The 437,085-nt window shown below is 41.1% G+C and overlaps 2 protein-coding genes and 3 long non-coding RNA genes across 46 annotated transcripts; 2 read left to right on the top strand and 3 right to left on the bottom strand.

Annotated features, from left to right (window-relative positions):
- The first annotated feature begins 377 nt into the window (after nt 1–377).
- ANK2 (ankyrin 2) lies at nt 378–265,454 on the top strand. Of its 11 annotated transcripts, XM_088164287.1 has the most exons (51): nt 103,134–103,409; nt 135,718–135,819; nt 142,702–142,800; nt 143,285–143,383; nt 156,162–156,260; nt 159,257–159,442; nt 159,892–159,915; nt 161,745–161,843; nt 162,998–163,096; nt 170,953–171,051; nt 171,682–171,879; nt 174,661–174,759; nt 174,932–175,030; nt 177,419–177,517; nt 177,733–177,930; nt 179,723–179,821; nt 180,363–180,461; nt 181,835–182,032; nt 183,024–183,122; nt 183,230–183,328; nt 185,904–186,002; nt 188,090–188,188; nt 193,094–193,166; nt 200,026–200,170; nt 201,830–201,841; nt 204,514–204,601; nt 205,202–205,305; nt 208,385–208,426; nt 215,238–215,462; nt 216,822–216,920; nt 218,126–218,280; nt 219,047–219,258; nt 220,094–220,298; nt 220,981–221,077; nt 223,290–223,518; nt 224,814–224,939; nt 225,708–225,830; nt 226,614–226,643; nt 228,602–228,623; nt 231,145–236,895; nt 238,291–238,365; nt 238,755–238,886; nt 239,263–239,409; nt 240,583–240,862; nt 242,555–242,801; nt 244,265–244,357; nt 244,768–244,851; nt 245,786–245,950; nt 246,872–247,054; nt 247,711–247,802; nt 263,231–265,454. In XM_088164287.1, the coding sequence occupies exons 1-51, from the start codon at nt 103,287–103,289 to the stop codon at nt 263,412–263,414; spliced, it is 11,934 nt and encodes a 3,977-aa protein (XP_088020413.1). In that variant the 5' UTR covers nt 103,134–103,286; the 3' UTR covers nt 263,415–265,454. The 11 variants fall into 11 exon arrangements, with proteins under 11 accessions (XP_088020410.1, XP_088020406.1, XP_088020412.1 ...); XM_088164284.1 differs by lacking the exons at nt 103,134–103,409; nt 201,830–201,841; nt 247,711–247,802 and adding exons at nt 378–464; nt 19,591–19,649 and having other exon boundaries at nt 204,499–204,601; XM_088164276.1 differs by lacking the exon at nt 247,711–247,802 and having other exon boundaries at nt 103,138–103,409.
- Nucleotides 265,455–285,797: 20,343 nt separating this feature from the next.
- Nucleotides 285,798–403,480, bottom strand: CAMK2D (calcium/calmodulin dependent protein kinase II delta). Of its 32 annotated transcripts, none has more exons than XM_088164246.1 (23): nt 403,316–403,420; nt 402,783–403,041; nt 402,027–402,121; nt 356,982–357,041; nt 336,939–336,993; nt 330,626–330,691; nt 328,062–328,134; nt 322,471–322,573; nt 318,731–318,814; nt 317,634–317,728; nt 317,206–317,328; nt 316,464–316,547; nt 315,717–315,759; nt 311,902–311,939; nt 310,339–310,371; nt 306,454–306,513; nt 304,873–304,914; nt 302,335–302,383; nt 291,668–291,743; nt 291,039–291,133; nt 290,218–290,446; nt 286,681–286,729; nt 285,798–286,178 (listed from the first exon to the last, which is right to left on the bottom strand). In XM_088164246.1, the coding sequence occupies exons 2-22, from the start codon at nt 402,845–402,847 to the stop codon at nt 286,723–286,725; spliced, it is 1,575 nt and encodes a 524-aa protein (XP_088020372.1). In that variant the 5' UTR covers nt 402,848–403,041; nt 403,316–403,420; the 3' UTR covers nt 285,798–286,178; nt 286,681–286,722. The 32 variants fall into 32 exon arrangements, with proteins under 32 accessions (XP_088020372.1, XP_088020377.1, XP_088020374.1 ...); XM_088164251.1 differs by having other exon boundaries at nt 311,902–311,936; XM_088164248.1 differs by lacking the exon at nt 328,062–328,134 and adding an exon at nt 327,112–327,184.
- A 522-nt stretch (nt 403,481–404,002) lies between these two features.
- LOC148224100 (uncharacterized) lies at nt 404,003–407,303 on the top strand. Its single transcript, XR_015803472.1, has 3 exons — nt 404,003–404,850; nt 405,173–405,255; nt 405,944–407,303. It is a non-coding gene; the product is annotated as an uncharacterized LOC148224100 (long non-coding RNA).
- LOC148224099 (uncharacterized) lies at nt 407,300–409,950 on the bottom strand. Its single transcript, XR_015803473.1, has 3 exons — nt 409,595–409,950; nt 409,297–409,413; nt 407,300–408,062 (listed from the first exon to the last, which is right to left on the bottom strand). It is a non-coding gene; the product is annotated as an uncharacterized LOC148224099 (long non-coding RNA).
- A 13,015-nt stretch (nt 409,951–422,965) lies between these two features.
- On the bottom strand, nt 422,966–429,565 carry LOC148224098 (uncharacterized). The gene is made up of 3 exons (XR_015803586.1): nt 428,758–429,565; nt 428,130–428,298; nt 422,966–423,062 (listed from the first exon to the last, which is right to left on the bottom strand). It is a non-coding gene; the product is annotated as an uncharacterized LOC148224098 (long non-coding RNA).
- Between the last annotated feature and the right edge of the window lie 7,520 nt (nt 429,566–437,085).

The raw sequence follows: 437,085 nt of genomic DNA, 5'->3' as shown, positions 1-437,085 counted from the left end.
GGAGCACAGCGGTGTGTGTGCGTAGTCTGCCAGAGGCTGTGGCTCCGCTATCCGCCCCTCTGAGAGCCGAGCCTGGAGGGTGCCCACGCAGCTTTCTCCCCAGCCGCGGGTGCAGCGGGAAGCCGGCGGAGGGGCGGTGCGGGGCTGCGGCCGCCCCCACGGGTGTCACGGCGGGCCGGGAGCCTCCGCCCCGCCGCCGTCCGCGAGTGGGCGGGTGTCCCGCCTGTCGCCACCGCCCGGCGGGGGCAGCAGCGGGCTCCGTGCCGTCCTGCGTGCTCGTGTTCCAGATCGGGCGTGAGCGAGCTTTGGACATACCGGGAGAGGAGGGAGGGGACGGGGAGGGCTCCCTGCTCGGCGCTGTCACAGGCGGGGGGCGGCTGGCAGCGCCCGCGGCTTGCGGCAGCACCGGCGCTCTGACGGGCGGCTTGCAGGAACGCGGCGCTGAGGAACGAATACACCCGCCAGTAAGTTACCCGGGGTCCCTGTCCATCCAAGAGCCCGTGCAAGGCTGTCGTGTTTCGTGCCTGTGGCTTGGGTGGTGGGGTTTTGTGGTTTTTCTTTTTCCCATCGGTATTTGCCAATGACAGCTGCAAAGCTTGTCCTGTGTATGGAACTATTAAAATGTAAATATTAGGCAGGGAAAATCGAAATTTATTTTTTTTCCAGCAGAAGCAGGAAGTCTGCCTTCTGCCGAAGTAACATGTCAGGCAGATGAGGGGATCGGGTAGGAAGCCCCCGTTCGTATTGCTGGGTGCAGAGAGAATTCTCTGTGCCATCCCACAGCCGTGTAACGCTGGTAGGCACAGGTGTTCTTGCTGCATCTGTGGAAGAGCTGCATGGAAGGGGGCTTGCCTCAGCTTTGCAAACTCTGCCTTTCTGCAGTCCTCGGGTGAGAAAGATCATCATGCCAAGTGAGAAGATTCAGAGGGAGATTGATCAATTTTTTTCTGTATCCTCTGTAAAGAGCTGTCCAGAAAAATTTTCTCTTGGATGTGATGGGAGGAGGTGGCTAGATGAGATTGTCAGGGTTTCTGATTGTTCCTTTGAATGAATGAGGGCTCAGGGGAAGCAAAATGTCCTCAATTCCTGAGGTTTTCTCCCTTCCCTTTCTTTCTGCTTGAGAAGCCTGACTATCAGACGTGCATGTTAAATCCTTGTTTCCTATTTAATTTTCACTCATGATATAATCAAGCACCACTAGTTAGCATTTCTGATACTAAACAGCTGAATGTAGAGACTGTTCATGTCTGCTGCTCCACCAAACGATTTCCAGGCTCCATTGGCAGCAGTGCACAGATTGTGACTGTGCAGGAGCCAAGGATGGAGTCTTGACTAAGGCCCTTGGGTGTGTCACCTCTTCAAAAGACAGATTGATTTAACCTCTGCTTTTGCTCCCAGCTTCCTGTCTTTTCATACAGGTGAGGAAAAAAGGAGATACCAGAGATGCTAATTCATTTTTCCCATTTCAGTCAGTTATTTTAGTCTATTTTTGTTTTTGTTAGGGTGTTGAGGAGGGAAAATCCATTCTAAGACCATGCTTAAGCAGTCATGAGTCATTATGCATGGATGGGGTCATGTCTGTGAAATTCTCCTGTTGCTGTTTGCTTTTCTCATTTTTCTGCAAAATGGGCTTGACTTTGTGGAGGTGTTACTGGCGAGTAGGATGTTGTAGCTGCTGGAAAATGTGTGAATCTGTTGCACTTTTCACTCAGAAACCTTTACCTTTTTTTGGTAGCACAAGATGGAAGAGTGGGCTGGTATGGAAGAGCAAGGAAACACTTTTAATAAGTTCTTTTGCCATTCTGTTTGATTTTGGTGCATTGCATATCAATGTTATTTCCAGCGTCTGTGCTTACAAAAGGGCAGAGCCGCACAGATGTTGGCACTCGATGGTTATTGCTTGAGTTAAGGCTCAGCCAGTACTGGTCAGGTTAGCACTGGTGCTCCAGGGCTTCATCTGGTGGCCACTGTGATGGATAAAAAGTGCTCTGCCGACCTGGTTAGATTTTTGGATTGGCTCCCTGGCTGCCCATCTGGATAATTAGGGACTCTGGATTTCAGCAGGCTGTCTAGGTACCCATTCCCAAACTTGTTTCTAAATGTTTAAAAATAAAATTCAAGTCTTATCTTTTTCTTACTTTGCTAAAACCCAGTAAAAAGCCAAGTATGGTTTTATTATAAATCTGGTTTAGTCTTTTGCCAGATTACTTTGTTAGCTTGCATCAGTCTGCCTACCCTGGCAAATTATGGGCATTTCAGTGGTCCAGATACAATCCTTGACTTGTCTTTTCATTCTGTGCACTAAGCTACACTGATGTGGTCAATAAATTATCACTTCCAATGCTGCTTGGGTGTTCTGAGAGTAATTAGACCCCTCCTTGTCCTGCTACATTTGTACCTCTGAAAAAATAAGAAAAGCCTCTTGTTACTGGGTGATGTCCTCTCCCACTGAGTGATTTACTCTGGTACCTATGTGGCCCTGTGGACTCAGTAATGAATGGGTTTAAAGAATTGAAAGAGAGTTTTGGGTGATTTTCCTGTTGTGCTCTCCAACAGCTTAAATCAAGGGTGGCTTCACTGTAATTTGTAGTCTTGTGGATCCAAGGCTGGAGTCATGCTAATCCATTTCAGAAGCAGCGGGAGGGGAGCCAGTTTCCAACGTTTTCTGAATCGCTTCTGGGGAAGGTTCTCAATGTAAATCATGACGAGTCCATGCCTGGAAAATAAAAATGTGGCTCTCAGACCATAATGCTTTGGAGGAATAAATACCATTTTAAGTTTAGTAAATTTTGTGTTCATGAGTACCTTTAGTCTTGTACTGCTCTATGAGTTCTGTATTTGGGTATCTTTAATTGGTATCGCTTGGGCGTAGAGCACAAGCAGATATCTCGTATAGTAAACAAAGCAGCAGATTTAAGTTAATGCTAATGTGTTTTCAGGCTGAGCCAAAAGCTTTTCAGGGTTATTATAACGTGCTGGGCATACAGCCCATCGATCTAAGTGTCTGGAGGAGACAAAAGTTATGGATTGACTCATTGTACAAATCAGCTCATCTGAAAGTCAGATTCTGCTATTTGTTGCCATCAGTAATTTAGTCGTATTAAGTACGGCTGAGGACGGGTGGCAATGTGGCCAGAATATTGAGATGGGATTTCAGAGATCCCAGGAGAACCATTCCCTGCTTTACCCCAACAGATTTCCTGTGTAACCTGGGGCAAGTCATTAAATGTTTCAGTAAAGTAGGATTAGTGGTACCTCCTTGTTTTTCATGGGGTGTGTGACGATTATTGGGGTAGATCCATTTGGAGGGGATCATATAAATCTAAATACAATATCAAACAGCACATCTGAACAGTGTGTGCCTCGTACATAACGAGACAATACCTGGATTTGTAAGCCTGTCTATGTATGTACTTCATATTATAATGTGCTTACATGCCTATGTTTTAATTTTGGCAATAAATCCTGACCTTTGATGTGGGGCAACTATGAGAAAAGTCTTTGTTCATTGTCAATTCTGACGTAGTATTCTGAGACTGTTCAAGTTGTTAAACACAACATTGAAGTTGGTTGTGTATTAGCAATGACAAGATAATGCAGACTCTGATTAGGACTTTAATATGTAATTCCCGTGTGCTGGGAATAATGTCATGGAAACGTCTCCTCCGGCAACTGCTGCTGTTGTAATCCAAAATTATTTGCATATTTAACTTTGGAAGATTTAACTTCTGCTTCAGTCCCATTCATTGGGCGTGCTCAGCCGAGTCTGGGTATCTTGAATTATAGAAACTCTGACACTTTAACACGTTCCACCTCCAGGTGCATCCTTTTGCCTTCCCTCTCCCCAGCGTCTCTTCTGCGTCCTGTCTTCAACCTTTGCAGTGAAACTGGATGTTGGAACTTGTCACCTGACCACCTTCCTGTGCTGTTTCACTGGCTTTCATCTCGGCCCCCGGCTTACATCCCAAAGACGTTCATATCATTTTCTTCAATTTAGGCTGAGGAAGTATTTTCTTATTAAACAATTGGTCTGAAAATATTTTCCAAGTTGCTTCTAAAACTTAATTTCAACTTATTTTAGAATGTCTTCATCTTCCCCCCACTCTGTTGTTTTTTGCTGACAGAGGCTTTAATTTTGCATTTCCCCCCAGCTTTGTAACAAGGTTTGGAAAGAAGAAGCAACTAAGTTTTAAAAATATCTATTTACATTTAAGAAATCTATGCATACACGTGTACATACGTCAGTAAAATAAAAAATTTGACTCAACACCTCTTAGCTCACTCTAAAAATTCCTTTTGGAGAGTAAGAGAGGGAGAACTTTTTAAAACAAGCAACGTGTATAATTATTTTAAAAAAGGAAGTTAATTTTAAATGTTTTCTACAATATTCCAGAATCTTGAAAACTGTTTATCAAGATGACGACTTTGAATATAAAGCCATTTTTTCATGTGCTAATCAAAAGATAATGATCCTTGGGTTTATTTTGATCTACAGTGCACTGATTCACCACTCACTGTTAACAATAGTTGAAGTCTATTGGGATTTTTATTTTGTGGCTCAGCACAGGTTTGAGGTTGTAACAGTCCTATAGTTGTGCTCCAGCTCCTGAGCTCATTGATGGCAGCATATGTTTTTTATTTGCATTAAAAAACTAGGTATTTTCCCATCTGCTATTGGAAGCTGTGGAGAGAAAACCTAATGCTGTTTGTTTCTGCGAAAAGATGTAAATCTGTGGTGAGATTTTAACATATACAGATGATTTAAAATAAATCAGTTGTGGCTTTACAGTTATAATTCACCTCAAGGGAAACTACAAAATTAGCTGCAAAGGAATTTTACATATTGTACCTTGTACAGAAACTGCAGTTGTTAACATGGTTTTGATGTTAAACAGGAAGAACCTATTTATAAGAGCCTCAATTTCTATTTTTCTTGAACAGAAATTTGATGACTGCTGCAAATGAGGATTTATCAATTTTTAAGAAGATGAATTGATGCAGGAGTTTGTTTGTAAGCAGAGAAATCAATGTTATGCTTTGAGCTGAAGCAAACACTTCATTATGGGCTCTTTTTAGTTCTCATTTTAAATCGTGATGGTGATTTAAAATCTTAATTGGGTGCTGTTAGAGACAGCCCTGACCAGGAGAGCAGCTGGGCTCTTTTCATACCATGCCTTACTTCATGGATCCGATGTCCAGAAGGACAAAACTATACAGCCAGTTCCCCGTGTGGAGCTCGGCACTCCGCAGGCAGCTGCTGCCTCTTGCCTGCCTCTGAGGAATTCTCCATCTGGATGCTCCACGTGCTTCCTCACTGTCACCTGTGGGAGTGAAGTGTGCGGGGTGAAACTGCCGATTCCTCGCTGCAGGGGTAGGATGCATACCTGGAAAGGAAGGTGGCGCTTAGGATGCATTCCAGGGTGCTCCTCGCATTTCATCAACCTGCTGCTTTTATTCAGAGTGACAGCAGAAATCTTTATAAATGCAATTAAAGCCATTAATTAATCCAAGTACTTCTCATTGAGACTTATTTTAGTGAGGCTCCTTCACTGGCCCCCTCCTTGCCTCTTCTCTTGCCGTGGGTGCTCACCTCTCCCAGGTGTCACACTCATTGGCTTCCTACGGTTGGCACATCGGGTTCTTGACTATATATTGTTCAGGAAGATAAAGAATTTCAGCTCTGTCTTTTCCTCCATTAAATAGGTTTTGAACGATTGATTGAAAGGCAATAGGCGGAGTGCACACACGAATGAAACAAAATTATTATGTACTTTAGAAGAAATTATTGGTTTAATTTTGAAAGAAGAGGGTTTTTTTTCTGTGAGATGAGCAGTGTTCAGCTGTCAGTATTTCGTAATAATATTGGGTGATTGTGTACAAGCATGTAAAAGGTTTCTATTTCTAATCTTTGAAATGACTCACTAATAATATAAAGGTGCAGGTACTGGAATTCCTATGACACAGTGTATGCCACTGCAGGAGATGGCTTTGTTTGTCCCAAGGGATATGAAAACGTCCAGTCTTTTCTGCTGTGAGTTCTATACAGCGCTGTAACTCTGAGGGAGAGTATCATGAGTGATCCCCTCTGAAATTTCCTGCAAGCCTTGTGCTGCCAGCCCAGCACAAAGCACGTTGAATATGGGGGGCTGAGGAGTGTCCAGAAGAGACGTGTGTGCAAGCCAGGAATGGCTTTCGGGACCTTCCTGCTGTTCCTTGCCTCTTTTTGTTATCCCAAGAGAATGGTCATTGAGTAGCAAATAAAAATATTTTTGAACACATGGAATTTCACAGACCTTATCTATTGTTTGTGGGGAGTTTTTTCACTGCCTATTAACACAAGCAATTATATTGGCTGTGACAGTGTTATTGGGGAATAAAACAGTGAAGAGGTCGTGTGCACTTGTGGCCCTTCTGATGGAAGAGGAAGATGTGCAAAAAAGGGTGGTGAATCCTGTGTCAGATTAGTGACTGCACCAACCATTTGCTCTACTGGTGGTCACAGCATTTTCCACTAAAAGCAATTGCTTGGAAATTGACTATTTTCAATAGCTGTCTGGATTTAAAAGGAAGTTTTTGAAGTCCAGGATGAAAGGCGAGGAAAAATGTCTTTGCCATGATTCTCTTGACCTCCATCAATTTTATGGAAACAAAACTTGATTAAGTCTGTGCACAGTTGCTGTCTGAAGGGTTTTAGTATCTGGCCAGTCCCCTGTTTGTTGTCCTGTACCTTGAGCCTTAGTTGCTGCAGTGTCATAAGAAGGAAGGATGGCTGTGAGTATTTACAGACTGCATGATACGTGTCCATCCAATTGGGTTGGTTTTTTGTAATCGTATGGTTAGGTAGTTTGAGTGGTTGTCTAAAGCCAGAGTTTAATTTTGCCTTTTTTTTATTTAAAAGCAAAAATACATTTGGACAACTTGATTATAAAATCCTGTGGAAAAAAAGATGGTGTGCAAACATCTTAAAACTGACTTCAAAAATTACTTACTTGTAAAGCAGCTCAATCATAGGTGACATGAGTTCTTTGACTACTTGTAGGATGGTCAGCAGAGAGAGGGAAGGGATGGCAAACCTGTTCAGTGAGAATTTTCAAGGTTTCAAAATTTGGGTTTATCTTGTTTTAACTTCTTGCTGCTAACTCAGCACTAAGGTGTGTGCATGGGAGTGTATTTGCTCTTACCCCTTAAGGAGTTTAAATACAGTGTCTCTACTTATTTCTCAAGATGGAGAGATAGACTTAGATATATTTCTGTGTATATGAATACAAAAGATAAATATCAATGTAAAAAATTATATAGGAAAACAAACCTTATCAAATGATTCAGGAATCACCACTCTTACTCAAACAGAACTGTTCATGCCCACTACTCTCACATGACCTACTTTTTGAAAATCACAGCCTCATTCTATGTACAGTGTGCAGCCTGTGAGATGTAGCCAAACATTAGTTTGTGTTGTGTATACTGTGAATATTTATATAAAAATCACTTGTATTAAAAAATGTAATGGTGTTGTGGTGACCTTCCATTTTGAGGAAATGAAGGAGAGAAAAGCTGAATATAATAGGGAATGATAGAGTGGTATCAGTCCATCTTCCGAGATGCTCCCTGGGCTGAGTGACAGGCAGTAATTGATGTGCTCTCATTCTTTGTCACCTCAGCTTATCTTCATTCTAATTATTGCCACCTGCCTGCTCTGACTGAGCATTTGGTGTGGGTGTTGGGATGGCTCCTGAATGCTGTGCAGGCTTCATCTCATGAAATACCCTGTCATGGATGAGAAAGATATGCAGAATTTTAAGTTACTATGAAATATCTGACCTCTGCAGTGTAAGTCAATATATGGATGTGCTGCAAACTATTTAGGGCGTAATTATTGAAAATGTGTTTTTGATCATAGTATTGTGGTCACTTTGGCAAAGAATGCTAAAATGAAACCTTAAAGAACCTGGCAAATATTACAATTCAGGTCTTCAGGGAAAAGAGCAAAGATCTAATTGAAAGTAATTTAAAATTGTTTCTGCTAAAAATTAGAATTACTTACGTAAAACTGAGCCTAGTATTTTGATTGAATTGCTGCCTGGATTTGATCATTGATGTAATTGGTGTCCAACACAAGCAGTACCAAATAGAAGGTGAGTGTGAAATTGTAACATTTTGTTTGTTTTTGTTAGTTGACTTTAGTTAAAAACCAAAACACTGTAAAACAGTATTGGAGTTTACATGTGATAAACAGAATTTGCTTTTGTTAGTTGAATTACTGGCAAATAACAGTAATTTCTTACATTTTCACAGCATCATCTGCTGTTAATTTACATCCTGATATTTCATGTCCAAGTTAATTTAATGCTAATGAGCATGTTGGTAATGATGGCTGTGGCACAGCATATTCAAGTGCTTTATTTTAACCACAGTGTTCATTTTCTGAAAAGAATCTTAGTTTTCTGAGCTTACTTCCACCCCTCTATTTGGGTGCTTGTCATTTGCCTTTCTACCCATTTTATGACTACGAAATATAAGAATATCCTTAAATAGAGGAAAATTTTAACCTTTCCTGAGAACAAAGAAAAGCAAGCTATCAGTGTGTTCTGCATTAGCTAAAAGATTTTAGCTCCTGTTTTCGTATTTCTTCAGGCAGAATTAATGTAGGAACCATTGAAGTCTGGAATCCCTACCACCTGATGCAAAGCTTTTGTTACCGACTAAGATTTTTGAAGGAGCAATATATTTGCATGGCATTTTGCACATTAATACCTTGGTTTCTATATGTGCTAAGCTGCTGTTACAGCTTGAACTGTTCTGGGTTTTGTTCTGGGTTTTTTTGGTCAGGCTGGTTTTTTTAATGTAACTTTTGTTTTAAAGTGCCTGATCTCTGGCTCTCTGTACACCTGGCTACTAAAATGATAAATATTTACAACCTTCTGTGGCAGTAGGAGAAGTTGTTTTAAATTAAATATTACAACAGGTGGATTTTTTCAATACACAGGGCTGTTTGTGTGTAAACAACCAGTACTGGCTGCAGGGTTTGTTTCAACACCAGGGAAAGCACTTGCACCTGCCTTGCCTTTACAGTCTCAGCTGTTTGTGGCCCCAGCTCCCTAAAGTCAGTCTGACCCACCACAGTGCTCTTACTCTGTTGCATCTCCAGCAGCTTTAAAAGGCCTCTTAAAAAGGCAGAAAAATGCTGAGTTGAAGGGAAGACAGGTATTATGCAGAAATGAGGCAGTTCGTTTTAAATAGGTTGGCGGTCCTGTGTTTGTAGAGCTTTTGTGGTCAATTTTATCATCTTAAAATCCTCACTTGTGCAATGAGAATTGTCTCCGTTGTACATCACATCACAGGTAATATGTTTTCAATTAATTACTCCCAAACTACTATTCTTAACTGAGAGAATCTTTGATAGGCCAATGAAATACTCAGAATTGCTCAAAAGATTCTGACATGCAGTTACTGCTTATGTAGATGGGAGCTGTGTGGGCTCCCTGATCACTTAAGTAGCTTTGAAAAAACTTGTCCATGATGTTTTTATTTCTCTGCAGTAGACAGTGTTTGTAGTCTGCTTTGAACAAGATAAAAAATTCCTTGTTATTGTACTAAGCATATCTGAGAGTGTAGAATTGCAATTTGGTATTAACAAACGTTATGAAAAATTCTCTGTTCTTTAAAATCAGCATGAAATATTCATCTAAACTGTCAATAAATATTTAAAGGTGATGTGAAATCTTCATACATTTTAAAGAGTAAAATTAATTAAAACATTGTAAGGACTAAAACATTGTAGTGAATGGAAGAGTTGTATTAAAATCTGTTAAATACAGATCAGATACTTGGTTGAATTTAGTGAAAAACAGCAGGAAAACAGGGGACTTCTTATTAACCCCTTGATTTCTGTAATCTGAGTTTGGGGCATTGGTTTAAGATGTGGAAGACCCCGAGTTGCTGATCTCCTGGGATAGAAAGGAAACTTTTTGGTCATTCTGCCAGGATTCTCTTCTTGAACTAAGGCATGCTATTTTGGTACCTTGTGTCCTTAGAAGGAGACACAAATACTTGAGATCTTTACCCAAGTTGGATAAGGTTGTTCTGTATGCTGTGTGCTTTTATTGCTTACTGCAATCAATCAGGCTTTGGGCATCAGAATGAGGGTGATGCTGAGGACTTTGGAATGAAACTCCCGTAAGATTTCTGACTAAAAGGAATTATTAAACAAAGAGAAATAGTTCATTTAAAATTAATATTAATATTGTGTTTAAGAAAACAAGGAATTTAAAGAAAGAGATGTCTGATGAGGCAGACATACTGGCATTCTTGGGTTTTTTAGGTTGGAGAAAGATGAGATTTGATTATTTGGGTGGGCTTTTCTCCCAGTACAGATCAGAAATTAAATTTTTGAAACACTGTGGAAAGCAGCTGTACTTCAACGTCCTAGTTTTTTCCACAGTGCTGAAAATATATATAAAAACAAGTGAAGACTAAGTATTGAGAAAACGGATAATGTGTTGTAGAGGAATATCCTCCATTCTAATTTTTTTAAAGCTACTCTGAAATTATGTCTTCTCAGTTATATTTTTGTCTGCAGTGTTAATGTTAGTTTAAGAGGAGATCCTTTTAGATTTATTCTGTATGGGTACAATATTATTGTTGTTGCAAGGGTAAAAATAAATGGTAAGTTTGGCTGGTTTTCAGTCTGAAAGCATTGAAATAAATCAGTATATTATTTACCATACTTTGGTGAGTATCCTAAATGAATGTCATGGCATTTCTGCTATCTCTTAAAATTCAGTATCTCCAGTTTGAAATCAAGAATAACATGCAAGAGTTGCTGAGCCTGTTGCATTATAAATGTGAACACTGTTTTGGTGGGCCTGGGTTCAGAAGCAGGACAGTCTGCAGGAGCAGTAGGATTGCAGACACCTAAATTCTGTATCAAGGCTTTATAATGGATTTTTAGATACATGTTTTCTGCAAGTCACTTTTGAGGAGTTGCTTCAGGTATTGTGTTCTGCCTTGAAGATGTGTCCATAAAAAATATGTGCTAGGCAAGGCAGATATCTACTGAAATGAGTTAAGTCTTTAAAAATCTGTACATGCCCAGCTCCTGTTGCTGCCTCATCTCCTGGTTGAAGGACTAAAAACATCTAGATGAATATTGGTGCCTGTAGGTTGTAAATCTTAGCTAGCATTTATAGCTACTGTCCTGCTTGCAGCCTCTTTTGGGAAGTTGAGGGTTGTCTTCTAAGTGGATCAAAATATCCCACCCCTCTCCTGACTCAGCAGAACTTGAGGGCCTGCCACACGTCTCAAAAGGCCCTGTTGTGTCCCAGTGGCTCTCTAATTAGCGGAAAAAACCAAATGGGAAATTCCTTTAGCACAGTTGGAGCGAATGTTAAAACACTTCATGCAAGGCTGAACTCCAATTCATTAATGTACTGCAGGCAGCTTTCAGTATAGGAATGCCAAAACCCAGGCTGTGCCATGCCAGAGAACTGGCTATACCAGCACACTCTGCACAAAATGCAGGCGCCTCTTCCTCTGACCTTTGGCAGCTGATTAATCAGACTTGGGGCAGATTAAAACTGTCCCTTTAAAATAATGCAAGGCAACGTTATCAGTGTTCACTCTCTTGGTAAGTAAGGGTATTTTGTTTCCTGCTCTCTCTCTGGTGCAAATGGAAAGCACCAGCATCCTCTTTGCAAAGCATGACTTCATGATGAGACTCTACTAGGGTGATGTAAGTCAGCAAAGCTCCTAAGGTGGAGCTGCTGTTTTTTCACTCACTGTTATGGGCTGGAAATACTGCAAGCCTCTGATTTGACTTTTGCATATATGGCTTCATTCTTCTTCTTCTGAGCTTAAGTTACCTGTGTAAACCTTCTGGAAAGGCTTGATCATCCAAACCGATACAAAGAATATAAAATATTCTCTCGGTGACTATGTAAAATGATGAAGACTTTCTTTTAATGGCTTGTTGTTTGTAGGGGTTTCTTTTAGTGTGGTCTCTGACATGAGTTAGGAGAGGTATGTGCTTTGTTATGGCTTGCAAGTAATTTGAAATCCTAAGACTCTTGGAGGATTGTCACTACAGTTTGGGAACAGTCATCCATTGTAAACAATTTTTTGCAGGTTGATGGCTGAATGTCAACAGATATTAGGTGATGCTTATTATTCTGGAAATGGAATTATGTAGGGATAGAGCACAGAAGGTGCCATCCTCTGTATTAGTGGCATTTGAAAGAGGGACGTGGAGATTCACTTTATGTTGTCAAAATTCTCACAGCAGTGCTCTTGGCTGGCAGGAGCATCCTGCTGGTCACTTAAGAACAGTTATTTTTTGGCTTAACTGCACTGAAAATATTCTCTTGGGTTTGTTTTCTACTCCTCTTGAGATTCCCCCTTGTGCATTCACAAAGATGCACTGCTGCTCCCTGCACAGACTCCCAGAGAGATAAATCCAGCTTTTGTCCTGTGGAATTCTTTCAGCCTGGCGCTCACAACGCTAGTGGCCTCATCTGATTAAATCTACTTCACTGCCATGCAACATGACAAATGCTTTTGGTTCAAGTTGAACGGTAAAGCTTTTGCAAACAGGAAAAACAGTTGTCAGCTGTCACTGTTGTGGGACCAAACACTTTGTGCTACAACAAGCAGACAAAAAAGCCTCTGAGCCGCACAGCAGATCAAATGGGAAACCCACTCAGGGTACATCCAGTTCTGTTAAGACACGAGTGTGTTTTTATCAAGCCTTGTTTAACAACACAGGGGAGAACATCTGTTAGTAATTGGTAATATGGCAAAATACTCTCTTTTGCTCTCAAGAAAGCCTAGACATTGCAAAATTACAGGATCCTCTATCATTTGCAAGATGGGATATTTTGAAATTTTAGTATGTTTTGCTTAGAAATGCAGCTTTTGACTTCATTTGTTGCAAAAAAAGTTAAGTATCTTTAGAAGAAAAGCTGTGTTGAGGAGCTTTGGAGAAAGCTGTTTGGCTGCAGGGTTGTGGCTTTGCTTCAGAAATTAAGATATGAGTGCGAGCTGAGGTTGAAAATGACACCTGGGTGTTTGGCATGGTCCTGGCTATTGAGTTTCTTGTGCTCTGGGTTTTTATTCTACCACTCCCTCAGCCCCACTGAAGAAAGTAGTGCAGAAAGTTTGGGAGAATTTGGGATATTTCCGACTGTACGTTTTTAAAATTTTATCTCTTGTTTTGTTTGATTAGATGAAAAGAGGAGTATAATATACTGGCTCTTTGTTTTTCTTAAATGACTGTGTAGGAAAACGTGGCTTTTGAATTGGAGCTTGTTTTGGACTCTTTAATCTGGACTATTATAGATCAGCCTCAAAACTATGCCAAATTTATGCTTAATCCCAAACCTGATGGGCATTTTATCTTTCATGCAGAAAGTACCATGCCTAGTGCAGTGCATGCTGGCATCTCCTTTTGGGGCTGTTCTTCTCTTAGTCACTGAATCAGTTTTTAATTAATACAAGTGAAGTCCAGCTGCTAATATAAGCCTCTGTTTTAAAATCAAGTCGAGCAGAAAATACTTTCTCTGTGTGTTTTCCATTGCATTCCCGATTCAGACATTTCATGTCTGGAAGGTGAAGGGGGAGCAGCTCTGTCTTGGAATTGTGGCCGTCAGTCTCAAGTTTGCTTCCAAGTCCAGGCCTGGGATGGCAGTGCAGAGCACTGTGGCCATGTCTGCCTTGCCATTTCCAGGCAGCCCTGGCCGCTGCCTTGCTTGTGCAGGCTGGCTGTGAGCCAGTGCTGACCCACGGGCATAATGTGCAAGCTAATGCAGTAAGTGCTGCTGAAAGCATGGGGGATCCTAATGACGCCAGTGGGGCTTGCGGGGCGCGGAGCTCGCTCCTGGTGCACGTGCCTCAGCCTGGGAGGGAGGCAGAGCGCTCACCTTGGAATAGGACAGCCTGCCTGATGGGGAGTGGTCACTGCTTCTTCTGCAAGCCAAAGCAGTAATAATTGTCATCTATGGCACTCGCCCTTTACACCTCCCCAGACTGTTAGGGAACTCTCCTTCATCAGGCTTTTCATACTGAACAAGGAAACCTTCCTCTAAAGGCTGTAAGTGGCTTAATCCTCAAATTGTTGTGTGGAGCCACCCTCAGGGATATATTTTTATAATGTGCTAGCGGCTCAGTAACTGGCGAGAGGAATGAAATGCTTAGGCCTGTCAGCTAAAGGGCACTACAAGTCCTCTTTGGTCCTTAATATAGTAAGGACATCTTAACGGCTGGCATCCCTTCTCAGCTTTGTGACTTTCCATTCGGTTTATTTTGTGTTACAGCTGGTCAGGAATTGCTAGAATTGCCAGTTTTGGGGGAATCATGTATCTGCAATAAAAGTAGTTTCTGCTATCACCCCTTTTGCTTTGTGAGGTTCCATCCCTCCCTGTTCCCCAAAACCTCTCGTCACAGGGCAGGCAGGAACTTGCAAGCCTAGCAAGACTCAGTAATGAAGACAGATTTTTTTTTTTTTTTTCCCTAAGCCACATTTGCAATCTGATTTCCTTTATAAAAATGAGATCAGCATCTTAATTTTAATTAAGTAAAAGACTGTTAGCTAAAGCCTCTTGAACACATAGCATGAAAAATAGGAAGGATGCCATGGAATTGTGACTTCTGAGATAATTTCATCTTGCAAGTTGGGGCTCCAGCCATTCGTCTTTCAGCTTAGTTTCCAAACCATCTATTGATGTCTGAAGCAGCTTGGCACCCGGTGAATGTCATGGTGAGCTGTGCTGTCACTCTGGGGCTCGGAGTCCCTTGTGATACTGGGAGCACGGTCAGCAGAGGGCACCTGTCCTGAGAGAGACTGTAACATGTTCTTGGATCATGGAGCAAGGAAGCTCTGAGCTATCTCAGAAAACGTGTCAAAATTCCTAAGTGCTATAAACTATTTTATCAATTACTGGGAGTTGAATTAGCTGTCATTCCTGTTAGGAGTTGTTTCAAATGCTCTCAGTGGAGGCAGCAGTGTATATTTATGGAGGACAATTATCTAATTACTGGCCATTAATGAGCGTCTGTAGTCTCTAAACCTACTCAGGGAAGTGAGGAATGTCAGATCCATTGATTGTTCCCCCAGTTCTTTGTCTCTTCTTTCTTTCGTGTTCAATATCACAGGCCAAATTCTGCGTTCTGTGTTATAGGGAAAAAAAAAAGCTGTGTCGCACTACCTGTTGTTAAATCCTCTCTCTCTGGGATTTGTGTTCTGACCTGACAGCTCGGGTGCTGCAGCTGCTGCTTCCCCCTCAGCCTGGAAGCAGGCACGTGGGATCAGGACTTGAGCAGGGTAGGAAGGCAGATGCAGTTTTTCAGTACTACAAATTTTCACTGCCCCATCTTCTGTGAGTGGGTAGCTTTGTGGAGATCTTCCTTTGGCTGAATTTCCATTACTTATTAGCTATCTCCCTTTCCCGAAAGGATTAAATATATTACTTTGCTGCTAAGGCCTCGATTGACTTCAGAGGTAGCTTGGATCCAGATATTAGTCTTGCACTTTAGTGCTTTTAAGAAGATTGCTGTAATGACAATAAGTGAAGCCAAATACAAAACACTGCATTATAGCTTTATGTAGGTAGTGTGTGTATGTATAAAAAGGAATATTGTGTTGCCACCCCACCCTCAAGATTTAACTGGAATTTGCAAATAAACCATGAATTTGCTGTTAACAGAGAACAGCTGCAAAGAGCACAGTGGATTTAAACTGTTCAAAACCTATTAAAATCTCTTTAGTGGTCCTTAGGCTTAGAAGGAAAAGAGAATAATTTACTGTTTTGACAGAGCTGCTAGTCTTACAAATAGCACTGATGGCTTCAGAGAGTTTGCAGAAGTGGACTCAGAAATGTTAAAGCTCCAGTTAGACATGAGCAATTTTTGGGAGGATTTTTTTCAACTGATAATCTTGAGATGGATTTTGGACTTGGAAAGCTGAAGTGAAGGAGTGGGTGCTGTCAGTGCTTTAATGGTTGGGCACACTGCGATTGGCCCTGTCCCTGCTGGTATTGCATCTGTGACCAAGCTCGAACTGCTGTCCAAGGAATGTGCACAAAGGCAGCTTTGTTCCCTTCTCCTTGACCCCAGGGAATCAGTGCACGGCCGGCGTGCCCAGACCATTTGCTGCAGAAGATCAGAAGCTCACTGTGGAGCTCTTGAAAGGAGGATGCAAGGACAGTTGGTTTGAAAGTGCTCGAGCAGAAAAATACATTACACTCTATAATGGTCTCAGGATGCAAATTGAGATTTATATTCAATGTTTGCTGCTCTGTAGGGTTTAATATTTTACTTTTTATGTTAGAAGTGGTAAGCAGGTGTGAATTTGGATCACTACAAATGCACTAAAAACTGAGCTGCACTCAGTTAAATCTCTCTGGCTACGGCTTTGTTTGGAAATACGAAGCGAAGGTTCTGTCAGCTAATGCACCCCTACTCTTATGCATCTGTTGCCTGTAAGAAAAGTCACCCATACAATTCCACCAAGTCTCTAAATAAAATTGCAATGTCTTCTTGTAGGCTGTTGTTTTGGCTTCCAGCTTGCTCTGTGCTAATGGCTTTTTGAAGTGACTTTTAAAAGCAAACCACAGTGTTGGCTTCTTGCATGAGGCGCTCTAAGCAGATGCAAGAACCTGGCATGGAATTCAAAGAACACAGTTATTTGGTGGATGTAGGATGAGCCAAAGCATTTATCAGGCATCAGTGTAAGACAGTAGAACTTTACCAGCCTCTGATGACTCTTGGAATGAACATTGTGAAAGTAAGGCAACTTCATCTAATTTGGGGGACACAGATCCTGAAGGAAGGAGATTTGTCAGCGTTTTGCAGAGCAGATGGCTGTATATTGATTTGGATGGAACTATTTTAAAGTCCTCTGCAGCAGCAGGAAAAATATGATTTCAGTCTCATAGCTATATTTATGTCTGTAATTGGTAGTTAATACAATTCTGGTCAGAGTTTGCAGGATCATTTCTTTTGTTAGGCAGACAGGAGACAGCTTCATCCATTAGTGCTAATCCTATTTCACGGGAAGCTCGATATTTAAATGTTGGACAGATTTGCTCCTTGATTGACAGTAGCTCTTGCATCTTTGTCCCCCTCTAAAACTGGAGGAAGGTGTGGCTTAGGGTCACATGGATAAAGACGGTAGCATGGCACCTGATACTGGGTATCTCTGGAAGGATTTGTTTGGGATGCCAGATGTAGTCTGAACAGCTTTTACTTCATGGTTCCTGACATTGCAGCCTGAGATGCCTTGGGTTGCAGTGGTACAAAATGAAGGCTGTTATGTGGAAGAAATGGAATGGGATGCATTATCTGCCAATGAGTCACCTCATTTCAAGTCTGTCTGGCTATTGTTTTCACTGAAAAAAGAGAAATGTCCACGTCAGTTGAGTGGAAGGTCATCCCATCTAAACTGGCAAAGGACAGCACAAGGATGTGCGTTCCCGCTGGTTGATGTTAAGGAACACCAAGGGGCGCTTGTCTTCATTTTGGCTTTTCTGGTATAAGCCCGGGGCAAATGGATCAGTGTAACACTTGCCAAGTGGCAAAGCACAAAGGTGTTTTTCCTCAGAAATAAGCTTTAACTTTAGTACTTGGAAGTTAAAATGTACTTGTTGTGGGGGACACTCTCAACTTTTAAAATTCTTAAGCAGGCACTGGAAAAGTCAAGTTTTGATTATAACTCAGAATTCCCTGTGGAATGGGTAATTATTACAAACTACTGTAGGAAAACTAGCCATGAGAGTGCCTGTGATCAACAGAATCAATTGGTTTTCTCTTTAACCTTGAAAATTATGCTTTCCCTTGAAAGGGAAGAAAATGAACCAAACCTGACAACTAGCATGATTCATCAGATAATTCTAGTCAGATGGCAATTATACCTTGAGTTGTCATTTTAAGGACAAAAATCTATAGTAGCACACGTTAAAGCACAATAGTTTAGGTATTCTGAAATGGGTACATATCCTGGAGAGGTCTGAACTGTAGCTGGAACTCACACTGCCCTTGAAAAAGGCTAAACGTGCATGCATGGGGACTAGAGGACCAAAATGTGCTGCTTTGAAAGAGGAGGATAATAAGAAATCTGCTAGGTTTAAAAAAAAAGAGGTTCACTCAGAGGCATCACAGAGTAGGCTGACAGAAGGTGTAAGCAGCAGAACTTGTGCAGGAGATGGCTGAATTTGGCAGGGATTTAAAATTCACTCTAAAATAAAGTTAGCTGAATGCAGGCAGAGTGAATGTTGAGCCTGTACACTCTGTTCAGTGTGAGCACATTATGGGAATAAGTGATATTTCCATCTGAAATTTGTCAGAAAGCTTGGGCAAGCTTAATGCTGGAAAATAAGGGGTTTAAAGAAATTCAGATGAGTTCTTTACTGAATATGAAAGGTATTTAGTTGTCAAGAGTTTCACTGGTGTTTTTTATCATTTTCAACTTGTGTTGGTTAAGAAAATATCTAAAAAACTGGCACATGGCAAAGTGGTGGTGTGGATGAAATGTGAAATAGTTTTCTTCTCTTTTAGGATATAGTTTTAGTAGTTCAGGACCACGTAAGTCTGTCATACCATTTGTAGGATGTATTGTAAACTTTAAAATTATCTGGGGTACAGAAAGGCAAAAATGATAAATACAATTCAGTCACAGAAGTGTGTTGGATGATGTGTGGGTGGGAGAAACAGGAGCTGAGATTCACTTGAGACTGGCAGATGCTGCCACGTGTGGCTGTAGCCCAGCCTCCTGTGTGGGTTATGGGGAAAGGGGCAGTGCCATAACCTGGATTTAGGTGTGCATGCTCGAGCCTGCATGGCCCTACTGGGCACCTGCCAGGCTGAACCAGAGCTTTTCCCATCTGGCTGCTCAGCTCCTAGGCAAGAGCTTGGGGGTGAAAAGGAAGGGACAGAAGGTCTAGCAAGTTCTGAACTCACACCTGCCTTTTTTTCAGGTTTGGAAAGATTTTACAAAAAACAGATGCAGTGTATAATGATGTAAACCCCATGTTTCTGTGGAAGAGAATGGTGAGCCTGTTGTGCACATGCTGCCCTTGCTGTTCCTAACTGGAAGATGCAGTTCTGTTATGATTTTGGGTATAGCACTGTTGAGGGTGTGCTGTCCTGTGCTCTATCTGCCCAAAATATATTTTGCCAGCAGCTGTTAGGAAGTTGCACAAATGTCTGTACTGATGACTGCATTGGGGTTCTTTTGCTGAATGTTTTAGATGTCTATTACTGTGACGGCAATTATTACTTTTTCCAGAGTAAAAACACAGAATATTAAAATCAAGTTATTGAGGGCATCAAGTAGCTTTTCTTTAGAAATCATGTACTATGGAGGAAAAAAGTAATATTAAGAAAAAAAATCTTAAATTCAATTACTGAATGCTTAGCTGAGGCAAAGTGGGAACATGTCATCTAAACTAATAAAACAACCAAAACCCATTATCCCAATTGTTTTACCTAAGTTATAACCACTGAAAACTTACTGGGGATCAGTGCTGACCAAGGTATGTATCCATGATACATCTGAGAATATGGAAAATTAATGTATTTTTCCTGTTTTTTGTTTTTTTTTAGGTAAGTAACCGGAGTGGACATGAAGAATTGACATTTAAATGGCCAGCATGTTGCAAAAGGTATTTCAATTTAGATTCAATAAGAAATGTGCAAATAATTAATTTGAGTATATATTTAACACGTATTTTCCTCCTTTTTGTTTTTTCCTTTTGCTTTATTGACACTGTCTTGGCAGAGAAATTAAAGAACCTGAGTCTAGCTAGTTGTCTAAAATTATTTTACTTGCTATAAAAGTAGTAATAATATCATGGTGATGTTGAATGAAATATTTGTGTCATTCTTGGAATATCTTTTTGCACTGGTGATCACTGGAAAGTCTGTTTTACATGCTGATTATAAAGTAATAGATGCATGGCATCTGATTTCTAAGACATGATACCACCAAGTGACTCTGAGCAAGCTAAACCTGGATTTGATCCCTAAGCAGCTCCTTCCTTGGCAGCCAGATGGATATGGAGGTATGTGAGGCCTTATCTTGCATTGAGAAATAATGTCTGTAAATATGCTGTGAACAAAATGCTGGAGTTTCTTCTGGTGACACCCACACAGAAGCATCAAAGAGAACCCAGCTATATTTCATTGGCAATGGCTCTCCTACTGATTATTTTTTCGCATCACTGATAATCGATTATAATTTTGTAGAATGTTGGTTGTCATGTTGCTGTCTGTGAAATCCCTCAGGAGAGTGTAGGTTGATGGGAGAGCCATGGTTACAGAAAGCAATTCCTGTTAATACCAATTAGGGATGGTAACACAAAGCTGTTTGGAAGAATCCTCGTGAAAGCTGGTTAAAAGAAGAAGATTCTGACTTATAAAAATGTCAGTGTTTCCTAATTATTTCCGTTAGGAGGGTGCAAGTTATACTTATTAATCTTTCTGACAATAGGGTGCAAGGAGGAAGATAGACCTATTGATTAGGAAATGTCTGGGGATAAGTGCAAGTTCTGATTTCAGTGAGGCAAAACTGAGATTTATCCCTGAATTTCCTGCTTCGGAAAAGATTATGGAGTCTGATGGATTGTTATCTGTTCTCCTTCCATCAGTTTTGAGTTCAAAACCCCAGACTATATTGGACACAAAAATTAAGCATTCTCTGAAAAGATTTTTGGCTGAAAAATTCTGATTTTGCCTTTTACAGGCTTTCCACTATTGGCTGCATCTAATTACTTTATCTTTCTTTGCTGATTTTCCTTTGTCTGCATTGAGGTTTTGCTGACAAAGAATTGTCATGGAGAAACAAAGGCTCACCTGAAGGTGATTGAGTGAACTGAATTTGGGAATATTTAAGTTTAAGAAAAAATCTGTCCAACTGAAATTTTGGTTGCACTTAATTATTCTGATTTGCTTTTTAAATAAGAAGCATTTTGAAAGATGGGGTACAATCATAGTTTCTCGCTGCTAAGCAAGAAAACAAATCAATTTTTTTCTTTCCTGAAGCTTGCTGCAGTTTTACCGTCTCACAGGTCTTTGTGAACAGGAGCACAAACATATCAATGTGTACAAGTTCTGCTTTTTATCAGTGAATAAGTGCCTTTGTGGGAACTGAAAGGTCTTTTCTGTTCCCCAGAGAATTCCACAGCATCGTTTTAGCTTTTGAAAAGAGAAAGTTCTTGGCTAACATTAAAACAAAATGCTGCCGCTTGTGGCCACTCTAGATTTTTTTTTTTTTTTTTTTTTTTTAGTTTGAGGAGCCAGACATTTAAAAAAACGTTCAGTTATGAAGGGGTGGCAAAACCTGCAGAAATTTAAGATGGAAGGAGAAACCCTCAGTGCAGTACAGTCATTGCTTTCTGCACATGGAGTTCTGAGCACCAATAACCCTTGGTTACTTGGAACTGATAAAAATTTATATAAAATCAGCATTAACTACTTGTGCACTAGTTTTACATAGCAGACAATAATATTAGATCTGGTGCACTGCTTACTGAATGCCTCACATATTTGCTAAGTGTAAAATGAATTCAAATTGATCCTGGATACATTTATGTCTCATGGGCTACACTAGGATACATTGTGGGGAAACAGATATAATGGTATCAAAAGATGAAATTAGAGTGATTTGTTTCAGGCAATTTAGTTTATTACATTTGACATCTTATCAGGTCTCTGCAACACAACTAGAGGCTTTCTCTTAGAAACATGTCGTGTCCTGTCTGTCTTAATGACCATCAGTAGTGGGTTGTTATTCCTTTGTTGTAATTATGTACCTTCTATCAGAAGCCAGCAGAGATTCTACTGCTGAGGAATACAAAATTTTTTTTTTTTTTAATGGGAATAATAATATTATGCCTCGGTAAGTTTTCAGAGGTCATCTCAGTAAAGCAGGCATTGCTCTGTGAGGTACATCATCATCATTTCGAAAAATAATGTTTCTTAAAGTATAGATTCACTTTTTTATTTCTCTATTTTTAGTTAGTACATTACATTTTTGTCTGTTGAGCCATATGTGTGAGTCTGAGCTGTCAATAAAGGACTTTACCATCTCGGTGTCATGTTGTCAGTTAATTCAGTTAAATGCCAAACAACGTGCCAAGGTGAGGGATTCACAAAGGTAGGTCAAAATCCTCTAAGCTTTAAGGTTCTCTGGGAATTTTGCTTTGCCTTTTAACATCACCAGTTTCTAGGCTGCATGATCACAGAAGTACCAGTGGACATGGACTGCGTTCACACGGATTTCTCCAGAGGTAGGTGCCCTTTTTTTTTTTCCAATGTACTAAGGACTTGGTAATCAAATCTCTGGGTGTGTATCTGTTTTTCTGTCTCAGATGAAAATGTGTTTATTTGCCTTTGGTGGGTAACAAGGTGGCCAGTGTTGTGCTATGCAGCAGGGAAAGGCTGCTGTGTCTTGTATTCTTAAAGTTTTTGATAAATGAATAATTTTTGGCACCTGGTTTCTCCAGCTTTCTTTGGAGCTGGGCAGCAGGACAGGCGTCATCCATTCTTTCCTTTTTTGTCTCTGGCTTGGCTGTAAACAGCCACATTTTTTTACTGGTGATCCTGAACTGGGGCAACTGCACAGCCCCTGATAAAATGCTTAAAGAAGCAGTAATTTTTCCTTGGAAAATTGAGGTGACTGGGGTGGGGGTCAACATCACAAGAGAACTTGCCAGGAGTCTCTTAATATCATTCCTGTGTCTTTTTAATACTGGAGAACCAAAAAACTGTGAATTATAACTGACTGGCAGGATCTGATAGCTTTGCTAACTGGGAGAAATTAATTGTGTCTTATGATTTAGATTGTGTGTTTGTTATGCTTTTTGGTTTTTGAAACATCTGACAAATTCTGTAACTTGCCAATGTACTGCTCATATTGATGCCAGTAAGCATTTAAATAAGTGATTTTATTCTTGTAAGGACTGGTGTTGATCATCATCAGGTAGTGGTGACATGTAGGTAAAGAAGTTGTCCAAAGAAAGGAAACTTTTTTCAGGCCTCGAACAGTTGATCTGCTTACCAAATATTCTTGAGCCCGAGTTGTTTTTTAACCCAAGCTGATTCTGAGTTTTTGGTTGTTTGGCTGTGTCCCACACTCTGACAGTGGCATTTTCCTTTAGATAACTTGATTGTCATAGTAATGAAAAAGGATGGAAGGGCAGGACGTGTGTGCTTGTAATTCAGATTTCCTTCCAGTGGGCAACAGAAGTTTTAGAACTGTGTCAAGATTCTTATGTCTGCACCTTTATAAGTTTCCTGCTTAAAAAAATGGATGCAGCACTTCAGGATTCTTTTCTTTGTGTACACTGAAGGTGAAACTGCATCTTTTGAGATCAGTGTCAGAAATACTTGTATGTGCAAACATATCTTTAAATTATATATCTCTAGACATATCATAATTTTAAGTTGTGGGTCTTGCCTGCCTGTTTGGATTTTCTAAGGAAGAGCTATCTACATCTGGAAAAAAAAAACAGGATTACATTTCACATTAACTGGTGTTTTTGTTGGCAGGCTAAGGGAACATGAAAATTTAAATGGGCATAATGAATAAATTACCCTTTGACTTTAGACTGTTCCTTCAAAACAAGAGTGGAATGGTGTGTGGAACGTTTGCTCTGCTTTTTGCCTCTGCATATTTCTTTGTAAAGAAATATTTTCTTATTTTCTTATTTTCTACATGGTGAATTTAATCCATCGTGTTCTCCCCTGTACTACAAAAAGCAAGGAAAGCTTAATTTTTATGGTATCCAAAATGAGCACAGAGAAGTCACTGAGGTTGTTTTCTTTTTGTCTTCTTGAGGTCTGTGAGTACAAAATGGGAGAAATTCCAGAGTCTCTATGAAGACTTAAAAGTATTTCAGGTTTGCTATTGATTTTCACGTGGAATGCATTCATATGCTGGGACAATTAGCAGCTGAGCTAAATCCAACTGAGGACAGGCTCTGCTCCCCCAGAAATTGAAGCTAATGGGCCGTGAAGGCAGGGAGGATAATTGCAGTGTCCAGCACTAGTCTGTAGCTAGACTGCCCCCAGAAGGAGTGGGGAGGCAGGATGTGCTGGCCGAGGGCTGAATGCCACACGGTGGCTCACAACTCGCTGCTCTAAGAGATTGTGTAGCCATGCTTGAAAACTGCTTCCACTTTAGTGGCTGGGAAGGAAATGAGTGTAGAAAGCAGCTCTTGCTTGAAGCAGTTACGGTTTAAGAAGCAGATTGTATGTGGCCCTTTGGTGGCTTGTTCTCTTCTGATTTGGATTTTTTGCTTTTCGTTTTCCCTGGGCATAAAAATAGAAGGAAGAAGCCAGTTCAAATAGGCTAAAATCTCCCAAGGTGACTTTGCTTTGTTTAAAAAAAAGCCCAAAGTCTAATTCCGAGGAAGTGTCTCACATGGTCCTGAGCTTTTCCACAGCTTATTTTCCAGACAAAAAGTAAAACTTAACATGTGAAGTATTGACTGTGAAGAGCAACAGGTTGACTGCCAAATTTTTTTTGTCTATCTTAGCTTTTCTGCCAAAATCTTATTTGTTTTCTTTTACTACAAGCATGGCAGACAAAAGGACATTGTTTTTCCACTGAAAGAATGGGTAGTTTATGTCAGCCAGACAAATTTCTTACATTATGTTTATAAACATTTGTTCAGAAAACACTTCATTCTAATGCAGCTTTTGCAGTTTCTTTCTTGTGCCAGAAGAGATGAAAACATAGGCCTGGCCACTTTGCAGAGCTGCTTTTAAAGATCTTCTCCTGGTTTTCATGTTTCAGACAATCTCAGATAAGATGTAAATGCAGAATATTGTTGCTTTTGCTTTTCTCTATCCGTGTTCCAGTGCTATTTCTGGCACAGGTAGAGGTTGAAGGCGGGCCAAGGTACACATCCTTGCCAGGGTTTCAAATACTGAAGATTTGGGAGTGTTGAATGTCATCCTCTTGAGCTTGTGCCTACTTCTGAGTGTGTTTGTGTATGGCAGAATTTTCACTCATAAGTCTTTAAGTGCCTCTTAAAAATGTGCATCTAATCTTCTGTCAGTCTGAGTGTTTCATGCATGCTCTGCTCTCTCTGAAGATTAGTTTAATTGGCTCTATTTCAAGAGTCAATGGGAAATCTATTGGAAGTGAGATTTGTGTTGAATACAAGTGTTGATGGTAGAAAGTTTTCCACAGACACCATTGAGGGCAAATTAGGTCAATCTCATCACTCTTTTGGCTGTAATGGATAGGTCTGGGTTTTTTCCTTCCTAAAGTATCAGTGGCATGTAGTTAATACATCTGTTCTCAGAAATCATTTTCTTCCCATGACTATTCAAGAATTACATGAATTAATAATTAAAAAACGATAATACCTCTGTTTTTTTCATCTATTAAAACTGAACAAGCCAAGGTAGCAAAATCTTTGCCCCACATATACCTGAGGTTGGGAATGCAAAGCTTTTAATGAACTGTCTGGGTGAGCCATCTGTGTACTCCCCCATAGAATCTGTTGTCCAGATTTCTCTGGGAAGGAGGAAAAGGGCTGGTGTGTATTGTTTATCTTTAAAAAACACGGTAAACCTGCTCTGTAGTATTTTTGACAGTCACCCATGTCTGTAACATCTCTGGTGCAAAGGCTGTATGGCTCCAGAGGTGGGAACTCAAAGGCACAGGAAGTGATTTTTATTTCCTTTCTGTACTCAAGCCTTTCAGCTGAAGAAACTGGTGAAAGTTGGGCTGCCTGCTCTTGTTTTCATCAGACCGTAGCATCACAGTAGTTTGTCTCGTGAATTTGTAGCCATGAGAACAAATTATGATCTGCTGTAATTGTGATTATATTAACTAAAATGGTCAAAAAATTCTAGGGAGGAAGCTGCATGTATCAAAGCTGTGCAATCAGTATTCTCCCCAAACATTTCTAATGAAAAGCAAGTATCAGTGTGTGCGTGTGTGTATAAGTATATATGCATGTGAGTGGGTGTAGAGTGTGTAAGTGTATGTTAAACAAAACAAAGTCCATATTAATGATTTGAGATTAGCAAATGTTAATGAATTTTAAAATTCTCTGAGGGGAGTCAGCAGATGTAGCCGAGTTAAAAAGTCAAGGCCCTTGGATAAAGCCCTGCCAGGGTAGGTAATAGACACTTTGTGCTACATTTAGCTCTTTTCCTTAGACATAAACAGCCATTTTTTCAATGGGAATTTGGTACAGACTCTTTGGAGTCTGTCTGCAGTTTGTTGTAAAGAAATTTTTAAGCAAATGAAATAGTGGATTGAAATCAAAACTGCCAAGTAGGGCCTTTGGAATGCTGTAAAGCTCAGGTTGGTGGTTATAGAGTTGCAGAGAGCCTTCAGCTGCACCTTCTGACTGGAGGAATTGCTTGGAGGTGAACGTGAGGCAGCGTGTAGTGGAAGGAGCTGCTGGGATCCACATTTAGTAACTGTTCAGTGAAAGCAGTTCATGGTTTCTGGACTGATCCACTAGTCTTTCAAATTTTAAAATGGAGTACCAGCTGGAAAACCTGAATTTTGCTTAAGAATTGGGAAGATGCTGAAGCAAAGGACTGATATAGAATCCTCTATAAATAATGTTTATGGTTGGACACGTGTTATAAAATGTATCGGAAGCAGAACAACAGAGACTTCCCAAGGAAGGCCTGTGCTGTCCAGCAGAACACAGAGGGTGTGTGCAGAGGAGGGGGAAGAAGAAAGGATCCTCTTGTTAGGAGGAAGGTTAAGGTTTGGTTATATCCCCCTGTTAGCAAGGTTAACTGGGAGCTGCCACTCACTCTATATCTTCTCGTAACTCTACACCAGTTTGTCTGGCTGAAGACTGAGCTCTGTGGTGGCCAAAAAATTAGGAAACACTTCCTTCTCAATCCTCTTTGTATTTTGTTAAATGGTGTTTTAAAAATTACTTTGGAGATAGTCTTGAAATCATTCATTAAGGAACTGTTGCCTGCCTTGTTCCTCAGACTGACAACCTGCAATGAAATAAACTTTGTCTGGACATTGAGATCCAAACCACATTTGTCAACCATAAAACCTGCATTTCAAGAACAGACCTGAGGGTCTGTTTATCAGTGCTTTCTCCTCAACAATGTCCACAGCCTGGTTCTTGAAGAAGAATAGGAACAGGGCAAGCATATCTGATGCTTCCCCTAAATAATCTCCTGGCCTGCAGCTGTTCCTGAGCTGGATATTGTCTCTGTGATTTAATAACCCTCAGTGTTTTTTTCTTTCACGAACTTGTCCCTCCTTGAGCTGAGGTAACTCCTTCCCCCAGGGAAATTCCTGCCACCACCTCTATTCTGCAACTGGACTAGGACACACAAAATGTGTTCTCCTAGTACATAGGATGTGTTCTTAAGTTCAGGGAGAGGAAATACAAAGTTTAAAAAGGAATCATATTACAGACTATTAATAGTTATTGCTGCAGTTGAAATATTATTTGGAATACAGGCATATGGTCAAGAACAAACCCAAAAGGGTTTGAAAAGAGAATACCATGTACCACAGACAGGAATCTGCATCCAAATGACGAGGCGTTTGTGTCTTGGCAGTGCTTGACTGTTTGTCTTGTCAGTTCTCTTGCTCTCCTAAGTATGGCTTTATTTATAAAATATTAGCTTTCCAAAGGAAGCCATCAGGAAATGAATAACTGTAGTCACAGCTGGGTTTAAAAAGGGAAGATAAAATAGGAAGCTCCATCCATTTTGTGTGCTGAGTGGTGCAGGAGTTTGGTGAAAAGACTGCTATTGATTTCATAACACAAGAAATTAATGTACTTGATTTTCTTACTTTTGGCATTATGTGTTGTTCCTGTCTTTCATTTCAAACATTTATAATGAATTTAATTTTTTCCCCTATTTTTTGGTACCTTCCTGATTTAAAGTAATTTTGTTAAAGTATAGAAATTCATCAAAAATGGGGGAATTGAGCCTCGTTCAATGGAGTCAATTCCCTTTGGGTAGGTCCCTGGTGAGGTAGGGCTTCTGAGCACTATATCCCACCTTATTTCCCTCTTCACAGTACACCTGGGAGCACTAGGACACGTTTGGGCCTTAGGATGCTGTAACACTCAATGTAAGCTGTGGTTGTAGAGGCTTGTGACTTGTTCAGTTTTGGATTAATTCTCTTGACGATAGCAGAAAGCCTATTTATTCCTGATATGGCAGCCAGATTTTTAAGGCTGTGCTCGAAAGTATGAATATTCTACAGGTTTTCAGTGAAAGGGTGATGAGAAGTTTCTTAAAATAAGCTGTTCTGCACACACAGTTTTTTTATAGGCCTAGAGTGTCAGCCTGAGATAGATGCCAAGCACTGAGAGGGTTTTAAATTTGGTATAATAAGAAGCAACATACCTGATACTGTAAATCACTGGACAGTCTGCAGGTGTTGCTCTTTGCACCACAGCAGTACCAGCTGTTGGTATAATAATTTACTCTGGTTTGTCTAGCCCTTAGTCAGGGACTTGTAAGAAAATCTTTTGCTGCTCTTCAAATAAGTCCTACTTTAATTGCAAGTGGGTGGAATTATGAAAATGCAGAGAGCTGAATTGATGTTTAAATACTTTGGTACATCATAGTATTACATTGCTATTAAAATAAATACTGCAAACAGGCATCTGTATAATAACAGGAATAGGATTTGAGTCATTAGTGGCAGTACCTTTTCATAACACACAAGTCCAGGTATTTAAGTACCACAGTGATTCTTCAGTCACTTACTATTCCTTTAAAACTCATGCTATCAGTCTTGGGGATATTTTCTCTAAGCTGAGCTGCTCTCTCTAAACATAACCTGTCAGTCACTTATAACTTACTAAGAGGTATGGACACAAAGAATTAAGAAAAACAATGTTTAGATGTTATTAATTTTTATTTTTTTTTAATGACGTGTCCTTTGTACCTTTCTTTAAACAAAATGAAAACACTTAATTAGTTTGTGCTGTTCAATGTACTTTATACTTGCCAACCACCAAAGAACAAACTGTATCTTTCTCATCATTTCCCTCAACTGAAGTCCCATATTAATGTAGTTAGAGCATGCAAGAAGCAGTTAAAGTCCAGTGCGTGCCCAAATCCCAGTTTCCAAGGGAAGCAAAGTTATTTATATGGGACTGAAGGGCAGCATTTCTCTAACAAAGGCCAGTGTTCTGGAATGAAGGTTAAATGGCAATGATGGTCCCCTGCCAGCCTGCTGGAGAGTGGGGACCATGTAATGTTGTCACTAAGCCAGGTGACAAGCCAGGGCAAGAAAGAGCATTGAAATAATTTTCTTTATCTGTGAACCAGCCAGGAAGCTGTAGCTGGGACAGCAATGAAGTGAAGTTATTTAAAAGCACTGATAATTAAGACGTTTCAAGTGTTGGTTGCTCTGTTATGTAGCTTACCCTTTAACATGGCTTTAAAAGAATATCCAAAATGTAGTTAAGAGTTTGTTTCCTGTGTTACACTTGAGTTGCTTCTTTTTGCTCAGTAATAAAAAGAATTTAAGAATGCAGACTCTTTCATTCAGAAAGTGTCTACTAATAATTTTATTAATTGCTACTGAGGGGACTATTGTGCCGCTATTTATTTTTTTAATTCCTTAATCTCAGTGGAGGAAGGATGTTTATCAGTCAATTTCTATACTAAGAACCTTAAAACCAAAATTACTATTTTGGCAAAATATGTACCTTACTATGGCTTGTCTGTAGATTCATTTTCTCTCTGCTGCCTGTTCTGTGTGTCCTGTCATGGCATTTAAATGGTCAGTTGATAAAAATCTTCCTTTAAAGATTGCTCTCAGGTACATGAGGCAGCTGCACATGATGCACTGGAATGTTAAATCATTTGAAATCCCAATTTTGTTCTCTTTGCCACCTCGATAACTTTTGATGGTGTATTTAAGTCTGGAAGGCTGTTTAGGATGTCAGATATCTTGACTATTTCCATTTGCTTCATTTTGTTGGTGTTTTAAAGTCTGATCTTTTGCAGTGATCGAGAAAATGATGTGTTTAGCAAAGGGTTTGGTCCCAGGTTCCTTTTAGTGGTGGGTGAGCAGCAACCAAATCTGTGGCTGTATTTATATCTTGGCATTCACCCAGCTCCCTAGGCAGCAGTACTGGGTGAGATACAGTCCCAGCCCATGGGAGCTGTGGCCAGGAATGGTTCTTAGCACGTTATAATCACTGTACAGACACAGAGCAAGAGTCATGTGTGCCTGCTGCCTGTCGGCTTCCAGCTCAGGTGATTGATGAGGCACCTGCCAGTCCTGGCCATGGGCTCTGCTCATTGAGCCAGGGACATTTGCCCTCATGTTTTGCTTCTCAGTTCTCCTCTGTTCGTTGTTGAGGTGGAAAGTTCAACCACTGCCCCTTTTTCATCAGGCTGCTTTCACGTACCCCAGTCTTGAGTGATGTGGGGCACCCGAGGTGTATGTGTGAGGGGACATACTTAAATGTGTCACTTAGATGCACACTTCTTGGGTTTCTGCTCTAGGTACCTGTGACATTAGCTCTTAAACCCAAATAATTGCTAATCAGCATGGCTTTGTGGGTTTTAATTTTGTGTGGTTTATTGGGGCAGGTGGGGGCCGTTTCAAATCCTTGAAGGCCTGGGGCTGGTGTCCAGCTGTGGGCAGCATTTTGGGCAGGTACTGCTGCCTCCTGGGCTCCAGCAGGGGAAGGCAGGGCACGGCAGGAAAATATCTGTTATACTGCCATGTTCATGTTAAGAAACATCTTTATTTCTAGAGATTTGAAACCAGAAAATCCATGCAGAGCTTCAAAATAATAATGCCACATCAAACTTGAGAAAAACTGCTTTCTGTGGTGCATGAAGATCAGTCTTTGCTTGTCATGTTGAATGTGGGCAACTTAGGAATATTGCACGTGAGACACCAGTGAAATTTTTTCTTTCTTCATTGTATTATCCTATTTTATTTGTCTCCATCAGAAATGTGGGGGAGTAAGTCCAATCCTATTTGCCATAAAATCTCTTGTAGACAGTGTGTACCTGCTTCGCCTCCCTTTGGCCGAAAGAGGGAGGTCTCTGCCTTCGTCAATCCCTCATACATGCTTATAATGAAAAAGAGCATTTCAGATAATCCTTATGGATTTGGAAAATCTCTACAAACCTGTATGAAATGGCACTTTCTGACTGAAACTTAAAGGTTTAATGACAAACTTCAGATGAGTCAGATTTCTCTGTGGTTACCTGGTTAACAGTGAAGTCTTACACTGAAGTATTGTTAATCTTGGAAAGAGTAAAACGAAGTTTTCCATACACTTTCCACCAGTGCTAAAGAGATGATTTTTTAGAAATGAAGGAGAATATTATTGTGTAAAATGTAATGATGCCTTTCCACTCTAGCTTTAAAATAAGTGCTTATAATTTATCTTTTCAGCTGCAGGAGGTACATAGGTTTATAATAACTTTTTTTGTTGACAATCTCCCTGTTTTCTGTACTTTTCCAATAGTTGCAGGGAGCCATGAGGGCAGCACACTGAAATGCTTATGGAAGTCTTGTAATTATGTCACCTGCCTGAGGAGAAAATTAGACTTCTTACATTTGCTTTTACCCAGGGGTGATGCAGTGGTAAAAAATCACACCATTATCGTGTTGGGTTTTCAGTGGAAGTACACAGCTCATACACATGGTGTGTGCTGTGGTGAGAGAGAGCATCTAATTGGGAATCAAGTGTCTATGGATTTAGAGCTGGTGCTCTATTGCCACCTTCTGCTCATCCATCTTCCCACCATGCTCACAATGCACTTACGTGTTGCACCTGGGAACTTGCATTAGGGATGATGTGACTTGACAGAATTTTAGGGAAGCTGTGCCAAAAGGAAATGTCAGTTCCTCTTCTGGATTCCTGAATGCAAAGCCCTTTTAGATGAGGCAATGAAAATCCTTTCCGTAGCAAAATGAGTGATAGTTTTCATCATTTTGAAAACTAAGTCGTAAGCCTTTTCTCTGGCACAGGGCAACTCACTCTGATTTCCATTACCTTAAAAGCTCACAAATCACGAACTAAAGCATCAATATTTATTTATTGCTTTGTGAATTGCAGAATCTGTGAGTAATTTTAGCCTTTGGACATTTTAAATAGGGGATAGAAGCAATTGTACAAGTAGAATTGATTACTTAAAGTGCATTGATTTGTTCTGAAGATTTCTACTTGGTGGTCTCTGGGAAGTGTTCCCCTGAATGTTTACCCTTTTGGCATTTATGACTTATTCTATGGCCTAAACACTGACTTTATCTCCTGCTGTTCCATTAGGAACTCAGGAAGAGAGAAACAAAAAATAGCATCTTCCTAGTGATGCCACTCTGTCGTTTTTAAAATGCTGGAAACCATGTGCTGTTCAAATATAGCTGAAAGGCACATTCATTCTCTAGTAAAATTCACAATAGAGCAGGAACAGAGGAAATTTGGTGATGCTCCTAACAGGTAATTTTAGCCAGGAGAATTGGATAGGAAGAGAATCAGCCTTGAAACTTGACAGATTGAGATCCACAGGAGGGAGCAGGTGTATCATTATACACTTGTTTCTTCTTCCCCTCTCACTTAGAAGCTACAAATAGCAGGTTCCTTTTGTCTGCTCAATACCTGCAGTTTGTCAGGATAAAGAATTCGAAGTCAGAGTTGTGGGAGAAATAAGTCCAACCAGCTATCAGGAACTATGTGATGTAGGGGAGAAAGGCAGGTCCCCAAATGCATCGTATTTTACCTGTGTTTGTGATAGGGCAAAATGTTTGTTTTGCACAAATTATGTGAATACACATCCAGTTGTTGGGGTTATTCTATTAGCTTGAGGGTAGTATTTTTTTTAGGAGTTCCTATTTTAGTTTTCATTGCTTTCCTGCTTGGGAAATTTGTTTAGCATTTCTTGGATGTCAACTGCTATTGCTTTATTTTAATTTATAGTTCGTTAGATAACAACCTCATCAGCATCTGGTCTCTAATTTGAAATGGTCTTCTTAAGGCTTAAGAATTGCAAATTAGATTCAGGCAAATGTAAAATAACTGGGGGACCACAAAATGTCATTTCAATTTTTGTCAAAATCTGTATCTTAGTACCATTTTTGGAAAAAATATTTGTTGGTTTTCAGTCTAGTATCAGTAAATGTATTTAAAAATTTGATCTGGCTTGCAACTGTTTTTCAGTGAGGGATTGTTTCAGAGTGTAATGATATCCTGACATTTAGTCAAGCTTTGACATTTTCTGTTAGACTGTATTAAACCTTCCTTCGTGAAGGTGCATTTCAATAGACCAGAGCATGACAGTCAGAGGGTCACCTTTGCTTCTGATGTAACGTCTGACTTTTGGCAAGAAAATATCAGGATCGAACTTGTCTCTGTCTGGAGCTCTACAGGATGTGTCAAATGCTTCCATGGAGTGAAACTCCAAAATGCCCTGTTACTTCTTAGTTTTAGTGTGACACTAAGTTCTAACGGAGCCAATGCAATTCAACTGCTCAGAAGAGATTGTTCATCATTGTCTGCAACGTTTCATGTGTTGTGGTGATTTCTGTGGGCACATTCATGTCAAATTGTTTCATCCAAGTTGTCAGAAAACTGGACTGGGGCCTCCTGTCTTTGATTGTCTTCTTGGGCACTTCCACAGGGCATTTCTGAGTGATTCTGGAGAACTTCCTTATTATTATCTAGGCAGAACAAATGCGGATTTCAAGTTACAGAATCTTTTTGCATCATATGAAAGCTGCCAAACCTATATCAAATGAAATTCTAGAAACTATTTTGGGAAGAAGATTTGTCTAGGAAGTAGAGGAGGTAGGAGAAGTATTGATGAGCTTTTGATACTGTGTTTCTGGGAACCTGAATGCCAGCTGATATATAGAAAAATTGCATATAACTTGTCTGCCTCAATGCGTGAGACATTCTTTTGTATTGAATTTGCTGTACAGATGCACAGAACTGGATTCTGCGGCCTTCATCCTGTAAGGAGCTGCTGGGGATGGTTTTTTCCCTCTTTATCTCACAGAGGCTGGATCCCAGCTGCATTTTTGTGCAGAGAAAATCAAAGGTCAGACAAGGGCATGGTCTGTTTTTGCCAAAGAAGTGTCTGTGATCTGCAGAACGAGATGGTTGCTTATAGTGGGAACTGGAGTGAAGAGCTGGCTGCTTAGTGTCCTGGTATTTAACCCTGAGGAGTCAGGATCTAAAAGAAACACGTATGTGGTTGTGTGGCAGCTTCTGAGCCTCTTCAGGAAGGCAGTGAAGGAAAAGGCAGACAAGTAGAGGATTTAGCAAGTTCAGGGGCTGAACTTCCCTGGAACTTTAGAGTGTCTTAATCCAGTTTTTTCTCAAATTCCAAGGGTTAAAACTGAAGAAGGATGTTCAAACTGCCTGCTAAGATTTAACTAATCACTGTTGGTGTTCAAATAGATTTAAACTGCATGGAAAGTTGGCCTGGAGCTCTGGGTATAGCTCTGCCTTCCCTCTGGTTTCCTTCAGGGCACTTTCTACCTGGAGCGCTGTGGGAGCAGCAGTCCCATGTGTTACTTCCTGTGCTGGTTTACATTGGATGATGCTCTTGCACTGTGGCTTGAAAAAGATGGTATTTTCTTGGTTTGGCTAATAATGTTAACCTGTAGTCTGTCCAACAGAATAGAAATGTCCTCAGGATACTGGTCAGGGATAGCATCCTGCTAGGTTGAATTGAGGTCCCCATGAAGCGAGGGACAGAGCTCTTGTGTATCAGCTGCAGAATGAAACATCTGCTTGGAGTTGTTGGATAAGCCAGCGCTAAAATGGAGCAAATTTTCACCATTTGTCCAGGTTTTATTTCAGTGAGCATTGGGGTAATGTTTCCCTTCAGTGACAATGGTGGAATTTCTCTTGCTGCCAATAAGAAGTACTGCCAGAAATCTTTAAAGGACTAAGAGTGTCTGATGTAGGAAGTTCTGGCAGTGAATGGGTTTGAAGTTTGAAGTGCAGCTCGTGTCGTCTCAAATGTGCTCTGGGTTCCTCAGCAAGTCATGGCTGTATCAGGAGGTAATGGCCATTACTGCTGAAGCTGCATCCTTGAATCTCCTCCTGTGCTTAGCTCTTCTGGAGCTATTTACAAGTGCAGGAAGGAACAGGTTCCCTTCCCTTTACTCATCTTTTGGCAAAACAAGCTGTGACAAGTGGATACCTGTATTAGAGCTGTGTTGACTTAGGAGCATGGAACTGGGACAGTAACACCAGAAATGGAGGAGGGAAAAGGTATAGGAATGGGATGAGGAAGAGTGAGGCAAGACAGGAGAAAATAAAGAAAGGAAAAACAAGTAGGGAAAGGTTGGCCGAGGTTTGTCCTGGCTTGCCAGTGCATTATGGTGGGAGTTGAAGGTCCTTGGGATAATTATGGTAGCATGTCATTAAATAAAAGGCCAAGGGTGTAATTTATACTTTAGAATCATTTAAGATTTGCTGCGGTGTCTAGGTATTGGAATATTTTCCCAAGCTTTATAATGTTTCCTCGAGTGAGAGTCAGTGCATCCTGGTTAAGCACTTGTCTTTGTTGCAGTGATAAACAGTAAACTTCCAGCTCAATCTGTATCTTTGGGAAATGTTCACTATGGATAAAGAATGAAAGAAGGTCAGCAGGAGAGTGACCACAGCAACTCAGCTGCCATCAGCTGTTAGAGCACAAACCTATTCCCTAATGTTTTAGTACAAGCACTCTTTTCGTTCTGTGTGAGGGAAGGTCAAGGAAATGGCTCCCGAGTTTCACAGATGTGACTCTTGGGTTGATTGGCAGGGTGGAAAATCATGTTGCATGCTCTTCTGGGCAGGTGGAGAAATCCATTTGGAGACCCTGTACATAATGGGGCTGTGTACAAATGCTCATCTTTTTGTGGTGTCCCAGTGGTCATCCCATGTATACAGCTGTGAATTTGCCATACTTTCCAGAGGTTCAGATAGCACAGCTAATGGGCTGTATTAGTCTCTGTTTGAAATCAGTCAGTGTTTGCTATTGTATAGATCCATTGTCTCTTCAGCCACAGGGGTGGGATGTTCTAGCTCAGCATTGCAAGCCCTAGATGGATTCCCAGCTGTCAAAAGTGCTGATAGTGAGTCTGCAGGATCTGCTGAGGGCAGGGGAAGAAAGGAGCTGCATAATTTCCATTTTTACTCAGAGAGAGAACATGCTTTATAACCTCCTCTCCTCATTAATACTAATGCCTGTGAAGTCCCTTTGCTGCATTAAACCCCAGCCAGTTGAGGAATGCCCCTTAGAGGCTGCAGTAGCTCAATGCAGAGCCTGGCATTAAGATTGACATAATTTCAGGGGTCATAATCCCAACATATCTCTGCTTTTCAATTTCTGTTCAGTTTTAGCCTTTAATTGAAAAGGAAACATTTTATCCTTAATTGTACTATTGCTCTTTCTGTCCTATCCAAACCCACTGCTGTTCTTTCTTAGCAGTCTCAACTTTTGGAATTGAAAAATGCTGAACTCTTTATTCCAGTAACTGAATTTTAATTGTTCTTTGCATGCTAACTTCAGTTGTGTGAGCCAGGATCATTGTTGTCTGGGAAGTTATTGGCCTCCCATTCCTTGCTCTCTTCACTATCACTCAAACAATCGGAAGGAATTTGGTGAGGCAAGGAATCTGCCTTTCCTTGTCCTGTGGAGCCTTTTCCACAAAAAAATATGGGGTCTGGTTCCACTTGGTTTAAATTGATAGGAAATCTGTGATATCCCAAGAGCCAGTGAAGTTCCCTGCATTTATGTGACCAGTGACACTGTGTTAAACAACTTTCTGGTATGAAGTGATGCCATCCAAGAACAGCATCTTTCCCTTGCTTTTTCAATTATGAAGAGGCAGTACTGCTGGATTTGAATGGAAATCTCCGTGAATTTATTTAATTGAAGATACTAGAGGCTTACAGAAGTGCAGAATATTTTATGTATGTTAATTTGTAATTAATTCATTATTAATGAAATACTTATATTAACAAACAGCATATTTTTAATTTTTTTTACTAGGGATTATGTTATTGGAGGCTTATGAATTTCTGGGTAAATCTTGTGATCAGGAGCTTGCTTGCTTGCTTATCTTTATTATAAAGTAATTTTCCTCTAATAGAGATTTTTCTTCTCCCCCTCTCAAGTCTCAAGTCCTTCAAGATAAACAAAGATCTGTTTATTTGGGTTATTTGAGGGCACTGTAGACCTCATTTTTCTTGGTTTCTGGTTTGAGGCAGGGGTGGCTGAGTCATTTTTCAAGAGGAGTCCTTTTGTATGCATAAGCTCTGACCCTCTATGTTGCTGTCAGTCATTTGATAGAAGGATTAATTTACTCATAATATTTTACACTATTAAGGCTCCTGACACATTTTAGGAGCACTATCTTGGTGTTGTTGAGAGCTGCCTGCCAGCCAGTCCAGTTAGCAGGTCTGTGTAAAATTAGCATATTGGGTAATAATACAAGAACTTGAATATGTTAAAATTGGTTTCACCACAGCAGTAATGAGTCTTTTTCTCTCTATACACACATAAATCTAAAATTTGAGTATGTGTATTTTTTCCATCTTCACAATAACATATGGCCTGACATGACTGCAAATTATGGATCAGTACATAGTTTTGTTTGCATTCAGAATTGTTTCACTGGTCATGTTTTACATGGGTAAGATTTGCACACAGCAAAGAGCAATGTCCTAACTCAGATATTATTTGCTCTCTGGATGCACAGAGGGGACCCTCTGAGGAGAAATATTTTCCAAGGTGCTGGAATTTATTGGTCGTTTTCACTGTTTTGTCAGGCTAGACATAGATCTCTGAAAATTCTTTGAACATGTGGCCCTAGGAATGATTTGTTTTGCCTTAATTATATTTTTGAAAGGTGTTAAGTGTATCTCAAATATATGAGAACATTTCAGTGGTGATCAATATTTGCCAAGAAGAAAAACAGATGCTCTTTTTTCTGTGGCAGCTGAGCTGAAGTCAGTGCTGATGTTCTTGTTTACAGCATGTCATCCTAGAAACAGACTATTCAGAAGATTGCTTGTTTTCTTTCAAGTCATTTGAAGTATTAATTGTCGTATACTCCTGATTTTCTTGTTTTGAGATAATGGAATCGAATCCTGACATGAGGCAATGGCAAGTACAGCCCTAAGATGCTAATGAAGCCACACACTGTCATTAGTGGTTGGAAAATTATCTGCTGAGTTGTTGCTGACCACAAAAGTCTGATGTGTCTGTTGTTTTGAAGAGGGACTATTTTAGTTATGTTCTTCTTGCAGCCCCTCTCGCTTTGGATGTGAGACGTGTGCTGTGGGAGGAGGTAATGAGAGGAGACAATGGCATCTGCGTTCCTTGCTAATTTTAACCTCCAGCTATCTTTCCTCTCAGGATGCTCCTGCACACAGAAGAGCTTGTGGGCGAATAGGGAGCAAATGATTTTCCCCAAGTAAACTAATTACGTGCCAGACAGAAGTGATTGTGCCAAAATGACTGATCTCCCTCCAAAATCATTCCAGAAGCTTTTTTTTCCAGCTTCCAAGGGGGAGTAGGAGTCTCATAGGTGGTAGCTGTGTTAGTGGAAGCTGTGGCAGAATCCAAATAATTATGACAGGCCTGAGCCTTTAGTGGGTGTGTGCTGTGTTAGCACTGAAGTTCATTACTTGAGATTGCATGTTTTGTGGTACTCATTTAACATACAAAGTTCCTAAATTAAATGTACGTTTTGGGACAGGCAGATAAAAGCAGGGATCAGTGCTAGGACTCTCATACCTCTGTTTGCAAGTGCCCTGGGTATATGAGTGATTATAGCTGAGGAAGACAATTTCCAGTAACAATTTGCTTGATGAATGAGCCTCCTTTCTTGATTGCAGATTGTCTGCAAACAGATTGCAATTTTAAGAAACTTGTTTGTTATTTATCATAATTTTATCCCCCCTCCTCCCATGAAAATTGCTGTTGATAGTGAGGTTTACTTTGTGGTCCTGAGGGGATTCTGAAAGCAAACTCCTCCCTTAAAATGTCAAGAATCCATGATAATCAAACAGCAAATGTGGGAATGAAGTTGCAGCAGAATCATACAGAAGTCATGGGGATGTTTACGTATAATTTTTCTCACTATTTGTTCAGCTGTAACAGTGAGGGAAAATCGACACTGTCTAATAGCTGTTCTAATAGGCTGTGTAAAATGAGCCTGACAGGCTCTGGGGAGCTCCTGCAGCCCAGTCCCCATCTCTGGGATCACCTCCACAGTTCACGTTAATTGACAAGCCCTGCTCGCTGCAGAGACTGAGCAGCCTGCAGCTCTGGACTCTGGGCAGTGTTTTCATGCAGGCTTTGGTTCTTGTCAGAGCTCACTGGGGAAATGCTGCTCAAGCAGCACATGAAGCCTTATGATATCACTTCTACTGTGCCTGCTGTTATGTTCCTAAAAATATTCTGTGCTTCCTGGATATTTGTATGGTATCCTTCCTTCTTAGCCATTTCTCTACAGGCACTGTGATTCTATTTCATTACTTAGCTACTTTACAGCCAGAATGGAACCAGTGTCTTTTCTATTCAGTTTGTTTGGTGGGGCTGGGAGAAAATGCGTGTGATTAGGGTAAACTGAAGGAAAGCTTCTGTTTACTGGGACAGCAGATAGCTCTGGTAGAAGCTTCCAGACTGGCTTTGGCTTGGTAAAGCTGTTACAGAAGTGAACAGGCCCTTCAGTTCTTGTCTGATCTTCCTGCTAGGGCTGCTGACAAAGGCTGTGTTTGTACACGTATTTCTTATGACAGTTCCTTGTCTTGGAGGAATTAGACAGAGATCACCTGCTTGTCATGGAATAACGACCCTGTCCCTGCAGTGCTGAATGAGCTCTGATCCTGCTATCCTTGTTTGGGTAATCCTATAGCCAGCTAGCAATTTACTGAGCCTTTGTACCTCTTACTTAAAATGGATTAAAAAATCATGTTGACGTATGAGAGTTGGTTCTGTCCAAAGACCAGGAAATGCTTTATTTTTAGTTCTTTCCTTCACAGTTTGGTTTGCCACAATAGACAACATGAAGTGTAGACTGGAAAGAGGCCAGGAGACCCATCTGCTCAAAAAGAGGGATCTTCCTAATTACAATCCAGTCGGCAGAGCCTGGAGATAATGACATATACCTTTCCTCCTATGAATAGTTTCATGAACTTTGCCCATCTGGAGAGATTCCCTCAGTGCCCTGCTAAACTGGGTCGCTTGTGTGGACACAAAGGAAAACAACAGAAGATGAGTGTGTGTTCCATTAGTACTGTAAACTCTGTATCTTCCCACCAATTAAGTAGTAAAAGGATTCTGTCCCAGTTTATGAACAAAACATGGAAATATTGCTGAAGGTCAAGGCATTTTTGTGTTCTGTGCAAGTATATTTTTTAATGCTCTGCAAATTTGGTCTGAGAGGAAATTTCTTGCTTTGGTTGCTTTTTAAAAGTTTTTGGTAACGGTATATAGAATAAAAAAGAGCATTAAAATATTCCTCCTGTAGTGACTGCTGTTTTGTCCATCCACCTTTTATACATTTCCAATGTGCCCGGCTCAGTATGATCCCTTTGTTATTCTTTAGTTTTGATTTTTAGCTTCCAGCAGTTTTGTGGTTAAAACCAAGATGCATTGGAGCAGTGGGGTCTTCATGTGTATGTTGGGAAACTGGTGCAAATGGAGATAGTTATTAAAAATAAATAAAAATGGCTATTGCAGTCCATATATCCAGGTCACATCCAGACAAATACACAACAATGTCTTTTTTTTTTTTTTGTTCAGGACAATAAAAATATCTGCAAAGAACCATGTTGCACAAATTCAGTAAAAAAAAAACAAAGAAAAACCCAACTGATGTAACCTAGCAATCCTACCCTCTGTGACCTCTCTTCATCGTAATTCTGACTGCCCTGATTCCCAGTGCTCATAAATATTCCATTACATCAGCAGCACAAAAGAAATTCTCTTGCAGCATTTCACAGAGAGACCAAGTTTCTTATTAATTTTGCATTAATAATATTTCTCCTGATGCTGCAACCTAAATGCAATAACTCCTGAGCATTTGAATCATTGTTTGGATTGGCTTTGTTGGTTCCTTAATTTGTAAGTGGACAAAGGGGTCTGTTAACACCAGTGGTTCCTCCATGTATTCCTGTGTTATTAGAGCAATTCTCTTTTTATTGCTTTGCCTTTTCACTTGCAGCTGATGACTCAGGGATCAGCTAGAACTTAACCTGAAGTTTAAAAATAATAATTTAAAAAAACAATGGAGGGAGTATAGAACCACAGCTGTAGCAGAGTGATTTCTCATCTCCTCATGCTTATGGATCGGATCCTCTCAATATGGAATTAAAATAGCTAATCAGCCCCACAGCTTGTCCTCCTGACACTTGCTGTGTTCCAGGGCTCTTTTATGTTCAGATCTGGTCCTGCAAGATTGCTTATGAACAGGGCTCTGACAGATCTCTGCTTTTTCATTCATCATGTGGAGAATAATTATATCATTAGAGGAGGAATAAAATAAGCAAGCGATTAAAAATCCATATCAGAGATCTACCCTGAACTTTTTATCACTCGAATGTTTGATGGAAAAATTGAAAGAGTTTCTGTTTCAGTTTGGTCTGATTCTGTTTTCATCTTTGTTCAGATAATGCTGTTGCTTTATGACCTTTTAACTAACATTTACTTTGGTATTTTATGATATGGGTTTCCCCTTATGTTTTTGTCTCATTTCATCATCATGCTGCAAATTACTGTGGAAAAGAAGCTACTCAGTAGGAGAGGTTCTAAACTACTTTTAGCTCTTTCGTATTTTGAGGGAGTAGCATTTATTTCCAACTTTTAAGATGAATTAAAAAACTGTATTATATCCAGTAGCATGCTTCCACCCAAAGAAATTATTTAAAAATGTTCTTTAAGCTACATGTAAGTGATGCATGTTGGCAAGGTGTGTAAGTCAAGTAACTGCCTGGGGTAATATAATGAGCAGAAGGGTTCACCAATGTGAAGCCACTGACCTGAGAGGCTTAGGTGGTTTTAGGCAATCATATTCAACAGCTTTTACTCAAGTGAGTAATTATATTGAAACTTTTTTTTATAAATAGTATTCTGTGTTAGTAAGATGTGCTACATCAGACACCCATGTTACAGAAACTGCAACTGTTTATAGACTGTAAAGGAACTTAAGGAAATTAATTATTATGACATGGTTCCTTTGATGTCCTTTCTGCAAAAATTTTTTCTAGACCCCTTCCATTCTCCAAACAGCCTTTGGATTATGAAGCAGGTCTTTCTTTTAATCCTATAGCAGCAGCCTGCTATCAGGGCTGCTGTAAGGGTGTGGAAGAGCTTTCTAGGTGTTGTTTGTGTAGAAAACAAAGGAGTAGAAATAACTTTGAGTGACTAATTCATTGTGCATCCCCATTTTCCAACAGTTTGGTGAGCGGACTTGAAGCATGTGATGTAGATTTGTCCTCAGTTACCAGGAAGTGGCCTAAAACACAAGTTGATTGAAGATGGCACTGTACTGTATTCTATGTTATCACTTAAGGAGAGTTGTGGTGTTTTTTTAAAAAAACTGGTGTATCCAGTAAGTAAGTGTATGTATTGAAATGGAAATATAGACCAAACAATTGTGTATTTGAGAGAGTCTACTTGTTACATTATGATTTAACTCTTCCTGCCCACCTTGTGAGCTTTTCAGATGCCTGAAGAACAAAACAATATGATACTTTTATATGTCAGTAGAAAAGAATCTGATACGTTAAACAGTCTGTCCACCCTGGGAAAAATTCATTTAGCATAGAGCACTTAGCTTTGCTCAGTTGCACTGCATTTTAATGACATGCTTTCCCCACTCTACACTGAGCTGTGCCATGAGCTGGCTGGAGAAAAGCAAATACGAGGTCAGGGAGCTCCTAATTTGTTTTAATTTGGAACAGTAGCACAGGCCAATATGTGAAAATTGAGCCCAAATTTGACAGCTGAGAGAAACAGATGTGTTAAAAGCAACATGGAATAACTAGATTAAAGAATATCAACTCTGACTACACCACAACTTGCTCTGCTGAACATTATTTGTATTCATGATGACGTTATGTTTTAGTATGTGCACCAATACGAGCGTATAAAGCAGATATAAAATTGCTTTTTGGTGTTTTGGTCTTTACACTTCTGTTAGACAAATGAAGAATTTGAGAAGACAATTTAACTGATTTGCCTTTCTATTAGAGCTCCCAATCTTAGTGCATGATAAAACATATCACTATGATGCTTGAGTCAGGTTTTTGAAGTTATTTAAGCTCCTGACTGCCATTCATTTCACCTGTCAATACAGTGTGTGCTGGCACATAGCCAGTAAGTAGAGAGACAAGGCATTGAATTACAGCCCAGCAGTTTGTAACGATTTTGGAGCTGAGAGCACCTACCCTGAGGGATTTATAACAGTGCACCCCCTAAAGATTAGGTCTGAAAGGCAGAGTAGACCCAGTATTAAGTCTGCCTGTGAGTAACACAGGTATCCTTGAATTCCCATTGCTGCATATTTTTTGATTCACATGATTCAGTATTATTAGTATTAATTAAAAATTAAAGAAAAAGCATATTCTGAGGACAGATAGCTGTGTATTAACTCTGCAAGGCTGTATGTACTGGCTGTCTCAACCCACAAATGTAAAACACTTCTAAAAACAAGTGGGAGGAAAAGTAATACAGCCCTAGTTCAGCACAAGATCATTTCAGTGCGGCTTGAGAAAACTTAACCTGCCAAGTTTTTTTTGTCATAGATGTGGGAGAATTGAGTCCAGGCTTCTAGCCTTAACCTAGTCGAATAACCATCCTCTTACACATAGTGCATCTTGTTTCTGCGTGCAAGAGCAATGCTTTGTAGCTTTTGTTCCTCAGACTTGAGCAGAGCTGCAGTGGAGGGGATTGAGTTCATTTCTTTGGCTCTCTCTAAGACATTGGCTCACTCCAACACCCCTGTGGAGAGCACAGGACTACAGCTATCAGGAGGAGTTCAATGATTTATCCACTACCCACTCTAGCCTTTTCTCTGCCCTGAATCCTTTTCTGTGCTTTGTTGATGCTCCCAGTCAGAAGCATTAGATACTATGTAGTGGCATTGTATAAAACCTCGTTATTTTTTGCAATTTGAAATATTGCTCATCTACTTACATTTTCGTATGCTGTATCTTTTTATTTTGTGTGTTGCTATTTTATGGGCTTATTGTCACTACAAACAAGCCTGCTGATGTTCTCTTTTTGTTATCTTTGCAAAATTAACATGGGCTTGCCTGGCTTCTGACAAGCCTTTGAATTTTGGTATTAGCTGTGCATTATTAATATCTCCTAGGCTTTTGTTGTTAAGGACTTCTTTTACGTGACCTTACAGATTTTATAGTGATGTGCATAATTTCAATTTTTTTTCCATGTGAGACTTCTTTGGGTTGTGAACTTCTTGAAGTAGGGATAGCAGAACAGAAGAGAGGTATCTCTTCATGCTTGCAGAATAATTACACTATTAATTTCATATAGGTATACTTTGTATATAAATCTGAAATTAATACTCATAAATTCATTAACTTCCAATGATGTAATCACTGTAAAAATTGTAAAGATGTGGTTTGTTAATATAATTATTTAATTCATAATTAATGAATTAATTACAAATTAATATAGAAAATGTTCTGTATCTCTCACTTTCATGTCAGTGGCCAAAGAAACAGCAGAATGAGATTTGCTGAATTTGAGGAATAAGTGTTTGGAATTTATGTGTATTTACGCCATATCTTAGTGCTGGTTTTAGCCTGAATAAAAATCAGCTTGCACACAGCTCTCCCCTTAGGGAGGAAAGAGCCATGGCAAAGGTTGGAGCACTCTGCAGTGTAGCCACTTTGGACAACACTAATATTCAGAGGTTGAATTCATTTTAGCTGGTTCCTCATTTTGGCAGAATGTTTAAAAGGCTTGTGGATGGTGGCAGTTGGGAACATGATTTAGCAGTGGCCTCGGCAATGCTCAGTGAAAGTTTGGTATTAAAGATCTTATCCATCTTAAATGATTCTAGGATTCTACAGTCAGAAAGGAAATGAATAGCTGTTGATTATGGCATGTACCATTGGTGGGTAACAAACCCAAGAATTAGAGGTGCTCTCTGTTTATGGGAGGGAGCATTCTGGCAGTGCTTGTTTTCAGGATCTCAGCTCCTGTTTCTGTTTTGTGAGCGTCTTGGTTTAGAACTTGGACAGAAATTCCGAATTTCAGTTAACTTGAGCTCCCACCAGATTACAATGGCTAAAATAATGTTGCCTCATAGATGTATTCCAAGTAAAAAGTTTTACACAAATATTGTTTATCAATTTAATAGGCTAATTAGAAGCAAGTAAATTAGATCCTTGGCCTATTTCTGTGGAGCAATGCAAATTTAAATTACACATCGCAGAATATGCTGGCAAACTTTGCTGTTCAAGTTTTAGCTAGAAATTGTTCCCAGATCAGCTTTCAGGTTGTTTATGCGAAACTGAAGGAGCCATCCTCTGACAACTGACATAGCTCACGATCAATTGAGTCTGCAGTGAGGGGAGTACTGGAGAATTCCTGCTTTTTTTCTCAGGAGTTGCTCTGTGTTTCTGTGATAGCAAAATTTTAACCGGTTTTTAAACAGCATTTCTTCCCTGGGCTCCCTGCAGCAACTCAGTGGAAAGAATGCATCAAAAATAAAGGGAATAACATTAATATGAATCTGTCTCATCTTAAAAACTCCAGGAGTTCCTCATTACTATGTACATCCGACTCCAAGGGAAATGAAAATTTACTGAAGAAATCTTTTGACCCAGTCAAATCTCATGTGAACCAAACCTGAATATACTATATCACCCACTCAGCTGTGTTTTCAACGAGCCTTTTCAATATCTTGAGAGAAATTAGAGTGGGAAGAGGAAGCTAGGGGAAAGGAGAACAGGGCCCAACACACTCAATTAATTTCTTCTTTTTTTTTTCTGCACAGTTCCTTAGAATAGCTCCATCTTAGGGCAGTGTGAGAAGGGAGTTCTGCTCTGTGTCAGAGATGTCATCCTGTTAATTCATACCCACAAATAAAATATTTTCACCTTTATTGACTTATTGCATTGAGTTGTTAGAGTAAGTCAATTAAGAGCTGGCGATTTGGTGAGACTCTGGCCTGCCTGTTTAGTAGGGGTCCAGGAGGGAAAGAGGTTGGATGTGCTGAGACAGGAGGTCCCAGATCCTCCCTCCTTCCTCACTGTCCCGGGGGTGCAGCAGTGGGGTCTTTGCTGACATGGATTGCTGAGCTGGCTCTGCTGTCTCTGTTTCTGAACTAACCCTGCCACGAACTGGCGTCTCAGCAGGTTGTGCCTGCGGGGCATCAAGCTAAACGAGGCGTCAATGGTAAAATAACACCAACATTCACTGGCCTGATGACAGATTTTATTCATTTTCTACTTAAGTTCCAAGCAGAGCAGCAGGCAGTTTCCTAGACACAGTAATATGATGTTGATATGATTCTTGTGACCACATGATTAGCTACATAATTTATTGCCTAATTTTCCTAAATACAGTATTGCCAGTAGTAACCAATTAAAATAATCAGAAACAGTGGCCTGGTATGAGGAAACAACAAATTCATCATGAGGATTGAGTTGCTGTTACATTTTTAGGCCATCTGAGTTATAGCTTATTGATGTTAGTAATAGAACTAGTGAGTATTCTCATTACGAAGTATTTTATGGAATAGTAGTTATGTGGCTTTTGCTCGCCTGGTGGGATTTTCTATATAAAGAAAACTAAAGACAATCCGCTTTTGTTCCCTTTAATGTATTTTCTTAACAGTTGGAAGATTGTAAAAGATTGCAGAAGTGCTGAGTTGTCGTTTGAATGTTTATACACGGTTTAATAAGTGCATAGCCAGTGTCCTGAGAATTAATTTCATAGCTTCTCTCTTCAGGGTTAGTCTTTCAACTTGTTCTTTTGCTCTGTAGAGATCTAATTGTTCCACACAATTATTGTTATTGTCTCATTTTCTTTGTCCTTCTAACAAGTGTTCCCGTTTCTTACCTCTTTGCTTCCTCCCTCCTCCTGTCGTGGCCTCGATGCTTTGGTTACTCCTTGGAAGCAGTCTGCTGCCTTCTGACTCCTGTGCCATGGCCATGAGCCTCCTCAGTGCCCAGGCCAACATTGCATCTCTGTTGTCAAGGAGATTTTAGAGTAACTCAGCTAAATATGTATAAAATCTTGACCCCTCTCAGCTATGTAGGGCTTATCCCAAAGGGATTTTCATAAAAATCTTCCTGTATTTGTATATTTATTTATATACTTTGGATTAGAGCTCAAGGCTTAACAGCTTCTGAAATACTGACATCTTGAAAATTGAAATACATAGAAAAAACCCATGTAAAAGTCTGGGGATAACCCTATCTTCTCCCTTTAGTTCTCTGAGTAGTATAGTCGTAAAAAAAGTGTTAATCAGATGCTACAGGACAGGACTTTAATTTGGTTCCCTTTTTTCAAACTCAAGCACTCTAGACTAGCATCACCATCCCTAGCTGCCTCCAAAAAATCCAGTAAGTAGGTCATTTGCTGTCTTTTTTGCAAACATGGAATGTCCAGGGAATAAATCTCAGGCTTCTGTCCAGTTTAAAATATTTATTCCAAGTTATAAGTCCATGGAGAAATTCTTACGGCCTCTAGACCTCCTGTTTTATTTTACAGCTTAAGGTTTGTGATGGTAGGGAAAATACTTAACAACCTAAGTCTGTTTTTTGCTAACTAACAGATGGAGCTGCATTTGTAAGTGTGTGTGTCCTCCAGGGCAAAAATGTGAAGCTGTAGAGGTTTGCAGCATCACACTGAACATGGTCCTAGAATTAGGCACTGATTTTCACGTGACGTGCAGGAGGATGGGCCCAGATGATCCTGAAGGTCCCTTCCAACCCCAAACATTCTGGGATTCTATGACATTATGTAGGTGCTCCACTGTGGAGCTGGGAGAGGGACCATGGCCTGGGCATTCTGAGCCAGCTGGGGGTCAGGATGGAGCAGGCACACATGGCTGAGTGAGGAGCAATAACAGCTCTGCCACTGGATAAAGGCCCTTTGTTAGGAAAAAACTGACAAAAACCCAACAGATAAAAAGGAAGAACAGGGCCAAAAATAGAGTGTAGGAATGGCAATTGGAAGAGGCATCCCCTAATTATTGTTGGATCTCTCTTCTATAGCATTGTGATAAACAACATTGATATATACAAAGGGACAGATTTCAACTGTGTAATTCTGGCTTTCCTACTGCATGAGTTTATGCAATTGCAGTCATGGTGTTCTTTTAGCACCGTTTCTTTCAGTGTGACATGAGCAAATTTGTTTAATGCACCATATGCTACTGATGGAGAGCTCCTAACATTTCCTCACCTTGAAAAACAGACCTTTATAGGGAGATTATTGAAAGTTAAGAGGATAAATTGTATTGGTAGATTGTGGTATCGTCAATCTTCTTTTTATTTATTAAAAGTGCTTAAAAAAGGGAAATTTGCTGTCTTCAAGGTGGAATCTTTAAAGTATTTCTTTTCACCCATTCAAAATTAAGATGACCAGAATAAATTATGCAAGGGTTCCTCACATGGGGGTTCTGGCTCAACACCATCAAAGTGACATAACTGTGAAAGGCTGTCAATTGGCATTTCTTTGGTCTTAAGGGAAAAAAAAAGGAAGAAAGAGCTTGTGTATATAAATTGGATACTGCAATACATGCTGCCTTAGCTTTGATTCCAGAATACATTAAACCCAATGGCTAATATGATATGCTCTATGGAATCTGTTTGATGGCTGGATTAAATTGCAAATACAATTAGTATGTAACTGACCTGAAGCATTGATATTTCTAACATTTCCCTTTTTTATCTGTGCCTAATTCTGAGGCAGAAAACAACACAAGTAGGTGTCCAGTGTACACTCAGAGCACCTGGAACTACAGGACTCTGCTGCTTGTTCTGTGCTGTGGGTGGAGATCTGCAGCCAGGGCTTGCAGGCAACTGCTGAGAAGAAATCTGTGTCAGCTGTGATTTTCCTTTTCTAGACTAGAAAGCAAAATAATCAGCTATATATAGCACACTTGAAAGAGACCACAAAATCTGTCCAAGTAAATACAACATTGTTGGGAGCTGTGCAATGCTATGGCTTGCATCTTCCCAGCATCGGTCTGAAGAGAAATACAGAAGCATTAACTGATATTTATCAAATTCTGTGTGTTAGCTAAGCATCTGACAGAATTCTGCTTATCTTGCACATGATAAGAAGTACCAAAACTGAAATGTCCAGGCTGATTTCCATTTTATTTGGGTATATTGAGGGCAAGACAGTGTGGTTCTGGAAAATTGTCCTTGGTACATGTTGGTATGGGGTCAAGATCAGGATGTTTGCCAAGCAGCTGTTGTCCTCTTCAATATTTCTCCCAAATTGTAGATTTCACGTGTCAAACCAGGGGTGCTTCATTATTACAGCAGGGAACACTCAGAGGATTCTGTTCAGGAAGGGAGCCAAAAATTTATCAGGAGCTTTCTAGTATAGGAATGCTGAATAACCTCATTTAGTGCCAGTCTTTTGTTCCACACTTGTGGTGTGAATATGTTTGAGTCCTTAATCTTAGTTGAAGCTTGTAATTTACCATAAGAATAGAAAAAATGTAATCTGACACTTAGAACATATCTGAAAATTTCCATTCTTTGGCTTTTGGAAATACAATTGAAAAAGACCTTCTAAATGATCTTTCTTTGTAGTTTGGTGTTCTTACTTCAGAATGTGCCATTACATAGTATGTTCTCTGCTTGGCTGCTGCTTTTACACCTTCCCTTTGGAGAGACCACCCATGAGGTCCACTTCCATAGAATCACTTAGATTGGAAAAGATCTTGAAGATCAGAGCCCAAACTTGAACACACGGATTAAAACTTGGAAAATATTTTCTCTTATTTCTCAAGCGAGTGGTCAATGTTTCGTAATGGATTATTTGTTTTGAGCAGAATTTTTATTTTTTGTTACCAATCTTACAAGTTATATGTTTAGTGAGTAGCAATCCAGAACAGAGCAGTTGGGTCGTCAGGCTTTGTGGTGCAGCTGTCAGTCACGTTAAATTCATTGCTCTTGGCACTATTGAGTGCTTCTAGTGGTAACACATCTGGGCTTGGTACTGGCTAGCAGGCCCAAACCTGTGTTTAATTAGCAGCTGCTCTATCCATTCCACTTTCCCCTCCACCTCCACTAGAGTAATAGTTTCTACTATTCCTTCTTGCATTCCTAGATGAAGTCCATAAATCTTTACCTGCATGAGGAGCTCTAAGTCCCTCGGTCCTACATGGAATCACTGTGAGAACTCAGGCTCTATTTTGGGTCTAGTAGAGGGAAGCCCAGCCGTAGGCAGCAGTGGCAGCACACAGCCCCTGACAGGAAGTGAGGGTGGTTGCCAAACACAGTGTGTGCAGTTGGAGTAACACAGGTGTTGTGGTTTCCTGATTTATCTTCAGCTGGCTCAGAAGCCTGTTGGAGTATAGTGTGCATAGTTTTGTGCAAGAGAGGCAGTTGTTAATAGTGTAATAATTAACTGCTCCCTTGCTGTGTGATGTAAAACCTCAGGTCATATATGAATCTTCTTGTGGTTTCAATGACACGACTTCAGACTGACTTTATCAAATAATATTTTAGCCCAGAGGAATGATGGTGAACTCTGTATGTGTGTGAAATAATAAGGTGGATTTTTGTGCTCTTGGAACATCACAGACCCTCACTACTTTCTTGCTTGTGTCCCCAGGATCTGCAAGTGGTAGCAGAATAGGTCCTGCATGTCTCTCTCCCCTGCTCAGTGTCCCAAGGCCAAGTGTGCTTTGCACATCCTCTCATTTGCAGAGGATGTTGTACTGACATATCAGGTACACATCAGGTGTACCTGTGGAAAAGGCACTCCACTTTGTGAGCTCCTCCTGCTCTAGTGGGTCTGCTGGTGGTCAGTGGGGTTTTGGAAATGAGGTTGCACAGCTCAGCCTTGGAGGAAAGCAGGGAGTGCTGGGGATGGAGAATTAGGAGCGGTTGCTAAGAATATCGGATCAGCCTGGATCACTATGGCAACAGTGTTGCCAGGATAAAAAACTTCCCCTGCAATCAATCTGAATTCATAAGTACCAGTGTCTACCTGTGACGCATTGGGAAGTCAACCTCAATTTTCTGATCCAAAGGGTATCTTTATTAAATCCTTAAGGATTCATATTCTCTGTGTGCTAAGTAGTCTGAGACATGGGGGAAAGAAAGCATCTGTGTGAATTCAGGGAGCGCTTGAGGGGCTAGGTCAGAGACACGCTTGCAGAGACAAGCATGTGAATAATCAGGTTGCTTTTGTGTTACTCCTTGGCTGGATGTTTAAGTATTTCATTCCAGGTGATATGATGAAGTAATTCCCTCTTGGTTTTGGGCTGAGGCTTGTTTCTAGCTGCAGTTTCCTTTGGGTCTGTTTTATGTTCGATCTCCTTTATTAGTTTAGCTTTGAGAGATTTGGATTGTGAGCACTGGTGGGGTGTGACAATGAGTACACAAACTGTAAAGCCTGTTGCTTTACTGTTCACCTCAGGTAACTATTCTTTCTGCAATTTAATTTCACAGACAAAATACGTCAAGAATGTCCAAATCTGTGTCTGTGAAAGTTGACTTGGTTTATTTTTTTGAGTATTATCTGTTTCTGTAGGCTAAAGTTAATCATAGCTAATATGTATTAGTGAGCATCCTGTAGATTAAACAATTACCTAACTGGTAAAGTATTTCACATCTTCTGATCGATGCACTCTGCTATATTATACCACTGACCTTCTCTCATTGTTTGCTGGTACATACTCTCAAAACAAGGGATGTGGATGCATCTCTGACTTAGCCGTTTTTAGACACAGTTTTTCTTTCTGTGGCTCTTTTTGCCTGTTGGGAGTGGCCACCTTTTGAAGACATATCTGTCTGATCTGTCAAGACCTGATCGGTCAAGTCTGTGTGGAGCTGGAGTTCTGAGCTGAGCAGCAGAGACTTGTGAACAGCCCAGTGCTTTGTGGTGCTGTCCCTGTGGTGGGCCCTTTCTGTGCCAGCTCTCTGGCTTTGCTCTGAGCCAGGCTGTTGTGTCACCCAAAAGAAATGACATTTGTTTAGTCTAAAGAAGTGGCCCAGGTTTTATGCTGGGTGCTATTGAAAGCTCTGTAGCAAATTACAGTTGAGTGCATTGCAGCCTCTGGTCAGGAATGGCTTGCAGGCAGTTTTGATGAATGCACAGGTCAAGACAAAGACTGCGTGTAGGCGAACAGCTCATGGAAGCAAAGCCTTTCATGAAGTCAGTTTATTTACAGGAGACAGATGGAAACTGCTGCCCAGGCTTGGGGAGAGATTGGTGTCATTCCCTCTCGGCTTTCAGGATAACCATAGCTAAAAGCATGGCATCTAGCCTGAAATTTAAAAGTATTGCTATTAGTTCTCTAAAGGTCCTATGTTGTTTGAGGTATAAAAAATAGCTTTTAGCCCAAGTGGATTTTCTTTGCTTGGTGACAGGGAAAGTAGATGAAGTAATGACTTTGCCTTGACTTGGTGCTGTTGGGTACACTTAGCTCTTTCAAGCAGCCTGTGCTGTAGAAATAGTAAATAGAGGTGGAAGGGCTCGTGGGAGGAATCACATTTAGAGCCTTCTGTTGAAAATCACTAGCACAACTTATTTGTTCCTAATAAAATACAAATTTTCCTTAATTTGGAGCTTCCCTCAGTCTCCAGTATGGGATTTCCCTGCTGAAGGTTAAATGTGTGCTCACATTCTTGAAGCTGTATTACTTTGGTTTACATGGGTTTCTCAAAAAAGAATGAATCACAGGCCCATGAATGGAAACATCTTCGGAGGGGAAAAAAGTGTTGTTGGTTTTTTGTTGTTGCTTTTAATTAAAATGAGCAGGGAAAAAAACATAGAAGGCTGGTACAACTGCCTTTTCCCTTATTAATTTTATTCCTATTCACAAATAATTTCTGTCATCACATTCAAGGTAGCTGTTGGACACAACCTTGATGATGAAATTTTCTTTTGGTGCGTGTGATGAAAGGCCAGTTTTAAAAAATTTTCTTTGGAATATGTCAAGCTGGTGGTGTTTTTCCCTTGGAAGCCTTGGGGCTAATTGGGGAGTGGAAAAGAAAAAAAGGTCAGGTGACTGCTTTGGTGGAGAGATGCCCAGGTTCATTGTAACTAGTACTGTAGGAGCAGGGAGGGTTTCTGCTGTGGCTTTATTTCTTCATTAGATGAGTCATTATTAGAAGGTACCCTAATGATAAATTAATAGAGAGTGTAGATTAAACACTCCCAGGAATTCTTAGTTAACAGTCATTTGATCAGGCCTGCAGAAAGCTTGTTTTCACTAAAATCCTGAAATTGAAGAAGCGATGATGTAAGCCCTTCAAAGGCTAGAGAATAAAAGGGATTTTTTCCACCCTTTAATGAAAAGAAGCTTTTGTTGGGGAAGGCAGAGCTCAGTGTACTGCGGTGTCCGGGAGCGGGAGCACGCCATTCCTTCCTCTTACCCCTGCCCCTCCGCCAGGCCTGCATTTCAGTAGGTCACGCTCGTGTGCAAAGGGCTCGATTTTCCTCACAAAGTGCGTGTGAAATTGGTGTGGATGGTAACAGGAATTGTGTATTTCCTCTGGGAAAAGAGGGTTCATCAAGGGCTCTGCTGGGAGCTGTGGATAATGCTCTGTGCAGGGAGAGTGGGCAGGACCTGTGTTGGCCACTGCTGTGCTCCTCTCAGAGTTTCCACGTCAAACACAAAGCTTTGCTGTGTCACACATGCTGTAGTTTGTGCTGTAGTTTTTCTCTTAAGGGCTTGTTAGAGAAATGAAGGCACACAAAGCAAGCATCTAGCATTCTAGAAGTGAGGAAACCAAAAGCACTGGTGCAGTTATTATAATAATTAAGAATGGGACTGTATGTACTAGGCACTGTATGGATTTAGAACAACAAGCCGTCCTTTTCCTGAAGAACTTGCTGCCTAAATGGATGATTCATACACGGGGCAACAGAAGGCCTAGAACAAATAAATTGCAGGAGGGTTGGTAAACACTCACAGTGTGTTATTATTAATAAACATACGCACACATATATATATATACCCACACAAATATTTACATAGATATTTTTGGGTGCAGTTTAGCTAAAAGGGGAATTGTGAACAGAAAACACAAGAGAATGGAATGAGGGTAAGAAGGGAAAAACTTGTAGGGGAAAAAATAGGACAGAAAAAAATATATGTAGGATAGGAGGAGCTAGATAAAAAGTCTAAACACTTGAAATTACACACTAAGGGAGGAATTGCAGCAGACAACTCTACAGCTGTATACAAACAGGATGCTATATGGTGGGAAGGAAATATCAAGGTAGTTTTCCATCTTCTTGAAAGAATTAAACTTTGTCCTGTGTCCCTGCAGAAGCCCCTAGACCTGCTGCTATGGCCCTTTCTCTGAAAGAATTTGTTTGGGTTGAGCTTCCCATACTTTTCTAGAGTTTTCAAAATGTCTGGTGCTCATGGAAGTGTGCTGGAGAACAGCACCAGTTCTAGACTGACCCCTCTTAATCTCTGCATGTCAGTGTGAACCATGGCTGTCCTTGTCTCAGCTCACCTCGGGCTTTCCTCTGCCTTCAGTGGAGCGAAGCTAGCTGCAAGTGGATTTTCTTTCAGGAGTTCCTCCTTTTCCCAAAGGTCAAAATCCCTGGATCCATTTTTCCTTAAAACACTAATCTTAGCATCAGATTGACCTTTGCAGCTGTGGGCAGGCAGACAGATCTGGTTTATGTTCTGAAACACTATTGATTGGAGAGAGCAACAACAGAAAACAGCTCTGGAGGGAAGAGATCCTGTTAGAATATAGAGCTGGATATGGGAGAACTGACCTGTCAGTGTTTTCTGTGTAAATTCATCCCAGGCCTCTAATAATAGCAGTTATATCTCGGTCTTTGATGTGGTTAAACTCTGCATATTAAAACGAGATAAAAATATATAATGATGATACTTTTATCTGTATTTAGGATCCTTCTCCTTAATGAAGGGACTTAAGTTTGCTTTTCCTCTTGTGTTGAACGCCGGTCCATGACTTTACTTTAAATAAGTCATATAACTTATGAAATCATAGATAATGGTATAAAAATGCAGAGTTGGCCTTCATCTATGATTGATTAAACGGACTACACTAAGCTGTAGGGATTGCTGAACGAGAGGAAATAAAAACCTTCACCAAGGCATTGTTTACTTTTGTTGAACTTGATATAAACTTTGTAAAGTGAGCATTTTTACTTCTGTATTAGAAGCCCTATGTGAGATTATTGGGTTTTGCTTGTTAATGGTAATGTGCAGCTGGAGTAATGCAGCTGTATGTGTTAAAACCCAAGCTGGTTTTATGTTTAAAAGTAAGCCCAATTCTATACTGAGAAATGGTGTTTACCAGTTGCTTTTCACCATTTTTCACCCTAGCCTTTATTCCATTCAGAAATGTTACCTAGGTTTCATGCCAATGTCAGCAGTGCAAATATTTCCATTAAAACTGAAAACTAGAAAGAGTTACAAAATTAACTTTTTGCGTTTCTCAAATGTTATCAAAACGCAGAGTGTTTTTCTAACATTACAAATACTGCAGGGAAGGAACAAAAACTCATTATCAAGTGAGAAATGAATGAAAGCTTTTCTGCTGGAACGAAGTCTGCATATTTGACATTAGCCTTTTTAGTTTCTTCATATTTCAGAGAGAATTCTCTACCTCTGTACTTAGGATCTGAAAACAGTTGTGGGCATAGACATCTGAATAATGTTTGTCTTCTCTGGTAGGAAGCAAATCTGTCTTTTGACAGCCGATGAGGTTTATTTGCTGTGTCCTTGTTTTTGTGGAATTGAAGGTCCTTTCCTTGTACCAGATTCTCATCCCGTGCAGTAAAAATCAAGATTGTGTTTGTGGAAACAAAGAGTGAAAAAGGCGTGTGAGACAAGATGTACATCTGCGGCAGGAAGAAATCCATCCGGCAGATGAATAAACGGGTTCTGGCTCTGTGCTAGAATCAAGGAAGCAGCCAGATGGATGCCTGGAGTGAGCATTGGGACTGGGGGCCAAGCCTGGTGCTCCCTGGTGGTTTTTATGCTCCCACCTGACTGGGGATCCTTTTCATCCCTTGCAGCATAGTTTCCAGGTTGTTTTGACTATTGTGCTTTCAAGTCTGCTTTAGACCCTTCAAATATGAACTTATGAAATTCATAGTAGGTTTCAAAGTACGGCAGGGGAAAATACTGCTGACTTTTCTCTCTGTGAAAGGCTTATCACAAAGGAAATGAAAACCTATGGTTGCCACTCTGTGTGTTGATTTCCGAAATGACTGCAAACCAGACTGGTTCTCCTGTAGTTAACTGTTCCCAGCTGTTGTTTCACATTCCAAATTTTATGAGTATTTTTCCTGGCAACAGGAAATATTTTCAAGTCTTTGCAGGATAAGGCATCCATTTATTTTACATAAAATGTTTTGTTGATCTTTTCTGATTATTCTGCATGTGGAAATCTTGCCTGTGTTTCCAGAATGAAAAATCCCAATTGCAGTTACAGAGAGTTAAAAATAACCAGTTTCCTAAGTGTTCTATTAGCTCTGATGTTTTAAATCAGATTGGGTTTCAAAGTTGTCTGTGCTATTGTAGCTGGTTTTCCGGGAGAGAAATGCTAAAGCCACTCTATATTCTGTCTGTGCTTATTAAGAATCCTGACTTTAGTGCAGAAGGGAAAGAAGCCATTATTAATATATCTCTGTTATAAAAATGTAGCAAAGCATATACTAAATGTATACTGCCTATTTCAGTGCGAGTTACTCTGTAATATTATAATCCAAATTTATTTGCTGCTTGTGTCCTTCTTTTGTTGGACTAAATAATTTTAGACTGTTTCCCAGATAGTTACATATGTTAATCGCTGATCTGGAAAAAGTGTGTTTATAACACACAGTTTATAGATAAAAGATCTTTCTTCAGAGCTTTCTGGATTCACTCTGAAGTTGGGTTCAGTTAATTTGTTTCACAGACTTCATGGTGACTTATCAATTATGGATGAGGGTAGAAATGTCCTTGGGTTTATTTGATTTTCTCTCTATTTTATTTATTTTTTGCACCGGTAGAAAAATTCCTGTTGTGCTTGGACTGACCCCAGAATCTTCAACTCTTTGTCTCAAGGTTAAGTGTAGCAGAGATTCTTGTGGCTGCAGCAGAACTCTCCCTGTGCCATGAGACTCTTCAGGTGGAGTTGTTCCTTCTCAGATTTTATTTCTAGTGACTTTCCAAGTTGGACTTTTCACTCCACTCTAATACCACCCGAAATGCAGAAGAGAGTTACTATCCCAAAGTCGTGTTTAAAGAAAAGTTGACAATACTTCACGAGATAGAGATGTTTTAGAGTTTTTTTTTTTTTAATTGACAAAGACATGGACCATTTACCAAAATATTTTTGGTGATAAATAGTATATGTTACCCAAAAATGTGGGTTTTTTTCTTTATTTGGAAGTTATTTATAGTGTAATAAGTTTAGCAAATGGTTTGGAAGGAAAGAAAAAATTTGGAATATGATCAACAAAACTAAGAGAGGAGAGGTTAGCTTTTCTGCTCTTGAACTCTTGTAGATGTAAGCAGAAAAATACTTTTGTGAGAGGGTGGGCTCAGCAAACCCAAGGTGTGTTTGGAAGAATTCTTGATAGCATTTTTTTCCCCCAAATCCCCATGTTTTGGGGAAAGTGCTGCTGTGGAGTGAAAGGGTTTTCCTCACACAACCAATAACTTTTGGAAAGCTTTTCAATCCTACTATCTGAGAACCGACTCAGATTTGTGCTCTGTTGTGCTCGTCCATTTCCTAGAGCAGGTGTCTCAAACCAGGCAATTGTTTACTTTTTCTTTATGGGCAAATTAATCCTACATCATGTACACATAGATGACCTTCATCTTCCAGACCTTTGTAGATGAACATTTCTGCAGCGCTCTATTTGTATTATTTTTTAAATTGTTATTTTCTAAACTGAAGTGAGCTCCTGGCGTGCAGCAGAGGTGTCTCTTTTCCCTCTGATCCTCCTTCCTGTTTTACACAAGATTTCTCCCAGTAGCAGGAATGATCAGACAGAGTAAGTTAGGCCATCTCAAGCACCTGCATGGGCAGCAATGACACCAAGACAGCTTTTGGAGAGAGCATTTATTGAGGAAAATTATGTGACAATCATCTCTGGTCGCTGTGAGCGGTGGCTCCAGATGCCGCAGTCTCCCAAAGCCAGGGGTTCCACACTGCCCAGGCTTGGCTCTGGAGTAAGCAGTGGTGCAGAGACTGTCCTTGCTCTTCACTGTCAGAGTTTGCTATTGAGACAGGGAGTTAAAACTACATTGATTGCTTTAGATGCTTTGGCTTAGGGTACTATAAAGAGCAAAGTGATTGTAAGATCCAGTGTGCCAGGGCTGTTTGCAGTACGGTGTGTGAAGGAGCAACGTGTTTGAAAGGAGAAGAATAGATGGCATAGCCATTTCCCTTGACAAATTTGGGGGGTTTTGCTTTTGTTAGAATGATTCATCCTGTTAATCACCATGGGAGTGTTAACTGCCACATGGTAAGAACAGTGTCACCTTCTTAAGGTCAATCTGACAGAGTCAGGCTGATACATGCAGTAATTTTTACTGGACCAAGTGTCAGCCATAAAAGATGGTGTCTTCCAGGATGTTTCCAAAATGGAGCTCACTATTGAGCAGCATGTTCTGATGTTAAGCTCATGGTTTTATTTAGGACTCCTCATTGGTTTGATTATTAAATATGTTTTACCTGTAAATTGTTAAATATCTTGAGTAAGTTCTGCCTGTCCAGTGCAACTTGGAAAGTGGGAACAGTATTTATTTCATGCTGTTTAAGAATTCTGACCTAAAAACATGTATGTTTTAAACATTAGTCAATCAAGGTAAAAAACTACAGAGAAATGATGTGCCATTGCTTTACACTGTAATTTGCAGGACAGATAAACTTACAGGCTGCTGTGGGAGGTTATTTTATAATTATCTCCTCCGGCATGCATTTTAAGATTATCATGATACGGAAAAGCATTTAAATGTGATTAAATGCTTCACTGAATTAGAAGATCACTAAAAGTGGTACTTGGCTGAGGACAGAGCAAAAGGGTCATCTGAAACTCAATTTCTCCTGTGTCATTTGCCAGAGTAGCTCAGAGCAGCCTCAGGACTGGGAGGGATCTCTTGTTGACCTTGGATGACCAAGGCACATCCGCAGAAAATCCCAGCACAGCCTGGGCCTGAGCTTGTCTTCAGTCCAGCACTGAGGACCTAAACAGCTCTGTGCACCGAGTGTCTTATCTGAACACAAAGAGAACATGTTGTAACTCCTGTTTTTTTTTCTAATAGTGTGAAAGTGGTTATTTTCACAATATTTTTACACACTAAAATAGCTTTGGGTGCAAATAAAAAGGAAGTGCTTCCTATTTTTTAAATGTGTATTTCATTAAGTACGCATTGGTACAGTTCCAAAGAGAATATTTTCTAACAAGATGGGTTTTCAGTAGAAGAATGTCAGCTTGATGAGCTGAAGTGTTCCTTTACAGTAAGGGAAGAACAAATTCTTTGTTAAATGTTACTCCAGTTTTTGTTACTAAATATATAGACATGCAGTTTTTCTCTGGAAGTTAGAGGAAGTGTTTTTTCACTCAAGGCAAGAAACTGTCCCAGATATTTGACTATGACACTTGAAAATGGAACATTGTTGTAGGAAAAAATGGGGTGCAGGGAGATGCCAGAATAGTGAGGCATAGGATTTGTGGCTTTTTAGGGTGCAGGTATCATTCAAGGCCGCAGTACTTTGTGATTCCTTCTTGGGCCTGAAGAAACAGGGCTGTGCAACAGCTTGAAAGAATCTGTCATGTAACAGTAATAACAATAATAATTGAAAATAAAACCTTGTGAAGAGCAGTTAGATCCTCTAAGAGATGGTGACTTAGCAGAAGGTCCACACCACAGCGCGGAGTTCTGTGCTTTAAACGGCCACTGCACGAATCATTTCCTTGGCTTGTGGGTGGACTCAAACTGCTCTTGTGTCCTGTGCTCATCCTCCTCTCTGGCCTCCACAAAATCAGTTTGTAGTGAGATGCATTTGGCTATGTCCCCGATAATGGGGTTGTTGTGTGGAGCAGCTGGACACAACAGTTTCAAAGCCACTCCTGGGGTGTCAGGGTTTGGCTCTGGTGATGCTTGGTAACAGCCAAAGGAGCTGCTGTCAATGGTGGATGAAGTCAGAGGAGCTTGTGATTGGTCTTGCCTGTGGAATATTTATTTTCAGTTAATTAACCTTTTCTTTTGCTTCTGTAATAATTCTTGCAAGCCCTTTCCTGTTTTGAACAACTTTCTAATGATGGATTTGACATTTAATACCTAAGAGATGAGATCACTGAAATGGCAGGGGCTGTCAAATTAGGAAATGCCACTCTCTGATACTATCTCTTATTTGAGTTTTTACTCATTGTATGTGTATGTATGTATACACACACACTTCAAAACTACACTGGAAGGAGCTAATGGAGAGTGCAGAGTTAGGAGAGGCTTTTGCAACCTCTGTTTGACCCAGTCAGGTCCCAACATCACCATACAGGCTTCAGTTACACATGCCCCTAATACTTTTTCCACCAGCTCCTGCTGCATTCAATGAACAAACTAATGATACACTTTTAATGAACAACTATTCCACAGCTTGTTTCCCACTCGTTGCTCGATTTGTTTGCCCTAGGCCTTATTTAGAACATGTTGTTTAAACATCCCTTTGAAGATAGAATTATTAATCCCTTGGGGCTCATCTATTGTACTCATCAAAGTCCTATCCAGTGTGTGGAAAATAATTAATTCATTTTCATTATGTTTCTGTTAAATCAAGAGGCAGTTATTCCTGTTGAGTGGATGGAATGGGGAAAGGGAGATAAATTGTACTGAAGAGTTTTGAATGTTTGGACCCTTAGTTGAAGAAAACAGATATTTTTTTTTTAAGTTAGTGTATTTCATCTCATTGATCTCAGGTCGAAATTATCCTTTTGAATGTGATTATGCCTGAGGCTTTTTAACCCTTGGAGGAAAAAGATCACAAGGTGGACGAGGAGCATCCACAAAATGAGAAACTTTCTGTAAACAGCTTGTTTTTAAGTACCTGTCTTGTATGAAGCATGACGAGGGGACAGATGGAGCAGCATGGATGCTGTTGTCTGCTGTGCTGGTGGTTGCTCTTGCTGTGAAGACAATGTCCCATTCCTTGTCCTACACTAGGAATTCCAGTTTCTCTAAATCTATCTGCAAATCAGGCACCAGATGCCCTTGCTCTGAATCTCCTGTGGATCCCTTGGTGTGGCTGTCTCACCCCTGAGAGCCAGGTGAAGTTGCATCTGGTGAAGGAACAGATACAAAATTATAGGATTAGAGTATATAAAGCATCAATAGAGGTAGAACTAAAGTTACATGGGTGCCTTTGCTAGTTAGTTTTCCATACTTCTGAAACAGTGGACAGTCATCTGATCCTCTTAACCTTTTCCTCCCCAGTTTTGAAGAATATTAGCTCTGGGAAGCACCGACTCTTCTATCTATCTCCCCTTTTTCAACCTCCAGGGTCATTTCCCTACCCCTTCTATGCCGCCAGTACCATGCTGAGATTCAGTCCTGGTTCTTCCTCTTGCCAACAGCAATCCTCTTGGTGATTTTTGATCCAAAATATGTAGATATAAAAGTTTAATAGCTAAACTCTTTCAGATGAGCATTTCAAATTCATCTTGAGACAGTATCAAAAACCTTAAATTCAAGAGATGGAAATTTGATTAGAATATTTTACAGGAAAAGGAAAACGGTACCTAGCAAGAGATGGTTCTGTATAGCAATCCTAACTAACAGCCACACCTATAGTAATGGCAACCTTAGAGGCTCATTTGAGTACTTGACAAAAAAAAAGTTATTCTTAATTTTGTTACGTTCTGCTGAAAATGTGACGCATTTCTCTTGTAGTTTGTGTATGCTAAATAATATAAATACTGTATTTTATCAATTCATGACACAAAGCTCTATTCTAATTTTCTTTTCTATTATAACTGATTTCAGATTTCTTTTCCGGTAGTCTTTTCTTTGCCAGATGAATACAAGAAAAAATGTCAATTCCTCTACTCCAAAATAAAACATAAATTAACAGTTATCAGAAGAAAAATAATTGAAGGCATAAGAGAAGAATGCTTTGAGCTAGAAAGTCTCCATGGCAAGTGTCTGGTTACTATAGCAATCGCCATGGAGCATGTGACCAGCATGATAATTGCAGGCGACTTAAGAGCCTTTTCTCTTGCCGAAGTTTGATGTCTTCTCAACAGAGGTGTTACGTGAGGTCACATCCCCACAGTCCTGACTCCCAGATGGATGGATAATGCAAACGATCAATTTGCAGCTCCCACTGGGCAGGAAATGGTGCCTTCAGTTCATGGATTTTAATTTGTTTGATCTACTGCACGCCACAACTGAGGGCAGGAATTTCTTCTCCCTGGTCCAGCATGTTTTAAATCTACGTTTTGACTATTGGTTTGTGTAGCACTGATTGCTGTGTATGTGTTTTGTGGAGCACTTTGAGCTAGGCAGGCAACCCTGTCTCTGCAGAACTTGGCTGAAAATTTTAATGCAGAAGTATGATAGAATCCCAGCAACTCAGAGGTGTTAATATTGATGGACAAAGTAATTTGTGTTTCATCAAAATAACCCGTTGTTTTAAAGTTAATTTTTTTTCTTTTCACATTTACTCCCTGTGTCTAGTGAGTGTAGTGCCTTGGCTTCAATAATGAGAAAAAAATAGTGGGCACTCTTTATAGAAAAAAAATGTCAAATTTGCATTCTGCATTACTTAATTTTTTAATTGGATATTTGGATAGGTAACCTTTGATTCCTTCCAGCATATGGCACTGCATTTCATCGGTGTTTAAAGTCTGTTGAGAATCCCACTAAAACATGTTAAATATTGATAGCACCTTGCCACTTTAATGGAATGATGCTTTTCTAGAGGACAGAAGCAACAAGGAATAGAGCCAAGTGATTAAATATATATATTTTAAACACATCTACAAGTTGTTAACAGTATCAAATTCAGATGTTAATTTTTCATTATTTGGAAGTATTTACCTTTGAAAGAAGAACCTTTTCTGTTATCCACACTTTCAGTATGACTGTACATTGTCAACAGTGTAATACGTGACTGATGATGACACGGTACTACTACCTATTGTTCTTTACACAAGGATGCAGAGACATCCTCTTTGTTTTGAGGTTGCTACCAGCAACAGATGCTCCTCCGAGGAAATGAGTCACCCAAGTGTATTTGCCACAGAAATATTTGCTCTCTTTGTGCTTTGTGGAAACCCGTGATGTGAGGTGTTTGTGCTGTGCAGGAGTTGGGGATCCATCCCTAGAGACCCTCTCCAGCCTGGCACAGGAAGAGAGGCTCAGCTCCTCCTGCTGTCCAAGGCACAGGTGCTGAACTGAAGCGTTCTTTGGAAATCTTTTCCTCAGAAATAAGGAGTAAAATGGGATTCCTCATTTATTGTATCTTGACTGGTTTTCCTTTTCAAACGTGATTTCTTAAAACAATGGAAGGACAAATCAGATGTATTTCCTGGAGGATGGCTCCCTATTTTTTGGCTATCCTGCTGTCCTGAGATGATTAAATAACAAGTCAATCATGGCTGTGTAACAGAATTCCAGACTAAACACTTTGCAGACTCTGTTTTGTGTTTTAGATTCAAACTCGCTAGCATTCCAGGAGTTCTTAAACACTTTTTCTACAAGGACAAGGATAAGGGGGAATGGCTACAAGCTGACAGAGTGCAGAGTTAGATTGAAGAAATTGTTCCCTCTGAGGGGGTGAGGCTCTGGCTCAGGAGGTTGCCCAGGGAAGCTGCGATTGCCTCATCTCTGGAAATGTTCAAGGCTAGGTTGGATGAGGCCTGGAGCAACCTGATCTAGTGGAAGGTGTCTCTGCCTAAGACAGGGAGTTTGAAACAAGATGGTCTGTAAGAATTCTGTGTTTTTTAATGGAAAGCTATGATGTGATTGGAGGAATTTACTTAGTAATTTGTGTTTGTCCTTTATATATTGAGGAGGAAATAAATAGGGAAAAAATAGGGAGCACTTACATAACAGGGTTTAAGAATGCTTATTTGGATGACAAGTTTTAGTTGACTTCATTATCAGAAAAATAATTGTTCTGATTTTTAAATTTTATAAATAGATGCGTAGTTTATCTCTTAACTATCACAGCTCAGTTAATGACTCAGTGGTAAACCATAGGCAGCTTTTTCACCCTCCTATGCTTTGCTCTGTTGTTGCTCTCTTATCAGGGTGAGCCAGATGGAAGCTGAGGTTCAGCTCAAGGTAACCAGCAGAAACTCCTGTAGTGGTGGGTCGATAAAATCCCACATGATTATCTGTGGTGCACTGCTGAGCAGACACAGAGCACTTAGCACACGTGGTATTTAGAGGGGGCTTTATTATAAGCATTGAAACAACTGAGAGAATATAGGTGTCAGTGTTTTAACAATGAGAGTAGTTGAAATGAATCAGCTGGAACAGCTGAGTATTTTAATGCTTTTAACAACTACTGTTATGTGATAAATGCAGAGGGTTTGCTTTTAGGACAGGCCAAGTGGAGATGAGTCTCTGGAGATCATAGTCCAATCCTTGTCTTGGATTTGCACTCAAGAGTGCAAAGTATTGACTATCTCTAAGGATTGAGAATTCATAGTCTAGCTAGATAATATGTTTCTTTGCTTTGAAAGTGTTTCTTAACTTGTTTTTCAATTTGTGCCTGTTGCTGGGTACCACTGAGAAGTGTCTGTCTTGGTCTTTCTCTCATTTGTATTTGATGCACTGATAAGATACCCCTGGTCTTCAGTTTCCTAAATGTGAGTGTGGGAGTGCTCTGACTTGCTGACAACATGGTTTCAATTTTTTTTATATATAGATAGTACAGGTGCAGAATATGAAGTAAGGTCAGGATGTAGAAAGAAGAATATAGAGTTCAATTAGAATATAAAGTTCTAATTTTCATTATGTCAATTGTGACCATTACAACAAACATCTTAATGGATCTGCTGCTGTTAAATTCAGTGGGAATGGAGCTGGTCTTCTAGGATTAAATTTTTAATTGCAGAAGCCATCTAGAATGCTGATATAAGGCATGACTCTGGGAAATCCTGTGTCAGACTGACAATGTAGACATGGCTGAGGTAGTGATAAGCTGGCTATCTTGCACAGCAGCAGTGACCCAGCTGCACCATCACACTGCTTGGTGCAGGCTGGAGCCATCTGCCAGCAGCTGTAACAAGGACACGCTCCTTTGCCTTGGGTTTACATGACAATAGGAATGAATTTGGGAGCGAGGGTCTTGGGTCTGGGAAACACCCAAGCAAAACTCGGCAAGGAAGCCCCTCTGACTGACCGCACTAGCAAGGTAAAGGGATTCCTGTAGTACTGCTGCCCTGAATGCTGATGTACTGCACTCTGGCAGTGCTTCAGAGAGAATGACCAGCACACTGCTGAAGGACTTCCAGGGAGCTGCTTCACACTTTTGCATCATTTCTTTTCAGCTTCGTAAAGTAAATTAAAAAAAAAAATTAAAAATGAGTTTTTCACAGGAGTGAAATCCCCTGGATCGAAGCTGTCTGAAGGGAGGTAATTGTGTGTTGTTAACCTGACAGATTGTTACATGAGGCTAGGGTTCAGATGTGGGGTGGATTAAGGCAAGCTAAGCAGCTGGACTTAGGTGTAATGAATACAAGCCTGGAAACAACATAACTAATGGGATATATCCGTGGGAAGTCTCCACACACTAATCCACCTGCTCACCTAAGCCCTCATTCATGGCAACTTGAGTCATTGCTCCTGGTTCTGTGGGTTCATAAATACGCTTTGGAGATCTGATATCCCCTTTATAAACTGCAGAGGGCTGACCAGGTATGTGACTGCAGCCCGGTTTCAAGCAAATGAAAAATTACTTTCTGTGTGTTGGAAGTTTGTCTACGTATATTTTTTTAGCTCATAAATTTTGTGAAGGAAATGCAATACACATGCTATAATATTTTTTCCTCACTGCTTTAAATGAGTATGAATGCTTTCAGCATTTCTGAATATTTAGGACTTCCTTGGCTGTTTGGGCGTTTCTGAGGTAGCTTCTTAGGGCTGATTTTGTGCTGTTATTAGACCTGTTGTCAGCTGTGATTCCCTGGCTGGTTAGTTTGGGTTGGTTTGGTTTCATGCTGGATTTCTGGGATCATGGGAAATGAAGACTATCGACGTGCTGTTACAGAGCCAAGAGCATTTGTTTTCTTTGACTACACCTAAAGCTGTACTGCCTAAGGTGAATGCCCAGGATTTGGGGAGAGGAGCTAAGAGCAGTTCAGGTTAATGAGGTTGTCATCCTTCAGCAAACTTGTACCTGTGCATTTGGGGTGGTTTGGTAGCTGGAATACTTGTCACAACCAGCTTTTCCAGGTTTTTGTTTGTGGGCACTGTCACACTGTACCCTTGATTCGCCAGGGAGTTGTGTGGCAATGCAACTCCCATGCACTGATAGCAAAAAAGGAAAGGTCAGGTGAGAAATGTGGATGGAAACTGGAAATCCTCAAACCGTGTCTTTGTCTTGCTCCTCCTTTACACCTTCTTGCCTGCACTTAGCAGTGGCTGTCTCCCCGGAGTGCTGCCCTTTTGCTACTCTCAGTGACTCCCAGAGAATTCTTCTTTTCACCAGGCATTAAGCCTTCCATCGTTTAAGTCTCTCAGGAAAATCTGCTCATTTCCTGGCTATCACAGAAGTCTCTTGTTTTTTTCAGCTTGAAGACTAAAAGTAAATATATAATGAAAAATATTATTAAAAGGCCCATCTCTAGGGACAGAGGGACAAGTGATGAATTTGGCAGAGTGAGATAGTTTATTTTTTATCCCCTTTACATCACTGCAATATCTCGCAACCTCTGGGGTTTCAGAACCATCATGCATGATTGTTAGTTACCGGAACCATCATGTGTGATTGAAGTTGACTTCACATTTACACTCAGAAATATCAGTGACTGAATTATTTTAATAGTGCAAGAAACATTGTATGAGGAAAACACACCATATATAATCACCACATAGCTCAACAATGTACTTAACCCAGCAATCACTTATTGGGAATAAGCAAATGTCAGACCAAGATTGTAAATGGCTTAGTTTGCTATGAGAAAGGGCTGGGCAGGGGGATAAGTTTGTAAAATTTGACTAAAATGAGAGATGGGAAATGACCTCGCTCTTTAAAACCAGTATCTGTGTCTGTAAATTAAAAGAATAGCTGCATCTCCACAGGTTCCCCAAATGAATTCTGTGAATGTCTGACGCTGATAACAAATGACTGTTGTATGTCTTTCCCGAAATCCTTGCTGTGACTGTGATTGCAGCTCTAATTATGGCATAACAGATGCAGTGTTGTATGGCACCCGCCTTCTTCAAGATCTGTAGCTCCCCTTACTTCTACATGAGTTTTCTCATTTTAGTCTAGAATTTACTACTGCTCACAGTAACAAAGAAGTCGCTCTTAAAGTAAGGGAAAGAAAAAAGATTTTGAGATTGTTACACAGCTCACATTGTTGTTGTGCTGCAGATGTTCGTTGTGTTCGCAGACAGCGCGATTGTGGGAGAGTGAATTCATGCCTCACTGGGTCCTTTCCACTTTCTCCAGCCTCTCCTCTGCTGACTAAGCAGTTAAAGAGAGTTTTTTCTTTTGTTCCTCAGCCTTCACTGCTGTTTGAGAAGGAGGGCAAGTTACTTGGCTGTTTTTATCAGTTGGAAGTGGAACAGTGTAATTTTTTTTTCTTTTTAAAGTGTTAATCAGGAGAAATAGAAGAAGACATTTACATGTGAATGTTGTTGTGTTGTTCTTCCAACCTAAGGAGGAGGTGATTTATTTTAATAGTACAAACTAAGCCTTGTGCTGTGCCAATCATGCTGCCATGGTCTGCTTTGATAGTGACAGTGAATCATCTCTTGGATGTTACAGTTGTGGCCAAATGCCTCGTTCATGTGAATGGGTTTGGGGATAAGGAAGGTGTGTGAGCAGCATCTCGTGCCGCAGGGCTGCCCCATCCCTGGAAGTGTCCAAGGCCAGGCCGGACGGGACAAGTTACTTGGAGCAACCTAGCGGAGGGTGTCCCTGCCTGTGGCAGGGGGCTGGAACTAGGAGATGAGTTTAAGACTTTTCCAGCCCCAACCGCTCTGTGATTCCAACAGCATTTTTTCCCCCGGAGCATCACCCCCTGCCCGGGCGCGCCGTCCCCGCCCCGCCGCCGCCGCCACGGCAACGCCGCCGCTGTCGCTGTGCCCGCCCCCGGCCCTGCCCCGGCGGTGCCACCCTCGGCTGGGGCTGGGCGCGGAGCCTGCATGGCACGGAGCGGTGCCGACAGTGCCGCTCGCTAGGATGAACGAGGAGGCTGCCCAGAAGAGCGACGGCGGCGAGAAGTGCAACGGCGGCAGCCAGCGGAGAAAGAGACCCAAGAAGGTGGGACCGGGACCGGGACCGGCAGCGGAGCCGGGCGGGGAGCGGTGCTTGGGGTCGCGGAGCCCGGGGGGATACTCATGTCCTGCCTCCGTCAGCAAGGGGTCTCTCCCCATCTGTTTCTGTGTGGAAATCGATAGCGCTGCGAAAACCGAGCTGGATGGCTGAGCCGAGGCGGTTTTCTGTGTTTTTTGTTCAGTTGAATTTGGTGTCATTTGACAGTGGATGCTGCTCAGCGCAGGTTTCCCTCGGCTGTCCTTAAGAGAGCGGGTGGTTTGTTTTGACAGGAGATCGTATTGGCTCATGTGTTGCCACACATCCCTTTTCTTTCAAGCTAGGGAGATGGAGATTTATAAACCTTTGGTTTATTTTTTCCAGAGATGTTTCTTAAGGTCATATTGTAAACAGTCATAGAGAGATCCATTGCTGGCTATTGAACCGTCCGCAGCAATTCGGTGATGCTAATGACAAATAACTGGGTAAAAATGTGAATTTGTCTAGCCACACCCAGTTCCTAGGGCACTTTCTCTGCGTGTCCAGTCTCTCTGTCACAAATGGTTGGTTTTCAAGGTATAGCCTGCCGTGCCCGCTGCTTCAACCCCCTTGCTTGAGGTAATCTGTTTTTAATGGCTTTATGGCTTTAATTGCAAGCAGATATTTATTTCTGTTTGGTCTTTCTTTCCCCTCTAGTAGGAGTGATGCCTGTGGTGCTGCATAATTATGACATAAACGGGTTTACACTTATTCTCCCCTCCCCTTTTTTTATGTCAATTGCTATAACCTGCGTTACCCCACTGAAATGTGGGGGGCCTGCTTACATGATGGAGGATTATTTAATCCATACACAGCATACACTGATGAATTGTTCAGTCCCTCATTTTGCATAGAATTTGCATTTTAACCGATGCTGTACATGAGCAAGACAAATTGTTATAGATGGTAATAATACGCATACACGTGTTCAGGGACTTTTGCGTGGGCTTGGACCTGGTGAGGAAAAGCTCTTTTGCAATAGGTGACTCTGTTGGGCCCCTTTTTATCACAGAGGAAAGATGCTGTACCTATAACCACGAGGGAATGAGAGAATCCAGTCTAAACGAGAATTTGAAGAAAAAACCCTCACCCCACCCCATTGTGCTTGGAATATTGCCTGAATCTCCACACAGTGGGGGATTTTATATAGCATCTTAACCTGATATTTAAGCAGATCTAGTAGGAAAGAGGATATCTGCTTTGTCTCACCTCTGAATTTGAAAGGTTTATTTGTGGGGGAATGGAAATCCATATAAGGAAGCAAAAATCTAAAGATGAAGTGTCTAGCCAATTGGACTGTTAGGTTATCTGGAAACAATGTCATGCTAGCAGAGAGGTTTTGAAGGAGTCAAATGGGTGTTTAGATTGCTTCTTTTTAAAATATCTGTATTTATGCTTTCTTTTTTCTCCATTGTTTTCTAAGTAAAGTAGCCCACAGCCTTTCAAGGTTGCAACAACTGCCAAATGAATGCTTGGAAAGCATCTCTTATATTGAGTTTCCATATTCAGAGTCTTCCAACAGCTGATTCATCTTCATTTTTCAAAAGCATAATAAATGCTTGGGTATCTTCTTTTACAACTGTCAGTCTTTTACAACTAAAAAATATTAATGAGGTGTTTTCAGTTGAAAATAAGCAAAAATATTGTTAATCCCTGAGTTTGGATGAACTAAATGTTGGTGGCTCAGGTCTGGTTTTAGATAAGCTTTCACCACTCTTCACCTGTAGTGACTTCATGAGGAAATACAGCTTCTGCCTTTGCTATTTCTTTTAAAATTCTACAAATGATTTTATAAAAACCTCAAAATTGGTAACTTTCTTGGTGAGTGAGATAGACCCTGGAATAGCCAAGAGTACAAAAATTCCAGGTTCAATTCCTCTGTGTCTTGACTAGGTAGGCACAATTTATTTTGAGAAAAGAGACAAAAGTGCCATGTGCAAGAGCTCCAAAATCCCAAGTAATGTAGCCTGTTTTCAGGTCCTGAACTACTTTTGCTGAACAAAGCTGCATTGCACCAGCCAATATGCCCTCTATCTGTTCTGCGGAAGTTGATCCCTTTTGTGTGGATAATTAAATATTAATTGAGCTAGATGAGTTTGATCTATGTATTGGGAGAGACAGAGAGTGACTCTTCTCGGATACAGCGTTCAGCTGGGTCTTCTGTATTCCAGGAGGGTGTCCTAGCCAGGAAGCCAAGCAGAACCCTTTTTTTTGTTTTGTTTTGTTAAAATATGTGCACACTTGGAAATAAGAAGGCTTCAGTTTTGTCCTAATATAGGATGAGGAAAATCGGAAGTTTCATAGAATGGGGAAAATTACTACGTACACAAAGCCAAATTTAATCCTTGTGGTGATGGTTGTAGCTTTGTGTGTTCTTGTGAATCAGTAGGCTGCCTTATTAATTTGTTAATCCAATGGTAGGGTTGTGTCCAGTGTTCCTGTGGTATTTTGCCCCTGTGATAACTGGGATGTGATCAGATTTGTGTTTTTTGGGAAGAAGGGCCATGTTCACTCAGTTCTAGTATTAGAGAGCACAGGTTGCAGTTGTGGACAGAACTTGTTCTGTTATTGGTGGAACTTCATGGAGATTGATGCAGTGAGTGATCTGGAATTCGTAATATATTGGTGTTTTCTTCTGTCTTTTGCCAAGTCTGTTGCAAAGGACTCAAGTACTAAATTCCTAGAATTCCTTTCAAGGATGTTTTTTTCATTCTAGAATGTTTCAGATGAAAAACAACTACTGTTGGTCATCAAGGGGAATATCTAGTACTGAAAGCACTGATGGCAAAGGGGCTTCTAGGAACCACAAGTTCTTCCTAAACTTACAGGTTCTTCTCACCCACACTGTTGATGGATCAATGCAGTAATAATCCATTTTGGCTTATTGCAGAATTCCAGTCTTGTTACTTGTATTGCTCATTCTTTAAGAAAATTTAAAATCCTGAAGTCAGACCCATAGTGGAATAGACTTGGAGGAAGTTGTAATATTGATTTAAAGGAACAGAAATGAGACTTCCTTTTCTAACCTAAGCATAATCTCCTATATTAAATAAAATTGGCTGCATTATATGAAGTACTTCCAGTGGAAGCTGTATGCTTGCTAATGGAATCATTACAGTGTACAAGCTAATCCTTTTAATTAATTTTAATTACTTAAGACTTTTTATTCCATGCATAAAGTAATTGAGATCCATTTTCGAATACAAGTGTCATGTTGGTCACTTAGGTTCACGACCAAGAATCCCAATGTACACAAAACATGCAGAGAGGGATTGCCAGAAGAGTGAGCCTGTCCTACACAGAATCGAGAGGAGCTTGGCTTTAGGGTGCTCAAGCAAAGGCAACCTGAGGGGAGAAGGAAATGAGGCTTCTCTGCAGCCTTCTAATAGGTTTAATCAGATAAAAAGCCAAGAGCAACTTAATTATGTATGAGATATGATTTTCTAACATATCACTGGACTGGATTCAACTCCTTCGAGGAGGTTCCTCTTGCTCCCATGTTTCTGTGCTTTCCTATTCGTCATTTGCAGTGTCATAATAATATTACACAGCACTTTAATTGGTGGTAAATGTGGCTATTTCCGTGTTTTAAAATACTTGTTTACCTGGTTATTTCGTTCTTACAACTAGCAAATATAGTGGAAAATTGAATGCCATCAGAAGAGGGGTTTGAACCAGTGACCATCTCTCCTGAGATTGGTGTGGGGTCTGGTAGGATGGCAGTTCCAGTCCTCTGGGTGGTGTTCTCCTGAATTGCCCTCATTCCAGCTTGCAAATTCCCACCATTCCTTTGCTAGTTGCTGCTCTTTGCCCCACTGTGCTGTTATTACTGCTAACAGACAAATAGCTGTGGCCACACTGCTCTTGGCTGTGCTGTTTGGTGATCCAGCCAGAATGCAGCCAGAGTGTGCCACCTGAGAGAGATCACGTCCTCTGGCTTTAGAAGAAAGGAGGTTTTCCTTCAGTCAATAAGCAGTAAATTGAACAAGCAGAAAAGAGCTAATGAGAAAAACCACAGGCTTTTCTTCTTTCAGCAGTAGATATCGAAAAGCCTTCATCACAAAGGAAAAGTGGTAGTTTCCAGTTAACCCAACTCACTGGTGTTCAGTATTGCCAGTTTTACTGGTAACACAGCTGCTGTCAGGCTGGAAGGTCTTATTCTTCTTTCAGCTGAATCAGTGGGAGAGAACTGGAACTGCTTTGCTTTCAGAATAGCTATAATCCAATTTACATGAAAGTAAACAGGCAGATATATGGTTCTGGAATTTGCTCTTAAAAGAAGAGAATACATAGAGAAAAAAAAATAAACTTGTTTTTAAGTCGTGGACAGTTTAAGATTGTTAAGGGTCAAACCAGTTGTATTCCTAAATGTCTGCCCTGTGATTTAATGTGGTGTGCACTATTGTTAATCTGATGCAACTGCACTGCTATTCTTGCGTTATTGAAATCAGGATTTGCTTGTTCCCTTTGCCTTTTATTCCTATCACGAGTCTTCCAGCACATTTTGTGCCAGGTGTAAAACTAACATTGTAGCTGGGAACCCTTTGCTGTATTTAGCTTGAGTTGCTATGTGTGATGGTAACAACTCAAAAATGATGTGTTTTTCTCCCACTACGGGATAGAACGTCCCACCTCTGTGTCCCTGGTTGCATCAGCAAACAGTCTGTGCTTCCATAATGACAGTTCCATGGTGAGTGACACTCTGGAGAAATAATTTCCATTTACTTAGAGCAACAAGACATGGAAAATAATGCTGTGTGCTAGAGCTGAACGTCTGAACTAGAGCATTTTGTGCTTCTGTGATTGTTTTTTTAGAATCATAGAGTGTGTAAGACAGAGAGTGCACATGGCCTGGGCCCCATGGCTGAGCTGGGCTTTTCTGGGTCTCTGTGTTCCAGTGTAACAGGGTTACTTCAGCCGTTACTGTGCTCTATTGTATTGGTGCAATGAACACGTCTTAGGTTTAACACAACTACTTGGAAGATTTAATTTGTTAATTGTGGCCTTTAAAGGTAATATATGTATATTGTTTTTAAAATGTTATTATAACAGAGCAATAGGAATCTGCAAAGGGTGGGAGTTGTTTTAGTGTATTAGCAGATTTGTGCCAGTGCTGCATTTCACAGATTAAATACTGTGAAGATAACAAGGAGGAAATGATCTGGATCAGTGGTGGCTGCTACAGGGGATGGTGTGGCTGGGTGAGCCTGCATCCGCCGGCCACGCGTTCCGGGCTCCTGATTTATCATTCACAGCTCTTGCTCATTTTCTCCAATGTTTGGCAAACATTGGCTGAGTCAGAGAAGCCAAGTCCCTTCTTCCCTTTTTCCCTGCAGGGTGCCTGGGGCCGTCAAGTATCGCACATATTGTATTGCACTGGCACATCTCAGCCTTGGCACGTGTTGCTGCGGTGACAGAGGCTGAGGTGGGCTTAAAGCCGCCTGTCCTGCCTCTCTGGGGACATTGGGGCCACGCCGGAGGCAGCCACACGTTCTCTCTGCCCTCATGGCATCCACCTCTCTAACGTGCCTGTCACTGTCAGAGCGGCCATGGTTTTGTGGTGTTGTGTCCCTGTCTGCACTGGGCATGCTGTTTTGATGCTTTTGATGACATCTCTGGCTAGGGACGTTTCTTCACTCTACAAATTGAGACTGGCATATGCAGCACGTTGATATTTAGGTTAGACACTGGGAGCCCTGAAGCTCTGAAATGCAAGGAACAGGAACAGAGGGAGGCCAAAAAAATACTAAGATGGCCGGAGGCTTTTCCATTCTCATTTATTTTCAGGAATTAATTATTTCAAAATCTTTCCTAGCTGATTAACTAGGCTTCTTTTGTTTTGGTGACAGAAATTGCTGAGCTGAAAGTTTGAACTTGTCATTATTTCTCCACTATGTAGGAATAATTAAGTATTTTTGTTTTCAGTGGGATCCTAGTAGCTTTTCATTTTTTCATTTATTTCCACTTAATTTCATTATTCTCTAGCATCAAATATAGGAGGGGAAAATATTTTAAAAGTAGATGGAGATGGGCCAGTGTTTAAGGTTCTCTCAGAGCAGTTTCTAAAATGGTGTGAGAGAGACAGTGAATTAGGTCAGGTCAATTTTGATTAAAAAAAATCATATTTGAAAGGACATATAATCGATTGTCAAATTTGTCTTTAGTTCAAATATTAATTTGGAGGCTGGAAAATGTAGTATTACATCTTTACCTTTTACACAAAAAGGCATTGTATCCTTTTGGGCATTCCAAGTCAGTTTAGGAATGGATTTGTCTTCTCCAAACCTTCTTGAAATAAAAATATTCCTTGAGCACGCAGGAATTTAGGGAGAGCCAAGGTAGACACCATCCCACATGTTACCTCTTTTGTGGCTCCTTCCAGCTGGCTGCACTTGGGTTACAAGCAGGTACACAATTTGTAACCTACTTCTGTTTTCTCTGGGTTTAGCTCACACGCACACACACCCCAATTTAGCCCATGAATGAAGTGCTCTCAGGGGAATAGGATCGGCTCTGAAGGAAAGGATAGAGTAAATGGCAGTAATTGCAGTTGGAAGTGATTTTCTAGGTTAAACAGTGTATAGGTTTCTGCCACAAGCTGAGTGGTTCCGAAGGGATTGGTTGTTTTTGTTTGTTTCATTCAGGCTTGGCTGCTGTGCGTTTATATTGCACTGTAGTACTAGATCTTAGCAAGCAGAACGTATGGATTTCAATTGGCACCAGGAATGCACAGATTCCTGCAATAGTACAGCTTCATCATCAATTACATCTGCTAATTGCTTCACTCCTCGGGTTCCTTTATAAGGCAGGGTTTGAAGTGTGTGTCAGAGTAGTGGAGGCAGCAAAGAACATTGGTGATAGTTTTGAAGTATGCAAATGGAAGTGGGAGATGGTGTTTATAAACAATTTACACCCTTCTATGGGATAACAATTCTAAACCTTGTTTGTCTCCTTCTGTATTAAAAATCGTGCTGCTTTCCTGTGATCAAAAGACTCTGCTAGTCCTCCTTTTTAAAATATTTTAAATGTCTAATATATCTGGCAGTTTTCAGTATCGGAGAGCAGATGTCAATGTATAAATGTCAAGAAACAGTGGCAGTTATTCATGCCGTGAGCCATTAGGAACCTCGTCTGGCTGTGCTGGTGGGGACATGGGTATGATCTAATCAGAAAGCGAATGAATGGGCATAAACACCAGGAGAAGGAGGCCCTGGTATGTGTGTGTGCACACTTGGGTGTGTGGTGTGGTGCTGTGTCCTGGCCTGTTTGTGTTTTTCCGGAGCATGGCAACGGAGCACAGTGGGCTCCAGTCTGTGCTGGATGTCAGCGTGGGTTTGGTACAGCCCGCGGGGCCCTGCCAGCTTCCATCAGCCGAGGAGCTGGGCTCCTGTTGCTGTGCACCTCTGACAGAGCAGAGCGGGGTGAATATCAGAAACAGAAGCTCTGGAATGGGCACAGATTTTCCAATCAATCTGTGATTCATGCTCATTAGCTTTGAAGCATTGAAGAAAGGCGCTTTATGAGCTGGCATTTCCATTTGTGCTTTAACTGCTTTACCCAGGCTGAAGACAGAATGATGACTGCCGCACTCGTGAAAGGAAGGGGAAGACAAAGATGGGAACGTATTCTGTGCCTTGTCTGAAGGTCACTGCCCTGGTTAGAGATCACAGCCTCCCACTCAGCCCTTGGATCTGCTGTTAGCCTCTTATTTGGTGTGAAATACAAGTTAAATAGGTCAAGTGTAGAGAAGAGTTATTTTGTTTGGTAACAGTTGCCTTCAGAGTTGGGGAGGAGAGGTGTGAATATTCCTTCCCTACCTTGTGTGTTCCCCGCCTGAAAGACAAGCCAGGCTTTTGTTGTTGCATTCATTTTTAATTAGTCTCTCGTAACAGTGCAGGAGGTGTTTCTCAAGGAAACCACAGCCCTTGCAGAGCTTGCAGTCACTGCACTCATGTTTGGAGGTGTGTGTGAGGGCTTGTGGTTAATGATATCTGATGCTGTGTATTTGTACACGCCTCTCTCCCCCCTGCTCGTCAGCAGAACTGCTTTTTTCACAGTCACATCCCCAACAGAAGCAGCAGGTGATGGCTTTCAGTTGGAAAACAGCTGCCAGGAACTCATTATGCACTAATGTACAGTTTAAGATTCAAGATTGCTCCTTTATAGAAGGAACTTACGAGTGTGGCCCTTTCGAAATGTGGCTGACAGCAATTAGGATAGTGATGTACAGCGTGCCTTTCCTGGAAATCATTGTAAAGACCAGGCATTACCTCTGAACAGAAATAGTACAGTCTGGATTGTACTTAGACAGCACTTCTGTATATGATATCCAAATTTCTTTCAGTGATTGAGGAAAAAAGTCCATCTGGAAATCTCTTCTGCATATTGTAGTTTCATCTAAACAGAAACCAGATGCATTTAAAAAAACCTAAACTAAACAATTACTGAATGTAAGCGGTAAATACAGTAAAAGAAATTAATCTATTTTATATAATCAAAGTGATAAAGATACTGTTATAAACTGGTTAATATGAGTTGGAGTAAGGGAAGCTTCATGTGTTGGATGTTGGTGCTACAGCCTGTAGTTAAGGGATGATTCACGTGGGAAGGCACATTTGAAATGAGGCTTTTGTTTCTTTAATCCCACCCCTTGTCTTGGGAGGATTCGTGTTATGGTCAATTTTATTTTATTTTTCACAAAGTAGGGAACAAACAGTTAAGCTTTAACTGAAACTTTCTGAGAAAATGGATGTAGTTGATCTCCCCAAAAGAGAAGCCTAGTTAATACAGAAGGAAATCCAGTACCTCAGATTCCAGTCTGAAAAGCCTCCAAAGTCTTTCAGTCTCCAAAGGCCATAATGCAGCTGTGGCATTTGTATTTGTGTTTAGAAATAAGTTCTGAAAAGTGATCGGGTTATTGGTTTCAGTCTCTGGGTTCCAAACATGAGGCCACAGTTAGACAAATGGTGTGAGGTGACACTGCCACCAGTTGAATGTTCTTCCTAGGAAGCAGAGTTAGGAATTCATCTGGGTTTGAGCTCCCCTCTTCCGCCCTGTACAGGACCCAGGGTGGGAAGGATGGAAATGAGCAGCTGGGAGCATAGAGAAGGTGAGGCTGAATTTTTGTGAGGGTTTAGATGTTTGACTAGATCATCAGGGAGATGTTTTTCACTATTATGTACTTATAAAACCCCTTTATTAGTACAGCTTGAAAAGCAGGTAATTATTTAGTGCTTTTTCCTGTCTAAAATGTGATTTGCAGGAACATGAAACAAGAGTGTGATTTACGTTGCTGTAATGCTTGGTTCGACCAGCTGAGATTGGGCTGCCATTCTGCTGGTGGTGAAATTAATACGAACTCATTTTCTCAAGCAGCATTTTCCATTATTGCAGCTAATGTGTTTCACGAGAGAAAATTGCTATCACTGCAGGCACTGGTTTTCCTGGGGCAGCCTCAGGTGCCAAAACAAAGCTGAGGATCCAGTGATCCTCAGCTCTTACACATCCCTCCCACTGCTGGGGACCTTCTCCAGAGGCCTTTATTCCTCATGCCCCTTCTTTTTAAAACCTGCTTCTTCTCTGTGCTCTCCCTGCCCTTACTTTTCACCCAAAGAACTTCTGAGCCCAAAGTCTTTTCTCAGAGGTTACTCAAAGTGTTCAGGAACTCATTCAGGTTGGATGTGCTATGGAAAGTGGACCCTTACCTTAGCTGTGTTCAAATAAAGCCCACAGCTCATTTTTACAGCCTGAGTCAAAGCTTGCTGAACTTTATGGAAGGATTCTATTAACTTCAGTGATTTTGACTGCTTTTTAATGGCTTTGAAATTCATGCCATCAGGAACAAGTTGAATATTTTCTTGTTTACCTATGATGTTTATGGCTATATGAATAGTTGAATTAGGACTGGTTTTCAATATACTTAGAGCTTAGATTGATAAATTCTCAGGCCAGGTGTTTAATCCTTCTCTGGAAAATTTTTCCTTGTTACCTAATAAAATTACTGGCTGGTTTTATTGCAGTAGTAATGACAGCCATTAGTCTATATTGGTGTTTGTGGAAAACATGTAATGCTATCGTTTCGAGTCCTAGTGCATGCCATAAAATCCAGCAGATACCTGTGGAAAGGTGCAGTTACTTCTCTTCCTGAAGCATTTCACTTCCCCTTTAAATTTGAAAGGCAGTTCTCAGCTCTGACCTACTGTATCTTAGCAGTAAGGATTGGGTAAGTCTGTGACATACTGCCTTGAGGTGGTGAAAGGTATAGGTGGATTTTTCCAGGTGGCATTACAGCAGTTTCTTCTGGAGAGAGTTATTTTCTTTTTTTTTTATTATTATTTTTTCTAACCTTCAGAGTGCTGTTTCTCTGATTTCCTACAAGCCTTCCAGTACTGTTGGAAATCAGGCTGAGGTGTTGGCAAATCAATTTGCATCATTGTTTCCAAAATATGAAGTTCCTCTTTACTGTGCTTGAATCTGAGCACTATGACACTGCCCTATTAGGTCAGACAGAGCCCCCAGACTGTGGCAGGTTTGGTGTGGCTGCTTGGAGGGGCTCCTTTCACTTGGTTGGAAGGTGACTTCACCCAGGCTGTTGCACTGTTCTGCATTTCTGGAAGCCTGCCAGGGTTTTGGTATACAGGCAGTACAGCCTTGAGGATGATCTCAGATGTGGCACATCCATGTAGTGCTCCAAGGACAGCAGGGACAGTACATTAATTGTGAGAGTGATGGGAATAGTGGCACAGATTTCTGTCAGTGCAGGATTAATGTCAAGGGGTGAGGATGATGTCACTGGATGTGTGTGCTAACAGAATATAGTTACGTTTCACTTAATGTGACATGGTTTTGGTGCCCAGAATTTCAGTGTCTTGTTGGCTGAGGTTGGGGCAGCTATTAGCAGGAAATGAGTGTGGAGAGGATGAGCTCCAGAGCTGCACATGCACAGTGAGCTGCTGATACAGGAGAACTACAGACAAAATTCCAGGTGTGGAAAACCCTTACAAATAACAGCAGGGATTATTAGGGTGTACTTTTTGTCTTAGAAAGTATTTCAGGAGAGAGGTGAAAGAAACATACTTTCTCTACGTTGATCTCATTCAACCTCTGTTAAAGTTGATCTGAATGTTTAGGTTTGGCCTTAAAGGTTCAAATGGTTGCTGAAGCCCTTTGTCCACTCCAGCCACTGTCACTTCATGCAGTGCTCAGTGGGTTTTTTTTTTTCTTAGGTCATTAAATGCCTTCCATGTATCTGTCTGCTCAAATAAAGAACTGTTTCTTGAACTGCTCTAAAGCAAGAAATGTTTCTGTAGCCTCTGGGAACTTATTAACTGCAGGGGTTTCACAACTGGATTGCTGGCACATAATATAGTTGCAGTGAAATAAAATGGAGACTCACAGAAAATTATGGAACCGTCTTAGGGAAAGTAATTGGAAAGCCAAAAAGGAATAACTTTTGAAAAAAGCATTGTGTTTTGATTCTAGGAAATACAGGTGTTTTATCAGCATCTCTATTCTATAAACGTAACTTTGAAAATACTATTTATCACCCCTTTCCTTCATTTCTTTTGATATTTTTACAGAATATGCCTAAGCCCTCTGTCTCACTGGCCTCGGCTGCCAGCCAAGCATTTTGTTCAGAGTTTATTCAAGCTCTTGTCCTTATGCCGCTGGCATTGTCACCCCTGTGCAGGTCTGGGCTCCCTGAGAGGGGGTGTCACAGCAGGCAGTGGCAGGCTGGGCATGGCCAAGATTAATGAGAGCAGCTTCCCCACCACCTTCCCAGTCATTAGCAGAAGAGGTGCATTCCCACATCTTGTCTTCTTGAAAAAAGATCTCATTTTGGTTTAGAATATAAAGAAATGAACTCTCAATAATTCATGTAGTACATTTTCAGAAAACTTTTGACCTGGGAGCTCCAGACTCTTGTTTCCTCCTGGCAATGGTGACAGGAGTTTCATCTCCTCCACAATGAGCGATATATTTTCAATCATGCTTAATTAAGCCAGGTGGTGTTTTACTTCAGGATATGCCAAAGAGAGAAAATAGCATTGGAATTAATTTAGATTGCTGCTTTTAAAGAGTGGAAGGCTACAAAGCAGCGTGGTATTTTAGTTCTTTTGGTATTTAATGAGTAGATAGTTTGAAATGTATCTAATTCTCTCTCAGGTTCACTAGTTTTTTGTATTTCTGTATTGCAGCTCTCAAGGTGTTATTGTTCAGAGTAACTTGGGCATGACACTTCAGCTTCATGTCATCTACTCTGTATTTGCATTTGTGTATTAATTTGAAACCCTATACATATTTATTTCTTGTAGTTTACATTTTAAGAAAGTAATTAATATTTAGAAGTCTGAAAGAGTGTTTTCAGAAGGGTTTAAGTCAGTTTGGTTGCATTTATTTAAACCCGGCTAGATCAGTATGAGTTTGTGTGTATGTCACCTCAGAAATGTGTAGTTGAAGGTGCTGAGAATGTTCAGGGTAACCTGCTAATCACAGCCAGTTTTAAAGGATATTATGTCACTGAGACTTTCTTAAATCCCAGGCTGCAATCTTATACTTCCCTTTGGTAAAAGACAATTCCGTGCATTTTAGCATGAGTAGTGCTGCTTTTAAAGTGAATCTTGGAGAAAAACTCTGTTCTTTGTTAATGACTTTCAGAGTGAAGGATGAAGTGCCATTTTAGTGGTTATTTGCAAGAAGTGGAGGAGTTGACTTTAGATAGCTGCAATGGAAGTTATAAATGAGGGAGGCTGAGAAATGTTGAGACATAATCAACAGCTCTTCTAAAAACGGTGTTTATAGTGGGGATGGGGATGTGTGTGCTTTTTTCCTGTATGTGCACATGCGCATCTCACACTGGGGCATTTCAGCTTTAACCAAGCATTTCTCTCTGTGCAGTTCTTTAATGAACATTAAGACTATCAGCCCTATGGTTTACTGAGGTAAATTTTAGTAATTTGAATAACATGCACAGAATTAGTGGGAAATAACTTTTTATATAATTTGACCCAAGCATTATTTTACCCTCGTCTTTCAGACTAGGAAGACCTACTTTCTCACTAGGCTTTTGAATGCAGAACTGGTTGCAAATTAATGAACCTCTGCTGCTGACTTTGATCCTTAAGGTCCCTTCCAATCCAAACCATTCTATGATTCTGTGACTTTTTTAAACCTTCTGTGTCAATTAAGGAGTGGGAGTACATTAACAAAGGGGTGGTCGATTTTTATGCTGGATGACAAAGACCACTTCAGATGTACCAAAATTCACCTGACAAATTCATAGTTGGTACATGGCACCAGTCCCCATTTTTACTGAAATAAAGTAGAAAAAAATAAGATAGAAATGTTAAAATTAATTTCATCCTTTGTCTTATCTATGATAATTTCTGGTTTGTATGTTAATTTTATTGGAACAAGTGTACAAATCAAAGGCAAATCTTCATAACTTAGATGTACGTTGGAATTACCATTATCTGCAGCAGGCTTGGAATTTTTTTCCTCTGATTATTTTCCTCTGAAGGCTTTTTTTTGCACAACTAGGCAATGCTTTTGAAGAGACAAATGGAGTAAGGAGATATCTCTGTTCTGTATTTGTGTTGGAAATAACAAGTAATGCAATTAGTAGATGACTGCGTGAACACTAGCAATTAGAGCTGAAGAACGTATGAAATGTGTGAGTGTAGAGCTGTATTTCTGTATCATCTGTACTGGCAGAAAACCAGAAAAACTTTGCTCAGATGGGTAGAATTGTTGACTGATGTATTTTTAACTTGTTTGTCTAATTTTGCCCAGTTCTTATTTTTGAAATTTAAATCAGGTTTTGGGCAGTGTGATGAGTAGGGAAAATCTGAGTCCATCCTCTTCTCATTGAGAGTGCTCTCCACCCTTGTTTTACTTTCCAAGCTGCTGAAATTTCTATAAATCCAGTTTCTCATCTCCAGCATTCACTATTCAGAGATGCATAGCAAAGTATACAAAATAGCCTTATTTTCGTCATTTTATCTCCATCTATTCCATACCATTTTGCTTATGTAGGTCCGTTTGAAAGACCTTATTAAAATAAAGCCATCCCAGAAATTGTAATTTATTTGACATGATTAGGTTCTTAACAAATGGACTTTGTCTGCTCCTTCTGATCATTATTCCCTTTATGTCAGGGCTGCTTCATTGTTATGGAAGTCCTCTGTGTAGTTTTGTGAAGGTTATCCAATTTTCCCTGCGATCCAGTCAGCAGGGAGCCATTTGCAGTCCCCGTTGTGCTGAGGCACGCAGGTGTCACCGGGGCAGCTTTGCAGCTGCCTGGGGGGCCCAGTGCAGCCAGAGCAGGGCCTGCAGGAGTGTGACAGCCACCGTGTGCTCGGGACCTCAAAGGGCAGAAATATTCCTAGGCAGGCCAGCAGGGCCTTGCTCAAAATCCTTACCATTTGACTGTTTCAATAGATTTTTCTTTTTTTAAAATTATGTTTCTGGGTATCAAAATTTTGGTGCATCAGCCAGGAACTCTTCTTTCTCTTCTGTCTTCTGTACAGAATCATGGAATCATTTAGGGTTGAAAAAACCCTCTAATGTCATTGAGTCCAACTGTTCCCCCGGCACTGTCAAGCCCTCCACTAAACTATGTTCCCAAGTGCCACATCTGTACATCTTTTCAATTTCTCCAAGAATGGTGGCTCCACCACTGCTCTGGGCAGCCTGTTTCAGAGATTGACTTTTCCTTCTTTTCCCTCTCTCATTTTCTTTTGTTCCAGAACGTTGGTAGAAATCAAAAAATGTAACCTTTGCTGTATTTTGTTACTTTTGAATTGTAACTGTTTTCCACAGCTTCGTTAGCAACCCTTTTGAATGCTTCTGTTACTTATACTTTCTGAAGATAAGAAAAAGAAAGGAAAACAAAGGAAATCAATATTAGTTACAGCTGCTGGTACTGAGTACAGCCAGTTTTTCAATATAGAAACTTTATCCCTAAGTCTATTGTCACTCCATCATCACCAGTTCCAGTCTCTTGAGATTTTGCCACCTCAGTAACACTGTAGGGGATTATAGTAATTAGCCCAGTCTTTCAGAGAAAGCTATTGAGCCTCCTGCAACATCTTTTGGATCAGGGATGTTACCACCCTGGGGTGGAAGAAAATTGCTAAGGTCCTGTATTGTAAGTGATCTAATGGGTCTGATAGAGTATTGAAATTATATGGAAAGGAACTGTCCTAATTACCACACTCCTTCTACTGTAGGACCATTTTCAAGGACAGGTCCTCAGCAAGCTCTAATCAGCATGATTCCTTTGGCTTATCCATCAGATACAAATCAGGTGATAACAGAGGGCTGACCTTTGGTGCAGTGTGATTTTAAAATAAAGCAAAAATACGTCACACTAGTGATGGCTACTCAGGCTGTAAAGTTTACAGATGAGCTTCTGCTCTGTAGCTGCCTAAAAATGTATCTTCACCTTGGAATTTAATTTGGAATGTTATGTATATGTACGTAAATCTTATATATATATTTGTAAATTGGTTGTATGATAAATAGAAAAAATAGCTGTATTTTGCACCTTACCTGTCATGATGTCTCATCATGTTTACTGGAGCCTGAGGCATCCTTGTCCATAATGTGAGTTTCTGGCATGGTAGTTCAGTGAAGAAGCGTGGGAACAGTTTCTTGGCTTATTTATAGAGATATCCTAAGGCAAATCAAGGTAAAACATCAAAAGCAGTAATCTAGAGCAGGTTAATCAGCCTGCAGGTAAACTGACTCCCAGGTTGTGTGGCTGTTTACACTCGAGTGCAGTCTGCTCTCCTGAGTGCTGCATGGTGCTTAGCATCCAAAAATGCTTGGGCATTTTTTTCCCCCATCCCTAGGTTCCTCATTAGTTTTGAGTCCTGAGTGACAGTGTTGTTGTTTAAAATGAGTTTCCTCTGCAGAAATGTTTCAGCAGGGTGGAAGTTATCTCTTCTGCTTCTCTCTCTCTTTTTTCTTTTCTCCTCATGTATAATAAGCAAAGGCAACTTTTGCAGTGGAAACCAGATATTTTTATGATCTGCTAAGATACCTCATTAAGAGTGTTGTACTGACAAGCCATTATGCACCTGATAAAGTTTCACTTGGAAAGTTTTTTAACCACTGACAGATGTTTTCAGTGTGAGTTATCGAAAACACTCCTGAGTTTCTTTGGGAAGTTATTTGATCTAATTCCACACAGGGTGCAAATCCCCATCCTAAGCTTCTCCTTAGGCACCAAAAGCCTCACACTCAGATTGGCTTAGCTGGAAGTATCATACAGGAGGTAGGGGTAGGAAATCAATTACTTTGGGTTCTGTTCTACAAAGTGCTGGTTTCTGTCTGTGTTTGGAAGAGTTGTCAGTTTGTTGTGCTGCTGGAGCCTTGGACGGGCAGCAGGAGGTTGTTTACTGTAATGAATTACTCGCTGTTTTTATAAATATTTACCCTTGATATTGGGGAATCAGTATATTTAATTTTTGCTAGATGGAATAAATTATTTCAGCACAATTCAGACTAAAAACAGTCATGGTCTTAAGGCATCTGACTTTCCATTGAGTTATGTTCGTTGCAGGGGAATTGGACCAGGTGACCTCTAAAATCCCTTCCAACCCAAACTGTTCCATGATTCTGTGATTTTTGTAGGAGTTTCTAGAGCTGATGACTCCCGAGGGAAGAACCCGGGACCCAGCAGTGAGCTGTGTCCCTAGATAGGGACAGGCATTTTGAACGTCACATGGTCTCTTCTCCACCTCCATGGGATTGATGCTGGCTGCTACAAAACATTCCTGTAAATGACAGGGTTTTATTTGTTAACCAGAGAGATTAACCAAAGTGATACCATACCTTTGCTAGTGATATGATACAAAATCAATGTGGAATATTATTATTTAAAGAGAGTAAGACAGATGTTCGTGTTTCGAAAGTAGCTCTGGGTGGTTCCTCCAAAAAGCTTAAGAAGAGCCATAAGATGCATGCATTTAGTTTTTAATTTTACTTTTCAATATTATATGTGTCTTTCTGAGAATTAAAAAAAAAAAAAAAATTGGTTTAAAACTAAAACTAAACGGACTTGTGTCCAGTCACAACACAGAAACCCTGCAGAGACTGAGCACTGACACTGTTGGTAGAGCCTGGTCAGCTGTCCCACTGCTGGGCCATGCAGTCTGTCTCAGTTAGAAAAAATTGTTTTCGTGGTAAAAATGATTAATTTAATTTCATTTGAAAAATGTAAGCCTTGCTCTTTCTGCCCTGAAGAACTAAGCCATAATACACTAATGCTGAGGTCACTGAAGTGTGTGTAGGTGTCCTGCCATTACTGGTTAAGGTAAATAGGCTTAGGTCATGTGTGTTAGGAAACATTTATCATAAGCCAACTATTCTGGGCAGATTGTTTATTGCAGGTGAGTGATATGGCTGTGCACAGCCAGTGCTTGACCTGGCTGCTTTGGGATTAGCTTTAATTGAGCTCTCTGAGCTCCCATGTCACTAATTACTGTGAAATAAGAGTTTTCTCCTCACTTTTTGCTGCGAGACAAAACTGTCTTTCTTCCACATGCTCCCCGGTTTACCAAATGATGCTCACCAAGAATTCCCCACACTTTGTAGTTTTCACTTGGCAAAATATTAGCTTCCTATTTTTTCCTTCGCAAACACAATTCCTGCTACTATCAGTGAAAATTACAGGGAGATTGTCCAAAGCCTTCTAGGTCAATGGAAGCCTTTCTTTGACTTATTTGGATTTTAATTTGTAAGCATGTAAAAGAGATAAGAAATCCCTAATTATAATTTACTAATGCGTTTTAAGACCCTTGTTGCTGGAGGCTTCAATAGAAACAGTTTAAAGCTGGTAAGGCTGCAAGAACTCATTTTCTTCTGCACGGAGCCCTGGGTCAATTAGAAATAAGCCTACTTATCTATTGTACTTTACGACAGCCCTGTACCCCAACTGTTTTTAGAGTTCTTTAGACTCTTTCCAAATGCCACTCTTTGATGGATCTTCATCCATCCCAGCATTTGCAGAATTGGGTATTTCAGTCTTGAGGTGGGCCCATGACAGGACAAGCAGGCTCCCTATTAAGAACAGGGAAGGCAACGTCCTTCAGAAATTTCTGCATCTCTACACTGCTTTTTTTACTCTGATCAGTGATTAATTTAGCAGAAGCTTTAAGTCAATATGAATACAGGTGTCTGTCAATGTGTGTATAGACAGAGAGAAAGTTGCTTCTATGAGTGAAGAAGCAAAACAATTTACCCAATATTTAAGACAAGAGAACCCATACAACAACAAGAGTCTAAATCAGTATATATTATCCAGGAGAGTTCCCAGGAATTGCATGCCTTTAATTAGGGAAAAAAAAAACAAAACAAAGCCTCACCGCAACTAAAAAAACCCCTTTGTGTTCTTATCAGTATCAATGTAGCGATTTGTTTTCTGGTGTTTCAATAGTGCAGTTACATGGTAGCTGAGGCTACTGGTGAAAAAGTGGGCAGAGCAAAGGGAGAGAAGGAATGTAGCCAGTTTATTATACTGTGTAGATGTTACAGTATGCACTGTAATGCTTGGGAATGTGTGCATGGAGGGGAAACCCAATTTCTTCCTGCATTTTGGAGGGTGGGGGGGAAAGAAGGGTGGTGGAAAGTGGAGGTTTCTGTTAAAAAAAAATCTGCGTGTTGGTAGGTGTGTGGAACTTTGGTTTTCTATTTTTATCTGTGTGCATTAATACAGTAACGTATCTGCTGTCAGAGGCTTCTTACTTTTGTAGGCATATTTATCTGCTAAAGTTATCAGAGTGCTTGGCAAAACCACAGAGAATGTAACACTACACATTTTAGCAGAATTTCAATATGTTTTGCCTGAAGAAAAATAGAAAATCAGCAGATGAGCCAGAAATTCCCCGCAAGTGTCTGCTCCCTCTCCAGCTTCTGGACTACAGTCCCTCCCTGCGGTGTTTATTCCTTAGACTACACCAGTGTCTGCTGCGAGAGGCAGATTTGCAAAATTTCTAGGAGTGTGGCACACTGACGTGAGAAAGCGTTTGTGGTGCAGGTCCTTGGAGTCTGGGAATCTTGCGAACCTCAGTGGCTCATGCCGTGTCAATCCCGCGGTCTGTGCGGGGCTGCTTTCTGCGCGGCTCCTGCACGATCGCAGCCTCTGTTGCTATGGGGACCGGGGCTCTCCGCAGTAGCGATCCGCCCTAACGATGTCGTGTGATCGCGGGCAGGGAATGCGCACGGAATGAGCCCCGCCACTGATCCCTGCTGGCCTGGCCGTGCCCTCTGTCACAGGCTCCTGCCTTTTGTCGGGGCCGTTGCTTTGTGGCGGCTGCGCTGCGGGTCCCCAGGTGCCTTTACCGGGATCCGCCTTTGTTGTGCTGCTGCCGGGAAAAGAGGGAAGGTGTTAGAATTCAGCAAGGATGAGCTTAAGCAGGCTTGCAGCCGAGCTTTCTGATCGTCTGCAAAACACCAAGGGCTGCCTGGAGACATCTGTCAAAAACCCAGTGGGGAGGGTGGAACAGCGCTGGAGAGAAGGGCTGTGGGGAAATACTGCTGTGTGGCAAGGGTAAAGCATTGAGGAACAGGGATGATGAGACTGCTGCCAAAAGGCGTAAGGAGATGTCAAGAGGTGACCCTTGAGTCCAGGAGCTGATTTGAAAGGCAGGTGCCAAGCTGGCATTACATACAGTTCTTGCTGATGGGAGGTTATTCCCTTTCTGTATCTTTTTGAACTGTCTTATTGGAGGCACGTTCTGTATTTCACCAGTTCCTGGGTGCAGCCTGGTGCAGGTACAAATGGTGACACTGCTGATGCTGGCTGGTGACACGGTAGCCTGACACTTGGTGTGTCAGTACAGCAGCATTTCCGAGCATCCAGATATTCCCAGGAGTAAGTCTGAGGACAGTTATGCATAAAGATGAAGAAGTGCCAGAAATAAGGGGTGTGTTCTCCGATGCAGACCTCTGGTGGTGATGCTGTGCTCTATTTTTCTGTGATAAATATGACTTTTACGGGGCATAGCTGGGCCTGAGTTACACGTGAGTTTAATAATCAGGCAAGGGTGGCATTCTTGTTGGCCTGTTTTGGAAATGGGATGTCTAAGACCGGGGGTCATGAGGAACAGAGCAGAACTGGACATTTAGGCAACTGACCACTGCTTTAGAGTTGTGGACTCTGAGTTTTTTCTCCTCAGAGGTCCCGTGTGATGCTGTTCACATGGGAAAAGTTGGTTTCTTAAGGACAGCCAGCAGTTGTGTGTTCCCTCCATTCACAGCTTGGCTTGTGATTCATGGTCTACCTGTACAAATTCTGAGCATCTGTTATGGCAAATGAAGCCCATGGAAATGCCACTTTTGCAGTACAAATGCTGCATGTAATTAATAGATCCTGAAAAATAAAGTTCAAGTGTTTCTAGTTGGTGCAGACAAAATTAGAGAGTACATTTGGCCTTATAAGTTGAGGATTAAATGCCTTTCATGTCCCAAAGCTGTCCTTGAAAACAAATGTGTTAGTACTTATTACAGATATATATATAACAAGGAGACTACAGAAAGACTTATAAGGGAATTAATAATTTAGTCTTCAGAAATCAGGTTTATCATGCAGAATGAAAGCCGTTCTGCCACCCATCAAGCATCAAGGAGAAAATAAGAGCTCAAATCTGGTTTCTGAGTGTGTGCTGCCTGGGCCTGCTCACTGAAGGGGGCAGAGGTCTCATGAATATACAGTGAGTGATCTTTAATTACAGGCTATCTCACAGGACATGTTTTTAATGGGACTGAATAAAGATTATGGTCTTAATTCGGATTTTTTTAGGTTATAAGTGCTTGTCTTTGCAACCTAAATGTTCTTACACTGTGTGCTGCTTCATGCACATTGCATGATGTGATGCTAGAAGTGTGAGTTTTCTCTTAGTGCCTGTATTAGTCTGTAAGAAATTGTTATTAATAACAAGCAGTTCTAGCCATGCGCTTTACACTGAAGAGGTGCATGTGGACTTTGGATCTGATATTCACCAGAATTTTTTGTGGTGGTCTTGCTGAAAGGCTCCCAAGAAAGAGCAGCAAAGAGCATTTTGAGGGGCCTCACCATGGAGCCTCGTGGCTCATCGTGGCATCATTTTGCGCAGTGGGCGCTCAGTGTTCAGCTCCCAGTTCACAGGGGTTCATTTCCTATTTGAGCCTGTACTGATGAGGACATCAGAGAAGAGAAATGGCTGTAGGCGTGCCTCTTTGTGCTCCTTGAAAGGACACGGATTTCATGTTGTTTCCCATCTGATACCATTTTCTTGTGCAGCCCCCTCACTCTTCTCCTAGGCTACCAGCTGCATCTTCCTCCACACGTCTCACCTTGAGTGCATTTCTGTAGGTGCAAGGTTAAGTACGTATCTCACAGTTTAAGATGTTGGAGGAGGTGAGACCGCATGTAGAATCCTGCCAACTGTATTTTTGTTGCAGAGATTCCTTTTCCCGGCATAGGAACAGGTTAAAACAGCAACAGTAAATGAATCTGGGAGAAGAAATGAAACGACAAAGTAGCAATTATCAGGTTTCTTGTACCCTCCTGTACAAACCAGCAGCTCAAGTGACTGTTCCTGCACACACATGCAGTTTGATGCATGATTAATTCAGAAATAGTCCCCTTACACATGACTGCACAGCAGCAGCTAATTTGAGATCATACTGATCCAAACGCAGCAGGAGACTTTGCAAAGGTTACTTCTCTCTCCTCGCTGGGTACAGTTTTCTCTCTGCCTCTAGGGGATGACTAGGTTGTGGAAAGCACTGTTCTCCAAGGCACCTGTGTTTATGGCAAAAAAGAACTTGTTTTGCATTTGAAAGTGGAAGATTTGTCCTTCCTGTGTGTTGAAAGGAATCACTAAATCCCAAAGGCATTTCTGCTGGTGGTTGATGAGAAATCCTCTGTTCTCTCCCGTGGGGAAACTCTCTGAGTTCTGTGTGCAGTTACACCATGGATTGTATGATGTAACCTCCTTGATGTGTTAACCATGACAGAGCAGCAAATTTGGAGAAGTGAGAAAGGTATCATGGTGCAAAAAGCAGGAGGCACCGTGCTCTGTCCTGAGTAGTGCAGAGAGTAGTGGAAGCAGAGTGGTTCATCTTAAATGCGATGTAAACTCATGTATGTCAGGGTCATATAATCTGTTAATGCCTGTGAGCACCTGTTACACTACAATTAACACTTAAGGGTCAGTGTGAGGGATAGCTGTGCCCAGCAGCACTGCTGAATTGTGCCGCTGTTTCTGGTCGGTGCAGTTTGAAGTGTTCAGAAAGGAAAAGCACCTGGGGAGCCCTGGGTGGCCGCTGCCAGGCAGAAGGAGCTCCAGGCAGGAAGAACAGCAGTACCCCAATGCCAGGGGGGTCAGGACATTGCCTGCAGATTTTCCTTAAAATTAGTGTATCAAAATACCCTGAGTGTCATAGTAGAATCACAGAGTAGTTTTGGTTTGGAAGGGACTTTTAAAGGCGTTTTAGTTCAAACCCCCTGACACAAGCAGGGACATTGTCAACTACATCAGGTTCATCATCAAGTTTTCTCCTTAAGTTTTACAGCAGGCTTTTTGTATGGAGGAACTCAGGATGGTTTGCTGTTTCCTTTTCCTCTCCCTGCTTGCTCCAAAGTGGGAGAACATGAACTGGCAGCACCTGTCTGCCAGGGTTATGGTACGAAGAGAGTAGAATCAATGGTTGTAGCAGTGTTTCAGGACTTGGCCATTTCACTACTCTGCAACAGACAATGTGGGCGGGGACTTTCCCAAGAGAAGTTTTTGTTTCAAGCAGTAAAAACTAGTTTCCCAGTGAACAACTTTTTATTCTTCTCAACTGCATTAAAGTATTAAATAGTATTAACTGTGTCAAAGCCTGAGAACACAGTTCAAGGCAGAGTGAAATGTCGGCACTCAGAGATCAGGTGCCTGCCTGCTTTTCCTTAGACCAGGCAGAGCCGAGGTGGCTGGAGACAGGCAGGGCTGGAGTGCCACCGTGTGGTGCTCAGCACCAGCGTTGCTAATACACTCGGGGAAAACATTATCTATTAATGGGAAAAAAACCCCAAATATTAAGCAATTCTTTCTTCTCCCTAGGCTCCACTTTGCTCCTTTATTCCTGACTCCTTTGCACTCCTGCAGCAGTGCAGTATGTGGTGGTTCCTCTCTGCCACGCTTTCCCTCTCTTCAGATCTTGAATTAGAGACTGATTCTTATTCAGAATGCTCTTTGCTGTGTATCCTTGTGTCCTCAAGGAAGAGAGAGGATGCCTAAAGGAGGGGGAGGGACTTGTAAATCCTGTCTGCTGGCTGATTGCAGTTACAGACAGGTGAATCCTAGGGATTATGTTGTACTGTTTAGGATTTTGAAAAGTTTGCACGTTTCCCTTTAGTATGGAAAATATGATGTCTCAGGATATCTTTGCATTGTGGAATGGTGGACAATGCAATGACCTTCAAGCCAGCAGCAACAAACACTAGATAAGCATGAAAGCACAAGGCTACAAGTGGACCCAGCTGAAAGATGGAGCACAAAGAGCTGAGGTGCCTTTCCTCCTTTTACACCTGACCAGCGTGCTGTGCCATGTGGATGTTTTGGCTGAGTCAGTACTCTTGACAACCTGCTCCATTGCCCGGTGTCAAATCTCTGTCAAAAGACTGGTGGTTGGGGCTTTACTTGGAGATTTTGGATTCAGAGAGGTTTTTGAAGTCCCCAATGAATATATTAGTGCCTGACTAGTGTGTTCCTTCTTTTCTGGGAGCTGTTCTACTTTACATAAATAAGTATTTTAATTGGGTCATTAATTCATTGAGGTGATGGGAGACCTGGGACTTTAAATCTAGGTTTCTTACATCCCTGGTGATGTGTTAAATGTTAGCTAGTGTTTGTTATATGTCACTGAAAAGTCTAGCTTCTGGCTTTTCTATACAGGCCAGTTAACTGCTACAGTGAAACTCATTGTGTGTGATTGTGCCATTGGCTTGTCTTGAAAGGAGTTCTCAGTCTGGCAGCTCTGTGAGCCAGGAGGGAGAATTACCTCTGTTACACACTCTGCTCACAGGTGTTCCAGAACCATGAAGAGGGCAGAGTGGAATTAAAATGCTGCTTTAATCCAGTGCTGCCTGTTGTGCAGATAGAAGCTTGTTTTGCTATTTGCAAGAGCTTGAGGATGATAAACTGAGGGAAAGCCTGGGATGAAGTAGATCTTTGGTCTAGGCTGACACATTTAAGTTCTTTTTGTTTATTTTTGTAGCATTAGGTCTCTACTTGCTGCCTTTATCCCTTTCCAATGCAGCGCTCAGCCTTAACCCATATGAATGAATCATCTGCCCTTTTGCCACTTATGTACAAATGATATGTTCAGCTCAGATTTGAGCCTCTCGCCCTCTGGCAGCAAAGCCAGCTTTGCTTAGGTTTCTGGTAGAAATACTTCTAGTCCATGCCCACCTCAGTTCACAATCAATTTAACCCTGGTCAGCCAGATGTCTGATTGCCAAGTGAGAGTATCCATCCCTTTTGTGACTTTCAGAGTAAGGACAAGGAAATGGGTAAATTTCCATAGTCTTTATACATAATTTCTAATTCTGTTGACTTGGTGAAATGTTGAATCACAAAGTGTTGTAGGGACAGTGAAGTGATGAACACAGCTGAGTTTCCAGCAAGGCTCCCAGTTACATCAGGCTGTCAGATTACAGCATGCTCTTGCAAGGAGGTGGTTTTGGTAATGTTCTCTGCAGTGCATTTTCACGTCTCCATAATAGTAAGAGGTTGTTCAGGAAAGCGGTTCCACTTTCCCAAAAAGACGGCTCCCTTTTTGTAAGGTCTTTATTCCCAAGGCTCCTAAGAAGTCGTAAAGTGTTTTTCAGAAATTATTCTTGTTAGAAAGATTCTACTTTTCAAAGTGAAGGTGATTAATCTAGACAGCACTTCTTCTGTTCAGTGAATTGGGAGCCATTCCTGTTAGTTGTTTGAAAAGACATATTCTTCGTCTTCCACAGGAATTAATGGAAATTGAAGGCACTTTGGGAACAGATTCATGATAATATGTGTTTTGTGCTAGGTGTGTATCTCCTGATTCTAGGGTATGCTTTGTTTCACATAACTGAAGGTGTACTGGTATGGACAAGTTCTTTTACGTGATGAGTTCACAATGAAAGAAAATGCTGTGTATCAAATGTATATTTTTGTGTGTGTGTCTTTGAGGAGTTTTTCAGTATACGGTCCCCATAAACACAGGCCTGGAAGCCAAAACATAAAAATTCTACTACAGTATTAGCTTTAGGAAGGACAAGGAACAAGCTGGTATTTGAAAGTGAGATTTGTGTTACGTTTTTAAGTCACAGAAGGACAACGAGCTACATCCTCTGTGATTTCTGAGGAATCTGTGTATATAGCTGACTCAAAAATGACTTTTAAAATTGATACTACTTGGAAAAGTTATTTGTAATAGGTTATGAAATGCTCTTAAAAGGTCACCTGGCAGGTGGTTACTGAAGAGTGCAGATGACTGATCCAAGACCAACAGAAGCAGGAGGGAGGCTGGGCCTTCCAGAAGTGCCCTGTACCCTGGTCAGAGGCCCGTGGCCTCTTGCTGGGTTTGGTGCTGAGACCTGGCTTTCTGGCCTTTGTCTGTCATGTAGGGAAAAACATGCCTTCATTTCTGCTGCCTTGGCTGTTTGGATCTTCGCAGGTGCTTCCTCTAGAAATTGCCCTGTAGTCTGTATCTTTGGAATTCACAAAGATACCAAGAGTTTCACAGTATTTGTGCTACAGGAGTATCTTGTTCTGTCTTACCCTAAACCATGGTTGTGTTTCAGCCATCCCAAAACTTTGTAGTTGGGCTGTTTTGATACTGAAATAGCTGTCACTGGCCATGTCAGAAGCGTGCCCAGCACGTCAAAGCAGGTGGTTCTTCCCCTCTGCTCTCTTCTTGTGACACCCCAGCTGGGGCCTCCAGCCCTGAGGGGCTGGGCACAGGAGAGACATGGACCTGTTGGAGCGGACACAGAGGAGCCCATGAAGGTGCTCAGTGATGGAGCAGTGCTGCTCTGGAGCCAGGCTGGCAGAGTTGGGGTGTTCAGCCCAAAGGGGCTACAGGAGAGCTGGAGAGGGGCATGTAGGGCTAGAATAACTGAGAAAGGGGTAGTTTTGGACTAGATAGCTGGGAGAAATTCTTCCCTGTGAAGGTGGTGAGGCCCTGGCACAGGTGGCCCAGAGAAGCTGTGGCTGCCCCATCCCTGGAAGTGGCCAAGACCGGGTTGGACAGGGCTAGTGGAAGGCATTGGGGCAGTGGAAGGTGTCTCTGCCCATGGTAGGGGGTGAGACTGAATGAGCTTTAAGGTGCCTCCAACGCAAATGGTTCTGTGACTGTATGAAATGTGAATCCAAGGCTGCTTTAGCATTGCTTCACCAGGAGAGGGGGATCGTTTGCCATCCCTTCCCCCGGCACTCCTGGTGGGAAGCTGGACATTCTGTGCTTCACTTGCCTTCGTGTTTCCAGAAACAAGCCTGTGCCACAGGAAGCACATCTGCCTTTCTTAGATTGTGAAACCTGACTTTTCAGTGGCTGCAGAGGGGGACCAGGACGTGTCCCTAGCGGCTCCCAACTCCTGGACTTTGCGTTCCGGGTGTTTCCCTCCGCGCCTCGGTGCATCCCCGCCCCAGGCGCTCTCCAGGGTGCTGGGCTCTCTCCAGGGTGCTGCGCCAAGGGCACCGCGACTCCTCTGCCGTGAGTGCCCGAGGGGAGCACAAAGTGCACGGCCGTGGGTTTCACTCTGCTGGAAATTCTGTACGTTCTTTTCCTGTCCTTTCCAAAGAAATGTCTGCCAAAGGCACCGTTTGGCTACGTATATGGAATTCGGTATTCCATAAGCCATAATGATGTGTCTGTATTTGTTTGGTCACACATTGGGACCACTGAAGTCATTTGGTGGGGAAAGAGACTCCGTGAGTAAAGGAATCGCACCCTCTTTCCTTGGTGAGGCTAAGGTGAAGAGCATTTAGCTTAGAAAAAATGTTTTCTATATTACTGTGTTTACTGTGGTTGTTAATTTGGGGTGTGTTTTAAATTGTGTCTGAGAGCTTTTGAGAATTCTTAGTGCAAAACGTTATCCTCTGGTTTTATAAACAAGTAGCAGACAGGTGTTCTATTGTTAGAAACAGTGGGAAAGTCCATATGTGTACATATGAAATAATAGTTGTATAAGTAATGATCAGTCAAGCCTTTGATTTGGTCACTATGGTCAGGTAGCCTCTGAATTTGAAATAGATAAAGCCTGTTTAAACATGAACCCATGTCACCTGGTCCAACACTGAAGTGCAGGCACACTTCTAGACATAACAGCAAGGTTGCTTAAGCAGAGCTGATTATGTGCAGCAGCAAGGTTGCAACTGAAAGGATTTAAAGTGGATGAGATGTGGGTCACAGTAGCTTAAGGCTTCCAGTGGTAAACAAGTCGGTTTTCCTGTAATAAGCTCTTGCTGCTCTGGCGTAATTATTTTTCATATTGTTATAGTTGGTAAAATTAATTTATATCACCTTAGCTTTGAGAGAACAGAATTCTGTTTCCAGATCAACAGATGTTTCTGTTAACCTGTTTGTGCTACATAGAACACTGCAGTTCAGCCACATTATTGTAACAGGCTTTCTGAATGAACTGAACTACTACATCAGATAGGTCAGTGGGGTTAGAATGGAGAGCCCTCCTTTTCACTCCTCAGGCTGGTCATTGGCAGTATTCCCCTTGTTTTTTGGGAAAACAAGTAACAGAACCTTTATATTACAAGTGGTGTGATTGATCAGTCAGGGACACAAGTGAAATATACGCAGGTATCTCTCAGCGTGTAATTTGCTTTTTGTGACTTTCTCCCAGATAATTACCCTTAAGCTTGAAATATGTGCTGTATCAGGATGCAGGATTAGAGAAGGAGCATTCCCTCAGGCTGTTGGAGCACTTGTCTGTGGCACCAGGTGGTAGTGGGGGAGCAGCAGGATGGAAGCAGACCCCAGCAAGCTCCCCTGCCCTTGGCTGCAGGTGACCTTCCTTGTGTTGGGAGTGGAGCAGGCACCAGGCTGGGAAGCTGCACCTGCAGAAGGTGGGGCCCTGGCCCTTTGCAGCAGGTCCAGCATTGTAACTGCAGGATGAGGGAATGTGAGAAGTGAGCCTGGGGAACGCAGTGGGCACTTTTCAGACCTGACAGGTCTGAAGCACCTTCACAATGGTCCCTTGGATCCTTCTTTATTGTTTTTGTTAAAAGCTGCTTCTGCCCTCACAAGACCAGAACCAAACAGAGTAACCAAAGGTGAAAGCAGGTAGGGCAGGAAGGAAGACGAGAAGGCACATTGCAATGTTGATTTAAATGATCAAAGTCCTGTTCCCAAACCCATTGGAATCAATAAAATGTCTGCTGTTGCCCTTAGTGAGCTATTGCAAGAGGTCCTGTTTGACTTAGTTAAAATAGAATGTGACATCAATGTTTTCAATCAATATGAAAACAAATACAACTGGAGCAATATTTGGAGTTAATGCAACTTAGCAATCATTGGAAAACCACAGGATGGGTGTGTTTGCTAGAAATACCTATCTGTAGTTTATTTAGGATGCTGATGAAACAAATATGCTTCTTGAATTACCAACTTGGATGCAGCTGGGCTATCTCTATCTTATATCTGAGATATTTCTTTAAACCAGAAGCATCAGTCTCTGAAGGGCCTATCTACATCCTTTTCTTGGTGTTTGGGAAGCTGTGGGTGTGTGCAAAGCCCTTCTGTGCCATGGCACAATTTGGACAGCAAGAAAGGCTGACTGCAAGGATTTTCGTGATTCTATAATGGCAATTATCTTATCTTGACTCCTTGCTGGTCTGTAAGTGCTCACCTCTCTCAATGGTACTTGGGGGATGTAGTTGAGATGCAGAACTTGGCCTTCATATGTTGTGGATGCTAAAAATTCAGAAAGGTTCAGAGAAGAGCTGCACAAGGTTGTGGAAAACAGCTGGTGAGGAGGGCTGCATAACTGGAAATGCTTTGTACAGATGTCCAGCAGTCTGAAACAACCAGAAGCTGCTGGAGTACTTGACATTATCATCCATGTTTGTCCTTTTCTACCCTTTGTTAGTTACCCAATTTTTGACTATTGTTAGAGCCAGAAGAAAGACTTTGGTCTCATCCCACAGTGACTGCTTTCATTTTACTAGGAACATATTATTTCATTTTCTTTGTCCACAATATAGGCAAAGTAATTTTTATAAGAGCAGATTACTATTTCCAGTAGCTCTTCCAAGATGAAGGTAGCTAAGCAGTATGTCTTTTTTCCCCTTGGGTTAATTATTAATTTCAGTTCAACACTGACAAATATTAAATGCACACCTCCAAGACAGAAACCTTCTGGGGGGGGGGGGGGGGCGGGTGGTGGGGTGGTTTTTGAAATATTACTGTGTCATCTGTGATATGTTCTTGGTGATGACCACTAAAGGTGGCAGTGCTGTGATTTATACTCTGGTAGTCTAACACAGGAGAAGGGAAAGATACTAAAACTGGTGTGATTTAGGTACATTCCTTCCTCAACTTGCCTCCTAATTTCTTTGGTATTGCTTGCTTTTCAATTAATAAAATAGATATACTCAAGGTACAGAAAAAGGCAGGACATAGTTTTATATATCATCTTCTCAGTTCCAGTTCAGTGACACTAATTTCCAGCACAGAACTTAGAGGAACACATTGTCTTTGCATGTTCAGTAAAATAAGAATGAGAAAATTGAGAGCTTTTTTTTAACCTTAATATATTTTCTCTCAGGAAATAGAAAATGAAACCCATATGGCATAGATACCTGATTGCTAACTTACTTCCAGAGATATTGTACCTTTAGAATTACATACCTATAGAATAATTAGTATGTGATTAGTAACTAAGGATGTGGGTTAAACAATGGCTGATACAGGAGGCAATTTATAACTGTAGCCTGTGCTTCCATGGTTGGCTTTGTGCTTTTACTTTCTGCAAGGATTACTTTGCTGCTTTTCTAGGAATTTTCTACGTAGTCCTGTAGGTACTGAACTGGCTAGATATGCTAATACACACAATCCCTCTGAATAATCTTAAATAGTTGAATTAAGTACATTGTTACTCTGCCCTGGCATTTCCAAGTATTTTTTGTGCCTATTAACCGATTGCATCACCTCCATCCACATCCCTCAAGGGGAGGTGTTGAGAGAAGAGCTTTCAGAGCAGAGGCCGAGGGCTGCCCACCTCTGCCATTTAGCCTGACTGCAATAGCAGCAGAGGGGAGGTCTTTATCCGTGCCTGTGGATGGAGGCAAGCTAATTCAGTGAGCCAGGGCTCTCTGGTTTCCAGGCCACTCATGGCTGTGTGCACACCTCCAAGCCTGGCCTAACATGTCCTGCCTCTCAGCAAGGAGCAGAAGTTTAAATCAGCACAAAATTCGTAGGGACAGGGATGATGGTTGTTGCCGATTTTACAAAATAGTTCGTGCATGCACCTGTGCATTATCGTGTGCAAATTAGGCAGGGCATCACTTTGGAGGGAGCCTAATTCCCCTTTGGAGTTGTAATCTGCATTGTCCAGAAGGGCTTTCCATGGTAGTATACAAAATACTGAGTGGCCTTGGACACACCTTTGCCATTTTTAGCTGTTTGAAAACGGTTTTGATTTCCAGGCAGTTTGCTGAATGTGCTAGAGCTCAGAACTGGAAACAACTGTTTCTGTTGTTTCTCTATTCTGGTTATGAAGCATGAAAGGCTTTTCCCACTCCATCAATGCCATCAATGCCTCCCTTTTTTTTTTTTTTTTTTTTTTTTGGTACCTTTGGGAACAAATTTGAGTCACGCTTCCTCAGCATGGTTTCTCGGCTTGATTTTAACTTGGTTTTTGCACTGCCCACATGATTTATATAGAGAGAAGCTAATTTTTGTGAGCTGGACCCTGATAGTGGATATGCTTCAGGGAAGATAATCACTTGTTTACATCCTCTCTTTTTGCACTCAATTACTGTTGGGCTTCACCCACTAGGTTTTTATAGACTGCAGTGGTTTGGTGGTTTGCTCAGCAAATCAAGTCTGTCTGCCTGAAAGCTGGCAGGTAAAGGCTGGTGCTGGTTCATAGCTGTGGCCATTGCAGCACTGCAGTGCTGACACTGAGTGTCTCAGCTGGTGGGGCAGGTCAGAAAGCATAACCTGGAGACTGTGAAATCAGCAGATCAGGTCAGGAAGCTGATGCTTAATGGCAGTTTGTGAACAGGCAGACAGGAGCTGGAACTCCAGTTAAGCACCCCCATCTTGGTATCTCATGATGAGGTTCCTCACTTGGAGTCTGTTCACAGATCACACAGGGCTCTGTACAGGTTGGAGCCTTATAAGCTTTATTATCCCAAATGGGAGTTTGTTGCATCTCATGAGTTCTGTTTTTTTCATTCTAAGCTGAGGATGACACATGCATTTCAGAGAAAACCCACCCTTTTTCTGGAACTGTGTTCTTCTGTTATTGTACATCTGCCCACTCTCCCACTCCCCTCCCACACACCGTTTGTGACAGCATCACTGTATATTCTGCTTTTCTGATGTAGCACCTCCACAATACATTTTGTGTGTTTAGGGGAAAATTGCTCAGTCTCCATTTTTACTTGAAAATGTAATCTTCAGACTGATGTCTGTGGAAGGATTTTTTTTTGTTAGGATCTGTATACGCAGTGCAATGACAAGCCTGTTTCTCCTCTTTCTTTTTTTTTTTTTTTTTTTTTAAACCTAGATAAAAAAAGGACACGTCTTTCCTGGAGGAACATAAGCTGTGTCTAATATTGATACGTACTTTATGTTCTTCTCCCTAGACGTGATATGTTTTTTCCAAAATAATCTATTGAAAGTAACTTTTTTTTTTTTTTTGCCATAAAACAATGCAATATTTTTATGTCTCTGTGAGGTTAGGGGAGAAAATGTTTGTGGAACATAGGCCTGAAGTTCTTCTTTACAAGTAATCCTATAAGGAATATTTCCTATTTCATCAGTTGTTCAGTTCCAGTGTCTGATGTTTTTCTCTTGTGTAGCCTGGGTTAGAAAGTACATCAAATCCTTGGTTAACTTGAAGTGAGTTTTCTTAAAGAGTAATTATTTGATGCTGAGGTGATGAGCCTACATGTATCACATCATCAACATATGACAAACTGTTTAATAATAATGACTACCATTAACCGTGTATGCCATAAACTGTGTATACTCCTGTGTATCAAACCCTGCTGTGTGCACTGTGTCACAGGATTTAAGCATTTAGTGGCTTAGACACCTTGAATCATGATCAAGGGAAATCCTTAGACTGGGGTTTTTAGATGTGGTGGCTTGTGATTTGGTCCTTTTTTCAAACTTCTTGTTTAAGATCCCATTAGAAGGTTGGAAAGGTATTAGGAAAGTTCAGTTCTAGACTACCAGGTATTAATTTCTGGTTTATGTGTGATGGCACCTGTGAGGTCGATACAATGTGAAGAAGACAAGGCATGCTGGAGGGATCAGGGGTTCCAATTTCCCCCTTTATTTTATTCCCATGGCTGCCTCCACCTGTCTCACTGTTCTGGTGGCTGTTGCTGCAGCCATTTGTGTTTTAGCCATTACCTTTGTGTAGCCTAGTTTTCCACAAATGGGAACAACTGGGAGAAAGTCAGCCTGTATGAAAAGAGGAGCCAGAAAAAGCTTGGCTGGCACTCCCTGCCCTGCTCCTTCCTATGCCTCCTTCCACTAGGCAAATGTGTTTTTGATTGAATGCACAGATCACTGGCTCAAATACAAAAGATGCTTTTGTAGTTTTCATATATAATCCATTGTAAAAATTTGGTCCATTATATTCTCAAAGTGAAACCTTATAGTAACAGCAGAAGTCATCAATGAGGATTAGTTCCGTGGTGAACAATAAATGGTCCTGCTTCACGTGAACTGGAGACCACCAAGTTCTGTGGGTACCACGGCAGCGTGCAGGGGGAATTCAGGCTGGTCTATGAGCTGCTGTCACATGAAGAGCTCTCAGGACATCTGTCACTCATGTGGTGGGGCCGCATTACACAGAAATTCCTGGTGCTTGGCTCTAGGGACAGTTCAGTGCAATTCCCTGAAGTCAGGGAATTTATTGCAGGGGGAAACTTGGCTCGGGGAATTGTTTCTTTGATTTGGTGAGGTTTGGTGCTGGTGTCGGTGAGGGGCCACATCTCTGTGGAGTGGTGACTAAGCCAGGGATGCAGACGGCCCTGCTGCACTGGGGAGTCACACCCTGCATCTCTCTCAGCACCTGCCTGAAGAGGCTGGAGCAGTGGTGTGGGAAGGAGCTGAAATGAGATCAGTTGTCTGCTAGCAACTAATCCAAAGTCTCTTTTGATCTACCCGTGTCCTGTTTTGGGGAATAAAGGCTTGATGCTAATAGTGATAAGAGTTATCCAGGGAGGCAGGAGTAGAACTTTGATTTGCTGGTTTAGCAGGGGGATAAGCAATGAGGAAATGACAGACCCATCTGTCTTGGATATTAACGCCAGTAATTACTGTTCCAAACCCAAATGATATTTAGGGAGTGGGGGCGACTAAGTAGCAACATATTGTCACTGTCTCTTTTAGTCGCCGTTGGTCCGCATGTACAAGCACTGTCCATCTTCAAGGCAGGCCTTCAGAAGTTGTTTTAGGAAGCTCCAGAGTGCAGCTTTTGGGGTTGAAAAATAACGAGCGGCACCCCTGGTGGTATTATTTTTGCTTTGGGGTTGAGCTGAGCCGGGCAGGCTGAGCCCAGATTACGCTGCGTGCTCTGCGCTGTCCCTCCTCGCTGCGTTCAGTTCGCTGCTGAATGCAGCTCTCCTGATGCAGCCTCACGTGGCTGCAGAGAGGCACAATGAGGACTTGAGCATTGCCAGCCCTTTCCAGGCGTCTCTCCTGCTGCCTGCAGGTGAGCACGCTGAGCCTGGGCTCTCCCAGCCCCGCACATTTTCCTCCCGGCTTCCTATGGAGCACCTCGGCAGTGAGGGAAGATCGTGAGGAGGAGAGAGGAGCAGGAAGGCGTGTGCCGGGCTCCGGCACAGCCGGTCGCAGCAGCAGCAAGTCAGTAAGTCAGACTGCACCATTTTCTTCTCACCCTGTGTAAAGGCGATGTGAGAAGCTGACGGGAGCTGCCCCCTCCCCCTCCGGCTGGGGATGCTGAAGTGGAGCCCTCCTCACAGCTAGAAGACGCAGCCTCTCTGGAGGAATCCCAAAAGACCTTCCCAATTTGGTGATGTGTGTTTAAAGGCCGATTTTTCTTTTCCTTTTTTTTTTTTTTCTCCTCCCTGGGATTTTTTTTCTCCTTCCCAGCTGAGTCTGAAGCCCGCCTTCTCTTGCAGCCACAGCCAAGCTGAAGGGCTCCCAGCCTGCTAGGAGGTATTTTCTGGCTGCTCCCTGCTCGCGTGTGTGTGGCTGCGGGCACTTTGGCACACTGCGTGTGTGGACGCGGCTCTCCTGCTCCCGAGCAATGGGTGCTGCAGGGGCTGGGGCAGAGCCGTGACCTTTCCTGGGGTGCTGGAGGAGGAAGAGTGGATTACGCCTTGAACTTCTGGCTGGCAGCCAGTGCCCTTGCGGAAAAAATAAATCACCTGGATATCCGCGTGTGGTGGGAACAGCTTCCTTGGAGCTGGTGTTTTCCTCGCCAAAATGGCTCACGCAGCCGCTTCCATCAAAAAAGTTCGAGAGTCTGAAATCGAAGAGAGGGAGAGAAACCTTGAGAAGGAAAGGAAAAGACAGCGGAAAATCTCTAGGGCCGATCGGAAACGCAAGGTACGAGGGGGAAACCGGCCCCCTTCTCCCTTTCCTCCCACCCTTCCTCTGTCTGTGCAGCACTTCACAGGTGTTCGCTGCCATGTGCAATGCTCTCCCCTTCATTTTCCAAACTTTTCCCATCACATTTCCCTTTTGCATCCTTTCCATCTCATCTGAGCCCTGCTGTGGACTTCGCCCATCTGCAGTGAGATTAAAGAGCTGCCAGCCATGGCAGCCCACAGCCACACAAGGATCATGCTCATAAAGATGGCATGCTGCTATCGCCACTTTCCCTTCATCCCAAAAGGCCTCGAGCTCCCTGCCATCATTCCCAGCCAGGTGTTCCAAGCCTGTGGCTGATCTGGAGAAGCTGTCAAGGGAGGGAGGTGGCTGTGCTTGTGCTTTGCAGCGTGAAGGTGCATTTCTCTACTTCTCAACAGCATTTCTCCCTCATTTCCCATTTTTAGTTCCACTTCCCACCTCCTCAGCAGTGCTCAGTGCTGTGTGTAGGACCCGCCTTGGGGTGCTGGGAGCATCAGCTGAGCTGTGTTGCAGTTTTTGGGTGTCATAAAAAGGGATTCTGGGCTTGCCGCTGTGATTCAGTGTGTTTACACTGCACACTGCAGGTGTATTTGTCTAGGTAGGGCCTGGCACACAAGTCTGCAATCTGTCGGTTTTGCTTCTGTTACTGATGGCAATTTCTGGTTCTCTTAAGGCATATCTCTTCAGATGGTTCTGATTTTGGGGAGGTTTCTCATAATTTAAAATTAACTGCTGTTTTCCCTCTATGTTAGAGGGAATGAAAACTCTCATTGTTTTGGGATGAAAAAATAGAGAAGAATGAAAAATCCATCGAGGTGATTTGTTTGTTAGATCACTCTACAGTTTCCAAGGACATAAAAAATAAAATAGTGGAGAAAATACTAAAATGAAGGTTCTGGTAATCTTAGCTTTAGGATTGTGATACATTGTGAGTGCCTGTGTAAATGCCTTCTCATTGCTGTTTCTTTTCTCCCATGTCTGGAGTCTCTAGCTTGTGATCTGCATTAACTCATTCCATGACACTGTGTTTTTATCCATTCTTTATAAATTTCTCTGGGAGGGAAAATATCAAGAGGCAATCCCCACCCCATACCTCCCCTTCCTCCCGCTTGCTGCTACATTGCATGTAAACACAGATCTCTGTAAAAAGAAAAGCCTAGAATTCAGTCATGTAATGTTTGAATTTACAGATCCTTTTGGCAGATCTCTAAAATTCAGAAGCCATCTGCTCCCTTGGCATACCTGGGCAGTTTTGAATTTGTTTTGCATTCAGTCTTAGGACTTTTTATATTCTGAACTGTATAGCTTAAATAAAATGACAGAGGCTGTTTGATACCTTTGGGACCTTTGGGTGTGATCTCCATGACTTTTCAAATGTTCACTTTGCAGAGTTCATTAAGTCACATCCAAATTGTGTTTACCAAAACCAGGAATGTCATTTCTAATGTATGCAGTGCCTGGATACTGGGCAGGGCTGCTTGGGGCAGATTGTGATTACTCTCCTAATCCCTTAAATGGGACACTGCAGCATAAGGTAGTTTTTGTGATTACACTTTTGATTGTGGAATCCTCTCCAAAACAGCCTTTTTAGAAAATGTACTTAATGTGTGAATGTCCTTGCTGGAAAGGCTTTTTTTTTTTTTCTATCTGCCCAGCACCCATCTCAGTTACTTCGTTACAGTGTATGTTGTTTTTCCAGATTTTCACAAATCCTATTTCCTCAACATGTTTGATTCAAATGCTGTTGGACTACTTTAATTAAAGCTGGATAGAATTAATACTGCCCCTTCTGCTGTCTCTTTTCCCAGAGTGCTGCATATCCCTGACTGCAAGCAGGCAGGCTCAGGCCGCATTTCTGCTAGTAATCATGTGTGGTGATGCAGGCCCCTAATCAGATTTTTGGATCCAGGGATCACCAGTGGGCTTTGCTTAGAAAATATGGAGAACACTTCAGTGTTGTGTGTGTTTCCTCCTTCTTAATATTCAGTCCCTGCTCCTGGCTCTCTTCTACTGCGGCTGTACCTTGCTGTTACATAAACAAGTGCCTGGCTGCACCCTAAACTTGCCTTCAGTCAGATGGTTGGGGGTGGGTCAGGCTGGGCTTTTCCATCCTGCTGCTGCTGCAGGAGACACACAGCAGCACAGGAATGAGTTGTTTATGTCTGTATCTCTACACGCTGGTGCTGTGCAGAATGCTGGGTGTAGATCAGATCCAGGTATGTGGATATGTATCCACACCCATCATATATACACAGAACAACCCAAATAGAGAATATATGGTACATGTAGTGTTTTTATTTAGTCACCAATTTAAGTGAGATACGTGTCTGTGAGATATTTATGTATCTGTCACTTTAATTCCTCAAGAGCAATAAGTGGTTTTACTGTGAAATGGGATTATCTCCTTGTAAGGGCCCTCCCAGTTTTTGTTGACTTTCTTGGAAAATGGAGACTAGGAACATATTAGGTGTGCAGGTCCATGAGAGGCAAAATGCAAATGAATATGGTTTTGATTGCTTTCAGCACTTAGTGTTTCTGCATAGGGGGAATCTGGTTCCAGCTTTGTGATTTGTTTGAAAGGCCTTACCCTGCAGTGAGTGGATTTTCCCTACAAAGGAGATGCATTTTGTCTGTGGAAGGATCATTGGAGTGGGGGCATGTCAGGTGTCGTGGGCTGTCTTTCCCAATCCTCATTTGGATACGTGCCATGTGCCGGTAATTGCCGAGCACATGAAGCGCTCGTTTGGCCTCGTGATAGAAACTTTTCCTGTGTCCCTGGAACATCCTGGTTATGCAAAAGAGGATAAATGAAGGGCCATGGCCTTAGCTTTTCTCTGGCAGGATGCTGGGCATCTGTTAGTACCATCCCACCCTTCTCCAAGCTCCCAGGGATGCTGCAGGGCGTGGGCTCGTAGCGCCTCTGCCTCTTGGATGTTTTGCCATGTGCCATCACCTGTCTGGGCAGCAGCACTGCAAACTGTGGCTGCAGCCTCTGTGCTGCTGGGGCAGCACCAGGATGTTCTGAGATGTGGTCAGGGCTGCTGCCTGACATAACCCCGGGCCCCAACAGGCCCCTGGCCAGCAGCAGAGCTGTGAGCAGGCCCAGCAGCAGCAGCGAGCTGCTCACATCATCTTTTGGCCATCTTTAGTGGTTCTTTAGAGATGCACATAATTTTTCCACACTTAAAAATGTGGAAAAAGAGTTTGCACGCTGAAGACCTTCTACTGCATTCCTTTTGAGATTGACTCAGTTGATTTTTAAAACTAGTTGACAAGTGAGCAGCCTGCTTACCTTGCATCCAAGTTGAAAATTTTTGCTTTTATGCAGATGTAACCTTTTCTTGCAATGTGGAAAAAATATTACTGGTGCACACACATGTATGTAAAGCCCCCCAACCTCTTCAGTAGTTGTGTAGATACCCAAATGTATCAAGAGCATTAAAAACCAGGTACTGCCACAGGAGGTGTGCAGCATCAAATATATAGATTTTGTTGCAATTTAGGCACAACTAATTCCATTTTACCTAAATTCAGGATGCACATGCCCCAGTTCCACTTGGCTCTCGGTGTCTTTGGAGAGAGCTGCCTGTGGCTCACCCTTTGCAGGGAAGCGAGGTGATTCCGAGGCGGTCGCTCACTGAGTCAGCAGCAAAGCTGGAATTACAGCCTGGGAATCCAGCTGCCTAGCCCCTGGCTCTATGTAACACACGCTTGCTTGTCCCTGTCTAAAGTACTTCTCAAAGCAGACACAGCTTCCTGTCTCTACATGTGACAAGTGTTGAAAAGATTTTCGAAAACCCACATAAAATCCCAAATTTAAAAAATCAAAATGGATTCTGCTGCCGAATGAGACTGACTTTGGAATGCTACAGATGTGGTAAACTGATGGCTGTTAGCGTTTTGCCATCAGTCATGAGGACAGAGTTTGACATCTGGTCTCTACTACCAGTAGCTGGGTATTTATGTAGTATTTTAAATTGATTTAAAAAACTTTTATACCTTTTTGAAGGCCAGATTCATGAGTTCAGCATTGTTAGCATAAGGTGTTCCACAGCATCTGGAATACTCATCACTGTTTGCTAAAAGATTGAGAAGCAATAGCATCAGGTGTGTTTTGTGCTTCACTTGAAACACTAAGCACTGCTGAAGCTCACACAGAGCTACTGCTGGCCAATATCTGCAGAAAGACAAAGATGGAGGGACTCTGCTCTCAGCAGAATTCCAGTGTATGTGGGGAAGAGTCAACACAACATGCAGTAAGTGGCTTCCATTACAGAGCTGCAAGAGACAGGGAATGAGTTTGCTTTGTTTTACCTCAATAGCAGACCTTGTTTCACATTAGCATCTCCTTTTTCACAAAATAAGAAAATTAAAGTCTTCTCACATAATAGAAAATGTTGTTGGATTTGTCTTAAATGCAGGCCCATTTGAATTTCAAGCACATCTTTGGCAGGTAGGGTGGGTGTTTGTCATTGGGTACGTGGGCTCTGCACCGAGGCTGGTGACCCTGAAGTTCATCCCTTTGGAAGGGGCCAGAGTTCAGTGAGGAAGGAGGACATGGAGCAACTAAGGAGTGATTGGGTGTGCTAGAAAAAGGCATCCCAGGGAGAAGGAAGTCATGCAGAGATCTAGTTCTTTGCTCTTGGGCACTCCTGTGCTGGTTCATGGATGCCAACCACTGTCTCACCTGGTGTGAACCTGCTACAGGATCCCTGTGGACTTTGTATCAGGATAAGGAAAGGAAAGTCTCTGACTGCTTGACCTCTGTGTACTGAAGCTTTCAAGGTTCATTGCAGCTTTAACCTGCTGTTCTTTCCTTAGCACTGAATATGTCTTGTGTGTTCAGTGTTGTGTTTGTTGCCTTGGCAAATGTCTCTGTGATTCACTAGAATTTCTAGATGTTTCAAATGCCTCTCCAGCCATGAAAAAACCTTTTTGGTGTTTTGTAATGGAGTGTTTGCGTAGGAGGTGCCTATTCCTGATGCCCTTTGAGCATTTTCTCTCAGTATCTCAAGCTCGTATTTTCTTTATGGAGCTATTTCTAGGCATGAAAATAATACCTCAGTAGTTTGCTTCCTTGTGAAATGGAGCTTCTTTAGATGACGTTGCACATCAAAATAGGTTGAGACTTGCTGCTTCATTTTCTGCATGTCCTGTTTGAGGGGTGTGATGTGCATGGGCACAAATACACCATGTTCTGAAATGAAGCAAAATCGATGATCTCCAATTCCCTTGCTTCTGATGGGAAAGGAGCAATTTTCAAGTTTAAATTTGCTCACCTTTATATTGCTGTCTAATCGTTCCTCGATTTATATGTGGTATTTCAGTTAATTTCTTTGGTAATTTTTAAAACACAAGCTTTATTAGATCTTAATAAATCATATGTAAACAGCATTTCAAAACACAGCTCGTTTATCTCAATGTGGTTTCGGTGTTGTGGGTAACTGTGCCTCTTCACAAGTTCGAGTTGAATTAATCCATATCTGAAATACTGGAGAAAAGATTAACAGGGTCTGTCAGCTCTATGTGTGAGACACTGGATGCAGGAGGAGGAAAATATGTTCCTGGAATGCTAAATCCCTTTGCATTGTAAAGCTTGCTGGGTGCAATCCCATGTCATGGCAGACACTTTGGATTTTATGGCTGCATTAACTCATTATGTGATTGTTTCCATGAAGTTAAAAAAGTGTCCAAAATAACCAGGTTTCCAACTCTCACTTTGTCTTAATCAGTAAGAACTTCTGCTGGGCTTTTAAAAGAGCAACCTAGAGGAGAAATATCAGCACCTGCCTATGGTGACATTCCACCTATCCTGTCTCTGCAAATTTAACTTAGCAGGAATGAATAAAAAACCTTGAGAGAGCAATTGCACATTGTAGGAAACCATCCCTGATAAACATTTCTTGCTTTCCTTGTTTAAATTCATGATTTTTCCTGCTCCACTGGAAGAATTCTTGTGATGTTTGGGCAGCTTTGTGTTAAGTAATTAAAAAAATGTTTAATGAGGATGTCAGATGTTAAACTGTGAAGTGTCAAGCTTTTTGAAATCTGGCTTGTGTAATTTAGTCCCTCAGGCTTTTCCACTGAACTCCTGGGGAAAGTTTGGCACCTGAAGTGAGAGTGGCATATGAGCTCTGAGTTGATAGTTTAATGGTGAAAGCTGGAGCCATGCCCTGGTGATGTATTTGCCAATCTATAGTGCATCCAGAGGGTGGGACCAGGGAGGAGGGCCCTGAGCAGGGTAGCAGGAGTGCTGCCATTCAGGCACCACCTCCTTCCCTGAGATGGTGCAACATACTACAGCTGGCAGTCAGGTGGATTGTCATAATTTATTGACTTGACTCTACTCAAAAACATCTTCTGGGTTACTTTTTTTACTTTTGTAGGTGCTACTTCAGGTTTTGTAAAAAAGATTCCAGTTCTCTGCATCAGTCTCAAGCAACTCCTTTTGTGCACTTGTGGTGCTGGGAGTTTCGTTTGAATGTCTGATACGTAACTACATCTTAATGAATGTGCCTGTTAGCAATCTGTCCTTTTTGCCCTAAACATCTACAATAAATATTCTTTTCCTGTTCAGTCCATGGGATTCTCCAGGTAGAATTAGATGTTCCCCACTGTTACTGTTATATATAGTATTGGAGCATATAATGCGAATTGCTGAAATCTGACAAATAAAATTAAGTGAATTTCAGGTGATTCACAGAGTCGGTGCTGGTCAAGGGTTTTCTCTTGGTAATTATTTATGGAAGTTCCATATATTGTAAATAGATTTAGTGTGTTCCTTATAGTTTTTCAGAGTTTGCTTCAAAACCATGTTAACACTCATTCCTATGCTAAGACCTTCCACATACAGATCAATGTGGATTAATTGCTAGCTGCCCTTTTACAAATGACTGAAAACAAAGGCTGCAATTTAAAAAAATTTCTGTAATTACCTTCTATTTGTTGATGCTAATGAAGGGTTTAGCATGTTAACCTCCCTAGAATCTATCAGGTTCATTAGTTCCTTAGGGCTTTGGCAAAGAGACGTTTTAGGGGAGTGAGCCTAAGTAGGTTTCAGAGTACACATTTCTGTTTAAGGTCAGCTTTTTGTTCTCCAGCAGAATCATTTTCTGATGAAGATAGGATAAGAATGAACAGAAGGACTAAGGGGAGGGAAGTAACACAAGATTTTAAAAGTTACCTTGTTTGCCTGTGCCCTGAAACAGCCCAGTGAGGCTGATTGTCTGGGTCAGGAAAATCTTGCAGTATTTAATATTTAGCAAATATTAATGTGATGCTGTTCTTGTATGTGGCCTGAGGAGGAGTGTGGATTTCTTTTGGCCTGATAATTTAGATCTGCCTTCTCTTTATTCCTGTATGTAAAATAAGGCAGCATTGACAAACTGTGTTCACCCAAGATGAGTGTAGCTCTTATTTCACCAGACTGGTAGAAAATTATTTCAGGCAATAGAACCATAATTACAAGCCTTTTTAAGCTGTTTTAGGGTGAATAATTTATACTTATTTTTAATTATTTACTCTTTCTGGCCTGTGCTGTGCCAGGATGTCTAACAGAGAAATGTCACTGCTCAAAACCAGTGAGGCTGACAGTGCAACAGGAGACTTGAGCAGAGAAAAGCCACTTCGTGCCTCGCTGCTCAGGCCATGATTTACTGGGGACTGCCTGGACCCACTTGAGCCTTCTTGTTCCCCTGCTTCATTTCTTTTTAAAAGCACCAGTGCAGCAGGGAGGAAAGAAATCATGTGCTCTGTGTTGATTATGATCTTACTGCTGGAGCAAGAGGAGGAGGCAGTAACTAAGATTTCCCAAAAGGCCCCCGTATACAAATGGGGAATAGTTAAGCTCAGCAAATCTTTTCTATTTTTGCTCATTAACATGGTGCTGGACATCAGAGCTGCCTGAAGGAAAGAAATTGTTGCTGCCATCCATATTTCTAGGCCAGGGAGACTCAGTTCCACTTAGTAAAGTCGGGTAACAGTTCACATTATCTCTGTTTTAGGCTCTCTACAGGGTGTCCATGGATTTAATATTAGCTCTGTTTAGTTACTGCTGGGAGTCATGGAATCACAGAATGCTTCGTGTTGGAAGGGTCCTTAAAGCCCATCCCATTCCACCCCCTGCCACGAGCAGGGACACCTTCCTCTGGTCTGTGGTGCTCAGGGCCCCATCCAACCTGGCCTTGGACACTTCCACGGATGGAGCACCACAGCTTCTCTGGGCAACCTGTGCCACACCTCCCCAGCCTCACAGCAAAGAATTTCTCCCAGATATTGTTTAGCCCTGCCCTCATTCAGTGTGAAGCTGTTGCCCCTTGTTACTGAAATAACATTTCTGCATTATATACATTAAAATCTCAAAACTTTATGAAACAGCAGAAGAAAAAAGGGTCATTTTCCAAATGATGCCTATTTCTCTTTATCTTCTTCATGTAAAAGCTTATGAATAGACAGCTTTTGAAAGTGTTTTGGTACAGTGATATGACTTAGCAGGATGAATTGAGTAAAATCTAAAATGCTGATGTGAGCATTAGACTGCCATGGCCTGCTACTGTGTGCAGAGTGGGGTGGCTTTCATGAGCATGGATTCGTTTTGCAAAATTTGACATTTGCTGGAGACAGAAAGTGATACAGTTAAAAAAAAAAGATAATATTTTGACTGGTCAGTGCAACTGCTGTGTCACAGCAAAATTTTCCTGAGGAAATGCACGGAGACTCCATAGCAACTAGATGAGATCTGTGCTATATTCTCCATGCTGCTGCTGTGATTTCTTGGGAGAATCCAGCCATCCCCCAGTGTCCCCACAGCCACAACGTCTGTGCTGCACAGCCTAACTGTGGTTGGCAAATGGCAACTGCAGCCACTGGCCACTGACTGCATCGGGGACATTTTTAGGATCATGAAAAATCCCCCAAGTTGTATTTTTTTCCCTTTTCTTAGCAAGGACAGCACAAAGCCTGCAGTGCTGTCTCAAGGGTAGATAAAGCACTCAGCCACTCCTTTGGTAATAATTTATTTACTAACATCTCCTTTCCTGGGATGCAGGTATTAGCACTAGGTACTTTAACAGAGCTGTGTGCACCCTCAAATGGTGCAGGGTATTAGCCTGGTGAATGATGAGGCCCTGGAAAAGGTTTCCCACAGAAGTGAAATCAGAAATAATTAATAGCTGTGCCCAGAGCCAGCTCTGCATTGCAGCACGAGTTCTCCCAAGCTTAAGGAAGTACGTGCTTGGCTGTCTTCCCCGGATTTCTAAGGAAGTCTCCCACTTAAGCTGTTTGGTTTAGGATTTGGTGATGCTCCCCGTGCCTGGGGGTGGCACTGCCGATGGCAATGCGGTGCCGGCAGCAGTGCAGATGGGATAGAGCTCCTTGCACGGGGCTCCTGTGTCCCTCCCAGTTCCATGGAGGATTTGTCACTGCAGCTGTGCAACAGAGCTCTGACACCAAACTTAGTGTGTTTGGAAATTCATTAAAACAGAGGAGTGAAGGAAATTGTCTGAAGGCAGCTTAGGAGGAACCAAAGTCCTGCTACAGCTGATGAATATGCAGGTGGTTGAAAAGGTTAATTAACACCAGTTTTCTCTTTATTGCAGTTTAGCCATTTTGTACATCATCTGGCTGGCTTTAGCAGCACACATTCCATTATTTTGGGCAATAAACCATCATTATGTTGTAGTCTCTGCAGAGCTGTAGTAATGATCATTGGCCCAGAAGCGTGAAACACAGGAAGGAGTGTTTTATCCTTTTTAAACCAACTTCAGTATGCAAACTTAATAATACAAAAGCAGAAGGTTTGAGAGGAAGCAGCCTCCTTCTGGAAGAGGTGTATGAGATGGACAAGGATAATTTAGAGATAGGGAACTGTAATTAAAGGTTATAAGGGAATATTTGGTTTTATAACACTATATTTGATAATCTTAACTCTTAATATAATAACTTAACCCTGAAAGATTTGCCAATGATTTCAAGAGATTTAGATTTTTTCCAGATGATTTCAACCAGGAGATAATTCACCTCCTATTACGTAACCGTCTTAGTGATTTATATTTTCCAATGTAATTTTTAAACATGTGTGCACTTTCTGTAATTTAGCTCTGTGATTGAAGTACAGATTATTTATGGTGGGAAATAATGTCACTCAAATGTACCTTCAAGTCCAAAATGTTCTTTACGTAATTCTCATGTTCTGTGACCTCTCCTGTTCAAATCGCCCTGTTGTTGGCACAAGGAGGGCCTTGGTGTTCTGACACTATTTATAAATTTAATACCCATCTGAAAATAATGATTAAAAGCAATAGAGAAGCAGAAAGCACTGGAAAATCACACATGGAATTGCAGAGAAATTTGCAAAAGCAGAGGGGTAAAATGAAGGTGGTTTTGCCCACCACCTGGAACTCGAGATGCCCATGTGCCTTTTGCAGAACAAGTATGCTTCCTTGCAAAGCATCTAGTGCACTTCTAATCCATCTGAACATGAGTTCTAAATAGTCTTCTCTGGTTTTACTTTTGCCAGTGATTTGCAGCAGTTGAGATTCCTCCAATCAATGATTCTTTCAGTTCAGAAAGGAATATGTGCACTATGTTTTGCTGCCAATTTTATCCTGTAGTCTCCCATTACTTCCTAATATATGGAACTAAAAGTAGTATCTTGAGATCATTAATACAGAAGCTTGGTGGAACTTTAATCCCCTCAGAGTTTGTGGAGCTGGGAGACCCTCTGACAGGGTCAGAGAATGAACAAAAGTCAAGTGCTGCTTCAGGGCATCAGTGTCTTTATCTTGGGTATTTGTGCAAGTGTTAAAACAATTTAAAAATAGATGCTTTCCTGCTGTGCAAAGACAGTGCAGCATCAGCTGGTGGTTGCTGATTAGGCAAGAAAGAGTCAAAGTTTTGCTATGTAGGAATTGTCAGACATTGGAACAGACTGCCCAGGGCAGTGGTGGAGTCAACATCTCTGGAGGGATTTGAAAGATGTGTGGATGTGGCACTTGGAACATGGGTTAGTGGTGGCTTGGCAGTGCTGGGGGAACACTTGGATCTTGTCCATCCTAAATGACTCCATGATTGTGTGGCTGATCAATGAGGCTGTGGGTTGTAGAAAATCTGGCTGACAGAACTGCCACGGGGTTTGTTTTCTTTGATTTTTGTCCTTGACAGTCCTTTAGTGCTGGAGGGAGTTGGAGCAGTGAGTGAGAGAGAATCTCCTGGTCTGGGATAAACTGATCCTACTGTGATCCAAAGGCAAAGATCAGGCTCACTTCAGTGGGTGCTAGAGGAGGCTCATGGAGAATGGATAAGAATAGACAAATATTCATTTAATCAGACAGCTGCTTCCCCTGTGGTGTTGATATCTCCCCATAAATGAGTCATCTCTGCAGTAATAAAGAATTCCATTTGTCACTGTGAATGCAGCAGGACTTTTGGAACTCTCACATAGGACCTGAGGTCTTTGATTTAATATTCATTTGGCCTGGGAAATGATATCCTCTTCAAGTATTTTATTATTCAAAATTGCTTTATTTTAGAGTATCATTGCTTAATAGATGTGCTTTTACTTATCTTGGGCGTTTGGCTATTGTTTAGCTTATAAATTCCCTTTCCTCTTACCGTTATTTTTACTCATTCTGAGTGTAATTTGCAAATTCAGATGGGAATTGGAATTAACCTGTTGAAGTCCTGAGATGTGGGGCTTTGTCGGTGGCTGCCTTCATGACCTCAGGCTGAAATATTTACATGTACTCTTCCACTTGATCAGTGTTGAATTGCATTATCATATGACTGCTTTAGAGGCATTTGTATCTCAAATACAGAACATACTTTGTTGTTGTTCTGCAAGATCATCTAGATTGAGTTGTGAAGCTACAAGTCTTGTAGGAAAGAATAAGTTTAGTTCTGCATTCCACAAAATAGGAGTTGCTTCCAATGAGATGGGAATCTTGGTTCTTCTTCCCTGTTTTTAAAGATTATTTATTTACTGTAGTACAGACTAAGGAGCAGTTTAGCATTTTTTTTACTGCTGCTGAGCACTTAAATGAATAAGTCCATGGGAATTCCCAGCTCACACTGGTTGTAGGAGGAAGTTCTGCTCTTGGAAAGGAAGAGTAACAGGAGTCAGGTCTGAATAAACTGGAATCTATTTCTGACCTTGCCTATTACCTAATAGGAAATATATGGATTTTCCAGTCCATGTAATTGAAATTTTTTCTATTTCTGTCCCAGTTGGTGTTGGTAAGATTGTGTCAGAGAGGAAAGATGGAAATCCACTATTGAGAGAAGGTTGCAGAGAAGGGGGTGGTTTGTGGAGGTTGTGATCTATTTTCCATCTTGTCACTGCCTTGGGGCCAAATTTTGATGTTGGGCCATGAAGGCCAAATAAATGAGCTGTAACAGTGACAGAGTGGGGCTGGCAAGAAGTAATGGAGATGGGAAAAGGTGCTCCCAGCTGGAAGAGGACTGGATGTCGTGAGGGATGTAATTCTCTGTTGCTTATTTGAGTTCTCGTGCCTGCCTGGGTTCTGTCCATGCTGGAGTCTTGGGACTTTGTTAAGGGTGAGTGGAGGAATGGTCATGGCCAAGGGTTTTCTCAGTTCTTGGGACATTGTAGGGTATATAGGAGAATTAATTAGCATAATGTATTTGGTAATGATCAAATGTTACAGTTATAATGTAGCATAAAATTTCAAATAAATACTATAGCCCTTTTCTTGCCATTAAAAAAATTGAAAGAAAACCACAGGCTTTATGCAAGACTATTTAGTAAATTTTTCTGTTTCTTGCTGGCAGCAAATCTGTGGGTTTATTTATGTTTGGGATTTTTGCTGGTTTGTCTGTTTTAACTGAGGTCCTTTAATGGACCTTGCTAGCACCTAATTTTGGTTCTTATGTAATTATGATTTTCTTAAAATTGCATTATTGGGTTTTGAGGGAAACCAATTTTTTGTGTGGATCTGTTCATGCTGCATGTTCCTTTCCATAGCTTATGGCTTCCAGGCAAGCCAGATAAGTCTTGTTCATTAGTTATCAGTGCCTTCAGAGATAGCAGACAGAGAAGGGGGTAACTCCTGTTTGCAGTACAGTTTGAATTTGGGCTTGTGTTGCTCCCTGAGAGCAGTTTTTGTTTGAATCCCATCTCTGAGAATTGCAGAGAACCTCTGAAGCTCCTCCTCTTTGACTTCTGAAGTTTGTGAGGGGATTTTTGTGAAAGGTGTTGTCCTGTTCCATGCTTCCTTGAATTTTCTAATGTCTTATCTATAAAAATAATGTTTATTTGATTATCTCTTATCTGTTTATTTCTCATAAGAAAGTTCTTAAAACCTTGGTTATTTTGCCTCATGTTTAACAGCCACAGGATGTGCACCATTAATGTGCATCTCACAATATCATGAGTTAGAAATGGCAGCTGCAGAAAGTTTTACAGCATTCTTAGGATTTCTGTGGAAATAAACTGCTCAGTTTTGTTGTTGTGCCTTCCTTGGCTCTCTTTAATTTATAGATGCTGCTGATTTTAACAGTGCTGAGAGACTACAGTGCCCAGACACTTGCTTTGGCAGTTGGTCATAATCTCCCAATTTCTAATTTATGCATTATTCAGAATTACATGAAATTTGATGCAGACTTGGTTACTTGTGCTCTTCCCGATGACCTTTGGTGTTTCTATTAACTTTATGGAAGTGATTTGTTTTTTTCCCTGAGTTGGCAGGCCTTAAGTAGCTGATGGATGATGTGAAGGTGTGTTTTCAATCACAAGATCTCAAATTGTCTATTTAGAACTGCATGTATGGCTGCGATAATGAAGTTTAGTCACTTACTCAGCAGACTTATTTGTTTTTCATGCTATTCTGGCCCTCGTTTGGATGATTTATGTAACTATAAGGCACAAATTGCTTGCTTACAGAAACAAAAATTCTTGATTGTACTCTGTTAGAACCCTTTTGATCATAGGGAATTGCTTTTGGAAGATTGTCATCTTTTATTTATCAACTACTCCAACTCCTTCAGTGCGGGGAAAGGCAAAATATTAGACAGGAGTGATACAAACCCAAGCTTTCAAGTACTGTTTGTTGACATGTGATGAATAGAGCACATAATTTTTCCTTTCATGACTCACTCTTTCTTCAAAAATTGGGAAGATAAAGCCTTTGGAGCTTGCTCCAAAATGCGTGTGTGTTCATCCGCACCAGAGCCCTGTTAAACTCAGAGTCACTAACTCTGGCTTCTGGTTTGTTTCTCCAAGTAGCTGTCGGTGCAATTAGCTGAGCACATAAAACATGGCTACAATATTGAAGAACAGAAAAATTGCAGTTTTATGGCTGTAGTTCAACTAAATGTGGATGCCCTTGGCACGGCCAGGTTGTTTTAAGCATTGATACAAGTTTATTCAGTGTGTGTGCACCTGCACCTAAATCACTGTGCATTAACTCATATTGGTGTGGGAATTGTGGGCATTAGGTTTAGTTTCTTTTCAGTGGCACTGATATTCTCTTTATGTTTCTAGTTCAACCATCAAAAGCAAATCATTAAAACAAATAGCTTAATATTCAAGATATAAGGATTTTCTAATGCAGATTAACAGTAACTCGTGTTTCTAAGGGATGTGTTTAATGGGCCCCAAGATAACAGACAGGCACAAGGTGCAAAATAAAATAGAAATTGAGTAAATGAACTCTGGGTTTTCACTTAAGAACCCGTGATGAGCCACTTTGTGTCATTTACCATCAATGATGCACCATTACAGCAGCCATTAGTACAATGGGAGAGGAAGAGCTGAAATCAGGGGCACAATACTAACCAAAAGGATGTAATTCTTCGAGGATTCCTGAGAATATGCTCTTGAGCAAAGGCAAAATTATGTCTTTAACATTGTTACATCATTCCTAATTGAATTAATTGATTATGTTAAACTACAGCCAACGATGCAGTGTGTGGCAAACTTTATGCACTGTATTCCTATATGTATGAGGCAAACTGTCTTTTATATGTTATATATGAAATATATAGTCCCCCCACAAACTGATTTTATATCAAAATACACAATATTTGGTTTTGACTATTGTGTCAAATTCATAGGAAATCCAACAAAATGGAGAATTTCAGAAGCCTCTGCATTTTAGCAACAAGAGCTTTGGAGATTTAGGGTTTTTGGCATCTGCAGTGAGCCTCTGCTGATGTATTCAGAAGTGAAAATTCTATGGTTTTCTTGGAGAAGAGAATTGAGGCCTTGATATATTCCAGATTCAAAATGTGATAGCTTCACAATATCCTACAAGATGGTTTAAGGCAGAATTAGTATCCGGTCTGTGTTAAGGAAGAAAAATCAGAGCTAATGAAGGGGCAGAGACTTGGTTTAGATTTAGACTGATCCAAATAGGCACCAATTAGAGCTTAGTGCCACAGGAGTGTATTAAAACCATGAAGTTGTCAAAAAATGCCTTAGTTCTGTTGAAATGAGAAAAAGGAAAAAGCTATTTTGGGCGTGAGAAGTGATAATTTACTTTATAGCTGTGTTGGCATGGTGGCCAGAACTGCATCTTAACCCTTTACCCTCAGGGTATTATCGAATGCATCTCCTTGCATTGATTTTTAGTTTTGTGATTAGTTAACAATCCCTGTAAGATTTCCCTTGTGTTGCTCGGTGCTTCATGTTAACACATGCCTTTGATTGCCAATGAGGTGGAACGAAGGCTGAGAGGGAAAAGAAATACTCAATTTTAATGAGAAAAATAGGTAATACATAAACTGCTGTGCTCGTGAGGGCATGTCTATGAAATCTAGGGTTGTTTTTACCATCTTGTACTACACCTGTCATCCAAAATCTCCTGTATCTGCAAAGTAAGAACGTGTTTTATCTGTGGAACGCTGGAGGCTCAGGTGCCTTTTTGAATATATTTTATACTTTCCATGAAAGAATTTTTTCAGGATCTGTAAGGATCCAGTGCCAGCAGGATCTGTAGCTGCAGTGGTTAAACCTCAGGTTATCTCTTTCCTTTTTTTCATACTGGCTAAAATATATATGGTGTCACTTGGATCAAGAGCTGTCCAGAGAGAATCATTAGGCTTAATGTGTCAAATGATTCACCATCAAAAGCAGAGCAAGTCTTCTTTAAAATGGCTCAAAATAGATTTTTACAATTGACTGGACTCAAAATATTTAAGCTGAAGAGGATTTTTTTTGCTAGGTTCTCTGGAGCAGACAATGGCCCCTTTGAAAAGGGGCCTAGGCTTTGGAAATTGCTTATTGTGGTCTCTGTGACCAGAGGAAGGAAAGGCTGAATTTTTGGGAAATAGTGATCTCATCAGTGTCATTATTGTAGAGCATAAAGGGAGACATAAATGATACAAAGTCATGACTCATCAGAGTTTATAGTCTACATGAGCTCAAGATGTGACCCAAAATAATTGCTAGAAGCAAGTGAGCTGTGTTGTACTTGACCTTCCCATAGAAAAATCTCCAGAAGTGAAAGACATTGCATTTAGGAATCATGTCAAAGTTTAGAGATCTCCTAGAAGTATATAGATCCCAGAGCAGTCTCTTTTCTCTGTATTTTTTAATTACTGTGTTTAGCCATAAAAGTGTCATGGGAAATGACTCTTTGGGGAGAGATTTAACAATAATGAAAGTGAGGATTTATGTTGCTAACAGTTGTTATTTGTCTTGAACTTGGAACTCTTTGAACTCCTTTTTTTTTTCCCCTAGCACTAAATGCTATTGCAGTGCCTCCTGAATTGTCATTTTGGTTATGCTAATTGAAACATCTGCTGACAAACTAAGCTTTAATAGTGATGGCAAAAAAGGGATAAAGAAACATTTTTCCTGACAGCAGAGCAGTTTTGCTTCTGCTGCTGCCTACCTGGGTGTGCATGACTGTCCTTAGTCCTGTTTCATCTTACAGTACTGAAACTTTGCCATTCCTGGACTGTGGAATGGTATCCTGTTAAATGAAGTCTCCCTCTGGAGATGAGCATACAGCTTGAATTTCACTGCTTCTCACTTGTTAGTCTTTGAGGTCTTGGTTGGGATTTTGCAAGTCAGTTTGGCTTTGTACTACGCTGCTTTTTTTGATGGCCAGTAGTAACTGGCTGTGTCTAGCCATTGCAACATTTATTATGAGAATCTTTGGCAAAGTTGCAATTCCCAAAAGTTTGCTGAGGGCTTGGTTGGTTTGTGTTGCCCTAAGGCTGACAATCATAAGTGCAGCTGGCTTGGAAACACTCAGGGAAGAAAACAGAATATTTCCACCATCTGGGGGTGAAAGAGGGACCCTGCTTGAGCATCAGTTCTTTAATACATGGGATACTCTGCTCTCCTTCTTACAGGCACTTTAAGTTTAGTTTCTGAAGGTTTCCTAGGTAAGGGAGTAATTGAGGTTTGAAGTTGGTGTTGTGAAAAGGTCTGTTGGGCTGCTGAAGACGACTGAGGTGCTTTGGTGTGAGCTCTGTGCCTGCAAACTCTGCCTCTGGGTTTGGTTTCTTCACTGCTGCCAGCTGGGGTGGATGTGCAGCCCTAACAAGACAGCAAAGAGCATGGGAATGCAGAGATAGAGCAACATGTTCCCCCACAAAGGCTTTGAACCCTCCAACATGTACTTTGTTAGGATACAAACTCAGGATGCCCTGAGTCTGGCAGGACATGAATGCGTTTGCTTTCTGAGTAATTTGCCCTAGAGTCTTGGGGCCACTTGGACAAACAACAGTAATATTGTTGAAAGGCTCTGGCAGAAAGGTTCTCCATTGCTCTCCCTCCGATGGCTGCACAGATTGTTGCTTTCCACAAGCGGCATTTCCCTGGAATGCCTGTTACTCAAGTTGGACCACCCTTTCCCCCTGAGTGATGCTTCTGTTTTCCAGTAAGTTCCTTGCATGTTAAAATAGCTTGCTGTATCCAAGGATTTGTAGTTCCAGTTTATGTTGGAACCTTGGTTAGATGAACTTTGATTGAGTCAAGCATTTGGTGGGATTCCTTCTTGCATCCTTTTCTTTTGGTAACTAAACTGAGAAGTTCTGGGAGTGTGTACACACCTTGTTATTGTCGCAGGGTAATGGTTTGGAAGAGCTGAAGGCAATTGTTGTCAGGTAATTTGTGGGCAAGTGAGCCTTGCACAAACATTCTGAAACAGTTGCCAAGTGCTGGCAAAAATGTCCAAAAGGCAAAAGCAACAATTGAACTATTCTGTGCGTGTGTCTATCCAGCATGTATCCATCACAGCACCTGAGGTGATCCATCCTGAAGTGTTCATCAGCAAGGAAAAATTACAGAGCCCCTTAAATTCTTCTCAGGATAATTAACAAAAAAGAGAACCCAGTGTCCATCACAACCCTTAACGGGGGGCAGGGGGGAGCTCAGTCTCTTGGATCATAACTGGTGCTGCTATGAGGGGGAACTGGGTGGGAATCAATCGGCTGCCATGGAGAGCTGCCTGCTGACATGTGCTGCCATACTGGCAATGGATTGAAACTCCAAACGGAAAAGAGTTGGCTGGTTGTTGCAATTCTTTGAGGATCTCTCTGTTTCTGAGGAATTTGAGGCTTAAATTTTCAAATACGTGCCCTACTCTGCTGGGGTTGGATGTGCATGGCGGTGTATTCCACAGGACTTTGGTATCTACAGACATTTTGTCCCTGTTGCCTCTGCTACCCCCAGCTGGTCGTGTTTGAAAACTGCCATGTTTGAAACAATTAATTCTCAACTACCTTTCCCTTTTATTTTGTTTGGGTTTTGTGGTGTGGTTTGGTGTCAGTGTATTTTAATTCTGCACTGAGCCACTTCTGGATAATGGGTAAATTCCAACATGCAATCCTGAACATTGGTTTTATCCTAATCGGTGCAATCATGATAAGTAACTCAAACCTAGAGTGAATGTTCTTATTCTCAGTTTTAGTAGGATTGTTCTTATTTTCTTTTTTCTCTTTTTTTGTTTGTTTTTGTTTTGGGCTCAGTTTTTAATCATAACTATTCTAGCTGAAGTATTAACACCAACCCTAAACCAAATTGACAATAAAATTCCCAAACAAGACCAAACATGATAGAGACAAGAGCAAAAGTTATCTAGCATTAGGTATTGTCCTTTTTGGATACATTTGAGCTCATCTGAAATCATACCCGGGGGACATATCAATCCAAAGCAAGCTCATCACAGTTATTGGCTACATAAACATAAGATACCATGTGAAACACTGAAATTACATGGTCATGAAATCCGTGCTCATCCGCTTTGTCTTGGTTTGTAAATATCAAATAGACGTTGAATAGTAGACTTAAATAATATTTTTGAGTTAGAAACTCAGAATGCATTAGCAACGTTCTGAAATTCAGTGCTTTATGTAAGCACAGTGAGACGGAGCAGAGCAGGGAAAAAATCAAAGCACTGAAAGGCACGCAGCTGGGTAACTCAATAACCCGTGTGTGTAGGGCATTCCACCCAGTGGGACTTTAACTTTGCGAGCTGGGCCGGCCGGCTCCGTGCTGGAGAGCCGTCCCCCGGCCCACCCCACGCCATTGACATGCATAGCTGGCCTGGTAGGTGTAAAAATAGCCTGGCAGCGCCTGAATTGGAAATGGTCACCGACCGCTGCCCGCAGTTGCTGGGGTTTCGGGTTCTCCGGGACTCGGGACGGCTCGGGGAAGGGAGCCCGGGACCAGCGGCCGGGGAGAGGAGCACAGGCGGGACCCTCCTCCCGGCCGGTCACCTGTCCTTCGGGAGCGCTGGGCACCCGTGGCCGTGCGAGGGCCGTCCCCCTGCTCGGAGGGAGCACAAGAACTGATATGGGCAATGCACCGATTTGCCAGGCTTGTCATTCAGAGAAGGGCTTAAGGACACAAGGGAATATACAGGATTTGGATAAAACTCCTGATTATTATGGATACAACAGTGAAGAAAGTAAAGAGCCTGAAGCCCTGGTAAGTTTTGGCTGAAGAAAACAGGAATCACAGGGAAAAATTCAGATGAGGGTTGTGCATGCTGCATTTGCAAAGGATCTCTTTGCTCAGAACCTTAGTGGATAGGTTACAGTACTGAGGGATCAGCTAAACATGTCCTTGCTGAAGCTTTGCTTTACTGCCCTGACTGTGATTAAAAATCAGCTGTTGCTGAGCTGTGCAATGGCTTCAAAGCATTGCCAGCTACAAAAAGGTTGAGCTATGTGAAGAGAGAACCCCATGGGTGACACTAGCCCTGCAATGAATGGATGTTGTCCAGTTATCCTCTTTTGCACAACTGCTAGGAATGATCCTGTATTGATTATTCTCTAAACTTCAACTCAGTAGTTTACTTTTGAGCTGCTGCCTGCCCAGTACATGATATTGTTTTCTGTGTACAGGCAGAGCTGCACAGATCCTAATGCAGATCAGGGTTACAGTGAGTGGGACCAGGCGCAGGCAAGCGGGTCACACTTATGGCAGTAATGTCAGCATTTGTGCAGCAAACCAGAAGAAAATCATTAACATGTGAATATGGCAAAGACAGCATCTCTTCTCTCATTTTTTCCTTTATTTCTCATCTCTTTCAGAAATTCATTAAGTGGTTATTTAATTCAAAATTGGCAACGGAAGTATAGTGTGTCAAAACTTGTGGTGTAGAACAGGAAGATCAGTAAACCTTCAGTGTCAGTATATCTAAATCTTATGTTCTCTCCAACTGATGTATGCTAAAATTGGTCTCAGTTTGGCCTGATGCTTTGCACATGCCTCAGTTACTGCAGAGCAGCATAGAAGAGTAGGTGAGCTGAGTTCTGGTGTTTGTAGGGGAAGAGGACACCTGAGGCACTCCCAGCAGCAGCTCACAAGGATTTCTTCATTGTCCCAGAAATCACTTGTTGCTGTCTTGGCTTTCTGGTAGCAATTTTTTTTGGCTGGATTTTTCTGACCAGTTTTATGTTCTATTTCACTTACAGCTGGGCCTGCTTTTCACAGAATCACAAAATGTTTTGGGTTGGAAGGGACCTTAAGGATCATCTAGTACCAAACCCTCCAAAATAAAACTTTCTTCAAGCTAAAACATGAAAGTAACCTACTTCTTTGAGCATGCAGACAGTTTTTTTGTTTTTTTTTTTTTCTCCTACCAAGCAGTTTTTGGTAGGAGAATTGACAATCTCCAGTGTTTGTGATGGGAAACACGCAGTTAGGGGGAGGGACAGTGGGATTGCTTGGGCTGTGAAGGGACGATGGGCCTGCTTTTATTGCCGAGGGTGGTGTCACTGGGCATTAGATCTCCCTGAAGCTGTTAGCAAAGGTATGGAAGCCCCTGTGACACAAATAAGCAAACTGAAAGAGCTCTCCCAGCACGTCCAGTCTCCCAGCACAGCATAAGGTCAGCCCTCAGAGGAGGCAGGAGTGAGCAGCATGTGATCTTTGAGGCTTCTTTTCCTTTTTATTTTTCTGGATACTTTTCATTCAGCCTACGCAGCTTTTCATAGCAGGCAGAGATCAGGCACTTTGATAATGTCTTTGATGTGTTAGATCATAAGATCTTGGCTTTATGTGACCCTGCTAGGGACTGGCCAAGTTTCTTTAGAATGTCTTTCTTGATTCAGGTTTACAGTGCTTGGAAGATTACAAAGGAAAATTCCTGTATTTCCCTAAGAAGGTTTGCAGACTCTCATCATCCTTATGATTCCATACAAAAAAAAGTGAAAAGAAAAAGAGGTGTTTCTAAATTAGAAATGTTAGTAAAGCTTTGTTCTGCAGGGGAAAATTGTATATCTATTTTTTCCCCCAAAGAGGAATATGGTATCCAGAACAGTCTTCTGTTAGCTATTATGGATTTCCTCTGCCTTTATGTAACTGTAGCCATGCTCCCTGTCTGGGCTCATTAAAAAGAGTTGCCACATCAAGCTGAATATGATGACTCCAGGAGCCTTGTAGCAGATACAAGGTTCAGAACAATTCAGCCAACTCAGATGGCAAAATTGCTTTGCTTATCTAATATTTTTAAAATTAGGAATCAAATGCAATCTGCTGCTTCAGGACCAGGTATTTCTGACTGCCTAGGACAGACTGCTCTCTGACTTTCAGCACAGGATTGTCCCAGACCCCTACTTGCAGCATTCATAGGAGTTTTTCCTCCCTGCTCAAGGCAGTAGATTTAGCAAGGTGGACTTTTACATCGTTGTTGTTTTTCTGCGGGTGAAGTTAGGTGAAACTGGTTCGTCTCTCTGCTGGCCAGAGCTGAATTGTTTAAGGTCTAGGCCCAGGATTACAAGATTCTTCAGTTAGACTTGAGTGTTCCTTTTACCTCTCTGTACAAGTAAGATCTCTGCAATGAGTCTTGCTGAATCAGAAACTATGCTAACACCGTTTGTTTACATCTATTTTAGCCCATCTCAAAGAACATGAAATCATTTTTTCTGTTTTATGGAACCAGTTCATTTGAATCAATGGGCGGTCGGTTAATGGTGTTTGGGTGGGTAAAACACTTTGACTCTTTAGCACAGATGGTATTAGCACATTTCTTTTATTAGGAAATGTCTCTTTGGCCTAGAGAATGAAAATTGAGAGTGATAGAATTATCTGTCAACAGTCTGTCATAGACTTCACTTACAGCCTGTTTTTTTGTTAAGCCTGGTTATTGTCCTGCTGGATAACATTTGGAATGGCATCCTAATTCTTTCTAGAGGTGTTCTAGCATTATTACCTCTATTTAGGAATATCATCAGTAATGGAAACTTGCCATGGAAACCATTTAGATGCCTGCCAAGTTCTACAGTTGTTACCAACACCTCAGCATCTCAATATCTTGTATCCAGAGGATCCTAAATATTTTTCCTTCCTTTAGTATAACTCAGTTACCCTAGAGGAAATCTTGGTTCCATATGAGGTTTTAAGGGACTTCAGTAAATGCATGTGTCAACTAGGAGAACCAAGATTAATCATGTGGCACTTCAGAATGTATCCCAAATCCTTACCATTTCAGGAAATGAGTAAATGATTCTTTGTCTCAAATTTCAGGATAAGAAATGTTCCCATTAAACAACAGGATTATACATTTCTACTTTTTAGAGTAATGAAGATATTTCTAGCTTTTGGGATTAATCAAACTATAAAACCTTTCGTTCTTGCAACCCAAATCCTTTGGCTTTTTCAGGGTGGTTTGAGGTTTTTTTCCACTTTATTCCTTTTTAAATACAAAGTTTATATTTCCCAGGTACATTAGAGAGTCTGTTTTTTAGCCTCATGCCGATGATAATTCAGACACTCACACATTGTTTCCAAGCTGGGATTTATACTGTAAAGTTTGTTTTGGAGAAGATGAATAGCCCAGGGGAAGGACAGGGATTACACATGCCTGAAGTTCAGTTAGTACTGATGTGTTGTCCCATATTAGAACCCTGATAGCTGACGTTGCTTTATATTGTAAAATCAGTATGGATTAAAATAACTTCTATCATTTCAAGTACTGCCTTTGGAAGGGACATGCAGCTGGGGAAAAGACTTTTATTCTATTCCTTTCCAGAGAAAACTATGCAGTTTTGCCTCAGTTCTCACAAATCCTTCATTGACACAGTACAATCAGCAGCCAGGCCAGTATGGCAAGTTAATGAACAGAGTGGGAGGACTCCTACAGATGTCTGAGACAGCTAAGGATCATAAAAGGTTTATAGAAGGCATTTGCTTCTAAGTGCAAGGAAGGGGTGATTTTACATTAGTTTTCTTCTGCTGCTAGTGTATTTGCCAATATTGGTCCAAATGCAGGAAAAAGCTTAAGAGTGTCTTTAAATCCTCCCTTTAGCAAATAATATAAATCTGTTTAGTTTGAGATCAATTACATATAAAGATATGGTAAAAATTAAGCATGGTTTAGAGTGGTTTGCAAAATATCCCTTTATTCTTCTCCTGGTTAAAAACAAAGCCAAACTAATCAGGCATTGGTGCATTCCAGCAGAGAGAAAAGAGTGGCTGAATGGTATCCTGCAAGCTCTGGAATTTCATGGAGTTGGCAAAAGAGTCAAAGGTGTCGAAATATAATGACCAGTCTAAAATTAAAGTCATTCCCTATGAATAATTAAGAATTTTCCTGTCAATAACAAGAGATGGAATAGCTGAAGCTTGGTTTTTCCAGTAGTAAAAATTAGCAGTCTCTATCAGCAATATTAATTGTTCAGTTGTGTCTGTTTGGAGTGATCTTGGAGCAGGAACTGGTGTCAGGTAAGGCTGTTACCTGGGCCATTTACTCCTCTTTATGTTGCTCAAAAATATGTTTGTTGGGATAATGTAGCAGCATAAAAAACTTCGGAAGTTTCAAATGCAGCTTTCTGAGAACAGTCTCACAAAAAGATGTGAAACTACCAGAGAACTGTTTTATGGAAATATTGAAATCACCAGAAGTTAATGAAAATACATTGGACTTGTAATGCATTTTTTATTTATAGCGTGCATAAATCATAAATCACTTAACCTAGTTTATTTTCTGAGCTTTTTTTTTGCCATAGTTCTTTCCATCTCCAGTCATACCAATGAAATTCATTTCTTGATGACACTCTAAATCTTGAATCTTGCTGCACGCTGTATCTCCTTTGGGTTGCAGCCTCTTTGTCTGACACAGGAAAGCTTTTACCAAGATGTATAATAAATGGAAACAACATTACCAGAGCAGGTGGGAAGGGTAATGCATGATTTGGGCTCCTACACGTCCCTTAGCAGAGCTAATGAGGGAATTCTAATTCTGAGGAACGCAGCATATACTGCAAGGAATCTTGTCGATGCTATCCCAGGTTTCTGGGTCAGGGAATAATCTTCTGTGTTTAAAAATGTTTTGATTTGAAATAAGGGATTGTTTGAATCCTGGTCGCATGCAGTGTATAGCACAAAAGCTTTCTCTCTTCTTGTACCTATTTCACCATCTTGTTATTACAAAATATTTTTTGTTGAAAGTATCAACAGTCTTCATGGCCAAGTGTGAGGCCATGTCCACAATATCTGCAATAGCATGGTGAGGGAGATTCCAGCCACAGCTCCATTTCGGTGCCAGAAAAAGTGGTGCCAGCTTTTCCATATCCTTCATGATGTTCTACAATTAATTTGCCTAAGTACTCCAAGCACCTTAAATTATTCAGGTTCATAATACATACTTGAAAGAGTATTTTTATTTTTCTGATTTATAAGCAGCAATATCAATTCAGGGAGACAGACCTTTGACATTTAAAATAATTAATGACTAGATGCTATTAGCTCTACCTTGGCAGAGAATACTGAACTTGCTCTAGTGATCTCTCACCTCTTAAAGCTTATCTTCCTCTTCACATCTCACAAATCCTGGGATTCTACTTGTCTTAACAAATATTAGTTTATTGTAAGGTCAGTTGTGTTTTTTTTCCTGGATAAGAACTTGGTCTAGATTATGAGAACATGATGTTTGTTTAGTGAAAGCTCCTATTTTAGAACTGTGGGCTTTTCAGTTCAACTATTCATGAACAAATCCTATACAACCAAAGGTACACAGCAGGATGGATCTGATCTGAAATGCCTGTACATGGTTGAATGGGAAAAGCTGAGTGATAAAAATTCTTGTTTTGATATTGAAATAAGAAAATTTGGACCATTGTTCATCCAGGAATTTAGATACTGAAATTTCTTTAGGATCTGTGATTGAATCTGTCTTCCTTCATCGCTCCCAGTAAATGAATGGGATGAAAACCTACATTTTTATGGGGAAAGGAAGTGGTTTTGAAAGCAAAGCGCTGTTGTATTTCTTTTCTTTCCGAAGATGAATATTATTTCATTAGGGACTGGGGAAATATGTGTCCATTATAGCTGTTATTATCTCGTTCAAGTCATTTATCAGTGTTAGATTACTGAGCCTGTGCCATTGCAAGTGGAATATTTAGCTCTCATTATGGCATGTATATCAGAACTGCAAACTCAGACTCTGCTCTGGGAATTTAATTAAAAGCAAAAAATATAAAAAAACCCCTTTGCTTCTTTGCAGTCACTGCTCCATCTTCTAGAGTGATGCCTTTTGGAGATCAGCAGCACTTTCAGCTCAATAAAAAACAATTGGTATACAGTAGATAAAATGTGAGTCACTGATAAACTTACTGGCAAGTTTTACAGGAAGTATTCCATGAGGAAAAGTATTGTATTTGAATTCCCATCTTTTGCATCTGAATGCTGGTATGGAAGAAGATTCTTTAATGGGCAAAAATCCATATGTGATGAGTGAGTTGGGTAATGGTAACACCTGGTCTGTGCTACTTTTAGAGTTGCACCCAATTAAATGATGGCTGGTTGGAACAGATGGTTCCTGAAATCAGAGAATAACCAAGCCAAATGGGACAAAATTTATTGGTTGTCTCAAGGGTAGGAGCTTCAACTGACACTTTAGAAAGTAGGGAATAAAAATTAAAAAAGCATGTGTTGGCATACCTGTTATTTTTTTCCCTTTGCATCTTTAAATACTGAATAACATCAAGAAACCATGAAAATCTGAGTTTAGAAGGCACAACTTTGCTCTGCCATGAGCTGAATTCTCAACTCCAGACATTCCCTGAACATTAACATGATGAACCATCAGTCAATTAGGAAGTTCTTAATGAAGAAGAGTTCACAAGCTATCAGTATTTTGCTAATTATAGAAACAGCTGTTGGAGAAACAGTGTCTCATAACTCTGGAGTTTGTGAATGGCATTAACACTGTCACCTACCCCTGCCATACTGATTAATAGGGGATTAATGCTGGCTTTACCTACAGTTATAACACAAGATTCACTATAACATCAAAGGTTTTTTAACTAATAACAATTTGATTTTTTTTAAAATTTATGTGAAACAGGTTTTTCTCATGTCCTGATCAGGGACAATATCCTCCAAAGTTCCAGCTAAATAAATTTTTCTCCATAAAATCAAGGCAGTACATCCCCAAGTCCATGCTTAAAAAGTAAGTCTGAAAGGGTTATTACCACTCAGATACACATTGTAATAGACAAACAAACCAAATAGGTTAAATTAAGATGTGAACATATTGTTTGGATATTAGGCTTGAATTTTGAATTCTGTTTTTGTCAGCATTCCATTAACAAACTATATTTAGTAGATGAAAAAGGTTCAGGGGCCCATAGTGCTGGACTGTGCTCTCTCTCAGAGATATTTCTGATTTTGGACAGACTGGGGTCATTCAACTTACTTGGAGGGCAAAAAACCGAAATCCAACCTGCAGGAATACTTTTTCTACAGCCACAATTTAAAACAAATATTTGGATGTCTTGGATAATGTTATGATGAAATCTGTCCTTTGAAAACTGAAGCCTTCTACTCTGTCAGTCTTTCCTTCTTATGCATGAAGCTCATTTTCACTAGTAAATTTAAATATTTGGGGAAATTGTTATGTGTTTGGTACAGCATATGATTTCAATATATACTTTTGCATTTCTCTCTACAATGTCTTCGAGAAACAGGCGTGTGCTCTGTGCAGTAAGTGATGTGGTACATGATGCAATAGGAAGGGCAACTAGAGTGGGGACAGAGAAACCAGAAGGGGAGGTCTGACTATTTGATTAAAATACTAATTTCCATGTATGATTTATTTACTGAGATTCCCTAAAATAGATGTTTCAAATTCAGGTTAAATTGCAGCAATGTGATTCGCAAGAAAGAGGGAGAATCCACAGTCATACATAGTCACTTGATCATTTCTTGCAATATCTGACAGCTAGGTAGTTATAAAGTAATGTTTATATTCATGCTGTAAGTGTACTTAAGCTTATATTGATTGTAGTTTATTTGTTCCTAGTGGTCTGAAAATAGTTATTTATAGCTGGAATTACCTATCCTTTGTCAAGAAAAGTTGAAAGATAGACCTTTACAAGGTCAAATACCACCAAATATTTCTCCAAAGTCATAGGTTTATGAGGAATGAACCTGTAATGTCATCCGGTTCCACCCCCTGCCACAGACAGGGACACCTTCAATAGACCTGGCTTTGCACATTTCCAGGGATGGGGCAGCTACAGCTTCTCTGGGCAACCTATGCCAGGGCTTCACCACCCTCACAGGGAGCTTCTTCTGTTTCTTCTTCTGAAATTCATAGAAATTGCTTCTGTTATCTAAGATAAATTTACCTTTGTATCAATATCATGTACTAGAAAATGCATTGCAAAATTTTTTTTTTTTAGTAGTTAGTGAGGATTGCTGGTTAAATCCACAGATGGTGAATTCACCACACTATAAAATACCAGCTCAGTGTTTTCTAATTCCTCATACCTTATCCTTATATCATGTTTATAATGTATTGATTTGATTGCCTGACCCTAGTGCCTGCCTGTACACAACGTGAGCCTTAATTCAGCCAGAGTTGAAGGTGGTGGGCAGAGCTGCCAGCTGAGACTTTGCACATTAACATGTCAGCTTTGGGGCTTCCCAAATTACAGGCCTCTCATGTTCTCCTGCTCACATAGTGCTGCTTAAGGTGAACTCTTCTCCTGTAAACCTTCCCTTTTATCACTGGTGTTAGAGTGTTTTCAAGCACGATCTGCTTACATGTGTAAAACTCCTGAGAAAACCCCTCACTCAGGGGTGTGTGCTTAGGAAGAGGAGACGTGGTAAATACCATATGGTGCTCGGGACTTTGGGTCTGGTTTTTTGGCTTCTTTCTTGTAAAGGAAGTGCCTTCAAATGACAACTTGTTGAGAGTTTTTCTTCACCAGTCACAAAACTATGAAGACCAGTATGTTGGTTTCTCTCACTGAGAAACACTGTGAGGGACCGTGAAGGAACTATGGGGCTGTGAGGGGCTCTGCAGTTTGTGAAAGCCACGAGGGTCTCTGAGGGCTGTGAGCGCCATGAGAGGCTTTTGAGGACTCTGAGGGACCGTGAGGGGCTCTGAGGTTTGTGAAAGCCATGAGGATCTCTGAGGGCCGTCAGGGCCGTGAAGGGCTCTGAGGGCTGTGAGACGCTTTTGAGGCCTTTGAGGGGCTGTGAGGAGTCCTGAGAGGGCCGTGAGGGGCTGTGAGAACCATGAGGGGCTTTGAAGCCAGTGAGGGGTTCTGAGGAGATGTGAGGGGCCGTGAGGAGATGTGAGGGGCTCTGAGGGCCGTGAGGAGCTGTGAGGAGTTCTAAGGGGTCGTGAGGAGTTCTGAGGGGCAGCGAGGGGCCGTGAGGAGATGTGAGGAGTTCTGAGGGGCCGTGAGGAGATGTGAGGAGTTCTAAAGGGTCGTGAGGGGCTCTGAGGGGCAGTGAGGGGCTGTGAGAAGATGTGAGGAGTTCTGAGGGGCCGTGAGGAGTTCTGCGGAGTTCTGAGGGGCCGTGAGGAGCTGTGAGGAGTTCTGAGGGGTCGTGAGGGGCTCTGAGGGGGTGTGAGGAGATGGAAGGAGTTCTGAGGGCCTGTGAGGAGTTCCGAGGGGCAGTGAGGGGCTGTGGGGAGTTCTGAGGGCCTTGAGGAGTTCTGTTGCACTGTGAGGAGCTGTGAGGAGCCATGAGGGGCTTTTAGCGGTGTGAGGGCCTCTGAGGAGCCATGAGCAGTTCTGAGAAGCCGCAAGGGGCTCTGAGGGGTAGTGAGGGGTTCTGAGGAGCTGTGAGGGGCTCTGAGGAGCTGTAAGGGGCTCTGAGGAACCATGAGGGGCAGTGAGGGGCCGTGAGGAGTTCCAAGGAGCCGTGAGGGGCTCTGAGTAGATGTGAGTGGTTCTGAAGGGCCATGAGGGGGCTCTGAATGGCTTTGATGGACTGTGAGGGGCTCTGAGGGCCATAAGGGGCTTCAAGGGGTTCTGGGCACCCTGAGGGGCTCTGAAGGCCTCTGAAGACTTTGAGGGGCTGTATAACAAAATATTTCAAGAGATTATGGAATCCAGATCCAAATTCATCATCTTCTGACAAGGTAAGACTGTAGGAAACCTCCGTTGTTGTTTACTGAGAGGATTTTGTCAAAATGCATTTGAACTTGAAGTGTGCGAAAATGAATAAATGTCTGAGACAGAAATGCTGACAAAAATGCTTTTAAAAACATTAAAAGAATGGGGCGAAAGACAAACTAGTGACAGCCTACTGAAAAATTAGATTTGGCCAACTGGGAAAGAAAATAGCACTGCGTACTCCCAACTTTTGAGTGTTCTAAGCTTTGTAACATGGTGCTGAATCTCTTAAATATTTTGTGGAACCAGTCTCTGGTATTTGTATGGGAACTTACGTATGAAGCATATGGATTGTTGAATTACTCATTATATAGACAAGAAGTTAATATTCTGCATTATGATCAATATTCTGGTGTATGGAAAGTTTTTTGAGGTGATGTACACTGCAGTAATTTGATTATGAGGTAATAAAATTATGAATCCAGGAAATGAAAATCTACTTGGAAAGCACTGCTTGTGTCTTCTTAGCTAGAAACAAATGGCATATAGTTCTGCAGGCTTAGCTATAATCTGAGCTTCCAGCAATAATGGAGATGGCAGCATTTTTAACTTTTTATGTTGCTCTGTGTGAAAGAAAAACAAGCAATGATTGATTCATCCCTGAGAACCCAAAGTTGTAGGTGGTAATTTGTTGCATCATTCTTTCTTAACCTTTTAAAAATATAAAGCTGATTATTGTAGTTTTGCTATGGTAAATTATTGTTGTAGTAGTAAAGCACAAAAAAAAAATGGGGGGAAAGAAAGTAAAAAGTGTGTTTTATTGAGGGCAAAGATGCTTTTCCCAATCAGAGTGTCCAGGTTTACCCCTCATGCACTCAGATATTTGTTCTTGGTTAGTGTCTTTAACAAGACACTTGATTTTTTTTCAAGTAGATTCAAACATTAAAACATAATTTGGTGTCCTTATGAGCACATCCTCATTCCAGGAAAGGGTGCAGTGTCAACATCTATCCTCTAGTCTTCAAAGGGAACTTTCAGGTTCCTATCAAAACTTGCACTGGCATCAAACCTTGTCCAAATGCTCCTCTGACTGAGGCCTGCAGCTATCCAAAATTTCTGTCACTGTAAATTTCTGCATTACCTTCCCTTTCCCATTGATGCATGTTTAGAAAGATGGTCTCTTTTCCTAACAGTAAATGATGTGGAAAATGTGCTGAAGTTTTCTGAAAGGAATTTAAAAGAGAATATTTTTGTCTTGGCATGTAGCACAGTTGTAAGGAGGCTCATTTTGATGACATCCATCTGTTGCAGATTAAAATAGGATGGAATCGGGGATAGTGAAGAGAGTTAGTGCAGCATGATAAACAGGGTGACCGAAATAAAATGCATTGGAATGGATTGGGCAACTGAAATAAGTGGCTGGAAGTGGGAGGCTTTTAGGATGTTCTCATGATGTGAAGGAGCGGCTGTGCCCGGCGTTTGTGGCAGCGAGGTGGGATTCGTTGAGAACACGCTCAGCCGGAGGCGTTCCCGTGGAACAGCGGGTCCGAGTGCGGGCCGTCACACCCCCACGAACAGGCTCTCGAGCTTATGTACCTGCTCCTTGCACTCACTCCCACTCGGTTTGTCTGACTGGGACAATTGTTGCTGTCCCCGTACGCCTTCCCAAACGCTTATTCTGTGTACTCGTTGCTTCGCTAGCACGGCTTGAGTTTGTGTCGTTGTCTCAGGTGCCAATTTGCCTGTGTTGGGGAGCATCCAAATCTGGGCTGGTTTAGAGCAGCCCGTGCAGTTTTGTGTCACGGACAAAGGCAAGAGGGCTGAGGTGTTCCGTGCTCCATTGCATAACGGTACATCCCACAGCCTGGCTGAAAAATGAAAACATATTTTTATCAGATTTTTAAACCTTTTTTTAAACGTATGAATGCAGGCAGTTTAGGGGTGGGGATGTTTACAACGTGATCCTGGATTTACTTAGCCTTGAGTACTTCATCCGCTTTGTTCTAAGGTTAGCTACACGTGCAGTGCTGCCCACTTTGAGCATATGCATCTAAAAATAATTGATATAAATCTGGGAATAACATCTATACAAATCTGTAAACAGCATACATAAATAATACATAAAATGATATATGTAAAGATATAATATATTTATATATAATTCCCCAGAAAACTATAGTTAGCAAGTTGATGCATCTATTTTACTCTTGTTGACAATATAATTTACTATGATTTATGGTTGTTTTTTGTTTATTTGTTTTTAAAATTCTTGCGGAATTTTAAATGTCAGCAATTATTGCAATATTTTGCTCACTCTGATAGGTCTGCAGTTCTTTTGTGCCGTTATTGCCTAATTTAAATATGCTAATTAATGCAGATATAATTCAAACTCAGTTGTTTCATGGTTTTATTCTCCTGCAGCATAAAATGTGGAAACCTTTCACCACTGATGGAGTTCTGCTCTGGTTTAAGCAGGGGCTAATTGGATAATTTTTTCCTTCTCTTTTTGCAGTCTGACAGCAATGCAAGCTTTCTCCGAGCTGCCAGAGCTGGCAATTTGGACAAAGTAGTGGAATACCTGAAAAGTGGAATAGACATTAACACCTGTAATCAGGTAAGATGGACACAAGTTTGCAAGAGTAAATTGCAAGGAACCTGGGCTCTGTAGAAATGTGATTTGTCTCTTTATCCTGTTGAATGTGATGTGCTCAGCCCATGGATTTTCCTTAGACGTCCCACGTGAAGAACCTGATCCCCTGAGAGCTCAGGTGTGGGAGTCTGAGGTTTCTCTTGTTATTTTTGTGAGATCTCAGAGGGCAGGTAAGCACTTGAGTGGATGTAGTTGTAGCTGCCCAGATAACTTGTGTTCAAGCAGATTAAAACCTTGGCACTCACCTGCACTGGCAGTGCAGTTCTGGTTACTCTCAGATGGCTAAAGGAATGGCCATAGGCTTTCACCTTATTCACAAAACTAAATGTGTTTTTATCACTGGTCATTAATATCTACAACATAACATAAAAGGTACTTAAATGCTGCACTTAATATACTGTCTCCCCTTTCAGGAAGTTATTCCTGCTGTAAAAATACACTGTTAAAGTTTCACCATTGATGTGACTGTAATGTGATACAATGTTTTGGCTTGGCTCTTTTGTAGGTCTCTGATATAAATCCAATTACTTTGGCTTCATAGCTTGGGGACCTAGATTTGCAACGTTTATTTAAGTGACTAGAACCATGAAGTTTAATAAGACTCTAACTGTGATTTAAAATAAATATGCAAATAAGTGTCTGCATCAGTTCTGGGAAGTGTCTTGATTTTCTTGTGAAATTAGTGCTGCTTCTTTGAAGGGCAATCTGACAGCTCAGGCTTTATGATGCCCAGCTTTCCCATAACTCTTAGCCAGATTTGATCAGAGTGACCACTAACTGGACAATGGCTATGCCATTTGGAAGTAAAACTCCGGAATTGTGATCATTATTTCTTTCTGGGGGAAAAAAAAAAGAGTAAGTGGGAGAGTAAGCAATGAAATAATCTAAAATGTTTGGCACCATCACCTTTCCTGCTGAAGGAAAGCTGCAGATGATTAAAGCAGGCATATGTCAAATGGAAGCTGGTGGACTCCAGGGAGAGCAGATCTGTTGGCTGTGCCAAGGAATTTAATGATGAGGAGGATAAGAGCTGGGGCTTTTCATGTTCTGCGTATTGAAAACATACAGAAACGTCCTTGTCTTACTGTCTAGGAGAAGGTTTTACTATAAAAGACTTGCTGTCAAGGAAAAACTTCCTGAGTTATATGGAACATGACCTGGTAAACTTCGAGTTTTCCAGTTAGGAGACAGTAAAGCTAGACTCAAGTTCTTATGTTCAAATAGATCCAGCAAGTTTTCTGTCTTTATTGTCAGCACCAATATTAACAAAGAGATTCATCCCCAGGACAGGACAGAGCACAGTTAATATGATAATTACTTAGGAACAGTACAAGGTTTTTTTCCCCGTTTTCACATTCTCTTGCTGGTCATGGGAGGAATATTGTCAAAGGTTGCTGCAGATTTATCTTCTGTGGAAAGTGCTTCTCACCTGCAGCTGGTGACAAAGCTCCTCTTGCACTGTGCAGGTGAGATCAGAGCTTTCACCAGCCACTGTGCACAGCAAGCACTTCAGCTTGTGGCAGACTCCAGTTCTGGTGCCATATGAAATTGCTTACAGAGGTTTTTGGTAACTAAGACCCTCAGTGCTTCCACTGATTAAGCGTCACTGGTGTATTGTAAATTTTATTGGGAGTGGGAGCAGACTCCCTCTGCTAGAGGTCAGGGAATATTGAGTAAGCCGTGGCAGCTGCTACTGCAGCCTTCAAGCAATTCTTCCTCCGTTGTTTCCTCCTCAGGGTCTGACAGGGGTGTCCATGTCATTGTGTTCCAGCTGTCTAAGTGGAGAAGCAAACAAAAAGAAAGTCTGTGCAAAATGCAGGGGTGTATTTTATTTTTAAGAGTGAGATATCTCAATACTCTTTTAGAAATGAAGCCTTGTATGTGCAGGGTATTTTTGCTCAGTAAAATGCTATTTTTAGATTAGATTTCATCTGAGAAAACCATACATAATGTTAAATATAAGCTTTCCTGAATGGAGAGAACACCAGGAGATTCTTTCTTCAGTTTCAATGTTTTTTTCTCAGATCCTGAGTTTTTGGAGTGATATGTCTTTATAGATAATCAAAGTATTTTCCCAATGTAACTGTTACCAAAATATGATGGCGCTTAATGTTTCTGGATATACTGAACACAGAGTAGTTAATACAACAATTATGTAGTTAATAATTAGGTATTACTTAAATATGCTTTGTTGAATGCTACTGTCATAACAAGTTCACTTATTATGGGATTGCTTACTTTAATCTGCATTCAAGCACTGTTATCTATTCTGAAAATCATATACATTAATTCTGTTTATTTCTGGAGAGAGTTAGAAATGTCAGGGGACAAAATTCCCCAATTTTATGATGAGTTCCTTAAAAAATCCGATTCCTGGTATTTTATATGGTGGCTCGCCAAGAGCCATTGAAAATACCTGTTTCCTTTAAAGCTGTTTTTCTACGCTACAAATGTAGTTTTTTAGGATGTGGTTACTGTTTCTAGTTAATGTAGCAAGAGAAAACAACTTGCTTCTGCATCATGTTCAAAATGTTGCTTGGCAAAACCTCACACTGGGCATTTGTGCAGCCCGAGGTTCTAGCAGAGTTTGGCCCCAAAGTCTGACTATTCTGAGAGTTCATCAGCTGCTGCTGAGTTTTGAAACTGCATTGGGGATCCAAAGGCAACATAAAGTAACATTTCTCCATCTTGTCATTGGAGACGTGTCAGTTTTCAGGGTGGTGTCTTGGAAGGAAAAATGCAATGGGCGTTGGCATTTGCTTCGAAGAAGTTGTCCATGTTCTTCGGTGAAGTCTAATGCCTTGAATAGATCAGGGTTCAAGTATTGGGTAGTTTTGAGGGGCTCCAGCTCCAAGGCTTTTAAAATTTCTGGCAGTTTGGCTTTTGTTCTCATTTTGTTGGCTTCCTTTTAATTCGTTTGGTCTCTACTCCCTGGGTGACAGCGAGACAGAGCACAGCTTAATTACTCCCTCCCTCCAAGTGGAAAGGCACTGCCTCTCCCAGCAGTGCCAGCCACAGTCTGAAGGAGCACTGCAGCATAATGAGGTCGGCAGCACCACGTTTGATGTTGCTCTATAGGTTAATTCAGTTTCTTGGCTTCCTAGACTATAAAGCAACATAAAGGGAGAATTTTCATAACCTGATAATGTTTTTCTTTTTTTCCCCACTGCCCACTTAACTTCTTTGTGATATTTTTAGGAAAAATTTCCACAAACATTTGGACTTCAGAAAGCCATGCCCAGCTCTCTAATGTGCCCTTTTCCAAATCTCTCTTGAAAAGAGGTTTCCACATGTGCATTTTACTTCTCCAAGAGATTTATTCAGAAGAGAGACTTTGCAGAGCTATCTATTAAAGAGAGGAAAGTATTTGAGTTTAACAAAGGCTCTGGTACTGCTTTCTACTTTCTGCCTCTGCTGGCAAAAGGAGTTAGTGCCACCATACAGAGTTAGTCACAAAAGCTTTTTAATTTCCATTGTGTTTTAAAGTTATGCTTTGCTATTGGGCTGTTATAATTGAACTTTTCCCCCACTTCCTTCAAACACTTATTTCTAGTTTTAAGTTCTTTATCATCATCACTGAGTGTCACCAGCAGAAGGTGAGTCGAGCTTTCTAGGACTGCCAAGTTATTGTCTATACCTGTCACTTTAGAGCTGAGCTTAGAGGGAAGCATGTAAAAGCCCAGAGCGAGCTGACTTGGCTGATTTGAAATGTCCTTTGAACTACAGGTTCATCTGATATACTGCCAAGACATCACTTTTCCATAGTGTCAATTTGCTTGGGCACAACAGGGTTAGGCAGGAATGGGAGAAGCTGTTGTATCTGGGAGATGTGATGTCTCAGGAGGAGTAAATGGCACATCAGGATTTGTGCTGAACCAGGCACTGATGGAAGAGCCTAGGGTGGCAGTATAGAAGTGCTGTAAGCAGTCAGTGGTACGTGCATGTTAGCACTCCTGGTAGTTAGGAAATGTTAATGAGAAATGTGGTTTCAAACCCCGTTATGTGGGAAAAGCTACAGCAACCAGAACATTTCTATTGCACAGGAAACATTCTTACTACAGTGCTGCAGAGCACTGGGATAGAAAAGCATTGATGTCTCTGCCTTGGTGGTAGAGGAGAAAGAGAATTGGGGTAATCAGGCGCTGTAGGGAAACACTTGGAAACAAGAGCCAGCTTGGAAGGCTTAGTATCACATAATTTTATGAGAGTTAAAATTATCAAGGAGTCTCCAAAAGAATGGCACTTATGGCATATGCAGGCTTTGTCCTTATGCGGCTCAGTTTTGCTTAGCAGACAGCTAATTTCACCCTCCCCAACTTCTTGGTGGGCAGGGGAGAGAAAAAGGGACGTGTCAGAAACCTTTGTTTCTGAACTACAAAAATCCAGTTGACAGGAACGGAGGAGTTGCATTGATTAAATCTGAGATTCCATCATCAGAAGTAGCAGGGATCAACCACGTGGGCTGGGAAATAATTGCAGCGTTGGTTCTGATTAGGGAGAAAGAGAACAAAAGTTGCTTTAAGGCTTCAGTTGTGCTGGTCCTCAGCATTTAAAGTGCAGGGATTGCTACTGCTACTGCTTACCCCAGCTTACTTTATTTAAGGAATTATGGAATTTGAATGTCTATAGTCCTATTTTTAAGCTAGAGTGTCTTCCTGTAAGTTTTTTACTGGACCTCAACTTTTTTTTTTGCTCATGTTTTAATGCATTGAAAAGAAGTCCTGTGTTGCAAAGAAACTCAATCAATGCAGCAGTATCAACTTTCAGGTGCTTAATATGGCATCAACAGATATGTGGCTCAGAGGTACGAATACAGGTGTTTTCAGAGATTAATCACTGTGACAAGCCTTGCTCTCTCCTTATTTTGGCACATAGTAAACTAAAACAGAGGCTTATCCTCATCCTTTTGTATTCAGAGGCATTTATGGGCCATGAATTTTGCATTTTTGTGCTATTTGTTCCCAAAGAGTGAAGAAGGTTAATAGCATCTTGCAGCAATACATCAGCTGTGTACAGGGTGGAGAGGACAAGCTGCCCTTCAGATTCCCATAGAAAGTGTTGATGACAGGATCTGCAGGATCAGATATGAGAACAGGTCTTTGTTCTTAAAAGGTGAGGAGAACACTCTGTGTTTCCCCACAAAATACTGGTTCAAAGCTCTCAGCCATTGCAGGTAGTAATCGTGGTTAATTGATACTCAGCTGAGATTAAAAGCCAAGAAAGATCAGAGTTTTCTGAAACTTGTTCAGCAAAATATTCCCTGACGTATGCAGTATTCTTCATCCTGATGATTATGGTCAACCTCACCACATATTTTTGGCTAAGGATTTCTCCTTGACCAGGGCATGGCACTAGTGCTACCCCTGGGCTCTGCAGCACTGTAGTAAGAATGTTTCCTCTGGAATAAGGATGTTCTGGTTGCTGTAGCTTTTCCCACATAATGGGATTTGAAACCACATTTCTCATTAACATTTCCTAACCACCAGGCTGCAGAAGGGTGTTCCTGTTTGGCCGCCTGTGACTGTGGCCTTCCTTTAGTTCCTTTGCTTTTCTCATAGTTCCACTTCTGAATTTGACCACAAATCTGCCTGTGCTGCTTACATGGATGTGGAATCCAGTTGAGTTAGTGCAGAAATGTATTTGGATTCCTGTGTCTGAAGCCATTGGACCCACTCCCATCAAATGCCTCCTGTGAAGTGCTAAGTGCTTTAAAATCCCACTGGGAATTACAGCATCCAGCTGCCTCTGTGAATGGACAAATAAAAGGCAGAAAGTTGCCTGTTTATTTCAGAATGGAAATGACTCTGAACTGCTCAGAGACAAGCAAAGTGATAAAAATTACACAGTGCTGAATTTGCTGCTGGTTACTCAAACACCTGAGTATTGCTCTGATGCCTGCAATATGGAAACTAGGAGAATGCTGGAGGGCATGGCAGTATTAGTCACTGTCACTTGCCTGATGTAGCATGAAAAAACACCATAGGATTGTGAAAAACAGGTTGGCAATTCAGCTACAATAGACTGCAATTTAATTTTTTTTCTTGAGTAGAAAGGGGATACTAGGAAGAAGATCAAGTTTCCATGGCAGGAATTTATATGAGATAAAGTATTCTGTTCCTGTTTAATGTGGAGAGGATTTAGATGCTGACTTCCTTGGGTTACCTTTCCAACAATCCTAGCTTTTATTTAATAATTTTATTTTCCTTTTTGACTGAGACTTCAAAGCCTCAGAGTTTAGTGAAGACTTCCTCATCAGACACCAGCAGAAGTGTGCCAGATCAAGGATCAGTTTGCAAGTCAAAAGTGATCAACAGCCATTTTGGCCTGTTTGTGCTTTTGGATTTCTATTTGATACCAGGTATCCCAGAGGAGAAACCAGGGGTCAAGGTGGCTACGTCAGCATGGAATAACCCTGATTAAGTAGACACATCCTATGTGAATTTGGCTAAGTCCTGTGATTTCTCAGTATTGATAAAACCTCAGTGGGGCTGCATAAGGTTACAGTAAAGTGAGGCAGAAATACACTCAAGTTTTAAAATACTGGACTCTATGGAGATGCCCAAGGTAGTAGTCTGTGGTAATGGAAGTTATTAGAAAATAAGCAATCTTTTCTGGATATTCACAAAATAGAGTTGGTTTTGATATACTTGTTACTATGAGAAAAATGTTATCTGAGAAGTTTGTCCCACAGAGCCTCAGCTTAAATAGCCATGTCCAAAGTATCTGACTTATGCAGACAGTCAGCTAAGAGATGTAACAGTATTCCAGCTCCTAATCTCCTTATCCCAGGGTGAGGTAGGAATGTGTATCTGATATTTGTAATGGATCTGGCCCTTGTGCTTACAGAATGGGCTCAATGCTCTGCACCTGGCAGCCAAAGAAGGCCACGTGGGACTGGTACAGGAATTGTTGGAAAGAGGCTCCGCTGTGGATTCTGCCACTAAGGTAATTGATGCATGTCTCTAAGTTTATTCAATACATATGAGAAATACAGACCAAACCGCAGAAAGTACAAAATAAGAGAATAATAGAAATACCTCACTGATATTTAAGCTGTTATTTCTGTTATGGCCTGGGAGTTGTCTGTGCTGAAGCTCACTGGTGGTAAATGAAGAGGAAAATATCTTGGGAAGCATTAAAAGGTTTTAGGAATGCCAGATTTTCCTTATTTCCAGTGACAGACCCTCCTTATTTTAAGGAGAATTAGTAGCTTTTTTTCAAATCTGTGAAAATCAGTTACTGACTTTATCATATCTAGAATCTTTTCACCCATGGGCACAATGGAAAAAACACCTGTGGGATAAATTGCTTTCCCTTTAGCCTTTCCACAGGCAGTCACATGCACACGAATGCTGTAAAAAACCTGCTGATTGAAATGATTCCTGAAGAAGTATAATAATAACTTGCATTTTCCCCCTCCCTCTAACAGAAAGGGAACACAGCCCTGCACATCGCATCCTTAGCAGGACAAGCTGAAGTTGTCAAAGTTTTGGTGAAGGAAGGAGCCAATATTAATGCACAATCTCAGGTATGATGCTCTTTTCCCTTCTCACTTCTACAAGTTATTTGGTGAGCTCTTATAATATCTGAGATATTACACACTGCCTCTAAGCATGCAAGCCTGACAAATCAAGCAAATTGAAGCATTCTCTCATAAGTAGAATAAAAATAAATGCTGAATTGAAGTCATTATATGCTCATTGTGTGATACTATTGTTGATGATAGAAAAATTTCTGAAACAATTTATAAAAGCATGCTAGGAATTCCTAAAATATTCCAAAGTGTATAAATATCGTATTTGAGTGGAATTTGGTGAGCAGTAAAGAAGAAGATAATTTCTCAAGGGCTTGATTTCTACAATTGCTTTTTATGGTTATTTTTTGGCTAAAAGTTTGCAGATAATTTACTGCAGGCTTCCAAATTCCTTCCTTATGTGATCAGAAGGAATTTCAATCAAAAGATTGTGATGTAAGTTTGAACTGGGGAAAATCACCTTGTCCTAGCAGGAAAAAAACCAGTTAGAACTGCCCTCTTATTTCCACTGAAATGAAACATTGTCTGGTCTTCCAAAATACACCAGAGGACAAGGTGGTGTCCTTCACCTATCATTTCCTTTGATTTGGATTAAGAACCATTTATCAAATAAATAATTTGATTAATGTTTGTCAATGCTGCCTTACTTATAGAAGCTGTCTGTAGCTATAAGGGGCTGAAATATGGTGTAGATGATAATAAAACCACATCTTTCTGGTTTTATTAAAAAAAAAAAAAATCCTAGCACTAGCTCCACACTTTGCTTGCCCACACCTGGGAAACGGGAACCTGGATTTTTGTTGTTACAAATTCCTGTTGTTTGATGTTACAATTGACCATGGACAAAGTAAGGTGAGTAGAGAGCAGGAGATGAATAAACGGCTTTACAAAATGAGCGTTTGTCTGTTCCTTTAGCACATTTTAAGACAAGATAAAGAAACTGAAAAATACTTTGTTGCCTGACTCCAAGATTTTAAAAATGTATTCTTTATTATGGTTTTTGCCCTAAAATGATGGAACAGGTCTCTCAGGGCAGCTGACGGTCAGTTGCTCCTCATGCTCTATTCCCATTAAAGATAAGAAACATAGTTCCTTTTTTCAAAAATTTAGCAAACTCCTTTCATAATGAACAAGCTGGATGATTTCTTCATACATTTATCAGCCTTTTCATGTGTATTAGAAGATAAAAAAAGTCTTTAATGTTTTGAGCATGGTAAGAGAAATAATTGTTAAAAATAATACTTTCGTGAAGCGTTATTCCTCAAAAAGTCTCCCCAAAGGTTTTTCCTTATGCTGAAAAATATGAATGAGATTTTCTAAATTAAAAAACAGAAAATCCAGTCAGAATTAGAAAATGTGTTCACGGGAATTACCTCTTACAGTATTCTAGTTTTAAAGACATTTATTGTTAGCACTGGATGCTTTCTGTAAAGTACACAGAGCTGTTAACAGGCATTTGCTACTTGACTTAATTGAGTTAATCTGATGGAGGACATTTTCTCCATTACTGCTCAGTGGTTGCCTCCAGGCAGGATGGATTGGAACTGCTGGGATACAGATGTCCTGCCTTTGTGCCTTGTCTTAATTAAACAAGTCCTGTTGACTTGACTGGGAGCAGGAGTCCTCACTGTGGTGTCATCCAGCTTCGGGGCCTTTGGGTTGTGTGTCTGTGGCCTGCTGAACTTTGCCAGATGAGATGGGTAAGATGGGTAACAGCTGCTTCAGGCAGGAGATGTTGCTGAGGTTCAGAGGCTCTTGCTGCCACTGCCAAAGGAGACATTCCAGTGGAAGGTGTCCCTTAATTATAAAGTAACTTTTTTACGCTCTATGAGTGGAATGAAGCTTATGAATGCTACCTTTCTGCTCAAGGTTGCATTGATGTGTCAAAAATCACATAGAATAGAAAATTAAATGCTATAGAGAAAAAAACAGAAACTCCAAAATTAATAAAGACTAGACTTGTGGTTTATGATAACAGATGAAGCAAGGTTCAAACATACCTAACTATAGCTAGTTAAAAAAGAAAAATATGAAGTTAGGAAAAAAGGAAAAAGAATGACTGAACAGAATATGCTTGAGTGCTCAAAACCTCAGGTTTCCTTGTCTAGAAACATGTCACTGATGAAAAAACAGAGAAGAAAAATATATCGGGAAAGAGCTTAGTTGAGAAAGTGAGAAATGAAAAAAAAATACAAATTAAAGGTAAAATGGAATACAAAAGTGAGTAATTATAATTCAGTCAATGAGTCAGTTATATAAATGCTCAAGTTCCAATTTTTATATTTTCCCTCAATTCTGTTTTTAGAAATAGGTGCCATATTGTTGCCCTTAAATCTTTTAGTAGCAGTTGTTGATGTTGAGGGTGTACTGCATCTTCTCCTTGGTACCTCTGTTATTTCACACTTTATTTTTTTTTTTTGGGTGCCCGTGAAATGCCATTTTCTGGTACTGATTTAGTGCCAGGAGAGTTACTCTGGTTGCTGCATCACTTCCTCTTCAAAGAATTCACTATCTGTCAAAGTCATTCTTGTTTTCAGTGATGACAATTTCCCATAGTGACAAAATTTCTTCTCTGATGGTGAACTGGTAGATAAAGGAGTAGTTGCATCTCGAGCTTGTTCAGTTTCTTGTTCTTCCTTTCATTTTCTCCATTAAATTGCATAAAAACACTGGCTTTTATCAAAACTTACAAGCAGTGACATCTGAAACACTACACTCATTTTCCAGTTCCTTGCAACAGCAAAATAACAGAATTATCTCAGGAAATGCTATTAAACCCACTGTAACCACTGGGTTTACGAACTCCATCTGTGCTATCTGAGACTGTTAAGCATTCTGGGCTCTGATTTTATAGATTTTGGTTTTCTATTAGATTACTTTGCTTTGCCCTTCAGTTTTACGTTGGCCTTCAGAGCTGTTATTTTGTTCATCTTCCTCTTTTAAAAACTCTGTTCCTTTTGAGCTAACATGTCATCACTGCTATTTTTAGAGAAGTAATTTCTATTTTGATGCAAAGCCTAATTGCACAGTGATTACTAATTGAGTGACTCCACTTCCAGTTGCGTGGGTGCCGTTTGAGAGCTCACATCTCCCTGGAGCGTGTTTCAAGCAAAGGCTGGGATGAGGGTGCACCCACAATGGCCAAAGGTTTACATGATGCTGCTATTTGTTGGCATATTTCCACCTAGAACTGGACAAGTGTGGAATTTTTTGGCTCAGTTAGAAGTGCCTTTTGCTACAAATATTAAATAGTAAATATATTTTTATAATGTGTATCTATAAGCCCTTTGCTTGGTTGACTCCACACATAGTTCAGTGAGCAGATCTAGACAGGTATCATCAGGTGAAAACTTGATTTCTGGAGTTTCTCTCCTTGATTTGACCACGATTTTGGTCCTGTGTAGATCTGACCAGGCTGCACTTGTTGATACTACGGGGATGGTATGAACAAGAATGCACGATAGGTGTTCCAGGCTGTTCCTTTGAGCTTTGTGTTTCCTTGCAGAACAGCACAGCATCCATCCCATGCATTGATGATTGATGCCATACATGCTGAACTATGTATTCACTTGAGTGGGTGATCCTCTAGGTACTTCTGAATTTCAGTGGGAAATTCAGGCAAAGTTTTCAGGGAGCATTGGAATGTTCTATCAGTCAGACCCTGGAAGTGGAATTTGCCGCTCACTTCAGTCACATCCACCCACACCCATGCCCCCATCACACACTTTGACTGAGCCATGTGTTACCCTGATTCCTCAGCTGCATCATCTCTTTTTCCCAAACCTACTTAGTTGTTGCTTGTGAATTAGAAAAATAACTATTTTTTGTGCTCTTCCTCTCAATGAGATCTACGTTTTCCACATATTAGGAATTCTCATATGAGTTCTTGAATTTTTTCCAGGTGGACGAAATATCACCAGATTTAGTCAGTCCAAGCCTTTCCTTTGATAAACTACTCTTTGTCCCTGTTGCTTTCCCTTTAAGTCATCCTGGACCATCTGACTCATGCACAGGCATCAGAGATACCTGTCCAATCGCTGGAAATCAGCCTTCCAAAGGTGCTGATAGCCTGACCACAGCAATCCTCATAACTGAGCGTACCTGTACACTGTCCCTGCAGCAATGATCTGTCCTGACCATGCCTTCCTTAGGGAATGGGTCCATCCTGACATTCTTCCATTCCAGACAAGGTCAAGAAAAGCCTCCTGTGGAGAGTTGCACCTCCTAGGATGAGGCACTTTGACAAATGCCAAGTGACTGAGGTACAGTGCTGAAAAGTAGAAGGCAAAACGAGGAAATACAATGCTCAAGTTTGTGAACTGTAAGGGAACTGTTATAAACTGGAGTCACCTAAGAAAGAAGTGATTCCCTTCAATTTTAAAATTCCTGCCACTGAGTTTACAGCAGAACATGTTCCCCATTACTGCAGGTTATGCTTTGACAACTGCTTTGTATAGGGGCCTTCATGAAAGGAGGAGCTACCTTTTAATCATGAGATTATTTAAAGTGACCCAGATACAGAGAGCAAGGATTAGATAAATCAGTCCTCCCCCAAGCTGATTTTGTTATTTAAAAGCCCTCCGGTTTCTTTTCCTCGACATCCTGCTCTAAGCGCATTGGGAACACATTAGCTAAGAAATATTTTTGCTTAAGTTTGCCCCTGTTACGGTCACCACTTCCTAGGTCAACATCCAGGAAAGGCTATTGTGACTGCTTCAGCATTCTTATCCAGGCTTCTCATCAGATGGAAGCAATCCTTAGAGCAGCACATTTCCAGCCCTGATGTGTGCTCCCAAAAGGAGTGATAACAGCTCTGTGAGCATCCACGTTCCATGTTACCACAAAAGCAAAGGGAGGATTTAGGTGGCTCTCAGAGAAGTGATCAGCTTGTCTCTGTTCAGGATGCCCTAGGATTTGCTTTACCAGGGATTGCTCCCCCCATGGGTTGTAAGGATAATCTAACCTTCGGAATGGAGCACATTTTGGAGAGTATTTACTACTCCATTATGACAAAAGCTTTTAATTCCAGCAACTGGGCTTTCTGCTTTTATATCAATATATTTAGAGAGGCAGATTTTTAGTTGCTGTGTATCAAGACGAGTCATTTAGCCACAGCTGATCATTTCTAATGTAATAAAGGGGCAGGCCCATTATTTTTCACTGGAGGGGGAAAAAAGGGAAGAAATGCCTTCTGGAGGATTATATGGATTTTGAGAGATGTAAACAAAAGTAATACATTAAGAAGAACGAAAAACTTAAATAATTCAACAAAGAGTGAAAACAAACTGAAAATATTTACTGTATATGTCTTAGTCAATTATTTGAATTTACTGCTATGAAAGGACAAATGGTCCAGATGGAAAGATTGTGATTGAAACAAGAAATGTTCTTTTCAGTCGATAATACTTATTCTTGGAACACGTTAGCTTTAGGAGGCTGCAGGAAATCAACATGCCAGTCGGAAGGGTAAGGGCTCAGCAGACCAACACACCACAGTTCTCCCCTGCTGGGATGACGCAGTGGTGACTGTGAGAACCAGGCAATGCAAATGTTGGCCATCTATATTTATGAGTGTGGGATGACTGAGCCACAACCAAATAAATAGGAACATCTTATTTTTGGTTTTAGCACAATATTGTCTTCCTTCCAGCCCTTGGCCACACAAAATAAATGGATACTTTCAGGACTGCTTTTCCTTTACCATGGTTCAGAAGGCAAACCCCAGATGCAGTTTTGGATGAGTGCCCAGATTAAAATCTGAGACTGTTCCCTGACTAAGCCTTTGGGCCCTCACATAAGCCCAGCATCAAGGTGGTGTTATATTGTGCATGACCAATCTGTTCTCATCCCATTATTCTCCATCAACTCAATTTTTATTACAGACTCCCTCCATGTAAGAATGCCATTTGCAGAGCATAGAACCTCTTGATTTCTTCTGGCTGTGTTTCAGGCCCTGTTATTACTTTGCTGTTCTTGAGGAAAAAATTGTGATATTTGAAGCTGCTGAAATAGAATATTTGTGCTCTTTAAGTTCAGCATCTGGGTTCGGAAGTGGCTTTGACTCACACTTCCCCAGAGAGGGGCCTTGCAGTGGGGAGGCAGCAGGTGTCATATACGTAGTGCTGCTCTTGAAGTCCTGGGTGATCCCTCGTGAATGAATTTGCCAAGTTCATCACAGCCTAGGCAGCATCATTTATCCATAGGCTTTGTCATTATTGCCATGGTGTAAATATAGAGTGGCAAACACTATTTATATTACTAGGGAATTAGTGGGACAGCTGAAGGGGTGGTGCTATTTTCAGGTTAGGCTTCTGTGTCACTACATTTAAAAAAGAAAAATTTATTACAAGTTAGTTTACAATCTATTGTCTCAAACAAGTAAATACCTTTAAAAATTTTTATTGTTGTTGTTTAAGTGTTTAGACCAATTTTGGGACCAGCCCCCCTAAATCCAGTAATTCTTATCTTGTTTCTGACTGCTTTTCTCATCTTGAATCTATGGGACTCTGTGGGCCTCAGCATCTGCCATGTGTGATGGATGCAAGAATTGTCACCTAAACGACTGGCTGACACTTGCTGGTCAGAATACAGTAGCTTGCTTTCCTGTTAGGGTGTGCCACTCTTTATCCAGCATTTCTGTATGCACAGATACTTGCATCTAATCTCTGTGTCATCCTTACTAGCACTTTCCAGCTTTGTTATAAAATTAAATGATAGCCTAGGCAAGTGAATAATGTACTGCTCACCTGGAAGCAGGGAGGAGAGATTCTGCTCTGAAAACATGTGGAGCTTTCATCAGAAATCCACAGCATTTCGTTTGGTTGTGGATGTCTCTAAAAGGCGTTTTTACTCAATCTGTCTCATAATGTGGATATAGGAGCTCTTGATTTGAATATGCCTAATCTTTCTTCAGAGTAGCCCAGTTTCTGTTGACTATATGGCAAAATGATATTCCTTAGGCACCTTAAAATTAAATTATATGAATTTCCCTTTATTTTATCCTTTTATCTTATACCCTTATCTTCACAAATGTCACAGTTGCTGTTAGATTGAATATAAATATAGATGTTATAGTTTAATTATTAATGAGATTTTTTTAATGAAGAAGAGTATGTATTATCTGTTTCATGGAAAATATATTTTAATGTGAAAGAAGTATAAAGGTGAGTAATTGTTAAAGTCACTGCTATGTTAAAATCCTGGATTTTGATGTAAGCTAAGAGCAACAAAAAAGAGACTTAAAAAAATTAACATAGGTACCTTGGTCTATCCTTAATTCACCCTTTTATACAGAGAATGTCTCTTGCTTGGATATAATCCTCTTATGAAGAGTTTATTTATAGACTGGCTGAAAATAATGCTCTGAGCGTAATGCACTGAGCAAAGTTCCCAGAACTGTGATATTGATGGTTCTATCAAGATGTGTACTTTGAATTTAGCTTGCAGATTGCATTTATTTGTCATCCTCATATTTCATTGATTACAGTTCTTTTATTGCTTGGATTGTTGGAGGATTTTTCACTGAGTCACAGAAGGGCTGAGGATGGAAGACACCTCTGGGGCTCATCTTGTCTCCTCCTCTACTCAAGCAAGGTCACCCACAATTGGCTGCCCGGGAATATGTCCTGGGTTTTGAGTATTTTCAAGCATGGAGACTCCACAGCCTCTCTGGGTGACCTGTGCTGGTGCTTGGTTCCCTCACAGTAAAAAAAGTCACGCTCAGTTTGTGCCCACTGCTTCTGTTCTTTTCCTTCCCTGCATAACATTCTCCTGTTTGAGAGAGAATAACCTTTGCTGGGGGTATTTCCTCTCCTGTAGAGATTGCTGGCAACAGGGATGAGGGAAGCAGTGGCTGCAGATAGAACTATTAAGGTGAGCCATAGGTGTCACTGGTTTAGAGTGGTACCAGTCAGTGGAAAATGGGGGAAACAGGAAGATTGTCTATTTCTGAACAAAGATATAGATCGGAACTTTCTCTTCTTGTTGAAGTTGAGCAGTATTCTGAAGAAGAGAAAAAACCCTGAAACAGATCTTGAACTTGAAGGCCCCCCACATGATCATGATCTTACTGCATAAAACATTTCAGTACAGGATCATGGCACACAGATTTTGTAATGTGTGGGATCTCTTTGAGGAATAATCTAAGCTTGCCTCACTCTTGTCTCGTCCTTCATGTCACTATTTGTTTCTATTGAGTAAAACTAAGTAGAAATGAGCATTTTTATGTAAACCATTGCATCAGGTGCCAGTTTTCTCCTCTTTCCTGGTAATCTCTGTCATCCAATGCAGTCTTAAGCAGTTCCTGGAGGCCTATAAAATAGTTATGTTCATCTGCATTTATGGTATTTAGTCAAAGGATATGTTGCTAACTCTCATGAATCCTCTTCAAATAGGCAAAATGTAGAGATTATATATCTCTATTTTCTCTCTTTTTCTTATCAGTATGAAAAAAGATATATATTCTCATATATATATGTGGACATAAGTTATGTGCATACTGTAGGTACGGACACTGAACTCCACGGCTTACTGCTCAGTACTGCATGCAAAAAGGAACCTTGGTTCCTTGAAAGCTTGCCATGAAATAAACCTCTACCAAGAAATAGAACTGCATGATTTTCTCAATACTCTAATAATCCCTCTGCTTCTTCGTCCTATCTTCTTCATTAGGGCTTGGGGACAATTTAATGATACAAATTTTGAGCCATATATAGAATTGCCAATTTACATTAATAGCTTGAAGATTTGTTTGAGAGCTACTCATTTTCTCCAATTAGTCAGTGAATCAGTGAATGTAGTAGAAAGAATGGAGTATGAAATATACTCTGGTTAATGATAATTTCTCGTTTTGACTTTATATTATAGCAGTAAACATCTTGCAGTACACATTTGTAGGGGTAATGAAATTGCAGTATTCTGTCCTTACCAGGAATACTCTGATGAAACCATTGTTGGGAAATGAATGTTATATATCATTACACAATTAATTTTGATTTTTCAAATGATGCACCAAATCTAAACATACAGACAGAACACGATAGCACAGCTGGGCTTTACGGGAAAGAAAAATGTAAATCTGGCATTTCTCTTTTCCAGGTCACAGTTGGTATTCTTGCTTTAATTCTGGATGGTATGGGATCATAAACTGAAGGGAAATGCATTGAAATAAAAAGTGCCCACCACTGGCCCCATAAACTTGCTGAGTCCCATTCCACGTTCTAAGGGGCGAGATCAGTCTCTTGAAGTATGGCCATGGAGAATCATTTCCCAGTATGTCACGGATGCAGCATGAGACACTTTGAGACAGTGAAACATAAGTCAAGGGAAAATGTTTTCTTTAGTTTGGGGAGCTATGGGATTTTGAGCTTTGACATACCTCTAGAAGCAGAATAGAGAGCTGAAGTATTGGTGTGCAGATCTTAGCAACTAAAAGATGAGAAACTGGGAAGGGAATTTTAGATTGATAGAAGGAATGGTAACAAGGGGAAGGGTCTGGTTTTTGTGGGCATTTCCATTCAGTAAGTGCAGGACTGGCTGAGAGAAACTCTCTGTAAAGGAGACAGACAGACAGACACATCACAGAAACCATGTGGGGTGGGAGGAGGATGGAACACCTGGGGTCCATCCAGTGGCCAGGGAAGAAGGAAGAGCTCCAGCAGGGCTAGCACGTAATCCCACTGAGCACAGCTCTGCCAAGGAGAGCAGGCATATTGGGAATCCTAAAATAGGAGTTTCCTGGCCAAGGGCCAGGACTGTTGCAGTTGGGGACACTGCAATTAGAAGCTCTGAAACCAGAGCTTCACTGAAAGCAGACTGAGAAAGCAGACTTCTCTCTGCCAGCAAAGTCAGGCTTGACCTTGCCAGGGGGAGAAATTCAAGGGAATTTTTTCCAGCATGTCTGGTAAAGGCAGTTTTGTCCATAGCTCTTAGCATGTTGTAATTCTCAAAATGAGTCAGATTTCAACAAAATATATACAGTAGTCTGAGACTATAAATAAAGCCTGAAGGAAAACGAAGATGCTATGACTTTATGTGCAAGAATTTTCTTTTTCCTAATTGCTGTAGTTTCAGGTGTGAATATAGCGCAGGTATGATAGAATAGGCACTCTTCTGGATCTCTGTGTAGAAAAACATTTAGCATTTCTTGGTATTAAAAGTTCATGAAGTCATGTACCCGTTGTTTATAGTCTCCTAATCTGGGATTTATTGTCCTAGTTCTGTTCCAGGACCAGGGACTTGAGTTGATTAAAAAAATTAGATTCTTCAAAGCTTTTAAGTACTTTGATTCACTGTGGCTTGAAAATTGTTGTATTCACCCAATTCAGTGGGTGTGATGCTTGTGATATTCCAAGCTAGAAGGATTTTACAAATGGCATGTGTTACATTTGGAAGATTAGACTTTACCATTAAAATGCTGATGAGGTGAGTGGAAAATTACTATGAGTTATCCCTCATAGTTTGCCACGCTGGATCTTTCCGGACTGGGGAGGAGAGCTGGAACAGTGAGCCAGCTGGGTTACCTGCAGGTTCCTCTGTGCTTTTCCCTACAACTGCAATGGAAAAGAACCCAATCTGTTCCTAATTCCCTCTGCCAGCTCATGCCTCTGCCTGGCAATCCCCTGCGCCTTCCCAATTACTCAGTGAACAGCCTTTCTTTACTTTATGTAATGATGGGATCTCCTATCTCCCCCTCCCTGTTAACAGTTGTCTGAGGAGCAACTGGGAGACCAGAGGTCCCTGACTCCCCAGCTCCTGCCCCAGAGGGCTGAGCTCTGTGTCCCTCCAGTCTGCTTCCTGGTTTTAGAAGTGATTTGGGAGGAGGAAAGATGTCCATCACCCTGACCTTATAGTTAAGAGGCTTTTCTTTATGTTAAACCTGAATTTTCCGCCCAGCAGCCTTGTAAACTCTGCTTTTTTGTTTTAGTCATCATGATCATGCAGAACAGACCTTTCCCCTCTCCTTTAAGACTGTTTTCCTTCACTTTGCCCTTTCCAGCCAGAACACCACCATTTATTAGCCTTTTCTCAAAGGAAGATAGCTTCCCTAAGGAGATACATTTTTATGCCAGTGCGAGGGTTGTCTTTATTACAGCAGAATGAGCTCCTTGACCAGTGACCAGTCTCTGAAAGACTGCTGTGACCTTCAGGGTCTTTTCTGCAGAATTCTTCTCTAACTTGTTGTTCCCTGTGTGCATTCTTTATTTTTCTGGCAGTAGTGCAGAAACTTGTGTTTGTGCCTACTAAATTACCTTTCCAGGCCTTTTGACCACAGTTGCAAATGATGATCCTGTGGTTTGATGGACTTGCAGGCCATGTTGTTCATACTATCTGTGACTATAATAAGAGTTCAGCAATTGAATAATTTCTGTGAATATTGGATAGTAATTGACTCCTGTGGAAAGCCACTCAAATTACATCCCCCAGTTTTGGCATTGAACTGCTGTTAAGTGTTCTCTGGGTGCCATTTTTTAATTCTATATCCCAAGATTGTCAGTGGAAATGCCAGAATATTGTGTAGAGCAGCATTAAAATATTTGCTACAACTTTTATGACAGATATAATATGACATCCACAACATTCATTATGTTTATTGCCTCAACAGTCCTCTACATTTTTAAACACAGAGGGGTGTTGTAGAATCAGTTCTACAATCTCTGTATTATCTAGTGACTGAAAAATGAGATTTCATTTAATTAGGAAATTAATGGAATGTTTCCACAGCAGGTTTCCTAGAAAGAATAATATTGGCTTCTCTGAAACAAGGTTTTTGGTTATCATCATATTTGTATTCATTCTGATTGCTTGTGTGAATGTACAACACTGTCATTTAGCGTGACAGCATACAGGATAATAAAAAACAAATAAATTGCATGTTTGAAGTCTGGTTTATGGTTTATTTTCAAGTTAAAAGTGACATTTCAAGCCAGAAGTAGAGGTGATTATGTTCTCTTATGTTACATAGTAATCTACAGAATATTGAAGAATTTTCTAAGGTCATCTTAGAAGTAAATTATTGTTCAGGCAGTCAGCTCACTTCCATGCCTTTCTTTCATCAAGATTTTGTAGGTAATTAATTACAATTGTTTGCATTAAAATAGTTTATTGCGAAGAAAGAACTCACGTTTCTACTGTAAGTTGACTGATTTAGAATAATTTTTTAAAATTATGTTTTAGTCAGAGCAAACTCTTTTAATAAACGTAGGTAATTTTGATGTATGTTTTTAATTAAATTATAACTGAACCTGCTGAATGGTCAGAAATGCAGTTGCTCCTTTGCAAAGCCGAGTTCCTTTATGTTGGATGCTTTGCAATGTTTTATGTATTACAAAATTTTACGTAGTATGTTAAGCCTTTGCCGTCTCTGCTGAGCTTGTCAGAAGGTATGGACTTCATGGGTTCCAGGGGATGACGTCTTCAGTTAAGTGAATGTAATAAATGGAGGAAACTCTTGCTTTCCTGTCAGCTTTCATAAAACTTTATTGCCAGTTTTATATCCCTGAGCAGTATCAGCAAGGAATAGCTGTATTAATAATTAGTATGTCCATTGCTTCCTTAAAATATGTCAGAAGAAAATGCATGTGAAAGCGTGGAGACTTCTGTGGGTTTAAATGGCATTGAACATGAGTGTATTAAGGGAAAAATGCAAGGCTGTTCTTCTTACGTTGAGTTACAAGAACACAAATGCATTTTTAGCTGTGTATCCATTTGTGGTTCATTATTGTTGGTACATATCATTTCCGTGTGACGCTCTTTTCTCCGGTGTCCTTCCTAGAATGGCTTTACTCCTTTGTACATGGCAGCTCAAGAGAACCACATTGAGGTGGTGAAATATCTCCTGGAGAATGGAGCCAACCAAAGCACAGCTACCGAGGTGAGGGGGTTTTCTCATCTTTTTTCTTTGCCTCTGTGTTCAGATCACTTGAAGTCAGAACTGTGTGGGCTGTGTACAGAATTGTGTAGCTCAATTCAGAAGTGGTGCATCTCTCTGTAGTGCTGGGTTCATAGAACTACTTGGAGCTCACCTACTCCAGGCTCTTGCTGCTGTTCCCCTAAGTTACACTGATTCTGAGGTTCTCCTGTGATTTGGTATAACTTGTGAGTATTCATTATTGGCTGTGACTAGTGTAAATTGGAAACCAAATGGCTAACGAGGATTGCATCAATGAGCTTTGCAGGCTGTTTTCTCCACCCACACTTTATTTCTACTGCTGGACCACGTGGGTGTAAATAGGCAGAAGGATGGTATTAGCTGGGAATGTGGATTGTAAACCTTCATTAACTCCTGTGCAAGCAGGAGAGACACCTAAGTTGGAGAGAGGGGACTCCATCTCAAGAGGAACTGAATCCCACAAGCTTCCTTCTGCATATGAGGGGGTTTAGGGGCAATGGAGAATAGTTATTGATCATTAGGACTATGCTCATTCTGTTTCCTCTTCGTGCTGAATGTTGTTTATTCCATCCAAGGGAGCGAGTGAACAGGCTCTATGCTGCAAAGTGTATCTTCCTGTTTGTTCTGTGGATGTGCCATGAGCAGTAGCTATAGCAAAATTCCTCTCTGGCCAGAGCTTTTGTTCATGTTCTTTTCTCCAGCCTGGCCAGAAACATTCCCTTTCTGGGTTGCCTTCACAAGCAGATGAATTTGAAATGCTGGTGCATTTATTTTCCCTCTCTTTCCCTTCAAACCTGTCAGTGTTAACAGCTGTCTTACTGTCCCTTCTCTCAGTGGATACTGTACTATTTGATGACAGCTCATAAAATAATCCCCTCATAGAAGTGGCGATCACATTGCAGGTCAGCTTTCTGAAATACAAAATCTCAGATGATTGCCAGGCAACGTGGCAGAAACACAGTCCTTGTGAAAGAGCCAGGTGGAACTGGGGCTCTCCATGAGACCAGCCCTGCTGCAGCCCACAGTCACCTGCTGGCAGCCAGCTCCCAGTAACTTCTGCTGGCTGGGAATTCATTCATTTTACAGGAATTGTGAGGGTGAGATGGCTCTAATTCTCGTGGCCTCTGTTTAAATGCAGACATCCTCAGAACTCATTATGTAGTCTGATTTTATAAAAAAGGCAATGAGGAGAAAAAGTAAAATATATTCCTACTCTGACCCTGACTCCAAATTTGTCTTCTGCCATCAGAAAGATCAGTTTTCACTCTGTAGCTTGTCAAGTAAAGGCTCTTGACCTCTTTACTGCTTAACTAGGTCAGTTTTAGGTTCAGGTCTTGCTGAGGTGATGGTTTCCATGATTGTGTGAATGTTCCTGAAGGAAGGCCTGAGCCAGCATTGCTTTCATATATGCCCAGAGTTCATCTCATGAATAGGATGAAGAAATGGTACATTCAGTAAGGAGGGATGGCAGCCTGAACTGTGGATGCCGTTGAAATGCAGGGAGAAGTCCTGCTGTTTAGCATCAAAGATTGGCCCTCCTCATGGGACGTGAGGAAGTGAAAAGCTGTCTCCAAGCTTCGGTCAGCCATGCTTTCCAGAGACAATAGGAAAGGGAATGCAGAAAGAGTTGTGTCCTTTTAGAGAAGGGTGGGAGATGAAATGGTGCAAATCAAATGGATGAACTTGTCTTTGAAGCCTTGAAACTTGCACTGCCTTTGGATGCATTTCATTTCCTCTCACACTTATATATGTGCAGATAAAATAGGAGAGTAAGGATGAGCTCAGTTTCAGAGTCTCTAATCCAGGATTTGTTCTCATGTTCCCAGAGGCAAAAGGCAAATGCATTAAGCCATTTCGACACCTTATGTAGCCCCAATCTCAGAATAATCTTTACAGTTCAGCTGTTTTGTCAGCTGTTCCCCCTTTTTAATTCACTGTACAGAATTTAATCTCTATTACAAACAGAACCCACAGCAGTATCGCTGTTACAATGCACCTACCCACAGCTCGACGCAAAAGGGAGAGAAAGTTATTAGATTACTGAGGGGAAAAATTGCCTGTGCAATTCTTCAAATGTTTCTTCCAACATATGTTAGCTCTCATTCCTTCCTAACTTGGCCTTTATTCTTCTCTCATCTTTCCATATTCCTATTCCAAAGCAATGCTGTCCCATCTCTCATGTGGTTACAGCACACCTGTGCTTGAGGAGGATGCATGACCAGAGCAAGGGATCAGTTTGAAATTAGAATGAAATATCTGGTAGCCCATCCTACTTTGGCCAGGAGAGCAAGCTGATATCATGTTATCATGGATTTTAAAGCACTGGCCATCCCAGGCACATAGGGAGGAGCAAGAGAACTTTAAACTAAGTTATAAACAAAGCTAAAGCTATGAATGACAAGCGAAGAGCTTTTTCTGATTTTCTTTTTCAAAAAAATATAAATAATGTGATATTTTCCTCCTTCAAATCATGTTCCTTAAACATGATCTGGGTTTCTTGACTCGTGGTTCATATGTAACTTGGAACGGGAACAGCAGCAAACACATTTGATACACTTTCTTTTTGCAGAGATGTGAGGTATTCAGAAACATATTCTCTCTATATTTTTCACATCAACACTGTTCAGCGCTCGGTAAATTTACCAAAAAATTGCTAAGAATATGCTTTGTGACCCATTTTAAGATGAGAAGTAATTAATAGAGATGCTGTAGAATGATCCTTTGCTTGCACTTGACTTAAACCAAGGCTACTTTGAAATGTAAAAGATCTTTGAAAGCATTTCAAATGTTTGGAAGCCTTTTGAAGGTTTTTGAAAGAGTTAAAATGTTGTGTCTCCAATCTTATGTCCCTGGAGATGGAGTGCAGAGGTGGAAAACAGCTGGGAACTTGCTTCCCGAGTTGGTGTGTGCGAAGGGCGAGGCGCAGCTCCCCGAGGCTGTCGGGCTGTGCTGAGCACCCCTTGTTTCCTGCCCCCCAGGACGGTTTCACCCCTCTGGCTGTGGCACTGCAGCAGGGACACAACCAGGCGGTGGCCATCCTGCTGGAGAACGACACCAAGGGCAAGGTGCGGCTGCCAGCGCTGCACATCGCCGCCAGGAAGGACGACACCAAGTCGGCGGCGCTGCTGCTGCAGAATGACCACAACGCCGACGTGCAGTCCAAGGTAACGGGGCGGGCTCCGGGCCCAGGGACAGCACCTCGAATCCCTGCATCCTCATGGGGAAAAGGAACTGCTGCGGTGGGCAAGGACAACTTGCTCCACCAGCAGCACCAGTAATACCTTTAAGTTTGCAGTGTTAAGCTACACAGTAATTACAAAGTGCTCATTTTTTCACTTTTTAGTTAAGCCTCCCATTTCTTTGGTAACCAGCTTTTTCTCATTATTTGCGAACCAGAAGCCATTGGAACGGAAGCAGAATCACTGCTTCCCCATTAAATAGGATATTGGTTTATTGCCCACGGGAACGTAGGTTGTGTTTAAAATTAATGCATGCTTGAATGGCTTTTCCCATAATTAACAGCATAACTCATTTCAGAAAAAGCAACATAGTTCTTCATTTTGTGGCCAGTCTTTAATATTGTTCCTCTTTTTCCCAAACCATGCTGCATCAGATGATGGTGAATAGGACGACTGAGGTACCGAGATCAATAATTTTTAATTATTCTTTCTGTTACTTTTGATTATTTTCTCTGCTCTTTTCCAATATTTCTTGATTATTTAGCAATGAAAGTGAAGATATTACTTTTTTTTTAGTACATAGAAATTTGCAACTCAGAAAAACTATTTTTATTCGTCTTTTGTCTTAAATTTTATTTTTATTAGTGTCAGTATTGAAGGACAGTTTTGAGAATTCACATCAGTCCAAAGGAGTCTGAAGCGAGTAATGGAGCTAAGAGGATAAAGATGCTTTTTTAGCTCCGTTTCATTAATTATGAAAATGCATGCACTTGGCATAACTAAGTCAGGGTGTCTGGCTCAGCCAGAATAATGGTAAAATTAATTTTTTGTCTTTTACGATAATAAGCATAATCAAATTCCCCAAAGTAAAAACTTGTTCAGGGCATCTGCTTCTTTTTACCGTTCTCCTTATTACAGTCTTTTCCATAAAGTTTTGCAAAGCCCTCGGAGACAGTACATACTCAGAATTTACCTGCAGTAAATAACACATTTCTTATATGGATTTTACTTCCACTAAAAATCATGGAGTTGGTTGGCTTGGACTAGGATTTTCCCCAAAGATCACTGCTCCTCTTAGGAGAAACAGCAGTCTTCATGAATGTAATTGTTGTTTCAATATCTGTTTTTGAATAATGGAATTTCTCTGCTGGAGGAGGGAATGAATTATGGATGCACATGCCCATGGGAAGATGCTTCCCTCTTCGTGTGTGCACACATGAGCAGGCTGCCAGGAGGCAGCAGTGATGTGAACTGAAGGGTGACAGCTTCCCTGCTCCATGGGTATGTTCTTCCCTAATGGAAATGGCAAGGGGTGCTGCAGTGCCTGCTGAAGGAGGGCAGCACGTGCCCGTATTCCTTTGTTCCAGGAGTAATCTAAAATGGTGGTTTGGATACTGAGAGGAAGGAAACCTAGCTGAGAGCACACTGTAGTCAAGAAGTCAGAAGTATTCCTCCCTTTCTATAACTACCAGCAGGATCCAATCAAATCAGTGTAAAACTCTTCAGGGAAACCTCAAAAGCAAGGCCATTTCTACTTGAATTACTTACGAGAATAAAAGCTTGCTCTCTGTCCTAGTTTCTGAAAATTTTATCTTTTTTTATGTTGTTGTCAAGCGATTCTACATCTCATAGCTGGAGTAGGTTTCACCTTCTAGTATTCAAAACACAATAAATGTGGGTTTTTTCGTTTATAGATTACAAAGTTTCTTCAGTTCCTTTGCAATCCAAATTGTATATAAATATAAATAATTATGGTTCTTTTACTATGCTACTAGTAATTTCTCATGTAAACCAAACTCTAATTATATTTTGAATAATTACTGCTTTCGAAAAACAGAAACAAACCAAAAAATCCAGTAGGAAATATGTTGTCCGTATTTCTAAGAGGAGTAAAATAAGAATCCAACAACTTTGGTGGTCGTTTTTCCAACCCCAATAAATAGATGCAGCTTAAAAGACCCATGTTGCTTCCAAATGGTAACAAGGAACTTGCTTTATTTTCTTTAAGAATGGCTAATATATTAATATTTTCTGTGATGAACACTGATCTTATTGGCCACTGATGCAGGGGACTGAGTTGGGGAATGAAAGAATGAAGCACTTATGATAATCTCCCACCTGAAAACTGGCCTCTCTGCCTGAAAGGCAGTGCTCTAATATAGGTGGACATGGTCTGAATAGAATTGGCACATTGAATTAGTTGGGCAGCATTTTAAACTCAAGTTCTAGTTCAGGTGGTGCTCTTGTATGAGAAGATGTCCATAACCAGGGCTGTTTCCCTTTGTAGAGCGGCTTTACCCCTCTGCACATCGCTGCCCACTATGGCAACGTCAACGTGGCCACGCTGCTGCTGAACCGTGGAGCTGCAGTCGACTTCACAGCCAGGGTACGGGCTCAGCCCTTCATCTTCCTGCTCCTGCTGGCCTACAGAAATGGGAGGGTTTCTTTGGGTAACTAAGGCAAGAGTGGAGTGAAGGAAGGGGCAAAGTTATGCTGAAGTTCTGTTGGGATCAAAAATGTCTTTTTTGCCATAATTCTGAATGGTTGTCTCCCTGCAATGCCTTGGAGGCCTTGGGAGTTGTGTAAGAGCTAGTATTCCCAGCTGGAGGAAGCAGGATCCTTTGGCCAGCTCCAGAAAGCTGATGGTCTTATAATGTGTCAGCTCCCTTCAGCTTTTCTGTTTGCTAGATGTACTCTAAAAAATAGATGGCTTTTTCAGTATTCAGTATTTGATATACCACTTTAATTTGATGTTTTCGCATATAACTATATTTCAAAACCAGAAGTTAAAGTATATTGTTATTCTATAAATTCAACAATAAAAGAAGTAATCATGACTACTCTTTTATGGTAAACAACTGCAGAGTTACATAGTACATTCTCTTTGCTGTTGTATGTTATGTAGTTTGAAGCGAAAACCTCTGGTAAGCTCAACTCAGCTCCCAGGTCACAAGTTTGCTGTTTAATTTTGCCAGACACTTTGAATTACTTCAAGGTTCTGCCTTCTAGACTGACTCCCTCCTGTTTCCAATCTGGAGTAGCTGCTAATATTACCTCTTGCCTCACCCAAAGTGTTTTCAAGGACTTTCAGCCTACACAGCCTACACAGCCTACCAACCCTTTATGCTCTTGGCACTACACAAGAAGGTTCCTTTGTGTAGGAGTGACGCATTTGTGTCCTCTGTGTACGTTGCAGTGATTGAAATGCATCAGTGTTTTGTGACTATTGGCTCATTGGGACTCTGATACATGTTTGTGCATTTGTCTTGACCTGGGGCTGCGATGTTTGCTGCTTGGGCAGATGCTCTGCTCCCTTTATTCAAGGACCCCAAAACAATGGAGAAGGAATCTTGTGTGGGAAGGAACTACTAACTCTAGCTTGTATGGTGTGTGCTTATATGGAGCTCTGATGCTCTAGTACATTCTCATTTATTCCCTACAATGTGATGGTCTCATTTTTTTGTGATCGGAACCCAAATTCACCCCCATTGCACACCTTCAGATCCATCCAGCTCATTGTTTGTTCTTTTCATGGTGTAGAATGGAATCACCCCACTGCATGTGGCTTCCAAAAGGGGAAACACAAACATGGTGAAGCTCTTGTTGGATCGTGGAGGGCAGATCGATGCCAAAACCAGGGTGAGTCTTTCTGTTCCCTGAATATGATATTGTCCCTGCTGGGGAATGGACTGGGATTTTTTCCTTGCTTGCTTGCTTGCTTTTGGGGATTTTTTTGTGTGTTTGTTTTATATAGACTCTTTTCTATGGTATCAGACTAAAGAACAGCTGGTGTTAGTGATAGTAGGAGGCAGAAATATTATTTCCTTTAGTCTCCTGTATAACCTGCCTACATTATACAAGAAAAAGCTGATGAAACTGGTGGTTTTTAGGGAATAAGCCTGTTAATTAGTCCAACCTTACACGACACAAGATGATGCACAGCACATGGAATGCACAGCAAGAGGAAATGAAAGGTCTGGACTCAGCTAATCCTTTCAGTCCCCTGACCCCTAAATGTCTGTGCCAGTCGCGGTATAGCCTGTGGAAGCTCTAGTGAGCTCAGTCCATTTTTATTGGAGAGCTGATACAGGGACAAGTAACCTCCTCAGAGCCAGCAGCCACGTGTCTCTTCCCCAGACAAAGCATGGAGTATTAATTAGGTAACTCTCACTGGCTTTCTCCTCCCAGTTGTCCTATTGAAATGTCACATCATCTCTCTGCCCTTTTTTTATGGGTGATTTCACAGTCATTCAGGGCAAAAAAAACCCCCAACACATCGTTTTGTATGGGCAGGGTTAATTATTTCGGATGGGATTCTGGAATCACCTGGGAAAACATCATTTATTCAGACTCAGCTGTATAGGGCTCGTTCTTAGGAGCTGCTGGTTTTTAAGCAGCTCGTCTACAAAATTATGTGTCCAAGTGATCAAGAGTGTTTTAGAACACAAAATTTAGAGCTGGACATGAGAGTTTTTGTTTAACCTGCTAGGAAGGTAGAAGATATTGCAGTCAGCTACCTTTGGGGTTGATTAAACCTCTGCAGTTACTTAGATATTAATTACATTAGCCATTTATTGCTTCATAAGCTCTTAAGACAGTCATGATTATTGTGAACTGTGCATGTGATTGTGATTTGGTTTCTGATTATGAAATGATATCTCACTATTTTTTATTTTTTAAAACTACTGCTGATGGAAAAAGCTGCCTCTCAAGCAGGTGTGCAGCAAATCACTCCTGCTCACATTTTCCACAGTAAACACCTAAAATCTCACGGAAAAGAGGAATGAAATGCTAATAATATACTTCAGTCAGGATATTCCACATGCCCCTAAGCATGTTGTACAGAAATAGTTCGTCTGACCTTTGGAATGGCAGTATTGAATTCACCTATTTCCTGTTCAGTAGTTAGATATTGTTCTAGACAAGTTGACACATAAGATTGTAAGGGATGTTTTGGATTTTAAGAGGTCAAAGTTTTTTCCCATCCCTGCTCACCCGCAAAGGTTGAACGCAGTTGTGAATGAACCTGAGAGAACAGCATTTGCCCAACGTAGGTTGGAGGGACCAATTTTAGTCTTCTCATTGTCTCAGCTCCCCGCCCTTTGTCAGCTGCTACATGGGCTCAAAATGTCAGTACAAAGTTACCCCTGAAAACCCATTCAGGTATCCTGAGGCACACGTATCCCAGCTTGCAGAGGCCCCCCAGCTTCCCGTCACCTTCCACCTTTTCCCTGCTCCAGGGTTCACGGTGGCATGTGCCTCATGTGGGAAAGATTCCAGAGCCTTGGTTTTGCTGTCCATGTCTTTGTGTCAGCTGTTTACATTATCTGGGTGTGTCTCTCTTCTCCCTGTGCTCTGTCCGCTCACCTCGTGTGCCTGGCTCTGGCTGTGAGTCCGTACGGTGCGGAGGAGGCAGGGATGTGCTGCGTGTGCTCTGCCCGTGGCAGCACAGACCCCGCCTGTCCCACTGCGGTACTAACACATCTTGACTTCCCTACTGCCTTCCCTTGGGCTCTGCAGGAACGCCTGCCTTCTTCCAGCAGGTCACAGACACTGCAAAACAGCAGAATTCCAATACTAGGATGTATCACTGCCAAGTTCTTGTGCTCCACACCACATCAAAATAAGCTCTTCAGTTAAAACAGTCCTCACTGCTTTCATTCCGTTTATTTTTAGCTTGCTTTGTTATATGACATCTGATGCTGCATAAATTAAGATGCAAACACTTATTTTAGCGGATTGCAGATGAGTTTCAGTACTTCAGTTTTGCAAAGTTAATCTGTGAAAGCTTTCTATGTTTGAAAATGTTACATTGGAATGATTCTTTAGGAGCCCCTGTGTTGTTTAAAAATAGAAATTAAAATGTCTTTTCCTCAAAGGGAGTCAATGATGCATGTGTCCTGCTGTTCCATACTTAATGCAGCATGTCAAAGGAAAGTTCTGCTTTTTGCAGGAATTAGTATTTTTATTTTCTATACATTTCAGAATGTATTTGCTGAAATTTTATGGCAGTTCTCACGAAGCCATAGAAGTGTCAAGATGCTGGTAAATCTCTTGACACAATTGCATATTTTAAAATAATATTTTACTTATCTTTTTGGTGAGTTCTACCATTTTTTTCTCAACCAAGTCCTCACTAAGTTTTTAAAATGTGAAATTTAATTTATCTTTTGTATTGTATCCAAAGCAGAAATGGAAATTTCATTCTCAAACACAATAATAGGATAGTTTTATTAGTACTATCTGTTACAGATAGTGTTATAATATTATATAATAACAAAATATTGCCTTTACACTAGATAATTATTAGATGATAGCAAAATATTAAAATATTATTTTGACATCTATTATTATATAATATCTAGTATGTGTTTTCCAACTTCTACTTACATATAAGCCTTTACTGCACTTTTGTTCACTAAATAATTAATGGGTAAAAATTCCCACACTAAAATATTTAATATTCAAAATTTTACTCAAACCTATATTCTCTATACATTCTCTTATATTAGTAAGAATTTCAATGACATAATTTTATTTAAAATTTTAATATTTGGCCAAAATTCTGACCCATGCAGATTCTGATGATTAGAGTTGGAGGGTGAGAAAAATTGATGATGGAAAGTTTAATTTATGATTAATTCACTGTCAGGTGATCAAGGGTAGTGTGACAATTACCAGTTCTCACTTTGAGGGAAGGAAAGCATTTACAGCCTTCCTGGAACACACTGAGGATTCTTACAGGGAGAATTATTGTCAGCATTTAAAAGCAATTTTAGCATGGCCAAAATGCATGTATTTCTATTTTTAAAACTCCTCATATAATGGAGTCATTAAAGTATGCACCTTCAGAATATGAAAATGCTGGTGGCTATTACAAGGAATATTCTTTCTGAATGCAGTTTTTGTATTATCTCTATTTTTATCATCTCTCTCTATAAATTGTATGGGGGGAAAAAAAGAACAAGAATATGAGGCTTTTTTTGGTTCTGTATGCTTTTTTGCTTTTAAAATACAGTTTTATTCACAGGCTTTTATCACCTTGCTGGAATTTCTATTTTTGTGGGAGTAAGCAAACACCCTTCAGAGGGAGAAGAACACTGTCACCTGTCTGAGCCACTGAAGCTGTCACACATTTTATGTTCTTCCTGTTCAGTCTTGCCAACACTGAAATTAGATTTTTCTTGCTCTGGGACTTCTCTTAAGTATCCTCTTGCAGCCTTTCATCCTGAATATTTGCAGTTGAATCAAATCCATGGAATGAAAGAGAGCATCTAGTCTTGGAAGGCAAAGCTTATTGTGTGGGAAAGGAAGCATGTTGTGTGCCTGGAGCGTGGCAGCTGGAGCGGGGATAGGCGTGGGAATGGTGGGACAAGGTCTGCTTGCACCATTTGGGTTGGACAGGGGCCACAGAGAGGAGGAGGCTGGAGCTGAGAGAAGTGCCAGGTCACTCAGCTGAAAGGTACCAATGGGAAAACAAAAGGAGGGAAACTCTGGGCGGCACAACTCAGATTTGGTGGGTTTGGTTTTTTTTTTTTGTGGGGAATGTGCTTCAGACACCCCTTAACACTCGTTCTGGAAGCCTGCTGAGATTTATTAGTAACGATATATCCTTTTGTACATCTGCATCCAGACAAAACAGGCTTGGCTCTGCTATTCCCACATGGGAGTGGTGACCATTGTAGCAGGATCCTGGCCCTGCCTTGGCATCGTGCTCTGTACAGTGTTTGTTCCTGCAGTAATGCTGCTGTGACATTTTCTCCTTGCCTTCCTACATGCAAAGAGCACTAATAATTCATTGGCAGCTTTTGCTGTTCCTAAAGCCATGTCAGATTATAAATATCTAATCACAATGCAGATATTTCCTATAAAAAATTGAGTGACTTCATATAATGTTTACAAGGGAATGGGAAGGGATTATTGTATGAATTGTCTAAGCAAGTTAATTACAAAATTACCAGTATTTGGAGTGATTTATCTTACTATCTTAATACTCAAGTAAGCACATGGTATATCTTTTGCAGAATTTTTCAAATTTGTACTGTGAATGGCAGACCTGGAGGAATACTTTACAGCCTGTTTAATTATGCCAAGAGCTTAGAGCAAGAGGGAGACTTGCCTCGTTCATTTTTAAAGAGATGAGGTTTAGTCATAATGAAAAATGAACAAATTAAAAGCCCTTTATTTGTCAAGAAAATTTAGACAATTTTGCATGTTTGACATGTGAAATACTAAAGTTTTACTTCACCCTTATGAAAATGAGAACTTGCACCTGCAGTTTAGAATAATTTGTTGATAATTTTGGCCTTTGATGTTCATGTCTATCATCACTTTTTGGTCGAATGAGCACTGAATGTGAGCAACTGTCCTGTGAAAGTGCTGCCCACATCATTTCCCATTAAAAATCCCTCATAAGCACAGCTGCTTTTTGTCTCAGTGTCTCTGCTAAGCTGAAAGAAAGCATTTGTGAAATGACCAAATAATTCATCTTTGTTAACCCTACAGTTAGGAGTCACGGACAGAATTCAGAATTAATTTGGCAGGTTAAAAAATGACCAGTGATTGATTTTCAAGGAAAAAAAAGCAGAAGTTTTCCTTATATTTTGAGAACCATTTAAGAGGGAATCAGGATTGATGGAATTTTCTGGCTTCCGTGCACACAGAGGGGATTGCACTGTCATTCCTAAGGGTGACCCAGCTGTCAGTTACAACACAGGGTGTGAGGTAGGAGAATACCATGTGTGGGAACAGCAGAACATCAGGTGTGAGATGTCAATGGGGAGCTACAAACATTTTAAGTCTCCATTACACACAATCTGGGGCGAGAAGATAATTGTTGAACTTCTTTAAACATAAAATTGCTGAGTTTCTTGTATCCTGGCATGGCAGCCTTTGTGTTTATGGGATAGCCTTTATCTGTGCTTCAAAGTGTGTTCCCCTCTGACCCACAGCTGAATATTCTGTCAAATGATGTCCCTGATGTATTGGTCACTGTGTGTTCTTCAATTAGCAAAGGAATGATTGACAAAGTACTTAGGCCAACTCCTGAAGTCGATTTGAGAGCACTGAGGCTCATGGCAAATAGATAATGGTGCAAAAAAGGATTAGTTTGGTACACCAGTGCATCTCTTAATGTTTGCTCATGTCAGCTTGTCTGCATTGTTTTCTGTACTAATTCTTGTACTACAGTAGCTCTCTCTTTGCAGTTTCTCTAGTCTTTGAATAAAAGATAAAAGCAAAAGAATTGGAAGTATTAAATATACAATAATTTTAAAATATACATGCTATTTTCCTCAGAGCAGAAAGAGGAAAGAGAAGAGGATTCTGTGGAAAGCCCTCAAAACAGCAATAGCAGGGTAGAATAGGATAGGTAGCAAATTTCTAGATCTGCTTTTAAAGGGAGTTGTAGATAAGAACAAAGAAGAAATCATGTTTTTAAATTATTTAAGTTTTTTTTTTTTTGTTTCAGCCAGACTTTCTTGTGGAGTTGATGTGCTTCTTAGCTTATGTTTTACTTCTTTATCTCCCTCTCGGGATTTGTCCTGCTTTTGTTCAAGGATTTTCACAATTTTCCTTTTTTTTTTTTTTTTTTCTTCTGTTTTATTAAATAGAGTAACATCAAAGCCACTATGCAGATACGGAAAGTGAACCTCCCACATTGATTAAAAATGCAGAGCACAAGAGGCCAGAAACTGGAAAGAAATACCAAATAAATACCTTCCCTAGAAATGCATTGGAGATATATTCTTACCTTTGTAATGCCAATGGGAGTTATCTGTAGGATTCCCTCTGGCAATGAGATGATAATATACCTCGGTTGGTTGTAAAAAGACTTGGTTTAGAGCACTCTGAAGTTTCAATGCATAAAAAACAAGTAAATTAGTGAAGAACCTAATTCTTCACACTGACCTCATCTGCCAGCACTGAAGGGCACAAGTTCTCTTTTTAGGTTTGATATTCTATCTGTGGAATTTCAGTGCAAATCTGGGGGGTTTAGGGATGCCTCTGAGACAGGGAGCACCAAGGCACACTTAACCCCTTCAGTGTGTCTCAAAAGCCTGTGGAAAAACTAGATAAGTAAGGGAGAAAAATTCTTCCTGCAGACTTCAGCTCCTTGCAGCTATGGAGCTTTGTGGTGCTGCTCACTTGGAAAGGGCTCTGTCCTTTGGAAACCGGGCATGAGAGAGGCTCTGCTTCTTGGAGCTGCCTTCTGTAGGGTGTTACAGGGCAGTGTTTGCCAAAATGAGGTTGCAGTTGCAATGGCACCATGTAGTCTAGAGCTACTTTTAATTTAAAAATTTAGTGATGCAGATTTCCTCCAAACCCTAGCAAGGTCAACAGTCCATCTGTGTATGAAGCAGGGTCACCAACTCCTCCTTAGTGCCATGGTTTTGCCATTTTGTTCCTCTTTTAGCCTCTGAGTAATTCAGACCAGTATATTCTCCTTTTAATTAAGCTGTTACTGGATTCTTCAATGGGCTCCTTAGAATAACAGCATTGATGTCACACAAGATGAGCAGCATGTCTCAAAGGGAGAAGGCTTTCCTTTGAATTAAAAACTATTCCTGTTTCACCTTTGTAAAGCCACTTATGTTGAGGGAGTGTTGATGACATCTCTGAGTCCATGCTTGAACAATACTGAGGGCTAATGAGATGAAAAGTTGGCTTTTCATATCCTACTGTTACCTTTTTTCTGTCATTCTGCACTAATATTCTTTCACAACCCTTTTTCTAGTCTCATACTTACTTTTCTGCATAAAGTCCCAACGATACAAAAGCCACCTAGAATTCATTCTCCCATCCGTCCAAATAGTTAATCAACACATCTTTTGCTACCATTGCTGTATCATTAATAGTATCCTGAGCAAGTCTTATGGTACAGGATGGTGTTCTGCTATGGAAAAAACTATTGTGGAGTTGGTGGTCTGACAGCAGTTTTAGAAAACAATTGTTGGCTCTGTGTTCACCTCTCAATCTCAGAAGTGAAATATTTGGTTCTGTTTGTTTCTCTCTTTTTCTCTTTTTAAAATCGTCTTTACCTTGATGCCTGTTTAAAAGCACAAGAAATTTCTAGAGCAGATTTTCTGGTATATGCATTGCTTGTTTCATCCCTGCATCACAAGCAATCCAAAGGACATGGACTGATTTATGGAGCATCCTCAACCCAGCAGGCATTGCCCAGGGAGAGACAATGCAGTCTCAAAGCCATGCAGAGGGGAGGGAGGGGATGAGGCAGTGCACCCTCATATTATCCTTTGAGAAGATATTTCAGCACACAACAGCCTTCCTCTCTCAGACAGTAACCTTAGAGTGTCCTTCACTGGTGCAAAGAAGAGCAGGGATGAAACTTCATGCTGTGGAGCAAGCTTCAGTTAGGAGTCAAAAAAGAAGCTTTTTCACACATGTGGGGCTGCATTCCTGGCAGATTGTTCCCCAGAGTGCCAGGACAAACGGTCGGGGATGTGCTCATTTGCTTTCTCTCCTTTTACTTTAAGGATGGACTCACCCCACTGCACTGTGCAGCACGAAGTGGCCATGACCAGGTTGTGGAGCTGCTCCTGGAGCGCGGTGCCCCACTGCTCGCACGGACCAAGGTGTGTGTGTGCCCTCTTAGAGTATGGAATGCCTCTGTAACCTTCTACACAGCTTTCAGTGTTGCAGACAGGACAAGGAGGAAGACAGGAATGTAACTGTCTTCCCAAAGGAGATGTATTAATGGGTAGAATGATCCAAAATAAGGTTTTCTTACGTAATCCTTTCCAAATATATTAAAAGCATACACTTGTTTGCCCCTCACTCTAGTATCAGACTAAACACATGATGTGGAGTGCTGCTGCCAGCACTTCCCTTGTGCTGCTTCCTGAGACTGTAGTACACAGACATGTGAAAGCTGGGTCAGTCACTCCTGAGAAGTTATGCCTGGCACATATTTTCTGATCCTTCATATACGATAATGAGGACCGTTTCTCCTAATTGTTTTATGGACTTTGCAGACTTGGAAAATTATGTCAGTGTGTTCTTCCTCACATCTGGAAAACACAGATCTAAAATTAATGCATTTCCTACAAATTCTGTCTCTTTGGTGAAACTAATGAGAGGAAGGTACTTGTATAATAGCAGAGCCCACTGAGCAGCACCTACAACAACAAATATCCTGTTATGTGCCACAGTCTAAGTGGGGGTTACTAGCAGCTGCTGTTTTGTTCTGTTCTCTTCTGTCACAGAATGGACTCTCCCCACTGCACATGGCAGCCCAGGGGGACCACGTGGAATGTGTCAAGCATCTGCTGCAGCACAAGGCTCCTGTGGACGACGTGACACTGGACTACCTGACTGCCCTGCACGTGGCCGCTCACTGCGGCCACTACCGTGTCACCAAACTCCTGCTGGACAAGAGAGCCAACCCCAACGCCCGTGCCCTGGTAAACCTGTCCCACCTGGGTCACGTAACATGGCTGGTAGCTCTTGCCAGGAAAGCTAAGTGAGAACTGTCAGCAAACTCCACAGCCTTAAGTCGGTGCAGCAGCCACAGGAGTGTCACACCTGCTGGTTACCAGTGCTGTGCCTTGTACCCTTAGGCCTGGTCATGGAACACACCCCATGAGAAGTGACTGTAGTGTCAGGTCTGGAAGCTCTGCACAGTCCATAAAATCACAGCTGTTTCTGGCTGATGTTGATATATGCCTTGGTGTTTTACTGAATTAATGGTTCCGTTTTCCATATGGAGTGATAGAATACACAAATAATTTCTGGGCTTTCAACTGAATTAGTAAGTTAATTGGCATAGGGAAAACATATTTAAAAGCTAATGTTTCTGCATTTATCAATTTATGACATTTTCCTCTATTAGGTACCATTTTTCTTTCTTTTCAAAAAATACTTCTTACGCTTACAGGATACCAGGTGTGATTCCTTTTACTCATTGACCAAACCATTGCCCCTAACATGGAGGAACACATCACATTTTACTCTGGAAACATTTTGAGAATGTTTAATGTATCCAAAGCCAAGCAAGGTTACAATTTTCTCTACTAGGAACTGTTAGCTGGCTGGGAGTTCACATTCTAATACATTGCACTCTGTCAGGGGGAGAAAGAGTCTATGAACACTTGAGAAGCTCCTGCATGGCCAGAGTTCTGCCATTGCCAGCTGCATTGGGGACCTCCACAGAACCACCACTGCAGGGCACTCAAATGTCTTTCCCAGTTTCCTGCCCACAGTAGGACCCACTGTTTTTCTGTGTGGGCTCTCCCTGTCCTTTACTTTCTTGGAACTGACACCATTTTCTTCTGCCCTCTCATTTTTCTTGGCCTTTCCATACCCACAAATCCCATAGCCTCATTTGCTTCCTCCTCTTACACTTTTCTTGTTTTGTTTTTATCAGTGTAATGCTCACTTGGTTGATCTTTTTTACACTGTTTCCATCCTTCCTAGTTTTTCTTGCCAGTCTTCTGATTATCTCTAGCTGCACTTTGCTCAGCTACCCACATGTAGCCCCTACATCTTCTTTCTTTCCTTCCATGACCAGGAATATATCTTCTGTTTCCCTCCCTGTGAAACATCTGAAACAAAAGGAGAACACCCTTGGGCTGCTGCCTCTCTGCTCTCTTCCCACCAAACTGTTTTCTCTCCCCCTCCTTCCCCCCCTCATTTTCTCTCTCTCCCATCAGGGACTTGTCGCCTTTGGCTTGTTGATAGTGTTTAATACATTAAATGGAGCTCATAATTTCTGTTAGTAATACATTTTTTCTGCCTTCTCCTCTCCCCATTAAACTGTTCCTCACTTAAATAGAAGTAGCAAAATTAAATCAACTGAGGCAGTGAAATTCAGTGAAAAATATGGAAACTTCTGAAACAGTAAAACTCCCTATAAAATATATTGAGAGATGTTGTGTAGGAGGTAAAACATCACCTGGTTTTGATTCTTTCTTTAGAAATTGGAGAAACAGTAACAATATTCAGCTGAGTTCAGTGATGGAATAAATACTACAAAGAATAAATTTTCAGCTACATTTTAAAAAATAATTTTTAGTGTTTGCAAAATGCTTTGGTGATACAAGCACTATGTGAGTTCTCAGCTTTTTCAATGTGCATATGCTTTAAAGCACCTTCAAATGAACTGGTAATTAACATTTCCTTTAACAGAAGCAGCCTGTAGAATAATTGTCACGTGATAATCTCTTCCCATAAACTAAGATTTCACTGCTGGGTTCTGGTTACTGCTAGTCGATTGTTTGGCAATACTGATGCTCTTCATTAGAAAATGTTGCAATTTTTCAACATTATCTAAAACATGTTACCTGTGCTTTTCACTAAAATGTTCACGTGTGGTGAATAATGTGTTTGTTCAGCTTCAGACACACACTTAACCTGCATTAACTGTCATCAGAGTGTCATGACAGCACAGCTGAAGGGGTTTATTTAAGGTACCTCAGAATGTACACACACAAACATGGCTGTTGCGCCTTAGGCTGATGTATCAGTATAAAAATAAATACTTACAGATCCTTAGATTTCAAGTTAAAACATTAGGTGGAATCTGGAAGAAGTACTCGGTTCCTCTCTTTCTCACTTTAAGTTGTTTCAAAATGAAAGAGACTTGATTTAGGTTAGATATTTGGGTGGCACAGGTTTCCCAGAGAAGTTGTGGCTGCCCCATCCCTGAAAGTGTCCAAGTTCAGGTTGGATGGGGCTTGGAGCAACCTGGGATAGCGGAAGGTGTCCCTGCCTATGGCAGGAGGTGGAAGGAGATGGGCTTTTCCAACCCAAACCTTCCGTGATTCCATGATTCTGCCAGAGAGATATAGGAAATGCTTTATAAAGGCACTGATTTTAAAGTGTTCACTCTAATTTCTTAGATTTCCCTTGTGTTAGGCAGTCTTGGGAAGCACTGGGAGTGCTCCTCACAGACAGGTGTGCAGCCTCAGGAAGCACATACACACACACTTGCAGTCAGGACAGGCATATCACATGTGAAGTGTGGAGGTGGAGGTTCCCTTTCTCTCTCCTGCCTGGGAAGAAAGCAGCAGCACTGCTTTGTTGTGCCTCAGATAGTGGGAGATGTCTGTAATTCATAACCTGTTGTGCCTAAAGAACAGTAGCTTGTGGTAGTCTAACCCTTGTGCTCCCAGTGTGCCAGCATGGAGCAGTGTGGGAAGTGTAGCTGCATGTTTTTCTAACTAACATCACTGTCTTTTGCACAGAATGGTTTTACTCCACTGCACATTGCCTGCAAGAAAAATCGCATCAAAGTCATGGAACTCCTGGTGAAATATGGGGCTTCAATCCAGGCTATAACAGAGGTAGCACAATATTTCATGTCCTGCAGAAACATTCCTTCTCTGTGTCTCCTTTTTTGCTTCCTTCTTTCTGTCTCTTCTGTCATGCCTCTCTTTCTGCATGTTTTATTTAAACAAAGAAGCCCCTCGCTCCAGCCGTGCAGAGGAGTAAAACTGCTCTTGCTTTGTTTCGCAGTCGGGCCTCACACCAATACACGTGGCTGCATTTATGGGCCACTTGAACATAGTCCTCCTTCTGCTGCAGAACGGAGCCTCTCCCGATGTCACTAACATTGTGAGTATGGCTTTCACTAGAACCATCTGCTCAGGACCGACTCTCTGGTTACTATGTCGCTCAACCCGAGGTCACATTTTAATGATACTTTGTTGCATTTTAGGGCAAATTATTGTAGCATTTTGAGTGAAGAGAGGAAAACGATGGCTGTATGTGTCATAAGCCATCTCTGGTATCATGTGCTCTACAACAATGCTCGAGTAGGCAAAGTTTTCCTTAGAAACAGACAAAACTCACCAAAAACATCCAAAATTGATTGTAAGCCCAATCCCACAAAGTCTGTGTTTCTGTTCTGAAGGATGAAATTCAAGTCCAAATGGCTCTAATTTCTGCCTGCATAACTTTGCTGGCTACCATGAAATTGTGTCATTCCTGTTAGTGAAAGAGTATAAAATGCTTCAACACCAACAATCAAATAAAAAGCAAAACAGGGAAACTCAAGATGTTCCTCTTAGACAGGAAATTCCAAATGTGACCTTCGGGATGTAACACAAAATGCAGAACCTGACTTACCATAGAAATCAGTGTTTGTATACCAACAGCCCAGTTACCAAAAAAAAATCCCAAAAACCAACAAACCAACAAAAAGAGCAATATAATTTTCTGAGATGTATTTCATAAGATATTTTACTGTTTGAATTTGTCACTATAAACAAATATTCTACTTGGGACCACCTGTACTTGGAAAGCAGCTTTTTTCAGTACATAAGGTTATAGATGAGTGTTCCCAACAACAAAAACAAGAAAAATATAGTAATCCTGGTACACTGGATTCATTTGTTTTTCTCAGCTAGAAAAATCTTACATGGAACCCAGTGAAATTGTTAGCCTGCAGAATTATTTATGTGAAAAACAGACTTTTAATACTTTGTTATGGAAGCAATCTTTATATAAGAACTTTATTGATAATAAAAAACCAACACAAAATCATTGGGGAAGCAGTTAAAAATATTGTGTTAGCAGGCATTTATGTGCAAAGTTTAACACTTTACAATTTCTGCTGCACAGGTGTCTTGGCTTGCAATTGGTAAGCTGAGGTTCCCTGTTGAATTACTGTTGCCAAAAACTGCTTTGCTAATTCAAGCACAAAAAGGTCATTGCAGAAATTTGATCTGTAGAGTGTTTTTCACATGTTAAAAAGCTCATTCTTCAGGTAATAAACTTTATACATAGATGGAATTATTAAGATCTGTAGCGTGGGCCGTGGGATTTTGTTGTTGTGTACCTACTAATGACAGCTGTTAATACAATGTTCATTTTAAAATGACAAGGTAGGTCAACTCTTGGTGAAGAGGGTTTGCTGTAATTACAAGTCCCTGTTAGCAGGCACAGGCTGCTTCTTTCCCTCTATCTAGATGAGGACAAGAAGACATGATTCCTGATTCTGATGTAAAAGGTCTTGACTAGAGTGTTCATTTTGGCAGTTGCAGTTTAACTGGTAGATGAGGGAATAAAGGCCTTAAAACAGAATATTCTCCAGCTCTGATGTAAGAAATATGAACAATCAACACAAAGAAATGATGGGTCATGCTGTGTTCTCATGATATAACATGGATAGAGCTCCAGGTTGTGGAGCTGTTGCAGGACCTGATGTACCAGGTGCTGGTGAGCTGCACAGGGACTGTTTCAGTGCACCTTGGGACACTGCACCCAAAGAACAGAGCCCAATTAAACTAGAAACGCTGTTCTCAAAGAATCCTCATTTTCAGTGTTGCTTTGAAAACCTATGCAAAAAGTAAATGTGTTGAATATTCCTGATCTGAAATTCCATATCGCTTCAGTCAGCTTTCCAAAATTCTATATTCTTCAAATTCTGTGAGCTACAAAAGGCTTGAAACAAGATGGATTCCACAGCCGGGAGACAGAGCCACACTGCTGAGTACAGATTTTACACATTTCATATGCTGGCTGACTTGTGCTCAGCCATTGCAAGGCCTCTTAATGCTGCCAGCTCCACACAGTGTGCAGGAAGGGACCATCTGGAAAAATATCCCCTTCCATCTTGAGGCTCCTGTGCCGTGCAATCCCTAGAGGGAGACAGGCTCAGTGTGTTCTCATCTGTGTGGCACATGAGCTGATACCCTGTTACGTAGAATGCTGAGGGACGTATGTGCCCAGGGCTAGTCTATCTCACAGAATTTTCCTAAACTGGGATTTTCATTCTGTCTCTCAGTGGTTGAGGCTATGTTTGTCTGGGATTGACCAGCTGGCAAACCAAGGCATTCCCAAGTACAATGACACACTCACACCCCGCCCTGGGGCTGAAGCCAGAGTCTCAGCTGGCAGATGGATGGGTCTCAGCACCAGTTGTCATGGGTGGAACTGACACTGGCCAAGATCTTTCTTCCTGGAAGTTTAGGACACTGAAATGCTTTTGCTTTCCTGCAGCGTGGAGAAACTGCATTGCACATGGCAGCACGTGCTGGGCAGGTGGAAGTGGTTCGCTGCCTCCTGAGGAATGGGGCCCTGGTTGATGCCCGAGCCAGGGTAGGTGTTCTGCTTACAATGGCTTTTTTTCCTCTTAAAACCATGGCTGAAGGAATCACTCTCCACCTTCCTCTCCTCCATTACTCCATTTTTTTTTTCTGCTATCACTTCCTATGACTCTGCAAGACAAATGCATAGGAAGGTCTGTGGGGACCAAGGACCCTGTGCTCAGGGTGGCTCCATAGCACTAATGACCCACTCGATTTGAGTTGTAGGAAGAACAGACCCCACTGCACATCGCCTCTCGCCTGGGCAAGACAGAGATTGTGCAGCTGCTGCTTCAGCACATGGCCCACCCTGATGCTGCTACCACCAATGGCTACACCCCCCTGCACATCTCTGCCCGTGAGGGGCAGCTCGACGTCGCCTCCGTGCTCCTCGAGGCGGGCGCCTCACACTCCATGTCCACCAAGGTAAGGCAAAACACCTCACATCCCTGTGCTGGTGGCACAGGAGCAGGTCTGTTCTGTGACCAGTGTACTTTCACACTGAGAAATTCAAGTAGTTTGGGCCTTTTGTTGTGTTCTTATTTAGTTGGCTACAAGCCAGTGGACCGGAGCAATGTGTCACAAGTTAATCAAATTTCAACTTACTTTGCTACCATCTAAAATTTGGTTTGGTTGCCACTGAAGCCAAATGCAGATCTTGATAAATACACAGTCCCAACAGGTTTGAAATATCCTTGTTTCTTCTTTTGTTTTACAGGCACAGCTTTTTTTGAGCAGAATTAAAAAAAAAAAAGGGGGGGGGCGGGATGACAATGACAGTTTTTATGAACAGGCCTTTTATTCCTCAATACCTTATTTGCTTAAGTAGCAAAATAATTCTGCTGTGTGCTAACTGAAAGGAATGCTCCTAAAACATATAAGTCAGCATCTACCCAGTCACATCGAATGCTGGATCTGTTTTCAGTGGTTCTAAAATGAGGTGTCATGTGACACAACAGGCCATTTTGTCTGGGATTATTAAAAAAATGCTCTCCAGAATCACTAGTGGGTTTTTTAGCCAAAAAATTGTACAAATAGATTTCTAAGGGAGAGATGACTATGTAAGAAAGTAGATATCTGTGAAGAGAATTATATAACAAGATATCTTTTCCAAATTTAAAGCATTTGATAAGTGAGAATCGCATAATTTTCGCTATTTGTAAAAGTACCCTTGGTTTTACAGCTGGAGCTTAAAACACGTTTATGAACAGCACCATGTCTTCTAGGGTTTAGAAGACTAAAGCAGCAATTTTCAAATTATGATCCATGGATTACTGGGAGGGCTTGCTGTTCTCCTTTTATCCAGCTGTTAAATCACATTAGAATGGCTAAAAATACACTAAATACTTTCCTAATTTCCCATATTGCTTGATGGCAATTAGTATTGCAGGAACATTCTCTAATTATGGATAGGAGAAGATGGAGCCCACTAGATAATATCGTTTTAGACCTGTGATTTGTGAACTGAAAATGTTTGAGATTACCCAGTATATAAAGTCTTTCTGAGGTGGGATTAGTGGAAGTAAATGATAATGATAGTAAACATTAAAAATCACTTATGTGCCAGGCAAATAGGTCATTGCAGCTTTCCGAAATTACTGTCAGGCAGTGGTGCAGGCTGCCACCTACTGTCATACATCCATGAGCTTTCCTTACCAGTTTTTTTAAAAATTAAAACAGGCAAAGAGAAGGGCTCTTTTTAGCTTCAGTAGAATTTTGTGATTGTATGAATACACAAATCCAAGTACAAATAATTTTTCACCAGACCCTAGTGGAGGAAGGGAATTGGAATTTGGAGGTTTTTCCCATTGAATTTAATTGGTGTTTCACTGTTACTGGCAGCAATTGATGCAGGAAATACTTGTAAAGCTGTCATCATGGAACAAAAAAAGGTGCAGCTGGTTTGGGGTGTAAATTTGAAGAAGTGCCTTTATTGCCCCCACGCAGTGTGTGTTGCTAGCACAGTCTGTATCAGATAAAATGTCTGCCAGCCTGAGAGCACATAAATAGGGAAGAATAAAGGAAGAATAATAAAAGAGAAACTATTTTCTTGTATTTCATGCTTCTCAAAGTGCTTTCAAGAGAGGTTGCTTTTTCTGGTAGGTTCAGCTATTGATTGTGAGGTTGAAGAGTAAGTGCTTGACAGATAGTTCTTAAACAAGAGATCAGCATGACCTTTAACACAAACATCTGTGGTTTATTTCCTGGAATTTTTCAGAAGGGATTCACACCGTTGCATGTGGCGGCCAAGTATGGGAGCCTGGAAGTGGCAAAGCTCCTGCTGCAGCGTCGTGCCTCTCCTGATTCTGCTGGCAAGGTACTGTTGGGGAAGAAAAAGTCAGAAGTGTGTTGGATTCTTCCTTAAGGAAGAACGGTGTGAAATATGCACCCCAAGAAGGCTGCAGCTCCTTTTGCACGTTGACTGTGGCTTTGTTGGGGTCGTGTCTGCCCTGGGTGATGGCCAAGTGCTACTACCCAGCATGTTGAGTTTGGGTCCATGGCAGGAGGGTGCATGGCTGCTCTGAGGGCAGGTGTGTGTTTGCAGCTCCGGAAACACCAGTTCCATCAAGCTGCCTAAATTCCCAAAGGATAAACATAGGGGCAAATCCCAGATTTCCCCTGGTGTGGCGCTATGGAAGCCTGCGGCTGCCACCCTGGTTTGCCTGGTGCGCTGCTTCTCCCCACTAACAGCCAGCTGCCTGCCACGGCCTTGCTGTCCATCCCCACTACTCCCCCCTGCGTCCCTTCTGTCCCTTGCATCCCCCTGGACCCCTCCATCCATCTCACCTGAGTCCCTTCCGTCCCATTTCCCGTTCCCGCCCTCCCGTAACGCGCTAACGCCGGACCCGCCCTTTCAGAACGGCCTCACCCCGCTGCACGTGGCGGCGCACTACGACAACCAGAAGGTGGCGCTGTTGCTGCTGGAGAAGGGCGCCTCGCCTCACGCGACCGCCAAGGTGAGCCCGCCCGCCCGCCATGAGGGGAGCCCGAGGGGGGCCGGCCCCGGCACAGCCTCAAGGCTCTTCATTGGTGTGCAGCGTCAGCAGTGGCGTGAGAAATGTGTATTTTGACCAGGAATACGCAGAGTAAGCACAAGGGGAATTAATTTCAGGTTTAGGAGCGGCGCCGTGGTGTCACCTCGTCGGTGAGGGCAGGCCCGAGGAGACCCTGAGGGGGCCCCGATACTGAGGGGATTCAGTCCCCCCAGAGTTTTAGTCACAGCTGGAAGTCACTTCACTATTGTGCAACGTTAGCAATGACATTAGAAATTTTATTCCGGGGTTAGGAGTGGTGTGGTATCACTGTGCAGGTGAGGGGAGCTCTGAGGGGACGCTGTGGGGAGCCCTGAGAGGACCCAGCCCTGTCAGAGCTTTGATTGCAGCTGGAAGTCAATTTACTATTGTGTAATATTAGCAATGACTTTAGAAATGTGTATTCTGACTATGCACACGAATCATTCCAGGGTTAGGAGTGGTGGTGTGCTATTTCTGTGTAAAGCAAAAGCTGCTAAAAGGGGAAAATGGTGACCAGATGGATGCAATACCAGAGTGTCCTACCCTGTGTAACGCTGCTGATCTACAGGCTTTGAGGAAATGCTCAGGGACTGTATTGGGAATGTGGTTTCCATGGCAGTGAATGGAAAGCACGATAGTTTGGAAAACTCCCACTTAAAAAGACCCAGCAACAAAACCACAGGCCAACCCAACCAAGCACCGCCCCCCCCCAGGCCCTGTGTGCTGGCACCCGGGATTTTTACCTCCAGAAAAATGAGGGAATTTTTGTGTTATAAAGCAATTAGGAAGTTGTCTTATTGCCAGAAAACACCATTCTCTGTGCTTAAATGATTAATTTGATCACAAAAACATTCCACCCCGTTACTGTTTCCAGCTTGTGACTGACACCTATCAAAATTCCGTATGCAAACACGTTTCTACCCACATCCTCTGAAAAAGCATAATGTGATGAAGTGTGTGCACCCATCACTCATCATGGCGAATATAAACCACCGGTCAAAAGGGATTATTTGCAACATAGGTTGTACAAAATGTAGGTGTTGAACTCAGAATAATTTGAAGGTATTGGTGGAGCAGTCCTGCCCACCCTGGTGAGGACTGGCTTTGTTCTGGTTCAAGCGATGAGAGTAACAGACGGACAAAGTAACACAACAGCAGGCTCGTGTGGGACATGTCTGGCCTTGAAAATTTAATGAACTCTCATCTCTAATAGCAGGCATAACATCAAATAATACAGTTTTATGATGCCTGACTTCTTAGGCTTACATGGCTGTTGTGGTAACTTAATTTTCCTTTTTTTTCCTGGCTGGTGTCAGAATGGATACACCCCTCTGCATATTGCTGCCAAGAAAAACCAGATGCAGATAGCTACCACTCTGTTGAACTATGGGGCTGAGACCAACATTTTGACCAAGCAGGGAGTCACCCCACTTCATCTGGCCTCCCAGGAAGGTCACACTGACATGGTGACTTTGCTTTTGGAGAAAGGATCCAACATCCACGTGGCAACAAAGGTAACAAAGTATTATGGGTGGGAGCATCCAGTAAGATGCTACCTTTGTGTCCGTGGGTGGGTTTAACAACCTGTACCAGAAACTTGAGAGCTCCAGTCTGAAATAATTCAGTGCTCTCACCAGCAAAGGCTCTTTTCCACATGTCTTTGTCCTTCAGTGATAAGTGAAGAAATTTACATTCTCTGGCAATAAGAAAATAACCGTATTACTGGAGTAGACTAAGAAAAATTATATGGAAGACCTTTCCAAACTTTTTAAAATGATTGTGCATGACAGTTTTTTTACAAAAAATAAGATCATCCAAAAAATCCCCAAACCATTACTGTAAATCTTCATGGGTCACTGGATTTATCCAGGAATAGCTGCAAATCTTATTTATGCAGATGAAAAGTCTTCAGCTTTGGCTCATATGAGTTAGAATAGAAGGCTCAGGTATCTCCTGGCGTGGCGTTAATATATCCTGCTAATAGAAACAAGGTGATTTTCATTTCTTATACAAAATTTGTTCAGTGCCTTGTTCATGGGAAAGCACATGAATGCATGATCACAGTGAGTTGTCAGCTAAAGGCTGCATCCTTTCCCCTGGCATTTGAATGGGATCTATTTCTGGAGTTAATGTCTTCATCTGGCTTCTGCCTGCAGTTGTCAAGATTCCCCTTTCTGTCTGAGGAGTGGGAAGCACATTTTATTAATGGGCTTCTCAGCTTGCCAAATTACATTGTTGTAGAAAATCTTGAGCATTCATACCTGAAAGTTTTCCTCTATGGGTATGGTGATGTATTTGTTTTGGAGCTGTTTGTCAGCTGCAACAGGAGCGACAGCGACTCTACTTTGTTTAAAAACACCATCCATACTCAGAAGCTATAGCTAGGATCTGATCATGTTTTAAAGACGAGGAAGTGGAAAAATCTAGATTTTTTCCTTATGTAAAGTAGGGTTTTATTCTTACTTTTATCTGCTTGTTTACTTACTTGTTAAATTCCATCTCCAGGCTGGACTGACGTCCTTACACCTTGCAGCTCAAGAGGATAAAGTGAATGTAGCTGAGATCCTCACCAAACATGGTGCAAACCAGGATGCTCAGACAAAGGTAAATCACGGAGTGGCTGCTGTCTCCGGCATGCCAAAGGGTGCTACCCTTGTCCAAGGAATGTTCCACTGAGCTTGCAGTTTTACTTCTTTGTTCTCCTCCTGTAGCTTGGTTATACACCTTTAATTGTGGCCTGTCACTATGGAAACATCAAAATGGCGAATTTTCTCCTCAAGCACGGAGCAAATGTCAATGCTAAAACAAAGGTAAAGAATTTTCCATTGCTTTGCTTTTGCTCTTTATTCTAAACATGGTAACCCAACACTTCCACATGACATATGTGCTTTTTCCTTTGGGAACTCTTAACCATGGCATGGGAGGTGTCAACATTTGGTACCTGTAATGGAATGCTCTGTCTGCTCCATCTCATGGTGTGGTGTTTGGGAAAGAAAAGCCAGATAACTCTGTGTGTATGAAAAAATGACACAGACAATCAATTTAATTGGTTTTTCTTTTTCTTACTACTTGCAAAACTAGCAAAGCAAAGATTGTCTCTGATCTCATTTCCACATGGTTTACACCACTGTAATACAGTGTGCTGCCAAACAAGCAAGTAACAATTCAGACACTTTAGGGTGATGCCAGGTTCTCTCCAATATGCTGGGAGAAGAGTGGGAAGAGTTACTGCTGTTCAGTGTGTGGGTGGGATGACTCTGGGAGAGGAAGCAGCTGTGGTAAGGGAATGTGGTTTACTCAAGGAGAGTTTGGGGTTTTCTGAGGGGAATCTGGCTATGCTGAAATCTGACCAGATACACTGAAACGAGTCTTGACTACCCAGAGTCAAAGTCGGAGCAAAGCCCACTGACTTCAGCAGTTTCTCCAGGGATAAACTGGTGGGCACACCGGCTGAATGGAATGCATTTTGTAGCAAGAGCTGTGTATCCTCTGAGAACGCAAAGAGAGGTTCTGATGGCAGCAACAGTGTGTTGCATCCCAGAAAGCATCACATCATCATTTTCAGAAAGAGAAGGCTAACTGAAGAGCTGTAGGGCTCCAGCTTGGTTAAAGCTGACTTCAGGCAATTGCTGGCTACTTGCTTTGAGCTGGATGTCTTGGGACCAACAGTAAGCAGCCCACTGATACTATTTTTAAAATCCCATCAGAATTGCTGGCTTGTAGTCTACTGGTCACTCTGGTCAGCTCCCTGTCCCCAGCTGGGGCCTATGGGATGATTCATTTCTCAAAGTAGTATTATTTTGTCACTGTGGTCACAGCTCAATGTGGTAAGAAACAGCCATGTAAATAAATAAAAGATTCTGGCCGTTCTCTCATGGGATCACCCAAAATCAATGGGCAAAACTCAGAGATTCCAAAAGGACAGGCAACACTACTACAAAGACAGCTGATGAGAATTAATAAAGCAGACACTAGCAGGATCCAATCTATAGCTGCCAAGACATTCAGCTGAGGTATTTGGAGGCTAATTCAAGGGACAAAGTTGTGTCTTTAGGATTAGGTGTCTCTTTGTATTTAAAGGGCCACTGGGACAGATTATGATTCCATTCACCCAGGTATTTATTTAAAATAGTTTCATTATAGTCAGCAAGTTTGTATAAAGAAGCAGTTCTCCAAAATCGTACACCTAGGGACTACTAAAAATATTGGCAATCTGTCAACTGGTGTTGTGGACTCAGTTTAAAGAGTAAATCCTGGATTCAGGAAAGGCATGGTAAAGATTGAAAGCTTGGGCTTTCACAAGAGAAAGCCTGCACGACGCTTTATGCGATGAGCACATGAATTCTATTTTTCAAGGATGGCACTATTCAAGTAAAGGTAGTGAATCCATTTTCCACTAGAACCCACAGTAAGCAGTAGTTCTTAGCAGTCTGTGCACTTATACTGTCAATGTAAGATCTGTAACAGTCCTGAACTATCACTGTTTAATTAGCAGTACAAAGCATTACTGGCATCTATTTGTGTACAGCAGAGATCACTTTCAGAGTGCATTTTCAGAGCCTGCCCCAGGCTTTATCTAAGTGTACAGTGAGATCTACCCAAGGTTTTCTTCCAGTTTCTTCTCTGGCTGCTTTCAAAGCCAATTGCAAATAATTTTGTAAATCAATTGGCTGACTAGACTTACACAATACCACCTCAGATCAGCCAGTTTAAGCACACTTTGGTTATGTTTCTGTATTGTGTGACACAAGAACAAACCACTGGGGCAGATGAGTATCTTGAACTAAGCATGTTTATTAAGGTAGATACTGTGTACAAGTTCCTAGGTGTAATTACAGCTAGGTCCAGCCTTTTGGAGGCAAAGTGTAGCTAAAATTGATTGACATTTGTAATAGGTGTATGTTGTTAGCCTTTTAAAAAACAAATAGGCTTTAATGACTGCTGTTAAAAGTGATGTTTTTTAAATTGACTCCGATATTTTAAAGGCAAATCTTGGGCCCTCTGTTGAAAACTAGGATGTGAGAGGAAGAGGAATGTTCTCTGCCTCAGCTGTGATTCTGTGCCCTCAGCATGCCCCTTTAACTTTGCTGTTTCTCATTGCTCCTTCCTCTGATTTAGAAAATGGGGGAGAAATGTCTTTTCATAGATTTCTTTTATCGTGGGAGAAATTATTTTTCTATAAGAATACTATCTTCCTTTATATTTTCATTAATCTGGGGAAGGAGAATCATTATTACTGAAGGTTTATTATTTTTCAGTTGATTGGTGTCATAATGTATGTTTGAAATGTCTCCAAAGGAGCAGAAGGAAGCAAAGTGAAATGTTTGCTCTAATGATTGGTTCTTGTTCTTTGTTTGCTTTTGCTGTCACTGCTGTGGATAACAGAATGGGTACACCCCTCTTCACCAGGCTGCTCAGCAAGGCCACACTCACATCATCAATGTTCTGCTGCAGCATGGGGCCAAGCCCAACGCCATCACCACAGTAAGTCTGATGTGCCACTGGGAACTTGTTTCCCTGGACAGTTCTTCGCTTTCCTTCCTTAGGGCTCGAGAGCAAGCCGTTATTTTGATGAAAGTATTCCTTATACAGCTGGTTGTCATATGTGGAAATGTAATTTCCTCTGCTTTCCTTATCCTCTTAAGGTAGTTCACATCCAACCTAACTGTGCACTAAACTAAACGTGAGGCAGAGAAACATTCTCTGATTCCTGAGCTGTAGGATTAGGCTGACCAGAGCTGTCTGTGCCAGGCTCGTTCAGTTTCCCTCCACCTCAACACTTTTCTTTGGAAATTGATATCTCCAGAAGGAGTTTTCCGTAGAAATCAAGGGCAGTGCAGAACCTGTTGGGTTTTTTTGTTGTTTAATTTAGACACAGATTTTTGTCCCTCAGTCCACTGGATTGGTTTCAGGTTCTTACTGAGTTCACCTCAGTGAACTCAGTGAAGTTAATACCTCCTCAAAGACATCAATAGGTCCTGGCACAGATCCTTCTCCGTAGTCAGCCAGCCAGGAATGCAACTGTCCTATTTCACTTTGATGTTGTTATTAGTCACCTCTAATTGGGTAATCATTAGAACACTGCCAGAGTGTCCAAAACTCCAGTCATTCCCTAGGGTGGATCAGTTTTCTGTATGCCTTATAAGTGTACGTGCTTAAATCAGCATTGGCACCATGTTTGGTCCTAGAACAATCACATGGAATAATCTTGTGTGAAAGTTATCCAAAATACCAGTTTGTGCACTGGATTACTGTTTGGGGTGTTCAACTGAGGGTCTCTTGACTTGATTTCCTCACATTGGGGATGTCCTACCCAGATCTAACCCAAGTCCAAGCAGCCTTAGGGATGTGTCTTTGCTGCACAGTTGACTGCTTCTTCAGACACTCAATCTGTCCTTGTCCACACAGAGCAACCTCTGGCTTGAGATAAGAGAGAATTTCAACCTGAGACATCTGGCAGGGAGATATGGGAGTGGTGTATGAGCAGCTAATGTGCAAGTGACAGTAAGAGTCAAATTATTTGTGCTGTGAAGATGCTAATCTGTTCTGCTTCTAGTCCACAAAATCTGTGCTGCTTCAGGGTGGCTGAGCTAGACTAATAGAGGAGAATTTAAATTATAGATAACTAAGGTTGCTGCTAAAGAAGAGAGAGCCCTCAGGCTGATAAACCCTGTGCATGGTGCAGTGGGGTCACAGGAGAAATAATTTCCATGCAAAGAGCGGTACAGTGACAGTCCATGATTCCTCAGGAGACCAGCATGTTGTCCCTTGGTTCAGTGCAAAATAACAAGGAACAATTCTGTTAGAACCCTTCACAAAGAACCATGGAACACATTCCTTCCTCCCCTCCCCAAGCTCAGTGACACAGGGACTCTGGACTGCCAGTGTTCCAGGAGATGAAATGGGGATAAATAGGCCTGAAGTCTTGCTAAATTATTTTAGTGTCTAATTGATGAATGGCATGTCTCTATATGTTATGAACATTCAAACTGCAAATAAATGTATTTAAATTGAACTGTATTCCTCACCCCGAAGCCTTTTGTGGTTTATATTTGTTAAATCGTTAGCTTTTGTGAACTGTTAATGGAAGTACATTTTTGTTATATGAAGGAATAGGAGTCTATGTGAACAACACAGCTGTAATTTTGTATTCCCCAGATAAGGAATTGTACCTGGTAAAGGTGTAACAGTTTCAAGTGGGAGTGAAATTGTAAAAAGTTAAAATACCTTTTACTTTTTAGTAGAGTATTTCTGCAAAATAAACACCGAACTTATGCAGGCAAGACACGCTGTATAGCGAGATGTGAGCCCTGAAGGGTTAAACCATACAGCGCTGTAGTATTTGGAATCTGGCAGATGTGTGTTGTGTTACCATGGCAATTGGGGCTATAGTCTTTAAGAAGTTACAAAGACAGAGTCAGATGTAACGGTAAAAAAGCCGTGATTTTCCTAGGCTGTGCCTTGTTTTGGATGGAAATGCTGGCTCATGCAGCGTGGAGAGTGATCTCATTGGTTCACATCACAATCCTCCCTCTCTCTCAGCGCGCTCTCCCCCTCTCTCTTCCCTTCAGAATGGTAACACAGCCTTAGCCATCGCCCGGCGCCTGGGATACATCTCTGTGGTCGATACGCTGAAGGTTGTAACGGAGGAGATCACCACCACCACAACTGTGAGTTGCACATGCATTCAAATGTGGCTCTTCTTTACTCAGAGTGTTGTTTTTCTGCTCTTCCCTCAGGCTCTCCGTGCACCTCTTTTCTGTTTTGTTTTGGGAGTTTTAGCTCCCCCCTTCCCTTTCTGTTGCATTTTTGCTGCAGTGCTTTGAGTGTATCCTATAAGCATGTGGAAGTGTGTGTAAGGCAACAGGCTCCCCTGAGCTAGGGAACAAAATCTGTTTGCACACCGATGGAAAACAGCAATTCAGAGTAAAACTTGTTTCTAGACCTGAGCTGCAAACCCAAACTTTCCAGAAGTTTGTGCATTGTTGTTTAGATCCTGCCCTCTTTCTCTGTTTCTTTTCACTTTTCCTTTCCCATCTGGCCTTACATCTCCACACTTTTGACACCTCCTGAGGGCTTTTTCCTTGCAGCATCTCTACATTTGGACTGCACCAGCCAGGGCCTGGAGCCAAGGCTAATGATGCTCACTGGATGGCTGTGAATCACATCCATCATCTTCTTACTCAAGTCACTTCCAGTTCAAACAGATCCTGTTTTTCCAAAATGCAGAGGAATCTTTCCTTATGGGCTCAGTCCTCTCAGTGCTCCGCACTCTTGGAGCCTGTATTTTGACATCAGAGTTCGTTAATGGTGTGTGCTGAACATTAGCAAGGTGGTACTGCAGCTTTAAGCCAGGAAAAGCTGATCTATTTGGACACCCTGAGAGGAGAAAGTTTTCCCTTCTTGCACTTTGACTTCCCATCTACAAGTGTCATAGCAGGTAAAAAGGGAGAACATTAGAAAAAGTGCATAGTTTAAGAAATTAGATTTAAGTCTTGCTTACTGCATTTTTCTTGAAACACTGCTTTAAAGTAATGCTTAATAATTTTATTTTATTTTTTTTAATGCTAATTTAGTGGCCTAGAAACCCCATCAGCTGTAGATGACATTTAGGAGCTCAGAGCTGTAAAAATCCATAGATTACTAAAAAGATGCCACTGCTCGGTCATGGAAAGGGTTACAAGAAGAGAAGTCCAAAATCTCATGTAAAGAAATGGGAAAATACTTTTCATTTTGTTGCATGCTGACAGCAATCGCACTTTATGTGAACCGAGGAAGATGCAATAAAGATAACATAGTGTTAGGTTCCAAATAGAATGTGTCATAATTTATTAATGACCTGCAAAGATCAGGCTGAGTCAGGTTTGGAGAAGGAATTCCGGCATAATTCCAGAAGTCCCTAATAAAGGCTGTGTGTCTCTGTTGTTATTACTTCATGTTCTTGTTTAATCATACAGCACATCACACATGTACGTGCTAATACGTATCTAATCAGAAGTTTAGGAAAATAAAACACTGGGAAAATATATTTGAGAAGCTTTAGTTATATTTTTAAGCTCCAGAGGACACCTTTGTGACATCTCCCATGCTGTGTCCTGGCACAGGTTTTTCATTTATTATTTGATAAAAGCAATAACTTCCTTTCTCATTTCCATTGTATTTCACTGTGCAGCCTTGGACCTTGTCTCATGTAAGTGTTAGATCTGTGCAATAATAGGAATTGCACTATGAAAAGACACATGCAAGTTATTTACTTTGGGTAAGTGTTTCTTTAAGCGTTGAGGGTTCATGTTTTTTTCTATCAGATACCTGAGGTTTAGGACTGAATCAAGTCTGAAATTTACTTGCAGAGTTGACCTGTAGTGCTTGCATATAAGGGAAATCTGAAATCTTGATCTATGTCTGCATACTTTAAAAGTCAAGTGGGAGCCCTCAATACACTCAGCAGATTCTCCAGCTATGAATTCATCTCACCCTTGTACCTTAGGGATGTGTGGAATGGTAATGTTTGGAGGGGGAGATGTTGATGAAACATGATTTAGAACAAGTTCTGCAAAGGAGGGCTAAGTAGCAGGTGCTCCCTGTGCTCAGGTTCTCCAGATGGTGAGGTTGGTGTTGCCAGACCTGAGCCCTGAGAGAAGGTGCTGTCTCCATGGCTACCTCATTCTCTGAGGCTGGGCTGAGCACTGCACTGAGGATGTTACACAGCCCCACGCGTGATTGATATGCAAGTCACTGCCACTTGAGATGAGGAAAAGATCTCCAGTGCCAAAGCCTTTCTTTGCTCTAACTTGGAACAAATCTTCTTCTTACTTGCATTAGTGCTGTTATTAGTGGAGCCACATGCATATATATCAATAGAGAGAGTAAAGTGCACTTTTTTTACTGGAATATTAGAGAGCAATAGGAAATGAGAATAAACTGGATTTTTAGAGGTTTGCTATGCAATTAAGTTTGGGGCCATTTGTACAAACAAGTATAGCCTTCCTATGGATGGATGAATATATGAGGAGCTTTCAGGTTTGCAGTATGCTGCTGTGAGTAAGTCGTTGCTGAAAGCACATATGGGTGTGCATACCTGAATTATATATCGTAATTATTCTATGCCACCCAATGAAAATCTGATCATACCATGAAAGGTTCAAATTACAGAAGCCTTAAGTAAACTCCATCATAGAATTCTCAGTGGCACTAAACTTAGGGAGTGCGAGAAATACACACTGAGCAATTATCCATGTGGGCTATTCATGGGGCTAGATAGGGATTTTAAATTTTGAGAGTATTTGATGTGCCTATCAATTAAAAAAATTTAATATCATACTAGAAGTTCCTGTGAAAACATTAATTCCTAACAGAAGTTGTTGGGATTAGAATTAATGTAGAATTAATGATTTTTGCTGAGTTCAGTGTTCCAGAGATGGCATTGAAGATTCTTAGTTCTGCAATGTGCATGTGCACACACACTCTTTTGAATCTCTTTTCCAAGCTTTGTTTCAATTGTTAAATTATGAAGTGATTTTTTTCTTACTGACGGGAAAGCCAGGAAGTCAATAAAGTATCCTTGCTTTCCTGTAAATAGATAATAGTGTCTGCAAGCCTTAGAGACTGGACTGTTTGTATATGGGGCCTGTAAAAACCTAAGTAATGAGTAGATGGATATAGTGGTCCATAATCCTTGGTTACCCGAGTGATAGAAAAGTAGACAGTGATCCTCTCTATCTGCAGCTTGTGCTTTAACTTAGCTGATTACTCAACTTATTTGTTAACTCTGGTGTTGAAGAGACAAATTCAGTGCCACCTGAAGGATAGCACCTCCCCATCTGTCATCACTGGCCTTGTCACCCCACTGCTGCCTGACATTTCTATCCCAGGAAAGCCATGGGAATACTGGGGTAAAGTCAGTGCTGATGGTGGGGGCATTCGGTGAATATAAACTAATTTGCAACCCTGAACATGTGTTCTGCTGCAACAGAAATAATTAGTTGTTTTTACTCATGGGGAAGAGTGAATTTAGGAGCTTAATTGGGATTGCCAGTTAAGGCAAAGGACATTGTTCTTTCCCTGTACCTCAGGAGGGTAAACTGGAACTGCTGTCAGAGTTAAATAGATTTCAGAAACGTAAAGCAGACTTTTAAAACTAATTTCCAAAGTAATTACACGGTTGGTAACGTAGTTACTTATGAAAGTGCAGTATTTTACAATATTGGCAAGAATGCTGGCTTTGTCAGTTTGTTAGGAACAGAGAAGTACATAACAGGGTCAGGAAATAACTAGTAAGTTTTATGCAACAAAAGCTGCTATTGACTTCACTGCTTGATATCAGCGGGTGTTTTCCCAAAAGAATATTGCAGAAGGGGCTCAGGGTTTGGCTGATTTCATTATCCCTCCCCTGAAATGCTTTTTCTCCTTTGCATATAATGTTAATGTATGCACGATAGAGGGTGTCTGCAGCAGGGAGTGAGCATTCCCTCACAGGGGATTTCTCAGGGGGGCACACGTGGCCTCCTGGCACTGCTCTCCATGCCAGAGGGGCACCTGTGCTCCCACACATCCTTACGGGCCGTGTGCCCTCTGGAACTCCTTTGCTTGGCTGGGAGCAGCCAGGGAAATTGGTACTTTTTGGTTGTGACCAAGGCACTTCTGATCGCTGCTCCTTCTGAAGCCCTTGGCATTTTGTCCCCTTTATCGTAACACGCTGAGGAATCCCCTGCAGGCAACCTGTTCACATTTTGCAGTTCCTACAGTTTCTCTCGTTATGTTCTTCATCTCCTTCTCCAGTCTGAATCTGGATGCTAAAAGGATGTCCCCATTCTAGATTCAGCACCCCTGGACATCTTCTGTTTCCTCCCAGAAGTCATTTATGAAGATAAAATTATATTAAAAAGAAAAACCAAACAGACTTCCAGTGTTTTCCTGCTCTGTGCTCTCATGTTTAACCAGAATCCTCCCACTATGCCTCAGTCCATACTTGCCTTGATTCACAATATTTTGAGCTTTTAGGTGCAAAATATGTTTCAGAATCTTCAAACAATTTTTTTTTCCTCTGATGTGTAAGTGCTTAGGGGGAATAGACATGATTTATGAAAAGAATATAATTAATATGCGCTGTAGTCACCTTTTTCTTGAGAGTGGGGAGAAATGTTTCAAGTGGCCTGTGTAAATCCTTCTCATCTTTTTTTAGTTTAGGAATTTCACATCATTCATAACTTCATTTCCAAATGCTTTACAATTTAATAATTTCCATATGCCCCACAGAACTTTCTGAAGCTCTTCTGTAGACATTACCTAATTCGTTTTAAAATCATCTTGGAAACATTGAGCTGAATTGTTCTACATGCACCATTTATAAATAAATTTTATTCCTCTGACCAGCTGATTATCTTATATTTTTGTACTTTTCTGCCAGAAGAAATATTACCTTATGCAGCACTGAAAATAGGAGCTTCTGGAATAAAGATGAAAAAGAAAGGGGAAGGGGAAACACGTTATGAAATGCCTCAGCACATCCCACTGCTGTCTGTTAAAATTCTCTGCTGTAAACTTTGCTCCTCTGACTGATGATTCTGTCTTTGCAGACTGTAACAGAGAAGCACAAGCTCAATGTACCCGAGACAATGACTGAGGTCCTGGATGTGTCAGATGAAGAAGGTGAGTTACTTTGCTAAATTCCTCTTCCATATCACCTATGTAACCTGTTATATAGGCTCAAGAAGCAGCTTGAATACTCTGACATCTTCATTTTGCTGTGCATGTGATGAAGTTCTTTTTTAATGATGTAATCATTATGGTATTTGTAAAAAGATGCCAAAATTTGAAACAAAGCAAAATTCTGAACCCATACATCTTTTCCAGAAAAAGCTTATCTGAATCAAATTGGCAAATGAGACCATTTCCCAACTCCAGGCTTTAAAATGTTACTCTAGAGCTGTCCCAAAGTTGGCTTTGACCCTCCCATAAAGAGGAATCTGAGCAGTAAATTTTTTGGATCTGTGCCACCTATATCAGATACAAATACCCAGGAATTTCACCTAATTGGAAACATTTGTGTCAGAGGATGCATCATAGGGAGGGGAGCATTCCCCTCGGGGAGCTTTTGGCACAGGGGGGCTCAAGGATACACATGGTGTGATACAAAGCAACAACATGCTCATAAGGTCAGGACTTGGGTTTCAGAGGCTTTTACAGGCAGATGTGTTGCACCACTTAGATACATCCTAAGGAAATCTCTCTGACCTTTTGGGAATAGTGATAAAATACCACATTTTTATACAGCTCAGAATTGCAGAAATGGCCTAAATCCATCAGCTTCTGGGAGTTCACAAGTGACTTCTTAGAAATTTTAGTCACAGCAGTATTAATAAATATAAACACATTTGAAAGGATATTCTATGTTTCTTTTTACATTTGGCAGTGTTAATATTACAATATCCTATGTGTACCATTTTATGGTGATTGCTATTATTTCACACAAATAATTTGTAGGGTGAGTAGTTTCCAGAAAGTCCTGGGAATTTGGAAACTCAGGTTACAGAGTTGGTGTTTTTCTTTTACAAAGAACGCAGATGCACTTGTGGTTCTAAATGGTGCACAAAGTTAATGGCATTCATTAATTACAAGTGCTTGTATTGCTTTTAGAAATGGGATTTATGCTGATAAATGAGTTACACTCCTGAGAAAATATGGTGCTTAGGCTCTAGATGCAACTTTTTGTTTTAAAATTCAAAAGCAAACAAATGTGATTCAAAGACAATTATTTTCTGCTGCATCATGACCAGTGGAATTATTTTGCTACTTTGTCTCTGATTAAGAAACACTCAGCTGATTGTGTAACTATTATGTTGAATTGCCTTTAAATTGCTTATTGCCTTATGTTCACCTTGTGTAGTTTTCTCCCAGTCTTTTGATCTACCCTTGAATCATCTTTAAATCCACAAAGTCTAGTATGTCTTCCGGCTTCTACAGGATTAATCCAGGGTGTTCCTTTTTCTCAAACCAATTTGTGTGTTGTACAGCCTTTAAGCACTCTGATGAGGAACCCTTCAGTGATGGGGAAGCATATAGTGGCACGGGTGCTGTTAGCAGGAGTTCGTGGAGTAAGACCCACAGACTTTGTCTTTTTGTTTAACTCAGACTGTTCGGTTTATTTTTTGTGTTCAAACAACACGTGTTTGCATAATTTGGGTACCTAACCCTGCTCCTCTCTGTTACTTTTGAAGTGTGGCTGAGTGTGTGTCTCCTGCAAGGTGGGAGGAAGAAGGGAAGCCAGAAAATCTCAGATTTATTACCTATATCTTGAGTGTGTTGGCAGAACTTGAAGGGGCTGTCCCGCATGACTAATGCTCTCCCGTGCTTTGAATTAACATTCACTGCAAGAACTCCTATCGTGGCTGGTGCTTGTCACAGTCACTTCAAAATAGCTGGGGACAGGAAGGCTGCAGGACTTGTTTAATAGAGAGGATGAACCTTTTAGTGGTGGTGTAGCTTCATAAGAGGCTAACAGCAAGGGTGCTGTGATGCTGTGTTCTTTCAAATGACACGATATATTCTGAAATGAATTGATGTGCTGCTATTATAGTCCTATAATACAATAAATATAATGTCTATCTTTATATCTACTTATATATGGTTTTTATATATATAATATATAATAAAACCTGCCAGCTGTATTTATATAATTATCAAGTTGAACACAAGAGTTCACGTTCAAGCTGAACAAAGTATTTCAGGTCCCATTGGGTAGCATGCTCGTCACTGATGATAAGTATTTTGCATTTTGCTTGGAAGATAGTTACATTCCATAATTGTATGCTGTCATGTTGTTAATATAGTATTCGTATTCCGAAAACAAAGTTAACATCCAGTCTTAGCAGTATAAAATAAAAGACAAATATCTTATCAGATAGCTCAGCTTGGGATGGAAGGTCCTGCTCTGTGTAGCTTATTTTAAAATATCTGGAGTAGACCGAGAGTCGTACTGATTCTTCCTCAATTTTCTTCTAGCGTTTTTGTTTTTATCCACTGAATTGTTACTCAGAATTCTTTACTTTTTATGCTACCTGCAAAACCAAATCTTTGTTTTGAACAGAATCACATTGTATTTTTTATTTAAAATGCCATTTAATCCCTGTTCATGGGGGTTGCACTACAGACTCCTAGCCCATAGGCAGAACTGTGAAGTGATGTGCTTTGTGCAACACGTACTCCTGCCAGCAGAAGTGCTTGGTGTGGATGAAGTTGCACTAAAAAACCTGTACATTTTTATCATTGTATCTGCCTTGGCTGTAGTGCTGCGAAGTTCAGTTGCTTTAAAGCTGTCATCATGAAAGAAGCATTTTGCACCTGAGGGATCCTTAGAGCAGTAAAGGGAACTTATTGCAAAGTATCTTGTGAAATGTATTTTAGTGATGTCTACAGAATTAGTGAAGTTAAGCACAAGCAAATATTTTTGTTAGGAATGAGTCTGTGTGTGTAGACACACAGGAAAATCTAGAAAAGGCAGGAGCCTGGTTCTTTCTTATTTTCCCATCTATTAATATGCTCCTCTGTCTTCATTCCATGTCCTCATTTTTGTGGCAGAAGAGCTGCACAAACCTGTGGGGAGATAGGTTGAAAGGATAAGGCAGAAGGCAATTGATCCCGATGATTACCAAGGAGTAGAAACAGCCTTGCCTGTCCAATGAGGTTGGGTGCTATAAAAGAGTGGGCTAGCTGGCCACTAGTTAAGTTGCAGTTGGAGTTGGAGCTTGAGATGCAGAGTCTGCTGCAGTTTGGGATGGAGTCTGCTGGCTGTGCTGTGAGGAGTAAGGGACATGCAGTCGTGCAAAGGACGGATAAGGTAAGAAAATATTGTGTGAGGGATAGCTTGGGGTTTAGTCAGTCATGTAGAAGGAAGAAGGAAACTTGCAGAGAGAAGGAGTCGGTGCTGTGTGAAGCTGCCTATGAGGGAAGGAGTCAGAGTTGCCTGGAAGTTGTTCATTGAGAGAAGGCATGCAAACTTTTTAATAAAGGACTAGTGATGATGCCAGTCATGTCTGACTCAACATAAAATTGCAACATGAACCAACAATGGTTTATCTTTGAGATTCCCATGGGAGATAGTGCAGTAAGTATAGTGCTCTAGAGAGAGAATACAACAGGGGAACAGGATGTTCAAGAATGTTCATTTGTTTCTGTTTGAGTCTCCTCGTTGCTGGTTGATTTTCAAAAGCTCTAGTTTCACTGTCTGCTTGAGAGCAAGTTCTGGTTGCTGCAGAAGTTGTCAAGCTCTGGCCATGCTACCCCACATCCTCCATTCTGGCAGCACAAACGTTTCACCATGTGGTGACCCAGCCCAGAAAACTGATCTGTCTGAAAATGAATCTCTTTGTCCTGACAAGTTATTTTCCAGACAGATAACTTTTGCAGGCAGAAGGGAGTAGAAAGGATGAAGTAGAGGGTGAAACAATGCTGTCAGGAGCAGCATGGCCTGAGATGGCAACCAGGAAAGTTGGTTCACACCCAAGTGTAATTAGTGCTGACACTGCAGTTGCAGAAAAGGGATAGACAAAGGTTGTGTGCAAAGAGTTCATGGACAAGGTGTTGTACCTGTGAACTACTGCATTGTAGTGACCTTGGATTCCAGGAAGCTGTTCACAGCTGATCCTATATCTGGCTGTATGAGATTTCTGATTAGAAGGAAGAACTCCCACAGTGCTTAAATACAACAGTGAATTTCCTGTGTGCCCCCACACATGGCCTTGGAGCAGCTAATGCTGCAGCATATGTGTGAGAAATGAGAAGCTAAGTCTGGACAGAATCCACTGCTGTTGTACATGCACATAATTCCTCCTGAATTCCTCCTGAAGAAGCACCTGAATTAGTGGGAAAACTCGATTTCCTTAATTAAACCTGGAAGTTAAAGCTGCAGCCAGGAATTGTTCTTAGTCCACTTATGTTACTGTTGCTCCACGTTAAAACGCAGTAAATTTAGAATAGCACCGCTGAGTTAATTCACCCTCTAGATAAAGCACTTTGGATCCAGCAGCATTAAATGTAGCCAAAGGATGCTGACTTAGAGAAGTAAAGCTTCTGTGGCTTAGGGATATTTTGTTATTTTATTGTTTCTTACCTAGATCCAACGTAGCAACTTCTTAAATAGCACAGTAACTACCTATCAAGTACTGAAATTCTTTTTGCAATGGGTTAATATGCAAGGAAGCAAAATCAAGGTGTCTCTCCCTCCCCTGAGTTCCTTGAGAGCAGAAGTGCATTTCTTTTTTTGAGATTTGCTTCACCTTCTGCCATTCTGTGAGTGCTGCCCTGAGTTCCCAGTAGCTGACATGATGATTCGTTTTAAGTCATGTATCTGGCTTTAAAAACACCTATTAAAAGCAAATTCTGGCAATTTGACACAGCCCCCTTTCCTTTATTATTTTATTTTAAAATTTTCTCTATATTTTTTCTGTTTTGTGAGAAACAATTCCAGAGCAATTCTTGTAGAGCAGTTGTATCTTACAGTTTTGCAAATTCATATATGGCCACAGCAAACCATGGAGCATCAATGTGAAGGGTTATATTTGTCACAAAGTGGTTAGTAAGTGGTGGAAATGTTCCTGGCACTAATTTGATGGGGAATGAGATGGCAGACGAATTGTTTCTGGCATGATGAAAAAGGGCAGTTCCTGTATCGCCACAAAGAGACCATCTGGTGAGATCTGCTGTGTCAGGAAGCCCTTGGTCAGCTGAACATGCAAGCTTTTAGAGAGAAATAGCCATTTTTTTTTCCTCTCCACATGCAAGGAGGCACTGCGTGTTTGGGGCATTCATCTCAGGATGGGAGGGCACAGGGGGTGGGGGCAGTTCCCTCAGTCCTCGCCTGCTATTGCGAGATATCTGTGCCTGGTCTGGTTACTGCTTGCAACTGTCCCATCGCATCAAACACTGCGACTTAGCCCTGCTGCTGACAACTCTCAGATGAGAGGCCAAAGCTGAAATCAGAGTAGACTTTGGATTTGGGATTTTTTTTTTTTAAGGTTGTGGGTGTGAGGAAAGTGGTAAAGATATTGCCTTTGTTTCTATTATAAATGGAATGTCTGGCATGATTATAATTATCTAGTTTATTTGAAATATAACTTGAAATTCCTTTTGCTGTTTGATTAACAGCATTGCCTTAATATCTTCCAAGTTTTCACTAAGCCCTGTGCTTTTTAATATGACATTCCCAGGAAACAGGAGGCATCATCTGTCAGAAGACAGGAAACATGAAATGATTAAATGCATTTTATTATTTTCTGTGAAACTGTGCCCAGTTTCTCCCTCTTAATGTGGGCAGATGGAATTTTCAAGAGTTTTTGTTGTTATACTGGAAAGATTCAAGACTCATTTTTACATATATTTGTGTATACATAAAAATCTTACACGCCCCCCCCCAAGTTTACTTAGCTTTAGATGACAAATAATAAATTATTTCTTTCTTAAATGAAATGTCAAGCTAGAAAAAATAGCTTGATTTGCTTTGTGAAAACAAGTATCAAGATGAGCTTCAGTTTGCCCACACAGCCTTGAAAATGAGAAGGCTTAAAGCTCTTGGTGGCCTGGGGTCATGTTGTGTGGGTCCCACCAAGCCTCTGGCAGGCTCACACCGCAGTGATTTACCAGCGGGAAAATGACTGAAATATCCAGGCAGAAACTGTGGAGAGGAAGTGTCTTGCAAGTGGGAATGAAAGGAAACATCTACATGTTGCTTGGCAATGGAATCTGTTTTGTTAGTCTGCTGGGGAAAAGCAAACTGTGACTTCATATAGACAGAATTTCCTGGGGAAAAGAATTCTGACCTAAAATAAAAGGATTCAGTTTCATTATTCAGAGTGTATGTATAAAGGTTACTGTGTCAGATAACAAATGATCATTTAGGCTGGGATTCATTACAATTTATGATCATTCCCATCTATGCAAGTCAGCTTATTTCCAGTTTCTGGATGTTGCCATGTTCTAGAAATATCCATGTTGTTACTGATCACAGAAAGATGTTGGAATATGGGTGACAGAGCCTCGTATGATATATGGTGTGGAAAGCAGAGAGTTTAAATTAGCCTTTGCAACTATAAGGCATAAGGCCACAGAAAGCATGTTTTCATCTGAAAACACAGAGGTTGCAGTCAAATAGGTGGTGATATTTAACCATGAACTGTCAGGATACGGCATAGCTGTGTCCAGAAAGCTGAAATAGATTAAAAAACAGAAAGACCACGCTTTAGAGTATAGCAAAGAAATGTGCTCCTTGCCAGTGCGTGCAACAGCAAAAAATGTATGAAATCTAATTGATTAATCACCTTGACTTTAATTTTATTTTTCAAAATATCTTGCTTGATGTGCCAGTTTGATTAAATACATTAACTGCTTGTGGTCTGCAGTGTTTCCTGAGTGGAAAATGCCTCCCTGTTCATTGTGCCATCCAGCTGTTTGATCCTGAGGTGCCAATGGCATCAAACCTGTGTGTGTGCTTATCCCTTGTGTGATTGATTTGCAGGTGATGACACAATGACAGGAGATGGGGGGGAGTACCTTAGGCCAGAAGACCTCCGGGAGCTGGGAGATGACTCTTTGCCAAGCAGCCAGTTCTTAGATGGAATGAACTACCTGAGGTACAGCTTGGAAGGAGGACGCTCAGACAGGTATTTGCCCAGATGAATCACTTTTCTCGTTACACCTGTGCACTGCTTTTGCTGTAAGTGTGTGAAATCCCTTGGCGGGGTCTCTCTGCTTGGGGTGTGCTGGTCAGCATTTGTTTACTCGGTGTGGCAGCGTGGCAGTCACCGCTTTGCAGGAGGAAGGTGTGGTCACCCTCATCTCCTGCTGCCACGGGTCAGGGAATGGGTGAACAGGGCCTTTGAGCATCAGGTGAGCTGACTTTTTGGAGTGGTTTGCTGGCTCAAGGCATCAGGAGAGGAGCAATGGACTTGGTCATTCTGCACTGGAATGGCAGTGAGTGTATTGTCTGCAAGCACATCCACTCGTTCTGGTTCCTCATGTTCTAATTAGCAGGAAAAAGAAGAGTCGTCCTTCTACTGACACAACTATAGTAATAATAATAGAATAGAAACATGAGTGTGTTCAGTCCAGACAATGTACTGATTTGGTTATACCTAACAAGTTGAACTTTAGTCTAGATGTCTTTGTGGAAAAATAATGCCTGCAGCTTTGATTTAATTTTTTTGGGGGGAGGGTCGTTATAGTCTACAAAAAATATGGAGTTCCCTTCCCAAAAGGAAAGCCTTCATTAGTGTGCATAAGGGTAGGCTCAAGCTGGCAGATTAACCCCCACAGTTCTCGTTCAGAATAGCCACCCAGGCTATGCCTGAGCGTAATCAGCACTGTTTCCAGATTTCACTGCCTTTGGAACTGGGGTACACTAAACGGAATAAAAGAAAAAAAGTTGAAATCTTGGCAAGAGAATTTTGAAGCTACCTCATTCTCCAGTCTTGGTCGTTTTTCTGGCAGCATTTCTGAAGCTCAGTGGAACCAGTAGGATCCGATCTGTTTACTTGAGTAGGCTGGGAATTGCTTCTGGAACAAAGGATGTCAGGAAACAGTTTGGTTTGCCTCGCAGCATGTGTAAATCCCATCATTCAGGTCCTGCAAGCCTGGAGTCTCTGGTTTTTAGACAGTGAGTCCACTGAAAACAAAGTGGCTGTGTGGCTTTTTAACTCTCAGAGGAAGTTTGTGAACTACATCAGAATGCCTAAAATCAAAACCTTTTATTCTTTCAATGGTAATAAAGTTTGGGACTTTTTTAGGTTTTAAGATGTTGTATAGAAATGATTGTGCAGGCAAGTGTTGAGACGGTTTAAGTTAATCTCAAACTTTTCATATTTTAGGTTTTAAATCTTGTCAGTGGAATTCTGTAGATTCTCGCTGACGTGTCACTGATAGGGTTTATTTTGTATTGTATGAAAACTATCTCAAATTCTCTATCAACCAAAATTATACTGAAATGCAGCAAAATCCTAAAGGGGGAAATAATGAAAGGGGGATATCATTCTAACTCCATGGTTTCATTTTCTGTCACCTTCAGGTTACTGATTTTAAGAATTTTCACAAGGACTGCTTCAGTTGTTTTGCATTTCCTTTTAATGTGATTTTCATTGCATTATAATGACTTTGGTTTTTCAGGAAATTCAGTAAAGCGAGATACTATTAGTAGTCTAGACTCATGTAATCTTAAGCATTAAACAATTTGATTTACAAACATGTATTTTTCATTTGTAACCATCTTCCCTATTTATTTTATTTTTCTCTCCCCTTCATTTTTCTTTTCCATATGCTTTCATTAGCATCATGCCCAGGTAGGTATTACATAGCATGAACACCTGTTGTCTCTATCTCCTCCTATGGCACCTGTCTCTGTTCATCCACTTTGGAGGCCTGCTGTATGCAGAAGTTGAGTCAGAGAACCGAAGGAATCATCCTGCTGTTGAGCAGCATTTTCAAGGTTGATTTATACAGTTTTCAGTGACCCCAGGGTGTTTTCTCAGCTTCTGAAAGAACATATGTAAATGTCCACTTCCACGTAAACAAGAGAGATGCTCAATCGGACTAGAAGTAGTTAAGTCTCTGTCTAGGCTGGGAAGTGTGTGTGCACTGCAAGTCTCTCAGTCAAGCAGATTAGAAACTTGGCATGGGGATGCTGTTCCTACTTTCTGGATACCACCAGGGCTCTATTCAGGGCTTAGAGGTGGGTGATATGTGCCTGTGCACACAGGCAAGATGCACTCTTAGGTTCAGGAGCTTTGCAGCATTCCCGGCTCCCACAGTTCTGTCTCTGGGGCTGAGTCCTGTTGGTCCCACAACCATTCAGACTTCAGATTTATCAACCACATTTGAGAAGAGTCTGCATTTTGGTGTTGGTCTTGTGTCTGATTTAGGTAGGCTTTTTTATATTTAGTAGAATTCCTGAATACTTATGACAATAAAAAACAGTAAATCCTGTATTCAGTCCATAAGGAGATTGTCATTTCAATCACTACCTTTATTCCTAAGGCTGAGCAGCACAGACCTTTAAACTACTGGTTTGCTCTCCACTGAGCAGATCCAAAGCACAGATGGGGCAGTGCCATCTGAGCACTACTTTTGAAATTGAGTGTAGCAGGGAATTTTTATACATAATATATATATAACTGTATATTATGCTATAATATATAACTATACTATAACTACCTGCAGACCTCAGTCATGAGGGCCTGTCTGCAGATAAAGCCCATCTCCCTGATGTATTTATTAGAGATTATGTACAAGTACTACGTGGTGAATAGCACTGGGCTACTCGTAGTTGTGGTAGTATCAGTGAGGATAGATGGAATCACCATAGGGATAACCAGCCAAATGCAGTTCAGACTTCCCTTGATTTGGTATCTATCCAGGACATGGTGTTAGCTGAATAGCAGAACCTACAGCTTGGATGGTGACTCTCTCACTAGCATTGCATGGCTAAGCAAAATGCTTCTGGAAGTGTCAAACATGGAAATGATCACAGGATAATGATGGCAAATGGGGTCTGCTACTGAGGCCTGTTCCTCAACCTAAGAAAAAATACTCGGTTTTGGTTTGCTTTTTTCTCAAGGCTTTCTGAAGGCTGACAGTTCTGTAACACCTATCTTTGCTTCCAGTTTTGTACAATCCACCTGGGATGCTGAGCAGGCCATTGGTATAAGCTAATGATCAACAGCATTGGTTATTCTTCAATGTCATATATTTCTAATTAAGATAACCATTTGCTTCTATAAATGGATCAAAAAATACGGAGTGAATGTAACTATCGTTAAAAAAGGCTGTGGTCTGAATCAGATGGTATTTGATACGCGCTTAAAGCATTTGAAACTCATGTCTGTAATGAACCCATGACTTTTATTGTTAACTGCTGAAAATGAATTATCCCTTAAAACTCTGTGCATCTGGATAAATGGCCTATTGTTCCGATCTGCCATGTTAGTCATTATGAGCACTACTCATGGATGTGTAAGCCAGGAACACAAAACTGCTTCCTTCAGTCAGAGGTGCCATATTCCTCAAGGTCTACATCAACATCAGAGTACACGCACAACATCTGAAGGTGGATGATCTGGTTTTAAAAATCACTGTTGTCATGCTGCAGCTCGTGAATATTAAAAGGACACAAGTCGTGCTATTTGGTAGCAGAAACCCCATTTACCTCAGTATGTCCTTCTGCGGTGTCTTATTTGTCTATTTTTTTTTTGCTTTTTGTTGGTGGATACTGCAGCTACATTCTGAGCCAGTGCTTGGAAGCAGCGTATTTACTGCCTTGCACCTCTCATTGCTACAGCAACCAGTGCTCTGTAGAGCTCTGTGTACTTACAGCGAGATCAGTGCTCACACTGGGGCTGTCTCCCTGCAGATGCTGTTGGGATTCAGAGGAGGATTCTGTTTTACACAGGAGCTTGTGGCTGGCCACACTTCGCCTTGCTGTGTGTACCTTCCAGGGGATGATGCCAGGCTTACTGATTCACAGTTTAAGGGGAGAGAGTAGGTCCTAACAAAGCTTCAAAAAGAGTCACTGTAGCTTTTCTTCAGGTGGTAGCATCCTGGTTTTCTGTAGTGGTTTGCTTGTGTGATGCAGCAGAGAAATTCTCCAAAGAGCCTTAACAGAAATGAATGCTCTTTGTCGTAAGGAAACCTTCATGCCACAAAGCCAAATCTAAAGTATTTGTGAGTATGATCTATGCTGTCATCTAGATTTATCTCTAGGTTCTGCATTTGGAAGCAGATAGGTCAGTGCAAAAAAGGCTTTGTGGCTCATGGTCAGAAATGTGGCACAACACAGGCATGTAAATTTGTGTTTCCCCTGACTGTGCTCTGCTGCCCCTGGAAGCTGCATGGTGTTGCTAATAGCACGCTTTTCTCATTCTCCCACTCGATCTGTCATGACACCTTTGCAACATCCTGTGTGCTGCTGATGCATTGCTCTGGCATCCTACCAACCTCCCAGCCTGCGGTCCTTCAGTTCCGACAGGTCCCACACGCTGAGCCACGCCTCCTACCTGCGCGACAGCGCCATGATCGACGACACCGTGGTCATCCCCAGCCAGCAGGTGAGCACACCTCTCCAAGCCCCTTCTGGGCTGCTGACATCAGGAAACAGGGAAAGGTCGCACTGCAAGTGGTTCTGGTGAGACTGTAATGGTGTATGCTGCTTGGTTCATTTGAGTACAAATTTCTCTATTTTTCAGGCATATTTAATGGCACACTGAGCTGTGCAGTATTGAACTCTATTCCAAAATAAATGGATAAACTGTGTGAATATAGCACAGGGACTGTGTTCTTAATATTCTCCATCTTAACTGATATTTGAATGTTGCTAATAGACATCGTGCTGCACATTCAGGGGATATTGAGATCATAGCTGTTGTCCTAAAAGATGCTGCCTGCTGTAGTTTAAAAAAAAAAAGTTTAGGAAATACCTTCTTAGTTAAATCACAGCATTCATTTCACTGGGACCACTAACATAAGATTACTTTAGGGAAATACAAAATGCTACTGTAAGAGTTTCTAGTATCTTAATGCTATTAGTACTCCTTTGTTGTAAAAGAAAATGTTTAAATGCTTTAGGCACTACTGTGCAAAATACATCATATTTTTGTGTTCATTAATTGATTTCATTGTAGTAAAATGGGGTTATTTTGCTTCCTAAGGTAACAACTCTGGCCAAAGAAGCTGAAAGGAATTCATATCGTTTAAGCTTGGGCCCTGAAATCTTGGACAATGTGGCTCTTTCTTCCAGCCCTATTCATTCAGGGTGAGTGTATCAATTAGCATTACACTACAAAGTGAGAAACAGAGTACTTGCAGTGATATGAGCTTCAACTAATGCTTAGCTAGGAGCTGCATTTTATTTCATTGCCTCCTGGAGCTGCCAATAAATTGTTGTGATCTTTTAAGCTATGACAACCAAGCAAGCCTGAGTCAAGACTATTCACTGAAACCACTGCAAGTCACTGAGCCCTCAGTCAAGTTCAAGGGGAATGAACATGATAAATTACATATACACACAGGCATTTGTGTGCATTTTATGGAGCAATAAATACGATGCCTTTCAGAGCTAATAATGATTGACACCAAGTGTTTAATCACTCCAGATGGTCAGTACTTACCATGCTGGTGGAGTGGTTGAGGTGAGCACCAGCTCTAGTGTTGGCCTTCTAAATTATGTAAATAGACAAGCAACCTAAACATCACGTGCTTTGCACATATTTGACCACTCTCTTCATGTACAACTGACTCTTTGTAAGCATTTGTATTAGGCACACTCACTGTCTGGCATAAGGCAGGTCAAAGTGCAGGGCCAGCCAAGATCATATTTACTCATGTGACATAGGTGATAATATTGTTTGTTAGCTGATTGTGGGGTAGTTGATTGTGACCAGCGCTGTTTGGATTTGCTTCTCATGATCTCCAAAACTAACAAATGAAATGAAAATTCTTAATATGTAAAGTATGTATCTGTTTATATATATATGCAGGTATGAAAGCTTTAAAATTGCTTTGGTGCTTTATTCTAACCCTAGAGAGTTTACAGATTTTTTCCAAAGGATGTATGAATTTGCCTTTTCCAAAAGGTAGGTCTTTCCTGTGAGTGCAGAGGATGAATTATATACTTTCTAGAAGAGCAGTATTTATTTCTTGGGTGTGCAATTATTTTGTTGGGGTTTTTTTTTAAATATGAGTGATATTCCCATCTTTTGGGATGGCCAGGATGCTAGTGGTAGGATAAAATATATGATTTTAATAGGAGCAACACTCTCTGGAGCCTTATATGAAATAGTGGATTTTAACACGACAAAAACTATGTTCTTCTTTCTATATATACACACTAACCTGACACTAAATACTGTAATAAAGAAGTCTTTAGAAACAATTCCTCAGCCTTTGAAAAAGACTGTGCAACATTCCATTTTTATCTTGCTTAGATTGGTCTGAGTCATTACGTTATCATAAACTATTGGGATGCATCTGTTTTCTTAGAAAAGTGCAATGACTACTGGAGCTTTGCTTGTAAGACCTTATTTTAAAAGTGAAATGGTTGTAGAAGTTCATGATGGTTGCACTCGCTCTGCTGGAACAACAAATGTATTTGTGATTCATAACCCTGTCGTCAGCCACACTCCCCTCCACATGCAGACACATGCTGTTAGTGGGTTCTTATGAAGCAGCAGCACTGCTGATATTTAGGGCATGCAGAAAAGTAGTAGCTACCTATCACAAAAGGAAACTCTTAGACTTCTCAAGGAAATCCTAGATAAACGTTGTCAGTGGTCCTATGCAATGGGCGTGGTCTTGGTTTTTCCCAAGACACTGAAAATTAATTGAATTCAAATGGTATTTTTGAGAAATAGCGCATCAGCAAAGTATTGGACAGTAATTGTCACAGATGTAGTAAGTTTGTATTCTGTACAATCTGAGGAGAGAAATGACACTTGTTTCCCTGCACCACTCCAGTGGTGAGCCCTAAATTACTGTAGGGTTCTTACTGATCTCCCTTTGCAGGGAAGTGTTCCTATGGATCACAGTGTAACACCTCCAGGCAAAAGGATAAATTCATAGAGAGCTGTTCACTCAATGTGGAACTTCACAGATATTTCAGCCTTTGCATAACTAACCAAATCTTCTTCCATGTCTGAAATTTCAGAAGGGAAAATGTTTTAACCATCCATTTAAATGTTAACTAGAACTTCAGTATGTTCCTTCAATATGTTGATAATTTCATCAGGAAGGAAGAAGTAGTAAGTTCTTTGGTCAGAGTCTTTGGCAACCATTTTGAAACCCCAAAAATATTTCTCTCCTAAGAGGTAATGGTCTTGTGGGACTCCAAATCTCAATTTAAAGGTCTCTTGGTCATTTTACACAGCTGACAGTTTCCAGATAGTTTCCTACTTCGGCTGATGAAAAAAATATCAATTCCTGCACTTACACTCCCTTTCAAGCAAATCAGATTTTCTTCTTCTCATAAAATTACTTGATCTTACATAGGGAGCAAAGTTAACGATCTCTGACTATACCAAAAGTTTGGGCCTGAATATCCAATAGGATAGAGTTTTATGACTTTGATGCTGATATTAGGGGATATTATTTATAATCTCCTGCTGGAATGTGAGAGACAGAACTACTGCCTACATAAATGCAAATATGTTTCACAGTTTTAGTCTCATGCCACACAATATGCTATTGTGGTAGAACATGTGTATTTTTATTAAGTTGGAAGACAAAAAAAATCACTCGGCTGAAAGATTTGCAGCATTTAGACATTTCTTGGCAGTACCATATTTTTATCTCCCATAAGAATATGCATGAATGGTAAAGATAAGGGTGACTGTAAGATCTTTAAAGTATTAATGATGTGCAAAACTATGTTGTTCTCTTACCTGTGTTCTGGTGATGCAGTGAAATTAGTTGTATAGATTATATTTCTAAGATTTTTTCTGCCAGCTCTGTAGAGGCACAGTAGATAAGAGAGCAAATCTGACGTGTTGTCGGGATCATGGCACTGTGAGCAAGGAGCTTTGGGTCCCTGCTATGATATTGACTTGGTATTGTGTTCTAGAGCAAATCTGCAGCAGCTCTGCAGGTTTTCCAGCTCTGACTCACAGCAAAACTCCTGTTTGAGGAAAGATCCTGATTTCTTGTGTATAATTTGCTGAAGAAGTTCCTGTTTGACTAATGGATGGGTCAGAGTGTGTCACTACTTGTATCTTGGAAATAAATTACATGGTTGGGATATTATTAGTGAGTTTATCTTGCTGGAAGTCATTATTTCCATCAATGAGAAGCGGGATTGGGCAGCTCGTACCGTGACAAATAATGTGAATTATCATTCTTAGCTGCATGTCTGCAAAAAAGGAGGCTGGATCCTTGCTAACAAGGTAAACAAAATATATTTCCAGTGTTGTATTTTGAATCCATAATGTATTTTTCCCGATGTGAGATTGATTTCCTGGAAATCGTTATGGAAACAGGACCTGGCAGCGACCAGCTGATAGTCATTTCTTAAATCTGAAAGTCTAAATGATTGCAAATTATGCTTCAGCTTTATGGCCTTTGTTCAGAAAGTTACAACGAGGAAAAACAGTGAGTGTGTTTTATTAATAGCAAAGCATATCATTGTAAGAAAATGGCAATGGAGATCCATATAATGAAAAAGGACATTGGAAAACTAATTGTCCATGTGACACTAAGTGATTACTGAGAGCCTAAACAGGTCAAAATGAGAGTTTGAAATTTGTTGTTTTGTAGAAAAAAAGGAGGACAAGAAACATGTTGAAATGGAATGGAGAACAATGTATTGATAGAGGATTTGAAGAAAAGAAAAGCATGATATATTGTGCTTTCAGGTATACTGGCTGGAATTACCTTAGGTTCCTTACCCTGTGGTATCCCACTGTCAACATTTTAGATATGGATACCTAAACCAAGCAGCATTTCCTTTTATCTGCTTCTGAAAGTTTTACTTGGAATCCAGCTGTGTGTTTTAGGTGTCTGCCTTCCAGTGTGAGGATGTACATAGAGAAACCAGATCCCTCTAGTTTCACTGCTGTACTGGTAGTGGCCACTTGGAACTGAGGCTGTTCACGTAGGCTTGTTTTCCATACTCACTCCTACCTTCCCACGTGTGAGGAATATGCATATATATGTATATGTTCATGTGTTTGCTTTAGAAATCTGTTTCATTTTTCCAGTATTTCAGTATTTCTTTTAACTCATTCTTTTCCTCCCCTTCTGTTCCTTTTTGATGTTAAACCATCTATTCTATTGCAGATGCTCTTCTCCATGTCTTGATCTTGACAACAGCAGGTGAACTTCTGCATAATTTCTTTCTTTAATACATTGCACTTCTCACCCACCCTTTTTATCCTCTCCTCTTACCTCACTTCAGGATGCTTTAGTATTTTGATAGTGCACATTAGCCAAGAGAAAAAAAATAAAATCTAACCAGCAGTCATAGTTATGTATGGCACGACTTGTCTTATACAGTAAGTGCCCGCTTTGTCCCATCTGCTTGGGCATCTATAACAAAGCAATTCTGGACACTTCATAAGCCCACTGCAACAAGTCTTAACAAAGCTCCTTGTACCATCCTAGCCTGTTTTAACCATTGATGTATTTAACCATATCTTTTCTTTGTTGGTGGCGTGGTTTAATATTAACATTTAAAGAAGTAGCCCCCCTCAGATAATTCAATGCAAACCACTGTAATTATATTAGTAAGCGGACCTTTTATCTCACTTGTCTGTGTAAAGAATATTGCAGAGCCACTCTCTAAGTCACGTTTTTTAAATTGTGCCACCATGTTTAAACTAGTAGAATACAGCCCAGACTTAGTATATCTTCTTTTTCATGCCACACCTCTTTTTTGTGTGATGGTCGGTCAATGCCTGAACCACTGGCACATTACATCCTACGCAGAACACCTGAAATTGAACCTTCCCAGAGGAGGTTATCTTCCCTTGGCAAAATGAGTGTTAATTGGCACAGTACCTATCCACCTGCTTCAGCCTAATCCTAGAAAGGTGAAAATTGCCTTAAATATTCAGCTCTGTAAAATTATAAAGTGGCTAATTAAACCCCTAAACTGCAAACCCATATGTTTAGGCCATGTCACAGAATTTCTCAGCAGCTAACTAATGCATTGAAGAGAATGTTGTTGGAAGTTAATATTGTAGCAGTTTCCTATGTTAGGATCATGTTTTTTGTCCTCCTGGAATGTGAATTTTGCCTTGTTTCTGGATGGCGTAGTTGCAGCCTGCTGGAAAGCACTCTGAGATAGTTGAATGACTTTGCTGTTGACTTCAGTGGGAGCTGGATCAAGGCCTTTTTTCTGAGTTTCAGCCTCTCTCCGATTTCCTTCTCCCACTGAACACTTTCCGATGGCTGAAGCACCCTGAGTTTGTTTCTGCTGCTTCACACTGCGACTAACACTGAATGCTGCTATCTCCTTGTTTCCCAGTTTCTTTTATAAATTGAGATAATGTGTGCTGAGAAATTTTTGACTGTCTACACCGGGTATGCTCTGGTTGGAGCTTTGTTCCCTGCTATCTGCCGAGCGCATGTGTGCCTGCCCAGCTGCTCGGGAGGAGCAACTGTCCCCGAGCCCAGCGTATGGAAGTGGTGGTGGAAACTTTGTGTAGTTTGATTCTGTGTGTTCCAAGAACTGGTGCCTGTCCTAGAAAGCCCCCTCAGCTGCTGGGTTTGCATGGCTCTCCTGATGACTTTGCAGAATGAGTTGCCCCCATGCTTGCGGTCGCAGCTGAAACTGAAACCCACCTGAAACTCTGTCTCTGCAAAGCTCTTGACACAACAGGGACTCCTCACAAAGCACACAACAAGCAGCTTCCTTCACCCCCTCCAGCACTGACACATCCCGTTTCTGGTGCCTTTGTTCATCCTGCTGGTATCTTTCACATGAGAATAAGTACAGAATAAAACCAAGTTAATTCTAAATGAATAAAATTGGCACAGGCAATAACTCAGGCTTAGACCTGAAACGCAAATGTTTCATGAAAATACACCCCAGCTGTTTTCCCCTTCTACCTAATGCATATATTTTGTTTCTGTTTTGATCAAGTAGAAAAGCCCTGAGAGCTGTTTGCTTCACTTGCTATAGAAGGAAACAACCTGAAGGATTCAGGGGCTTTTGTGTATGTACTCAACCACAAGGCCACTATAGCGAGTGTTATTTGATATATCTTTCATGTGGCAAGCATGTAGTTCTTAATTGCTCTAGAATTGAAGAGAATGAAATGGCCTCTGTAATTAATTTATGAGTAAGATTGCTAAATTGAGAAAGAATGGATGATGCTTGAGCTGACTGCTGTGTATTAAACAGAAGCATCTATAGACTCCTATGCAGTCGGTAACTGATTCCTGCAAAATAATTGCTTTTGTACTTGTTTTTTTTCTTTAGAAAAGTAGTTCTGTATTCCCCTTCATTCTCTTTAAAAGAGAGAAGGCAATGATTTTCCCAAACCTGATTTGTTTCACCAATTTGGCTATTATGTTGTGCTGCCACCTTGCCAAAGCTCAGGAAATCTCAGTATTGATCCAATTTGCAAGACTGCCAGGATCACATGGTTGTGTCATGCTTAATTTCTAACAAAACCTTTAAAACTGGAAATGAAACTTACCCTAAGGCTCTCTTAGTACTGAGAAAAATGCAGCTTTAACCTGCAATCTGCTTTCATTTGAGTCATCACTTAATTGAATTTTAAGTTCAAGTTCCTTCAGTCCCTTTTATTAACTGGGGTTTTCTTTCTTTTTTTTCCCCTTCTTGTACTCTTCTCTGCCATTTGTGTTTCTTTTTAATGATCCCTCTTCCTTTCACTCTCTGTATGTAGGTGGCTGATAGTGCTGTAGTAGTGCTCCATGTAGTTGGAACGTGGAGTAAGGTCTGAGTTTGCTGCTTGGCTTCAGGGAGTGTATGGGATGTTAGGGTTGTTCATGTGCTAGTGTTATGCACTAGTTTCTTTTTGGTGGTGGGAATTGAGCATGATGAGGTATCACTTCCCATAGTGATGGCTTCATCTGCCATTTATCCCTGCTAGTGTTGTTTGTTGAGTACATTCTCTTCCTGTCTCAGTCTCGTCACTTAACAACACTTGGTAATGAGGTGGAAGAGGAAAAATAATGTGTGTGCGTGGGCAAAAAAATAATTAGTTTGAATTTAACATTTACTCTATATTAGTCATGCAAATTTTTCACTTTCCTAAATGCACACTTTAGAAAAAGTGTTTTATGTCATGCATTAATTTTGTATGAATTATTTGTATATTGATAGACACACTCCTTCAGAAGGGAAAAACTTTTCCAGTCCTGGAATGGCAATGGCCAGATGTCCTGTAGTGTTGCACACAGGCAGGATAAGAGGCTGCTGTGATTCAGAAAAGGCTTTCTTATGAACTACTTGCTTCACTCTCTTGCGTAACCAAAATTATGTGAAATGTGCTGATTTAAAAAGAAAAAAAAGGATGAAAATAAATTGGATTAAATAAATGGATGATAAAATGAATGTAGTAAAAAGGTGGGAAATAAGCAGAGCGGTAGAGTGGAAAAGGATGCATTTTTATACTCCGTGTCTGCAAACCCTGTGTCAGTGTTCTGTCCTTCCAGGATTATGCTACAGGTCTAAAGCTCACAAACTTTCCCCTTCAGTTTCTTTATTTTGCACTACAATCATGCTAGTTCTCCAGAATCTCTTTCCCAGCAATTTCATAGTATTCTATAGCTGGGTTTGGGAACTGGCTCCTCCATAGTTACAGTGATAATTGGCACTAATCTTTCTGTGCTGTCTGAATCACAACCTTAGATCTTTATGACAGAAACATCTGTTTTTACAGTAAATAATAATAATATCCTAGTGGTTTTATCTTAGAACTCTTATCTTTGTGTCCACCTCCCAATGAGACTTAGATCTGCCTATTTTTCCACTCCTTGGAGCTGTGGTTGGTTCCAGTGAAGTGAGATAGACTTTGTGATAGATTTACTGACCCACCAGGCACATTCAGTAAACCCAAACTGAAAGAAGGTGTTGGAACCATACTGAGCAAAGAACCCAGAAGGGGCGGAAGGGAGATGACTCGGTTTGGATCCTCACCTTTGGTGTGTCACTGTTCTAGCAGTGAACAGCAGGTTTGGCATTGCTGAGGCAAGTAGGGAGATAAGCTAAGGTAGAGCATGGGACAGCAGGTGACCCAGCACTAATATTTTAGTGATGGACAGGTGTTAAAGCATACAGTCTTGAGTATTACGTCAATAATGAAAATAACTGAATCCTAAATATTGTGTTCATGACAATTTACACAATGAGAAGTGTGGATGCTGCTTTAATTCAGTCAGAGATTTCATTAGCTTCTGGGAGTTGTGGAGGAGTGTTTGTGTTGCTCTTAGCAGCAGCTTTAAAATGAGAAACTCTTCTTCCAGCAGTGTCATTGACTGCCTCAAACACACCCATTGTACTGGAGACTTGGACACGTTCTCTGAAACATCACGCAGAACCGTTTTGATAACACTTCTTCATGTACTTCAGGGACATTGCACAACCCAAGAGCATTAGTGCAACAATTGAGCATTTAGTGTCTCTTAAGCTCTTTTTTCATCTGTGCTCTAATATGTACAAAGGATGTATTTTGTGAAGGAAGCTCCCATTTTTCTCAACAAATCCCCAGATTATCGAAGCTGTAAAATGTTTTCATTTTCTTTTTTTCCCCCTTGTTAAAACCACAGAAACACCAACCTCTAAGGAATGAGCTAATGGTTGTACTACCCAGAGTTTTGCCCTAAGCAAAGCCTAGAGGTATCTGAATGGCAGTAGACTAGGAGCCTGCATGTGTGAGACAGACTGGCATCCGTGGTGCATGGTGTGCTTCCGACTGGCGCTTGTGGCTCCTTCCCATCGTCCATCTCTGACCTGCACGGTGTGTCGAGTGTTGTGTTTTTACAGCATGTGGAATTCTTGTAGCTGTGTGGACAGTGAATGGATGCAATGTTTGTTGCACAGAACGGTCAAGGGGGCAGTGGAAAAATCCCTGTGTTTGTTACTCCTGTTATAAGGGCTTTTCTCTATTGCAGGTCCTTCAATAGCATTTCTGCGACTCCCCATTGTGCTGGTTCTATATTAGTGGCTAGAAGTAGGCCTGACACCGTTCTGTCTCATCTATTCTTATTTTCACTTCCAGCAACCTGACATTACCGTCCCACATCAGGCATGATCCTGTAATCAAACAGTAAAAGAAAAAATTTGAAGTAGTTCTACACCTTCCCCAAGAATGTCCTCAGTCTGTCAGAATCTACCTGTCAGTATATGTGGAACAACAAAAAATTCAGCCCTAGAGAAATTCCAAACAAAATTAAAATTTCCTTCCTTTTAAATAAAAAGGAATCAATAATTTTCCTTATGTGAGGCATAGGTACATGGCTGCAGATGACTTTCTGCATCACTAAGTTTTCCAGTGGGTTGTATTGCTGTGTAAGGTAACACAGAAAACCCAAAATCTTTAAGTAAACCATCTGTATAGTGACTCTAGCTCTTCTAATCTGACCAAACCCCCAAATTTGCCTTCAAACCGCAAAGACATGATGGGGTTTTTTAATATAAATAGATGATAACCCCACTGATGGAGTATGAATTGTATTCATGCATCCCATAATGAAATTTGATGGTTTTTTAATATCCAAACCCATTTTTCTAAAAATTGTAAATTATATAAATTATAGTTTATCAAATTACTAGAAAATTATATTGAGAATCTAAAGAAAGAGACCTAAAAAATCTGAGCCATCCAATCAGAATTGGCTTTATATTTTTGAATAATAAATAATTTTTTTCCATAAGATGTATTTGCTCATGAAGTATTTAAAGAGTGCCAACTTGCAGGTGCAGAGTAGCAGTATTTGCACTTTTCAATGGGTACACGTGTTTACATTTTATTGGTGTCTGCTGATATTTTACCAGCAGCAGCCCTGTGACGTAAGACTTTCTGTGCAGAACTATTGGGTAGTAGTTGCCAGTTTAATTAATAATGAACTCGGCATGATTTGGTGCTTCACATGGGACAAAGGCTTTTTCTCATTGTACCTCTTGAGCAAGAGCTCTAATTACGTACGTCATTCGTACGTATGTGGAGCGTAACCGAGGGAGTTGGTGCTGTGCTCTGGGTCTCACTGTCTGCCCTGATTTTGCAGCTTCCTGGTGAGTTTCATGGTGGACGCTCGCGGCGGCGCCATGCGGGGCTGCCGCCACAACGGGCTGCGCATCATCATCCCCCCGCGCAAGTGCACGGCGCCGACGCGCGTGACGTGCCGCCTGGTGAAGCGCCACAGGCTGGCCACCATGCCGCCCATGGTGGAGGGAGAAGGGCTGGCCAGCCGCCTCATCGAAGTGGGACCCTCTGGGGCTCAGTTCCTTGGGTAAGGGGGGCCACGTGGCCCGAAAGGAAACCTTCAGCCTCTTTTGTGTTTGCGTTGCACTGAAATGGTTCCTTTGGACTGAGAAGTTCTCTGTAGCGTGTGGTAACAAACAGAGCAGTCGTGTGAAACGCAGAGCAGCTGTCAGGGAGCGATTTGCAAACCTTTTTGTTCAACGTGGGTATTTCAAATATCAATGCTATGGTTAATGTGCCTCCTTGGATATAATTGTTGTGATATTACAGTGGGAAAAGACTTTTGCAGCCAGAAAAGGCAGTTCATGCTATATTTTAAAAATTAATAGTACTGCGTTGATCTAACCTCCAAATGTGAAGCCTGCTACACAACACAAGGTACAGGAGCTTGTTTTTGAGTCTTGTGTTGTGATATTGGTAATGTGGGCTATCAGGGAAGAGCAGAGCTGTTGATTTTTCTGGGGTTGAAATTGCTACATTAAACAGTAGGACACCTCTGGATTTTTTTGCCGTTTCTTTCTTCCTATGCTGCATAGCCCATAGAAAGATCAGATTTTTGTCTGCTGCTGAGCTCATTTTAGCAATTTTCAGCTGAAAGCGGTGATTATCTGTATTTTCAAAGATTTGTTTTACCGACTATTCTCCCTATCAGCTGTGACATCCAAAAGTGGATGATTGAAGGAACCCCTTCTAATGCAGTAAATAACTTCATTCAGAAATTGTAAAAAAAGTGGCTTGTAAGCACCACTAGTTTAAATCCATTTGGAAAGAACTCAGTTGCTTTAGAATCCTGATATAACAGGCAGTCATCAGAGCCACCATCTTTGTTAGTGCTACCACTTATTCTTTTCACATCTTGGTCATTTCTAAAAAGAAGGAGAAAGAAATCTAAAGAGCAGAAGAAATGCTGTGCTGTCACATTCAGTCTTCCCATTATCTTTGTTACTCACAAATGGATTTTAAGTATGTCTCCCTTCTTTTTTAATGGTTTTCCTATCTGATAAGAATGTCTCCCCTGCAAGACAAGCATATAGTGTAGTTTTTTCATTCTCACATCTTTGTGCCCTTCCTGGAAGTGTTTTCCAAGGTGTTGTGCTGGCAGTGAGATCAGAGAATTGCTGTACTGTTTGCAGGTTGCATTCTAAGGTCCAGATCCTGCTCCCATTGAGTACATGGCCAAAACCCCCATAAAAAAGAAAAGATCCTAAATTAACAAAACTAATTTTCTGATTTGGGTCACCAAATTGTCGTGGCTAGGACGGAACCTTATTCAGTGTACAGCCTAATTCCACTCTGTGGACCAGACAGTGGCACTGGCGTTCTGGCACAAAAAATACATAAAGTTTATTTATGTTCTTTCTTTCACTGCTGCTTTGGATGTACTCAGTAAACTTCATCTGCCTACGGCTCCTCCCCCACTTAATGAGGGAGAAAGCTTGGTCAGCCGAATCCTTCAGCTGGGGCCTCCTGGGACCAAATTCCTTGGGTAGGAGAGACTTGAAACAAATTGATGGATGCTGACCTCCCCATTCTTCTCCTCCTTCTGCAATATGATTTTTTTATGTCATTATGCCCATGATATTGTCCCTTTCTATCATTTGAAATTTTGTACACTTAACCCTTTAGTGGACCATTTTTCAAACTTTGTGGTTTGTGGTTTTGTTTTGGTGGTATGTTTGTATCTTTTTCTTCAAGTACTGTGGCCTTCATTTTTGTTTTGGCATGAAATCTTCCTAGTTATGTGCTTGATGTCTGTAGCAAAGCAACCTGGATTGGGACCACAAAAAAAAGAAAAAAAAGAATCTACTGTAAATTTTAAACTGTTTCTTTTGTATCAAGGACCGATCAATCAATAAGTTATATGTTGGATACCACCAGCGTGATAGAACACATGGCATTTACTACATACCTGGTAACCTGTGTGAGTCTTCCAATGAGAGAAGTGTATCTACAAATATCTTTATATCTTCTCTCTTATTTCTAAGAATATGTATATATATCTCAATACAGATATAATATATGTACACATATGTGCTGTATATGTGTGTGTGTATATATATATGGGCACATATGCTGGTGCAGATGTTGACTTGCAAGGCAACAAGGCAAATTCTTATCTCTTATACTGCAGCAGTAACCCAGACAATCTCCTCAGACTTCTTGTGTCTCTCCCAGGGTGTAAATCAGGAATAAATTCATTGGAATATATAGAATTACAAAGTGAAATTGGCACAGGACACAATCGCCTCCAGATTGCAATGAAATTATTCTGATTTGCACTAGTATAAGTGAGATCAGAATTTGTCCCACTATTCTTATTACAGTAGATTCTCTTTGAAATGAAGTTGCACAGGTTAACCCAGACAGTAGTGACAACTAAAACGAGCATGAGTTTTTGATGGATTTGCAAAAACAATCACCAAATTTCCAGATAAGCACTTTAATCTTACCAAATCTCATTCACACTGTGGAAAGAGGTGAATGCACTTTTTCATCTGTCCTTCAGCACTTACTGGGTCCCTGTAACAATCTAGTCTGTGTTAGTGGCCTACTAGTTTAGGATTATGCCAAAGTATTCCAGCTGAATAGGTAGAACTCCAGGTCACTTTGTAGCAGACTGAATAGAGTTGCTGTTAATCCTGTTTCTTCCTCTCTCCCGTGTGCCTTTAATGTGCTGTGTTGCTGTGCCAGGCCTGTGATTGTGGAGATTCCCCATTTTGCTGCCCTGCGTGGGAAGGAGAGAGAGCTGGTGATCCTGCGCAGCGAGAACGGGGACAGCTGGAAGGAGCATTTCTGTGAATACACTGAGGATGAACTGAACGAAATCCTGAATGGGATGGATGAAGGTATCCAGAGGCACTTGGTTTCTTATCCTGCTCTTGTGTTCCTCCTGTACCCTGGGGATAGCAGCTCTCTCCCTTTGCAAGGGGTGCTGAAGCAGTAGGACAGGATGTCTCCCTTTGTGAAGACTCCCGACTTTTGTTTTCCCCTGTTCCTTCTTGTAGAGTTAAACAAAAAGCTTCCATAGCAAACATCTTTCCAAAACAAGGCAATTACCATACTGATTCTTTCAGAGCAGCTCCATGTGTGGGAGGAAATGCCAGTCACGGGTATTCCTGCTTTCTGAGAGAACAGAAGGGCCTCGGGCTCTCTAGGAGCTGCAGAAGTTGTTATTAATTTGTTTTGGTTTTTTTTCAAAAAAACCTCACACATTCCAAAGTAAACAAGACAACTCACAGCATTAAAGCTGAACTCATATTTTGATAGTGTTTTGAAGTTTTGTTTTGTCGATACTAGTTCAGGACATGGTAAATAGGTGAGGTAGAAGGGGCTGGAACCTATCCCTTGGCTTGTTTGGCTGCTGATCTTAGAGGTGCTGACAATGTGATCTGTTTGCTGCTTTCACTTCATGGCTCCATATGTCTGTCTGTCCTTTCTTGACTGCTCTGGTTTAGCTGAACACAGGGGTGTGTTTCCTTTTGCCCTTATTTCTGGACAAAATACTTCGTGTAAATTGCTCAAAACTGTGAAAACCTTGAGTGCGTTTTTGAAGGTGGTTGTACTGTATCTAAGAAACTCTGCTCTTCTGACCATCCCCTCTTCGGCCCTCAGTACTTGACACTCCAGAGGAGCTTGAGAAGAAGCGGATCTGCCGCATCATCACCCGGGATTTCCCTCAGTACTTCGCAGTGGTGTCCCGGATCAAACAGGACAGCAACCTGATCGGGCCCGAGGGAGGGGTGCTGAGCAGCACCGTGGTCCCGCAGGTGCAGGCAGTCTTCCCAGAAGGCGCGCTCACCAAGAGAATTCGCGTCGGCCTCCAGGTACAGGGAAGCATTCGCAGAATTTTGGTTTTATTTTTGGTGGCAAATCACCTTTCCCGAATGGAGAACCAGCATACTCAGCTTGTCATGTTAAATGTTGTCTACAACACTTCCAGTAAAAGTAATAAAGGAAAAAAATCCATGCAAAATTCAAAGCAAGTGGTGAAGCTTTGGGTTTTCCAGTTAGTTCAGAGTCTAGTCTATTAACTGTCCGTATAACTTTTGGAAGAAATTTTGGTGATGATGATATTCGTGTAGGTCATGGAATTTCCTAAATACTTCTTATGAAAGGCATCAGACAAGTACAGAGTGCTTCAATAATTAAACACGCTACTAATATTAAATGTACAGTTTTTCAGTGTGAATGAACCAGTGTAGCAATTCACTCCCCACAGTGAGAGAAGTCTTTCCTCTGTCTCCATCCTGTCCTCCTGCTGCATGCATCCACGATTTACCTTGTCCAGGAGGTTGTGCTTGTTGAAATCTCCTGGGATCAGCTGAATAGCAGCATAAAACAGCATAGAACGGTTTGTTTTTAGGGGAAAAAAGTGATCAGGTTATCATTTGCTACTGGTTAAGTGAATTTAAATTAATGCTGTAAAAATCTGATGAGCAACAAGAAAGGTGATAGGTAGAAGAGGCAGGCATGGGAAAGTTGAGAAAGTGAGGTCTCTCCTTCTCACTGGCAGTCAGTTCTTCTGTCTGCAGATTTTCTTGGGAAATCGTGCCATTTGAAAAGTTGAGGGATTTGTGGGAAATATACAGACCCAATTCTTTACACATCATTAAACTATTTTCAAGTAACTGCTCTGTTACTTCCTGTTGCTTTGAAAAGGCTCAACCTATGCACACTGAACTTACAAAGAAGATTTTGGGCAACAAGGCTACCTTCAGCCCCATAGTCACACTGGAGCCCAGGAGGAGGAAATTCCATAAGCCCATCACGATGACGATCCCCGTGCCCAAGGCCTCCAGCGATGGGCTCATGAACGGCTATGGAGGTGACACACCCACTCTAAGGTTACTATGCAGCATAACAGGTAAGATGCCAGTCCTGGAGCTCTCCATGTGCATTCTGAAACTGTCAGTCCCCAGGGGCTGGGAATGCTGAACTGATTACACCCAGGGGAAGCTGGATGGAAGCCTGACTGGGGCAAGAAGCTGTGAAAATAAGCTACTTTCCAAACAATTCCTTTATACCAGAAATAACATTTGTTGTTTGCACTAACAAGAGATGTGTAATGTAATCACAGACTTTGGGTTTGATGGGTTTTCTGTGCTTTCCCTACAGTTTGTTTCTTGAGAACCAGCATACCTCTGCCTGGCTAAGTGTAGTACAAACTTAATGTTAATGTTGCAGGATGCTTAGGAGGAAAATACTGGAGTTAAACACTTGATTTGCCATGGCTCCTAAGTGATTGGCATCTGCTTCAGTCTCCGTTAAGAGACAGAAATGAGCTACAAGCATTTAAATAAATTAATTTAATTCTGTGCTGCAGGGCTCATCACTTAAAAATCGTTTGGGCACTTGTTTTTTTCGGGGTAGGCCACTCCAGTCCTACTAGCATTAGTGGAATAATGTGGACCCAAGGAGAAATCATAATAATCTGGGATTTTTACTGGTTTCCTGGCAACTAAAAGCTCTCAAGAATTTATTAGAAGCAAAAAAGTCTGAAGACTTACTTAGTTTTGATTTTATTTTTAAACCTCTATCATTTTCAGGAGGAACCACTCCTGCCCAATGGGAAGACATCACTGGGACAACACCACTGACATTTGTTAATGAATGTGTTTCCTTCACAACAAATGTGTCTGCCAGGTACACACAACCAAACGGGACTTTTATGGGAATGCTCTCACATACATGCCTTTGTTCCACAAATATTTCTGCTAAACTATTTTAGTTTGGAGAGTAGAATGAACTGAGGTGCATGGAAACAGAAATCCCTTATTTGAGTACGTCACTACATATCTCGTAAGAGGTATTACTTGCAGAATATCCAAAACTGAGAAGACAGGCACAAAGGGCCTGTAGGTGTGCCAAACTGAGGTCTAGAAGCATCTGTTCCGTGCATCTGTTCTTGTGATGAGATTTAACTGCTCTCTTACTTGAAACAGATTTTCATTTAAAAAAGAAGAATATATGTGAATGTATGTATGTATTTTAGTTTGTGCCCATGATGCGTATCACAGAAATGCCCGAAAGTCTCCTGCTCTGTAACAGGAGATGCAATCCCTGACCAGGAAAGCATTCCATCTAGGCTGTGTGCTCCAGCAAACAGTTTAAAAAGTCATGGCTAACTTGCCATGAAATTCAGTGCAAACATTCAGTGTCTAGGGCAGTTATTGATGTTAATTAGGCTTGTTATTTATTGAAATAGTGTACTCAGTGTTAAAATGAGATCAGCTCTTGCATTCCAACCTCCAGTTTATCTTTAGGTGAAATAAAGTACTATTTTTTATCCTTTCTCAGTTCAGAAAGGGCTGTTCTCCCGATAAACTGGCTGCTTTGCTGATGCCCGTTTCTGTTCGGTGTAGCTGAAGATTGCTCTGTAATAGCAGTGGCCACAAGAGGGAGATCTTTCAGTGTGTTCCTCTCAGTGCTGCTGCCGCAGAGGTCTGTGCAAAGGCACGAATTAAAGGCTAATTTAAGATCCACATGTGGAAACAAGATGCAGAGTTTGAGAGGTCCAAATCCCCAAAACTGTCAAGTCCTCAGCAGCAGGGAACTACAGGTGATAGCCAGAATGAGGGGTGACACTTTATGGTTCTACAATCCATTTTTGCAGTGGATCTTTCATAATCCTGATGATGACGTGAAAATAGATTACTATTGTTAATGATCTGTGATACAGGCAGGGTCCCATGTAGAGATTTTAATGGGTTCTGCCTGTTCTTTTGAATTTAAATGAATGTTCAACTATCTACTTTGCCCCAAACATGATTTGAAATGCTGGTACAGTTAACAAGAGGGATTTTCCATCTAATTTCTGACTCTTCACTATTCACAGTAATTTTTTTGTGTCTAGTTAAGCATTAATGATGGATAACAATTTTGCCATTCATAAAACTAATTTGGTCCAAAACGAGCTTGGGAAAGAGATATATTTGCCATGTGAATTGCACTGCAGACTTGGAGGCGCAATATTTGTTTTCCATTTCCTGGGCTGCAGCTTTTAAAAGACTTAATATCTGTTGGGGCTTTTTAGCCCCTGGTGTTTGACAGCAAATCGCTGAGGCATCTGGTGGTTTCTCAGAGGATGTGGCCTCTCCAGTTGGAGTCCAGCACAGCATAATTCTCCCACGCAGGAAAAGGAAAGGATCAGTGTGCAGGGCCTTTCTGTAGCACACATGCTTTCCCTCTTGCAAATGTCAGCAGCCTGGGGTTTTGAGCAGAGCATTTGTTAAGCATTCTAAAGATGAGCACGACACGGAATTTGCTGTTATTCAGCTGCAAATGAGTAAGTGCAGAGCAGTCACACTCCAAAGGTGTGCTTTGGGGTTATAATGCCATGTAATCCACCGTGAGGAATAACATCCCTATAGATCAGAGCAGCTTTTGAGCTGCCTCTGACCTCTCCTGGCTTTGGCCTTCATCTGCCAGCTGGGAAACTTGAGCTTTCCACCCACATAATGGATTTTATTGAAAAGAAAAGACATCAGCTCCACAGAGGAACTCAAGTGGTAGCTGGGAAAGACGGCAGGATGTGTTACTTCTTGGAAAATGCTTGCTGACTAAATTCACATAGGAATAATTTTTGATTTTGCATGCAACTTTGCACAGTGCACACAGTAATTTATGTTCACCTAAAGACCATAGGTTTTGCTGTTGTATGTAAGGAATTGACTGCTATTTTCTTTAGGTTGGGTGGGAGACAAAAACCACAGTGACAATTCTTTTTCTACTCTAATCTGACTTGCTATCTCCCATTGCTGTGGTTACCAGCTAATGCTGCCAGGATGGGGAAACATGGAATTTCATTTCTTAAATCCTTCTCTGCTGATGCACAGCTCTTCATTTTCTTTTGCAGATTTTGGTTGATAGACTGTCGTCAGACACAAGAATCTGTTACTTTTGCTTCGCAAGTATACAGAGAAATTATCTGTGTCCCCTACATGGCCAAATTTGTGGTGTTTGCCAAATCCCATGATCCCATTGAAGCACGGTTAAGATGTTTCTGCATGACCGATGACAAGGTGGATAAAACTCTAGAACAGCAAGAAAACTTTGCTGAAGTTGCCAGAAGCAGGGACGTAGAGGTACTGTACAAGACTTTCTGTTTTTTCCATTTTTTAGCATCTGCTTTTAAACTAGTATTTTCTGCCTTCTCTCTGTCATAAGGACTGAAAAATAATTTGTCAGCAAGTGCTGTCACGATGCAGTATCAGCAGCCACGACAAGATGGAAACTTGGCCTTTTGTCAGGTGTAAGGAAAAAGTAATGAGAAAACCCTATTCCCAGAGGGCAGCTGACAAACTCAGTCCACAGGGCTAAATGGAGAGGGTTGGAGCCAAAAACAATGGCTAAATCCCGACTTCCAGTAACCCCATAAATGCACATCACTAACCAGAAAGGCAGCTGACAGGGGTCACAGTTTGTCAGCACATTCACATACGAAGGAGTTAAAGCAGCAGGTTTGATTAATATTCTGCTTTACAAAAAAAAAAAATTACATTAAATCTGTTGCTGAGTAGGGAAAAGCTTTCCTATGAGGAATTCAGCAAATTGTCTGCTAAATGCAGTTTTTCTGGCTCTGTCAGCTTCCTCAGAAGGGATGACAAATTGAAGGTGCTTTAACCTACATGGCACATTCTGCTTAATTCAGAGTCTTTCCCCTGAGAATCCCACCTTTAAAAGAATTGTCCTTGCTGTTCCTGAAGCTCTGACAGGCATCTCTTGTGCAGAACAGCGAGATAGAGTATGGGCTTATCAAACTGAATAATAAGGTTGAACTTTTTGGGAAGTAAGGATGAGGCATGAATGGAACATCTCCCAAACTGCTGATCTGATATTCAAACTTGTGGAGGGGCCATAAGAGCAGCAATCTGAAGATACAAGCGGTGCCATTTGAGAGAGATTTCAGAGGGATATTTACCTGAGGTTTGCCTTTCAAAAGCTCTTATGACTCTACAGATCCAGCAGAAATAAATGGTCTCAGTATGCACACACTCTGAATTCTGATGGCTGAAGAAAATATTTCTTTGACTATGGCACTGAGGCCAGGTTAGCACAGGATGATAAAATTGGAGTAAATTGAAAATCCAAATTAAAATCTAGATTTAAAAGTTTGCCGAGATTTACGACAATGAGTCAGCTACTGTTGTCATTTAAAGTACTGCACTATTGTTACTAAATTAACAATTTCTTCTCTTTGGAATTTCATAATCTGAAAGGCTTCCACACACTTTAGGTCAACATAACGAATCTTGTAAATGCCAATAAGTCCTAACAATTCCAGAAACTGATTTGAACTGTTGCAGAATTATCCTTAAGAAGCAATCCTAATTACATCACAAGGATTAATTGAGGGTCTGCTTTTTTTCCTTTCCAACAGGTATTAGAAGGAAAACCCATCTACGTTGACTGCTTTGGCAATTTGGTTCCTCTCACAAAGAGTGGGCAACACCATATATTCAGTTTCTTTGCCTTCAAAGAGAATAGACTTCCTCTGTTTGTTAAGGTAATGTTGATGGCTCCTTCTTGGGTATGTAAAGTTATCACTTCACCATATTTTTTGTGAACAAAGGAAAACCAAACTACTTAATTTATATAAATTCCCTATACTATTCCATTTAAAATACTTTTTTATGAGTAGGAGGATTTGTAAAATAAAAACCAAAGCAAAAACGCTCTGAGATTAAATTATTCATTAACTCGCTGTCAGAAGGGCTACTGTCACCAAGCCACCATCACCACCTCTTCTGAGAGGGAGATTAGAGCACCCTGGAAACCTCTTCCACTTTTCCTTCTACCCGGACATTCCATCTACACAGGAGGAAACTGTTACCATTGTATAAATAACAGTCTTAGAGAAATTATTTACAAATGGAAACTTCCAGTTCTCTTTCCAGGAGAAAATCAGCTCCCTCCGTCATTGTGTTATATTTGCTGTGTGCTGCTAGACAAATTTGAAACTTTCTCCCTGCCTACCAGCAATATTTTGTAAGCTTATTTTAATCTACAACTTTATCTGTGCCACTGCCTTCCTTTGGCTTTGCGGATTTCCCCCCTGAATTTGTCACCAACAACATCCAACATATATTGAATATACAAATACATCCGTATGTACATTTACAAGCAGCAGGGGGGAAAAAAGTGAAAACACGTTATTTTTGCCTACATGGACTTTTTCTCCCTATCTGGTCTCTCCTGCTCAATTGTTTTGAGAGACACAAGTATCTCACACAGCAGAGCAGCAGGCTAAATGTGTGTATTTTTACTGTGCCAGGTCCGAGATAGCACTCAAGAGCCCTGTGGACGATTATCATTCATGAAGGAGCCAAAATCTACCAGAGGCCTCGTTCATCAAGCCATATGTAATTTAAACATCACTTTACCCATTTACACAAAGGTACTGTGAAATTGTACCCAGCTGTGGGCATCAGCATTATCATACAAACAAGAAATGAGGAGGAGGGCAAAACAGGGTTAAAGCTTTGTGGGCAGGGGTTTGAAAGAGGAAAAAGTTGCACACAAAGGCTTTCGGTGCCTTGGGTTTGATACTCCTAATGCCAGTGTTTGAAGACATCATCAGGTATTTCCTGAGGACTGAGAAGAGATGAGTGGGAGTGGCCTCAGATATTAAACACTTGTTTCCTTAGAAAGTGTCCGTTTATCTTTGTTCTCTGAAAACACAAGGTTTTTTTCTTTCCCGGTCAGATTAGAAGCTGCATGCCTTTTAGGCATGTATTTTCCCAAAATGGTGATAATTTTCTTCTCAGCATTTTTAGAATATAGTAAATCTATATCATAGCATTTTAGTACAATTTTAAAACAAAGCATCTTAACATTTTGTGACTTGAAATGGTGATAGTTCTTAAATATTTTAAGTCTTTATATATGCTAATTAATGGGTGAAAATGCATGTATATATTTGAAGTTTTGGTACAAATACGGATCACTAGGATGTCTAACTTCCGTTTGTACTTTGCTCTGTAGCCTTTTGTATTTAAATTGACAGTTGAGTTTTGCTGCTTTTTGGCATAACAAATCAACTGCAGAAATGTGCTACGTTTTCTTCTTTTCTGTTAAATGTTGTCAGAAGTTACTTTTTCCTACTCTCTTCTAAAAAAAATTGCCTTTTGCCTGCTCTGTTTCCCCCTTCTCTTTTTGCATGGCACTTTGGAACCAAAAGGAATCAGATTCAGATCCAGAACCAGAAGAGGTAAAGTTGCTAAATCAGCATGCTCTTGCCTACACACGTTACTCAAAGACGACTAACAGACACAACCTAGAACTGATCTTTAGCTCAGTGCTACAAACACAGCAAAGAGGGCCTTGCACAGACTGACTTTGGGATTAGAGTTGAACTTGTTCTCTGTTAGAATGACCAGTCTTCTCCATTTATAAATCCACTAGACTGGATGTTACAGGTTACTGAGCTGAATGACTGACATCCAGTACAGAATCAGTGTTAATCCAGAAGTAAAAGAAGTAAAAGGTTTAGAATTTTTGTCTCTGGTATAAACTAAATTGTGTCAGCTCTCTCCGAGCTCCCAGTCCCGGTCTCACAGTTAGAGATGTTACTTGTTGTGGATGAGTAATATCAGAAAAGCATCCTGACATTTTGATGATGTTCACCTGTTGGAAACACGGTGAGAATAGCCAGCTCCCCAAAGAAGATGGACACCTTTTCCATGCACTGCACAACAGATTCAGCAGGTCTGTGGCATGGCTCGTAGTTTACAATTATCATTACAAAAATAATTACGACTCCTATGGTAAATACAAGTTCTGTTTTTGTATAGGAAACTGAAGTGCAAAAAGACAAAAGCTCATTGATGGCTATAAGCATTTTGCACTATTTTTTGTTGACTTCATTAATTTTTATGTTAATAAGATTAATTAGTATGCTGACATAAACTGGACTGATCTGGGAGAAATGAAAGTGAAGGAAGCTAGAACATCCTAGGGATGCAGGGTTACCGTGTAGGGCACTGTGTTCATCGGAGAAATTCAAGCTATTATGGATCTGTGACACACACTGCTGATTGTGAGATGTAATTACGTGAGCCTAAAAGACTGCCAGACATGTATGAACGTGCAGGTATGGCCAGGGATTCCCTTCTGCTTGGCATCAACTCATGGAAAGGCAAGGATTTCCTGACATCTTGGCTGAGACAGCATATTGCTTTTATCTTTATAAAGAATAGTTTGAACTATTTAAACCTTTTCAACACTCACTAAAACCTCGGGGGCTTTACCATACACAGTATCTTGTACCAGTAGTACTGCACAGCTGATTTGCATTCGTCACAGTTGTCCTACCCCTACCACAAGTTTGTATAGCAAATTAAAGCTTTAATGCTACTTCTAGCTTTGCGTATGTTTCCGTAGCCAAATTTAAACAACATGTGCTGGCGTGGAAAAATGCCAGCAGAACTGAAATAAACTGAAATTACAAAGCAACCTCAAAAATTTGCTTCTTGAATTTTCATGGTCTGAGACTGTGTTTTGTTTAATTTTGTTTTGACAAGGACTGTGCTTTCTTTTGAACAAGAGTAAAATTGTATGGCTTTTTTGATCTGTACCCAAATAACTCTGCAAAATCAAAAAGGAGGCCTGTGAGTGCCATTGCAGCTTCCATTTAAAGGTATCAATAGCTTTTAGTGGCATTCAGCCCCAGGTCATGCCTCGGGCAGTTCTGCCATCATTGGTGCACCTGCATTTCATCATCACTGAGCGCAGAGGCAAAAATGAGATTCGTGCTCTCAGAGTGAATACATCCAAGGAAACACAATGCATGAAAACCTGGTTGCCTTCCAGATGGACCGTATGCCTTCACATAACCATATTGGATTATTTTGCTTTAGACAGGAAGAAATAAATTAAGAACAATGCAGCCAAACACCTGGCAACGTAAAAGTTTAGGTCCTCCACACTTCCTAAGAGCATTTAAAGAAAATACACTGCAACATTTTGCATCTACTGTTGATCATAACTATAGCAAAGTAAGCATTTTTCTGGTATTAGAGACCCAAAATAAATTTAGACATGCTTTTACTGTTATTTTATATGCATTATTGGTTCCATTTAAGTCCATGTGTCTTCATACAACTAGCACTTCACTCGTGGCTTCTGTATAGCAATTATATTTAAGTCTCCTGCTTTTTCCTCTTCCAGGTTGATATGACTTCAGAAAAAAGTAAGATTTTTCTTTTATTTCTTGAGAATGTTATAATGCAATTTTGTATGAGAGATGGTTAAGAGTAAAGATAAGCATGAAAGAGAGCTAAGTTTTAACTGCTATTGCTAATAACATCAATACTTTAGAAACTAAATAAAAGCCAATTTAATATCTCAGCTGTCCAATTTAATAGACTTTAACATGTAAATTAACAAGTAATACAGTTAAAAACCGTTCATCTAAGCCTTTACTTTCCTTTGACATCCCTAGTGAACCTGCTATTGCTATTTTGCTTGTATGAATGCTCATCCCTCCATTGCTTTTGTTTTCTCCATTTGTTGACACACATTCTCGCCTCATGTTTGAGACAGATGACAGCATCACTTTTAATGAAAACCTAATGAGGACTCCAATCTATTTCATTAATCTCATGGAATACAACCATGCCAAAAAGTGATACTGTCCAAAGGATTCAGGCTGTTTAACCCTTCCTCCCTTGCTCCACCCTTTACTGTGGTGAAATATGGCTGGAAATCTGACCTGACAGCTTGGCACAGCACAAATGCCCTCTGTACATGCACAGTCAGGCCGTGACCATGAGAGAACATGGGCGAGGGGTTCACACACGTCTCCTTTATGGGAGAGGCAAATCAAACTAATCTCTGCACACATGGAAGTGTCTGTAGCCAGAGCTGCTTCCAAATGCCATTTTTTGGATCTGTTCAGGGAAAGAATGACATCTGTCTTGTTTCCAGTTTGGAGTGCGATGTCTCGCCTTGTCTGCAGTTAAAGTGCAATGTCTTGCATTGTCCTCCTGCCGCTTCCTCACTGCCGAGTCCCCTAGGGCCCCAGAGAATGCCAGTGAGTGTTCCTGCTCCAGCCACACACTGTCTGGATAGCACTTGCAATTTATTTCCCCCTGGAGTTGCTTTGCTTCAGGCTGATTAACTCGGTTATTGGCCAGTGAAAAAGTCATACATCTGATATTTATGAAAGTACATATTGCAAATATGTATGTGCAAAATTACTGGCTGGCATTTCAGCATGCACCAGATAGTTCATTGTAAAGCGGCAGCGCCGAAAGACCACATTTTCAGTGCCACAATACTCCACAGCAATGTGGCTCTAATTAATGTACAGGACAAATGTTTAGCATTTGTTACACCCAGGAGAACAGTGGAGCAAAATGGATTTTCTTTACAAATAGAGACAGCTAATTATGGGTTGCTTAAGGTCTCCTTATTTTCATTAGTTCTTTGACTTTCACTGGGATGCCAAAATGTGCAGTTCCGTGTGATGTGCTGCCTTTAAAGGGAAAATGTCTATCTGTGATTCCTAAGCATTGTGTTCTGTTTGTAACTTGCTTCAGTTCTCCAGTATTTTGTTCAGTTCAGTATCCATTTTCTGCTATTCCTTGCTGAAGTGAAATATTACCGGCAGGCAGTTAGGGCATAATGGGAATAATCTGCAGCCACCTTCCTTATATCGATTGCCAGATTAGACAAATATTTCACCACAGTATGTTTTACAGTATTTTCATGTACCTTTAATTTATATGAATAATTTTTAGAGCTCTTGTTTTTAACTGAAGCTACATACCTAGCAGCATTTGCAACACCTTTGCTTTGCATGGAAATAACTTGCCTTACATGAATTGTACGTATGTGTCTAGTGTGACTGTCTGTGAACTTTGGGTTGCCATACATTACATTTTTTAAAACTCTGAAATCACTTCTAAGTTGATTCACAGTTTTTCTTATTATCTCTCCTTTTCTTCTCTGTCTTCTCTTTCCTCAGTCAGTTCATTAGTTGTCAATGAGGATGTTCCAAGGAAAGGACCATGCCTCTTAAAACAAAAGCCTGTTTGTTTCATTGTGTAGGTGTGAAATCCCCTTAGATGAAATGCCGGTTTGCAGCTGATTCAGATCTCTACATCTTTGATCGTATTTTAGATTACGGCAGAATTACTTTTCGCTTTTTATTTTGGTCATTAAGAGAAAAAAAAAAACTGTTAACCTGATGTTATTCTGACAGTTTGCTAACACTGGCTTTCTCTTAGAGGAAATCGGCTTTCAATCAGTTCTAATGCTTTCCCCCTTTTTTCTTGTTTTTCTTTTTGTTTGAACATTGATCTGTAACATCTGAACAATCTTGAGATGCCTCTCTTTGTGTAACTTCACTGTGTTTCTTCTGGTTTTGGTTTGAAATTTTGTTGTTGTCGTTTTGGGGTTTTTTTTTAGTGGTGTTGTGATTTGGTTTGTTCCAGCTTTGATACTGTATGTGTGGTTGTGCTCTAGCAATAAAGTGAAGCAAGTTATTTCCTGCCATTTTCCTTTTCAGTTGTTTATTTTCCCCACCCTCCCCGTTAGCTTTGCTTTGCTCTTGTACCCTCAGATCTTGTGGATCCACCATTCCCAGCCCATTTTGTTGACCTTCCTACCACTACAGCCAAAGACTGTCATTTTCAGTCCTGATTACATTTTCCAATCTCTATTTTTGATTTCCATTTTACTTTCAATGTTTTTCATTTGCATCAAAGATGACGAGACAGAATCTACAGAAACATCTGTCCTGAAAAGCCATCTGGTTAATGAAGTCCCTGTACTAGCCAGTCCAGACCTGTTGTCTGAAGTTTCTGAGATGAAACAAGATCTGATCAAAATGACTGCCATCCTAACAAATGACCCTTCTGATAAATCAGGCTCCATTAAAGTGAGAGATCTTGAAAAGTCTGCTGAAGAAGAGCCAGGAGAACCTTTTGAAATAGTTGAAAGAGTGAAAGAGGACTTAGAAAAAGTAAATGAAATTCTGAGAGGCGGATCCTACGCCAGAGAAGAACACGTTTCGCAGAAGTCCCTTTCCAGACAAGAGCCCTTAGAGGAAGAATGGATCATTGTCAGTGATGAAGAAATTGAAGAGGCCCGGAGAAATGCTCCATCAGAAGTCACAGAGCCAAGCCATGTAGAAGTCAGGGTAGAGAAAGGGACAACAAAAAAGGGAGAGCTGGACATGACAGGAACAGTGGATTTCCTTGCAGAGGATTTAAAAGCATCCGTTTCTCTTCATGAGGGACAGCCACAGGTCTTACAAGAGGAGGTAGTAGAAGAGAAAGTCAAAGCTGTAGTAGTAAGCAGGGATTCTGAAAAAAAAGGAAAAGAATCTCCAAAAACTGGGAAACCAAGCTCACAGGAGCAACAGAAGGCAGCCTCAGAAGTTAAAAAGCCCTTTAGGGCAAAACTAAGAGAAAAGCCAAAGCCAAAGGAAGGCAAGGTGCACAGCAGCGGAGAGAAACTGAAACTGCCTAAGCTCACTGCAGACGAGGCACCAGCTGGGGAGCCTGGCCTAAAGGTGACAGGTGCTCCAGAGCCTAAAGCTGTGTCTCCTGTTATCGAGGAAACTCCCATTGGCTCAATAAAAGATAAAGTGAAAGCTCTTCAGAAACGAGTGGAAGATGAGCAGAAAGTACGGTCAAAACTGCCCGTCAGAGTTCAGGCAAAAGAAGGCCCTGCCGAAAAGGCGCCTAAGAAACCGGCGCAGGTCAAGAAGCCGGTAGCACACAAAGCCCAGCCACCAGTCTCACCCTCTTCTAAGACAGAGAGACTTGAAGAGACCATGTCCGTTAAGGAGCTGATGAAAGCCTTCCAGTCAGGGCAAGACCCGTCCAAGAATATTTCCGGACTCTTTGAGCACAAATCCGTCAAACAGAAGCAACAGGCCACTGAGAAGGAAACTCCCCGCAAGAAAACAATTCCTTCACAGAGTGAAACGAGGCGAGTGTCAACCCTCAAGACAGACAAACAAAAGGACAAACCAAGCACGGTGTCAAAAGCAGAGAAAGACCCGCAATCAAAGAAAGGAAAAATGCAAACTTCCACTATCGAGAGTGCCAAGAAGGCTGGCAGCAAAGATGGCAAAGACCAAGTCAAAGAGCAGAGCAGCAAAAAGCCAACTGAACCTCTCCCTCCGGTAATAGTTGCTGAAAGCGCCAAAGAAACACCGGCTGGGAAAGGCAGGGCTTGTGAGGATCAGGGAGATCCTGACTTCCAGATCAGCCCTGACAGGAAAACCTCAACAGACTTTTCTGATGTTATTAAAGAAGAATTGGAGGATAATGACAAATACCAACAGTTCCGACACCTCTCAGTGACGGAGGAGGGAGAGCTTAACCTGGAGCAAGTACTGACCAGTCCTTTCGGTGCTGCTTTTCCCACAGAGTATGGGAAAGACGGATTCCTTCCTGCTCTTTCTCTGCAAAGTGCTGCTCTTGATGGGAGCTCAGAGAGCCTTAAACACGAAGGTGTGGCTGACTCTCCGGGCAGCCTACTTGACGGAACCCCTCAGATCAGCTCAGAGGAAAGTTACAAGCATGAGGGTCTGGCAGAGACTCCTGAAACGAGCCCAGAAAGCCTTTCATTCTCACCAAAGAAAACTGATGGGCAAATTGAAGACGCTAAAGGAGCAGCTCGAGTACACACAACAGCAGAAACACGTTCTACAAAGGAACTGTCCTCAAAGGAAGCTGCAAAAGGTATTACTGAGAGGCAGCTAGATGCTGTTACTGAGACTAGGGAGTCTCATTCTGACCATGTATCAGAAGAGCATGTACCTCCAGCCTCTGAAGAAGAGGCTGATAAACTTAAAGAAAATAGCTCAGCTTCCGTTATGAAAGATATTAGCAGGGATAAAGAATCCAGAACCACTGCACATTTCATTAAGTCTTCTGAAACACATGACACTGCTTTAGAGAAAGAAAAAGACGTAGCCTGTGAACGCCGTCTTACAGTTAGAAGTCCCCAGAAATTGGAACTTGCACTTGCTAGCCATGATAGTGAAGGCTTTAGCCCAGTTGCAGATGACTCTTTGACTATAAGTCATAAAGACTCCCTGGAAGCGAGCCCAGTGCTAGAAGATAACTCATCACACAAAACACCCGACTCTTTGGAGCCCAGTCCTATGAAAGAGTCCCCCTGCCGCGATTCCCTTGAAAGCAGCCCCGTAGAACCAGCAGTGAAGGCTTGTCTTTTGGGGCAGAGTCCTCTTCCATCTGTTCTTAGCAAAGCAGAAGCCTGCCCAGAGCTGGCATCGGTGCGTTCGAGGATTCTCCGTGACCCTGAGGGAAGTGCAGATGATGACAGTCTAGAGCAAACGTCGCTCATGGAGAGTTCAGGGAAAAGTCCCATTTCCCCTGAAACTCCTAGTTCGGAAGAAATTAGCTATGAAATCACACCCAAAATGGCAGACATACCAAAGTCAGCTACCATCCCTGAAGCCAATGAAGAACCCGAGGATGATTCAGAAAGTGAACCAAAGAAGAGATTCACCCCTGAAGAAGAGATGTTTAAAATGGTGACCAAAATCAAAATGTTTGATGAATTGGAACAGGAAGCAAAACAGAAGAGAGATTATAAAAAGAGTTGTAAGCAAGATGAATCTTCTGTGGTTGTCAATTCAGAAGCTTCACATGAGGCTGAAGCGTCAGAACCGGCTGCTGTAGTACAAAAAGACATACCCACGGTAGTGACACCTGCTGCTGAATCTAGGAAGAGTTCTTCCTCTTCTGAGAGCGAGCCAGAATTGACGCGGCTCAAGAAAGAAGCTGACTCGGGCCTCTTAATGGAGCCTGTGATCCGAGTGCAGCCACCCTCACCTTTGCCATCTAGCATTGACTCCAGCTCTAGCCCTGATGAAGCAGGTTTCCAGCCCATTGATTCCCAGCCATGTTCTGTTAGGATAGGTGAGGTTAAAGTGCAAGGCAAAGGTGACAAAGAGGAGCCACTTATCCTTGGGCGCAGCTGTAAGCCTTCGACGGGCACTTGCCCCTCCGACGGCTGCGTGTCAGCAGAAGGTGCGGAATCAAAATGTTGCGACGGTACGGGTGACTGTGCGATGGCCAGTCCTGACACCCAGGTCACACGATCTGGGTGTACGCCCTGTCACTCCGTTGGTGATGGTTCCCAAAAAGAAGTTCACGCTGAATCTTCACTAACAATGGGGCAGTGGGACACTACTGAAAAAGATGACAAACCCGTGGCCCCATTACCACGCAGCGATCTCATTTCTACCGGGGCTGTGTCAGAGGAGGCAGATGGTCTTTCTCATGGACATGGTACCACCGAGTACTCTGTCCCACGTGATGGCAAACTGGCCGAAGGAGACACCGATGACCATTCTGCCTCGGCAAGGGATTTGGGAAAAGCAGATGGAAGTTGTGAGACATCTCACAGGGCTGGTTGTGCTGAGGAGGCTTTACCAGAGTATTCGTCCCTAACCACTGACACAGTGGAACTTGACAGCTGTGCGGCGGGTGCCACTGATGGTAGTGCTCCATATATAGTGAGCCCTTACGAAAATGTGTCTTCTGGACATTTCTTCATTGATTCTGAAAGCGAGGTAGGATCTGGTAGAAGTGTGCTCTCTAGGGAAACCTATTCTATTGCAGAAGGGAAAGATCAGGCTGGTGAAGCTTTACTTAGCAGAGACACAGGCAGTGAATATTGCTCTTCAGAGGAAGTCTACATGGAAATAGAGCCCAAACCAGAGGATGGGTTTCAGATGATGTCACAAGGGTCTCTGACCTCAGATTCAACAAAATTATCTGAATCTGCCCTTGAGGATATAAGAGGTGAAACTGAGAAATTGATGGGTCAGGTTGTCATCACTAGAACCGATGTGGATTCTGACATGTGGAGTGAAATACGTGAAGACGATGAAGCCTTTGAAGCCCGGGTGAAAGAAGAGGAACAAAAGATATTTGGGTTGATGGTAGACAGGCGATCCCAAGGCACGACCCCTGACACAACACCGGCCAGGACACCCACTGAAGAAGGGACGCCACTCAGTGAGCAAAATCCTTTTCTTTTTCAGGAAGGCAAGTTGTTTGAGATGACTAGAAGCGGAGCCATTGACATGACCAAAAGGAACTACCCAGATGAAAGCTTTCACTTCTTCCAGGTGGGGCAGGAGCCTCAGGAAGAAGTTTCTTTGTGTGAAGAAGTGAAAGAAGCAGCAGAGGCAGAATCTTCAAAGCTGAAGGGCTCACCGGACCCATTTGCACCTTCAGAGTCAGAGGAATCAGACATGCAAGAACAAGATTCATTGAAATATTCACCCCCATCGCCCGAGTCTAGTGATAGAGCTGAAGAAACGATGGGTGAAGGTGCCAGCACAGGCACTGCAAAAGCAGATATTAAATCCAGAATTCCAATTAAAATGGGTATTTCAGCTTCTTCAAAATCACCAAAGAAAGAAACCGCTGCCTCTGAAGCTGAGCCCCTCTCCAGAACGGAGGCCGACACGGTCGATAGCAGTCAGGTGCCTTGTCCCATCTCTCCCGAGCAGTGTGTAGTAGAAGATGAGTTAGAATTTTCCAAAGTCACTCGATTGGTTAGTTCTGAACAGGGTGAGGAGTCCCCAGATTCTTCCCCAGAGGAACAGAGATCTGTGATTGAAATCCCCACTGCTCTAATGGAGAGTGTGCCTTCTTGTGAAAGCAAATCCAAAATCCCTGTAAGAACAGCTGCTGCCACATTGCAATCCTCGCAACAATTGGAAAATGAGAGCCTTTCTCTGGATGACTTCCTGGACAGTTCGCAGTGTGAAGGAAAAGATGACCAAGTGAAACCAAAGTCTAAAATTCCCGTGAAAACCACTTCCCAAAAAGCTGAACCACAACACTCATACGCGGACACGTCCGTCCACAAGTTGGAGTCATCCAAAGCGCTCGACGTGACGAGCGCGGTCCCTGCGAAAGCAGACAGCCGCAGTAAATCGGAATCTGATGCCAGTAGTCCCGTGGACCCAAAGACCAAACGTTCTATCAAAGCTAGGAGCGAGGCAGAGGCAGAGGCAGAGGCCAGGGAGAGGGAGAGCGAGATGAAGTTTGAGCTAGACTCAGATGAGGCAGCAACAGCAAGATCAAAGGTATTTTCTTCACGGTTGCCAGTTAAAAGCAGAAGCGCTACAGGCTCCCGCGGTGCTTTTAGTCCCACAAAAGAAAGTAAGGACCATTTTTTTGATCTTTACAAAAACTCCATAGAGTTTTTTGAAGAAATTAGTGACGAAGCTTCTAAATTAGTGGAAAGACTCACGCAGTCAGAGAGAGAACAAGAATTAGTTTCAGATGATGAAAGCAGTAGTGCCCTAGAAGTTTCAGTTATTGAAAATGTGCCATCCAGTGAGACTCAGCAGTCAGTTCCTGAAGACATCTTTGACATCAGACCCATTTGGGATGAGTCTGTAGAGACTCAGATTGAACGTATCCCTGACGAAAATGTCCATGACCGTGCTGAAGGTATTTGCCAACGACTGGGATTCCCTGTGCGACGCATGTCATGAATTAAACTCTTTTGTTTTTTGTTTTCTTTGGTGTGTGTGTGCGTGTGTGTTTGTGCCTAGGTGTAATGCGTGTGGCTTTTTCTTTTCAGCTTTTGGTGGTTAGTTGTGCTTTTTTTTTTCCTTTGTGAGCTGTGTTTGGGGTTTTTTTTGTGTCTGTGTTCTTGTCTATGAAACTATCTCAAGATTGCAAACCGTAAGCGCTTACGGGAAGTGTTACCTTAATAAGCAAAAACACACTTCTAGAAACATGTATGGTTTTGTCATTAAGCTGATTGCTTAGGTTGTGCACGTTTTGGCTTTTGACTTTCCCTGCCCCTATTACTACCTATTAACTTCTACTAATAATAACACGCTTGGGTGTCAATTGAAAGCCAGACAGATAAATTAATAGACTTTTGAGTTGGTACACAAAGAGATCTGCAGGAGTTCTAAAGAATGAAGCTTTTTATGTTCCTTTTTTTTGACAGTCTGTGTCTGAAGAAATCCTGAGTCACCAGTAACTTTAGTACACGTTTTCTGGTGCTTGGTTTTCCTCATGCCTACTTGTGTGCTAATACTGAGTAGCCCTAATGGAAATCAGGAGCCAGATTGACACGTGCATATCACGAACCCTAAGCAATTTCCTGAATCGGAGGTGTCGCAATCCCTGTGTGCATTCAGGGAAAATCAAACCTTAAATTCCACCATCCCCAAATTAGCTCTGGGGATGGGAGGAGCTGTCAGTCTCACCGTTAGTGAAGTGAATGAGGACTGACAAATGACCATCTGATTTTTCCTTGCCTTCGTTGTCGGTGTTTTGTCTCCGTCCCGTCCAAAGGGTCAAAGACACTGAAATTAACAATATCTCAAATGCAGACCATAATCTGAAGCACTATATGGACTGTTTGAACACAATTTGCCCTGCAAAAGAAAAAACATGATCAGAAGCACTGGTCCCGATGAATTCTTCAACTCTGGCATTTATTAAGGAGGCATGGAAAACTCTAGCTCTTGACTTAGTCAAAGTCTTCAACTGAGCTTTAGAATGAAGTTTTAGAGTAAAATGCCTGGCCAAAACAGACACAGTAGGTGCTTCAGTCCTAGATTATGTTGTCATATGAATGCCTGATTTTCAGATAGAAAAATTAGATAGTCCTGTGCTTTTTGAAAAACCAAGCTTTGTTGAGTTTCATTTTGAGTCTAGGGATTTACAGGCCTCACTTGAGTTGCACAGCCCGTCCACATTTAGACACAGCAGTTAGGAAAAACCAGCACTTTCCCTTCTTGGGCTCCTCTGTCTCTCTCTCTCTCTCTCCTATGGAAATGGTTTTTAACTTGCAAAAGGCAACTTGTAGCTCTCTTTGACCTTTAGATCAACAGGATGATCAGGAAAGGACAGAGGAAAGACTGGCCCACATTGCGGATCATCTTGGATTCAGCTGGACAGGTAAAGTGCACGTTGTCTGCTCCAGAGAGAAAGGAGGGCAATGGTCCTCACTCCTTTCATTTACTTTGGATGATTTTCTGATTATCTAAATATGTTCTATAAAAATATTTCAGAAGTATTTATTGTCTTTGGGATACTGAGAATCCTAAGTGGGTCATCAGAGGAACCCGTTCTAAACAATCGCTTCAATATTGTGGATTTGATAGACCTCTGGCAGGAAGCGGTAGTGTAGACAAGTGGAAGTAACATGGAATGAGATGCAAATATTTTCTCAGGTTTTGGGGTTAAACTGTCATTCACAGACATTTCCTTTTCTTGGCATGAAATTAGACCAGGGGAGTAGGAGTAGTAGTATCAGACGTCTTTGCAGAGGTGGATTTCTTTTTCAGAGCTAGCAAGAGAACTGGACTTCACAGAGGAGCAAATTCACCAGATTCGAATTGAAAATCCCAATTCGCTTCAAGACCAGAGCCATGCCCTCCTCAAATACTGGCTCGAAAGGGACGGGAAACATGCAACAGGTTTGTCTCCAGTAATTGCGTGTGACTGTCTCCAATCTGCTAGGTGAGGTGACAGGTGTGTGCTGTAGTCACAAAGAAAATTTTGGGAAAATTTAGACTACAGAAAGGATGACCGTGGATTGTACTCAATGTTGTTTCTAATCTTTTCTGTGTAACACAGCAGCTCAACAAATCCATTAGAAGGAAAGAAAATAGAGCGCTAGTTTTTATAAGCATCTGTTTGGTTCTTTTTAAATTTCACACAGCACCGCTTCTAAATGTGTCTGTAATTTATATATGATATCAGTCAGTTTCCTGTATATACCCTTCCTATGGAGAAGGGAAGGAGCGTGCTTGATTCTTAACTGAGCCACACGGTGTCGTTCCAATGGCACAGATACCAGTCTGACCCAATGTCTCACGAAAATCAACCGCATGGACATCGTTCACCTGATGGAGACCAGCGGCATAGACCCCATGCAGGGCCACGGCACGCGCACCTACGCGGACACGGAGCAGTCCTTGGCGTTGGACCACAGTGAAGGTAAGCGGCTCCTGGCCCAAACTGCCCGGGCTCCCTCTCTGAGCGTCACTCTGCTCTGAAGCGTTGGCCCAGGCTCATCTGTCGGCTCTCACAACAGAGCGCAGGAATCCCTTTTGAAAGCACAGACAGTGTGGACGCACGCCAGCACGGCACCACGGGTCACATTTCACCAGGCAGAAGGTCTGTGCTTTAGCTCATTCTTCAGAAGCAAACACTGTGGCCAGCAACATTTGCCCAGTTTACCTTGGGATTTGGGTTTTTTTGCTTATGCAAGTGGTTACATGGAAGTTGAGAAGGTTGTATTAGAATTTGACTAAGATAGTAAAGAGGAAAACTACTCTGTGCTTTGACAGAAAACCCCTTTGGATCTGAGTATCCAGGATATTTTAGTTCTGTTAGGATGCTATTGCATTTCTTAAGTTTGAAAGTTCCGTGGATTAGAACCAGTGGCTGCGGACTGAAGAAACACCTGCAAATTATTTAGCATAAAATCCTCTTTTCTAGAAGCGATGCTTTTGTGTGCCTATCTCAATATTGAAGCCTATTAGACAGCTGCAAAGGTCCCAGTCTTGAAGAGAATGTAGGAATAGAAGACTGTTTGTTACAATTATCATTCTCATATCATTGCTAAGTAGCTTTAGAATGTTAACCTATCTGTACAGCTCAAATTGAGTACAAGCTTCTCTGTTTCCCCCCAATTTATTCTTCAGAGTTCGCTAGGTTTCCAGTGAATATAGCACGTAAATGAGCTACTTCTTGCGCCTAGCCCTCTATGAAGAGTTTTCGTCTTTTCTTGTACAGTTAATTTTTCCAGAAGCAGATAAATAACAGATACGGGGCGGGGACAAGTCCCTAAAGTCCATCTTAATCAGCTGGAAAAAATATCTGTTGTGAATCTCCTTCTATACTTGGAGGGCTTCAGGCGTAATTACTTGAGGTAAATTTCTGGGTGAATGTTATTTTGTCTGTTACTGTCAAAATCTGGCCATAGCAGTGGCAATCCAGCATTGCTTGGGCCCCTTCTAGAGGCCAGGTGCCCTCCCACTCGAGGTGTTCAAGAAGTTCAGGTTACACCTTGAGCCCAGGGATTTTTGATGCATGCAGAAAGCAGGCAGGACTTCTGCCTTCTGCTCAGACTTGTAACTCTATTTTTCATCTCTCTGTCTTCACAAGGGTTTTCAGCACTGCAGGAAGAAGTGTACAGCTCGAGACACAAGCAAGAGCAGCAGAGAATATCTAAGGATGGCGAGCCAACCGAGCACCCCCCTCTGGTCTCCGAGGAAGACGTGTCTGTCAGTTATTCCCCGTTCCAGGACGGTACACCCAGGAGTGAGGCAGAAGTGTCCATGGCTGAGCTTCTGAGGCAAGCACACAAGGAACATGTAGAAGCTGAATTCTCAGGGAAACCCCAAGACACGCCAGGGAAACCATCTGCTTCGCAACAGGAATATTTGTAAGTGCCAAAAGACCAGGACGAAGCCATAGGGAACAGGTTCTCTTTTCTCTGTGTAATAAGAAGATTTTACAGTTGCCTTTGAAACATATGAACACGCTAGAATTTTCCTCCAATTGTGGTTTTCACTTCTTAATCCATGTGGAGGAAGCCTTAAGGTTGAAGAGAGAAAGTCAGTTTGTCACTGTGAACACAAAGCAATAACTGTGTCTAGTGCATGGGAAATAAAACAGGGTTAATAGAGAAGAGGAGGAGGGGAGTTTGTATATTTTTCATATTTTGGATGACAAGTGATGACATCTTAATGAAAGTAATCCTAAAGGACCCTTTCTTCAGAGTTTTTCAGTGGAGGTAAAATTTTTCTAATCTAATCGTTACTTACAAAACTCCTACATACCTGCTAAGAACTGGGCTTTTAAAAGTGCATTTCCAACGGCCAAAGGAGCAGAAACAGGGTTTTACAGAGACAAGACACAGGTACTTTCAGGAATAACACATGATAGAGTACAAATTTAGAAGACCTGTGCAGCAAAAACTTGAGTTCTGAGGTGGGCTGTCAGTGGGGTTGGTTGGTTCGAAAAGGAATTTGAAATAGATCATGTTTGTTTCTCCACAGCTTCCCAGATTCTGTGCCCATGCTGAGACCTCTCTGCAGGGTAGAGTCAGGTGTTGATAAGCCAGCAAAATATCAAGAATCCCATTCCAAAGAAGTGATTTTCCTGGAGGTGATTAGCTTTGATGTGGAGATGCAGCTCCCAGCAATCAAAGGGCAGCTGAGTCCAGCAAATCGACTTTGGGGGGATTCTTTTGCTCAGGGTATGCCGGGAGAAAGCATGGGAGACAGAAAATACCTTTTAGGAAAGCTGCTGTTGCAGTGTTAGGCAAAAAACACCAATGCTTCCTGAGGACTTGGATCAGGAAATGAATGTCTTTGAGCAAACAGAGAATACTTGGGAGAGAATAGTGCCAGCACTACACGTGAGTAAAGATGACAGGGGAATATCACTACACTGCAGGTCTAATTTGAACTAGGTGAAAAATCGGGCTAGATTTAAATAACTTGTAAGGGATGTGCTCCAAGAGGAATTACACAACAATATTGAATGCACATAGGCTTGAATTATATGTATTTCCTTTATATATGTCTTACATAGTAACACACATAATAATAGGTTTAACTAACTTGGGGCAGCGATTAATCATAGCAGGGTTCAACCATGAAAATACCATTACAAACAAAACCTGAAGCCCTACTACATTTCTCTTTGCTAAACTCCAGAATTCTACATGAAAGTTGCTTTTTCCACTTTGCAGCTGCACAGCCTGTGCTCAGTGTTGTAGATGCCTCGCATCCTTCTACAGCAATCCAGGCTCTCCTACAAAAAAGTAAATGGCAGTGCGTAGAGATGCAAGGGCACAAGTGACAGCCAAGCTCTCTGAAATACTTTACAAATACCACGTTTTACCAACAATTGCATGGAAGGGTTGGATATCCATTTGGAGGTTTGTTCAGGGAGTTGAGTGGGATTCCCAGCCAGACTGCTCTGTAGTTCCTGTCAAGGAGTATCAGTTATTTCTAGACCTTTCCAGACAACAGACAGCAGAACAATACAAAGTCGCTGCTTAGTGTTCCATTGCTGGGAATTGGTAAGCAGTGCACAGGAGTAACTTGTTTGGACCTGTAATTCACAGCGTCACAGCTCCAGGAACGGAGCAGTCCGTGGGAGCTGGAAAAGCGGTGAGCGGGAAATCTGCACACTCAAGCACGGAAACGGGAGAGACGCAGAGAGGGGACTCCCCCATCGTCCAAGAGCCTGAGGACCCCCAGCTGCACCAGGAAACCCTCTCTCTAAGGAGATCCAGTCTTGTGATAGTGGAGTCCACTGAGGACCAGATCGAGAAGTGTGGAAGGGGCTGCGAAGAGGAATCTTTAGAAAAGGTAAATGAACAACTTTGCCTCAATGTAATTTACACAATAAACCAAATTTTATGTCTCGCTCATTCCTTAAGATAAGAATATTTGTAATTAATTTGCATCTAGCACTGAGTTTTTTCTCCTTCCCTCTGTGGTTAAAAGGGCCAGGTAAAGGCTTCTCTACTGAGGTTTTCAAAGTTGAAGCAAACTGCAGATCCCAAAGTCTAGACTGATAGTTCTGGCTCTGCTCCACCCTTCTTTGTCCTTGGGCCTGTGACTGTTAGGTCTGTGCCAGAGAGAGAGAGAGTGTGTCAGTATCAGGGGCAGAAACAAACTGAAGCAGATGTAATTCCGACAAAGTAATAACAGTAAAGCTCATAAAGAAAGGCAAGGCTAGCCCAAAGCAGTGTGAGAAATTGTGTGAAAGATCTGTAAAGTCAGTGAGAAGTAAAAGAGACAGCAGCCATGCATTGCAGAGTACTAAGGATATACTGGTGTTTATGTAGCACAAAGGCAGTAAAGAAATATAGAGACAGCAGAACAAAGAGGATTTCAAAATCTGTACAAGGTAGGTCTTGGGTTGTGTAGACAAGGAACTTCATTGCAGCTTTCAGAGAGGCAAGACACCCACCAGCAAATAAAGAGAGCGACCATATGGCTTTTAGTGGAGAATTAAATTTTCCTGGCAGCTGAAGGTTTAAGAATAAACAGCTTGCTTTGCCCATTCTGAGTGGAAGAAAAGAAGAAGGCGTCCTTGGGCAGGAAATTAGCTCTTAAGTTAGAGCAGGGATGGTGCAGCTGTACTGAGGCAGAAATTGTTTCACCTTTGTGTTCATTAGAAACAAGGCCTTTTGTCTTTGCTTCTATGTGGCCAAAGGTATCGCCTGTGGAATGAAGGGTTTTAGATCTGTGACTCTGGGATCTCAGGGAAAGGTGGAATTTAAAGTGTATCAGATGATTGAAAGAGTATCTACAGCAGGGCTCAGTGCAAGGGCTGCTGGAGGGCAGGTTGCCCTCGAAATCAGGTATTGCTTTCTTCCTCCAGTTCTGTTACTGAAGTGAGACAACAACAGCTCTTACCACCAACTCCTCCTGCCCTTATTTATTTTCCCCTTTATCTTTTTATACTAGAGCTATTTCCCAGTTGAATCTTTTCGGCCTCTCTTTGCTTTCTGACGTGTTTGTTTAAATTTTTAGTTCTTCCTTATGCAGGATAGACAAGTTCAGCACTTGTTACAATTTTTTTTCTGATCTTTCTGAGGCCACTGCTACACTGTTGTCTAGTTATAACTCCTCGGTCCTTCCGTCTGTGCTCTGCGCTCTTTACTTCGCCCTGTGGAAGATGAAAAGGCTTTTATAGATTTTTCTGTGTAATTAAACCAGAAAGCATATGCAAAATGTAGGAATTGCAGAGCTGGCGTAGGAAGACAGAAGCTGTAGCTACTGCTAGTACCACATACAGAGTCCTGCTTCCATGCCTCCCCTAGGAGTTAGCAGAGGAGCTGGGTGGGCTGGAGCTCAGCTCGGATGAGGATGAGATGGTCACCACCAGGGTCATTCGGCGCCGGGTGATCATTCAGGTACGGCGTGTTGAACGACTGCACGAGCCCGTGCTGCCTTAGGCCCTGAGTTGGTGTTGCAACTAAGCTGAGATACTCCCAAATAATGCATCTCCCTTGTATAAGCTGTTCCAATACCTTAGGATTACAGTAACACTGCTAACCCCTCTGTAAATTCCATAGATGCCTTGGTGGGAGGAAGATGAAGGCTTGTCAGCCTCGTATGCAACAAGGTCAACTAATGTATCTTTGTCTGTGTGCTGTGGCATCACTTTTCTTTGCATGCCTTTCTAAGGATTTATTTGCAGAACGGGTTTTTTTCCTAACATTGCTGATTTTTTTTCCATTCCGTAACCCATTAACCAATTTTAAAATATTTCAAGACCCACATGAAGGCCTCGCTTCACACAACTTTGTTCTTTGTCATACAGGCTGATAGTATGCCTGAAATGCCACCAGAAACAGTCACAGAAGAGCAGTACACAGATGAACATGGGCACACAGTGGTAAAGAAGGTATTGTCAGTTCTGCCCCTTGTTACCTTCTTCCTTTCCTGTAAAAGGAAGGAAAAATCATTCACAGAGATGCCAGACTTTCTGCTGTGAAGGGGTGTGATTTGAAGAGTAGAGAGTGGAAGGAATGATAATTTCAGCTCATGAGGGATACCAAAGTTAGAGCAAGAATTTAGATACTCAAAATGATTCTATGTTACAGTGTATAACCTAACAGGATGTATTTTGTTAACTTTTGTTTAAAGCCAAGGAAAATCCTACGCAGATTGACAGGTTTGAGAAGAAAGTTGTTTATTTCTTTTTTAAAAGACCCACTCTACCACAACCTTAGCTGAGGTGTTTGTTTGCTTGCTTGTCCTAATGAAAGCAATGGCTGGGTCTGTAAGAGCAAAATAACCCCAGACTCTAGATCTTCACCATCGGATCATGCTTAGAAAAGCAAATTCTGCTCAGCATGGAAGTGAAAGGAGAGCTTCTGTGCTCCTTTCTCTGTCTGACAACTCGGTGCTCAGTGATTTGGTGTAGAACTTGGCTGAGCTGGGCCGGTAGCCAACACCGTCTTCTGAGAAGACATCACAGCCCTTCAGCTGGACAGGCTGTCTATGGAAGCTGTTTGAATTCCCGGTACAGTTAACCACCCCAGCCAATTGCTCGGTCTCACGGGTTGGGGACATCCACAGAAAGACACACACCCATCCTCCTGAGCAATTTCACATCTCGAACCCTGTAATTCTCTCCTCGCTTTGGCCAGTCGGTGCCTCGAGAGCTTTAGCACCACGTAAGTCTCTTGAGCAGGTTTTGAGAAGTAGAACATGAAATCATCTACACAGGTTCTTTCACACAGGACAAAATACCCTTTGGGTAGCAAATACTAGATAGAGAGCAAAGAGGAATATTTTACTGCTACTGCTTTGGGGACTAAACTCCATTCCTTCAGGTGACTCGGAAGATCATCCGGCGATACGTCACTCCAGATGGCACGGAAAAAGAGGAGGTGCTAATGCAGGGAACACCGCAAGCCCCTGTTGGCGTGGAGGAGGGAGATGGTTATTCCAAAGTGGTGAAGCGAGTTGTGCTGAAGAGTGACAGTGAGCACTCAGAGGTAGGGTGTGCTTTGCCTGCCTTGGCACAGAGCAGCAGCACCCCAACAGGGCTCTTAGTAACTGCAGCTTAGCCTGCTCATTCTGCCACTCAGGCCTAGAACCCCACAGTTACGGGAAGTTCACCTTGCTGGTCTGTTCTTGCTTTGAAGAAGCTAAAACCATCTAGGACTTAAACAAAAACTTTATCAGAGCCAGGTAATTAAAAAGAAAAACAGTCTAAGAAGGTAAGTGCCTTCCTGCCATGCTTCACTGCCTGGCCCTATAGGCAGTTGGATCAGCACAGCCAAGTTGTGATGGCCGGCCAGAAGCTGGCAATGGAGTGTGCTTTCAGCAGTGCTGGCCCAAAAGCAAGGTGTAGCAAGCAGTTATTGCAATTGTGAAAAACATGACTGATATATTTGCTTGCTGGAATTAATCATCAGAAATAATTCTTTAGGAGTAAAATAACAAGGAAGAAGAGTCTCAATTTTTCTCTTTTTTCTTTTCTTTTTCCCCCTTTTTTCTATTTTCCTTTTTCCCTATTTTTCCTTTTTTTGTTTTTTCTTTTTCCTTTTCCCCTCTTTGTTCCTTTTTTCTTGTTTTGTTTCTTCTTTTTTCCTTTTGCCTTTTTTCTATTTTCTATTTCCTTTTGTCTTTTTCTTTTTTTTTCCTTTTTTCTCTTTTTTCTCTTTTTTCTCTTTTTCCTTTCTTCTTTTATCTCTTTTTTCTTTTTTTCTTTTTCTCTGTTGTCTTTTTTCTTCTTTCTCTGTTTCCTTTTTTCTCTCTTTTTTTCCCCTTGTATGTCTTCTCCCTGCTTTCATTTTCCTTTATTCCCCTTTTTCTTTCCAGTAAGCTTTACCCTGTGGAGCCCATAGACACAGAATTAATTTGGCCAGTGCATATCCCAAAGTGTAGCTGACCTGTGCTTTCTAACCTTACAGGTGACTCTGTCTGAACCTGCCGTTCTCCCTAGTGCCTCCAAATTCCAGTCCGAGCCGGTGGAGGGCCGGAAAGTCAGCAAGGTCATAAAGACCACCGTAGTGCATGGAGAGAGGACAGAGAAACATCTGGGGGATGCCAGCCTGGCTTCTGATCTTCCGTCAGCCAAAGAGGACTTTGAAGAGGTAAAAATAACTTTTATCTATTATTATCCCAGGGACAACGTCTGTTCTCCAGAAAGGTTTTGTTGGTGGCCTGGCAGACTCCTGTGCTGTGTTCTTATACTCGGCCATGTTTCAAAGAGATGCACGTATAAAGAATGTGTAGTGAAAGCTGACATTGCAGAATTAGGTAAGAAACTGACTAAGACTAAAGGAGAACATCACGGAGGCTTTGTGCGTAGTTCTTAGAAGTCTAGGGGGTGAGTGCAGTTGACGTTCATTCCCGTGTTACCACTCGTGCAGGTAATTGTAAGAGTGGCTACGGGTAAGCCCCCACCCTGGGTGAATGGATGTGTTCCTCCCCTGAATCCAGTCTCTTGTCACCTTCAAGAGACAGCTTGGAAGGAACACTCGCCTCCCAGCTCCTGCCTCAGAAAATCCAGAAGTCTGTAAGCATGGATGAGACATGCCTTGGTACAATCTCTGTTGAAATGGAACTGCCCCGTAGGAGAAATTGTGTGTGCTACATGTGCAGGAGGGAGGGATGCTTTAAGAGATGCAGTTACTTTCAGGTTCAGCATTTTCTCAGCATTTAGCTGTGTGACTACGAAGGACTAAGGTAGGAAGAGCTCCATGTGTTTTGGGTGTGTTGTAATTTGAAGTTTATGTTTTCACTGGAGGCTTTGAGCTATACAGGTCACCACATGAGATTGCAAGCCCCTGCTTTGGTAGAGAAGGAAATCCAGAAAGACGATGGATCAGTAATTAAAAGGTTTGGCAAATCGATGAAATGTTACTGTAAATGAACTAACACAGTTACAGGAGTGGATTGCAGTGAGTTCCTGTGGTGGATGCAAAGCTTTAGTTGCAGCAGTACTAAAGCACCGACTAACCTGGTGGCAGCGACAGCTTAAAGAGCAGTGAAATAAAGCATTTTCCACACAGCGTCGGTACAGGGGTTAATACAAGGGCTGGCCTCTATTGCACAGATGTGAAAATGCCTATGTGGTGAATACAATTTTACAATTGTAGCAAAGCAGCACGATTCAAATTGGATGGAGAATGAATGGATAGGGGTAAATAAATGAGGAATGATTGGAGAATGAATAGATGAGTGTAGGATCGGTGAATGATTGAAAATGAATGATGGGATGATGAGTACATGGACAGCTAATGACTGGATGATAGGGAATGAACAGATGATGGGGAAAGAGGTGATGGATGAATGAACAAGTGGATAAGGGAGAATTACTGGATGGTGAATGAGTGGATGATAGAGAATGGATGAACAGTGGAGAATGAAAAAATGGCTGAATGATAGAGAAGAGATAAAGGACAATGGGATGGATGCAACGAATGGAATATGGCACGATAGAGAATGAATGAACAGATGGATGAGGAATGACTGGTGGAAGAAGAATGAAGAGGTGGATGAATGGATGGGATGAAGAAATGATTGGACAATGGAGGAATGATGCAGAAAGCTTGAACAGATGGAATGACAGGCACAGAGGATGTACACAGGGAGTGAATCAGGAGTTGTCTAGCAAGGTAGGATTCCTCTTCCTCCTCTCTATTCCTCTTCTGCCTCCTCTTCCTCCTCCTCTTATTCTTCCTATTCTTGTTTCTATTCTATTCTTGTTTCTATTCTATTCTATTCTATTCTATTCTATTCTATTCTATTCTATTCTATTCTATTCTATTCTATTCCTATATTATTCCTATGATCCTATCTCATCCATATATTATTCCTATATTAGTCCTATCTTCTTCCTACTGCCTTCTTCCTATCATCTCCTTCTCCCTATCATATCCATCTGTCTATCGATCTATCTACCTATGTATCCATCTATCCATCTACCTATCTCTCTTTGCTTATGTCTATGTATCTATATCCTTCGTCCTATATCATCTATATCTATCCACGTCTTCCAATACCTATATCTATCTCCTATATCATCTATATTAATATGCTTCCACCTATATAATCTATATCTCTCTTTCTTCTTATATCCATCTCCCTCTTCCTATATGTAGCTCCTTTCTATAACTATCTCATTCCGATATAAATCTACTTCCTATATCTATATCCTTCCTCAATCTGTCTTCCTATATCTTTCTCCGTCTTCCCAAGTAATCTATATATATCTGTTTCTTTCTATATCTATCTAAATCTGTATCTATCTCCTTCTTCCTATATCTATCTATATCTGTCTCTATCTAAATTTTTCTTCCTATATCTATCTCCTTCCTATATGTATCCATATCTATCTCCTCCTTTCTATATCTATCTATATCCATCTCCTCCTTCCTATATCTATCAATATCTCATCTATCTATATGCATTTATATCTATGTCCTTCTTCCTGTATCTATCTATATGTATCTATGTCCTTCTTCCTGTATCTATCTATATGTATCTATGTCCTTCTTCCTATATGTATCTATATGTACCTATATCTATGTCCTTCTTCCTGTATCTATCTATATCTATCTATATCTACGGCCTTCTTCCTATATGTATCTATATCTATCTATATCTACATCCTTCTTCCTATATCAAAATCTATATCCTTCTTCCTATATCTATCTATACCTATATCCTTCTTCCGATAACTATCTATATACTTTTAGCTATACCTATCTCTATCTTCCTATATCTATCTATATCTATATCCTTCTACCTATATCTATATACTTTTTCCTATATCTATGTCTATCGTTCTATATCTCTCTATATCTATATCCTTCTTCGTATATCGATTTTTATCTTCATGTATCTATCTATATCCTTGTTCCTATATCTATCACTATCTTCCAATATCTAACTATATCCTTGTTACTATATCTATCTCTATCTTCCTATATCTATCTATATCTATCTCTTTCTTCCTATATCTATCTCTCTTCCTATATCTATATATATCTATCTCTCTCCCTATATCTATCTATATCTATCTCCTTCTTCCTATATATATCTCTTCCTATATTTGTCTGTATCTATCTTCTTCTTCCTATATCTATCTCTCTTCCTATATCTATCTATATCTATCTCCTTGTTCCTATATTTATCTCTCTTCCTATATCTATCTATATCTATCTCTTTCTTCCTATATCTATCTCTTCCTATACCTTTCTATATCTATATGCTTGTCCCTATATCTCTCTTCCTGTATCTATCTATATCTATCTCCTTCTTCCTATACCTATCTCTTCCTATATCTATCTCTTCCAATATCTATCTCCTTGTTCCTATATCTATCTCTCTTCCTATATCTGTCTATATCTATCTCCTTGTACCAATATCTCTCTCTCTTCCTATATCTGTCTATATCTATCGCCTTGTTCCTATACCTATCTCTCTTCCTATATCTATCTATATCTATTTCCTTGTTCCTATATCTATCTCTTTCTTCCTATATCTATCTCTTCCTATATCTATCTCTTCCTATATCTATCTATATCTATCTCATTCTTCCTATATCTATCTCTTTCTTCCTATATCTATATCTACCTCCTTGTTCCTATATCTATCTCATTCTTCCTATATCTATCTCTTCCTAAATCTATCTATATTTATCTCATTCTTCCTATATCTATCTCTTTCGTCCTAAATCTCTCTATCTATATCTATCTCCTTGTTGCTATATCTATCTCTTCCTAAATCTATCTATATCTATCTCCTTGTTCCTATATCTATCTCTTCCTAAATCTATCTATATCTATCTCATTCTTCCTATATGTATCTATATCTATCTCCTTGTTCGTATATCTATCACTCTTCCTATATCTACCTATATCTATATCCTTGTTCCTATACCTATCTCTTTCTTCCTATATCTATCTCTTCCTAAATCTATCTATATCTATCTCCTTGTTCCTATATCTATCTCTTCCTATATCTATCTCCCTGTTCCTATATCTATCTCTTCCAATATCTATCTATATCTATATCTTTCTTCCTATATCTATCTCTCTTCCTATATCTATCTCCTTGTTCCTATATCTACCTCTTCCTATATCTATCTCTTTCTTCCTATATCTATGTCTTCCTAAATCTATCTATATCTATCTCATTCTTCCTATATCTATCTCTTTCTTCCTATATCTATGTCTTCCTAAATCTATCTATATCTATCTCATTCTTCCTATATCTATCTCTTCCTAAATCTATCTCTATCTCATTCTTCCTATATCTATCTCTTTCTTCCTATATCTATCTCTTCCTATATCTATCTCATTCTTCCTATATCTATCTCTTTCTTCCTATATCTATATCTACCTCCTTGTTCCTATATCTATCTCATTCTTCCTATATCTATCTCTTCCTAAATCTATCTATCTATATCTATCTCATTCTTCCTATATCTCTTTCTTCCTAAATCTATCTATCTATATCTATCTCATTCTTCCTATATCTATCTCTTTCTTCCTATATCTATCTCTTCCTACATCTATCTATATCTATCTCATTCTTCCTATATCTATCTCTTCCTATATCTATCTATATCTATCTCCTTGTTCCTATATCTATCTCCTCCTATATCTATCTATATCTATCTCCTTGTTCCTATATCTATCTCTTCCTAAATCTATCTATATCTATCTCCTTGTTCCTATATCTATCTCTTCCTAAATCTATCTGTATCTATCTCATTCTTCCTATATCTATCTCTTTCTTCCTATATCTATCTCTTCCTACATCTATCTATATCTATCTCTTCCTATATGTATCTATATCTATCTCCTTGTTCGTATATCTATCACTCTTCCTATATCTACCTATATCTATACCCTTGTTCCTATATATAGCTCTTTCTTCCTATATCTATCTCTTCCTAAATCTATCTATCTATATCTATCACCTTGTTCCTATATCTATCTCTTCCTGTATCTATCTCCTTGTTCCTATATCTATGTCACTTCCTATATCTATCTATATCTATCTGCATCTCCCTATATCTATCTCTCTTCCTATATCTATCTCTTCCTATATCTATCTCTTCCTATATCTATCTCCCTGTTCCTATATCTATCTCTTCCAATATCTATCTATATCTATATCTTTCTTCCTATATCTATCTCTCTTCCTATATCTATCTCCTTGTTCCTATATCTACCTCTTCCTATATCTATCTCTTTCTTCCTATATCTATCTCTTCCTATATGTATCTATATCTATCTCCTTGTTCCTATATCTATCTCTCTTCCTATATCTATATCTATCTCCTTGTTCCTATACCTATCTCTTCCTATATCTATCTCTTCCTATATGTATCTCCTTGTTCCTATATATATGTCACTTCCTCTATCAATCTATATCTATCTCCTTGTTCCTATATCTATCTCTTTCTTCCTATATCTATCTCTTCCTAAATCTATCTATATCTATCTCCTTGTTCCTATATCTCTCTCTCTTCCTATATCTGTCTATATCTATCTCCTTGTTCCTATACCTATCTCTTCCTATATCTATATATCTATCTGTCTCCTTGTTCCTATATCTATCTCCTTGTTCCTATATCTATCTCTTCCTATATCTATCTCTTTGTTCCTATATCTATCTCACTTCCTATATCTATCTATATCTATCTCCTTGTTACTATACCTATCTCTTCCTATATATATCTATATCTATCTCCTTCTTCCTATATCTACCTCTCTTCCTATATCTATCTATATCTATCTCCTTGTTACTATACCTATCTCTTCCTATATATATCTATATCTATCTCCTTCTTCCTATATCTACCTCTCTTCCTATATCTATCTATATCTATCTCCTTCTTCCTACATCTATCTCTTCCTATGTCTATCTATATCTATCTCTTCCTATATCTATCTCCTTCTTCCTATATCTCTCTTCCTATATCTAGCTATATGTCTTCCTATATCTATCTCCTTGTTCCTATATCTATCTCTCTTCCTATATCTATCTCCTTGTTCCTATATCTATCTCTCTTCCTATATCTATCTACATCTATCTCCTTGTTCCTATATATATATCTCTCTTCCTATATCTATCTATATCTATCTCTTCCTTCCTATATCTATCTATATCTATCTCCTTGTTCCTATATCTCTCTTCCTATATCTATCTATATCTATCTCCTTGTTCCTATATCTATCTCGCTTCCTATATCTATCTATATCTATCTCCTTGTTCCTATATCTATCTCTTTCTTCCTATATCTATCTCTTCCTAAATCTATCTCTATCTCATTCTTCCTATATCTATCTCTTTCTTCCTATATCTATCTCTTCCTATATCTATCTCATTCTTCCTATATCTATCTCTTTCTTCCTATATCTATATCTACCTCCTTGTTCCTATATCTATCTCATTCTTCCTATATCTATCTCTTCCTAAATCTATCTATCTATATCTATCTCATTCTTCCTATATCTCTTTCTTCCTAAATCTATCTATCTATATCTATCTCATTCTTCCTATATCTATCTCTTTCTTCCTATATCTATCTCTTCCTACATCTATCTATATCTATCTCATTCTTCCTATATCTATCTCTTCCTATATCTATCTATATCTATCTCCTTGTTCCTATATCTATCTCCTCCTATATCTATCTATATCTATCTCCTTGTTCCTATATCTATCTCTTCCTAAATCTATCTATATCTATCTCCTTGTTCCTATATCTATCTCTTCCTAAATCTATCTGTATCTATCTCATTCTTCCTATATCTATCTCTTTCTTCCTATATCTATCTCTTCCTACATCTATCTATATCTATCTCTTCCTATATGTATCTATATCTATCTCCTTGTTCGTATATCTATCACTCTTCCTATATCTACCTATATCTATACCCTTGTTCCTATATATAGCTCTTTCTTCCTATATCTATCTCTTCCTAAATCTATCTATCTATATCTATCACCTTGTTCCTATATCTATCTCTTCCTGTATCTATCTCCTTGTTCCTATATCTATGTCACTTCCTATATCTATCTATATCTATCTGCATCTCCCTATATCTATCTCTCTTCCTATATCTATCTCTTCCTATATCTATCTCTTCCTATATCTATCTCCCTGTTCCTATATCTATCTCTTCCAATATCTATCTATATCTATATCTTTCTTCCTATATCTATCTCTCTTCCTATATCTATCTCCTTGTTCCTATATCTACCTCTTCCTATATCTATCTCTTTCTTCCTATATCTATCTCTTCCTATATGTATCTATATCTATCTCCTTGTTCCTATATCTATCTCTCTTCCTATATCTATATCTATCTCCTTGTTCCTATACCTATCTCTTCCTATATCTATCTCTTCCTATATGTATCTCCTTGTTCCTATATATATGTCACTTCCTCTATCTATCTATATCTATGTCCTTGTTCCTATACCTATCTCTTTCTATATCTATATATCTATCTATCTCCTTGTTCCTATATCTATCTCTTTCTTCCTATATCTATCTCCTTGTTCCAATATCTATCTCTCTTCCCATATCTATCTATATCTATCTCCTTGTTCCTATATCTATCTCTCTTCCTATATCTATCTATATCTATCTCCTTGTTCCTATACCTATCTCTTCCTATATCTATATATCTATCTGTCTCCTTGTTCCTATATCTATCCCCTTGTTCCTATATCTATCTCTTCCTATATCTATCTATATCTATCTCTTTCTTCCTATATCTATCTCTCTTCCTATATCTATATCTATCTCCTTGTTCCTATATCTATCTCTTTCTTCCTATATCTATCTCTTCCTAAATCTATGTCATTCTTCCTACATCTATCTCTTCCTACATCTATCTATATGTATCTCTTCCTATATCTATCTATATCTATCTCCTTGTTGCTATATCTATCTCTTCCTAAATCTATCTATATCTATCTCCTTGTTCCTATATCTATCTCTTCCTATATCTATGTATATCTATCTCCTTGTTCCTATATCTATCTCTTTCTTCCTATATCTATCTCTTCCTATATCTATCTATATCTATCTCCTTGTTGCTATATCTATCTCTTCCTATATGTATCTATATCTATCTCCTTGTTCCTACATCTATCTCTTCCTATATCTATCTCTTCCTATATCAATCTACATCTATCTCCTTGTTCCTATATCTATCTCTCTTCCTATATCTATCTCTTCCTATATGTATCTACATCTATCTCCTTGTTCCTATATCTATCTATATTTATATCTATCTATATTTATATCTATCTCCTTGTTCCTATACCTATCTCTTCCTATATCTATCTCTTCCTATATGTATCTCCTTGTTCCTATATATATGTCACTTCCTATATCTATCTATATCTATCTGCTTGTCCCTATATCTATCTCTCTTCCCATATCTATCTATATCTATCTCCTTGTTCCTATATCTATCTCCTTGTTCCTATATCTATCTCTCTTCCTATATCTATCTCCGTGTTCCTATATCTATCTCTTTCTACATCTATCTCTTCCTATATCTATCTCCTTGTTCCTACATCTATCTCTCTTCCTATATCTATCTCTTCCTATATCTATCTATATCTATCTCCTTGTCCCTATATCTATCTCCTTCTTCCTATATCTATCTCTTCCTATATGTATCTCCTTGTTCCTATATATATGTCACTTCCTCTATCAATCTATATCTATCTCCTTGTTCCTATATCTATCTCTTTCTTCCTATATCTATCTCTTCCTATATCTATCTATATCTATCTCCTTGTTCCTATATCTCTCTCTCTTCCTATATCTGTCTATATCTATCTCCTTGTTCCTATATCTATCTCTTTGTTCCTATATCTATCTCACTTCCTATATCTATCTATATCTATCTCCTTGTTACTATACCTATCTCTTCCTATATATATCTATATCTATCTCCTTCTTCCTATATCTACCTCTCTTCCTATGTCTATCTATGTCTATCTCCTTGTTCCTATACCTATCTCTTCCTATATCTATCTATATCCATCTCCTTGTTCCTATATCTATCTCTCTTCCTATATCTATCTATATCTATCTCCTTCTTCCTACATCTATCTCTTCCTATGTCTATCTATATCTATCTCTTCCTATATCTATCTCCTTCTTCCTATATCTGTCTTCCTATATCTAGCTATATGTCTTCCTATATCTAACTCCTTGTTCCTATATCTATCTCCTTGTTCCTATATCTATCTCTTCCTATATCTATCTACATCTATCTCCTTGTTCCTATATATATATCTCACTCCCTATATCTATCTATATCTATCTCTTCCTTCCTATATCTATCTATATCTATCTCCTTGTTCCTATATCTATCTCGCTTCCTATATCTATCTATATCTATCTCCTTGTTCCTATATCTATCTCTTTCTTCCTATATCTATCTCTTCCTAAATCTATCTCTATCTCATTCTTCCTATATCTATCTCTTTCTTCCTATATCTATCTCTTCCTATATCTATCTATATCTATCTCATTCTTCCTATATCTATCTCTTCCTAAATCTATCTATATCTATCTCTTTCTTCCTATATCTATCTCTTCCTACATCTATCTATATCTATCTCCTTGTTGCTATATCTATCTCTTCCTAAATCTATCTATATCTATCTCCTTGTTGCTATATCTATCTCTTCCTAAATCTATCTATATCTATCTCCTTGTTCCTATATCTATCTCCTCCTATATCTATCTATATCTATATCTATCTCTTCCTATATCTATCTATATCTATCTCCTTGTTCCTATATCTATCTCCTCCTATATCTATCTATATCTATCTCCTTGTTCCTATATCTATCTCCTCCTATATCTATCTATATCTATCTCCTTGTTCCTATATCTATCTCTTCCTATATCTATCTATATCTATCTCCTTGTTCCTATATCTATCTCTTCCTAAATCTATCTATATCTATCTCATTCTTCCTATATCTATCTCTTTCTTCCTATATCTATCTCTTCCTACATCTATCTATATCTATCTCCTTGTTCGTATATCTATCACTCTTCCTATATCTACCTATATCTATATCCTTGTTCCTATATATATCTCTTTCTTCCTATATCTATCTCTTCCTAAATCTATCTATATCTATCCCCTTGTTCCTATATCTATCTCTTCCTATATCTATCTATATCTATCTCCTTCTTCCTATATCTATCTCTCTTCCTATATCTATCTATATGTATCTCCTTGTTCCTATATTTATCTCTCTTCCTATATCTATCTATATGTATCTCCTTGTTCCTATATCTGTCTCTTCCTATATCTATCTATATCTATCTCTTTCTTCCTCTATCTCTTTCTTCCTATATCTATTTATATCTATCTATCTCCTTGTTCCTATACCTATCTCTTCCTATATCTATCTCCTTGATCCTATATCTACCGCTTCCAATATCTATCTCCTCCTATATCTATCTATATCTATCTCATTCTTCCTATATCTATCTCTTTCTTCCTATATCAATCTATATCTATCTCCTTGTTCCTATATCTATCTCGCTTCCTATATCTATATCTATCTCCTTGTTCCTATATCTATCTCTTTCTTCCTATATCTATCTCTTCCTAAATCTATGTCGTTCTTCCTACATCTATCTCTTCCTATATCTATCTCCTTGTTCCTATATCTATCTCTTCCTATATCTATGTATATCTATCTCCTTGTTCCCATATCTATCTCCTTCTTCCTATATCTATCTCTTCCTATATGTATCTCCTTGTTCCTATATATATGTCACTTCCTCTATCAATCTATATCTATCTCCTTGTTCCTATATCTATCTCTCTTCCTATATCTGTCTATATCTATCTCCTTGTTCCTATACCTATCTCTTCCTATATCTATATATCTATCTGTTTCCTTGTTCCTATATCTATCTCCTTGTTCCTATATCTATCTCTTCCTATATCTATCTCTTTGTTCCTATATCTATCTCACTTCCTATATCTATCTATATCTATCTCCTTGTTACTATACCTATCTCTTCCTATATATATATCTATATCTATCTCTTTCTTCCTATATCTACCTCTCTTCCTATGTCTATCTATATCTATCTCCTTGTTCCTATACCTATCTCTTCCTATATCTATCTATATCCATCTCCTTGTTCCTATATCTATCTCTCTTCCTATATCTATCTATATCTATCTCCTTCTTCCTACATCTATCTCTTCCTATATCTATCTCCTTCTTCCTATATCTCTCTTCCTATATCTAGCTATATGTCTTCCTATATCTATCTCCTTCTTCCTATATCTCTCTCCCTATATCTATCTCCTTGTTCCTATATATATGTCACTTCCTCTATCAATCTATATCTATCTACTTGTTCCTATATCTATCTCTTTCTTCCTATATCTATCTCTTCCTATATCTATCTATATCTATCTCCTTGTTCCTATATCTCTCTCTCTTCCTATATCTGTCTATATCTATCTCCTTGTTCCTATACCTATCTCTTCCTATATCTATATATCTATCTGTCTCCTTGTTCCTATATCTATCTCCTTGTTCCTATATCTATCTCTTCCTATATCTATCTCTTTGTTCCTATATCTATCTCACTTCCTATATCTATCTATATCTATCTCCTTGTTACTATACCTATCTCTTCCTATATATATCTATATCTATCTCCTTCTTCCTATATCTACCTCTCTTCCTATGTCTATCTATATCTATCTCCTTGTTCCTATACCTATCTCTTCCTATGTCTATCTCCTTCTTCCTATATCTCTCTTCCTATATCTAGCTATATGTCTTCCTATATCTGTCTCCTTGTTCCTATATCTATCTCCTTGTTCCTATATCTATCTCTTCCTATATCTATCTCCTTCTTCCTATATCTCTCTTCCTATATCTAGCTATATGTCTTCCTATATCTATCTCCTTGTTCCTATATCTATCTCTCTTCCTATATCTATCTCCTTGTTCCTATATCTATCTCTTCCTTCCTATATCTATCTATATCTATCTCCTTGTTCCTATATCTCTCTTCCTTTATCTATCTACATCTATCTCCTTCTTCCTATATCTCTCTCTTCCTATATCTATCTATATCTATCTCCTTGTTCCTATACCTATGTCTTCCTATATCTATCTATATCTATCTCCTTCTTCCTATTTCTATCTCCTTCTTCCTATATCTCTCTCTTCCTATATCTGTGTATATCTATCTCCTTGTTCCTATATCTATCTCTCTTCCTATATTTATCTCCCTCTTCCTATATCTGTCCTTGTTCCTATACCTATCACTTCCTCTATCTACATCTATCTCCTTGTTCCTATATTTATCTCTCTTCCTATATCTATCTATATCTCCTTCTTCCTATATCTCTCTTCCTATATCTATCTATATGTCTTCCTATATCTATCTCTCTTCCTATATCTATTTATATCTATTTCCTTCTTCCTATATCTATCTCTTCCTTTATCTATTTACATCTATCTCCTTCTTCCTATATCTATCTATATCTATCTTCTTGTTCCTATATCTATCTCTCTTCCTATATCTATCTACATCTATCTCCTTCTTCCCACCTCTATGTCCTTTCTCCTATATCTATCTCTATCTTCCTGTATCTAACTATATCCTCATTCCTATATCTGTCTGTATCTTCATATATCTATCTATACCTATATCCTTTTTCTGATAACTATGTATATACTTTTACCTATATCTATCTCTATCTTCCTATATCGATATCTATATACTTGTTCCTACAACTGTCTTCCTCTCTATATCTATATCCTTCTTCTATAACTATATACTTTTTTCTATATCTATTTATATCTTCCAATATCACTCTACATCTACATCTTTCTTCCTATATCTATATACTTTTGCCTATATCGATGTCTATCTTCCTATATCTCTCTATATCTATATCCTTCCTATATCTATCTATATACTTTTTCCTATATCTATCTCTTTGTTCCTATATCTACCTATATCTATATCCTACTTCGTATATCCATCTATATACTTTTTCCTATACTTATCTCTATCTTCCTGTATCTATACATCCTATATATATAGATATATATATCTGTATATCCTTTTTCCTATGTCTATCGGTTTATTCCTATAACTGTCTCTATCTTCCTATATATCTATATTCTTGTTCCTATATGTATCTCTATCTATATCCTTCTTCCTATATCTATATAACTTTTCCTATATCTATCTCTACGTTCCCATATCTCAATGTTCCTATATCTATCTATATGTTCCTATATCTATGTTCCTATATCTATCTATATCTATCTCTATGTTCATATATCTAACTCTATGTTCCTATATCTATCTCTATATCTATCTATCTCTACCTTCCTATATCTATCTCTATGTTCCTATATCTATCTATCCCTCTATCTATCTATCTCTCTCTATGTTCCTATATATATCTATCTCTATGTTCCTATATCTATCTATATATCTATCTCTATGTTCCTATGTCTATCTATATATCTATCTCTATGTTCCTATGTCTATATATCCCTATGTTCCTATATCTATCTCTATATCTATCTCTGTTCCTATATCAATGTCTATATCTATCTATATATCTCCAAATCTATCCCTATGTTCCTATATGTATCTATCTATCTATCTATCTCTATGTTCCTATATCTATCTATATATTTATCTATCGCTATCTTCCTCTATCTATCTCTATGTTACTATACCTATCTCTATGTTCCTATATCTATTTCTATGTTCCTATATCTATCTATATATCTGTCTATCTCTATGTTCCTATACCTATCTATATATCTATCTCTATGTTCCTATATCTATCTCTATATCTATCTATTGCTATGTTTCTATATCTATCTCTATGTTCCTATATGTATCTATCTATCTATCCCTATGTTCCTATATCTATCTATATCTACCTATCTATCTCTTGGTTCATATATCTAACTCTATGTTCCTATATCTAACTCTATGTTCCTATATCTCTATATATATCTCTATGTTCATATATCAATCTAACTCTATGTTCCTATATCTCTATGTTCATAAATCTATCTCTATGTTCCTATATCTATCTATCTATCTCTATGTTGCTATATCTATCTATCTCTATGTTGCTATATCTATCTATCTCTATGTTGCTATATCTATGTATATATCTATCTATATATCTCTATGTTCCTATATATCTACCTATCTATATATCTATCTCTATGTTCCTATATCTATCTATATATCTATCCATATATCTATCTCTACGTTCCTATGTCTATCTCTTTGTTCCTATATCTATCTATCCCTATGTTCCTATATATATCTCTATGTTCCTATATCTATCTACATATCTATGTCTATGTTCCTATATCTATCTATATCTATCTATCTATCTATATCTGTTCCTCTATCTATCTCTACGTTTCTATATCTATGTATATATCTACATATCTATCTATCTCTATGTTCCTATACCTATCTGTATATCTATCTATCTCTATGTTCCTATATCTGTCTCTCTCTATGTTCCTATATCTATCTATCTCTATGTTCCTTTATCTATCTCCTTCTTCCTATATCTATATACATTTTCCTATATCACTATCTTCCTATATCTTTCTCTATATATATATATATCTATATATCCTTCTTCCTATATCTATATGTTCCTCTATCTATCTGTATCTAGATCCTTGTTCCTATATCTATCTCTCTTCCTACATCTATCTCTATCTCCTTGTTCCTATATCTGTCTATATCTATATGGTTGTTTGATGCCATTTTCCCCACTTCTAGAAATAAGAGGCAGACACAGGGCAGTAAACAGGCTTGACTTTATGTCAGGATCCTCAGGTGTAAGAATGGACACGACACATGTAAAATTTTTATTGATTGTGTGAATTGTAGTTGGCATTAGCATTCATACCTCTGTCCCTCTCTTCAGTCTCTCCATTTGTCCTCCTGTCAGTATCCTTTCCCCCCCACACATTCACCCCACACTCTCCCTGCACTCTTTGATGCCATTCTCCCCATATTTGTCTCCTTCTTCCTATATCCATCTATCCCTATCTATCTGTATCTTTATGTATCTCCTTCCTATATCCATCTCTCCATATCTATCTATATCTCCCCACTTCTAGAAATAAGAGGCAGACACAGGGTGGTAAACAGGCTTGTCTTTATGTCAGGATCCTCAGGTGTAATAATGGACACGACACATGTAAAATTTTTATTTATATTGCAAATTCTAATTGGCATTAGAATTCATCCCTCTGTCCCTCTCTTCAACCTCTCTCCATTTGTCCTCCTGTCAGCATCCTTTCCCCCCCACACATTCACCCCGCACTCTCCCTGTGCTCTTTGATGCCATTCTCCCCATATTTGTCTCCTTCTTCCTATATCCATCTATCCCTATCTATCTGTATCTCCCCGCTTCGAGAAATAAGAGGCAGACACAGGGCAGTAAACAGGCTTGTCTTTATGTCAGGATCCTCAGGTGTAAGAATGGACACGACACATGTAAAATTTTTATTGATTTTGTGAATTGTAGTCGGCATTAGCATTCATACCTCTATTTGTTCTTCAGTCTCTCTCCATCTGTCCTTCTGTCAGCAATCCTTTCCTCTCTGCACTTGCGTCCTGCACTCTCCGTGCGCTCTTTGATGCCGTTCTCCCCGCTTCTAGAACTAAGAGGCAGACTCAAGGCAGTAAACGGGAGTACCTTTATATAAGGATCCTCAGGTGGAAAATGCTGAGGACACATAACCCTGCATGATCGACGCATGTAAAATTTTAACTTATTTTGTAAATTAGCAGATCTGACAAGAGCCTCCAGTTAAAAGCACGCCCAGTGAAGTAATGCCCCCAGCTCCCCTACATACTAAATGCAACCCCCCCTTGGATTAGCGCTTGGCTCTGTTGATAAAAATATGCCTCAAAGAGCTGATTTCAACCGTGGTTTCTAAGGAATACCATGATAGCATAGGGGTCCTGCCTACTAAAATACTGAAACTAAGTAGATATGTTAGGCTACCAATATATGTGTAAAGACTACAGAGAATATATACGAGGGTAAAAATCCACATGAGTTTACTATTGCATCCTACTTATCCCTCAGTGTGTCTTCCCTCCGTCATGTGTAACTCTGCCTTGGAAAAGCCTGATGACCACCGTTCTCCCACACCTCCAGAACTGAGCCCTTTCTAAGTCAGGTGTCTCCTTTCTTTCCTTCCAGGACAATACTAAGTAAAGCCAGCACACAGAGGAGGACTGTGATGAAGGACCGCTATGGAAAACACGTTCACATCGAAGAGCTGGAAGACACCCCAGAAGCACTCCCCAGGGATGACCTCCAGCACGACCTCCAGCAGCTTCTCAGGCACTTCTGCCGAGAGGACTGGACACAGGAGGCCAAGTGAGAAGCTGCCACCCCTGCACTGTGCCACGTGACCCCTGCCGTACGCAGCTGTCGCCATCCCCTGGTAGCAGAGTCATCACTGCTGCTCCTACCTGTGCAGCTGCAGTGAATTCATTTCTCCCCATCCCAAGTTTCATTTTGTGCTGTTATGATTTTTCACCCTGTAAGCTAATTTGTGACCAAAGATAGCATCCTTCAGGCAGGATGATTTATCCGCCCCAACGGCACCCTGTCGGCGTCGCCGCTTGTCCCTGTCCCTTCGCTCTGGCTCTCACTTACTGACACGGCCCCTGCCAAGCAAACTTCATCAACAGGCCTCTTCCTCTGACTGTGTACATGCACCGTACAAAGGAGTTGACGTGTAAACTGTAAATAGCAGAGTATTTGAACTCACGAGACCACAGAACACTCCCTGCCCGTTGGCGTCGTGGGTTACGAGCACAGTGACCCCGTTGGAACGGTGACGTGTCACATGACGGCACCGCCTGGACTGCAAACGCTGACTGACCCAGGAGGAAGCGCTGCAGGGCTACCGACTACTGAGACTTACTGCTCAGAGATCCGGTCTAGGCAAAGGCTGCGAGAGTCAGGCAAAAGGCAGCTGTTCACATGAATCACAGCTGACTGTGGCCATTAATAGTGCAGACACCTTCAGATAACCACTGAAACATTTCCCCTCCAACAAAGACAAAATGTCACCACTAGGTACCCAAGTTGCTAGCAGCTCTACCTGCAGCACGTTCGCCTACGGTATTAAAGCTATAGATGCGGACCTGTGGTGGGGTGTAGTAAACAATCGTAACTCCGGTAGTTTCCCCTTTTCCATCGCCCCTTAGCCGACCTCACAGACTGACTGGGGGTGCTTCCTGCTGGCCACTGCACTGTAGATAATAACTATGTGACAAAGACTTACCCGGTATGCAAGGAGAATAATTAGGTCACCGTATTTTATCGAGATTGCCTCTTAGCTGATACACGCATGTGGCATTTGAAGGTCAAAACCAAACCCTCCTAGAATCATGTCAGCTTCTCGGCCCTCTTAGCACTGAGCGAGCAGTTTTTATCTTCTGATGGAGTGTTTTTTAAAGAACAAGTGCTCACAATCCTCGGCAGCCCATTTCTGTTAATATTCGTTATGTAACTATATATTATATATATTTCTAAACCAACCCTGTGAAAAACACATTAGCATGTCTGCACTTTTATTTTCCGAAAGGGGAACGTAGGGATCTGATGTTTTGGGTGTTCTATACCTTAATATTTAATGGAGGGAGCTCTGTAGGGTTCTAGCATAACATGCATACACACAAACACACTGACTTAATGCTTTTAAGCAGCTACTTCAGTTTTTTAAAAGTAGTCTCAGCAGCAGAGTAAAACCAACCCTCTCCTCTAGGAGCAATCCTTTTCCAAGCTTATCTGGCCTTCTACAATTATAGGGTTCTTTAGGTTTTGTTTTTTGGTTTTTTTTTAATGACTCACTCAGTGCTCAGAACAAGGGCACTTCCTCATTAAGGTAATAATGCCAAAAGCACAGAAACATCTCTGGAGTTCTGGCTTCCTGTGGGCAGAACCACCCGAGGTGCCGTGCTGACACTTTTTGGGCAAGCGAGAAAGGAAACTAACAAAAGTGTTTTGGCAGCCAAACCGAATGAGACCCGTGATGAAACATCTCACAGCGCATCGTGGCTTCCTGACTGTCCGAGACAGAGCAGGAGGGTCTTCAAGGATGGGGCTCTCAAGAAATGCATTTCTGTTGTGTTATTTGCGGTGCAGATGATGTTCTGTGTAACAGCATAATGGTTATTCACCTCTTATTTTGATTTTTTGCTGTGTTATCAGAGAACTTGAATACTGTGAGAAGAAGTGAATTTTAAGTTGACAAATCAGCATCTTGTTCCCATGGTGATAACACTAATTGAATATATCTATGAGGGCATGTATTAGTTAAAAATTAAAAAGATACAACACTAACAATACATAGCTGCAATGTGTACAATGGCTGATTTAACTAAATAAAAATGTACAAGTGTTAAATGTAGCAACGGCGGCTCACTCGCTTTTACTGCTCGCACGGGGACCTCAGCTGCACTATCCTGGTCACAGTTCCCGAGTGCCCAGCTTGCTCGCTTGTCACAGACGCAGCAATGCCTTGTCAAGGGCACAGCCTAAGCCAAAAGCTACTCTTCCCTCTCTTCCTCGGCCTTTCCCAGTGACAGACAACTGTGTACAAACAAATCCGACTCAAGCCCGCACACGGCAAGCCGACAACCCCACCTTTAAAGAAACCGCACACCCCTCCAGTACACAACTGACACACTGGCCTTGAGTACAAGTGGGGAAAATCGGACGGGGATAACTAATGGGGAATTACAGAGACACATATGCCTGGGTGAGCTTCACTGCCTGTGCTGGAGAGCATGGCAGCCCCAGGCAAACGGGAGACACAACAGAGGAAGGCTAGCACTGGGTTTTAGATGTTTTTAAATCCCAACCTAATCGGTTTCACCCAACAATGTCAGTACTCCCAAACAGAAGCACTATTTTGCTGGAAGACGCTGGCCACTTCTCCTTAATACCTAAGGTAAACACCTTTCCTCGAGTCTTTTTTTAGTTTTTAAACAAACCAGGCATTAAATCCAGGGACTGACTTTACACTTGATATGCCCTCACAAGTAGCAGCAATAATTCAAGTAGTAAGCACTGCTTGCTTTCCACCTTGAGAAGAGAAAGGCTTTCTTTTTTTCTGCCTTCAAATTGTATGAACCAGAAAGGACTAAGCTCTTTTCTAGTCTGAATGTAACACAGCCCAACAACGGGTTTCATTAGCAGAGCCTGTTACATCCTGCCTGTCTTCCCAGCAAACCCCGGAAGATGCCTATGGGGCTCCATGACTGGCTGAGAGCTCTTTAGTAAAATGCCACCATCCCTGACAACCTTAGTGGTAGTGATAGCTGTCTCCTTCCATTGCCGACTTTGTATTTTTACTTAACGTTCCATAAAACTGGACTACAAGTGGTGGAGCATCCTGTGGGTGCTTCCTAGAACACATTGAATTCAGCGTGATGAATTCAAGCTGGAAAACGCACAGACTGAATTCTGTGCTGACAGGTCATGCCGTGGATAATCAGCGGATTTTGTAGCTATAAGCCATATACTCCACACACTACAGCCTGTAACTTCAAACCTTTGATAGTGGGCAACTTCCAAATCCAGTACGTTTCCCTAAGGAAATAACCCCAAACGGCTTCACCAGCACCTTAAAACTGTCACCATATCCCAGGTCGGACTCTGCAATTGCTGCGCGCGCTTGGCACGGGAAGTGGCATTTGAGAATGGCCCAAAGCTGCAACAGTTGTCAGGTCTCAAAATACCTGGTAAAGAGGTCACTGGCTGCAATTCTTGTGAGTGTAGCGACAATGCCACAAAGAGCAGCTGTATCCTCAGCCTTTGCTGTGTGTTCCAGTCTCCTACACAGAGCTGGCTTGTCTTGCCAGGCCTAACCCTGTCTTCAGCTGTGGAAGCAGCCGTAGGCACAGTCCCGCTCCAGTTTCTGCCTCTGCCATCAAGACAGGATTATACATCTAGGAGCCTGTCGAGCATGGGGGGAGTTCCTCGGGTCTCTGCATGTAAAGGGAGCTATGAGAAAACACATTTCTGATGCATGGGAGGGCTGTGAGGGGTACACCTCCTTCGATGTGCACGCTGCAGGGCTACCAAGACACAGCACTGAACCCACAACTCATTCCTTCAGCTGTTACGGTGACAGCCCCAGCAAGGACTTGCAACCACACAACCGCTCCCAGGCAGGACACCCCCTCGTGCCCCGTCACATTTATCCCAATGAGCCAACTGAATGCCTAGTGGGTGCACCCACTGTCTTCCAAAAACAACTGACTCCCTTGTTTCTCCTGCTTTTTGCATCTGCTCCATGAAATCTACATCCTTTGTGGTGAAATTTAGTCAGCTTTGGTTTTGTTTGTGTTTTTTTTAAATAAATCCAATACCTCCTTTGTCCATTGACTGAGTCAATACCGAGTGATCATCACATGTGGCCAAGCACGGCTCTTGCTTTGCTTAAGGCTAAAGCAGAGCTTACCTGTCACCTTGCTCCCCTATAATAGAATTAAAAATAAATTAAAAGAGAAAACAAACACACAGAAACGTCCCGACCAAATTAATTAACTGATGTTTCCTCTGCTTCTATTGTTCCAGCAGCTGGCTGACCGTGAGGATTTTCTTTTCCCCTTTGTCATACCATAGCACATCTGTGTTGTTAGGTCCTGTTAGGACCTGTCAGAATAAAACAGGATTAAAGTAAACAAAAATTAAAAGTGGGAGTGAAAGCCTGCAGAAGCACTACAAATCTGTCTGAAACTCCCGTGCTGCCCACAACACCTCCTTGCTTCATGCCCAGAAGGACATATCAGAATTAGACCAGGAGTAAAAGGGTGGGGCTACGAACACGCCCCTTCCCAGAGCATGTGGAGATGCCTCCCCTGGAGTGGGATCTCTGCTCAAGGTTATTCCTCAAGGCTGAGCAATAAGATAGGCCCACAGTAGTTGGAATGGATGAGCAATACTCATCTCTACTTACCAATTGGTTTAACTAGCTTTAAAATCATCACTCTTAATATTCCTTCAGAAACAGTGCACTATACTAGCAGTTCTAGATACCCTCACTGAATACTCAATTTTGATTAAGGTCTTTTGGTTTATTTATTATTGTATTAAATCATTTCCTGTTTTATATATATAAGTGTGGCTCACTATCCTTAATCCTGCAGGGCAAAGTTTCAATTACACCTGTATAAGCCCTTGGACACAAACCATGGACAAAGCCTGGATGTGCACCCAGACCCTTCTCTGAGGAGAGGTTTAGAAAGCCTGGGGACCCTTCTGCAGCTCTGGACCCTTCTCCACTAACTTCGGCCTGCAGCTCTCACTCTCTGCCCCGGACAGCCATGAACCCCAAAAGAAGACATCAATGACAACATTTACCTAAGTTCTGGAGAGGACGTGGGGAAAGCTACCTTGGAGAGATGCCTGTTCTTTTTCAAGGTACAACTTGTTCAAGAAACAACTGCTACATCTGCAGAACCCGTGTGACTTCGACGGGTGAGTTGTTGGCAAGGCAGTAGAATCTTTCCAGCCATTCATCCCAGATAATGACACAGGCTGCATCCAGTCCTCCCTCCTCCATGCAATGCTGCTTTACCTCAGAGCTGTACAATATCAGGCTGAAGGGAAAGGGATCTCCAGAAATATCAATCTCACACATCTAAAGGACCATTCCTTGAAATAATGCAATGAACTAAGTCGGTCCCGGCCTTTTTATCGAGCACCAACAGTCTAAGCTATACGATGGAAAGTCACTGGTACTCATCAGCAGGACTGAGCTGAGGATATTGAGTACTAATCTAAAGTCAGAACTAGCAGTAAGGACAAAATCCCCAATCCCTCCTCATCCAGTCACCCCAAACACACAGAGGATAACACAAGCGGCATCTCAAAGTACCCATTTCTATTACTACTTCCAGTGCTACAAGGCAAACGTTAAAATACAGCCTTAAGAAGCTGGTTGAACTTTTGTGAGATCAGACAGAAATAATCTCCCAGCTTTCTCTGAGCAGAACTGACCTTGTACAAGACTCCTATTGAACACCACTAGAGTGCAGCAAAACATCAGAGAAAAAAAACAGAATAATACTCCCACAAGTTTATTGTTTTTTTTTTTTTCCAATCAAATACTCCTGTATTGGCACAAAACTTCGCACCTTTATTCCATATTTTAGAATTTAAACACCACATGTATGTTCTTTATGTACTCAGAGTGGTCCCATGTTCACACCCTTCACCTGATTCTAAGGATTGCAGCCACAGAACATGAGGACTCTGTGCTCTGATCTGTCTAGAACCACTGGCTGCAAACCCTCTGGCGTTTGGGTTTTTGTGTAACAGTTTTGAGCAGGCTGGGGTTTTGTGGGTTTTTTGGGTTTTTTTTTTTAATTGTTAGTACTTTCTTCCTAGTCAGTAAAGTTCCCCAAAAGTTACCCCCTTTTGAATTTAATTTATAGTCATGCAAATATGTTCTCTGGTCGGTGAAGAACATTTAAAATTAATTTAAAAAGGGAAAAGGTGAGCAGTTTCTGCCCTCCTATTTCTACCTTAGCTGACTAAAGCCAGAGAAGGTTGTAAAGCTAAGGCACAGGCTGGACCACCTGGGGGCTCAGCCCAAGCAGACCCTTCAGAAAGTTTTGTACCAAACCAAAACTGCTGCCAGTGTTTCACCAGCCACCCTGGGAAATGGGATTTAGAGATGCTGTGTTGAAAGCACCATCTCTGTATTGAAAACCCTCATTGATTGTAAAATTTAAATACATTCCTAGGTCCTGTCTGTGGCTTTCTACAACAGAGTACCAGTAACAGAATTTATACAAAGTTACATAAACTGAGAAATACAGAGAAACGACTTGCTGTTAAATTTTGGGAGACCAGATTACAATCCCACAGATTTCATACTTATTCCTTTACCATACAAATCAACGGGCCAATTGTCAGTGCAGACTAAGAACACAATTCTTAATTTCGCTTTCCACAAAGCTGTCTTTTGTGGAAATAGATAGATTCATATAAAACCCCAGCACAACCATGCATTACATACCTACATGCTTTGCTGATGCAAATTCAACTGATACTCAAATGCCCCTTTTTCCTCATACACCTCTGCAGGATTCATGATAATCACATCTCCAGCACAACTAATCCTATAACTAATTGATCAGATGCTAATTAACTAACTAATCAATATAACTAAAAACCAGTAACATATTTTTTCAGCTGATATTTCAAGACTCTTATCAAACAAGCCATTTGAAAATAAATCAGAAAAGGGAAGGGATACAACCCCCAACACCTCTCTCCCCTCCCCTATTCCCCCAACATGTGAAAAGCCATGATTACAGCTTAACGTTCGCTTTTAACAAATAACTTTTCATCATTTTTCTTGCAGTCTATGAATCATTCAACAGTACCAGATTCTTCTCAGTTATAAGGCTGAAATCAGGCAAACATAATTGAAACCACAATAAGCTTTTGCTTACTTATCAGATGGAGGGAGAAACATGACTCTGACAGCACTTGAGCGGTGTAAAATGCAGTGTGGTTCATCTGCTTCTTGCACGAGGATTTTAACAGGCCACAACCCAACATTTAACGTTTATCGGCAAAGCAATTATTTGTTCAAACAATGAAAGCCACATAAGCACATCTCAGTCACATGCACATCTGAGAAAACGAGTTCAAAACTTCCATCAGAGCTAAATTGTGGCTTGATCTCTCCACAGTGGTACCAGAATAGCTGTGACTGACAGGCCATTGCCAGTAGAGAGATGTTTCAAGTGAACCTCATAAAACAGCAAACTTTTATAATCATTCCAATACAATTAAGTATTTCAGCATTTATCAACCCATAAAAAAGTGAGAAAACAGAAGTTAATGGAAAAAGTTATTTTCCATAAGGAGTAAGCCACTTCTATTAGCCTGATAACAATGAAAGATTTTCACTCTCGTTTCCTTCTAGTGTGATGAACAAGAACAGGTGGAAATAATCTACAGCAACCAGAGCATTTACATAATTTCTTTAAGCTCTACAGACACTTAGTCTAATCAACATCTTTTAAGAACCACAAAAAACTCCAACAGCTCCAATACTTTTATCAAGGCGTGGACAGTTCTGAACATACTAAAAGCTCATCAATGTTAGACTCCCAGAACATATCCAGTAAAATTCCCAGCAACACTATAACTCATTACCCTCATAAACTATATTTTCATTAAAAAGGAACGTGAGCAGAAGTACCTTTGTCACAAAAGAATGCCTAAATCCAAGCCTGTGAAAAGAAACCAGCACATTTAACCAAGCTGCTCTTACGCTGTGACTTGTACTTCAAAGCTCCCAAAATATGAAACACATCATTTGAACAAAGGCCCATGTGCTCCAACTGAATATCAAGAGCAGCTGTGTGCCAACACAGGTGGAAGATCGCCTGACATACTGATAATCCATTTTCCAGGCATAAAACACACTTCAAAAATTAAAGCCTCTTCCTCACGGCACAAAGAAAAAAACAAACACAAACATATTCACTGGCAGACCGCCTGCAGGTTCTTTTCTTTACTGTCTAAGACACAAAGTCCCAAGCCCAATGCATGAGGGCCCAAGGCACCTTCACAGGTGAGGGCTCCTCAAACCCTCTCACCCATTAGAAGCCCCCCTCACACACGAGGAGCCTCTCACCCCACTCACCTCACATACGAGGGCCTGTCAGGCGCGAGGAGCCCCCTCAGACTCCCTCAGGCGCGAGGAAACCCCTCGACTCTCTCACTTCGGGCGCTAGGAGCTTCCTCAGGCTCCCTCAGGCACTAGAGGCCGCCTCAGATTCCCTCACCTCGGGCGCGAGGAGCCCCCTCAGATTCCCTCACCTCGGGCGCGAGGAGCCCCCTCAGATTCCCTCACCTCGGGCGCGAGGAGCCCCCTCAGATTCCCTCACCTCGGGCGCGAGGAGCCCCCTCAGATTCCCTCACCTCGGGCGCGAGGAACCCCCTCAGATTCCCTCACCTCGGGCGCGAGGAACCCCCTCAGATTCCCTCACCTCGGGCGCGAGGAACCCCCTCAGATTCCCTCACCTCGGGCGCGAGGAGCTCCCTCAGATTCCCTCACCTCGGGCGCGAGGAGCTCCCTCAGATTCCCTCACCTCGGGCGCGAGGAGCTCCCTCAGATTCCCTCACCTCGGGCGCGAGGAGCTCCCTCAGATTCCCTCACCTCGGGCGCGAGGAGCTCCCTCAGGCGCGAGGAGCCCCCTCAGACTCCCTCAGGCGCGAGGAACACCCTCGACTCTCTCACTTCGGCGCTAGGAGCTTCCTCAGACTCCCTCAGGCACTAGAGGCCGCCTCAGATTCCCTCACCTCGGGCGCAAGGAGCTCCCTCAGATTCCCTCACCTCGGGCGCGAGGACACCCCCGCAGACTCCCTCAGGCGCGAGGAGCCCCCTCAGCCCCCTCATAGATGACGGTCCCCCATGTCCCCTTCATGCACAAGGGTCTCTCTCAAACTCCCTCACACATAGGAGGCGCCGTCGCACCCTCCCACACCAAGGCCCCCCAAAAAAGAAAATCATGGAAAATCACATCTTTTATCTGAGTTTTTACAACAGAGTAATCCCTGTGTAACAGTATCCGAGCCCTGGCTCAGACCGGTAGAACATGAACTCTTAAAAAAGCATCCATCGAGCTTCACCAGCTTCCTGCAGCCTTTTCCCCTCACCGATGCTCTTTGCCACAGCATATCCCTACACAATATACAATATCTCTGAGGTCAAGACTCACCGTTTGTAGACTGCTCACAGGAAAATCTGCTCATTCCCACCAAGGCTCAAGCACCCCAAATTGCACCACAAATTCCTGAAAGTTTCCCCTGAGGGGAACACAAAGCAAACACCACACAAAGGGTGACCCTCTCCGTCCAGCTGCCCTCAGAGAAATGAGGCAACTGTGCTCCCTCTTGATGGGAAACGACGAACACCTGGCACCTTACCCGACATGCCAACACCCAGGTGAAGTGAATCCTCTAAATAAGGGTCAGGGCTAAACCACCTTTAGAGAGCCAACCCAAACCCTTCTCTGATAACTCAGCTCCAGGTGTGGTTAAGTTCATTCTTTGGAATGGTAAAGGAGAATAATAAAAATAATGAAAAAACTATGCCAAATGCACATACATGCGAAGTCACTGCAGCTAAGGAGCTACAAGAAAGCTGGAGAAGGGCTTTTGGCGGGGGTGTGGAGTGACAGGACAAGGGGAAATGGCTTCAAATGGACAGAGGGCAGATTTAGATTGGATATTAGGAAGAAATTTTTTCCTGTGAGAGTGGGGAGGCCCTAGCAAGGTTTTCTCAGAGAAGCTGTGGCTGCCCCAGCCCTGGAATTGTCCAAAGCCAGGTTAGACAAAGTTGGAGCAACCTGTGATAGTTGGAGGTGTCCCTGCACATGGCAGAGGGGTTACAGTAGAAGAACTTTAAGGTCTTTTCCAACCCAGAATTCTTGTATGGTATATGGTTCTTTATGAGTCATTTCTAACTGGCGCCACAGGACATATTTACTCTTGGTGTTCTGCTTCCAAGATCTTTGGGTCATCCACTCCAACATTCAGTGATGTAATTCCTCTTGGACAGGAGGTTTGTGGCCGTGCTGCTCCCTGTGTACAGGTGCAACCACTACACCACAGATACCTGCCAGCTAAAACAGTCAGTCACCTCATAATAATAACAAACTTGTTACTGCTGTTAATAATATTATTATTATTTCCCCTAGGTAACAGTATCAGAAATACCAAGAGTAGCTACGGATGTACTACAACTGCATCCAGGGAAAAAGTCAAAAGGTTATTAATTCAGCAGGGGACTGAGGCAAAACAAGTGAGGTAGAAGGATGGCAAAACAGAGGGCCAAACAATGGGAGAAGGGATAATACAGGCATATGAACAGGGCCGGGGCTTGATCACAGCAGGTGGAGTAGGACACTGAAACAAAACCTGTGTTCCTGACCAAGGAGTCAAAGCAGCTTCTGTGTTCAGGAGGCCAAGAGGGAAGGGAGGAAGACAGGCAGGCAGGATGCATTCCATCCCAAAATGGCAGCACCTAGACAGATGGGTCACGTTATGCTGTGCTAGAGCCCATTTCTGGCCAGATGCTAAGTGCCCACTGCTTCCCACCATTCTCACCCTTCCTCCAGCGCATGTAAAGGCTTTGGACTTGGGCTAGTCATTCCAAGCTGTGCTGTCAGGCCCAGCAAGGGCCTAAAAGGCAGTTTAGTTGGTTTAGGCTGGCCACAGACGAAGCCTCCCCCATGTGCAGAGCGGGGTGCTGTTGTGGCGGTGTGCAGTGAGGTGTGGTGTATTCCCACCACCAGCAGTGCCCATTTTCCAAACCTTCTCAGTACCACAGGAATGGTACTGATGAAAAGACAAAGCTTGGGTCCTTGACCATCTCCTCCAACTGTTTCCAATTATCGAAGTGGTTTGGAGTGGCCCCTGAGCTGCAGGGCTCAGCTTAATAGTGCTTTTATTGATAGCCACTGGCAGGCAGGCATGATTTTCCTTGCTCCCATTTCACCAAAAGCCAGACAGCTCAGAAATATGAGTCTAAACGAATGAGCCATTAGTGCCAGCTGGCTATTTCCAATTGAGTTATATCTTTTCTGTATTATATTACATTGTTGCCTAGAGGTCTTTGCTTCTGCGCTACGTTTCCCTAGCTCGCTTATTTTATTATCTGAGTATCACGACTGAATAGCGTACAGCAGGTTTTGTGCTTCTACTCCCAACATGCTGAAAAACAAATTGCTATTTCTCTGAGGTCTTTGCACGGAGACTCTGAAATACACTTTTTAGAGGGTGGCATTTATGGCCTTGCCTGACAACTGAAAGGTACCAGAAAAGCTGTTGCAGATTCTGGACATTAAGTCACTGGAATATTGAATGGTCCTGGTTGGTTTCTGGCTGGTCTCCTGGACAGACAGTACTTCAATGTTGAAGAGAAAGCTCTGTGCAGGGACAAAACTCACAAATAAATGCGTTGCAGAAACAGCAAAATGCCTCATCCCATAAGATGTGGAAATACTTCTGTACCAGGAGACAGGTAAAATTGCATACGGGAATGCAGACCCAGTTTGATAGTGACAGGACTCTATATCCCTGACAGCTTTTAAGCTCTAGCCTATGTCTGCAACCATCTTCAGCATAATTTTGCTATCAGACTTGAATTATAATCAACAGAATTATTTTCTCATTACAAATCACCAAGTACAGCCCCACATTAATACCAAGGACTACATCAGAGTCCAAGTCCATTAATGCACTTAAGCCTGTGCCAAGTCTTTACACCACTCATGCCCGGGGTTTCTTTAACCTCCCCATTCCACTGATTACACCAAGCATTTTATCTACTTGTTATGAGTTCGGGTGCTGCCTCAACTGTTACATCCACAATTAGGATAATTTTTCCCCTGTAGGTTGCTATTTGCCTGTACATGATATATTCCATGCGTACCTTGAAAAACTGTCCAAAGTCACAAAAAATCCTGACCCTTAAATTGGGAACAGAGATGAAAAAGAACCATGAAAAACAACCAGGTGGTATGTTTAGAATATATGAGTGAGAAAAATGGTCAGACTTTCACGCCAACTTAGAGAATGTACTTTCACTAGAAATGCTTCTAGTATCATTACATGTGTCTGAAAATGGCCTTCTTTGCCAAATGGAAGCTGGGTTTATTTCATTCACAATGCTTATGAAGCTTTTGTGTTATTCTGGAGCTTTCCTCTGCTCGTCAGGACCTAAGATCCTTCATATGGTTAAGTGCAATTCAAATGTGTAGCAGAAGATGATAACTAAGCCTATGCTGTGTCTGTATCACTTCTATACTCTCACCTGTCACTAAATTCACATTTTATTTTTTGAATGCAAAGGGGGAAAAAAAGGGAAAGCTACAGTCTAAAGAGGAAATGGAAGACATGTACACAATATTTCTCTCGCTCACGCTCCCATTCCCTGTCTCCTGTTAAAAAACTGAAACTGCTGCTTCATTCCCTGAAACCCAACTCTTATGAGAAGTTGCAGCTCATGCCTAAAAATTATTCCAGAAACTTCTCAAATGTTATCCTGAGTTATGAATCAAAAGCATCTCATTGCTCACTCATCTGACCTACGCTGACTCCTGAGGGGAGACAGACTGGCTGGCAGCAGTGAAGCAAAATCAATGTTTCTCATAAATACAAATATGCATTTTTCTAGGTTGTGCTCAGATTCCTCATCGTCATCATCACTGTCACTGCTGATGATAACGAGTGGGTGCTCCAATAAATCATCACAGAAATGATGAATGACTCCTCTGGGGTTATTTCTATGTGATGGTGAGACACCTGATCACATCAGACTCTTGCCACAGCGTAACAAAGTCTGCATTAATTTATGAAAATGAGTAGATCTGGTCAAACCCATTTCTGCATAGCCAGGTGACCTCACTGTGGCTGTACAAGCTGTGCTGTGAACATCTCAAACTGTCAATCATCTCAAAGTGACTTGGACCCTAATACTGTCTGCATTGTAAATCCAAACCTGGTTTAGCTTATTTCCCATTTTCCTCTTTAAATTTGCTTTGACGAGCAACAAGAATAAAGTAGGCCTTGATTTTCTTCCATAGTTCCCACAAGAGCACGTGCTCCCTGAAATGAGATGGAAAGCCTAAACTGGAGAGATTTATTTCATGTTGCACGTAGGTAAATTCTGCCTCCTGGAAGAAGGATCTAAGTGGAGGGAACTGACACTAGAAAGTAAGAATAGACCTAAACTCTGTTATCCAGCCCACTGTTCCAAAAGGTAATGAATCCCCAGCACTGACCTCTGCAAGCAGATGCTAATGAAAAGATGAAGGATAGAAGTTTTTACCATCCCAAAACTCCCCTTTTCCATCACAGTTAATTACAAGCTGAGGACACCACTTACCTGACTGGTCACCTTTCTCATATCAGTACACCAAGTGTTTCCAGCCCTCGAAATGGAGCGGGATCTCTTTGTAACCGGGGCCAAAGGACAGGATCTCACAGCAATCAACCTGGGAACAGGTTGTCCAGAGAAGCTGTAGCTGCCCCATCCCTGGAAGTGTTCAAGGCCAGACTGGATGGGGCCTGAGCAACCTGGTCTAGTGGAAGGCGTCCCTGCCCATGGTATGGGGTTGAAACTTTTAGGTCCCTTCCAGCCTGAACCTTTCTGGGATTCTATTATTCTATGAACAATACAGATTTTTTTTTTTTTTTTTTTTTTTTTTTTTTTTTTTTGTGCTCATGGAGCTGCAGTAGCTTCCAGAAATTTTGGTATCATCTCCTAGTACAGGTAGCAGAACCATCTCTGGCTGGTCATTAAACTTTTCTTACCCATTTGTCAGCCCTTAGGTTCAAAAACGTCACCTCTGAAAAAATATATAGCAGGATCTTTTGTTGTGTCCCAGGCTGCGTGTGTATGTTCTGTAGCATCACATTGGAACCCAGTCACTGTAGAACAAAAACCTTGTAGTTACATCTTCTCCATCATTCATCACCATCTCAAATCTCCCTCGGTCTAACTGCCAGCCCAGAAAGATTCATCTAGCATCTAAACATCAGATCATATTCTCTCTCCTTTTCTAGGTCAGTATCAATGGCAAAAATAAATAAATAAAAAATCCCTCCCCATAACTCTGAGGTTGGGTTTTTTTCCTGGGAAGGATTATTGGTGCTATTATTTTTTCTCTGCCTTTTTTTGTGGATGTACAAAGACAATATAGTGCTAATATTTTGCAGCTGTCTTACCTTTGAACTGCTGAGAGATGAAGGAAGCCGGTTTAGCTAATATAATTAACTAGTGTGACATTCAGTACTCCCAGGATATTCCTGCTCTGTGAAGACAGCGTTGTGTGGCTGCTGCCCTCATCGCGAGTATCGCCCCCAGAACAGTGTGATGTCCCTTTTATCTGATTTGGGAAATGCTGCAGAGTTCCAGCTGCCAGGATGGATGTGAACCTGGCTTTTCAGAGGGAGCTTACCTGGGGCTAGCGCCGGGCAGCGAGCGAGAGACTCTCTGAAGCTCTCCTTATAATTCTGGCCATAAATTCTTCACAGGCAGCCTGCAATCACTGTCATTCAGGGAAGGAAACCCTCCCTTGGACCTAGAAACCTCTGTCATGCAGTACCTTTGTGGCCTCGGGCAAACTGCACACTGCCAGGGTTTTAGGCTGAAAGCAGGGAGGCAGTGACACCGTGAGGAGTAATTAGCTAATGCTTTAAAACGGCTCCCAGTCAAACACCAGGGCACGGCAACACTGCTCCCGGCAACACTGCCTATTGTTCCAGCTGCTGGCTGCATCTGGGAACGGGTGTCACATAAAAGAGAGACACAAAAGAGAAGTGGAAAAAAAACAAGCACGATGGGGGAGTAGAGTTTCAGACATACAAGTAAATGATTCATTCCAAGAGTGGCACACGTTGTTTTCAGTGAGACAAATACCATGTGGTAAGAACCTCAGGGTTTCACGTGGGAGGAAGGTGAGAAGGTTGGGAAGAGAAGGAAGATAGGGCAGGAGCATCCGAACAGAGGGGCGTGGAGCAGCCGAGGGGCGTTTTGACAGAGCAGTAAAAAGATCTAACAGAAAAGAAGCCTCCACGGGCTGTCTCCTCTTGCCACGAAAGCGTTTGGCTCTTTGTGCCAGCTACTCCTCCTCAGAGATGAGCAGTGTGAGCTGCTGAGACCTCTTAATGAAAACTGTACTCCTCATCCCCCGGCTCTTCCACTTTACCAAATATCCCCCTTACATCCTTTTGGCAGGCAGTGTGAGACTCGTGGGATGTAAAGTAGCTCTGCCTTGTCATGTGTGAAAAGCTGGTCTTAACTGGGAAGTTGTTTATAGAAAGGTGTCAATATGGTGACACACAAATACTGAGATCCCCATTCAGCTACAGAGGAAAGAATAAACACTCTCAGTGCACCTCAGGATCCCAGCCTTGGAAACACACTGTAAAGGAGGAATCAGCAAAGCACTGGGGCCTTTTAAACCTCAGTTTTTCTATCTGTTCACATATTGAAATCCTCAAACACATCAATTTGTTTAAGAAAAGAGCCTTCTAATGTTTCTTGCTCTCAGTTTTGTGTTAATTATTCCTTGGCATTTTTTAGCCTTTGGGGCTCCTTCGCTTGACAGATACGCAGGGAAAGGGATCCTTCCTGCTGTTGTCGGGCAGATTTTGACCATTTTTTAAAAACTGCATCCAAACAAAAATTAGATCCTTCCTTCCTTTCTTTTTTTTCAGTGAAAAAATGGGACAACTGTCTCAAATATTCACTCAGTAGTTATGGCACTGACCTTGCAAAAGGAACTCAAGCTCCAAGAGCAAAACTTCCTACTCGTGTCTCCCAGATCCCTGTCAGCAGATCTAAATCCGGGCCCTGAAATCAGCCTACTGCTGCTATGCTCATCTGGCTCTACCACAGAGAATTTAACTATTTATACACAGGGCTTTGGTCCCAACAGTGAAATGGTGCCTCCAAAACCAGACCCCAATGATGTGCCAACACCCTCCCAGATGCTGGAAAGTAGTTAATATTCCCAGATTCTTCAAAATACTTACATGGAACAAATTTAAGTCTATAAGAGAAGGTAATTTTGTTCATTGTCACAGAACCCTTGAATCCACAGGTTCTCCAGGGTTTAGAGAGATGGTGTGAACATTACCAACACGAAGAATAGCAAGCAAGGCCTGGAACTGGGAATTGTCACATCAGTCACAAGTGCACGGATCTATACCATATCCTCCAGGCAGCCCAAGGCCATGCAGAGGATCAGAAAACAAAGCCTGCAAACAGAAGACTGGCCGTACTACCAGTCCTTCTTACTGCGTGCAAAAGTGCTCTACTGTATTCAAAAACCTGTTTAGAATAACTTTTCAACAAGATTAGATTTATCTTTGATTAGATGTGTCTTTGAAAGGTCATGGAAAAGAGGAGGAATGGAGGAGAACCAATATCACCCAAGCCTTCCAAAAGGGCAGGACAGCCCAGTGGGCTGGGCTGCCATTTAGCCAGACCTGGACAGGCTGAAGAGGAGCTCAGGAAAACTCAACAGAAGTAAGTGTAGGGTCCTGCAGCTCAGGCAGAATAACCCCATGCACCCATGCAGGTGAGGGCCTAACCTGCTGGGAAGGGGCTCTGTGGAGGACAGAGCACTGGCAGGAGCTGTCCAGGGAGGCTGTGGAGTCTCCTCTGGAGATGTTCGACTCTGCCTGGACATCACCTTGTGCAACCTACTCTGGGTGAATCTGCTTTTAGTGGGGAGTTGGACTAGATGATCCCCAGAAGTCCCTTCCAACACCAAACATTCTGTTACTTTGTGATGTAAGTAATGCTCTCTGTGGGGGTTTCACACAGAGGCTGCTAAGAGAGAAGATTGATGTCAATTATTCACCTAGAACGTATATTACCTGTCACTAATATCCTTTCCAACCAATTTCCAAATTACTTTAATAAACCATCTTTCTAATTTACTAAATTATATTACTTAAAAGTATCTACTTTTGGTCCAAGCCAAAAGAACACCCATATGACAGTGCAAATGTCCATAAGGTTAAATTCCATAAGCCTTCCTGTGTCGGTAGAGGATTGATTTGAACTACTGGAAAAAGAAATGTGCACCTTTACAACTTCCGATTGTCTCTATCTCGGTTGGGTGATCCAGTGGCTTGACAATTCAGAATTTTGATAATGTAATGGGCTATAAACAACACTTTCCAAACATACTTACTCGTTGTATTTGTTTAGGATTTTTTGCTTTGTAAAGACTTGCTTGGAGTTGAGGCATCCACTTGAGAAACTTCATTCTTTCATGAAGGTTTCCCATAACTCTATTTGCTACAATGAATAAGGCAGGCAAATTTTGTCATGGCCTCGCTTTTGTGCTTTACTCTCTAGAAAGTTTTGTTCAGAAAAAAACCCCAGAAGTCACCACTTGTACTTAGGGAGTAGATGCCCAGATGCCCGTTTTGTCTGAAGAACTTACCCGAATACCTTAAACTGAACTCTTACTTCTTGCTCTGGTACTTACCTCTCCTTGGTGTACAGGACACGACAACGGTTCTATATGATGTTTAATTCAGTTGACATCTTGCTCTAACATGACAGAGGTGAGTGCTTGGGACACTCTCTTCTCCATCCCTACTAAGGTGTTTAGGTACCAATGTTCAACAATGCCTTTATAAAATGAGCTGGGTCGCTCTCAAAGGCAGGCTCTTACCTCTACTCTCAGGCTGGCTGTTGCTAGCAGGGTCCCTTGGTGTTACTCAAGGTCCTGTGAGTGTCACCACCCCGGGCAGCTGTCCTCTCTGAGAGCCAGCCCCGGATGCCTCAGCAGGGTGGGAAAAGGAGTGGCGAGAGAGCTGAGCAGTCTCTTCTTCCCCAGGGCCATTTTATTTGCCGTGTGCTCTCTCCCAATGCAGTGGGATGTGTATTAATGAATTAATGCTCCCCTCTCCCGTGCACCAGCTTGCTGGCTCCTGGGAATTACCTGACAGTGAGCAGGAGACTCGGTGACAGACACTGCTCTCAGTCCTGCCCTGACATGAAACAGCACCTTTCCATTACGGGCTAATTGAAGAGGATAGCAGAAGAAAGAGCAAGGCCCTTGGCTGTAGTAAGGTGTGTCAGATTCCTGACTCTTTCAGAGGGTGGCTATGCAGACTCAGCCATTGCTATTTTAAGGAAGCAACCCTGTCTCAGCCACTTGTCACATTTAGCCATTTAACTTTGTTAACTACTTAGAGATCATGAAAAATGTTATATGGGCCTGATTCCCGATTGCTTCCTAAGATGGACCAGCCCCACAGCTGGGTTCTGGCAACAGCTTTGAAGAAAGAACGTGACATTTCTGTAAGCCAGAAATACTGCTCTTCTATCTCTCTGCCTTGGAAATCATGTTTTCTATCAGCTTGTCTTTTTTTTTTTTTGCACTGATTTTCTTCCCCCTATACTCTGATTAAATGTTCTCCTCTTCCCCAAACTTACTGTCTGCAGTGCCTTTGGCCTGGGCTGGGTCTGGACAAGAACGTGCTGGAACAGGCAGCCCTAGTACTGCCGTTCTGCAGCATGTGAGCACACAGAATTCCTGCCTCCTCCTCCTTCCACGTGCACGCTGTCTTGGAAGTGGGTCCTGTGACCTGTCCTGCTCAGCCACAGCGATCTGTGCTAGAGAGGGGGGGGAAGGGAGGGAAGGCTTCCAGGCTACTCTGTGTAGCTTTCCTTTCCTGTGAGGCCTGGATAGGCTGCAGAATTACTAAGTCACCCCTTCTGTGAAGATCCAAACCTCTACCTCCAGTAGAAGGGTGTCAGCCCATAACTCTCCCTGCAGGAACCAGGGCTTTAGCAGCTGGACCTCGCAGCACCAAACTCCACTCGCATCTGTCTTTTACCAATAAGCTGTAAGGAAGAAAGGAGCTGAAACTCCCGAAGCAATTTGGATCAATTCCTCAATGGCTACAGTCAATTTTTTGACTAATGGTGTTTTCTTATGATGGGTTATGTATAAAGTATGACTGCACAAATTTAAGAAGAAAGAAAAGCCCTGAGAAGCATGAAGTAATTCTGTTTTCTGAGAGAATAGCCCAAGGAGATGATACATTACCTAGCACTAATAACTCATTGAGGAAACAGTAAAGGTAATCCTAGACACGAGGAACTCTGGATTTAATACACAACCCAAGAAGATGTTACTTTTCCTCAATGTGTCCTGGGAGGCCATTTTTAGAAACAAAATCAATCTGATTGCTTCAGGTATATGTATAGGGTATATTCAAGACCCAGGAAATGCTAATTTCCAGGACCTGAAATACTGTGTTCCTTAATCACATTAAAAAGTGAATAAATGAAAGCACTGGGCTCCCTTCTGCTCAGAACAAACAGCCTCTTCTCGTGCACTCCCTAAATAGAAAACAGTATTATAAAGCCACCAGGAGGCAGCAGATTAAAATATTTGTGCTATAAAAGAACAACCATCAAAAAACCCCAAACCAACCCCCAAAAACCTGCCCCTCTCCCAAATCTTTCACCTCATATGGGGGAAGTGTGTTCTCCCAGCCCTTTGCTGAACGTTTTGTTTTATCCACTGACCTCTCTTCTCTGCATACCTGAAATCAGTAGCAAATCTACTGCTCTCAAACAGCTTTATGCAGGAGCATGGGTAAAATGGAAATCAAACTGATTTATGGAATAGCACTCACTGGAAAAAAATGAGCAAAAAAAGTAAGTAAAAGCGATATGACAAAATATAAGACCTCCCAACAGACTAAACTGCTTTTGCTCCTTCTGGGGTTTACTGAAAAAATCCAACCCCCTGAGCTCTCTCCTGATTACCTTTTTTTGTTTACGAGATGCCACCCAAGAAGAAGCACTGGAATTGTGACCAACCCAGGACAGGCTCTGGCTCCCTGCCACACCAATGCTGCTGCTCCAGTTACGCTGCCCTGGCCCTGCTCCAGCTCTGCATTCCCTGACCCAGGAAAGCTGCAAGTTGTTTCCTCTCCTTCATCCTTCTTTTCAGCTGGTATAAAAGACTGTCCTCAGTTGTGGCTCAGCATGATTTAAGAGAGCCTGAAATCACCACAGACATATATGTAAGCTTTTAAACTGGTACATTACTTTAAATTCTAATTATGTATAGACGTAAATGCATTTTATATTTCTATGTGTATGTTTTTATATCACTACATATATTTTATGGTACTATATAGCATACCATAACTGCTCTTACAGAGTCTTGTCTTAAAGGCTGAGCATACATATGAAACGCAGCACGGCAGCAACAGAAATGCTGGAACTACCTAAAACACTTCTAAATATGGCCCTACAAGCACAAGGTATGTGCACAGTGCACCAACAAGGCAGAGCACGAGCAGGGTGCCATAGGACCAGGGAAAGGCACTTCAGAACCAGCCCAAGGACGATCCACAACTCGTATTTTCAAACCGAAAATCCAGCTCCTAAGAAAGCATATCTGTGCTTCTGGCATCACAATTCAAACAGATAGTACACATGTTCCACTGCAAAGATCACAATCAATTGGGAAATTAAAACACAAGCACAATGTCAGCAGAAATCACAAATTTATTAATCCTTAAATATATCAATCATTTACCATTATGGCAAGAAATATGTACACTGTGTCCCATGGTAAACTGCAGTGTTTCAAAATGAGAGAAGTGTATAATTCAGTTGTGGCGAAGAGAACAAATCACAATTTCCTCACGTCTCGGTGTGGAAGACAAACTTGGTCTACAGTAATACGTCAACACCACATGCTATGTTAGAAGTATAAAAAAAACACCCTACACCTAATTCGTTAATTTTAAATACAGTTATGCCACTTATAGCCGCTTCACAAAAAAAAAAAAAAAAAAGAAAAAAAAAAAGAAAAAAAGAAAAAAAAAGAAAAGCAATTAATGAGAAAAAATATGAGGCCATTACTTTTTTTTCACAGATCCCATTGGCAGGTTAATATGGCTCAACACATTTATTGTAGATGCTTACTTTAAATATATATTGTTTAAAATCATGTAGTAATTATCAGAGAAGCTTAAGTCCATCTACCATACATCCACTAGTAACAACATCAACATGTTTAAGAACTGCTTCTGATTAGTAATCAACACAGAGAAGTGAAATGATACGAATTAGGAAGCTTTCCCATTTTAAAAAGTTCTGGCTGCTGAGTTGTAAATTTTGGATGACTAAAAAGGACACTGACTGACATACCATGCACTGTACAGCGCTGTGGGGAGCAGGAGCCTGCTGCTAACAGAACCCCGGGAAGAGCAGGAGCAGCCCAGCCTGGGCTTTCCTGGAACAGTGGAAGGGAAGAAACTCAAATTCTTGCGAGGGTGTTATTTTTACAGCAATGTGAGGGAAGGAGAACTAGTCCGTGTTGCAAAGTTTGCGTTCTGCACTGCCAACACAGCGTTCCTCCCTCGGCCTGTAGCTGGGACACACCTGCTGGGATTGCCGCGGGGATTGCTGGCCTTGATGCCGAACGCTGCCAGGGGAGCTTGAGAAACCAAGAGTGGAATGAGGGGTAGAGGGGGAGACACAAACCTGTGGTAAAGTGTTAGGGTCCCACGGAAAAGCAGTGTCTCTGCAATTCATTTCCAGAGAAGCAACAGCAGCAGTGTAATGTAAGTAAACTCTTCATACTTAGCTTTAAGGCCTAATATTTCTCGAGTATATTATCCACAGAACTGGTCTATACATTAACCCACATACTATATTTTTTAAAGCCTTCTTAAAAAATTTACAGTACATCCTAAAAGTGATAAAAATCTTTTTCTTTCCTTCCATTTTAATCCTCAAAAACTGCCTCTCAATTATCACTTAGTTCCTTACAATTTTTAATTTTGCTTAATCATCCAGCAGAACCTTTCAGTTAAACAAAATAAGAAAGCGAAAAGGACTCGAAAGGAAAACGGAAGCTGCTGACTCACCAGAATACTGACAGTTAATTCTGGAGTGGCCAAGCCAGCAAATGAGGAGATTTTTCCAGTTTACACAGACTAATAAACTAAGAAGGCTGCAGCTGGTCCAAAGCCAAGATATTAACACTTCCACATTTATCAGTGATTTTGTCCATCTACGATAAAAATCTGTTTTACAGTAATGGAGCTGCCAGCGGAAATCCTAACCATTCCTACCAGAACCAAAGCAAAATCCTGGGACTCAAGAGAAAGGGAGGACTCAAAAAACAGTTCTTAAAAAAAGAAGGTAAAATATACTTTTCCTTTTTTTTTTCTCTTTTTTTTTTTTTTTTTTTTAATAAACATGATAGATTTTAAAGTTGTCTGTCAAAACTTGGCATAAATGGAGCAAGTGACAAATGTATTGTGTGTCTACTCTGTCCATCCAATACCTCTTTTTGTCTTTTACGCCTTGTTATTCTCTATTTGCATGGAACATCACCTTCATTGAAATGTTAACAGTGTACAGATGGAATATACAGCAACGTGGTGCATCACAAATGTGTTACATGAAGAACCTTCACAACTTCATGCACTCAGAAACATGCATGAAGAGAACGGGATGGCCAAGATGGTAATCAACCAGGTGCGTTGGGTACAGAAAATGCAAGAGCGGCACCGCTGATATTTTTAGCTAGGAGGAAGGAGAGAAAAACAAACAGATTTCCATTACTGAGGTAACATCACCACCAAATAACAACACATGCTCAAGTGTTAGCCAAAGCTATTGAAAAAAACCCACCTTGTAAGATCACTTAACATGATACTGGGGAAAAAACAAGGGAAAAAACCTCCACTCAGGAATTCTTTTATTTTTCAAACCACTTTACAGATATTTTCCACCTTTACAAGATGCCAGAGAGGCTGTTAAAATAAAAAAGGAAACTGAGGCAGGAAGCCAAAGTGCCTAAAGGGATTCAGCCGCAAATCTCTGGGTATAACTTAACCTCCTCGGCACGGACATCGCAGGCACTGCCATGGACTGAGGCTCTTGTACAAAGATTAGACCAAGTGACAAGGAAGAATCAGGTGTCATTCACATGCAAGACATGCCAGAGAATGCAGAGAGAGAAGGAAGGGAAAGGAGCTGGAAGCAAGTATGTAGCTAACTGAGGTTGCAGCATCGTTTGTATTACCGTAGCATGTAGGGGCTGGAGCCGTGGCGGGATCCCTCTGCGCTAGGCACTGCACAAACACAGAACAAACTCTTTACTCAGCATTCCTGCTCTCTGGCACTGCACTAATCAAAGTACAAGAAGGTGTGAGCTGTGATCAGGGAGGGAGCATAAGCCTCACTGAGGCTGAAGTTAGGTTAGGGAGTCACTTTCAGGCCCAGCAGCCCTTTAACTGCCCATATTGGGCAGGTGCACTCTCCGAGGACAAGCAGACACATCTCTGCAGAAACACTTTAGCACTGGTCCCTAAGAGCACAGAAAAAATCCAGAAACCAATTCCTACTGTCACTCCTAGCACTCAGAGAGAAACAATGCAGGAGACAGAAACACAAGCTTGCCTCATCTCACCCACAGCAAAACTACAAATAAAATTTATTTTTAAACTAAATACGTATTTGTGCTCATATCCTTTTTCAACTAAGTCCTCTGCCACAAAGAAACATTTCCCTATACCTACAGCTACCCAAGAGCTCTGTTCTATCCTCAGATTCATGCACAGTCCTTCCTGTAGTCCTGAAATCAAGGAAGCTACTGTGCCTACAGCAACCGATTTAACATCATCTAGGATACTGTCTGCAGAAGCAGATCACAGCTATAATCGTTTTTGCAACTTCATTAGGTTTGAAATTCATCTTCAGACATGATGTGGAAAATACTTTTTTATTATGGAAATGCCATTGTTAACTCCTGTGCATTGGTAATAATTAAATAAGTAGCTGTAGTCTGTATGCATTTCAAATAAAGGAAGAATAAACTAGAACTGTATGTTAATGAAGTTTCTTCTCTAGTCTTCCAAAATGGAGTTATCGCTGCTCTGACTGGGAAAAGCAAAGGTGAAATTTGAGATGGTATAAAAATGTTCAGGACGAGTTATAGGTGATTCTAGCTTGGTGCTACATGGGAATCTCCCAGTCAGACTTAAGAATAAAGAAAGATTCACAATGTTTGTGCTGAAAGGGGAGCTATCAGACTTGAGGAGACTCACTAGTCCTGAACACAAGCAGGAGGACTGATCTCACGTAGCATACTGACACTTAGGTGGAAGGCACTATAAAAAGAAAAGAAAACAGGAACATTGTGCAAGGAGAACCAAATAACCTTAAGGGCTGGGTAATCCAAAAATATTACATGGAATAATAGGAAGTACAAAGCTCTGTAGAAGTTTCACGGGTTGGAAATGAGAGTTGAGGATAAATATGGGGCTCTTTCAGACACACTGCAGATGAGAGAAGTGCAAAAATCGTGCCAGAACAGAGCAGGGAAAAGAAAGACACTGGGGAATTAAATAAAGCCCTGACCACAAGGGACAGAGCATTTCAGAAGGAGCCAAGCTAATGGAAAGGCAAACCTTAAACAAAAAAAGACAGAAAGGAGATAAGGTTGTAGGAAAAGGGAGATCCTACCAGACAAATCCTCTGAGGTAGTGCTGGCTGTTTATCCCACAGAAGTAGAAGATGGGAATGACCTGATCAGCCTTCCTACAAACTGGTTCATGTCTGCACACCTAACCAGCACAGGACAACAACGATGACATAGAAGAACCAAGCATACACTTCAGATAAATAAATTTTACACTGGAAAGTAAGGCTCCTAACCATTAGACCAATGACATTTTGGAACAGTGCTAGAAGCAAGTCCAAAAACCTCCTCTGAATTCAAGATGACACCTGGCTATGGGATTTATGTGATATTGTTGCCAGTGCTACACATGTAGGGCTTCATTGCTAACTCAGGGCATCTCTCCTTAAGCCTCAGTCCTCAGACTCTAAGGCTGCTCTGTGATCCCTTACGGTTGGACACCCTGCACAGTCCTGAAAACTCCACTATCTGACCCCATAAGCTCAAAACATTCACCAATGAATGTTCACCACCTGCAAAAAATTTACTCCATGATTTTTCTTCTTCTTCCACCCTTGCCAGTCCCAGAAATCTTTATCTTTTTTAGAGAGCACAAGCAGCTGCAAAGAACCTCCTGCAGCACCTTCCCAAAGAGACAGAGGTGGAAAAAAAAACAATCAGAGGAAAAGATTAAATGATTTTCTAGACCAATTCATGTCATTGTGCTGTCAACACCGACTGTTCAGGGTGCAGTGGGCCAGGTGAACCTGCTTCACTTGGGCTTCCTGGCTCTACACACACCCAGCTCAGATCCCTTGGCAAACGCTCCTTCATGAAAACCACCAAGATTTACCTAACTGCATTTCAAGGAAGTGTAACTGCTCTTTGAATATTATCTGTTGAAACACTGGCAGTGCAGCTGGAATGTGAGAAACAAAGGACAACGTGGCTCCTGTTCCCATTGGTTTCACATTTTGAAATAAAACAGTCATCATTAAGTAATAAGTTTCTTTTTTCCTAAATAAAAAACAATACAAAATCATCACCATGGAAGTTTAACACTTAATTCTACCTTATTTCTTACTTCATCAAGTATTATTTCATATAAGAGAACAGTGTTGCAAGAAGTAAAATACGAGACATGATGAAGTTCAAAGGATGACATCTAAGCCCTTATCATCCATGCCAGGAAATTCAGCCACTCTCCACAGTAAGACATCTGACACAAATGGAATTGTATCCTATGTATCCTATACAGAGGGCTCACAACTGAGCAAAGCCAGGCCTGGACCAGTGCTGCCTATTTGGGAAACCACAAGTCAGTGAGGTTTGGGCTCATTAGCAGAGGCTGTTGAAGAAGAAGAGAAGCCAATGGGCTGAGCAGAACCTCCTGAGCAAGCTGTGACTCTCTACCCTGTTACTGCAACCCCGAGTGTGCTGTCATGAAGACTGGTGACAAAGTGGGTAAAGAAACTTAGTCACTGCCTGACCTCGAGGGAGAAATGCTGATGGGAGAGATGCGAGGCTGTCCCACGGGGATGTCAGAACTGTCCAGGGAATACTCAGCAGTTACGTATGGAGAGCATGGGCAAAGAGATAAGAACGTGAGAGGTACTGGGATGGCTCAGTTTACGAGGCAAATGTGTAAACTGGCTCAAACCCAACTTGCAGTGAACACACCTAGGCCTGACAAAGTGGAGGTGGCTGAAAATCACACTGAATATAAATCAAACTTCATTTTTCCTTAATAGTGACACTTTTTTACTTCAAACTTTCTGGTCAGCTCTCATAGCTCCATGTATCCTACTGCTTTTTATTTTCCCAGGTTTTCCAGCAATTCTATTCCATGTTTTCTAATCCCATTTTGTGTGACTTCTACCAAGCTTTCTCTACATTAAAACACTTTGCTGCTCTTCAAGGTGGCAGTTCAGGGATTGAGTTGGATTGGTGGGCATCATAGTAGAAAACAACAACCAAAAAAGCACATAATTTTAGAAATCTTTGCACCTATACTATGCACACCGGTGGGTATGACAGATATTTAACAGCCACAAAAAATGACACTACCAGAGGACAGCTCGCAGTTTTTAAGGCCTAAAGCACCTATTGGACTATGAGGTGTGCCTAAGAGGTGTGAGCTGTGCTGGGGCTGTTCCTTACTTGATGGGTACGGTGGGCGAGCCCGAGCGGTGGAAGTGCACGTTCTGCCACTTGCCGTCGCGCCGGTGCCACACGCGCGTCTCCTCGGACTGCATGGTCTTTGGCATGCCGCTGCCGTCCATGTACTGCGTCAGGCGGATGTAGGCGATGCACGCCGCGTCCTCGCCCACCAGGTGCACGTGCGGGTTCAGGATGATCGTGTGGATTGGCTTGGTGCTTTTGGACAGAGCTACCACACACACACACAGGGGTACACACAGGAGAAATCACATTTGCTCTGGGTAAGCCAAAAGAACTCACGCCAATCCGTTTCACAAAAAACGAATCTCAGGCTTAGCAGATACAAACTCATCATTAGGTTGAACGATAATACACCCAGCAACTAAAATACTTTGTAGAACGAGCACAATCACTTATTATACACTATTCAAAATAAGTAAACGTGTTTAATCTATGTACATATATGGATTAAGTAAAGTGGAGGGCATCACCTGGAGTTTCCCAACATTTCAGTTTCACTGTTATGTCTAATGACATTTGTGTCTAGTATAATTTTCAGTTAAAATAATTCAGCTCTTAATTCATGCTTTATTTTTAGTTGCAAATACCTGAAACTCTTCTCTGCCCTCTGAGGTGCCCTCTGATGTGTGAATGAGCAGAGCAGAAGCAGACTGAAAAACACCTATAGCAGAAGTCTATAAAAAATAATACTCCTTCCCTTGCCCAAGTCAATTAACTCCCAAAACAAAAAGCTCATTCGAGGAGAGACATACAGTCACAAGGAACAGATGAAGAGTTGGAGATGAAAAGGGAGCATTTACCATTTTCAAAGTAAAACCGGTGGAAGTCCATCCCTTCTACCAGATTACCCAAAGCTTCAGGTTCAAAAGACGTAAGGCCTGGGTCACAGATTTTTCTATGGAAAAGAGGAAATTCTGCCATAAGCACATGTGGTTAGGGATCACAGCTTTGGAGAGATCATTTTTACTTGCTTCTTTCATTCCCATTGAACATTTCACCTACTCATGCCATCACACTGGAAAAGAACAGAACTTAACATGAGGAGAAGGCATGGAGTTCTGGTTTCAGCTCATATAAATCACGTTTTGGCCCAAAAAAAGACCACAAGTCAGTATTACTACAAGTAGGAACTTTTACTTGTGATGATGAAAACCGTAGCTGTGCAATGCAAGGGATATTTTTTTATGCCTCACACCATTTTGTAAGAGAGATTTAAGTACTTTCTTCTAACTACACTGGAGTTATACTAGCAGCTCCTCTGAAACTAAGCCAGGGCAAAGCAGCCATGCATGTATCTTGTGCCTTGTGGGGGCATCTGGGGAGGCATTTCGAGGGTACCTAACTCCAAGCACAGGCACTCACATATACACATGCATATTTACACAGACACCCCCAGCTCTCCTCACTCCCTCCAAAAGGAGGAGCTTACGTGTAAGCTTCGAAGTCCCCGTTGTTGATGGCTTCAATCAACTGCTCGGTCACCTTGATAATCTCCTGCTTACGAGCTGGGGAGAGATACAAACCCAATCTTAGAGAGGCAGACAAAGTGGAAGGTGACAGCTGACAGGTTTTCTGTCACTCCCCAGCTGACACAACAACCAACTCTCCTCCTTTCTACAACCAGAGGACATGATGTTACATTGCTGCTTTACTCTGATTTGCCTTCAGTGCCCTCCTGTATCCACAAGAAAATTAAACACATGTCAAGATCAATCCGCTTCCCTATCACACTTACAATTATCTTTCCTTCACTGGAGGATCTCCTGTTTAAAAAGCAAAACAAATCAAGCCCCAACTCTAAACTTCAAGCTCAAGGAAGCCGATTGCTGTTTCACAGCCAGTCCGGCTGTAGTAGCTCTCTTGTGCAAGCAACAGTTGTAATTCCCCAGCACACTCCCACACATGGATTTGGCCATTAACTCAAACATGCCTAGAATGTTAAAACCGAAAGTACTGAGAGAGATCACATTGCTCTTCAAAACAAAATGCTGGGGAGCACACAGAGAAAGTAACTTTCCAATGCTGTGCTCAACATCGGCAGTGTGGTGTTAACCTTTTCCTAAGTGCATGCCTAAAGCATTCAGGTGAAAAGGACCAAAAAGAAACCAGCAAGGAAAAATGTGGTGGTGAAAAAAATGGACATCAAGGTCTAGCAAGGCTTTCTGTGAGCAGCACGTCACTGTTAGCACTATGGCTAAGAGCACGCCAGGTACGAATTGCCCTATTTTCCACAAGGACTGTGGAAAGAACAAAGACTTTTAATGAAGAGAGCAGCGATGTCTCCACTATCATCGGTTTAAATAACATGGGCCAGACTGCGTGGACACCGCATGGCTTTGCCAGCACCAGCCATGTGGTGGGATGGCTGAGTCAGAAATAATGGTGCAGTCTCACAGAAGGCTGGCAAAAAGAAATCCAGAACAAGCAGACCTCACGCAGTGAGGAAATTACCAGTTCTGTATGCAACATCTCACATACATATAGCTGAGCTAAAGGATTTGATTAAATAACCCAGTAACACATCTCAATCAGAGACGAGGAAATTACAGAACATTAAATCAGACAGTGGGAAATGAGGTAAAAATCTCTGATCAGTTGCTACATAATCATGAGCTCATGTTAGTGGATAACGATATCAGCAATTAATATGTCTACAACGGTACTGTGGATTCCACACACGAGAGACACAAAACCACAAGGACACATGATTTATTGTCACTGGCTCAAGACAACTGGCAATATTCCCTTTTTCACTAACATCAGTCATGCCTTTACTGAGTTTTACCATGGTACCTTTGATGTTGAGATACACAAGATATATTCTACATCAACCCCAGAAGGGAGACATTGAATCGTGTTGCCAAACTGCTGGTTTTCCTGGCTTTAGTTCCAAAATTAAATTGCAGTGGAACATATCAAGAAGTTTTCATCAAGAAGCTTTCTGACAGAGGCCACCTTATATTACATAATGTGTTTCCAGCAAAGTTTCTCTGGGCTATACTAACATCCAGGAGAGCTGTGTCTGCAGACGTATCCATGGGATGTGAAACACATCCATCAGGAAAGTCTAGAGGCCAGCAAAGCCAGCAAAGGAGATTACAGCACTTCTCACTGGCTCCAATGAATCACCATCCAACTCCAGCACTGGTGTCAGCACTTGTGGAAAAGACTTCACAGTCCCCAGTGCAGACTGTCAGGAACAGGAAGATGTTGCCAAATCATGTGCCTTTCAACTCAGTCGTCAATTTTTCTACAAAATTACAAGTACTACGTGAAACTATGAAAGCCACTATGCTACTCTCACCTGTCAGCCACACACAATTACATACATATTAGAAAATGACATTTCTTCCTGTTTAGTGATCTGATATGCAGTTTCACTGGCAGTGAGCCAGAGGGAGAGTGGAGCTCCAGGACTGATTTATCCTATTGTGCAAAACGCTTTGCCTCCTTTCTCACCCTTACACAATACAAAAGCAAGGCAGTGTGAAATAACAGCAGACATCAAAGACTAATTCAAATATTCAGGAGCCACTGTGATTTTACATAAACCTCCTCCTCAGTGTTTTTAGCTTTTACACCTTCTCATGTGGGTATTTGTGGGGGTACAGGGAGCAAGACTACAAATAGAGACAAAAGTGTTTCTGCTTCATGGTCATCGAAGCAGAGTTTTAACCTGAAAGGAAGTAAGGAAGAGAAATGAGATGAAAAAACTGAAATACAAGTAGAAAACTGGAAGGAGACTGGGAGGCAGCAGAAGGAAAATACAGCTGTAACTTGATGGCCATGTGCATCCAGTCAAATCCTTGCACTTACTCTTAGTGCAAAGGATGAAATAACGAGGGGGCTGGAGATAGACTAAGGTGAAATGTTACTGGTAGGAACAGTGTCCTGCCACTCCATCTGACAGAAATAATTGGCAGTTCTTAGAGTAGTAAATAACCAAATTTTCATTCTGAGTTTGATGGATGCCACATAACATGCTCTTCGATAACTCCATTTTTTTCCCCATCTAAATACACACTCCAAACTATACAAGGACAACACAAGGCATTAGGGAAGAGGCATCTGGCCAGTTCCCATCTGCCAGATAACTGTCACTTACAATCACCATTTGTATTTGACTTTTTCATTATTTATTTTTTTATCCAATAGTAAACTTGCCTTGTATTGAATTCTAGGACAATTATGCTGTTTGATGTACAGTGGCAATTTCATGCTATTATACTTTTCATTTGATGGGCACTCAGGACTCCCTAAATAAAACTACAGAAACTGAACTTCCTAAACAAAACTGACAACTGTAATGAGATTCTGGTAAAACTGGTTCAGCTACTTTTTTCACAGACTGTGGTGGAAGTCAGTTCAAAAAGTAAAGCCTGACCCACCTCTAGATTTTTAGAATATGACAATGGCTTTCCACAGCATAAAATTATATACTCTGTACATAAAGGATAACTGAACAAAAATACATCTGGTGCCTTTAAAACAACTGAGGTGTGAGGCAAGAACACTGTTTACAAGTCAAAGGTGCTGAGACATTTTCCTGAAAACCAATAACAGATTGCAGACACAGCAAACTTGTGTGAAGAAGATGGTGGCTTTGACATTCTTTGCTCAGAGTACAGGTGAAGTAAATACATCACAGAAAAGACCACGGACCTGTTCTTTAAGCAGCCTGTAGGGTGAAGGAGTTAAGGTAATTCATAGGAGTTTAGCAGTTAAAAAAAATAAACCCCCTGCTTTGGCAAGTGAGTTGGGATATGACTAATATAAATGCATTTTTTCAAACAAAAGTATTATGAAGAAGAGCCATAAAAAGACCAAATAATAAGAAAAAGAACAAACAAGAACATTTCCAATCACTGGCTAAAATGCTTTCTTCAGCACTGCTGTAGCACATACGTTCACTTCAAAAGAGTCATTACTCTCCTGCTGTATTTCACTACCTCTTTTCCTTGCTCAGCTACAGAGTGAGGGATAATCTTTCAAAATTAAAGACCACCATTAACACTGAGATCTAAACAACATAAAATGAGGAGAAACACCATTTAACCAAAAAGCATCTAACACCATCAATATTTCAACCTACAAGGAACAGTTGCCCAGGTAGTGAAATCAAATATCACAGGAAAACAAAAGCACAAAACAGCAGGAAAAATTGTTTCTCCAGCAGGAAACTCTATGGCTTTTCTTCCCTTCCTGTAGCCCCAAGAAATATTTATAAACTCAATCTACAAGAATCACGCAGAAATGACAGATATTTTGGTATTTTGATTGCAGAGAGAATGTGCAGCATAAAAATGAGCTGTGGATATGTGAAAGTAAAGCCTTCATAAATATCTGTACCTAAAGCTTTACGTTTTTTGACACACAAGAAAAGAGCCCTTGTAACTCACTGACCACCATACTACCCATCATTTATTTTCAAAACTGACACCAGTGAGAACCATAATTTAAACCACTTGATGCTTCACACAGATATTGGAACATCCTTGTCCTGCCATCAGCCCTTCAGATGCCTGACTTTGTCATCACTGAACTGCAATAGCTAAGCAGAGAAGCACCTTTCCAGAAGAACAAGGTAACCTTGCTCCACATTTGCACATGCACTTGGACATGATTAAAACAATTCTGCTTCTCACTTGCTCGCATGTTGTTTCTCAAGGCAAAAACCCTTAAAACTTTTCAGCTGGGTACTCTTAACTACGTATCTCGGTACACCTCAGATTGGATTAATCTCACAACGTTTTGGACACATATAAGCACAGACAAGTGAGTTTGTTCTCTCAACTCCCCTCCCTTACAGTCAAGGGAGAGAAATCAGCACTTTGAGGGCACAATTCATCTTATCCTAAAATAGATTTTTAAGACAAGTGTGACTCATCTGACCTAGTTGCATTGGCTCAAGTGAGTCTAGACAACCAGCTCAAACACACATATCTACACTGTGGAGGAGGGTTAAACCCAGGGGGACAAATCCTCCCCGTTGTGCTGTTGTTTTAAAACAGGACAGTGGGTATCAAGGTGACAGTGGGCTGCTAAAATGGAATGGCACAGCAGGGGGAACCAGGTTTCATTTCCCGTCTGAACATTGTCCCAACAAACACCAGTTAGATGGAAAGCACACAGCCAGTCAAGTTATTTCTGTGTTCTGGAAATAACCAAAGTCGGAAAGGAAGAGGAAGATACTAGAAATTTCATCCTGTGTTGTATAACAAGTTCTGGCTGTGTGGATGCACCGGATTTCATACAGCTTTACAGCATGGACTGTTAAACATCACACAGCGTCCTTCCAAATGATTCTCATGACACCAATATTTGAAAATTCTCTGCTGATAAGTTTTCTTACCATTTCTGCCACAAATATTCAAATTAAATAATTTCTGAAAGGAAAATAAACAATGGGCTGCATCTATAAATGACTGACCTGGGTCTCAGATCTTAGACCATCAGATGACAATGCATGCTTCAGGGGACTTCTCATTTAAGAAGTTTATCAAGATTCAGTGTACACAACACCAGCGCTTATCTCTTAGCCCACATTTAAACTTTGATAGAGACTAAAACATCTGAGTTGTCATCTCACATGTACATCTTTCTCCTAGAGCCTGCTGATTCCGAAGACTCGCTCTGATTCATCGAATTATGAAACGGATGGATGATCTGCAGAATTTTATTAGGGTTATTTGGTATCTTTCACCCGTCTGAAAACTGGTAGGCCTGCAACTGCCCTAAAAAAATATATATCTAAATTCTTTAGCTATGTAGGCAAATATCTGAAAAATTATCCCAGAGCTTTTCCACCCTGTACTGACAAAACAGATCCAACAAAATTAATATGTCTATTTCGATTAATGTTAAGCAACTTGTCACACACCATACATGGTATATTTTTATTGATATGGAATCAATTATTTCTAAAGATGCTCTCTCTTTATATGATTGTACTAAAAAATGACACTAATATTTAGACAGCATAGCAAATGTTGGCAAACGTTTATTTTTTAATGACAAATCACCTACCGTTTCAGATCAAAGCTTCATTGTGGTCACTGCACTTACAAGACACTGAACTATGGTTTCCCAGCAGGTTACTTTAATTGTGGAATCTGGCTGCTGTCTCCAGAAATGGTGTCTGACGCGTAGAGACATTAACAAGCTTTGCTGCTGTGTATATTTTTATTTAAACTGTGCTCATGCCTAATCACTCAACTAATTCAGAGAAACAGGACATGTGAGGCCACCAGCTTTCAGATCTGAACACACTGGGCACGTAAAGGATATTGTGTGGATATGCACCGTAGATGGAATAAAGCCTTACGGCACGTGTTACTGACGTGCCAACCCTCCGTGTTACACAGCCCAGATCTCTCCCATTAATTCCTCTCTTTCCCCAGGCTCTGGGCAGTTTGTGCTGGCAGTATTTGTACTTCTAGTTTAAAACACACTCACCCACATATTGATAGAGCCTATCCCGCTCCTCCCTCAGAACGAAGCTATGCTTTTGGCATCACCCGGCAACAGCTGTGACCAGAGACAGCCCATCCTCTCCGGGACCGCCTTCTCTCATCTATCTTAGCTGACCCCACCAAAAATTCCACTCATGTTTAAAATAGGTTCAAAAAGGTTCAGGCCAATAACACACAGCCCATGTTCCCAAGAGCCTGCCTGGATCTCACTTTAACCTAATGTGCAAACGTCCATTCTTACCACCAGTGCAGCTGCCCTGACACACACTGGCTGCAGGATCAGAATCGGGCAAGCAGAATCCTCATTCCCAGGAAGGTCCTTCCCCTCTAAGGAATTTCTGAAGAATTTCCGAGTTCATTTACAAACAAGAAATGCTCTACCCAGGTCTTTTACGTTCTAACCAAGACAGTGCCTTTCCCCTCTCATATTGTAACACTGGAGATTCCCTTTACGGTCAGTTGGTCACTGATCGTCACGTTATCTCCTCCCGAGCAGAGGGGGACATTTCCCAGCTGTCCTATCAACGCTGCAAGTTAACACCTGCCACAGCAGCTTCAAGGCTGGTTTATCAATGGAGATGTTCAAGAAAGACACTTGATGCAATAAAAGTAACAGGTAATTAATGCTGAGGCCCTATCCAGGATCCAAGCAAGAGGTGAGGCAAATCTCTCTCCCTAAGTTTAAAACTACTGCAAAGATTACTCCTGCAAGATAGAGCTTTCTGAAATACAGACATATTTATCCTGCTGTTACAGCTGATGAAAATATTTTTACAATTAATGACAAGAAAAAAAATACCTAAAAATTTTACTTTTGTAAAGGCTAAGCAAAGGTCACTCCCAGATCAGGCAGATCACAGCATTGACCTTTTTTCAGCTTCTGTCAGATGGTGGGGAGGGAAGAGGAGAGACAAAGGAGATCATCTGACAGATGAGTCTCTCAACTTACATAGTATAGAGGAAGGAGTAGAGTGGGAGAGCTCAGACTCAAGCGATTGACTCTCTGAGTTTGCATTTCTCATGGACTTGCCCGCTGAATTGATGGAAAGAAACACAACATATGAACAAACAAAGATGAAGAGGTAGAGTGTGATCAGACTCCTCAGCAGGCACTGGCAGCAGGAGCGGCCTCTGGGGCACGGCCAGGGTGGTGACCAGTGGGATGAAGAAGCAATGGAAGAGGAGGAGTGGTGGGTGGAATTCAACCTCTCCATGTCCTCCTCCTTTGTGAAAGCTGTGTGAGGGTCAAGTACATGTGAAGGAAGAAAAAAAGAAGGCCAAAAGAAAAATAACGATAATTTAATTAGAAGCAGCAAGAAATTAGAAAATCTTTGAGCACAAAAACAATGTTAATGATGTATTTTCAGGTGCAATGTAGGTGCCAAAGAACAATTGCAAAGGTCGTAGGTGTGAGTGACTCTGTTCAGATGCCAGCACAAATTTACCCCTGTATCTGGTACTCAGATACAAAGGGCTTTGAAACAGCTTTAGAAAAATTGTTCTTAGAAATTTGAATGATTTTTAAGGAATGTATGTTCCAAAATAAATAGTTTAAACTGCTTTCTTTCTGCTGTTAAATAAAATTAAGCCAACAGGTGTAAAATGAATTGCAAATACATTAAATATTTCAAAGCAGTGTACCTTCCAGATATATTATGTAGCACAAGTAAGTCACAATTTGTCGAATCAGTAAGTGCCTTACAACTCAGCAATTTTCCCTGTTGCCAAGCATCATTCTTACTAGTGCTTTTGGTAATTTGTCTCTGGGGCCAAAAAGACACCGTGAGAAATCCAGATCTCTTGTCCATGGTAAATTTCACAACTCATCTTTCTGAAAATCTGTGGACAAAAATAATGGTGCTATTCCATAGCATTACTTAAAAAATCAAACCTATATCCAGAGATGCTGCCCAATAGTTTCAGTATCATTACTACAGGAAGAAGAAATCTCAGAAGCAATCCCAGAAGAAGGCATTGCTTACAGCCCAGTTCTCAGCATGTTCTTCCTGTCTGCTCCTGTCATATTTAGGAGGGATCACTGTCATGTAGATAAGCCCACAATCGATAGTTAATGTCAGAAATTTATCTTAGCAAGGAACCTGAACTACAGCCTCAAGTCATTTTGGACTCAAATGATATAATTAGCTCACTCTTGAGTTATTAAAGCTCATTGTTGTTTGGCAAGCACTGTTTCTAGTAAAATAAATATATTCCAGGCCTAAAAGAGGTAAGTGTATACATAAAGAAGGCAAAGTTACAGACACTAAGATTTTGAGTAAATTAAAAATGAAAAGTAAGCCTGGTTTTACCGTCCTCAAGTTAAATACCTGCCTTCAAAAGTGAAAACAGAGCAAGATCCTGACACGAGAGGAGAATGCTCTACGCATCCCTGACAGACAGGAGGAGAATTTGATCCTGAGCTTGCGTTAATGATAGGTGATGTAAGACATTTTTAATTGCTCCCTGTCTTAATGAATCCTAACATCCCTAACACTTGGAACAGACACACACGTGCACCGCTCCCACAGCGCACACGAGACACGAGTGTGCTGGGGATGCTGTACCCCATAACAGACCCATGGGAGCCACACCTCTGCAAAGTGGCAAATCAACACCAAAGAACAAACCCCCAAAGCCCTTGATGAAGAGCTGATGTTTTCAGCCCGTGTGGGCTGCATGAAGGAAGGGGCTCCGGCCTTGTCTGTGCAGTGCAGGCACGGCGTTGGGATACCAGGAACAAGGTGCACAGCCCGCACATCTCTGCAGAGCCATTCCCTGGGAGGTGTGGATCACACTGCAATGCCATAGAACACACACTAATGCTACTGCTCAGTTACAGCGACAGTCCCCTGCTCCTTCCTGGGAAGGACAGAGCCTCTTCCCATGCTCTACTCCATGCTGCAAAGAAAAGCAAAACGGTTTTAGACGTCCTTTATTATCTAAGGTGCAAATCATACATTCTACGTCTCAAACGTGGTGACAAGCATCTTGAGCATACGCATAAGGACCTGGAGAATTCTCTCTCCTTCCTCTGAAATCCATTTGTCCCTACCACTATTTTATCTCCAGTGGCTGTTGCTGACAAGAGAACAGCTTTCTCACTGTTCTCCTACAAAATATACATCCAGGAGTCAAGCTTGGTGTGGGGGAAATAACCTTTCCTAAGTGCCTTGCTAGTGCAGGAAGCTTGAGAATATAAGAGGTGTCAGGGTTGCAGGACTGCCTATTCCCTGAATCGTTCTACAAATTAGACCCTGGGGGCACTGTTAGCTTTAATTTACAATAAAACAGTATGAACAACAGCCTCCAGAGAAAAGACGGGAAGTATGAGAGGAATACTAAAAAGTGAAAAACAAGCAAGTTCATGAGGGAGATTATATTTGTCTTTTAAATAAACAGAAAATGAAATCGCTGTAGGGATTTCTGTGCAGGGAAAGACACAAACAGGATCATCTTCCTCAGACCTGTGCTTACTGCAAGATCTCCTTTTCTGGTTTGGGAATACTGTATATTGTGGCCATCCAACTTGCCCTTAAGTATGATACTACAGAATCATATAAAAGAATTACGCAAATTATTTTTATTGTTGGCTTTTTTTGTATAATTGTATCCCCCCTGAGGTACAATTCTGTGTGCTAAGCTTCAGACAGAATTTTCCAAAAATCCTCCTGCAGTAGCATTACATTACATCATCACACAGAGGCCCTATAATTAAATTATTCATTTCATAAACTTAGTTATTAAACTGCACCAAATAATCCCAAGGAAGAAATACAAAGCATTATGATTAAAGGTATATTACACGGTATTTTCCAACGCATCAGCAGCAAATCCCTATAATTGTTCTCTCCTTTCACATTAACTCAGACCACCACTACTTTGTTGCATCCATTCTCCCTGTTTTATCTTACTATCACGTCTGGCCCATGTTCCACCTGTACATCCACCATTGTTCTTTGAGCCAAAAGCCAAACTTCTTTGTGATTAAGAGACACACAAACCCAATACTCCCTTTTGCAAACCCTTTGCACTTTAAATCACAATGCTATTAAAGGAGGTATGTGTAATATCACAGCTTAATGTTTAGAGGGGGAAAAATGGAAACAAAAAATACTCTCTGTGAAGCTACAAGACTAAGTTTATAAAAAAAAGTTTTGACATCAGTTTTTTAAAGACTAAAAGAAGATTAAAATAAGTGTATGGGCAGAACTAAAAGAAACCAAAAAAACACACTGGCATCTGAACAGAATAAAAATAAAAATGGTGACACAAAAAACCCCAACCAAACCCAAAACACAAATGCACGCTAGACACAAACTAAATAAAAGCTACAAAGCACTGACTTAGACATTTGTAATCTACTTCTATTATTACTGGAAGTAATATCTTAGTTAAAAAGGAGTAACTTTATACTCTTAAGCCCAAAACATCATGGGAAATGGTGTTTTGGGAACTGAAAAGTTAGTTAAGTCTGAAACACATCTAAAGTAATTTCTTGTAGGAAAGGAAAAACACTATTCTCTCGTAGGATTCATTAGGGGTTTCTGTGTTTAATGGCCTACTGAGATACAACCACAAAACTCATGTTATTGCTTCTCCAAACATTTCAAGCATAAAATCATACCTTTCACATCCTCATCTTCGATGGTCGTGTTGGAACTCTCTGTTGATTCCTGTTGAGAAATAAATGTGAGTTGAATGTATAAAACGAGCCAAGCTTTATTTGCGTGCCTCAGGAAACGACAGGATTAGTTACAGGAATCATGCAAAGCCTTGAAGCGGGGTGGGATGTCATTCACAAAAAAATGGTCACACACTGATTGAGACATTTCCACCTGAAACGGATGTCAAACATGGCCATTCTCCACAGGAGGGAACAAAAACACAATTCCTGCACTCTGATGCTTTTGCTTCACAGGAATGTACAGGGAAGTTTTTTTTCTTTAACATCCAGCTGTACAAAGTCCATCTGAAATGCATGAATTACCTCAGCCAAGTAGGAGAGCTTGCCATTTTAAGCTTAGTGATTAAACCAACTGTGCCAAATAAGTCATTCCAATTCCACCTTCTAAATATGCAGGCTACAATTTACAACTGATTTCCTGCTCATGGGACTTATGCAACGTATATTCAAATGAAGTCTCATAGTGATCTGAAGCATATTGGATCAGATTATCTCATTTTTATACTAGTTTTTGTGATTTTCTTTTTTTAAGGAGATGGAGAATTGATGAAGGTATGGTAAGAACTTTGACAAACTAAGGCATCTTTGTAGCAGTATTCTTCAACCAAACAGTCATGCTGAGGAATGACTCATCTATCAGACAGTTTATTCTTAAGCCATCACACTTAAAAAGGCAAGGATATTATATCTCAGTCTTTCCTTAATTACCAGAAACGTGAAATATAATGGGCAAATTCAATAGGGCACTGTCAAATCTAACAGCTGCAGAGAGCTAGAAAGTTTTAAGTGAGATGGTTTTTTATCTCTATACTTTCTTGAGAAGTAAAACATTATTTTTTTTTTAATTTGTAGCTCAATAACAAAAAACATTAGCTGATTGTATTAATTCTTTAAAGGATTTTACAATTAAATAATGAAATAGGTAAATTTGCCAGTGCCCTTCACTTACTGTATCCTCACGAGGCTGAGCCAAAGGAATGTTCAAGAGGGCTAATGCATTACTCAGACCTTCAATACCCAAATGTGCATTGGTAAGTCAAACTAGAGGAATTAATTCACACACAAACAAAACTGAATGAGCCACCATGCTGTCTCTGCCCTGGCTGTGTTAGATGTTCCACTCGACGTGGACGGTTCATGCTCTAGCACTTCAAACATTAGATAAAGTACTTACAAGTCAACAAAAACCTCACACAAATACAAGTTGTAAACACCATGCAAAGCTCACAGGGCAGATGTAGCCTCTAACACTGAAGCATCCACTCCAGTTGCCATACAACAAGGATCAGTCTTTCAGATAAATTTAGGAGGAACTCTCCACATTAAGGGGTTCGTTTGTTTGCTGTGACCTTTTGGGACATTGAATATCTTAGCTGCAGAGATTATGTAATAAAATCAAGTAGATGTAGTCATGCCAATATTTTATCTGGGTTTTCTGGGCTTCAGTGGACTTCAGCGATAAAGATCAGCCTGCTGTTCAAACACAGGCTGCTCGTGGCCTACGGGTTTAAACTCGGGGAGCTGAAAGAGTAATAACATGAAAACACAAGTTCTGTGCTGGACAGATGCAGGGGACATAAAAGATTGGCACACACAAGCACAACACACATCATCAACACTTCCATGCTTGAGGAATGTCTGCATGCGTTATTTCATCACTCAGATCCACTCCTCCTCTTATGAAATAACCACAGGGAGTTAAGACTAGATAAATGGGACGTGAATTAAGTCAGCACTGCAAACGGTGAAATTCTTGTCAAAGTGTAAATTCTTTTCAGGAAACCTAGGAACATGTGTTATATGTAAATGATGGTATTTCCTGGCCCTTTTCAAGTCCATGCATGAAAAAAACAAAACAAAACACGTTTTAGGGATCAGCTGCCAGATGCAAACATCACAATACATGAGAAAAAGAAAAGAGCATGAAGAAAACATGTAAAAATTAAAAAACCTCTTTGTAATTGGAAATGTGAAAATTTTTTTGGAAACTGCCCAGTGATGTTATGGAAGAAAACCAAAGTCCTGTGCAAAAGACACATCACAACACGGTGTATAAGCATGCTGAGAAACAGCAGATGGGATAAACTGAAATGACATCTCTGTCTGAGTGACGACTGCATATAAAACTCGTCAGGACCATCTCACCACACTCTGAGAACAGCACTCTTAGGTTTCCCTTAGACTGCAGCATTTTTAGCTGAAATGAGAGAGAGCCCCTGCTCCCTGAGCTGGGCTGCACAGGGCACTGAGCTCTGCACATTGTTACCGACTCCCCCAAGAGCTCCAGGAGCTCAGAAGCAGCAGGACGCACGCAGCAGATGGACACGGATGAAAACAGGCTCGAGAGACACCAGGTGTAACAAACACAGGAATGAGATTTTCCTTCACAAATTCTTGGAATGGCCCTATTGTGCTGTGGAATAGTGGATGGAATGTGTGGTGTGGAAAAGCAAGATGGAGTTGATTCTTTCTGAATACCTTATTTCCATCAGGGTTGTGGATTACTGTAGTTTGGGGCTCCTGAGCGAGAACAAAATAAAGAGAGAAAGTTCCCATTGGTAAATACATTTTCATTGGTGTGAGGGAGTGCAAGAAGAGCCAGCTCACAAATGCTGAACACTGACAAGAGTTAAAACAAATGTTAACTGTCGCCAGGGGGTGAAACTGGATGTCTCTAACACAGATTTCCTCAACAGCAAGCCAGCAAAAAAGGCCATCTCACCTAATGCAGCAGCATGCAGAGACCTTATTCAGGACCAGGGTGCGCAGGGCTTTGAAGCTCTGGGGACCTGCAGAGGCTCTTCTGGATGAGGGCAGGCCAAATGCTCTGTGTGCTTTCCTGTCTGAACCTGGACAAGCAGGGCGGCCACAAATCTTTAAGCTTTAATAACCTCTTCTCTTTAATCATGTTTGATTGTATTAGCATGAAGCGATCAAATTGAAATATAGCGGAATTGATAAGGATTAAGGATTACTACCCCTAGACACTACTGGCAAGCGAGAGAGATCTTTTTGTCATTTAAAAGTCTAATTTCCCCAAATCTTCTAACCTTAAAAAAGGTTCAATAATCTTTGAAACGGCAGTTAGCCAGCACGCTTTCAGCATGGGCCATCGGGCACGGCTCTGTCTGGTAACAGACTGCCATAAACTCCTGCATGCAACCTGCTGGCTCAGCCTTAGGAAGAACTTACTGGATGTCTCAGTGCCAGCTGCTCAAAAAAATTCCAGGGAAAAATGCTTCCAAATGTGTGTGAACTGCTCCATTTTCAAAGTTCTATATGCGCATGGGAAACAGCAGGTCAGAACACGATGTACTTAGGCACTGGCATTTACATTGGTGAGCCCCGTGATACACGGGTGCCTTAGAAATAGGGCTATTAATAAAAGCAAGCCTGCAGTAAACATCCAGGAATATCACTTTGATTTGTAATATGGCCTTAGGAGAGATCATTAATGAGTAATGTCTCCTGCTGATTTAAATGGAGGAGAAACAAGCAAAATGTTTAGCTCTAAATGCCTCTTGATCCCAGAGAAGCCTTGCAAAGTCCGGCTGAGTTTCAGGAAATATGCAATGAAAATCTGAATAAGGTCTGTTTTATGGCAGCCTAGTAATAATCCTGTTAGCTCTCCTGGATGTCAATACTTTAACTAAGACAAAGCCGAGAAAATAATAGAGCTGGTTCTTTAAAATGTTGTTGGTGCAAAAGGTTAGCATTAGAAGGTGGAAACAGTCATCAGGCAAAGAGCTAAGAGCAACACCAAGCGCATTCTACTCACTTTCTGGCACAGCATGCAAAAGATTCAGCTACGGTTACAAATGCTACGACTCTACCGCATCCAGCTTCCATTTAACATTTTCTGTCAATAAACACGCTTAATGGATTTCCTCACAAAAAAAAAGACAGCATAATTCAAACAAAAAAGGTTTTCCAAAACCTGTTTTTAGAAAGCAGAGTAAATGCATGAAAAAGCAAAAAAGAAAAAAAATAAAAAGGAAGAACAAACAGAAGACAGTCAAAAACTTCCAGATAGCACGAGAAGGAAAATTCCAGGTATACCAGCGCCGGGGTAGGAATATTTTCCTTAGGGCTGGTTACCACGTTGGTTTTGTTGTTTATCTGTAGGTATGCAGAAAACAGAAACAGACAGGCCTTAGAACTCACGGTAGGCACCGTATCTATATCTCTGCACACAACATCTATAGACAGGTATCGGTATCTATAGATAGATATAGATATGGAAATAAAGCATACAGAAAGATGAGCTTAGGAACTTGCAGGAACACTAATACTAGCTCTGGGAGCTGGCTGGCAGCTCCTCCCCACGGCCTGCCAGAGCCCTGCACCAAGGCCTAGATAAGGGACGGATGAGTTGAGCTGAGACACTTAACAGAGAGCCCTTAAGTAGCAGCTAAGCACGTCTAAGAAGAATAAAGAATTAATACGGGTTGCGACAAAGTCCTAAATAGCCATTGCACTTTGTGACATGCAATGGTGGTAGGTCATTGCACCCAATAGTTCTTGATTTCTAACGAATTATCCCTACCACAAATAATATTTGATTATTTGTAGCACTCCAAGAATCTGTAATTTGTTCTACTGGCTTCTGATTCCGCTTTGGAATAAATATGACTGATGCTAGAAAGAGACTGGTGCCCCTTTAGCTTTTTTGGTGCTATTTTTAGCAGAGAATCGTTGGCAGCTTCTCAGTGCTGGTACTGTGACTTGGAAGCGTGACGTTTCCCACTATGGTATCCGTGGTCTCACTCCAGCCATCAGCACCTCTCTGTTTAATTTTACGTATAGGTCCTCATGATACTTCTTAAAAGCCAGAAGGTGTAGCACTGTGCTAAACTTATCTGTACAAAATATTAATTCAAATGAAACTGCTCAACAGGAAGGTTCAAAGTATCTGATCCTTAAAATTAATTTTTCAAGATTTAACTTTTCATTAATACCATGGGCTATGGGAAGAACAGAAATACTAGAAATAACACAGTGAGCCACTTTTTACATGCACTAAGAAGTAAGATTCAAGTATTGTAAAACTGGTTTTGAAAGACGTATTTTTTTCTTCTCTAACAATAATGAGGAAAAAATATTATGTACATTTTGGTCATGTCTCATTTTAACAAGGGTGGTCCAAAGCATCATGCAGAACTAGGTATATAGATACAGATCACCTGAAAAGTCTTTGATCCAAAAGGCCAAGTTCTACTGAACCTTCTAGTCATAGTCCTTAGCAATAAATGTGCAAAGCAAAACCAGAAATGACTGAAATTGTTTTGTTAATGTATTTTCCTAAAAATGTATAATTTTATGGAATGGAAAGAAATGAAATTCACAGGCTCCATGTCCTCAGCACTTTTTGATGATTATTTTATTTTGGGCCAGGTGTGGCAGTTGACTTGTGGATTTCAGGAACTGAGCGTGCAGCTGAAGTGAATCTTAGGATATGTTTAAATTATGGAAATGTCCACCAGGTTTGCAGTAATGACTTACAGACTGCAAATTTTCTAATTTTTAATGAGCATTTAAGTGGCTTTGAAGAATATAATGTAGTTTGGTTAGTTAATCAGGGAAGATTATGTCGACACTATTATTTAATAATACTTGTGATAGAAACCACTTTCCCATATAGAATAAAAATAATTTTCTTTGATTTAAAGGCAAAGTTCATGATGCTGTACAGCAGGAGGATGAGGAGCAGTTATTTTTTATACTATGGTCTTTCTACAGAAATTGTCATTAAGAGAACATATGAGTCACTATTGAGTTGCAAGTGATTATGTCCCGACTTGCTTAATTAAATAAAGTCAAATAAATTTCATTTCTCTATGTGCAATTACAGCTGGAAGCTGTAGGATTGCTGAAGTCAGGACAAGGAGAGAATAAATACGTTTGTCCATAAAGTATTTCATGGGGAGATCTAAGTACTGGCAAGTATTTTACTTGCTTTGATATTTATGGGATTCTGAGATGGGCAGAACCCTGAACTCCTTACTCAGGAAAAAACTTGAAAGAAAACCCCATCAATTTCAGTAAATCAAAGTTCTGCTGGAGATCTGTAGAAGAGTGAGAACACGAACAAGGCTGCTTGACAGGAGGCTAAAGCTTCCAAGCAAGACAAAATTGCATATCAAGTTGCATAACTACAAATTCATCTTTTTGTGACAGTGTAGTCATTGAGAGACTACGATTAAAAAGACCCTAGCAAAAAGCAAATAGACATGAAGGAAAAACATAAGGAAATAAATGAAGATTTCACCACATTTCATACAGCCCTACTCAGTAATAGCTTAATGCAAAAACTCAAGTGGTATCCCAAATGAGTGCTCTTGGTTGAATACATAAGGAAAACAGGTTAGTCTAAGTTCAATTCCAAATTTGCCTGAGTAAGGAGAGCAGGCTTGGCTCCGTACTCCCTTGGTGGAAGCCCTATGAAAATAAACAATATTCATTACAGCTACTGCTGAAAACTGCAGGAAACCTATTCAAAACTTCTTCAGCGAGATATCGAGAATCCGGCATGCATTAGGAACAGAGAAAGAGAATGTGATTCAGAATAGTTATTTCTTCCACCTGAATAGAACTGGTAAAACCCTTTGAAACTTTGAGAGAAAGCAGCAATAAGCTGTACATGTTTTCTCTCTCACAGAACAGAGACATTAAAGTATGAACACATGGTGCATCTTGCATGTATTTTTAACAGCAAAGGGAAATAATTCCAAAAGGATTACAATATTGTCATATGAAACAGTTACTTCAAAGATGATTTGTGCTTAACCAATGACTTTCTGTTTGTTGTGAAGGAGAATGTTTTATTGCTGCATAGCTTGCCGCAAGTCATTCTCTGAGGTGTGACAGTAGTGCAGGACAGACACACACACACACACTCCAAACAGCTGGGCACAACTGTAGAAATCATTACTGGCCTTTTTTCCATAGGATATGAAAATATTTTAACAAGTAAAGCCCGAATCTTGGGGCTTTATCATCTTTCACGCGTTATTTTTGTAACGAAAAGTTAACGCACGCTTCAGGTTTGGGATCCTGGCAATAACCACATGGCACCTGCCCAGTGCCCCTCCTTTGGACACCATGATTCCAGCCACTGGAATTCTGCATTCACCCAAGGAACAGGGGATTTACCTACATAACTGCACAGCTGCTCACACCTGACCAGCAGTTTTTGCTGTCCAAGCAGAGTTGGCTTCCCAGTGCAAGGTGTGGGTGAGGGCTGCTGGCCTTCTCTCTGCCACCAGCAGCAGCAGGCAGAGCCCATCCTCATGAAGACCTCAAAGGTCACATTCCAAACCACCATAAACAGCAATAAGGGAAGTTACTGGGGTCACGGAGGCCAAATGAACACAAGACCAGAGAGTAGGTTGAGGAGGAAGAGAAGTTATTGAGACTGTCAGCTGGGACATGTTGGGACACAGCCCCGAGATGCGAAGGAAGCGTGGGAAGGTTGGGAAATTGGCTTTTTTACTCCTGAGCATTTAGCATGGCACCTTAGGCTACAGTGGCTCAATTAATGCAGTACTGTATCACTGTGCAACGTGTTTTGTGTTACATTTTATGATATTAATACTATTAGCTTTTAAAATAAGGAGGTTTTAAAAATGAAGGGAAAGCTGTTACAAGATTACTATTTTGTTACTCTTCTTATTTGCTAAAGAGCTGCATTGGCTGATGTTACATCTACTTTTTTGTTTTTGTATGTCCCCAGGTTAAAAAAAAAGAAAAGACTTGCTTGAAAGAACGGCCGAACGATTCACTGTGGATGGCATATAGCAACTGCAGGCTTAAAACTCACAAGGTTGTATTTTAAAGTCTTGCAGTTAACGGTATGTTAACAAAACTAAATGTAACTGTTTGATTTCTAAGTGTGAACGCTTCACAGGAGGAAAAAAAAAAAAATCTGTCGATAAAGGTCCTCACCATCATCTGAACACTCGAACTGGACTTCCTTTTCTGAATTGACCAGTCAGAGAGAAAGGAAAAGAAGAAAACGTGACTGGTTGGATTTGCAGTATCAATTCATGGAGTACAGTATATTTCTCTTTTGGCTTTTTTTTTTTTAATAAGGACAGCTACAGCTGTTGGAAGGGGTGGAAAAACACTACAGAGTATCTCAATACCAGCATCTCAATAACAGCAATGACAAAAACAAACCTCCCCAGATGTACATTTACTCCCTTTGCTCCACATGATCATGCAGACTAACAGCAGACTAACATGGGCTGAAAACCAGACAACTGAATCCCAACACGTGCAATTTAGGCAAAATTTTGGCAACAGTTGTTTCCCATATTATAATCGAGATTGCGATAGAACAAATACATTGTAGATCTGTAGGAGGAATGATATTTAAAAAGGAAAACTGGTCAGAGAGAGTGCATAAAATGTATCCATTCCACAATGAAACAGGTCCAGGGTTTTCCAACAGTGATAGAATCCTTCCAAATGTATGCTTCTCCATGTGACTGGGATCTCCACTGCTTGGCAGTGAGAAGCACTGAAATGGTACTGTACTCATCTCTTTGTAGGTCAGGCTCGGGATTTTTTTATCAGCAACGTGTGCATGTCAGACAGCAGGCACAAATTGACTCTGAATCTGGCATTTAAGCAAGTATTTATAATGTTTTGTTAAAGTAAGACATTAAGAACAAATAGAAAATTAAAATTCAGGTCAAAGACACCCTTCTGAGTAAACACACAGAGCACAGAAGAATATCTTTTGAATCTTATAATGAAAGCTTGAGACATTATATTAGTCTTTAAGAGTCCCCTGAGGAAAAAAAAAAACAAAATACTTTTTCTCCTGAGTGTATTTTCTTTTACAGATTGTTTTTCCCAAGTATTTATACAGAACGCTCATTTGTGAAGCATCTCTCCTCCTGCAGGGTCTGGTGACATGAGAACAGGAGCTCTAAATCATGTACGAAAGCTGCCAAAATGTTCCCTACTTAGCAAGGTCTCTTAGTCAGGATGAGCTGATCTGAGACAGTAAACCCCTCAAGTTCTGCCAAATATAGCAAGTACATCTGGCAGAACACACCTCATGTGGAGCCAAGCCTAGCCGTACACTTTTGGTCTTCCACGAAATCTGATGGAAAGTCAAGGGAAAACACAGAGGCAACAGAGCTGCACACAAACACTGATGCCTAAAAAGCCCACCACCAAACCATTATTTAAGTTATCAATTAACTTTGAGTCATTAATTACATAATAATTCTTTATTAAAAAGCAAGAAAAAGCACTTTCTCCAGTAGTTTTCTATCTTCTGCTCACTTAATGCTGGCTTTTCAAGTATTTCTCTTATTTAATTTCTAAGCTTCACCTACTAACTTTAACCACTCCAAATAGCTAGTGAGGAGCACTTAGTAACAGGTTCTACGAAGGAAAGAAACAACAATAACCAATTCTAAAACCTGGCAGAAGTTACAGATAGGTGGAGACTAAGAATACGTCTTTGAAATGGAAAGGAGGTGTTTAACCTACCTTAACTCCATCCGGCTTTTTCAGTAAACTCTTGGCTGCTGTAAAATGAGACAAATAATTTCAGTGTCAGGTGCTTCTCCTGAGGTCACTCAGTTGTGCAGCAAATCCCCAGTGCCTCCCAGCTCCAGCTATGTTCTCAGCTTCTATTTCCTCCTTTTGTTTCTCTGAGCATGGGGAATGAAATCTTTAGGAAACCGCCACTCCTTAGGATTACCAAACATGTCTTTTACCATTGACTAAAGCCCTAGGTTGGCTGTACTTGTACAAGGAGAGAGGCCCTTGGGTGGCAGAGAGGAAATGAAGCAGGGCGAGTGTAAAAGCAGCATCTTGGGATATATCCATTCCCTCAACTGCAATACATTTCTATTTGATGATAGGGATAGTTGGAGACCACCCTGAAAATGCATTGTTTTGATGGCAGGGACTCAGAGCAGGTGCCTGCAGAGCCCACTGGTATCTCAGTGATGGTATCAATATGCAACAGTCCCCTCTGGAGACTTCCCACCGTGACAGCATCAGCCTCTTTGTGTGAAAGGGCAGCACAGTTGCAAGGAAGAAAGGAAGGACAATTTGCTAGCAAAGGGTTGCTTTGGAGGGTTGCTGCCCATGAAGCAATAATAAATTCCAGGCTTTGCTTCAGCTCCTAATGAAGAAAACATGCTATTTTCTGAATCGTGTTGAATACTGATCAAATTTCTTCAAAATTTCATTTGCCATAACGTGCCAGGTTTTAAATTCCACCACTTAAAACTGGCATCAAATAATTCCAATTTACTAAATTTGGAAGGCTAACGTGCAAAGAAGCACAGCACAGCTCTGAACCTGAAAACACTCACAGCAGAAATACATGCTGGCTGACCTACCAAATCCATATAAAGTATTCACTAAAGCATAAAGGCTTGCTGAATCACTGCCAAAGACTTGAGGAATAATGAATTACACAACAAGCCTGCGTTATTGGGGTTTTATTGATGTTTATGGCCCAATCTTCCCATCAGAAAGTGTTCCACAGCTCAAGTTGTAAGAAACTGCTCTTCTATATACAGGGCTGACACTCCTGACATGGAGCTCCCATGATTACTGGCATCCTTATCTTAAATAAAAACCCCCAAAACCCCAAACCAATTGGACTTTGCATGCCCAAGGCTGCTCAGACTGGCTTAGGACACTGGTGTTACTGAGTATGTGGTTTACATTCAAAGCTAATTCTTGTAATTGTGGCTTATTTTCGAGCTACATCTGCATTAAGTGCTCATTTTACAGCACAGAAAACGTAGGATCACCTCAGCAACTGTACAGAAATTACTACTGTCCATTATTGTCTTGTTTACATGAAATAAACGCTGGAAAGTGAAGCCAGGTTGATGTTTCTATAACTTCACTAATATATCAGCCCTCCAAATGCAGTTCAATAACTATGGATATCAGCCAACAGTACCATTACAACTCCCATATGGCCAAGTCTTACAGCTAAAATGAACAAAAATAAGTTTGCCTGTATTGTGCAGCAGTATCACTGCATGTTTTTATTTAAATAAACATGCAAGTAAATATTGAAACCAAATTGTTCTCCACATACTTTGGAGATCAGACACTCCCTATGGCAATGGGTGCTTACAGGACTGAGGCAAGAGGGCCTTAGATTTTACATTACCACAAATATTGTGGGCATTCCATTAACTTCAGCAATTTATTTAGGGAAAGCAAAGGGAAGGAGATATTTCTGAAACCTAAGGACAAAAAAACCCAGAAGTTGATAGCTTTCATAGCCTTGGCCCTTACAAAAATATGGGAAAACATAAATTAATTCTTAAAGACTGCTGTAGGTCCTTTCGTTAAATTTGTGTATGAAACTTCTGAGTTCTTTTGATGTTTGACAACCACTACATGTTCCATGTAAACAATTAAATGAGAGGCAGTAAAATGAGGGCACCACAAGCAATAACACAAGTATTAATTGCGTGTAGGGCACTGCCGGCGCGTCCCTCGGAATATGCCCAGCATGGATTACTGAGCACTGCTGCGTGTTACACGACATATTCCGGGACTTGGCTGGGATTGGCCTGCAGTGCATTTTCAATAGTATTTGGATTCATCGTTCTTTAATCACAGATACTGCATACAAATCAAATATTTAAAGAATTTGCAGGAGCAAAGCAATCAGCATATTCTAAATTAAGCCCACAATGAGAGATTTCTTGCAACTACAAGCAAGAGCTATAAATAAAACCTAAGGCAGCGCTACTAGGCCAGAAAGCAGACTGGAAACAAATGGTTTGTGACAACAAGGAGAAATTAAAGTGATTGAGGACAAACAGCAGCTTGGATTGAGAGGAGAAAAAAGATGTTCCTTTCACGTGCTGAGGGTCTTACCTCACAAGAAATATACATTCCACATAAAAGGAAGAAAAAAAAGGAAAATAAAACACTTTTATAACCACATCATTATGGACAAATGACCTTCATAAGCATGCTTTGCAATGAAATACAATGAATAAAGAAACCAAAGAAATAAAATGTCATCAAGAAAAAAACACGGGTGGCTATGGTGTATAACAAGAGATGACAGGTGAAAAAAAAAAAAAAAAAGCCAAAATGCCTGTTTGTTTCTCATGCTGAAATACTGTTTAAAAACTGCTTCAGTTTTCTGGTTCATGGAAGTTCAATTTGATCCTTACATGTATAGATAGTGACAGTTATGAAGAGGGATGAGGAATGATTTGTTTGTTTGATATTTAACAGTAGTTCATTTTCACAAGAAGTGCAGCCTACAGCCCTCCCACCTTTCAAATGAATTGGCAGACACTGAAATTCATTCAGCACTAACTTAAGGTAATTTAGATAAGTGCAGTCCTCTGTGTTTAGGTATGTATTAAAGAAGGGAACTTAACTAAGAAAGAAATTGTATTTCAAGTACTATGCAAATTGAACAAGTTGTTCTTGCATTCGTGATTATGTAATTGTTTTGGATGAGTCAGTGCTTATTATTATTCAAAACATGCCCAGAGCACTATCATGTTTTTGTCTGTACAGTAATTTATGTTACACTCCAATAGTTACATCACAGAGTAGGAGGATATGTAAAATTACTGATTTTTAAATCTGGTGTTCTATTTCACTATTCACTGGAAATCTCAAATGGCAAATGAAAAATTCAACAGAGCATCAATATTCTGGCAATTCCCCTACTTTGGACAATTCTAACTCTGCTAACAGCAATTTTATCTTTTGCGATTAGAATTTGTTTAGTGTAAGATCTAAATCTCCAGAGTCATCAGGACAAAACTATTTCATAAAGAGGAAACAACTGTTCTTACATCCAGCTAGGTGCTGCTGGGCATTAGAAATAAAATGGGGACTCATGTTACTACATTTCTTACTCTTTAACAAAGCAATAAAGAAATGATTGTGTACTGATGTTATTTTTAATACAGGATGTAACAGAATCATGGAATGACTTTTCACACACATAAAAATATGTAAGTTCTAAATGTTGTTTGGTGATACTTGTGCATGTGGAGCTAAATGCATAACTTTCAATTTGCCTGCACCAAAACAGGCATGAAAATCTGCCTGTCCTTAGCAGGTAACAATGGAAAAGCAGGGAAGGAGCTCAAATTCTACAGAAAAATCAGATTGCCACCCATAAGAGAATTTCTTTGGCCCAAAGAGATTAAATTCTTTTTGGCTTCAACACAGGAAATAACATGATACATATCATACTTAGATACTTCTGAACCAATCCTAATTAGATCTCAGTCTTCACAGACATCAAAATATCAAGACTGCATTAATCTGGAGCTCAATGAACATACCTGAGAAATTTCTGGTAGCCAGCATTGTTGTCAAAATGGCCCCCTGTGTACACACACATTTTCTCAAATTAGCATCACACTTGTGTAAAACTCCGAATGCCAACACAACACAACAGAAAGGAAAATACACCTATTGTATTTATTGTCAGTAAATGACACCAATTACTGAACTACCCCTGAGAGAATGGATTATCTCTGCACTACCTCTCATATGCCATGGCATTAGTGCCTAAATTGTAATTTAATCTTAATTACACACCTATCAGCAATCTTGATATCACAAATATTTACCAACACACAGCATGTAATGCACAAGTCAGGAGTATTCAGAGGCACAGCAATTATTCAAAATACATAGATGAATATGAAAGAGACTTTACTATTGTACTTAGATTCTTTTTTTAGGGAGGAATAGGAGCTTATTTGTAATGTACACGTTAGATAAATTCACATCTGCAAAGTTACCATGTCTGGCCAGGAAAAACAAAGCATAATTCAGAAAAATAACCTTAAGGATTTTCCTTCAAGAAAATACTTTTAGTGTGTCTAAATATAGAGGATTGTTACAGTTTTGAATTAAAAAAAAAGAGAAGCTACGTTCTATTCTCTTTCATGAAAAGTTTAAGATTTTTCAGGCCAGAAGCTGATCTTCTACCGATAGCTCCTTTAAGAGTACTATTTTGAAGAACTTTGCATGGGGACCATTTGTTTTGCACACTGAACACAAGCACAAGTTTTCATTCTTACCTTTAGTTTTCTTCTTGCATTGAACTTCTTCAAGCAGTCTACAGTCTCTTGTCTGTGCATCATAGAGGCAACAGTAGAACGTTGCTGAAAGGAGAATTATTATTTTAATGCACCCAGCCAGCTGTTGAGCAGTTTGTTTACAACACACATCTTACAACCCATGGTCCCCAATTTGGGCCTTTATTTCTACCTTATCTGACTACCCCACTGTGCTCCTGTCACTCAGCCTTTTCCACGTGTCAAGTCCACTTCAAAAGTTATGGTGTGGAATATACTAAGAACAGCAGCAAAATCCTGGATCCAGGAACAGCCAGGCAGCCTCTGCTACCTGCAAATTGACTTTTCAGAAGTCCCTTAATTCCCTGCCTGCACATTTCATGCTTATCTGAACGATTTCAGGGAAATGAAGATGCAAAGCATTATCTAACTCAAAGTCACTTTCCTGCACTTGCTTTGCATTAAGAATTTAAAGTAACACTAACTTTTGCAGAGAACGTTCTGCACACCACAGTCAAGGCAAAGGAGATAAATTTGCAAAAATCTTACCCCAAGCTGAGATCTCAATATAGGCCACTATTGATCTTATCTGTGTAATTATAATTTTACAATTTATAGTTACACAGATGCATGAACAAGAACAGAAGTTATCCTCTAAACACATTCAACATTCACTACATGCTGAAGCAGACCATAAGTGATTTGTCTGCCCAGTGATCATATTGAACCTGTGGAAATTACTTACACAGATCCATGGATGCTTTAGTGCTTCTGATGCTGTGATACGTTTCGCTGGGTTGATGGTGAGCATTTTGTTGATAAGGTCTTTTGCTTCAGGAGTCACTGTGTCCCATTCTGGTGAGGGGAACTTCAGAAAAAAAACCCATACATGTATATTGTCCTGTACAATCTTTACACAATTTTACCTAAGGTTCCAGTACTGGATTCAAATAAGAGCTTAAAAATTATAAGGCTCTGCCTTTACTTCATCATCATTTACAAATTATATAAATATGAGGTCCAACAGCCTCTTGTCTGTTTAACCTAATGTGATTAGATGATGTTGCAGAATTCATATGCCACCATCTCATCAGCTCTTAACTTCTCCCTGTAGGAAACTCCTGCTTAGAGATACAATTATAAATAACTGAATAGACAGAGTATGGTACATACATCATAAGCACCAGCCTTGATCTGCTGGTACAGCCTGTGCTGGTCTTCATCCCAGAAGGGAGGGTATCCCACCAGGAGGATGTACAGAATGACACCTGCAGAAAATTCATACCAGTGTTAAGGGCTTTCAAGGAACAAACTAATTAAATTAAATTAAATTTTGCACCCGACAACCATGTAAAACAAAAGGCTCATGAGTATCATCCCAGCCATTGGGATGGGAAAAATACTGCCCCTTCATAGCAGAAGTGGGGTTGACAAGGTAACCTCTTACAGAAAACACACAACATCAGACCAGGAACACTGGAAATGCTGTTCTAGCTGGAGAAATAAGATTCCATGATTCTAGATGTTCTAGGAAAATGCATTTTTTACTTATGATTTTATCATGGCTTATACTGGTGTCTGCAAGATTGTGTTATAACTATTCTTAAGTAAAGCAAATTTGGGAAAGTCAAATTTCTCTGTATTTGGTCAATAGGAAATTGCAAAGACCACCTGCTAGCCTGCCAGAGAAGATTTCCTGTGACTGAAGCAAAGTGCTCTCATAAATACAACCACATACAAAGTGTGGGTAGAAGTGAAATAAGGAAACTAGCCCCTGCTCTCAGCTGGGGAGCTGCCACTTGGCAGCACCTCGGAAGGCAGTTTCGAGAACTGGATGGTAAAGCAATTGTCTGTACCCCAGTTCGGAAAATATTTAATTTTGCAGTTTATACCTGCAGATGGGGTGTATTGATCAGACCGAATTTCAGGCTCCTTGTGAACCAAAACTACATGTCCAGCTCACAGTATTGAGCTGGTGTGTTTTCTAACTAATTAGTCATCATACACCTGCAGCTGTTCTTTTAATTGCTCTTAAGTTTGTTGTGTAGACATGGCCAAGAATGTAATGATAACAAAACTTAACAAATAATATTTAAAAAAAGAAGGTAGTAGGGTCTAACAAAAAATCCAATGACCTCCACTAGAAATTAATACTGAATTCTATTAAAGACCTATTTTCTGATGCACAATATAATGTACCCTGGACACAATTTCTCACCCTTAATACACCTTAGAGTGGACTGAACATGACTTTCAGAAGAACTTCTTACCACATGCCCACATATCCACAGGTTTTCCATAAGGATCTTTTCGTAACACTTCTGGAGAAAGGTATCCTGGAGTACCAGCAAAGCCTGTCAAAAGGCAAGTTAGCTCTGGTCAAAATCTGTACGTGCTCTGCAAAAAGCAAGTGATTGTCCTCTTGGCCCACAAGACCCAGGACAACATTTCCCCAGCCATGGACACCAACTGCTTCATTTGCCCATTTGTTTGTAGAGCACATGATCTAGAGGTAATGCTGACATTATGGGGGATCAACTGAAAAAGCAGTATCCTGTATACAAGGAGATATTTGTTGCACAGAATTAGAGCTACATCTAATACCATCTTTCCACTGCAAAAGTAATTTCTACCACTTCATTCCACTTCTGGAAACCTCTTTACCAAAGTTTACAGGAAGCATCTCTGAAGCAATCTGGCCTTTAAAATTTATATGTTCTTCATCCTTTATTCATTACCAGCAATGCTGTTTTCTCTGAGCAGAGATGCAAAATGTAGGTAGAAATATTACTTTTCTTAGGACACTGTAAGGGATAAAAACTTAATGACCACTGACAGTCTGCACCGTTTCAGTGAGTATGTCTGCTCCTGCAGGCATCTTTGCCTTAAATAAATGCTTGGGAATTCCTGAGAGGTGAGGGTGGCTTTCATGAAGGACCACATGTCATTTGTGCAATAGCACTCTGGATTCCACAAAACTCATGAGAGATGGTGATAACATATAAAGTGTACAGCTACAGAAAAAAAGAAGCATTTGCTCTGCAGTCACTAATTATTTTGGAGTGGGAGGAGGAAATGAAGGAACACATTCTGTAAATTCTACTGAGAAAAGAGCTAAAATATGGTCATGAAAAATAAGCTTGTTTTTTGCAGGCTCCTGATACGGAAGCTAGGAATTGTTAAGGAGTACTATCACACAGGAAACACATCTTAAGCTCCTTAGAGAAGCTGAAATATAGAAGTTCTAAGTGGCTTTAAATAGAGTGCTGTTTCATATCTCTGGGTGTAGTGCTCATTTTAAAGGGGAAGCAAAGTTGTCTTGACTCTAAAACTTACTACAGCTCAATGAACATTATTATGCAAGACTTGAAAATAAACTTTAAATCAAAAATAAATATAGTACTTAGCTACCCTTATCTCTCAATGAAGATACAAAATGGATCTAAACTGAAATAATCGGTACAGTTTTAGTACACAGAACCACAGAATAGTTTGGACTGAAAGGACCTTAAAAATCATCTTGTTCCAACGCCCTGCTATGGGCAGGGACACTTTCCACTAGGCCAGGTTTCTCCAAACCCTGTCTCTGGCCTTGGACACTTCCAGGGATGGAGCAGCAACAGTTTCTCCGGGCAACCCGTGCCAGGGCCTCACCAGCCTCACCAGGAACAATTTTTTCTAGTATCTCATCTAAACCTATTCTCTTTCAGTTTGAAGTGACTCCTACTTCTCCTGTCACTACATGCTCTAGTAAAATAGTCTCTCCCCAATATTCTGAGTTGTTTAAAACAGCAAATACACAAAGGTACACAGCCCTGAGTCCAGAAAAAAAAAACCAACAAAATAAAAATCACACACGGAAATAGGCAACTGTCATTTTTCAGGTTATTTTGTAACTGCTCAGAGGGACCCCCAAACAAGGATGCACTTTTCAAAAAAGTATTGCTGCTTGTAGCAACTCTGTTAGCTAAAGCAACTTGCAAAGGTGGAAACTGACTGTGCAGTGTCTAGAAGAGATTGCATCACCCTGTACTCTTACCTCTGTATGATTTCTTTACGTGTCCAGAGGACCAAGACAAAATCCGTGCTTTGCTGAGCTCAACCTGCCTGACGCCTTCGCAGCAAATTAAGCAGCTGCTCAGAGGGGGCAGGTTTCACAGAATCACACGGTTGGAAGAGACCTTCAAGATCATTGAGTCCAACCCATGCCCTAACACCTCAACTAAACCATGGCAATGTTTCAAATCCTGTCGGGCTCTCTACAAATTGGCAAAGAACACGGCTGTTTTGCAAACATGCAAACTAGGGAAGAATGCTTGTTGTTGTATTCAAGCACACAGAGTTCAAGCCGGTTTGCTGCTGAAGCACAGCCATGGTTCAAGCAGAAAAGGGACCATCACACCAGAGGACTACACAAGAGAAAAGGAAAAAAAGAAAAAAGAAAGAAAAGTATACTGACGCAGAGCTATAATTAGAATCAGAACATGCCATGAGTCACTAAGTGCAGTAGAATCCAGTAGAAAGTAGAAAAATCTTCTGAAAGAAAGTGAGAAAAAGTTCAAAACACCCAGTCCATCGGAGTTCATGTTCAGCCCTGTTAATGCAGTCCTGAAGCTGAAGGCAGGCACTCGGACTATTCTGGACAGGTTTTGCAGAGCAAGCTCCAAAAAAGGTACAGAACCCACTCATCGAGTACCACAGTTTTTTTTAAGGAAAGAACCCCATTAGGCTGTTTTCCTTTCATTACCTTGCTGACTCCTCCTCACATACATATTTCAAAGACATTCTGTTCCCTACTCCCAAGTTCTCATGATGCTATGAGTCTAAACAAAGCATTTCACAAGAACCAAATGACAAAAAAACCAAGTGCAAGATTTTACAGGGCATTGCAATCTCCTATGCATCACCTGCGGGTACACTATGTAAAAATAAAAGAAAATATTCCTGAAGTCAACTTCAATTTACTGGTTTCTTCTTGAGATGCTTCCTGTTTACCTGATGCTTTTGTCCTTGTAACAAAACACTTGTGTTTTGCTTTGTTTCTATTCCATTTCTTTTGTACCGGTCTGTTTGCTGATGTGCAAGAGCAATCTCCTCCATCTTTTGTGGATTACTGAAATCCATTTATAAAAAGGCTGGATTTAAAAACAACAGGCTGGCTTATAAAGCTGCCAACATATGTCCAATGGTACTGCCTGTGCATCTACATGTACTTATAGCTGTGAACACTCAACCTCCCAACTCCCTGCCCATAAAAATCTTTCTGCTTCTGTTCCAAGCTTACAACCATTTTGTTCCATTTCAAACTGCACTTTCTAGCTACTCTGAGGGAGAATAGGCAACTGCTATAAATATTTTATTCTGTATTTTTTTCCACCTGGGATTTACAATAAGTTTTTCCCCATGCTTCACATCTGTTCAGAGAGGGTGGTACGTGAGACACGTGTATCACAATTGTACATGCACTATTGTTTAAAATTACCACTATTAAATATTTTCCACCTTTCTCCTTGGGGCATCTATTAACTGTAACAAGCAATCTGTAATTAGTGTCTGGCTACAGCCTCAGATGTTGAAACTCCCTATTTTCCCTTTCACTGAAGTCACATTCCAGAGTGCTTCAGAATCAAATTTTCAGGTGTTTCCAGCTGACAGAGACCTGTTCAGACAAAATGTTCTGATGGCTGGGCAGGTACACTCAGCAGTATTACCCTACTGTCTTATTCCTCAGTCACCTGAGGGGAAATCACCCGTCTACCTCCCAGTATCTACACCTTTATTTCCTGCTTCTAGATACTCAGGAGAAAGTGGGAGAAAAGGGGCTGTGCACACCTAAATCAAATTTACAGGCTGACAGAAGCTAGCACAAGCTAGGAATCAGGAAATCCAGCTTTTCCAGGGTCACAGAGTCACCCAGCTGCACGTTTCCCTCTGGGGTGAGAGCAGGGCAATTGGGAGGTATTAACCACAATGCTGAATAAATGGTGAGGAAAAAATGGTATTTACTTACCAAACCAAGCCTGTTGCTCTCCCTGGACTTCTATAGCCAATCCAAAGTCTGCCAGTTTTACTGCTGCTCCCTTGGATTTGCTAGCTAGAAGTAAGTTCTCAGGCTTTATTCAGAGAGAGAAAACAATTGAGATGAAAAGATAAGTAAATACATTTTAGACAGGTTCATTTTTGTTAAATTTCAGTTACAGTAGTCTGGAAAAGAACAAATACTTAGAGGAGTGAAAAAGAGAAGAAACCCATGAGTTTTTTCCATGAAATTGCAAAACTTGCACTTCGCATTCCTATCTGGAAAGAACTACCAGGCCTGTAACCAGCCTTTATGAGCTCATGCCAGCAAGACTAAGGACAGCGTGGAGAGAAAGAGAAGAGCCAGAATGGGCATATGGAGCTGTGACACCTGCTGGTGTGACAGGACAGGTCAGAGATCCCCAAGAGCTCACTACTGGAAAAATGGGGCAGGAAACTCCCAAAAGACAGGGATTCATTGACGACTAGCCTAGGCCATGCAGTTTGCAGGATCAGGCATCTACAACTGTCAAACAGACATATTTTGCATGACATCCTAACAATAACAGCCCTGTGATTGTATTTAGAGAGCAGGTGTATTTACATTGCAAATCTTTCAACAAAACCAGCACACACACATTTGTGCCTGCAGAAAACATTTATAAACAACAATGTTAGTTAGTGAAAATTCCCACTTTGCTTTTTTTATAGGGTGTGTTGGTCACATCTGAAATGAAATGCTACATACACTCACACCATTCAAGGTAAAGGATTTGAACATAACAATTGTGTTCATTCTACTGTCATAATGAAACCTTTTAACTCCAGTTAGCAAATACATCAAATGTAAATTGCCCAAAGACAACTTCATTGTATGAATGTTTGCTTTAAAAACACAACTAAAGGAGAGCTGTAGAAATCAACAGATTATTTCAGAGACCTGTGACCCTCAAGCATTTTCTTGCCATATCTGTCTTACGAATCCCTGTGATTTTTAAAAAAAGGTTTTGTTCTACATTTACAGAATAACAAAACCTCACTTTCATTGCTGTAACTCCTCAGAAGCAATTTCTGCATGGCCTGTGACAAGGGACTTCACTATAGCCAGGCTGGTGCCGGGGCCCCAACCCTGCAAAGTCTTCAGTGCGCATTCCAGGTTCAACCCAGCAGCAATCGTATCACTTCCAAAGGACTATTTATGCGATTGCAGTTAATCCCATGCATGTACTGAGGTTGGAAACAATTAAGATCTTAAGCCTCTTTCAGCAAAGCCTATCTTTAATACATGTCAGGTATCCAGCAAAATATGCCTGAGCCTAAAGTAAGACCTCAGTCACAGTGATACTCCTATTAATTAACAACACAACGGGCCATAACAAATTCTTTAGTCTAAAGGTGGTTTTTTCCCCTCTCATCAAAGGAACATTTTTTCAGCAATTTACCAACACTGTTCTCTCACTCATCCCTTTGTTGTTATGTCATAGACTAGACAATATTTAAAAACTTTCATCAATAGTTACTTGATGAATCTTCTATTTTCACAGTTTTAAAAATCAAGATGAAGGGCCCTCAGAACAAAATATAATCTTTATATTCACTTAAATTACCAGTAACCACCTCAACTACATTATATGAAACACTGAGTGCACAGCTGAGGACTTTTCTCTAGGTTCACCAACACCGATTTAAGCAATGTCACACTCCTTGCCATTTAACAATACTAATTTCAACACACAGTCACATAGTTCTGCAAGGTTTCCTCTCAGAATGAGAGAAGTTCACAGTAATTAATTCCTGGAATGCCATTCTTGTATAAACCTCTTAAAGCAACGGATGATCCTATTTGGTTGTGACCTTCAGGCAAGCCAAAAGCAATGAAAAGCCTCATCCTTTTGGATGAAATACAAGCACTATCCCACCGAGCACATACCACTTTCCCAAAAAGTGATTCTGTTCAAAACATTGGTTTTGTGTTTTCTGATGCTGGTTTGTTTTTTTGTTGGCTTTTTTGGTTTCTGTTTTCCTCTTGGGATTGTTTTTTTTATTCCATTGCACGTCTCTTCTCTGCAGAAGTGTCACTTTAATGGATGAGTATGTTCCTCCAGAATTCCTGACTTACTCCCATGCCAAAGACAACAGCCTTTTGGGCCATGCCATGTGGGACTGTGCTTAACCAACATGCAGCAGCCGTTTGAGGCTGGCCAGAGGCACGTGGGTAATTGTCATGCATTAACTGGGAATGAGTGCAATTACTTGGGAAACATTAACAGCACTGAACAGGACTCCAGATTCAGTGGTGTCACCTTGTGCTCCCCGGCGATGGGCGGCAGCCAAGCATGCACAATGGCACTGTTAACTGCTAAAATTACTTACAAATAAATTAACGTGATTTATGCCACACTTTTCCAAAGGTCCTTAATCCTTAAGATACCAAGTATTTAAGGCTTTGTGTATTTTTCCTTGAATACACCCAAAGAAGCCACTCTTGGGTGGAAGGTAAGAGGGTCATACAAAATCATCAAAGTTTCACAAAAGCAGGAATGCTACAGCCTGGCAAGAACTGGAACTCCTACCTGGAAGTGCACTTTTACTAGCTAGTAAAGCCAGTTTGCTACTGATAAGCTAATGTTTTTCTGGGTCCAGGATCCACCACCATTCTGACTTATGCCAGTGATTACAAACAGAGCAGCAACAAGCACTTCTGCAAGTCATAAGAGGCTGCAAAAGCTCCTGTACATTTGCTACTAAATCATCCTAGAAGGAAAGCTAAATAAAACAAGATCATCCAAAATCTCCCCACCTCCAAGCATGCCATCATGTTGTGGACTGAGTTATCGGAAAAAAACCCATCAAGTTTTGCAATTTAAGGATCCATGCCAGCCTGTAAACACCTTCCACATCTTGCTGTTCTGCTCCTGGCATATTCTTTTCAGCACATGGCGTTCTGCTAGGATTTCACCACAGTCTTTCATTTAATTATTTGGGTTTTTTGGCTTTTACCACAAAGCTGTAACTGAAGAAGAATGGTTTTCTGCTTCCTCAAGTTTTCACTTTCCCAAATGAAACTGGGCACTACAGCTTGGAAGAAACACTTTTTCTCACACTGTTTTTTCAATTCATCCTGGATTTGCCAGAAAAAGAAATCCACACATGGTCTGGAGCAGGCAACAGCAGGATTTAATGCCTTCCCAAAGAAAAAGTTGTTTTGTGTGAACGTATGAAAAGTAATAGAAGGCATCCCTTATTCCATCGGCTTGCATAGGTACAATCCTGTTTTTTAAAATTCCTTTTGATGCTAGAAGCATTGGACTGCATGTATGGTATGGACAGGAAGCACTGGAGCAGCTGGACAAATTTGCCATCCTTCCATTTTAACTCATTCCATGTTACCCAGCTGCCATGCAAGATTTACAGATTGGACAAAGATTTGTCACTCTCCTGTTGTACAACCGTGACACAGGAAAATCCAGAAGTGCAAAATGGGTAGAAAATCTGGGGTCTTTGCATCTTCGAAACTCATCCTGCTCTCTGAGCTTTTGAAGCAAACCCCTTTGTTTTCCTTGATGACCACAACAGAGACCACATAAAGTCAGCCAAGAACAGCTTGTTTGGGAGTGAAGGTTGGCAAGAAAGGCGACAGCATTCTGATTCCAACGTTATTACTCATGATAACCACTAGAAACTCTTATTCTAGGAGGCAATTTCTGCACCCCAGAATTCATTCAGAAAGAAAAACTAAAGGCCAAGAATCCATGCCACAAGTGATTAGTGTGTTTTGCTGCCTTAGCCCACACACCATTTTTTCTCTGCCTCACCAAGGATCTGATAGCTCAGACTTCCATTGTATTTCAAAATAAACCATCTTCTTTTCCTTAAGGATTGTGGAGCTCAAGTGTCCAAAATGTAGGCTTAACTATGAGCTCTGGGACAGCCTTCTCTCTTGGAGCCTCACAGTAAAAGAAAATTATCCTGACTTGCTTCTTTCCTTGCCAACATATTTTCAAGGCAGAGAGCAGCAGATGCCTCTAGCCATTTGGATATGTACATAGTTAAGAAAGAGGGAATGCTCTCTCTCAGCACAGTTTTCTTCAGAAAGGTTTCTATCCCAATGTTAAAGCTCTTCTGAAAGGAACTGGACTCCTCAAGTGACTGTGGTGAGAACACTGTAGAAATTCCTGCTTTTTAAAGATGTTTTGTTGCCCAGTCATCATCTGCAGGAGAGAGAGTTCTGTGTACCAGCCATCCCAGAGCAGCTGACCTTCTGTCACTAAAACGCATGGCATGCAAAGGCTACTGTGCTTCCCAGAAGCACTCCAAATTCTGCTGAGGAGAGTCGCCCTCATGCCCTGCCCCAGAAGCTCTGGATGACACAGAGGAAGATCGTACATTCAATGAATACACGCAGTGCCTCGAAAAGCACCTTTTGTTTTCCCTGTGCTGCCAGGTACTGGCCAGCCTCGAGCAGATTCCCTCTGGTGAGCACGAGCTTGCTCTTGCGTGTAGGAGAAGCCACGTTAAAAATAAGTGAACCAAAGGGAAAAACAAAAAGAGAGAAGCATTTACATTTTGGCTGCTGGCGGCCCTGTGGGGCAGGGATGCTGCTCCGGGAGGGCGGCGGGGCAGCAGCACTCACCTTGAGGTCGCGATGGACCACGCCCATCTGATGGCAGTGCAGCACGGCCTCCAGGATCTGCTGAATGCAATGACTGCATGCAAACACCATGGGCGCCCGTTAGTTCCAGCACCAGGCGGCGGGGCGGCGGCCGAGGGCGAGGCCGGGAGTGGCTGCGCTCCCGCCCCGGCCTGCCCTGCCCTGCCCCGCGCCGCCCCGCTCGGAGCACGACGGCCTCAGGCACCGCGGGGCGGCGCCCGCGGCGCGGGGCTGCCCTCACAGACAGACGGCGGGGCGGCTGCCTTGCCTTGGCTTGACAATTAACACCAATGTCTTTTTTCACGATAATTTTTTAAAGGAAGGAATTTTGCCACTAATTCAAGGCCGTATTAAATATTTGGCATGCTCTGTGCTTTCTCCACCTCAGAGCCTTAATCAGAGCCTTCGCAGAGGCATTAAGGAATTGTAGAAATTGTTAGAAATGGCAGGGACCACGGAGGTCCCCAAGCCCCCTCCAAGCCAGGTGCTCCAGGTCAATAATTAGTTCCCAGCCGCCTAATTCAGCCGGTAATTAGCGGCACTTGCCTGAGGGCTCGTCAGCTCCGAGCGCAGCAGCGTGAGGCCGCTCGTTCTGCCGCTGCCCCCCGGGCCTCAGCACAGCCGTGGCGGTCACATCTGCAAGCTGACATACATCACAGCCCGGCGGCGGCACCCGCCACAGCGCGGGCAAAACCCAGCGCCTTGGCCAGAGACAGCGTTTGGGCAGCCGCTCCCCCTTTTGCCATGATGTATATTAGGCCTGTAGACTTGCAAACTGGAAAAAGGCGTCATGCAGTGTTGGTTGGACCGGGTGTTCAGAGGGTGAATAGGATAGGCAAGGGAACATCGCAGACATCCCACCCTCTGCCCCTACCCAGCGGAAAGAAAACCCCAAAATTCTTATATCCAATTGATGGGCACCAGATACTGACCTTCAGGTCTCTGTGAACTATGCCATTTAGATGACAATGATTAACACTTTCTAGAATCTGCTGTATACAATGACTGCAAAGATACAAGGGCAGAATGGAAGGGAGAACATTTTAAAGGCACATAATCACATTAAATACAAAATAAAATCAAACTTAAAAAGAAAAAGGTAAAGAACAAAAACAATTTTACACCTCTCGACAAGTCTTGATTGTAGTTTGAACTGGAACAACAATATTGTGGAATATAGAGATATTTCCAGCTCCAACACATCCAAAAAACGAAAAACCAAAACCAAACCAAAAAAGACATTTAACATGGAACATATGACACCTATGAGACAGAATCATCAGACTGTATTTTCATTCAGCAGTATGGAAGCTTTTTCTAGTTTCCAGAAACTGCCACAGAAAAAATAAAGTGGAGGTGGTAAAACAATTAGTGGAATGTTTTGGTTTTCTTAATTTTTTGTGGTAAAGTTAACATTACAACAAGGGCTGAAACAAGAAAACGGTCAGAAATGAGATGATATAGAGAAAACAAATGAAACAAAAAAAGTCAAAAGCTAAGGAAAAGCAAAACATTTTTCATTTTGAATGGAATGGTTTCTTTAAAACGATTAGTAGAATAAAGCCAAGTCATTCAAAAAGGTGGCATGCATTTTCATTTAAAATAGTGTCCAGCTCTAGTTTTCACTTGGGGAGTGAAAATCCACACAAAAAAAATTAGACTAATGCTTTAGTTTGGTGCTTTCAGTAACTGAACTAGCACCTATTTTTCCATACCCAAGTTTGCAAGTTTTGGCCAGTCTATAATGACAAAAAGCACAACTAAAATATTAATATTTTGGCGCACTTGAACTCTTTCAGAATTTTTTTGGCACTACAAGAGCTCGGAATTTTGTTTTAAAGACATGGTTGTGGCACAAGTGAGTCGTAAGTAAAGCACAGTAGTCAAGATGCTGCTCATCCAAAACCTTTTGACCATGGAATTCAGAAGGAATGGTCATAATCAGTAACTGGAGCCCAAGCCTGAAAACCCTTTCTTAGGCAAGTAGTTCACAACTCACTGCACTGTTTGTCTGAGTACAGACTACTGGCATGAGCAAGGGCTTGCAGGAGCAGACCAGTGTGACAGTCCTGGGAGAGGCATCCACAGAGAACAGCAACTATTGCTAGAGGGATACACACATACACACACTAGGTGCATTTTATATATATATATACATATATATAAATATATATAAAATATACAAAACACAGATGCATCATAACTAGATATTTCATTTATTTGGTCAAATTTTTACTGAAATTATAAAGTGTATATATATAGTCTATATATATATACACATAGATATGCACAGCTCCTTCCAAAATAATGTAATTCTAGAACAGAAAAAATCATCATTTCAATTTTTCATTTTCATTCCCAACTACCTTAAAAACACACAAGGACACCATATACTGGCCTTTGGCATCAGTATTAGAAATTTGTTTCAATCACAGCAGGAAAAAATAATTTGAAAATTTTTTAAACATCTCTTCTTCCATCCCACCTAAACCCTACTGCTGTTTCCTCTTCTACAGGGTGTTTTGCTATGTGTTGTTCTTTATTTAAATGCCTAAAGTGTTGATCTTTCTAGCATTCCTGCAGATGCAGTAAGATCTGGAAGTGAAAGCTTCCTAATATTCAGAGTAACTTCTTGTCTGTTCATTATTATCCTACTACTCTAGTCAGGAATACTTAACTCTTTCCAGTCATCTCCCAGTGATCTACAAAATTGCATGTACTAAATATACATTATTGGGGGGTGTGTTTGTAAACACACAGAAACATAAGGATTCTTTAAATTTACTTCGAGATCAACTTCTGTGAAGAGAGTGGTGGTAGAACATATTTTCTTGAAAGCAATTGACCACAACGTTTAGGATTTTTAGTTTTATGACAATATTTAAGATTTACTATTATATGAGGACAAACATGAGATAAATGGCCTGATACTTGATGCATGCTAATTATGATAATTGTCAACTTATTATTCAAGTTTTTCAACAAGCACTTGCACAAAATTGCCAGAGATTTCATATTTGAGCTCAGACTATGAGACACGCAGTGTAATGGCTTATGGATGAAACACAACTAAAATTTTCTAATTGGGAAAGGAAATTAGCACTTCTGGACCGAGAACAAAAAATCATATTTAATACAAAATTCTTTTAAGAACAACTTATGCTTCAAACTTTGATCAGCAAACATAAGAATCCATGGAGGAGATACTTGAACTATTATGTCCAGTTCGCAGAGGAAACAGTGGGTAAAATTTCAACTAATTGAGATTCAGCTTCAGCTTTTTCAGATCAGCAGACACCAAGACTTCCCATGAGTTCTCCACCACACAGTCGTGAATGCAAACTGCCCAACTCTGCCCTTCCAAGTCTAAGAGAACTCTTGGAGAAATCCTAGAGTCTCACAGACTGTGCTGGGAAACTGATGCCAAACACCAGGATATATTTAAGTAACTATCCTAGAGTTATCAAAGGCAATATTAGAAAAACAAATGACTTACCTGGCATCTGCTTCACTATAATACTCTCTTGCAACTATATCTTCAAACAATTCACCTCCAGTGACTCTGTTACAAAAAGCAAGATGGAGAAAAGGAGATTTCAGAAGTGAAAATGTGCACTTGAATTAACATGACAGGGAGAAGTCAGAGAGGACTAAGTGAAATATTTGTACAGAAATGCAAGAGGTTTTGCAGCAAGGTGCAGGAGCTAAAGTGGAAGATTTGACCATCCAAATCATGACATGAATAAAATGGATGTGATGGAAATGCAATCATAAATAGAAAATAAAAGCCAAGGGCAGCAGCGTATTGGGCAAGATGCCAGACAACAGTTATGGGTGTCAAAAGGAAAGAGAAAAACTACGAGGATAAAGGGAACTGACCAGCTAGGAAAATCATGGCTGAAGTTCAGTACAGCTCAGGATAATTTGAATACTGTAGTATCAGGCAAAGGTAAGAAATGCTAAAATACAACAATGCTAAAAAAGGGAAAGCTTCTTTCAGTGTAGATCAAATCACAACAGAGGTGTGCCCAGTTACCAGAAGGGCTGGCTTTTTGTGCTGTGGATAGAAAGAGCACTGCTGAGTCGGAAGGGAAGTATCAGTAGAAGCAGGGTACCTTAATCTGTTTAACAGCAGATCTTCCCTAGAAAATTTTCACTTATCTTTGTGGAGGAAGTAGAAATACTTAGTCAAAGCGACACAGAAAATAAGTGAAGTACAAGAGAAGAACTGTATGATCCTGGGGCCAGTAACAGAAGTGGCTGTGCATTATTGCATACTCAGGAGCTCATTGTACAACCAGTGGTTTAACAGTAGAAAGTGGTTAAAAAAAATAAAATGGTGTTTTTATATCACAAAGATCACAGTCCAGAATGAGCCCTGACCAGGATGATGCCACAATCTTGGATTGCATGTGAAATAGGGTGACAGCAATGTCCTCAAGTGCAGCAGTAAAATCCTTCCTCATATTGTACCAGTTCCGGTCACTCAAACTCCGAAAAGGGAACTGGAAGCGCAGCATGAACAAAAAATTGCAACCAGGCTACCCAGTCACTCACTCACTCATCAGATCTCCTCGGAGAAGCAAACACATTTTAGCTGGGCAAAACAAAGGTTAAGAGGGATGACAATAAATACTGAAGACGAGCATAAGCCTGGATCTCTCTAGAGGGGAGTTGTAAGGGATAATATTGGTACAGTAATACATAGCATATGAAACCTATGAGAAGATATAAGGTTAAAATCAGGAGAAGTTATCTAGCAATCATTGTAAGTTGAAGATTAATGAGCTTTTCAATAATTTCATAAAACTTGTCTGCCTGTGTCACAAGAGGGGACTCAGCACAGGAAGACCCTTCCTGTAACATTTCTCCCATGGTACAGGCTGACAGACTGGCATAGCTAAATGCAATTTGTCACATGTACAGGTGCTTACATAAAGAATTCCTAGACGAGAGATCAATGTTTGTATTTCATTACTGGTTACGAATGCGAATATTAGCACATTATATTCCCAGTAAATTCCCAAACGTAAAAGCTTGAGTGCACAACAAAATACTTAAAGATTGAGATGCTTAAAAATCTATACAGTGAACACAATTACTATTGAATACAATTCAGTTTATTAGGATTAAAAAATTAAAGGTGAGAATACTTGGAATGCTCAGAACTGTATCATTCACTTGCAAACTGCTGTACTAACGCTTTGTTGAGGAACCCAGTTTTCAGTCACATTAAATGATGACAGAAATGCCCTTCTCTTTTCTTGGAGAAGGCCAGTTCAAGAACTTGATTTTCATGATTTCATTTATATTTGGGTTACACCATCTTTTTTCTGAGTTTATGCCTTACTGACTCTCAACATAGAGACTTTCAGGTAACAGAATGCTATTTTGTACAAAAGTCTGCAGTAAAATCTAGAGGAGGTAAAATAGCTTGTTACCTAATTTGCATTCTCTTTTTATCTTCTACCTTCCAGAGACTGGCTTTGGTTGCTGTAGCACAAAATGTTTGATTGATGCATATTTTGACAGTCTTTCATAACTCTTTTTTGCATACATATTTGTCTGCCACAGTTCTGGTAAAGAGCAATAATTCTCACTTTGTGATGAATGAAAAAAAAAACAAACAACCATCCTTTGATCTTACTCTTTCCTAAAACACTTATTTTTGATCCAAGCCAAAGAAAGAAAACAAGAAGCTTTAGTCATCAAAACGCCTTTCAGTGGAAGAGAATACCAAATTCATGTTTGTTCTTCTCCAGCATGGAGGGAGGAAGGGGATATGAAATCTTACTTGCTGACACTAAACATGTGCTTGGTATTCACAAGCATTGTTAAACAATGAAAAGATTAAAGGAGGAAAAGCAGGTGAATTTCAGCGACAACCAAATAAGCAGTCAGCAATTCCCATGCTCTGTCACTCCAAAGGATACCTTAGGAACAGCTCTCCCAGAAGAGCTAAGTGGCCACAATGATGAAGGAAGGCAGGGCAGTGCAGGGCACGAAGAGAGAACAGAACCTCCTGCACGTCCTGAGCCTCTGCACAAACCACGACAGCCGTGCTCATGGCCTTGGCTCACTCAGTGTCCCTGAGCAAGGTGCCCCCGCAGCAATAAAGGTCACAGGCATCACAGCGTAGGACAGCCTGCAGGCTCCAGGAAGCCACTGACAAATGACTTTGGTCCTTCACCAAAAAGCCACGTGAGCAGGTGCCAATCTCCCCACAGGATGCAAATGGGAATGGATCTCAGTGTATCTGGATCCTGGGAAGTCACATTTCACAACAGGCCATTCATTACATCAGCTCCAGTAGCTTTCAAGGCACAGCCTAAAAGCTACTGGTTTGTAAAAATTGCTATGGTTCCTTCCGTGATTTTTCAGAAGAACATACTGAAGTGGCAACAAAGAAAGTACATAGGTTTATTTACACAGAAGAGGTCCAAGCAGCATGTAGAAACACCAAGGCCCTCTGCACCATTTTGAGAAAAACTGCTGGTTTATGTTTGCAAATATAGCAGAATAATTAAAAGAAACATACAAATTAGCACAGACAGCTAAACCAGCCTCTGATGATGATCACACTGGTGTGGTTTCCTCCTAGCTCATATCTATTTCTTCAATTGTCTTCATAATGGAGTTGGAAGGAAGCAGCTTACAGTGGCCATGGAATCATTACGTGTATCTGTGGCCTTTCTACTTCTGAAATAGAGGCCCAGGCATTTACCTGAGGCAAACACAGTTTTGCAAATCAGGCAACTTTTTTGTATTTTCTGTTTATTTTATACAATATGGTCCCTGCACTTAGAAACCAAAATCAAGGCCAGGATTCTTAATGTACTAATTGTTGCATCTCATCAAGTGCATTAAAACAGAGATACTGAAAATAGAGAATCTCATTGACTTGCACAAGAGAGTCTTCAAGTGCTACAGCTGTTTCCATTCAGATACAGCAATTAATACTGACAGAATTGATTGGATTTGAACTCATCTAACATCATTAACACTGAAGACAGTCTCATTCGTGCTTAGCAACTGAAATGGTCCAACAGATGCAAATCCTGACTGCAGCTGCCTTAACCAATAGGGAAGGGGAGCAAAAACTTCTTGAAGTCCATTATTAAATTCATGAAGTTCATTGTTCAATACCTATTGTCCACATGGATTTCCAGAGACTCCCACCTTCCCATTTGACACCAGAACTGCTGACCCAAATGCATGTCTGTAACACAGTACTTAAACTTAGTACTGTTTCTTTCTACAGAAAAAAGCACAGCCTGAGGTATACACGTGAAGCAACAGGCTGCAGACATCTCTGTGGCATTCAATCCAAAGAGATTATTAGAAATTCAAAATAGAAAGCAATGGTTGTTTTTCCCTATCCCCAGAAAGGGCAGTCTTCCCCTTCACTTTCTTACGTGGGATGAAGTCTGAAAGAAATTTCTGAGGAAACAGTCGTACCAAATCCCACACAGTCTGAAAGAAATCATTAAGAAAATGACATGACGGCATGTGTGGGTGGAGTGACAGTGTTACACCACAGTCAGGCTCCTGCTGAATACAAACTAAATAAAGAAAAGCAGGTTCTTGGCCTGTGTGTTCAAGAAGTGCATATGGTGCCTTTTTATCACGTTGGCTCTTTTATGTACTTGTCAACAGGGTAGTAACCACATGTTCGTAAAAGGTGAAGCTTCACTAATAAATAATATTAGCATGAAAGCAATGATTTCTTAATCTGAATGTGAAAAATTAACAGTGAACAAGCATTCTCAGTAATTAGGCAAAAGTTCCTCAAGAATGCGACCTGTTGCTTCTCCAAAAACAAAGATCAGTCAACAAAGTCACTGCCTCTGCCGTTCAGAAATTTTCTTTTTTGCAAAATAAATAATTTTTATAAAACCCTTGAACCCCGTGGTCAAAACATAAAAGCTTTATGCATATGTTTGAGGCTGTTCTTCTGTTTGTCCTGAATGAGACTGACAGGGAATGGAGGAAGTTCCAGCCAAGGCACAATACTTCCTGTGGAATCTAGTTTTCTGCCAAGGGAGTATCTTTGTGTTAGGCATTAATATTTTATTGGAGAACATAGGCTTCTATTTGCTCCCTTACTATTGAGATCTAGATACTGTTATCTACAACTTTGAAGTCGTTCAAATGTTCTAGTTCACATCACAGTCATAACCCCCTGAGATAAGTCTGGCATTATACATTAAATTTAAGGCAGACATGGACTAATTGCAATTAGAGTATGTCACAGTTTCTCACAGTTCAGCAGCACAACAAAGACAATAAATAGGCACTGGTTTTTAAAAGGGATATTGTCCCTAGAACTAAGAATTCTGTATGCACTTCTTAAACTAAGAATTCTGTATGCACTTCTTAGAAATGTTCTGAAATAAGAAGCTTTTTCCAATTCCACATAGAAAGATTTCCTTTGTAGCCCTTAAGGAAAAAAAAGAGCAAAACAAACCCCAGTGCATGTCGGAGAACAAATATGTGTGCTGTGCCCTGGAGCCATTTCCAAGCCAACAGTCACAGCACTTACCTGGGACAGACACAAATCACATACAAACTTCTGCTGAGCACAGTTAGGACTTGAGTCCTGAATCCTGAATGCCTTCACTGCAGACAGACTATTTAATATGTGTGTATTTCTAGTCTGAAATCTAGTGCTGAAGAAGACTTAACAGATTTCTTTAAAAAAACTTTAAGTCAGAAAGTAAACCAGAATGTAACACGAAAACACATGATTTCTTTTGTGTGGGAAGATTCAGGTTCTAACTTAGCCATGCTGAATGCAAATACTTCTGTTTGTATGCTTAGAAATGAGATATTTACCATTTCTGGGGAAAATAATGTATTCTCATTCTAACCAGCAAAACCACGGGGGGCCTAAGAAAGCTGTTTGGGTAGGTGGGTGGGTGTGTTGTCTGTTAAACCATAAACTGCCCTGGAAAAATTTACAGTTTAAAGAGATAATTTTATTTAAGCAAGTCAGTTTTGCAATGCAATTCCTATCATTCAGGTTTGTCCATATCCAAAACCATAAGCAGAAACTTTTCAAGTGAGTGGAAAAGTTTGCCCATCCCAGGGAAGAATGAGGAAATCAGTTTCTCTTTTCAAGTTAAGAGCCTGAGACACACAGTTCATGCTGTCACCATCCCTGCTTCCACTGAACAGCCTTATCTGGAAAAAAACAAGCTCCATACAAGCCCAGTCGCTACATGAACAATTCACAGGACTTCAATTCCTTAAGCAAAATAGGAATATCAGTAGGAAACTTCCTTTCTATATGATGGGCACTTTACATTCTGAGTGGTGTCAAAATGGAACACTATAAAGCAGTAAGATATCAATCAGGAATTAAATAGTAAAGGAATATTTCCTCTCTAAACTTAGGCTTACCTTTTAAATCCAGCAGTGGAGATTGTCTGTAGAGAAATTAGTGTTCCACATTTTTTTTTATTATTTTTCCTTTAGACACCTGGGTTGCAGCAAATACTTTTTTCTATCTTTGCTTTATCTTGGCAGGTATCACACAACCTTTACTCACATACCTATACCTTATATTAAAATCCACTTCATCAGTGGATTTTACTAGTTTTTAATATGGAATCCTTACAGTGACACTTACAAATGAGTTCTTGCACATGCAAATGACCAAATATGTTCCTGTCCTTCCAGCTGCTTCCATCTATTAGTCCAGCTCATCGCACCAGAACCATGCATTTGGCTCATGAGCTTGCACTTGCATCTCCAAGTCTGAACAGCACATCCCCAACATGCTAAATAAATGCAAAACAAATACTTACAAGTCAAAGACTAAGTAATGGAATCCTTCTTCTGATATGCTGTCATGGAGCCGCACTATGGAGAGGGGGAAGAAAAGATAAACACCAGTCACCTTTTCCATGTCTTTGATGGCTTTTGTTGGTTTGGGGGAGAAAGGGGGTTATCATTCTACTGCAGAGCTGCTATTGCATCTGTGTGTCTCAGCTGTGGGATTTGGAGCTTTGTTTTAAATTTCCTACCCTCACAGAGTTGCCTTTTCTGTTACTCTTACTTTCTTAATGTCATACAACCTTTTTCTCAGCAGTATTACACGTTAGACGTTGTAAAAAAAGCAAGATGAGGAAAATCCCCCCAAAATTAGTCACAAATTTCAGCAGCGTAACAACCTTCCAGGGCTTGTTAACAAGTTCTCACACATACTGTGAACAATCATAAAGAGAAATCTCCTGGCCAGCACAGAGCATCCTAATGAAGCCCCCATGCCATGTTTCCATACCCCTCTCTGTGTCCAGATCTGAAGCTTTCCTTAAAAATGTGCTAGTCAGTTGCACAATCTTCCCTTTGAATTTTAAGAATTCACACCACATTGCGGTACAACTATGAATTAAGTCCTGTGGTTTTCCTTAATTATTTAAAATGAAATTGCAATTTCCAAAGGTAATACAGGAAGCTTCGTCAGTAGTTTGATCCAAATAATTAACACTTATAGAATCAAATGAAAAAATTAGGGTACCCTAAAAGTGATCAGTGTTCAAAGCTGAGCTGAGGAAGACAGTGTAAAAGAAAAGAATTTTCAGATCTTCCCAGATGGTAACTTTCTGTATTAATCATTTTTTATACATGACAAATAAACATGACTTTTAAACTTAATAATATTTAGCCCAGAGAAACATCTTGTGTTTACACAAGAAGAAGAGAAAACCAGCTCTTGGCTGACTCAGTGTGCAGAGCTCGTGATGATTCAGAAGAGCCAAGTAGGTCTAAATCAGAGTTTGTGGTTTTGGCTGGTTCTGTATTTCAGATTACTCCATGTTTTTATGAAGGGACAGCCAACACCACCCTCCAACCTCCCAAAAAACCCCCAAGCATCCCCAAATCAGCTTTCTGTGTGTGCTTGCATTGAGCTGAGCTTTCAATATTCCCAAACGCCTCATCTTTAAAGCAAACCAAATGTGGGATGAGACACCACACACCATCTTAGAAGAACATCCTCACATTTCTAGCTGGGGACAGAGACCCCTAAAACATCTGGCTGTTGGACACATGGCTTTGTACAGCAGCATCAAAGATACTGCTCATGAAATGGGATTTAGTGCAGACCTTTGGGTATGTCACAGATGCTACACAGCCCTAAACCTGTAAAATTTGGAGCTCAGCTGGTCTGCTTTGCATATACATTTACAAAAAAGTTTACAACTCTTTAAGCTTTAATACATAGCAAATGATAGCTTTTGATAGAAAAGTCGTGTTCATGAAATAGACTAGTAAGAACTCAAAGCCTGGTTTTTCAATTCAGAGCAACATTAACCTCTGTCATATCCCTGTTACCAAGCAGGCCAGGATGGCACCATGGGAATGGGCTCCTCGAGCTGTGGTGTCTGCCTGAAGCAGGAGGTGCTCTCACTTTGTCACTTCCTTCTCTAGAACAGGACTTGGTTCCAAGTGCCTGCAGAACTATGGATCTATCCCTTTGGACTACAAAGAGGTGGTTATTTGAGATGATGGACAAGGTTTTGCTCAGCCTGGGGAGCCTAATTCCTTGCTAGCCAAATGTCTGACACATCTTCAAGGATATCTTCTTCAAGGATCACATGCTTTCTTTTCCTTTCCTCTCAAATGCCTGAATCACAGAAGCAAGACGGAACAAATCCTTCTCTGAATCAGGATCATATGCCCCTGATTTTTCCTGAAAAGGAAAACAGGCTGAGGTAGCCAGAGAAGATGAGAGCTGCCTTTTGGCAAGAGCTTATGTCGACACCTTTGGTCAATCCAGGTGCAGGGTTATGTCTGTGAAGTGAAAATGCCAAATAAGTGAGGGCAGAGGAGAGGCTGAGTGCAGAGCAAAGGGTGCACGGTGGCACCGAGGCTAATCCAGCACGGCCCACACATTCTGCCTGCACTCAGCCTGCCATGGGAAAGACAAGGGATGCCAGGATGAAAATTTGAGAAGATACTCACTAAGTTTAAGAGGGCATGCACTACAAGAAGAATTTGTGCAGTCACTGCAGACAGATACAGTTCGTCACATACACCTATCAGGCAGGATTCAGGCACACCAAATCAAAAGGCAGCAATTACAGAGATTATTCATCCAATATAATAACTCCCATCAGAAGCTCACACTGCAATTCCTATTTCTCCAGAGTCACAAAACATTCATCAGTAGTAACAGTTCCAATTATCTTTTCTGAAAGGATTTCAGTTAGATCAAATCATTATTAATTGCAGATATTTCATCAAGGCTGTTATCAACAAACACATGAGAGGGCAGAAAGGAAACCGGGGTAACTCCTTTTCCTCCTGCCTGCTATGGCCCTGTGGTCACTGTCCTCCACTGGGCTCCAGAGAAGGTGCTTCACAACCTCAGACAAAGTTGTTGCTCCTAAGCAAAGTCCTTGGAATATCTGACAGGAACCCAGGGAGCTTAGAGCCCTTCCTTTTGGAGAAATACTGGAAACCCACAAAACGTTAGGAATAGCCCTGCTTTGGCTTCAGCACTGATTTTCACTGAAATACTTTCCAATCATCACACTCGAAATACCCTAACAATAATTTTAGGGAGAACTCCTATTAGCTTGATTAGCTTCCATTTAGCTATTAGTGTGGGCCAGCTCCAATCTGACTGAAAAGTGAAATGATCTCCTTTATGTGACTTTCTGTGCTGAACTGCACTATTTTGTGCCTATCCCATAGAAAACAGCTTGATATAATGGCCAATAAATTTATGATCTCCTTTTCGAATTTCTACCTTTAAAGAAAAAAAAAAAATCAAAATAATGGTATTCCATATACTTCCACTGAAAATCAAAATTTTCCAGGCAAGGAATCAAGTCAAACAGTACACAGAAATTCTCGATGACAGAGTTATTTAACCACATGTAAACCTATTGCCTAAAATATTTGTGTGAAACTGCTCATGTGATTATTTTGCTAAATCTGGTATCTGAATTAGTTCATGTTAAAAAGATAAATTATTGGACAAGACTGAACTTTACACCAGACTTATGTTGCACAGTCAGCACAGCAGCTGCACAGATGTGCACCGAGGTGCCAAACCACCAGAGTGACGGTCCTTGGGGAAAACTCTCTCTATGCAATCCCATTCACTGTGTTTATGAACAGAGCATGGAAAGGGATTAACACAGTCAATGGTAAAGACATTAATTTTCCCTTTGGTACTAAAGATTAAGATCTGTGGACCCCCAGAGGAACCGATCCTCTAACTCTGTAAAGTTTGATGTCTCAAATTAGTGCACCACTAGGAAGTTACAGGGCACATTAATCAGCAGTAGAGGTTTAAAATGGGTTTGAAAGTCACAAAAGCTTATATCATATTTGCTGAAATATGCAAATTACTTCTTCAAGTTTCTGCTTTCCTGCAATGATGAAAAAAGGAAAAGGATAATTTCTCTCCATGTTCCCTTCTGAATGCATATTACAATATTTATGCACACCTTACATAGACCACTTATTGAAACAAACAAACCCCAAACCAAAACCCCCATATCCTTTAAAAAATGAACTTAATTACTTAATAGGAGGAACTTCATGGAATAACTTAATTCAGCTTTGGGTGTTCTATGAATTGGTACCTGCCTGCCAGTAGATATGGGATAAATTGTTGCACTTAATAAAATGAAAAGGCAAAATAAAAATTGAAAAAAACCCTCAGTCATTGAAAAGCCATAACCAGGTATGTTTTTACTCATATTTGAACCACTCGGTTTTCTATTTCAAATACCTGTCTATAAGCATTTGCTGCTGTCCTGTCTCTGACACAGAAATCCTTGAGCTCAGCAGAATTGCTTGGCTGAGAAGTGGAAGATCCGCTGTGACTTAGCACTGTCAGAACTCATTTTCCTGCAAAGTCACCCTTTGCCACCTTTGCTGTTCTACTGCATAAAGCAAAGTGACGAGGGACGGAAAATAAAGTTACTGCTCGAACTTTACCAGAAACTCTCGTGGACACCAGTGCAGGAGCCTTTACAGCAGTACCAAGAACTAAGACCAAATTCAGCATTCATCCTACAGCTTTTAATCTGGATCCCAAGGGAAATGTGCTGGGATCCCAAAGTAAACACAATAATCCTGCATGAGGAAGCAGAACTGAGCATGCAGAAGTTTGTGACCCAGTGCTCAGGAGTGCTACTGTTAGCACTGATCTGCTCCCTTCAAACAGAACATCTTCACTGCAGCCTCATTCTTGGCACCTCGGTGCTCCCTTGTGTCCCCACATCCTCTTTTGAATGCCTGGTATAAATGGTATAAATAATCTCTGTGGAACCACCAAACTCCTTAAATCATTCGTGCAGAAGGGTCACAGCTATAGCTCCCAGGCAGGGAACTCAGCACGAAAATGGAGTCTGTGCTGTCCTTACTGCTCCTTACATTGACATTTCCTCTCACAACACTGCTCTGCTGAGACCATGGAAGCCTGGGGCCCTCTATAATAAAGCTCATCAGGTACAGTAAAGAGAATTTGGTAAATATTAATAAGAGCTGTTCCCTCAGAGTCTGAAATATTTAGAAGCTAATCTGGTAAGATTAGTACAGTAGCAATGCTCCAGGGCAGCTGCTTTCTGAAAAACACTAAACACAGAGTAATGCTTTGCATATTTAAGAAAATAATCCTCCCCCATGCTGTCAAACACACCAGCAGTAAAATGCAATACTTAAGTCATTAAATTACTTTATGGAAGTCAGCAGTGCTGTGTACACCATTAACAGGTGTTAACTCCCAAATTCCTTCAAAATGTGATTTTTTTATTACAGTGTAAATTCGCAATTATTTAGGGGCAAAAACTTGAGAAAAAAATTCCTATTCATCTGCCTCTCAAAAACTGGCATCGTAAGAAATGGTGGGAAAAATAACTAGAGAATTTAATATTTGGAAGTACTGCCTTTTCCCCCAAGACATTGCAAGTGTTGAGTACTATGAACAAAATGTCATATATTCCAAAAATATTCATTTGTGAGCAAAACCCACTCTTATCAAGGGCCTCACAATAAACAACTGTATTCTGATTAAATGCCAGCCTACTGCATGCATGTGGAGAAGTCACTTTGCCAAAGTGTTAACGCTGGCAAAAGATTCTTGCTACAGAGAAAGTGAAAAATTACTTGTCAAAGTAGAAAAAGGATCACATTTTGCATAGAGACTAAGTAACTCCAGATACTGATGGCAAAGTAGATGGCCTCGAATTACCAGCTCTTTTGTCATGGAGAGACTCTTGCTTCATTCCTGCTAAGTGAAAACTGACAGTCTTTAAAATTCCCCAGATAAAATTAACTAATTAGAAAAAGAACACAAACCCGAGAGGTATTCCACAACATCTAATTCTGAGTTGGTAGTCCCCAGGGAGAGCAGTTGAGATAACTGATGCTTATCTCTTTGTCCCACAGGCTTTAATTGCTTTTCAGTGCACCATAACACAGGTGTGTGTGCATTTCTGCGTGCACACGTGCCCAGAGCAGTTCTCTGGAAGTTTAAAGGAACAGCTGGAGCTACACACCTTTAATTATTCATGTACGAAAACAGCAAAATTGTATGGAGTTGTTGCACAAAAGAACAGGAGACTAAAATGTACACCTGCACCTTCATGTCTTCATTTAATATACAACTGTGTCATATACTGGAAATCTTGTGTTTCAGCGTGAGCCAACTCCTCTTTGCAACTGAAGGCCTGCTTTTCTAAGTTGAACAAGATTTTTTACAAAGCAACAAAAAGCCTTACAAATGTCATCAGATTAATCCTTATGAGGATAACTGCATGGATTAAAAGCAAGTCTGACACAAATTTTTGCTATGAGCAAACTGATGTCTCAGCTGCCAGTGTTGATGCTTTAAGCACTAACATTTTTCAACTATTTTTGCATTCATCAGAACATGTAAGAAGAGGAATAAAGACACAAGAATTTCATGGAGTGTTAACTAATAAAAAGGACAAGCTGTAACACAGAGATGTTACATCCATTAAGATTAAGAGTTTCAGGAAACCACACTGTACTTTAATGGAGGGAATGCAATTGCCCAATTAGCAAAATTAGACTTTATACCTTCTAATATTTACAGTGCTAAAAAAACCTGGGAACAAATTTATATAAATAATATGTAGGGCCTATACATAGACAAAATTGGCTATTGGGGAGTTGCAATCTTTGGGTAACACAGCCTCCCTTTCTGGCTCTCCTCTCAAAATACATTAAAGACAGACACATAAACAATTTATATAATGACCACTCAGAGAAGCATGTGTGCTTATTTTTTAAATGCTTCCCCCTTTCATGAGGGCCAAGCCCCAAGGTATTTAAAAGCATCAGCTTATGAAAACACAGTCAGTCTACTTTAAATATTTTAAACAAAAAGGAAAGCAGAAAATTGCAATCCTGTGGCATGACTCAAGAGGAACCACAGAAAAGAAACCACTCACACAGGAGCCAGGTGTGCCCCAAGCAGCCTTGGACAATGCTTGCAAAGCAATTGCCACTGTATTTCAGGCATCTTCAGAAAACCTAGGCTAAATCTTTAAGTCAGTAGCAGCAATAACCACATCTAAATTTCCTAAAACTTTACAATCTTGGCATTTTTGATTTTTAGTTTTAAAAGCACTACTTTATCAGAGTAAAGACCACCAAGTAAAACCAAAAGGTCCTAACTGTGGATTCAAGGTAACCTAGTAAATTTAATTTGAAAGTTGATTAGAAGAACTGTGTAAAGAAACAAGGAAATATTAAAAAATAGCTTTATTGATGTTTTAAGTCAGATACTGATTTTTTAAATAACTGAGGAATAATACAATTCTTTTATGCAATTCGAATCCAGTGACCACTGCTAGATAAATATCCTAACAAAAAATACTTGTAATTAATCCCAACCCTGACCAAAGGAATACTGAAAACGTAGTACTTGTATACATAGTCATTGCTTTCTGGTGTCTCACTGCTTTAGGTGAACAAGGGCTTCTAAAACAGGCACCTAAAGCATTCTGCCCTTCTCCCGCAGGTATCCTTGTATCATTATATTACACCTACTTCACGATGGCAATGCAGCAGGGCTGGAGAGCCAGCTCTCAAGTCTGATGGCTGCATTAAATGTCCTGTAAATTCCCCTCTTCCTGACAGAAATGGCATGCAAATTTATCCTCATTTAATCAGCGAACCATCAACAAACATTTTGTCCCCTCTCTTTTCAAAGGCCAGTGGAAATATGACATTCCTGCTCACTTCTTCCCCCCAAGACACACAGAATTTTTTCATTTTACTAATAACGCTAAAAGATAATTTTCAGGCAAAAAATGAAAATAATAAAATAAATCCAAGCCCAGTACTGACTTAAAATATATTCATTTTGTTAAAGGAAGTACTTTCAAATTTGTGACTAAACAGGAATCTTCTGCTGTAAAGCAGATATATTATGGAGAAAATAATTGAAACAGAAGATGCTTCTAGGTCCTATTTGGAAGAGTGTCCTGGTCACTTTGATGGAATATGATCAATAAATTATGTTAAAGAAGATGTTTTTAACAAACTACCTTCATGAGGGATTTACTAAATGATCATGTAATGCCACAGAGCAAACTGGCCATTTGCTCTTTAATGGAATACAGCCCTTAATTATTAAGGATTTCCTTTCCTCCAGCTGTGATGCAAATGGCCACAGACAAAATTCCACTTGGCTGTTCCGAGGCACTTAACCAGTCTAAGAACCTGACCAGAACAAAAAGCTGTAACAAATACACTCCTACAAATAAACACTTGTAAACATTTGCAGAAGTCCTTTCCATATGGACTGCATCTGTTGGGAAGAACACGCACACAATTCCAGTGTGACCCACTGTCTCCACCGAAGTGTCTGTGCCCTGATTTCTGCTCAAACAGCTCACAAGGACCTGCAGATCAATGAGCCTGTAAAGAATCTGCCACAGCAGCTTCCAGGTAAGTAATAATCATGCACCCAGAGATGTGATTTTATCACATTATTCATCCCAGACACAGAACCGCTCTGCAAAGCAGCACTGTAAAGTAAATAAGCGAGATGAATTGTGCCTGCAGAAACAAATCCCTGACACTCGTGATCAAGGAATCCCATCACATTTAATTTCAGCTACAACAAAGAACCCAAACCATATTTCCATGAGGCTAAACTTTCCATTTCCTATAATAGTTTCCAAACAAGAACATGCATCTGGAGAGAAAACCAAACCGGCAAATTTCACTGCTAAAACATTGCTGTGATGAGGGACAGGAAACACAAGTGCACTGGAATTGCCTCATCCAACTCCCAGTGCCAACTGTGCAATGTGAACCAGAGGGAAAAACCCTATCTTGTAGGCTCTACCTTTAATAATATGTTAGATCTCCATAAAATAGGCTGAATGTAGTTTTTCAGCATACACATACCTACATGTCAAAATTATCATTACTGCTGATCATTACTACCATGTTCTGAAAAAGCTGCTACTGTGCTTTGGTTTTTCACAAAAACTATATGCAAGACCTCGTAAACAATAAATAACTTTAAAGTTACAGAGTTCATTTTACCTCACGCTGGAGTAAATAACATTTAAAATGGAAAGTTCATTTTCAATTAAAGTTCTCTCTAGGAATTCTTGCCAATCCTCCCTGTGGGAAGACGACAAAAGAATATACAAAGGAACTTTATTTGCTCTTATTTCTTGTAGACTGTGGAGTGAGCATTACAAATACTACTTGTTAAGACCTTTGTCTACAAGAGAAAAATATTCTAGTTTATGCTATTATGTTGGCATAAAACCAAAGTTTATGCTCTCTTAATTCAGCTTAAAACAAAGCATCAACTAATTTAAACTGAAACAAGTAACCAGTTTACAGAGCAGTAGGTGGTCAAAGAAATAGCTACCTCAGGTTAAAAATAAATTAGCTTTTGATTAAGTTGGGCGAGCTTTTATATGCAGACAGACCTAAGTTCTGCTTCCTATATGCTAAGTGTAACATTAACTACCTCCGTGCTGGAAGTGTTACATCAAACGGAATCGGTGGGATCTCTGAATATTCAGATTTGCAGTGAGGATGAGGCATTGCAGCACCTTTTTTATAAGAAGTCAAAACCCCATAAATGACAGTATAAATGTAGTCACACCCCTCCAGTGATGTGGTTATAAACATCAGACAGATCTGAGCTCATTTTCTGAAGACCCAGACATAACTCAATGAAGCACAAACACCAATTCACTTAATCACAGTAGGTACCACCTTTAATGACCGTTTATTTAGTTTGTTAACAGGACAACCAAATCATTTATCCTCCACTCCAAGGACTAAGACAGACTCCAGGCACCTGTGATGGCAATACTAAGCATCACAATATGGCATTTAAATGCTGAGTATTTTTCCAAATTAAAAACCTAATTTAAAACCCAAAGAAGTGCTAAGATATCAGGTCTTCTCTCAAAGCAGACCAAGTCTACATCCTCTCTAAAACATTTCTTGATTATGCTCTATATTATTCTAATGCACAGTAGCCCTTGAAAATCAGAAAATGGTTTATTCTGAAGTGATGGTAGGCCATGGACCTGCTCCAGCAAAAAATTAGTTCCAGGACAATGAAGTCCACTTCATGGAAAATTCTGTATTTAGTGGAATTAACTTATACTGTCTCATGTTATACAGTACCACTATAAATTCACCTTCTCCCTTTCTTTATCTGATGGGGTTTTTTATATATGTGCAAGTGAAGAAGGCTAAAGCCAACTTCATGGGACCAGGTCCCCAAATTTCATGTTACCAGCTTTGAGGAAAAAGACCTGAAATGGATGCAACAGGCCTAAAGCATGACTATAGTGACATCTTTGTCCTTGGTGCCCTCTTTCACAGCCATGAATCCTGAATATTCTGAATGGGAGCAATAGGAGCATCCCAGAGACCATGTCCATCCATACCACTGCAGTTTAACCCTTCTTCATTTCTTTATGGTAGCAACAGAGGAAATTTAGGGACTGAGTCTGTTTCTTATCCAGCAAATGTGAAAAAGCACTGTGTGAAAAGTGTCAAAGAAGAAACAAGCCAGGTTAGGTAATTGGTCTCCTGTTTCCATCTGTGTGGTGCTGCCGACATCCATCCAACACAGTAAACAAAACCTTGCTGTAACCTGGAGAACCAAATGTCTCCACAATTACCCAAGCCAACATTTAAGCAGTAGGAGGTCTCAGTAAGTTAACAGAGCATAAGACTGAGTGAGTCAAAGTACTCTGCCGAGACAGTGTTCCCATAATGATCCCACTCCATCTCTAGCCACTGGGCTGGGCTCAAAACCATCTGTATTATTTTCCCAGTGAATGTGCCTTCCCCCTCTATGAATTAACTATCACAATAAGTGATGCTACAACAGCTGAGGACTATAAATTTCTGTCATTTCCCTAAGGTGCAGGTTCACAAGTGAATGAGACTCCCAAGTGATTCGAAGTGTTTGTTTTACAAAAAGAAGGGAATGCATATTGACTTAATAGATGACAAACTTGAGGCTTATGATGAGAAACTGCCATTGTCTTTTAATCACAGTCTCACAATAAATGACAATTAGAGAGCTTGTCCTGTCCTGTGGGACCATTTGTAAGATTGCAATTAGTTCAGTGACAGCCCACATAAACTTGGATGGAAATGCTGCAGGAGAGAGCTGAAGCCAGTCTGTTTTCAGACTACTAGCTGCAGCTGAAATCTCTTTCTAAATATTCCTCTCATTTAGCACATCCAGTAACTCCCAAAATACATATATGCTACAGAAGATAGCTGCTAGCCAGTCAGCTGCAATTATGGTTTTACATCATCCATCAAGTCCTTCCCAGCAAGACTGCACAGTCAAATTCAACACAATCCCAGCATTAGCACCATCAACATCAGACCAAGTATAACTTGCTGAAATACCATAAATAACTCTCAAAGTCACCTAGTAAATAAGTGCACACCAAATCTGTTAATTAAACAGCACTACTTGGATGGCACAATCGCCAAGACACGAGTGCTACTCACTGCTGTGCAGCACAAGGGCAGGAGCTGTGGATTTGATTACAATGCAATACCAGAACATCTTCAATGAACAAGTATCAGGAGCAGAGTGTCATGCTTGGCCCAGTGTGGCTGGAATGAGAAGCTGGATGCATTTAAAGAAGACAGACATGTAGAGGACAAACTAAAATTAGAAGCACATTCCCATGGGCAGTCCATGAGAATACTAACACTCTGGTGAAGCCACTATAAAAAGAAGTTCCAAATTTGGAAGGTGACTAGGAGGAGGGAGGTATCATTAAACCTCTCTCAACTGAAAAAAATGCCTGGATCAGCAGTTTTGTAGGAGTAGGAAAGTCTCCAGTGCTGAAATCTGAAAAAGTCCAGCCTGAACTAAGCAATTACAAGCTATTTATCCACTGCCAGTGATGGAGGTTGGTGTTAATCACAGAGTGAGAGCATTCACTCCATGCCAGGATGCAGCAGAAAGCCGAGGAGCAGACCAGCTTGCATCCTTTGTAATGTCATGGCTTTGACAGATATTCCCAACAGCAGAGCAACACAATCAAGATGAAAGGGAATCGGTGACCTCCTAAAAGCAAAAGTTTGAAGGAGGGAGGAAAATTCTAAAGGACACTCGAAACACTTGCTACAAGCCAGGGGTGGTCAGGGGGATGTCTGTCTGCCTGGAACACATTGGTGCTGTCCCCTCGTCCTCGGGCACTAGGGGAAGATGAGCTAGGCTGGCACCAACTTCTCACACCCCTGACATGCACAGGGACAGGCAAGGGTGACATGGCAGCAGGTCTGTGGACACGCTGGGCCAAGCGAGCAGGCTGACTCCTGATTTTCCATGCCCTGTTTCCAATATATATCTAAGATATTATAAAATCTCTTGCTGAATGGGCATTCCATTAATAAAGATGCAGAAGATGCATATAAAATGCAAAACAAGCAGAAAAGGGATTTCTACATGTAACATGGAACAGACAAGTTCAGCCTATAAAATGCACTTCCAAATTCACACCTTGGAAGCAAGGAAATTCTGTATTCCAAAGAGTCTGTTGCTGTTTAGAGTTTTTAGTGAAATTACACTTTAGGAATTTATGTCACAATATTTAAAAATGAAAGCAAATGCCTTTTTAAGAAAAGAACAAAAACATCCTAACAGGGATGCAGTTGTATTGGGGAATATCCCCTTTTCCTTCCAGTACCTGGTTTGATGATGAGGTAGCAGGAAAGACAGAAATAATTCTTCCACAAGGTGCAAGTGCCAAGACAAGAGACCACAGACACATGCTGGAGTCTGGAAAATCCCAGCTAGGCACAGAGATGCATTTATTTATTTATTTATTTATTTATTTATGTGGATAGGAAGGTGATCAAACACTGCACTGGTGTCTGGAGTGGCTGGGCAATCTCTTTCTCTGCATAGTCTTCAAACTCAGCAGGATGGGCTCTGATTTTACCTAAATTTACTGGACATGGTTTGAGCAGGGAGTTGGGACTGGATAACTTCCAGAGATCCCTTCAAACCCACACGATTCCATGATCCACAGTACTTTTTTGCAGAGGGCTGGGTATGTAAGTAAAGCAAGAGGTCTGTGCAGATGGGAGTAGCCCCACAGACTGTGTCTCTTAATGAGTTTCCTGGCTTGGTATCGCCTCTGGAAAAGGAGCAAAGGCATTCCAAAGCTGCACAGTGAGCTCCCAAAGCACCACTCTTGATTTATGACCCACAGTCCTAAGTCAGGAGAACTTCCTTTTGCCTCTTTCTGCTCACGTGCCCAGCGTTTCCCATTCTGCTCCTTCTCTCTGCCCCCATGTCTGAACAGATCCTTTTCTGCTTGCCACAGGGAAGTGGGGGAGAGGGGGAAGATGGGATGCAGCTCTCAGGTGGCACAGACTGCCCAACGCTTCCTCCTTGGAGGCACCTTTTCCAGAAGCAAGGTGACAGGGTGACATACTGGGTGACAGCTCACCCACCATGGGTTAGGATGCCAAACAATCCAAATGGGAAGATTTAAGCTGCCTGGGAAAGAAATGCTGCCTGAATGAGAATTCCTTATTTTCTCTAGGGACTAGGAACAGACCAAAACAGAAGTGTCCCACAGAGTGGGTTCAGCCCAGAGTCACAAATGTCAAGGCTGGGGCAGGATTACCACAGAAAACACATGACAACAGTTTTACCACCCCAGCAGGAGCTGCTCTAATGCCATCCAGTGATACCCATCCACATCACCCAATATACTGCAACCTGTTTTCAGTTGGGGGTTGTTTTTTCCTCACCCTCAGATCAAGTAAAGGTTCCCAATATTTGGGTATCAATCCAAGAAGCAGTGCAGAATTCACCTATTAGACCATCAGCAACATCTTGTGTAAAAGCAAATGGAACAGAACTTACAATATCCCCTAAAAATGCTCTAAAAATGTCTATGCTAGATTTACTGAAAGAAAAAGCTTAGTTTAGCTGAAGTAGTAGAGATCTCTGTTTTTGGAGGAAAGAGTCCAGAGGAAAATTACATATTTGTGGTTTAGCTGGGAGTCATGATGTCTATCCCTATGCATAACACGTGGTTGCAGATTCATAACAAACAAAGCTTTCAAACAACAAAAAAAATGTAAGTTCTCAAAGATCCATCTTGTGTGTGCAGAGAGAGAGCAATTCATTTCAGTCGAGCTTATTTCCATGGCTCTTGAAGTCAGCAGTGCAGCCAAATTATGAACCCCTTCACTCCAGGAAACACATAGAAAGTAAAGCAGAACAAGAGATGAAAACACAAGTGGGAAGTGTGGCAGCCACCTGAGTCCTCACCCCCCATAGCAGGATCCTCAAGAGAGGTGTCTGAATTCCACTTCCCGTTCCTGTGGATTACTCTATTTTACATTTAAAATAACTGGCTGCAAAAGTGGAGTGGACTAGAGGGAAAAAATGTTTAAGAGAATCTGGACACATTATGAAAAGAACATTCATGCATTTGAGGAAACAGTCAAACAGAAGCTTAAGCAGGGATGGAAAAATGCTTCAAGATCTGGTTCACACTTGATTTATACTGAATCATTACCTATTTTGGTGCAAATTAGGCATGTACTTTCTGAGGCAAAAAATTACAAAACTGTTGGCAAACCTTAGTGAAACCTCATTTTCTTGGTCTATTATGGATACTGCTACAGTTATCAGGAATATTAGAGCCAGCAATGCTTCACTTGAGCTAAAATAACCTTGTGCTCCATTAAAAGGAAAAAGAATTAATGTAGCATGGCAAAGAGCGGTGTCATTGTCTGCACTCAAAGACATTTTTATGCTCCACAGTAACCCAGAAGAGCGAAACTTAAAGATGCAATGCCATTTTTAGCAGAATAAAAGGATTGTGCTGCAAACAAAAGAGACAAAAGCTGTAACATGGAATAAAGCTGCCTTCCCCCTACTTTGCTGGCACACTCAGACCACATTATCTGATGCTTCATATGGCTCATGCTGAAAATCACTGACACATTGATTAGCTACATGACTACAGAACTTACAGTCTTCTAACCACTGGGGGGTTTTGATACTCTACTCACTTCAGGGCCACCAGCAGCTCTACAGAAAACCCTGCCACACCAAATCCTTACAACAACAGAAGTGAAAACTTTCACGCTTTTCCTCTTAAACATCAACATGCATTCACAAGAACTTCACCAACTAAAAGGAATCAGATGCACAGCAGTAGCAGAAACTGCTGAGAAGGAGAAAGCCTGCAGAAAACCCAGCTGCAATCAACCCCACTATGCCCCCCTGTGTGCTCTTGCCTGGTGCAGTCTCGTTCCAGTACATTTAATTTCACAAATAGCAACTGCAAAACCAGCTTCTGTATTCTGTTGTTGCACTTCACTAGTCAGTTAGTTGCTGTAGCCACGTCTGACTTTAAACATTCAATCTGTTATTTTATAATACTCATTAAATTGGCTCTTACATTAAATATGAAATCATGTTGTATCACTGGTTTATTTGGTTTCTTGATGTTTTATTTTAATTCTCTCAAGGCTTATGGTTCACCTTATTCATCACGGAAATTGCAATTTTAATTAACTCAACACAATGGACGAGATTTAAAATTGTTGAAGTGATCAGCTCATCTAAGCAATAAAAATAATTAAAGGAAGTGAGATTCTCTAATGCATCAAGTCTCACATAAACTAGAGCTTTATATTTATATAAAAATATTTATTTATTTATTTATTTGCATAGCTATAGTTAATACATCCCTGAGGACATATTTATTGATCATAAATTTATATAGCTGGGGATTGGTTTGATTTTCACTGCATCAGAAAAGAACTACGTATTTTTGACATCAAGTAAAACATTAAATTCAGCTCAGAAATAAAATTGTGTTAAAGAACTACATCCACTCAACCTGAACAGGCCTGATTTTTACCCTGTGTTTGGTTTATAGAGTAACTTAACTAATACCAGCTGAGCTACTCACAATTGTGCCACAGTAAGAGAAATGGAATTCAGAAAGGAGTTACTGCATTCATATTTTCTATATATTAATAGTTTTTCTCTTGAGATTTTTGGGACTTTAAGAAGTGCCATGCACATACTTGGTGAATATAAACATAAAGGACGTATTGTTGTGCATAAAGGACACAACCCTCCCACATATCTTTAATTACTCTCTGTTCAAAAAGAACAAGGCAATACACAGTTTCTTATTTTCCCCTACATGAGGAACTTAACTCCAATGCTCATGTTTTGTGTTATGCTGGGGATAGGAAGTGGCCCCAAAAAGGAAAACCCAAAATTTCCTCCTTTTTTTGTGGTGAAAGAAGTAAGCAAGCTGGACACCAGCACAGAGTGTGGTGAGGAGCAGTGCCAAGTTTGGGTGCTACCAATTTCCTCAGCCATTGATAAGAAGTTCCCAGCTCAAAGCATGGAAACGAGCAGACTGCAGATAGACACCAACACGCTCACAAAACCAGATGAGGGATTTGTCGTTTTCCCTGTGTCCCAGTCTGTTCTCTATCTAGGCTGCCTCTTGGCCTGCTGCAACGCCAGCCTGCCTTGGGAACCTGCTGCCCCATGTTCCCATCAGCTGGTGCAGCTGCAGCTGTCCATGGAGCAGAGCCCTTCCTGCTGCCAGAGCACGCTCGTGGCGATGCCACAGCTCCAGCCTGGCCGAGGCTCAGGCCTATGGGAGCTGAGCTGGCCCATCTCTGCCTGGCAGTCCTACTTACCTCTAAGTACCCTGACTTACAGAGCCATTCGGGGACAGCCTGGCCTTGTGCCAAAAGGACTTCATTTATCACCTGAAGGGCTGCCACATGGCAGTAAAATCTGCTCCTGCCTTTGGGAAAGGGATGAAGATTGATCAGAGTGAGACTCGAGCCTGATGTTGCTGGCTAAGGCATCCTGCCTGCCTGCCATAGCTTGTAACTGTCTGTAAGGCCTGAGAGGAGGTGGCAGAGGCAGAGAATGAGGGGCTGTAAGGAAGTGGGAATGCAAAGCCAGTAGAAGCCCCTCCAGTAGTTACAGAGAGATCTTGACTGTGTAACTCCCATTAGGAAAACATTACCCAAATGCAGCATAAACCCTGCAAGAGCAAACTCCACTTGGGAAAAAAACTCCATGGTTTTACCAGGTTTGAATCAGCAGTTTTCCAGAATGGGTCAGAGTTTGCATCGTCAGGCTAATGCAGATTTTATTGTTATTTGGGATCTCATAAACCAAAATTAGCAAAGCAGCTGTAAATCAATGCCAAATGTCACTAACAAGATGGTGCAATGGTGTTACACCACCAAAAAAAATGTTGCCTGCAAGACTAGAAATCAGAGTGCTAAAATCTAATTTACCTAAAGTTAAAAAAGAGGACCAAGAAATCAAAGTTCACCTAAAGAAGATAAAGGAGAGAAATCAGGAAAATGACAATGGATTTCTCGGTGAAGATATGGTTACTTAGCAATTTTCTTGCCCAACTTCTAAATTAAAAAATTGGGAGTATTAGTACACATGGAACTGCTGGAAAAGTAACAGCTACCCAAGATGACAAATCCTGTATGTGCTCAGCAAAGGAAGTAAGCTTTTAATGTAACTTGATGTGCAATCTCACAAAGAAAAAGCACTAGGTTCTCTGAACGGCAAGGCTTAACCTACATTTCCATCCATTTTAAACTCTCTGTAAAAAAGCAACCCTCTGCACACTGATGTACAGCCATGTCACCACAGAACCCGAGAAACACAGCAATGCTGAAAATCACACTAATGCACCAACTCCAGCAGCCTGGGAGCTCTGTTACCACAGGAACATGAGTCGTGTTTACCTAGAAATTTCCTACCACCGCGTAGCAGAGGCCAGATTACTCAAGCATCGCTGGAAGAAGAGAAAATAGCAATATTGCCAAAGACAGGGAATAAAGGATTCTGAGCCCTCACCAAGTTTATTCTCAAGGCCTGCAAGTTCAGCTAATGGCTTTTGCCTCATTTTAATTCCCACACAAAATTCAGCAGGGCTTGCTTTCTACTACAGCAATACCAAGGACTGAGGTAAGAAGAGGTAGAAAGCACAACAAAGAGTATTGGTGAGGAGTAAACATAAGTGGAAAGGATGAGGAAATTCTGTGGGTTTTAAACAAACTTTCACATAACATTACTTAAGTGGGAAATGGAGATTTGAAAAAGGAGAACAGAAAATACTGTTTGTAATCCACTTTCCTTATTTTTCCTACACCATTCATTAGGCATCATAACTACAAGGCTGGATAGAGAAGAAATCATAGATTTATTAAAAGGACGAACAAAAGAAAGACACGCTGAAAAACGAACTGGATTAGTTATGTGCAAAGCAGTGTCTGCACAGAAAAGCTCAGCTTTCAGAGATGTACTGGAGTCCTGCTTGTAGAAGAAGTGAACCAACTTCTCCAAGGAAGATTTCCGTGACACTTCTTGGCTATGAACATGAACAGTGAGGACTGCACAGGAACATTCAGCCTTTCTTCAACAATATTGAGCTTCCCAACAATAACTGCCTATATATGGTCATCTTTGAGAAACCGTCCTATCAATTAAACTAGATCTCTGCTTTCCTACAGATATCACACTAAAAAAAATAGTTACTATTCTTATTTTTCTTAACTTACACATACTTACTGTCAGAGCTGTGCTCCCTTCCTCTGGCACACTTCTTTTTTTACTCTTAGTGCTTCCCGATGTGATGCAGCTCCATTACTCACCAGAGATGCCAGTTTAAAAGGGGATGTCATAGTGACCCAAGCATAAGAGCTCCAGTGGGGTGCTGGCAGCACTTGTAATGATTTTAGAGTCATTATTCAGCTGTCTGAGGGCATGGCTATAGGAGAAGGAATATGACAGAATACGACGCCTGCTGCCAAACCCTGGCATGGTAATTCCAGGTCATAAAAATCTTCCCTCAGAAGATCTAGAACATGGCAGTTTTTCTGAAAGAGGAGCAGAACACTTTGTCCATTATCCCTTGAACTGTGCACCTTGGTGCAGGTGGTGAGGCACCATTTGTGCAGACTTGCAGAGCCCTACCTGCCTGTCACTAAAGCTGTCATTGCCTGTTTGCACTCCAATTCAAACCTCACAGATACAAACTGAACACGTGGAACAGCTGGCCTGCCACAGAGGAGCTAAACTCCATCCTGCATCACCCCAAGCCACTCGACAAACTGAAGACTTGTGAATACATGGAACCAATTTAGACTTGTGTTTCAACTGAGTTCTGTGCACTTCAGCCCTTCCCCTGCATCAATTCACTGTTGTCTTTTGTTCATTTTCCCCAGCTTGTGAAAGCTCACAAATATGTTCTGGTTCTAGTAAGGCTCAGGTGAATGGCTCTGGAGTATGACTACACCATACATGTAACCACGGCTGCAGAAGGGCTACATCTCCTCCCTAAAAGGGTTTGTACATTCCCTTATCTCTCACCACTTTACCTTGCAAAACCTTTGGTGGGATAAAATAGCACAGATAACACTCCTCTTCCTCCTTAACCAAATTTCTAGGTCAAAGCTGTAAGCTTGAGAGAGAAGCTGCAGAAATGTGACACGTCATTTTGAGCTGTGGTACACTTGTTTTCACTTTCTCTTTATCATTAAAAGGAAGGAGCTGATTTTATCCCAGACACCAAACAATTTTACTAGTCTAAAAATGCCATAATGGACAGGAAATTCCCACCCTTCTGCAGAAGTCTCAGGACAGCAAATATTCTTGTGACAGATACCCTTGGCATCTAATTCAGTGCATGAAAAACTGAAGAATCCAGCTACAGTTCTCTTAAGAACAAGGTACTTACCTGTTTGCACTGTTTCTAAAGCAAGGAGACAGACACACCCCACCCTCCAAAATAACTTTATTTTTTGCTTTACATGGTTAGAAAACACTGGAAATAAAAGGAACAGATCTTTCTTCATCTCGGTAGGACACAATCTCAAACACAAAATACAGTATAAAATAAGCACCTCACTAAAACCAGCACTAATTATTGACATTTGTCTGTCTCATTGTGCAACAGACACTGTCAGCTGAAATTCTTCTGCAGGTCTCCAAAAATCATGAACAATCCTGGAAACAGCCCCTCCTACCCACTGCTCAAAATCCCCCAAACACCTGGCACAGAGAGCTCGTTGATGGCAGAGCAATGCCTCAAAGATGGGAATACTGCACACTGCTTTAGGTGATGCATCAGATTATTGTATCCCATAGGAGAATTTGTAAGTAGTACCATATTATAAAGAAAGAGTCTTGCCTGGAGATATTTGCACTTGATTTCCGAGCTGCTCTTTGTATTTGCTGATTTCCATTTGCCCTAAATTTTCTAAACTGGCAAATATTGTACAACGCAATTAAATGTTCCTACCGATATTAGGATGCTTCAGGAGGCGACAGATTCTAGCTTCCCTTTCCAGTTTCTGGTGATCTGCAGCAAAAGAAAGGAAAACAGTTGCTGTTAGTATGAAGATAAACATAGTTTAGTGTAGTTGCTTTAGAGAATCATCACATCATCATCATCTGATGGGATCTTGAAAAAATATCTCCATTCTTTATATCCACTAATATTTTCATCCAAACTGTAATATCGAATTGATTATTTTTAAGCTTTGGTAGAGCAGAAGGCTGGAGCTCTGGACTTGTACATCACAACAGCCCTAACAACATTTCTGGAAATAAAATACTACTGCTTGTGTCAAGCTCTGTTTTCCACAATAGACAACACAAATACTCCAATGTACTGACTTCGGAAAATAGAACTGCTTGAAATGTAAAAAATAAGCTTTGAACTTTGAAAATATTAAGAAATGAACAAGTTTAGAAAAAGTTGCTTTGGAAGGCAACGCTAAAGAGTCAACAATTTAGCAAGAATTTAGCAATTTAGAATTTAGATGTTAAAATTAACAAGTTCAATCCTTACTGAAAAGTGTCTAGTTAGACATGTAAGTTAAAAGAACTATAACAGATTTAAAATAAAACAGAGAAAGCAAACGATAACTTTAAAATACTCAACACTTCAAGTTTCTTACAACAGGTTTTGAATCTAGAGTAAAGAACAAGAAGGAAAACTTGAAGTTTTTCTGCAGTTTGTGCTTCCTAATATTTGCAGTCAACTCTGACAACAACTGAAACTATTTTACATATGCTAACACTTCATATTATTTTCATATGCTTTTAAGAACTGGGATAGTTCTTGAGCTAGTCACTACTTGTCAACTGACCCATCACACTTCCTGAGGCCTCAGAGCCTCCACCACTTGCATGAGAAAATTCGTCACCTAAACCCTCTTTACCTTAATGTTCATTAAAAAAAATGCAGAAGTTAAAAGTATTAAAATGAATTATAAATCTGCTCAATGTTCTTTTTTTAAAGTTAAACTCTGCCACAGAGGTTTCCCGTTGAGATTTTTGAATTCAGCTGCAGCAAGGCTGAAACATAAGCACTGACATCTACAGTTACAGCACCTTCGTGTCCAGCAGCTCTGGCTGTAACTTAATCGTGGGCTGAGCACTTGGCACATTACCCAGAGCAAGCAGGGAGATGATCTGCAAGGCAAACTGAACTAAGCTGGGGTGAGAACAAAGATGAAAATGTGCACACTGCCTCAAAAGCAAAGAAACAATCCAGGAGCTATTGGACATTTAGTGTAGGAGCTGTGTCTCTGGTGCACCAGCAGCCCTACTTTCAAAGGCTGCTCTGTACCACCTCCAGCTATATTTACAGATCAGCCAGCACAGCCAGAAATCTGGAAGGTGTCTGATAGTCTTCGATGAAGTGCTAAAAACATGCTGTGTCGACTCTTCAGGAATAACACAGATATAATAAAGAACTTCATCTCCAACTTTGAATATGAAGTATAAACATTTTAAGTTTCTTTGCTATCAACTGCTATCTCACAGCTTCTGAACTGACACTAGATATGACTAATACAACTTATTGATTATAACTTTATTGATTAAAGAAGTACGCCTAATATTTTTCAAGTCACAGTAAAAACCTCTTAGAAATGCTGCTGGATGCACTGCAATACATGAAGGTAACATCATCATCAACATCATTATTATTGAATGCATTATAGATTTCCAGGTTTTTACTCCAAATTGAACCAGTATATTGATGGACACCAACAAGGTGCTCTCTGATTCCATGTAAATCAGAACAACGAGCTCTGTGCATTTAACTCCTTCAGTTGTTTGTGTCACAGTAATTGCTATCACACCTGCTGGGTGACTGGAGGTACCTCACAGTCTGCACACTGTGCTGTGAGGCAGGAGAAAGAGCATTAAATACTCCCTGAGCAGGGATTTAAGTGCACATTAAGTCCAGTAGATGACAGTAGCACTTCCAAAGAAACAGAGTATTCCTTAGTGCTGTTAGAGGAGCAAGTCTGCAATATGTAAGTGTTTGGGAGTGGGACCAAATGCAAATTTACCAAGAAAACAACTCTCCTCTAAAATCTGCACATTTGTTCTATGAGTTTTAGGAAATACTGTTCCTTCCTCTCTTCCCTCAGTTTATTTACAAGTACTTGCAACTTGCTGTGCCACCCGTAGCTATTTGTGTTACCCTGCCTCCTGCCAGGGCTCAAGTACTGTGGAGCTAAAGGTGAATGTCAGAGGGCAGGGCACACCGAAATACTTTGAGTACTCAGCTCCCAAACATCTGAAGGGTAAGGTGTGCCACTGCTGAGTCCACTGGGAAAAAAAGAGTCCTGCCATACAGCCAGGGCAACTACCTAGCAGGCACAAACTCCCCCAAACCCTGAGAAAGTTTGGGATAGCATCTGGTATCAAATGTTTATGTTACAACAATATCACAGGAAAAGTTCTAGAAAAAATAAATGCAGTTATAAGTCACTTATTGAAATCAGTAAGTAAATTCCTCTCAATTTTGACAGCATATAATTCACCAGCTAAAACTGTGTTTACCTGCCAGGTAAACATGAAACAGGAAAAATTATTATCAGAAACAGGAAGCCAAGCTTGAAAGCCGCACAGATAATAAAAAGGGAACACACAAGTATATTTATATACTTGCTTCCTTTCCTCTCTTTTAATTACCCAGACTCAATTACAAACAGGTCTCCTGCATTGTCTACTTAAGAAACTGTAATTAAATGAAAAATACAAGTTCAAAAAGCAGCAAAGCAAATGCAGAAGAAGGAATGCTCTACAAATACTAGATTATTTTATGAGAGCAAGTCTCCATTAGTGAACAATGGCCTCTACCACAGCAACAGGCCGTTGCCAAGATTAGAAGATCACTGCCTGTCAACCACTGATACCATCGAAAGGAAAGTGGCAATGAGAATAATGTGGGTTTATTAATGGAAAAAACCTTGCAGCCAACTACAAGTAAGTTTAATCTGACACAGAGCCAAGAAAAACAAAAAGATTTAATGCACCAAACCATGAAAATCACAGCCTTTACAATAACTAATGAAATTCTGTGAAACCTGAAACAGACAGAACATAGCTGTAAAACTGGGGGTACTCACAGGCTGTATAAATTTAAAATCTTGAACTAGTCCTCATTCATAGGACAATGTTCTAATAGACCAAAAGCTGATATTATAATTTACAACACCTGCATCAGAAAATCAGACTGCCTGCATTGTAGGCAAATAAAATAGCTGTTTCAGGAGTATCAATATTTGCTTTCTTACAAAAGCTTACATACGTGGACTACACACATTTCTTGGATTATACCATAACATTTCATAATTAAAGACATATAATGTATGTCTTTAATTATGTATTGTATGTCTTAATGTATGAAAACATATAATTAATCTCATCAGCATACATCTCTTCTACTCAAGTGCCATGGATCTTCACCCAAAGTGCTGATTCTGCATGATGACCTAAACTGAGCTTAACACCAGGGCAAGAAATGTGCACCTCTCACTACCAGTATCTAAAGTGGAAATTTCTCCAAAGCAAAGACTCTTTCTAACAAGTATCTGCAACTTTTCTATTTGCTTTTTGTTATTTTATTATTAGAGCTTGCAATCCACAGCAAACAATATTAAAGCATTTTCCCAATATCCCTTGCATCCTCTTGTCCATTTTTAAATTTTTCCCCCAGGACTGACTGGATAGATTATTAGTCAATATGAGGTGATGCAAATGGCTTGCTTATCTTTTTGAGGATGGTCTCTACAACCTGCTTCCTACCCTGTGCAATGCAGTTCAACACTTGTATTTTACGTGTTTTTCTTTACACAGCTAAATGAGAGAAAACAAGGAGCACTAAGTTGGAAGGGGCTCTTCAGACTGCACTGCAACCCCAGAGCACCTCGATGCTGTTGCATTCTGTCATGGAAATCAGATGATGATCAGAAAATGAAGAAATTTTGACAACAGAACGCACAGGTTAACAGAGGAAAAACTTCCCCTCCTACCACCCTGATTTTGTCAGCTTTGCTGACAACTGCCTAGAGCCCAACAAAGTATCCATGGTCTCATGGAACGTAAATATTTGTGATTTAAGGGCATGCTGTGTATAGGAATAGTGCTTTAACAGACACTTGCTTTAAGTCCAGGAATGTGGTTTATACACAATCTAACTGCATCAAATGCAGTTTCTAAACTCCCTCAGATAAAACATTAAGGCTCTGGAAACAGCCCAGTTCTATTTCTTAGACCTGACCATTTCTGTAAGTGGAAGTCACTAGGGGGTGTCCTGGTTTCTGCTAGGATAATTCACTTCCTAGTGACTGGTGCAGTGCTAAGTTAGGATGACAATCACGTTGATCCCACAGCCATGCTTTAGCTGCTGCTACTGGCAGTGTTTGCACTAAGTCAGCTTCTCCCAGCACCCCATAGGTTGGGGCTGACCTGCTGGAGAGCAGCTCTGCAGACAAAGACCTGTGGGTCCGGGTGGACAACGAGGGGTGTGAGAGGCAGCAGTGCCTTGGGGCCGAGGAAGACAATGGCATCCCAGGGTGCACGGGGTGGAGCGTGGTCAGCAGGGTGAGAGGTGATCCTCCCCCTCTGCTCTCTCCCGGTGGGGCCTCATCTGCAGTACTTGCTCCAGGTCTAGGCTCCCCAGCTCAAGACAGACAAGGAAGGACTGGGGAGGGGCCAGCAGAGGCTACAAAGATGATGAAGGGACGGGAGCACCTCTGTTATGAGCAAAGGCTGAGAGAATTCAGCCTCTAGTGTAGGGAAGAAATGACTGGGAGGCAATCTTAGCAACACAGACAAATACCCTAAGGGTGGCTGTCAAGAGGGTGAGGCCAGACTTTTCCCAGTAGTGCCCAGTGACAGGACAAGGGGCAATGGGCACAAACTGGAACACAGGAAGCTCCATCTGAATTTGAGCAAAAACTACTTCACTGTAGGGGTGACTGAGCACTGCAACAGGCTGCTCAGAGAGGCTGTGGAGTTTTCTTCTCTGGAAATACCCAACTTTCACCTGGACATCATCTTGTGCAACCTGCTCTAGCTGAACCTACTTTAGCAGGGGACTGCATTAGAGGATTTCCAGTGGTCCTTTCCAACATGAAACATTCTGTGATAAAGTTGGGGGGAAGCTGGCTGGGGGCTGCTGCTTAGGAACTGAGTGGGAGCTAGTCAAGGAGCAGCTGCATCATGCATCACTTGTTTTGTATGTTTTAATTCTTTTGTCATCATCTTCCTCCTATTACTTATTATTATTCTCTCATCCTTTTCTATCTTCGTGAACTACCTTGAATTAAACCCACAAATCTTCATTTAATTTCTTCTGATTGTCTCCCCAGTCCTACAGGGTGTGGGAGGAGGGAGGGATTGAGCCTGTGTGGTGTTCAGCTGCTTGTTGGGTCAAACCACGACAGTGGGGACAAATAGCTTTAGTAAGCCCCTGCCTGAGCTGGCTCTTATGAAAGGCAATTTACAGACCTTCGGCAGTTTGCAAGCATTCATTTTCAGCTGGTAAGATAAAACAAGAACCACATTTATTCATATAATAGTCCATCACACAGCTCTTTGAATTTTCCATTACTGAGTTCATGCTACAGCAGCGCTCACAGATAAACCTCAGTTACCCCCCCTGTAATTCTTAAAGAAGTAAATGCTAAGCAATACAGTCCTTCAATTCCCAAAAGCACTTTTTCAAAATGAATGCTCCAGCATTCAGTACCTGCTCCTGGGGAGATATTTGAACAGTGTCTTTACTAATTTCTCTCTACCTAGTATTTATAGCTCAGAAAGTGGGACATTGTTAGAATAAACAATTGCAGACACCGAGAGTGCTCATCTGACCCACCCCTCCTAATGTTTGCCGAGCAGAATCACACGCCAGGTGTTCATTGTCATAAAGGCATCTTCTCCATGGATATCCCGCTCCATAATGGGTAGGAGCACACAACAACAATAGCACAGCCAATTCTTCTATTAGGCCATTGGTCAAAAGCACCAACAGAGCAGAAATCAGGGCACTGAGTTTGCCTCCAGTTATTTCTGCGGCTGTGTTCCCATGCACACTTCTCTTCACCAAGCTGCTGAATATCAAGGAAAAGCAAAAGATATTAATTCAAGATGCTTTGTAAAATAATGAACAAACCCCACACCTGTAGAGCTCCAAATTCTGCCCTGCAGCATTAAGAAAACAAAAGGCACATTTGTACTCAGCTGCAAAGGCCTCCAACAATAACAGTTCTCAGCTGACTGTTCTTGCAAGGCTTTCTTCCACTTCCCACCTGCTTTTCTCTGTTAATATTTTACCCTTGACAGTGTGTGAGAAATTGATAAATGGACACAGAGACCTGATTCCTATCTACAAAGCACAGATTACAGAGGCAGAGACACTCCAAGTGTCTTTAGGGCACTTGATCAGATACTTGATCCCTGATTTCTATGATGCCTGCTGTGACCAAAAGGTGCAGAGTATTCCTGCATTTGTGCTGTTTCTAGCACTGCTGCTAAAACTGAGCGAGTACCTGACTTCACATGAGATGACAAAAGGAGTAAAGACAACATGTGACGTTAATAATGAAGCACTGGGCCCACATGATTTCACTTATTTCTATGACTTGTGTTTAACGATGTCCATAATGAACAGAGAGAGATCAACAGAATGGTATGAATGCAAACTGGACTTGACCCAACTGTTGGGAACCTTTAAACAGTTCCTAATAGCACACATTCACACACTGCCGAGTTGAAGCTAAGAAATCCCATTTTTTCATCTGTTTATACTCTCATTTGCTGTGGATTGAAATGGCCAGCTGGCAATTCACTCACTGCACTCTTCTGACTTAGAAAAGGAAGAAAAACAACAGTGCAAGTCTAGAACTGCTGTTACACACATATATAAATTGTTGTTTTCCATGAGGTACATGCACAATTACATAGGGTGGTTTTATAGCTATTAAATATTTTATTATATAAACAGCCCATCTACTGAAACAGAATGAAGTACTGTAAACTCTTCAGTGCCAAAGTAAACAGAAAGGGCCTGAGAGCCACAAGTGTGAATCTGATCATCTGGTGGCCTCCATCTGTTTGCCACCAACCTGCACCTATGACATTTAACCCCTGTGTCCCATCTTGTCCCTCTTGCCTCTTTTGATCTGACCCACCCTGTGTTGCACCTTTAGCACCTCCCCGATTCATCTTCATGCAAGGCTTACATTTGCCTAACAGGAAAACCTGAACCTGAATGCACTTTTCATCCTCTATCTTCCCCTTGCTGCCTCCTCCCATCCCTACAGCAGGGTATTTTCCTTTGTGACTCAAACTTGCCAATTCCTAGAGCTGATGGTCAGCCAAGTCTTCTTCAGCCATTCTCCCCTTCCATCCCTCAGTAACTCCATATCCTTCATTTTGCAGGCTGAGAGCTCGTCTTTTATTTCACTGCCCCCCTTTTGCTTCTGGTTCTCAACTTAAAGCTGCCTGCCCTCCACCTGTTTAAATTCTGCTGATAAATAAGTGAGTGCATTCCCTATTCCTCTTTTTTTTCCTAGCTTCTATTTTCTACTGGGTTGTTGAAATTTTTTAGGCTTCTCAGTTCTCTTGGCTCATTTCCTGCAGAAAGTCACAGTTTTCAGGAAACAATATTTGGAAAAAAGATGTTAGGAATCAAAAGTAAGTTCAGAAAAATAAATCATTTAAGAGATGCCTGGATCTTGAGGTGTTGACTCATCAGTCTCATGAACACTAAAGGATCTATTTGCCCTCAAATACTTCACTGGAGAGGGATGGGCTGCAGGATATAATTGACTTGACTGCCTCGCTGAACTCTAGTCCCAAAGAGCCCATCTTCAACACATTAAATCCATTAACAACACTATAAGCTCTGAGCAGACTTCTGTCTGACAACTAAAATTTTGAAGGCACCCTCAAAGTTCTCAAGTGATGCAGCAAGACATGCATGAGAAGTACACTTTCCTTTCGAATATTATTAAAACAATATTGTCTAAAAACAAAAGAAAAAAATGCAGCTTACTACAAAGGTAAAACAGCATCAGCTACAGCAATATGTAAACCATAGCAGCAAATTGTTAATTTGAAATAAATTGTGACCTTCTGACTGACACCAGCTTATTTTTATATGACTAATTACTACATGTAATTAATGAGTAATAATTAATATAAATTACTAAATTTATATTTTTTAAATAAATTAGTAATGACTACATGTAAGACTGGTGTCAAGTCATGATCTGTGACAGCCACTTGGCTGGGATAGGCAGAAGCTACTGATTTTGAAGCTGCTGCAAAGAGCAAATTCTGAACTCTGACTTGAGGTTTTCACTTTGGCAATGCTTATTTTTAGAAATGCTACCAATGGCCACCATCTTCTGCCTTGTAGATGTAATTTCTACAAGACGTTGCATTAACTGCTTGTGAGGGAGAAACATTAAATTTTTTTGAACAGAGGATGACCAGTGAGGATGTTCAGTTCGCTGACAGCTTACAGATGAGAGTGTTCCATATTCAATAGAAAGGGAAATTGCAGTGTGCAGAAAAGGTCAACAACTTTTATTTTCAATATTTCCTGTAGTCACTGTTCCTTTAAAACTAAACATTACACACGACTTATCCTACCAGAGACTAAGGGCTTCTTTTATGCAAATCCACTCAAAATCACTGACATTTATCTTAATAAAAGCTCATGGACTTTAACCCCCTAGGAGGAAACAACTGTAGAACTAGAATCAAGTCCAAATAGAACAAAAACAATGGTTTGGCAGCTACCATTATGACTCAGAGGAAATTTAAACAGCACATCAAAGCCAAAGCTCTTCATAACAAAAAGAAACACTAAGAATACATAAGCACATGCCTACAGGACTATTTCATCAAAAATAACAGTGGCTGCACTAGTATTATAGGACGAAAGATATGATGGCATTAATAAAAATAACCCTATGGCTAAACCTCAGTCTTTAGCAAACAGTAGGTTTTAAGTAAATCCAGTATTTTTACATGGCCCATAGAAAAACTAATAGAAATAAACTCAAAAAAGGAGTTACACATTAAGTTGTAACTTGATTGTCTTCCATCCATTAACTTGCTTTAAAACAAAAAAGTGGATTATGAACTAACCCACTGTATTAATTTTTTTCTGCTCTGTTAAGTTGCTAAGCCTTTGCTCATAATAAAAACAAATCTCCTCGTCAAATACCATGTACATGAATAGCATTTAACCATCTGAAGCTTTATATTACAGCCATCTTTGATACCAGGACACTGATGTCACGACCTCTAAAGCTACATGAGTATGGTCTTTTGGAAGAGGATTGTCTTGACATTATTTTTAGAATCATTTTCTTGCAGATAGAGTTGCAGTTCACTTGGTTTGTAAAACCAACCATTAAAAAAAGAAATACTAGCCTTGCAAACACCTATTTGTAAAAGATAGTCCCTAAAAGGAGTGTTGTCATTAAAGAGCAAATCACAGAGGAGAGCCAATGTCCAAATGGAAGCCAGTGATGTAAGGCATTCCTTGGGGCCAGCGCTGGAATTGGTGCTCTTGAACATCTTGGTCAGTGACGTGGACAATGGGATCATTTTCAAGGCCCCTCCAAACCCTCACCATTCTAGCATTCTATGAAATCCTCCAAGTGTTTTGCCTCCTAATTCCTAATTTGTCTTATTTCAGTAACACATGCCTGAAGAGCTTGTCTGACTCAACGGTGGCATCATTCCACTTGGTATACAGACAGCGAATAAAGATGCTCCCAGGCAAGGAAGTCTGAGGCTTTTTTTTTTTCTTCTTTTAATGAAAGAGAGGAGAAATTAAACAAGATTTTTTTAACCAGCCACAAATAAAAGTTCAAGCAAGCATTAACAGGTAGTTAAACTTCAGCTTTTGACAAATTTGAGGGATTTACTGGGTAAATTAACTCTGTCCCTTAAATGTGTTTGTGCCTTAGATTCTGCACTGCGTGCCATACATTATACCCACAAGATATAGAATGTAATCCGTGTAAGTAAGACAATCAAAAGGATAAGACAACCGAAGGAAGTGCAAGCACACAGAATTCCTGTAGAAGATTAAGCCATCATCTAGTGCTGCAGGCAGGAAGCCCCAGGAGGAAAGCCATCCTCCGTATTGGACAGTGGTTGCACAAACCTGCCTGAAGGGATTTAAGCTTTTCCCCACTATTAAGGGAATTAACACCTGTGTATTTGCACGTGTAGTGTTAGTCCCCAAGCTGCTGGCCTTTTCCCAAGAAGCTCGGTGGCTTGGGAAACAGTAGGAAACTGGGTTATCTCTCTGTTGGCAAAACAAAGAGGGCAAGCAAATCCTTCTGCACCTCAGGAAAATGAAAGAACCGCCCAATAACTCCACTATGTAAAAGAACAGTCAATACATTCCAGTTTCTCACGGTGCCAGGTTCATCCCCGATAACTCAAAAAGCAGTGAAGGTAGGATCAATCTTTTAAAAGCACACACTCTCAGGGATACCCCTAACCCAGCCAATAGCCCATTCCAGATAATGAATGTTTATCCCTCGTTTATGTAAAAAAAAAGAACTCAGGGAAGATATTATATTATTCCAGAGACTCCAAATTCTGGCACAGTGACAAATACTTACTATCTAAGAGGGAAATACTGGAGTATCATTGATATTAGCATTGCACAGTATTTTACTGATGTTATAAAAGAAAACGAAGTAATCAATATTAATTAGGCAATCATTGAATCTGATTCACCTGATGATTTGGAGAAAATAAATATATAAGAACCTATTTATAGCAACATGATTTTTTCTGAATACCCACACTGTCACTTTCAGTCAGGAATTTTATGATTCTGATTAGAGATTGTATGGTTGAGGTGTTCTATTGCCAAACCCTAATCACTGAGGCAAGTATGGCTTTGAAAAAAATCACAGCATGGGGCACCAGCAAAATACAGCTGACACCCATGACAACCCATCCCCCCTCCAAAAAAAAAAGGAGCCCAAACCACAACTAAACCACAAGAACCAAATGTAATTCAGAGGCAAAGGAAAGATTTTCAATTCACTCAGCAGAAAACCTCTCAAGCGGAGAGACGTTACATGAAAAAAATAATTTTAAATAATGTTTTGTTCACTCCTCTTCCCTCTAAATATCAGCCTATGGTATTGTCATTGTTTTTCTGGAATCTGCTGAATAACTGAAAAAGTTTGGTAATGGAAATGCTTCAAATTATGGATGTTACCATATACACCAGTATTATTAAACCACCACATTTAATGTAGTTTCCCTGGTACAGCTCAACATTGTACTTACCATACAGAATAACTGAAACTATTGTAGAAAATGAAACTACTGCAGAAAAGACTCCAACCTTTCTCTTTTAAAACTGAGAAGGAACTGGAGGAGAGAAACAACCTAGCATCCAGATGTATTATTTAATTAAAACTGCCACTTCTAATTGAATTGCCGGCAAAGCACTGGGGAAATAGTCTCACTGCTATACCAAATTCATAAAACAGAAGTTCACTACTCATGTGCTGTATTTGCCCACAGTCCTTTCAGCTAATTCCAAGAGCTCAGAGCCAGTATGGAACAGCTCTTGGAGACGGAAAGGCTCTGTAGTTCAGCACAGAGAAAGGACCAGAGCACCTTCTCTTCTCCAGCATCCAAGAAGTAACACAGAAAGCATTGACAGAAGATGTTGAACAGAAGCATCTCTCAGCTTCTTTCCAGGGCAGCTCATCAGTTTCTCGTGAGGGTGACTGAGCACTGGCACCGGCTGCCCAGCGAGGTAGGCTGTGCAGTGTACATTCAGAGCTGTACAGAAGCCATCTGGACATGCTCCTGGGCAGCCTGCTTGAGTGGAGGCTGGAGCAGCCAGCCTCCAGAGGTGCCTTCCAGCCTCAGCCATGAGTGACTCTGGGAGCCCTTGGCCTGAAGGAATCCCAGATGCTGGATATCCCACACCAGCCGACTGTCACGGACATTTGGCCTCAGTGTCCTCATGCACAAGTGTTTCAAATGATTGGCACAGCCCTCTCTCCTTGAGCAAACAGTTGTAGGCATTATCCAGAGATGGTTCCAAAGTCTGGACTGGTGTTAAACCAAGCTCTCCAATACCCATTTCAAAGGAGGATTACCTTTTTCATGCCACCACAGGAACTCGTAAGAGCATGCACATTCCTAAAGCCCTCACCTCCTGGTACATCAAGATTGCACTTGTGCAACTGAGTAGATGTTTCCCATATTACGAACTCAAAGAAGTTTGCTGCTTAGGTAATTGTTATTTTATTAACAGCACCCTGACTAATCTGCCATGAACTTGCTGCTCTGAGCTATCCCAATTAATTGTATCCACTCGGCCCCTCCATACACCGGGGTGGTTTGTGATTGCTCAGGTAACCATGCGTGAAAGGAAGCCATCTGTCAGCTTCAATAGGGTGTCCATTGTGACAGACACTTGCTGGCAAGAACACCAGGAGCAGGCTGCTAACAGAAATACCTTGCATTCCCCAGACTAGGCGTGGAGAGGCTGGTTTCTGGCACTTAGTCCTGCACCTCCTGAACAGAGCATGCAATGACACCTACCACAAAGACAGCTAAGCAGATTTTTCTCTGGAATCTGCCCCCTTTTTGCTCCTCAGGCAACTCAGACTTGTGCATGATGGCTATGACATGCTCCCTTTATGCTACACTGAACGGAGCAACGGTGCCATGGAAAACATGGCTCTGAAGTGGCCAACTTGCACATTCTCCCAGCCTGATTCATGAACTGTATTCCTGATGAACTACTTGCAGGATGACCGTGTACCACGTATGAACACAGGTGCCTCCAGCCTTCACCCACCCAGCTCCCACACGGGACACTGTGAATGCAGGCCCTGCTCGGCAAGGTGAGCACAACCTCACACGGCACCCACCACGTCTCAAAGGTACCACAGAGCACCAAAATCTTGGGTGTCATTGGAAATGCCAGCAGCACCATTACCTGTCACAAACTTCACTGCTACCTGATCATTCCCGAGTTTAACACTTGGCAAAAGGTAGACTTTTTTTTCAATTAGGAATTTAGAGGAGCTCTTACTCAGAGAGGAGGTAATAGTCACCTCAGAAAACAAAGCCAGAAACTCACACCCTTCCTTGGCAGAGGGCCAGGCACTGTAGTCATTACTCTGGGAGAACTCTCACTGATGGAACGGCTCTATGGCACGCACATCATGACTCATGCTGCAAAAACTTGGCTCCTGGAGTTGTTTCCCATCTAATTAAAATTCACTCAAACATCCCACAATCCAGCTTTTACCATAACAGTATCTGTGTCGGTAGCCAAAAGACTATTCAGCACCACAAACTGGCTGTAGAGGTAACAAATACACCTAATACTGAAAGAGATACTGAAGATGATCTGTTTTGTTGCCTCTCTTCTCAAGGGCCCCAGTTACAGGAAGCCAGAAATTAAGCTGCTGCCTGGTTCGATTTCTTTTTTAAGAATCCACGGAAGCAGCAGTGGTACAGTATAAAAGAAACACATACGAACAAAGCAACTGCTGCCTTATATTTTAGGCTAGCCTGAAAGATGTATTGGACATGGCTTGCTTCAGTTTTTCCTCCCATGGGGTTTCTACAAACTCTTCTGTTGCCTTTTATTTTTAATTGGATGTTTTGAAGCCATGTTAGCTCACTTATCTTTATTAGTTTTATTTCTAATGTAACTCTGGAGAATTTCCTCTATTGCTACTTCTCTTGTTACAAGACAGTCCAAAGATACCAGTGAAGATCTGGTGACCTGTGCAACTATCAGGCATAAAAAAATAAGACAAAACATTACAGGAACATTTTTCTCTTGCGAAAAAGATCTCTTGGGTTTGTCTCTTGATGTGACCTTGTGGATCAACCTACAAAGCCTTTGGCAAGTGGCTGCTAAAAGGAAGTTACACTTGACGTTTCTTAAGCATGCACTAACCACAAAGAAATGATGAAAACAGAAGAAAATACTTATTATTATTGTCTTGGCCTTTGAAAAAAAAAATCCAATCATAATCAGAAATACACAAAAAGTAAAACCAACATTCCTACTAAGAATAAAAAAATTAAACCAATACTTTTAATGATACTGTAATCAAGACACAAAAGACAGAAGAAAAGCCTCCACCTTTAAACCCCTATTTTACTAGGCTGTAAATGGTATTCTTTAGATGTTTAAAAATCCAGAGGCAGGAAATCAACTCTATTACTAACAAGTCTTTCATCTGGACCACAGACATTTCTCATCATTTGTGAAGTCCAAATTACACTTTCAATTGAATTCTAAATCATTAGCCACTGCTATATCTCCTTCAAGGTTTTGAGTGCAGCTGCCCTCACTCCTGAGCCCTGGTGCTCTCAGTCAAGCTGGCCTCAACAGCATCAGTGTGAGCTGTAGGAGAAACTCTGCCAGCATGTGAAAATATTGAGATATTGACACTGCTAATAAAAACTGTAAGACTTCACCTTCACAAGGACCGTGGAACAACAATAGAAATACTTCTGTCAGGCTTCCAGAAGCCAAGAGAATCACAGTCCTGAGACACTAAGTGCACCAAGTCTGCTGAAAAGGCCACTAAAATGTACTGTGCAGTTTCACAGCAAATGAGCTTTACACACACAGAAGTCAAGCTTCAGTCTGCAGGGTGTCAGTGTGAAACCAGAAAGCTCCCCTTAAGTTCACCACAAAACACTTTGCTGTACGAGCTCTTTGCACCAACTGCTTTGCTTTCTGCTCTTGTGTGAGCAGTCTGATGTTCCATACCAGGATGCAATCAACTGAATTTATAACTTCCTTACAAATAAACTTCAGGAAAACTTCTGTCTAAAGGACATCAGAACTCGGGTTCTCAAGATAAAACATCGAAATATTCATGTATTATCAGATAGCAAAAAGGAAAGCTAGGTAGGTTTCAGATGCAAGATTTGCATTTTCCTCTCAATTCTCTAACTGAAACGGATTTACAATTTACAATCCTAGAAATTCCTTTTTCCAGCTCCAGACTTTTGGCCTCTACGTTCACATTTGGCATTTAGAAATCGCTGCTCTGCACTTGTAAACTACCCTACATACAAGTTTAAAAAAAATAAAAAGAAGTTACCGTTGAAAGTACACTCCTGTTTAAGTGTGCTTTAGTGCATCCCATGAATACAGGCATAAAGCAGCTGGAGATGTGGAATTTGCAAATATGAAATGACTGAGCAAGGGTCAATTGCCAACTTGAACATCAGAAGCAAAAAAGGTAAAAGCAAACCACAGACGTGTTAAGAGCACAGGGAATATGAACAGATCAAAAAAGTACTTGACTGCAGTGCTGAGGCAGCAGCCACTGCACAGCTTCCACTTGATCTATCCACCTCAGGCTGCAGCAGTCTTAAAAAGCAGTCATGGCCAGGCACTGCAGACTCTGCACCCACTGGAACTGGTTTCTCAGTGTGTCAGCTGAAATACACCAAGTGCCTGCAGTGAGACACTCCAGCATCTAGCACCAGGCTGACAACTTGCTACTAAAGCCATCCCACAACTGAAGAGTTCACTGACAGCAAATGTCACAAATCCAGTTCGTTGGAATAAAGAACAACCTAAGACTGTTTCGACCATCTGGTAAGCAAGTTCTCCAGCCTCAGTAAAATTGGGTTTCTTCTTGTCCCAGCTAAAGGTGCTGCAGTCCCCTCAGGAGCCAGACTTCAGTGCTAACATCATCTATGTGTAAGTATGCCCATCCTCACCTGTTCTTACTGCATAGTAAATACCCATAACACACAATCCTATGTGAGGAAAGGCCGGGCCATTAGGAATTTAAAGCAAGACTTACTCTCTGAGAAATTAACCTATAAAAACTCAAACAAAAACTTAGAATAGAAGGAACAGTTGCAAAGCTAAAATATTTCAATGACACAAACTACTAAGACCGTATTAAGTGGTTCTTTAAAAAATACATTAATTCACACTGCATTTTTGGCAAAGCTGACATAAATGCAGTTTTGGTAGTACTGTGTCCTTTCTTTCCTACTTTTTCATTGTTCTACAATAAAATAAATGCCTTTCCCTAAGCAGTAACTTTTGGAATGTACTTTAAATAAGACAATACCGCTCTTAACACTGGAGTTCTCATACTTAAAGCATCTGATTGCAATACTCAGGAATGTGTCAATTCTGCAACAAAATATAACATTTTCCAACTCCAGTGGTGTACAAGCCTGAATGAAGAAGCTGAGTTCTTGCAAAGTGCTATTTTACAGCTTCAGGTGAAAGGGAGAAGTGTTTTAAGAAGCTGCCACCCACTACGTGCAGTTTTGGCAACCCGTTTAAGATTTAAGAGACGTTTATTTTTATCAACTCGGTATCTTCGATAGATTATGAAAATTAGCAGCTTGGAACGAGTAACAAACTTCTTAAATGTGTAATCACTTTGTCAAAAAGCAAAACAAAAATGTGATAATGAGGCTTGTGTTTGCAGTATATACCCACAGGGACATTTTAATACACTCAAAGGCTGAAACAGAACCACTGGAATAGTTCAGTAGGACTTGTAAGGACTCACAGCCTGAAGAACCAAGCAAACCCCACTAAAAGAGAATCAAGGGAGGTGGACTGTCAGTCTTGCTGAGGTTGGAACACTGCTACATTTGAGTGGCCAGGCAGACACCACTGCCAGCGATGGCAAGGGAGGCAAAGCACCCATGGCACTGCAATCTCCTTTCCAAAACAAGCACCACACCTTCTTGGTTTGACCATTTTACTCTAGAACAGTATTTCAGGCCATTTGGATACTTTGCAAGCTATCTTTAAAACTCAACACCCACACTTCTGAAAGAAATTCAACATTAAATGCCAGAAATGAGGCATTCAAGTAATTATCTGCGTTGAATATAACCAGGATAGCATTCCATTGGCAGCATACTAACACAGATCAGGCACTTTGTATTACTTTCATCCTGCTTCTAGAAGAGCTTTTTTAAAAAAATGGGACAAAATAGCCTTCATTCCCTTATATCCACATAGGCTTTATTACAAAATAAACATTTTTCTGAAAAGTAATCTCATCCAAGAACTCAAAAATCAAATTGAATTATTACCAACAAAACGTAGGTGAACAAATTTGGGTCTTGATTTTTATTTCTCTCTGCCAGGAACACTCTCTATGCAACTGCCTCCTTAGAATGCAAGGAGTCTGGCCAGTGGTGATGGATGTAAGAAATCACCGAGTAGAAATTCTGAACATAATTCCCTGCAGCAAAAGCAGGAGTGCAAAGCATCAGAGAGGCATTACTGCCCCTTGAAATAGCATTCTTGATTAACATGCCACATTCAAATCTGACTAATATTAATCAAATTACCCTCACCAACTTCAGACGTGCTCAGAGTGAGTTACGAACCCCAAATTTCCCCTGGAGCAATCTAAGTGGTGAACCACTTAGAACAATTATTCTTTCATGTTTTAAATAAACATGAATGAAAATGAAAAGTGAATTTTTAAATGAAAAGTGAGATCAGCTCCATAGAGATGTGATTTTAAATGCAACCTCTTGCAGCGCCCCACTCTGAATACTCCACTTGAAAACGACCCCCTTGTAGCTGTCTGCAATTACCAAATGATGCTCCTCACCCAGCTGGCCACATGAAGACAGCACAGGGACCTGCAGCACATCCCAGACAAAGCAGTGCACGGCTGGCTGGCTCCACGTCCCGAGCGTGGTCACGAGTGCTGATCAAACATTACCAGGAAAGCAGCACATCACATGGCTGTGCCTCATTCCACTTGTGTGCCTCACAGCTGCCACAGCCAGCCACTCTTCCCTTCCCGAGAACTGCGCTCCACAGGGAGTGTGCAGGGCAAACTTCCTGCAGTGCCCAGCACCCACACAGCACCTCTGACCCAGCCCTACTGACACAGGCGGGGATAGCCGGTCCCTTTCCCGGAGGGGCTTTACTCTACAAACATGGGCAAGCAGATGAGAGGAAAAAAATAGAGAATGCTGAAAAAGCACACAGACTTAGAAGATAAAGCATGTCTGGCTGAAAAACTGCAGAAAGACCAGCTTTCCCCCAGCACCAAGAAGCAAGAGCAGTAGCTCTGATGCAAGGCCACAGTCTCAGGCAGCTCCACTGATCCTGCACGGTTAAATCAAGGGAGAGGTTTCCCTGCTCTGCTGAACATCTTGCTTTTCCTTCTGGGACACATGGCTATGAAACACCTCCTAAACCAGACAGATTTTAGAAATTTCTGAAGTCATGTTAGAGTACAGACAGAAATAACCTCAGCACATCAACAGTGGTTTCCAGACATTAGCCAAAGGTGCTGAGGCCCCCAGAGATCCTTGCTTCTGCTACTGAGAATTCTGCAAAACTGAGTTGAATCATGTGGGAAAAGCACCCATAAAGATATTCAGGAATGTGTTTCAATACTACGGGAGGGGTACTGGGAAGATTATGAGAAGTCAGGCCTTAAATGAAAACCTCTTATGCTTCAGATTCTAATTGATCAGAAAACACTGCTTCTAATAAAACAAAAGCTATTGGCCACATACACTCCTGGTTTAGTATGACTAGTGAGCTTAGAAGACAGTTGACAAAAAAAGTCCCACAGTGCTCCATAGATATTAATGATCAGCTCTAAGCAATCAAATCCAACAATTATTTATAGACTAATCCAAATGCCTGACAGCATTCCACCACCAGGATGTTGAATTACTTCAATATTAGGTGCCTATTTCCTTTCAGTAAATGTACAGTAAATTAAATTTGTAATGCTGTGATATCAAAGCCAGTTAAATTCTCAAATATAGTCATTCTTCAAGTTCCACCCTCTCCAAGGGTGCTGTCACACCTCTGAGTTATCATGCTAGTGTTCCTCAAAGATTTTTACTCATGTTACTCTTCTAGGTGTCATTGTCTTTGCACAGCTCCTCTTCCTCTGTGCCCACACCTCATCCTATGGAAGAGAAGGCAGTTTGCAGCATTTACAACCAAGATGATTTCAGCTTTTGGCCAGCAAGGAAGAGGAAGGGATACGTTCTTCAGATCCTCCACAAGTGACTCCTAATACCACCGTACCAATGTCAGAACACCTACCCTGACAGAGCCTGCTGTCAGCAGCACCACTTCTCTGAGACGTACAGAACACCTCAGCTGTTAGCTGCCTTGCAAAATAAAATACTGGCATAAAGCAGAAATTTCCTGTGCCACATTTTCAACTACAAAGCTTTTTCTCAAACAAAATTAACACCAACAGCAAATTTACAACCAGGTGTGACCTGAAGGTCTCAAGCCGAAATATGAGACAAGATGATTTAGCGTGTGAATTGCTGAGCACACCTTGCATGCTGTCATTTCACTGAAGTAACACCATCTCTTGCAGTAATTTATTGACTTCAGTTAGGAAATAGAGGGGAAAATAGCTGTTCTGGATGGCATTGGGAATGATACATCTTGAAACATCAGTAATTCCACTAGTAAATATTGTTAATTCATAGCATCTGTTAACAAGTTCCCTTACAAGAAGCAGTGTGACACAAGTTATCTATCAGAGATGTGAGAAAGAGATTAAACAGCAAACTGGAACAGCCATCAGCTACAAATTATCCGCAGCAACTCTGCTATTTACACCTGGAAGCACTGGTACTCAAGATGAGACCATTTTCTTTGATGACATCCAATGTTATCTCTAAAAAACTAAAAAAATTAACTGCTAAACAGGGACAAGAGAATCACTCCTAGGAGCTGCAAAGAGAAGCAACTGCAGATTAAAAATGAACTTCTCTCCTAACAAAAGCTGGATAGACCCGGGTGCTGCGCAACACTGGCACTGGCCCCCTCTGCAGAACAGACCCGTGGAAAGCAGTGTGTGGAAACAGGGAATTTTGACCAGAGCTAGGCCAAGCAGTGTCCAACACAAGAACATTTTGCAGACAAAAGCTGCAGAGCACCATAAAAAGCTCTCATTTCTCACTGTATAAAAGAGCTGCTGTTCTGACTGCACAGTTCAATCCTTGGCCTGAAGCAGCTACGATGTGACCGATCTGCATTCATTCTATTGCTTAGGAAAACGTCCAGGAAGCTTTGTTTGACATGCAGCAGCAACATCTGCATAAGGGACACTGAACAGAAGACAAGTCTGCAGCTGCAACCTGCATTAACTGCAAAGGGCCCAAGGGCTGCCTTCCCTTTGGAAAGCCCTCTTCAACTCCTACAGGAAAAAAATAACACTGCTGATCCTCTTTGCATTATCTGAGGATACTTTCAGGCTGCTTGCTAAGTTAATCATTGCAATCACTGACATGAACTAATGGGAGAATTAAAAACAGTTATTTGTTAGTTGGCTTAAATCTACTTTGGTAACTAGCAGAATAATATTCTGATGTGCTTTCAGGTAAGGAATCCTTGATCCAAAAGGAAAGAAATGCTATATAACTTGGTAAATTGAATAATTTCCTATTCTTTTCTCTGTCCAGAGTAACGAATCCAAGAATAAATTAGTCCCAAGCTGAAGTCCTCCTGCTGTTCAAGTCTGCTCAGCTCACCTGACTATTCCTATGCAGCTCTGAACTTGCACATACAACCCATGCAAATTCCACAGAACTAACCCATCTTTGCTCACATTGCTACTCAAATACTCTTGTGTGCACACTACTAGAAATGAGATCTTAAATACTCTTTGTCAATATTTCATTCTCTGGGCTCATTTACTCCATCTAAACAGCAAATTTGAAACACTTCTGATTTCCAAGGACACAAAATTATTTTTCTCAACTATTTTATGAGGCAATAGCTCCAGGAATTTTTATGGCTATTGTTTTGGAGGTTCATATTTTTTTCTCCACCACGCTAACCAGTGCTATTGGAACTGAAAAGAACAACTGGACACGAAGGAGCAGCCTGCATGTCAAAACATGCCTGCAGCTCATTACTGTGCACAACTGGGTTCAAGCTGTTGGCTCCTGCAAGCATCCAGCTGCAATACAGAAACTGCATTATCTTTGCATGTAGCAGTTCAGAGATAAGGGAGGGAATCAACTCCAGTACTGAAATTTGAATTCTTGTGTAAGCTTTCAGCCGTGCAGGCTCTACACTTAAATTTTTCTGATGACACATTTTCCTTTATTTAAACAAGATAATATCAAGGTTTTGGTTAATTTGGCAGGCCTCCTGCAAAACCATTGTCTGTAACCCACTAAACCCACTGCACCAATCAGCATTTGCCTTCTTTACAGAACTAACACTCCTAATTGATGAAGGCCAATGATCCGTGGTGGTTTGATTGCACAATGCCAATTGACTGTAAAGTAGGTATGTAACTAGACATTGTTAAACGTTCTTTTTCTTCACCATTCCCAAACGCCAACAAGTTTGGGCATCTTTGGCACTGTGCCAGTGTTTTAACATTGGATCTGATGTTTGCTGCACATAAACAGGGGACTACACAAAACAACACAAGTTGCCCTTTAGATCCCAGTCTAAGTGAAGCAGCTGCAAAACCCCCAATTTAATAGTTCTGCACAATGCAACATCATAAAATGAAACAAATGAGTACTTAAAATTCACATCAATTTAATTCTGCAAGTAATTTATCCGGACAGCACTTTATTCATGTCCCCACTTGACACGTTCACAGCTATTTTAAATACAAACAAGCTCAGAGAAAACACATGGTAGTATTGTTTGCTTTGACGTTGTTAGGCAACTGGAAGTTTATCAGGTTTCTACCACCAATTAGTTGCTCATTCTAACTTAGCTGAAAGCAAGATCGATGGGTCAAATCCTCAAATAGTTTAAAGCTCAGCATATCAGGCTTTGTTGCCTCTACCAAAGAGAGCTCTGATAATTCCCACAGGGGAAACAAAAATGAAGAAAACAAGAAACCCTATAGTGTGAAGAGATTTCCCTCTGCATTTGTACTCCAGGCTTTTCAGTGAAGAAGAACCACGGTTCCTCAGACCAGTCTAAGCTCTTGCACTGGAGGAATCCATTGGCAGATGCAAAGGGAAGCATCAGGAGCCTATGTGAACTGCCCATGCTGTGCAGTGCCAACACCAGGGCAGGGTACACACCAGAGAAATCCCTTCCCAGCCCCCACCTCTATATATAACACATCAGGAGAGCTCAGGGCAGCAAAGCAGGAACTGGGGCTTGTTTGCCTTAACAGGAACCCACTGCACCAACTTAGCAGTAAACACATAGCAGTCCACAGGGCTCATCATCACATTTTCTCTCGACTTGCATAGAAGACTACAATGAATTCATAGGATATCTTGAGTTGGAAGCGACCCAGAAGGATCAGGGAGTGAACCAAAGCCTCGAAAGACCCTGAGCGAGCTGCAGAGCTCAGCATGCAGGACACCCAAGGTACTGGCCAGCTGAGCACCTCAGTGATGTCAATTCATTGTTTCATGGTTCAAGCATAACATGAAAAATAATTCTTCTTGCCCCTTGAAGTATTGGTTTAGAGGGTAATAATGTGAGATATCAACCATCTGAAGATGATAAATTCAGTCTTTCATTTCTAAATTACTGCAATAAACACGTGTAACTGAAACATGCTCATCTTTTTTAAACCCCATCTTCTACCCTCCTAGCCCCACTTTTGTTTTCATCACTATTGAACTACCTCAAATACTTTAATTTCAAATTTCTCCCAGCAAAGAGAATTCCAAGCTACAGTCTGACAGTTGGCTTACTGGGCTGGATACTTTGTAGATTACACTTCTATTTCAAGATACATTTTTAATTGCCCACTCATACCTCAATTTAACATATCTGCACTTAAGGGTCATGTGTCAACATTTCTGCTTATAGATCAACTTAGACAGTTCAAAAGGTTTAATAGGATGCAGACATGATTCCAGACTGAACAAAATTGTCCATTGACCGATAACAATGAAATTTTCTTCCTTTATCTCTTTCCTGATGATTTCCAAAATATGAAATAAAAATCTGATTTCTATCAGATAAAAATAACATCTTTATTCTGATAGCAACTAACCACTACACATCCATGCAGTGTAAAAATTTCCATGCAGCATTTGGTTATTTGTGAACCAATACTTCAGCACATTAGAGGGTTCCAAAGGATGATCACAGAATGGCCACATTTGGCTTTCAATGCACTGGGCAAGTCTAACTTGGGCCTTGGCAGTCCAAAAGCTCCCCGACAGTTCCTTGTACAAACCTTTTGTCAGCTACACCAGTTTTTGGAAATTATACTCCATGGGCTTTACAAACCCTTCTGATAGCCCATTAAGGTTAACAGGTGTCATGTTCTCTCCAAATGGGAGAGGAAGAGTGAAGAGAGGAGCATAGGAAGGATATGAGAGAGAGAAGAAAAATAATATCAAAAGCAAATACTTCAAATCTGGACTCAACTGAAGACAATTCAAATAACACAAGTACTGGACTGGATCTTGGATGTCACCCAAGGATTCAGACCAGGTTGAAACATGAAGGACTTACATGGTGAAAAAGCATTCCAAGAACTGCCAACCGAAAGTGTCCTAAAGAGCAAGTTAACCTTTGATCAGCAAAGCTGTGTCTAACTCACGTTCTCTCCCTGTTAAAATTCTCTGGCTCTTCAGATGACTGCCGAGATTAGCACATCAGTAAGCAGCCAGTGGAGGGAACATGCTGAGAAGCATTCTCATTAAGGACAGAAGACTTGCTAAGGCAGCTTTGTTAAAAAGCACATCATGAACAGACACATGAAAGGAAAAGAAAAAATAATCCAACAAACCCAGCTCTAAGCTGGAAGGAATTTTGTTATTCATTTATTTTCTAATAATCATGATTCCACCAATCCTGTTGCTATCATTGAATGCATGTGGTAGCAGTAGGATAAAAATGCCTCAGAAATGTTCTAATTTATTCAAACTTTAAAAAGAAAATTTCTGGTAGACAACCTGTAAAAAAGGAAAAGCCTACAAAGCCACATCAATCATTCAGCTATAGTCAATGTAGTAGCAATAACTGGATATCAGAATCACACAGTTAAATACTTACACCGAAAATTTAAAAGTATTTACATTCCTTTCAATATAAATATTGAATAATGCATTACTCCTCTCCTCTGCTTAATAAGTTTGTTTTACGTTTGGTTGGTGCTTCTTTATGACCTATAAACATAACCTGTCCAAAGGGAAGGGAGGGAAGGTAATCACTAGCTTGGAATGAAGGACAGCCTTGGCAGAAATATTATTCAGTTCCTTCAGGTTATGTAAAAATTTTTTTAATATCCAGAAGAATATTAATCCAAAAATACAGCAGCAAGTTTAAAAGGGGTCAAGATCTCATTCTGTTTGGACAGAAAAGAACATTCCTCCTCAGAAGTATCTTCAGTTCCTCCATGGTACATGAGAACCACAGCACTTCCCATTCACCTTCCTCTGTGAGCACTTCACAAAGGCTTTGATTCACAATGTGGGCAAAAAACATTTAAGTGTCTTGAGCAAGTTCCTCAACTGCCACTTTTTCTCTAGATGAACTCTTAATTAATTTTTGGGTTGCAACTTTGGTTTCGTTTTTTCTCCCTCCAGCAAAGGAGAACCCCTTTCTTTCCCTTCCACAACCCAAGAGCTTGTTCAGCACATTTCCTTGCACTTCTGAAATTTTCAAAACTTTTCACGTCTCTTCACGTCTTGATTTGTTCAGGAAAAGATTCTATTTAACCTTATTATTTAACCTTTTCTGTCTGAACCATGTAAAAATTTATGAAGTTAGCAAGGTACTTGTCCAGAAATATTCATTTACAAGTATAAACCACACAATTATTTTATCCAAACTCACAAGTCATTCTTAGAAGTTATGCTATTACCCAGTGATCTTCTGTCATTCCAAGAGAAGTAACTGAGTAGAAGGCTGCTTCTTGGACAATGAAAAACCTGATAAACAATCTGCATGCTCTAAAATGTAAAAGCACACGAAGTGATTTACCAGGTGGAACCACTGGAGCCTTTCTTGCATTAATGCCTTTAAATCAATTTCAGCAGCAATAATGTTTTTGCTTTGGGCAGAAAGACATGTTTCCTAGTTTTGCCAGAAAGGCAAGAGCAGTTAGGAAACACTTATGTAAAACAGTCAAATATTAACAGCTTTGCAAGTTTTTTAAGAGGAGTTTAAGCACAGACTGAAGAACATTCTCCACAGATTTGTACAAGTGTGCAGTAACTAATGATAACTTGCAGGCACACTTCAGTGTGTGGAAAGAAAAGTAGCCTGAATATTTCACGAGGAAATGACCCTAAGTTACACGAGAGAGACACTTCCATGAGAAGTGATCATTTCTGCTTTTCAGTTAGGTAGCCTTTTCAGAGATCCTTGTTATCTTTTCCGTGAGCTTCTTACTGACCATTTGAAAAGCCCGACTTGATTTGAAGGCACAGTCATCTTTTCAAAGAGTTGCTTGTGAAGAAATGATATATATAAACATATGCCAGGTAATTATAGCAGAAAAACATCCTTTCCACATTTCAGTCTGCCTCCTAGAATGAATGGGTTCCTGTGAGTAATTCTGTGCAGCACAAGGCCATTTTCTATCTCCTGAAGGTCGATTCCACAGTGTCACGGCAAAGTATCATGAGCAAAGAGAAACAGCTATTATGGCTTCACAGCTTTCCAACATGTAAGTGAAAAAAAACCTCACTCTCTTTCCAACCTCGCCTCCTCTATTTGCTCTTTTCTTCTGCTGCATGTTCACAAGCCACCTCTGTCCCATGTAGACTGTAGAAATGTAGGAAGAGGGGTGAAAAAAGCCCTGAGGGCCACTGCTCACAAGGAAAAAAATATTCCTTATGAATGGAATTCTAAATGAGCAGTTTCTGAAATGTAAAGACTCAATAGCTGAATTTCCTTAGCAAAGATGCCTGCAGAAGCCTATACAAAAGTCCACCTCAGCCCTGTAAGAAGAAGGTCTGTGTTGCTAATGCCTCACCTATAAATATCTCGAGGGAAGAGCTATGAAGGAGAAGGCCTGTGCAGAGCAGCTAAGGAGCTTATCAGACAGAGATAATCCCTCTCAGGAACACGCACAGACACTGGGAAAGGTGAAGAGGCAGTACAAGACCCACATTTCCCAGGGAACATGTGGCACATGCAGCAGTAGCTGTGAGCACTGGAGTCATGGCAGAACTCTGTGTCGCAGTGTCACGAACAGCAGCTCAGTTTGTCCCTCTCTGCAGGACACTCCTTTGCCTCCAGCAGCTGCAGCCCTTCCACATCCCCCTGTACACAGCAACACAGCATCCCAGGTAGAAGTACAGCTCCTTGCTACAACAAGTATTTTGCAGCAGTTAGGCTGCATATTATTCCCCACCTCTCAAGAAAAATTCTGTCAGAAATTATATTGCCTCAAGAACACTGGAGAGGCTTTAAGGTCTTAGGATCCCACAGTCATTTTCAATACACTATGCCAAAACTGAACCAAATGAGAATAAAAAGCTGAACAGCCTTTGACCTTTCATCAACCTTCACACTTGTAAAAAAAAAACAACTTAACTTTTCCAGCATCATTTTTCCAGGCTTTTCCACAGAGTTTTTAAAAATGATCAAAGCATTTCATCCTGAGTCTTAAGATGTCAAACATCGCTCTCAGCTATTTTCAGTCAACTACCAGCATAATAACTATTCTGCTTAAATAATGTTTTATTGTGGCATATAAAAATAAAGACCAATACGTAATGCAGGTTATACAGAATTTGACACCAGTAGAAGTTCACTTCTGAAGACAAAAATACGTTTTAGCCAGTTGGATTTGGAACATCTTAGAGGAAAGCCTACATCTCCCTTCTGCCTGTCATTAAAACTCAGCGATGCTAATCCAAAACAAGACATTCTGACCTCAGCCCTCACAAATTTTTGAGGCATTTTACATAACAGTGTTTAGCAGTGAAGCTTATAGGGACTGTCTTGTTTGTGCCATATCAGCACCAAGAGAAAATATTGCTCGTTGCATCACTGGAGAAGGCCTTTAACGTGATTATACCTGAAGCTGCAGAGGCTCTAAGAGGCAGGCAGAGTACAAGCAAGGTGCCAAGCACCCAAATCTTGCTTGGTATTCCATTAAACACTACACAACTGTTTCCCATCTCTCAGACTGCTTCCCAGAGCTACCTGCAAAGAATTCCCCTCTCTCTCCATCCTAGAGAGGCAAAAAGTGAGATAGGAGTTTAAGAGGAAAATGACTGAGTCAAACCAGTAACCAGTTTGCAGCTTGCACAGTTCACACTGCAGTAGATAGAAAGGACAACTGCCTTTATTGAAGGGACAGGGACAGAAGTCTCATTTCATGGGAGTTTTCTACTAAGGGCTATGTTCTGGTAAGATATTTAATACTATTGTAAAAAATAGTATCTGTTCAGTCCTACCATTAATAAATTGCACATTAGCTTTCCTTGCCTCTAGATTTCCATGGCAAACACAAATAATACCCACCACATGTAAATTACCCCAGTAATTGATCCACATGCTATACAGAGACATAGACATATAAAATGTCACATTTCAGATTAGCCAAGCCACCAACTGGCTCTATGTGCCCAGTCCCTGGCATACAGTAATCACCTGTGCCACCAGCATACAGGGGTTTGAGTAGAACCAGGCAATCTCTGGGCAAAGCAAGATGATCCCTGCTCTCAGTTAGAAATTCTTTGAAATGATGATTTAGCAGACTGTGTAAACACAAGCATGTCAGGTACATCCAGTGCCATGGATTATTCACAGGCTACAAGTTACATAATTATCATATTGAATCAGATTATAAAACTTCCTAAGTAATACAGTTTCACCACCCTGAAATTTGATTTTTACCATTATGCAATGCCAGATTTCACTAACAGTAAAAGTACTACCACCAAAGTGAGGAGTTAAAGTACCAAGCAACTACCAACCATCTCATTTGATACAGGACATCTCTATTATGAGTATTCTAGAGATGGGAACAAATTAGCTCCGGCTCTTGATTTCAAAATTACAATTCCTCATTAGAATACTATGCACAAATCATTTATCCAATAGCCTGGTGGCAAATACTTGAAAAATCTTAACCTCAGTACAGTTCAAGAAGTAGCAAGTTGATAGTAATTTGTGGTTGGATATAAACCAGATTTTTGTGGACAACTGTCACTCAAGGCATTATTTTAAATTGCATTAATGCAAAAAATAAATCAGATCATTAATTTTGAATGTACCAACATGATCTCAAAAAAACCCCAAACATAAACCCAAACCAAAATACTCATCTTCCACCTAACAGAGCAGCATGATTTACACTAGAAAAGCAGACATCTGAGATTTAATCAAAGAATAAAATGAGAGCTTACACTGGCAAAAAGTTCTCTCCAAGGAAAAGCCAACTGACCTATAAATATGTATATTGAAATGGATACAAGGTCTAAGCAAAACCCCCACAGCAACTACTGAATCATGGAAGCATAGTGCAGCTGCAGGTGCTATTTTAAAGCCATCACCCAGGTGACATATTAATCACACGACTTGCTGCCAATACCACTTGTACAACTGTTGTCACACATAGGCAGCCCCAGCAGCCAGACAAAAAGGTCTGAAAATTCTCCCCACAGCCCTTGCTACAATCAGCACAAAGGCTCGGGACAGTTACAGTTCTCTCCATCAGGCTTGGCACTGCCTGCCTGAGTGGCAGCATTGCTGTACAGATATCAAATGTCTGACGTGCTTGCAGTTTTCCTATCGGCTCCAGTGTTCATGGGATAAAGCCCTGACACTACTTCCAGGGTCACTTGCTGGTTAACATCTCTGCACATGGGAAAACACACAGGTAATTGTCACAGCTACATCCAAGCTTCCCTAGAGGGATGGAAATTGCCATTTTACAGACTGTCACCTGTAAAGATGACTGTGCAGGTTTCACCTTCATATTCTGACCAATTTAAACTCTCCTTAGATTCAGCCAAGCTGGTGAAGGGATCACCCTGAGAATCCTATGCGTGGTTTAACACAGGATGCAGCATAACAAACACCTACATAGAATTACTGACACCATTTCAATAATCTGCTCATTTTTTCAAAGACAAAAGACAACTCAATTCAGCCTTCTATACCATAAATTTCTATTGCTTTCCTGGGGCAATTCTTTGGCTCCTGATTCAGCTCAGATGTTCAAGAGGAGCCATGACATACAAGAGTGAAAAATATAATATGCTATTTCCTAAAAAAATAGATCAGAAATCAAAAGTTAAAGGAAACTCTTGGTCTTTTATTGCAATTTCTTTGGCAAAGGGTGCAAGAGACATCTGCCATTTCAATAGCATTGCCTCCCCATCTGTCCTTGGCACTGCATTTGTACAAATCAGTTTCCCAAGTTATTGTTTCAAGTCAATGCTGTTGAGATGATGAATCAGAAAAGCACACTTCCGAGGAGGAATTCTGTCCCATTCTGATCACACAAGGGTACAAGAGCAAGCAGTACCGAGTGTGGGTCACGACACTGGTGACAAATACAGCAGAGACCTGGCACCGCAGGACAACTACTGCCCTACCTTTGGCTCCGACAGACACAGGGGATTAGGCTGAGGTTTCAAATGTAAAGATCAGATAAAGGAGAGTTCATTGTGGATTCTGCCCACATCTCCACCTTGCCATGCTCCCAAAGCTTCACAGGGTTTTGCTATGGATGCTTATGAGGGCATTAGAAGCAGTTCTTAGCAAGCTGTGCACTTCAGCCTTTTAATTACCACCTCTGCAGAGGAAGAACTAACTACAGCTTCTGAATTATTTGTTATTTTCAGCCTGTTGTCACCAAACTGTTACCATGACTTGTCATTTCTCAAAACACTGAAAACTTTCATTTTAGGCCTCTTTAGCAGTAAGGCTAGTTTCTTTTCTTTTGTTGACAATAGGAAAACCAGTGGCATTCAGGTAATAAAAACAGATGCACACTCAACAAATGAAAAGGTGATTTTAAACTTGTTTTTTGGTTCAACCTACAAACACTGTCAAAGAGCTGCAGATTCTTCAATAAATTAGTTCATCCTACTTAAAAGATAAAACCCCCAAGCTGATGAAAGCAGGCAATATAACCACAGCTAATTATGAGGCCTTTGCACAGTTAACTATAAAGCTAAACTTTCCCAGCATCTTTAAAAATTGCTTTTCCCCATTTATAAGCAACCTTTGCCAATTTCCAAGTCAATTAAAGGAAGAACATTGCAAGCACTCCAAGCAACTCTGAGAACTTGATGACAGGTTTGACAACATTGCTCACTCCTGCACAGCCGCTCATTTTTATATTAGGCAAGAAAGCTTAGTCATTAAGGAAAACTTCAAGCACATTTGCAATGCTTGTCACTCAACAATCCCCCACAGAATATCAATGTATTTAATGAGAAGCAGGCTGAAGCAGTGGCAGAGCATTTTATTCAGCTGTTTCATAGAAAGTCCCATGAAAATATGAAGAACCTTCCCACACTCATAAAGTAAATTTGTCCTTGTAAATAGGCAATTAGAAGTTAACTGCACTGCAAAGTCTTACTCTGCTTGGTATCTTGATGCAAGATCAAGCTACACCTTTACAGTTGACTGCTGAATACTCTCTTAGCAGTAAACATTTTTTCTTCAGCTCTTACACTAGAGGGACAGGATAATAGGATGCCAGGATAATATTTTCATTTCTTGATAAGGCAAAACTACCAAAAAAAACCAGGTTAAAAAGCCATAACACTTTCCCCATAAGATAATCAGGTTTGTTGACTTTCTAGTTTCTTATCTGTTAAAATAATCATGAAGTCTTCTCCCTTGGTACCCATGCAACTCACTCTGCCATGCCAGTGCTGCTTTTTCTCCCCTTCTCTATCTGGCAGAGAGTGCATGCTCAGACAATGAGCCCCTGTTACAGCAAGAGACCCCAGCTGGTATCTCACATATTATTTTTACATTATTATAGATGGGTTATAACTGAAATTCAAAAAGCTGAACTACAACTGAAGTAGAATGGATTTCTGATAGGTGTGGGTAAACATTACCATGAAAATGAGTGACCTTCAAAAATTGCTTAAAATACTTTGGTCAAAATGTATGTCACAATTGAATATATCCAAAAACCTAAACACATTCAACTGAAAACAGTATGCATTTTAAAAGAGGATTTTCTAACATTTTAACTGCAAGAATTTCTTTTATACTGAATAATCACATAACACAGAAAAGATAAATAAGCACACTTCACGCAAAAGGGACAATACAAAAGAGACAGAGTTTAAAATAGATTACCTTGCAATGAGGTTATGAGGATCCCATCTCAGAGCTGGGATGTAGCAATTGCAAAAGAGAAACAGACAAAACCCACCAAAACAAAACAACCCAACAAACCTACACATGCCACTGAGATGTCTATTTTATAAACCTTCCCAAGCATCAGACTGAGAACAATGGCTGCCAAAGCAGGAGCCCTTTAACACCTTAACAAAGTTGGTGGAGAAATTGTGCAGGAAAAGGGTACCTGAATGGCGCAGACATGGACACCATCCACATCCCTCTATTATCCCACCAGAAGTTGCTAAGGATACAGGTAGCAGACTAAACATGATCAGGTTACAGCAGTGGAATAAAATTATTGCCCACGAGCGGCATTTCCTGAGAGTTGCAAAATAAAGCACGTGAGCTTAAACATCCTGTACAGAGCTCTCAGACCAAGTCTATATGCACAGCTCTTGGATGACTCCTTCAAACCCTCTTTTCTGGGAAAAAAGAAATAAATTAAAAAATCAATTTTTTTAAAAACATGGAAGGGCAGGGGAATCCTCCAAAAACATAAACATCAAATGCAAACTCTGGTTTTCTGTGCACCTGAGCATGCAACTCCAGAAGCAGGTTTAGTGTGTGATTACCCAAAACTCAGCCCTAAGTTAATATAGCTACATATCATGGTATCACAAAAAAAACCTGGCTAATATTAGTATTAACATGGCCAAAGGAGCTGATAATCTCTATTTAGTAAGACAATTATTTGGGGTTTGACCTCTCATTTTGGAGCCACTTCAACTAATTCAGATATGTGTTGCATATGTCATTCTGACATTAAATTTAAATAATATAATTGAGAGGAAATTTAAAAAATGCTTTTCCAATCATCTTTGATATTATTCATTAACTCTGTGCTATGAAATACAGATGCAAGTGGGTAAACTCCAGGTGTCTGAGATTTGTCACGTTACTAAGATTTCAGAGGAACTCCATTGTAGCATTAGGTATATAGTTCTGTTCTCATTCCCATAATCCAATTTTCTATCTAGAACTTGCATAGTCTGATGAACACTAAAGAGATGTCAAGAACATACATCTGGTTCCACTAATGTTAAATCTGACAAGGTAAGTATTAACTTGCATGATTGCAGAATTTACTGACTGAGGCAGTGCCAATTCTGAATTACCACAGATGTGTTTCACACCTCCAGTTTGGATTTCAATACTGGAAATAAGCTGTTTTCTTCCCCCACCTTCTGTAAAACTAACTCTTGCAAATTGTAACATGTCCTACAAGGAACATTGTGGAGATCTTCCCTTCTTCCCCTGAATAAGCATGATGTGAGTCAGACAGGATGCAGGGACAATCTCAGCCAAAACACTTCACTAAAAATAATGGGAGGTTTTTTTGTTGTTCTGGTTTGTAATCTCTGTAGCATCAGTTTTTAATTGTTCATCATTAAGATTCAGTAAAATCAACATCACGGGACATACTTTCCCTGTAAAAAGTTAAATCAGTCAATCAGCCTAAATATTTACAAGAGTAAGGAACTTGATCCTCCTTTAACTTAAATACGTATCTTCCATATTTATAAAAACAGAACTCAATATTTTTTAAAAATTTATGCCTTACAAGTAAACCATGTGCCTTTATGTGGAACTTTGCTGATTACTACTACTAAAAATTTTTATTTCAAAACCTCTTTGATGTAATTTTTAATAAAAGAGTCTATTGTCCGCTGTGGGAAAGAAAACCTGACAGATGCAAACCCAGATGCTGATCTCCTGTGTACTCGTACCACTTGCTACAGCTCAGCATGGTACTTGTCACATTTATGTTATTGCTCAACACCCAACCACTGGTGGTTTACGTCAAAACACCTCAGTTTCAGGGTCAGATTGTACAGACTTGGTACCATTAGAAAGAACTTTTTCGTTGAAAAAAACCCAAACCACACTCCCCACGTTCAAGAGTTCAAACGTGGGACAAGCAGCATCCAAGTCCTCTTACACAACCCCTCCCACAATGCAGTCACTGGCACAGTCACCGCCACAGTTTCCTCACAAAACTGTATAAACACAAAGCACAGCTCAAGGCACAGGGAGCTTGTGCACTTGCCCTGTTCAGGAAGTTTCTGCTGTCCACTACCACAGCTTTATGAAACATTAGCTGCTATAAGCTGCAGTCTGAGAAACATAAAGGTAAAGGATCTCTAAGATTGAAAACAAACAAAAAACAAGAAGAAAAAGAAACAGCTTTGCAAAGCAGTGGGGAAAACCCTCAAAATCCCTATTGAGCTGGTCAGGCATTTTTCCACACTGCATCTTATTGACTGAACCAGTCAACAACAATTAGTAGCATTTTGAAAGTGTTTCAGTTTATTTAGTGCGTGAATCAATAGAACTTGAAACAATGAACTGTGCAGCCCCTAGTGCACTTACACAATTGTATGTTTCTTTAGCCATTTTGTTGACTAGATGAGCATCTGTGGTTGCAGAGAAAAGTCAACACTCAACAGCAACTACTCCTAATTTAGCTTTGTTTCATGGAGCTATTTTCACAGCAGCTTCCACTCGACCTTGCACAGAGGCGACAGTAACATCAGGCTATAGAAATCTACTATGTCAAGCACTGCACAACATTGCTGTGATGGAAAGAAATGGGTTTGAACTTAGGTCTCAATATGCATGATCTGAGAAACCCCACAAAAAACCCTGCAGCTACCTACATCTTTGCATATCAGTTACTGCTAGGGTACAGTGAGTCCTCTAAAACAGCACTCCAGGGAACTTTTCCAGACAGGGATCAAAGCCTCCTGCAAGGCTCCAATGTTTAGGATGCAGAAACAAAGAAAATAAGGCATCTGGGGATGAGTAAAAAAGAAGACTACCAAACTAGCTTTGAAATTGGAAGACAATTGGTAAAAGAGGTGACAGGAAACCTAGTGATGAATGGCAAAGCTAACTGAAATGACTAAATGAGTTCCTTCCGTATCAGTCTCAGAATTAGACAAATCAATCTGTAAATAAACACTGGAATTCACCAGACAGGACCCTCCCATCAAGACACCAGCGATACCAAAGATACTCAGACGACTTCCTCTGGTGTTTTTTTTCTGGTCAATTCCAATTCTCCACTCCAAACATCCACATATAAACATGTAAATTAGCTTGTAGGATGCAGAAGAAGAATGGCCACAATAATGGCAAGTCTGTCATACAGAAGGAAGCTAAAGAAAGGTGGCTGGTACGTAAAATAATGAGAATAAGATGGTACTTGGTAAATACACTGATGAAAGATGAAGCCTTGTCTGAAGGACAGTTCAGGCACAGACAACAAATGTTGTCCCTGAGTAAATTTGGGCTGTAGATCAGAAAAGTCTCTGAAGGACAAGAGGGCAGTACTAAATTCTGTCTTCAATAAAGCAAAAATAACCAACCCACTCACCTCTCCAGTTAATTTTAAGACAGAGCTTGATTACTGAATCAGATTATTTATTCTGTTGAAGGACTCAACTTTGCCTTGAATACACTCAAATTTCATTTCCTGATTTTCACTGAAGGCCAGCTCCAGGTGATAAATGCTCAGATGTTGTCTTATCCTGCAGAAGTCCGACAGCAGGTGAACGTGATTTGGAAGTGCAAAGGTTCTGTTTTACTAGACCTGGTTTTCCTGCTTCATGTAACAAAGAGCAGACCACTGACAACCAAAACATGACTCTGAACTGGACTTTGCTTTGAGAACTGGTAGAGGACCAATCCTTATCCCTCAAAACAATGTAAGCAAGAAGACAGTTTGCAACAGAGGAATCAACACTATTTAAAGATGACAGAGGTGAATGAACCCTATTTAAAGTATAAAACCCCCCATTTTTTCCCAAATATCTTGCACTTTTAGGAGTCCGAATGTTGCAATGTAACAGCTGTGAGATTTACACGGCTACAAAACCACACTATGACCAAAATATAACTATTTTGAAAAATGCAGACAGAACATTAAATTCAATTAAATTCGTTACTTTGAAACTTAATAAAATCTGCACCTATTAAAGACTGGAAAAGCATGTAATTTATGAGTACTTGTCTCTTCTTTTGGGTTTCCTCAAATCATCTCCAAGGTATTGAGCTTCCCACTGTGAGCCTGCAAGGCTGAGCTGAGTCACTGATCCGGTCCCCAAAACATCTTAATACCAAATACAGCTCCAAGCAGAGGGGACAGACCACACATAAGCAACTTCTGCTCTGGGAAAATTAATCTCACTACATGTTCTGATTAACATGGCAATGAAAGCAATTTATTACTTCATTTAGAGAGATAAATCATATTTAACACAAATAAATAAAAATTTAAAGACACTAATTCCTGCCCTCATTACAAGTAAAGGGACTCTAAGTTAACAAATCGTTCAGCATGAATCACTTTCCTACAGCAAACAAACTGCCTGGGTACACACAGGCTCTGCCAGATCTTTTTCTGCATCTCACGCGTGCACACACAGAGCACTGCACCTGTGGCCTCTTTTTCCTCTTCTTTCTCCCCAAAATGCAACAGCCATGAAAGACCATGGAGTGCTACAGGTATAAAAAGAAATGTCACCAGGCTTTGGAAGCTCTTCCATCCACCACCAGCACCATCCAGCACTTCGCTATCAATCTCACACTGCCCCCACATTACCAGAGTACCAAGAGGCTCTGACTGAAAGAGGGAGCAACTAGAAAGGTTTTCAACCTGTGAAAGTTTACCGAGTACCAATGATGAATGCCATCAAACCACCATGAAAAGATAGAAAAATATGACAGAAAACCTGTTTTTTTCCCCTCCCTCCCCCATTTGGAGCAGTGATAATAAAAATTCCTGAAAAAGGAGGGGTTTTATACCACGACCAGCAATGCAAGGAGTAGGAAGCTACCTTACAGCTAAGGAGGTTTTATTTTAGAAGCAGGAGACTCAGTATCTTTTAAAAACATGAAGAGCTTTTCATTTTTCTAACTATAGCATTTAATAAACAATGGGAAAATGTAGTTTTTGAAGGTTTCTGCACTGATTCTTACTTGCATCTTGGAGACACTTAACATCGGTGACATCTTCTTATTTAAAAAAAAAAAAAAAAAAAGGTGTAAAGCAGGTCTTTAAGTGTGTTTTAATAACCCAAGTTCAGCAGCACCTGGAGCTGCCCTGAAGGAAACCAAAGGTCACCTGCCCTACAGAAAAAAAGCCTCCCTGCAAGACAGCACTGCAGCAGCAGCAGTCTGTCCATGTTATACCATGCTATAACAACATATACATCTTCACTTTCTGCAAGACATGAACAACAGACAAACGAATAAGATTTCAAGAGAAATCTCTGAATTTGGCAAGTACTTGTTCTAATGAGCAATAGCCCATTAAAACCATTCCTACAAGAAGTCTCCCAAACCAAAACCACACTTAAGCACTGGCTCGGAAACTGCTATGCAATACAAATAACCTGAAGGCCTCTCTTGACTCATTAAATCAGAAACCTATCTCTCCAAGAGGTTATAATTTAAATGAAGGCTAAGCCTTGGCAAATCCCATCAGATTGTCAAATATGGATTTTATGTAGGAACCCCATCTGTTTGTGCAGCTACTGAATATGCAACGTGACTTGCTGCAACACTTGCATTCACATTGTGGAAAATTTACAAGCAAGCAGTTCCCAACTACAATTAAATCAGGAACAAAGTTCAGAAAACACAGGCAGTAAATTGCTGCCTGCAAATATGAGCTTCAAAGTTTCAAGTTTGCTTTTCTCTTCACCTCACGTGCTGAGATGATGAAACTTTACAGCAGAGGTGTGCTACCCTTGGCACTTGCATGAAGGCTTGTCAGTGCTGCCAGCTGGGCAGGGTGCACTGCTCCCTGGAGCGCAGGGCCCGGAGCCTGCTCTGTGCCACGTGACCCAGTGAGTGCCAGCAATGCCGGCCAAATTAATTAGGGTTTCCCAGGTGAGGGCACTGCCAGCTGGAGGCCAGGGGGCTCACGGGTTCCTCAGCAGGGCTAAACCTGCCTGCACACCACACACACAACCCAGAGCCAACTGCCCTAGCTCTACACATTGCTCAATACACATCTGTCCAAATTCATGCAGCTGCTCACTCAAGCCAGCAAACACTTGGATCCTATATTTAAAAAAAAAATTATTATAATATAGATTCTGAAGTTTTTAATTCTGCACATCACAACCTCTGGCTGAAGATGGGTTTAGGTCAAGTTCTCCATCCAGTGGAAGGTGACCACTAGCCTGCTTTCCCGAGCAGTGCCAACAGCAGAGTCAAAACTGCTGCACAGTAAAGAGAAGCAGCTCCCTACAGAGCACATGTGGGACAGTGGGAGAGTCTGTCTAAACAGCAGCCCAAAATGACTGATTTGGCTATAGCTGAGCAAAAGAAACCCCACAACCAGTTGCGAACATATACAAGCACACTCTATATTCAAGCTGAAAGTGACTGCCAAACCTAAATTAATTCTGGTTTTATGGATGCCAGACAGCTCTCTTGGAAAGCATCACCAGGATTTCAACTTTATCACTGCTACATGTATAAATTCTTGGTTACTGGCAAAAATTTTTTAAAAGCCTCTCATCACAAGATAAAATGCTTCATCTCAACCAGCAAATATCCACAATATCACATTTCTAATTATGAAAATCTACTTTGTTACTTTTGAGAGGTTGGGGTTGTTTTTTTAATTTTTCATTAAACCTGCATGTTTTACTCTCAAATTTTCCTGTGAAATACTTAGAAAGTATTGACAAAAGGTCAGGAATTCATGTAACAAGCTCCCCCAATCCACCAGGTAGGCAAAGGTCCTTTCCGCCAAATACAATCCATTTAAACCAATAACTGCACAAATATCTCTGTAATAGTTTGCTCAGCACATTACCTATCATTTTCTAGGCTGAAAAACCTAATTAGAAAAAACAAATATATGCTGTAGCACCATTTACACTTCCTACTAAAGAGGCCCTAGATCAGAAAAGAAGCTCCATCAGGGACAAGACACCTGTGCAAATTTGCAAAAGTTGCCCCTCCCTGGCTTTTCTGACAGCTACTTCTTCTGCCTAGTGGCATCCAGAAGAACAGAATCAAGAGGAATTAAGTAATCCCTCAGTACAGCAGAATATATCCAGCAGCTTTTGATCAGACGCCACAGGACTGCAGAGCTTAAAAGTGAATTCTCCGATTCAAACAACTCAAATGAATTTCAAAACAAGCTAAGAGCAATCTAGAAAATGACACTGGGTAACAGCACAAACTGTCTCCCTGGAAGAAAATACCAACCCCATGTCACACAAATTCTCCACCCTCCCTGATACCATGCACAAGGCGTTTCTTATAATACAAGGATTAAACAGATGAATATGCACTCCAAGATGTATACAAGCTCAATACATCCAAGGAATAAACAGACAGATTGGACTCCTGTGCCTCTCCACAACAGAGCAGATGTTTCTTCAAATTCAAAGCACAATTATTTTTAATAAGGAATTAAACAGAGGAACCGCCACTGTTAAGTTAGGGTTTTGTTCTCTAGTAACCTTTCTCAAAGCACAGACGAAGTTATATTTCTCATGTGATCTCCCAAAACCCCACAATATCCTCACAAAGCATTTGACAAATGTGCAATATATGTGTATGAAGGAGGAAACTGGACATATCAAACACCCTGGCCTGTATTTCCTAGGAGGTCAAATGAAGGACAGACACATGAAAAGCACTATTTCGGCAGTACATACATTCACAAAGCAAAATATTTCACTGACTTTTATTCCAGTCTCTTAGATAAGACATTCCTCAATTACACAAGAAAAAAAAAAAAATATTAATATCAGACCCCAAACCAGACTGTGCAATCACATAAGTGTGAATAAACACAGCAGAGATGACTTCCCATACCCCTAATCACGATCTGAGAAGGTGCATAAATGTTCAGCATTTGGATCAATACATGCCTACATGTGACAGGATTTTCACATTTCACTTCCACTGTTTAGATACGTTTTGAGATTGGATTTCTAGAGGGCTGGTCTGTGCCTAATCTCAGTCCTTCCAGGAAACAAGTGTACTTCTACCTGGCTGTCAGTGAGGTCAGATGCAAGTCACAAACACCTGAGCAGGGCTGTGGCTTCCCATAAACCAATGTTTTCTATGTATGGTGTTATGTGCAAACAAACAGAACCAATTGACAATAAATGCAAAGCATTGACCATAGTGTTAATTCCTTATTTTTGTATTTGACCCAAACCTTTCATTCAGAAGTACCATTTGAACACAGCCAAACATTCTCTTTCTGAGACCAGGAGGAACAGAACACATCCCTATTTCAGTATCAGGATGTGCAAGCTCAGGAGAGGTATTCCATTTGCATCTCCCCTGCATCTTAAGTTCTCCCTTCCCTTCCAACAGAACCAGTTCCCCAAGCAGAGCTGTTCAAATGTGCAGCTAAGTCCTCACTTTGCAGGAAGAGAACAAGAGCAGGAATCAGTGCCAAAATGTGTAACTTCTGACAGAAAATGTGTGGAGACTAGGAGAAAATACGTCCCCAATAATCCCCTTTCAGATGCATTTCCGTCCCTTCCCCTAATGAGCTTGCTGAAACTGAGCTGACAGATGATGCAAACACCTTTTTACTCTGTGCCATTCTAAGAGAAATTCCAGTCACAATGGAGAGAGTAAATAACTCTTTTGCAAAAACTCCAGAATGACATTATTGAAATCAGCATCTGTTATGAATAATTTAACTATGAACTGACAAGACATTTCATTTCAAATCTAGTTTAACTGTTAGAATAAACTACTACCAACCAACACTCATCACAGAGTTTCAAAGTCCTCATCCTCACTGGTATTTGAAAGCTCTTGTGGTTTTCACTAACACCAGAACAGAATAAATGCTAAAACCAAAACAGAATTAAAAGTTCTAAACAATCACAAAACAGAGCACATAACCAAAAATCCCTTTTGAGCTGGTTTTTTTTTTATAATGCTCTTCTCTCCCTACTAGCCTGAGCTTTTTGAATGGAGTCAATTTCAACTGAACCAGTAGCCTGCTAAATTACCGTAATTTGCAATTAAACAAATACTTGCAGATAAACATTGAAATGAGTGTGTTGTGTTACAACGATGTCAAACTGAAAAGAATGCCATGACTGAGCTGAACACAAACATTGAGCACAAATGTAAAAAAGGGTGACTGCATGTTACCAGGTGAGCCTTCTTACAAACCAGAGAAAAACAGTTTTAAAACACTGTTAATGACAAGCAATTAACCAGAGAAACAAGACTACAGCAAGACACGGAAGAAAACCACTAAAATCCCATGCTTAAGTCTTTTCCTCACAAAGACACAATCTGCCTCACTGACAACTAAATGCCCTGAAGGATAGTCCTGTCTGTATGGGAGTAACTGTCACGTGTGCGTAAGAACAGAATTTAGCTTTGAAAATACATGTGTTGTAATAAACTGGCACAGGTAACTGTGTGCTTCAGAGATTAACATCTTGAGCTAGATTAGAAAGAATTATTTTCTCCTCTTATGGAGCACTGGAAGCCTTATTAGAGCTTGCCTTCCTGTACAACATCTGGCATGGAGTGACACAAGCTACCTGGCTAAAGCAAATCTTAGTCTAGTGACACATTAAAAACATCTATCTCTGTGCCACTAAAAGCTGTACTGAAAAATACATATGCTATATATGCTTCCCATTTCATTCATGTCCCTAATGTATTTTACATTACTTTAGGGATCATGAGGTGCCCTACTTGGAGAGCTTTAGATGCTGAAACACTCTTCCCACAGCCCAATTACTCAATAGTGCACAAAATGCTGTTCCCACAGGGTGGGGTTTGCAGCCTCCGCACCCATCGGAGCTGGCTGCAGGTGAGCGCCATGGCTCCAGTCCCTCTGGCTGTGCCATGCACCTGCAGGCACCAGCTCATCGGAAAAAGGAACAGCAGAAACACGGAAAAAGATCGGGGGAATTTCCTGCAAAGAAGGAAGACAAATAGCCAGTGACACCTCCAAAGCTTGAAGCTAATGGAATGGCTGCTCGCTGAAAGCTCTCGAGAGCTTTTCAGGGAGCAGCAATAGCCTCCAGCTGACTCTCACGTTACTCCTTGTAGCACATATGCTCATAAACAAAGCGCTCACAGCTCTGCTGCAGCAGCCCAAGGGCTGGCAGAGGTGTGCCCAGCTTTTGGCACGAGCTTCCCAGAAAAGGAAAGGGACTGGGACATCCTCCTCCTCCCACGGACACCATCACATTGCACTGAAGGCACGGCACTTCTGGCCACCACAAAGTGTCAGTAGGAGTTACTGCCAATAGGGACACCCAGTGAAAATCTAGCAGGGATTCACCCTTTCAAGTACCATCAGAAAAGCAAACTCTTACCTAATTTTTTTTTGTTTTGGAAGGCAGAAGATGAGGGCTAAACCTTTCAAGAAAATGGGACTGTTTAGGTGAAATCAGTTTGGATCAAAGCTAGAAGACTCTCAAAAGAGAAATAAAAAGATGTAGAGATAATGGCAAAAAGAAACAGACAATCTGCTCAATATTTGGTACTTGGAAGAGACAGGGAAAAAGTCACTTCACAGAAGTTCACTTTTATCTGCATGAGTTTCTACACATGAAAAATAGCACAGAACAACCCAAGCCCTTACTGAACAGTAATGAAATCCTAAAGACTTTACGAGATGAAACCATACAGAATCCAGAACCTGCAAACACACATTCTTCACTTTATTCGTGTTTTCTGAGTGCTTATTCATTGCTACACTTGATTTTAGAAAGGTAACACACCTTTTTATGCCCTTCCTTTTCTACAATCAGCAACATAATCACCTTGTGCAAGAACAAACTCTATTGATACAAAACTCGCTGTGGATATTCTAGTATCAGTTCAATGCTCCAGGTGACTTAGGAAACACCAAGATCAAAACTCTGAAGAGCACCTTAAGTATACTTGAAAAACAGAATATATATCACTATAACAGGGAAAAGTATTTTTGCTATACTGAAATAGATTCAAACAGCAAATATTTATTACTCCTACTACTAAAATTAGAAAATAATGGAATTGGAATTCTGTAAGGAACTGACCATCAATTTGAGAGCACCAAGGCTCCTTCTGCTAGAACAGGGGGCACAGCTTCCTTCTCCCCTCCAAATTCCAGCCAAAGCCCATACCTCTGCACGGAGGCAATTTGCCTGAAATTTCCGTGTAACTATACAAGCAAACTGATGGGAACACACTTTCACTGGCATTAGCTGATCAGATTTAGAAAGACTACTAAAGTAAGAATTTGGATAAATCTCTGATAACATCTGTGGCTGAAATGAAGAGGGGAAGAAAAGAGAACTATTGCTCTGACTGGGCTGAAGCCACTTAAATAATTTCTAATTTCAAAACTACTTTAAGGAAGCTTCATTTAATCTTGCAAGTCGTGACTCTTCCATTCATACACTGAAACTGCTCTCATCCAATGTGGGAAACAAAAAGGCCCAAATTTGACATTTTATTTAAAAGATTTCAGGGGAAGCAGGCACTAGACAAGGAACACATTTCCAAGCCAAGAGGACACATTTCCTCTTAACTCTGCTCACAGATAAAGCTGACCCAATGGTTTAGCCTGGAATGGGTATTTCAGTAGGTCTGACACACAGAAGTGAACCGCAACCGCCTCATATAGCAGCTCAGATGGAGTAGAACAAAACTCAGAACTAAAAGCAGCACTTTAATTATAAACTCCATCCCCAATATAAGCCAGGGGAAAGCATCACAGTTTGAGGCTTTTTCACATTTAGTTTTTTTTGCACCACAAGTGCCATTCAAGTGCACCTTTCCACAATTAAAAAACTGCCTCAGAAGAATCTGAAGATTTCTCCAAGAAGCTTTCTCTTCAGAAACTGCTTAGTAGATTTCCAAGTGCTAAAACCCATAACAACCTCCACAAAAAACAACACAGCAAGTGAAAAACTGCAATTATTTTTGGGATGTCTGAAAAGAGAGATAGGAAGGCACTCTCTGTATTCATGGACAGGCATCATGTATGTTCTGATTCCAAAGGATATTCCACAGCTCAGCTTTCAAGGTGCAACCCCTTCCTTTACGGGTTGAACTCAGAAAAATCTGTATGAAATTTGCCTTATTCAATTTTTTGAGCCAAATTCTCCCAAATGTGCTTCCACTCATTAACAGAGCACATCAAGGACCAACTTGGTCTTGGCATGAACAAAATACAAAAATTACAGCTTGAAATCCAGTGCAATTCAAATGATGAGCAATTAGCAAGACCCAGTTTTTCTTCATTTAGCCTAGCATTCCAGGATTTACCCCATCAGGCACTTGGTAGCCTGGCTACTGGCACATGGTTCAGCACCTGTTAGCAGTAACCTGATGATGACCTTGTTAGGGCTTCTCAACTGAAAATTACTCAGATCTAGGAAATCACACCGAGTGTGGTGTTTTATTTTAAGCATCAAAATTCAACAGATCACATTAATGTGCAAAACAATAAAAACAAACTTGTTTAAAGCAAACTTGTGAAAATATTTATCTCAAGTATTATAAATTTCTTAACCTACCTTCAAGCCTGTAACTGTACAAAAAAAATTTAAGTAACATTTCCAAAATAAAGGACAAATAATCTCGCAGTAAGAGTGAGAAGACTTCAATATACAGCAAAACATAGATTTTCACACAACTTTCACCAAACACAAGGAACAATTATTGAAAGATCTTTATTAGACAGCAGCACGTTATCAGAACTTGCCATGTTGTTCTAGGCAACGTTTGATGTTGAAATTGAATGCCTTCAAGCTGCCATTTACCTGCAGTGACTCCTTTGGGCCAGAAGCAGACCAGCCACAAACACGTTTATGCTCTGACACTGTTGGCTGATCCACTCCCGTGTTCTTTAGAAACTCGCATAGAAACACAGATAACGTTGAGGGTGAGTGATCCCTAATCCCTGACACCGGGACACAGGCACTCCAGCTGGGAATTAACGAGCAATTGACACGGCACCGCTAAGACTCCCTTTCCACAACAACAGCCCACACCATGTGTATATTTACCTACAATGTATCATAACAACCCGTCTGCTGCTGCTGACAAGCTGCTGGAAACACACACATCAGAGGCAAGGCAGAAACAAGCTGTGCAGCAGCCTTGTAACAGTAAAACTCCTCACCACTTCATCAGTGACTTTCTCCAGAGTGGTCAGCTCAAAAACCATGGTTTTCTTCCGTATCATAATTTTCTTCTCACAAAAAAGTTTAATCTGAGGTAAAAGTACATCTTTCCTCTTTCACTTATAGTCAGATAGGCCCTAATATGCATGTTTAAATGCAATAGGAGCACATAATTTAGTGAAGCTATAATGTTTAAAATAAAATCTGCAATGGAAACTTATTGACCATCCTACCAAAAAAAAAAAAAAAAAAAAACGAGCTTGCAAAATGCTTCTAATTTAAATTATTATATTCAAAATGAAGAGACTGCATTATGTTAAATTTTAGTTTTTGAACATCTTTTCCTGAAATACTTCACAGCAACCTCTGACTTCCATGCAGTCAATTCATGAAACATTTAACAGAAAAAAAGAAGCACCAAGGGAAAAAAATTCAAACCAAGGAAATAATAATTAAAATAGTATTAAAAAATCTGTTAAAACAGTCAGCTATTTTTATCATTTCCTAATGCTTAGCACATGAACACAAGAAACAAGGAGGAGGCACCATAAACATCAGATTAAAATATACCCACCCCTAGCTGAAAGCTTTTTGGTGTTGATAATTTTGGCAGCGTACTCTTGTCCTGTGGTGATTTTCATACACCTCCTCACGACGGAGAACGCCCCTCTGGAAACCAAAACCGGGCAAAGTGTCAGTCCAACTGAAACACTCCACTGCCATTACCAGCTAACAGGCAGCACGGAGGGGTGTGATGTCGACAGAATTTAAAAAAAAAAAAAAAAAAAAAAAAGATTTTCTGACGGGGACCATCAGCATTGATTTTATTCAGCTGAACAGTGAACTCTGCGGGGTAGAAGCCGTGTGACCAGCCCCGCTAGCTGCGGTGGAGGGCGGGCAGGCTTTCACCGTGTCCCTGCCGGCACACCGCGGGGAGACACAGAGTGGCGGTGGCCGTGTCCCCCTCAGCGGTGACACCGGGGGGGCGACTCCCAACATGGCGCTCGGGGCTGCGCCTCCCGCCCCGCCGCTGGGGGGCGCCCGCCGCGCTCCTACGCCCCTCACGGACCGGGACCCCCACTCCGCGACAACCTAAGAGCTAAAAATAACAATAAATAATAAATAATAATAAATAGCGGCAAGGGGAATTGAGGGCAGTTCCCTGCCACCCGCCCAGAGCCCCTCGCCACCCCGGGGCCCTATGGCTGGAGCCCGGGCGCTCCCGCGGGGCCCTCGGCAGCGCTGAGGGGGCCCCGGGCGCGGCTCCCCTCAGGGCTCCGGCACCGACCCCCACAGCCCCCGGTGCCTTCATTTCCCGTTCTGTCCTTACTTTCCGAGCTCCTCGAAGAGCTGGTACTCGTCGGTGAAGCGTGTGCAGGTAGTCGAGGCCATCATGAGGACGGGCGGCCGCCGGTAACTCCGGCGGCCGTGGACGGCGAGGCGGGGACGGCCGAGGGGCTGTGAGGGGAAGCGAGGTGAGGCGAGGCTCCGCGCCGGCTTCTTCTCCTCCTCTTCCCCGCCACCGCCTCCTCTGGTGACGGCGTTGCCTCCGCGCCCTCCTCCGGTCTTCCCTCTCCCCTCCCCTCACCCTTTAGGGAAGCAAACAAACAAATATTTAAATAAATTAGTAAGTAACTAAATAAATAAATAAATACGTATCCTCCTCGCTACCTCACGCCCGCCAAGGAAAGCTAGCAGCAAAAGGCAAAGCAAAACCGGGGCGGGGGGCGCGGCGCTCCCTCCTCTCCCGCTCCCCCCCGCCTCAGCGCCTCAGCCTGTCCGCCGGTGCCGTGCCTCCCCCTAGCGACCCTGGCCCGCGACTCTCTGCCGTCGGGGACGGCGTGACACCCAAGGGAGACTCACACTGACGGCCGGAGCACGGGGAAGAACTGCACTCTGTCCCCCGGGCGCGAACACCAACCTTTCCCCGGGCGCTGCCCCGGGACGGCAGCGGGAGGCGCCCTGAGGGAAGCGGATGCACCTGCGCGCGACCCCCCCGCCCCGCGCGCCGCTCCTCAGTGGCCGCCTGTGACGTCACGCCTCGCTCAAGCGCGAGGGAGGGCGCGCGGCGGGAAGCGCGTGCGAGTGCGCTCGCGGGCAAGGGGCCGTGACGTTGCAGGGGCCCCCGCCGCGCGCGGGGAGGGAGGGGAGCGGGAACGGGGACGCGGACGGACACACGGACACACCGGGTACCTCGTGACGTCACAGCAGCTCCGGCCGCGCGCGGGGAGGTGAAGGGGGGGACACACACACCCCGGGCGCCTCGTGACGTCACGGTGGCCCCGGCCACGCGCGGGGGGGCCGGGAGGGGGGCCACACGCACACCGCGCGTGCGCCGGGTCGCGACCGTCACAGCGGCCGCGGGGCAGCTGCGCCCGCCTGGGATGGGACCCGCGGGAGGCACCGCGCACACCCAGCCCAACCCAGCCCAACCCCGCCCCGCCGCGGGACAGCCCCGGGGTGTCACCCCACGATTCATTCCGCGGGAAGCGACCGCCAGGTCGTGGAATTACGCCGTGCCTGCTGCGCAGAGCGCCGGGAAGGGCTGGAGACACGTGTGACATGTCACAGCAAACAGCTGTCTCGGTCTCTTCCACAGAATATCCCGAGTTGGAAGGGACCCACAAGGGTTACCAAAGCCCGAGTCCTGGCCCTGCACAGGACACCTCCAAAATCCCACCCAAGCAGCGTCAAATGCTCCTTGAGCTCTGGCAGCCGCTGAACACGGAACGGGGGGATCACCAGGCCACCCAAAGGGCATTTGGTACTTTTTCATAAACCTGAATTGCTTTTGTTCCTTTCTGATCAAATAAGCGGTGGTGAGCCAAGCAAAGAGTTAAATCCACATCCACACAGAGCTTTGAGCAGCAGCTTGGTTACAAGCAGAGCTCTACTACAAAAGGCAGAGTGGAGCATCTCCATCCTCACTTTGGTAAGTGAGAAGACAGATGCACAAAACACACTCACAAAGGGCTTTACATTAAACCTCTGGAGTTTCCAGAATCAGCATCTACAGCTGTGGTCTCCTCTGAAGACTTAAAACCTGTCAACCCTTCCCCAAAGGAACATGAATGTACAACAGGAATGCCAGAACCTAGACAGGAAGGTAATTTTCCTCCAGGTGAGGCAGCTGTGCCTTGTACAAACACACTGAATTCACGACATAAAGGTGGCAGCAAAGGGACTTTGTATCTCGTGAGCAAGTACAAAACATTTACTCCATCAGTTCCTCTCCAGGGAAACACTCTGTGCAGCAGTGCCAGTACAGAGAGACTGGAGGATGTTTCAATTTAGACCAGCAAGGATGGATCTATTCCCACATCCGTGAAGGGAATGCAAATTACAAGCACTCCGAACAGCAGCATATTTCCAAATCCCCTCAAACAGAAAAGTAACATGTAAGTTGCATCCTTTTGTATAATATATCCATAAATGATACAATCAACAGTGCTGAACCCCCAGGGTGGGATGATGATTGGATTTAAGGGGAGTTGTCTGCCAGGTTCCTTATCCAGATGTACAGAGACATGAGGAAATGAAACATATTCCCCTGGCACTACGTCTTTTCCCTAATGGTATATTCTGAGAACAAACATTTGGCCCAAGTATCTGCTACTGCTGTGCCATGCAGTTATAATTTAATTTTTTAAAAATTCAGAAGAAAATATTAAATTCAATTTCGATTCACTTTCTTGCTGATGTTCTTGTGTTTTTTAAAAGTTATCATAAGAATGAGTGATCCAAAAAGGGGCCAAGGAGTTCCTCGAGAAATATCAAGCATGAATTTTATCACAGGAGGTAAGGTAAGAAAATATTTGTTTACAAGATCGATATCACAGGACTAGATGAATTTCCATAAAAGAAACATTAGGGAAGTGATGAGTAGCTTGGGAACACTTCAGCTGAGAGGGGTTTTTCTCCGTATAACAATCATATCTTAATTGCAGTTCCCTCTTGAGCTGAAAGACAATCCTAATTTGTAGCTGCCGTTTAAACATTCCGTATATTCCCCAAATTCCTCCTGAGCAGACCAAAGCAGGCAGGATGGCAGCCAAGGATCTGGTCCATGAGGTGAAATTCTAGATGCTGGGTAGAGCTTCAGATTTCTATTAAAGCCACAGAAACAATTCATCTGTTGTTGGAGAACAGATCAGATCTCAACAACAACAACAAAAAAATGCTTAAGAAGCCATCCCAGGGCACATTTTTCTTCTCCTAAAGATTTTCAAGAGAGCAGTTGAAGCCTGTAAGAAACTGAAGTGTTCACTTAAAATTCCTGGAGTTTAACAAAATGCTACAGCTAAGTGGAATGAATTGTATATTCAACTTTATACTGAAACATTTATTGTGGCAAAGGATATTGTATTTAAGAGTTTGCTATTCAGTGAGGTCTTTGCTTTGTATGGCTTTACTTTTAGACAGCCCAAGTGATGTTTTCATTTTATTTCTGACCTTGCAAATACAGATTTTCAATTTTCTTATGTTTTGCAGGAGTCAAGAGAGCTTCCAAGAGGTCATTTGTGTGTACTGCTCATTATGAGGGCTGCTAGGAATAATGTATGTTTGATTCGTGAACAAATGCAACAGCCACTTATGGTAGAGGCCTAGGCAGAGAATGCCCAGAAAACCTGAATAATCTGGGGTTTAAAGAAATACTCACTTCATGAGCATAACAGAAATCTTGGTCCTTCCCAGGGCTGCAAATATTCCTGGGGCAAAGCACTTACTACCTTGGGGAAACTAATGGACAACACTGGAGCAGTCAGAGGTACATCATTGCAGTAAAGCAATGAAAAGATCAAAAATGTATGTGGAAACCAGGAAAGATGTAAGAACATGGTAAAAAAAGAGGAGAAATCACACAGAAAAAACGGGAGTTTGCAGTTCATTGTAACAGCTGGAACTGGAAGCACAGATTTCAGGTCAATGTGGAATACTCTGCTGTATTGCATGTTGTACCTCTGTCATTTTCTCACTGGAGCTGCAGGACTTTAATATGTAAAGCTTCTGGGGGGCAGAAGGACTGGTGACATCATACCACAGACTCACTCCCCCTTTCCAAGTGATGAGGGTGGCCTGAAGCCTGTCCCAACGCCTTCTACTGGAGCAGCTCCCTGACCACCACCTTCTGAGCAGTGCTGACTCCAGAAGCTGGTGCCAGCCCCAGACATGCCTGGACTGTGGTGGATTGTGGATATCCACGGTGGAGCTGCTGCACCTGCCCTAGGGTTTGTTTCCTCCCCCTGGAGAAGCTCCCTCGCTGCTGCTGTCCCACCATGCGTGCGTCAGCACTCAGAGTAAATCCTTGAAGGTTCCCCAAAGAAAAGGAATTATTTATCCATGACTTACCCTCCTGGCAAGCACCTTGCTGCCCGAGCAGGGCAGTGTGTGTGCTCTCTCTGCCTCTGCTGCTGGAGCACTCCTAGGTGGGATTAATTTACTCCTCAGTGAACCAGAAAGATGTTGGCAGAATAACTGATTTGATAGCTCAGTGATTCTGTCACACTCCTGCTATGCAGGAGACCAAAGGTTCTCTCTGGCCTAAAAAAGCATCACTCCTGACAGGCTGGGAGGCCTTGCTGGCCACTTAACTCCTGCTGCTGGAAGCACCACAGGGAGAAAGAAATGAAAAATTAATGCCTTATATTTTCTATCTTTCTGTGTGGGGCAAGGACAAAAATACAGGTTGAGCGAAACAGATGTTTTCATTTGTTTGCACTGGAAAGAAACAAGAAATGGTCTGACAGGATTCAAGTTTCATCTCAGAATTTTAAAGAATACATTTTTTCTTCTTTTTTTTGTCTATTTGAAGTATTCTTAATTAAGAATACACCTTTAAAATAATGCTTTTGAAGAGAGTGATTTCTTTTTAATGCACTTGTCCTGGTTATTTTGAGCTGAGTAATTTTTAATGAATTCTTAGCAAACAAAATATTCTATTATTTACACAGTTCTTCTTACAAGCAATTAGAGTCAGTAACACTCCATGAATAAGACCTTTCGCCACTGGCATTCATGACATGGATTTGAAATACAAACATTACTAAAAAAAGATATTTCGAGCTGTGAATTAAATGTTTTCTGGGGCTTGGAGCAAGCTGGTCTATGGAAGGTGTCCCTGCCCATGGCAGGAGTCTGGCATGAGATGAGTTTTGACATCCCTTCCAACCCAAACCATTCTGTGATTCCATGATTCTATGATTTCTGGAAGTTTGAGCCCCAATCTTGAACCCTGTGTATTGGCTGACTCAGAAAGGATAAATGGTTCTCCTTCCAGAGCTCCCAGGGGTTTGTTACTTTTGGTTCAGTGGTGATAGACTCTGGGAAATACGTGCATTTCTCTGGTGTGGTAAGACTGATTTTAATATTACCTTGCCACATAGAGCCAAGAGAAAGATATGCACGTGGAAAAGCTGGCTGTGACAACCTCCATCTCATCAAGGTGAGGAACTAAGTATGATCTTGGCTGACACACTCCATAGAGGCTGCCAGGGCTGCAAAGGAAGCAGGAAACACAGGAGCCCACATTGGCAGGCCAGCACTGAAATTGTGCCGAGTCTTCATTCTGAATGCTTTTGGTGAGTGTTCTGTAAACATTTCCAGGCATTTCCTAAAAAAAAAATGGGGGAGATGACTCCAAGTAATTTCATCTAGCACACGTTTCAGATTCGGAGCATCCTTTCAATGAAGGAAGCTGAAGAAGGAAATTAATAACAACACCCCCTGCTTTCCTTCCACAGGCATTCCCAGCACTGGAGATGAAAAGGCTGTCCAAGAGGAGGGAGCAGTAACAGTGTTAACCAGAACTGATAAAGAGGCAGGGTGGAATTTTATGGGGGAAATAAGTCAGTGTTGAGATTTAGAAGTAGGGGAACGTGGTCACAGGGGTGAGAAAAGGGAAATATTTTAATGACAAAAGTTTGGATAGACTGGGTGAAGACAAAAGATTTGGTCAGAAAAGGGGAAGATCTTAAAGAAACCAGTGCACATGAGATACTTTTGACTGGGAAGAAGCTGAGTTTTGAGAAAAACACAATTATGAGACTGTTGAGGCTTTAAACCTAAGTAAAGGAGAAATGCAGCAGCTGGTTTCTTGACCCAGACAGCAGAGAGTGCTCATGGCAAGAATAAAAACAGAATAAGAATCAGGATATGCACAACTTCCAAACCACGTCCCTAATCACCACAACTACTTGTCTTTTAAATTTTTGCAGGGACAGTGACTCCAACACTTCCCTGGCAACATGTGCCAGGGATGGACGACCTTTTCCATGGAAAACATTTTCCTAATATTCAACCTAAACCTCCTCTGGTGCAACTTGAAGCCATTTCTTCATGTCCTGTCTCTTGCTCCCCCTGCTTTCATGGTACCAAGGGCTGCTCTTATGAGCTGTAGCATTCACTCTCAGTTTAACAAGCAAATTGAAGAGGATCTCATCAGTTCTCTGCCTACATCCTCCCCAGACACACATGAAAGTGCAAAGTGTTTGCTTCTGGCTCACATTTGGGTCAGGTGAGCGAAATAAACACCATCTCCTCCAGCTGACAAAAGCTCCTTCCCCATCCTGATTTCTATCTAGAAATTTTTTTGCTTCTGAATCACAGGGAGGTCTTTCCATTTATTAAAAAGAAAAAACACCTGGTAGAATCCACAGGAAACAAAAATACAGTATTTCCTGGATAATATCCCTGTAGAGAAGCAGCTTCTCAGTTTCTCCATTAGAAAACCATTTGCCAGAGATCATTAAAGAGTGGTTGACACACGAAAGGAAATATTATCAATCCAGCAGGAAATGGTAACAGATATTAGTAGACAATAGACACACTTAGTTACATGCACTCACCAACCAGAAGACTTGAGCTGCCTTATCTTGGGAAAAACAAGGATCAGCAGGATACACAGGGAGCTGTAGCAGATGTACCATCACTGCAGGCAGGCAATGCAAAGGGTGCAAAATACACTATCATAGAGGAAAAAAATATATCAGACACAGGAAAATATTATTCCCATATTTAAATATAATTTAAAGGACAATTGCAAGTATTTGAAGGGTTTTAAAATGCAAACAGCACATAAAGATTTAGATGGGGTTTAAAGTGTTTTAGAAGTTTTTGAAGTATTGCAAAAGCATAAATTTATACCAGTATAAATTCAGAATAACCGAAAATTAATCATAATCGTAGGATTGTGGATTAATTTTGAACTCCGTCTTCCAGCAAGATGGGTGACTAAGTTCATATTCTATGGGATCCCTTCAGCACCACCAGGACAGAAATGTGGAACAGTGTTACCACTCCGAGGAGCTGCTCTGTGCCTCCTCTGCTCTCACAAGTGAGGTTACACAAGAGCAGTAACAACACAAACAAGCTGCACCACCAGTGAAAACATGCACTGAGAAGAAAACTCCTTTCAGCTCATGTGTAGGAGTAGACAAGTATGCTGATGTTATTTTAGGAGAGGATTCTTCTATTATTTGCCACGTGGTAATTCCAAAATATCCTAATGAACTAAATAGTGTCTATATGTATTTCTGCACATTGATATATATATATTTTATATATATATATATATATATATACACACACACACACATAAAATGAATAAGAGATTCTAGATCTTGATTATTAACTGTATACATGTGGGAACCATCTGGACCACCCAATTTCCAGTATTATTCCTTTCAACATTTGCTGAACCCCAAATTATCACAGCTTTTTAGGCATGTTAGCTGCTATTGTGGTGCTGGGACATTGTGCATCCAGTCTCTGTGAGCCCTTTGGCTGCCTCTTCTGGGTACTTTAGTAATGCAGGAACTCAGTAGAGTTTTCTTTTATTGGCATAAAACCTCCCTAATCTACCATGCCGGATAAATCAGGGGGTTTATCATCACCTGGACAATGTAAAGTGACAAGCAGTGGGAAATAACTCAGCAGAGCTGAGTGTAGAATCTGTGCCCAGTTTTCTGAAATGTAAGAGATGACTCAACTGGAGGCAAATTCCATATACTTCTGCACAAAGGCAAAGATGGATGTTTGTAAACTGACAGATGAAGTGTACTTCGGGTGGTTTGTGGGCTCCTTCTGGAAGTGGCAGCTTTGATCTCTCCCAGCACCAAAAGATTATGGATAACACTGATCAAACAACAACAGCTGGCACAGTGTTGATCGGGAATTTTCATTTCATGTGTATTACAACATACATACAGCATACAAACCTCTGTAGAGATCCTTGTTGCAGGCTCTGCTGTGTTTGGTGTATCCAGAGGAGAAGCAGCTCACAAGCAGGGAGGGGACAGTAGCTGGGTTCATCCAGGAGGAGCAGCTCCCAGGGCTGCAGATTGCATCAGTGATGTCCAGTCTTCAGAGTAACTAGGAACAGAGTCACTCCCAAGGGCCACCCTGTATAAAACCTTCCCTCCTAATGCACTGCAATCTTCTCTCCTTCTGAATAGCAGGGAACAAAATGTCATCCCCAGCTGTTTCTCTCCTTTATTTTTTTATAAGTTACTTCAAAAATGTCAAACTGTATAGGTTATCTATTGTCATTTACAAGAGTAGAAATTCGTGCCTCATCCTAGTGCATGATTTCTATCAGAGTGTTTCACACAGGTATTTTCTGGTCCTTCTTTCTCCTTATAATATATTCTGTCCGTGCTCATTCAAAGCATAGTTTTTTTAAATAAAAGAAATAGTTTCTGAGACTTCACAAGTTGCAGAAACAGGTCGCTTGGAGGATTTTTGTCAGTATTTGCAGGGCAGGTATTAAAGAAAGTTACTTTAAAGTATCCCTTTGAACAGCAGATCTGTGGAATGATTCGCTTCCAGCTCACTTCTGCTGGAATTCAGAGAAACAAATTGATTTTCCCCCCTATTTTTAATTCTATTTTAGTTTTGAAACATTGGTAATTATTCAGCCTTTATTTCATGTCAGGCGCTGCTAACCCTGGATTTGTTTGGGGGTTTTACTGTTGTTTTTAGCAAACAGAAGGTGTCAAACCCAAACTAGGTTTCATAACAAAGCCATTACATAACTGCCCAATTAGCAGCTCGTTCAGTGCTATTAATAGCAGCTCCACATCCAACCCGCTTTGTGTAGTGCTACAATAACTGGCAAGAGGACGCTTCTCATTAGTTATTCATTCTCAGAGGAAAATAAATGAACTTGGTGGAGATTTATGAGATGCAGAGTAACATGCTGATTATTAGCTGCCTGGCTGCTGCCTCTTCCACTGCTCTCTGCTTTTCCTGACTCCCAGGAGATGTTCAGCCCCAAGAACTACACCTTCAAGCCTGTGTGGACATCCTGTGTGCATCCCAGACAGAAACACAGCTCCCACCAAGGTGGGCTCAAAGCCAGGAACCCCCTGGAGTCTTTTTCTTTGGAACAGTCGGTAATTTGGCTGGCACGCTGTAATTAACTATCCAGTGGCAGTGATGTTTCACCCCACAGCTGGCTGCCCTGCTCCTCCATTTCAGCTGTTTTGGGCTGGGTGTTGGTCACGCTGTGACCACTGGAGCACAGACAAATACCCAGAGCAGTCTGAACAGTCTTCTGAAAGAAATTTTTTATATTGGAGTTTTGATCATTTTAAGTCACTTGAGCTGCTGACCACATAATCTGATCCAGAACTTCTCGTAACTTTCTGCACAATACCTTTTTTCCAGAGAGATCAAATCTGATTTCTATTTTTAAAATAGGCTGCTCTAGGTGTTGTGGCATATGAGCTGGTTTGATTTCACATTCCTCTGTTCCTGAACTCCAACGTGGAAATAAAGAATTTGTGAAGAGATTTTCTGTGGCCTGATGACAACTTTATATTCTTTACCACAGTTATTTCCTTTTATAGTGGATCTCTCATCTGATAAAAACATGGGTCAAATCTCTCTCTCTATATATATATCTACACATGTTCCTAAAATAATTTCTTCTCCTGAGGTCCATATTCTCTTCTCCCTGGGTACCTCCACTTCTCCTGCATTCCAGACTGGTTCAGGTTTTACCTCTCTTCACCGTATCATGCTTCCCATCAGCTGCTGTCTATGGGGATACCAGAGTCTCTTGCACTCCTTTCCTCTAGGCACAAGTTGCTTCAGAATTAAGGATTTACTTACACCAGTACAAAATGAGCTCATAATTAAAGGGTCTGACTGAATATTGATTCAGGTTTCTGTTCCTGCATTGCTTCCTTGTTGACATAGTTGTGCTTCAGCCCTCTGTACTTGTACAGGTGTATGTCCTCCCTAGGGAAAAGCAAAAAGAAAACAAGAGGAGAGAGATTTCCAGAGTCACCTGCTTGGGTTAGCTAAAGTAGAAAAAGAACAGGCACATTCTTTGATGGGCTTATTGAACCACACACTCTAAATCCCCAACCAGAGTTTTCCTTTGGTTTGTCATTTCATTTCTTCCTCCTAATCCATGCTCTCACTTTTCTCTCCTACCATAAACTATTCAGTCATCCATGTAAAATGTAAAAATGGAATGCAAAATCATGAAGTGTAAACATTTTTTTCCTGTCCCTACATTATCTCTGGTGTTCTGCATAAGTATAATCATAAATATTTTTATTTTCTTTATTAGTATATTGTGACAATATACTAAATTTTTATGTTCGCTTATTAATCATCCATTTCAGTGAGATTCATTATAAATTTTCTCCTTTCTTACACATTTTTATACCTGCAGGATACACAAAGAGCCCTACACTGCTCATGTACAATGATGGTGCTATTCATAATCCAGGTGGTCTCTCCACTTTTTCCATTTGTGTCTAATTCAGCATGAAGAAAGTCTTGGGCTGCTGGTTGGAAAGTGGAGAAAAAATGATTGGACTTCAGATTCCAGCACTTTTTATTCTTTCACACTGAAAGGAAGGATGTTCTTTAGTACTGCACTATGTAAGAATGGCAAGTTGGAAAACTGGTATTGCCATTAAGGGAATGCTACACTTTGGTTTGTAAAGGAGACCAAGCTTACTTGTGGCCCAAAATTACCTCTTTGCCTTCCTCTGGAACAGAACTAAATGCTGCTCCAGGGCCTGAATTCTTGCTCACCTAATTTCTGTGTGCTTGATTTCAAAACTAGGTAGAAAACAGCAATCAAATTTTCTTTCTGAAAACACTTTCAAAGATATTGCCTTGATTTTGACAGATTTTATAGAAAAACTGGAGGAAAAACTAAGTTAAAATCAAAAGAAGATTTAAATAATAATTTTTCAAAACTCAGTAAGACATTCAGAACTGGAACAGGTTGAACATCTCTGAATCCTGTCTGAGCTTCAAAAGAGACATTGAAAGGATTGCATTAAATTAGGCTGCTATTCTCTCACTTTGCTGAAAAAATGAGTGTCCTTTCTGTGCAGAATAACTGGGTAGGGTAAGCTTTAAGAATGGCTGGCAAAGGACATGGCATAGAAAAGCAGATTTCCCCTCCAACCCCACGAACCAGTTCACCTTTGGTGTGGATCTGTCTAGTGAAAGCCTTACAGAAAGATGACTGTGACCTATTTTGTTTCATAGCAAATGTGGCTCTAATGCTCAGATAAAGATTCCTGTATTTCCTGAGTGCTCAAAGCTACTTACATGGGAGAAGATTGCTTGGTAAGTAAGGATTTGTAGGATCCAAAGAGCCTAAGAAACACAGGGCTGTGTCAAACCACTGGTTTTGACCCCTCCAGCCCCAGTCTCTCCCAGCAGAAGGACATGCCAAGCACGAAGAAATTGTTTCCTGTGAGGGTGGTGAGGCCTTGGCACAGGCTGTCCAGAGAAGCTGTGGCTGCCCCATCCCTGGAAGTGTCCAAGGCCAGGTTGAACAAGGCTTGGAGCAGCCTGGTCTATGGTCCCTGCTCATGTCAAGGGGTGGGAACAAGCTGAGCTGTCCCTCCAGCCCCAGGCAATCTGTGATTCCACGTGCACAGAAAGGCTTGGCCTACCCTCCCTGCACAGTGGGGTGTGTGCCAGGCCCCACTGCTGGGCTCAGCACTGAAGCTGCAGGAGCTGGGCTGCCCCTCAGCCAGCAGCAGGGCAGCACCGGGTCCTGCACGCCCCAGAGGCATCACAGGAGCTTCCTGGCACTCCTGACTCTGGCTTTATCTGTACACAGCATCAATACAATTCAGACACAATTAAAAAAAAAATCAAACCATTCAAGCAGCTTTTCATCTGACAAAACTCTAAGTGAAGGATTAATATGCCCTGAGAGATTCAGAGAGATAAAAGCTTTGTGTTTAGTTCAACAGCCCTGCCAAAGGGCTCAGAAAGCTGTTTCCCAAGTGTTAAGATACAGCCCTCATTAGCATTTGTAATTTAGCATCCTTGGAAATAGAAACAACAATAGCTCATGCATAAATTCACTCATCATCGTCAGAAAAATGAGTTTATCCATGATGTAAGATTTCTTCTTAACTTCAGGTTGTGGAGACAGGATTCTGGTTGCATTGTTTCTCTCATCACCTTCCCAAACTCAGCTGAAAAATAGCAAGACATCTACTTGACCTTGAAACCTCTGATTAGAGGAAAAGATATTTTCTAGATGATTAAAGTGAAGTGGTTCTATGCAGTTCTCTGCTCTACCTGCAGCCAAGCTTTACTCATTTCTTTAAAAAAAAAGATTAAAAAGATTAAAATCATCTACGAACAGTAATTGAGGTTTAACCAATTATGCCCATTTTCAGAAGCCCCCTAGAAACGTTACAAGTTTCTGGTGTGAAACAAACACGTGGTTGAGACGCTTTGTCACAGTGTGCTTTTCTTAACAAGTAGGATTGAGTATCGGTCCCAAACATTGCTCCTCACTAGAGAACATTTGCTCTGCCTTTCAGACTCTCTTTTTTTTAAGGTAGATGAATATGTTTAATACCTGAACTACTGGAAATGGAGTTATCTCCTGTGTCTCTATAAAAGGAAAGCATATGCTTTTATAGAAATTATTTATGAGCAAATACCACAGTTGAAGTTATGGGCATTATAAATAATGCCTGTCAGCTGAAATCTTTCTCAAGTTGAAAATTTAGGTTACACTAAGTTAAGTGAATGCAATAATAAGGAACTGGGGAGATTCAAGGTAGAAGCACCTCCTCATGTGCATAATGATTGAACAGGAGGCAAACTGTTCAAGAAATGAATGTTTATCTTCTGCTGCTCCTGAGACACGGGCAGCTGCTCTTCTCAGAGGTGTTCTCAGCCTGCCCAAGGTGCTGGGCCAGCTCAGAGGTGCCTGCATGCAGAGGAATGGGCTGGTGTTTGCAGGGACACAGGCACAGGCACCTATTGAATCCCTGCCTGTGACAGCCCTGACACTGTTTAATGCTGCCAGCAGGCAATGAGTTCACCCCAAGAAGCTGCTGGTTTAGGGGAGCCTGGGCTCAGTTCTGCCTGGCATTAACTGCTGGCCTTCCAGGCCTTCTGGAGAGATTACCTGAGAGCTTGGTAACCACCTGCATATCATTAAAACTGAAGAGGTCGTTTAGGAAAATACCAATAGAGAATACAAGGACTCCCACAGGAGATCCTGGATCAGAGAAAATGCCTTGGCTTGCTATCCTATCCAATCTTTAATTAATTTACAAATACATGTGCCTAACTGAGCATTTGCTAGTTCACTTCTTTTTAAACAGATTGGTAGGAACAGAAAGGGCTGAATCTACGAAATTGCAATGTGAATGCCAACATTTGAGGCAACAGAAAATTTACGAGCTACTTGGTTTTCTTTCCCATATTTTTACTCGAATCCTTTGCAGGTCAGCCTGCCTACAGGCCTTGTCTTTGTTGTAAGCATCCAGGGATAGAACATACAGGACCAGAAGGATATTTCTGGGACATATCAGCCATCTATACTCGCCTTCATCTGCTAATCAGATTAAAATTCTACTCCAAGCCAATACAACATCATCAGTTAGAAAACTTTGCTTCAGAGCCAGCCCACACATACCCATTTTCAGCTTGGAGCCATTTGTTCAGCTCCAGTGTTATCCTTTAATTTCCATTAAGCTTGTCCCCAAATGCTGTTAATACCATTTCTGTGTTCAGAGTGCAGCTGCATCCTCTCTCAGTCATTGGTTTCAGGCTCTGATCAGAAGACAGGTTTTTCTTTTCCCTGTCATCCTTGAATGGCTGATCGGAGCTGTTCAGATCAGGCTGTTCCACCCCCTGGCAGCTTTTCAGATTGGATTTTCTCTTCCTTAAATATGGTAAAGCCAAATTCTACACATTGCTTAAAATTACTGTCTAAATCTGATTATAATTATTATTTGGGGGATATCTCATCAGCCTTCCTCTATGCCTGCTTAAAATAGCAAAAACATATTCTATCTACTGTGATAAATTCTGGCACCACAAGTCTCATTTAACCATATAAGACAATGTCAAGCCCATCTCTAAACAGTTGTTTCCAAGTGACAAGGAAACTAGATGCTCAGACATCCAACTAGAGACAGCCAAGATTTAACTGGGATTTTATCCAAAAGAGGAGACTCCCTCCCTCTCCATGAGAGAAGAGAAAGTTTCAGTTGGACCATTAGTTGAGTAGAGTATACCAGCTTTTTGATTCATCAACGTTTTTCCTTTTACCTGTGTTCATTTGTGAACACTGATAGAAATAATTTGTTTCTGTGGGGAACAGCTGTGTTTCTGTCCCTTGTGTTTAAGAACAATGCACTCTACATAGTGTATTTTGCATTAGCAAACTTGCAGAGCACTCCACTGCATACATATTGCACATATATACATTGATATATATCATACTGCTCTATTTCCTAACTAATCATTTCTTAAGAACGGTCTCAAGATTCTCTGTGCAGCTCATGAAAGCCCCAAATCCCATTTTTCCCTGACTTTAGCAGCACATTACTGTGTTTCCAGGGGAGATATATGTGAGTTACCAGGTCTGATTGTGCAGTAATAGCTGCCCAGGGATTTACAACCTTTGCTATCTTCTTGTTACAAAGGAACCTGCCAAATATGAGCTTTTCTTTCAGGAAAAACAATAAGCCATGCACAATGAAATCATGGATTATTACTATTTCAGAACTTCTCCGAAGTTTTGGCAGGGTTGCTCTGGAGACCCACAGAACCTCTCCTGACAGCTGGCACCCCATAAATATCAGGGTCAAGAGCAATTTCTGCTTATAATTGTCCAAAGGAATTCTTTTCTGGCTCCTTTCGTGATGTCATTGGCATTGTGAAAAATAATTGCTGAGGTTAAAATGTCTCTCAGTGACCTGTCTTGCCATAAAATTGCTGTGAAATTGCTTACTCACAGTCACCACAACCCCCCCAGGGCTGGTATCTGTGACCTGCCCACTGCCTGATTGCAACTATTAGTCTGGAAGGTTGGATGGTTCAGGGAAGATTACGATAAATTCTCTGCATTGATCTCAGATTGAGAGGAGAAATGCCACTTCTTCATTTGGAGATTGATCAGTGGAAATCATTTTCAAACACTACTGACTGTTCATGAGGTGAAAACAATTGTTAGTTCCTTGCAGCAACAGAGCTTTCTTGTTTAAAATGAACATCATCGTTCAGAAATAACTCCCAAATGATCATCTCATTTCCTTTCCCCAAAAAGGTATTAAATGTGATCAGTGTGCTCATACAGGGAAACAAATAAATGGCAGAAAATTAGTTCACTGCACATATCAACTGACTAATGGGAGTTCTGAAGGCAGTGAAGAGATGCACAAGCCCAGTTTGCTTCCATGGCTTTATTTCAGGATCCTAATATAAATCCTCTCTGTCCCACAGGAAAAGAGGAAATCTGTAAGTGGCTGTGTAAAAAGTTTTAAGGTATCTTGGATAATTCTCATGTTGAGGTGAGCCAAGGGTACATTGGTAAGGAGACCCTTGGAACGGACACAGAATGGAAAAGTAAAAACAGGAAAAAGAAGACAAAAATTACTTAGCAGGAGTCAAGATGGCAAGAGAAATGTCAAGGAGCTGCTTAACAAAAGCAAAGATGTAATATAAGTCTATTGTAGCAGATAATAAAAACATTTGGAATTTTATATTGGTTAGCCTGTATCCATCTGAGCTACCAGCCTCTGGTGGCATTTGGGGGTTGGTTTGGTTGGTTTTGTGCTTTATAAATGAAAGGTTAAATCACTGCTTGCAGCCAGAAGCAAATGGGTAAAATGGAAGTAATATCAGTATATATAAAAAACATGGGTAATCATGATGACAACAAACTGGACACTCACTGTCTTGAACGAAGCCCTACAAACTGAAACACAAAGAGGAATTGACCCTCAGTTTCTTCAACAACAACATCCTTGAGCACGAAATGGAGCAAGAAGTAACCACCTGTAGTTTGATGGCAGCCTCAGGCCTCTGTTGCTGAAACAGACTCGAGATTTCTACAAATTGCAGGAGAGTCCCCAAATACAAGAAGGCATTTCCAGCACTAAATAATAGTATATTTTAGTTGGTGTTTAAGAGACAGTTCCACAAGCCAAAACCAATTTTAAGGAACATGAGGTGTGAGAGAAAATGGAATTAAACTGAAGGAAGTGACAATTGAGAACTTAATAAAAACAGAGTAGATGCCCCCAAAACCACAAGCTTGGGCTAAAAAAAAGAGAACTGCAGGTTAAAAAGCAGCCTGTCTTTGAAGGAAATGAAAGCCACAGTAGAGCAAGATAAATATTGCTGTTTTCATTTCCTTGCCCTGTTTAACAGCATTCCCTTCATTCTCAGGCATGGGCTAAGAGAAGAAGGAAAAGGTGATAGCAGGGACTATAAATGAAAACTTGCCCTTTAAAGAAGGGGAAGCAAAAGGCATGAAAAGATTCATTTGGCAAGAAGAGCTGAAACACCAAGAGCTTTTCCAATGTACCTTTGGTCCCCATGCTGTCCATGGCAGCTTTGGAGCAGTTTGGGAAGCAGGACCAAGTGCATCACTCTCGCCACCCCAAAAGCACTTGGTTTCAGGAGTTTTGTGTTTGGCAAGATGAGAAGTTGTAAAATGTCAAGGGCAGGTTGTACATGAAAAAGCAAAGGATAGCTGCCTTCCTCTACAATAAGTAAAAATGAAAATGGCATTTTGAATTTGGAAAAGTATAGACAATTTCAGTAAATGCAGCTGTTGGGGAAAAAGGCCCAGGGCCTGTTTTGAGCTTATTGATGCCAATGATAGGTTTGAGAGTCTGACAATTGGGTAAAGATGCTTCTTTTTGGATAAAATATTACAGTGATGCCACAGGGTGACCTTCAAAAATGCCTTCTTTCCAGAAAGAGCTGTAAAGGGCTTTCTGGTCTGCCAGTCTCAAGGACAAGTTTAGCAAGAACACACAGCACACAGGGCTTGGCCCAGGCTCCTTCCTCTTGCCTGAGTCAATTACACATAAATTAAATTGTGCTTCTATGTTCTCCTCATCTCCTCTCACAGCCTTTCATCAAACAGGCATTTAAAACAAGCATTTCCTTCCTCCATCACTTGCTAACGTTGTCAGCCCAAGGTGAGAGTGGGTTCAGAGAAAGAAAAGCACGGAGCAGGATCCCAAGGCTGCCCATTCCTTTGGAACCTGATGCTTTATTTCAGCAGCTCCTCTGGGTCCCACTCTTTCAAAGCTTGACATTTCTTGCCAGCTCAGAGGCTCCAGTTTCAATGTTTTCTTTACGGTAACTCCTGGCTGTACCAAGCCAAAAGTACATATTTTTCAGCATAGATAAATCCCTTTCACTAACATCTGAGAATAAGACAAATGCATGAGCATTCACTACATCTTACTATGACATGGACAGAAACAAGGCAGCCAAGGCAATAAATTCCATGAGAAAGGCTTCTCCCAGGTGACCAGCAGGAAGTAAATGAATAAAGGTACATATGTTAGGCGAGGCAGAGTCCACAGCAAGACATGTAGAAGGGAGGGAGAGAATAAATCTTTCCTTTATTCTCAGTGGAACTGTATTAATCTTGCTTCAATTAGGCTTTTCTTACCTATTCCTTTTCTCCAGTGGGCAACAAAATAAAATCCATAGGAAGGATGGAAAGAGGAGAGCCACAGCCGAGGCAGAATGTTCCCTTTGGGTGTCTGGAGAAAATCCACCTTTCATTTTCACTCCCATGGGGTACAGCGTGTATTTCATGTATAGTAACAAAAAGACACAGTCACCTCTTATGGCCAGGGTGCCTGCTGCACTCCTACACACAGAGAAGTTCCTGTGCCTTAGGTGTGTGGGAAGTGGGGATTTGGAGGGGACCTTCACAGCATAACCTTCAGATGTGACAGTGTTGAGGCATGTTAATCATCTCCTATGAGCAACTGACACAGCATGCAGAAACAAGCACAGAAATTATTCACAGCTTTCTTACCCAAAGGCTGTTCACATTTGTTGAAAGCACAATCTGCTGCAGTCAGTGAGATCTACCTCCTCTATTTCTGCCCCAAAAAAAGAGTACTTATCTCTTCATCTGCCTATGCATCACCTTCTGATGTACCACAGCGCCACAAATCCCTACAGCCAGCACTGCACTAACACAACGTTCCCACCAGGTAGGACCCAGCTAGGTAGGACTTGGCTTCCTCATCATGACACATCCCCAGGGGAAGCCTCCCAGCAAACTGTCCCCAGCCCTGACTGACCAGCTATTCCCATCTGCCTTGCTTTGCCATTCCCACAGCCCTTCCTGATCAGAGCTCTGTGGTGGTCCCAGACTTCTCTTCCCTTCTCACTGCCCACCCACTGCATGGCAAGACTCCTTCCCAGGGACACCCTCTTGGGCCCAGCACTCTGCACTTCTCCAGCTTTGACTCAGAACTTGAGCTCTTCTCGTGCTCCATGTTTTCCCAGTGCCCAGCACAACAGGGAGCTCTTGGGTGACCTTGCTGTGGTCCTTTCCCTGTCCTTTGCTTATATAATGTGTATGACTCATTAATATGAAGTCGCCCGTGACATGGAACATCTGGGTCTGTTTTTGAATTTCTCCTTCCTCTGTGAAGTTGTCAAGTCAGCTTTGGGATATTTTGTCTAAACTTGATCCTTATAAAGTTGATGTAATTAGGATGGGAAATCCTTTCCAATTTCATCTTTAGGGGGATAATCCCATGTTGCTGTATGCTATTTCCTCATTGGATGTCTGTGTTAGGAGAACCCTTTTCTTCCTAGTTGTGTCTCCCCTGTAGTTTTGGAACAGATAATCCCTGGGTCATTAACAGTTTCTGTGGCCCTGTTCAGCTCCTCTTACCTTGCATTCCTCAGCAATTTTTTCCCCTACGTATGTTCCCTTGAAAGGTTCCTCCATCTGTTTGGTATTTAATGTTTGGATGAGCCTCTGATTCTTGGTGGATGTGGCCCTTTCCACAGAGGGCATTATCTGTTTTGCCTTTTTAAATGTACCAGATTTGTAAATTTGAGGGTAATGATTTATAGCCCAACTGTTCCTAATTCTCTCATTACTAGTCAAACAAGGACTTCTACCAAATGTCAGATAACAGATGGTGAAGAGAAATTTTATTTCCAGTCCTTCCTAGACTAACATTTGAGGTAGTATGGAAAAAGGGAGGAGAGGGCAGAGCTGGACACAGATTCTAAACATATTTGGGTTTAATCAGCATTTGAAACCTTCTCCTATTTTGGTCAAAATGTCTTACTTTCAAATCTGACTCAAAATTGATCAACTATTTCCTACTTTATAAAGATAATTTGTTTTTGTTTTTTAGATGTAGTGATGTCACAACACAATCTCTAAGTTTTAATTACAATAAAAAACCCAAACAAGCTCTATTGTAACAAATGTATTTATGTTTTTTCTTAGCATAAATTACTGTTACTACAATTGTAGCAAAACAGAGATAAACAGCTGAAAAATGCCTATGGGATACTCTTCATAATCCAAGATTTGATGTAAAGTCTAGAAACTTGAATATTAAACACTGAATCCTGTAAAAGACAACTGGTACTTATATTACAGCTATACTAAAGGACACATATCTTTGTCTGTTTTAGATTATTGCATGGTTGGTAATTCTTATCCATCGGGAAATCTTTATAACCAACTTCACAATTTTCAGTCTTCAACAAGATCTTTTTAATCTTCTTAGGAATTTTATTTCAATATACACTGGGTTAATTATTGGCCATTTACTATTTTTTTTTACTTTGAAACTAGCTATATATTTTAAGGGGAATTAAAGTAATTAATAATGATAATACCAATAACAATCTGATCATATAGTAGAAGGTGTCTTAATGTACATACTTTTCTATCACAAAAAAAATTGTATGTAGACAAAAAGAAGAAGAAAATTCTAAAGAAAGTCCTATCTAAGAAATGCACATTACTGCCATGTCAGGAGCCACAAGATTCCAAGAGTACCTGAAATTCCCTGGACAGCTGTGAACCAAGACTGGCTCGATTACTCATCTGACTTTTCCGATGCATTTGCTGAGTTGTTGTGTTTAGGGAATGAGGAAAATGTTTGATTTACTCTTGGAGTTAGTGCTGCAGATTTCAGTGTGTGCTCTCATTTTTACAGCAAAACTCTCTGGTGACTTCGAGGTACCCACCTTTTGCCTGTCTCCCTCAGGAGAAAAGAAAATGTTCTGTCTCATTTTTGGGCAAACCATGACAGTATCTCCTTCCCTTTAGTGTCAGTGTCAGTCCCTTCTTTGCTACCTGGATGGGAAAGATTTAAAATTTGTTAAAGTAATTTAAACAACAGCAGCAATTTTTCATCTTTGTCAGCTGCCTCAGCCCAAGTGTCTCCTGTTTTCTACCAAACCCTTGTGCTCTCCCTGCATCCCTCTCCCAGGCTGGCAGATGCTGAGCCTGCATGTCAGCCCTCCAGGGTCAGAGCCATGAATTCTTCCTCAAAACCTCAGCCAGCACCATTCCCTCCCAGCAAAACTTAATGACTTTGCACAGGAATCCAAACTCAAATGAGGCCCCTCACGCAAAGCAGTTGCAGTTGCAGTTTACTCATCCCTGCTCGACCTCAGCCTCCTGCAGGCACGGCAGAGCTCTTTAAAATCCATGTATTCCATGGGTGGTGCTCGTGGCATCTCCCTGACACATGAAAGACTCTGGAGGAAAAGCCAGCCCTGAACAACCATTTTATGTGACCACCTTCTAGAGAATGGATCAGTGACCAAAAAGAGAATGCTTTCCTGTTCGACTAAGGCAGACAAAAATAGCAAGATTGAGTAAAACAAGTGAAACTGCTGGGAAATCCACGGCCTGAATGGTCTGTGCTCTGTTCTTGGTGACAATGGGGAATTCAGTTTCTAGCATTTGGCACATACCAAGAGGAGTGGGAGAGTTGTGGTGTTATGTGTGTTGTCAGCTTTTATGGGCTGGGGCAAGCTGAAGATATGGTAGAAAGCAGTGGGTAAGTAAAGAGATATGAGTTGGTTTTGTTGGTTTGGTTTGCTGGCGCTTTTTTTGCTGAAAACTCAGGTTTTAGAGCTGGTCCTGTGCTGGGTGAGAACCTGACTGACGATTTCTGTGTTTGTTACCAACACAGGGTTGCTGTAAATGCTGCTCACAACAGCCTGAGTGGTGAAACAACAAAAACTGTGGAATCGTGGAATCACTGGGGCTGGAAAAGACCTTCAAGATCATCAAGTCCAGCTGTGACCAAGCACAACCATGGCCAAGAACCCACTGAATCAATGGTATATTCTGAAAGTTGAAAGTTTACCATGGAAATTTGACTTGAGGAAAACATATGAACATATTTTGTGTTCATTTTTGTGATACAGATAAATATAAAACTCGGGGGAAAAAAAAAGAAAGTTTGTTCTTGAAGGTTGTATACACTGCTAATAAATAAAAATTAAATCAGATTACAAATGCCAGATCCTCACACAATGAAATTCACTTTCCTTCCATTGATTTAAGCAAATATTAAATTGATTTAAAGGCAGCTGTGTCAACTTCTATTGCCAAGGGGTTTGGTTCTGAATATCTAAGAACTTGATTTCTTCAAGTCTTTTGTATTTATCACTCCCATGGTGCACAGAGAGGCTGATCATGTATCAGCAAAGTGGAATTTGCCAGACAAGTGAACAAAACCCAGATCCCTCACCACGTGACCCTGGTTTAGATCATTTCATGTGAGGACGCATATGGAAAAGGAAGTACATTTTTTCATATATATATATATAAAATATTAAAATAAACATGTATTTTATATGTATGTGGAAATAAAACTATATTGATTATATAGACAACTTCTTTAATTATATATATAAAATATTAAAACGAAAATTATCAATTCCTTCTGGCTTGATCCCCTGCCTTTTCTTTGCTCCCTCATGTGTATTCATTCATTCCTCATGCTGGCTTTCCCCTGAAGGACCAAGGTCTGTAACCAGAGAGAGAGTAACTTCTCTAAATCTCAAATTACAATAATCCAGGATTTAGGAAGCAAAATGGTACCATTACTGCAGATAATTGTAACTCTGGAGAAATAGGTCAGAGCTGCAGTTCATCTCACCACTGCTACCAACAAACGAGGTCATGATTTGCTTTCTTTTACTGTGCTGTTGCTTTAAAAGAAAATAGCTTCTTTTTCTGTATTGATAAAGGTAATGAATTCCCAGGCAGCAGCAAGAGAAGAGATAAGAGCAGGAATTAAATCTCTGGTCTATGTGGCCTTGGGTATCCAGTCCTACACATCACAGGCACAACAAGTCAAGGCTCTTTTTAATATTTCTTTTGCAATCACAAACGCTGCTGCCGTTCAGTTGCACACAGTGTACATGCAAACGTAACAGCAGTTTCCAAATACCCTCAGTGCAAAGGATAAACAGGCAGGCTGTCCTCCCTCACACAATGCCCATGCTCCGGGTGCTTCTTAGAGACAAGCTGTCTCTGCACAACAACTAAGGGCAATGCAAATAAGAATCCCAGCATTTTCTGTAATTGCTTTTGTGGAATGTAGTCATTCAAGGAAGAATTTGTGCAGCTGGTAACGGCAGCGTGACTACAAAAAAAAAACCAGCCTCCCTATAAATTCTCTGTGATCCCTGAGGAAACCTCAGGAAACAGGCCATTGCAAGGCAGATTTGCATGGTTCCCTGAAGGATACTGCACTTCCACAAATCCTCCCCTGAACAGATTAAGCTTTTCAACAGTTTGAGCTCAAATACAATTAATTTTGATGGCCTCTGCATGATTACAAATCTAATGTTTAGTTTTGCTATCAATTACCACACGAGACTCTTCCTGGGTCACTACTCTCTGAGCTAATATGCTTTTATTTACATTGAGCCATCTCCATCCTCTCTACAAATTATAAATCTGGAGCACAAATTTGGTCTCTCTGAACCAGTGAAATGTAAAGGAACAGTAATAATAAGAAATAAATAGTAAGTTAATGCTTTTCCTGTCAAATATTAGAAGCATGGAAGAAATTAATGAGTATCTCTACTAGCTACATCCTGACATGGAAGTTCAATTTTGGTTCAAATAGACGTTAGTGTGAATAATAAGACTTGTGTGCAGGTAAGCCACTGCTACAGTCTTGTCTGCAACCATTTTGCAGCCATAATTAATGCAGTTTGTTAATGGCAAGTATTTGTATAGGTGCTGGTATTTAGGTAATTACTCACCATTTGTAAAAATCCAATCAGCTTGTGCTAGGAGAGAGCTGTTAGTTCTTTTCTGATTAAGAAAATAATCTATCCTATCAGGAACCCTCAAAGTTTGCAGTAAAGGTTTTCTGAAGTTTTCTGCTTTGCTATTCACCTCAATATATACATCATCTATGAAATATTTACAGAGGAAACCACTTAAAACAATGAAATATAAATGAGTCCAATGTATTTCTCTGCCAGGTTTTACCCAGAGCAGTATTTGGGGGTTTATGCAGGGATAGGATTGCCTAATGAATCTGGCCAAGTGGAATCAATATGAGAGTAATTAATTTAACTCTGTCTTTTTATTTTTCAAAGTGACAGATTTATGATGAGGCATGAAAGAAACATGAAGCATTACCATTTTCTCTCTACTGGAGGCAGACTGGGTAGATAAAGATAACTGGTGTTCCTTATATGACACAGGGCTCTGCTGGTTGGAGAGGAAAGCTCTGAGCTGGAGAGGAAAAGGCACAAGGAGCAAGGAGGAGCTGGGAATAGCAGGCCAGCAGCTCGGTTATGTGATCCCCTGCAGCCATTTCGAGGGAACCACCACCACAGGACAGCTGTCACTTGGAATAACCATGGCATCTGGGGCACTTCCCCAGAACAGGCAGTGAGATTAGACCATACAACTACAGAACAAGCACACATTGTATCTGATGGAGCTCTTTACAGTCATCTCTATTTGACCCACTTATGACCCAGTTGGATTGCTGCACTTGGAAAGCACAATTACTGCCCCAAAAGCTACAATTTTGTTTTCTCTTTTATTATTTTCCCCCCAGATATCCTGCTCTTCCTTCTCTCTTTTCTTTTTCATGTAAAAGGACTCTAACAGCCATACCAGCTACTGAAATGGAGAAACCAGAGCAATAAAAGCATTTAAGCCACCACTTGTATATTCATTCTCTCTTTTTTTGCATTATTCTTGTCTATAAATATTTTTGAAGGTTGTCTCTGTAGCTACATGCAGAAGTTAGTTGCCTTTAGCTTTAGGCTTTAACAAATTAGTCACCAATACAGTGAAAACCAGAAAGCCTAAGAAATCCTGATATTCACATCAACTCAAAAGCTGTTCCACTGACATTTGATAAGAGATCATTGCAGTAGCAATATTTGGAGCACTGCAGGAATTAAACAAGGGCTTGATTCCCTTTCTATGGATAAAATGTACAACAATCACTCGGCTAAAAGAGTGCAAAGATAGCAAACTGAGTGTATAAGTGTTATACTTTTCTTTTATAGTATTAATTTCCCCTCTCCTTGATCAAACTAGTGGAAGTATTAAAGCTCGTGACCAATGATGGTAGTTTCAATTTAGACCACTTCAGTTTGGTGAGCACTTTCAATTTAAAGTACATGCTCAAGCAATTCCAGCAATACAAAATACTTTCCTTTACAGCTGCCCAGAATAATACAGGATTTGAGCTCTCTTAACTCTTACTCTCCAAACTCCAAGGGGAAAATATTATTGCATGCTGAGAGTCCTTACAGCAGTTTTTGCCAAGCTATGTAAAAACCCTATAGATTTACTGGTCTGTGCTGATTGTTTCTGAGCAATAATGGAGATTTTGGGGGGTTTTGTAGGTGAGTCTGCATCTGTGCAGCCTGTGTGTGAGTGGGTGGGTGACTGTGTCACCCTGCACCAGGCTGTACCTGCTCCAAGGCCTGCAGATCTCACTGGGAGCTCTGTTTATTCCAAAGGTTGTTGTGTTTGCAGTAGGTAAAATGGCTTTCCAAGCCAGCAGGAAGAGTCTGCTCCTGGGGAGTGCTAAGGTACTGCTGGAGGGAAGAGGAATGGAATCTTTCAAAGATGTACAACTGCATTTTGAATACATGTATACACTGAACTGAAATCTCATAACGTTTTAGTAAAGCAGAATCAGATTTTACAACCCAGTGAACAGCTCAACATCCCACCTGCCTGGAAATTTCTCAGGGTTTCACTGGGATAGGCCAACTTTTTCCAAGCATTTCTTCTACTAAGAATGAGCAACAGTTGAAAAAGATCACCACTCCCAACTAACAATTCCCACACCCTCCCAGGAAAAGCATACGTGATTATATGCAATATATGAAAACAATATTAGAACACACTTACCATATGTGGTGGAGGAGAATGGGGGACAACTTTTGCCTGTTCCAACTCATTCCCTTGGCTATTGCACTCCACATCACCAAATCCTGAGGAGCTGTTTGGGGCTTTTTGCTGCTTTCACATTGTACCTGGATTCTCCTTGCTCCTACATTGCCAAGCCTCTGGTTTAGTCCTGGATTGAGAAATCAGAGCCAGCAAACAGATCACTAACAGGAGATACAGAGTGTCCAGGTACCCATCCCACCTGCACCTTCCTATCACTTTCCAAGTCACAGCAAAATAAATGGTATAGAACAAACCTTTGCTGGAGATACACGGGAACTGTCAGGCAATATTTCACCTGTGTGCAATTTTGTACAAGCACTGTGTACACAAATCAAGTGTGACAGTTACATCAATGCAAAGTGACCGTAATTGGACTCAAGCAGTCTCTTAAAACAAAAGTAAATTATCTACATACACATAAATAAGTCCTGAGTGTACCCTTCACCTCCACACAGTTCTGCTTCCTCAGCCCATTGCTTGATTTAGGGTTTTCAGTCCTTACACTGTTACTTTCCATTTTCTGCCTGGATTATTTATTTTACATCCAAAAAAAAAGAAGGCAAAGGAAAAAGAATAAAAGTAATACCTTAGCAAAAGATGAAACCATATGTTCCTTCTTTGTGATGTTAAATCCACTCTGGGAGCAAAAAAGGTTATTCACTCTCTTTTATCTTGAATATGTTGAGTAAATTATATCTCTGTCTAATCACTTTAGTGATTTTCATACTTCACTGATACTTGACAAGGAACTTGACTGAAGTCTCTGGAAAATATGTAGCCGTGAAAAAAGCATTAGCAAGAGGGGATGTTGAGGGTAAGAGCGTGAGAAATAAGTGAATAAATAAGACCCAAGTTGTGATTCCTGCAGAAGAAGCAAGCACTCAGCCCTCTGCAGCCAGGGTGTGCTGCCAAAGCAGGTGGATTAAGAGACCAAAAGGGATTTTTTTGAAAGTTTTCTAAGTTGACCAACACGGCATAATTCAAAGATTTTAGATTTAATGAATAAAAACCTGTAAAGAAAGCTACTATTTACCACAAAAGCTGGCTCTTGGTCGTCTGTGTGTATGCATTAGGATACAAAATTTAATTTTCTTTGAATGCCAGTATTTTTACAGGACTTTTCTTTTACCATGTGCTAACTTTACTTACTACAAACATAGTATGTGTGGGACCTGTTTTTTTGGAAGAGAATATAATAACTGGAAAAAAATGTATAGTCCCTCCTCCCAGTGTTTTCCCTAGAGCTCTCTATAGCTTGCTATGTATTATTTCCTGAACAGTGGATACTATTGCATAGCTATCTCCTAACTGTCATCTGCTTTTACTTTAGTCATTCTGGAAGACATGGGAGCTGGTTTAATCGTTTGTACACTCAATTCAACTGGTAACTCGCAACATGCAGATCAGCTAAGTGACAAAAAGAAAAGGTCAGGACAATCAGGAAAATTTTTAAAGAGGATTATTTAGTGCAATCAAGTATTTGTTAATACTCTGCCCTTCTACATGATTACTGTTTTCTGTTTTAAAGTCATTTATTGCAAGAAAATGGTCTCTCCTATTCCTGAAATATCCTTAGAATATTAAAATATCTTCAATATAAAATACGTTAAGGTATTAAATACCCTAGGGTATTCCTTAGGTTTCGTATATGGCCAACATGGGGTGCTGAGGACCTCATCCATCTAAAAGGACATTTGAGATAAGGTGATACTCAAGAACTTGCATCAGTAACAGAAAATGTGTTTCGTGCACAGATGAGGCCAATATACCAGTGCAGTAACGTTGAGCAGCTCAAGGGGCCGCCTGCAAGTGTTTTCACAGGACCATGGAAGAGTTTGGCTTGGAAGGGACTTTACAGACCATCCAATCCACCCCCTGCCACGGGCAGGGACACCTCCCACTGGACCAGGTTGCTCCAATCCCCATCCAACCTGGCCTTGGACATTTCCAGGGACGTGTCCTGGGTAACTGCGGCTCTGCTGAAGGGAAAGGCAGTGTTTGGATTTGCTCTGAATGTCCCTGCAGCTGTGAAACGTGGATGGCAGTGCTGCTGGAACCAAGTCTCTTGTGAGGTTTCCTGTACTCTCTGCTAGCAGGACTGCCAAGAATATTCCTCAGACAGCTTTTTTGCAGTGACTTGGAATTTCGCACTTTAGATGAAAGCAATTCAAAAGCAAATAGAGAAGCAGAGTTTGAAAGAAATAAGAGTATTTCAGGTTAGTTGTGTTAGATTGAAGAAATGAGCAGGCTTAAAGGGAAAGATTCCTTCATTTTGAATCCAGGATGCATCTTACAGATCCAGAATTTCTCTGGATCTCTGCCTATAGCTGGAAACAACTGAAGTGGTACAGTAGCATAGCTGGCTTATCCATGTTTTGGAAAAGCACTTTCCTCTCTTTGCGTGGGGAAATGAAGATGTGTAAGGATGTTATCCTCTATAAGAACTCCCCATCTGACACTGTATTTTGTTTTCCCTACAAAACTCCAGGCAGGAGAAAGCTCAGCTCCCCACAACCTGCAGGAAAGGTCGTTGGTCTCTGGAGAAACTCCCAAAGCAGCCTCCAGCCCGTGTGTGTGTGATGCCTCACATGAGAACTATTTCCATCTCCAGCTTCCCCGAGGACATCTGTTTTACTTCTGACTTTTTTTGTACAAACCACCTCTTCGTCAGCAGCTGAAAAACAAGGAGACGTGTTGGAGTCAGCTCTGGAACTGCTCCTGAGTGCTCACATGTGCCTCATGCCAAAGAGTTCCAGTGCTTGGGTTTCATGTGGAATATTGTCTGTGGTGTCACCACAGGCACAGCTTCCAAGTCCTGCAGATTTAATGAGCCTGAGCACACTTCTTGCATCCCCAGGCACAGCAGCTGGAACCTGAAAGCCATATTCCTGCTGGAACCTGAAACAAAGCTTCATTTCCCAAGGCTGGTATGTAGAGAGGGCCTAACAAGAGGCATCAGCACCCAGAGGTCCATGATTTAGGAGGATTTATGGATGGAAAAGCAGAGGTGACCAAAGTCCAGGGTCAGGAGACTTAATACAATTATTTGTGTTACTGTGAAAGTAACTTTGCTAACATTGCATCATAACAGTTAGAAGTGTCTTGGATTATCTTTTGTTGCCTAAATATCTGTTTTTATTCTAAAAATACACATAGACAGTGATTGAGAATACAATAAAGTCAAGTGCTCACATAAAAATTCACACGAATGCTTCTGTTGTTTGGAGTTCTTTATTCAAAATTGGATGAAGGATCAGCATCTTTCCTGCTTTATAAACTAATTCTATCTGTATTTTTTCCCAGAGGCTGAGTGTGTAAAGCCAGAGCCTTCATTTGAGGGGAACTCTGTCATTACCTTCCATCTCCTATATTATTCTACATTTCAAAGCCCAGAAACTTAGAGGTCCAGCTGAACACTCCTTGGAGCATGTTCCCTTATGCCAAGGGCTGATTATTATTCTCCCAGAGGTGCAGAGAGCTGGTACCTGATACAATCCCACCTTTTGTCTCATGCTTCTCAGATGCCTTTTCTTCACAGGAGCTGCTGCTAAAGTTCTCTATGAGGAACGCTGGAGGAAGAAGTCACAGCCACAGTACTCATGGAGAATATGAAGAGAAATATTCTATTTTTCAGGGAAATACACAGCACGGGCAGGAATGAGAACAAATCAGAGCGAATCATTTTCACTCACTGAACTTAGTACAGAAACAGGAGGAAAGGGGTGAGTGTGAAGATACTTCCCTGTCTCATTCTATAAAGTAATAGCAAAACATTCTCAGGACTCCTTTACAAGCTGTATGAAGCACTTAGTGTAGACACATTTTCTGTACAAGCACTCAGCAGAGCAAAATCATACAGGAAGAAAACCCATTGGCTGATTTAACAGTGGCAGAATGGCCACCACTAACTGTGTCCCCTCCTGCCACATCTACACAGCTTTTAAATCCCTCCAGTGATGGTGACTCAAACAAAGCCATGGCTGTGAGAATGTCTGAATAAAGTGTGTTTTGATAGAAGTTACTCTGGTCATCTTGGAGAAAGCTCCTTCAAGAAGATCAAAAGGCAACCTAGCACCCTTCTAAATTGGAAATCCTTTGAGGAGAGTGATCCTAACTGATGGCAAGCACCAAGAGCTGAGGAGTAGGGATGGGAACTGAGCCTGGCAGGGGTAAAAGCTGGAGCAGAAGACCAGTACATACCCCAGGATTTCAGTGCTGAGCGTTGAATGCCTGCCCAGCTCAGTGGTTCTGGGGTGAAGCAATAAATGCAGCTGTCTCTGCAGAGGTCAGCTAACAGTGTTTACCCACATCCATCCTGCACTGACTCATCTCCACGCCGTGCTGCTGCAAGTTGGCCTCTGCTGGGGAGGAAAGCTTGGCAGGAAAAGGTTCCTCTCTTGCTCAAGGTCTTTGTGCCGACTAGCAAGGGCCAAGTTCCCCAGCAGGGCTGGAAAAGGTGCCAGGATGCGTAACTCAGTGAGCTTTTATTTTCTTTTTTTGGTCACAATAAGGAGTTGCTGCCTTGCACTGCATGAGATGTGAATACCTCCCCTTTACCTGCCAGGAAAAAGGGAAGAGCTCCAGAGAGGATCTTACAAGGACTCCCCTGACACCCCAGTGCAGAGCACCCTGTGTTCGCCTCCCTGTTGCCCATTTAATTTAAAATAAAGAGAATGACTTCACCCTTTCTTTGGAAAAAAATAATAAACTACACAGCATTTTAATGACAAATCCTTACTGGGATGAGTAATGCTTTGCTGGAGAGCAGCACCTGGACTAGGAGTTTTTTCTGTTTGGTCTCAATCTAAGCACACCTTCATGGGGAACGTAAAGAATTATAAGATGATCTGAGGGCTAGACCAGGAAATTAGAATTAATAAAACAATTAGAAAGAGGGTGCACACTTCTAACAATCTGGGTAATTAAACATTGGAACAATTCAGCCAGATTGGGGCGGATTTTCCACATGGTTTAACATGTTTGTACTTAGACTGCTTCATAACACATATCTGTAGCAAATTTATGAACACAGTTTGGTAACACAGATTTTTGCTTCAACTTGCAGCAAGAGCACAAATAGATTTAAAGTCATTAACAGGAAGGCTAATAGAAAAAATGAATCACACCATGAGCCACGCTGGTGATCCCACCCACCTTTCAGACAACACAGGGAGAGCTCAACCTATCTCCAAAAGGGCAGATTGGGATAGAAAAGAAAAGAAAAATAATATTTATAAGAGATTTATAATTAAAGCTCAAGATTCATTTCCGTTGGAAACAGATGGCCAGGCAAAGGCATTTGGGATAATTTAGCTAAAGCCTGTGCTTCAACTTGCTAACAAAAGCATGGATTTAATCTTCCATCCAGAGGGTAACCTGTTTATTGCGTATTACGGATCAGGAAACATCCACATCGCTTAAAAACTGACACACTCACAGGGCCAGGGCACAGCCAGCACTGCTGGGAACAGCACTGCTGCTTCCAAAGCAAATAAATCCAAACTGCAAGGGAACAGAACAACGAACAAGACTGGTAAAATCCCAGGGAAGGGTGGGAGATTGAGGGCTGGGTGAATCAGGAGAAACCCAACGTGATGCTAATGGGTGGGAGATGCTAAAGATGGCATGGTGAGTAAATGCAGTGCATTCTATAGACAATGAAAGTTTTGTTTTCCTTTGTTTCATTAAGGTAAACTAAGGTTACAGTACTGCAGGATAAATCTCTGCACCAGAAACACACTTTCCTACCTTGGGAAGTCCTTCGTCTTGGGAGACAATACAGAAGAGAGTCCCTGACATGGCTTTTCCATTGGGAATACAAGAAAACTGTTGATAACCTGAACTGGCTTTCCTTCCATCTAGCCTTTCCATAATGAACAACCTTGGTTTACTGCTGTCACACCTACCTCAGTAATTCCCCAAATGCCCCTTTATGCCACTGTATCTCTGACCTGGACCTGTACACAGCAGGAGCTATAAACTCTTAGACCTGCTCTTCTGTCATTATCAAAGCTGCTAATGTTTCCAGCAGTACTGACTCCCTTGCACTGCAACTCTACTTCTGTTTATATGCTCCCCAAGTACTTGGTGAAAAAACACAGTATAAAATAAATTATCTTTGGTGAAATAGTATCACTAGGCAATTAGTGACTGAATAATTCTGGAATTAGAAGAGAGACTGAGTGAATTTCCTCATTCAGCAGTGACAAAACAGCACGTTGCACTCAGAGCCAGTAAAACCAGAAGGAAGATTTGCCCATAACTATAAAAACGGAGCAGCTATTTTATGGCACTGATTACTCACCTCTAAGATCTTCAACATGTTCTGTTGGGAAATGCAACCATTGAAACACTCCTGCTATGCATGAGACCCTGAGGGCTATATCTGAATAAATATAATATCTCTGATTTCAATTAGGGGGAATTGAACAGAGCCCACCCTCTGGAATCAGGAAATGGGGAAAAGTGACTTATGAAAATAAAATCCTCAGAGAAGGACAAGTGTATTTTTCCTGAATTAGACATATAGGCATGGCTGCTGTGAGCATATTATGGGATATAAAATATAATCAGAAAGTTTATTCTGTACACTTTCTCTTTTTTGCATTTTCCCCTTCTGCTTTGCACAGGCGCCTTTTATAAAATGGCTGTAGGGGTTGAGACAGAGAATGGAAATGCTGTGAGAAAACATTAAATCTTTTTTCTGGGATATTTTCAAACTTGAGAGTTTGGGGTTTTTTTTCTTTTTAAGAGTAAACAACATCTAAGGAGTAAAAGATTGCCTCACACAGAACAAATTCCACAGCCCTGCTTGGGAGTGCCATCCCAAGCCCAGAGCAGCAGGGGATGCTCTAGGCTCAATGCAGCCCACAGGGCTTTCTCCTCAGGAGGTAACATTCCTGTACATCATCTGAAGGACACTAATATTGGAATATTTTATTTACTTTTCATGTCCACATTTTCTACAGTCTACTGAAAATCTGGAGAAGGTGTGCAAAAAACTAGCTCCTACTTGGGAACTGGAGAAAGTGCCATAAAATGATTAGACTCTAAGGAGCCAATCTGTTCAACTTCTAAAAAAAATTCAAGGTTGGAATACAGATGTACAATCATGAGATGAAAACACCAGGTGCCAAAGGACTCTTTGTCTTGTAGATAAAAATAACATGAAGCTGGAATCCAGGCCAAAAATCAAACTAGAAAGAAGGCATTTATACCTCTAATTCAGTTGTTAACTACTGCAAGAGATTTACAATGGGAAGCAATGGATTTTTCTGAACTAAGTCAGAACTGTATGCTTTTCTTCATGTTAGTTCAAGAAACAGCTACTTTCTAGTTAAACAGAATTTCCTGAATTTGAGCAATGAAACGGGAATTGAAGACAAGGATAAGAAATGGCAACCTGAATCCCGTGCCTTTGGGGAGACACTGTATTTCAGAAGGCTTCTGAGTAAGCAGACAGGGCAGTGAGAATGGTTAGTGTATGCTTAGGAATTTAGCTAAATTTAGGATTATGCTATGGGAAATGTTTCCTGTGTGCCTCTGAGGAACAACCACAGCTAACACAGGAAAGACATGACTCCACCTGGATTTCAAGGACTGTCTCCTAGTACAGGTCCTCATGCAGGCATGGACAAGAAAGAAACAGGTGTCAGTGGGATCTCAGCCTGCTGAGAATTTTCCACTGATTTCAATATAAGCATCCCACAAGTTCAGTCGGGCTGTAGGGTAAGAAAGTGATGGGAAAGAAAGACAGGAACCACAAAGGGCATGACTGCCTCTGAGCTCACTCATTGCCTGGGATAACTCTGGATCTTGGCACACTCACAGACTAAGGAGTTGGATGATAGCTGGTGAGGGCTCTGTGGCTGTGGCAGGGGAAGCAGCCCAGTGTGTTCCTCCTCACAAAAAGCAGGCACTTCTTGCTCTTCTCTGCTGCCATTCCACACAGGGGCTTTCTAAGCAAACTTTCACATCCAGGGTTGAAAGCAGAATTAATCATGCAGTCTTTTTCCTTGCAAAGAGAAGAGAAAAAAATCTTAGCAGCAGTAAAAACCTCAAAGAAATCACATTTAAAGACAAAAGATGCTGAAGGCACCTGGGCTGAAGGCCAGAGCTATGTGCTCCCTCTGTACTTTTTCAAATCCTTCTTTGTGGATTTCTTTCAAATTTTCCACAGCCACACAGTAAAAAAAAGATCAATTATTTAGGTGTATTGGAAATGGGTCTGCTAAGAGATTGCTTAGGGGTCACTTGGGAGCCTAAACAATTTGGTAAAGATAAACAACACCGACCCAATATGCTTTTTATCAACATTAACTATGTTCCCTCCATCCAGAGTGACAAAATGTAATGGAATCTGCTGATGAAAACCAAAATAAAACTGGAACCAATTACCTTTAAAAAGTATGCTGTGAGAGAAAGGCTTCAGAATGGTGCCCAAAGGTAAGACATTATTAGTTATGCCCTTCAAGTTTTGCAAATATTCAGATCTTTGAAGGTTGTGTTTCTTTAGAGGAAAATTAGATTATGATATATGAAGCATTTCTTTAATGGCATATACTTTGCTGTCCCAAAATGCTCCTTTTAAGCAAAGTGCAATTTCTTCATTCAAAGTGTGACAGCAGTCATAGTTTGGTGCTCTTCATCTTCTCACAGGGCCATACTTTCCCTCCTTCTCCAGCCATCTTAAAAACCTCAAATACAGCTTGGTTATCTAAAAGGAATTAATCTCTTGCTTTGGATTTTGGGAAATCCATACAGATGTTCTGTCACTAGTGATGTCCAGTTCCAAACTGTGGCCTGCACACTGCTGATATAGAACCATTCCTAAACTTAGACTAAGGCTTTGACTTTCTCCTTCACGCTGTTCCGTGCTGGCTCAGCTTAACTAGCAGAAGCAAGCTGCATTTAA

The sequence above is a fragment of the Sturnus vulgaris genome, chromosome 4, assembly GCF_052056855.1.
Source record: "Sturnus vulgaris isolate bStuVul1 chromosome 4, bStuVul1.hap1, whole genome shotgun sequence".
In the NCBI taxonomy this organism is placed as follows: Eukaryota; Metazoa; Chordata; class Aves; order Passeriformes; family Sturnidae; genus Sturnus; species Sturnus vulgaris.
The sequence above is the reverse complement of the archived record's forward strand: the minus strand, read 5'-3'. Positions and strand labels throughout refer to the sequence as shown.

Bases quoted from the DNA above. Each gene is read 5' to 3' on its own strand.
- CAMK2D (XM_088164246.1), bottom strand. From the start codon at position 402,847: ATGATGGCCTCGACTACCTGCACACGCTTCACCGACGAGTACCAGCTC. The intron at 402,122-402,782 runs GTAAGGACAGAA...TTTGGTTTCCAG, and splicing joins CTCTTCGAGGAGCTCGGAAA to AGGGGCGTTCTCCGTCGTGA. The intron at 315,760-316,463 runs GTAAGAATGAAA...GTGTGTACACAG, and splicing joins ATGCAAGAAGAAAACTAAAG to GGGGCCATTTTGACAACAAT.
- ANK2 (XM_088164287.1), top strand. From the start codon at position 103,287: ATGGCTCACGCAGCCGCTTCCATCAAAAAAGTTCGAGAGTCTGAAATC. The intron at 171,052-171,681 runs GTGTGTGTGTGC...CTTCTGTCACAG, and splicing joins CACTGCTCGCACGGACCAAG to AATGGACTCTCCCCACTGCA. The intron at 224,940-225,707 runs GTAATGTTGATG...TTACTGTGCCAG, and splicing joins GACTTCCTCTGTTTGTTAAG to GTCCGAGATAGCACTCAAGA.